Source organism: Odontesthes bonariensis, chromosome 24 (assembly GCF_027942865.1).
Source record: "Odontesthes bonariensis isolate fOdoBon6 chromosome 24, fOdoBon6.hap1, whole genome shotgun sequence".
NCBI classification, from domain to species: Eukaryota; Metazoa; Chordata; class Actinopteri; order Atheriniformes; family Atherinopsidae; genus Odontesthes; species Odontesthes bonariensis.
Genome location: NC_134529.1, coordinates 12207272 through 12677017, shown reverse-complemented (window position 1 = coordinate 12677017; position 469746 = coordinate 12207272). Strand labels below are relative to the sequence as shown.

General features: G+C 40.9%; 23 protein-coding genes across 39 annotated transcripts; 11 read left to right on the top strand and 12 right to left on the bottom strand.

Moving 5' to 3' along the window:
* Positions 1-1351: 1351 nt before the first annotated feature.
* zbtb2b (zinc finger and BTB domain containing 2b) lies at positions 1352-9363 on the bottom strand. The gene is made up of 3 exons (XM_075459268.1): positions 9037-9363; positions 4750-4930; positions 1352-4472 (listed from the first exon to the last, which is right to left on the bottom strand). The coding sequence occupies exons 2-3, from the start codon at positions 4920-4922 to the stop codon at positions 3062-3064; spliced, it is 1584 nt and encodes a 527-aa protein (XP_075315383.1). The 5' UTR covers positions 4923-4930; positions 9037-9363; the 3' UTR covers positions 1352-3061.
* A 4707-nt stretch (positions 9364-14070) lies between these two features.
* dcph1 (damage control phosphatase 1) lies at positions 14071-19156 on the top strand. Its single transcript, XM_075459441.1, has 5 exons — positions 14071-14322; positions 14678-14783; positions 14886-15127; positions 16310-16475; positions 17505-19156. Exons 1-5 carry the CDS (start codon positions 14261-14263, stop codon positions 18282-18284), a joined length of 1356 nt encoding a protein of 451 aa, XP_075315556.1. The 5' UTR covers positions 14071-14260; the 3' UTR covers positions 18285-19156.
* Positions 19157-20617: 1461 nt separating this feature from the next.
* esr1 (estrogen receptor 1) lies at positions 20618-31055 on the top strand. 3 transcript variants are annotated; one of them, XM_075459623.1, is made up of 10 exons: positions 20618-20667; positions 21377-21802; positions 22696-22904; positions 23674-23790; positions 24165-24346; positions 24522-24675; positions 26069-26207; positions 28310-28443; positions 29126-29309; positions 29562-31055. In XM_075459623.1, exons 1-10 carry the CDS (start codon positions 20657-20659, stop codon positions 29809-29811), a joined length of 1806 nt encoding a protein of 601 aa, XP_075315738.1. In that variant the 5' UTR covers positions 20618-20656; the 3' UTR covers positions 29812-31055. The 3 variants fall into 3 exon arrangements, with proteins under 3 accessions (XP_075315738.1, XP_075315737.1, XP_075315736.1); XM_075459622.1 differs by having other exon boundaries at positions 22693-22904; XM_075459621.1 differs by lacking the exon at positions 20618-20667 and having other exon boundaries at positions 21141-21802; positions 22693-22904.
* A 930-nt stretch (positions 31056-31985) lies between these two features.
* syne1a (spectrin repeat containing, nuclear envelope 1a) lies at positions 31986-145637 on the bottom strand. 2 transcript variants are annotated; one of them, XM_075459619.1, is made up of 148 exons: positions 145086-145637; positions 143317-143378; positions 138713-138808; positions 137962-138045; positions 135874-135894; positions 135586-135678; positions 134176-134357; positions 133882-134078; positions 133155-133267; positions 132633-132671; positions 131354-131461; positions 130887-131024; positions 130022-130186; positions 129719-129831; positions 129402-129570; positions 129070-129166; positions 127092-127297; positions 126461-126625; positions 126201-126353; positions 125687-125830; positions 125374-125550; positions 124164-124322; positions 123763-123927; positions 123406-123540; positions 122964-123125; positions 122640-122848; positions 122445-122553; positions 122204-122368; positions 121946-122113; positions 121574-121738; positions 121154-121294; positions 120850-121010; positions 120338-120494; positions 119568-119795; positions 119384-119482; positions 119025-119212; positions 117822-117945; positions 117542-117708; positions 116514-116667; positions 115721-116376; positions 115060-115239; positions 114803-114956; positions 114068-114226; positions 113305-113487; positions 113107-113208; positions 112683-112886; positions 111102-111309; positions 110347-110459; positions 109750-109955; positions 109490-109651; positions 109126-109405; positions 108769-108941; positions 107691-108000; positions 107442-107606; positions 104522-104881; positions 103022-103158; positions 97915-98092; positions 95527-95709; positions 94718-94861; positions 93306-93461; positions 92237-92401; positions 91625-91797; positions 91322-91475; positions 90871-91014; positions 90393-90557; positions 89980-90297; positions 88758-88913; positions 87039-87209; positions 83988-84314; positions 83414-83566; positions 83090-83257; positions 82549-82725; positions 81318-81464; positions 80902-81027; positions 80594-80770; positions 80188-80453; positions 79918-80074; positions 79427-79825; positions 77664-79265; positions 76787-77124; positions 76523-76667; positions 76119-76337; positions 73893-74179; positions 73406-73571; positions 73111-73266; positions 72834-72986; positions 72114-72296; positions 71855-71992; positions 71389-71574; positions 70715-70837; positions 70384-70566; positions 69124-69267; positions 66651-66881; positions 64276-64416; positions 62996-63109; positions 62526-62687; positions 61877-62071; positions 61620-61793; positions 59736-59927; positions 58870-59001; positions 58595-58695; positions 58174-58324; positions 57888-58016; positions 57606-57776; positions 57179-57394; positions 56947-57048; positions 56728-56847; positions 56443-56643; positions 56172-56345; positions 55924-56055; positions 55607-55803; positions 55361-55493; positions 55048-55230; positions 54740-54889; positions 54477-54653; positions 54213-54368; positions 53972-54127; positions 53717-53887; positions 53483-53616; positions 53166-53370; positions 51653-51835; positions 51385-51531; positions 51083-51237; positions 50494-50641; positions 50317-50411; positions 49974-50214; positions 49607-49801; positions 48342-48467; positions 46993-47148; positions 46024-46182; positions 45720-45886; positions 42648-42810; positions 41816-42003; positions 41454-41604; positions 40773-40955; positions 40457-40594; positions 40074-40265; positions 39617-39935; positions 39232-39300; positions 38731-38855; positions 38294-38420; positions 37976-38187; positions 37353-37559; positions 36794-36922; positions 36081-36329; positions 35904-35993; positions 35212-35270; positions 31986-33495 (listed from the first exon to the last, which is right to left on the bottom strand). In XM_075459619.1, the coding sequence occupies exons 1-148, from the start codon at positions 145228-145230 to the stop codon at positions 33228-33230; spliced, it is 26643 nt and encodes an 8880-aa protein (XP_075315734.1). In that variant the 5' UTR covers positions 145231-145637; the 3' UTR covers positions 31986-33227. The 2 variants fall into 2 exon arrangements, with proteins under 2 accessions (XP_075315734.1, XP_075315735.1); XM_075459620.1 differs by lacking the exon at positions 132633-132671.
* Positions 145638-162598: 16961 nt separating this feature from the next.
* On the top strand, positions 162599-165622 carry myct1a (myc target 1a). Its single transcript, XM_075458878.1, has 2 exons — positions 162599-162924; positions 165052-165622. Exons 1-2 carry the CDS (start codon positions 162870-162872, stop codon positions 165597-165599), a joined length of 603 nt encoding a protein of 200 aa, XP_075314993.1. The 5' UTR covers positions 162599-162869; the 3' UTR covers positions 165600-165622.
* Positions 165623-167622: 2000 nt separating this feature from the next.
* Positions 167623-175774, top strand: serac1 (serine active site containing 1). The gene is made up of 17 exons (XM_075459493.1): positions 167623-167707; positions 168273-168377; positions 169436-169472; positions 169594-169736; positions 170206-170295; positions 170925-171056; positions 171136-171257; positions 171374-171502; positions 171647-171760; positions 172121-172283; positions 172579-172729; positions 172837-172978; positions 173195-173295; positions 174172-174269; positions 174433-174615; positions 174699-174842; positions 174938-175774. The coding sequence occupies exons 2-17, from the start codon at positions 168284-168286 to the stop codon at positions 175072-175074; spliced, it is 1980 nt and encodes a 659-aa protein (XP_075315608.1). The 5' UTR covers positions 167623-167707; positions 168273-168283; the 3' UTR covers positions 175075-175774.
* A 351-nt stretch (positions 175775-176125) lies between these two features.
* On the top strand, positions 176126-177088 carry gtf2h5 (general transcription factor IIH, polypeptide 5). Its single transcript, XM_075458599.1, has 3 exons — positions 176126-176254; positions 176543-176634; positions 176779-177088. Exons 2-3 carry the CDS (start codon positions 176600-176602, stop codon positions 176957-176959), a joined length of 216 nt encoding a protein of 71 aa, XP_075314714.1. The 5' UTR covers positions 176126-176254; positions 176543-176599; the 3' UTR covers positions 176960-177088.
* Positions 177089-177777: 689 nt separating this feature from the next.
* On the top strand, positions 177778-179479 carry dynlt1b (dynein light chain Tctex-type 1b). 2 transcript variants are annotated; one of them, XM_075458597.1, is made up of 5 exons: positions 177925-178012; positions 178179-178220; positions 178500-178623; positions 178713-178790; positions 178986-179479. In XM_075458597.1, the coding sequence occupies exons 1-5, from the start codon at positions 177986-177988 to the stop codon at positions 179054-179056; spliced, it is 342 nt and encodes a 113-aa protein (XP_075314712.1). In that variant the 5' UTR covers positions 177925-177985; the 3' UTR covers positions 179057-179479. The 2 variants fall into 2 exon arrangements, with proteins under 2 accessions (XP_075314713.1, XP_075314712.1); XM_075458598.1 differs by lacking the exon at positions 178986-179479 and having other exon boundaries at positions 177778-178012; positions 178733-178788.
* On the bottom strand, positions 179179-189392 carry tmem181 (transmembrane protein 181). Of its 2 annotated transcripts, none has more exons than XM_075458595.1 (17): positions 189062-189392; positions 184943-185046; positions 184325-184392; positions 183427-183517; positions 183216-183334; positions 182886-183002; positions 182694-182774; positions 182503-182602; positions 181904-182034; positions 181729-181820; positions 181589-181646; positions 181370-181472; positions 181228-181279; positions 181055-181137; positions 180845-180934; positions 180684-180750; positions 179179-180571 (listed from the first exon to the last, which is right to left on the bottom strand). In XM_075458595.1, the coding sequence occupies exons 1-17, from the start codon at positions 189193-189195 to the stop codon at positions 180487-180489; spliced, it is 1575 nt and encodes a 524-aa protein (XP_075314710.1). In that variant the 5' UTR covers positions 189196-189392; the 3' UTR covers positions 179179-180486. The 2 variants fall into 2 exon arrangements, with proteins under 2 accessions (XP_075314710.1, XP_075314711.1); XM_075458596.1 differs by lacking the exon at positions 189062-189392 and adding an exon at positions 185267-185471.
* A 703-nt stretch (positions 189393-190095) lies between these two features.
* On the bottom strand, positions 190096-221583 carry tulp4a (TUB like protein 4a). 7 transcript variants are annotated; one of them, XM_075459658.1, is made up of 15 exons: positions 221398-221568; positions 219941-220206; positions 219217-219501; positions 206419-206547; positions 204523-204684; positions 203475-203655; positions 200852-200959; positions 200514-200680; positions 199748-199972; positions 199287-199521; positions 198266-198410; positions 196882-197053; positions 196521-196614; positions 192946-196409; positions 190096-192821 (listed from the first exon to the last, which is right to left on the bottom strand). In XM_075459658.1, the coding sequence occupies exons 3-15, from the start codon at positions 219466-219468 to the stop codon at positions 192705-192707; spliced, it is 5451 nt and encodes a 1816-aa protein (XP_075315773.1). In that variant the 5' UTR covers positions 219469-219501; positions 219941-220206; positions 221398-221568; the 3' UTR covers positions 190096-192704. The 7 variants fall into 7 exon arrangements, with proteins under 7 accessions (XP_075315773.1, XP_075315768.1, XP_075315774.1 ...); XM_075459653.1 differs by having other exon boundaries at positions 219217-220206; positions 221516-221583; XM_075459659.1 differs by having other exon boundaries at positions 196882-197026; positions 219217-220206.
* Positions 221584-222714: 1131 nt separating this feature from the next.
* On the top strand, positions 222715-225381 carry mrps10 (mitochondrial ribosomal protein S10). Its single transcript, XM_075459660.1, has 7 exons — positions 222715-222806; positions 222991-223043; positions 223607-223676; positions 223859-223998; positions 224416-224524; positions 224637-224726; positions 225124-225381. Exons 1-7 carry the CDS (start codon positions 222735-222737, stop codon positions 225202-225204), a joined length of 615 nt encoding a protein of 204 aa, XP_075315775.1. The 5' UTR covers positions 222715-222734; the 3' UTR covers positions 225205-225381.
* A 1085-nt stretch (positions 225382-226466) lies between these two features.
* On the bottom strand, positions 226467-233963 carry LOC142375572 (uncharacterized). The gene is made up of 6 exons (XM_075459661.1): positions 233815-233963; positions 231767-231855; positions 230497-230625; positions 230071-230220; positions 229618-229722; positions 226467-229135 (listed from the first exon to the last, which is right to left on the bottom strand). Exons 2-6 carry the CDS (start codon positions 231853-231855, stop codon positions 229045-229047), a joined length of 564 nt encoding a protein of 187 aa, XP_075315776.1. The 5' UTR covers positions 233815-233963; the 3' UTR covers positions 226467-229044.
* A 631-nt stretch (positions 233964-234594) lies between these two features.
* msgn1 (mesogenin 1) lies at positions 234595-236279 on the bottom strand. Its single transcript, XM_075459339.1, has one exon. It carries the CDS (start codon positions 235264-235266, stop codon positions 234835-234837), a length of 432 nt encoding a protein of 143 aa, XP_075315454.1. The 5' UTR covers positions 235267-236279; the 3' UTR covers positions 234595-234834.
* A 101-nt stretch (positions 236280-236380) lies between these two features.
* Positions 236381-245037, bottom strand: gen1 (GEN1 Holliday junction 5' flap endonuclease). Its single transcript, XM_075459122.1, has 13 exons — positions 244877-245037; positions 244578-244776; positions 244312-244488; positions 243526-243636; positions 243361-243434; positions 243168-243253; positions 242902-243052; positions 242172-242208; positions 241998-242078; positions 241780-241910; positions 241604-241665; positions 239530-239679; positions 236381-238065 (listed from the first exon to the last, which is right to left on the bottom strand). The coding sequence occupies exons 1-13, from the start codon at positions 245035-245037 to the stop codon at positions 236726-236728; spliced, it is 2760 nt and encodes a 919-aa protein (XP_075315237.1). The 3' UTR covers positions 236381-236725.
* Positions 245038-245452: 415 nt separating this feature from the next.
* Positions 245453-250384, top strand: ppil6 (peptidylprolyl isomerase (cyclophilin)-like 6). The gene is made up of 8 exons (XM_075459091.1): positions 245453-245565; positions 245636-245731; positions 247006-247194; positions 248528-248590; positions 248726-248855; positions 249795-249854; positions 249959-250094; positions 250210-250384. The coding sequence occupies exons 1-8, from the start codon at positions 245488-245490 to the stop codon at positions 250319-250321; spliced, it is 864 nt and encodes a 287-aa protein (XP_075315206.1). The 5' UTR covers positions 245453-245487; the 3' UTR covers positions 250322-250384.
* Positions 250385-251429: 1045 nt separating this feature from the next.
* On the top strand, positions 251430-263809 carry cd164 (CD164 molecule, sialomucin). 2 transcript variants are annotated; one of them, XM_075459547.1, is made up of 6 exons: positions 251431-251683; positions 252316-252399; positions 257839-257904; positions 258244-258360; positions 259898-259978; positions 260059-263809. In XM_075459547.1, exons 1-6 carry the CDS (start codon positions 251614-251616, stop codon positions 260223-260225), a joined length of 585 nt encoding a protein of 194 aa, XP_075315662.1. In that variant the 5' UTR covers positions 251431-251613; the 3' UTR covers positions 260226-263809. The 2 variants fall into 2 exon arrangements, with proteins under 2 accessions (XP_075315663.1, XP_075315662.1); XM_075459548.1 differs by lacking the exon at positions 258244-258360 and having other exon boundaries at positions 251430-251683.
* Positions 263810-266319: 2510 nt separating this feature from the next.
* On the bottom strand, positions 266320-271087 carry cep57l1 (centrosomal protein 57, like 1). Its single transcript, XM_075459546.1, has 11 exons — positions 270928-271087; positions 269928-270093; positions 269650-269829; positions 269423-269544; positions 269079-269192; positions 268919-268996; positions 268134-268223; positions 267980-268024; positions 267632-267888; positions 267399-267543; positions 266320-266888 (listed from the first exon to the last, which is right to left on the bottom strand). The coding sequence occupies exons 1-11, from the start codon at positions 270946-270948 to the stop codon at positions 266682-266684; spliced, it is 1425 nt and encodes a 474-aa protein (XP_075315661.1). The 5' UTR covers positions 270949-271087; the 3' UTR covers positions 266320-266681.
* Positions 271088-272416: 1329 nt separating this feature from the next.
* sesn1 (sestrin 1) lies at positions 272417-328910 on the top strand. Of its 2 annotated transcripts, XM_075459555.1 has the most exons (10): positions 272417-272490; positions 273413-273732; positions 325893-325958; positions 326043-326243; positions 326336-326518; positions 326753-326989; positions 327094-327348; positions 327436-327626; positions 327741-327885; positions 328012-328910. In XM_075459555.1, exons 2-10 carry the CDS (start codon positions 273454-273456, stop codon positions 328096-328098), a joined length of 1644 nt encoding a protein of 547 aa, XP_075315670.1. In that variant the 5' UTR covers positions 272417-272490; positions 273413-273453; the 3' UTR covers positions 328099-328910. The 2 variants fall into 2 exon arrangements, with proteins under 2 accessions (XP_075315670.1, XP_075315671.1); XM_075459556.1 differs by lacking the exons at positions 272417-272490; positions 273413-273732 and adding an exon at positions 324816-325094.
* A 2038-nt stretch (positions 328911-330948) lies between these two features.
* On the bottom strand, positions 330949-347675 carry armc2 (armadillo repeat containing 2). Of its 3 annotated transcripts, none has more exons than XM_075459551.1 (18): positions 347520-347675; positions 346311-346534; positions 346144-346216; positions 345656-345827; positions 344952-345069; positions 342426-342493; positions 341617-341724; positions 340466-340650; positions 340214-340316; positions 339851-340065; positions 339071-339216; positions 336925-337024; positions 335579-335879; positions 334111-334233; positions 333903-334016; positions 333036-333168; positions 332126-332280; positions 330949-331973 (listed from the first exon to the last, which is right to left on the bottom strand). In XM_075459551.1, the coding sequence occupies exons 2-18, from the start codon at positions 346526-346528 to the stop codon at positions 331840-331842; spliced, it is 2466 nt and encodes an 821-aa protein (XP_075315666.1). In that variant the 5' UTR covers positions 346529-346534; positions 347520-347675; the 3' UTR covers positions 330949-331839. The 3 variants fall into 3 exon arrangements, with proteins under 3 accessions (XP_075315666.1, XP_075315667.1, XP_075315669.1); XM_075459552.1 differs by having other exon boundaries at positions 345662-345827; XM_075459554.1 differs by lacking the exons at positions 330949-331973; positions 332126-332280 and adding an exon at positions 332297-332650.
* A 23532-nt stretch (positions 347676-371207) lies between these two features.
* Positions 371208-414210, bottom strand: foxo3b (forkhead box O3b). 2 transcript variants are annotated; one of them, XM_075459202.1, is made up of 4 exons: positions 413917-414210; positions 412851-413447; positions 375373-376840; positions 371208-374340 (listed from the first exon to the last, which is right to left on the bottom strand). In XM_075459202.1, the coding sequence occupies exons 2-3, from the start codon at positions 413406-413408 to the stop codon at positions 375392-375394; spliced, it is 2007 nt and encodes a 668-aa protein (XP_075315317.1). In that variant the 5' UTR covers positions 413409-413447; positions 413917-414210; the 3' UTR covers positions 371208-374340; positions 375373-375391. The 2 variants fall into 2 exon arrangements, with proteins under 2 accessions (XP_075315317.1, XP_075315316.1); XM_075459201.1 differs by having other exon boundaries at positions 412851-413573; positions 413917-414209.
* Positions 414211-417277: 3067 nt separating this feature from the next.
* On the bottom strand, positions 417278-446085 carry afg1lb (AFG1 like ATPase b). The gene is made up of 13 exons (XM_075459802.1): positions 445962-446085; positions 445457-445740; positions 441666-441735; positions 441373-441474; positions 440989-441116; positions 435936-436035; positions 432886-432944; positions 423977-424059; positions 423226-423296; positions 421303-421403; positions 419853-419993; positions 418371-418478; positions 417278-418090 (listed from the first exon to the last, which is right to left on the bottom strand). The coding sequence occupies exons 1-13, from the start codon at positions 446083-446085 to the stop codon at positions 417944-417946; spliced, it is 1518 nt and encodes a 505-aa protein (XP_075315917.1). The 3' UTR covers positions 417278-417943.
* Positions 446086-446876: 791 nt separating this feature from the next.
* Positions 446877-460652, top strand: snx3 (sorting nexin 3). Its single transcript, XM_075458938.1, has 4 exons — positions 446877-447083; positions 456305-456400; positions 456721-456845; positions 459845-460652. The coding sequence occupies exons 1-4, from the start codon at positions 446922-446924 to the stop codon at positions 459948-459950; spliced, it is 489 nt and encodes a 162-aa protein (XP_075315053.1). The 5' UTR covers positions 446877-446921; the 3' UTR covers positions 459951-460652.
* nr2e1 (nuclear receptor subfamily 2, group E, member 1) lies at positions 459716-468590 on the bottom strand. The gene is made up of 9 exons (XM_075458937.1): positions 467883-468590; positions 465219-465364; positions 464481-464568; positions 463844-464079; positions 463215-463361; positions 462970-463066; positions 462716-462865; positions 462476-462581; positions 459716-462281 (listed from the first exon to the last, which is right to left on the bottom strand). The coding sequence occupies exons 1-9, from the start codon at positions 467938-467940 to the stop codon at positions 462119-462121; spliced, it is 1191 nt and encodes a 396-aa protein (XP_075315052.1). The 5' UTR covers positions 467941-468590; the 3' UTR covers positions 459716-462118.
* Between the last annotated feature and the right edge of the window lie 1156 nt (positions 468591-469746).

Here is a 469746-nt window from a genome sequence, read left to right as displayed (position 1 = left end):
TTTTTTTTTACTACATTTGTGTTCTAAGTTGTTTAAGTAGCTTAGAGATAACGAAGAAGAGCTGCTCCTGTTGCATTAGCGGTAAGGACAAGACAAAAATCCATCTCTGATTTTCTTTTTAAAAACATGTTTTTATTCTTTCTTTATTGCCAAAAAATGTTTATACAGAAAAAAAATAATAATACCCACATTCCTGAGAACACAGATCAGTCACAGTAGATGTCAGATGGGCACTGGGAAAGAAAAAAGGGGAAGATTGTGTACTCACAAGTTTCAAATGCTGGGAGTACTAACAATATTTTTAATAGCCAACAGTGGACAGAGATGTCAAAGTTCTCATCTTCCTGAGATTCTCGGCTGTTCAGCCGTTAAGTTACAAGATGAGCGTGAAGAAAAATTTCAGCTTGATCTGAGGAAGAATTTTCGTAAACGTGGGCATATTTCTATGAATCGTCTTAGCCATGAGAAATGAGGGACGAGACTGTCTGAGAGAAGCATAAACTGCTCACCGTCAAACACAGTGGCATATATTTATAGGGGTCTTACTGTTAGAGTGACACAAAATATATGTACAGCACAGTGGTTCGTATAACTGATGACTAATGTTGCCAGTGTTCAAAATTGACACCGTTTCGCTTCTTCTAGGCTGAGCTGAGAACACAGAGCAACAGCTCCATCTAGCCACAAACTGGGCTAACTGCGTCAAAACAGAAACTTCTGTCAAATAGGACTTAAAGGGAAAGAAAATCAAGATTAAACCAATGTCAGCCCAAAGATTTCCAATTTTATGCAGTCAAAATGTAGAAAGAAAATAAAAAATGAATACGCGTATAAAAATACACGCGTGATGGACCTTTTTAAAAAAAATTATTTTCAGTTTTCATGAGGGAAGGTCAATAAAGCTAAAAAAAACCTGCCTAAAACCAACATCTAAAAATGCATATTAATGAGATTTTAGTTTACAGCTGCGTTATGCTACAAATTATATTTGTTCCCAACATGACCGCAACAATTTCGGAGTCAATGAGCAGATAAAATAAAAAGTTTCCTCATAGAGAGGAGCAAGAACAATATGCTTTAGTTTGAATAACTTTATCACACTTTAGTTTTTGTTTTTTAGGGGAAAAAAAAGGGGCAATTTTCTAACTATTAAAAACTTGAGGGAACATGTTTTCTTTCCTAAAGATTTACAGCGGCCACCCTGCAGTTATTATTTCACCTCAAGATTAAAAATGGAATAAAGGAAGGAATAAAACAGCAACACAGATGCTCACCGGTATTTTCTTTTTAACCTTTCAAATGACACCACCGCAGCTACTGTTCCAGCAAGACAAAACATGTGAGAGGTAAACACTTTCCGAGCTTCACATTTATTTGACAGGTATGTAAAGATGTCTCACGAGTTCCAGTCATCAGTAGTACATACAGCAGAAAGTGTTCCGTTATCTAAAAATAATGATATCAGGTAAAACGTACAGCACCTTTTACATCCCTATAAAACATTGTCATTTTTGTTATTATTGCCAACGCTTGGTGTGGCACACTGTCAGACTGCCACAGTGTTCATCTATAAATGGCAACTGCTGCATTCGCTATCTATTCATTCTGGTATGGGCACAGCCAACTAACATGTACTTTAATGTACTAAAGATCCTTAAAATACAAGTAAAGTTTCCCTTTGCACAAAATGAATATGAAGGCTGGGAGTCAGCACAAATTTGGCAAGGAAAAGAGACTTAAAACTACCACCAGTCTTATTCACCTTAGCTTTTGACTTGGTTCAATTCAAGATATGTCCATCATTCCCATCCCTAAAACGTTTATTTATTTGCCAGACCAAATTAATGCCTTTTTTGAAAGCTATCCAGCCTCTAATATACTTACATCTTTGAAATATAACATCTTCTTTATTAATATAGCGCTGTGTATAAAATTAGAAAAGCATGTCAAACAAACTTTAAGGGATTTTAGGAGTAACTTTAAGCAGATTCTAAAAAAAAGAAGAAAAAAAAGAAAAGAAAGAAAAAGACATGATGTACAATCTTCTACAGGACAGCCTCTCATTGAGGTTTGTGTGTCTGAATGGAACATGTGGCTTCTTATAAGTAATCAAAGAATTATATATATAATACATAACATGCACAACAAGCAACAATGAGGAAAACAAAGAAGAATCAAAGTGGCGCAGCTGTAGAAAATGCTCACTTTTGTTCCTTGTGACCAACTCCTTGTGGCCAAAAAACTCGCCATGTGGTGTAACTGTGCTGTAATATAGCGTGACAGGAAGGAGACCGGAACCATGATCACACTCCACAAAACACAGATTAAAACAACTACACGGCTACTGAGAAAGATGCAGTTAATGGTCATTACATTACACGTCAGGGTATTTATTCTGCTGAGCCAAAACCACAACCATGAGACTAATGGAAGACAAATGTACTTTGATGCATACTGAGAATCAACTCAAATAGTAGTTCGTCTCTGGTCTGTGTGCATTTATTAGCTGCTAATCTATTTCTATACCTGATCTGGAGAATCAGCCTCTCATTTATGCCCATGTTGAAACAACTGTACAGTGCAGCTCCTGGGGAATTGAGAGGTGTTTGCAACACTTTTGCCTCCACAGATCTCACACAGCCAACTCATCTCACAACACGCCGTCTCCTCCGGAACCGTCTCAGCTTCCTCTTCCTTTTATACTAAAAACTGCACACAGTTGCACCACAATCTTCAGAGTCTGATACAGCCTAATATGTCAGAGTAGAATACCAATGTTCATAAACATTAAAATGATGACTTTGACATTATTATTCAATGTATAACCTTCAGTCAAACATCTATGCAATTTGTTTTTCTTATGAATGTAAAGAGAGGCCTATAGGCTTTTAAACTACCACTCCCAGGGTTAAAATATTCAAAACACCTATCATAAAATAGAATTTCAGTGGGCTGAGCAGACCTAACAAGCATACCCTGACTAGTTTCATCTTTAGCTTAACTAATGACCATAATTTAGATAGAAACATGTGTTAAAAGGGAAGAAAACACACTTTTGGCACTATTCTACAAGGATCTCCTCAGTCTTTATTGGTTCTAGTGGGGTGCCAGAGTTGGACAAATCAGAGCCTTCATCTTTGGAAATTTCTTCACGCTGGAGCAGCATGCCTGCACCTGTGTTTCCTTGCAGCCCCACCAGTCCCCCTTGGGAGAAGCACAGGTGTTTGATCACCTCACTGGGGCTGGAGAAGGTGGTCGCACAAATGTTACACTTGTAAGGCTTTGAGGAGCCCAAGAACATCGACTCCATCTGGTTGCTGTCGTCTCCCGCAGCGCACAGCTCCATGCTCTGTCGGTCCACCATGGTGTAAGAGTCGGACCCCTGGTTCAGGCACACGTGGCGAGCGGCCTGGTTGGCACGACAAAAGCTCTTTCCACAAGCGCTGCATTTGAAGGGCTTCCCCGTGTGGATGTACATGTGTTCACGCCAGTGGCTCTTCTGGATGAATTTGCGCCCGCAGGTGGAGCACTCGTACTTCCGCCGCTTCACCTCCCGGTCCAGGTCGGCATTCTCGAGGTTGTCGATGTCTGCAATATCCGACGGTGGTGGCGTGTCTGCCTGAGAATTTAACCCTCCCACCCCCCAGGTGGATGTAGACACTTCTGCTTGGGGAGAGTCCGAATTGGTAGCTGAAACAGGAGTTTGCTCGCTGTCACTGATGATCTCTACAGCTGTAGCTGGAGCCGAGGCACTTGACCCAACCTTGTTTCCCTTAACAATCCCCTCAACCAACATGCTGAGTTCTCCAATCACAACCGGCGAGAGTGCCTTGCTGGGCTCAGTCGCCGGCTGTTGAAAAGCCTGATTGTGCTGCAGGAGATGCTCTCTCAGCAGACTTCTCTGGGTGAATCTGCTCCTGCAAAGATGACAGGAGTAATGCTTCCTAAAAGAGGAATTTCTCTTCATTATGCTGGGCTTCACATGGAGAATGGCACTGGCTGAGGAGCCATCTGCGCTGAACAAGTCCATTCCCCCCTCCTCCACTGAAGGTTTAGTGCCACTTGTAGAGGCCTCCTCGTCGGCAGCTGAGGGTGTTTGCTTGGGCGGTAAGGAATTTGCAAATGAAGTTGCAGCTGGCGTGGACGGGAATTTTCCCTCAGAGCCGACCTGGTCCGTGTCAAAGGGTGAGGAGAGCTGTCGTCGGGCGGGGGCTCTAGCTGACAGCGCCACCTGTTGGTCAGAGATCTGGATGCCATAGAGGGATGTGGAGAGATTGATGCTCTGCTCGGGGTGGGAATACACTGACTGGCTGGCTTCCTGCAAGAGTGGATAAGCATGCAGGAATCTAACCCCCTGCTCCAGTCGGGCAGGGTCAATCAGCTGGGGTGCAAGCTTGCCTGTGTACATCAGGTTGAGGAGGTAGCTGAAGATGTCTGGCTGTATATCAGCAGCCTTCAGACGCACACAGTCACTGAAACATATAACAGTTAATTAGTGGAAAACAATGAGGATTTGATCATTTCACGTTACATTGTTTTAGCAGAAAAAAAGTGCATCAGGTTAAACACTGGTTTGAACATCCCTCAGGGACAGATCCTGCCATAACACACAATTAGGGCAGGATGGATATAATGCTTGTTCTTAATTAGGTTAGTCGGTGAGGCAGTTCTTTGATGCAATCAACTGTAAGTGGTTAACTTAATACTTGGCCTGAGTGTGATACTACAATTAAAATGTCCCCTCTGTACCTGTCCTGATGAATGAAGAGCATTCTGAAGTAGTTTGAGAAGGCAGCGAGGACAGCTTTGTGGGCTTTGAAGAAGACATCTCCTATAGCCACGGTGCAGTCGCACAGGAAACCAAACTCCCTCTGAGCGTTAAGCTGTTGCAGCAGGATAAGACCATGGTTGGCCAACTCCATTCTTCAACCTGCACAAAGATGCACAAACACACACACACAAGCAGCAATGAGTTTCCTGTGTGGAAGCAGACAAGAGTTTATTGTAACCACAAAGAGTCAGGCTGCCGGTGATGATCTAACGACCTTGCAAAGGCTAACTTAACCCAACAGTAAAAAATCCCTTTGAGACACCACAGACTATTTGTCAACCACTAATGACAGAGAAATGAAAGCCGATTAATGGTCTGACTGGTTCATTGTGAATTTATATCTCTTTCAGCACATCACACACGGATATTGAACAGCAATTGTTTTTAAGTAAACCTTACATTGCAAATTATTTAAAATAAAATACAACAAAAGCGATACAGCTGCCTTAACAGCCTTTGAAACCATCTCTATACTAAAAGAGTCCCCTTTTAACCTCCACTAACAGTATATGACACTGTTAGTGAGATGGATAGGACTATAAAACCAGGATCTTAGAGAAGTTATTCCACTCAACCCAACTGAGAAACCTTTAAAAATGGATAAAAATGAAAAAGATCATATCAGTTGTTTTAAATATCATGCATATCATATCTTGTGAAGAAAAAAAAAAAAAAACTTTTGAGGTAAACACCGCATCCATGAAGTGGCTCTGATGAAGCACAAGTCTTACAAAGCCAATCTCAAGAGACATTTCAGGGCTGTGCACATTCTGCTGACCAATGAGATAAGATTTGTTGACCCTAAAGGTCACTGGGGAGCTCAGAGGGCTTCAAGCCATCACATGATCAGGGTTATGGGTGTAGACACACATTCCGAAGCAGAGCTCGGTCTACCCCCTTCAAGTGAAGTATGAAAACAGCCTAGGGGAAGGGTGACTCCTTTCTCAAACACTTTCTCTGCACAACGCAGGCAAAGAAATGTCTGGAGACGGACAATAACAGATACGGACACTGAAAAAATCCTCCACGCAACTATTTCATCAGCAGTTGGAGCGCAAAGGTGCTGGAACAGTCGTGCAGGAACTTTCTGGGTATCCGAAACAGCAGCAGACACATAAGACTAATAATGCTATCATCACACAGAGTCAATGCATACTCAGATGCCTTTCAATGAAGTATGCCAAGCTAATACAAATACATTCTTACACAGGAGTTCTGCAAACTTCATCAAGCTTAAATTGTTGAGTTTTTGTTGTACCCGTTTAGAAAGATGCACAGCACATTCAACTACTTGGTCATTTCTGAAGCTTTGTTTTATGATTTAAACACGTATTTCTAATATTTAATCCATCTCATTCATATCTGTGAGCACAGAGACTAAATGAGAGCTGAAACATTTAAGGAAATGATCAGTAAGAAGTTTCACCTGAGGTCAATCAGCCTATATTGATAGTAAATATTTGCTAAACTCTGCTAAACTGGGTTTGGACTCCAGGTGGGACCAAATAAGCTACTGAAGCAGATTAGAAATGTGTCATCCTTGTTCCGCTGTCATTTTAATTCGACTTCTTTCTGAAATTCCATAGAAACAACTAAATAAGATGGTGCATTATAATGACACTTTAATCAACGAGGACAGCCTAAATATTAGAAATATCTCTCAATACATCCTACTTTTGACAGAACTTCTTGATACATGTTGAAAAAAAAGAACATAATAGCTTCATTGTTTTATTGTTAATCAGGATGGTGGGTCTAATAAACTAGCCTCTGTACACCTGCAGTGTGTTGCTTTATTTTAGTGTTGCAGTTCCTCCTGCAGCATGTCAATACGGCGAGCAATTATTATATGGTTTCATAAAATGTTGCCCTGAACCGTTTGCTGGGTTCCATATTCTTTGTCATAACTTTTCCCGTCAACAAAGGAACAACAAGCTGTTTAGATTTTGTTTTGATGCACTGCTATTTATCTTCATCATTTAATTTGTTTTCATAGGTGGCCCTGAGATGCTCAACATAATATTCTACAAAACACAACTGGGCTTAGCATAATTGCATAAAAGCAATTGTCTGAGATAACTGTCATCACTGTTGGGTGAAACGGACACAAACGTCTTATTACCACTGTGTTTTCAACTATTCTGTATATAGTCTTGGCAAAAAGAAAGGACATGCCATTTCAATTCAACCGTTTTACATATCAGGACATGTGGAAAATCATCTGGTCCTCACCACGTATGAAAACATTGCGTGACATATTATACCGTCATCATTATTTGCTTAAAAAAAAAAACTAAGCAAAATGCAGAAGCGGCACATGGAAAACTTTAGTAAACCCTCTCTGCCTCCACTGGAACTAAGAGGGTGAGAAGCAGCAGGTGCTGCTAATCAACTGATCATCAGCAGGTGTGAGCACCTCTATAAAAGCAGGCATTTTGTCAGTTTGCTGGTCTGGAGCATTCAAGTGTGGGTTAACACAAAACTCTGGAGGCAAGACATCAAGCATAATATTGGCAAATAAAGCGTTGCTGCCCAACTACTTGGGAAGGGTTATAAGGTTATTTCTCAAACAATTTGGAGTCCATCATTCTACAGTGAGGAAGATTACTCATAAGTGGAAAACATGCAGGACAGCTGACAATCTTCTGAGGACAGGAGGTCCCTGCAAGTTCATCCCAAGGTCAGAGAATCTACAAAAAAAAAAAAAAAAAACTCAAGAGCTAGCCTACATCTCAGACTCTATAGGCCCAAGTTAAAATGTTAAATATAGTTGGCCAAATTAGAAAAAGACTGAACATGCTTTGCATCATTCTTCTTGCCTATATTTTGCCTTCCAATTTTGATTTAGTTAATACATGCAAATACAGGCGGCGGTAATATCAACATAAAAGCAGTTGCTATTGCAAAGCTGGTCTCCACCATCTCTGACCAGTCAAATTTGTTTTGTACCTGCTTTTCCCAGGCTAGTGTTATTAGAGACTAACAGTTTCCTGTTGTCAAGTAGTACACATCTGAACGAGCAGCTGTGGATAACGTACAGACTGGATTCTGAAAACATTATCTGGAGTTCAGATGTGAAAACAACTAAAGAAAAAGTTGTTTAAAAAAAAAAAAACACAATTAACAAAATGATTCAAAGAACACGTCAACACTTCAGAAAACACAACAAAACCGTAATCATGACTTAAAGTGTTTTCTGAAATGTTACATTTTCTGTTTTATGAACCCCTGCTGTGTTTTGCACCTTAGATCCACCAGTTTCTCGACCATTAAAATTAACCAAATTTAGAAAATATTCACTCAATTTTGTTGTTTTTTTTCGTCTGACTGTATCAGCAGTAATACTCATCTTTTAGTATTCCCTTTGGACATTGAGACACAGTACGGAGCCCAGCAAGTGCCACCAGGAAAAAACCAAAACATGGCAAAAACCAAGAGCACAGTTTAATATAATCCATGCGCACGGATTAAATTAAACTCTGCGTGTTTTCCAATCCCCTCATTCTCCTGATGGCATTTGCTGGGCTCCGTATGATAGTGCCAAGCTTGTGCTTGGTCCCAACCCTTTAAGTCCTTGTCTTCCACATTTTCCCCCCCATAAAGTATTGAACAATCCGTGGTCGTCCACATCAAGCAAGGCCACTTATTCACCTCAATCAGCCAACTTGAAATCACAAGATATAAATTTGCCACAATCTCGCGTAGTACTAACTTGTTTGCAACAATATAGCACCGCCCCTGCTGTGATGTAGACACGTGGAACGGTCGCTTCCGTAGTGAGAATTTGTTACTCTGAAATTACAGCGTCAAACTGCCCATGAGGAAAGTAAACATGCCGCGGGAACAAAATGCACCAATATCAGCTTGGGTAGAGAAGAAAACAACGGCTAAAGCTCGTCAAAGGTCCAAGAGGGAGCTCGCACAGAAACGAGCGCGCATGGACTGACTCCTGCCCTTGCCTCGGGTGTCTCTCGGTTACTAGCGCGAGAAAACGGACATGCATGCAAGCACGAGGAATCGCGCGCTACACGTACACACACATAGAGGGAAAGACAGCAAGAGACGCAAGGGGGATGGGGTTGGTCACGAATGCGTTTCTTTTAACTTCCCCGTGGCAATTATAGTTAACTGAAGCACACAGAGCGGCACAATAACGTAACAATACTAGCAAACGAATGGGTGAGTATGTAGCTGAACAGTCGTACCTGGACTCCGCTGAAATTACTGGAGTTTGCCGTGTCGCCGTTGTTTGTTTGTTACCGGAGACTCGCCCGTCCTCTCTGCGCTCGCAGTAGCTTCAACTGTGTTCCTTGTAAACGCAGTATTCGTTGGCGGCGGAGAGGGTCGTCCGTCGGTGTTTTCCGGTTAGGGGTTTTACGTTACAATCACATGACTGTGGGTAAAAGCCAGCCAAAAAGCAGCCGTTGTAAAAAATCCGTTGAGGAAGGGGCGGTTGAGTTAACGTTAATTTCCCGCACTGAGTAACCGCCGTGAGATCAAGCCCTGCGAGCCAGTTTTATATGACAGCCGGCAGTCTTAACACAACAGCCACACTTTCTCACCGTATGGCGGTTAATCATTGTGCCGCCGCCGTTAACGACACGTAAACATAAAACACGAGCGTAGGCTCTCACTTACTCAAATACCAACGTTTTTCTCCATTCAGTCTGAAGAAAATAATCAGCTGCGCTAACATTTCACACGTTTTTGGGGATTTTTTTTTTTAGCTTTTCTTTTTTTGTTAGTTTGTTTTGCCAACCAACATCATAATAGCTTTAACAAGACGAGGAACCCATAATAATAATCAGTAAAGTACATGTAAATGATCAGTACAATATTACTTTTCCACTTAACACACAGTAGAATTCAAAGTATTTGGTTGTTTTATTTATTACGATATTTATTAGATATTAATCTAAACTTCACGTGTGACCAAAACTTTAAATTGTTTTAGTATTTGCAAATTTGTGAAACAGGGTTGTTGAGAGACCACATTTTTTCTGATAGTCTCCATGCTACTGCTTTGTTTAGTAGCATTGTCTACAATTATTTGATTCCCTAATCAACCAGAATCCTAAAACTTCATAGTGCTACCTGTGAATACTACAGCACAACCTAAAGTTCAGCGTAAAATTTTAATTGAGCTGATGTTCCCAATATTTTAAGAAATCTTTGATTCATCCAGGTCTTAATATAGGTCACTACTACACGAAATAAACCGCTTATTCAAGTTTAAAGAACCAAGATAGTGACGTGAAGATGCTCTATTAAAAAGTATTATTAATGATACGATGAAAAAGTGTATGTAAATTAAAGTATTTACAGGAAAAAAATAATTCCTGTGAGAATGTACAAGTACTGGCTTTGTTCCTCTGATTGATATTGATATTATTTTTACAGCACTCTTCTTAACAATGTTACAAAGTGCTTCACAAGAAAAGATCGGTTGAAATAGATTAGTTGATGTTAACAAGAACACAGTGATAAAAGAACGTGTGGTGAATATATCCGATATTACCAGAGGCTTTCTCAAAGAGAAAACATTTAAGAGGGGGAGGCAGCTACAGGCCTGTGCCTGACCTCAGTGGACAGATAGTTCCACAAGATGGGGGCTCGAATGGAGGAGCCCTGATGGCTGTTTGACACAAACTGGGATCTCTGAAAACTTAACAGGATCTGTGGATCTCAGTGGTTGGAGGGAATATACCAGGTCGATAAGTCTGAACTGTATTTGGGAGGAAGAATTTGTAGTTTTTGTAGATGGGCAGAAAATATGATATGACATCATAGATTAGTAACATTTAAGCATAGTGTAAGCGAGATGTTGCTTACATGGTTGCTGGGTGAGGAGCTAGTTTGAGCTTTTATATACAGTTTTATATAAACTGTTTTCACATTATAAACTTTTCCTCTAATCCAATTTTTCTATCACTCTGGTTTGGTGAGATGGATTGAATAATTTGAACATTTATGGTGATGGGTCAATGTGAGAAGTTACGAGGGAAATATAATTTGGCTTCTTATTTAAACATGACTACACCAGGCTCTTTACATTTATTGCTTTTATTATTAATCGTGCAACATTTTCATATAGTAACTTAAGCTGTGACAAAAATACAAAAATCGGAAGAATAGTCTCACAAAATCGAAATAAAAGCATCTCAAAACTGCACTTAAATACAGGACGTGTAATCTGACTTTAACTCCGCACCGCTGATGTAAAACGTCCGCTAATTCGGGAGGGCCTAAACATTTTTTGGTTGTTATAAAACTGTTGCAGATTTCCTCACAACTCTGAGCTGTATGACACGAGTCATGCAGTCAAACATATTCATATTCGGCTCAATGCCTCAATGTAAATACAAGATTTTTACATATTAATACCACGTTAACTGCTTTTTTTTATCCTGAACAGTTTGCTGTCTTCAATGTATGGAGTTTCACTAATTTCCGTGCACTTATATGATGGCATATAATGGCAGAGAGCTCGCTAAGCTCATTCCATTCACTGTACAAGAAAGTATTATATCTGTTACGATAGTACACAAATTTACTGGGTCAGACCTGGTGCCTGTGTTCCCTCTTAACCAAATAATGTAACTCTTGCTTTAAGGGATTATGTTCATAAAAATGAGCTACTTTCAGTGTTTATTTTGCTATAAGAAATGTCAATTCAAATGCCATTCAGCCTCTGGCCAAAAGAAACATCACTGAAACTCCTTTCTTTAATGTGTGCGCAATGCAGGATTCACATTTTCCAAATCAGACTGGTGTGAGTTGCCAGTTGGAACTTTACTGGTTTCCTAACCAGTTGTGGTATCATCAGTCATGCCTGAAGGTACGCATCTCATACTCATGTTTCAAGGAACCTTCCACTTTGAGCATAATTTGAAAACTACACAACTAGTAGCGTCAGACTCTGAACATACACCATGCTGCACAGTGAGGCTGCCTATCAGAAACTCTAAATTCACAAACTGGTAGATGAGAAACATTGTAACAGCAAGAAGGTTCAGTGGATGTGAGGAGTTTCAAGTCGAATTTAAGCTAAGCCACTTATCCGGGGGCGCAGGAAGTGTAGGAGGACTTTTTCACAATTGTATAGAAGTCGTGTCAATATTTAGTCATCAGATGTTGTCGTCTGTGAGTTGGTGGATGTTGTTCCAGTGTAAACAGCCATTTTTTCCCCCCCGAGACGTATCATTACAGAATTGCATTATAGCCCCAGAACATGGAGTCATCAGGAGGACCAGACCAAGCAAGTTGGAGAGCTTTAAAAATGCTTGCATTGGAGGAGCAGGTTGGGTGGAGTGTTTTTGAGATGGCAGATACAGGAGGGGACAAAAAAAAAATGGACATCTGTGAAGCACGGCCTTGGGACCTTTTAAAGTCTTAGCCTTGACAACAAATAACAAACTGATGTAATCTTGTCTGCACCTTAATGAAACTCATCAGCTAATAAAGTGTGGGTTTGTGGCGCTGCACAATGTTTTACAAACTGAATGAGGCCACTGGTGGAGCAAATGACAGCAGAACAAAAGCATGTTTACTTTGCTGAAAAGCCCACACCAGGGGTTTATTGAATGAAGCAGATAAACTGTTATCACTGGCTCACTGTTACTGTTTTGTCATGAAGATCAATACATTGTAATCAGTGGTTTTAAAGGCGCTACCATGAAGACAAATGCTGTGCTCATGCATACCTCTACTCACAGCCCTCTAAAGCAGTCTTAACCTCCTCAATTTTCTTTCTCACAGAACAACTTTCTCAAAAGAGACGTAGACTGGACTTACACATGACCAACGCTGAAACTGATCTCCAATAAAGTGATTTGCTTTGCAATAATGCATTCGCACCAACTACACAGTCTGGAGGAAGTAGCTTTTAATATACCGAAACTTTTGCGCCAGTGCACAATTTCAAGCTACTTTACAAACAACATAATCAGTCGCTGTGGTGTGTGTGTGTGTGTGTGTGTGTGTGTGTGTGTGTGTGTGTGTGTGTGTGTGTGTGTGTGTGTGTGTTTAGCTGGAAACACCCGTTTAAACAGGCCCTTTAACGTGCACTGCTGCCCTCCCCCTCGTCCTTGGCCTGTTTTGAAACCGGAGTGGTGAGTCACTCCTCTCTCGGTTTAGAAAAACAGATCCGGCCAGGCTGGGGCCCGGTGGGGGGATGGGAGGCCGGCGGTGGATGAACACCGGAGGTGGACGCAGCTGGACTCCCACTTTCAGGGACCCCACATCCTGACAACGGCCCGGCGTGTTCCCATGGTGACCACGGGTGATCTGAGGGAGGGGAAAACAGCGCCTGAGTGAATTGATATGTGCATCTTTCCAGCCGAGGAAACGTGGCTGTAGCCAATCTGTTGGGCATTTTCTTCAAACTGAAAGGCAACCCAGTCACGTTTCCAACCCCCAAACTGACCATCCGTGACATAACCCCATGTTAATTTTCTTCTTGCTTTTGATTTTCTCCTGGATCGGACCTAAATGTAGAATTGTAGGCTATAAAAAGAGAAATATAGATATTTTAGTTGATTTAGGCTAACGCTTAGGCCCGTATAGTCAGGTTATGAGTCAGGGCAACAAATGGAACAGTGAACGATATTTGGGCAGCTATAGCTCTGCCTCTTTACAAAAAACACACATCTAATTATGCTATTTACGTCAAGAATAACGTATTACTTTACATTACGGTCATTTTAACTCGGTTAACAAATTACATTGCCATACTTTCCGCATGTCATTCCCATTTATTAGGGTATTAATATTTAAATAGGGTCTTTGACAGGAACTCGCTGGAGAATTCTTTTCATTTCCCTAAACCGTAGCCTACTCAGCCCCCGCCCCGTTTCCCGCCAAAAAGCCTCAGGGGTTCGAATTCTGTCTTTCCCTAATAGGGCGAATCAATATCTCCATGACAACTGTTGCCCCGGACAACCAGGGATGCTTGGGGTGCTGCAACAACTAAATGGCATGCGCAATGCGGCAACACGCACGACTAAGACAAGACCCAGAAGTAGAAGAACGGTGAGGTTAAAGCATTCAACAATTTTAAAGAAAATAAGAAGGGCACAACACAGAGTATTAATGCAATCACACCCTCGACGTCTACGGACACCCTGATAACTTGCCCACAATGCAGTTTGCATTTGAGCCGTTAGATGGTGGTATTGTATCCTTGTGTATATATAAAAAAAAAAAAAAAAAAAAAAAAAAAAAAAAAAAAAAAATCAGGAACCAGGAAATAAGTATTACAATTGTGAAATATTTCCACCAGAAATAGAGGACGCAATTGAGGTAGCCCGACAGAAACGTCCACAGATTAAAAACAAAGCGCCCAAGCTTCAAATAGACCTACGAACTTTGTTCCTGTCCGGGTGATTCTTATTAATAAAGTTTGAATTTGAACCGTCTCTCACTGTTACAATGATGGCGGCGGATCTAACTGCCCACGGAGTTCCTCCTTCACTGTCTGCTAGAGTCACAGGGTATGTTGACAACAGATTTAACCACATTGTCACAGTGTTTGATAATGTGAAAAACTACAAGGCAGCACTATAACGACTATATAATACCACCAGTACCGTGTTCAGTGGCGTTAGCTCATTGCTAACGTTCATTCTTTGAAGTTAGCAACGACTCTGTACACGTGCACTAGTATGCTAATTATTTGGTTAAACTTACACAAATATATGAAGACGCCTTTATGCTAGCAAGTGCACGGGTTGCCGCCGAAATATGCTGTACGAGAGGGGTGGCCTTCCTTGCTGCTGTTTAGCTTGCACTCAGTGCATACACCCACTGCAGTGCCAGTGTATTTTAATGACTATCTTTTCTCTGTAGGTCATTTGCCTATTTGACAATAAGAGACAGATTGCCGACCATTCTGACGAAAGTTATAGACACAATACACCGCACCAAAAACAAATTTTTTGAAGAATATGGAGAGGTAAGCACTGTTGCTCATCAGCTGTATTTATGTGGTGTGTACATCCAAAATTGCAGGACTTGAAGTAGTTTTTGAATATGTGTTCTTTTTCATTTTAAACAGGAGGGGATCCAGGCAGAGAAGCAAACAATATCTCTGCTGTCCAAGATGAGGAATGAGCTACAAACTGATAAACCAGTCTTGGAACTGACAGACGGTCTTCAAGATGTAGAGTCCTGGAACCAGTACCTGCAGAGACAACAGAGACTGCAAGGAGACCAGGAGTCTGTCAGCTGGTTCAAGTCTCCATGGCTTTATGTAGAGTGCTACATGTACCGCAGGATACAAGAGGCCCTCTGGCTCAAGTGAGAAGCATTGCCTTCATACCTGTGGACTATTGCTGCTGAAAAACATTACAATATTTAATACATGCAAATAAAAAAAATGCTTTGGTAAATTTTAGAACATAAGTGAATACGTTCTAATGCAGGGCAGTATCTTTTACGTCTTGCATGATCAAAATTGTAACCCTATTTCTAAGTTGCTAGATTTCCTCTCATATATGTTGAAAATGCAAGTCCTAAACACACACACACTTGAATTTTTATGTTTATGCAGACGTTTAAGCAGACGCCTTTATCCAAAGCGACTTACAAATGAGTAGTGCTTGTAGTCACTGGCACTTGAGAAAGAAAACTTGCTAACATTAAAATAGTTGATGGTGAACTAAAGTTCAGAGACAGTTGCAGCAGTAATTGGGTGCTGTAGAACAAACTAAGCTATACAGCAGAGTTACAGCTGTGCCCTTCCCAAAAAAAGAAGATGCTACAGACCGTGTTCAATTTGCACAGTCTAACTCTGAAAATCAGATAAGTGCTTGACATGTGTTACATGGAGAAGTCATAGCTTCTTTGCTCTTCAGTATTAAGATAAATTTGATGGTTCCGATGTAGTCGAGTGACGGGTTGGGTGAGGATGCTGAAAATCCCCGATCTTCAGCAGAGCTGTTAATGTCTGGCACATTTCGTGGGAACCTGGGTAATACAGGCAGTGCAAATGAGTAGTTGCAACCTTCAAATACAACAAGGCTATGATAATTCAGCTGTGTATTAGTTCAAAAGGAGTTGGAAGAATGAGATTTATTGGTGGCTCCATGACTGCCCATGGTTGCACTAAAACACCAGCAACAAGATAACTCCCAAGCGTCATGCTTAGCAAATGGCAATATTCCAGTTAGAACAAGATCCACACTGTCAAAATCACAATTTTTAATAAAGAAAAAAGTGCAAATAGGACCTGACCCAAACAGACCCATGTATAATAGTTTGGTTTTTAATGTTACATAAGAGCAATATCTTACTGTTCACCTCAGAAGTAATGTGATTACTGTTCAGTCAAACATTCCTTTCATAGATTATTTAACATTAAGTGATACTGCTCTGTGGTGTACTCGGTTACTTTGTATGCTGCATATTGTCCAGCTTTAGGAGAAGAAAATACAGGATTAGTTTGTTTACACTCGTAAGTTATTTCTCCTTTTATTTCAGTCCTCCCATCAGTGACTTTGATGTCTTTAATGAGGGAAAGACTCAGAGCTTTTTTGAGTCGCAGCAGGCTGTGATGACCTTATGCACTTATTTGGAGGACATCCATAAGAACATGGAGAAGTTTTCCAAAAATCAGCTGTTTGAGCAGTTCAACAAACTATTGCAGGTCAGTGTCTTTGTATACTAATTGTATACTATAATTGTATACTGATGTGGCCAAAAAAAAAAATACATTGTTTTTTTATGGCAATACACTTTATGCATCTGTCTGTACCTTAGTATTGATAATGTTATTATAGAACACTAAAGGCCCATTTATGCCCTACGGAACCGGACGAAATTCGTCTGTCCGGTCCATACGTTGCTCCCGGAGCTTCTGTTTATGCCTCCGTCCGTATTGCGCACGTCCGTAAGAAATCCTCTAGAGGGCGGTATATATTGAGTCATTGTCGGCCGCGGGTTTGAGAAACATGGCGTCAATTGAGGAAGTTGCAGTCATACAAATGTATATACCCCCTGACCATCTCACAAATCCTCTCCTCCATTACCTGGCATTTTTAAATCTTAAAATTTTTTAATCTCCTACTCTTCGTTCTTCTTCTTCCTCCATAACTTCCGGAGCCAACACGCTCCTGACTCTCTACTGCCCCCACGAATTCCTCTGGTATTGCTCCGTTTCGCCCGGAGCTCACCGGATTGCTAAGCTCTTGACCTACGGACAAACTGACGGATGAAACGACCCCCGGAACCGGGTGAAAGCGTCCGTTTCTGTATTTACCGTAGGGCATAAATGGGCCTTTAGTTTTCACATTTTGCCCAGTGTTGGTTAACATCTGCTTGCTTCTCTAATAGTGTTTGTGCTTCTAAATACTATATTTACACACAGGCTACTGTCAGACTGTAGATATAAATTGAAATGTCAGACATTCATCTCGTTCTATTCTTCTAATTAATCTTATTAATTCATCTAATAATGAATTAAAATGTTGAGATATCGCCTTGCCCTAGTACTTATTTATTTGTTTGAACACAATGAAACTTTTTAGTCTGCTTGGGGCTTCATTATGTTGTCAGATAATTTGAATAATTTAAAGTAACCTTTAATTTTCTATGAATATTTTTTAAACAAACCAAAAAATGAATTTGCTTTTACAAAATTAAAAGTATTTGCATTTTACTTTGTGACTCTTTCTAGGTTTCTCTCTGGGGGAACAAGTGTGATCTCTCCATTTCTGCTGGCCAAGACAACTTCCAGAAGACCAGTCCAATAGATTCCCTCAACAGTCTACAATCTTTCATCTTAGTAGATGACTCCGACAGGGTATGGTCAACTCTTAATTCTTCTCAGAGGCTGGGAGAATTAGGAAAAAACGCTGCAGACAGAGTGGACATTGTGCTAGATAATGCAGGCTTTGAGTTAGTCACCGACTTGATGTTAGCAGATTTCCTGGTTTCCGCTGGCCTTGCACGGGAGATTCATTTTCACGGCAAATCCCTCCCGTGGTTTGTCTCCGACGTCACAGCTAATGACTTTCAGTGGACCATCCGGCAGACCATGGCGGCCAATCACAAGTGGATGTCCAAGATTGGCTACCAGTGGCAGAACTATCTGAAAGAGGGTGTGTGGTTCTACCATGACCATCTTTTCTGGACACAGCCTCATGAGTTCTGTGACATGGCGGCTGATGCTCCTGACCTGTATGCAACCCTGCAGAAGGCAGACCTGGTGCTGTTTAAAGGGGATCTCAACTACAGGAAGCTGACAGGGGACAGGGACTGGGATCACACAGTGGCTTTCAGTTCTGCACTACGAGGTTTTGGGCCTGCACCACTGTGCAGCCTGAGGACTCTGAAAGCCAACGTTCAGGTCGGTCTGCAGCCGGGCCAAGGGGAGAAACTCACCTCCCAAGACCCAGCCTGGATGACCAGCGGCAAGTACGCTGTCATTCAGTTCCACAACCCAAAGTCAGAATAGTAAGGCTGACCTCAGGGGATCACTGGAGAGATGTGGATTTATAAGAACATTGCAGTGAGAAGTACCAGAATTAGGTGTTACCCTTAAGCCATAAGAAAATTAGGTTGTTAAATGATGTCTTTATTTTTCATCTTCCAGAAGCACTTCATCAAGTATGATAAAGAAAAGCACAGTATCAGTAATAATTTTCAGATTCCATGTATACCATCTTCAGTTGAAAATGTTAACACCTTTAGATTTAGAAACGTTTCAGCAAGGTTCAACCTCTGTAATTGTTCAATTTCTGTAAACTCATCCTCAGAACATACATATCATATTTAGCTTCTTTTGCACGTAATTTAGGTGATGTAAACCCTACATTTTGTCATGATGTTTACAGCTTAAAGTATATGTGGATAACAAGGACTGAGCTAAAGTTAAGAACCGGGCTTTGTATATCTTCACCCTACACTTGAGCATGTGGTTGAGCAGAATTATGATATCTGAGAGATTATTTCTGTTCATTTATCTCAAAGCTGTTGTACTTTTGCACTCAGTGTCATTGATATGTATGCATCAAAATAAGCGAACCACCTCTGAAATGCAACTAAACCAGATCATAGCATAGTGTTTAGACTATTTCCTCAGTTAAATAGATGGTAAATTGTTATCGGTGCTGTGTAACAATAACACTCACAACGTGTGCTTGTTTTGCTTAAGATGGTAAATCAGACTTCTCTGTCTTCATGGCTAAAGGTGGATGTCTTTGTACACGTTATACCATCCACATATGCATGGTCACTCAGAACACCAGAGGTGATGTTAAATGGGTGTTGTTGGAGGAAACTGTTATTTTTATTAATTGTTTTAATTTAATAAATCACTGCAATGAATGGCACTTCCCCTCACTGTCATACTTAACAGGAAAGATGGATGGAAGCTGTGGATAATAATGATTTTAATCAGTTTGATTGTTTTTGTTTTTACATTTTCATTTGGCATTTGAATCCACACAGTCGATTAGTCTAATTGGTTAAGAGCAGCGACCCAATTTGAATGAATTTATATATTATGTAGCCACACTTGATTAGCCACTTCATCTAAAACTGTAAAAAGATTAATCTATTTAAACTAAAAACAAACAAAAAAAATCATTGGACAGCTGAACTGTTCGCAAAAGGTATGACATCCTGTCTTTATTTTCCACCAGCTGTTTTTGCCTGTTGACCTTTTCTTTGCTCGGGTCAGGCTGGACTTCAGAAAGAGTCAACAAAACAGCTGGAAATGCTGCAACATGTGCATTACAATTCTGGAGGAGCTGGGAAAAATGAACAGCATAATTGAGGCTGCTGTCATGCTTTGTGAATGTGGTCTGTCGTGAAAATTAGGTCAATTATCGCAAGAAACATCCCATCTTGAGCCATTTAGGTGATTTACTGTAGCAGTTTCATTTCTCACCCTTCATTTTGCCGTTTCCTAATGTTACTGCGGCTTCATTTTTATTTCAGGGGAAATGCAAAAAGATATATATCATCAGGGCTACTTGTTTTCCACTTGACCTGACATGTCCTGATAATAGGGCTGTTTACTCAAGAAAGATTTTGCACAGAGATGAAAGCTCTGTTGTAAATGTTACATTTTACCCTCTGTGGTGGCCGTTGGTTGTTTCATCTGATCGTGTTTGTCTTAATGAATTTTGCTCATATACGCAAAGTGTATGAATTCATCATTTCATCATTTTAACTCATCCAGAATTTTGTACAAACAAAATTTCCAGTTGGATTTCACAGCTGCTGTTCATCTCTTAAAAACAGTTCACTAGTATCATTAAAGGTATCTCTGCTCACTAGTGCTTTTTTTTTTTTTTCTCAAAAAGCCTTGACGCCTGGTACCCAAACATCCAAGGACGAAAAGGGTCCCTGACGATCACAAACCTAGAACTTGTGTATTGTAAACACAAAAAAACTGATTCCCTCAAACCTGTATTTGCTTTAAAACAGTCACTCTTTGCTTTTACCGTGGTGGTATGTCCTCTTCTTAGGTGCAACCAGAAAGTTGTTCTTTTTAATGTTCACAAAAAGAGAATTTAGTTTGTACAGCATCAGAAATTGTAGAAATAACAATCGGTTCCCTTATTTAGGATTGATTGTGAAATTGCTGGCTGTCAGAATGAGATTTGACCTCCTGCTTTGTTTGCTGTGTTATGGTGACCTGGCACTTAAACACACCGTGATTATTGATTTGGCTGCATCTTTAATTTGTTTATCCTTTTTTGAACCTTTCCACTGTTCCAATTGAGTTCAATGAGCCCAGCCATACGCCTGTGAGGCAAGCAGAGAGGAAGAGAGAGGAATTAGACGGTCTGTGTTGCGCAGCAGATATGAGGATGATTCATGTGTAAGAGGTAAGTAGTGTTTCAATGTGGATTTTGATTTGTTTAGAATCTTTGTATACTTCTATCACCTTTTACTCTGTGATTTGATTGACTGCTGACTCTCAGGTGTATTCAATAATTTGTCTGCAAATGAACTGACCACGCATCTTAGTCGCAGTGTGCTCGGTATCGCTTAAATGAAGGATCTATGATCAGAGAGTCGCACTGTTAGTGTGCCGCGCCTTCAATCTGGGATCCAGCTGCAACCAATAAATGCTCCTTATTTTTTTTGTAAGACAAAGGTGAAGTGGGAATAGCTGTGTGGGGGAGAAGAGACAGGAAAGTTGTTTGGGAATCACTATTTCTGTCACTCCTTATTTTCCTCTCTCCCACAAGCTTTCCCTCACTCCCACACTTCAGAAAAGATGTATTATAGGAAAAGAGGGAACTACTATACTGAGGAAAAAAAAAAACCCAAAGGGATGTTGGGAGTAGTCTTTTTAGATGTATTTTTTGTATTTTTGGAGCCTGCTGACCAGAAGCTCAAGGCAGACAGGGCAAGGGGACTCAGTGGTCCCTCCAAGTTGTCTGACAGGCATCGTTGGGAAGACGAACCCAGAGAGAGAAAGAACGAGTAACTAGAGAGGCAGAGCACCACTCCACTCCTCCTCCCAGCAAATGGGAGAGCACGTCTAAATCATGTTGCTTATCACTGCTGTTGTGCTGTGATGTTGCTCAGGCAGTGCCCGGCGCAGAGCAGGCAGCCGTTCGGACCAGTACTTAGACCCAGGATTAGCCCAGCCTCCTCAGAGCTGGAGACCCTCTCCCCGCCACGTCTCTTGCCCTCGCCCCGTGCCCCCCTCAGTGAAATGTACCCTGAAGAGAGCCGGGGGTCTGGAGGGGTTGCAGCTGTGGACTTCCTGGAAGGGACGTACGACTATGCCGCCCCCACCCCTGCCCCGACTCCTCTTTACAGCCACTCCACCGCTGGCTACTACTCTGCTCCTCTGGACGCCCATGGACCACCCTCTGATGGCAGTCTCCAGTCTCTAGGCAGCGGGCCGACCAGTCCTCTCGTGTTTGTGCCCTCCAGCCCGAGACTCAGTCCATTTATGCATGCACCCAGTCATCACTATCTGGAAACCACCTCAACACCCGTCTACAGGTAAGCGAATGCACTTAATTCATGAATGAGTCGCCAAATTGGAGAAATGAAAAAAGGCTGTCCATCTTATCCCCCACTATTTTATTTAGAAGCAAATTTTATGGTACTTTTATTTGATGACAGTAGTTCATTCAGTGCTTGAGTCTGATTGTTTGATCCGTTGTTTGTGCAGAAGTATGTTCATAGTGGAACTGAAGAAAATAGTGTAATCGCAACTGTAAAGTTTGTTTAATCAGTTCAGCCCCTTGAGCTGATGCTGTCATATTTTAAGTGTACATTCCATGAAGAAGTTAGAGAAGTTGAGATAATTTGTTTTTAATTAAGAGTCCAGTGGAGTGGCAGTGGTGCGAAACCCTGCTGCATAACTAGATTTAATATTTGTGAATTATGGCAATGGCATTTCAGTTGAGTCCTCAAAATGCCATTATAAACAAAACATAGTTATATAATCACATAGCTTTTCAATCTCAAGCTTTGCACAAAACGTTACCATTATCTCTATATAACGGATCAAGCTTTGTCCTGGTTTCTAATTCCAGAGATTAAGGACTTTGTCAAGGGCCTTGAAAGAGGAACAATACGTAAGAACAACAGAAGTACACATAGAGATTGTTTTCTGACTCAGGTGGAAAACAGGAGTCTGCTCTTGCAGTCAGCCATAGTCACATTAAAGCCAAGATGTTATGGTTTGATTTGATCTTTAATTGACAAACTGGGATTTAAAACTTTCAAACATGAGAAAAGTTTATTTATTTATTTTTTAAATCAAAATTATCCAGACATTTTTTTTTAATGGTGTTATGCTAATTAAATACGATTGTTTCAGTATTTTGTAAGCATCACAATTTATTAGAAAACAAAATGATCAAATTAAAATTTACGGCCTATAGCAGATCCAGCCATCAGCCAGCCACGAGAGAGGACCCGTGTGGCACCCGTGACGACACCTGCAGTGTGGGGGAGATGGGAGTTGGAGCCGGGGAGTTTGAGGTGGCCAAAGACACACGTTTCTGTGCCGTGTGCAGTGACTATGCCTCTGGGTATCACTATGGGGTGTGGTCCTGTGAGGGCTGCAAGGCCTTCTTCAAGAGGAGCATCCAAGGTAGGAGGGCAATTTGTTCAGAAACTGTCCACCTTAAATAATGTTTATGTGTCATGGAAAATAATCGCTTGAAAGAGCACAGTACAGCTTGATGTTTAACTTCGTAAATAGTCTTGTCATGAAGACCGACAAAGTGCTCTGTGCTTCACAAAAGTGCTTTTTTGCTGTCAGCCAGAGACATTTAATGCAGTGTGATCAGACACGTGGTAATCTGAAGAACATCCCTAAAAGAGAGGATGAAAAAATGAGGATGTGAATTACTGTATCACTGGTTTAGTGGACTCACTATACAGAAGCAAATCACCCGTAACCTCGAGAAAATAAACCGTCAAACTGGAGTTAGATCACTGTCACTTCACAGATAAAGGAGAGAATGCATGTCGGAAATTGGGACATTTGAAATAAAGCGAGCACGTTTCATTAGTTTACATTAGATCTGATTTCACTCTGTTATTTACACTTAGAAGCCATAAACAGCATTTTTCCAGTCTCAAAGGGTTTAATTGGTCTGACTGAATAGGAAAGCTTCATCTGTTTGGTGGCTTGCTCATGATTTGATGATCTGGCATATTGATGCAAATTCTTACAAGCAAGAACTGCTCATAAAGAAACCAATAGTCTCCATGGCAATGACAAAGTTAAGATGCCATGTTTTAATGTTCTCCATCTCATTGGGGAATGGGGAATAGAGTGTTCCTGGCTACTAAATAAAATCTGTACTGAACATTGGACTTGAAGGCTGAAAGTAATAGATTTTCTTCCATTCCAGGTCACAATGACTATATGTGCCCAGCGACCAATCAGTGTACTATTGACAGGAATCGGAGGAAGAGCTGCCAGGCTTGTCGTCTTAGGAAATGTTACGAAGTTGGTATGATGAAAGGAGGTGAGCAGAAACCCCAAAAGAAAAGGGTTTTTTCTTTTTATATCCCGATATCACTAACAAAAAAATGTCATTGATTAATCCTGGTTTGTAGCAGAGAGCATTGGCACAAATGTGAAAGTGCTGGTGGATGCAGATAAGCTTGAACTTTACCATGACCTTGAGGAGATTTCCTCTCAAACAGCGCAACCACTGATTATAGCACACCCACATTTTTGTTTTCATACCTCTTCAATCACTTACTCATTCATATTATCTTCACATTAGATTTTGTGGTAAGAACAGGATATGAAGTCTGAGGATTCACGTGCATTACTGTGTGCATGTCTTTTGTGTATCTGCATCTTACGTGGTATTAAGCCTGCTGTTTCCTCAAGGTGTGCGCAAGGACCGTGGTCGTGTTTTGCGGCGTGACAAGCGACGGACCGGTATCAGTGTCCGAGACAAAGTTTCGAAAGGTCTGGAACACAAACCAGCATCCCATCATGATGGGAGGAAACACAGCGGCCCTGTTGGAGGAGGAGGAAGATCTTCAGCAACCAGCATGCCTCCTGAACAGGTGCTGATATGTGTGGAGAAGTATCTTTTTTGTGGTCTCGTAAAATCTAGCCTTCTTGGTCTTACAGGTCAAATGTATATCTTTTTTTACAATCTGGCCACTTGGTGTAGACACTTTAATCTGATGTACACCTGGTTACATGGTCCACCTTTGCTTATATCCTCTGTGTCTCCAGGTTCTTCTCCTGCTCCAGGGTGCTGAGCCCCCAATTCTTTGCTCCAGACAGCAGCTGAGCCGACCCTACACCGAGGTCACCATGATGACCCTGCTCACCAGCATGGCTGACAAGGAGCTGGTCCACATGATCGCTTGGGCCAAGAAGCTTCCAGGTCTGAGTACAGACAGCGCCACAGCAGAGGAGACACAAGAATACCTGTTCATAATTCTTTTTGTCAGCAGAAAACGCCACATATTCCTGCAATGTGCTCAGCCATTTTTCGATGCATTCTTTAAATACTTGAGTGAAATTGATTAAGTTATCAATAGGACTTGTTTGCAACCATCTCTTTTCATAAGAGCGATAGCTGACATTTTGCAAACTACTGTATACCTATAGGCTGATGATAGACTGAAAAATCAGTAATAATTTATTACCCTCTACTTGGCCTGTACTGTGTTTTGGAACAACATTTTGGAGAATTTCTGAGGGTTATAGACCATCAACATCAAACATGTTCTGTTTGTAATGTGGTAAGAAATGATTACTCTACTGAAATACAACTTCTATCGTTTTATAAATTAAACTAGGAATTCCTTCCACACTATAATCTTAAATGTATCTTAACAAATTAGTTGTAAAATAGCAAATATTCTACACTTATAGCACCTTAGAGCTTCCACTTAGGGTTGAACATGTTGCCTAAGGAGACATTTCTCACAGTTCAGAAATGTGATTAGATCTTGAAGTCGGGGAGATGTCTATATGCAAAGGTGATAATATAACTTAATTATTAATAGCTGTAGTTAAGTGAAAGTCAATAGGTAGCTTTACAAATTTTTGGCATCAAGCTCAAGTCTGTAGCTTTAGATTTAAGTAAATAAATATTTGCACAGCAGATCTGCAAATGTATATCTGGTCTAATGTAGGAGACATTTTAAAAACATAGAACCAGTGTCTCTTAAACATTCATGCACATGTACAGATGCTTGTGGCTTCCTGATGACTTGTTAGGCAAGATCAAGGAGTTGGAAGACCTTTAGAGTAAAAGCACCGATGGGCCTTAGTGCAAATGCAGAGCCATTAAGGTGATGGTGATTACGGTCATCACCTTTGAGAGGATTGTTTGGTCAATCTGTTGGCACCCCATTGAGCTTAGATGCAGTTTAAGGTGTGCCACCCTGAAACAAACAGACACACACATACATCTGACAGGGAGATTAAATCCTTATTTCGAGGCATTACAACCTTGTGCGTCACTAAAAGCCCAGATACACAGTTTTAATTGCAAGAGGTCTCAAACAGGGTACAGAGGGGGACAATAGGAGCGAATTGGCTGTAATTACATATGAACTGAGACAGCTGAGAGACAGCGATAAGGCTTCTTATGACAGCTGAGAGTTTGAAATTGCATGCGGCTATCCCTTGCCAAAAAACAAGAGCAGGCATGATTTTTTTATGTTTAATGGGGTGAAGGTGGGCAGAAGATGTTGTGGGCACATTCTGCCTTACAAAAATGGCCCATAGTGTGCATTAAAGTGTGTGTGTGTGTGTTTTTTCTTCAGGTTTTCTGCAGCTGTCCCTACATGATCAGGTTCTGCTGCTGGAGAGCTCATGGCTGGAGGTGCTGATGATCGGGCTTATCTGGAGGTCCATCCACTGCCCTGGCAAGCTCATCTTTGCACAGGACCTCATACTGGACAGGTAGAGAGGAATCTTGCCCGACTTCTACATTGACAAACACATTTGTACACTTTTTTTTCTTCTTTCATAACTCTTTGTCCCACATTTCTCTTCCCTCTCTTATTTCAGACAGATCTTAAGAGTGATACATCAGCATTGTAGATTTTTCATTTCACACCTTGCCAGCCATTGTGCCATCCCAACACATCTGTCACAGAGTGAAAGACTAATTACATGTTCCCCATGGAGAGGAGAGCAGCCTCTCTCCACCTTGAAAAATACTCCCTTATCATTGCAGTGCCGAGCTGGAAACGGAACAGAGATTTAATCAAAGCCTCAATGCAAAGAATGATGGAAAATGAAGAACAGTAGATAGGAGGGAAGGGGGAAAAAGTGAACAGCAGAGATGGGGACTCGAGACTTGACATCAGACTTGCCCTGAAAAGACTTGAGACTTGACTTGAATTCGAGGTTTGGGACTCGTAAACAATCTTCATTTCGTAAAATTATTGTTTCTGATCTTTATTTCATTAATTGCGATGTATGACGAGGCTGATGGCAGACCGAGCGCAACATAGCCTGACGCATACGTGCAGACACTGATATCAAAACTACTCTAACTGTGGCAACATCAAGCTCATCTGGAACTGTGCCATATGTTGTCACATTTAGTTATAAAGCGTTCATGCAGACAGCGAACAAGCGAACGGCCACTTACAAAGTGTGTGGTATCAGGATAAATGATGCCGGCTCAACTACGTCCAACTTCATCAGGCACCTGAAAACACACAAGGATAGGTCAGTCTCTTTGAAATGTGAAAGAGAAACTTGGCGCGTATCGACAGGTACCGCGAGCAAACTAATCAAAGTAAACAGTGTTGTAAACTATATGCAGATTATAGCTTCATTGTTCACTACACAGCGTTGCTGATTTATCTGCAGCAGCCTGTGAAATTTGGGGAGGACTTTGGTTAAGTAGCCTCGGTTAACAGCTACCAAATTAATTGCTAAGCCATACGTGGATGTAGTTTAAAGTTAATCTAATTGCTGTTTTAAAATAGCCTACTTTTACAATTTAAGGGAATTTTTAATAAAATTCCAAGTTGACACTGTCAAAAAACCTGAAAAATGCACTGAAATTGCGCTGAAAAATGTTATGCATGAGAAGTTCAGGCTACACAGCCAGTTATTAATTTGTCTGTTAATGTATCCTGTGGTGCAGAGCAAGCACACATATTTCTTACTTCAGACAAGCTTTCATGGCGCTTCTTCACACTGGATTGAAATAGCCCTCTTAAGTGACCATGCTCTGATCAATCTTGATCCTGCAGTGTATAATGATATTACATATATTGATAATACAGCACATGCTTTCAGCCCATAGCATACAGCAATGCAGTCTTATCTAGACCAAATGGCATGTGTCTAATGATAGAATGTTCATTTCAGTCATTTGAGACTTGAGACTTGACTTGGACTTGGAAAAAAATGACTTGTGAACATGACTGATGAACAGAGCTGCCCATAAAATAGAGATGCAGGGAGACATGGCTGTTTTTCTGCTTTGTAGGCACAGGTTGTTCACTCCTTTCCCCCGTGTTCAGAATAAACAGGCTGGTTAAACCACACCATCTATCTCAGAGAGATGGAGAGAGAAGAGGAGACAGTGAGAGGATCGAGGGAGACATGCAGACAGACGGAGCTTTTACACTGATGGTCCCATCTGATTCAAAAGTGTATTACAGGGTATTACCTCTAAAAACCTGGCCCCTGAATGAGTGTCCTCACCAATTGCTCATGATGACTAAAATGCTGTGGGTCAGGGTTGACACATTCCCTTGCCTCTGTGCTGTCCAAGTTTATTTTGCACTGCAACCACTGGATATTATCCATCTTTCCCTCTTTTCAACTGTACTGACAAAAGGAGCATTGCAGTGATTTAGACCATTAGTTGTTTATCTAGCCACTGCAGTTATTTTCACGGCTGCAGATGAAGTCAGATTCCTCTTCTTCTGATGGTACACCGCAGACCAAAACACATGCCTGTGTTTTACTGTTTTTCTGCTTTCTCGATTATAACCTTGATTTGTGTTTTATAATTTATCTTACGTTCTGCTTTCCAGGAATGAAGGAGACTGTGTTGAGGGCATGACTGAGATCTTTGACATGCTGCTGGCCACTGCTTCCCGCTTCCGCATGCTCAAACTCAAACCTGAGGAATTTGTCTGCCTTAAAGCTATCATCTTGCTCAACTCTGGTAAGGGGACCTATTTAAAGACAATGCGTCATTTTGTCTGTCTGCGTTTACAGTTGTAATCACCTTTGGTTTGCTCTTAGCAAACTGAGAACGGTGCCAACATGCGTCAGGCACATTTTGCCAATAAGCGAAATGCTCCAATGTTTGACAGTTTCATTTGCATGCACGCTATGTCACAGGTTTCCATCTCTGTTCTCAGGAGTAAATATTGAGCAGTTACAGACTACACCCACAGAAGTGTAGCTTTGAGTGCTGCAGGCACATTAGGCGAACAGAGTGTTCTGGAAAGGCCTGTAGCGTCAATAAGCCCAATAACCGTTCCTATGACAACATGAGACAGCACACAGGGCTGTGTTTGTCCTGGAGATTGAGATATTCTATATCCAGCCGACTGAAATACCTGTGGGATGACACAAGGTGCTCAGCTGTGAGAGTAGGATGAACTTTCGATTTCAGTTTTAATTACAGTACAGTATCATAAATGACTGCTTTCATTAGCATGCATGAGTCAACTCTATGACTCTCTAGTATTTTGTTTTGACAGCAATCCGTAGCAAAGTTGAGTGAGTTTTATCATTGCAGCTCATGAAATTTGGCACAAGCATGTTTGTATCAGTTATATCACTCATTTTGTCTGAGAAAGGGGGCAATATGCAATAAACTAATGTGTTTGATTTGTCAGGTGCCTTTTCTTTCTGCACCGGCACAATGGAGCCCCTTCACGACAGCGTGGCAGTTCAGAACATGCTGGACACCATCACCGACGCACTCATACATCATATCAGCCAATCAGGATACTCTGCTCAGCAGCAGGCGAGACGGCAGGCCCAGCTGCTCCTACTGCTTTCCCACATCAGGCACATGAGGTAAAAAGCAAATTAGAAAAAGGCCCAAAATAGTCATTGGAGAATCTCATGAAGTGTTTTAAAACAGAAATGCTTCCAAAAGTTTAGGTTTCAGTTTAGAGCTGTACTTTATTTTAGGTTTTTAGTGTCATCAGTAAGGCGCACACTTTGCCCCTTCTCTGATATCAAAGAAAAGCTGTCTGAGGTTTCAACTCATTGTTTGACTAAAGTAACTTTAAATGCTCAACTCCTTCTTGTTTGCACCTCCTGCAGCAACAAAGGCATGGAGCACCTCTACAGCATGAAGTGCAAGAACAAAGTGCCACTGTATGACCTGCTGCTGGAGATGCTGGATGCTCACCGCCTCCACCGCCCAGTCAAAGAAGGTCAGTCCTTATCCCAAGCTGACATAGGCCCACCCTCCACCAGCAGCAGCTTTGGAGGCGGCCCCAGCAGAGCCCCCTCAGCGCCTAGTGTCCTGCAGTACGGGGGGTCCCGTTCTGACTGCAAACACCCACTATGAGATGGAGCACAAGCAACACCTGAAGGTCAAAGGTCATATTTGTGCTTGATGGATGCAGTTTGGCAGTGGAAGATGAAGGTTTTCTTTGAATTCATATCATTGGATAATTATTTATAAATTAGATAAAAATGATTTTATAGCTAATCGGGAGAAGCCCCTCCTCTGAACTGCGCTGGCTCAGAACAATCTGAGTTTCAGTGTGGTTCATCTTATTTGCTGCCTTTCATTATATCTATGTTTCTGAGTTAATCTTTTACAGCCTTTCAGTAGTGCTTTTTATTTTCCAAACAGCAGGTGTTGGGTCACATTTTGGTACCCTGTTTAGCTACAGCGATTTGAAATGATGAGCAGCTAATTTTACTGTGTATTCATCTTGACCAAAGTGCACTTCCTCTTGGATTGAAGGGGCAAATGGGGCATTATTTTCACTTTAGCATACAAGGGATGATAAAACACTAAGTAACTGTTAAAAACTAAACATCAGGTATTGTGTACAGTATACACACACAGAATGTTAAATCCTGTCTGAGAAAAATCTATTACATTTTTAAATTAAGATCTGATACATTTTGGATAGCTACCAATGGCAAGATCAATCTGAGAGCACAGATTACAAGATAAAAGGAAGCCAACCTCAACTGCTGGGCAATTTTATGTAATACACAGCCGTCTCTGCACAGGTTTGATCCCAGTACTTTTTGTCAAGCATTAAATATGTGTATTTGTGAGCACGTTTCCATGCATGTATGTTTTCAGTGTCGAGACTGCAAGAGCACGGATTTTTGTCTTGATGCTGCTGTTCAAATTTTAGCCACATCAAAGCCACAACCTACTACTGTTCATTCACTAATTCAGTGACTGCATGTTGACTTTGGCTGCTTTGACTCATCCATAAGTCCAAATATCACAGCTCACGTGTGATTGTTTTTCTTTTTGAACTGACTCAACGAAAGGAAGAAGATCTGATAAGTATCAGTGTGACTGCATAGTTCATTAAGTCTTCTGGTTCCAAACTGAAACCCAAATTACAGTAAAACAAAGTAAAAATCCTTAAACTCTTAGGGCAGTGAAGCAAAATTCTTTCATTTCAAATTTACGTTAGTCATACTGATACAGTCATACCAGGATGCATTTTCCCAAAGATAGACATTGATTATGACTTACTTTCCATCTAATCACTCAGTCAAATCTTGTTGAAATGTTTCTGGAATTTGGGTGAATTAAAAGGAGATTCTGATTTTTGACTCTTTCTTATGAATTTTATTTTCCATTTTACTGGGTATTTGAGTGTAAAATATGATGGCACAAAAATAAATTGAAATGTTCTGGGGCAGTGAAAAAAATGGTCCACTAAATGAATGTAAAATAATGTCTGTGTTGAAAGTGATGAGACTAAACCCGCGTGGTGGATATGAGACACCATGCCGGTTCATTTCTTCAGGGAGACTGTGGAGCAACAGCAGCTGCCAACCTTAGTAGCTGGATGTTCAGCTCAGACTTGGAGCCAATCCCCCAGGCTCCTCCATTTAGCTTCCTTTTTTATTTGTCCATAAAGCAGATGTAGGAAGAACTTAGTCTTTTCACATTGCGCTTCTTTTTTTGCAGTCATACCCTGTATGACAATCAGAACTGGGAGGCTAGGATGAGACATCGTTTAGCATCTTTTGCCAGATTAATGGATTGTTATTCAGTTGTGAATGATTTCCCTGTAACTTGGCTTTATTTGAAGCATTTACAAAAACAAAATGCCTAGCTTATACCTCCTCTTTCAGTCATGAATTTAATTTGACATGGGAGAGAAAAAACACATTTTATCAATCAAAACGGGACATTTAACCAAGCTGACAGCTGAGCGTCCAAAATATTTTCCCTGCATGTTAACAAATTCAAAGTTTGACATAAATAAATTCCAAGAAACTTAAATGTAAGTTGTCATGATAAAGGCAATATTAAAAAAAAAGGATCAATTTAAAGTTTGGGTTGACAAATCAAGATTGGAGCCATGCAAAGATGTTTCAGCCACTTCAGCCAAGATAAGTGTAAATTCAACCAAACCACACATGATTGTCATTTGTTTACTGTGCATATAAATAAAAGCTTAAGTTGGGAAAATCTTGTTCATCACTGGTTTCCTTCTGAGTTTAAATGAAAAATAAAGCCCCCAAAAAATGTACTCAAGTAAATACTTCATGTTTTATTATTAGCAAAGAGAGTAATCTTCATGAATTAGCAAACTGTACATACATAAATAACCATTTTCATATTCATTTTTTTACAGATTCGGTTTTAACAATGCCGTGATTCTGATCTCCCATCAGCGCAGAATAATTATCGCAGTTATTACAAAGCACACTATCTCTTCTCACAACCGCCTTCTAAAACACTACCAGTGATTGTTTGGCTTTCTTCAAAGCAGGGGATTTTCAAGTGCATGCTCGAAAATGAAGACTAAAAAAACAACTGCTTGTATTCAAAGGCATTTCAAACAATAATATACAAAGCAGTTCATTCTTTTCAATCAAGAGAGCACTTTTTTTATATATATATATATATAGTTTCCCCCAGTTAATTAAATACTGAAATTGAAAACAGGAACACAAGCACTGGCTTTTAGGGAGAGAAGTCTGCCGTCTTGGCTGGAGGGCTTCAGTGCAGTACTTTCGACAGTACTTGGCATTTAGTTTTTAGCTTTAACAACATGTGAAAACTTCATTTCAGGCAGGATCTTTTTAAAAAAAAAAAAAAAGAAACAAACAAAAGAAAAAAAACTAAGCTACACGTCATTCTTCTAAAGGTTTTCTGTGCTGTTTCAGTCATTTTGTCTGAGCAGATCTTCAAATGTGTCATTTTGGAATGAAACTCTTCACACCTAAGACTGTGAATGATTGCTACTCAAACTGCAAGCCTACTCTACTATTTACAGGTACAATGTCCCACACTCAAGGTGGTGATTTAGCTTCATCAGTGCTAACAAGCTGTTAGCTGATTGAACACTAAATAAAATAGTAGCAGCACCGGATATCATGGACAAAAAGCACAGCTGACTTTGGCTCCCAACATACAGTATATAAATAGTGTTTTGTTTTTCAATGATCTCACAGGTTTCCTCAGAAACCTTAAAAATAATATACACATTTAAGTTAAAACAACAAATATTTGGACTGAGGAGAAGGGGTCTCCAGATGAAGGTCCATCTATTCTGGAAAGTCTTTAAAGGGTTGAGGTGATTTCAGAAGAGTGGGTGTGCAATGCGAGTGCGAGAAGTCTTCAAATCACTTCAGAATTACTTCATAATGCACGTGACCCCTCCACCAGGGGAAGAATTTGTTGCTTTAGGGCACAGGGTGAAGAGGAAACATTCACAGGAGTCAGTGGTGTCCTTGGCAAAGCAGTAGGTAAGAAGAATCTGCTGCTCCTCATATGGGCGGAGGCCCATTGGTGTAGCGCAGCATTGGATGGAAGGAGCGGGCAAAATTGTTGGCGTGGTGGCAGCTGTAGTCCTCCTCTGTCATGGGCACAAGGCAGGCCAGTCCGATGAGGAGCAGCAGGAACAACTGGACGGGGAGCGCGGCCCTAAAGACCCGAAGCAGGAAGGACTGATCCTTTGAGGAGGAGGGGGAGACGCCGTCCGGAAGGTCAGAACGGGAGGAAACGCATCCAGCGGCGCCTGGTGATCTGCTCCGGCTGCAGGAAGACGGGCAACAGTGAAACACAGAAGAGAGCAGTACTGAGTTTACAAGTATTTGCAAAACACTAATGTACTGTAAAACAACTACAGAACATGTAGTTTTTTTTTTTAATGGAAACTGAGGATTTTAAATGTCATATAAGGGGGTAAAAAATGCTCCAAACCTTATGGGCTTAAAGAGAGTGATCAATGATGGTCTTATTAGTACCTGGAACATGATTTCTGACAATGTATTACCATATTTTGTATGCTGACTAAGCATCTTAGTCGCTAGAGGGGAAATGATTGATCAACTGAATCAAATGACAGGAACTTGTCAACCTTCCTTATAATCTTCTGTCTGCCCAGCATTCTTGGTCGTATGATGATTCGTTGCATTTCTTCACATTGGGATTTTACAAAATTGTGAAAAATTGGTTTAATGTTCGCAAATACTGTTTTACCCATGTTTGGGAAACGAGAGAATATTAAACATGAAGGAAAGCAAAAAATATGAGAACTGAGCAAATAGACCAAAATCCAGCAAGGAGAAAAAAAAAAAAAAAAAAAATCAAAGGAGTCACACAGATGCACAAACCGACCTGAGAACACACAACCACAGATATCTGAACACAAGCATTTGTAGATAGTGGGCTGTGACTGTCAGGGGGGAGAGGGGGGGACAATTTGGCTTTAGAGCTGACTATGTGAGAGCTCAATGCCAGATTTCCACAGTTGGAGCCAAGTTTCAAGGGGAGGAACGTTATGTTCTTACTGCGACTCATCCTCACTGAGGCTGAAGGAGGGTCAAATATGCTCACATCCCTTTATCTATTCGCTATGCAGTCAGTCTCCTTTAGCCTTCGACCTTCGTACTACACTGCAGCTGTGAGGAGGCCTGTGCACATCATGTTTAAAGGCCAAACATCACCTCCTGATTTGCTTGATTCAGTAGCCTGCTACTATACATTATTACCATATATATAAAATGCTGCCAGGGAGAGACAAAGACTTTTCTTCTACAACACTCACTCAAGACTAGTTTAGGCTGAATCATCATCAGGTCTGTGTGTTGATGAAAGTTACACAAATGTTGAGTTAGAAACGATATGAGAGTCAGGTAGGTGGGTTAAAAGGTCTGGAGAGGAAACAGAAGAGAGAGTGGGAGTTAACGTAGCAGGAAACCCGGCAGGAGTTACAGCGCCATATCCTGCTGTAAAACTATGAGGAGAATGAAACAGGAAGGAAACGTGAGAAGAAAAAAAAAACAAACAAAGCTAAAGTCTTAGGAGCTGAGGATGTTCATTCAGGCTGAGTCAGTGCCATCGAGTGGGGGAAGAGGGTACTACAAAGTCACTCAAAAAGGAGAAGCAAAAAGTATGACAGCAATATTTTATGATGCCATTCAAAAAGCAGCACGGTAAAGAGAGGCAGTGAAATAAAACATTTAAAGGAGAAAGGGAGCAGCCTGATGTAGGCGATTCCCTGCTCATTTAAGAGCTGACAACAAAATCTCTAGAATAAGGGAGGATCATGGAACACTGGGTTAAAGCCTTGAGTGATTCAATGGAAGAAGCTATGAATCAAACTTATCCAAATTTTCAATAGTAAATACAGCACAGATTATTGTGTTTAGCTGATTTGACAATTAATAAATGAAATCAAATTTCTAGGAAGGTAGGGCTTTTGGTTCCATCATCGTCCCGTGTTTCTAGAGTCCAGGAGAGAGGTACCTGTGGCGCGGGCTGCTTTCAGGGTGTCCTGGATGGGCCTGACTACTTTTGCCTCGGGGCTGTACCGCATAATGAGCAGGGAGGGGTAAAAGAAAGAAAAGAATGTTTCAGTCCAGGGCAAATAAAGGCAAAGCCTCAGATGAGAGAAAATCAAATAACAACATAAATAGAGCCATAACATTGCTAGAGAAAGAATCATCAGTAACAGAAGAGCAGCAACATAATCTGTGACGGTGATTGACTTTCTAAACCAAGAAATCTGGCTTCTCAAAGACTAAATCCTAAAAAAATTTAGCCAAAATAAAATCATGAAATTCAACATTTAACTGTTATCACAATGAAAACATAGAAAACAGTTTATTTTCATGCATCTTTTCCAAAAGTGAATTAAGTTTTACATCAAAACGAAAAGCCAGGTTTTCTTGTCATTCTTGGCAGATCAACATGATGTGGGGCAGCAAAAACATCTCGTAAAAAAAGAGGATGAGAGGGATTAACTACTTTATATTTCATGTACATGTTAGCAGAGCATTTGCAAAGGGGTAAAACATTGCTACTGTCAAAAAAAAAGGGGTAGGAATATCTATGAAATGTCTATTTTGGGAAAAGAATGGAGCATGTGGTAATTAGGAAGGTGTTATTTGAGCACAAGGCTACCGCCCCCTACTGGACATTATGAGGAATAACATTACCAAACGTTTGCGACTTTGGACGGTCACTTCTGACCCAGAAGCAGAGGATCCGCGGATTTCTGATTTGCTCATTGGTACAGGTAAACAATCCTGAAAACAAACAACAACAGATTCTTTAATAATTAGATGAAAAGAAAACTAATAAGGTGACACATCCTGCAGTGAGTATCATCTGACCTTGAAGTCCATGGCCTCCAGTCCCTCCAGATCTGAAGTGACCTCCCTCTGAAGCAGTCTCAACCTGTTCCAGATCACATGAACCTTCTCCTGGGCCTCCAGACAGTCGCTGCCCTGAGGTTGGATCTTCTCCGAGGTCTGTGACTGCAGCGGCAGAGTCTGAGATTTAGTGTTGACCAGCAGCTGAGTCGAAAGCTCCTGAAGAGACGACACTTTCTGCTGCGAGTCCACCAGCTCACGCTTGATTTGCTGCAGGACGGTAAAGGAGTCATTAATGACTGTGTACGTTCTGATATATGAAGATCTATCGTCATTTTTCACAAGGTCTTACGGTTGATATTCTAGGTATTTGTGATGCGTTATCAGACATTTTCAATCTTTTGTCATCCTGTGTTTGCTTTGGGCCTGATCTCTGCATCAAGTAAAATGAGTTATAATTTGATTTTCGGTGAAGAGGTCCTGAAACTTGTGTAGTACATCCAGAACTCTCCAACAAACTGACTATATTCTGCTTTATCCAGAGAAAAATATATTTCTCTCTGTTATGTGTATTTTTTGTACTTTTTGGTGAATAGTGCAAATAATATTACCCTTCAGGGCCTGGAACCCAATTAGTGAGATACTGAGTGTGAAATAACACTGATTGATATAAGACTACAACATAACAGCAGTGATGAAAGACTGGCGCACCCACATATTTTAAAGAGACATACCGTAAGTGTTTTGTGATGAGCTCGTAATGTTTCACGGTCAGCCTTTCGGGGTATGGGCACCACTTCATTCCTCCTGCGGTCGATGTTCTCCAGCCACAGCAGCAGACCGTGGCTCATCTCATGAAACTCCTGAGGTTAAAGAAGAAAACTTAGGAGTTGCATTTCATCAGGCAAGATTTAGTTGGTCTATTTTTCCAATTCTAACAGGCCAAATTTACACTTGATCATACAAATGCATTCATGGAAGAAGGAAAAAGGTGGTTGTCCTTTTTTGTAGTTAGATGTACAAACTTTTGCCACAAATGGGTGAAAATGTGAGAACGGAGAGATAAATCATGGAAAGCTTTTATACACTGAGACACAGCATGTGTTTTATTTTTAATATGGAACCTTTTTAATTTACTTTGTTCAGCATGTCCTGGAAAAATTGCATTTACGTCGTGATAAAGACGCACTCTGTAACCTTATTATGCAAATGTTGCAGCTTGAAATTAGAAACTAAGAAGAAAATCATGCTCATTATGCTGCAGCCTTCTTAAGCCTTCTATGATTTTAGTACCTGGCACTGCATCAGTGCTCTCTGCAGCTCCTCTCTCCAGTCCTCCAGCGAGGCACCGAGCCGATCCCAGCGCAAATTAATCTCTTTCAGCTGGTCTCGCAACTCCCACGCCTCCTCAGAGTCAGGCTCTGACTGTAGGAAGTCTGCACTGCTCAGGTTGATGGACAGAATCTCGGACTTGTGAGTATCCATCCCCCTCTGCAGCTCCTGAAGGGAAGAGACATTCAATTGATTGTGATGAGATGTATGCATGCATGACAAAAGATTATTTATAGTAGTGCTCAGCCACGACCCAGTCCAGACTTTATGGTGTAACTAGATAACAGAAGCTGAAAGTAGACGAGATGAGAACAGGCAGAATCCTGCTGGGGTGGCTGGGACACAGAACCAAAACCTAAAGTGTAAATCTGATGTTTGCAGAGATTAATTGATTAATTGGAGTTGAAGATTTCCTCCCACAGGCAGAGATGAAAGCCATTGCGAACCTTAAATTACATTTTAGCAGAAACACTTCTCTTTGAAATAGTTATCTTTTATGGTTACTAGAGTTATTCTAAAATAACTCTACATCCAAATTTGACAGCTGTAATGCAGGGACTGCACCAGATATACACAACACCAACCTTGAGCTTCTTGATTCTCTGCTGGATGGTGTGTATGTCAGTGCTGAGATCGAGCCCTCGCAGCTGGCTGAGTTCAGCCTCTGACTGATCCAACCAGGTCCTCGTGGTTCGCAGATCTGAGATCAGCTGCTGCCACTGCTGCAGATTCTGTTTGTGTCTGTGTTTCTCGCTAAGAGACTGAGCTTGGATCAGCTCCCAGCGCTTGATCACACCTAGAAAAAAAAGGATTAATGTTTCTAGCAGCGAACAGTGAAATGTACAATGCGTGTGTGTGTGTGTGTGTGTGTGTGTGTGTGTGTGTGTGTGTGTGTCACTAACCAGCGCTCTGTGTGTCTGTGCTGGTAGGGTTTTTGAGTCCTGGCATCTCATCTTCCTCCTCAGTCAACTCTTCCTCTGCTCTCTTCACAGCATCTATACTGCCGCGACACTCTCCCATCAGACGCATCTGTGAGGATCATACGGATTTCATGTGTTCATAACCGTTTTTAGATATATATATTTTTTTTTAAGTAAAAAAAGATTTTTTTCTCCAGATAAATATAGCAGCTATAATATAAAATTCAAAAACTGTGACAATTCCTACGCCAAAATATTTACTGTGTGAACTAACTCAACAAGCAATCATAGATACATTTTGAACAGATTAAACTCCTGTCTGACAATTTTATATCATGGGGATTTATTATGCACGATGCACCAATCACATGAGATATGATTTAAGATAGTAGATGCTGATATGGACGAGGAAGACTCACGTAGCCCATGTATGTGGAGTCTATGTCGGGGCTGACGGTGGCCTCTCTCTGCTGGAGGTGGTAGCGTCCTGCATCCAGAGCCTGGTCCAGCTGTCTCAGACTGGCCTCCAGCTGGCCTGGCTCACCTGAACAGAAACCACAAGCAGTTTTATGGAATTGCAGGGTTAAAGTTCTCAGTGAAGGAGTTTTAGCATGCTGTTGATGAAATATTATACTGAAGTGGCATGCATTAGTATGACATGCATTGTAATGACGAGTCATCACAGACAGGAAGACTGAAATCAGAGTTTTAGGCTGACGTTATTATGAATGATGTAAATAGTAAGTAAAGCAAAAAAATATTAAATGATGCAATGACTGAAAGCAGCACTTTGTGATGGTGTTTCATGCAGCTATAAAGAGATTTTTCAGCTTGAATAATGCCTCCAAGTAAAAATCTATTTTCAAAAAAGCAGGATTTAGTTGGAGTTGCATGCTCCCTGAAATCATGCTGTTTCATACCAGAGGATGTTTTCAATGTGTTCTCAGTCAGTTTTATATAGGCCTCTGGGCTCTCTGGGATAACTACATCTGGGAAAAGAGACACAACATACACTACTTACGCATGACTGAATGCATTATATCTGACAATCTGTTGTGAGCTGAATGTCTACTTCAGATCTATTATTCTGTCCGCTCTGTCCTGAATATAGTTTGTTTTGTGTACTAGAAAGTAAATTATTTCAAAGGAGGGTTTTAAAGTCTCCACAGAAATGAGCACCAAATCACATGATCCTATCAAGGTGTTTGGGAATTATTTACTCTTGAAATAACAATTAAATCCACAAGAAATTAGAAAATGAATAAGTAAATCATCCACTGTTCACACAGTGAAAGTTGGACCAACCTGACAGCACTGTGGCAGCTGTCCTCAGATACTCATCCTCCTCCACTTGCCCTCTGCTCCTCTCCCCACTGCCTCTTCCTCCAGGACTCTCCAGGCCTCTACTCAGGTCATAGTCATGGTCCCACTCTAAGGGGATCGAGTCCACGCTGGCTGGGGTGTCTCTGCCTGAACGGTCGGCCCGGATGAGGGCGGTCGGGCCCGAGGCAGTTCGGCTAGATGTCCGTGGTGCAGAGGAGTCGCCCCACTGCAGCTCGGAGAGATCTCCACCTTCTTCCATGTCTAGCTCTCTGTCTGAACCGTCAAGCTCATCGTCCACCAGCTGGGAGAGGGATGGAGAAGAAGTTAACAGAAAAGCAGAAAGGAAGGAAAAAAGGTGTAGCACACCTTGACATTTCCAGTGGATGAATATTCTTGTTATTATTAGAAATTCATCTGGACTGTGTGTATCTTCACTCACAGGCAGTCGTGTGAGCTTCTTGAAATATCTGTCCACTCGTCCAAACACCTCCTGACAGTATCTCTGCAGCTCTTCAAGCTCCTCCTCGATCACAGCAGCGTCCAGAGGTTCGCTTTTCTCAATCAGAGCTTCGCCCTGCCTGAACACCAGCTCAATCTTTGCGGTGTTCAGATAGATCTCCTGCTGGAACGCCTGCATTTAACACATATCAATCCGTTTATATGTATTTTCATTTTTCCCTAAAGACTATGGAATTATGTAGCCAATTAAGTAACATCAGAGTCCCATCACAGTTAAGTCAGCTCAATTTTCAATTTTAAGTGGTGCAATGAAGAAAAAACAGAAAACAAATTCAAATATATAAACATGATATCTTTTCTTACCCGGAGCTGTTTAATTTTGGCCTGTACATCACACTCAGAGAAGTGCTCTATGTTGGTTAACTGGAGATCCATCTCAGTGAGCCAGACCAGGATGCTGTCTCGTGCCGTCTCAAATTCCTCCCTCTGGCTAATGAAGTGCTGTGTAAAGAGGTACAGACAAACAACTCCGCTTTGTTCATTTCCTTCATATTTTTAAAAATAAGTAGCTTATTCTTAATAAAAAGTAATAAGCTGATACATAAAATAAAAACATCCTCAACTGAAAACTAATCTCAAAACCTCAGAATCATTAAGACAGCAGCTTCGTCTATGCTACCTTGAGTCTGCGCAGGATTGCAGCCACCCTCTTCTGCAGGTTATCCCACCGCCTATTCCCATCATGCACCATCTCTCTGAGACGACAGGAAGCGTCTGTGCGGTTCTCCCGGGCCAGACGACGGTACTGCTTGTTGATGAGCTCCAGCTGGGTCAGGCATTCCTGCACCTGACGCTGGAAGGCCTGTGACAAAACGCACGCATTCACACATTACGGCTCTTGATAGAGCATATATCAACATTTTGCCTCTGTCTTTTCATATACACTCACAAAGAGGTCATTTTACAAAACAAAGACTTAATCAGACTATGAAGTCAGGAGCAAAATGAATACATTTTGATTTATCCTGTTCAGATAAGCATTAACAGTCATTTAACATTTAACTTGAATTCATTTTCTAGCCAGGCAAAGCAAAGCAGATGGCCATAGCCTAGGCCAGATATTTAGTTAGCAAGAATGTGCACGTGCACAGTGATGGACTGCAGCAGCTGAGCAGACCAGTGCAAACAAGTTTCAGCGACACGACCCTCCCCCCTTTCTGTTTCCACTGTGCTGCAGTAACTGTCTTTCTAGAGTTGTCTTTATTTTCTTTAAGTTTTTGCACAACTATTCAGCTATGTAAATGTGCAAAGTCACTGTAAATGTAGCCGTCTTTGACACCTCAGTGTCAAAAGGACACACCTCAAACTTCTTGAGCTCCTCTTTAGCAACGGTATAAAGAACTCCAGAGGAGTTGGGTAGAGCTGCCGTTTTTTCTGAGGCCTTCAGCCAGTCCTCAAACCTGGAGTAATCATCCAGAAACTTCTGCCACAACCTCCATGTCTCCTCAATCCTGCTCAGAAACAAAGTAATAAAAAAATGAGGGAAGCACACACTGGTTTCTAAAAGATAAGTTTAAGATGTGCACACATAATTATGTTAGTGGTACCAATCACAGTAACAACAGCATGCTTCGAAAGCTAATCAAATACATTTTTGAAAACTGTCTTGAGGACTGGATGTTGCCACCAGTTTGCTGTAATGTGAATTTAGGAGATACTGACTTGAGCCTCCTCTCCATGGACATGGCACAGATGTTTCTCCAGCGTCTGTCCAGCCCTCTGGTGGCCTGCTGGATTGAGTCGCACTCGGTCTCTGTCGAGCAGGCATCGCAGTCGTGCAGTAGGACTTCACACAAGTTCAACACTGAAGCCACACCTGTGCTGTGTTTTTCTATGTCCCGCTGCAGCTCCTGCAAAACATGCAGAGCGACGACTTATATTTTTGCAGCACTTGAAAGTTGTGTTAAGCAGCATTTTGCATTTCTCAGCCTGGTTCCGCACGATGCTCTTTACGTTTAATGACAGAAAACAAGCTCTTTTTATGCCATAAATTCATCCAAAACAAATGTCCCTTAAGAGTGTACACCCCGCTGAACTACAGTAAACCCTCGTGTAAGATAACGCTGCAGCTCCAGAGATGAAGGAGGTCAGTGAGGTCTCAGAGTGGAGCCCGGATTTAGAGCAGCATCTTGGCAGCAGGACATCTACTGACACCTACTATGAGCTGACTTTAAACAAACAGCCAGAGATGAGTACATGAGTCATGCTTTGATTTCCTCATGTGTTTCAGTGTCCCTCATTTTCCACACTGTTGTTTGAGTCATGTGGTCCATAACTTGGCAGAAAAATACATACAACACGAAAATGCACATCGGTTTGTGTTTGTGAAAATGCACACAGTATGTGTGCAAGAAAGGAGACGGATATTACCACATACTTCTGCAAAACCTTTAACTGTTTAACACTTCTTTAACAGAGAATGGAATAGGGTTTAATGACATCGTTAATATATTTCGCTTGTGTAGCCCAGGACAGTGCGTGTGCGGTTCCCTGCCTGCTGTTGGTTGAGTTTCCTCTGAATCTCCTGGTCGTCACAGGTGTCGTAGACGATGGGCCTGGAGAGCTCGGTCTCGATGTGAGAGAGCCACGAACGCAGGCCGCTCATGTTTTTGTCTAACTGCTGCACCGCCACCAGGGTCTCCCGCAACTTCTTCACCCTGGTGCAGGAACAAAGTCAGAGAGAAAGGTGGTGTCAACACACGGGACAACTACAGCATAAACAGTAAGTAAGAGAAATATGTCAAGAGACAGTAAATAGGTTTGCTCTGTTAGAAAACACTCAACTTACAAATGAAGTCAAACTGATGTATACTTTAGCTGATGTTAGTGTTATAAGGCATGACAATTTGATAAAATGCATAAAAATGTTTAAACATTTTCATAGAATTTACTTTTCATTTAATCAACCAATAATAATATTCACTATAGAAGCTGCATAATGTAAGGAAAGAATACAGAAAACAACACTTCAGTGTAGGAGCCTCACACAAAGCCATATTTAAGTCAATTTATACTATTAACATGGAACAAAACAGAATAAATATAATCTACAAGAAGAAAAGTAAGGTGAGTATGAGAAGTTGGGTTTCACATTTGAGCTAATGTTTTTGTTGGAAGTGATGAGACCTCATTTTGGATCTCTAAGTGCCACTTATTTTCAAACAATGGCAACATGAAAACTATGTTAGCCAACCACAAAGTTTTACAACAGTTTGTTCACTCTGCAACACCGTGTTTCACCCTGCAAAGCAAAGTAACTTTCATCGTCTTACGAAGAAGATTTTGTAAGAATTAATACTGCAGGACTTCATCTTTGCAAAAAAGAAACTGAAGCTCATAATCTTCTGAGTACGGGTACATTTGGGAAGTCTTTTAGGTGTTTCATAAGACTGACTGTGCTGTTTCAAGGAAGATGTGCTCTGTTGTTTTGTGCATTTCATTCTGCATCGTGTCTCAAAATTCTTGAACCCACTGTGAAATCTCACAGTGCAACACACAGCATGATACAGCAGCTTGATTACAGTACAGGGAAATATGCACACGCAACCACTGTGAGCACCAAAGGGAAAATGATCCAAATCAGAAAACATTTGCTTTAACCTGCTGTAACAGCTGCACAGCTCCACCAGACCCAGTCAGATATAATGAGAGTCAAATAGTGATGTTTTTCTCACGCTAACAACAGCACTCCTGCATTTGTTGTAGTTGTCTTGCACTCTCAGCAGTGTGATGGAAATATAAACAGGTTAAAATGCCATATCAGCTCTCATCGTGAGGCTAACATGACAACCGCTCAAACACAAACTGTTTGTGGGGCAGGAAAAGACTTAAAACAACTTAAAATTCTGTAGTCCACAACATAATGAATTGGAATGAGAAAAAGTAGCATTGCCTGAGCAAAGTTTAAGTGTCTAATTAGATTTTTTGAAATACAGTAGATTGTTACATTAGACACCATCTTAAACAGGTTCAGCATAACTTCAGAAAATCATCCTGCCTGTTGACATCGCAGTCGCATTCCGGCAGATCATCCTCACTCGGACATCCTGCCATATTATCCTTCCCTAAATCCCAAACCATGGGGGTGTGCGGAATTCCCAAAGACGACGTTAACGTCAGGAAGCGTTATTGTGTCGATCCCAACACTCCTCTCTTTCCTGTGTGAGCTCCACATGGGACTCTTCCTAAACTCTGCCTACACAGAGAGGGAGGGGCAGCAGGTCGTGCTGGGGTGGCACAACTGTGACTTATCAACTGTTGCTCGCCAAGGTTAAAAAAGAGAACCCTAACAGGCCTGTGTGTCTGCGTGTGTTTGTGTGTGTGTGTGCGTGAGTGCCTCAGAGTGACAAGTGCGCCTGTTTCTAAAAAAAGACTTACAGTCAGAGGCATGTGCTGAAGAGCTGGACCATGTCGGAATATCAGACATTGAATGCACACAGAGGGAGTGTGAACCTAAGCAAATGCTGCATGCTCCATGCATGTTCGTGCATTTTAATGGACACTGCACAACAAGTTGTAAAGTTTCCCGATAAAAAATGTTTGCAGAAGGACATTTGTATCCACAGTTAAAAGTGACAAATTCCAGAGAAAAATGGAAACAAAACTTGAAATCATGAGGTGTTCCTCTCACTCGACAAAAGCAGCAAACCAAGTCTCCTTGTTGTGTTTTTAGTAAAGGGAGGATATAAAATACAAGGAGAGTGCAGCTGCTTGTATGAGGTCAGAAACAGTCCTGCCCTCCTTTCCTCCTCCAGTAAAGTCCCAGAGGGCAACAGCCGGAAGATAGCCGAGGAGGGCAGCTGGGATAGTTGGAGGCAAAGTTTAGGTCAGGTCGATTCACAGCAAAGAAAGTTTAGTTCATCTTTTCCACACTATCCATATAAAAAGCATTATAAATACAATGAATTTTACAAACATTAGGGCATTTTGGAGGAAATCAGTCCGTATACAACAGACTCCAACTCTAGTGGATAAAAGCATCCAAAGTGCTAAAAATTCACAAAGGAAGAAGGTCAAAGGCCAAAAGAAACGTGATCTGTCTCCACTTGGTGTGCAGCTCTCAGGAAATGCCTCAGCAACATTTTGGGAAAATGTATTCCCCTTAGGTCAATATATGCCACCACCGTCCTGCCTTATAGGGCTGATCATTTGTGGGATGTATAAGCTCATGCGGACACACAGAGCTAAGTATGCAGCTTTTGGTCTAAATTGTCAGCAATTAAGTCATCACAGTTTTCCTACTGACCATATGCTGACTTTTCCAAAACAGCCCAACGCCACACTCTCAATAGTTGTTGTAATTTTTTCTTTAAACACGTTATAGTTTTATATTCTTCCAACTGATAATAACCCCAATCTGTGGTATTCACAACTATTCTTTCATCAGTCTGAACTCTTTCAACCATCCCTTTGAGACAGCTTAGAACACATTCGCTGATCAATGTTCTGGTTTGGCATCCTCTAGGTTGCCAGCTTGCTCCATCCATTTTCAGAGAAACGGCACAAACTCTGCTCTCACGCAACACTCTCTTCTCTTTACGCAATCCAAAGAGTCTTTCACACCCACCTGGCTGCAATGAGGTCCAGCAGGTGTTGCCAGCGCTCGCTGACTTTGTTGAGTTTGTGCTGGATCTCGGCCGCCTTGCTGTCTTGGCTGGCCCTGGCCAGGCGCTCGCCCATCACCTGCAGCTGCTGCTTGTTCACCTGAGCTACACTGATCTCCTCTTGGTAGTCCTGGAGGATAAACACAGAGCAGGTTAATGCAGGGAGGTGTCTGTGTGATGCACAGCGTATTACATCTTTGACATTTGAATATGCTTTGACGGCATATTTCAGATGCATTTCTGTAAAGACTGGGTCGATGAAATTACCTTGCGTAGCTTTTCAATCATCTCCTCAATACTGATGTCCCCATTCTGAGAGACTTTGCTCTCCATCTGTGTGAGCCACTCGCATAGTTCCTTGTTCTTCTCATTGAAAACAGCCCACTCATTCAACTTCTCGCTAACCTGCTGCCTTCGCAGGGAAAGCTGAGGGGACAAAAGGAAAGACAGGGATTTATGCCCATTCTTTGACAGAAGACAAGGGAAAAAGAGAAGGATGATAAGGAGAATATGAAAAGAAAGTGGGAGCAATGCATCAAAGAATGATAAAAGAATACAACTGACTGAGATGGCACAGTCTATGCTAAAATCAGGTCAGGCAAAAACAAGCAAACAAAAAAAAAACTCCCTCGGGTTACAACCACAATACACCAATGCTTTGATAATTCTTCTATGCTCTAACAATCTTAACCAAACACCTCATCCCTGTGACACAAAGCTCACAATATCACTACTGGTGCTGTGACGCCTGCTGTGTTCACCCTGAAGATGGAAAGTTAGCACAGCCGAACTCTCACTCTATCAAATGCGCAACAGCTGTCTGCATTTTCTATCTCCAGAAATGTCCAGTTCTATATAAGATATATTTATATAATATGTGTTATATATAAAGTAAAGGAAGAAAAGCCTGGACTGCCAACGTGGTGTTGGATGCACTTCAGGAGGAGTCTTCTGTGGCAGAGAATGACTACCTTTGGTTTCGATTTTGTAATCTTGCAGACAAGATATGTGCAGAAAAACTAATTTGAAACACTGAGGGGATAGTAAAAATGATAAATTCAGAAATTATTGAACTTATTTTTGTCCCTTGTGGTTGCCTATCCTAAATTGAACATGCAAAAGGGAGGCGACTGAGAAGACAAAATCATAAAACAATCTAAAATAATTTAAAAAGAAAACTTTTGAGTTATTACAGGAGAAAGGATAATGAAAGGCACGAGTGTTGTGTGTATCTACCTGGTGGCTAATCTCCTCCCACTGGCGCTGTAACAGCTGGAGTCGCTCCTGTAGGACTGTGATGTCATCTGTACTGACCACACCCTCCAAGGAATCCCTCAGCAGGAGCAAGGGAGTGAAGTCATCAGTCCAGCCTTCCACACTGCTCTCCAACTCCTGCATCCATAGCAAGAAGTGATGTAGAAAAACAGACAAGCAACATACTACCTTGACTGTAGAGACAGAAACTAGCCTGTCAGGAGGGATTCATTCCCTCATAACCACCAGCCACAGTCAGAGAGAACAGGATTCCCACAGAGCAACCAAGCTCAGCTGCAGCTGCTTCACAACATGAAATGGTGACAAAAAGCAAAGTGACAAACTGACAAATGTTACAGCACCGCAGGTTGCAAAAAGTCAGATTTCTGCTCTGTGCGAGAATTAGATGTTGGTTTTCTGAAACGGCACAAAAATCACCAAAAACCCCCGAAAACTCAGTCTATGAAGAAAAAAACATTAAAAAATCCCTCTCCATTCAAGGGTAAATGCAGAATGAGGCAAAAGAGGCATCTAACCTTGCATCTACTCTTCGCTCGTCACTGTGACGACTCCGCTGTGGTGTAATCATTTGTGGACCCAAAGAGTGTCTCCATTACGCAACGCGCACACGAAAGGAAACACACAGACGCCTGCACACATGAATACACCCCCTCGCCAAACAGGGATGCTCGCTCTCTTTCTCATGCGCACGCAATCTCTCTTTCACCCTCCCCACCCCCTCTCTCTTCAGCTGATGTTATGTGCAGCTACACACGGTCATCTTCCTTCCCCTCCCCCTTCCCCTCCCCAAGGAGGACGTGCCATGCATGTAACATGACTGCATCATATAGTGTCCAATGGTTAACAAGAGCTCAAAGAGAAAATAATGTTCATTTTTGCACAAACATTTGATGATTTCTTAATGTGCAAATAAAGAAACTGCCTCTTTACTTAGACAATTTGAGAACACATCATATGTAGATCAAATTCTACCAAGCATCATCTGAAAATAGACAACATAAATGCTACATCCCTTAAGGAAAATGGAACTGGTCAAAATGCTCGATGAGGTCACACAACCGCAAACAGATGGTTAAATTGTCCTTTATTTTGGCTACAGCTGCTGATCTGTCTGTTTATCTGTTTGCCCCCATGGAGAGATTAAAGAGGCAATAAGAGGACAAGTCTTAGTCTTTGGGTGTGTGTTTTTCTGTGTGAATGTGAACGAGAGAAGTAGAGAGGCAGATAAAGGGGGAGGATGCAAAACAAAAAAGCACTTGCACAGAAAAAATTTTGAATTTGTATGTGTGTATTTGTTATATTCTGCTCACCTTGCATCTGATTTGCTCTGAGTGTAGCTCTTCGTGATGATCTGGCAGCGGCACAGACAGCTTTCTCTTAAAGGCCCTCAGCTTCTCTAGTGACATATCTATGCCCTTCTCGCATCTCTCCCAGTTCTACACAAACACACACCGTGAAAATTAGAGCAGAAAACACACACACAGACCATCTCATGCACGGAGGACTTGCTATAAATAATTTCTGCTGCTTTAGAGGCGGCATCAGCAGAGTACACGGTCATAAACGGACACACCTACACACAGAAACAAAAATCGACTCAAGGCTGAGGTCACATCACTTATAGGAAACCACAGTGAGAGCGAGTGACACAGTACAAATCCAGCAACCGAAAGAGAGAATTAGGGGAGGTCAATCAGAAAAGAAAGAGGTTCTGCTCCAAGTGGAATGGATTACAGCTATGTTTAGTGTCCAGTTCAGGAAAAAAACATGGTCATATTTGGTAAGAAGTGCAGCAGAGTAGCATACCTGAAGCGAGAGTCATAGGAAAGGAATAACAAAAGCAGGACAGCTGCAACAGCTGTTTATGTGCAAGCCAAAGAGAAACAATAGCAATTGAGACCGAAGAAGAAAGAAATTATTATGAAGTCCTAAAGACCGTCTTTTTAACTGCGTCATTCAATGATGCACTATTGTATCTTGCTAGGTTAAAATCATCACAGCCGACTGCAGTGTGTGATGTTTGTGTGTTTATCTGAACGTGTGTCCTTGGCTGGCATCTTGTTAGCTATGGGCATTTGTGTGTGTGTAGAGACGTTTTGCTGTTTTAACAAAGGCAGAGCAGTGCACCATCCCTTTACTTCACCTCCTTTCAGGACTTTGGGTGCAGTGTTGCATAATTCATGCCATAACCTGGCTTTACTGTCCTACTTATACGACCAGGTAGGCGCGTTAAAAGCTCAGATGGGTAAATGCCCTTCAGCACCCCTCATAGCACCTCCACACTGCGGCATGTTGGATAAACAACGAGCCTGCAACATCGGAGCACAGGCAAAGCTTTCTAAACCTTAAACAGGACGTCCAGTAGTGCAGCTCTATTTGGTAGGAATCTTTCAGCTTAAAAAAAAACTCCCACTGTGAAGTAAAGAATAAATGAAATTGAGATAAAATACCTTAGCATAAGACAACGAGTTAGAATAATAAGAGTAAAATAAAAAAAGGCATTGCAGAATGTAAAAGAAAGCATATCAAGACTATACAGAATGAGGCTATATTGTTATTCTGTCTGAAATCTGACCTTGAGCAAACCGTGCAGCTCCCTCCTCTGCTGGTCCAAGCGGTGGTGGGCGTGCCTCCACCTGTCCTGAATCTCCATGAGCTCCGTCTGCAGCGTGGACTCAGCCCTGGCATCAGCTGACAGCAGCAGGCTCCTGCCGGCCTCCACGGTGAGGATGTAGACTCCTTGTTGCCTTTGAAGCACTCGCTCCCTCAGCTGGAGGAGCAAAGACACAGACAGAGGGCAGAGCGGGTACAGGTTTACTATGGGATTCTAGGGTTGGACACAGAAGGGTTTTTTAGATTTAAAGAAATGTGTGAGTGTTAGTGATTATACCCACGCACAACCAAATCAACTATAGCAAATCTGGTATTTTGCTGAAGCTTACCTGTATCTGACCTAACAGATTTCTGGCCTGCTGCAGTGCCACTGGATCTCCTGGCTGATGTAAATCTGGATCACGGGTCACTTCTTGTAGCCACCGTCGCAGCTTCTCTGCCATCTCCTGATAGTTCTGCCACTGGCGGACCAGACTATCAATGATGCCTCTCCGCTGCTGAGCCCGTCTCACCACACATTGCCACTGATTGCTCAGTAAGGCCAGATTCACGCTGAAGTCATCACTGTTCCTGCGATGAGAGTCAGAATAGGATGTTAGCAGCTCACAAATGGACGCATAGGTAAAATAAATGTATAAAGCAGAATATGTATAAGTTTTTTGAGGAGTTAACCTGTCATCCACTTGTCCCTGGTCCAACAAACGATGCCCATCGCTGATGATGGAATAAAGAATCTGCTGCCTGCTGAACATCTCCGCCTGGAACAGCTGCAAGTGCACATGTATGAATTAAAAACTACACTTAATCAAGACAAAAAAATTATGCATGGACACACAGTGACTCTCTGACCTCATGGTCTCTCTGTTGCTCCAGCAGACTCTGGTTGTTGCCTGAGATCTCAGCACCCAACTTCTGTTCAGTCTGAGACAGGAAATCCATCCAGGACTCACATTTCTGGAGGAAACTCTGCTGCTGGAGCAACACTGACTGCAGTTTACTGGAGACAGACAGAGACAACATTAGAATCATTCTCATCTGCAAGAAAACAAGAGTGTCCTGACAACCTCATTCCAACTTTAGCAATACATTAAACATTTAGCAGAAGCCATTATTCTGCTAATATTGACATTCTTTAAGATTTTTTCTTAATCACAATCTAAGTTACTATCACACGGTCAAACAAAATATGCCTAATTGTTATATCGTGATCAAAAAACTGAGTTTAAACTCCATAATTCAAAAGGTCTCAAGGTTGTTTAGACATAGCTTAAACATTTTTATCAAACTGACAATGCAGGTTTGGTGTATCAAGAAGAAAAAAAGAATTTGTGCAAATAAGTGGTTTCCAACATCTGTTTTTGTAGGTGTTGGACTGTAGTGCATGATGTTGCAGCTTGCAGTGCTACTACAAACAGGTGCAATGGTAGGTTTCCTTTACCTGAATCTCTCAGTGAGGTGAGCAGTGTGAGATGCCCAGGCTCTGTTGAGATTTTGGAGTCGTTTAACATCCCTGTCACTGACCGGTAGCCGGTACACCAACTCATTAACACGTTCCAGGTCTGGAGATAGACTGCTCAGCTTCAGCAGGTGAACCTGGAAAAAGATTATTTAATATTTTCAGGGGGGCATTCGAAGGAACAAACTTGAAATCGAATAATTTAATTATTTTGCACAGACACATAAAAGATCCAGCTGTTCAAACAGAGAATAGAATAACAGCTGGGAGAGCAGTATTTGTACCTTGAGTTTTTCCATACGTGACTGCACCACAGTTAGCTCTGGTGAACTGACTGGGTCAGCCTCCTTCAGCGCCTCCTCAGCCTCCTCAGCCTTACAGATCAGTGTGTCCAGCTGCTCTCTGAATCCCTCACAGGCCTGAGATCCAGACTACAAACAGACAAACAGAGTGAAAAGAAAGGGGATGGATTATATACTCATCTTTTCTTATAAATTGGGGTACATTTAAATTTAAACTATATATACACAGCAACAATCCCAGCTGTCCTACCTGCAGTAATTCTTGCTGCCTGTGAAGGGCGTGCTTGAGTGTTGCTAGGCGATGAGTGAGTGACAGGTGGTCAAACTGGAGCGATGCGGAGGAGGAGGCGTCAACTTGGTTCCTCAGCTGTTCCCCTAATGCGTGCAGCTGTTGGAGGGACTCCTGCACCGAGTCTTGGTCACTGAGGCATTCCTGAAGTGATATCAAAGAGGAAAACATCACTGGGTGTGTGCAGACTCTGCAGGCATGTAAACTACAATCTAACCCTGTGGGATTACATGTGGAATCCTGCAGCGCTCCATTTGAGGTCCTCTTTGAAGACAGTTTTTTTCCCAGTGACATCTGCACTAACTGCTCTATTTAGCTGACTAAATTCATATTTTTTTCTTTTTATCTGACAAGGACCTGGAAACAGTTATCCGTGCATTTATTTCCTATCATTTGGACTATTGTAACTCACTGTATGTTTGTTCTTTGTTTTTGAACCACTCTTTCCACTTACAGGTCTTTATTGCATTTGTTTCTTTCACTCACTCAATCTTGCCCCGGTATTGGTCATTTTCACATCAGATTTAAAGACTCATCTTTTTCCTCCTGCTTTTAGTTTTGTCTGATGCATCACTTTTGTCAAGTTGATGCTTTTTTTTTTACTTAGCAGACTGCTTTTATATGTTAATGAATTAGTGGAAGCTTTTATTTGATCTATATTTCTATCATCAGATGTTGTCTTTTAAACTTGTTTTACTTGTATTTTATTGATTGATTTGATTGTTTTTGTTTTTTACTCTATAATGTCATAAAATAAGAGTTTTGAGGATAAAAAAGAGAAGCTTTCTGACATTCAAGTTAATGTTAAAGATGCATTTGACCTTTATCCAGTAAGTTTTGAGGAGTTCCATTTGTTAAAGGGTGGTACAGTTTTCCAAAACCCAAAGATTTTATAGTCCACAAGGAGGTAATGAAATGATCTACTCTGTGAGTTTTGGTCAGCAAAGAGGACAGTGTTAAACAGGCCATGCAACAAGCACTGAATTTTTAGCCACTTTGTCTGGCAACAGTTTGCATCAGTGATCCCCAGTCAAAACTAACAGTCTGCTTACAGTATTAATACCATGTGTCTCTTGACATTATCATCCGACGCACCCAGCGTGACACCGGGGACCCCTGTAGTGTAAATCAGGGGCCTGTCGTTCCTTTTGCAGTATCCTTCTAAAAAGGCTTTTGTAAGATTGCGCTGTGAGTTTACATTCAACTGCACAAAAGGACAGGGAGCAATTTGGTATTCAGTAGCAGGGGCAGAGGCTTTGTGAACCCTTGCAGCGAGCTGACAAGCAGTTTAGGACCTTTTTCTTTGGAGAGGAAACAATCTCCAGGGAAGCCAGAGAAAATGTAGATGCAGTAACAATCCAACACCAGTCTTGATCTTTAGAAGAATACGACTGGGAAAAATGTTTAAAGCTTTTATAACGTTCACACGATCAGATGCAGCACAGCTGTGCTTCATGGTCTGATCTCTACTCACACTGCAGTCGTGTATCCAGCCGATACTCTCCTCCTCTGTGATTTCCCTGTCAGTGGCTCTTCTCAGTAGGCGATCAGCACGCTCTTCCTGCTTCTGAACTTCAGCAACACACTGGCTGTACAGTGATCTGTAGCGCTGCCACCGTGCCAACAAGGCCTTACTGCTCCTGAGCTGCTCTGAGATCTGCTCGAGTAGATGATTCCACCTTAAGAAGAGAATGAGGAGGTGGTTATTGAGATCAGTTGAGTAGACGGTTTACACTAAAGGTTAAAATAGCCCTTTACTGTAACTCAGAGACAGGTTTTTGTTGTTGTTACCTGATGTTGACGTCCCGGAGTGCTCTGTTGAGTGTCTCAGCCACAGAGGGGTGACACTCAGTCAACAGCTGGTGAGTTACAGAGCCAAACTTTCTCAGACTGCTTTCCTGTTTATCCATCTCCTCTTGTAGGCTCTGTGTGACACAGACACACACACAATAAAAAAAAAAAAAGAAAAATTCAGGGATGTGCCACTTTTCCAGAGCTAAGCAGTTTCCTTTCTGCACTCCTCACCTCCAGACTCTCCACCTGCTGCTGCACGGCCTCTAAAGACCCATTAAGCAGGTGTAGCCTGGACACAGAATACCTCCCCTCCATCAGGTAACCATTAATCTCCTCCGAAGCTCGCCGGTACAACGTCCACTGCTCCAGCATCGACCGCAGGCTGACCTTCATCTGACTTATCTGACAGGAAAGATGGGTAAAATATGTGTGCGTGGGAAAATACAGAAAAAACAAAACTTTATATAAGAGACAAAAGAAGCTCACCATGTGGTCCAAATGAGCCCAGGACTGGTTCAGCCCTTTGAGGGTCTCCTTCACTGCAGAGCATGTTGCGCCTTTCTTATCCCGGATGAGAGCATTTCCTCTTTCCTCTGCCTTCTCTAGATCCTTCTCTTTTTCCTTCACTAATTCTTCCAACTCCTGTAGAAACAACACACTTTAGTTTAGGAAACTGTTTTTAAAAGAAAAAACTGTTGGGGTATGAATGAGTATGCGGTGCACCAACCTGGCAATCTTTTAGTGCATTCTGCACCGATGCTACGTCCTCTATCCTGTGTCTCTTCTTCAGTTTCTCTTCCTGCAGTGTGAGCCAGGTTTTCAGTGCCTGGACTCCATTTTCATGCTCTAACCAACCTTCTACATGTCCTTCCAAAAGCTGAATCTGAAATACAAAAAAAACTAAACATTTCAGAACAATTTCACAAGCCAGAAATGGCTTAAAGAGGATAGAACAGAGTAAGCCTTAACCACGATTTAAACATCAGTGTACCTTTTCTGTAATGAGCCCCTGCAATATCTGCCATCTTCTGTTCATAGCACCCAACTTCTCTGCAAAGTCTGTTTTGTCACTGCGCTTTCCCTCCACATCCTGACTGCTGATCTGCAGCACAGACTGGTTCACAAAGTCCACAGTCAACTGCTTACAGGTCAGATCTATCCGGAAACCCTGTGACATGAAGATAAGGCACCATGAGAGTGGGATGTTGCTGCCAGAATCAATAAAAACAGGGGTGACACAAAGTGTTTTTGTACCTTATACTTCTGCAAGAAGTTCTGGACCACCTCTGAGCCCACAGCTCCCATGATCTTGTTCTGATCTTCCTCGATGATGTTCTCCATGAGAGAGATCCAGCTCATCAGCTCTGTGATGGCATGCCGTGATGCCAGCTTCTCCATTTGCAACTGAGGAACAAGAGAAGGAGGGTTACAACAGTACAGCATAATTAACCATACAATGGTGATGAAAGTGCCACTGGATATAAAAAATCATGACAAAAATAAACATCTTTGTTTATTTTTTAAATCTGCTCTCTAAAGTGTAACAGCTGCTGTTCTCAGACCTGGTGCAGCTTCTCTTGCACGACAGGGATACGAGTCAGCAGCTCAGCCCACTGAGTGTCAATTTGGCCCAGCGCTGTCCTCAGGCCAGCTGTGTCCACTCTTTTCAAGCGCAGAAGTTGGTTGCCTGTGCTCAGCACAGATGAACGCAAAGACGACTTAGCATCCACTTCTTTTGAAAAGTCCTACAAAAAAGAGAAACACCGAAGATGGATTTCAACCAAATTCATTACTCATCTGAAAAATAGGACAGAGATACTTATAAGTATATCGTTTATTTTTGGTTTTGTAGATTTTGGCGATAACCTAACTGACCAGGAAGGCGTAGAGGTGGTCTCTGACTGTCTCCAGCTCCTGAGGTACTGTCACTGACTGGGTTGTCCAGAACTCCAGTCTGTCCAGAGCCGACTGCAACCAGTGGCTCAACTCTGCTGACTCACTCTGGTACCTTTGATTTATAAATACACAGGACAAAAGTAATGAAAGATTTAGAGGATTATTTTTAATCTGATAAGCCTTTATATGGAACAAAAACGGATCAAAGCAGTCACAGAACCAGACCTGCTCCAGTGTTTGAGCGTTGAGTCAAGACGGTGCAGCTCCTTGTTGACTTTAGTGGTGGAGGACAGCCAGTGTTCTCCCAGCTGTGTCAGCTGGTTCTCCAAGTCGGAGCAACTTACAGACAGAAGAAGCTTCTTGCCCTCTTCCAGAACCTGGTAGAGTTGTGGCTGATGCTCTGTCAGACTCGCCTTCAGACGCTACAGGAAGGAGGTCAGGTTAATAATTGGTTAATGAACAATTAAATTCCTTCTTTACTTCCAGGGTAGATAAACATGGCATTTTGATACCGCATGAATGCAGTTATTCGTGTCTCTTACCTGGTAAAGACTGATCCTTTCAATAAGTCTCTCCTCTGTCTCCTCAACCAGACCGACAGTGGGGATGCTGCACTCCACAGCCTCTAGCTGTCTACAAAGAGCCTGATAGTCTTCCACAAGCCTGCTCCATGACTGAAATATAGAAAAAAAGGATAGTCTCTTATCTAACTTCCTTTTTTATTATATACCAGGCTCATCTATTTACTTTAAAACAAATCTGACTGAAATTGCTCTGCTACTTTGTTTACCTCCAGAATGTCCTCCAGCTCCACTCCCCTCCTGTGGGCCTGTTTGAGCACATTGTGGGCTAAAGCCATGGTTTCCTCCAGCGCTTGGCTTTCCCTCTGTGCCACCAGACCAGACACTTTACTGTAAAATGTCTGAGTGAGGATCATATGACATTCCAGGCCTTGGAAAAACTCCTGTATTTAAGAAGAACATACTATTAAGATCTGTTGGCAACAAAAACAAGATCAAAACCACATTACATTGGTTCAAAAACATACTCCCACTCCTTACTTTGTGTTTGTCCAGTAACATCTGCACCTCTATGACAGAAGCCACTGTCATCTTTTGGTCAGCCGCCATCTTGTCCTGAGCAGTGTCCACTAGGTCACTGAGGTCACGAAGTGCAGCTTCATACTGAGCCTTCAGAGACAAGCCGTGGTTCAGGCTACTCCGCCGGGAGCCCACCATGAGAGCCAGCTCCTCATATGCATCCTGAAAAGACCCAGCAATATATGAAACAATGTTGTGCAATGTTGTGGTCTTTAGAAATACAAAAGAAGAGAAAATAGAGATTACTTGTAGTTTGAGCAGGTCCTGGTTGGAGGTTTGGTCTGACTGTATTCCCTCTGTTTTGCTCCGCAGTTCAGTTACTCTCTGCTCAAACTCTCTCAGGCTATCCTCCACCTCAGATAATGTCTACAAAAGGACAAAATAAATTCAGTGAAAAGCTCTTTGTAGAAGCCTTTGTAACTGTATTTTTTATTCTTGTGTATCTGCAGCTGGTTAGAAACATACTTCCAACTGTTTGGAAGCAGGTCTTTCTGCCATTCCCGCCATCTTCCCCAGCAACTGATGTTTACTTTCACTCAGGGCTGTGAACAGCATCCTCAGTTCATTCTGGTAAAGATAACACACAATTTTAAGTATAAAATAAACAATTCAGGTAGCCCCGTTTTTAAGAATATTAACTCAATTTTAAGCTTAGTCGAAATTCAATTTTGTGGTGTAAAAGTTTTAGTTTTCAGACCTGGAAAGTTAAGTGTCCCTGCAGCCTGTCCCTCATGCTGTCGCACTGTTGTTCTAGAGCAGAGTCCAGCAGCCCCATCCTCTCCTGCAGGCCCTCAAGAGCATCCTCCATCAGGGTTTGTTCCTCTCCTCCACAGAGCCGGCCAGCTCCTCCTCCCAGCAGCTCTTTGCTCTGGTTCACCTCACTGTTCATCTCTTTCAGCTGTTTATAAAGACCCTGCATGGAGTACTAAAAGTCAGCCAACTCTGTGCAGTAGAGTGTCCACTTATGTTACCTTTTTGTGCCCACACCCTCCTCTGTTACCAGTTGATTTTATTCATTTTGGCAAAATGCCGGGAAACCACACAGTATTAACTTAATGCTGTGACTTATATATCAGAGAGTTAACTATCAGCAAAGTTGAACAAAACGGATTGTTTCCTTCTACCTCTAGATTTGTGAGTTGAGTTTCAGTGTCTTCAGATAGCAGCACAGGACCAGAGAGGAGGTGATTCTCAGCAGCATCTAACCAGGAGGAAGCTGCTGATACTGCAGTGTACAGGTCCTGCTGGACTGTCTCTGCAAAAGACGCTGCCAGCTTGCCGTCGCTACCCGCCGTCTGTGGGAAGGACAAAAGAATATTTGGTCACTGCACTGAAAGCTTTCAGTATGAAAGCATAAAATTCATGTAACGGGATGAATAAATACAGATTGAAATGGAATAATTTACTTCTTCATTGATTCTTTTCAGGGTCTGGCTGCAGGCCTCAAACAATGCTCTGGGTGAGCGAGAGCCCTGGTTGGTCACCTCACCCCTAAACACAACACTGGGACTGGACAGACGGGAGCGGTGGAGGACCTGCGCATAAACATATGAGAGTCAGACCGGCAGCAAACGCACACAAGCCCTGAATAATGCAAGTCATACTTATCACAAAGGATTACTCAAAAAGTTCTCACTTTCTGAAACATATTCAGCACCGAAAATAAAAATCCACAGTGTCAGGCATGCATACCGGGCTGAGCTGGTCTTGTTCCAGAGAGGTGAGAGAAAGCTGCAGCTTGGTGTTCTGATCTTTATTTAAGTTTTCCCACCTCTGTCTCAACTGATCCTGAGGAGACACGGTCTCAGACTCCAGCAACACTCCACCAGGGATGGACACCTCACTGTGGGAGGGAGAGGAGGTGTTTTCATTTACCAGTATCTCTTCCCTGCAACATTTATGCAATGCAAATACTGTGGTGTGGTCAAAATCCAGCAAATATTTAAGATTTCCATTTTCCAGAACATATTATTTTTCCTAAAATTGTTTATAGTCATTATCTGGTTTGAAATAGCCAGATTTGCAATATCAACCATATTCTTATCAAGAAAGGATAATATATAAAGCTAATATTAAGTGGTGAAACATTAGGTGACAATAAAATCCAAAGTACCTGTCCCCATTAGGTGAGTTGTGTTGACTGAATAACTCTTCCCCGACATTAGCTACAGACTGGAGCAGCTTCCTCTGCGTGGCCACTTGCTCTTGCAGCTCCTAGAAAATATAATGCTGTCATCAGATTTATTCATATAGGGACTTACATTCAGTTTTCAATGGATTTATTTAAAGACCGATATTAGTTTTATTTAGTTAATTAATAGCGCTCAAGGTTTTAAAAAGCAAAGGGGCTTTTTTAAGATATATTAAACAAGTTGAAATTAGTCTCACCCTCTGTTGAATCAGGTTGTTGTGTTGCTGCTGTGTGCGTGTTGAACGGGCTTGAGACAGCCAATCCTGGACATTAGGACTCTGGGACAGCGTCGAGTCTAGATCACTGTCGTCCTGCTCCTGCAACGAGCCCTGGAAGAAAGACAGATCTCGGGGTAACGCTTAACATAGAGGCAGCATTTTTCAGCAGTTACTGCTGTCATTTTTACTGCCAGGAGGAGTTCTACTGCCAAAGTTAAGTAAATGTTTTGGTAAGGAATAGTAAAGTGGTAATGCATGAATTTTTTGTGTAATTCCTAAAAGATAACTATTGATATTTGCAGTAAAGTAGAAATTACTATCAGCACTGAGAAACAATGAGGGAATGACAATGTTGCTTTCTCATTCGTTAGGGAGAGATTGACTGAGGAATGTCATAAGTAAGCAAAAGGACGTTTTCAGGAAGGAGAGCAGCTCAGGTCATGTGGGTGCCTTTTTACATACATTTCAATGAAGAGGTTTTAGAGAAAATCTATTTTTCCCCAGGCATAAAGCACAAAACAAAAAGGTAATGTTGTGTCATCAGAAATACACCTGATGGACTGCATTTAGTGTTTGCATGTGATGAGTTAGCAGCCTTTTGTTTGGCATCTGTGGCCCACTGTGAGACACAGGCTGTTGTTGTTCCATAGTCTAAAACAGTGGACTTTTATGAAAGGGCATGAATGTCCTTTAGTACTTTTTGCACAATACCACCATTGATGCTGTAACCCAGTTCAGCGTAAGACAGCAAAGCACAAGAATAGGCATGCAGAAGCAGGGAGAAGGAAACATGGAGCAGAATGTAGATGATGTGGAAATAAAACACACTTGAATACTGATCTCACCTGTATGTCGACCTGCTTGTCCTGCAGCATCTGCTGCAGCTCCATCAGGCTGTCTTTGAGGGAGCGCAGTTTGAAGGAGAGCTGCTCCGCCTCTTCCTTGGTTTCAGCGCGGCCCTCTAATAGCAAACTCTCACTGTGGACGGATAGCTCTGACAGGTACGACACCTTCTGCTCGATCTCAAACAGCATGTTCTGAAATCAGAAGAGTTACACTGGCTGAAATGTCTACTGGAAACCGCGATTATACTCATTTTCCCAGGCTTAATTGGCTTCCTTCAATATCCTACTTCACCTCTTGGAACAGGCAAATGTAAAAGAGAGCAATAAGAAAACTAAGGTTCTTTTCCCTTTTTACTTCCTCATCGGTCGATCACTCTGGCACACCTAATGATGTTTTAATTCAAATTTCAAAACATTTCACTTTTGCTTTTGGAGAAGGAAGAAAAATCTCTGGCAGGTTTTTGGTTTGTTTCGACTAAAACAAGTGCATCATAGGTGAAAACTGTTATTGTATAATAAAACGTGCGCCGATAAATTCAGATTAATGAAAGTATTTCATTAAGCACTGACCAATAACATGCTATGCTTCAGTGGTTTTCAAGCTGCTTACAGTGTAGTGATTTTCTTGTCGTGTTTAAGTATTTCAGTGAAAAGACTGGTTCATGTTGGACTGATAATTCTATTCCAATGCAAATAGCCTCTAAAATAAATCTTTTCTAAAATTAAAATCACACCAAATTAGAAGTCATATCCTATAACATCTAGTATCTTGCCTTTGTAGTTGATGTACACCAAATCTACTAATCCACGCTTTCAAAAGGTTTTACCCTAAAAGCCGGACTTTTGGACCTGAGCACCAAAGGAGGCTATGTGAGCTATAATCAGCTTACTGTCTCCCAGCTGCTACAAACACACTTCAAAGTGTTGATTTCCTTTTTACAAAACTAACTTTATAGCTGCGGAGGAATAAATTATGAGGGAAAGATCAATGCTTTTTCTTTGTTACCATTTATTTCATCACCCTAATCTCATTTATCCTAAATGCAGAGCATGTGCAACACTAATATTTATGATTTCTATTCTGACAAGAAAAGAAAAGCAGGGAGAAAGAGGCGATGATCACAGAACATTTAATCAACACCCACACAGATGATTCCCCAAGAGGCACAGCACTGTATAGTGTCTGCTTATGATATATAACGTGATAATAAGATGTATGGGTAGTACTAGGCCCAAATATTTCAAGAGAGAAACTTCTCTATTTAGTCTCTTTCCTTTTTTGCTAAATAGTTGATTTGTAAAACTGGAATATTAATTTCTACATAACGGACCAGAATGAAGTCTATTTAAGGACACAGTTAAAGCCAAGATGCTGTCACCATGGAAACATGGATGAGCACTGGTACAGTGCTTAGGCTTACAGAGGAAGGACAAGATACAGAGTCAGAGCTTAAAAAAACTACTAAAGTAACTTCTTCTCGGTTTTGAAACTCTCACACACATAAAGTTTTGCAAATTTCCTTTGCAGTTTATGTGCAGCAGTAACATAATACCAAGAGAATGAATCTGAGTGCTATTTCTGGAACAGTAATGCAGCCAGATACTCACGTCAGTCTTTCATAGTTCCCTCTTAACAAAATAGAAGCAAACAGACCTTGATACAATGCCTGAGATATGAAAGGAATTCAAATTCAAGTTTTCTTTGACTGTTTCGGTTTGGGAAAATGTGAAAAATATTTTAAAAGCCATCGTCGAGAGCTCCAAATGTAAACCATCTGGCTTGGGACAGTTTGTCGCTGATAAACCAAGTTAAAAAACTTTCATGTAGTCTAACTTCCTAACTCTAGTCTAAGTCTTTGATGAGAGCAGGAATGTGAATCTGACCTGACAGTCAATGAGCTGCTCCTCCATGTCCATGTCTTCATTTTGGGGCTGAAGGGCAGAGCTGAGGGTGGCACGAGTACTGAGCAGCCAGTGGTCGAGCTCCTCTGCCTCACTGTGGTAACGCTGCAGCGCCTGTTCCTGTCGCTGCTCCTCTAGCTGTTCGCTTAGTTTCTCCTATAGTGATCAGTAACACAAACATGTTAGATTTCCAGATATTACAGATTAAAACAACAAGTAGGATTTCTTCTTGTGTTTACCTCCAGCAGTTGCCGTTTCCCAGAAGCCTTCATGCGAATGGTGGCCATTCTTTCTGCCAGTACGGTGAGAGTGGACTGGAGGGCCAGTTGGTCACCGGCCTCCCCCTCACTGTCACTGTCTGCCAGCTCCTCAGAGAAACACGTGTGGAGCTCAGCAATTTCATCCTGCAGCATCAGGATTTCATCCATGAGCGCCTACACGGACAGTGATGAGAAATACGTGAAAGTTGGAAAAAAAAAGAGCTGACAGGAATTAAGAATTACTAAAGGAGAAGAAGATGATGAGACAACAAGGAAAGACCATTCGTCCAAACTGCCTGATAGTGGTGTTACAAAAATGAGTTGTGTCGGTCTTAGCTGTGACGTTGGCATAGCAACGGAGATATGTGCTGAGCAGTCCATTTCACAGCCTAGTGCAATATCAACCCCCTCAATCATTCTCTGTCTTCACACAGACATTTTTTTTTGTTTTGCTTACCATCTTTGTATCCTCACAAAAGCTGTCTCCAGTCTGACACATTTCTGTATAATATCGCTAGTTTAACAATTGTTACCTGCCCTGCATTCTGCTTCTCTATCATTTTAACTCTTTAACACAACACAACTTTCCAAATATCTCCAAACCTCAAGCCCCCCCTGCCCTCCTAACCTGGTGGGCAGCCATCTGGCTCTCGGGGGTCTTGTTGGGCTCCAGGCTCTCATTGAGCGCCCCCTCAATGGACTCCATCTTGGTGGAAATGGACTGGAGGGACTCCTGATAATGCTGCTGCCGCTCCAGAGCCTCATACAGGCTCTTCTGCTTCTCACTGATCTGTGGCAGGAGAGAAAGGAAAGCAAAATTGAGCTGTCAGATGGTATTCATCTTATGATTCGTGGCAGAGGTGTTCTGTGATACTGTTTGGTTTGCATTAGGCATTGATTCAAAGGTAAGTCCTAATTTGGTACAAATGTAGCCTTCTTTAAGACAGGCTCTCAACGGTCATACCAAACCCAAAACTTTTACCTTCATTAAACTGTGACTTGCATTCAACACAGAAAGTCCTGGTTGTGGCATGTGGAGACACAGCATTAATTTGTAATGGTTTTTTTTTAGCTTGTGGAGCTCATGAACAGACGTACCACATTCTTTAGTGTCTCCCAAGATCTCTGCAGGTCATCCAAGTTAGCAGCACTGGTTTCCATCGACGGGTCGTACAGTTCCTGGAGGGGTGCTCTGCTTAGTGCACCTCGACCCTGTTTCACAATGAAGCAGTGAGTGTGGCTGAGTGTCAGATCACTAGGCAATACACGCTTGAAACAGTGTTCTGATGATCAAAATGTGTTCTAGTTCTGATATGTCCTTATATCCCCAAACATGCTATAAACAGTGGATTTAAACTGCCACATTTGGGGCAAATATGACATACACAAAGCGCTCAACACACGTGCATTGATTTAAAAGACAAAAAACAAACTTGTCAACAGTTAATCTATTTTCAATCTCAGATTAAAACTTTACAAAACTATACAACTCCCTGGGACATTAAAGTGAAAATAGAGCTGAAGTCATGTCTCAAATTAATGGCGAATCATGTTATACAACATGACTTTCCACCAACTATACTCTCCTTCTGTCACATTCCTGGATATCAGCTGACTTATTTTTGACTTAAAGGGTTTTCACTTGACTCTTCAGAAAACAGCAGTACAGACAAAGTGACGACAAAGTGCTGCTGTCTCACTGCTCCAACATTCTGTCACAGCTTATACAAAAACTACTTTTTCTTATCTTAGCAGTGATAACGGCAATTCACTTTCTCATTCTGCGAAAACCCAAGTGGCAAACAACATTGCAAGTAAATATGCAACATAATGCTGATAATCAGGGAAAGCAGGGACGGCGACGCAAATCTCCAACTATCTGAAACACACATGCTGCTGACAATGGAAGTCAGTGTGTACAGATTGTGGAGAGTATGGGAAGGGATGGGGTGCAGAAAAAACATGTCCACTTTAAGAAGTAGGTCTATCTTGAAAATAGAATAGGACAGAATCATCAAACGCAAGCTAATTGTCTAAATATTTTTCAGTCACTGGACCTTAATTCATAACAAATACAGCAGTAATAGTTGCTTCAATGTCATTGGGTTTGCATGAGCAAACAGTGAAATAATCTCATCCCAGAGGCCAGAGGCCATTTCCAGTAATTTCAAACACTAGATACGGATGACTAATTACTTAATTTATGACTTGTTAAAATGGACATTTTTATTTTACTTTAAAGCTTAAAGTGGTAGTTTCTAATGATGATGATTCTAATGATTTAGAAAATTTAGGTTTGAGGTGTCAGATCTCAAATAGACGATGGTGATCATGGAACCTGGGCAGGCTGGAGATTACTGGGGTGGGATTTGCAGTACCTGGTTAAGAGGAGTGTCAGCATTAGCCCCTGGAGAGGGGGAGCGGCAGGCAGGGGGAGAGGAAACCTCACTGTTGGTGCCCTCCTCCCCTGACTCCTCTGTCACAGGGGAGAGGAGTGTGTGGCAGCGGCCGGCTGTCATCTGATCACAGATACGCACCGCAAACCAAACCAAAACACATCAAAGAAGCAGGCGGGATGATAAAAGGGAGGAGGACCAAACAGAAAACAGCCAGATCAAAAGGAGTGAGGGGAGGAAGAAGAGAGGGCATAAAAATTAATGGAGGAAAGCAAGTTAGGTAGTTTGCAAAGAGCACACACACGTTCCTGATAAATTAGGTAGTGAGTAATCAAATTTCACACAGGCAAGACTGATTAGGTGATATTACTGGTATTGATAGCAAACACTGGATCACTTTGTTATAGCACAGCATTAGAGAGACAGAGGTCAGGGTAACATTGCTCTGTGGCTGGACACTAGACTCCACTGAAAATGACTGGATACATTGGGGTAAAGGAATGACCCTTACCCGGAAGCTGACAATGACACATGGAGTAAGTACACAGTGAATGTTCACAGCACAAACTTGCATACTGTAGAGTTATAGTTTCAGAATCACAGTCACCTGATTTTCATAACAGTTTCTCAAGTTCTTTGTATGTGGAACCCACAAAACCACTTCCAAACTGGTGTAGAAGTGCAATTAAGAAAGTCAAAGTCATACTTATGAAGTTATCTCATTAAAATCCCCAGGAGTATCAAAAACCAAATCATACCAAGAATAGCTGACGCATGGCTTAGCTAAAACAGAGCGGGACTGCAGCAGCTGTCCTAGAAGTAGGACAGTTGTCAGTGTCTGCGTGCTTCAGCAGAGAGGCAGAGCTGAAATGTGAGCCAAGCTCTGCTGGGCCGCTTTTTGGCAGATAATGCAGAACTTGGCCCACTGACTCAGGACCTTGTTAGATTTGAAGGATTTTTCCCGGGTTTTATGATGCAATGCAATGCAACAGAGAGCAGGAGCACATAAGAAACTCAATGGTTTTATACAGATAAATTCACTGAAACGGAACATTGTAGTAACAGATGCAAAGTATCCAACAGCAAGAACTACAGCAGTACACACAAACCTATCATGCTCTTCTTACACACAAACACATAGATGCATAATGCAGTCATATCCTGTTTCCTGGGCAGAAGAGACGAAACACACCACTGCAACGTCTGTGCAGTGTGGCTGAGCCAAGAAGGACAGAAATCTGATTCAGAAACAGAGCCTCAGACGAGATGGCAGAAACGGAAGAAATGTGGTTACTTCTATGCAAATACATTAAAAAAATGAAAGATCATGCTCAGGATGACATGGCACAAGCAAGCTTACAGATTCAAGCTAATGTGATGCAAAGAGAAGTGGCTAAGCAAGGTATCAGTGATGTGAGTGGAGACTGCCAAAATAGCAACACTTGAGGTGAAGAGATAATGAGGAGAAAATATGCTCTGGACTTTCTATGCAATGCAAACATTTAAGAAAAAGGAGAAACAGAAGGTATAATACTAAGAGAGGAAAGACGTATTCTGAACCCTTTCAGTACTGTGTAAGAGTTTAAGGTTCCTAAATTGTTTAGAAAAGAAAATAAACTACTTTATTCCTCCCCCCCGTGAGGGAAATTCAAAAGATTTTAGATTTGAATTTTAGCTTCATATCCATCAGAAAGAACTATCAAAAAGGAACCTGAGTCGTCCCAAGTTTGTTTTATAACAGGACAAGAACCTCAAACATACAGCCAGACTCATGAAGAACCATGTTCATTGACAAGAAAATAAGGAGTTTTGCAACAGATGGTATAGCCCCCACAGAGCCCTGATCTCAACATGATCAGTTAGTCTGGGATTACCTGAACAGACAGAAGCAATAGAGAAATCCTACATCCACAGATGAGTTGTAGAATACTAATTTTGAACAAACGACCTGTCGAGTGCCTTCAAAAACTGTCTGCAAGTTGCTGTTTTAAAGGTAAGCAAGTTGCACCAACTACTGATTTTATTTAGAAGCTTTGTTGAAAACATCCTCACTTTACTTTTACAGCTTTTTGCATAGTATAGTATAGAGGCAAGTGGGCACCAAAACCACTAAAACCAAAATATAAGGTTTAACATATTTTAAACTGTAATCATAGCTATCACTATCATATGTCCCTTAATTAAGTATAACTTAAGGCTAATTAATGATGTTGCCTTGAAATGAACTGTATGAACACTTTGGAGACATCAGAAACACACACACAAGCACACACACACACTTACAGGCACAGCCATACATTTAGCTTGTATGTCACTATGTGATTGTGTATATCCAATAGAAAGTCTTTCCCACTCACCATAACGACAGAGGGGTGTGCTGGAAGCTGCTTGTTCGTAGCTGAGGTGCTGTGTGCCATAGCACTGGGCAGCTCCTCATCACTCAGTTCATCCATGCCATCTGAAAGGCCCTCCACTTCGCTGACCGTCAGCAGCATGGTGGCATGTTTGGCTTTCACTGTTAGCATCTTACACTTGGAGTGGAGCGAGGCGATCTGCTCCTGGTAGCCACGGATCTTCTGGGCCAGCTCCTGTCAAAACATCCCCCCAAAGAAAAAACACCACCACCCCCGGGATCAGGAGAGTGTGGCTCAGTCAACAGCAGATGATCAATAGTTCCTGGTTAAATAGGATCCTGAGAGAAAGGGGGCGGCTGAGCTGGTTCAGCGTTGGATGTGGTGCCGGTGTGAGGAGGGTAAGTGGAGCAGACGCATTCTCTTCTCACCCCAGTCTCCCTCTTTTAGCTACACAGTGTGTAAGTGTAGAAAGAGAATAGCACTGCCTCACTGTCTCTTTTTCCCTCTCTGTATCTTTCCTCTGTATCTCTGAGCCAATCGCAGCAACTCAGAGGCGGGTGACTCAGATCAGTGGTGAGGCTAACAGACAGGATGTTTGGTTGAGGCAGAGAACCTCACAGAAATACTTCAAAATCCCTCAGACACTCCCTCTCGTACACATAGACAAATGGCAGGGGAAAAACAGGAAGTGACCTCACGCCTGTTCCCCCACCCCCTTTCTCGGCCTGCCGCTTCCCGTCTCCATCAACCCTCGGTGTAGATTCCTATTAACAAAAGAGAGCTGAAGGAAGAGGGGGAGTGCTCGGAAGGGAGAATGACAGAGCTGGTGTCAAATTACAGCCAGCAGGCCGAATCCAGCTCCTCCTTCTCCACTTCTCCTCCTCCTTCCTCTACGCCTTCTGTCCCGCAGATGGTCAATGCACTGATAATCAGGTCATGTGACTAAAACGGCCAGTGGGGTTGCAGCTATATACTTAGATTAGAGATCAAACTCAGACATAATCATGGGGTCATGCAAAGCTGCAGCAACAGAGTGCAGAGACAAGAAAAAATCTGAAGACAGCTGAATTCACATGTTCCCTGTCGAGCATCGGCAGTAGATAAACATCTTTCAGAGCCGTGCAGGGCAAAATATAGAGGATTGAAAATGTGCTGCCTATATGGAGATTTGATCCATTTCTCTGCAGGACTCTGCTCCCCCCCCCCCCCCCTCTCTTTCTAAATCTTTCTCTCTGCATGAGAGATCAAACACACTTACTCAGCAAAGTAAAACTGCACCAGAAAGCACAATGCTTACATATCGCAGGTGAAAACTGTGCCATCTACCCAGGCAGGATGTAGTCGCATGCGGCATCAGATAAAGAAGGAATGCGCAAAAGTTAAACACAATACTCTCCCTTATCTGCTGTAAGCTTCAACTGCTCTGAAAATAAAATGTTTAATTAATGTTTTATGAAGCCTTAATGAGAAAGTCTACATCAAACAATGACAGCCATAATGATACCTTCAGATACTATAATTACAGAATGAGTCAGGTCTAACTACATTAAGTAGTACGTTTCCTTTTGCCTCAACTTCTCTTTTTTGCAAAGCACAGGAAACCTGAGTTCTCGGTTTCTTGATCTCGATACTTTAATGTTCAAAAATTCATTAGAAAAGATGTTTGAGGCATCAGTGAAGTCATTTTCATAAATGGCAAACATTTTGAGGTTTTATGAAAGAATAAAGTAGAAATTCTAGTAGCTGGTCAAGAAAATCACTGTCAAACAATCACTCTCTATGGTGTTAAACTTTATGTACATTCAGAAGCACTCAACTTTGAACTCCCTACACACTTCTGAGAACTATGAAATTAATTTAGACAATTCATAATATCCAATGAAAATGGACAGTTTAACTTCTGCCTCATCACAACTGTAAATTAGAGAATAAAAACAGCATCATAATACAGAGAGCATACCATGAATACTGATGTTATTGAACCCGTCATAGAAATTCTCAACTTCAGATCAACCAAATATGATGCAGCCAAAATCCATCCATCCATTTTCTATACCAGCTATACCATCCAATTCAGGGTCACTGGTAGCTGGAGCCTATCCAAGCTGCCAATGGGCAAAAGGCAGAGTAATACCCAGGACCGCCATCCCATCACAGCAAATTTGATGCAGCCAAAATGAAGCACAAAAAAATGTACTGCATCGTTTTGAGTTATAGTAGTACTAACTACATGCAAAATCCCTAGAAACCTTAGAAAATTGGCAAAAGTTGGTTGTGAGGGTTCATTCTTGTTTTGTTTTTTTAGAACAGTGACAATCAGACCGAGCTCAGGGCTTCCAGTGTGGAAGAGATTAGTATTTACTATTAGAAAGCAATATTTTGTGCACAATGCTGGTTTTCAGATGTTTATACTTTCATGTTGACATTCTCGTATAAAGAAAAGACAAAATGTAAGAAAGCGTGTGTCCTCTCATACCTCGTGGTGGTGTATCTGAGCCTGAAGTTCCTGTATCTTGTTGGTGGAGACGGGCCGGTCCTGGATGATACGATGAGCATCTTCTATTAATCTCTGGAGGTTTTTCACTTCCAGTTCATACTGCTCATACTGCACCACAGCCTCCTGTAAAAAAAAACAAAAAACACATAACATCTTGGGCAAAAATGGAGAAACTATCATGTGTGAGCTAGTTGATCTTTGAGGCCTGCCTATAAACACACCATATGGATGTCAAAGGTCAGTAACACCTACAGATGTCACTGAGTGTATTCACATGCCAATTTGTGTCTGCCAATAATCAATAGAGAATTTTAAAAAAACTGTTAAGATTTCTTTCATAATAGATTTAAATTTCTCTTTTGGAGCAACTTCCAATGGAAAAAGGCATTGGGTGCAATGTGGATTCAGTGTCTTCCCCAATTATATCCTGAGATCTAAACCGGGAAGGTTGAAGATTGAACCAACATAAAACACTACTGATTGGAGAAGAACCGATCTACCTCCTTAGCTACAGCCGCAGTTACAGACACGTCTGCTCTGTGCTTACATTGGCACAGTGAGGTATGTTAAACACAAAATTCCTCTGCTCGTTGTGGCCTTCCTTGGTCTTTGTTGGATAAATTCCTATGACAAGATCATGAATATTGTTGTTGGATAGTAATGAATGTGCAGTCCATCTCAAATACGACCTTGAGCGAGAACAATGTGAGCACATAGCAGATTTATTGTTTCAGCTCTTGTTAGATAGAATGTGTTTTGTTTGAATGGCTAAGATTCTCGAGACGACTGCAATCCACATTGTGTCTGAAAGTGCCTCATCCTTTGAATTGTCACTACAAATAACTTGACAACAAAACCAGCCCAGAACCAAAGGCCAGGGAAAAAATACCACTCTGATGGGGGCTAAAAGAAAACACAAACATTCCTGAGAGGGCTTGTGGAGACACTACAGAGCAGAACTCAGAGCACCCACTTCAACAAATGATAGAGGAAAACTATATAACTGCTGCTTAGAAGTAATTATTAAACATTTATTTGAAAAAAAAACTCACAATTAAGAGAAAAAGAGAAACAAAAATATTGTAAGACAGAAAATGTGACATCTTTTGGAAAATATTCTCAACACACTTTAAATGTATTATAATACATTACTTTCTCTGTTTCTTTTATTTATATGAACTGTAACTTTATATCTGCCAGAAAATTAACAGCAATAATAATATGAGAACTGCAATCTACCTGCAGGATGTTGCACTGCTGTATGGTGGTATGCTGCAGCTGGCTGGCCTCTTGCTGCAGAGACTGAGCTGTGCGGCAGATAGGAAGACTAGCCACTACCTCCTCTGGTAGCCTGAGGGCGCTCTGACATTGTTGTACTGCAGCCACCTGCCGTTTAAAACCCTCCATTTCTACCAGCAGACGCTTGAGGAGGAGGAAAGATGGGATATTAGAGAGTAAGACAGCTGCACATGTAGTGATACAGTTTGTCAACAACATACTGTAACTGTATGCACATGTTATGCGTATGTACAGTATTTCTCTAAGAATCGGTATTAAGCGCTGTGTTTACCTGTCTCTGTGTGAGTTGCTCCCTGAGGCTGAGCTTGTTGAGTTCAGGGGAAGCAAGTGTGACCTGGATCTGATCTACAGCAGCATGGAGGCTCTTTACCTCTGCCTCAAGACGTAACATGTCCTACAGAGAGACAAGAGAGACACCAAGGAAAATGGTGTTTTCCTCTCAGTTTGTGTTATGAACATAAAGCTGTGTATCTCTTTATAAATAGCACCTTTGTAAATTCTACTTAACTAAAATTAAATTTGTGGGAAGAACGCAAAATTTGAAGTCACAGCAAATTCTATAGTCTAGAAAAGTATTAAAACTCACATGAGTAAATATAAATAGATTTCCAATGCACTCTTTTAAACAACAATCAGCAACAGACTGTCATTTGGGTATCACTTGTATATGAATCAGATTAGTTTGACAGATTGCTGCTGCACAAGCTTCAACTGTGTATTGCTTTCTGTTGGTGTAGTACATATTGAATGGCCAAAAGGGGGCACTGTTGATTTGTAGATCTGGGACTTTACTCTGAAAGGATGTGCACCTCCTGTTCAGTGCCAAAATATTTGGATTTATGAAGTGGAGCAATCCACATATTTTGGGACATGTTAACAACAATGAAGATTTTTTGATGACAGTATACAAAAAATTTTGAGTGTCTGACTAGAAATATTACTCACCTTAGCTGCATCCTGAAGACTCTGGAAGCGAGTCTTGGCAGACTGCTGTAGCTCCTCTGTTCGTCTGCTGAGGTGTTTCACCTGCTGGCTCCATCCTTCTGTCTGCAACACATCCGCCAGTTGCCCCTCCCGCTCCCCAATGGCCTCCAAGTCACCATGGAGACCTCTGCACTCCCGCAGCAATGCCTGTCACCATAAAATCATGAATTACGAGTCAAAGAGAGGAGCATTTTCTGTTGGGCAATTATACAAATTAAAGTCAGCCAACATAGTTCACAGTTAGACATTCCAGTGGAAATCAAACAAGTGTGTGAATCTAATTAGCTGCAAATTTTCAGGGTATCTTCAGAGTTAATAGGCGTATGTGGAAAAGAGTAGCATTTACTTTCTGTAAATGTAGTGTGAAGATTATAAATGCAGCTCTAAGACATCCTTAAAGCTTTTAATACTGCTCATTCAGACTCACCTGGTGTGCTCGAATTTGCTCCTGCAGCTGGGATGCAGAGCTCCAGATGATATGACCAGCGATCAGAGTCTCAGCCTTTTCTATCCAGCCCAAAATAAACGCCTTCATGCTTTGATATTCCTCTACTTGTCTTTCTGCCTGCTCACAGGTTAAAAAAAGACCAAATTAAACTGAATAATGTTCATTCTTAAGCAGAACTATTTCTTAGAAGTCACAAATCAAAACATAAAACATCAAGATGTATATAAATACTACACACCTTTTTTAGTCTGTTGATTCTGTCCTGAGTCTGCTGTGCGGTGTGGCGCTGCACTTCCATTAGTTTAGCCACAGCATCACCCAGCTGTTTACACAGCAGTGGATTTTGCTCTCCAAACTCCTGCACAGCTGCTACTAGCTCCTCCAGGGAGCAACCACAAGCTTCACATTCTTCACAAAGAGCCTTGAACCAAAAACAGAGAGGAAAAGAAAACTTCAAACAGATAGAACAAAAGCAGGAACATGGAAATCTGTTAACTCACAATTAAAAATCAGGACATACCCTTACAGTAGTCACAGCCATTAATTCAAACTGCCTCGTACAGTATATATACCACATTGCAAAGATGACAAGCTGCGGTTTAATTAGAGGTTACAAGTCACCCTATTTCAGGGCTGGTGATTAATTGGTAGATTAGATGTTTGGAATGTCTGGCAAATACTAAACTACTCCTTTAACTGTACTGAAACTCCAGACCTTTGGGTCTAAAGATGGACAGCAGAATGTGAAAAGTAAAATCTTGGGCAGACATAAACAGGAGGCAAGGGGCTCAAACCCCCGTCTGGAGTACTCTTTTCGAAAGTGGGTCACTGCTGAGGGCAGAATTCAGTTCATGCCATTCCAACTAACACCCTCATTAACCTCAACACCTGCAAAATGAAAAGCCAATTTAACAGGGGTTAATTGTTGGCTAATTAGTCAATCTGTCTGTTTGATTACTTTGGTCTCTTCTTTGGCCTCCTGCAGGTCCACACCCTTTTCTTCCAATTTTACAGCCATGGTCTTCAGCTTGGCCTCGATGTCTTGAAGTCTGGAACCGAAGTCCTCTTTCACATCTCTGGTCTGCTGCACTTCCCTTTCCCTTGCCTGCACCTAAAGCAAATGGCACACGTTCACGCTGTTAATCAAATCATTAACATTGCAGTTGGTAGTCTGAGATGTAACCATTTTACTGAAATAGCACAAACCTTTTAATTAAGCTAAATAAAGAGGTTACCTGATCTTCAGCAGAGCCCAAAGCCAGAGCCACCTCAGCTAGCTGCATGCTGAGCTCAGAGGGCAGACCAGCTTGAAGATCCTGATACTTGGACTGCTGTAGCTCCGTCATGCGCTCCACACTCTGCCGTCTGCTGATGACCTCACCGTGGGCAGTCTGCAATACAAACAAGATCACATGCAGGACAGAAAATCGCTTTTGGTCTTCTCTATCATATTGACAATAAGTCAGAGATCCGTGCTGAAAAGATCATTTGTCCTTCTGTATCTGGTGTGACCCTAAAAGGTGACCCTACCTCTAGCTCTTGCAGCAGTGTATCCAGGTCTGCAGTGGGACTCAACAATAAGCCACGAGTGTCTTGGATCCAGCCTTTGACCAAGCCCAGCTCCTTCTCAACCTCCTCTCTTTCCCTCAGCTCCTGATGTACCTGAGCTCTGCTGGTCCGCATCTGCATCAACAGGCTAAACAGCAGGAAAACAGAATTTGTGTTACAGGTAAAGCACAAAAAAGCACCTGTTTCACCCTCAAAATCCTTTTTGATGATTAAAATGCACATCAATTTTGAGTTTAGACTGAAAGCTTTTAACATGGAGTTGTCTCGCTAAGAGCTTCCCCCTTTCAGTTCCTTCTATCGGAGTAAAACAACTTAAAAATCACCCACAACAACAGGAGCATCAAGGCAAATTATTCACCTGTGATTCAGCTGTTACAGACTATCAATAAACATTTTCACTTTATTCAAAGTCATGTTTTATTTAAAGTTACAGCTTCAATCCACTCACCTGTCATATTGCTCCTGCATGCTTCTGATCTCCTGCAGGCATGGTGTCTCCTCGTGTCCATTCTCTGTCTTTTTCTCCATCACCTCCTCCCTCTCATCCTTTCCTCTGAGACTGCGAGTTTGCTGCCCCAGCAGAGCCAGTATGGACTGCTCCCTCTCTACCTCCTGGCTGAAGGAGTCGTGGTACTCCAGGAGGCTCTGGAGTGCCGCCCTGGTGGCTGCTTTCTCAACTGTGCTGTCTGGGACACGACTTTGGAGGTCTTTGGACACAGAGCGCACCTTCTCCATCTAAAGGCCAAAAATTTCAGTACAGTGATTGAGTTGATGCAGCACAATTGTGGTTAATAGTTGACTTATATTCAGGCAGAAAGTTAATGTCTACTTCTGTGGGCTTGTGCACACATACTGACTAAAATGTTCAGTTACACACTAGCACTGTGTGTTCATTTCAAGACTTGTATTTAATTTTGGGCTTTCAAGTGGAAAATTGGACACAGAGCAAATGGCTTCTTCAGTGGTTGCATATTATTATCTAATTAGGCTAATTACCTTTCAAAATTCTGACTCCAGTTTTTTTCACAGTGTTTGTGACAGCTTAAGAAAAAACAGAATCCAGAGCACAGAGGATGACGTCATGTCCAGTTAAACAAAGGAGCTACAGAAAACAGGGGACAGCAGCAAAGTGCCACATATGAGGAAGTGAAAGTTCCCACAGTCTGACTTCATTTCCCTTTTAGAAACAGTGCTTTGTGGGTATTCCTGGGAGCTAACAGGCTCCAAGCACAAATTAGGTCAAAAGGCGGGAAAAGGCTTCATGACTCAGAGATTTGGCAGCAGGACACAACTGGCCTGAAGCCTGGAGTTACATCATAGCACACCAACTGGTGTTTCAGATGCTGCTGTCGTACTCGGTTGTAATTGTCCTGATTACATACTCTTTTATTAGTAAATGTGAAATCTAAACCTCAGCTGAAATGTCCACTCCAAAATGTAATGGTACTAGTGCAGGGCATGTTCAGCACGTTGTTATTGGAAATGAATCAAATGCACAGTTTTGATACAGTTTGAGCAGGATTAAATGGGGTGTTTATGAGGAGGGAAACACCTAACCAGTGAGGTCACAGACCACATGTAAAGTACAGAAAGTGGAATAGGAGCTTTTCCCTTAGCAGAAAGCAATTTTCTGGGAAACCGTACACAGTAAAAAACTAATCATTAATGATGAAAACCAGATTTAAAATGGGTGTAAACAATGTAGTCTGACTGAAATTATGCAAACTAGACTCAAATGGGCCCAAGCGCGCCACACATGCTCCCTCTCTTTGCATCTTTTTGTAAAAAAAAGTGTGTATTACTGGAGCCAAATTCTTAATGATACTCATCTCATTGAAATATTGTCCATTATTTTCATCATAAGGCTAAATGTGCAAGAAACTGTGAACTGACACAGTAACTCTATATGTAACCTTGTTGTAAATGTAAATGTAAATGTATTTAATTTATACAGCCCTTTACAAACAATTGTAACGATGTACCAAAGTGCTTTACAGCAGGTAATAAATAAAGAGAAGAATAAGAAAAAACAAATAAAAACAATAAAAGAACAGTGAAAGCAATAAAATACAACAAAATCACATAAGATAAAATAAGATAAAAGTGTCATCATACTACTGGGTATTAAAAGCAATGCTAAAGTAGTAGGTTTTTAGCCTAGATTTGAAGAGGCCCAAGTGTTTTGTAGATGTCGATTGTCCTGAGTAACAATGGCTCTCATTCTGAAAAGAGTTTTCTTTCTTGAACTTTCCAAATGTGCTGTTTAGTTTAATAGATAGTGTTACTGTTTGCATTTTAATTGATTGACATTCCTTCCATGTTTTTGCATTGGCTAAAGTAAATAATGTTGAATAACTTATAGACTCATGTAAATAAACTCTGTTTTCATTATCAACCTGACTGACTTTTGGTTTCTCTAACACCCTTGATAAGAAAGCCAAGCTAACAGTGAAAGAAGACACAATCACAGAGGTCTCTTCAGCAGATTCAAACTATGTAAACACACAATTTTGGCACTGCATCTCCCTTGAAAAAAAAAAAAAAATTAAACAAATGGTTCTTCAAATGGTGAAAAACAAAGAACACACACACAAACATACAAAGATGCAGCAGCTCGGAGCCGAAATGAACCATGGGACACCTTTTGTTCTTAAAAAAAAGACACAGTTCTTACCTTCTCAGTGAAGTTCCTCCACTCCCTCGCAGTGTCCTCCAGTGCCCTCTCCTGGGCTCGGGATACGCCGCGGAACCTGTTCCACCGTTGCCACAGCGACGACACGGCATGACTGGTGACAGCTTTGCCTGATTCAGAGATGATTCCCTCCAACTCTGTTATATTCTCTTTCAAAGCATTCAGAGGCAGCTCCAGCATGTCAATGAGGGCCACCAGAGACTGCAGCCAAAGATAACAACAAATACACTCATGCACTTTAAAAAAAAACAAAAAACACATTGTCCTGAAACATTTACACCACAGGAAGCTAAAACTTCCCTATAAAAGGTTCATGGGTTACATGATTTCTAGAAATATCTGATGAGGCTTCTCAACCAAATCTTCAACAACATACAATGGCGCACCTTGTGTCTTTGACACTTGTCCTCAGCTTCGTGGATACTGATGGCTTTAGCTGTGGTAAACATGGCCATCTTGCTCTCTGAGTCATTCATCTGTTCAATCAGTGTCTCTTTCTCGTGTTGGAAGGAGCTCCACAGAGTGCCACACCTGAGAAAAACATATATTACAAACCAAGGCTAAGTGACATGTTATTAGGAAACAGTAAACATTACAGTAAATGCATATGACCTGTACATGTTCACAAGCAGGAGTTATGCAGCACACACCTCTGCAGCACTTCTCTGTAAGCTTCCACTTGCTGTTTGACCTCTGTCCTCCTCAGCTGCATTGCCTGAACTTTTTCTCGGAGCCCACTCATCACTCCTGCCTCCACAAAATCCGTCAACAGAGGATCCAAAGTCATCAGCTCCTCTACACCAGCTGCAAAGTTTTTCTCCTGGCCTGAAGTTTCTTCCAGGTCTCGCAAACAGTCTGTGTGGTTGTCAAGCTCCACCCCCGAGGTGGCCCCGTGGAGCAAAGCAGCAGCAGAATCCAGCCATTTCAGCATGGACTGCAGAGATAAGTGGTACCTCTGGACCAGGGAAAGAGCTTGATCCACAGCCAGCTAGAATATGCAAAAGGTGGTTAAATTAACTTTGCATTTCCTCTTTGTACTGTAATACCTTCTAACCAAAAACATTTTAAATGGTTTACAGGCTTTTACAGTCATTTTGTCCAAAGATAAAGATTTTCCACCGTGGAGAATGCTGTAAAAGCTGTTTCAATGTTTTGTCTGTAAAACTCTGCAATGTCAGTATAACTTTTATTTTTGCGGTATTCAAATACTCTAAATCTCCACAAAAAGTATAAATCAGTGACAACTAACTTATCAAACCTTACTTAACTTGAATTTCTTTGCATCTCTTTAGATGGATTTTGAATGTTTTAGCTTCACAAAAGCCTATAAATATTAATAGCACGAGGGAACAGGAAATGGAAAATAATATTTAATAGGTCTGAATCATGAATGATGGATCAGCCTTCTGATTAGTTGAGGGTTGGAGCTTAATTCAGGTGGTGACTTCCACTGAAATTACTGCAGCTGTACAATACTATCAGGAAGTAGCTTGTGAAAAGAGAGAAAAAAAACAGAAATACACATACCTGTTTTGTACTAATTTCTTGCTGAACTTCAGCTCCCAGCTTTGATATTTCTTGTAGTTTTTCCTCTAAGTGTACAGGAACACCTTCTTTGCAATGTTCATACTTTTGCTTTGCTCTGATACTCATCACATCAGCCAATTTCATTTTACTTTTCACTTCCTCCTCCATAATTTTGATTTTCCGCATTTCTTCATGTATCCTCTCAGGTTTCACCTCTGAAAAGGTTAAAGGCTCCTTCAATTTGTCCTTAATGTTCTTCAACCAGTGCAACATTCTCTCCGTCTCTCTTGTAAAATCTTCATTCTTTGTAACTGCTGTTTCACTTTCTTCGACAAAGGATTTAATGTCACTCTGTAGAGACTGCAGTGACTGAAGCTGCCGTGTAGTTTCCTGAAAGGCAGCGGCATCAAACTGTAGATTAAGGTTTTTAGTCTGCTGATTGCATTCTTCAACCTGAGAGATCGCTCCATCCAGACTTTCCAGCATCACATACAGACTTGTGATTTTATCTAAAGTACTCACTTCTGTCTGGTCTAGTCTGAGCAGCTCATCCTTTACAGACTTCAACTCTGAGTCTAATACAGACAACACCCTGTTATGTTCAACTAGCACTTTCAGGCAGCTGTTTAGGTGTTTAATCCTCTGATTATTTCTTCTCTTCAGAATGTTGTGGAGACTGACGAGCTCCTGTGTCTCTTCAGATCTGTATTGCTGACCCCTGCTGAGAAACCCCTCACTTTTGCCATGAAGTTCTTTAACAGCAGGGCTGATATGGATTAAACTTTCATCAATACTTCTGCATTCATTTATTAAACTGACAACTTCCTCCTCTCTTATACTGATAGTCTGCTTCTCCAGATTGTCAAATTGCTCCTTAAGCTCCTCCAGTGCATTACGAGTGATATCAAAGAAAGTGCTAAACTCTTTTCTCTCCAAGATTATCTGTTGGGCTCTGTCTTTTTTTTCTTTGGCTAGAGCTAGGATGGTATTGTACTGCTGAGGCAGGGCATTGAGGCGCTCGTCTAGGTAGCAGTGGTCAATCTCATTCAGAGTAGGAAGGATCTCTTGGCCTATTCTTTGGACAATAAGAAGGAGGTTCTCATATTCTGATGCTTGTTCTAAGACACTTTGGAAGTTTGACAGGTGTGTTTGCAAATCTGAACTCTCATCAACGTCACTGAAATCGATTTCAGGGAATGTTATGGCATCCGCTCGTCTCAACCAGTGGCAAGTCTTGTCCAGGTCGACCTGGAAGTATTTCCTAGAGGTCAATGCTTTCTCTAAGCCTGCGAGACGCTGGGTGGTCCTCTGAAGGGCAGTCTCAAAGGCCGTCTGTAGCTCCTCGAGTCTCGCCAGCGTTTCGGCTCTCTCTTTCTCTGAGGCATCTCTCTCCAGTTCTCGCCCTTGTACCCATAGTGAAGCCAGTTCCCTCTGGTAAGCTCGTAGGCTGCTCTGGACACCGCGACATGCAGTAACCTGTTTGGCCAGATCCTCCGGAAGGAGTGCTATGTGGTCATCTATCAAAGCCTTCCTCTCCTGCTGCTGCACCCAAGACAAAGCTCTCCCCAGGCCTTGTAGGAACTGTGTCCGCTCTGTGAAGGCCTTCAGAGGAAGAATTAAACATCATAAATTATATGTAAAAGGACATAGGCCACAGAAGTTTTATCAGTTTACCAATGTGGAGTTTTCGTCAGGGAAAGTTAAATCCTTTTGGGAACAATTAAAATTTTACTTGCATCCAATTTAAAATTCCAGCTGTTTACCTTACTGAGGTACTTCCTCCTTTGAGCAACCCGAGCCCCGAGAGCCTCCACTTCCATCTGGGCTTGTTCGACAAGCTCCTGCAAGCATCTTTTCTCACTCAGACCCAGCCTGGAGGCCACAGCCTGAGCTTCACTAACTGCCTGACCAAGCAGCTGTTGACGGGCCTCCAGTTCCACACATACGGTCAGGTGGTCGAACAGGAAACTTTGGGCCAGATCAGGGGGTGGGCTCGTTTTAAGTGCAGAGGTGAACGCAGGCCGCTGTTCCTCCACCCACTCTCTGGCATCTCTCAGCTGCGTCTCAACCCTGGCAAGATCCTCTAGTGTCTGAGCAGAGTCCTGAATCTTTTGCAGAATGAGGGATTCCAGTTGGGCCCAGCGCTGCTCCAAGTGACCCACCTGGAGAAATACAAAATAGTGCTGCTACTGAAACAAATACTTCTCACTGAGTGTCTTCGCTGCATTTCAAGCATAAACTATGCTTTCCACACCTGTTGTTTGACCAGCTCCTTGTCTAGCAGGCTAAGTCGAGGCAGGATAGCTTGTCTCTGGTCCCTGAGGTCTTCTAGAGTTTCCTTCTGCTCTTCCAGATCACTGGCAAGCTTCCTCAGAGCCTCTAAATGCTCACTTGTACTCTCTGTGTCGGCTCTATGTACACACATGCATGGTATAGGGAAAGTCAAGTCTTTAAAGTGACATACTTGAATTTTTTTTTACGATACTGTAAGCTAAATAAAAACTAAAACATTAAAGCTATATACCTGGCGAGGTAATCCCATTCCCTGGATACTTGGTGGAAGAGTTCCTCCACAGCGACTACACTCTCTTGGTATTCTCCACTTCGTTGCATGTCCTCTCCTCGTTGAGCTTCCAGCTCTTCAGCCCGCTGGCCCAGGTCCATCCAGTCTCTTTTCAGACTTTTTATCTCATCCAGGGCAGGAGAGACCTGTCCATCCGTCAACCTGCTGATAGCTTCAGCCAAACGACTTGCCTCAGATTGTCTCTCTCTAATCTGCTGGAGGAATTCCTGCAGGAAAGATAACAGACCATCAAGCACGAGTCTAAAACTTTGACTAGACAATGTCAACTGGAATCTTTTTATTTTCTATTCATAGTGATCGGGTTAGGGTTGTAGAGCGAATGTTAATAAAAGGAATTCATTGAGACCTGTGCCTTGTCCAGCTGGTTCTGTGCAATTTTGGGCTCCAGCTCTGCGGGTCTCCTGATCAGGTTCTGAAGCTGCTGTTCTGTCTCTCTAAGCTGAGTCTCCAAATCTGCCTTCTGCTCCTCAATGTCCCTCCAGCTGTCAACTACCTCTTCACAAAGAAACATGCGCTCCTCAATCTAGACACACAAATACAAAGAAGTCAATTCATGGCAAGCCATTTGGAAACTCCATGCCCTCAGTTTTCAACTACAAGAACAACCAGAGCAAAAATAAACACTGAAATCCTCTGTCTGTTATTTGAACTTACCCGCAGTTTGACCTGCTGGATGGCTCCTGCAGTCTCCCTGACCCTCGGCTCTGACAGGTCACACGCTGAACAGACAAGCTGGAGGTATGTGCTGGCCTGTTCCTGGAGAGCTCGCTCCTGTTTCACCTGTTGGTTCATGTTTATCTTATCACTTTTATTCATGTCATTGGCAATCTCTCTGACGTGACAGTCTGACAAAACTGCTTGCTATCAACCCTCATTTTGGCTGACATCCCAAAAAACATACAGTCAGACAGACTGAAATTGCAAAGTTGATATATTCAGAGATGAGTTCCTAATTTCGGCAGCAATGGTGTTTAGAAAAATATAGGAAGACATCTTATCAAATATGATGAACACGAAGACCTTGGAAAATACTAAACTTTCTGCTAAGAAGCAGGAAAGAGATGACTGACCTGCAGTAGAGCCTCCTCGAGGCTGATGGAAGGATGCGTTTGAGGCTCTGGTTCTTCTGAAACAGAATTCAGCCAGGTCTGGCACTGCTGCAGCGTGTCCTGCAGACTCACATGTCTCTGTAACTCATGGTCAAGACTCTGATAAACCTGGAAGTATAAAAATATTTTATATCAGGTTTCATGAGATTTTAAAAGAAAAGATTGTTTTCAGCCAAAAATAAGTAGAATACACGCTCACGGAAAAACGCAATAGGTAGAAATAACAATAAATGATAATGATGATAGAGGGCATAATGCTGAAATGCATAGCTTTGGAGCTGGCGAAGCAAGGCCAAACACCAAGACACATTAAATGACAACCACCCCCCAAAAATGCAGCGTTGTATTTAACAGGTGTTGATTGTGGAGGCGTCCATGCCCTCCAGGGGAGAGCGAAACAGCAAGGTCTGATTGACAGTGTTAATTTGAGAGTCTGAAAGGCTGGAGTAAGGGGGGACAAGTGTTGGCAAAGTGCCCAGTGTATTTGGCAAAACCTAGAAGGCTGGCATGGTGGCAAGTGGCAGGCAGGATATTAGAGCTGTGTTGCGCTGGGACACAGTTGGCAGCCACTGTAACACTGGAGGTGCAGCAGAGAAGCCAGCAGTGTAGTGGTAAAAAGTGGCTGGATCACACAATGCCAGATTGGATGTGCGCATGGTGGTGGAGGTGGTATCTTGGGATGTGAGTTATGATGATAGAGTAGAGGCTGCCAAAATGACAGAGTGAGGCTGGATTATGGGACTAGCCAGATCTACTGAATGGTGGCGTGTGATCATTTTTGGCTCAGGCATGAAAAAGTGGGGTTGACAGGGGATATGCAGAGATTAATATGGGGAGATTGAGTTAGTGATGTTGGTTTATGAAGTTTGTCTGAGTGCGGCTGCTCTTGAGCCTCACTTTGGCAGACTTAATTGGTTGCTCCCTCTGCAGCTGCACCGAAAGGCTGTTTTAAGAGATGGGTTTAAGTGTCAGAATGGCTCAGGATTAAGTGGATATTGTGGTGTTGGAATATTATCATCCCTGTGGCTGGGCATGCATGTGTGCATACAGTGCAGCAGTGCATTTTATATGTGTAGAAACCATTTGATCACATTAGTCGCAGAATGTAAGTCTTTCTCAGATTTCCACAGCTCCCTCCTTCTTCCTTCCTCAGAGTTCTCTCCCTGCATCTCCCTATTGTCTTCTCACTCACCCTCTGCGCTGTGCTACAGATGGCAGAGTAGCTGTCTCTGGTGCCTTGCTGGTGAGACTGGACCTGCTGTCTCAGCCTGCTCTGGACACGGTCATTGCAGCCCTGTACCAGGTGGTCTCCTCGCTCTTTCAGGGCTGCCAAGCGATCCTCAAAGCCCGCAATTTCCTCCATGATGGCCTGCAGAGGGGAAAGTAACCAAGTAGGATATATTAGGGAGAAACTCCAGTTGAGCGGTAACACATTATGAATCTGGCCATTGGTCAGTTACGTGGTACATCAGAGCAGACTGACAAGATACATCAAAAACTTGTGAAATATGGATGGGCCTGATAGACTTAGATAGACTTGAAAGAGGAAAATAAGAGAAAAGCAGAATAGCAGTGCTACAGAAACAACCAAATTAACTATCAGAAAACACACAGCTCAACAAACAACATGTTGTTGAATATTTTGAATTGAAGAGAGCAGAAGAAGAGGAAAACTGTTTCTAATTAGGGATCATTACTCAAGCTGCATCATATGACTTAATGTGACTGGCCACCTTGTGCCTGGCCAGCTGTTGAGTTGCTGCCTCCAGGCTCCCGCTCACGCTTGGATCCGGAGTAACCATCCTGCTGGACATCTGCAGCAGCCAGCGCTCCACTTCCTGGAGTTCGTTGTGGTAAGTTTCCTGTTCCTTCACTTGACCTTCCAGATTCTCAACGTGAGCCTGGACAGCACAGACCAAACAAAACTGATCATGAACAATCAACAGACCAATACTGTCAGAAAGCCTTTGGACTATGATTATTCTAAAGACACTCCTGCACTGAAACAGCATTCCGTTTTCCTCTCCACACATCATGACTACTGAGATGGTTCTCACCATTGCAGTATTACAGAGTCCAGTGTAGTCCTTTTGCAGCCTGTGCATTTTGTCTCTGATGGAGGGGTAGTGGATAGAAGCCAGCAGAGTGTCTCCCTTTTCCATCACAGACCTGATGGATCCGTCATGGGACTGAACCATCTGCAGAAGAGCCTGGGGACACAGATAGACAGATTTCTTTAGTACCATCCATAGCAAATGTGAGTAAATTATCTGTAGTTAGACATTTAGGATGTTTAGCAAATAGGCCCTGCAACAATGCTAACGATTTTCGACAACACCTATCAATATAAAAATCAATGGTGTACTCTGGAAATGGTCAGTAGTTATTTTTAGTATATTCAGCTTTAGAGCTAATGGGGTAAGGCATGCAAGGTCACTCAGTTGGCCTATTAAGATGATAATATTCAGTAGCCTCATTCAATCAATCAATCAAACTTTATTAATCCCGCAAGGGGAAATTCTTTCAAGCATGAAAACCTCTCAACCTCTCGCTGCCCCTTTCATCCACAAAAGTGCACAATTACTGACAATGGAATTCATACAGTGCTCTAAATCCATTTAATTCCTGTACCTTATACTTAGCCAGCTGCGCTCTGCGTTGGTACAGCTCAGCCTTGGGCTCCACTGGAGTGCTGAGCAAAGCCCTGGTCTCGCCAAGCCATTGAGCTTGGGCCTTGTACCGGTCCTGGAACTCCTTAGCAAGCAGTATGGCACGCTCCAGGAAGCTGCGTTCTTGCCTAAGTCCCCCTGCAAGCTCCTCCAGCTGGGCCAGACGTGCCTCCACCTCTCCTCCTAAACTTTCAGCAGCAGCTTCATTCAAGAAGCCTGCTGCCTGCTCTGCACGCTCCCTCAGGGATTTTAGGAAACTGTGACCGTGCTGGAGCTCAGACTGCAGAGACTGAGGGAAAGAGAGAGCAGTAATACAATTCAGCATGGCTGCTGCTACCACATAATCCCCACTACTTTACATTAAAGAACCTTCAATCAGAGCACATCACACTGCTGTGTTGTAGAGAGAAGAACCATAACACACATCCTCTTGGTTGAAGGGACATTTCTACAGTAGTTTCAATGACCTCGAGGTTAACATCACACTCAGTAACATTGATTTCTTTGTCCTTCACCTCCAGTGCTGCTACAGTCACCAAGACCAGACAAGCAGTGCTTTTGAAAAGCTTTGAACTCCTCAGGTAGGCTGACACCTGCACGGTGAAATGTGGAGAAGATTGGGAGGTCATGGCGAGGAAAAACCACAGTGAGTAATATGAAAGGAGGACCCAATTATAAAGACCCTTAACAGGCAACAGTAGCTGCAGGGGTTTCCAGGGAAACCAAAACACACCACACACACATATTCTGACCTCCACTCGATGGGATGCCATCTAGCTTTCATCATCAGCCTATTATTGCTTTAGCAGGGAGACTAACCTCACACTCCAACAAGCCCAGATCTCCAGCCACCACTCTGGGTAATATAACAAGACCTGTGTGTGTCTGCACACGTCCATGTGTCCTGCTTAACGTGAAGCTCCAGGCTTGTTCATCATCTCCAGTGTTCTTGCCTTGTGACTTTAACGAGCAACACATAGCATATCTAAACTGGATACACTTCTGTATTTAAGGAAATCTGCAATTTTCAGAAAAACATTTCTTTCCATATTACTAATTATCTCCACTTTATGTAAACAATTACCTTATCTCACACCTCTTATTGAGTTTCCTTAATAATGGTCCAACTCATTTTGTAGATGGTGAATTGAGCTTGAAAAATATGTTGAAATTGGTCCACTGTGGGCAACAGAACTCTCATCTGAATAATTTTAATTGACATAAAAAAACTAATATAATTTCATTCCTGAACCAATTTTTCAAGCAAGGATAAAATGATGAATCAGTGCATTTAGCTTATATATTATGGCTGATAGTCTCTTAAGATATTACACATGGCAGTATATTGAACATAATATACGAGCTACTAAGCACGGTGTGCCCACGATGTTTCAACAGTCTAGTACCCCCAATTATCCATGTCAAGTTCCTTGTGCGCTTGCTGTAAATGATGAGCACTAGGGGTTCGGATTTTTACTCTGCATGAGTTCCTAGACTCCTTAATCAACTGTAATATATCTACTGTGGCTCTGACAACCATGTTAATCATTACCTACTAACAGAGAAACGACATGAAGACAGTTAACCTGTAAACAATTTATTAGTGTCCTTCTGACTTCTGGCAAGAGGTTTGCTGTAGTTCAGAGACACATATTATTTTGTAATTTGCATAGTTGGATATGTTGTTAACATGATGAGGAGCTGAATGTCCAATTCATTACATGACAGTGGCATATAATACCAACAGCAGGAGCATATATTTATAGTCAATAGGAAATCGAAAAATTTACCTAATTTTGTAGACAAACCACTTTGCACTAAAATAGACTTTTATAAAATGAGAAAGAAAATTTAAAACATGGAGAGCCGAGACGAGGGACATTAATAATGGTAAGTAAATCATTTTGCCTTTTGCATTAGGTTTATTTATTTATTTATTTTTTTTTCTTCAGACCCACTTCTGCTGTATGACTCACACTTTTACAGTATCAAATAAAGTCTAAAACCAACTAACTACCCTTAACACAGCTATTGACTACCACTCTGTGTGTCAATGCATAATGGTTGGAGCCCGTGAACAGCCCAGCCTCTCTCACAACAGGAGATGAGTAAGTGATGGAGCACTCTTGTGTGCTATCTTCGGTTTTGGAAGGACACGTGTGGTGGCAGCATCTCTTTCGTCCCTACACGGAGACAGAGCATCGACCCCAGACACAGATTACAGCAAAGACCACACCAGACGATGTATTGTAAACATCTTTGTGTGTCTGTGGGTGTGTGAGTGTTTCATATGATGGGTGTGAGGAAGACAAAGAGAGCTAAGATACAGTGACACACTAAGAACCTGAAGTGGAAAGAATGTGTGAAATTACAGAGGATTCACAGATTCAGGAGTTTTCTGCAGCTTGTTAGTTGATACTTAGGGGGGGGGGGGGGGGGGGGGTTGTGTTATGAAACAAGTGTTAAAGGAAACAAAACTATGCGTGTGCATGTGTGTGATGTGAGGCGGTAAGGGCACTCCATCAATTATAGTGTTAGGCCAGCAGGCTCCTGACAACAATGCTTCTTCATCCTCTTTCACACAGTAGGAGGTCTCTCCCTGATATCACACTCCTGCTAAAGCTGCACTAGCTTTGTCTTCATAAAGAGCAAATCGATACACAAACTCATCCAGTCCTCTACTCGCTCGATATGAACTACGCCAAGCAAACAATAGCGGGGATTTTCTTTATTACAGTGTGTCTGTGTTTGAGCAAAGACAAACTGTTAGAATCAAGCCACTGCAGTGGTTTTCTTTAAGTTGGGAGTGCTTTTTTAATTATGTGCTTATTCTTTTTTAAAGGGGGCCAAACATATTGTCACTGCCGAAGAAATCTGTATGATACTAGGATGAATCATGTCTGCGCTGATTTACTGCTACCTGTTCAGTAAGGAGCATCAAATGCAGCACAGTACCTTACAACCAAATATTTTACCACCCAACCCAAACAAATTTAGGCTAATAGATCAATACCTCTAGTTTCTTCAACTTCCTCTCCATGGCAACGCGGTCCAGAGGTTCAGAACGGTCAGTTAATGTTGTGAAGCTTTTCTGAGTCGAACTGAGCCACTCCGTGAATGATACACAAAGGTTTTCTGTCTCTTCAATGCTCCTCAGCTCCTCCTGTAGCTGCTTGATTGTGTCCTGAAAATACATTGGATTCACGTTTAGAGGAAAAGTTTCACGAAATTCAATATCAGTAATATCACAAATCTTATTTTGAACACAGCGGCAGTGTCGGTCCATTGTATTCAGGTTTGAGTTATTGGTAAGAGTCTTTAAAGTTTGACTGTGTTTGGTCAGGGGAAAATTCAGGAAACATGGGGTGTATTTTTCTCTTTCAAGGTGTGCCATAGAAGTCTAACATTGGCCACCGAGGGCCAAAAGTTCTTTGATCAGCCCTCAAAACAGAAAATATCAGCTTCCCCCCTACTCTTTCATCTGCTCAATGTCAATATCTTCACTACAGAGTGGCATGGGCTTTTTATATTTTTGATGCATTATCCACTTGACTCAGATTTTGAGTCGATAACGCCACAAGGATGGAGAAAGGCTTCGTACATGTTTGACATATAATTCACTCAACTTGCAAATCCTGTGGTGAGAAGCACCAATTAACTGATAGCGCTGAGTGCACACCTTTCCTGACAAGACAGAGGTAACAGCTTCCCACCTCAAGCCCATGTGGCCCCCACTTCCTCCAATATAATTACAGGGATCCACAGTGTGAGGGGGATGCTACATGTCTGACTTTAAGTATATGCAAGCTAAGTCAAATTAAGCAGAGGAGGATGGGCGTGGGTAGCACAGAAAATAAAAGTGGAGGAGTAAAGGCAGGCAAAGAAGTGCATGCTCACTCAGACGTGTTCCTCAAGGTGGGAAAGAAAGGGAAAAAAAAAATCAATGTAGTGCAGGAAAATCCTTTTCACTCCTGTTGCCCAGTGAGATTGCGGTGTGTAGCGTTTAATTACAGCTTTAGCCCCTGACCAGGAGAGCCGCATTGATTTTCCTTTAGCCCCCCCCCAGAGGAGCAGACAAATAGAGAGGCTGGATGTAAGTATACAGAGCAAAACAACCTTGGCTCACAGAAGTAACTCCCAAAGTTAGGTGTCACAGAAACTGAAGTCCAAACTAAAGCAGATGTCAAGACAGCATAACAACATGGGTCTGCAGGCCAACTGTGGGAATAGACTCTATTGACAATTCTTGCAAATTCACATTTTCTGTTTATCATTCAAACAGTAGCATAAAAGGTGTTTCAACCTATGCCCAGCTGATAAACATCATTATGTGAATTTTTGTCTAAGATATAATGACAAGTAAGTCTTTGGTTTTTTCTTTGGTGTCCAAACCACCAGAGACAGATACTGCCAAAAGGTTAACTGAAACAAGTCAAGGAATACATTCTGGATAACAGGAAATCAATTTGGTATGCAGAATTAATACAGTTGTATTCACATGTAAAAGCTGACAATATAGGCAGGAGTATGGAGGCCTGCAGGAGAATGCAGTGAAGTGACTAAAAAAATGTGATGATGATATGTACTTAGAAGCTGGCAAACAACTGAAAAGGAAATGGGACACAACAGTAAAGCTTGATTTAATACTAATGGGGAAACAATGCTTACATGTAATCACAATCAAAAAACTCTGTTTTAAACAAGGGAGATTCTGAGTTATACATGAATTAACCTGTATATTGAGCTGCAGTGAATGATAGCGGGCAGTCAGCTGGGTGGCAGTAACACTGACACGACTACTGATGTAGGTTTCCTCCAGAACCTGCTGGGCCAACGATGAGAGTCCATCGACTTCTCCCTGTCGAGCGAGCACTGCATCAAGGTCCCCCTGAGTTGAACATATAAATTGAGCATACTTTGTTTAAATGCTGTTAAAATGATCTAGGGGAAACATGGGAGGAAAAGCAACTCGCAATAACAGAGGGTTTGTATGAATGAGTGTGCTTGTGTGTGTGTCCCGCTCAATGTAAGGAAGGAAAACACTGAGACTCTCTGGCATCCTGACACTGGCAGGAAGCATCCTCCAAAGGGAGGAGGACAAGCAGGGAATACTGCTGTTGTACTTGGAATGTAAATAAGTGACGTGTTATATTTCAAACTGACAGATGCTTCATTGCTTTCACTCTGCCAGGCAAAATATTTGGCATGTATATTCTAGTGGATGCATTGTGAGTGAGTAAATTGTGAGTTGTGTTGGTGTGACGGACAGACAAAGAGTAAATATGAATCAAAATTGCACAGGAATTTTTGACAGGATTAATTTAAAGCAACCAAAATGTATCTAGATGTCAGATGGGGTTTAGTTTCTTGCTACTTGTGGCCAGAAATGAATACCGAGAACAAGCGAGCTGCTTGATATTCCTATTTCTCCTTACAGAAATGCCCTATACATAAACAGTTAGTGTTGTACTATCGGAGGTTATCACTGATTGTAATCATGTATTATTACATGCATTTATTGGTAAAATAAAATTATTAACTGCAGATAAATGACCAGGATACGCATCTTTTGAGGAGTAAAGAAACATAGAATATCTTTGTAATATTTTGCTAACAAGGGATAACAAAGGTCCATCAACATGCTTAAGTTCTCTAATTTAACCAAGTAATCTTAGCTTTTTCGAATTCAATGCTTAATATGTATCTAATTAGTTTAATTCCCAGTAAAACGGCAGCATGAGAACATAGTTTGGTGTTTACTGAACTAATTCTTGGCTGGGAAGTCTCTACTGGTTGCTTAGAAACAGATTCTTGCCAATTAGTGGAGGCAGCAAACGAGCTTATTTCTCAAACAAACTATTGCCCTAATAATGAGAGTGTTGTTGTCCTCTTAGGTTTGCAGTATTGATAATTGAAATACTATAAGCAGATATAGTGTACATCATTTTGCTGACCTGGATTTTCTTTAGCTGAGTCTGCTTGGTGCCTCTGTTTGACCGCCGATTACTTCTGATGTTAGCAACCTTCTCCATGTCCTCCAACCACTGAGCCAGGCTCAGGAACCTGTGACCCATCTGCCTCAGCCGGGTCAGAGTGGAGCGCAGCTGAGCCTGAGTCTCCTCCAGACGGCTCTGGTGGGCTGCCCACTCTCGTTGAGCTGTGTCCAAGGCTCGATCCTCAATCTGAGGTATACCCCAAGGGATTACCCTTTCTCTGCTGGTCAGAACTGAAGCGAGCAATGACTGACCATCTGAGCAGTGTTCCTTCAGGCGCTATGAAGGAAAAGGGGAAACAAATGACTTTGCCATTTTGTATAGAACTGCACAGTCTTGACAACACTGCAAAGCAAACACCACAGTATAACTACCTGTAGCTGCTGCAGTGTTTTCTCAAGTGTATCCACGTTTCCCTCTGGATGAGACAACAATGCCAGAGAGGCCTGTTCCTGCTCCAGCCAGTCTTCAAACACATGTAACCCCCTCTGATACTCCTGATGGACCAACACCAGCTCCTTTGCCTTACTAACTGCATTCTGCAAAATGAGAGATTGGAAACATTGTTGAAAGAAAGGATTGCACTGATTCAGTGTTACAGGGCCATTCGGGCCATTTGAATACTGTAAAAGTGTTGAGGTATTTAGAAAAGCATGATGAATGGAAACGTTATATATGAACTTTGAAGCTACAAAACAGAAGTTTCTAAAATAGAGTTCCCCTTCACAAGTACTTATGTGGGATTATAATTGAGATTGTTGATAAAACATGAAGTATGCAAAACTCTCAAAACAATCACTTATTGAAATGCCTGCAGAGGACGAAATGAAACCGTGTGTTGTTGGAGGGTACCTTTGCTTTTTCTTTGAGGGTGTTATATCTACACTGCAGCTGCTGCACCTCCTGCTGGGTTGTGTAGTGTTCAGCCATGTTGGAACCTTTTGTGGCAATGGTCTCCAGAGGGCTGCTGTGACTTAATACTTCCTCATAGAGAAGCTGAAATGAAGCACACACATTCATCACTGCAGTTCATTCAAATTATTGGGAAGACCAGTGGTATAGATGAATCTAAGAAGATGAGAGTGAGCAAATCTGTCTCTTAAAAAAGTGATATCTAATTTTCCGAGAAAATAAAAAACAGGAAAAAGATGACAGCTGATCTGCAACTTGTAGCTAACAGGCTTTATAATTACAGCTGTGCTTTAGGGGGTGATTTTGAGGGTTACATCTCAAAGCAGAAAATAAGTTTAACAAAATCTACTCTGTTTTTTTAGGGCACATAATTATCTATGACATGTCATACCTTCGTCTTCCCCAGGTTAGCAGTCTTGTCTCTCATCTCAGAGTACTGTCTGTCTGAGCAGCTAAGTGCCTCATCAACACGGTCCATCCACTGTACAAACTGCCCCACGTCCTCCTGATAGCTGGTCCACTGCGACAGAGCACCTTCTAACTGACTGTAGTCGAAACAGAGGGAAAAAACAAGTGTGTGCAATAACACACAAGGATTTTAATGTCACTTAAACCTTGCAACCAATTGAACTTGAGACAAATACATTAGACAGTTTCCAAGTCCATTAATCAAAGATCTTCTGATCCTGATCACCTTTTACACTGGATTGAGGCAGAGAGCAATGAATCCCATGAGTCCTTGAGGTCTTGAATCTGTTTGCGGATCACTGGGACCCCCTCAGCCGAGGTATTCCTTTGAACTGCCTCTCCCCGCGTCAGCAGCATTTTTAGCTGGATCTCCCTCTCCTGACGGGCAGCCAACAAGGCCTACAGGCAGGAGTGAACAAGCAGACATAAAACAAATATATAAGGTGTAGAACAAATATCTATAACTAAAATTTTACACCACTAAGTCTTTGCAACATGTGCACATGACTATCTAAAAAGTATACCAACATTGTTGCTAGGATACGATTTGGTGTAAAGTGCAGAAAAAAAGTGCCGGAAGTGTTACACAAATGATCCATCATTGCAAGACTAATTGTTGTATTGAGCTATAATACCAAGAACGCTGAGAGCAATTTACTTTTTCAATATTTAATGAGGACTAAGACTTGAGTAAGGATCCAAAACCTGAAACTAATTTCACCAAATCACAAAAAAATAAAACAACCAATTGAGAGACATTAATTGGCAACCATTCAGAAAATCTCTAAAAATTGTGCTGCCCTGTAAGTGATCCCACACCCATCTAGTTCTTTCTTACTTCCAGCTGTAACATGCGGTCCTCCAACACGCCCTTGTCTGTGGTGGTGGAGGTGCAGGTGTTAATAACCCTCTGTGCCTCACACACCCAGTCTTGAAGCTCTTTAAGTCCTTGAGAGAATAGTCGGTGTTCCCCGACAATACGCTCAATCCTTGAGGCTTTGTCCTGTAGAAATGAGGGGGCAGCTATGTAAACACACTTTCACAGTCTTTTACTGGTTCTATGCGAACTGAGAATTTTAAACATCTCTGCACGACAACTGTGTCTTCATATTGTTTAGTTTGAAATGAGCCTTGTTTTCCCTCACAAATGTCTCCAGAGACTCTCACACCACCACATTACAGCACAAGTACATGTTTGCAGTCTTCAATCGTACATCTTGAACATCTAAGCAACTGTGGAGTGAAGAAAGTAAAAGCTGTAATGACTTGTGGCAGTTTTAAATGATTGAATTCCTGTTTCCATGTCTGGCAGGGAAGAAGACCTAAAAATAGCACTCTGGTACAAGCAGCAAAGTAAATAAAGCCCATTCATCATTGCTGGGATACCTTCATTGTCCTCAGGTAAGAGAACAGTGCTTTGCGGTGAGTGAAATGTTTTGCTCTACGATACATCAAATTAATCATAAGTGTGACCGATCTAATGAGAGCTTCATAAAAGGTCAGCTTCAAAAGCACTGACACATTTCAGCTTTGGCATTTTAGAAGTGCTTTTGTGGATGAAGGAAAGCTACACAGCGTTGCCCTTTTTATGTTGATGAGTCTGCAACCACAAGGACCTTTTGAAGATGAGATAGGTTGCTGTGTTCTGGTAAATTACTCTGGACACCAAGACGTACTTTGGGGCAATAATTTTACCAGTGGAGAGCTGATTAGCACAACTGTTGGAAGAGGTAATAGTCTATGATCACACAGAACAACAGAGAACAACAGGGAACACCGTGGCTGACAGGCATTTTATACCAGAAGTACATGTATCAAGCAAAGCATGCTGCAGCATTTCTGTGACAGAAGCACGCATTCAGTTAGGGGACAGGTGGCCACAGGGTTACTGGTGCGAGCTGTGTTACCTTGGTTAGGTTGCTGAGGGCGAGGAACTGTGCAGACAGCTGAGATACTCTGTGGACGAAGCCCTTCCCAGCTGCTTGTCCCTCCCAGAGACGATGAGCTCTTTCCCTCAGCCTGCCCAGCTCTACTTCCCGAATGGTCATCTCCTCCAGTACACACTGGACCAGTACAAAGGAGGAGGAGGAGGAGGGGGAAAAATAGAGACGGAGCAATGTAGTGTTTGAAAGTGACAGATTGTAAAGGATAATTGTGTGCAAGCACCGTTAAAAAGGGAAAATGAAATGACAAAGAAATAAAAAATGGAGTTTTTCATGAGACAGGAGGCATGAAAGGCACATAGGAAGGATGCAGGGTTGAGTTAACATGTCACGAGTAGGAACACGGAGGAATGAGAGCACATCACACATACATGGATAAAAACAGGGGAACAGAACATCATAATACAAGCATCAGCAGTATTTCTCTTGATGTTCAGTTTGGAATAGAAATGCTGTTATTCAGTTGGACACCACAGAGCAGAGCAGGGAACCCATCGAAGGCTGCAAAGGTGGGGGTATAGACATGACAGGGTAAAGAGGGTTTTGCCAACACAGGTTTAAACACTATAGCCTGCATGTATTGTATTGTACTTCAGGTGCTGGAGGGGGTAGAAATGTAATTACCTGCAGGGCCAGACAAAAGACAATGATAGGAAGTGCTACAGCAGCGACAGAATAAACACAAAAACATCTACAATGATAAAGGCAAAGCTTTAAGATGGGCTTGATATATTTTTTTCCTCTGCTGTCAGTTTTATCTTTCTAACGCTTCGTGCTTCTCTTCCTTTCTTGTGTCTGCCAGACATGGCAGAAGCTGTTATCGCATCCAGAAAAAAAGGCCTTTTAGCCACGCAGTGCTTCAGCTGTGACAGAAGCAGAATTAATTAGATTTCTGGACTTCTCCTCTGACTATTGTGTCAAGATGCGGCTCCATTTTGATCCAGTGGTGCTCAACAAATGTAATTAGGTCTCTCTCTTTTCCCCAGTGAATTGAAATTGTACTTTAGGGATCCGTATCTGATGGAGAGGCAACTATTAACTATCCTACTTAATATTCAATTTACAATCCAATGACAAGGTTTACTTAAGTGAAAGGAGGAAATGAGAGAACATCAGCATTAGCAGCTGAGAAGAGAAATTTAAAAGGCTCTCTTTTGGTCATGTAATGCAATTTCACAGCAAACAGATCTTACAGTCAGAATTAAAAAGCCTTGATGTTATGCACAAGGATTAGCTGTGGGAGTGGCCATGAAACAATGTAAGAACTAACAGATGGACCCATGAATAATCACAATAATTATACAAAAAATGTAATTTTGAGAAAACTCTGACATCCACATAAAGCAGAATCATGATGCTGTTGGGCACCAAAATACCTGTAATTTACTGAGCTCCTGTTTCTTGGCTGGAAGGTCATGTAGACGAGCGCTGCTCTCCTGAACTCTGACCTCTGTGCTGTTGAGCCAGTCCTGCAGAGGCTCAGCACTGGCCTCAAACTCTGTCATCTGGGACTGCAGATTCTGTTAATGTAACGCAGCAGATGAGTTTACATAAACAACCAGATTAACAGTCCACTCAGAATTCAAATGCCACATGTAAATACTTCAATTAGATCAGACTGATCTGATCTGACTCTATTGTGGAGCCCTATTTTTGACAGGGCTCCATTTTTGACCAGGGAAATTCAGAGAGGATAACTCTCTCGGCTTGCTGAAAGATCTACTTTCATGTTGTTGTTTACAGACAGCACGAGAAGAAGGCCTACAAGCTGTTGAGTTATGAATAAAGTTGGGAAAACAACATTTTTCTTTGTTATCTAACAAATTGTCATCTAAAACCTTTTTCTTTTTATACTTTCCACAAATTAGCAGGCAGGCCCTTTTTTTTTTTTTTTTTACATATCGTAAGGGTTTCAATCTCATTAAATGCTTTGTAGCATGTAAACACAATTTATTGGATCTCCTCATTTTGTGTCCACAATTCAATTTAATCACATTAAATAAATATTTGTCACAGTAAATATAGCTTTTAGAGTAAATGAAAAAAATCCGACATCTGGTTAGTAAATATACATAGACCTACTTTATACGAGCTGCATTGATTCACATATCAAAACCACACAGTTAACTTCAATTTGAGCACATGTTTTTCTGACCACAGAAAACAGCAACCAAGCAAAACCAACCTTGAGTGCATCTTCTCTCATTTGCAGGTTATTCATCAGGCTCTTCCAGTCCTCTCTGGCATTTACCACCTTGGCCTTGATTCCTTCCACTCTGTCTTTGGACACGACAGCCATCAGCAGCTCCCCACTGGCTCCTACTGTACTAAGCCTGGCCTGGCCATTCTCCCTGTCACTCAAAAACTCCTGAGGGGATACACAGACAAAGACAAAGGAGCTGTGACTATTTAATAAACGCACACAAAGGGAAGAGGGCGTGAAAGTTAAAGAAAAGAAAAATGGCCTGAATGAAAAACCAAGACCTTTGGTGCCCCATAATCTGACTTTGCACAGTGATAAGCATTGATTACATTAGACAAAGTCGTTCCTAATTCTATATGCATATAAGCAGGATGATGTGCCTCACACACAGTTGCTATCACAGATAAGGCGAGTCAGTGAACCTGAAATGTGTTGGTTTCTATGTAGCTACTCCTTACCCACCCACTGAGAATGTACACACATACAAAGACACAAAACGCATACACAGCCTACACACACACACCCTCCCTGGGAGCGGAGCTGATGACAGTAACGCAGCAGGGACCGCTTCACCATCTGTGCAGTCAGCACATCACTACATCTTCAGCCTCCTCACACACAAGCACAGAAAGTCTGAATCTTTCTCTCAGTCTCTCTTTATCTCTCTGTCTCTTAATTTTCTCTGTCTGCTCTACGTTCATTCACTGTTTCTTCTTCACACTTAGTAACATTCTCCTCCCACCAGTGTAACTGCATAACACCAATTAAGCATGGCACAATGGACGCCCTCACCCCTCCCACGCTGGCCCTCCTGGAGGCCAGTCATGTGGAAACATTGTTCCACATTCCTCACCAAGTCAATATTAAATAAAACATGATTGCCTCCGTATTGCTCTGTCCTCTATGTACATGAAAAAAATCCCTTTCATCCTTCAAGGATACTCTAAAATCTTCAGAAGTACACACAAAAATCTCCACAGCACTCAATTAAAAATCTCGTTGGAAGAAAATTATCCAGAAAAAAATCCCCATCACATTATTCTATTGACAGCCTGAAATGAATTTTTCTTGTGACCACGTGACTGCTGACTCAATAAAACATCACATATGCAACCTTTTCTGAATGATTATCTTAAAGTACTAGGAGTAAAATCAAGTTGTTACGTTCTTAGAACAAGAGCTAGGCTGTAATAGCACCACAGCTCCTTGATGGCAGTATGGTGGGTGGTGGTGGTGGTGGTGGTGGTGGTGGATGTGCTCATGTGTCTGCAGGGTAATTAACTGTCTAGTGCAGGGATGTGGGCATGTCTACCTTCACAGACAAGCACCTGACTCTTAGACAGGACCCTGGTGGGCTCTAAAGAGGCTGCCAGACCTGCCAAAATCTCACAGGAAGACACACAGACTTCTCTTTCAGGAGATATTTTGAAGAGAACCACAGAGAAACCCCACTGTGGAGCTTTCTCGTATCCCATTTCCACCTCATCCAGCCTATTGCACGCCCCCCCCACTCCAACAAGCCCAAGAGAGGACACTCAAGAGTGGGCATGTTTAGTCATCCTTCAGCAATCTCCCATTGAAAATTGATTGATTATACAACTAATACAAAATTTCACTTCTCTTTGTAGTAGCACTCTTTGCTTAGTATGCCAGCTTCATGCAATGAAAGCAAAATCAAGCCCTGGTTTCCAATTAGTGGCGGTGGATTCAAAGTGTACTCTTGTGAGGATTTTGAGTCTCTCAAGGACCAAACAAAATTACTTGAAGCTTGTTGAATCAATACCCACAAAGGCAGGGAAATTATATTAACTCCACTATTAACAGATACTATCTAAAACAATTACTGCAGCAGGGGAGCTGTGTAAGGACAAATAGAAACAAGGCAACATGGCCATATTCAGTAATTAGCTACAAGAGTATGAAACACAATCATTAACCCACAACCATTCTGCTAGCATAAAAAAGTTATCAAAAAATGTTATTTCTCAAAAAGCTCGATTATTACATTCAAATGAACAACTTTTCATGTTCTACTGCCTTCTGTCCCAGCAGAATATGAACAAAATATGATTTAATCAGTGTTTATTGCTTTTCCGTGTCTGGTGTGTAAAGGGAAAACTCCTCTGTTGCACAGGATATGCTGCTTTTTATAATTTTAGCAGCAAAAAATATTAATCCAAACCAAGTAGGAGCAATAACAGCAAAATAATAAGTGATATATATTCATGAGCAGACCAGAAACACCAATGAAAAGACTGCATCTGATCATACTTACATATCACCGCATTTCTTAAAGCATTATAAGATTTTCCCTGATGTCTCCTTTAAAACAAACAAAAAAAAAAGAGTTTAAAAAGAGATGTCTCTTACTTGGATTCTCTGCAAAGCGGTGGAGGCCTCTGAGACAGTCTGTGGCACATCAAAGCACTTGGCGGTACTGATTTTGGCATTGACCAGCCACTGTTGGAAGTCTCTCAGAGCCGCACGGAACCTCTGCTCCAATAGGCGCTCCTTATTTTGACACTCCCTGGATGCACGAAGACTAAGACTGTGGGTAAGGAAAAATTAAACGAGCTTTAACATGCTGTTCCTGGGCTGCAATCTCCGAAACGAAGACACGAAGGAGCAAAAACACAAAAGAAGCAACAACCAGAAGAAGTGTTTGCTGTTAAATTCACAACAAAGAAGACATACTCAGATAATTCAAACTGTTCTCATATTAGGGAGGAAAAGAAGCCTTTCAGTGGTCAGGCATGAGAAATGTGCAGGTGGAGAAATGGCAAAGTGGGTGAAGTGGAAGGAATAAGTGCTGGGGCAAGGAGGGAGAGTGGGGGATGGTGTTAAGGGGCAGTGTGTGGGAGGGGGATTGAGGGGCAACATATGATTGGGGAAAGAGTTCACGGGGGTGACATGATGGAGAGAACGAGGCATGACAGCTTGCATCTATAGAAAAAGTGTGAGATTGAGGATATAACACTGAGGGGTAAGAAAAATAAAGAGACACAACATTTTTTGTGTGTTTTGTGTCATGTGATGTGATTCTAGTCTATTGTCAGTGAATGGACTCGAGAAACAATACAGAGAAAAGAAAAGCAACAATATTGATAACACTACGTATTACAGCAATAATAAAGGCATTGACTAAATAAAGTTTAGTTTCAACTTGTTGAATGAAACAGATATCAAATGTCCCTCTTTAACAGACGGTTATGATTTTTGGCATGAACCATGAAGAATACTGCCGTAAATCCCATTTGAAAGGGTAATTATTAAGATATATTCTCGCTTTCCCATTATTTCTATTTAATCTTAAGGGTTAAAATGTTATCCAATTCATATAAACTTAAAAGCTTTTGGATTTAATCAATCCCAGGCGATAAATATTTGGAAGAGAGGGCGGGTGTGGCCTAAAGCAATAAAGACCATATTGTTACTGTAAAGCTTTATTATCTCCTAATGGGCCAGACAAGACATCTAACTGAGATTTAAGTACAATCCAGATTTCTCCACTTGGCAGAGCAAAGGTGCCCCTCACTTTTAGGGATCTTAAGGAATAGTGCACATCACGCAGTCCAAATAGCCCCAAACATGCCCTAAATGAAAAGGGGCACTTAGACTTACATTAGACTGTTGTTCAGAATTGTAATATATGTCTTTCAGACAGGTGCAACACCTTTTGAGATGTGACCACGAGTCAATCAAATGTTACAAATAGTTAAAGGGATCACCAAAAGTGCAAGGAGACAAAAAAAAGGCATATATAACTTTGAAAGATGCTACCAAGAACCCATTATACTCCAGTGTCACGATATTTCACAAGGGTCTCAAAGTTGATAATAACAATCCAGCGTCCTTCATTTCAATCCATTTGAGGAATTCAGGCTCCTTTTAAACATGAGCTTTATAATGGGGGATGAAAAGATACTAAAGCATTTGGAAAGCTTTGTTTGCTGCTTCAGTCAAGATTTATCAGGACAGATTCATAAAAGTCATGAAAGTGACAGACTCAGTGGATGAAAGAAACATGCCCATGGCTGTTTTTAAAGAGAAGCATGTTTATATTGCTTAGCCAGTATTTTTTAAGACAGTATGCTTGTAATTGCATTTATGTGTTACTTAGTTGTTACATTTACTCTAAAGAACAAGAAATAATAAACTGGAAAAATATGTTACCAAGTAATTGTATGTACATATAGTTCCAGAGAAAGAAAAAGCTCTTAAGGTTTGATTAAAATGAAAGTGTATTTGTTCAATTATATTATGAATTCTTGTGAATAAGTAGTATTCTTATATTCTACAACTCAAATATGATTAATGCCAGGGAAGTAGTTCACAATTATCAAGGCAAATAAACATTTGATCAGTTGTGAATTTGGAACTCATGTCTTCATTAAATCGGTGAGAAATATACAAAACAAATGGAACTTCTTGCATAGGTTATTACTCTCGACTGGAAATAACCTTTACACACTGTAGTGGACAGTTGGTAGAGGTTACAGGAGGTTGTAAAAAAAAAAAACTGAGAAGGATGCCAGCAGTGAAACAAGGTACACAGCTGCTAAAGCAGGCATTACTGTCAAAAGGCAGGCATGAAGAAAACAACAAGGCAAACGCACACCCCCCCTCCTGCGTAAGAATCCACAAACACAAACTGAAATGGACACATATGCATGCATACAAACAGCCTTGAGTTTTAACGGTGTGATGAAGCGAATACGGTGGGGATGACATGGGTTTAGAAGAAGAAGCACTTTTTTCTGCTGTGACAGACAAAATCTGGCATGTGCTATGAAAGGAGGGGGAGTTACTCCTTTCCCTACTCTGTCTCCTCTCCTTGGTCTTCCTTTTTCTCTCTGTTCACTCTTCTTGCTGCAGCCCTTAATGCAGGACAGGTGCAAAGAGTGCACAGGCCAAATCTATGACAGACTGAAAAGCTAAGTGAAGAGGAAAAGGTGCTGCTTTTGCCAAGCAGCAGCCAAAGCCAGCTAAGTGCCAAAGCATTTCCAACACGTTGACCTAACCCAGGTTTTTTCCAAAACTACGATAGTCCCAGAGCAGCACAGTAAATGCAACATCAATGTATGTTTTTTTTGTATGCTCTGTTGTTCTTTTGACAAGGCAGACGGTAAGAGCTTAGTAACTCGCCTAAAACAAGCATTTTTTTCTGGTGAAAAATTAACCTAAAAGTTACAGACAGTTCTGCATAAAAATAAACCACAGAAGGACAAAGACACAGTGAACAAGCAGAGGTGAGGGAAGGTGGTTAAATGTCGCTTAGCAACTAGTGGCTCTGCTGCTCTCCTTCACCTTTCACCTTCATCTGGCTGATACACATGTCACACCTATTTCATATGGCCACATGCACCTGCACACTCCTCTACTGCAGACGAGCTTGTAAATGTGGGCACTAACATGTGGTATGTGTTTGGGGAAATTCTTACTATCTGCCGTTTTTCCTCCAGTGTGTTGTGTCTTTATTTGTATTTAATTGAGATTTTTTACTTTTTTCTGTGAAAACACTGATTTCTATGCTGGTTTGGATGCTGTGCTGCTGGAATGATTTCAGCAGGTATTTCAGGCACTTATTAACATCTTTTATGACTCATATCGATTCCTGCGGTAAAGTTGTTTAAATCTGATAGCAGCCCACGTAATGAGTGGAATAAGACCCCAAATCCAGTTGGAAATGACAGATCACACATGAAGGGCAGGAACAAAACAGAGAGCAAGAAGGAGGAAGAGTAAACCATACCTTCTTTTGATCATCATGGGAAATGTAAGGTTACTGACACTTAAAAGTGGACACGTTGGAGCACTGACGAGGACACATCAGCAATATCGGAATGCAAAATTGAGCGATTCACTGAGACATGGCCACATGATCCTCCTTCAGACTTCAACACGCCACTATGCAGCTTTCAGACAGACTGCAGTCAGAGCAGGAAGGTAAAGAAGGAGGGACTGTAGAGCTGAATAATGGCTTCCTCCATTCCACTACCTCCTACAGTACTTCCTTGACTTCCAGTACAACTCAGACTCTTATCATCTCCAGAAGCACTCACATGTTGTTGGGTGCATCAGTGCTGAGTACACGGCACTGGTTGACCATTTTGTGGCATGCGTGAACAATAATATAATCTTAAAAATGAACAAAGCAAAAGAGATTATTGTGGATTTTAAGAGGACCGGGTATAAGCCAAACACTGTCTCAATCCTGGGGGAACAGGTGGAGGTCGTAGATGACTACAGGTACCTGGGTGTTCAACTGGACAACAGGCTAGACTTGAAATGCAACACTGAGGCAGTCTACAAGAAGGGACAGAGCAAACTGTACTTGTAGAGGAAGCTTAGGTCCTCAAATTTTTGTAGCAAGATGTTTCATATTAGTTAAATCCGTGGTGGAGAGTGCAATCTGCTTTGTAGCCATCTGTTGGGGGCAGCAGCATCAGAACCAGTGAATCAAAGAAACTGAACTAACTGATGAATTTCTGCCAGCAGCAATAACCATACACAATGACAGATTATGATGATTAATGGGAAAAAAAAAATACTGCAACATCTTATTTTCCCTTTGTGAGGAATAAAGTATGTTTTCATGGCATTTTTCAAATGCGGCTTGTGTTTCTAACAAGTAGTGCAATCCCTCTCAGTTTCCTCTCAGAGTTCAGGCTTGCCAATGCTGGGTGAGACGCTTTCAGCTTAGCTGTTGCTTCACTACATATACAACACCCCTGTACATTCATGGTGATCTATAGAGATTCCTACTACATCTCTTTTTCTGCTACACTTCCAACTTTCTAACAGATTGTCAACTAACTTCATTTAAATTAATTTCAATGATTTATTAATTTTGCCCAAGAATCTGAACTGCAACAGTATAATTTCCCTGCAGGGTATAATACCGTATCGTTTAAATTAAAACATACACATCCCCTTTAGAGGGAATATCAACACTAACAAGTATGCCTGAAAGCTTTACCACATTTTTTTTTTAATGTTGGCTTCCTTGTTAAGTAGTTTGGCTACATTGCAGAAAACTGTCCTTGGCATCACCTCACAGAGTTTAGAGTTTAAAACACATTAAAGACAATCAGCAGAAAAAAGCATTAACAATATGATTAAAAAAGCAGAGACACAACTAAAAAGAACAGTGAAATGAGTAAAATCATAAGGAGGTATTGCATTAAGTATTCAAATCACATTTACTTGTTCATAGCATGATGCATCTTAAAGTGTGGATGAAAATAACGAGTAGTCTGAATTATCAATTTGGAAAACATAAACAAGAAGAATGGTAATGTTAATATAATAATATCATCAAAACATAATGAAATGACTACATTGCAAGTCCATAAACAGGAATACTGCATTAACTACATCATACTTCAGCTCCAACTAATACATTTGATTATAATTTCTCAAATGTGAGTATTTCTCCACCACTAACTGCTCACTGCATCAGAAAGATTCCTCTCACCTGTTGTGCTGTTTTATAAGCGTAGTGACCCGGTCTGATTGTGAGCCAAGGTCTCTGGAGTATCGCACCAGGTCATTCAGTTGGCTTTTCAACTTCTCTGCCATCGGCTCAGCGCTCTGCAAGCCCTCCAGAATATCCTAAACAAGACAAAACACACAGCAGCTGGCTCAGTGGGAGCTTGTGTGTCAAGAAGAGACAAACACCCAACGGATCTGCATGACACTCTTCAATCAGCGCATTCTTTTTCACATCCCAGCTCAGTCATTTATCACTCTGCTCACATTCACACTAACACACACACGCTGTAACACATACTCACAGTGCTGCCTGTTCAATAGAATTTCTGTTCTTCGCAGAGTGTGGCAGGAAGGAGCTGTGGATAACGTTCTCCCGCTCTCCTCAGCGTGCCTCACATTCTACACTCACACAGTCATGAAATCTTCTCCCATGAAATATGAACAAGCTCTGACTCTCACTCATGTTCTCCCCATCTGACGTACAGCGATTAAACAACCCCTCCCTCCCTTTCGCTTTGGACTCGTTGCTCTCTTCTCTTTTTCTCTCTCCTCTTGTGCTTCTACTACTTTCTCTCCCCTCCTCTCTCCCTCCTCCCACTCCTTCCACTTATTCCCACTCACACATTTTTTTCTCCCTCTCCTCCTCTCATGCTCTCTCCCGGTGGAATTCAGCTGTCAGCCCTCACAGATGCAGAATTGGTTCAAATACACGCAAACAAGCGCGCAACGAAAACACGGCCGGACACAGGAAACAGGCTGGAGGAGAGGGAGGAGCGGAGGGGAGGAGTTCTCCTCTGTTCTTTGACAGCCCCAAATTGAGGAAAACCGGAGAAAGGCATGGCCAAAAAAGCCTGGGGAGCAGTGTGAGGTTGAACAGGCTGGCGTGGCCTTGACAATAAAGAGAAACCGTCACTCTGTAAACATCCTGAGGAGGTTTGAGGCAGAGCAGTAGGGAAGGTAAGAAGCAAGAACATCAAGACATAACCCCAGCAGCCAAGAAAGACAAATCAGTACAGTTCATTTCAACCAAGTTGGAGAACAGTTTGAAGAAAAACAAAAGAAAAAATAAGGGGATGCTTGGAGGGGAGAGATAGTGGGAAATAATGTCTGTTAAAAACAAAAGGAGGAGGGTAGAGGGGCCGGCAGGGGAAGACAAAATAAGCAGGAAACTGATGGGATTGTAGCTGTCATTCGTCATTCCTGTAAAGCCGATTTACAAACTAATCTGTTTTTCGGATTTACTAATAGAATGGATAATTACTGACAAGACAGAGTGGCTGAATGCAGAGGATGTCTGCACACTGTGTGTCTATGTGTGTTTATGTGGGTACTTTCCATTAAACAGTGCTAATCACTTTCTCTGATAGTACAGCCTGGCACACAGTGAGTTTTTATAATTCATTCTTTTCTTAATAAACTATTGTGAGAAGATGAACAATGAATCATTAATGTTGCCATTATGTGTGTTTCAATCTCACTCTACCTTAGCCAGCTGCCATCCCTCCACTGCCTCCTCGCCGTTACTGCGTCCTTCTGCTTTAATCAGCTCCTGACTCCACCCTCTAAGACGTCCATCAAACTGTTTTAGCTCGTCCTCCAGGCGGGCAGTCAGACGGCTGTATTCCTCCTCTGAAGCTGCAGCAGCGGCAAGGGCCCCCTCCAGGCCATCCCGGGCCCTCAGGGCGGCCCCCTCCCACTGCTCCAGAGCATGTAACAGTGCCCCCAGCTGTCGATCCATGGCCTCACAGCCGCCTGCCGCCGTGTGCTCCGCTGTAGTCGCTGCGCTGCGACGAACCCAGCTGAGGCGATCTCTGCCCTCCAGGAGTCGACACTCTACACGCTCCTGGCAAAACAGAGAAGGTAGATAGGACACAAAGTTGCTACGGAAACTGTGGCTAAGGTAACTATAATAGCTAGATGTGCAGCCTATTCTATTTAAAGCTGCTTATGCAGGGCTTATATCCAGCGTTTTCAGCTCCATCACTTATCTTTACACTGATTCTTTGATTCCCTCTGTGCACCATTAGTAAGATACTGATGTCATGTACCTTCTTTTGTCATTTCAGTTTCTCTCCATCCCCCTATACCTCTATTCCTCGTTCTTTATGGGAAGGCAGCACTTAGTAGGCAGATTATGTGAACAGCAAACACTTGAGTATGATGAGATACCAAAAGACAGAAAAAGAGAATCTAAAAAGAGCATCTGACCATTTCACTGTGTGTGAGTAGTGGTTATGAACATTAACCTTGTAAAAACAAGAAATTATAACCTCTACTGAAATGTTTCACACCATAGCTCTGCGAACACACATTTATATCCGGATAATTAGGGCCCATGTGTACAATTTAAATGCAAATTAATTTGTTCTCACATATTTTCTCACTGCTGTAATTGCAGAATTATTGAACAGGGAAAAGAAAAATCATTGCTCTATTTTTTCATACAAGACAATAATCCATTCTATTGGCTTTAAATTATATCAGGAGAGATTGAGATATTTGGCATTGATATGGGAAACAAGCTGAGAACCAATTCCAATTCCCTACATGATTTACTTTCCTTCATAGTGAGAATCCATTTAGATTAGGTGGGTTCAGTTATCTTCACAAAAGATAACAAGTGTAACACCTCCAGACTGGTTGCAGATCCCAAGAAACAACATACACTCAAAGCATAAGATGCATAAGCAAGGTTAACCTAAGTGTTAATGTGTACAGTGCAGCATCATTACAGTACTATGTAATTATCATTCTGATGTACTTTAATGTATGTTTACAGGTAATACTACAGTATTTCAATAGGCATATTACAAAGGTCTGCCTCTGAACATTGTCATGATAATTATCACTGCAAACTACAACAAAATGGAAACCAAACAAATAAGAATGAATATTGAATTAACTAAACATTTCAGCTTTTATGGCCCATAAAGTGTTCTTTACAATACAATAAAAACCAAGCAAACTCCATCTGCTGATAAGCATTATATGAATGATGTAAAGCTCCAGAAAAGCTGTTACTTGGTGAACTGATGTCCCTGGTAGTTTGTTATATTGAAACATCTGAGAAGTCCTCTGTCAAAACCATTTGGAGAAAGGACCACATTTTCAGAAAAAACACTTTGCATAAAGGTGATGGGCGAAGCATGTGTCTCTCATGATCATGAATTACATTAAACCACTTAGGTCAAACAAGTGTTCCGAGTGGACGCTGATTGGTCCAAACCTGTGGGATTTGGCCACAAAAGGATCATTTAGAGCTTCCAGTGCCAAGATGAATTCTTCTGATTATTATCTTGTGAATTTTGTGAGAATCAAGCCACCTCATGAATTCAATTATTAAGACCAAAACTTTTCTAAAATATGACATATTTATTTTTTAGTACATTAAGCACATTGCTTTGTTGGAATGTCACTGACATTGTATAAAACACACCTTTGTACGCTACCCTTCAATAGCCCTGTCACCTGCCGGAAAACCTATTTTTCCTCTGATGTTAGTCAATTTGTTCTTGGCAAAAAGCAAGGTAAAGAAAGTAGGGATTTCTCAATCTCAACTATGGCACTGTGGTCCAAACCAAGACATTTTTTTGTTTGATCTGTTTCAGGGTCACTTGGCACACCTTAACTATCTCTGTTGTTTTATTATGTCGCCATTGTTCTATGTAATTAACACATGTCTAATTAGCACATTAATAATTGCATTATTGAAGCACCCTCCCAACATGCCATTGATAATATACATGAGTATTTTCTTTGCATGAACAAAACAGTTGCAACTCATGAATATAATTCAATCAGTGGGTAAAAGAGGGATAATGTGAGACAGACAAAGTAGGACGTTTCAGGGAAACAGGTAATGTAATTCAAATATGCTGCGTTCACTGTCATCATGGCACAAAATGCTGCCTTTAGATTAATCATGGAACTATTTTGATATATAAATTTATCCGTTTTAGATTTCCTAGCTTAAATTTATTAATGTTACACTCTGGGTAATAAAGGATGATATAGAAAAAAACAACAACATTTGTTTACAAGGTTTTGGTATTATTATTGTTCAGTTTGAAAACATGTTAGAATATATGCTGCACTTGTTAAGAGATGACCTTTGAGATGCTTTCATTTATATGAAACTTTACGTAGTTATTTTAATCATAAAATGTTTCAATAACTTTATGTACAGTACTTATGGTAGTACCACTGTGCACTGTTGAAAAATGCAGGTATTAGATTGACACTCGGTACCGACAGATACTCAAACTTAAATTACTTGGATTGGTGTCAAGGACAAAAAATCTTGATTGGGACAGCCATAATAATAATTAATTTTAATTAAAAAAAAAATAGTAAAATATATATTATACCATTTTTGAAGTCATCTATTTGATACTCTTCCTTACCCGCACGTCTGACAGTTTCTTTTTGATGGAGGTAGAGTCTCCCGATGTATCAGACCAATGCTGTAGCTCCTCTCCTGCAGTCATCAGCCAATCAGTGAGCTCCCGAACAGACTCCAGGTAGTCCTGGTGCTCCAACACCACTGCCTGTGCCAGACGTACTCTCTCCTACAAAATTATTGTAAATCATTATAGTAACCTTCTGAAAGAGGTTAAAGGTCTTTTTTAGAGAGACAGTAACAATATCTTTACCTCCACCAAAGCTGTGAGGTCATCGAAATGCACTTGTAGCTGAGTGCGTGCACCATGGTTGAAGCTCGCATCACCGGTCTTCTTGAACAGTTCTCTGGCTTTCTCTTCAAGGCTGGAAAGTGCCATCTGGTGGTCCTCCAGGTCAGCCAGCAGGGCTCTAAGTCTTTCGAGCTGGGAGGCCTTCTCTCTGGGTCCTGGCTGCGGTGTAAGAGGAGCACATACCTCCCGTTTGACAGTCTCCATCCAACCTTGAAGCTGTGTAGCCGTCTCAAGGTATCCTCCCCACTGAGAGACAGTCCACTCTAATCGACTGCAGAGATCACACAGTTTTAATAATAGAAATGTTTGAAAAGTATCCAACGTGAGTGAAATAGAAATTATCAGTAATACGAGCCAAGTGTCTTTATCCCCTTTTATCAGGAGGTTCAAACACACAGACACTGATACACTCCCACAATTTTCCTTGCCATCTGTCAGCTCTGCATGCTCAAATAACGCCAATATCCACACACTAACGCGCACCTCTTCTTCACCTGCTACCCCTCGCCTCCTGTTATTGCTTTCCCCTTAAAACACAAACACACCCCATGTGTGACCCACTGTTTGCCATCCACCATTTAGTCCCTAATGAGATCAATTTTCTTTTTATAGGAGGGACCATAAATGCTCAATTAGACACACACACAAGCCAGTGCATGTGAATGCTGACATGCTCACACACATGCAGCAGAGGGCAAACAAAGATGCATCAATCAGATTTAGAAAATTTGACAAATACTTCTCATTATGAATTCAACTTAATGGTAATTAATAGTACTGACACATAATCTATCATGATGAAAATAATATGTTCCCTGGCGGGAGAATTTTTGGCACACGGACAAATGGGCTCTAAAATCTCCTCAGGCAAACGTTTTTAATGGATCACGAAAAAAGCAAAAAATGGCTGAAACTCATTTCTGTACAGTTACAGCACATTGCAGGATAATAAAAGGTAGGCTTTTCTTTTTTTTAAATGAGGTTATTTACTGTGCTAACCAGTAAGTCTAAATATATGGGGATAATACCATCCAAGTACCTGTGGCAGCTCATGGCAGTGACAAGTAGCGTGGCCCATGCATCCTCCACTTCCTGTAGCTGAGAGCGGACCACTTCCTGTCCAGCAGCTCCATAGCTGCGCAGGGCCAGCTCACCCTTACCCATTGCCATATTCAGCTTGACCTCCCCTTCTCCCTTCAAAAGCAGGATGTCCTGCGCAAACAGAGCAGAGTCTGGCCTTAGAAAAGAGTTTAGGATGAAGAAGTTTCCAAAGCAAACAGCTCCCTCTTGTGTTCATGGGAACCACCACACATTGTAACAGCAGGGGATCCTTGCTTAATTTTTTTAAATCAAATATGATTTTAAGTGGAAATGTTTGAGCCGTCTCCCGCCTCACCTGCACAGTCTCCAGCCTCTGCTCTAACTGCTCTTTGGTCCCCATCGTGCTATCTACTGTACCCAGTCGCTCTTGGATCTCCTCCAGCCAAGCCCAAACTCCCTGGAGGGTTTCTCCAAAAGCCTGACTCTCCTGGCAGCCTCGCAGTCTCTCCCTGGCTGCCTTAAGTAGGGCCTGATACTCCATCTGGAGTTGGCCTGTCACTCTGACCTCTCCTCCCGACCCCCGGCCGCATTCAGACAGAGTCTGGGCCTCTTGACAGAGACGCTCAATAGACTCCCTGAAAAAAGAAAACAATATTATGTTGCTCTGCTGATTTTACAACACATACAACATATGGCCAAAGGCTCCCACGGATACAGACCTTCTTGCTATCAGATCCTTATTGAGGTTTTCCATTCTCTCCAGCTCTTCTGTGGTGTCTGGGGGTTCTTGCTGGCTATCGGCCCCGAGAGAAAGCTCACTTTTGAGTCTGAGATCCATCTGCCTCAGCCAGTCTCTTATACCCTCGACACAGTCATCAAAACTAGAATATAAGAGGAATCGAAAGGAAATTTGACAAGAAGCATATTTCTCTATAAGTGAAATTCATAAATGTAAGACATTACAAGAGTAATGACTTACTTTTTTAGGAGGTTAATACTCTCTTGCAAGCCCTGTTGGCTCTGAGAGCAGCTGTCCAGGTAGTTTTTCCACTCTCTCTGACAGGAGGAGAGATTCTCTTGGACCTGTGCTGCTCCAGCTTTGCTCAGGTGGAGCTGGAGCCTCTCAGCCTCCTTGAAAACCTGAGAGAGACGCTTTTCACCCTCTGATGTCTGCTCAACTGACACCTGAGGAGTACAAAAGAAGCATGTTGCAAATTAGAACTGACAAGTCATTGTTAAACCAAAGAAACAAAGAGCCACAGCCCTCAGGGGTGAGATAATATTGCACATAGGTAATGCATACTCTACTTTAAATTTTGATTGAGAAATACTGACAATTGAAAATTATGTGAAATGTAAGAAACTCGCTTTTAAATATTTAAATCTTTAACATGATAAAATTACCTTATGACTTTACAAATAAATTCAGCACTAAATTTTGGTTTAACTAAGTTAGCTTGCATGCAGGTGTTATGTGTGACGACTGAAGAGAGCTTTTGGTTTACTGCATTGCCACAACATTGCAATGCCACACAATATGAGAAATACAGCATTAAAGTAGGACATATAACAGTACCTTAAGTCTTTGCAACTTGGCTCCAACGACGATAACATCTCCTGATTGGTTAAAACAGTCTTTCAGCTCCAACTTTAGATCTGCAAGCCAGGACTTGAAGCCTTGGACAAGCTCTGCTTTGAGGGACAGAGAGAACAGAAAAGCTAAAAGCAAAAGAATTACCACGTAATAAGCTGAAGGATAACCAACTTGAGACCAATAATCAAAGCTACGATTCAAAAGTGAAAGAACCAGAAGTAGAAGAGCGAGTAGAGGTTATGTGTTGAGGCAGATGGGAAGTGTGGGCGTGTCCTCGCTATCCAGTGCTAGGTTGCCCTGGCAACAAGCCCAAAATGAGTCCCTCGAGAGCAGATGTGACGAGAGCAACATTACTCTCCGAGGCACAGGTGTGTGTTGAAGCAATGAGAGTGCATCAGTGTACCTGATAGTGTGTGTCGATGCAGTGTGGGTTTTAGTGGGCGGATTGAATGTGCTCCGGGGAAAAACGGAAGATAATCAACAGCAAATCTGTTGCACTGCTAACATGAATGGATAACACTGATTTGTGATTGTATACTGTTTGACTGGATAATTATGAGATTTTAAGCACTGTTAGGAGGCTAATTTCTTATCAACGGAGAATAAGTAATAATGTGAATTAAGTCTTTGATAAATCACTCAGTGTTGATAATAAAGAAATTGGTTTAAAAAGCATCTGATGAAGACCATCAAAATGAATCCCAATCTCAACAAAACCAAATCATTATGTATCTTACCGTTGAAGTGTAGCAATAGTCCATCCTGCAGGTTGCCCCTGGTCTTTGCGCAGCGTTGGGCAACAGTCTCTGTTCGCTTGGCGATGGAGGTGAGATCAGAGGAGAGGCGTGACAACTCCTGAGAGGGATGCGATCTGCAAAGGGACGTCAGGGTATCTCTAGCCAAGTCCATGTCTGCCCTCTGTTGCTGCACAACACTCTGCAGGTCCTTAAATGAAAAACAGTGAAATATAAGAGCACATACTTTAGTATGTTTACATTTATGGCTACGGCAAGGTGGAACAACACTGATGTATTTTCCTTACAAAGAGCCAGATTTTCTTTTAATCTTTTAATATGGTCTTGAGCAATAGTTCCCAAGACATTCTGACGGTCTGCTCGTGTCGCTCATTTACACTCCAGTCCTTGTATCTCACAATTCTCATAGAAATTGTTTTTTGTTTGTTAAGGCACTAAACACTAAAACATAAATCATTCAAGCATAAAAAGGTGCCTTAGTCAATGGATGAACCAGTGCTGTGTCCACACATAACAGAGAACTCAGCAAAGAGACAGTTGTATCTTGATAAATTGTATCTTTAGCTTTGTTACAAGCAGCCTGTCAAAAAGCTATTTTCCAATATTTGGCATATCTCGGCTTGGTGTGCAGTATGCCCTTAAAAGTAAGAACTGACAGGCCTAAAAAAGTATCCACAGCAGAGGAATAGTATCTGAAAGAGATGTTGTTATGAAATAGAACAAAAATGCAGCAAAATGCTAACAGGGCACGAGAGATGAATATAGCTCCTCAGTTATTCCACCTATTGTTCACTGACGCCTTATCAAAAATGGTCTCCATGGAAGGTTGGCTGTCAAGAAGCCATTCTTAAGGAAGGGAAACAGGGAGAAAAGCTGAGGTATGCCAAATGACACAAGAACTGGACTGAAAATCAGTGGCAACAGGTCTTATAGAGGGATGAATCCTCCCCAGAGCCCGAACCTCAACATTATTGAAGCAGTGTGGGATCATCTTGACAGGGAACAGAACAAAAGGTACCCAGCATCCAAAGAAGAGCTTTGAAATATCCTTCAAGAAGCCTGGAGAACTATTCCTGACTACTTAAAGAAATGACAAGAAAGCTGTTCTAAGAAGATTTGGTCCGTGTTGAAGAATTAAGCTGATCATAACAAATATTGATTTTCAAACTCATTAGTATTGCACAAGTTCTTAATTTTACTTAAAACACTGCAGCCATTTCCCATTTTTGTTACAATATATAAAGAAATGAGGGATGGCTTAAGACTGTTGCGCGGCATTACATATTTGTATTTTATTTAGTGTATCTCTCTGTTCTGAAACACGAGTCTCTTCTTGCTCAGCCGTTGATGATTTGTTGTGGTGTGTAACATCTGTCCACATATGGAGGGTCAAGAATGAGGACAGAAGATGAGATGCGTGATATTAACTTTTTTTCAGGAGAAAAGATGAAAAATGAAAGGAAAAGCAAGCAACATTTTTCTAAAGGTACCTTTTAAGGTTTGTATAGAAATTTAAATTTAGTTTGTTCTTGTGCCACTAACTAAAGGAAATGATACTCATACCTTAACTGTACAAATGTCTTCAAGGGGAGTTGCTTCGGTGAGGTCTGATAAGGAACCCTCAACAGTCTCCAGCCGCTCTGTCATCTGGGACATGAGGTCGTCAAGTCGCTGCTTCTGGAAGTTGAAGTAGGTCAGAGTGTGTTTGACCTGATTGTACACTTCCTGTGCATGGAACATTTTCTTCCTCAGATCGGACTCCAGAACCTGGTTGAGAAAAATCAGTTGGCACCATTTATAACCAAAGGCAGATTGTTAGATTGCTAAAAGCTACAAAAGTAGTCAGTGAGCTTGAGCCCATCTTTATATCTTGGAAGTTTGTTATGCATTGCCTGAGAAGCACCTGATAAAGCTGCATACTGCTGGAAGTATGTGTAGTGAACCCTAAATTCGTCAATCCTTTATTTCCATTCCCCATCATATTCACCTGCATTTGAATCGGCGTTTCCTGCAGTTTGGCTCGCTCCTTCAGTTCTGCTACTCTGTCCTGCAGGACATCCAGCATCTGCTCTCTCTTTTCGACCTCAGCCTGTAGATCAAAGTACAGTTAAATCACTTCAACCTCACTGAGCATTACACCACCATCACCATTCACACACATCTAGACCACCCAGACTGCTCTGACCTGAAAGGTGGCAAGATGGGCCTCTGCCGGCTCCTTGTCGCAAAGACTGGCGACAGTATCGGTGAGATCACAGATAGAGGTTGCTGTCCATTGGTTGATGTTCTGCTCCATGGCCTTGAGGTCATCCCAAAGCGCGACACAGTATCCAAGTCTCTCTGTGTTTGTTTGTATTTTCTCTGAGACCTGAAAAAACACAGAACAGCAGTCTATCTGAGGACAGAACAGAATATATCTCAATCAACAAGAGAGGAGGAGTCCGTCTCCTTTGTGTTTGGTCGTCTCTCGCTTTAACAAGAGATGGTATGCTTTACTGGGAGGTGGAGGCAAATCGAGGCATAATTAGTTTGACAGATGTGGGAGTGAGAAATGAGGGAGACACAGAAAGGCAGATAACATGTCTAGACATGTTTGTTTTTCTGTCTCATTTGTGACAGCTGAGCAGCCAACTAGATTCTAAAAGATGTGAAATTTATTTTAAAAAACAGCTGAGATATAAACACCATTAAAAAGAGCGATGGAACACCTGTATGGCCGAGTTTGACTGTGGACATCAGGGATTTGTTTTTACAGCAAACAACCCAACAGATTTCTTCCGAATTTTGATAGTGATTATTATATTTCAGATCCAAACCTAACAGTTTCTGGGAAAGTGTCAAATGATGGATATTTGTTTTTAATTCTTACATTCTGACATTTTCTTTATCACAACACATTTTACTGAAGCAGGTGCATGACATAGCGTGTGGTATGAAGCACCACTTACCACCAGCCACTGGTCTCTGAGTGTCTCCATGTCTTTTTGGATGCAACAAATATCAGCGTTAGGAACCTTTTCCAGTTCTCTCTGCAGGTCCTCCACTGTGCAGATGAGTTGGTCCATCTCCTCCCGTTTTTCTCTAAGCTCAGCTTGGATGGTCTCATGCTACAGTGAGACAGAACAGAGCAGAGAGAATGACCACAGGCCACCACTAGAGGGGGAGATAAAACACAACCTAGAAGACTGAGAGACACTGGATTCACTGACTAATATACAGTATAAGAAAAATACTGCACATTACAGACAGTCACCACCCAGAAATTTGTGTATTTCTCTGATGGATCAACAACATTCTGCCTCTCGTGTCAGCAAAGTTGAAAGCTTTTTCTTAGTTCATAAAAAGATTAAGTTTCTGATATCCACATTTTTCACAGGAGAGCAACAAATCAAAGTTGAAACTTGAAGGTTTTGGTGAAGTTATAACACAAGTTACATGTAGTAATAGGAGAAATGTTGACTTGTCATAGCAGGAAAATCTGAGGTAATGATGGCTCAGTCCATCTGTGCCAACATGCACCAGACACTAGGATCCTGAAGCTACTTCACCTAAACAGACTAAAAGGGTTAGTTTTAATGGACATACTGTCCTGTGTGTCAGGAATTTTAAAGATCAACAATGTTATCTATAAGGAGGATTCAACATTGATGAAAACCTTCATATAAAAACAAAAATGTACTAACTCTTGTGAAAGTAATTTTAGCCTCCTGAGCGTTATGGTTATGGTCCGGCAGATTGTGAGCAACAGCTTGAGCATTCTCCAAAACAGTGGCGAGGATTGACTTCAGGTGGAGGAACAAGCGAAGAAGATCTACCACAACTCCACTCTGTTCCTGACTACAAGTGAAGAGAGAGGTCAAAGTTATTACTTTTTAAGTGGCAGTGAATCTGGGATCACTAAAATAAGAGAGAGGTAAATATCATCATCGCAATGCCTTACCTATGGGTTATCAGTATCTTCACATTTTCCCAGGCTGTCTTAACAAATGTGACCTCCCTGAGAGCTTCTCCTGCCAGCTCACTGTCTCTCTGGGACAGCTGGTTTCCCTTCTCTTCCAACCATCGCTGGGAGTGCTGCAGGGACTGGAGCTCATCCTCCAGCTGGACAAAGAAACGCAGCCTGGGAGAAAAAGATCCAGAAGAAAACAATAGGGATTATTAGCCTAATTCCAGCATTATATATCTCATTCTAAAGGAGATAAAAACCTGAATGGACTTGTCCATCTGGAATTTGGCTTCAATAATGTACAGTTTGTTCTTAAGGAGTTTGGCATGCAGCAGATCTCTGAATCGGAAGCTCACATGATGCGTTTGAGAATAGAAATGATTTGACAAAAAATCTCAAAGATTCATATAGAGAAACTGAACAACAACTGCACAAAAACAATCTTAATAATTTCAAATCAATTCAGTGATTTTAATAGAAATGAGAAACATGCTGCACTGCTTCCACTTTTCCAGTGGAATTGTTATTAAGTGGATCACATAAAATCTTAAAAGCGAATGTGTGAGGCTATATATGCGACTGACTCTTTGATGTTCTCCTCCATTCTCGTCATAATTTTATATCAACTATGATGTCTTCCTTTGAATGTGGATACCTGTTTTGAAAGGCCTGTACAGAGCATTCCCGGGCCCCCTCGTGCCTTGCATCATCCTCCAGTTTCTTCAAATTCTTCATCACCTCCTCTTTTCTCTCCCTGAAAGAACACCACAAGGCCCCTAAAGCATCTGCTTCACTTTGTCTCCATCCAACACCCCTCTGTACCTCCTCCAGAGCCATTGTGAGGGCCACTGCTTGTCCTCTACAAGATGTTCTTCCCTGAGGATGGCTGACGTCTTTAGAGCCCCTCCACTCTGCTCCACAAAGATGCAGGTGTGCCTTGCTTAGCTGTCCATCGAAACCAACTGCCTCAGCCTCAAGCCGGGCCACATCTTTAGCCACTTCCACTATTCCACGATGCAGTTCTTCAACTTTGGAGTGGTCCCAGCTCCCCCTGCCCTCCACTGCTTCACGAAGGCGCCGCACAGCTTCAGCTGCAGTCTTATGCTTCTCAAGGAAAGTTTTCAACTCAGTCAAACACTCTTTACGAACATACAGGAGACGCTGTGATTCACTGAGGGGTTGTAGGCAGTCCTCCCTCCAGCCCTGGAGCTGCTGTTGAGCCTCAGAAGTGGAACAGTGAAGCAGCACAGACTCCCTTTGATGGAGAGCCTCTCTCAGAGATTCATTTTCCTGTAGTTGTGCCTCATGCTCCTGCAGCAAGATTGTCCAATTAGACACATTTATACCATCTCCAACAATAATCTGTATAAATTCTCTTACTACAACTGCTCTAATAAAAATAGCCCATAAAGGACATCATTGTTGAAAACAAATTAATGATTTCTCACCTTTAGCTGAGTGATTGAAGCCTCAAGATCCAAAATATCAACATAAGAAGAGCTTCTCAAGCCAGACAGGAAGTTTTCACTCCTTTGTGTCACAGTCAGTAGAGTCTGATCAAACTGCTCCAACTGCTCCAAGTGTAACTCCAGCAGCTTACACCTAATAAGGGGACCGAAGACAGTTTGAATTATGAATGTGAAAGTGATTAGAAGGGATGCATAAAATATATGGGCAGCTATTCAGTTACTTGACAGCAATAGGCTCATCGACATCATGGGATAAGATCAATCAATGGCAGCAGTGACCAATATTTATCTGGTGCATCCCGGCTGTGTTGCATTGACAAGATTTAATGACATTTAACGCACAAAGCCCCCCCCCCAAAAAAAACAATGTTAGGCCATGTAAGCACTGAAAAGACGTTCAGCTGGCAGTGATTCAAAAGGCAAAAAGGTCCATTGAAACAGTCCTTTTTGAACAGAAAAGATCGTTTTATGTGAAAAGCTACACATTTTTTGTACATATTTCAATGATTCATTTGTGCTAATTCAAAGACGAATAGCTAAAATACTTTAAAATATTAATTTATTTTTTCATTTTAAATATATATATATATATGTATGTTTCTTGAATGACAAAAATTAATTACAAAAACAGTTTGTAATGGCTATCAAGAAAAAGTATGCCATTTTGCCCAGAGTTCAACAATCTGTGCATCCCTAGTGATTAACCCTTTATGTGTTAAGAATAATAACAATCACCGTTTTTTTTTTTTTTATAGGGTATACTTTCTTTAAGCATTACACACCTAAACAGAGTGGTAGAGGTCGTTTAGGCTTTCACAACTTTCAATAACATACAGTATTTACACTGAAAAATGTCCTCTAACACACAGTAGAGCAGAACATATAAATAAAACATAGAATGAGTAAAAACTGTGCTTTCCTTGTATTATTAACCAAATACAACCAGAAGGATTCAAGATATTGAACGCTGAGACAATCTGAATTACAATTAACAAACAAAAAAATACCTATGTGATATGCTGGTTTTCACAGAAATGCATCGTTCCTGAAGTTGAGTGAGATCATCACTGAGCTCTTTGATATAAGCCTCAGGGGCTGTGGGGTGCAGACAAAGCCTGAGATTCACAAGACCCTGGAGGAGAGCCTCGTAGGATGGAGTCTCTCCCTGCATTTCCTGGAAAGGCAAATGAAAATATGGAAACTATTCAACCCCAAGCTGGATCACATAAGGCAGCTAAACTTGTTTATATTTGTGGAAATATAGAAGGAATATTAAAATGATATTACCTGCACATTGTGTAGTTTATTCCTAAGTTTTACTTTATCCGCAGAGAGCAGTTCAGTGTCTGGGCAGCACACAGATTCACACCTCACCAGCCAACTTTTCAAGGAGAAATTCTCCTTCTCATATCTGTTGATACAAACGTCGGGTCCAATGAAATAAAATAAAATGTAAGCTGCACCATTGTTGATTGATGGATACCAGTAACAGCCTTTGTAGCACACACACACACCCACACGCACAATAACATGCACAGTGATACTGTCTGTGTTATTTTTTTTTCAATCTGACCACGGCTCAGTATCAGTTACAGGGTCATGATGGGACAACCATATCTCACCAGAGCACCCAGTGCTAAAAGTAATCCCCCATATATATGTCTGCAGGGGAGAGGATGAGGTTGACAACAGGGAAACGCACAGCCACGCATACACAAACAGGCAAGCATGAACTCAGCTGAAGTGTAGCAGCAAAAACCAAATTCATTTCAACTAAGATCCAGAAATAGGTGCACCAAAGAGTTAGCACATTGAAAAGCTACCACGTGGCATCATTATTTTCTCATCACAAATAGAAACAATCCCTCTGGTGAAAGTCTATTGTCTGACAAACAAAGTGTGAAGAAAAGCATGTAATTAGAATAGAAATGCAATGGCAGACAGGGAGACAGACAGGTTGAGTCATAGACAAGGTCTTGCTCCTCTACATCTCACTAAGATGAGAGATTGACTCAGAGAATAAAAGAGGAAATTGGCATGGAGATGAGGATTCAGCAGAGAGTGCGCATGCAGGAATAAAGCAGAGGAAATGGCAATATTTATCCACTCAGAATAAGCTGTGTGTGTGAGCAGCGACCAAAGCTGACAATGAAACACTCAGAAAATGAAGGACCACAGTATTGTAAATGAAATACTGAAAATCTACTTGTTAAAAAGGTTTGTTTTGAATTTCCAAATCAAATTTTTTTATATTTCCTGTGTTTGTGAAATATAATAACCACTTGAAATATTCAAACACTGCTTTTCAGGTGTTGAGGGACACGTGCGCAATTACTCTGGATAAAAGGCAATCATGATAACTAAACAGAGATTCTCTTACAGTACAAGAGTAAACAATGGATGATGACTCATGCCTATTAACTTTAAGTAAATGGTCCAATTTCCTAGTGAAATGCGCCCAAAAAAAGCATGTTTAACTATTAATTGCACCTTTGCCACAAAGCTAGAACGCTCTCTAATGTCGACTGCTTTTCGGCAGCCTTTGCCATTAACTGCCTCTGTTGCTTCTGGAGGTCATCCACCTCCTCTTCCAGCTGGCTGCCCTCTCCAAGCCTCTTCATGGCCGAACACAGAGCCATCAGTCTGGGCTTGAGCTGCTCAACATCCTGGCAGACCTCCTGGAGTAAATCGAAATATACTTTCATTCATTCTTTGCACAAAAGCTACCAAGTTAACCCTTGAGCATACAAAATGATGAGATTAATGCATGACTGCTAATAATATAATAAAACAACCATACACCATACTGCTTTATCATGAAGGCTATAGATGTGTTTTTACGATCTTACCATGTGGTCCTGGAGGATTTTGTAGGTCTCTGATGACGATGTACAGTATGTGACTGGACAGTCCAGTTTTTCTTTGAGCTCACTCACTGTTTTCTTGACCTGACAAAGACAAAGCTGTCAGTACATATTACAGCTCCAGAATGACATTTATAAATGTCTTATAATGGTATGTGATGCTGTGAACCTGTTTAAGGTTATCATTGCATCTCTGTCGGTAGGAGGCACTCTGGTTGAGCTGAATGCCAAGCTGCTCTATTCTCCCCTTTAGTTCATCATGGCATCGCCTCGTATGAATAAGTTGAGCCCGGATATGTCCGACCTCTCCAGGGGTCACAAACCTGGCCAATTCCTCGCAGTCAGCCTCCATGTGGGTTAGAGCAATCTTTTTCTCAACTAAACCTTCACCTATCATCTAAAGAGGCAACAGCAGAGGGAGGATTATAAGAAAACATGTACAGAAATGTAACAGTACAGAATTAGATAAGGATAAAAAAAACTAACCAAAGTGATATTTCTTAAGACATGTGCTCAATCTATCAAACGGCAGCATGAGGATTTCTAGGAAATCCTACTATTTTGATTTTTTTCCTTTTTAAGACTGTAATGGGTTTTTCAGGGCTGAGGTCTGACAAGGAAAGATTATGTTCCATCAAATACACTAAGATCAATTTATTTAGTATTTATTTGCTGTTGCTGCAGTGCTTACCCAATGTCCCCAATAGTTGGATCAAAATTGAATTCAAATTAATCTGAAACTTAAATATTTTCAGGCTATTAAAATTGGTTTACTTGGAGCTGTTGATGAAAATGTGTGGAGGATGCATGTTGATTTGACGTTTTAAGAGGATTATTAAGGGAGATATGACAAACCACTCCAATGCAAAGCATTCATAGAGTAGTAAATTGCCGCACTCACATCAACAAGACACAGAATGAAATACAGAAAATGCATACCTCCACAGTGCTGATGTGTTTGTCTAAAGGATCTGAAGATGAGGTGGAGCTGACAGCCTCCAGCTCCTTCTCTTTCTCATTGATCCACAGAGACAAGGCCTCTGATTCACTGCTGAGACGCTCCCATTGTGCACACATCCTCTCCAGCTGTGCAGCACTGGAAGGCACAAAATTCAGCAAGAGCTCGAGGTCATAATATAAGAATGTAAGAACAAATACACACTGGTTCCTGAGTGCAAACAGCGGGTCAAAGGCTAGACAGACACAAAAAATACTGACAAAAAATGATTTACTTACTCTAATTATACAGACTCACGACTGTACTAACACTTCCACTTAAAACAATAATTCATGGGACTTTTACTGGCCTAACTGTTAATGCATTACTCACTTTCTTACATGTACCGGTCTCTATCCCCACATTTTCTGTCGATTTGCACTGACATTATCGACAGAAAAGGAAACCCAAACACGCACAAGGTTCATGACAGAGGCAGAGGCGCAGGACATACTTCTCTTTGAGGTGTTTTGGAAGCTGTGCAACTGCTTCTCTGGTGGACTGAGCCTGCTGTAGAAGAAGACCCTGATTCTTTGGGCCGAGCTGAATATCTGCTGACCTCTCTAACAGGAGATCTGCTCGAATGGAATACTCCTCAAACTCTGCAAAAAGCTCCTGTAGACAAAAGTAAAAAAAATAATTTATTAAATTATCATACAACTTTGTACAAAAATGTTTGGACATGTATGGATAGGAGTAGTATGAGCACCCACTGTATATATACAGTACATATATGCACACATTCCCCTTATACACACCTTGTTATGCTCCAATTCACTTCTCATGCTGTCCAAGTTGTTGAAAATAAGCTCTTTCTGCAGTTCAGTGTTCGCATTGCTGATAAACCTCCAAATGATTTCTCTTTCTGTCTCAAAGTTTTGCCAAGAGCTCAGAGTTTCCTTGAGGTGATGCATAAGTAAAATAAAAATGTTAGTTATAAAAAATATTCTGGATTAATACAGGTGCAAGCTCACAATGAGGTTTGTCTAAGAAGAAAACAAAAACCTAAATCTGAAGTTTGCTGCTTGCAAACTCCGAGAAATGTACATGAAAAAATATTTTGATAGGAGTGAGAAAAAAATCCCAAAACAGTACACGAACAAACTCATTTAATCATGGCTGGAGTGTGTGAATGAATAATGACAGACTGACATTAGTTAGACCGAAGTGCTGTCTACCTGCAGGTTGTGCTCTTTTGCCCCCGATTTGCAGTCAACTTCACTAAAAGCTCCTTCCAGCTCACGCAGAGGCTGACTGAGCACCTCACCGGTCTGCAGCTGGCGGCAGTGGGACACCAAAAGCTCTGCCTCTCTTCTGTTAGCATGCAGCCGTTTTAGGTGTTGCTATGACAAACAAACAAGAAAACATGTCCCACAACCCATTTGGAACACATTTTGAGCTGTGTTTTCTTTGCGCAAATCCACCATAAAGTAAATACTACATTAATCAGATTTTCCTGAAACACTTCAATATGAAATACCTCATAAGATTAAACTGTAAGACATCTGATAGAAACGGAACTGTTAAATGTGCCTCTGTACTACACACACCTGCTGAATAAGGTAAAGTTGTTTGGCCTCCTCCAGGCCCTCGGCATTCAGAATCCTGCTGGTCTGCTCCTCGGCCTCTTTTCGGGCCCTCACAACCTCCTCCAGAGCACCATGTACTTCATCCCTCAGCTCCTCATACTGGAACATCTCAGTACCTTCTTCGCCCAGCTGTGGAGGTGAAGAAAAGGGATCAGACTATCTTGAAAAAATTTCCCTGTGAAAAATAAACTGTTTAACACTTGGGACATCTTGGAATACCTGACAGAGTGAAGATAAGACTGCCCGCAGGTCAGTTGAAAGTTTGGCCAAGGCTGTTCTCTGTCTTTGGACTTCCAGTTCCGAGCTAACTTCAGATAGCTGAGCAAGGCGGCTTTTTAGCCACACTAGGCTCTCTTCTCTGGTCTCTGCTGCTTGCTGGAGTGCCTGGAATTTATGTATTAATGGCATTAAATCATGACTTAACGTCTGTGCCTGCACAAGCAAATATTCACTCTCGTACCTGAACAGCAGCATCAACCTGCTCCTGATGACAGGCATTCATTGCCGTCTCTCTCAAAAGCCTCACATGCCTTCTCTGAGATGAAAGCCAATCAGACAGCTCGCAGAACCTTGAAAACAGAAAAATGTGTTTTAATCTAATGCCATCTGATGTTCTGTATGTAATTCAACAATCTCTTTCTCCAATCATCAATACCTCTCGTTCCATTCCTTCCATTTATCAGGGTGCTGCTCCAGTTTGAGGTAGGTGCTCTTTATTTGCTCCTTAACCTCTTCTGCAGCCCTTCTGGTAGAGTCAAGCATCCGATAAGCTGGGTCGTTGTCAGGCAACTTATGACACAGATCCTCAATGTTTCTAATCCTCTTCTCACAAGAAGTCAGAGGTTTGCGTTCCTTGAAGAAAGTCTGAAAACATAAAAATGAAAATTTAATCTTAAAAAGTAGGAAACGTTGAAATATTAAGTGATTTTGTCTTTGTCTCAGTGTGACTTTATTCTGTCCTACTAAATCCGAGGCTCACTCTGTGCTCTTTGATCACCCGCTCACTGGTGCAGGTGCCCGACAGGGCTTGCATTTCTCTGTCCAGCTCCATTCTGCAGTCTTGCAGGACTGTAGCCACTCGATTCTTCTCCACTTCCACCTTCAAGCGAAGCAGATGAGATGGGACCTCACCCTGGAGATCCTGAAAAAGACAGAACGGAGAACATACAGAGCTTAAGACGCACTGTAGTTTCAGTTATGTATCATATCTGTCAAAAACAAAAAGGGTGAAACAGTGAAAGTAACCATGGGGATGGTTTCATTTTATGTCATACAGGACGGGTACATTTTAATTGCAAACAGACAAGAGGGAACTCTATCAAAGTGAAAGGTCTTCCTAGTTAAGTTAATATATTATTGGCATTGCGCCTCCAGAGGTATACGGTAATTAGTGAAAGTGTTTAAGCATGGTGAATCCTGACCTTCCAGTGTTTGTGCAGCCTACGAACGGTTTCTTGGAGCCCCTGTTGCTCCTCTTGAGGTAGGATGTCAGTCAGCTCATCACACGCTTTCAAGAACACACTCAGCACCCGCTGGTCCAGTTGGCCAAAAAAGTCCTACGTCACAAAGAGACAAAACAAAAGTCAGGGAGGCAATTCAACACAGACTAGACAAAAAAGATACAAGGTTTAAGCTGAGCAGAAAAAAAAAAAAATGTTGACAATGTGCCTCCCTCAACTACAACACACACCGAGGTTAAAAGAGTTGTTTCAGCAGATCAGCTGTAGCCTACATGTGCTTGTGTTATTTTTAGCAGAGGGATACAGATGTGATCTCACAGTGTGTTTTTTAAGTAACTCCTCGGCGTCTCCAGTCTCTCTCAAACAGCCCTGAGCTTTCTTCAGCACTTTCTCCAGCTCATGCCTTGATTCCTCAAACCTTCTCCTCAGGCAGTTGTTGGCCTCTTCCTGTCTCCTCCGCTCCCCAACCTCCTTCAGCAAAGCCTGCAAGGATGAATGGTAGATAGCAGTAATCATAATTGATCTCTTGAGTAATACAGCTTAATTACATTATTTGTTTTACATCATGCAAATGAATTATGAGAGATGTAGGTCCAATCAGCACAGATTCCTCCGGGGTGTTTTCATATTCATTTTCTTTTTTAAATCTTCACTTTATTATCAATATTTCAGTATTATGGGCATTGTGGCTGTTCCGGTGTATGTGTGGTCATCCTCACCTGTGCTGAGCCTTGTATTTCTGCAACTCTCTTTTGCAGCAAGGACAGGTCGAAGTTTCGGAGCACCTTACTATTGCTGAGCGCCCTCTGCACGGTGTGATGGTTCCTCTCAATCACTGACAGACATCGCTTACAACTTTGCTGCTGATTTAACAAATCCTGAGACAATTGGCGAAACAATGGCAGTATAAATATGTTAAGAGCGCTGATATGAAACCCAGCTGATTCAACATATCATTAACCAACAAACATTGCAAAAAAATGCAAGTTTAAAAGCCTGACTGCCTTTTTTACTAATTTGAAGGATCAGTGTGACTTCGAAATGCAGAGTTACTGTAGCGGTTCAGTAGGAATGGTGCTACATGACAGTTGTATTTGGTGGAGAGGCGAATAAGACGACCTGTGGAATTTCTTGTTTAAAGCATAATTTTCAAATCCTGGTTCTCTGAACCCAGTCCCTTGCATGTGCAAAATGTTACCCTTTATCATTACTATTGTCATTATCGGGCCTCTGTAGAGCTTGATCTTTGAATCAACTGTGTTGGAGCAGGAATCGCAACTGAAGACTGCAGGGCAGGTGGTCCTAAGGCAAAAGTTATCTAAGGTAACGCAAGCAAATTTATTCTCATTTTCACTTGATTTTACATCAGTGAAAACAAAGTTTGCTTTTGCAAAAATCCCATTTTTTGTCGAAACATCACCCTCAATTGATACTTTGATACGATGAACCAATACTGAAGATTGACGAAGACCAATTTGTGAAGATGACAAGAACAAATGTCTAACTGGAAAGACAATGAGATTTGTAAACAGAAATCTTTATGATCAGAGGCCATAATCATCAAAAAAATGTATAGAATGGACCAGTTGATATGAACTCAGCTCATGACCAGTTTACAAATGTAGCATGACATCATACTTTATTTCCCTTCCCTGTCATGCTCTGCACATGTACCTGGTCCAGTGGTGTGAAAATTCAAACAACCAATTTTAGTCCAAGTTGCATGGGTGATAAGACAAACTATAAACATATCCCTTGTTATTCATCTAAATAAATAAAACACCAATTTGGTAGTAAAATCAGAGATCAGAGATTTTCAGCACACTGTAAATGGAAAATTACTTTAAAACAGACAATAAACCTAAACATAGGACCCTTATAACTAAAATAACCATTTACTGCACATTCAATTAATTTATTATGTCTAACCTGCCACTTGTGTTTTTGCTGGGCCGATGCCTTTGAGCCTGGATCCCTTGCAGCAGAGGTGATACGATTTGCCCGCTCCAGAGCTTGGTAAAAAGTACTGATGTGTTTCTCCATCTCCTCCAACAGTGGCAGAAGGACGTGACACTCCCTCACAAGGGACGGACACCGCTCTCTAACCTGCAGACAAGTAAAATTAATGACAAAGTTGTGTGATTAAAATGTACAATACATTAAAAAACGTCATCAAAGAGAAGCTTGATGACTTCATATAGATATACAAGTGTCCTCCTTATTTGACCTTTATGAATCCTACCTTGCTCAGCTGACTTTTTGTAGTTGCCATTGTTGCCACGACCCTGGTAGCCTCATCCTGTGGTGCATCCTTAGCAAGGAGCTGAGCACTGCGGGCAGCCAACTTGTATTGTGTCTCCATGGCAACAACCTTTTGCTTAATATTCTGAGATGAGACAAGCAGGTAAAGGGTCATTTTAGACCATATCAATTACTTTCACGGTCTAAATGGTCAGAAAACTGTGATCTAATCAGTGCTTTAATGTGCAGCTTGTGATTCACCATCTGCTGGACAGATCTGAAACATGTGATCAGGGTTGATGTTGTGTTAAGAATCTAACCTTTCTTAGAACTGTCTGGGTTTACACAATCTAAACAAATTGGGCAGTAATGCAGATGTTGCGATGCTGCAAACATACAACACAGTTTTAAATCAATCAACCAAATTCCCTGCAAATAAAGTGGGTTGTACCAGAAACGTTGTGCTAATCTGACCTTTAGATATGACAGACAATGTGGCAAACTGATAAACTCACCTCCACATCTTGCAGGAAGGCTCTAACACTGAGAAAAGACGCTTGAACAGGAGCATTTAGTTTAGCTTCTGCTGAGTCCAGCAGCTCTTTCAGGGTCCACACAGCCTTCAGATGATCTTTTCTCCACTTTTCCACCTCATCTGAATGAGCATACTGTAGCAAAGAAAAAAAAATATCAAAAACAAAACAAACATAGATCCATCTAAAACCATTTGACATCACACTGTTTTTTGTGTGGCACATTATTTTGCTATTTTTACTTGTTTGACTTTGAGGAAGAGGTCTCTCCATCGTCCATTCAAAAGAAGAAGCTGCTGCTTAAGATCAAGTGAAACGGTCTCATCGCATGTTTCAATAAGAAAATTCCCTGCATCATTCATGGCTGCATGCTGATCCATCCAGTGGCTGAGATTCCTGAAAAACTCCTGGAGGAGAGAGACAGACTCATTGAAGAAAAAAAAACCACAAGGGCACAAAGAGTTTAAGAGAAACAAAGAAGTGACTGTCAAAGAAAGAACTGAAGAAAGCTAATCAAGAAAGAAACAAAGAAAAGGATTCAAAGAAAGAAAAAAAGGAAGGACAATAAAAAAACTGGGGTAATTAGCTGTCTAATCCTTGGTGGGGATGTGAATCCGTGGTAACCATGGCGATGTAACAACAGGAACATCCTCAGTGGCATGTTGTAAGACAAAGAGATCGTATGATCCTTGAGAGGAGACTACTAATAAGATTCCACTTGAAAGTCAAGCGCTTGTAAGAAAGCTGACGTAAATTTGATTGCCTCTGCTGTACTCTGAGGCAATTCTGAGTCAATTAAATGTACGAGTCGACTCCTAATGCCTGTAAAGTAAAAGGTTGGGTTTCCTGGTATAGTAAGAGTAAGAGTCGTACCCGTTTGGTGTTCTCTGGCCGACTCAGAGCTTCCTCTGCATCCTCCAGCCAGGCCTGTAAGGAGGCCACGGTGGAGGTGTACCTCTCCCAGTTGGACAGCACCTCCTCGAGCATGCTCCTCACGCTGCGTACCTCCATGGACAGACTCCTCCACTGAGTTACCACTTCCCGCATGAACCTGCGTACTCCCATCTCTCCCTCATCCACTGCAATAAATAGACTCAATAAATTTCAACACAGTGGCAGCTTCAATAACCACAGTCCCTGTTGGGATCACTATGAACTTTACTAATATTGTTGCAAATATTATGAGCCATAATTCAATGTTGTACCCAGGAGTAAATATAAGTTTCCCCCATTGGGGATAAATAAAGTATTTTTCTATTCTATTCTATTCTATTCTATTCTATTCTATTCTATGAGTGCATCGATCTTCAATATGAGCAATTTTTCTCATGCGCTTGTAAACTTGATCTGGATTTCCTCTGCCGTTAAAGTAAAATTATGTGAATAATGGCACAATCTGTGAAAAAGGTTGCCATTTTTAGGCTTCAGTCTTACTTAGGATTTAGCTTGTAGTGGCGAACTGTTGTTTTTCAGCCTGATTGATGACGTGGGCTCAAATCAACATGCATTAAATTTAGAAAATGTTTTAGCTGCCTCTTGAGGCTGCTGTTTGACAATGATTACATAGGCTTGCTTTGAGGTTTTAATAACAGATGGCACATTTTCACTGAAACACTAGATAAGGAGGACATTGAGGCTGATGGAGCTACATGTCTCTGTAGACAAATCTCTGACCCCAAAAACTCACTACAGGGATATGCATCATCTAGCTTGTATGCTGCATTGCTTTGGTTCACTCTCTTCAGTCTCATACGTATAACAGTAGTACAAACTACTTCCAGCTAAAGTGAAGCTGTGAAATGAATAAATACAATTAACCAGTGGAAAATAGTTATTGATCACATATCAGAATAACATATCAAGTCCTCCTTTCCTCCTGCCCTTGCTCAGTTTGTTGACGTATTAAAACATCAGCATAATTCCTCATCCAGCCAATCAGAGGCCACAGATCTAACTCGCACCAGCAGGGTTCTGTGGTGCATTTCATTTGTGGGGTCGACCAATCAAACCTGAGACGTCCTGATTTCTCGCCTCACTTTCCTGCTCTGCATACCCTAAAGCGTCACAACCCCAAAACCTAATGAAACCAACGAGCTGTGCCCAGAGATCTACAGAAGTGGAGCAGACCTTAACCGGCAAATGGGGTCGTATTCCCCACTGAGAGCTGGGAGTGGAGGAACCTCATTTAGCTGTAGCCTGCAGACTCTCCTGCTAAAGGAAATTGTGAGAGCAGTCTGGGGCTCACTAAGCTGCTCAGAGAGTATGCCTCACTGGTTACTGAGTTGTTGAAAAGGGAACATAAAATTAGCAATAATGTGCACATGTTTTAGTTTAGTGTTAAAGTAAAGAGATTTGGGGGGGTGAAAACTAATGGAACAACATACATTTACCATTAGGCAACATAATGTTATATATTCATCAGATATATCTTTGTTTCTATAATATCTTTGACTGATTTGACTCATCTGAGCATTATACCTCGTCAGTGAGCAGTACAGTTTTACGGTTTTTCAACAGTACAACATAATTCATGAGGTTTTGCCATCAAAATGATAAAAGCCACTGATTTGTCAATTACTAATGTACTTGAATGCTGCTTAGAGAACATTAGTCTCCAGGTTTTAGATCTATATCTATATCTATCTATATATAAACAGGTTTTTTTGATGATTTTCCAAACAATCTACAACATCAGGACACAGTACAGTTCAAATATGATGTATAATTCTATGATTTTGAGCAGAGAATCCCACGCCGAAACACAAATATAAAAAATTTGAAGAGTTTTACCAATGTGAGAACGTTAATCCGTACATTTAAAAAATCTTGAATTTATGTTTTAACTTCTCACCTGAGCTGTCAGCACTGACATAGGCCTCTGCAGCCTGTTTCAGGGACTGGAACAATGCCTCGTAATTTTCAAAGAAACGTTGCTTCTCCACAAATGACTGATGAAAACAGAGTCCAAAAAGAAAGGGCATCACGGTTTGAATTGACAACAGTGATCATCAGTTCATTATGAGCACAAAGCAATGAAACTTGTCACAGTAACAGGCACAAGGTTTATTGAAATATCCGAAAAATCCCACATTAGCTTAAGAGTTTTCCATATATACTTGCAAAAGAACCCAAAAGGTTCTTCTATTCTAGCACCTCACAAAGCAAATAAAACAAAGCCCTTACAATGTAGTTGTGGAGCATCAGTTCCACAGATTCCCGCTGGCCATATTTGACGATCCAGGATTTCAGCTTGGACTCAGCGAGTGTGAGGAAAGCTTGCATGTGGTGTTTGTTCTCCAAAAATTCCATTCTAGCCAGATGGATGCTAGAGGATGTAGAAACAAAGTTCATCCTAAAAAAAAACACAAAGTTCATACAGAACTTGATACCAACAGCTTGACTCATACTGCAAAACAGAATGTGAAAGCATGCCAAGTTAGGAGATATGATCATTTTGATGCCAGCAAATCTTTCTAGTGTAGCATGTCTTCTGGACTCACCGCTCAGCCATGTCTTGAAGCTGGTCTGGGGGAACCAGGACTCCATCAACACTTCTGTCTTTATGGATTCTCTGAAAGACTTGCTGGTGTCTCTCCAGGCTCTTCAACACATCCTGCTCGATGTGCAGCAAATGAACACAGAAAAAGAAACACAAAGACAAACAAAGGAAAAAAATAACTATAGATATTCTAACAATAAAAAACACAATTTCAAGAATTAGCTTAGCATTTTGCTATGAGTTAGGGGTTCTGTGGCTCCTTCACTGCTATTTTCTTACAGTAAGTGACCCGCTCCATCCTCACCTTGTGCTGCTCCAGGGCTCTGTGCACAGTGTTAGCCGTGATATCATGTGCCTGCTGGACGATAATCTCTTGTCGCAGGGCTCCTTCTGCCTCATGAAGCCATGCCCCAACCGTATCCAGAGGAGCGGGCAGTGACCTGTCCAGATGGAGATGCCAGTCCAGGAGCTGAGATGCAGACAACAGTTACGATGTTAAAGAAAAGTCTTGGATAAAAACAATTCATGGATATGCTTTCTGTTAATTCATTCAAGGTGAGGACAGTATAAAGGCTGTTCTTTCTTTGTGATTTTGGTTTTAAAAAAAACATCATGTTTAATGTGTCAGTCTAATGTGTTTTTAGTGTACTATTTTATATTGTTTTGCTGATTTTATGTTGTTTTTGTCTTTGAATATTTAGAAAAGCGCTTTTTAAATGATTGTTATTATTATCAATATGTTTAATTGGCTATTTTTGCTTTATCAATGTGTTAGCCCAATAAAGCTGAAATAAAATAAAATAATCTAAAATAAATTAATAATTCTTTTGTACAAAGTACGAGATGACTCGTCCATTTCTGTGATATCATTAATATTTTTCTGTATTTAAAAAGGGAAAGTAAATTCTGTAAAATGAGAGACAAAAACTCTCATTTAGTGGCTGATAAAAAACAAGCAAAGAAAAAAACAAATTTGGTGAATTTGGCGCATCATGCTCCATCAGTCAAAATATCTTTGAGAACTTTCACCTCCAAGAATAACTACATAAAGTCTTTATTTCTACAATTATTTTGCCCAAATAATGAGATAAAGCCATAATGTACTTATTTCTTTAGTAATGACTGTATGTTTGTTTGGCAAAGGTATTTGGGGTTCCTGTTCCTCTCACCCTGTTAGAGACCCTTTCCCAGGCCTGTTTGGCCAGAGCCTGATCCACAGTCAGCATCCCGTCACGCTGCGTAGACTGCAAAGCTCCCTCCACCTGCTTCCGCTTCATCTCCAGCTGAACATGCAGACTCTTGAACAACTGAAAAGTAAAAATAAGCAGATGACACCGTCTTCCCACAGGCATTTTGTCAGACCCTTGTATAATCTAGAGTCCAACTGCCTCTAAATACTGCCTCTCTCCATCTTCAGATTCTCATACCCATGTAAAGAAAATGAGAATACCCCACATGCGGCTGGATGTATCCCGAGGCTTGGAGCAATAAGCCAAACTTAAAGTATGACGGCTGCTGCTTGATCCCTACTGTGTAATGCCACTGATTAAGCTAATAATAGGAGCGTCTGTGCCTAGTGTGCCCAGTTTAAACTGCACACACACACACCCAGGCTATCTCCCACATACACACTAACCTGGTACTGTTGAGCAAGATTGCCCTCAGTCTCCTGTGCCTGTACTGCGTCTGTCTCCAGCTGGTCGAGCCACATTTTGAGCTCCCTCAGGCTCTTTCGCTGCTCCCTCTAGGAGGCCGGGGTGGTTGAGGGGTGGAAGGGTGAATGACGGACATGAATGTTGGGATATAAAGAGAAAAGAGGAAGAAAAGTGAAATAAAATGAGGATCACATGCATGAATTGAGAAATCAACAAAAGGATGAAAGAAATAAACAGGTAAAAAAAAAAAGGAGGGGTAGAGAATGTACAGTTAAAACGTGCATATTTCTAATCCTCTGTGTCTGACAACACATCAAATATCCACAGCTGCCAAAAACACTCAGCTTAAACAGGGTACTTTGTCTAAGACCCCCTAGTATTTCATTGGATTTTAAGTAACCATGACGATAATATTATGCTGCTCAAAAGCTTGTGTGATATACTATTCCGTTTAGGAGCTGTTCAGTCTCGGTCTATTCAGTGTTACCACTTCACATTTACTCTAATAAAAAGCCCAAATTTCATTCTTTATGACAGCTTAAATCATTACGCCATTAAAATAAAGTTAATTCTATCTGTCATATTTTACTTCTAAAATTCTCTGCAAATGTTTTCATAACCCGTGCTTCCGTTGCTGTTCCATTCATTTAAAATAAGCCCTCTTATTGCTTTCATGTTAAAGCATAATAGCTAATGACCTTGGGGACCAACATTAGCTTGTGAGCAAGAGCTGTCAACAGAGAACAAAACCACTCTGAGACAAAGCAACTACAAAAAGCCAAGTCAGTCCCATCACAGCTCGAAACACTGCTAACCTTAAAAACAGGCATCCTCTATTCACAAGCCTTCCATCAAATACGTGCATCAATGCAAACTGCTGATGCCAGAGGCTTTCATTGTCATGCTAATGGACCAGCAGCTACAGCGAAAGGTGGCAGCGTTCATAAATGGCAATATCACATCCTATTATACAGGACTTCCTCTTGTTATCACGGCTCAGACACCCTCGGGCAGTAATGTCACATCAGGTTAGCCAATATTAGCAAGCATGATCTATTTTGACATGAAAAATCATGTTTAATCTTATCCTTGATGTACAGTAGGCATTTATAGTATAAAAGATTGATACATGGCCCATAAAACTAAACTTTATTCAGAAAATGTGCAATTTAAGTGTATGTGCATGTCTGACAATTGCATTGAGCTGCAGAGTATTAAAAACCTACACCCAGGGGATTTAAATCACTCTACACAACCTACCTCCAACATTTCCTCTATATCACGAGGAGCAAGATCATGCTGTAGGACAGAGGCCAGCATAACAACCACAGGAAAGCAGTCACCACACAGAAACACCACAGAAAAAGACAAGGAGAGAACAGAAAGACATAATACAGACAACACAATGACAGACCTGAGTGAAATCACAATGGTTTTAGCCTTCGTTAACATGTGTATAGCTGTCACTTACTGCATTAGAGTTTTAGGTAAGGTATAATTTGAGAAACTGTAAGAAATTTAAGAAACTTGTACTGTATTGAACCTCATACTTTACCAGTTCAAAACCAGTATCAAACAATATTTGGCAACTGTTATCACTTCAGTTTAACTCTGACTGTGATAAACATGTGGTCTATAGTGTAAAAAAAAAATCACAGCTTAAGTTTGATGCACTAATGTAGACATTTTAAGAGAAAGACAAAATGTTTACAATACAGAAAAAGAGAAGACAATGGCAGAAATAGACACATCCAGACTGAAACAAATTTGACAGCTGGTTACCTCTTCTTCTGGCTGTCCCTCTGAGTCACTCTGCTTTCTGTCAGGAAGATGTTTCAAGAACTGGGCAACATACGTCATGACAGATTTTTCATCTGGCTTGTCTACATCGACATCTGGGAAGGATTTAGATTAATATAATTAAAAATAATATAAAGCTAAGGTTGACTATAATTTTCAACAGCTTTTCCCAAAGAGAAAAATGTCAGGCACTAATATGAAAAGGTTTGACTGAAACAGGAAAATGGCATCTCATAAAAAAGAAATCCTTTGCATTTCAGATCAATGTCCAAGTTTTGTTATGAAGGTTCTGTCATGCTGGATCTCACGCCCTAATGGACCTTAATTATACTGATGTCAAGCTTGATTTGTCAGAGATCACTCTGAAGGGCAGGCGTGAAGGAGCACAGATGGTGTTTGGCAGTGACACTGAGGTACACATCTGATGCTGAGACAGCTCCACTGCTCTATTTTTGTTTTTTGAGACTGTGTTCTACTGATTCAAGGCAAGTTAATTCACGTTATTTGAGTGAGCCCCATTAAAGCCACACTATTAAAGATAATACAACAGGATAAACTGCAGACTAGAAGAACAGCAGACGTAAATAATTATAAAGGTCATTTGATCACATGACATTGTCGGTATGTGGATGGCTGTTACTTGAAACAAAGAACTGTTCAGTTTACAATAATAAAGTCTCAAAGAAAAGTAATAGGAAATGCCATTTACCTTCTGGCTCAAGAAGCTGTGGAATGCCTAACTCAGTCTCAGCCAATGAGAAGGCTTCTTGCAGATTTTCGCGATTGGGCCTCCTCCATACCCGCTCCATGTCAACTAGATTAGGCCGGAGGGCATTGATAACTGCAAAGAATGCTAAACCTGTGCGCCAGCTGGGCCCAAAGTCCTTTACCTCAAGCCCTAGACATCTGGAATAGGCAGAAGGTCATAAGATCAGCGGACAGCCACTGTATTCAACTGATTTGTTTTTCAGAGACATTTTGTTCATTTTGTATGGCTTCATACTTGGTGGCTGTCTGCTGAACCCATCGCAGTAATGCTTTTCTGGCTCCACCCTGCAGGGATTGCAGGGGTTTCCTTTTGACAGGTGGGCTGGTGGTGTCAGTGCTGCTGGTGGAGCTGTCCAGTGAGGAGGTGCTGCTGGACAAGGCATGGAGTGCTAGTAGGCTACTAGTTAGCTCTTCAATCTATTGGGAACAAAAGACCAGGAAGTGTCAGGCATAAGCACAGCTGTTCGTCATATTCTGAGCTCTTTGCACTGGCTTCCTGTCCAGCAAAGAATTGGTTTTAAAATACTACTGTTCACGTAAAGTTTTGCTATCTGTCCCCACAGCAAGGACTAATCAAGGGAAAGCTGTTTTAGTTTTCATGAACCTTTTACTATTTTTATGTGGAATAAACTGCTAAAGAACTACAGATCTGCTGAAACGCTTGAGTCTTTTAAAACACATCTTATTTCTCATTGTACTGTTCTTGTTTTTATCTTGTCCTATTTAATTTGATTTTTTTTATATTATGCCCGTTATCTTCTACTTCTTTTTTTTTTTTTTTTTTTTTTTTTTTTTTTAAATCACACGCTTTACCTGCGTTATATTTTCATACCTGCTTTGATTTGTTTTAGTTTTTGTTTCCTATTCATATGGCAACCTAATGTAAAGACGTCCCTCAAGGACAACTGACTACATTTGATTTTGGTTCTGTGAACATGCAGTTAATTACTCATAAATATTACTCTCTGCTTCAACTGATTATAGAGTTGCATTTGCTTTGAAAAAAGAGATAAAGGCTTATTTTATTAATTTTTTAGCAATTTCATGTTATGATCTGAGTATGTGCATAAATCAGAGCAACAACGGCAAAATGTTTGACGAGACTACAGCCCATGCCTGCCTATCAGTTATGGAGGGTTAATAATCATGCAAACATAGTCTACAGCAAACTGGGTCTGCTCACAACTCAAAAAATTCATAAATAAAATCCATCAATATGTTAGGAGGTGAATAAACATATTTTCCAGTATTGTGCATTTCCTTTACCTAATATGCTCATGTTTGCTGGAGTTGGAGGCATTTACTCATGCTGATGTTGCTAAGAGACTGTACTGTTGTGATTAAATTCTTGTTGATCTGTGCATGTCGGAAATGCCTGAGGTAGCCACTGCTCGTTTTCAGTGTGAATGCCTCGACAGATTGATTTTTCCATTTTAAACATCTCTTTAGTTCAGACTGCTTAGCTTTCTCCTTGCTTTCAAGCCTGCTCTCCTAATAAGAACCCTGCCGGCTGTGTAATATCTGCCATGTTAGTTGTCAAATTGAAGTTTTTGATGTGCGCTATTACTGATGTTCTCAATATGGATTTTAGTAAGTAAGCAACTTAATTCTCCTCATTTTATGCCAATACTTTTTATGTCATCACCTGGAAATAGAGGATGATGGTCCACACCAGCCCAAGTACGATTGATGGCCGCCCATCCACAATATCTGTGGAGTTGATGTTCACTAACTTGATCTGTGACAAAACACAACATTAAGAATTGTGTTATTATACATTGTAGATTGTCATCTCTTCCATATGGATTGAGTAAACACTAATCCCCTTAATCTGGTAAATAAGAGTCATACTCCACATATGTTTTCAAAAAATGAACAATATGACCTATCCATGTCCTGATCAAACCAGCGCAGAAATGTTATGAATACTGACCGGAGATCCTCTGTAGGCAGACTGTGGGCAGATAAAAAAAGAAGAAGAATGAGAGTATAAACTGGGGAGGAGGAAGGGAGGGAGGCGAAGAGCATTTGGAAGTACTCTAGATACTTTGATTGAAAGCAAACGCCTCATTGACTGTGAGATGACAGATACAGCAGCATCACTGAGGTGAGATAACATGAGTGGTTGGCTGAGAGGAGATCTATCACCACCACACAGGCAACAGGGATTATATCCAGCAGAGATGGATGGAAAGAAAGGCGGTGGGAAGAGAGAAGTAGGCGAAAAGAGGGGGAGACAGAGGGCTGTTAGTTGCGATATGATGAAGTATTCAATATTATCAAACAGTAGGGTCATATTACTGAGATGCTGCAGCACAACAGGTCATCATATGGTGATAATAGTCACTTGATATAGGTGAACAAGCACAGAAGATGAGATTGAGGGCAGGAGAGGGCAGTGTGAGAAAGCAAGGGATGGTGGCTGATAAAAATATTAGCAATACATGGTTTCATATTAGATAACACCGCAGGTTATACTGACAAATCAAACCAGCAGTGTGTGGTTGGAATGGTAAATGGAAATGTTTTGTGACCACTCACACACAAACACACCAGAAAAAAAGAAGTCAGCCATGTGTTCTGAGCCAACAATGTGTTTAGATAAAAAGTAGACTGAAAAGTATGTTTTAACCCCTAAACAACCACTCACAATTTTACTTAACAATCACTTAAAACATGTTTAAATAGTGTTTAACACAAGTATTTGCCTCTACAGAAAACAGAAGTGAAAGGAAGTTACTCTCAAGGCTTTAACATTTCAATCTATTTCAACATTGGCTAATTTGATCCAGAAGGAGGCATTGCATTTCCTTGGTTTTCACTCACCGAATGCTTGAGCAAATGAGCGTTAAGAGATTCAACAAATTTGGCTAACATTCACTTGCCCTTGCTTTTAAAAATGTGAGTGTTTGTTGCACTCTTTTATAACACTGTCATGCGAATACCTTTGGGATTTGGGCCATCAGACAGATAAATGTATCTGAAAACATCACCTTCAGCTCTGGGAAACTATGATGGAAATGTTGCTATCATTTTACAGCCTTGAGAGAAAAATAAACAGATCAAATGGTGGTGAAAGTTAATATAAGTTGCATATATATATATATATATATATATATATATATATATATATATATATATATATATATAGATTGAAGGGCTAAAACAGGTTCCAAATAAGACTTTTGGTATATATCATTAAGTCAAGGTACATTCATATTCTATGATACAAAGAGTGAAGCATGTTTTGGGCAAAAATGTAATCACAGTGTGCTTAAATCAGATTTACTCACAGAGCATATTTATTTTTAATTTTCAGCCCACACATAGACATATACAGCAGTGCCCAGAGTGACATCTCATCTTCAGACAGCAGATTACTGCCAAAGGATTTAAAGCTTTAACCATGTCACACTTTAGGAAGACAAATCAATGTCCCTGCAGACGCCATCTCATACTTATGGCTTTATTTGTGTATATTCAAGGCCGAGCCATGCAAAGCTTTGAGTACGAATTACTAATCTCATGGAGGGGCTGGTTGTTGCATTTAAATGATTACATCCAAAACCAGATTGAATGTTTCTTCATGTAATTCTAATTATGAAGCTTGGTAAAGGAACCATAAACCACAAAGTCTTTTCTAAGCAAGGTTAAAGAAAACAAATAGGAGAAAGAAAATGGGAATAAAGTGAAAGGGCTAAGTACAATGGATCATTTAAAGATACAGATTCAGTCCAATAATTGCAATTTGAAAGAATTTTCCTTCACTTGCAGTCAAGCAAAAATAAAATAAATAAACAAACTTTTTAACAAAATCTCAGCATAGATACAAAGGAGAAGGCACTGGTTTGAGGATAGATGAAGAATGGGCAAAGAAGAAGACACAGAGGCGAGGAAGAGGGAGAAACAGGTCACTGAAGGTCAGTATTCAATATTTGTGCCCAAGAGGCACCAGCTGAGCAGGATGAGCACCAGATAGAAGATAAAAAATACAAATAAAAAGAAAATGCTGAACTTTTACCTTTCTACCCTCAAGGAACTTGAGGGCTGTACCAATGTTGGCGACCCAGTGGATCCTCTTTAGCTTCTTTCCCTGCTCACATGGCTGGAAGGAAAAGGGAGAACAATGGATACAGAAAGACAGACAAAGAAAAGTGTGAGAGACATTTAACAAAACAAGGGAATTTAGATATGATTGGGTAGGTATAGCATATGTATTGAAATATAACACACAAGCATACATAGAGTTCTAACAAAAACAAAATGCTGATGAGGCATAAAATATAAATTCTAAAAAAACATGTGAAAGACACTGGGGTCCAATCAGAGCTTTGTTTGACTATAAACCGTGAGATCAATAGGACACACACCGCTAAGACCTTAGGCAATATTGGCCAAGTAAAATCCTCAAGATGTGTGTCTTTGTCTGTTATGTGTGTGAACTCTGATCTGTCCTTGTTAATCAGGGCTTTCCTCCTCAACTCAAACATCCAAATACAATCTGATCAATAAGCCTATCCATGTTAACTGTGGCTCATTTCACATTCACTGCAGCAAGTCTGCAGGTCTTCTGAGGGTTACAGCTGCTGTGTAAAAGAAAAAAAAAGGCATAAAAAAAATGGCTGAATTTCTCAGTTATCTGACCAGTCTGAGTTAGCTATGGCATCTTGTGGTGTGATTGTGAAAAAATGTAATCCAGTAAGCTCGAAGGATATGAAGTGTTTGAAGTCTGTGGCCAAGTCACATGCTGCTGAAACGACCATGAGGCTCACCAGTTTTTGTCCTGACAACACTTCCAGCAGGGCCAGCAGCCTCACACCATCCTTGATGTCCTCAAACAGGTCTGTCACTTCCAGAGGCGGGACATGCTATTAAGCAAATAAATGCAGCGATTTCCAAATAATATGTTAAAAAGAATGGAAATTATGACTTGAAGCAAATATTCAAAAATATTTAAAAACTTTTGACACCACAGCTTCCTGGAGCAGTTTTTCTTTTAATAAAAGTGTGAAAGTGGCATAAACAAGTTATGTTTGCATGAGTTACATAAATCTACTGTTTGCATAAATATTTCAGGACGAAACAAAGCCTTCACAGTTTCCCAGGAATGTAAAGACCAGGGATTTCAGTCTTAATAGCTTTTGCGATGTACAGGAAACTATGAGGTGAGAAGTGTGTTTTTTCTGCACATTATCCCACTCTTAGAGGCACGGTGCCAACATAAACCAGAGTACAATACACATATTACACCGTAAGACATTAATTTAAACTTGTGAAACACGGATAAAGGAAATCCTCATAAAAATGTACTTGGAGCCCAGACAGAGTATAGCAGTGCCATGCATTACTGACAGCTGGATTCACCCATAAGCAAAGGCTCAGCAGACTCTGAACAGGGGTCCTTAAATCCTAAAATATGCTGATGATATCAAACTGTATCCTTCCCACTTGCTTCCTCCCTGACCCGACACAGACTTCCAGACTTGAGGAAATCCACATATCTCTGTTCCTCGCCAACGCCACATCAAGGATTTCTCTTAAAGCACAGTCACATGCTGGGGCTGAAGAGAGGTTTAAAGGGGGGGAAGCATTCAGACGAGTGAACCATTCACAGGGAGATTAGCAGCAAAGTGAGTGAGAGAAGAGAGGGGAGGCATGAGTGGTGTGCATGAGTGTGTCTGTTTTCATGTGGAACAGCAGAATGTGTGTGGTGCGCAACAACAAAAAAAAAAAAATCATTCAACCCCAAACATGGTGAATTTTGAGAGGGGTTTAATTGAGAAGAAAAACTGGCAGCGAGACATATTTTAGAAGACAGAGGAGAGGGGACACCAACCTCACGTCTTTCAAAAATTAATTAGAAAATACAGAAGCTCTTTGCACTAATTCCTCTTCTAATGTCATTTCATGGCTTTGAATGAGAGAATATTCAGACAGCACTCTTCTCCATATCATAACATGAAAGAAAAGGCTCTTACAAAGGCCTCACTCAAAGGGATAAATTACACCAAGAGCTAATTGGAGTTAAATTCACCTATTTGTTCATCGTAATCCCAAAGCTAATGAGGAAATTTCAGACTAATTACAAAATAAGAAAGTAAAATTCATTTCTTCTGCTCAGCAACACGCGCTAAAAAAAAAATTCAAGAACTTAATGAGCTAATTACATCTGAGTGTCTGGGTCATAATTGATTGTGAGCAGAGGAGTTTCAGGATGAACGTCTGTCTGTGCTCTCATGTTATTCCCCTGATACATTTGACTCTGTGGATTCCATGAGATCAACAGCATGAAAGACACAGAGAGGGGCAGAAACAAAAAGAAGACTGAAGGGTTTAATATGAAAGGCATTACATCAAGTCTGAAAGACTGAGATGCCCACTGTCAAAATCTTTTGACACTCAAATTACTCCAAAAGACCACTGTTTGCACGTAAACGTGAAACTTTTAAAGTATAAGTTAGTCTTACGTATAGTTATATGCAAACTGATATCAAAGAGCTGTTGACTGACCAACCAAGAGAGAAATTGGGAAGGCTTTGTTATTGATTGTGCCTCCAAGATATTGATGGGAAGAGGAAAAGAAAGTGGCGATGAGCATTGCTGGCTGTTTGAAATTGAAAATAATCATGAAAAGCGTTCTGGCAGCTTAGTTGGTTGAGGCAGATGCAAAAAGAAAAAGAGTACAGAAAAAAAAAAGAGCGGGCAGGGGGAGCAGAGAAGTAAACACGCCTGGGAGCTTCACTTACTGCGGCTGTAATCTCTAAGAACACTTGGTTCACTGATTACGCCGCTAAAGCGGTTTTCCTGGAAGATGCCTGAGCGACTATGAAACCTCTGTCGTTCACACTGGCCATTCCATAATTAAGCTTTAACCTTCTCAGAAAGGATTTGTCAAATGGAAACTTGGGGTCCGTTCACTGAACCCCCGCTCCCTCCTTCTTGTCACTCCACTGCCGACTTGTGCAACTTGAAAGCCTGATACACTTGAAAAGTGAAAATATGTCTTTCTTGGCAACACAGTGATGCAAGCAAAGCTGTAACAGAAGTCACTTGTGTGCCCTTCACAACAAGAGCTTCGATCTGAAGGAAATACACAACCTGCAAAACACATATTCCTGCAGCTCTCTTACAGTTTATATCTTTGCAGACTTAATCTGGCGAACTGCTCCAAGTAATGACACCCATTAATCTTCTGTATAAATTACCAGCTCCAATACATCCCCTCTTATAGAAAATCTTTGTCGGAGCTCATAAGACTTCTTTTGTTATACCTGTGGAGTGAAAAAGTAAGGGGGAGGGGAGAGATAGTGAGAGGAAGCCCTCACGCTATGTCTCAACTCACCTAACGATTAATCACACACCTTTAGGCGCTGAATTAAAGACCTGTGATAACTGGAGTGGCCTAATCATCTGCATTGCCAGGAGCAAGAGCTATCCCTCTGAGAGCAAAGCTAAACCAACTGTTAAAGCTTTTTCTGTCTTCCATCTCTTTATGCCCGTGTCTCTGCTGTCCGCTGAAACTCTACACCTTAATTGTAACCTTTACATGTGATAGTAAGCCCATAAAATGGCCTCTACATGTTGGAGGAATGCACTTCCCTATTCTTTGCACCAGCTCTATAAGTAAGTGACTCCTACCCCCTTTTCATCACAAAGCTCTCTGCACATTTACCAAGCCACCATGACTACGGAGATGTTTTTTGAAGACTAATAAAGGCCAATCAGTGTCACTATGGCAACATCAGGCATCAGGTGAAAGGGTAAGCTGTTTCACGATGGGCAAGGAGGGCCGTAACTATATAATTTGATCAACTAAGAAGGGAAAAAAGCATGAAAACCAAATGTGGTTTTCTTAAAAGCATGACTATTAGCTGAATTTCCAAATTACAGCCAATTAAAGCAGTATTTAAATGAAATTCAAAAGAGCTTTATTACACTTATTTTAGTTTTTACAGCATGAATTAAGCTATGGTTTCAGGAATTTTGGTGAACCAGACACTGTGTGATAGCACTTCAGGTCACATTAAAAAGAACATATCTTGGGGAACAGTTGATTTCTCACTGAAAGTTAAATGAGAAGATGCCACTCAGACACCTGTACCTTAAATTCTAAGTTTCAACCAGCAGTCTGTTGACTTGTCTTTCTATGAATCTCAAAACAGGGGTGTAATACGACCTACCATTACCTCTAAAGCTCTTTCTTATTTTTTAATTAACATTTTCTATCTCATCACACTGTTATCACCATATGAAAAATGGTTCCTTTTGATGAGGCCAAGCAGGCTGTTTCTAGTGTATTCCAGCCTTTATGTTAAGCTTAGCTGTTGGATCTATATATTAACAAAGCCCACATGAGAGTGACAATCTAACTCTTGGAAAGACAACAACATAGAATTTTTGGGAATCCTCAACATCATTTCTCCATCACCCAAACCTCATGTTCAATGACCATTAAATACTAAAAAGACCCACAACTTGCTTTACAAGATTGAGTTAATAAATAAACTATGTGCCTATATTAAATGTTATTAAAAATCCTAGCCATTTCAATATTTGGCTGTGTCTAATTTTCTGCTAGCACAGTCCTGAAACCTGATATTCAATATTACGCCATGGTTTATCCCCTTCAGAGTGCTTTTCAAATGAATTTTCTGCTCCACGTCACCGCAGTTCGAGGCTTCCACAGCTGTCGTGATCGAATAGGAAGCCTTGAAAGGAGCGTCACTGATTGAAATAACATTTAATTGTGTTGCACAGTGCCATATTTGCCTTGTCCACCCACTGCAGACACAGCATTTAAGCTGTAATGAGAGAAAGTGAGAAGCATGATATGATAATTACGGGCAAATGAACACCACCTCAGAATGCAGCTGCATGAAAAGTGGGATTATTTAGCCTAAGTTCGATTATTGTCAAAGCACCTTGGGGAGACAAATGAAGGGCAGGCTTTAACTAAAAGCTCTTATTTTGAACCATTATAATTGGCCTGTATCGAGATAGAGAGGTCACTTAGATATAAATCACTGATTGTAGCTGGCAGGAAAAAAAAAAAAAGTGCTGTAATTTGAAAATGATAATTAGACAGTAAATGTTTTCCACTAGCTGTATGAGACTGGAAGAATAACAAAGGCATGTAAGTAAGAATGATTGTGTGTGTGTGGTCTTATCTGAAAAAGTCAGTCATATGACCAGCTTAATACAGTGTGTTTTGGATATGGAGTAAATGTCGCAGCACACAGAAATGATAGAGTAAAGTGAAGTCATTCAGAACGCAAAAGTGGTGAAGTTTTATGTCCACAAACACCAGCACCAGTGTTTGTGTAAATAGACAGCACAATGCTGGCAGTAGCAATGAGAATCAACCAGACTCTCTTACCTTTGCCAAGTGGGAATTGATCCATTTTGTGAATGTCCTTTTCTGCACTGCCTCCTGCTCATCTGTAAATCAGAGCCCAGAGCATCACTATTAGTCACATGTGATGATAAACAAATCAGGGATTAAAAAGCAATCTTCTCATTGTTTATCTTTGTGAGAGTTGATTGGGTTTGCAGGGCAGGATTGTGACTCCAATGATCTTCTAATATATGAACACAGTCACTCCAAAATCTTACCTTAAACTAATGAACAAAGCGACAGCATTTGACATTTACTGATGGCATTTTCACAAGCTGAACTCTTCTTGGAGTGGACAGAAATTTCTGCTCACAAAATTGTCCTTCAAGTGATGGAAGGGCAGCACATGAAGCCAGGCCTACTCCAAAATTACAGATTTTCCCATACATAAGGTCATTTGTGGCAGCTACAGCGATAAAGGCCATTTAGCAAAAGCTCAATCAATAGCATAGATGTCCATTGACGATGTCCCTTAAAAAGCCACTTAACTCAAATGAGGATGAGACAATACATCAAACATGCCTCTAACATGTGTATAAACAAGCTTGTATACATTATACTGTATGTACACTTTCAAATCATCTGATGATGTGGATTGCCTGGCACTATGTTTTTCCTGTCCCATCTGCACCATAGAGCAATATCCTTGAGATAAGCATGTTATCTGTAAGAGAGGACGACTGACAGGTAGTGCTTTCCTCCGTAATGAAATATGCTGACGGATTGATTATACTCAAGTTGGTTAGTGTGTCACTGGGTACAATGGGCAGATGCAAACAGGAGGGGGAGTGTGTGTTGGAGGGAGGGAGATTTTAGGGGGGGTGCTGCCTTTCATACATAATGCAGATACATTCACACATAGTCATACGTGCCACTGAGCATGCCTATGTTCTATGAATTCATCTTTTGATTGGGTTCAGGAGTAATCAAATATTGATGGGCGGAAATATTGGATGAGAATGGGAAAGATTTAGCCCAGGCATCCTTGAGCAGGAACATGTGTGGCAGAAAACATGTCTGCATGTGCCAGCCTCTCAGTCTCAGGGACGAGGTGACTTTGAACTCTGCGCACACACAATCCTACGTACTGTAAGCACACACATACACTCAAATTCTCTCAATATCACAAAGAGAAACGGCGGACTGCAGTAGCCAAGCATTTCCGCACTTCTTTACGATCATTCTCACCCACCTCCCACTTTGGCCCCCCACAGTGAGGATGACCTTTATGAAATATCATCAAAATCTACTTTGTCATCTCAAAAGCTGTGCCTGCCATCCGTTTTAACTGTGGCAGGACTATCTATCAGATAAACAAGCAGGCAGACAGAATGCTGAATGTGTGATATCTAAATGAAGATGAGCAGAGAGGTAGAAACCTACGGGATCAAACAGAGAGAAAAGAAATCAAACATTTTGACTGCTGTGAAACTTGTCTGCAGGGTTTACTTCTTTTACTCAAATCACAGCAACCTCAACACTCATCGGCAGAAACATACACTCTGCCAAGGTGGAAACGCCCCCTTCAAACATCTGCCCATTTCATTTAACAAACACACAGCCTGCTAAAAAAAAATATACCCTGTAGGGAATTACACTGCAAAATGCACACACTCCTGCATTACATCCAGTCTCAGGCACATACCGATTCCACACCGCAATCCCTCACTAGGTCACACACTCTATCACACATGCAGAACACACACATTGTAACATGTCTTCTTTTTCCTCAGACTCTCTGCCCCACTTACCTCGGAGGTAGTGGTAGAACCCTGCCACCAGGTTGAGGGACATGTTTCTTTTCGGAGAGGCATCACCACCTACTCGTTGTGCCATCTTGTACCCCAGACTATACCTCGATTTCTGCCTGTTTTCATGAGGACGTTGAGAGGACATCCACGATAGAGGCTACACTTGCCCTTGCTCCTGCCCTTGCTGTCCTTTCCCCTTTTTTTTTTTTCAAAATTTTGGGGAGGTGTCTTTAAAGATATCCCTGGAGCACTGCACCTCCTGAGATGACAGTAGTGGAACTGTTGCTCTGAGGTAAAGCGGAGAAGAAGGAATCACACTGCCGGTCCGCCTCTCGCCTTTGAGCGCGTCATGCTGTCCTCTCTGCTGTCCCGCAGTAACGGGCTGCAGACTCAGTCAGACTCAGTCAGACTCAGTGTTTTTCCTGCCTGTTAAGCAGCTTGGGAGTGTGATGCGAGAGCACGCGTGATACAGCGAGTGTTGTGTGTATGTGAGTGTGTGAGCGCGAGTACTGCGCAGTGCCGGCTTGCCTCAGCATCAATCTCTCTTGCGTAGTCCCTCTCTCTGTTTCCCTCCCCTTTGCTCACATGCACTCTCTACCTTGGTCCTCAATTTTTCACTGTAGACTGCAGAAACAATCCACTTCCCTCCACTGGCCAGCCAATCAGAGGGTGTGGGAATGAGTGATGTCACAGCAGCCCGGTCCTGATGCAGAGTGGGAGGACTGAGTGGTTGTGGGTGGGATAAGGGGGACTGTTTAGCAGGTTGGAAGGGGGAGCTCCACTCTGACGGTGCCACACACAAACACACACTCTCTCCCAGAGCAATGCTGCAACAGACGTGCAGGAATTCCCTGTGTGCTGTTGGCACTCTTAATACCCGTTCTCTCTCATCCACACAGATATCATGCAGTGCTCAGCTTTCTACTTTAAGGAGCCAGCGGGGGAGCAGACTATCACTGACTGTTGTCCTGTCTGATCTGTGACTGTACTCCAATCAAAAAGGATCTGCTTTCATGTGAGTCTCAGTCACAAACAGTACATCTGTCTAGTTGTTGTCTCTGATGGAGGGGAGGACTGAATAGAACAAAATACAGTAAAGGAGAAAACAATATCTGAGGTAAGCTTTGGATATCAAACAGCATAATGTGAACAGTATGTGCAAAATTACCAGAGTTTTAAGCATCTGTGACAGAATACAGCATAGTCCAGAGGAAAGAAAATACGTTAACTGCATTTTAAGGTATGACACTTCAGGCAGAAATTTTGTAATTTCAATATTTTTGAGCCGTTTAGCTTTCACAAGATTTTTTCTTTGCGCCCGGTAGAGAGAAGATACATGATATACTTCTGTTTTTGTTTTATTACACTTTGTCTATCAAATATTTCTGCAAATGGGAACAAAATTAATCAGATGATATATAAGTTACTGTCGTGTGTGGAGAATGTAGGACACGGATGCAGATATTTCCCCCCCAAAAAACCCAACAACTTGATTTATTCCAAAGGATCCAACAAAAGGAACAATAAGCAACGACGCACAAATCCGCTTCGTTAAAGAATCTAAGCGATTTTTGAACGGGCAAAAGCCAACAAAAGGCGCGGCTGAGCCAGAATACAAAAAAAAATTAAAAATTAAAACTATGAAGAAACTTGAATAAAACAAAACTTGACTATGAAAAACAAAAGGACAAACCTGATTTGGCCAAAACTTGACATGCCATGAATAACTGTGACAAAGAAGCATGACTGACGGTGAGGATCTGGCACTGATGCATGGGAAACCTGGAAATTAAATACTGAAGGGGTTGATTGGTGATGGAGTGAAGCTGAGGGGAGAAAAACAGGTGACGTGAATGAAGCTGATGGCAGGGCAAGAGAAACTAATGAAAACATGGCAAAAACTAAATACTAAACAGGAACTTGAAACTTAACAAAACTAAGACATGACAGAAACGTAAAACATGACCAGAACTTTAAAACATGACAATTTACATATTCAAATTTACATTTCAGAAAACTTTCTAAATAAAAAAAAAAAAACTGCAATCAACTGGTAAAGTTTTATAGTAAATCCTAAAAATGTAACATTTACCAAATATATTTTTTTCAGTCGGCACTCACACATGTCAAATCCTCCAGTTTTCTATTTTCTGAAGGTATCATTCATAGACTTTAAGAATAGAGAGCATTTTTTTCAGGGGTCATATTGACTTAGTACAGTAAACAAACGGCCACACATATGATAACTGAACTGAAACATGGGCACAGGATGCTAACTGCCTCTGTTGTGCAGTCTTTTAAAATTCAGCATCAGAGAAAGATTAGCTTGTTGTCTTAAGCGTGTATTAAAGGATGTAACTAACTCTTCTTGACAGTTTGTGGTTGTCTGGTTTGAAAAAATATTCTCTATGGAAATTACGTTGAAAGACAATTTCTTGGTGGAAAAGAAAAATCTCCTGATGTTGTACTCCCTTGACAAAGTTATAGTATGTTGACATATCAAACACTGTCTTCGAACCAACCCTTGAGAAAAAAATATTCAGAAGCCCAGTCTATGTTAACAATGTGACAAATTGAGCCATCATTTTCAAACATTCAGCTTCAGTCACAACCGTTGACTTTAATAATTTGTTTCTGGAAGAGAGAACTTTTAGTCCAGTCAAATGTACCCTTTCCCGGAATCAGGTAAATTACAGCATTTTTACTCAAGTCAAGATTCATTTACCAAAAGCTGTGTTTTTACATTCATTTTGGAAAGGTTTTTGTGGTTTTCGTTTGAGCTATTTTGCCCATTTGTGCTATAGAACCCAAAAACATAGGAAAGGGTTTTTATGGAGTAACTTTCTAATTTACTGAATGATAAAAAGAGAAAACTGAAAAACTGCTTTCACCTAATGTTCAGATTTCTGCCACTTTCCCTTCATACTGAAGCATCCTTTGTTACCAAATAATACTGGAAATGTATCCTCCTTGCCTCATTATGTTATAATGCAATGTTTAGTGAGCATGTAGAGTCTCACAGCTGCATTAAAAGTACAGCAGAAAACAGTCTGCAGTACATTGAACCCTTGTCCTTTTCACTGCTAATTTGTATCAACATTTCTATCTGATCTTTGCCTTTCTTATTTGAACTGTTTTTTTTTCTTTCTATTTGTTCTTTATTACCTTTGACAAATCAACACACATTTACACACACAAACATGCAGGCAATGTGAGCTCTGGAAATATTGAAAACACAGGGCTCCTCTTTGAAACCATATTCAGAGACTTTCCCGGGAAGCAATATCCATGCTGAAGAGCAGGGTTGGTCTTATATTAGCCTTAAAAATGAAAGGACCATTCATCATTTGTGTGATTTCTTTCCCCCCTTTTGTTCTTTGGTTTCTCCCCATAAGGGATTTTAATTATGAAAGTCATCAATAACCAATGGCAGCTGTCATCCGCTATCTATCTGCTGATAATCACACCGCTGACAGTCCTCTCTCTAACAGCCCTGAAACTGGCCTTCACAATGCAATCACGAGCTTATTCCACAGAAACGTCTTTGAAACGAGTCTGTTTTACATTTTTGTACAACGTGCATACAGTGTATGTGCTGGAAGGTGTGTGTAAGTGTGTACATTTGATAGATAAACAGAGAGCTCCGAGAAATATTTATGCGGCTCTGTTTTCGTTTTGACATTAACATTGCTTTTTCTTTTCTACTTTAACTGATCATTTCATCATTTTATGTCAGCGGAAAGCAGTATCCATAAGGGGGGGGTTTCACTTTACTAAAACTCTTGGTCAAAACCACTATTGCAAGAAAATCCTTGGCCAAGATTGTACACGAACCAGACAAAAATCTATTGTTTTTTTACATACTGCTGTTTGTGCAGAACTGGTCTGCCCACACATTATCAATGATGTAAATAATAAACCAGGCTATATTGACTGATGCACACTTTGCTTCTATTAATTCCAGTGTCTCTGGCAAGTTAAAGGTGTCTGAACAACGAATAAATTATTGCTGAGGAGCTAGACTTGAATTAGGAAGCCTGAGAGAACTATCCGAGGTGCTGAACCTGTCAATAAGAAACCTTTTAGTGTGACATTTAAATACTGTTATTCTATAAGTGGCCAGCAGAAAACAGATATCAGCTACAACCATGCTGGCAGTCTAAATACTGTTAAGGAACATCATTCTGATTTGTTTCTTTTCTTTTCGAGAGCCCTTTCATTTATTTGCCATACAGCAACAAAGTGAGGAAACTGAACTTCTCTGGTGACTTAAACGGTTTTGAAAAACAACCCCAGGATAAAGTCAAAGCAAGATAGTGAGGAGTCATGGGACTTATTAGGATTCACCATGGGAGTCAAGGGAAACAGGGGCAAGCAGGTGCTTACAGACACACAAGTACAAACTAACTCATAGAGTAGAATTAACTGAATGGAGTCAGACTCATTTTCACGTCTACTGTATGTGCAAGAATAAACCAACAGGCTCCTTTAGGCAGCAGATCTCAGGAGTGTTCATGTTTTTCCAGGAGAAAAAAAAGAGGGGGATTGAGGGTTAAAACAGACTGAACCTCAGCTGTTTTGGATCTCTAGTGGAGCCCCTGGCAGCCCTACAAAACACCAGATCTCTCACTGAGGTTGTGGAGGTTGGATGTGGGTCAGCACCCAGCGCACACACAGGTATGTCTGTGGGGTGTGATGCTTCCTGAGGAGACGGGGAACAGTGTCTTTTCAACCATTAAAGGGAAAACAAACAGCCTCCTGGAGGGTGGAATATCTCTGCTTCTGCTCATATTGTAATATATTCACCCTAAGGATGTTTGGGTTTGCTCTCTGAGCAACCAAGACTTCTTATTTAGCCCTGAGAGAAGTGTATAGAGACACAACGCCACCTAGTGGTTAGGCAAAGTGTAAAGTTCTCACCAAGTGTGGTTTGAGGAAGCAAAATGCTTCAGACAAAAGATGAGGCAAGAAAAGAATGGAGAGGACAGGAAAAATGAAAAAGCCAAGCACCAGCTCAGCTTTTAAGCTGCAGTCTCTCATATCTGAACTCTATTAATGTATCAACAACTCCACAACACACCATGATTATGGTCAGTCAGATGTGAAAAGGCATCAACACACTTACAGTACAAGGTCACACCCCCTACTGTCAAGTATTGATTAAAACATTAATTCAACAACATCATCTTAATATTATTTATGTTGTTTGACATTTAGATTTAAAGAACAGTAACATGGTCAAATGAAATGCTCAAAGAGGAGTAACAGAAGAAGGTTTGGTGGATGCTGCTGTACAGATGGCTTTTTGCAGTAATGCATTTTCATCCGCAGAACATTATTAATGGAACACCCTGTTACAGCTATCATGCACTAAATGGAGAGCTTTAATGTGTGCTACAGAGGCATCCTGTCATCACTCCATATTCACACACATATAACTGATTTCTCAAGTACTCATTCAGCCCATACAAACGCACACTCAAGCATGTATTTGCAACCCACCACAGTGACACACAAAGGAATTTTACAGGTTATGGAGGCTTATCAGCCCTTTTTCTCCCTCAATACTTTATTTATCCGCTTCCTTTCACCCCAACAATCCCTAATTTAAAGAAAAAAAGAAAAACCGTCTCCACACTTCCACTGGAGTACTTTAGCCCCAGCTCTCAACAGCACCCATCAGGATCCCACTCAACCCTCACATGTCCATTCACCCTCTCCATTCGCCATCCTACTTCATTTGCAACACATTTTTTACCAGTCCCAACATAAGTGCTGAGACGGAAGTCCAAATGTCATCCCATTAGCATACCTAATTGCATTTCAGTAATAATGACACCACATTAAAGAGAGTAAGAAGGGGGGAACAAGTCAAAGTGATTATCAAAACAACCCCTTTCCCTTTTCAAGCACCATCACTCCCTTTTCAGTACCAGATGTGCAGAGAAGGCACTTTGTCATTGACAAAAATGTCCAAATATCACAGTGCTCATTAAAGTCAGGCCACTGATACAGTAATTTTCAGCAACACCTGCAGTACTGACATACATTGAAACTCATGCACACACAAAAAGCTGTGAAGTACATGACCATACAAATGAACGTATGTGGAAGTGAAGGCATTTGCAATGAAAACTGACATTTTGAGCAACAGCTTTTATAAAACATGAAACAAAATTAAATCTGTCATATTGTAAAATTTGGGAAAAACAACAGTAATTTCAGCTGTTAATTTGATTGACTTCTGTCAGACAAGCTGCATTAAATCTGATATAACCTGTGAAAAGTCAGTGTTACATGTGAGCTAGAAGCTTCTTTCTTCTTTAACAAAAGAAGCTGGAGGAAACACAATTTAAACACCAGACTGAACATGCACCTAATACAAAGCATCTACTCCAATGGATATGCCAGGGGTCATATTAAAACACCATGCAGAAGTACTAAGAGCATTAGAAAGACTCTATTTGGCTTTGAAAAATATATTCAGCTTGATTCAGTTTCTCTGCAGCTCTCCATGGATGAGTGTGTGTGTGTGATGCCTGAGTGTTTGTGTGCCTGTGACATGCTTTATGTGTGTGGGAGGCAAGGAGTGGGTCAGACAGTCTAAGCTCTTTATCCAGGTTCAGCGGCCCACCACACATTACATGGACGAGTAAAGTGAAAGGACTGGCGTCAGCACACTACATGAATCACAGTGGCCAGGGCAGTAATTTCAGTCATAAGTCTCGTCCTTGCTGTAAAATAAAAATACTGCCTGTAACAGAGCCAGAATAATCTTCAAAATCCTGTTTCACACAACCACTCGAGTGCATTTATGCTTATCCAGCTGGGCCCATTTTCTGTCTAATCAAAAGTGAACCTGAACCAATTCTTTTGGCGACAGCAGATGTCTTTTCTTTTGCTAAAACCACCTGTCATGTTCAAAATGCCATCCTCTAAAGGCATTATCAATTTCCTTCACTATTTTTCTCACTCACACACACACACACACACACAAAAAAAAAAAAAAAAATTTGGCAAGTTTGATATGTCAGGTGGAAGGTTGTGTTCATGTCTGGAGGCTGAGAAAGAACGAGGACACATGTCAGCCTGCAACACAAGAGGAAATAACATGTCGTAGATACAGTACTTTCATTGCTTTGTTGTTTTCATTGAAAGTAAATGAAAAGTGATGGTGGACATCATCCCTCCAGGAATGTAGTAATTGAATACAAGAAAAAACAGTGACATAACCTCAGTAAACAGCTGATTTTGCATAAATGTGTACAAGACAAGTTGGCTTTCATAAGTAGGACAATTAAATGATTGATAAAAGTTACAAACCAGCTTTGCTTTTCATTGAATGGCAGTTTTATTTTCTATATTTTCTATTTTCTTATCTTTGACACAAAGTGTTAAAAAAACACATGAAAGATTTTAATGAGGTGCTAAGCACTGGGAAATAAACAAAAAACTGAAGACCGGTGTTCCACAACGACCCTGGGGATGGCCTGAGGTTTCAAACGCTGATTAAATAAAGTGGAATACATATGTAGCTGGAGGAGTTCCATCTTCCTTTCTTTAGTTTTTACTACGATTTTTTGACAATAAGTACTGGTGTGATGAACCCAGAACATAAAATGCTTCAATCTGATAAACATTAAAAACTTGGAATTATTTCCTTCACTGTTAAAGCTGAAATAATTCTGTATGGTCAGTTAACCTTCCTGAGGTCATGGCTTCAGTGACCTGCTAATTTACTGCCAGAAGCAAAATTTCCCACCACCCAATCACATTGTGACAGGTGAAAAACAGGGACAGAGGTGTCTGTGGGTGAAAGATAAGAGCATGTAAAGTATTACAGACAGAAGCTAGATGTACTTGGGGTCAAAAGCACAGGTGTCAGGATTTTATCTGCATGGACATTGTTTGGTGCGTCAATCAAAGCTCCGATGCCCCAATGTGACAGACAGCATCAGAGGTGTCTTAGAAAAGCTAAAGATTTGATAACATAGTGCAAAGATTAGAACCATATCTGCTCCAAATGCTCCACAATGAATGCAACACTGGCTCAATTTTATATTATATTACTGTTTTCACTTATTTCATTACATCTTTAGACAGTTATTAAATACCACTCAAGCTGCATAACATTTTAGGCTTTATCTTCACGATGTTAAACTAAATAATTCAAGATCCATATTGGCAGCAATGCTGTAGTTCTATTTAGAGAGAAAAAAGAAAAGAAAATGATACGCCTAGATTATTTACCCATACACTCTGACCTTTGTGAAGGTGTGACATTTCAGAAAGGGAATGGGGTAAATGACCATTGTGTTACCCTCCATATTGTATGGGTGGGACCTCCAGTGACCCACTGTTGTGATACGTCACTCAAACCTTAACTGACTGTCAGGTTAAAGGAGATTATAATCTGATCTGCAACAGAAGCTGTTGAGTGACATGCACAGTCTGAACACAAACACACTCTATTGCACACACACACACACACACACACACACGCACACACACACACACACACACACACACACATATTTATCAAACACAATCTACAGACACAGAAGCAGAGTCTGGACCAGACATGGCCAATAAACCCACAGGGTAAAAAAAAATGCTGTGCTGACTGTCATGCGACTGCAGCCATGGCAACAAGTCACAAACACAATCTGGAAAGACACGAAGAAGAAGCACCAGAATAAATAACAAATCTTGCTGTACTGCTGTTGCACCACTGCTTCAGTTCTGGTCTGATGACCCTAAAGACATGCTCTGGATCTGTTTAACCACTCAGCTAAACTGCCGACTCCCAGTGGTGAGACGGGGGCGGGGGGGATGCAGAGCAGCTATTTTTAACGCACAGCGGTTGTTTTTGGCGTCTGTGTGTAATTCTTGGTGCATGTGCATGTGTGAAGCCAAGGTATCCAGAGCCGTACACGATGAATGGTGGTGTCACAACTAAACAGGAGGCTGGTGTGGCTCAAGGTGACCGTCTGCTTGGGTCTTCCTTGGCTGCGGCCGAATCATATTGTCGCCCCTGGCAACAGGATGTCACCCTGGCCTTGTGCCAACCTGAGGATCTGTGCCAGACCCACAAGCAATCAAGAGCTTAAAAACTAGTGTGTGAGATCTTTCTCCTGCTTGTTCAGTCTCATTTTTACACTCTTCCTGTTGTCTCCCTCATTCCATTCATTTAATCCATCCAGTATTCTCAGTATGGGACTTAAGTTCTTAAGGTGAGCTGACCTTTGTCACTTCTACCCTCAAATCTTTCTTCCTGCTCCGAATCCTCCTTTACCAAAATCATATTGGCAACATCCTTACAAGAATGGATCACACTTTGCACAACACAACCACATAAAGCCTGAACTTAATGAAAAACTCAATATGTGGCTATATGCTTCTGTTTTATCCAAATATAAGCAAATATGCAATTCAGGATTACATACAGCCTATACAGGGAAAACTCAAGCAGGTGTTCTGAACTCAAACTGTTTTAGCAAACTTGTCCGCTTGATAGGCTAGCAGACGGTAAAACCCAGAGGCCTAGTCAGGAATGAACGCCTCCGCCGCCCACAATAGAGAAAACATGTGAGAAAGAGAAACAGGAAAAACAGCGCATCGCTTTTCTCATTAATGAGAGACAACAAACAGGCAAATTCCACAGCATATGGAGCAGTTCGGGCTGGGAGGTGTTCAAAGAAGCCTTGCCGTTCTCCGCCATATGGTGTCACTAATTGTGGTTCTTTCACAGCGACAGAGAGGTGCACCCAAAGAGATGGTTGAAGGGAGAGAAACACAGCGCCCAAAACTGGGGCAAAACTTGTAATTGTTTTGATGCTGCACAAACTGGTTATGAACAACTTCCATATTAAGCCTCAGTGTCATGATATCTGGTGGTGATTTGTGGAATGTGGCTACTTTGAGAGGATTATATTCTCTTAAAATATGTTAATCAAATCAGGCTCGAATTACCTATATCAATTCAACTCTCAGGTGATAAGAAATTAGATTACTGCCAAGTTTTTGGCAAAAATATATAAACATCAATACAAACAATTCATCTCATTGATTACATCAAGCCTATGAAATTAAAGGAAAGCAAGCCTAAAAAAAAGGCTTTGGGAACAGATTTCTAACAATATAACACCAGACAGACAAAGAACACACGCATATGTTCACCTTTTTAAGGCACAGACTAATGAAAACATCAGCCTTTGATTCCTACAAAACATCTTGATGATATTATCACAGGTTCAACTCTCATATCCCAAGAGATGGACAGAAACCAGAACACATCAAATAAAACATAACATCAAATTATATTCCACCCATCCCCCTACAAACAAGCTAATGTGATTATGTGCTAAAAGGGGATGGTAGATAGTACAAAGAGTTGTATGTGAAAACAGAAAAAAATAAAAATAATAATAATAACTATGTAAATCCATTCAAACAACAGGCAGCAAATCAGACAAGCAGTATATCTCTATTCAGGGCTATATTCAATTTTAAAACCATTTCAAACTGTTTACGTGTGTTTGTGGAAAACGACAATTTGGCTATGATAAAGCAGCATTGTTCTCACAAACCCTCACAAAATGCCACATGATATTAAGAATAAAGTAACAGTTAAAGGCAACTGGTATAAGGACTGTTTGTTAAAATGTGATAAACGTTAGACCAACTGGTGTTGATATATTGCCATTTACAAGCATCCAGTCAGACAAAAACTGGAACAAGTAATAATGACATCATGTCATTCACTTTCTAACATTATTACATCAAGCCCTTGTATATAGTGTAAACCATGATGGAAACATATTCCCTACAGATATACTTTATCAGCTTGTCAAAATATCTAGAAACATAAGATACTTGAGATTAAACACTGAGCAACTTCTGAAAACAGTTGTATCTCTAATTTATGAATATTTGTAAAGTAAATTTGACAGAATCAAACATCAACCAACGGTATTGTGTTAATGATCTATTTCTCATTGGACATGTAGGTGCATCAATCTGCCTTTGTACTGAAGAGACGGCGTAAAAGGAGGCTTCTAAAATTAGATCAATCAGTGCACAATTGTGATTCAGAGTGTGCATCCACACCTGCACACAGTGATGCAGAAGAACCACGTGGCTACTGATGCTGCTTTTACAGAAACTGCCACCTCGGAAGCCACACAGGGAGCAGCCATATTGGATCTCAGCTCTAGTGTCATCTGACTTTCCTGATACTTTGCGAGCGTCATCAATCTGATCCTGTCAGTAGGGGATATGTGATCTTTAAACAAATAGATTAACTGTTTTACAATGGAGGTTACTGATAAGTTATAATGTAAAAAAACATAACATATACATAATTCAGCTGAATAAAAAGTCTAAAAAATTGCTGATGTCTACTGAAAATACAAATGAAAGAAAGGTCTTTTCTTTTTAAAAAAATCAAGAACTACTGATTTTACTATACTTCACATCATAGCAAGTGTATAGTCGGCTCCAGATTCAGCTGTTCACTGTAAGACAAAGTCCTGCTGCTACTGCAGAGTTAAGTAAGACGAATAGACTTCATCCTGTCAGCTTCTCTGGGGATTATCTGTTCTATTGTCTGCTTCCCTCTCTATCTACATACAGAAACATTATATAAACTCACATATGAACACCCAGACCCATGCGTGCACAAGCAAATAGATACATGTAGCAAGCACGTGCACTCATAAACAGTAAATACCCACAGGAGCAAGCCAATGTCAAAGTCCTATTTAATCTAGTTGTTTTTATGCCACAAAAAATAACAAATATGGCATACTGCACGCAAGGACTAACAGCTGCATGCATCTGCACTGCAATTCTCAATAGCAAACTAAAAGCAACTGAATGTTTTATATAATATAACTTGTCATATGGTAAGAAATCCTCCGCACTTGCATATTGCAGCCTGTGACATATCCCATCTAGTATTATCCCTCCCCCACCAAACATTTTTTATGAACTTGAATTCCAACACAACACAGAGAGGACATTCATTGCCATGAGCAACAAGGATGAGACTGTGAAACTCATTCTCTCCAGTATTTGCTGAATCAAGCTCTAGGTCACCTCTAAAAACGCTGCAAACCAAGTCAGAGCAGTGTGAGTAAGCATTTTACACCTACCTTGCAGTCTCTGCATCACACTGGTAATGTCTCGAGCAGAGTGTCTGTAGTGCCTGGGTGATGCCATGCCGCTGTCCTGAGGTCACCAAAGTCACGTCCCAGCTTCTGTGCGTCACCCTTGCAGCACTCTCGTGCTCTGACCAGGCATCATATTACGTTGCAGTAGTACAGTATTTTAATAACGACTGCAGGATATCAGAGCTGAACCATGTCCATGTGACTATGTCTCTTTTCAAGTCATCCCTGTTACAGTAGCAGTCTGCAATCCTCACACTCAGCAAAGCTCCTCCCCTGATAATGATGATGTAAGTGCATACTGTATGTGTATGCATGTGTGTCTATGAACATCTTAGAACCCCCCCTCCCTTGAGTTTGTTACTTCTGCAGACAGGCTCAATTCATATTCTGCAGGCACTGCCACCTGCTGTCCAACCAAAAGGATTGCTGTTCATATCTAGGGATCTTATCATGCCTGATGGTTCTACTGAAACATGTGTCAGTTTGAGAGCGTGCAAGAAATAGATGTGGGAACAACACATAATAGAATTAGCATCATGATACATGTGAGGGCAACATACCATTTCTCACTTGAGCCTTTTTAAAAAGCAGGTAAACTACTTTGCAGACTAAAATGATTGTGATTTTTCAGTGATTTTGGCCAATACAAATCAAGATGGAATGGCATTTTAACTGGAAATGAGAAAAACAAGGAATCATCTGATGATCGGGTGACACTTTCTATGACTAACTTATCAGGTATTTGTTATGTTTTTTTAGCCAACTAAACAATCTGAAGTATTATATCTACCTTAGATAAGATTTATTTGCTATAATGGTCAAAGCCAAACTTGCGTACTCACCACAAAGTGCCTGGAAGACTTGCAAAAATCTCATCAGGACCTGACTTATTGAATTTATTTCATAAATCAGGTGTGAATCAACCTGAAATATTACAACATAGATAATATTAACATGGATGATTACAAAGAACAACAGGTAAATGAATGACAAGTAAACTGATTCAACATGGAAGCACTGCACAGCTGAATGAAAATAACAAACATAGTGAAGGGAACATGGACTAAGTAGGGCCTAAAGTTTCAGCAATGTTTAAAGTTTTCAAACAATATGAGTAGAATAACTCTGCCAAAAATAAGTCCTGCAAGAAATTAAGATTAATCATGTGTACAGGTAACTGTAGATTGGAGGATGTAAATATATGTACACACACAGATGTATAAACCCTCCTCTTTTTGTAAATTGCCGTGTGCTTTGAATGATACTTCCTTTTCCATCATGCTCTACAAACAGTATTGCTGTATTTGAACAAAAATAAGTATTTGTAAGTAAAATGTGTTATTAGAACAAAAATAACAATGTGTCAATAACTCTATTTGTATTCGAATCCAAAACATATCTTTTGGTGTAGCCCTATAGGTAGCTTCATAATTTATTGCCTATTGAGCAGCTCCATGAATTATCTCATGACATCACCACAACAGTCTGCTCTTATACTGCTCAGGTTAAAGGGGGATTGGTGCATCTCACAAATCAAATCCTGTACAGAGTATTTTCCCACAAAGCAAATTGCTCCTCATAAAAAGGAAAACATAAAAGCAACTCATGTAGCTGTAATAATAATAATAATAATAATAATAATAATTAGTCAAAACACATCTCTGCCAATAAGCAGATCTAAAAAACAGCAACCAAAATGTCCTGCTCCACAACAGATCAATGCCACTCTTTGAAATGCGGGAGGGAGGTGTGATGAACCACTAGGCTTTGAGCACTTATTGCGATGTGTAATCCCATTAGACAAGACCTTTCATCATCATCTCCAGAGACTTCTTATGAAAGCTGAAAGAGCAGCAGTGCATTGGCCCACAACGTCATTCAATAAAAAGAGAGACAGAGGAGTGCGTATGAAAAACGCAAAAACTAATAATTGATCATTGACTGCAGATTCCTCAGTTTGGGCAAAATGACAGGCAGCAGGTGATGAGGTGGATTTTAAGGATGGGAATCTGTAGGAAGACAGGACGGCCCTCTGCAGTGTATTTGTTTCCCCATTTAGCAAATGTCCACATCATCCAGAGAGCTTTTTGAAGTTCTGTTGTGCTCCTTTTTCAGTGAATAATTATCATATTAACTATGGGAAAAACACGCTAAAATGGTGTCAAGTTAGGGATAAAGATGGAGATATTAGACATTGTGAAACATGAAAATCTCTTATTTTCTCTCACTGTGTTTTTGAGGAAAAGGAAACCATCAAATAAAGTCAATACTCTGACCATAAACATGAGAAAAGCATTCATGTGAAATGGACTGTTCGACTGCAATAACCACCACAAAGGCAGGGAAAGATTATTTAAATTTGGTACTTTCACCACAATTCAGCATTAACTGTATGAACACATCTTCCTCCTAAGCATGAGAATCTGCTGCTTCAATTACCACTGCACTGAAGAGTCGAGGACTGGCTGAGTCCTCTGCAGCAGGAGCTGACTGCTGATTCCTACATTTTTACGCAGCTTGGCTTGAGGTGACCTCCACCGTTCAGAGTCCTCCAGGACCAAACAGATTCAGCACAACAGTGAGTGGACAACGCTGCAGCAGACGTGAGCAGAGAGCAGGGAAAAGGCTCACGGGTCAATAAGAAATCTTCCAGTAGTTGCAAAGACCTTCCCATTTAAGATACGCTTTCTTATCTAATCATTGCACAGGCAGAGAGCTGGGACCGAGACTGCCAGTGTAATAATCTTTTTCATGCAGAGTCAGCACTTTTCTAAAATCTCATTAGAAAGTTTGGTGGCAACCTGCATGTTAAATTCAGCATAGTAGCAAAGAGAGGTAAACTCTCTGTCAGAATAAGCTATTTAATCTAATGATAAACGTGATTTTTACTTATGTGGGGGGAACTTGGTATACTGCTGTTTGTAGCCTGATATTTTTGAAGGTTATAGGACATAGAAAAGATGTGGATTTGACTCGGAACCCCTCACTTTCTTATTTGACGTGCATCAGTGGTTCCCAGCCTTTGCACTGAATTATATTTTATTCAGTAGCCTGCAGTCCGTTGTTGGTCTCACTGTAGAGTGTGATTGCATCCACTGGGCATCCCATTTTAATCAAAAACACATCAGTCAGCTGTTTGCACAGTTGCTCTTCTTTTATTTTTCCATCAGTTACCTAAAATGCACAAGTATTCATCCATACAACAACCTCTGGCCAAATCCAAAATTCCTCCCCAGGCACTATCACCCCATTTTGCCCCTTTTTTGGGGGAGTCAAGGAGAAGTAACCACTTAAACATACACCAAACACCCAAGGTGAAAGGCTCGATGACCACTGCTCTTCAGCTTCAATAGAAAAGAGGCATCTAATCCCTGTAATACAGACAACGTAGGGCCAAGTCGCAGAAAATGGACTGGGCTGCTGTGTATAACAGTAGTGTTTGATGCACTTGATCTTCACACAGACATTTGCTAATCCAGTAGATGTGTTGTGATTATTTTTATTTTTTTGGTTATGTGCAAATGTAATCAGAAGCACATCGTGTCCTGTGACCTTTGGTGAATCTCTTAAGAGGGGGTCACTCACTTAAGCTGACCATTCCTCGTTAAGCTACGCAGTGTATGTGATATCAAAACTGTGGGATGACTTTTGGATGCTATAATAATTATGTGTTGCCCAGCAGTCATACTGTATCACATATTATCAAGAACAGTTCGAAAGGTCGATTTTAGATGGTACCTCCTATTTTTACATCATCACATGAAAGGTCGAGATTTAAAGTGATCCTAGAGTATTACTCCACCTACTGCTCACAGAGGGAATAGAAGAAACACTTCCACTCCCTGATGGCATTTTATTCTTAATAGCACAATCGTTCTACATTAAAATAGCAATGAACTGAGAGGTTGAATTTATACAAAACTAGTATTGTAAAGAACAACTTCTTTCTTTCTTTCAACAGTAATAAATCATATTTACTTCTTTATCATATATAAACATTATTGTCCATCCTGAGTGTCATGTTGATATAAGTTCCTGTTACAAAAACTGGAACAATCTTGAGTCATTGAATCTACTTTGCACTTTGCTGCTTTGCATGACTTTAAATACACAATAATACAGTGACTCCTTCATCACTTCCTAGATCCAGTAAATACTAATTTCAAATTATAGAGGACTGAACTACGTATTTTGCCTTCCCAACACTCATTGCCCAATTCTACCTTGAGAAAGACATGGACTTTAGCTGTCCCCTCCACCTATGGTATGAACAGAACAATAGCCTCCAATAAAAGAACACAATGGCCATGCATACCATTTCACATAACGTTATGGGTGCCTCCTGGTTATTTCGGACAGGTTTTACAGCAGAGCCAACAATCAAAGGAAGTTCAGCTTTGGTCCGGCTATTCTCTCTCTCATTGTTGGTACAGAGGGTGATATTTGTCAGCTTCACAGTATAAAACACTCAGCAATGTTCCTTTTTTTTCCGGATTAATCAGTTGACTTAATTGATGTTGAAACTGAAGTTAAGATAAAAAATTGACTGGGAATTGGTATCAAAAGATGATGGCACCAATGGGCTGTTCAGCATTAGAATGATGTGAGCAGGATGACTTCATCCCTGTGTCTGACTGGATTGATGACCTTGCAGATTTGGCCTAAATTGGATTAAAACTGATTGTGGGATCACGAATGAATGAGCTTAATCAATCTCAATTTGTCAAGGCTTAAAAAAAAAAAAAAAAGAAAAGACTCTCAGTGTAAAAACGTCTGTGGATTTTATTTCTTATCAAACTACAATGTTTTTTTTGGAGCGCTCAAGAGCAGACATCACATCCAGGAAGCACTGACCTGGCATGCACTGTGGAAAGACTGAGCTTACGCACAAAAATGCTGGATTTCAGGCAGATATCCACACACTCATGGGCTGCTCAGAGTAGTCTTTCTGCATCACTACAACTGAGTATTAAAGGACTCACAAAGTTTCCACCATCAATTCCAGCTGTGGATTTCCCTTCACCACTCAATGCAGGCCAAGAACTGTCACGGCTCCAGCGGTGTCTGTGGCGTAAGGTAAAAATGTGAGACGCAATTGAAATATTTAACATTTCAGACAGGAAGTAAGATATGAAAAAGTGTAAACGAGTTTCCTGTGGTGAGCGCAGGAGGACGGACACTTACGCTGCTGTTGTAGTAACATTCTTACATTAATCAACCTGAAGGAAATGATGGGAGAGGAAACGATTACAGAAACACCCTGGCTCTCCACCTCCAGGATCTCTGTCCTGGATAGATAAGCCACTCCTGTTGCTAATTTCAAGCAGAAAAGCAGGAAATGTGACAGTGTAGTTTTCCGCTTCCATAAACAAGATGACTGCCAGAGTTTGCTGCCAGTACTGTGTGCCTCTGGGCTAAGTTTCCCTCCGAGAGCGTCGGACATACTGACAGAGAAAGTGAGCAGAGGAGCAGAGAGAAAGTTAAGGAACAGGAAAGAGACAAAGCAGAAAGACAGGAAAACCCATCAGAAGAAAGGAAAGACAGGCAAGACCTGACAGAGGAGAGGACCGTAAAAGACAGACTGAACGGAGTATCAGTCTCTCTTTTTGTCATGGCTGAGAACAACACAAATATCTTTTTGGGCATGCTCCGGTCCTTCGATGCTGGTGAGTTTTTACAAACTTTCCTTCTGCTGATCTTTTTAAGGTGGTCACTCTGATGGGTGCTGTTGTTCTTTCAGGAATTTCAAGCAATTACTAATTAATTTTAGAAGCAATTACTTCTAAAATGGATACAATATGTGTGCCCAGTTCCTTGTAAACCGTAATTAATGGAACAACTTTGAATATTCAAAGAACCCTTTTTTTTCTCCAAATAAGTATACACTTTAACCTCACAAGCGACTGGCATGTTTTCTTAGCGTTTTTTTCCCCTCATATTTCCCAAATGTCATTTCCAGATGATGTTTGGTATCTGCTTTTTCCCTTTCCCAAAATTAGAGGAAAGATCTGGTGTAGAAATTTGAGCAACGCAGTCTTTGTTAACACTTAATGGCATTAAAGGAAACTAGTTTGTTTTCCCTGGAATACGTCCAACAAGATTTATCTTATCTGCTGCATTCTCTGTCTTCTTTCAAGCTTGCTTGTGTTGGAATTGTTGCTTTGAATCACAAAATGACTGAGCAAGAAGTCGCAGCCTTTGTTTGTAGTGTCCAGATTTGCTCTGGTAAACATGAAATAGTAAAGTTTAATTATTTTGTCACGGGGCATCTGCTGGCATCCTCCATTTGTTACAAGCAGATTTTTTCATACCTCGGGAAGGCAAATGCATTTGGATTTATTACAACCCCAATGACAGAAAAGTTGGGACTTTGTGTTAAATGCAAATAAAAATTTTAACGATTTGCAAATGTCATGACCTGATATTTTAATCACCAAAGAGCACAGAAAACATTTCAAATGTTGAAAGTTAACATAAGTTAAAGGAGATATTTTACCATTTCATGAAAAATATTAGCTCATCTTGACTTTGATGGCAGCAACATGCCTGAAACATTGACAGGTCTACGTTTATCACCGCACAGCATCCGCTCTTCTTTTAGCTAAAGTCTGTAACTGAGGAAACCAGTTGCTGGACTCTTTGGCAGAGTAATGTTGCCCCATTCTTGTTTGAGACAGGATTCTGGCTGTTCCAAAATCCTGGATCATCTTTGTCATATTGTGCATTTCATGATGATGCCAAATGTTTTCAGGCAGAACAGTCCAGCACTTCGACTCTTGTACTATCAAGTGTTGCTAAAATATTCAAAGCCTTCCCTGAGAAAGACCATGTCTGGGTGGGAGCATATATAAAACCTGTATAGATCTTTAGGCTCTTTCAGTGCCTTTCCAGATGTGCAAGTTGCCAGTTCCATAGGCAGCCCCATACCATCAAAGATGCAGACTTTTGAACTGACAGCTGATAACAATGGGTGGTTCCTCCTCTCTTTAGTTCAGAGGATGTGGCACCCATGACTTCCAAAAAAAAAAAAAAAAAAAAAACTTCAAATGTTAATTCATCTGACCACAAAACAGTTTTCCACTTTGCCTCGGCACATTTGAAATGAGCTTTGGCTCAGAGAAGAGATGGCTGCATTTCTGGACCATATTCTCATACAGCTTCTTCTTTGCATGATAAAGCTTTATTCTGGCTTTGTGGAGGCCACGGTGAACTGAGGTCACATACAATGATTTCTGGTAGTGTTCCTGAGCCCATGCAGTGATTTCCATGACAGAGTCATGTTGGTTTTTAATGTAGTGCTGCCTGAGGACCACGGAGATCCAATACTGACCTTCAGCTGTGTCCCATGTGCAAAGAGATGTCTCCAGATTCTCTAAATCTTTTGACATCATGTACTGTAGATGCTGTATAATTCAAAGTATTCACAACTGTAAGTTGAGGAACATTATTCTGAAACTGCTCCACAGTTTATAGACACAGTTTTTTGCAGATGGCTTAACCTCTACCCATCTTCCCTTCTAAGAGACTTTGCCATTCTAAGGTGTTGTTTTTATATCAAATGATGTGACTGAACTGTTGCCATTTAACCCGATTAAATGCATCCTGTTCCTCCAGCTGTTTCTTTTTAGCACCACTTCCTTTTTCTAGAGCTGTTGCCTACAACAGATTCAAAATGAGAGTAAATAGGGCATCTGAAAGAGGTGAAAAGCAACTTAAATAAAAATAAAAAGCACATGGTGAATGTTTGTGATGTATTGGCCATAACATTTTTTATAATTCTGCTCTCTTCTCAGTCCCTCTGATTATAGCTTTCTGTGTGTCCATGGCTGTGGGTCTGCTCTTGGGTGCCCTGGTTTACGTGATCCTTACGTGGATGTCCCGACGCAAAGCAGGCTCTGCCATTATCACCCGTCGCCCACATCGCCACTCGCACACGTCCTCCCGCAACCGCCCAGGCTTCAACCGCAACAGCAGCTACGATCGTCGGAGCAACAACAGTTTAATAAGTGCTGCTTTCAGCTTTCACCGCCAAACTTCCTCCCAGGATCAGCTAGACCCACTGGGACACAAATCCAGCTTCAGGGCCTCCACCTTCCACCCTCTCATCCAATGCAGCCAGATTGCAAGGGAGGCAGAGGAGGGAAGTCAGACCACGCTGCCTCGTACACCAACTCTGACCATGTCATCTGGATCAGCTCATACTACGGCCCAGCCAGGCGCCACCCCAACAAGACCTGACTCATTTTGGGGGAACAACGGTTTGAGGGGTTTTAATGCTACGCAAACCCCACCTCCGGCTTATGAGAGCGTAATTAGAGCTTATCAAGAAACATGCACCTGAGGAGAGTGAGAACACCGAAATGAAAGAACTAATTAAATGGATTTCAAGAGGATCCTGAGTCTATTCCATATGACTTATATGACCAGACAAACTGTCAAGTTTAAATACCCTGACCAACACAATAACTCTCAGAATTAACATAACTTTGTATCTAATTAAGTCAATCCAAGAGCTTTTTTGCCTTTTAATAATCAATACTGCATTTCTTTTCACACACAAGTGAAATTGGCTGGTTTCTATAACTAGAATTGAAATGAAGAGTTTGCATTGTTTGTTCATGTTGATTGACTATCGCATATGGTTACACAGGATTTTTTTCTTTTTCTTCAAAGTTCAGATGTAGCCCAAATTCACAAATGCTGTTGGCTGAGCATTTATAATGGAAGGACAGATGTATGCTTTGTCTGTACGAGTCATATAATAACTAAGCAAAAACAAAAGAAAATGACTTAAAATAAAAAAGAGAAGCGTATGTTAACCTGTAGTTTAAGAATCTATGCAAAACAACGTTGAAGACCGGGTTAAATTGACCTAATGTTTTTATTTGTTTGTTTTTGTTGCCTCATATGTTTTTACAGCGTTTCATTGAGTGGATGTGTTTGCATGAACAGTATGCATGAACGTGAAAGGAGAAGATGCTGAAAGTGGGCATTAGATGAAAGACGTTTTTGTATATTATGTACGTTTTGAATGTAATTTACAAAACTCTTGTTCCTCTTAATTTAATGTAATAAAAGCACAAATCAAAAGTTTTCCATGCAGAGTTTGTGGTCTGTAACAATAGGACGCAAGTTTTGAACAGTGGTGCATGCTGTATTTTACTGTTGTAGCTACTGGACGTGAAGCGTCATAACATATAGTTTAATATGCAGGAATACCAGCCGTTATGACATAATCAACAGGAGATGGAAGAACAAAGATTTCATATAAATCTGTTCTTGGATTTTCTCTAACCTGCAATTGTTTGTGAGAATTTACATAATCTGAATATTCACGGTAATGAAACTACATGATGTGTTTTTTTTTAAACTGAATGAAAAACTCCAGTGACAGCTGTAATGTTACCCCAACTACAAGCTGCTTTTTGTAAGACATCAGAGACCAAAAAGTTTGAAGATATCTTGTTTAATCTAACATATTAAATGTGTGTAATATTTTCCACTGTGTAAATTTATTTTCTTAAAAGTAACTAGAAATAAAAGATGTTGAATAAAAGTGGTTAAATTGGAAGTTTGCTACAAGGAGTGGAGGAATAAAGCCGCATAATCTGGAAATACTCAAATAAAGTACAAGAAACTTAGAATGTTTTACCTTCACCTTGCTCAGGTTGTTGTATTCAGTGACCTTCCACCATGTCTGGCGACCTGTCCAGGGTGTATCCTGCCTCTTGCCCTGTGGTAAGACCTACATATCAGTACAGGATATCAACAAAATTAGAAGACAATTTAAACAATAATGCACCTGAACACAAATGTGACTCAAATAAATAGAAATATAAGGTTTTTCAAGTTTAATTTCTGTTGTCTCTGTTTCTCAAATGTTGATTGTGCTTAAAGATTGTCGTGATGAGGCACACCATTTTTTGAGATTTGGTGCATTGGTGGACGCATTGCCTTTTAAAATGCATAGTCAGAGTGCAATTTATTCCATCACAACTAAAGCACCACAGGTAAAAACACATTTAACATTTGATTTTGAATACATTTACATAACTGTCCAATCTATCTGAACATATTGCAGATATGTTATCATTCTCTCCACCCACTTTGAGGTAAAATTAATATTTTATGTCGATGTCGGAACAATCAGCAATAAAGTTTGGGAAATATGTCTATCAAATGAAGTATTCCTTTGCTGTAAAGCACAAAAACGAATAGTACGTGTTTCTGGTATTCAGTGATACTAATAAAAAAATAAAAATCGCAAACATTTTCAATACTTTCCTGATCAAGTTGGGCTCCAGTTTGAGCTAATCCAGATGACATAATCATGAGTTCCGCTCGATGACGTCTTATTTGTGAGACAAGTTTGCGTTGTGTTTATGAACACCGGCTGCAACCGTGGAGGACATTTTTTTTAGGTTTTAACTCTCTCGATCGATCAATAAGGTAATTTCACTGTTCTGTAAGCAAGATGTACCTACAACTTTTCCACAAATTAAATCCTGTCAGTCGGGTATCTTACAGTTAGTACGAGCTGTAAGAGTGAAACGTTAGCCAAAAGCTAACTGAATATCAAGCGAATTTGAGCTAAAGGTTAATTAATTTTCAACTGTTGTTATGGTTACATGGACGTTTCTGTTAACATTCACAATGTAACAGTAACATAATAATGTTTGTTTGCTAAATATAGTGTGAATAATGTGGGTTGGGGCAGTCATGCTAGCCCTTTTACGTGCAGAGGGAATTGCTAAGTTGGCTAACGTTGGCTTGTGAAAGTTCATGCTTTAAATTTATCATAAAACTACGGTATTAATGGTCAAATCGGTGAAATGTTGGTGTTGTGCCATGTTTGTTCGTCAGAGATTTGTGGCTAAAATGACCAAACCAAATGTCATTATATGGTCAATGTAATTACTTCAGTTTCGCTTGAATAAAATTGTCATGTCTGTCTCTGGGTTTAGATGGGTCTAATTTGTGAACTGCTTTCTCTTTGGTGGTCTGCTTCATTTAGAGAGGTGGAGGATGTCTGTGGCTGCTCTTCGTTTGATCCGCTGTCGGAGACTGAGCACAGCTGGGCCGCCTGGTGTTAACAAAGTGCTTCATTGGAAAGATTTAAGTAGGTTAAAATACATAATTGGCTTACCTGTGCACCCTTTATTGACAGCAATCTTGTAATTACAGCACGGTTAGGCTACTTAAAGAGAAATGGGATGCTGCGTAAAATGTAAATTAAAAACAGAAGGCAAATTATTCTAAACCTTAACTTAATTGAAGATGGTACAAAGATGGCAAATATTGAAACTGAGAATCGTTTATAATAATACTTGTATGCTGATTTGATGCTAGCCTTTGGAAACTGAGAAGACCAATTGGTGTAGTTTTGAAAGTGAAATGTTTCCCATTCTTTCTGGATACTGGATGGCAGGTATTGTCATTCTGAAATAAGAAAAGCCTTCCCTGAAAAAGATGGCAGCAGATGTTGATTCAAAACCTGTTTATATTATCTGCATCAATGCTGCCTTTATGGATGTGCAAATTACTCATGCCATCATGGATCCTGGCTCCCCATCTGAGCAGGATGGCCCCTCGCTTCTTTGGCCCGGGGTACACTGCGTCTATGATTTGGGAAATCAAATTAAATTGTTTGATTTTCAATTATTTACCTTTACCTTTCCTTTACTATTGACTCAGTCCTGCTTAAATAAGCTGACATGATATATGTTATTCCTTTGCATGGTATACTTTAAACTTGCATTTGTAGATTAAGCATTAAACTGTATTCTGTGAAAACAGTTATCTGAAGTATTCCTGTGTCCCCACAGAGATTTCTACAATAGAATCATATCTGTTTGGCAGACTTAAAATCACAACCATTCGACCGTCTTATTTTCTGACCTTGTTCCTTTCATACAGATTTGTTTCGGTTTATCTGAATCTTTTAAAGATATCATGTACTGTAAATAAGCAAATCTTTAGGAGAGTGGTGAACGCTATCTGTGACTCTTTTTATACCAATTATGTTGTTGACCTGTTATTAATAGACTTAATTAGTTGTGAGAGAAAGTTTATTGCATTCTGAGATGCACTGTTTATAAATTAAAATAATTCTTACGTGTTTGTGAGAATACCTTCAAACTATCCTCTAATTCTGATTCCCTTTTTGATTAAATTTAGGGAAAGTTGCTAAAGTAACTGGTGCAGTTGTCTTTGGGTAAGTTGCAGTAATACCTTTCAGATTTTTACCTTTGAGTCCTCGCTGACCAAAGAGTCTCTGCAGTTTGTGTGAAACAAATGATCTCTGTGCCACAGCCTGTCCGTTATCCTCTCTGCAGGAGCTGTGTTTTTATCACTTATGAAGTGGTGGCCTTGGATAAGGCCGTGACCATTGACACTAGTGCAATCCTACAGGAGAAATATAAGTCTTACATCTATCTGAGAGCCACTCCTTCTGCTGAAAAGGAGAACTTAACTGCAGGTAAATGTCTTTGCAATATCATAGCGAATGTTAAATTTCAAACCTTAAATGAATACGACCATTCTGGGGTATTGATTCCTTTAGTTCAGATGTATTGTTGTTGTGTGTTGTCCTACCTTCCAGACAAGTTGGATGACATATGCCGAATAAGCTGGGTGGCCTTATTTATTTCTTATGTGAACACAAAGTCGTACTTAGTTTATCATCTCCAGCTGGCCAGTGACATCTGTTACTATGTCATCCCGTCTTTCCTTCCTTCTCTCTTCTATTTTTCCTGCGTGAGTCTGTGGGTCGCTCTGTTTTGTGATCTCACTTCCATGAAGCAAGGTTAACGCAGTTAAAGGAAACGGTCACTGCCAGCTTTTCCTAAAATACCCACCTGCAGCCATCACTAATTTCTGTTTGGACTGTCACTCCAGTTTTTAGAAGTTGATGGATGGTTGTTGTTTCCACTCTGCATCTCCTCCAGGGCTCACACATAAAGCAAGGAAAGAACTTCATAAAGCAGCAAGGCGGTTTCTGGAAGCGTCCTCTAGACTTTTACTGCAATCACTAGATGGTAAGAAACAAAGTCTTGCCTTTATACAGAGTCCACTTCTCAAAATCTTGCAGATAGAGCGCAGTGTGACCCTGTAGTACATCCTATAAAATGTCTTAAATTACTATGGTGATATTTGATATTATTGGCAATATGAGCATAAAGATGGATTCCCAGAGAACTCCAGTGTAAGTGGTGTGTGTACATGGAGACCGAAGGAAACACCTGCTTTGACCCTGCACATCCTGTTTTTGAAGCTCACATAGTTTGTTCATTGACGTGTTTAATGTGCAGTTAACTGTAACGTACATTTCTTCGATTGTATTATCACATATTAACCACTTGTTTTAATGTAATTCCACATATTTTTTAGCATTACAGACATGTGTAGCAATTCCAGTAAAAAAAATAACTTTTGATTTTACAAACTGATAGCTGCCAAGTTGATGACAGAGAGTTTGCCGCCACAAGGTTTGTACTGTAACTCCGTAGCTGTCGTAATAATCAAAGGCAGTACTGTAGATACTGGTAGTTAGTTACTAGTAATAGTCTGAAAGCAGTTTAATGTTGAACATGGGGTATTAGTGGCAAATCTCTCTACTATGTTGTGTAAATTTGAAGTTGTTTATTCTGAAAGTTGTGTGTCTTAGAGCACTTCAGCCATGTGGATGCAGACCCACACGAAGTTGCATTATGGGTTTTGCTGAAGAGGACACAGTCAGCCAATCAAGCCATCAGACTGCAGGCTACCCAGGAGCTTGCAGACAATCACCACTGGCATGGTAAAAACTTGTCTATCAATTTAAGTTGCTCTGCATGAGTTGAAATGGTATTAAATCACACCTGTTGTGAATCCCGCAGACTACCAGTACCAGACAGCAGCACAGGTTATAGACCAGCGGACAGCAGTGGGCCTGGCCCGGACTCCCCAGGCGGACCTGCGATTCTTCCGACACCCACCTGCGCTGCCTAACTTGGAAGATGTATGTTCTTCTATGAAACAGTCTACACTTTAGGACATCCGCTAGTTGCATCTTAGCCTCAGCTGTACCTCGCACAGATTTAAGAGCGTAATTCAAAGGTGCGCACGTGTTCTCAGGGAACGTCAGCAGAAGATGGACTGAGGCAGCTTCTGGCATCTCTGCCTCAGTCTGAGGTGGATAAATGTGTTCGGTACTTCACCTCACTGGCACTCAGAGAGAGCATGCAGTCCATGGCAGCACAAAGGGTAACTTTAACAGATGTATTCAAACATATGCGCATAACCAAAGTCTTTAGGATGGTTACTGCCTAAAACAGAGCAATTTGTATGGTACTCCTAAAAAGTAAGAAAATGAAAATCTTGTCACTAACATGTAACATGCGCTTACAGGGTGGTCTGTGGTGTTTTGGTGGCAATGGGCTGCCTTATGCCCAAAGTCTCACTTCTGTTCCTTCGGAGAAGGTGGAGTCCTTCTGCCTGCAGGCGTTGGTACAGCACTCGAAGGTAATGGTTGCCATTATACATTTAAACATAATTTGATTAGGAGAAATTGCTAAATTTCCTTTTTTTAAATTGGATTATTATAATTGTAGTAATGTTGTCAGCGGGACAATTTGTCCCTCAGGCTCAAGCGTTTGTAAATGATTTTGGTAAAAAGCTTATTTAAAAAAAAAAAAAGAAGCATGTTTGTTTTAGTTAACTTTGTTTTAGCATTGTCCTACTACACATGCAACTATTTCTGTTTTTTACCCCATTATATCATCAGTTGATGTGGTGAGCAGCTATTTTAATGTGTTGGAAAACCTCAGAATGAGGTAAATAATTTGCTGCAATTCACTGAAAGCAGTCTTGTCTGGTATGCAGGTACAGAGCCACTGTAACTACATAGTTGCAAATGGGGGTCTGCAACTCCTTCAGAGAGTTTATCACCTCCGAAGAGACTCCCTAAAGATTCAGACAAACATAATTCGTATTATAGGAAACCTGGCCCTAAACGAAGGTGTCCACCAGGCCATATTCCAGTCTGGTAAGTCCATAATTTGAGTTTAAAGCAGGCCGTTCTTTTTGTGTACTCTCAAAAAACAACTATCTCTATTATATTTTATGCCTATTTCATATACAGATGACAAGATGACCATTACAAAGGTGTTTTTTTCCCCACCCAGACTCCCTTTACAGGAGTTCCTACTTTGTGGTCTATTTGCATTTTTTGTTTTTGATCATTTCTTCCTCACATGTATGAACTGAAAAGGGATCAACACATTATAATGGGTCCACACATTTTTTTTTCCCTTTCTTCCTGACACATATAACACATTTAGGCTGGCTGTCTGTCCTGGCAGAGATGATGCAGTCACCTCATGTCATACAGGCATCTCATGCAGCTCGCGCTCTCGCCAATCTGGACAGAGAGGCCGTGAAAGAGAAATACCAAGATGGCGTTTATATCCTCCATCCACAAACACGTGACAAGTAGGAAAACAATTTTTTGTTTCATAATTTTTTATAATGCATTGATTTATTTTATTTTATTTTGCATGCAACCCAACAGTCATCTTTCACAATGTGCTCACTTGCAGCCAACCAATCAAAGCAGATGTGCTGTTCATCCATGGGATTCTAGGGGCAGCTTTCAAGACATGGAGGCAGAAAGACCTCAGTACATTAGAGGAAGAGAGGGAAGCTGAAAGCAGAGATGATTATACAGAGTGCTGGCCAAAGGTGACAAATGCTCCCAATTCCTCAAAAAGCTGCAGAGCATAATATATCACCATTAGGAGTTTGTCAGTGTTTTCCACACACAAGGAAATGGAATCTTTTGTGGACTAGTCTGTCTGGGTATCTGGTTTTAATGGGTGTAATGTGAGGTCTCCAATACATTTAAACTCATCATGGGCAAAACAAAACCCTCTCTAACTTTTATTTGTTTATTGACAGTCGTGGTTGGCAGCTGACTGTCCAAATTTGAGAGTACTGTCAGTGGAGTATGACAGTCATCTTAGCGACTGGATGGCCAAATGTCCTGCTGAGAATCAAAGGTGAAAAAAAAAAAAGTTTGTTTCCTCATATGTCCACTAGTGATTCAGTATATAAATATTGTAATATTGCAAAATGATGTTTTATCTATTTATTGAGAAATCATAATGCAAAAATCTCAGTATTAAACACAATGTACCTGAGAACCTGACTATCTAAAGCTAATTAAAGCTGCAGTCTGCAACTCTTTTTCAAGCATAATGCCTGGAACTGTCCGGGGATTCTGAAAGTAGTACATTAAATACCCCAATACAAAAAAAAAAAGAGTTCTCTAGGTCTCCTATATGTCCCGCTAGGTCCCTCCAAAGCCAGCAGGTTTGTTTACAAAATTGCAGACCGGACCGGTAAAAGGTAACCAATCAGGTTTACGAGCTGGGCTCTGCTGCCTGTCAATCACCGATTGTGCACGCGCGATACAAGGTAGGCTCGTCCCCACGCTTATTTATCTGGACTATTGAACTTCATTACGGGCTAGTCTACTTACTGTGTCTTCCATGATCGCAAATGACAGGTGAGTTGATGAATGAGGAGTCGTGTAGGCGCATCTGGCGTGCACGTCTACGTGCACGAGTTCTCATGTGTTTTGAAGGGGTGGGACAGGAAGTTGAATAACTTTTTATTTTTCGGTTAAAAAATAAGCATTTCTTGCATTTTGCGACTACGGAGGTCACCGTTTTCAACTTCAAGCGTTCTGATAGATCATGTAAACTCTTAAAATGCCAAAAAGTAGGACTTTACGTATGACAACAACAAATCTTGCAGACTGCAGCTTTAAGCTACCACTTCCAGTAAAATGAATTATATTAAGATCCCATGTGTTTTTGAGCTCATTCTGAACAATTCCATCAGACCAAACAAGGGATTATTTGTGTCCTCAGGAAGTCTTTGGCCTACAGAAGTCAAGAGCTGCTAAAGAAGTTAAAGCTGGCTGGTGTTGGAGAACGGCCTGTGGTCTGGGTAGCCCACAGTATGGGAGGTATTCAGAATGTCCTTCCACAAACATATCAGAGTTTACAGAAATCCCTTAAATCCAACTGGAAAAACCATTTTCTTTATCATATTTCACACTTGCACCGACACGTGACTGCATTTGTCTGATATTAAACCTGCTTTCCTCTTGTTTTTGGTTCCTATGCCAGGATTGCTTGTGAAGAAAATGCTGCAGGATGCATCTGAGGACCCGGATATGCAGGAGTTGTTAAAGAACACTAAAGGCATCATGTTTTACAGTGTTCCTCATTGCGGCACCTTCATGGCAGAGTATTCAGTCAACGCCAGATATCTCCTCTTTCCCTCTATAGAAGTCAAAGAACTCTGTAAAGGTGAGTGTATATGATGGGATCGCAGGTCAAACATTGTTGTAGAAGTTGCTTAATATCAACTATGAGCCTATCTGTGTTTAAAGACTCACCAGCTTTACACAACCTGAATGAGAGCTTCCTGAACATTGCCAAAGAAAATGAATTCAAGGTGCTGAGCTTTGCAGAGACACTGCCTACAAACATTGGTCCAATGATTAAGATACTTGTGGTGCCGACGCAGTCAGCAGGTATGTAGCACAAGTGTACATGGGAAATAAGACAACAACTGATATTTAACCATGTCATGTAATGTGGTTCCTTTACCTCTCTGGTTTGATTTCAGACATCGGCATCGGGGAGCTCATTGAGGTGGACGTCGATCACCTCAGCATATGCAAGCCAGAGAAGAAGGATTCGTTTCTGTACAAACGCAGCCTCCAGTTCATCCAAGAAGCACTGCAGAGCTACTTAAGCAAATGACTGAAATATTTGAGCACAAAAACGTTGATGCAACCTAGCGTATACTTGAACTATGGGACAGCCCAGCACCACCAAACCCAAAAGGACACATTACCTCCACTCCTCCTTATTGCACATTAACACAAAGAACCTCTAATGTGAGTGATCATAATATAATTAGACAAATTAGATTTATTTGACACATTGATAGATATGAGAAGATAGCTGTAATAAAGAATCCTCTGAGATTGATTTTCCTCACTTTAAAGTCAGATTATTTTTTCTGACTATTTGGATTTTTACAAGATTTAATTACAGTGTTTATGAATAAGCTCAGAGGAGAATATGTTCTACATTTTATCTTGTACTTGCAAGCCTATCATAGAACCCACTTCGCTTATTTTATACATTTACTAAGAGACGCACTGAAATTTCATTTCTAATAAGACTCCTCAGTAGTTAGGAATACATTTTGTTTTAAAAGGTATTTTTGTATTTATGAATTTTACTCCAATAACTGTATGACAGTTATATTTTGTGCCAAAATTAATTTCTTCCTAAGCCTTCCATGACTTGGGCCTGAATTAATATATTGGTTCAGCTAACGGTAAATATTTTTTAATGGGACTAATCAAGCAATTTAATTTTATCATTGTAATCTGTTTACAAGCCCTACTGCCACTATCCTGATTGCTGGCAATAAATCCGATACATGTGTGAAGTTGGAGAGTTTATTTGACTTTTCTGATCACTGCTCATCTGATTCCTCAGTATAATGTACAATGTGTTGTACTGCAGCTTTAAAGTATGGGTTGTTAGTCCCGTCAGTGTGTCTAAACTGAAAAATTAACATAATTTAAAACGCAACACAGCGTGTGTATACATATAAATTAATGAGTTTGCTCCATTTAATCGACGTGCAGCATGAACCTGTTTTTTTTTTTAATAATAATTTAAATAAGAGGTATAAAATACTAGCGTAGCAAAACGGCATAGAGGCTAAAACGATTAATATGCTGGAATAACCTCTGGTGTTTTTAATGCGGCGTGAGCATTTTCCGGATTCCAGAAGATTGTCCCTTGTCGCTCACGGTACATTACTCCACAACGCAATAGTTGTTAGCATCGAAAATAGCTTCCACAGCCGGGTCGACAAAAGAAGTGTCCTGATTTACGTGTTCATTTAAAGGTAGTCAAGTGTGTAAGTATCTATCAGTGGCTTGTACTGTTCAACATTAGAAAAAGGTATTTAGCAGAATATGTCACGAGATAGCTCACGAGCTACTGTTAGCATTAAAAGGCTAAACAGGGTTCAATTTGAGTCAGTCGGGAGCTTAAACGTTTACGGGCCATATATATTACAAATTTGCTCATGGAGAATGTGATTTAAAGGGCAGGAAACGCCGCTCCCTTTGTTCGCTTTGCTTTAAGTTTAGTTAATTACATGTACAGTCCCTGCTGAAGTCAGACATACCGCTTTTACCAACAGGAGGCTTTTGTTTGTGCTGCAGGGTTTGACTCAACTGAAGAACAACAACCTGCCAACATGGTCAATGTGCACAAAGGTGTTCTTGTCGAATGGTAAGGGCATCTGCAAAAAAAACAACAATCAACTTCTTTAGTGCAAAACTGAAAAGCACTGAAGCCATCTATTGCTTTATTGTTTTACTCAAAATGTGTTCTTATTTCTCTCTCCTCCTCTCCCATCTCTGCTCTGTGGACCAGTGATCCTGCCATGAAACAGTTCCTCCTCTATCTGGATGAAAAAATGGCTTTGGGAAAGAAGTTCATCCTCAAGGACCTTGATGACACACATGTTTTCATCTTGGCAGAGGTGGTTCAAACCCTGCAGGAGAGGGTGGGAGAGTTAATGGACCAGAATTCATTTCCCATCACGCAGAAATAGCCCTCAACTTCTTCTAAGTTTGCCCCCCTTGGACTATGGACTGATTGTCATCCTTGTGTGTTCTTTCTGTAGAATGAAACAGAGCAGTAGCTCATCCTTTGTTACGTTATAATAAAAGAAAAAAAATGACTTGGAATATGTATTAATTTGAGCAGGATTAAACTTCTCTGATCAAAATTCATAAAGTTCCGACAACCCATATTTATATCAGAGTGAATTCAATGATACTTTGAGAATCCCAGAAAAGGAACATTTAAGTGTCTCTAAAGAATTAATAAGAGTCAGCTTTAAAGAAAATTAGTGTGATATTTGTTATCAAGTGTAAACCAAGAGAATCTGAATTAACAGAAACAACACAAAGGAATGTGAAGAACAATTACACCCTCTGCCAAAACTATAAAATAAGATTTATTGCTTAGACTCAGTTGTATGGAGCCAATACATAACATCTCTTATCAAATAGACTGTGGTCTGTGTGTCGCCCTTGTGAGTGACACGCAAATGCCTTGAAGGAGTTTCCCTGCAAATGTTGCCTAAGAAGTCACTAATATCAAAATGGTATTTTCTAAACGTCTCCCTCTAGTGTAAAATCCGGAAACTGCACTCAAACTGACACAGATGAAGTTTGCTTTGTACTCAGTGCCTCAGTATAAGCAACTCAGAGCCTGTTAGAATCAAAAGAAATGTAATAATCAATAGAAAACCACTTCTGGGTAGTTAAGTACAATTAAACATTCGCTCAATGGACATCTTCAGTGCGTCAAACCGACGAAGTGGTGCAGTTTCAACGGCTGGCAATATGGTTTTCAAAATGAAAGTTTGTTGCTGCAAAATTAACGTTATTATCGGGTAGGTTTAGGATAGGTTCAACGACTTATTTCAAGATAAGTATTCAAGAATGTTTTTCTTCTTTTTCTTTTTCTTTTACTTTCTAACCGAAGAACAAATAAGATGTCCACTTTATTTTGAAGAACACCTACAGGAAGTAGTATTTGGTGGCGCTGATTCACTTCGGGGATAAGAGCCATGGACGATTACCAGGCAGAGGAAGAGGTGGGTTCTGTTTGAGTAAAACTGAATTAACACGTACACACAATTCTGTGTTTGAAGATTAGGTTAATTTTAGTTTTCTGAGGCTATAAACACCATCGTGTCTGTCTGTTGATCAGCTGTGTAGTCTGGCTAGCTTAAACTGCGCTGTTTGTCTTCCTCCTAACAGACAACGTTCATTGTGGATGAAGTGAGCAAAATCATAAAAGAGGTGAGCAAAACATCCACACCGTTATTGGCTATTATGTCACTCACAATGTCAGGGTTTTAACAGCTCCTTTGTACCGACAGCTGCAAAATTTATGTTGAGCTTCTCGTGGTTGCTAAGGATACTAGGGCGGTTGCTAGGCACCGTTTCTTGCTGTGCCGTTGCAAATGATCGTCTGACATTTTCATTTTTAAAAAAAATGTATTTATCAATTTTTGCTCAATTTAATAGTCAATACAAGGCTGTTAACGGTGCTTGCACTAACTGAATGTATCTGTGTAGTCCGTGGAAACAACCATAGGAGGAAATGCCTACCAGCACAGCAGAGTGAACCAGTGGACCACCGGTGTGGTGGAGCAGTGCCTCAGTCAACTCAGCAAGCTTGGAAAGCCTTTCAAGTACATCGGTATGTGGACTGCCGCCTCTGAAGCAACACTTTCCGGCTTCATGTATTCTTGAATGGATGTTCACAGCCAATTTTTGTGTTTCTGCTAGTAACCTGCATCATCATGCAGAAAAATGGAGCTGGGCTGCAAACAGCCAGCACGTGCTTCTGGGACAACACTACTGATGGTAACAAAAAAAAAAAAAAAAAAAAATCCTGTTTTAATTTCTACAAGTGTTGAGAATAGTTGGTTTTAGTGTGTGATTGACTAGTGCCAGTCTCATGAATAACTATTCATACTTTTTAAGAGACCGATAGTATTACCAATGACCGTAAATCTGTGCGTGCAAGTGTTACTATGACATGCATATTTCCTCCAACAGGAAGCTGTGCAGTGAGATGGGAGAACAAATCTATGTACTGCATCGTCAATATTTTTGGTCTGGCCATCTGAACCTACATACAGCACCTCAGTCTGTAGGATTCTCCTCCTTTCTAACACGTTATATGTAAACATTCAGCAATATTTTTGATAAAACTTCTTTTTATGTACAGAGCGACTGATAATAACATTACTGTGCTGCAACTACTTTGCTTTATTTACAACATCACATGACACTGCTACAGACACAGCCTTTAACTAACGAAGCAATGGATATTACAAACACTTTTAGCATTTCAAAACAGCCTCATTTAACCACCAACATAAGGTACATTCAGACTGGCTGAATCAAACATTTATATATATATATATATATATATATATTTACAAAACTGAGATCAGAGCCCATTTACACACACAAAAAAAAGAAGAAGAAAAAAGTGTAAAGACAAGGCACCTTTCTTGATTAAAATGCATGTTTTTTGACAACAGAAATATATTTGTTTTGGCTGTTTTTGTCCATAAGCTCCAGTTTCATAAAACAAAACAGGGCAGCAAGTAGAACATTGGCAATGTAAGCAAAGTTGGGAAGAAACGGATCACTTAAAATGGGTTTAACAAAGGCAAAATGGATTTTGCCAATGGTGTAAGTACTGCACATGCAAGAATACGAAATGTTTACCATGACACGTCAGTAGTCCGTTAACACTAAGCTGTGAGGAAGTTCAACTCATCAAAAATCCATCCATCAACATCATCCGACAATACAGTATTAAATCATTTTTTTGGCAAAATAAATACAATTCTTGAAAAGTGCAATTATAACAGCTGCTTTCATGGAAAAAAAAACACAGTAAGAGTAGTGGTACCCAGTGTAGTTAAGGCTTTCCTCTGTATTTTTAAACATGCCTGAGGAGTTAATCTGCAGATTCCCTGTTGATGAACTGTGTTGGTACTACTAGCGAGCTGAATTGTGGTCACTGTTAAGTGTTCACCTGTAGCTTGCTGAAGCATTTGTTTCTCCCATTCATTACTGTAATGTTACTGAGCTGTACCCTTCAGTGGTTACGGATTCTCATAGAGCAGAAAGGAATGATATACAAAGCATTAAGCCTGTAGAGACAACAGTGGTTTAACAAAAAGCATTCAAATAACAAAGATTCCACAAAAAAAAAAAAGAAAAACCATCTCATATTAGCACTTTTCCCTCATGATTTTTAATTACCAGGTTGTGAAGAAGTGCTGATTATGAGGAGAAAACTGTTTATTGGTAAAAACTGTATTGTTTTATGTTTCTGCTGCCTTTGTGTGAGCGGCTACCTCACCTTTCAAAAGTACAGTACATTCAGTCGAGATGTAATTCAGTTTTTCTTTAAAAATATTTATGTACATTTACAGTATATAATTTCATGTTACCTGTGCCGATTCATCTTATATGCATATCCACAGGATAACGTGTTGTAATTAAGAGACAGAAGAGGAGTGATATGCCCCCAGACACATCAGTCACTGTCACTCTCATCCTGGTATTTGGCGGTTGCTTTGATGGCACGTCCATTTTGTAAAGGCATGTCTTCATAGTCACTCCTGTACAAACACACAAACTCATAAGGGGAGTCTACATATGTTCAAAATTTACAATATCTGCAGAACGCCAAAGGAACCAAGTTTCAGTAAAGAAAGTAAATAAAACATTTACCCGTAAATGACTTCGTCATCTGAATCATTCAGCATGGAGAAAGCTGGATTATCCTTCAGTTGGGAGTCTAGAAAGTTGTATTGATGCATTAATAGAATTTCATCTGCAGCCAAGAAGTGCTCCTATGTATATAACCATGAAATGAGGGATGTAATACCTACCATAAAGGGCATTTTTGGAGGGAGAATACACAAATGCTAATGTGTACAAGTAAAAGTTAAGCAGGCCATAGAAGGATAGAAATTCAGCTGGTATGTCTGGAATCAAGGAGGAATCTCTCACTTCAGGATGGATAAACTATACTGTGATGCAATTTATGTATTTTTAAAAGGTGAAATTGTGGCCAAGATAAAATACTGCTCAAAGGATATAGTTTTGATAATGAGTCGACAATTCAGCCACGAAATTGTCCTGAAGAGCCTTGGCACCGAACCTCAGGTAGAGAATGACCATGCTGAAGGAGATACAGAGTGAAAAGAACAACAGATTCAAATCAAAAACCCTAATACAAGAAGAAAAATAGTTTGCCTTTACTCTAACTCACCTTATAACAAGCACCACAAACGTCAGCGCTGTCAAAAACTTAAGACGGAGATCTAATGATCAAAGAGAAACGGCTCATTAATGTCACCGTGGTGAAAGCTGAAGTCGAGTTAAATACAGAGAGGTGAGGCTGGCCGTGATACCTGAGTAAGGCATGTTCTTGAGTTCTGAACAAGCTCTGACGATCAGGAATATCAAGTAGAGGATGTAGAGGGAAACAACGATCAGGAAGAAGACTTTCATACCCTGAAGAAACAGAACAGGAACTTTAGCAAGCTGTGTTATCCAAACTCTGCCTAACATGGCTAAAATTGATTTAAATAATAAAGAAAAAATGACAAAGGTTGAAAGGTAACTGTTACCTGGAAGTTTACAATATCCACTTTGTATAGATAGGTCGGGTCCCTGAGTTCATTAACCCTGAAAATGAAGACAAGCAGAGTGTATTTTCAGTGCTGTTCAGAGTCACGGTTTGAATCTTTCTGGTTGGAGGTTGACTTACGTTTGCCATATGCCGAGTGTAACAGCTGAGAGCCACAGGAGACCTACAATGATCAGCTTAGGCAGGTAGAACGTGAGGAATTTTCTCTCGCCCTGTAGAAGAAAACACAAGAGGGTTAAGATTTCTAACACGCTCAAAATGAAGGAATCCGTGAACGTGCGGCGCTGTCACACACCTGAACCCTGATGCCGTGGTAGACACAGAGCCAGAAGAGCAGGAGAGCACACAGGAAGAGAGCCTGAAAGAAAGCATCCAGGGTCCCCGGGAACCAGCTGTTCACCAGGAACGCCAGTGGGAAGAATGGATCTAAAAAAACAAACAAGATTAACAAAAAAAAAATGTAGGGTTTGAGCAGAAAGAATACAGCTAAACTTATCTGAAACATGCTAATTTGTTGTCAGACATATTCGTGCGTTATTACTGACACAGTGACATTGATAATAGGACAGTCGTTTTCCTTCCTGACTTTAACGGCAGCAGCTGTGTTGCCTTTAGCCTGCATGATATCTCAATATCTTTAAATTCCTCACATTTGTTTTGTATCACAGGGAGTGAATGTACTCATAGGCTGGTCCAGAAAACATAGGTTGGGTTTACAGAGTTAGAGAATAGAGTATAACTATACTGTCCCCACGGTGCGATTTGCTCTGCAGACAGCAGAAACCTATTTGAATTTAGCAATGTACAAATCTTATAAGTTAGGCTGGTGCAAAGAGCTCCACATGAAAACATTTAGATATAAAATGTGCCTTTGAACAGGAAAGAGAAGCGTACCATTGTAGAGCAGCAGCAAAGGGAGCAGAATAGACATCCACTTCTGCTCTATGCCCCAGTCCCTCATGGAGAATTTCCTCAGTGAATGAGCAAACATACACTGGAACATAAAGAGAAAAGTGTCATCCTAAAGTCAAGACGGTCAAGGTGTGCAGAAATCTGCTGTGATATTTAAAGCCTTAAAGTCTTACCGTCACCATAAAGGTCAGCACCACAAAGACGAACCGGAACCATATTTCCACTTGTGAGAAGGTGGGATTGTATGTTTTCCACTGAAAAAAAAAGAAAAGCAAAGGAAAATTAGTAAAGAGGTCACAAGTGACCTGGGATCACTGATTATAATCAGAAACCTTGAATACAGCAACAAGTGTTGTTTTACTCACCACAAACTTAACCTTGATTTCATATGTGATATTTTCAAGCCCCTTGAAGCTGACGGCAACCTGGTACTGAGTGTAGTTCAGGTAGCCCAGATGCAGCACGATGATCTCATCACATTTCTGTACGGTGAAAAAAAAACCTGCATCACTGTGGTGAACGTTAACAATCTGTCTCCAACTAACACAGCGATCAAATTCAATCCCACACTCAACTTTGAACAGCAGCCTCGTCTTTTATCTTTAAATAAAATCTCGTCAACACACACCATTTTCTGCTCCCTGACGAGCTCACCACGAGAAAAAAATAGGGCCAAGATGTTGACAGATACTCACAGCCCCACAGTGCAGTGTCCGTGACTTCTGGCGCATGGTGTTGATGTGCATCACGCTGGCGTCCTGCATCACTCCCTTAAGCTCAACGTTGATCTCAAAGGGCTGCTGGAAGTCTCCCACTGACACAGAGAGCAGTAATCATTATTAAGTACGATGAGGAACGCCTTCGACATTCAACTGTCATGTCAAACGGCCCATTCTGTGGTCTTACTGTTGCTGTTTTCGGCCTGCATCACACAGGTGAGCCACAGCTGCTGGTTGTAGGTGGTGAGAGGAGGAGAATTTAGACTGAAGGGCCCTGTCTGAAAACATACCATCAATGACACAATTAGATCAATTATTATCAATGCAAATCACTAAAAACACAGCAGAGGACAGTCCTGATTGTTTTGTTGATTAATATCAGTTCTTTTTGGCACTTTACGCTCATTCTTTGAAGCTTAAATTCAGTTTTTTTTTTAGCTTTTTATTTCACTTGCTTTAGTTGTTGTGTTTGTGCCTAATTTAATATCAGGGTGAGGAACAGTTGAAAAATGGGCTTTTGGATAGGATCAGCACATTCGCAGCTAATGCTTAATGTGCACTGTCTCCAAAAACATTAAACACAACAAAAACCAGAATGCAGCTGACTGTGCAAAAATTAAAACTCTAGTCACTTTAAAGTCTGTGCAAGATAGAATCACAATGTAATATAATCTAAAGGAAGTTAACACTGAATGCCTAATGTACACAGGTATAATAGATATCTATGTTTACATCAAATTGCTTGTTTGACAAGAACAACCTCACTGCACGTTCGCATTGATTGGATAAGTAAGTGTATAAAACTGTGGAGGAATTAAACATCATTCCTCCACGAAATCTTCCTTCATTTGCCATTTCACAAACAAGAAACAAGAGCCTTGTCAGCAAATGCCTCTGACAGTGTGAGTGACAGACTGGATCCTCCTCATTCAGGATCCAAGATAATAAATATCCAAAGATGATAAAGGTTTTATTATGCTCCTTTATATTACACAGCAGGCATACATAAACATGCGTCTCCATTACTCAAATGTCACGCGGCCAAAAAATTGCAATGTGCACCCTCTTGTTTAGAAAGATCTTACCTTTACTGAGAAATTTTTTGCAACTAATTGATCTCCATTGCGCTCCTGCTCTGCAATAATCCTTGGACCTACAAGAATAAACAGGTACGTAAAGAGATCAGTGATCTCTTTCGGTTTCGTGCTCCACAAAACTGTCCGCACGCTACGTAACCTCACATTGAAAAATAAATACAACTCCCTTGTGTAACTCAACAAATATCACTGATTCAATGGAGCCATTGATACTGCTCTTCTGTTTGATGTTAGCTGCATTCTCAAATCGAGTTAATTAAAAAGCACCCCTCTAACGAACTGAATCTCAAAGTTGACTCAGCTTTTGGTGCTGAAAATGTGAGGTGTAGAGGAATTAAAGCAGATTTGGTACATTTCCAAGCAGGAAAATAATTGCTCCAACCTCTAAACACAGGCTGTGTTCAACATTTTTCTGTAACATATGTAAACATGAGATGAAACATGTTGCACGTGTTCTAGTAAACAGTATTTTACAGCGTGTTTCATTATAGATATATTTCAGTGGTGCTTTAAAACAGCTGAGACTCACTGGAACATCCACAAAAAAAAGTAAAAGTACTTCTGAGCATATATCAGTTTTGGATCGTGCTGCAGTAATGCTCATACCTGCAATCCCAATGAAGACTGTGAGGCCAAAGCAGATCAGGAACACCACAAAGACCAGGACAAAATGCCTTTTAGACAAGGTGTAGAGCCGCATGGGAGCCAGTCTGTCAAGAGGAGGTCATTAGGGCCACCACATACACAAATATACAAGAAAACAGAAGTGTTTTTAAGTTTAATGCAGTGTGGTTCAAGACGGATATGTCAACACTGCTAGCCTCCATGCTACTGATAGAACTGCACAGAGATTTTAATCACTTGTCTTCGCAAACAATAAGCTTCGGATACACTCGTCGAGAGCAACCACTGGGCAAATATTACACTTACAGCTCCATTTCTTTCGGTTCGAGGTCTTTTTGGCAAGAAAAAGCGTTAAAATTTCCCCATGAATCCACATCCGCGTATCAACATCAGCCTGCGACAACCGGAGTGCAACGTCTTCTAATGGGAGGAGCTTGGATCACGTGACGCAGCATTGGAGCGGAAGGGGAACATAAAACGGAGTAGGGGGATCCATCCTTCTTTTGTTTACCTTCCTTCCTTCCTTGCTCTGTTAATTTCATCTTTCCAGCGTCAAATACAGAGCACCTTATTTTTGTACAAAAGGCTAATTTCTTTAATTTAAGGCTCAGGCATATTTTATTTCGCCAAAGGTCTTACTGTTTAAAGTCCTGCAGGTAACGGCCAGAGTGGTGTAAACCTAACCCTAACCCTTTTTATAAAGCTTTGGTAACGGCCAGAGCTATTGAGAATGAGGAGTTGTCGTCATAGTACAGAGCCCCGCCCCTATCCGCCATGTTGGCAGAATGCTAGCGAGAAAACGCCATTCTCTCCGTTCGTTTACATTGTACGCGTGTGTTTTTAAATCAGTAAGTTTAAACAGTGCGGAATTGCAAGAACATGCCTGGAAATCACTGCTGTGTGAAGAACTGTTCCAGTACCTCACATAATACGTTTGGGAAACATAGGAACAACGAAATACATTTCTTTTCGGTTTCCTAAATGGATGCAGCATCAGGGAGAGCAGGCGTCTGACCTGACGAGGAGACACCGGATTGCCTGGCTGGCTGGACCTTGCTTTCTATTGCACCCCTCCGTCGATGAGAGTGTGTTCTCTACATTTTCACTCGGGTACGTTATCTAAAAATATCTTTATGTTGTTGTCTCTTTAAGCTACGAAGTTACCTTATGTTGTTGCAAACCCTGAAGTGCACCTGACGTTGCTGCCTAGCTAACTAGCGAACTGTTGCCTCTTCGAAAATGCTCAATTTGCAAACTGTTGCCTCTTCGAAAATTAATGTTAACTACCCCCTAATGTGGCTAATGTGTTAATGTGTACCCCTTCAGCCCTTTTGTCATACCATGAGCAGCGTTACCCTCTCAGTCTGTATCTTTATTTTGCATGTGTTCTGTGATGGGTTTGCCATTGATTGCATAGGTTTTTTTTCATAAACTATTTATTCTGTTGTAGGTAAGCCATCATATGAGATGTTGGAGAACCACGCTGACTGGACAAATTCAGCTTTTTACATTCAACTGTACCTGTGCACATGCTGCTCAAATGTGAGGGTGAAAACCTAATGCCTTTAGATAAGATTGTCACTGTTTGCTGTGCCTTAACGAACATGTGCAAAAGTGTTGTTTGAGTTCATTCCTCATTCATTACCTTTTAATTTGTTTGAAATAAATGCTTGAAACAACTTGATATGGCTTAACAATGTTTATTAACAGAACAGGAAAAAAGAATAAGGGCGCAAGGTGCAGAATGCAATATACCTCTAGGAAAAGTTAACAGTGCAAAAGAACATGTGTGCATTCAGAATAAAAAGTATAAGAATTTCCAGCATGTAAACATTGACAACAAGCAATAATAAAATAATACTGTTACTAGTGCAAAAGAACAAAGAAACACTATTCAGCACAAGAAGAGCAAAACCATGGCGTGTCAGCGGAGGGTCTGTCCACAAGCCCCACACAACTGAAGTGATACCACTGGACTGGTAAGTGGAGGCTCACAGAGTCTCCGTGAATGCAGGACCTGTAAAATAAATAAAGTTAAATAAACTAAACAGTAAAAAGCATTTATTTCAAGTTACAGTCTACACTTTAGACACATTGATAATGGCTTAAATCTAACCAGGAATGTATGCCTTGCAATCACACATAAGTACCCTAGCCAACCCAGAACTGGTTTGTTCACTTTGCAGCCCCCAACACCCAACACAATAACCTGCTACAGTATGTGTCGTTGGGCTAAAATCAAATGACAACTAAATACCTAAACATAAGCTTTAGCATACATCAAAACATTGGAAACGTTTGTGTACATTGAACATCTCGTTAATCTAGTGTTTACAAAACAAGTCGCAGTTAATTACGTTGTCATTTTGGTCAAGAAGTGTCTCAATGCAATGTAATTACAACACACTAAAATGCATGACAAGAACCTTACCTTTGCCAGTACAACGCTGTTATCATCACCAGAGCCACCTGGAGGCTTGTAGATGGCCAAGTCCTGCACCCAGCCACAGCAGAAAGTCTCGTACGATTCCAAAGATTTGTGACTTTTAAACTCCTGCACAGTGTAGTAACTTACACCAAAGACAAGATAATTGACTATGTCCATATATGTGCACGGAGGTAACTGGTCCAGGTCTCTGTGCCATTCTGCTGCAGGGAGCTCGTAAGGATCAATATTTTGGATGCTGGACAGTTTCTCCAAATACCGCTGCTTTGCGCTTGTAATAAGCTTGTCCCTGTAAGGTCCCTTTTCTTTCGCCTTAACTCTCTGCATTGCTTTGCTTTCTTTCTTTCTTTTGTATTCGTCTCTGCCCTGCCGAAATGACAAATGCGGGAAGATATCCGTTAAGTTAATGGCGTTGCCCCTGGCAACCAATAGATTCTTCTGCCAACATGGCCGACCGGAGTCACGTGACTCCTCTTTCTCTCTCAGTTTTTAAGTTTAATGCAGAGTGGTTCAAGACGGATATGTCAACACTGCTAGCCTCCACGCTACTGATAGAACTGCACAGAGATTTTAATCACTTGTCTTCGCAAACAATAAGCTTCGGATACACTCGTCGAGAGCAACCGCTGGGCAAATCTTACACTTACAGCTCCATTTCTTTCGGTTCGAGGTCTTTTTGGCAAGAAAAAGCGTTAAAATTTCCCCATGAATCCACATCCGCGTATCAACATCAGCCTGCGACAACCGGAGTGCAACGTCTTCTAATGGGAGGAGCTTGAATCACGTGACGCAGCATTGGAGCGTAAGGGGAACATAAAACGGAGTAGGGGGATCCATCCTTCTTTTGTTTACCTTCCTTCCTTCCTTGCTCTGTTAATTTCATCTTTCCAGCGTCAAATACAGCGCACCTTATTTTTGTACAAAAGGCTAATTTCTTTAATTTAAGGCTCAGGCATATTTTATTTCGCCGAAGGTCTTACTGTTTAAAGTCCTGCAGGTAACGGCCAGAGTGGTGTAAACCTAACCCTAACCCTTTTTATAAAGCTTTGGTAACGGCCAGAGCTATAGAATAATACTGTATAATAATGTATTGCTCTGGTAACGGCTACCGCAGGGCTGAACGTCACCTGTAAGTGAAGTTTCGCGCATGCGCAGCAGTGCGACTTCAAATGTCACCGACTTTTGATTTCAAAGCGTTATTATTATTTTTTATATATAATTTAAATAAAATAAATAAAGGGAAGTGGAAGAAGAAAAAAAGACATCCAAACAGTAATTGTGGATTTTAACAGTTGTTGGAAAATAATAATACATTAAGCAAGCCACACTTGTTGCCTTTAATAGTCATAGGCCTTGGTCACGATTACATTTTGGGCTTATTTTAAAAACTAATAACATGTTTATAAAAGTGGGCTTGAAACTAGAAAGTTGATATCATCAACGATATCATCTGTTGTGATCAAAATTACAAATCAATAAAAGACACTGCAAGCGATCTGTGGGCATCTTTGTTTGTCTTCTGATGATAAAACAACAGGCCCATAATATTAGACATCTGCTCTGTCTTAACACGCGACGTCCATTTAAAAACCCATAATCGTGAACATTATGCCCATCGGAGAGCGGATTCATCTTGATCAGATACAGTCACGTACCTATAAAAACGATCATCCCGGTAAGGTGTCAGATCCTCCTTTAGCTCGTTGTAGGCCTCCTGTATTTTTCTACAGAAATATTTCAGCTCACTGTACAGAGGGTTTTCCAAACCGGACGAGTAGTCGGTATCCATGATCACACACAGCCGTTTGACGACCAAAAATGGCGAAGAGGAAACAATCCGCGGCCGTCAGTGAGGAGCACAGAGACCTGTCTGTATTGTTACTGCGTTAAATTAAAAGTGCAGTCGAAGCTGTTTCGTTTGTGTCGGTTCATGGGATGAGGAGGAAAAAAAAAAAAAAAGCTGTTAAAAACGAAATGAGGCAGACACAGACAGCCAACACACGCGAGTGGGGTCACGTGATCAGGCTTCAGTACCACGGACAGAGGCAGACTGTACTGTGATTACTGATGCTCCAAATACAGGCTCTTATTTGGGTTTTTGGCATAATAAACTTCCAAGAGACTAGTGGGATGAATGGGATATTTATGAATCAAATCAAATAAATATATTACATGTCAAATTATTAGATACATCATAAAATACAGGATCTCACAAGGTGAAATTGGTGAAATTGTTTTTGTAAAGACAAATTTGAGCTATGGTATGTCGAAAACAGTTAGAAACTAGAGGCCTTTCTCAAAATTGTACGACCTTCAAAATTTAAATGAAAGTTTCTCACCATTTTGAGATTGCAAGTCATGAATAATTTAATAAATAACACACACATACATATATATGTATGTATGTATTATATTTGTACTGATCTAAACATAAGCCGACTTAGTCTGAACTGCTCCATCTCTAATTAAAACCATACTCCTGGACATACAGTATTTAAGAGGCAAGACACAGTTTTCTTCCGAAACAATGACGTTTTTTATTCAAAAGTTGCGTGACGTATACAGTTATAAAATAATTTACATGGCATGCCTTACTATCCATCCACTACAAACGTTCAGTCACCAAATCAGACTCAGATTTTTTCAAGTGTTTTTATCATTTAAGTCTACATCTACAAATACAAAGCACTTTCTTTTTTTTTTTTTTTCCTTTTTTTTTCTAAAGAAAAGCCAAATCCTACAATATCTACAACAGGTCATCATCAGTTTAAAGTGAATCCTTAACCAAGTCCGTATAGGCAATGCTGAAACTGAACTCGGTGGTTTACACTAGTGAACTCGTGTGAACAATGTGTGTTAATGTGTAGAAACCATAACCGCACACGTCTGAAGATAACAGATTTAACACTGATGGGATTGGTAGACTGCACAGCTGAATACAGACACACCTTGACTTGACACTTACACTCTACGTAACTAGTCTACCAACTACATTAAACTGGGCACTTGCTCATTCACGTCGTTTTCCATCCAATGCAAACTTCACATTACGATGAACACCTGCCTGTTCCCATTCCCCCGACCCAAACCCCACATTCCCCACCTTACAACTTGGGCTACACTTGATACAAACTTATCAACACAAAGAAATGTTCAGAAAAACTCCACAATATACAGTATGTATAGATATTTTTATCTCCTTTAGGAAATAATCTCATAAATAAAATGCGCAGACCAGCATCTGAGATACAGAATCAAGGTATCAAAATGCGGTCAAAAGCAAAAAAAAAAAAAAAAAAAAAAAAGAAGAAAAAGGATTTTTCTTCCCCCTACAAAATATTGCACAACCAACACAAAAAGTTTTTTTTTTTTTTTTTTTTTCCTTTTCCTTTGACATGCTCATGTTCTGTTCAGTTCTTATGGAAGTACCCCCCCCGATCCTTACAGCCCACCACCCACACACATGCATCATGTTGGGCAATGGAAAGATAATTAAAGTAATAATCTCATCGATTCAAAAACCAAAACAGAGTTGCTCCACAGGGATACCTGTCTTTATAATGAAGTTACATCTCCTTCTAGGCTTGTTTGTTAATTTCTTAAATCTAGAGAATGCATATTTTGGCACAAATGTTTTTTTTTTTTTTTAAGCCTACATATTACTGCTTGCTGCTTCAATTTTGGCTGACACGAACAAACACTGCAAAAAATATTTGCAATGTGCCAACTAATTTACTACTACCTGCATTCCTCGCTAGGTACCCCAAGTTTAAATAGCTTCACTGTCTAAAACGAAAAAGAAACAAACAAATAAACCAGCCTTTCAGATTTCAAGTCAGCTTACTAAGTGGACAGATTTCAAAAGCTTCATTCTTCATTGGAGACTTAAAAGATTGAGTGACAATGATCTCAGCTCAACTGTTACTTAGTGGATGTTGCTGTTGACCTTAACAGGGTGACAGCTTCACTCCACACCTGAAATAAAACACATTGGAGACTCAAGTCACCCAAGTCTCTTTACAACATTTACATATGGTTGATTTATTTACACAACTTCTGAGAAGAGTATGAAATGGCATAGGTGAAATATGCAAAAATATTTCCTGTACCATGCTTACATGTTTAGTGTGGTCTTAAAGAGAAGGGACAGTCTCCCAACTACATACTCACTTCACAGAAGTGACAGCAGGTGACAAAACACTTCATGCCAGTGGTTAAGTTGTTCACACTAGGCGACGTCTTTGGCGCCGTTGTCACCATATGTAGATAATTAACTAAGCATAGGATATGTCAGCCAAAGCTATTCTGTAAACCACTCCCACCTGAATTCTCCAAGTACGCAGCAATATTCTAATTCAGTCTCTCAAATAAAGCAGGTAAGAAAACTGTAATGACAGGGTATGAAGACAGAACATCACGAACAACAATAATGTTCAAATTTATATTTGAATAATAAACAACATGTACACATAAATTAATCCATGTCGCAGAGTAACATTTCCTCTTCCTTCAAACTCGGATGTGGTAAAGACTGCATTTCTCCTCAGCTACATTTCCTCCTTTACCTTTTGTAAATTTTAAACAGTGGCACACATTTCACAAAAGTGAAAAGTCTTTAACTCTTTGTAGTGCTCCTACATGATGCATATATCTAAGCCTCAATTCCAGCCAAGAAAGTCTGAGATTATTCCAAAAGTAAAAGGAAGAGAGCAAAAACAATAAGACCCCCTCCCCCTAACCTCCACCATTTAATAAAATCCTAAAAGCAAAAGCAGTACAATAAAGTGGTAACTGTTTCACTAAAGGTTTGTACAGCAATGGATTTCAGTGCCCAGTAGTACCTGTGCGCTCTTGGAAAAGTAACTTTGACCTCTAGAGTGTGGTTTTCAAGTATTACCGCTGCTTCTTTTGAAACTGCACCTAAACAATCCCTCTCTCTGTAAACCAACTGGTTACCATGTCTATAAGCTTCTTCTACCTAAAGCAGCATTATTTGCATGATGATTACCCAAGCTCAGCTCTTTGGCCCTTCGTGCTGTGCAGGGTGCCACTGACTGCCAAACGAAGCAGATCTGTCAGCATTCTTACAAATACGGTCAATGCTTATTGCACCATATCTAGTGGCAGCATTGTGTAGTGCAGTGTGATTGTATTTCTCTCTATGGCCAGGACTGATTTTAGTCTTTTCTCCAAAATCCACTCCAAGAGTTTATTAATCTCAATTGAAACTGCTGTGCCCCTTTGGCAGATTGCATCGAAATCCCAGATATAACTCAGGGTAAATAGGGAAAAAACATCTCATTTGAGGCGTTGAGTGACGTTGGCCAAAGCCACCGCAAATGCCTGTACAGCAGAGAAGGGATACTGGAAGTCTAGGATGTAGGCATTGCCATCGATCCTGCCAAACTGCATCACCTATGAAGAACAAGAAGATACAGTCAATACCAACACAACTCATCCCAAATCTATTATCCTCCATTATCCTAATACTTGTGAAGATAATTTTGGTCTGAAGTGACTGGACCTAAAGCCGTCTCACCTGCCTGCCCTCCAGTTCTATTTGAAAGTTCTTGGCTGACTCCTGTGTGACGCGCCCACCAAAGTCCAGCTGGTAAACCTGTGTAGCTTCGTTCCAGAGTGGCTGCTTGTTGGCCATAACATAGACAAACCCCTGGCTGCCCAGTCCTCTGTCCTCCTTCTCATTGGCTTTTCGACACTTGATCTCATCCAGCTCACTGGCAGCCCTTAGGTTCCTCTTACTCTTCCAGCCCTTCTTACCACTCTGGCACTGATTGAGCAGCTCATCACCACTGATAAAAAGCTCTGGCTCACTTTCTGAACTATCTTGGAACTCACTGTTGGCAGTGCCTTTACTCAGCTTTTTTGCCTTCAACTGCTGCTCCTTCTGTCCCTTCAGTTTCTTCTTGTCCCTTCCTCCAAGCCGTGGACTGGAGATGAGCGAGTTGAAATCTCCCAGAGCTCTGCCCTCCTTTTTTGATTTACTCCCTTCAGCCACCTGTGACACGTTACCCTCTTCAGCCCGACCATCCATCCGCTTGCGGTTCTTCTTGCTCAGCTTCTCTGACCGCTGTGGCACAGGGCTCTCAGTCAATGAGAGCACCTCCTGAAAACTTTCCCCAGCCTCTGCCATGGGCTCTTGTAATGCCCCATGGCTCTGCAGTTCTGCTGGTGGCGGTGGAGGGGGTGGTGGAGGAGGCGGTGGCGAGAGAACATTTTTGTCTACTGCCATGTGGGAGGCTTTGGGTGGTAGTGGCACCGCAGGACTGGGCATAGGCGGGCAAGAATTATATGTTCCCCATGGTGTGTGAAGGGCAATCGGAGGAATGGGAAGCCCGGCACAAGCGCTTCCACCTGGATACATGGGTGGGAGAGGACAGCAGGCTATGTTAGCTAGGTTTGCAGGATAACCTGGAGGTAAAACAAGAGTCGCATCCTGCTGTGAGAAAGGGACAAGTGCCACCACTTCCTTTGGGGAGTTGCAGGGGCGTGGTGACCCAGGGATGGGTTGGAGCTGGGCTCCATTATAGGCAGTAGCAGGGGGATACTGGAGAGAGATTTGGTAGCCTGTAGCTGCTGCAGCAGCTTGGAATGATGCAGCACTGGGGCTGGTGGGGGACTTTGGAGAAAGGACAAAAGGCAGCCTGGTTACATCCAAGTGCTGAGCTGGGCTAAGAACAAGAGGCGGTGGTTTGTGTGGACCAGGAGGACCAGAGGAATTCAAAGACGCTGTCCTTTCCTGAGGAACCCACACCTCCTCTGTGGCAGCTGGATCCCACTGATAGGGGGGAGGGCGTTTGACAACAAGGCCTGGTGCATCATTTCCCCCCAGTGCCAGATGCCTCAGTGACTGGTTCATTGCTTCATCCTCTGTAAATGCTGAATTAACATAATCAGCCCTGTCCCTGATGCTTCCCCCTCCTGTTGTACTCACAGATCCTTCAAGTGAACTCATCAGACTATAAGATGACTGGGAGGCTAGGGGAGTTAAGCTGTTGGAGTGAACGATTACTGTACTGTGTGGGGCTCCATTCCCAGGAGGGAAATCCTGTCTGATAATAGTTCCTCCTGCTATTCCATTAGCACTCCCTGGGGCAGTGCCTCCAACACTGGATCCACTGCTACACTGACTGCAGGTGTATAAGGCTGTTGGCACCCTCTGCTGGAATGAGGCTGCTAGTGCACTATTTTTAGCCTTAGGAGGAAGTGGTCTCGGTGGTTCCAGCATCTGAGAAACTTTGATTGCCGCCTCTCGGCTGTTCCTCCTGAGGGTTGCGTGGATCAGACTGCTGTCGAGCCTCTGACTAGGGTTCCTCCCAGAAGCACTGTTCTGATTGGCTGAGTCTGGGTATGGAGGTGGGTCTCCACTGGGTATGGAATAGCGAGGTGCAGTGAGTCTGTTGAGAGTAGCTGAGGTGTAGGGCAGCTGAATTTTCTTGTCAGCTGAGGAGGAGGATGAAGAGGAGGTGACCCTGAGAGTGGCAGAGCTGCCAGGTCCCTGGAGTGTGTAGACATTCTGATTGCAGACAAGGCGTGTTCGAGGACGACATACTTCTTCCACATTCCCACTGCTGTCAAAGGTTGTTATCCTCTCATAGCCCAGTGGGGTGGGGTACTGCGCTTGCGGCTGACCTGAAGGATAAAGCTGAAACTCTCCCTTTTTCAGACAAAGGTCACCAGGGGGAGGAGTTCCACTTGTGCCTCCTCCTGTTCCAGATGAGGAGCTGGAAGCTGCAGTGGAGGCTGATGCTGAGGCAGCAGCAGCTGCTGCAGCAGCCACAGCAGCAGCCACAGTCCCCGGATAAGGAGGCGGGGGGTTCATCTTGCTGAGCTCAAGAGGAGCACTGAATACAACTGTATCACCATCAGCCAGCTGTGGAGTTGACCGAGTGGTTTTGATCTTCAGTAAGTGCTCATGTTCGCCCCCAGCTGCTCTGTCAACTACTAAATCAGCAGGTGGATGAGGAATTTGGATCTGCAGCGCCCCCGGTGGCAGCTGGTGCAGAGATGCACCTGAAGGCTGGCCTGACGACAGAGAGGAAACTGGGATTTGAATTTGAAGCTGTTGCTGAAGCTGATGGTGGTGCTGCTGTTGCTGCAGCTGCTGCTGAGACTGCAGCTGATGGTGTATTTGTTGTTGCTGCAGCTGCTGCTGAATCTGTTGGTGCTGTTGATGTAGTTGTTGCATCTGTATGTGCTGCTGGAGGTGCTGCTGATGCTGCTGCTGTATGTGTTGGAGCTGCTGCTGAATGTGCTGCTGCTGTTGTAAGTGTTGGTGCTGGAGCATCTGCTGCTGCTGCTGGAGTTGCTGCTGCTGCTGAAGCTGTTGTTGATGGTGCTGAATTTGTTGGTGGTGTTGTAGAAGCTGTTGCTGTTGTTGTTGTTGTTGTTGTTGTTGTTGTTGCTGCTGCTGCTGCTGCTGCTGCTGCTGCTGCTGCTGCTGCTGCTGCTGCTGCTGCTGCTGCTGCTGCTGCTGTTGACTTGACTGTTGTTGCTGTTGTTGTGATGGATGATGAGATGAAGGATGTCCAACAATGAGACGACCTACTTCCAGTCCCCCAAAAATGACCTGCCCGGGACTGGAGTACCTGGTGGGTACTGTGTACTGGGCTGTCAAGATGGCATCCTGGTTTTGGTCTGACCCACTGCCAGCTGCTCCAGCAGGGGTTGCTGTGGGATTGCTCAGGACATCCAGCTGAACATTCTGGTTGGCTAAGAGTGACTGGACCAGACCAATGCTTTGAGCTGGGGACATGGCCTGAGCAGGACTATGGATGGGGGCAATAGGGATGTTTACAGTGCAGGGGGGATTGTCATCAGCACCACCAGCAGGGCCTGTGACGGGAAGATCATCTTCATCCTCACTGAAAACATTGGGGCTGAAGACAGGCAGGTTGATGTAGTCCATAGAGATCTTGCGGACCTCTGGCAGGTAGATGGTCATCTGTCTGGGCTGAAGATGTAGGAGGCTCGTCTTATAGATAACTAAAGGGGTAAGAGAAATAGTTAAATAAAATTAAAGTAAAGAAAGAAAGAAACATACTGGTAATGGATGGTAAAATACAAGCTACAGCAGATTTGTTGTTGACTGGCTACCTGCACCAAGATTGGTTGGCAAGAACGCTGCCAGCCCCACGATCTTGAACTTTGTTCCCCAAATATTGGATGTGACTTGAGCGAGGTAATTTTGCTGCAAGACACGAACAAAGAATGCTGTTAATGACAGTGTAGAAAGAAGGTACTGCGGCCTGTCCCAGCTGCTACTGGGTGAGAAGCAGTGTACACCCCAGACAGGTTCCACAGAGACAAACTATACATCTCCTGCCGGGATTCGAACCAGGAACCCTCTTGATGTAAGGTGGCTGTGCTAACCGCCACACCACCGTGCTGATCTGAAGGATTGACAATCAATGCCATCTATTGGCTTCTCAACCACAACAAATAATTTCCCATTTACCTGATTGATGTCATCCAGTTGAAATTCTCTCCGTGACAGACTGGGTGACCCAATTGAGGGTTTCCGTATGGGCAACCGTGGTGACCTAGAGATCTCTTGTGTAGCACGGGACAGTTTGGGGGATTTTCTGTGGTCAATATTAATCCTGTTGGTAAAGGGACAAACTAAGTCTCTACAGAAAAGGTAGCAAATAAAAAAAGAAGGTTTAGGCATGCAGTGAAACAAACAAAAAAAACAAACAAACAAAAAAAATATATAATAATACACTTTATTTTAAAATGTATCCAAAGGTTTATCAACATGAAACTTGAGTTTGATAACTGGAAAATCAGTGCTCGGATACAGGAAAAAGTTCTAAAAATGTAGAAATGTCATTATACTTAAAAGATTTTTGACATTATGATCGGATTCAGCAGTCAACACCATGGTTGAGTGTTCCCACCTTGGACCAACAGCCAACAAATAAAAGTCTTATAATCCCAATTCAACACACAAACCTAATGAACCAGTCCCATCAACTTTTAGCAATCTAACTTGTCAGATCTTTCTAACCTCATTAACATTTAGCAACATATTATCAGCTTTATGGTGAATAATCAAGTCAAATGCATTTTTGGAGTGTGCCCCAACGGAAAATTCAAGGTTTAAATATTTTGCTTTTTTTGTTCAAATTAGAACACATCTAGTGACTTGGCTCATAACTATTATCTCACAATCTGAATCCATTTATATGAGCTAAAAGCTATAATTTTGCACAATTATTAGAATAGCTTCCATTCACCTGTACAAAAGCAACTGAATGAAACTAAGAGTTGCACAGAGTGCAACACAGACCATCCGATTTGAACACAGCTCGTGTTACTAGAGTAAACAACAATCTGATGCAGTGACACAGGGGCAAACTCCGCAACATAGCACTCACTGAAATCAATGAGAAATGTTTGAGGTAGAGGTTGCTTTACAAGGTAAAAGGAGAGCCCACTAGCTTGGAGGCGATTGTTTAGATGTGCAGACAGTTGTATAAAATGAAGCTAGACTGTTAACCATAATCATGTTCCTCACTGCTCGTCTACAGAAACTTCTAAAAATGATCTGAATGAACTAATAGCAGGTGCTTTTTAAAAAGTCTGCAACATGTAAATGTTTCTTTATTGAAATGACAGGATTGTGCTGCATGCTAAGAGTCCCTTGACTATTATAAAATTGTGTGGAAACTTAGCTTTTCACATGGATCACTGCAGGGAATGAGTTAAAGATCAAGTGTAAAAAAAAAAAAATATATATATATATATATATATATATATATATATATATATATATATATATATCAAAGAATTTGTTAGACACAGCGTAATGCCAACAGGTTCGATGACTAGTTGGTTACCTGGGCAGTTTGGGAGATTTGCTTCCTCTTGATATCTTTGGGGATTTCTTGCCGACCCAATCATCACTCAGCTCGATGTCACTGGAGTCTGAGCAATTGCAGCTGTCAATCATTGCTGATATCAGGCTGTTGCCGTATATCTCATCTGAGGAGACAAAATATCAGGATGCCATTTGGAAAGAATTAAGCAAGATCTGAGTAAATTAGATTTTCTCAAGATAAACTTTATATAATTCAACAAATACAAAAGTTTATTTGTTCTCTAATTTACAGCTGAGCAGCCAACATTCGTGCCTCTTACAATCATTGCTTAAAAATGCTCTTTGTCTTGTCCTTTCACCGTGACAGAATCAGGGATGAAAGATGAGTACACAAATATGAGCTGATTCATGAAATAGAAGTCTTTTTTGTTGTAGTTACACTGTAACATTCAAGGATATTTTAAAAACCTGGAGACGGTTTTCTCCAAGTTCTCATGATTTCACAAAAACAAGATGGTGCCACAGGAATGTTCCAACATTTAAAAAGAAAAACATTAAACTCATTTGGTCAAAACGATTGTTTCAGAGGGGATATTTCCTCTTTTCTTTTGTCGTAAACCACGGCTGCTCCACTTTTGGTCAAGATCATTTATTTGATGCATATTAAAGTGTAAAGAGGCTAGAACTATTTCATGGCTGACTTCATTTATCACTGTGTGGGGAGGAAGAGGGTTGATTTATGAGGAGACCTCGGGGCAATCAGAGCTCCCATTAAGCAGCTTTTAATTAACATGGACCCAGTCTGCCTTCTGTGACTAAAACATTCTCACTCTCTTCGAGCCGAGGTAAGAAATTCTGGAAAACTACTGGAGGATGTCAGAAATGTGTCGAGGAGGAATTCATTTAACCTTTCTGTTTGAATTTTAAGTAACAGATAAAAAAAGTCAAAATAAACAAGATAAAATCAGATCAGACAAAAAAAAAAGACCTAAGATTTCATGCTTTCTTTAGTTACTCATATGAAATAAACTCAGTCCCACCTGTTTTCCCATCTGTCTTGGGGTCCATGATGACAAACTCGGGGCGCAGTTTGCTTATTCGTCGGCCCTTCAGGATCGGCACCAGACCGCCTAAGTACTCCAGATACAGAGTATAGCACGGCCCTCCCACCTCAGGGTTATCCTCCGTACGCTTCATGGTGCAGTGCAGACGTTCGTTCCCAGCTGTCGGGTAGCTCACAAAATCACGCATGTTGTTGGGATCTGGGATGGGGGGCTGGAAATATCAAGACGTAGAGGAGTTTAATACCTTTTCATATCAATTCAACAACCATTAACTTGACTATGTTTCCTATCTATTTTGATTACCTATACTTAAAGTACACTTAGATCAAAATGAGCTCATTTGTAAAAGTGTATCATCTGAGAAAGTCATTGTTACTCATGTGGAAGCTTGTCCAAATTATTTGTATGCTTTTAAAGGATCCGAATCCTTTAGTTACCTTGATGGTAGGGACAAAAGCAGCTGTGACGTAAGAACAGAGACGGGAAGGCATGGTGAGCTTGGCAACATCTTTTTCTTCCTTTACTGCTGTGGCGATGCCCTGCTGGCAGAGAAGCTGCAGCGTTGTGACGCGGTGCTCTACGCGCACAACGTAGAGAGCCGGGCCCGATGCCAAGAACAGACGAGAGTCCCGGTGACCCCAGCAGAGCGTAGTGATGGGACGCTGCAGCGTGAAGGGAAAGATATGTTTGAGTGTGCACCATATCCTTATGTAAGGTTAATGTCAGCCATCAAAGAGCAACGGACGTTCAAGTTTCTGACTTTTATGGCTGTGGTAAAAAATGTTTAACATCTTTGATGAAGCATAGCTTCATAGCTTAAATAAAAGTCATGCAGTCAGTATTTGAATCTTTCAAATATTGACTGCATGAAGTTTCACATTGTTGAATATAAGAAAGAGCCAACAGAAAGACTGAAATGTGACTCACTTGCCCAAAATGGCATGGTTTACAATCCTGCAGGTTTAAATTAAACTTCAATGTCCTTACAGAAGAGTCAGCAAAGTTATGTTTCAAATGTGTCACTCAGTTACTTTACTCAGAGCCTAATTTATATGGCATTAAAATAATCACAGAACATAAAAATGAAACTATCCCCTAACTATTCAGCAGGGGAAATAAAGTCAACTGCAAGTTTAAGGGTATTTCTGACTCGTAACGTGACAATAACTGAGTAATTCCCCTGTTGCAGCTGCAGTTCATCACCTGTGCAGGTGTGTCTAGTGTGTAGATGTGCTCTCCCCGAACATTGTAGAACTTGACAATGGCATTTCTGGTGGGGGGAGGACAGGGGTTGTCAGGGGAGAGCATTGATCTCTCCATTCCTGCTACTGCCAGGAGATCCCCCTGAGAGCACCACTGGACCACAACATCTACAGCAAACAGGAGAAACGTTACTCGTCGTTTAACCAATAAGCAGAAATTACAACAATTAATTGTAATTACTGGAGACGTCATTTGTAAAGTGGTATAAACAAACGAAAAGGGGAAGCAATCTGACAAAAAATTGGAGAATTAATGTGATTAATAAGACTCCCACACACCTTTCAAACCAGTGCGGATGAGTGTGGGTGAAAGGTCATCATAATTGTTCATCAGGCTGATGTCTCCAGAGGTGAAGCTGACTGTCAGCAGTGGTTTTTGGGTGTGCACTAAGAAGGAAAAAACATAACAAACATCTCAGACAAGAACTGTGGCAGCTACACACTGAATCAGCTGTGAACATTAGAACCTCTGAACAGACCATAGACGTATAGAACAAACAGACATGGCCATGATAACATCATTCGCTATTTTGTGGACTATTGCTAAGTGTTTAAATGAAATACACTTTTGGACTCGATAACACGGAATAATTATTCTAAATAAAAGTTAGGTCAGGTCTTAATGTGTTAAGGTTGACCAAGAAGACTGTTCAAGCAAAGGTGAGAAAAAAAAACTGGACAAATATATCACATACTCTGTATTAAGAGTTCAAATATTCTGCAATTACAAGCAAATAACATACCTAAAGTTTTTCAGAATTATAGTGACACTGAACAGGAACGTAATACGATTTTTTGTTCACTATTCTATACTATAAATAATAAAGACACATTGAAATGAAGAACCATGCATTTGCCCTTTAAATATCCTTTAGTCTTTTCTAACACTTATTCATGTTGTTATTAGGATCATTGCAGGACTGAGACATCCACCTCCTCCTTTGACTTTCAACCCAATAAAACCTACAACACCCCCACAGCAAGCAGTTTAAATTGTTTTTACATGAAATCAGATATATTGAGCTGTTGTAAAGGCAGCGTGTTGTCCTGTGTGGTGCAGAGATAATGGTCCACCATCATAAATCATGAATACGACATCTGGCAGCCAGAGGAAGAGGTGGCACAGTGTCTCAGTCAGGTTGTCAACTTGAAAGATAATTGCTATCGGGGTTAATCAATTCCTATTGAATGGTTTCATTAGTGTGTTGGAACATAATCAGTGGTTCAGCAAAGGCAAGCACTTTTCAGTTTTACCACTTGGCCTGTAGAGAAGGGAGAAGGGAGAAGGGAGGGGGGTGATAGCATAGCAAGAGGAGGACAGTCACTAACAAATACAGCTTTAGTAACCGTGAGGAATTAAGCTGAAGACAAAAAGGTGGAGAAAACAGGTACCATGCGTTTGTCTCCAGCAGGTTAGACTACTGTAACGGCCTGCTCACTGGGCTCTCTAAACGGGCTGTAAGACAGCTGCAGTACATGAACAGGAAATACGACCATATTAGTCCAGTGCTCAGGTCTCTGCACTGGCTTCCTGTCGCTCAGAGAATAGACTTTAAAACAGCTCTGCTTGTGCACAAGTCTCTTCATGGTCTAGCACAAAAGTACATCTCTGACATGTTAGAGCCATATGAACCGACTCGGGCTCTGAGAACCTCAGGGAGGGGTCTCCTGCTGGTGCCCAGAGTCAGGACTAAACAAGGTGAGGCTGCGTTTCAGTTTTATGCTCCTAAAATCTGGAACAGTCTTCCAGAAGATGTGAGACAGGCCTCAACTCTGACAATGTTTAAATCCAGGCTGAAAACGGTTCTATTTAGCTGTGCATATGACAACTGAAAATATCTTATCTGTGCTTTTCGCTTTTAATCTAATTAACGATTAGTTTTATGTTTTAATGATTTTATTTGCCTTCTTGTGATTTTATGTAGCTGTAAAGCACTGTGAACTGCCTTGTGCAAGAATTGTGCTCTACAAATAAACTTGCCGTGCCAAGAAAAAATAGCTTCTCATCATTTAGCAATCAGCAATATGAAATATCTATCTCCTATTTTGGTCTGAAGTGGAAAGTAGATGATCAGTCACCTTTTCACTCTTGAGGCATCATTAAATGGCACACATGACTAAATCTGCCTGTGAGATCAGCACCACAGATGATGTCTCTCCAACTATAAGCTTGCACAAAACCTTTTGCAATAACACCCAATTGTATACTCCTGAAGACTAACATCTATAAAAAAAAAAAAAGCAACTCAGCTTTGATCAACCCAACTCCATTTCAACTGCAGGAACCTGGGGCTAAACAGAGTTAAGCAGGGAAAAATGTAACCCCAAAAAAAATCATCATTTACGTTGGGGTTTGCAGGATTGCCGGTTTCTGATCGACCAAGTCTTCCCAGTGTTTCATTTCTACCTTCCTTTCTCAACCACCTCAGGTTTAATATCCTTTTTTTTCCCTATTTTAACCGTGTGAATAGTGGACAGCATTAGTAAACACAACATTCAAACTCAGCCATTCATGTCTGCTACAATCGAGCAAGCTTCAGAATGCATGAGATGAATGAGAATTATGCAACATGACCAGATTTATCAGAGCTGAAGCGGACTTCCAGGTTAACTGTGTTTGAAAGCAGCTCTAATCAGTTACGCACTGCTGTGTCCGGCAACAAGCGACACACTGACAGCTGACTTAATTTGCCTAACCTACACTGTTCCATACACCCCAATGAAAATGCAAAAAACGAAGGCTAAAATATTTTTTAGCTCTTTGAAAAAGGCCCCGGGTTGTTTAAGCACTGGGTTCTGTTGGTCTAAATAAATGTTGAGAAACTTAAGGTTGAAACTGAGGGGTTTCAAAATGTTTACAGTTCAGAGTTTTCTGTTCAAATCAAACCCTAAGAAGTTATACCTTGTGGTGGGGTGTAATCGTCAGAGTCGGTGTCGCTCTCACTGCTGTCCTCCACCAGGAAGCTGGGGTAATTCCAGGACATACTGACAATACCATCCGACTCATGCAGCAGGATGTGGGCCAGCATGCGCCCGTGGCAGTCCATCACTATGACCTGTCCATCTGCAGTACCAAACAAAACCTGCAGAAGAAACAGTGCAGGGTTACTCGGAAGCATGGAGAAGATTTAAAAAGAAAATTAAGCTCACTGATTGAAAAAGAAAAAATGATGCCTTCAAAATTATAGAATAGGATGACAGAAAGCAAATAAAAAGTCGATATATGCATAACACAAATAAAAAGTGGAAAATATGCAAATGGCTTGAAGGCAATAAACAAGGACAGCTAAGAACAGTTAACACGAGCTGACAATTTGACAGCATGAAAGCAAAAACACTGCCTAACAAAACCACAACAGATTCAAAACAGTGCTTGCTGTCACTTAATAAATAAATCATTTTTCAGAGCCTGACTCTGCCATCTGAATGCCAGGAGTACATACTCAAGTGGGCAGATGACAACCTAAAATTTCAACACGTATTTGCATTGAGAGGACGGCATACTGCCAGGGGGAACTCATATATACTTCAAATTACAGTGTGTTCAACAGAATCGGATGATACTTGTGGTGGCCCGATGGGAGCCAACCGCTGTCTAATCGACTATATTTACGTTACATATGATCAGACAGGTAACAGTCCTCATTTCTCCTCTCTCACACTTCCATGCAGCCTTTAGTCCTCACAACCACTGACTGAACAGACTGCAGTCCAGGTGCAACATCTTCTCGGTCAAATTATTTCACCCTATATTTGGAACAAGTTCTGATCATTGTTGTTGCTCTAACAAAATCACCATTCAAGTTAACTTAACTTAACTCGATTACTCTCCATGTATGTATACCGGTAAAAGGTATAGGGTTCAATTTAATAGTCAATCGACCTGTAGCCTGCTCAAGTATCATTTATGTAAGGGGAACATGAAATCTGTAGGATTTGTATGTTGTTACCTGCTGGTCATCAGGGGTCCAGATACCACAGGTAATCTGGCTTTCCAGGTTAATCTCAGAGGACCAGTGTCTCTGCCCACTGACCGAGCCCACCAGGACAAAGCCATCACGATATGAGATAAGAGCTTGGGTGCCATCGTGTGACCACGTGAAGTCACTCACCTAGAAGAGTCAACAAATATCATAAAAGAATCAAACATCAGTCAGGCTGTTGGCTTTACTATCTACAGAAAATACACACCTTGAATGTTACAAAGTACACCAGGAGTGCCTCATGTTCATTTTACTGTCAAAATGTTTTTTGTTTTTAATTGGGAGGCTTTTCCTTTTTTCCTTTACATGTTTGGTAAAAAAAAATAAGATTTCGGTTGGTGTTTTTTGATTTTCACATTTGGAATAGACCTGAAACTATAATAGCCATTTTTTTACAATATTGTCTTCCGTTGGGAAATTATATCAAACAATACAATTCTTCTCTTTACACCTCTATTAAAGAAAAAAGGAGCTGTTTTTTAATCTAATTCCAACATGGGCAATCAGCTGTTCTGTTGTAAATATAACAGAGTATGTTAAAATAAGACATGGCCTCCGGTAGACTGTTAACGACTGTTGGCTCGGGCCATATAAAAGCAAAACTCTTGTCTAAACTGTCATCTAGAAGCTAAATTGATCACAAACGATAAGATGCGGTCAGGATGTGTCAGACTCAGACCAGCAGATGACAGCAACTGATCAAAGAGGCTTTCCTGTCGCCCATTTCTGCTCAGCAAATATCTAATCAGCATGTCATGCGGCATCATTATCACATTATAATCAAGGACATACGTTTGCAAATGAAAACTGTCTAAATATTTGTTGTCAGTGTTGCTTGTTCTGGTCAGTGTTGTGCGTGAACGAGTTCAAAAGAACGCGGTCATTGAACACGCTCATTTTTTCGTGAACGTTGAACTGAACGCAACACATTTTTTAATAAAGAACTTGAATGTGAATTAGTTCACATTATGTGTCATGAACGGCAGACATCTCTGTAAATGAACGTTGGAATTTGTTTTCCATTGAAAACTGAGTGACATCTGTTTTCTCTTTTGAAACGCAACGAGAGAAGTTCCTCCCTCCTGTATTCTCGCTGGTGCCGCTTAAATCATGTGCGCAATGCATTGCGGGCAACGTAGTGTCCGGCTGAATAACATACTGGCTTCCGCACGACTTTGCCCGTGATGAATTGCAGCAGAGCGGGGCAGTATCGCAGGCATAACAACGCCGCGTAGCAGGCAACGACGAGAGCGCGGAGGGCTGGAGGAGCGAGCGAGCGAGCGAGAGAGAGCGCGTTGCAATTAAAAAAAAAAAGGCTAGTGGAAGTGATGGCACGGAGACAGACACCGATTCTCCTTATGAACATTTAAAACAATTTTACACTCTTGCAAACCAAGACCCCGACGGCATTTCATATTATATATTCTTTTTTTAAATTAAATGCAGGTAGATTTCATTGCACTAAGTATAGAACTGGTCTACCTTGCCTGTACTGCTGCAAGTTTCATCACCTGTTAAGAAACCCACAATTGCAGTGTCATGAGCAAATGTCTACAATGAACAGTTTCAAAGAACGTGTAGTGATTTCTAGCTTGTAGTGTGAAAAAAAGTATTTATTTGAATATCTCACGAAAAAAGTAAAATGAACTGAACTTTGAACTAGTTCAGAATTAAAATTGTGAACTTTGAACGTGAACTGTTCACTTTGAGCATGTATGAACTGAACTTGAACTAGTTCAGAAAAGCTGTGAACTGGCACAACACTGGTTCTGGTTTCATTAAGGTTCCATATTGCACTTCTATGGGTTTGTACATCTATCTAAAAATCCCTGATACACTTCTTGTTGGCTTGGTGTCTCTTACCTGAGCTCCACGGTCATTGACCAGCTCCACAGACCAGCGTCCCTCATACTGAATCCAAACAAAAATCCCTCCATCCGTGTCACAAGTTGCCAGTTTCTGGAAGGGCTCATTCCACCGTACCAATACCACCTTTGAGAAAAAGATCAAAAAAGAAAAAGGGGACAAAACATTTAGACACACTTTGAATTGCCAATGCTATGTGTCCTTTGGACAAGACTGTCAAGACTTTATTGTGTGGCAATCAATGTAGTCAGCTTTTCACCATCTTCCAACATATAATGTAACTTCATTAAAAGCAGAACAACCTTGATGAAGACACTAAGTTCATACATTTCCATGAGCTAAATTTAGCATCATGTTAGATGGAAATAAAATAAAGTGGGTTAACCTCATTTTGAAAAGTCACAAAGAAGCTGCTAATATCCTACATATAACAGACCCTGATATTCAGTTATACTGTCACCCAACCACGACATCACTGACTGTCCTGCTGGTTTCTAACTTACCTCTGTAAAAAAAAAAAATGATGACAGATAGCTTGCACTGTGCTAGTTTCAATGCCATTCAGGACACCATTTTCTACTGCTGTCCCATAGAAAGCATTTAATCTCTTTAAATATAAAATTTGGAATAGAAGGGAAATCTTAGCTGAAACAGAGTAGCAATGAGAGATGCAAAGTCAAGAGAAAGAGAGGACAGAAGTGATGCACTGAGTGCACTGAGGCATAAACATCCTTTCAGAAAGTATTTTTGGTTCAAAGCACTGCTTTGAACCAAAAAGGTGTGTAGCCTGAACCGGGAGGGACTTGTGGGCTTACTGGTTTCTGTATTTACAGAGAGGGACCGTCACTGGCCTCAGATGCAAGCTGCAGAAGAGGAAGGCATTAAACTGCCAGAGAACAGAACAGATCAAACTGTTATAATGTGTCATAATCTTACTGGCACTTATTCCCATCTCCATCCACTGCCCTTTCTCTCTGTCTGTCTCCGTCTGGGTTTGTGTAGCGTGACTCACCTATTCCCAGAGGAATAATCCTAAGAAGAGAGCAGCTCTGCTCTCGCTGAGTGAAGCACGTGGGCTTTACACGCTCAAAGTCACAACACAGGACAGGGTTTTAGTGTGGCTTAAGCTCTCTGAGTGCAACTCCAATAGATCAGTCACTTACGGTAGGATGATCCAAGCAGTCTCTTAAAAAAAAAAAAAAAAAAAACCCACCATTTTCACCATTTGAGCAAAGCACTCACAATCTATCCATAAAACAGATGCCACTAAGACACAGGCTAAATGTCAATAACAGCTCTATATTCCTCTTGGTAGTTACATAGACCCAAACTAATCAATATTATAGTTTGAAGCATCTTCTAAAAAACTATGTAGGTGTAAATGGAGTGTAAAGTAGCATCCATGCCTCTCCTGATCCTGCTATAAACCATTCTGAGAGCCAGATTCACTCAGTCTTCAGTCTCACTCCTACAATATGTAAATGTTACCTTTTTTCTGGGGAAAAAATAACACTCAACTCAATTTTTGTCATTTCACTTGTAAAGTAAAACATAATGTAGTTAGTTATATAACGAATATAGACATGGAAGTACAGACGCTAAGCTTGACTTTATGGCCAGTCACATTTAAAATTGGAGGATGGGTTTAGGAGCTATGACTCTTTCATATACAAAACCCTCCTTCGCAAAAGGATTAGCCTAAAAGTAGTTGAGGAACCCACCTAAAATTCTAACACAAAACCTATCCATCAGATCAAACATCAGCAAGATGCTAAGATTTAGCCAAACTAAGCAAGGTTAAACAAGGGAGATGACCCAAAACATACAAACTTTTGAAGGATCTGGACTTTATATCAGATGGAATTTATTCAAATCCCAAACAAGCAACAGCTAAACATGTACAAAAAGGCATGAATAGCATTACAACAGAGGAAGTTTATTCTTCAGTGGTATCCATGGGCTCAGACTTCGAGTCGTGAATATCAATAAAGTTATTCTCAACAAAGTATGAAACAGTTTATTCCAGGGTTCATACACTTTTTCCCATGACTTTTCCAAAACCTTTGGAGATATATATATATATATATATATATATATATATATATATTTACGTATACTATAGGCTATGCTTTACTATAGGCTATATGCTGGCGTTATACTATGTTAAACTACATTAATTATATTCACTTTTTTATTTATATTATTCACTTGCCTGGTGTAGGCCTTGAGTCAGAGATGAAAATGAATATATTATAATATATTTGCCTATAGGAAATTAGGTCGTGAAATCATCATGAAGACAAATTTGTATTTATATCAACATACATATATTGTGGAGATAGATATAAACAGGGTTCATACAGGGTTTGTACATGAAATCTGCTATATAAATAAATTTGATTTGATACACTATTTCATCGGGTTTTTTCTCCATGACGTACTTCGTTTGGTTTGAGACTTCTGAAAGTAAAATGCTCTTCACATGAGGGGCGATCCCAAATGTACACACACACGCACACTTCCTCTCTCCACAGCTGAATCTCCTAGCAATCTCGCTGTCGGGGAACATAGCGGCGAACAGCTTGCTTGTGTCTTCTGACGATTTGTAAGAATAGTGTGAGTTCATTACTTTTAATGCCCATAAAATTTCGGCCTTCAGGACTTCGTTTTTTGACTCGTAGATCGTCTTTTGCTATATTGAAGAACCCGCGGCACTGCTGGATGGCGGCTTGTCTGTTGCCTGTGTTCTCACGAAAGCCATTATTGCTAGGCTGCTAGTAGTAGCTGAGGCGATAGCATTGTGTTTCTTACCACTCAGGTGGCTAACAAGGGCCGCTTCGCCCATATTTGAAACATCGAACGTTTTGTGACACAACTTGCATCGGGCACAAGTTTGGTCGTCGTCCCTGGCAAGCCATTGCCGGTAACTTTCTTTTGACAGCCACAGATTATTAAAGCTACACTTCCCCGGCATACTGTAACATCGCCCAGCATCACGCTAGACTGCGCTAGAAAACATTTCCACCCAAGACAAGTCGTGACAATTTGCATTTTATTACGGCACATCAATGTTATTAAGATAATCGATGAAACACTAGATATATTCCATGACTTTTCCAAAACTTCAACAAAATATTTTTTTCCATAACTTTTCCAGGGCCTGGAAATTTATTTTTAAAATTTCAAAACTTTTCCAGGTTTTTCATGACCGTACGAACCCTGTTATTCATTATTTTGTTGTGTTGTTGTGTTATACTGTTGTGCACTTCTACCAATACTCATTAAGTGCCTGTAAACAGTGAAAATAAGCAATGTGTTAATTTCCAAAGATTTATGACACAACTACATCTTAGCTGGAAAGACACGGTGAAGAGGGTGATGCAAACCATCTTAGTGCACTTCGGTGTCATACTGAATTGACCATTTTCATGGACCATTAAAAGCAGCCTGCCATCCGTCAGTCTGACACAGCAATCACTCATGAAACGAGGCTCACAGGGTGCAAAGCTAACAGGCTTCTGCGACAGTGTTGTCAAAGATAAAACCACTGCATGCATAAGGAACACAAATCTGTGTGGATTTTCCAGATGGTATTATATCACATAAAGCAATTCTAACTACTGGGTGTTTTGAGGTTTTATATTAAGTATGAGCTCCAGTTCTAATGGGTGAATATCATTCATACCCATTTACTAACCTAACAAAGAAGTGTCACGAGACAATCAGAGAATGAATTAGCATAAGGTTTACACATGCTGTGTATCACGTGTATGCACACTTAACTGCAGCCTCGTAGAGGGGAGAATAAACTGTTTGTCTGTAAATTTAGCTCAGTGTGGAGATTAGTGTGAGCTTGTGAAGTATCCTGCACGGGGGAAAGATGAGCACCTCGCTGTGACACTGTGTTCAGGGAGATCAGACGTCACATGGAGACAGACAGGATAAGAAGGAGAAGCCACAGGACAACAAGGAGCCACATGGATCACAGAAAGGACCACATGCAGTTAATCTGACACAAGGCAATCAAAGGCGTTCTATTCACTCTTATGTGTAATGTCAAAGAGACAGTGATCATTGTTCAGATGCTAAAAGAAGCTTGGTGTAACACATTAAGCAGCAAAATTCCATCGGGACCAACACATATTAAAAGAAGAAGAAACCACAAGTTTCTGAATTCTTAAACGCTGAAAAAGCTGAAAGCGTTGCCAGCTCCTCCTTGGTAAGCTGCTGCGCTCACTGCTGTAGTTATTCCAGCCCTGGCCTTTTGCTGGGAAGTGTCTATACAGATGCAATCATCGCATGGGCATCATGAATCACGTCAGCAGAGCAGACATGTGCGAGCCTTCACAACAAATCGTCATGTACGTGTTAATCTACAGAGAGCCTCGTGCACACCCTTTGATGATAGCATTTACATCACACACACCTCACTAGCATCTCATGCACACAACGTAACACACCAGTAACAGAGCAGCAGCCACCCTGCAGCTCCATCTGTATCTATTCTACACTGACGTTAACTCGCAATATCGAGCAGTAGGTCATCTGCCTTTAGGAAGTGCTTAGAGACGATCACAATCAATGTAGCTGCAGTTATAAAAAGCAGAAAATAGAAATGTTGCTTTCCACAAACATGAGTAATTAGACTGTGTGTAGACAGTTGAAATGATTAAAACAGGAGTGTATCTGTTCCATCACAGAATAAAATAACAAACGTTACAGTAGTAATGCTGTTACAGAGAGTCGACACAGGTGCTTCAGCTGTGCTTGTTCTTGTGTACTGGGTTCTGTGTGGTTACAGATGGTCCACCAAAGCTGCTGCTCTGCAATTGTGCTGCTTCTGTTCTGACTAATACATACACCATTTTAGGGACTGGAAGCTGAGCTGACCCTAACACCTTAACCTCGAAGACCAAATCAAATCACGGCGCAGCTTTGGGTTGCACTGCAGTCAGCAGAACTGAAAGGACACTTCGATCCACAAGTCAAAGACAACGTTTGTCTGTGGCACAGTTTCGATGTGTCTTTGCTATGAAGACAAAATGTTAACCTCTACCAAAGAAAAGAGCTACCAAGACTTCACTTCAACAGCACCAATCTCGCTTACAGCATGATAATGACAGGAACAGATAAAAAGTAATAGAACTATCTTTTCAAAATGTTGATCACACAGCTACAGCAGCAGTCCTGGGATCTACTGACAAATTAATTACCATCAAAGAAAAAGTCAAGGCTACACAGTGAACATACTGCAATACTGAATACAGAGCAAGCAAATGAGAAAATGATTCTCCCATTTCCTTCCACAACCACACTGCCTCCTCTGATCTGTATCTGACAAGATATTAAATCAGACACAGAGCTCTATTAAAGAAAAACGCTGCGCTGTGCTGATACAAAAGCAACCAAGACCAAATGAGCGAAGCAGGTCGGGAATGATTTGCAATGTGACAGAGAGGCAATGGGACTGGACCTGCAGGGGGGGTGCCTTCTGAGATGTTTATGAGTCGATCTAGTATGTTATAAAACCCTAATCAATCGTAAAACGTGCTGCTGAATTGTAATGTGTAGTTGTTTCAACAGTTATATGGTAATAATCAGTGTGATAATGGAGCACTGAATTTAATATATACGTATATAGTTTAATAAGGATGTTACTGAGAGTGTGGGTGACAGGGTTTTAGATCATATTTAGTGTCTAAAATGTTTCCAAAATAATACACAATATGCAGATAATCTCATTTCTAGGAGCACTTTAAGGAGGCACATTACAGCCCTTGGAAAATGACTGTGCGTGACCCTCGGGCGGCAGCTTCTCAGACCAAAACAAACTAAATCAAAACTGAAAACAAAAAGCCCATCTGTAGGTCCAAGGCCATGTTTTGCAAAATATTGATGCAGAATGTGTGTGCAGCCAGTTCAACGCTGCTACATAGACGGGAGAAATTTGGATTAACACACACAAAGAGAAAATGTGAGGCTGTCAACACTGGGATTTTTTTTTAATAATTTTTTATTTGTACAGCAAGAAGTAGTTGTTTGCTGCTGATATAACCTTCAAAGTGTATGTGGTCCAACAATGTTAAGGTTTGATTTCTCTGGCTTTATCTGATGTCCCTGCTCACTGATAACATGCTGTACATGTTCAGAGACTTAAGCTTCCTTCAGACACGCACTGCTTTCCATCAATCTCATGACAACAACAAATGTTGATGTCGGGACAAGCACCATCACAGCTCTTTATAAACCTGCCTGTTCATTATGCAAAAACATGTACAAAAAATAAAGATGCTTTCTGATCTCATCCACCACAAATATGTTTTTGGTGATATGCTACATTATTGTGCAATAAGGACTTATCTCACATATCTCAGATTTCCTGTTTAGTTTCACAAGAATTGCAGAAATCCCACGCTCACGGTCCTGTCCCTCACTGTCATTTGTCTGAATGACACCATGACAGAGTCACTGCCAACTCAGAAACACTACCCTGGCATTTTATTTTGTGCCCCGCATATTTGGAAATTTGTCATTTGGTTCAGACTTTCAGGAAAACGTTTATCATCCAGCCTTTTCTCATCATCTCCACCTAGCTTCATCTTCAGATGATGCTGCGTTCGCTGACTCTTGGAAGTGGGAAGTTGCTCTTGCGTTTTGATCTGCGGTTGATATCAAATCTCATCATTAGCCATTTCATTTCATCTGTGAAAAATTGGCCATATAAGCCACGGTTCTTAGTTGCTAAAAACTTTAAAAAATTTCTCAGAGGAATGCAGCGACAGTGATGTCCAGAATTTATGGAGCTGATATGTCACGGATAAATTACAGCGCAAGTTCTCAAAGGTGTTATTAACCAGCCGGCGGCCATTACATTGCAAAGTTTATTTTCAAACAATAGGCCAGTTCAATAGATGATTTGCCTCAAGACAAAGAAATTGTAAATATTTGAGTATAAAGTCAAGTATTTTTCCCTTCTATCAGTTTGTCTTGTGGTCTGAGCTCTCTTTACTGTATACTTCCTGATGGGGTAATAATGTGGTCCAAGGGTGACTGTGTACTACAGATCTCAAAAGATCCTGAGGAAGAGAAGGGGCAGAGGAAAATTGAGCAGGTCACTCCACGCTCCAAAAAGATCAGCTTAAATAGAGGCGGAAATCAATGAAAGGAAATGGAACCGTGTCTGTTATTTCAACCGAAGTATGACACAGACACTTATTAAAGAAGGTAGAAAATTGTGTCACTTGTGTCACAAAAAAAAAAGGCATAATTCATCTCCTTTAATATCAAAGTGACCAATGTCGGAATGACTGAATGTCGTCATTTCAACAGACTAATGAAGTAATTAATGTTATGTATGTCATGTCTGAAAACAGCTTTTGTGAAGAGCGACAATTATAAAGAACTAGGACACTGAGGGGGAAAACATCATGAACAAACTGTTGGCCATAGTCATGTTTTCCATAATATGTTTGATGACTGCTTTATTCTTTAATAAAGCAGTCAAAGGAATGGATAAAGGAGAATTAAATCAGGAAGATTTGCCAGATTCTGTTAAACACTTTTTGTCACAAATACTTCGTCCCGAACAACTGAATCGTGACAGATTAGATAAAGTAACATCATTTTTGTCTCCTCCCATTCTCAGAGCTGTTAGTTCTGTAGGACAAAGAGAAGATCTTTTATCCTGCAAATACCATATCTCTAAAACAAGATGAACCCAAGTGTTCAGATGTGTCGTCTGATCCCTGACAACGACAACAACAACAACAAAAAACAAAACAAACCCCGCCATGTTCAGGGCACACTGTCCCTCCTGCAAATAAGTACACCCAGGACCTGAGGTAGCAGCTGAGCCCAAGTATTATGCAACATGTCGTCTCCGAGGATGGATTACCACAGGAAAGCCATTTCCACTGAGCACATTTGGTGCAACCGTTCTAATGCAATTAAGGGGCCGTATACTATTCAAACCTAAGCAGGGTGTCCCGTGTCTGTGATCAGGACGGGAGTAAGCAGAACACATCATTCAGTAATGAGACAGGCAGAAGAAGGGTAGTGACCATCGCAGGGAAGGAGATCAAGAAAGACGGTGGATGAGGATGGAAAGCTGTGATGCGCAGCAAATAACCGATTAGACAAATAAACAAGACCAGGAAACACAGCCAATGATCCAGATAGAAGTGTATAAAAAAACAAGGTAACAGGGGAAAACAGTTCCACTTGTTGGGTGCATGGCGAGAAGAATAATTCTTCATTCCACTTGTCTTGCGGTCCTTGTGGTCTCCATTAACAGTTCACAGATGAATAGACTGAAGCACACCACAAAAGTGCTTAAGATCCTGTCAATTTAAGAGAGTTGAGCAGGGCCCAGACCATTGTTGATTCATGCACAGGGATCCGGATTTATCTATGAGGCTTAACCAAGACATAACTTTTAGCACATGAAAAGATCACACAGCTTGAGTGAAACATGAGGCTGAAAGAGAAACATTGGGTTTTGTTCATTTAAGAGAGGGATTCATTCTCACTGGCCTATCTGCCAATCTGCAGAATTAGTACGTTTTCAACTTTAACATTTTGATAAGACAATCAGTTCAGACAAAACTTCCTGTTTGGATCACTATGCAGTCCACAGAAGCCAAAGATGTTAAACATAAACTATAGCCTAAATGGTAAATATGAGCTAGTGCCCTGGTGTAACCCGTCTCTGCTGGATTAGGGCCTTAGATACTTGTCCCTTTTTGTTGGAGAGAAAAGCCTCGATTTGGCCTCGAGGGAAACTAGCAAGTGGGACTTCTCCCTTTGGGAGAGAATCAACCCCAAAGTCTCTTGTGGATGGTAGGGAGGAGTGCACATGTTTTTGTTTTTATCTACAATGCCTGCTAAACTGTTTTATTAGTAGTTTGGATATACCACAAGGAAAAAAAGGAGATGGAACCAGGATCCACGATTTGAATCACAACTCTGGAGATTTGGTTGAACTTGTGAACACATGTTTAGTCATTCATATGGTTGCCTGGATACCTGTCATCTCTGCTCATAAATTCCCTGTTTTTGAGATTTGACTATGAAACTTATCTTTAGAAAAGGAGCAGAGTGTAATCAAGTTTAGTTTACAAGTGCAATCTTGGCCTCCGGCACAACATGACGATCAGCATTAAGTTTCACATTGATGTAATCAGTTACGTCATATATTATAAATTCTGCACAGCCATTGTTTTACAGCAGTGAACTTTTGTGCCCCTAAAAGGCACAATTTCACTCACTCTTCAATTCAGCTTAATTTCACTTCAGCCAAGACGATATATAAACAAAGCTTTTGGCCAGTAAGATCCATCAAAAAGAAGTCATAACCAGGTTTCAGTCAGTGAACCTGCAGAGGGATCATTAACAGCACTGCCATCTTCTTTACCCAAGAATTCCCTGAATTATTTATAGTGATAGTCTATTGGTAAGAGAGACAGGAGAGACTGATTTTACACAAAACAGCTCAAAACTAAAACATGTGCAACGATTTAAACTCACAAAGCATATACGTAGTTTCATTTCATCAATAAATGTCACCCGAGGAAACTTTATGTATAGGGAATCCCAACCATTCGCCCTGAGCCAACAAGAACGTATGATATTACAATAAAACATATCTCACAGCCTGCAGATGACAAGATACTGGCAGACAATTCGCCCAAAACTTCACTGACATTCACTGTCAAGCCTGTCTTAGAAGTTCATTTCACATAGAGTGACTCCTTGTGACTGGCTGCCTGCTTTGTTCAGCATCTGGACACACTGTTATAGAAAAGAAGCTCCAGACTGTCAAAAAAAAGTGTTGATCTATTCTGACGCATGTCCCACTTGGATTGTTTTGCAGTGCGGTAATATAATAAGATGTAAAACATAGTGCTTTCATCTATTTTCTGTTTCAATTCAGTGTGGTGCAACTGACATGCCTGCTCGTGTTTAGCAGCTATGATTAAATAACTATATAAAAATAGAATTGGGGCACTGGGGCCAAATTCTCAGTTTCTACATTTTTTTTCTTGTTCGTCTTCTTGATATATTTTTGGACCTCTCACTCTGCAACTTCTGCCTACGAGTGTAAAGGTATGTGGACATAAAAGTTTGCCGATGGCAACTGTTTTCATCACAGGACATACCTCAGATTACTCTTATACTGAGCCGAATTGTTTGCAGTATTAAATCCATAATAACAGCAGTGTGTTGTTTTAACAGTCTAATTTCAGTCTGATCATTTCTGCTGAGGAAACTTCGGTCATGTGAGTAAAAAGCACTGTGCTCAGTTGGCCACTGTGAAAAGGGGGTAATGGGGGACAGAATAAAAAGATGATGCCAACTTATAATATCCACCTTGCTCCTTCTGATGCTGCCGCCGCCTTGTTATTACCGTATCTCTTATGTCTCTCCCTCTACATCTCTCATTCCGGCTATAAAGAAGGTAGATAGGGGGGAAAAGTTTGTGTGAAAAGTGTGTTTAAAGACCTACCAAAATAAAAACCTTCTCATTATCCGAATAAGGTCAGGAGAGACAGCAGAATGGGCACCAAAGCAACACGACAGCTGAGCTTCACCACAACATCAGATGCTTTGGTGGATGTGTTTACTCCCACTAGCCTGCACTGCCAACCACTGTGTCATGAGTAAAATTATTTGTAATTTTTAACACCTACTGCTGGCAGTATCATATACTAAAAGATCATGGGAGTCTTTATCGGTCTGCCTCGTTCTTGACAAATGTCTGACAGCTTAAGAGCTGGCTTCTACTTTACTACATGGCACTAAGTGGTCCACATCTAAAGGACACTTTCATTCAGAAGCACACTTACACTAACATCGCAGGTCTATACATCAACAGGAATAACAGGCAGACTTGAGGTTTCTGGCAAAAGAATGGGTTCCTATTTAATTTCTGTGGGCTCACTCCTATCGAGGCTTAAGCTAAACTGCGTGAATGGACACAGACAACGACGAGTGTTCAGTGATAACGCTGACGCCCAAAAGGACAGGACTGTCAGGGAAGGGGGCGACATTTTACGCTGAGTGAGCACACAGATCTGCCACAACTTCACAGAATCCATTAAGCGGAGTGATTTCTACAGCTGTCAGAAACCCCAAATTATGCACAGGGTGGACAAGGGATGGATTTCACATTTCCCAAAGCATTTATTTATCGCTCTGTATCAAATGAAGCATGAAAGTAGAGAGGACATTTATTACTCTCATTACTGGTGCTGGGATGAGAGCAGGAGGAGAAATGTGCATTTTTGTCCAAGCGGTTTCTGAATTTGATATCAGAACCATCTTGATAGGAGCAAAAGAAAACATATTAATCTGAGATTATGGGTGCAACTCAAAAGAAATGGATCAAACTCTACCAAGAATAATATGACCTCAGTGAAAATCTATTGCAATCAAAGCTCCCCTCCTCCAAAACACCATCCTTCATTCATTGTTCAACAATTATGAGCACAGGGATGACAAAGGCAGCACAGCAGAAAATATGTAGTGACTAAAGCTTTGTGCACTGGTTGAGAAAGACATACAATATCATCTCTTGATAAAATTAAAAAAAAAAAAAGATGTGAGCTGTTAAGTTATCTTTGCATTATTGAAGATATTTACATCAGCCTAAAGTAAAGGATAAAACCACATTCAGCATGAAACAAGAAAACTGAGGGTAAATGGCGCTCGTGTGGATTTAACCTTCTTCACAATACACTAGAATAACAAAAGCAAAATTTCAACACTACTGAATCTGTACTTGGCCCATGTTGGCAGAGTTAAATGACATTTCTGCTGCGCTTCAGTCACTCCGTGTAGGGATTCATCCACTCTCCCCTCAGCTGCCTTGTGGAGTGCTGACACAGCACCCTGCTCCATCTGACCAACAAGCTACACAGACCAAAAGAGAAAACGCAACCTGTGTGCAGTCCCATTTGTGCCAGCCCCGTTGTATCCTGACAGCAACATTCAGTTCTCCCACACAGCAGATATGGGACTAAGAGTTAGTTATCTGATTTTTATGATTAAACTCGACGGCATCAGTGCACTTGTGGTGAGAAACCTTGGAGGGGTTTAACCACAGTGAGAGATAAGAGCAATGCTGGAGAATAGAGCACTGCAATGTTTTGACTAGGAGCAGCGGGGGGATCTGATGCAAGAGTGTCAAAACGTGTCAAAATGAGCCACTGACGATATATAAGACTCGCCTCCAACCACAAACAAAACATTTATGAACTCCTGTTCTGGTTACATAAGATCAACTGCTGTGGAGGAAATGGCCAGTGGAGTACGTTTTGTCTGCAAACACCTTCTTTTAATGCGGTTAAGCAGAGAAACTGGTGTGCGGCTTTATGGTATGAGGATGATTTGACTGGGAGCCTAAATAAAGAGCAATAAAGTAACTCATTGAAATAAGATTTAAATTGAACCATTTGGTGTTAAAGAAATAAAAGAAACGTAAACTCAAACAGAAGTGAGAACAGACTTAATTACAGCTCAGTAACGATGAGCGCAATAAAATAAACAAGTCTGCCTTGAACACGTTTTGCTTTTAAGATCATTTTAAGCAAAAATCCCTTCATTAAACGCTTTCAAGCGCTTCGCTGGAAAGAACAAAGACCGACTGGTGACGTTGTCCTTTGTTAGGATGTTACATAGTCATCGCTATGCAGGATATGATGCAAAGAAGTTACATTTTTCAACTGTTCTTTTTAACATAAATAATTTAAAAAAAAATTCTCAAACTGACTTTTCCAATCAAACCAAACAGCTTACCTCACTGTTGTGTCCTCTGAGATTGAAGTTTACTCTCTGCAGGGTGGGCCGGTCCCGTCTGCAATGGCTGGACGTGAACGTGACCCCGACCACTCCTCGACCGTTCCCGGTAGCGAGCCAGCCCTCCTCATAGTAGCGCTTTCTGCACACCGGTTTCTCCTTCTCACTTTTGGGTACCCTGCCCTTCCAGGACAGGCACAGGATGTTGGAGTCGCTACAGAGCACCGGGCCATGCTCCACGGCGGCAAACATCCCTGCAGCTTTCTACACCACCTGAATAAAAATCTATCCAGAGGGAGGTTCTTTGTGGGCGTTTACGTGCTGTTATGAATGCCTCTCCTCTGCCGAGGCGAATGACACAGTGTCGGATGTGAGACAGTGACAACGGTGCATAGTACTTATGCTTTTGCTTGGCTATCAGGGTGACCTGCAACACTGATTAAAGTTGATCAATGGAGACTTCTTCAAAAACACAAAGGATGTTACAAAACTGTGGACTTTAGCATTGCTGGATTAACGATGTCATGTAGCCGAATGGGCTGCAAAAACAAAAGGCACTCAAGTCATTGTGATGTGTTTGATCAGTGAGCTGCCTTGTGGGTGCAGTTTCAATCACAAGGCAACAAATGAAAGCGCTGTGAAAAAGATATCTAGAAATCCACCATGACAAATGCAAGACTCATGTCAGCGGTGGAGCAAAACAAACATCCACAGAGAGGTTTACCTCATAAACTCAAAAACAGGCAACGCACGCCTTCCACCAAACACGTCCCAGTGCTTCCAGTTAATGCGAGTAACGTTTTACTCCAATCAGTGTCTCATTTCTGTGCTGCTTGTCCTCCGCATTTGTTCCGGTTGTGTGCGTGAGAGGAGGAGCAGGGACTCCTCTCCATCAGCTGTCAGCCCGCAGGAGATCCACTTCTCCCGGTAACGTCATCACCTCAGCCAGTCTGCCTCTTCAAGCAGCCTTGGGGATTCCAAAGAGGGCTGCTGGGTGAAATACACAAAGAAAGTGTCATTGTCATGCAAAAAACATCGCAATCAGACACACAAACATGCATCAAGGCTCATACAAAGGATTCAAAATGAACATTTATAAAGCGGTCAAGAGGATGGTATAACGGAGAGGAAGCGCTAAAAGCACTCACCTGCCGCCCACAGTCCTTAATTTAAATATTAATGCACTAGCCTAAAATAGTTCCCCACTTATGTTACTCTCGAACAAATGAGTTAGTTCGAGGACTATACTTCTCAGCGGAAGAATATTTAGTAGTCCATTTCAGAAATATCGTATATAATTTCAGTTAGCGTTTTATTCGGATTTAATCCTGCAACATCTGAGAATCCTGAAGCCAGACTTTGACATGAATAAAAGAAAACAAACGATATATAAAACAAAGAAAGCAAGAGGCGAAACAAATTGGATACCCAACCACATCCAATAAGACATAAAGACAAGACAGAGGGGATTAACGGGCAATGTTACAGACAGAAAAATACACCCAATGAACAACTGCTGTTATCGGATGTGTTCGAGTCATCTTTTTACTACAAATAAATAAACAGCAACAACAACAAAAGTCATTATCCAAACCAACCCCCAAAAAGACTAAATCACACACAAGTTACGGTTGTAAAATCAATCCATTAAGCGCCGTGCTACAAAAGAAACACTCTTAAAATATGCCACTTTCTTGTGTAACGTTACCGTAACAAAAGACACAGGAATAATGACATGTATGACAACTTATTAAATATCGCTGAGGCTAGTGAGATGATGCCAATACATACATCTCCATAAAATACCTGCTAGCCACGGCTAGCTAAAATGTGGATGCTGGATCCAGACAGTGGGCTGTTGGCTCCAAAGACCAAAACATCTCAACCGCGGGATTAATTTTTCCGGTCTAAATCTATCTGCTTTGTTTTGCAACACTAATCTAACCTAGACGTCCGAGAGTATAATAGCTAACGTTAAATATGTACGTTGTGTCACAAAGAAACCCCCCAAAAACAGACAAACAGTAATAGCAGACTGGCTAACCGACCAGCTAGCAGAGCAGAACCTGAGGCACCATCAGCGGAGACTGGCTCTGTCCATCCGCCGCTGGCAACCGTCGCTAACACGGCTATGGCTAGCGCATTAGCCGCGGGATTGTTCCAGTGTTTATTGTAAATCACCTTGTAGCTACTCAAAATGATCGTGCGTCGGCGGCGTACTGCACAAAGCGTCAAAGAATAATACCAGCCCTGTCGTCAAGAAAGCCGAAGAAACTGCAGCGACCAGTGAAGGGCTAACCTCGGCTCAGTGTGTGCTGCTGCCGCTTCCTCTGCCTGCAGCCTGTGCTACTGTACACTGGCAGGGCCCGACAGCTGTGTCACGTGACAGGCACGTGACCCAGACCGATTGAATTATTCACACCAACAACTGTCCAACTTTGATCCTTCACGCGTGAAGACAAATACAAGGTCTTTATTGTCAGACGAGACTCACCTCGTTTGTTGCCACTGATATACTGATAAAATCTGGAAAGGCACGCGGAGGTTGCCTGATTTGAAAGCTGGGGTCAGGCAGTGATGAATAAAACTGTCTCAATTAAAAAAACGTGACAACACATCACTGTAGAAATAATTGATTCAAGTACATAGACTTAAAACACTGAACATTCTTATTACTTTTATTGGATTATTACTTATAGTGTAGATCAGATAAATTACTTTGAGGTAATCTGTCATCTGTTTTGAAATAGTGTGTATTGCTTTATGGAGTTTCCTTATATTTTGCCAATCCCAAAATGCACGACTGTGGTTCCCTATTCGGCAACCACATTTCCTTCAACACTGATGATCGCCATCATAATTGTGTGCTTTTTTTTTATAAGAGAGGAGATGAGGTTTAAGAAAATATACCAACATATTTCTGACCTAATTCTTTCTATGCATGGAATTTTGTGCATTTCCACTGAGATTCACAAATATCTTGCCTTTCATCGTCAGCAATAAACAAGTTTCCTCTCATCTCACCTGTTGTTTATACATTTTGTTGAGTGAACTGAGAATAGTGTGACAGTACCTCATTAGTCATAGATTTATAAGGTTTTATAAATGACTGGACAAAGTCTTTGTCAGTCTCCCTGGTGTTTCTCTTTTGTTATGGTTGTTAAGCCTTTTTAGTTGGAAAAATGAATGAAGTATCTCTTCCTTTTCATTTTAAAAATGGTTGTTTTAGAGTTTGGAAACTACCATCATGCTTTTTTTATGATATAAATTTGTGTTACTTTGAAACTCTCGTTGGATTAAAATGTTTGATTTATAATTATTTTTATGGAAAGTTTCAAGTGAAAATTAGACATTAATTACTGGTAGTTATTTAACCTAAATTCAACCTGTATATGGAAAAGCTTAGTGATGAAAAATGTCTAACAGCATATCTGAAAAGTATGATACTTGTAGTTTACCCTCCAGCACACGCGAGGCAGTAGAGAGCAGATATCACCTTTGGATTACCTCTCAAAAACATGGCTGCACCCTTGGCCGTCAGGCGAGAATTATTCACTCTGGCAAGGATACTGAGGGGTGTTTCACAACAGGTAAACTATTTTATACATTTCTTATTTGGGGCAACATGTTCGGGCAATACATTCAAACGATTAACGCAACTGATCAGGAAATAATAGATATTTGGTCGCTCGTGCTAATCTGCAGTAGCACAGTGGGTAACATTAAAATTCTTCGACAAATATTTGATGAATCGATGTTGTTTTTTTTTCGCAGGGACCAAGAGGTTTGACTACCTGCTCAAGCTATAGAAAATGTAGTATAACCAGGTAAGTAACAGCTTTTCTGGTTAACTTGTTTTAAGTGGAACCACAGTGAATACCAATATTAATCACTCTGAGATCATTTCACACTGCGAGACAGCTCCCATCAGTGCAGTTGATCTGATTTACAGTTTAATTAACTTAAAACTTATTGTACTTATTATGTTATATTATATTTCCCCCCGGATTAAGTCTTAGGTTAAAAGTAAAGAAAATGAAGGGGGTATTATAATTGTGGTAATGGTTGTAAAACTTCCAGGTTAATTATGCTAAAATAGTACATATGGAACATGTAGAGTTTATACTGTGACACAGAATCATCAATCACCATCAACCAAGGTAAATACTTCAGTTAAATCTGAACCCTGAAAATTTATTGTGATGATGTTTTTTTCTTGTTTTTCTTCCTTATTTGTATTTATTTTAGTAAACATTTTTAGGATTTCCAGAAAGGCAGGGGCGTGTGCTTTGTTTAGTCAGTGTATGGGAATATAATGAGCGAAGATAACATAATCCAAAACAGTTATCGGAGCATTTTTATTACAGCTGCAATGCCACAATGTGTGCAGGTTTCACGTCCCACTGACACCCAGCGCTTCCTTCCACACCGCAGCACGGTTGTCATCAACAGCTTCAACTGTAAGTGTTCAGTAGTGTTGGAGTGATCAGGGATGTAAATGCTTTAAATGACTGTATTCTGGGCCGGTTTACATTTTCCTTGCTCTTAGGTACTCGCATAATTTCAATCAGAGCGCCAATATGTATAATTTGTTGTGGTTTAAAGTCTCTTAATATGGATATGTATTGTGTTTTCCACCCAGATCACGGTCACAGAAGAGCCGGACGTGCTCTACCAGAAGGTGGTGATTTTGGTCAAAGGTCATGACAAAGCTGTGTTGGACAGCTATGAGTTCTTTGCCAGCCTGGCGGCAAAAGAGCTGGGCCTAAATCTCAGCAAAGTGTGAGTTTTAGCAGCAACAATTTATTTATATTTTAAACTAATGCAGAGGTTTTAAAGTGTGAGGCAAGCCTCGACCGGGGCGCTTCGGTTTCGGGTCTCAGTGAATGAAGCTGAGAGAATGTTTATCACAAGGATATCTAAAATAAATACTTTTGATTATCTTAAATACATCAGATACGTTAGTCCTGAAGGTATTTGACTGTTTTTCCTTCAATTTGCTCCCTTGCTAAGTGTGTATGGGATCAAACAACATAATGATCTTATATGCATACAGGAAATGAGCAAAACTCTTTGGAAAAGGTGGAGTGAGTGTCATTATCCGAGGGGGAAATTACGTTCTCAGACTTTGAAAACCCCTGGAGATACAGCACATTGTTCATAATGTCAAATTTTAATTATCTGTTTCTTCTGCCACAGTTTTGAATCACCCAGGGACATAGAGAGGTTCACACTCCTGAAGTCAGTACACATCTTCAAAAAACACAGGGTCCAGTATGAGATGAGAACACATTACCGGCAGATTGAGGTGGGGCGCTTGAATTGTTACAAAGAATTTTTTAAATGATTGCAACAAAAGCAAAAGTTTGCAGTATTTAATATTCAGGGTAGTTTAATAAAGTCTCTTTTTGTTTTTGTAGCTGTCGCATATCACAGGCTGCACAGCACAGATGTACCTTGAATACATCCAGAGGAACCTCCCCGAGGGTGTAGCCATGGAGGTGACAAAGGTATAATGCAGCATTAGCAGCATCGCTATCCCCAGTCTCACTCTGCACAAGTAAACTGCTTCCTTGTGGCCTAGTTGTACATGAATGGATCAAATTGCTCCCTTTCTCAGACTTACCGACCTCGCATGTTCCCTCCCGACCATTCAGCTTCACAGATGCTGCCCTAACTGTTCCCAGATCGCAGTTTGTGAAAAAGGGAGATTGGCCTTTTCCATTAGAGACCATCCTACTGAACTCTTTACCTCCTTAAAAGTTTTCTCTCTGAGAAAGCTTTTGCCAAAGTCTGATATGCATTACACATTAACTTATCCCTTCCTGAAAAGAAAAAATGCATAATTGTTCAGAAAAGTGTTAAATCCAAATACTTTATTATTCTGCTTGTTCTGTTCATTGTCAGACTTCCATGGAGAAGGTTCCAGATCACATCCTGGAACCGATGTGGAAGGAGCAACCCGCTGACGAAAAGCCCAGCCAGTAAACACAGCCGTTACTTAATGGGTTCATATCGAGTGTAAGAAAATGTCTGACTTATAAGCGTTCAACAGTAACCTCAGTTGTATAAAGCCGAGAACAGATCCCCTTCAGCTTCAAGCCTTGCATTCATTGTGTGGAAATTAATGTGTTTATAAGTAAAGAAATTCTGCATTTAGTAAAAGTTGTTGCTGTTTGTGCTCCTTTTAAAAAAAAAAAAAAATGTTATTATAATGTGAAAACAGTGTTTAACTTGCTGCAGTCACTGCTTGATTATTTGTGGGTTTGCATTAATGGTGAAGGACACAAAACCAACACACACAGCATTTACTTTGTGCATTTATTAAATCATATTTCTACAAACATACAAAACATAAAATTGCAAATAATTTCTAGGTGGGAGTGAAAGCAGCACAGCGTGCACAACAGCATAATTAAGTGCCCGAATCAGATACTTGGGTCCATCGCTACATTTACAGACATGAACTTTGTTGTTCTCATCTCTTCGTTTGTTAAACTGAGCTGATATCCAGGGATTAAAAAAAGAGTCAGCAAAGCAGGGCCCTGGATGGCAGAGCAGGTTCAATATATCCACAGTTTCTTTAGGTGATCTGATTCAACAATGCAGATCTCACTAAGTGGTACTACAAAGCGAAGAGCATTATTTTTACATTCTCAATGAGAAGTGATAGGTTGGAAGGTGGTACCTTTACTTGTGTTGATCTCTTTTCTCGAAACCAGAGTTTCCAAAGCAAGTCACCGTGGTGATGGACCCCGGTAAGAAATGAGCCAGCTCGGCGATACTGAAAAATCTAGAACTGGGAAGCCACCAATCCTGTTTCGTACAGGAGTTTTAGCAAATAGTGGCTCAACATTTCCAAAACAAAAATCCCCATGATTAAATTTTTGAGCTTTTGCATAGATTCTCTGCTTATGCACAATTCTCAAACTCGCATAATACTCAATTGACTGATATTTCATGAAAATTTCAAAAAGATGTACATAAATCTCATAAATAGAGCTTATTCCTGTGGTACATGCTTACAAAAGTATACCTTAATAATTAGAGTCACACCCACTCAAGTTTTTTTTATGAAGCCTGTCTTAATATGAGATTCATCTGTGATCATTGGTAAATCTATTCTAAACTGCTAATCTAAATTACTTCAGAGTCAACCCTTCAACAAAGTGCAGCTGTCAGTAGTTACTCAACTCGCATCAGCTCATCCTGACACCATTTGTTGTAATTGTAACTTTGCAAATTAGTGACAATATTGTCAAACAAAGTGGTGAACAAAACTGTGTGGTCTCCTTTTGTCTAAATTCTTGTTTGAGTTTGTGAAATTCCTTTTTGAATTCTGGCCCTGAAGTACTGTGTGCACAATTAAAAATTAAAAGAGAATCAGTGAGCTTCAGCCATCTTTTTCCCTACCAGTGAAAGTGAGCCACTGACCCAGCATGCACTACACCGGGTCCTGCAAAATGAAGCAGCTTCACTGGGAATCAAAATTATTTCATTAAAAATCATTTCGAGAGCACAAGCTGACATTTTCAAGCTGGTAACAGACCCGCCTTTTCCTGGCACACTCCTTGGAATTTGTACACAAGGGACCAAATGTTCAAGACTTTAGAGCACAGATGTACACCATTTACCCAGAATTGCTCTGTTTCGCCGGTTCTGGTTTAACTGCCGTGATTCCACCTGGCCTGAAAGAGAAAATCTCCTGGTTTCAGAGAGGGAATAAGACACAAGAGGAGGCTCACCTTTTTAAGCCAAGCGCTGAACCTCAGGCGTCACGTCGATGGAGATGGAGGAGGAGGGGGGACATGTGAGAGAGGGCCTGGGTTCCTGGAACCAGGGAGGTTAACTGTACTGTGTGCCCCCCTTCAGGAGACAACAACAGTCAGTCTGTTATGAACAACCAAAGGTGGAAAAAAGAAGGGGCTGCAGAGAGAGTGGTGAGTCATCGATCACATTTTTGGTCTGCAGCTTCTGTGTGGTTCAGAGAATAAAAGGCCAAATCCTCGTATTTGTACTAGCAGTGCATACAAAATTCGCTGTATGTAATCAATGTCTTTGCCCCATATGATTTCTTTTGTTGTATTAAAGCAGGGTTTGTTTTCCTAAGTTAAGACATAATGGAAACAGCTGCAGACATTAACAAAGACTGAAACATTTTAGGAGCTAAATCTAAGCGTTTTAATTTTGACCTCAAAAGGTCCTGCAACTACATGACTGGAAACAAATCATTGAGATTAAAAGATGCACAGAAGCAGAGAAATAAAAATACAAAACAAGAAATACATGAAGGAAACATTTAAATCTATAGTAGATCTTCTGAACACCCTGGACCAATTTGAAGCCACAGTTTAGTTTTTATATCTTATTAGAAGAGCTATAAGATAGGACAGTCCTTGGTCATATCAGAGTGCATATCCTTTGCAGATGATGTCCTCCTTTTAGACATGCTACCACTGATGTTTTAACTATAACATGACGCTCAGTCACGAGTGTTGAAATGCCTTGCAAGTGGAGTGGCTCTGAGTCCTCCAGCTGAATTTACAGTTCTTAGAAAACACATCTCATGCCCATTTATTTTTGAAATCCTTCCTCTGATCTGCCATAAATCTCAGCCCTCAGCAACCGGATTGAGTGTGATGAACATGAGTATAATGCTCCTTAAGGTTCTTGGACCTTTGGACAGCAAAAGCAAGTCTACAGAGGAATTTCTTGCATTGAAATTTACTTTTAATGCATTTTATTTTTCAGGTGTTATAAATATATTGTAAATTGTAATGACAACTCTCAGACTTGATAAAAAAAAAAAGAAAAGAAGAAGGAGTTTATTTTTAATTTTATTCTTTTTTTCCACGACTATCTCATGTGTTGCTGGTTCTCAAAACACATTCACAATAGTCACAAAAGTTGTGTTACTTACAGTGCATAAAGAAGTAACACTTCAAAAGAACTAAACACAGAAAAGACCAATTTCTTCTACTTAACTGAGGCAAATAGACATTAACTTATATTAATAAAAAAAAAAGGCTACTATATTTATACATATATATAATATATATATATAGTATTTCAGTATACTATTCATTTATAAAGCCTTTTTGTCATTACACAGTAGATTGCTGGAGACACACATGAATGTTCCAAACAACAATAACCATAACTTAATATTAGCTGCACATTTAAGATGAAATATAAAGTTGAATATTGATGAATACTTTACAGGTTCAATATTGTCTCATCACTTGAAAATTGTGCAAGTGTTAAACAATATTTGCTGCACTAGTTGGTGACAAAACACAAGTATCTCCATGTGACAAAAGGAAAAGTTCGGGAGTTCCAAGGTTCATTTGACTAATTTACAGTGATGCTCGAGAGCTGTTGTGCACTCTTTTTTTTCCCCCACTTTCAAATATACAGTGTCACCCATTTTTTCTTTTATATTCATAAATAATCAAAACTTATTAAGGCTAACAGGGTGACTAACAAGAATCACACAACATCTTTTTAAACTTTAACATGAATTTTCTTCCTTTAGAGAACAGCGAGTTCAACTTTATTTTAGCAGTTTTTTCTCTTAACAACTTCAAACAGTATTTATGGTTAACAGACTCATTTCACCTGCCTTCAGCTGTAATTAATAGTTTCCACATTATGCCACTGACAGCAGACAATACCAATAACATTTGGCCACAGAGCATTTTATAGATACTCAATATACTCAGGGACTTTATATAAACACAAACTTCAGGGGTGTTTCATTCACCGCACCACTTTTAGGCAACTTCTACATTAACAGGTGCTCGTTTATAGTTTTTAGGGCAGGCTGTGTTAAAAGCGTCGGCCACCAGGGGGGCCTGGCCACCTCTGGCCTCTGCTAGGTGGGGGGTGAGGCGGAGGAGAGACCGGTCCATTGTGGTAACTGTGTAAAAGGATAAAATCACACATTGGATTCTTGGCTTTGGCCAATAGGGGGCACACTCTGATAAGAGCAGCCATCTCTGAACTACTGGACTGGGAGTGTAGGATCCCCGCTCATCAACTGTACCTCAGAGATCCAAACAAAAAGCGTCTGGCTTCAAGAAGTTTAGCATTGAGTATATTTCTATTTACGAACTGACTTAACTGAAAAAATGTTGTATTGGTTCAGACTATTAAGATGTGATGCTGTGCCATATAAGTGATTTAACCCGTCTGAAATAACTGTGGCTATTCAAGAGCAAGTATATAAATTGAGCTATAATGAGGCTTAAGAGAAAGGGACGGACAGGATCGTGCATATCGACCACAGCCCTGAGAGATTTTATACAGATTTGATTGAACAAGCTCAAGAGTGTGCAAGCAAAGAGTAGAGATGTAAGCTGAAGAGCTGAGGTGTGATATTAATACCAAAACCAGTCTTACCCTCTTGGTCCACGGGGGTGGAAGTGGCGTGGTGGTCCGGCAGGTGGCATGCCACGGCCTCTGAAGCCAGGATGACCCGGTGGAGAGGGTGGAGGGGGTCCATGCCTATAAACAGGGACAAGCGAAACAGTCAAACTTTACATAATATTTTATTAAGAAAAATTTCAAATTTAACTAAAAACATTTTGCTAGTGATCTCTTGTGGATGCAGCACTGAGATAATTTGTGAAAAGTGATAACAGAATGACAACATCTCTATATCCATCTAGGCTTTACTAAAAAAAAAAAATAAACAGATAGAAATGTTGAGTTCGACTGCCTCAATGGGTACAGAAAAGTTCAAGGAAAACAGTGACTTTTAACTTCAAAGTCATCCTAAACAATATCAGACTAATCTTCTGTCAGAGCCATCTATCTGCTGCCTGGGTTTTTGTTTGTGTGTGAGGAGAATACCTGGGCATGGGTGGAAAGGGGCCTCTGAGGTGCATGGGAGGAAGAGGAGGAGGAAAGGGAGGAGGAGGAGGGGGAGGGCCCATGCCCATTGGTCCACCCCTAACTCGATGGCCTCTAAGGTCTGGGTAAGGTCGCATCCTCCCCATTCCTCTGCAAGCGAAAGGGATCAAGTGAAATGTATCAAAACTCATATTTACTGTATAAGAATTAAGCATCTTAATGTCATACTAATACTATAAACCTAAAAGCTAGTCGTTTAATTGGGGACACAACTTGTACCAAACAGACCAACCACTGAATTAAAGATACAGTATCCGTCAAATGTTTGGACACATCTACAGATTTAATACTAATGACCTGGTGTCTCCGAACTCAAACTGCAACTCAAACACACTGAGCAGTCTTCAACTATCTCTAAGACAGTACCTCATGGGCCCGAGTCCATTCATAGCACCATCCTTCCCTCGACCTCTCCCACGTCCAGGTGGGCCAAAGCCTTTCATCATGCCTCGACCCATACGGCCCCCTCGACCACGGCCTTTGAATCCACGACCCCTGTAGAAATAAGATAAGAGAAACACGAGACCAAGTATATATCGTTTCTCCTTCACATTTAACTTCAACACTCAGCAACTACCACCGCCACAAATCTATAAAAGTCATGACAAAATCAAAGGCCAGTCCCTTGTTTTTCTTAACTTTTTGGCAGGATCTAAAATAATGTTGAATAACCAGTCAAAAAAAAAAACAGTCTCGACTACCAACTGCTCTCTGGCTTTATAAGGCTGAACAGTAAAATGTCAAACAGGATATTTGTGTTTTCTAATCCGACATCATTATAAGTATGGTTACAGCTCAACTTAGCCTATTGTGTATTCAGCTGTATTATCATACTATTACACTGTGCTGATTTAAGGAAAAGATGGAACTTTGAAATGTACAAAATGCCTCGGCCCATTTGAATCTACCTGAGTGCGAACACACAGGGGTAAAACAAAGCAACAACCTCATTGTCTGAGAGTGTAGGTGCGGTTTGGAGAAGCTCTATTTTTGTCAGAATAATTCGTTTATGTGCATCTTAAAGTCCGTTTTGGGTTGGACTAACAATTAGTTTTTTCTAGTGACATGTCAAACCTGGAGTATGTTAAACATGCAACCAGAAGCCTACATATAGCTTTTATCAAATGCTAAAGTACGACATATATGAACATGGGTCAATGGGTTAGAGCAACAACTAGCCCACTGATTGTTTAGCAGATGTACAGAAATTAAGTCTCTTGTAACCTCTCAGTCTCTGACCGAATGCTGGTAATGATAGCAATAAAAGATACAATAAACTCTTTTACATGAATATTTAGGCCGTCGAGCAGTGGTAAAGTTGTGCCAGGAGTAGTTTGAGCCCTGATTTAGTTCATTTGCTTATTCTCAATTCTCACTTAAGAATAAGCAAATGTACTCTCTATACAGATATATGTGTAATTATTTTGGGAAAAAAGTATGGCATGACAATATTTCCTTAAAAAACAGACTGAGAATGACTTATGAGTGCACTGTAGAGAACATTGTTAAGTCCCATCTTACTTAAATAAGATAAACTAAAACAATAAGAAAAATCACCTACAAAAGTACAGTTAGGGTACCTTCACACTGACTGACAGAAACACAGCATAAGGCTCTAAAAGACAGAAAGACGAACCTGGAATTCATTTCAGCGGCAGGTCTCTCGTATTCATTCTTGGGAGTTTTTGAGGTCTCAGTGACCCTCTCCTCTCTGTCTCCATCCATCTGAAATTATTCAGATCAACAGTCATAAAATCGGGCTTCATGATGGAGATCAATCAAACAGCAAGTCCACAGTAACATGCTTGAGTTTCTTAGACACAAAAAAGGTTAAGGAAAGAAATCAAGTTGAGGAGGAGACTAAAGGGTAAGAGTAAAATAAAGAATATGGCGAGGAGGACAGTTGCCCATTTGGGTTTTTATATTTAAATCTCATTTAATTATTTTTCTAAAGGTCATTCGTATTTTGTATCATGAGTTGATGTGAATCTTATATATGCTGATTGTTGAATTGTGATTTAATCATAGGTTGTATCTTATTTACATCAAAAGATTTCACTGGTTAAAAGAAGCAAATAAACAAATCAACGATGCTGATTGAAGGAAAATCTACGTTCAAGCATATTTCGTGCTTTAATGTGTAAAATGTGTTTTTTTTTTAAGCTCTGTAGAGAAAAAGTAAATTCATGCAGAAATGAATCCCTGACCTCCCTGCAGCTATCAGGCAATCAAGCATGATGATCTTCATGAGTGGACCGGGTGACCTGTGACCTCCACTTTACGCTGATGTTGCATCATCTTCAGAAACAGCCAGTTGTGTTGTTCACAACTTCATTGGTTTCAAGACTCATCTTAACCTTTAAGAAATGTTTTATACTACTTTACGGATTTCACGTGCAATACCTCAAATACAATTTTTGTTCAAAGACATGCAACAATCGCACAGGTTTCCTTAAACAACTCCATTTCTTAATCAACGGATTAAAAGTTTCAGTTGTGTGCATCGACATCACGACAAAACAATTTGTCAAGATACCCTACGGCGGGTCTTGGTAAATTAAAACCTTAGCATGGCATTAGCTGCAATGTTCAGATGGGTGTGTGCATGCACACACAGTCAAAGCTTATAGTAGGAACATTATCAGAATACAGAGAGAAAGACACTATGTTTTGGGACACTGGGGAACTATGTGTAAAGGGAGGGAGGGAGTTAAGTATGAAATTGACAAAGTTTTGAGAATTTTTTAAGCCACTTTCTAAGCTTGCTGTCAAGGAGCAGCTACCCCAGGGGAGCACATTCTTGGTTAAAAGGGGCCACACACAGACCAGTTCCTGTGTGTAGAAGAGCAATCAAACAGTACATTTATTGAGTGAAATTTATTTCACTTCATGTCACTGTCCATGTTGGAGGTTGAAATTTGTGATGTGACATTGTACTGCCCCATACACAGAAATGTGTCTCGTTTTATTTAGACCCCATCTGTATCAATGAGGGATGATTCAAACTCCTTTACAAAGTAAAATCTATTTAAATCATTATTTTTGATCAACTCAGCAGAGTCCTAACTACATCTAATGCTTAATTACAATCCCCTTTTACAGACTGATAACGTTGCTAATCGGTGACTTTGATGAGTGCACTGCCTAATGCACACGGCAACAAACCTGAGCATTAAAAACACTGACTGTGTCGTGGAGGACACATACATACTGTACATTTTAACAAAGATATCTACTTCGAGTAAAACGATCCAGCAGAGCCACAGGCACGCCGCGCGTCATGGAAACATTTTTATCCTGGTCCTTGGAGACAGTTGACGCTTGTGTGAGCTCCTAAATGTTAATCTGAGAGCAACACAGGCATGACAATTCACACCTCTAATAATGCAACATAATATTATTCAACAAGTAGCAGCACAGGCTGAGCTCAGCATGTTAATGTAACGTGCAAACACTCAGAGGGACGCCGTCTAATTCCAGGGGTATTGAGCAGCCCTGGCATAATTGCATTATATCGTGTACAAAGCAGCTGACTCGGCATTATCCAAACCAAAAATTAAATTAAAACAGCCAACAACAACAAGACAGTAGTTATGATAAACGTTAATCAGGCACGAAAGGGGCGTTCCTGTGCGGTTTAATGCCTTGGGTGCTCCGGTGAGAAGAAAAGCAGGAATAACTTACTTCCGTTGTTGGTGCCGGCGAGGTAGATTTTAAAAAGTGACAGTTAAAAATAAAAATACAGCAAAAAAAAATTAAAAATACAAAATTCCCTGCAGCTTTTAAGGTTTCTAAGCAATTTGAAATGGCGTCGGGTTTACCAGGCTGGGATTTATTTTGTGAGCCAGACGTTGGGTTACAACCACGCCCATCAAGATAAATTCTAGTTTCTGATTGGCTGCTCGTTGCTTCGCTCATTCCAGAGCACTCCGGCTCATTCAGCATGAGCAGAGTGGTGTAAAAAGTATTGCTCTCTTGTATTACTCTATAGCTCTGAGCATGAGCGCAGCATTCTCCTTTTCTGATTGGAGGAATTAGCTGACGTACTACCAATTAGCTTCATCTCTGAAAACGATTAGTTCATTATCTGCGCCTCAAGTTCAACACATCAAATAAGTTTATGGAAAATGTTAAGAACTCACTTGTAGAAAACACGGAGAGACACCATTAATACAAAAGATTTCTTTAATAGCATTTAAAATAGGTCCTATAACCTCATATGCAACAAAGAAAAAGGTCTTTCACACAAAAAATATTGAATATCTTTCAGAACAATAAACGTAAAACTACATGTAGCAACGGATTCTAAAGTCTTAAAATCTAAAGTAAACAAGGAACAACTGTGGGATTCAAAACGATTTCAATAAGTCTACAATTTATCTTAATTACATTAACACAAACAGAAAAAAACTAAAAAGATGTATTGGTAAAGCTGTATTTCATACATATTCATATACCAACGATAAACTCTGTCTAACAACAATTTCACAATACCAAAATAGGCAGCCTCATATACAAATACTTGCCATTTACGCTCACAATATTTACACCACGACAGACAAAAAACAAAGGGAAAAACTACAAAATTAAGACAACATTTCCGTTATTATAAGTAACATCTCATTGACTTCAGAAAATGTCCAGGTAGTCTGTAGTCCAGGTGAGAGTTAATCTTGTGCGTAAAAGCTATCCACGCTGCGTCCTTTACGCACGTCTCAGAATGTCCGAAAGCTTGTTGATGTATTCAATTGTGTATTTGAGCGTCTGAATCTTGGTCAGGGGTTGGCCTCTCTTGCTGTAGTCCGGCGGGAGGTAGTCACGGAGCTGATGCAGAGCTTCTGCAAGACTCCTCATCCGCATCTTCTCCCTCTCGCTGGCCTTCATGCGCCTTTTAGTGGACATCTTTGACTTGCTGTGCCTTTGCGCTCCCCGCGCCTCTTTACGCCCCATGAGGCCAAAAGAGAAACCCTTGATTTCCTGATGCTCGTTGGGGTAACACATTTCCGGCGAGGAGCACATGGAATCCATCGCAGACTCCGGTGAGGTGGACTGAAGTGGCTCTTGATTTTCTCCAGAGGTGTCCTCAAGGCACTTCCATTCAGAAAGGATTTTAGCTGTAACGTCATCCAGATCCATGTTCGAAATCCAGACGATTGTGTAGCGAGGATGACATCCAGGGTGAATGACAGGAGGATTGTGTGAAAGTAATGTAGCCAAACCGTATTTATATAGATGCAGATCTCCGGAGGTTTATTGGTTCACAGCTCAGGCGAAAAAAGTTCAAAGACCACCGAAAGTGCCAAAATGCGACCTTCCCGAAGGCGGTACTTCGTTATCACCTTTGTGTGAATAAGGCTAAATAGGCGGATAATGTGATAGAAAGACAAATAATTAGATTCCCTTTGTGGGAAATTACTCTTTAAAGTCTGTACGACAACAATTGTCAGTTTGATGTGATCTGTCTAATAAAGGACACGGTTTCACCTGAGATGTTCACGCCACGCTGGTAAGTCAGGTCTGCGTGTGTCTTCAGAATGGAGGTCAAACGGAGACCATGAACCACAATCATTTTGTGAGTCATAGAAAAACAGTTTATCAAAGAAGTTAGGTCAGAATCAGAGGAGCCAGCGCCCACTGTGCCCCTGTACTGTAACCAGGAATCCCAATTTCATTTAGATATTGAAAAATAACACTAACACTAGAATAATACTAGCTCTCACCAGAATTGTTTCAAGGGTAGAAACGTACACACTTTGCAAGACAAACTATACTTGAAAAGAAGCTACATTATCCTGCTAAGTATGTTAGCTCTTATGCCAAAAAAAAGAAGATTAAAGAGCCAGTGCTCGGAGACTGAGTTGTTATTTGGACAGAGGATGCAGCTGTCACCAGAGCTTCTGCCAGACCTTTCATGTCTGAAAAGGTGCGAGGCCTAACTCATGATCAATGGGAACCAGCACTGCTGGGTTGTAAAACCAAAGGCTCAGCATCCCCTGTCTCTTAAGCTCTGTGCAGCTTGCCAGTGAGCAGTGGGAAAAAAACAAGCACATGTGGAGCTATTAATGGGTGTTAAATGCTTAAAACTGTGCTAATCCACATCTCCAAACTCAAGGAGGAGAAGGAAACAAAAACAAATGCTTGAGTGACCTTTAGCTCATGGACCAATATGCATCTGTTAGGAGCTTTCAAAACACATCTGAAACTCAAAATTAATTAAAATTATTAATTTAAAACTTAACGCTTCCTGATCAAGTTGCTCTTCTATAGTCAGCAAATAGTTCCATTTATGATCACTACAGCTAATGACAGGATATATACCAGATTACTTTTTCTTGAGTTCGTCATTGTCTTCTAAAGCCTTACCTGAAGACATTTTGTCTCGTCAAGAATCCATTAACCGCAGATATCAACCCATCATGACTTTAAGTTTGAAAAGAGGTTGGAACCATCAAAAGGTTAAAATGGCCTAAATACTTCCTGGACTTTTTATTAACAAACTGGATGTGTCACTCAGTGGGCATTTCCAATGTCTCGAAGGAACTTTTGCATTTAAGAAAAGGAGGGATTACGTGTTCTTATCTTTTATCCTTGCAGCTTACTTCAGAAACTTCAGTCTCAGTCTCTCTGCCAGTGGCAGTGGACTATCACTGCAAATTACTGAGTCGTCACTATCCACCACAGTGACAGGTGACTCTGGGGTCCGAGGAAACACACCGTCGTCCACTTCAACTGTCTGAACATCCTGGCATTTGTTTTCAGTGGATACAGGTGAGGTGTTTCTGACCACTTCCGTGTGACTTTTAGATGTCGGTGCGTTGATCCGAAGCTTGTGAACAGTTTGTGCATTTGGTCCAGTTGTTTTTGGGACAGAATTCGGTTTCAAAGGAAAGTCTGAAATGAAGCTTCTCCTGATCTTGTGTATGCGTTTTGTTTTGGTCTGCCTTTGAGGTCCAGAGTGTTGGTTTTCTGCATCACTGCCCTCACTAGATGAACACACACTCATGCACACACTCTTCTTAGTGGTCTGTGGCACACTCTTGTCCTTTTTGTCCGTTTGACCTGGGTCAGAGTGGCACCTCTGAGTTGGAGCAGACGACGAAGACAGAGCTGTTCTGACAAATTTATATTTTTGAGGAGGCTTTTTGCAGACATTAGATTTCTCCTTCAGCCTACTTTGAGCTCGTAATGCTGGAATATGCTGCTCGTTCGAACTCAGAGTTTCTGTTTCAAACTGGCTTTTATCTGAGAGTGGTTCCTTTTTGTTACAAGCAGATTCTTTACCTGACACAGTACTGACTTTACTTGGCATTTGTCCATTGATTTTCCCCTGTGAATTGATTTCAGGAGAGGCTAACTCATATCTCAGATGCTGTGAGACCTCATCATTGTGTTTGTCCATCTGATGCGTAGCTTTGGCTGTATTCCTCATGAGCACTCTGTCCCGTACAGGACACTCTGTGTAACAGAGCTTTGGAGCAGATCTGGAATCTGCCTGTTTGACAGAACTCGAGGATTGTCGGTCCGTGTTTCCACCTGGTGCTTCATTACTCACTGTGCTCTTCTTTTGCTCAGGCTCTTTGGTGCGGTGTACTTGTGAAGCAGGGGAGGATGTGAAGGACAAAGCCTCCCAGTCAATATCACTCAGATGTAAAGCCTCAATAACAGCGGAAACAGAAGGTGAAGCAACAGACTTTGGCGGAGGACTACTTGGACTGCTGTGGTCTTCTTTTTCATTCAGCGGCTGCTTATGGTTCATCGCAGTGTCCAAAGTCAGCACTTCTGTTTTATCCGTCTTTGAGATGTTAGCGAGCAGAGGTTGTGGTTGAGTAGTATCATTCACTGAAGAAGAACTCTGAAGAGTCATTTGGGCGAGGAGATCGGAAACAGCATCAGAGACATCAGACGGCTTTTCCTTTTTACTCTTTGGTTTCTTTTCTGTAAAGAAAAAGAGACAAAGTGTCACAGGATCCTTGAATATATCTTAATGATCCCACACTTACTCTTAATGCATTCACTTCGGTATCTCTTAACTTTGTAGCGTTTTCAGTCTCAGTAAGTAGATTTACGTGACACTTAAAAAACAACTTATTGTGTAACTTGACCAAACCGGACTGTTGGAATGCAAAATTGTATCAAATCAATTCTCCCACAATCAGACAAACACAACCAGATAATGCAGTTGGGATTGAATCACTCCTGCATGTATATGCTCACCGTGTACTTAAATGAGCCTTGGCGCTGTGTACATGTTTCAAAGTTGCACTATTTTGCAACTTAAGTGTATATTATTACAGCTGAATTCCCAATAAAAGCTGCTGGCATTATTTTTCTGATTTTTGGGCTAAACACAATAGAAATTGTGATTAAAAATCTGCCCATTAAAACTATGTATCAATTCACGGGTGTTCAAAACATGTCCAAACTGACGCTCTGCTGTGATAAATCCTGATTTTATAACTGCAGCGTCATCTGTCTACATCTTCATGAGTCAATGAGTCAATTCGTCTCCCGGGCGTGAGTGCTGGGACAAGGACGGTGGTCAGATTAAATGGTTCAGTGGAACTATAGCTCGACTCAACTGTGCATGTAACCGTTAATGAGTCCCAAAAAAAATAAGGAAAACTGTGTTCTTGAAAAATATGAACAACATACAGGGATTTTGAGATCCCTGAAAAAACGTGTTTTTAAATGAGATTTAAAATCAGCCCGTGAAGGAGCCTGCCTAGCATACAGTGGCAAATTGTTATCGTTCGTTGAAACATACATGCTTACTTTGAATTCGATGCTGGAAACACATCTCATAAAGGTTGCCGCTGCCCTATTTCAGGGTAGGACTTGCATATTCTAGCAAGACAATTCCAAACAACATTCTGCACATATTGCAGCATTTTCATAAAAAAAACGTGCAAATTTCTCATTTTCAACATCTGCTGTGCTGCACTATTTTTTTTTTTTAAAAAATGTAGGGTTTGACAGGATGTGGAAACCATTGTCTTCTGTCTTCAGTTCCATTTTTACAACGTGCCAACTTTTTCAGAAATGGGGTCCTACGCACGAGGAAGTACTAATAACGAACGAGGGCAAAGTGACAGCGACGCCTGCAAGAGAGACACCTCTCAGCTGCATTAAAGCCTTTAGTGTGAACTAGTTCAGCCAAACCCTGCGTTTTCAGGTGTCAGAGCTGCTGTAATAGACAGCCTTGAAAAACAAGTAAAACTTTCAGTTGGCTTTGATCAGGACTGTCAGTTCCGTGTGGGAAGTCATAATTGGCAACTTGGTGGGCGAGATTTTGTGGAAAACGTGCCCACATTCACTGTTAAATATGGTTCATTTTACAAATATCTTTACAGGCAAATATTGTATCGTACTTAGAGTGAATGACATTTATTAAATACTTACTTTTGGCCTTGTTCTCTTCAGCCAGAGCTTTGCTTCTCATGTAGGCCTCTACCATCTCGGGGAAGGCTACTCGAAAAAGAGACTCTTCCTCCACCGTCCTCACTTCATGTTGGTCCTCTGCAACTCGATCCTCAGGAAACACATAATGTTCTGCGGAGAAAAAGGTCAGAATCAGATCCAGCTCCGTCTTGAATGACTCTCTCGTTTAAGTCAGGAAAAATGAAGAAGGTTCGCTCCTATCAGCTTTACGTTGGAGCAGCAAATATTGTAACAGTGAACTTTACACATAATCAGAGCCCTGAAAAAAAGAGGTGTCCATCAAAATTCAAACCAGCAAACACACATATTACATTTATTGAAATGTTAAATAAGGACGATAACAAACGCAATAAAACACTAAAAAAATAGGTGATAAAGGCATGTTTACCATTATGTTACATCACCCTTCTTTCTAATCACATTGTCAAGTTGTTTGTGAACTCAGGAGACAATTGTTGCAGTTTTGTAAGCTGTGTTTATTGTTGCTGAATACCAGATTTCAGCTGCTCAACTGTCTGTGGTTGTGGTCATCTGATTCTCCTTCTCACAATGCTCCACACATTCCCAAGAGATGACAGATGCGGACTGCAGACGGGCCAGTCCAACACGGACACACACACACACACACACTCTGTGTCTAAGAAGCCCAGCTGATGTAACTTGTGCAGAATGAGCTCTGGCTTTGTCCTGCTGAAATAACCACGGACCTCCCGGGGAAAAGACGTCACCTTGATGTTAGCATATGCCTCCAAAAGCTCTAATGTACACCTCTGCATCAGTGATATCTTCACACACATATGCAATTCGGCCATGTAATGAACACTGATACATCCCCATAACAAACACTGGATTTTGCACCTTTGTCAAACAACAGCCTGGAAGGTCTCTCCCATCCTTGGCCTGTACAACCAGATGTCAGTTTACTCCTAAAAGCAGGTGAAATGTGGACTCAACTGACCACAGAACACGTGTCCACCGTCTTTCTGTCCATCTCAGTTGAGCTCATGTTCAGAGAACTGCATTGTCTCTGCACAGAGTTGATACATGGCCTCCTCCTTATGTAATAGTTTCCGGGTTACAGTTCTGGATGCAGTGTTGAGTGAAAATCTTTCACGGTAGCCCTGAGCCTCTGTGGCTGTAATGATCACAGAGGAATGATGGTTTCTCAGTCAGTGCTGGCTGAGAACTCAAGGGGTCTTGCAGATTCAGCAGTTGTTTCCAGCCTTGGGCTTTTATCCACTGAGATTTCATCAGACTCGTTATTTTTCAATTTTGCATAGAAAACTATATTCTTTAACTGATCCTTGATTATCTCATGAGAGTTTGACACAAAGTGGTGAGCCACGACCCATCGTTGCTTGGAAACCCGAAGGCTTTGGTGGATACTTCTATTGAATCCAGTCCTGACACCCTCACCTGTCAGCAATTAATCTGAATATCTGTGTAATCTTCCAGAACGGTGATACTTTTACACCCGAGAGACTACTTTTGAGTGCGTTGCTGGCATCAGATTCTAGATTTGTTTATATTTTCTAAAAACAAGGAAAGTTGTCAGAAAAAACCCTGACAATAATTGCCTTTGTATCTACAAAATAAAGGTTCAGTGTCGAATGTTCAAATGTCGTTGCATTTTAGAAAATGTATCAACTTTTCTGGAACGGTGTATATTACATAAGGAGCCTCAATCTGGGTGGGTGAGTTGATTGAGACTTTCTCAGGCCGGCCATGTCAGACGGGCTTGTTAGTGAGGTGGAGCTTGATATGACAAATTTCCCAGCTCAGAGAGGAAGCCAGTTTAGCACCTAGTGGCTGTTGTGACTGATCTGTCACCTCTGAATCTCACCTCACAGCCAGTCACTAACAGACAACACGGTGGCGAACACCCAGCACCCCAGCTGCCAGTTTGCTTAGTTAGTCATGTCAGTCAACACATGAATACTTAACCCCCCTGATTTAATAATGAAAGACTAAGAGAACGATATAACCGATATAGCAGAGCTTCAGTAATCAAATAGGTGTGAAGATTTTAACTGACCTGGTGTGCTCCAGATGACTTCGAAGCAAGCAACGGCATTCCTCACCCTTGGTTTCAGTATTCTTTTGAGGGAGAAGTAAAGTGTCATCTGTAATGTATGAGCTGTAAACAGCTCTACATCATCATCATAGTAATGCTTTCTCTTACTTATTTCTATTTGAAAACTCTAGACATACCGAATGGGTTTGATTTGGGGGAGCACGTCTCTTCCATATTTTCTGTTCATCAGTTCAGTGTAGGTCATCAAGACTAAAACCTTCTCGCTGGTGTAGTGCTGCGGCCACTCCATCTTGTCAGAGGCAAATTTCTATAGAAAAATAAAGAATATTCAGATGCGGCTCACTAAACAGATGTCCGCCATTTTAACTGAACAAACGATCTATAAATAGAATACCTGCATCGACAGTATGTTTGGTTGCCTCCTCTTAAAATGTGACACAGGTTTGTCCTTTGAAATCAGAAACTCTTGAATGATCTGCAACAAGAAGTTTAAGTGTTAAAGATGACTGATAAATGAGGTATGTAAGAAAATGTTTTTTTCAAAAATTGCTGATGAATATATCTGTACCTCTGTAAAAGGGAACTGGTGACTTGCCAGTATTTTCCTGAAAGAGAAATAAAACGTTATAAATTCTAATGAACTAAATTTCATTCATTCATAGAAAATGTCTCTAATGGGGTTCTTGAGCCACAGTTGGTATCTTGAATTGTTTTAGGTTTACTAAAACTTTAAAAAACAGGAAAAAAAAAATCATATTTGAAAAGCTGGCACTGTTTAGACTATTTAAAATGATGCTGCAGTTATATCATCTTAAAAGGTCTCTCGAACAACTTCGTGAACCCTTCATTGTTTATAAAGAGTTCCCAATTTTTTGTGTTCAAAGAGAAAATAATTGATTTGTTATTTGTCTTAATGTAAACAAATGAAAATAATAATCCAGCAACAACTACTATGATGCAAATTATCCTTCTGGTTTCATAGATTCCCAGGACAAAATGAACAGCTGGCGACTCTTAGAAGTAAACATAGTCATGAAAGTGTGAAATTCAGCTTTGAGGACTGAACTTAAAAGCCATTAATGAAAAAAATAACCACTTGTTTATTTTTCAGAAAAAGTGGAAGGGTTAGATGAACTGGAGTAGAACAACTCCATATTTCACTTGCTCAAAAAACCCAGAATGAGACTCGACGGACTTACTTACGACTACGCAACTGTTTTATAATTGCTAGTACCTCTCATGTCATTTCACTTCTGCTTTTAAATGTCTTTTATATGATGATTCAGAGTCACGCATACCTCCTGATGTTTGCCTCTAGAGACTTGGCCTGGCGGGTCTGCTCGTAGCGGTGCCACTCACATGGACACTGATAATCAAAGTCCTGAGGTTGACAGAATCGTCGGCTGTCGCAGAGCACACAGCCGCCACGCTCGTGTGCCTTGGCTGAGCCTGAAAGCCAGAGGAGTCAGTGAGGAGTCTCGCATTCTGAAATCTCTCACATATGTGTATATTTTAACATGAGAGATTAAATGGCTTTCACGGTTGAAAGCAGGGCGTCACTCACCAGGATGTCGACATATGTTGCAGTGAGGAACCTTCTTTACGACTACATCAGACATATCCGTATTCTCCTCCTTCCACTGGATTAACCTTTAGCAATCAGAGAAAGTTTTCACAAGCTCATACACAGCCATGAATACTGTCTCCATAGAGGGAGGAAAAAATCATGCAGAGTGCATAGAAGATGTATTTTCTACCTCTGTAAAAGCGATTGTCCTTTCAGTGTCTGTATAAACCTCAGGGCCTGCTCTCTGCCAACACCTGGTATACCCTTAGAGAAGCATGACAATGTACAATCAACATAAGTCATTCAGGTGAATGATTAGAGGTGACAAATTTTCAGGTTAATGTGTCCCCTCTACCTTAGGAATATAATCACAGCCAAGAAGAATTGCTAAACCAACAAGATTTTCCCTGGAGAGACGTAACTCTGTTTGTACTCGAGAGGTCTGGTAACAGTCCACCTGGGGGTCCTGGATAACAAAAAGAAAAATAAGGAAAAGTTGTACACATAAGGATCATCAATAGTAAAAGTATTTTAAAGATTACATCAGTCATGTCTGATGATACAATATTCTGCTCTGAACAAATTGTGGCTGGTTTAATTTATAAAAAAAGAAAGACAAAAGTTGAACTACCCAGTTCAAAATTCTTAAACATCATATCTGCCTAAATTCAGATTTGAGGTGCACTGGGGGAAAACTTCAGCAGCAGAAGCTGATAATATTCTGGTAGGGTCAAGCTCCAAATATCCAAATTAATCAATAATAGACTGAACATGTTTTCATATGAAGGGGACTTGAGGTGTGATGTAAAACTATATACGTACCCTTAGTGCCTAATCATGTAGGAGCTTAAGGGACAAGTACAGTATCAGTACTAGTATTTACTTCTCAAAGCAGAGCGGGACATGTTTAAACTAAAAACTTATTTAACAATATTTAACATAACAACAGATGTGTGTGTAACTGAATCTACGACCTCAAACAGGATCAACTAGCACAGGTAATACACATCAGTACATAACCCAGCTACAAAAATACTAAATCCTAAAATCTTGAATGAACAGTGAAGTGCAGACTGTTTGTGCAGTTAGTTGAGTCCATTTTTTTCCATTAAGTTCTCTCCTGATTTTTAATTAAACATACTTTGCTGTTCATATTGAAGTTCCTGTACACGGTCCTGGCCCCATACAGGAAAGCATCTCCATCGTTGGTGATGCAGCCATCCACCAGGCTCTGTGAGTCCAGGTAAGCACACATGGCCTCAGCTTCTCCAGCAGCTGTCACCCAAGGCACACCGAGATAGTCCAACATCTCTGCACACTACAGAGACAAGGTGAAGAGGGTGATGGGATAACATATCATGAATCATGACAGCCTGTGATCTGAGGGAGACAGAAAGAACAACCAACCTCTCTGAGTACTGCATTAAAACGCCCTCTGCTGGTGACTGTGGCAGACTTGGGGGCGGAAGCCTTTTTGAATCCTCCGTATCTTATCGCTGCCCTTTTGCGCATAGTTTCTGATTTAAGTTTGGGAGCTTCTCCTTCCATGACAAAGACGAGCTTTACCCCCATCAGTGTGAGGGACGACAGCCGGAAAAATAAATTCCTGGACACAAAAGGGCATTGCATTGGTTTGAAATTTCTAGCTTAACTGAAGCTAACAGTACGATGAATATATGTAGGAACATTTAGGCAACAAGCTTTACCTCAAATGGGGCTTAGCAACTCTCCCCATCATTGCCTGAACATGCTGAGCCTCGCACACCCATAAACTCAGGTCAACTGCCAGCGTCTTTCCGCTCAAACTGTACAGCGGGACGGACTCACGAACCGGCTCAATGATTGACCACAAATCGTGAACACCCATTTTTCATTACAGCTCAATGAGATCGAGTTAATTTTATACTGTTAAAAATTATATAAAAAACAAAAACGCTGAACAACACAACACAGGACGACGAGTCGAGGTTTTCAAACGCTGGCGCCGTTAGGCTGCATTCCAATTCGCTCAATATCTCCATACTACGCTATCTTGCTTCTATGTTGTTTGAATCTATATTAAAAAGTAGGAGTTTTTTTTAGCGTTGAATTAAAAATCTATAATAGTTTATAAGCTTTTTGTCTAGAAAATTTAGTACTTGACTCGTTACTTAATGTAATTATACAAACAAGGTTGCAAGTGAGTGACAATACTCACAAAGTCGGTCGAAGCCCGATGTAGTCACTAAAGCGTCATATTAAGGCGCCTTCAAATCCGTGTTGCTATGGAAACGAAGCTTTTGTTTGTTAATTTGTTATTAATGAATTCTCTTTAGCCATGGGCTCAAAAATACTCATAGAAATTGTCGGCTTAATTAAAGACTCCAATTTCCACGTTGCCAAGAGTATTGCCGAGGTAATGCATCATCTTTCACGTGATTGAATTGCTTTCAGCGAGACGTTAACAACACTATCTGTCATTTCAGGGACTAAAACAAAAGTTCCCCGATGATTTTCTGGATCCAAAAATTCAGCCACTTCTTGAGTTTGACTGGCACACGTATCTGTGCAACAAGAAAAGGGTAAGTCATCTTATTCAGCTGATTATTCAAAAGAGCCTGAAGCATAGTGTTTTAAGGCTCCTCACCATCAGCGATAGAAGAGGTTTTCAGACATTTTACATAAGTAAATAGGTAAAACCAGCAAAAACCTCCTGTTAAAAGTATAGAATGATAATGAAACAATGAGAGCAAGACACTCGTGTGTGTGTGTGTGTGTGTGTGTGTGTGTGTGTGTGTGTGTGTGTGTGTGTGTGTGTGTGTGTGTGTGTGGAGTCTCCCATTTTCCATAATTTCATGAATGTTTTGTGTCTCACATTACTCATATTTTCATGGTCTTTATTTATTTTTGGTCATTTTGTTTAAATTCTTTTCATTTTACAGTTCTTCGTTGCCATTTAGTGTCTCTTTTGTGTACACGTGAGACATTTTGCATCTCATCGTGGTAATTATCCACCTCTTTAAACACTTTTTTTGTCTGCTTGTCTCTTTATTTTTACATTTCTGGCTGGCTGGCTTGTGCCATATATTGGTTGTCTCTTTGTTTGCACTTTAAGTCCGTTCTCTGCTCTGTCCATGAGTAAGATCATCCTTTCTAAAAGTGATCCCGAAGGTCCTTCACTCCCACGCAGTTTTTTGCAGTTATGTTACTGCTGTGGCTTGCTAGAGAGTCTGCTCAGGCTGAGGCTTATCACAGCTATAATGGGAAATAGATGGTGTCTCCATTCCCTGGATATCAGTTAAAAAATATTAATGTTGAGTATCTTATCAGGTAAAATATGTGTGCACTATGGATGTGCTCTGGTGGTGTAGAATTTGAAGCTGCACAATATGCTTAAAGCAGTCAGTTATAGTTAATAGCCCATGTGAAAGTTGTACAATTACTGTGTTACAATGTTATTATTGAACTATTGAGTAATTAAACCAGATGGGCTACTGCATAAACAGCTGTTATAGGATGGAACAGTTGAATTTGAATAATCTGTGAGATACATATTACTAAATTTGTTTGAATAATCTCAATATCCAAAGTAACTACAAACATGATAGCTCAAACCTAGTGGAATAATCTGTGCAGTAATTTCTCTGAAATATACACTGATCCAGATCAGTTACATCATCTGATGAGAGACACTAATGCTGTTATAAATAATCAGGGTGACTGTGAACTGCAGCACATTGTTGAGAGTTGTGATGCTCTGCGCCTACGCAGCAAAAATACTGCTGTAGTTTAACGCTACAGTTATTCTGAAATGCTGAATCACAACGCAGCCATTGTTCCTAACTTGTGATTCAAGGAGCTGCGTGGCGAAGTGTGGCAGTATTCCAAGAGCCTGATGTGCTTTCTGAACGGCCTTCTCCTCGGTGATGGAAAGGATCTTGCCAGCTGGGCCAAGACTGAGTGGAATCTCGCTTTCACTCGGCCGCAGGATTTCTACAAGGCTATCACTGAGGACTACTACACCCAACACCTCCAGAAAACTAGGGCAAGTCAACACAAAAGTGGCATAAATAATAAAGATAAGTGAAAATTAATAATGTGGAAGGTCAATTCCCCTCCTGCAATGTGTTTCAGGAAGCTCAAAGAAGTATGTATGGTTACTCTAAAGGATTCAGTTATGCCTCAATTAGTTTCTGTTTACCATGCAACTTTATAACTTTTTGCGACCCCTGTATATTATGTACATCGTGCTCAGTCATGCAAATTAACTCACTTTGTCTTATTAGGACATTTAAGTTATTGAAAAAACCAATAATAAAAAGAAAACTAAACAGTGAAATAGCATAAACACACAAAATCTACCCCCCACACATATTATAGGCACCCTTGAGTAAAATTTGGTCGCTGAATCTTTGGTAAAAACAGCCTCTAATTATTTCTTATATTTTTCTTCAGCTCATCTTCTGGCAGCGATAAAAACATCCCATCTTTTTACTTTTCAGTCATCAGTTTGAAGATTTTTCTGTCAATGAAGTGTTCTTTACTTTATTGACTTAATTTCATCCCCTTTAAGCAAAATCTTGCTCTGTTTTCCTAAAAAGCTTCCATCTGGTTTCAAGTACTCATAAGGAAATTATCCTCAAAAGACTGGATTATTAATGAAAAAGCTACATAAAATATAATAATAATAATAATAATAAAAAGAAAAGCTGAATAGCTATTTACTAATCTTGCCTTTTCATGTCTATCAAGAGCTCTTTTGTGAACTTGCGAGGTGTTTTTTTCCACTTGTACTGGATTTCTTCTCGGCTTCATATCCTGAAAGCATCTTAACAGTTTTATGATCTTGAAGCATAATGATAATGTTACAAACTGTCCACACCAGGATTTTGAAGACCTCAGGCAATCATCTTGTAATCTTTGTAGTCATTCTATTCCTTTGAGAAAGAAACTTCCGGTGCACTTAGGTTACTCTCTTGACTTATAACATTGCCCTTTTTATGCAGTAAAACTATCATTCGTTTAGTTCATTCTGGTCTTGCGAGCAATAAAAAAAATCAGCACACTTACTGATCACACTTACTTGTCTTGAATTGCCTAAAGAATTAGGTTACCCTGCAACCTTGAATGGGATACATGTTTTTAGAATATTCGTGTTTTACAAAATTGGTCATGTGCATTGATTTCAAAAGCTTTCTCTAAATTCTGTGGGCCCACTTACAGCTCAAGGGTTAGAGTTAATATGCCTAAGATTGTATGAGAAGCTTTGCAAACCTCCAGGCTCTTCAGCCTGAATCTCACTCTGTAGAAATTGATTGTCAGTTAATTTTTTTCCCGCTCTTAAGAAGTAAACACGTGCCTCTGTTCTTTCATTATAGCATCAGTTTGTCTTCATGGAAATTGAGATAGCAGGCGAAGCAGTCGGGAGGTTAATGTTCGAGGTGAGAGCACCAGCATCTAGATTTGTGTATTTTTGCTTGTCTTTACCATCTTTTTGTTCAAATTGCAGAGATAAGAAAAAAGACAATCGGCACAGAAAATCATGTGACCAGAGCACATTGTCTCCCTCTTCTCAGCTGTTCTCAGATCTGTGTCCAAAGACATCGAAAAACTTTGAGGCTCTGTGTACAGGAGAGCACCTCCCGCTGTGCTACAAGGGCTCGCTGTTTCATCGAATTGTGCCCAATGGCTGGGTGCAAGGTGGAGGTACAAGAGCCAACAACGCCACCACATAGTTTTTAAGCGCTTCATAAAAATGGGTTAATGTACAAGAAGAATGCATCATCTGACATTCTGCTTTAGTGTACAGTAGATGCAGGGTGTCTGATGATCTTTAATTTAGTTATCTCTACATGTGAGTGTTGTGCTTCTTTCTGGTCTGTGGATGATTATGGCGGTGTTATTTATCCCCAATGTCTGTGCTGAATTTGGAGAGGAAGAAAGCATTTAAGTGTGCTTCTCCCTCTGCGTGGAATAAATTGCAAAATCACCTGAATCTCAAGGATCTCATTTTAAACACATGAGAAGAATAAATATCAGGTTGTATATGCTGTTATTGACCATTCTGCCCTCATTTAGCCTTTGATGACTGTGGAGAATACATTTCCTGAAGTGTTAGTGTCTTAAGCTTTTTCTTTTGTTGCTTATGATGTTTTACTGTTTCCTATTGATGACGTCTACATGCATATATCAGTGTATGCACATTGTTGTGTTTATTGCTACTGACCTAAGCTGCTGCCTATCTTAGCCAGGACACTCATGGAGAAGAGATTTGAAATCTTTATTCCTTGGTTAACAAAAAGTTTGAATAAAACAAATGGGAGCCGGTTCAAGTCAAAGACACGGCTCATACATCAGTGTTATTCATGTGGACGTGATTATGATGAATATAAGGATCTAATGCCTTTTGTTTAAAGGCAGCATTACAGATGAGTTATTTCAACCCACGGCTGTTCTATTGAACCCAAATTACAGACGCTCTCCTCTAAATGCGTGGCTCTCACAGCCATACTACTCATTATTTTTCACAGAGAACATAGACAATATATCATGACACTGAAGTATTAAAAATACTATGAAATCTGTCAGATGTATTGTCACCGATCTTATCTCATGGTACTGTAATTTCACCTCTGAATATTGTAGATATTTCTACAGGAAGTAAAGGTAATGGTGGCGAGTCAATCTATGGAGCAACTTTTGAAGGTACTGTGAAAAACAGTAAAACAATGATAAGATTTGGGGCAAGGATGTATTAGTGGATTTACTCTCTCTTCATTAATCTGAACATGTAACTGTCCCCTTTTCAGATGAAAGCTTCGCCGTTTCTCACTCTAAGCGGGGCATTTTAGGAATGGCCAATAAGGGTCCCCACAGCAACGGATCCCAGTTCTACATCACCTTGCAGCCGACACCCTGGATGGACAGGACATATGTTGCATTTGGGTTGGCATCACAGACTGGGATTGAAATACACCAACATCATTTCCAAACTGTTTAATAACTTGACTCTGATTCAAACTTTTGATTGTTGTCTTTTTTTCATTTCTCATCATTTTAGTCAGGTGGTTGAGGGTGTCGACGTACTGAGGAAATTAGAAGAAGCTCCAACCTGCAACGAGAGACCCAAGTATGAATGTAAAGTGACGGCTTGTGGAGCGTTTAAACTGTAGATCCAAAGTATTTATCACTGCCTTTTTAGTGTTTTTGATGCAGAAATTAAACCCAAATAAACACATGTGTCGGTTCTTTAACATAGGTATACCCACCTTTGTTTTCTTTTTGCCAAACTGTCATATTTATTGGGAAATAGCCTTTGATCACAGTAAGTTGAGCATGACTCAGACTGGCAACAATAGGATCTTATCAGTAATCACTGATTACATTCTTTATTGGGATTTACATGTTTTGTTTGAAACACACACTTACACTAATGTAAGAAGGAACTCGATGGTAAGATCAGTCTTTAACTGATGTTATGGTTTTCTGGAAAGCTCATGCTCACCACGTGTCACGTCGACAAAGAATATTTCAAAACAGAGAAGCTGAGAACCTTCCCTAAACAAAAAGTGTACCATATTCAGTCTGAGTGACACTCAGGGTTGGGAATAAGTACTACAGTAATCAGGATTTTCGTTACCAGATTACCACCTGCCCTCGTTTTGCTGTCATGTTTTTTCTATGAAACATCTGAACAATCCTAAAAGCCGAATACCTTGTTGTATGTCAAAGATGGCGATTTTAAGTGAGTGTGTGTCACAAGAGCAAACACCTCCCAGTGGCTTCTGATTGGAAACGACAAAAGCAAATACTGTGAAATACACAAAGTGAAGACACCCTTTGTGTGCTTGTTTGCTTGATATGTGCTTTGTTTGATTTGAGTCACTGTAAATGATTCAACGCAATCATCCAACAGCTATCATGTCTGCCATATAATTTCTTTTCAGTAACTGAGTAAATCTCAAGACAATCGATTTTTAATAGTGAACTACTAATTATTTACTTTGTTACGACAGATATGAATCTGAGCACTAGGGGGCGCTTGGTGGTTCAAATTTGCCTTGAATGCGAGTTTTCTTTTACAGTTCAAACAGTCTTTTGGGTCACAACACAAGTGCACTTTTACCAGGTTTTCACTCTTTTTTTTCCTCATTTCCTACTCTTAACCCCACATCAGAGGTGACAGCTCGCCTTTGGTTCCTGACAGCGCTGAGAAGCCCCTCTGTTTCCTGCCTCTGACGTGTTTACTGCTCACGTACACTTGATTTTTGTCACCCCTCCCATAAGAAACGCCACATGACCTGTCAAGTAGGAAGTGTCGAGCTAGCGGGCAACAGCAGCAGCCACCAGAAACGCACGACGAGGAAAGAGGAGCATAATATCTGAAGACTCTCTCTCTCGACTTCTCCCTCCGCAGACTCGTTTCACTCGTTGAAACAGGCTGAGCTGTCAGTCGGCCGCAGTCATGTACCTGAAGGTGGTCTTTTTCGCGGTGTCTCTGGCGCTGATTGGCGCGGCAACCGCAACAGACTCAGGTAAGTTTTGAGACCTCTCACCGCACGGCTAGCGGCTAATTGCAGCCAGGGTCCCCCGGTAAACAGACTTTATCCGCCTGTGTGGCCCTGTTTCTGCTCCTTACGGCGCCCATTAGATGCCTCGCTTTTTTAGTTTGACAGTGTCACGTCAATTTTTCTGTCCTACCAGGGAATATTTGCTCCTTTTTTTTGACAACTTCTGAGCTTTATTGCCACACTGGCCAGAGGGACTCGAGCTGCCAGCTAACGCTTTAGCCTGCTAGCAAGCAGTGACCTGAAATAACATTTATGTTATGTGACGTTGCCTGCAATGTTGGTGCAATAATGTGAATTAAGAGAGGACACAGGGGGGATTGTGAGAGCAGAAGCAGAACAGTTGTAACCCAAATTGATCAGGTATGAGGGACCAGATCAGCTTATTATGTAACAGTCTTCCATTGCATAAATCATGCCCCAAACAATCATTTATTTGGCTGCTGTGCTCAGCTTTATGTTTGTGCTAACAGATTGAACACCATTATTTCAAGGTAGAGCATCTAAATCAACATTTGTGTGGCTACAGTCTCTTCCTGTGACATGTTGTAAGTCCCTTTATGGACAAATTACCATAACTAAATCTTGATTTGTTCCAGATGGATGTTCCCTTCTGACATCATGTGAGGCATGTGAAGCCAATAGTGACTGTCGGTATGTTAATTGCACAGGATCCCCTAAACGTGAGTATCTCCTAAATGTGTGTCGAATTGTATACACAGAGAGAGAGACACAGATTGGTCTCTGTTTCCTTTGTGGAGGCAGCTATGCTTATTTGATTCCAAGGATTGCAGGGAGGGTTATCACCACTTTTCTAAAGCTAAAACAGTGCTGTCATCTCATGGCAACACTGGCCAGCTCTGTGGATCTGAATAAGCATGCTTTGTAGTAAATTGTAAATTCAAGCTAAGTGTGGAGTACATTCTGCTGTCGATTGTACCTCTGATCACAATTGACTTCAATTAGCAGAATTTTTAAGCGTTTCCATTTAACTGTCTACATTTAGCTGTTTCCACTCTAATTTGCAGTGTTTTGGCCCCTCATTTTTGCTATTCTTTAAAGGCATCCACACTATTCTTTAAAGGCTTCCACAGATCAATCTCAATGCACTTATCTTCTAATAATTGACACACTGATGTAAGTGAGCCCTGATTGGAATTAACATCATGTGTTGAGTCTCTTAAGCATCGCTGTGCCTTTACACCAAATGGAAAAGGAAGAGCCCAGTTAGTTTGAGGTGACTTGTAAGATTTGAAGCATAAGGGTGGCAGTCAAGGGTGCTAATACCAGTAATGATAAACTAACAGTGGCATAAAATTAACAGAAAAAGTCAGTTAAGTTATTATCTCACTCACACATGACACTAAAAGTTCACAATCGAGGATTACTGGGGCAGGATGTGTCTCTCTTTCTGACTGTAGCATTGGGGTATTTTTATTATTTATATTGTAGATTAGATGCCCTACACCTCAGAATTGCTTCACTATAATTTCATTATGTTAATGCAAATACCCGTCAAACCACAAGTGTTGTGAATATAAAAAAAAAACCTGACTTCTGCAGCACAGAGGAGGATTTACGAAATGGGCTGCAGTTTTTATTTTTTAAACCCTAATTTGGAAGTCTGCTGGTTGTGGTTTTAAGAAACTGCCTCAACAAAACTAAATGACTCCACCAACGGCTCTCTGTTCACTGCATCCCCACCAGGACGGTTTAGTGGGTTTTTGTTTCATTTTTCAAGTTTTAGGTGTCAATAGAGGTGTTACTTGTTTCCTCTTACCGTTAGGATTGCAGGTTTATCAAACCAGTGGACTCATAAATAGCACTGTATGGTTTCCAATTTGCTTGTTTGTTTGCTTGAAACTGCTGTTTGGTAGTCAGGGAGAAAGAGCTTCATTGAACAAGAGTTCAGTATGTATGGCCTGGCGTATGACAAGCCACTTGTGATTGTAAATAAGACAAACAGGAGAGGAAGGAAGGGGATGTGGGGCAGGAAGGCTGTGAAGGAAGGAAAGGATAACTGCATAAGTGACAAGAGAGAGTGTGCCAGTGGGATAACGTATTCGCTTAACGATGGTTGTTCTTTTGATTTATGCCTTGGCCTCGGTTCAAGACAAAGCGTGCACTGGGATTCAGAACTGAATATCATTTCACTTGAGGCTCAAATAACAGAGGCTATTGACGCTCCAGTAATTTTTAACTGTGTCACGGGTGGAGCCAGAAAAACCAAAGTGAACCAATTTCCCGTAACAGTTAAAATTAGTCCGACAGGCGCAGGTGTTTTAACCGTCATGGGAACAGACCTGTTTGACAACTTCAATAAGAGGCTTTGAGTCTCTCAAGGAGAGACTGTATTGAAATCTAGTGATCCGACACCCTCCTCCTCCTGATTCAGCTAAGAATGTTAAATGGCCCTAAGATGATACATGACTTGATGATTTATTGAGTGGTTGAGCAGGACAGGCAAGACTCTTGTTGTGTGCCTCTTCAGAACCGTGCAAGACAAGATGGCTTCAGTGTTTTTCTGGAGGGAGAAGCCTGTACTGGTTTATAGTTGCGTTTCATGCGCAGGATGGAAAAAAAAAAAAAGCTCACCACCCACAGACGTGAAAATCCTAAATCAATATATGTCCTTTTTAGTTAAGTTTAATCTATACAGCCTGATTTCATCAACAAAAGCTTGAAGCAGCAACTGTCCCCCCTCATTTAAATAAGACAAGTCCTCTTGATGGGAAAACGTGTACTTTGACTCCTTAAGCACTCTTTACACACCAGAATAAACAACATACACACATGCCTACTCACCATTAAACTGAAGAATAGTGACTGTCCACCACATGATCTCCAGAGAGCTAAAACTTTCACAAGCTCAGGAATTAATTACCTTATTTTAAATGAACTGAACAGAAACCGGAAAGGTCAGCTCTGACCATTGAGATGGCTTCTCTTAAGCACAGCATAACAACATGCTGCGGTAGTCAGTGAACGCCTACCACATTGTAATCACCAGATTTATCTTTGGTCTAAGGATTTTCTGTAACCAAGCACTTAGTGTCGGGAGCACATTTCCCTGCAGCCCGGTGTTTGAAAGCTCAAAAACTTTACACGTGTACACAAAAGTCCTGCAGCGCATTTAAATGTAGACTGCGGTAAGACGGAGCTTGTTGAGTGCTCCTAAACTCAGAGGCTGTTTTCTGTGGTTAGCATGAGGGCCCATGAGGCTGTGCAGCATGTTGGTTGTACTGCATGGTGATAATATTGTCACCATCTTGGCAAACGGTGAGAGCGAGTCCTACCTTTCGCAGCTGCCCGTCAGATAACATTTCTCTGACCAAGTCAAGGGAGAGGAGGGGGGTTCTTCCACAGCTCCGCTTAACATGCATACATTACAGTGTGATATAGAGAAGCCTAAATGGTAGCATTACATTAATGTAAATCCTAGTTTGAAAGGCAGTGGGTCCTGCAGTTTTTTAAGGGTTTCACACTGATATTTTTGCTTTATAAGAGGCATGTTGTTTCTTGTGCAGGTTATTTTCCAGGTAATTTGTAACACTGCTGTAAAATCATGTAATGTCACACAGTAAGGAGTCAAAAACTGGCAAAACGATTAATTAAAAACAAAGAGCAGCTGCACCGGAAGACGGAAACCGAGGTTGCAAATCTGCTGTGTGACAGCAGTAGATGTTCATCTGAAAAACTACCAAATGCCTCAAATAACTGGACCAACGGCAGAGTGACACAGACTCAGCTGAACCTTTGCATCGTGAGCTGCACAAACGAATAATTTTTGCAGAGCAGCTGTTTGGTCTTTACTTGGATTCAAGGCCAGTGCACATAGATGAATAATCTGATACAAGGACCACAAAGCACGGCACTGGGAGCTGTGGAAAATGTAACGCAATCTAGTGAGTCATTTTTGACCTTATTTGGAGACAGCCAGAAGATGCTTTAACAATTGCTGCTGACTTGCTTTGTGTAAAAAGTTGCTGTATTTGTAATTTATGGGAACCCATCTGGTGGGAGTCACTCGGCTCGATCGGCCTGGATTATCATACAAGAAGCTACAACGGTGTCAGCCGGCGGGCATTTTACAGCGCGGGGCATACCACAGAGAACTCTCTCTTTACGAGGTTCTGTATTCAGGATGATAATGCCTCCATATGTTCATATAAATAAACTCAAGTGCGGTTTTTACACAAAGAAGAGGTTAAAGGGCTGTAATGGACTTCCCTGTGACCAGACTTAACTGTTATTGTGGCTTTATGGGAAATGACTTCTTCCTTTTCTGCATTACTTGGGGTCAAGTTTTAAGAGCCCTTAGAGCCGTAATACAGTAATCCACAGAAGACTGAGGCAAGTAAAGGAAAAGTGGATGCATGCCATATATATATATATATATATAAATATATTTAGCTGTCACTCAGCTCTGTTAAATTGTGGAAAACAATGTGATGTTTTTGTCCATTTGACTTGTTTTCACACAGGAAAATGAAACCATGATCATTACCTCAAATAAACGACTTAATCGTTAATTATGACGGGCCTTTTACTGTGTTCTCATAACGGTCTGATTGTTCAAAGCATTGTTTTGCTGATGATTTATAATGGAATACATTTTCTGCGGTATAATTAACAGGGTTACAGGGTTTCAAATCTTTGAATGATTCTTGTTTATAACATGTCTGAAAGTAGTATGAATTAAATTATCACAGCATTTGAAAAGGGCTCATTATGTTTTTAATCTAACCACAACAACTCAAGATATATTCAGTGTGTTGTGTAGGCTGCGGCCAAATACTGAGAAGCGGTAACTTTCTATATTTTAGCCAAAAACAACCTATGATTTGACCAGATTACACTGGAAAACTGTTTAGATTCGATCAAAAATGGTATATTTGAGTCATTTCCTGCATAGCATCTGGACAATATAAGATTTCTGATATGATAGGCGGGCCAAGGTTTTTCATAGAATGGCAGACACAGTTATGCTTGAACAACAGCAGTTAATCGACATGGCGTAACGACTGGCTGTGAGAAGAATGTGAAGTCACAAGATGGTGACTGTCACAATGGCGACTGTCACAATGGCTCATTTACTTTATCACTGTGACACAGACCAAGGAACAGATGCTAATCAATGGAATTTCTCCTTGCTCCACTTGATCATGTCTGTAAATCAGTAAAACTTTGCAACTGACTTTGTGGGGTCTCTCTAGGCTTAAGTGTTTGGGACAGGCGAGACCTGATGGCGGGGCAAAGTTCCCTCCTCTCACGGTTAATGAGTAATCAGATTATACAGGAAGATATAATACACCTGGATGATTGAACTGTGACTCCAACCTACTGAATACATAAAATCAAATAGAAATGCTCCCAGCCTTAAAAGTGTGCCAGAATCTACATTTTATGCCACTTTACACTCTCGGTCTTTCATATTACAGAAGGAAATAATCAGGTTTTTTTTTATTTTTTATTTGACAGCCATAGTTAGAGTTTTGACTTAACATACAAAAGGAATGATCAGTTTATGAAGTATAACACATTGTCAAGAAGTTAAAAGGAGCTCAGTCAACTATTACAGGAAATGCTTCTCACTAATTTGTACATTATTTATATTATCATGTAATGTAATTTATAGTAAAGTGTTTCTGACAGGGGCAGTTGCACAACACTGAACTAATGGAAAGAGTTTGTATTCCTGCTTGTACCTTGATGACAGATCCTAATACTTTGCTCCACAGCTGGAAGGAGTATTCAGTACTGTATTCTGACTCCTTTAGCTCCTTTAGGAGGGGGGGTAGCAGACTCTGTGGTAGCAACCGTTCTGAGCTTCATATGGAGAGAATGAGGAAGGCGAGCTGATCCACAGCTAATCGCATTGCTCAGAATGTGGTGCTCTATGGAAATGTGAAATTTGAACAAATCATCATGACTCAGTGTTTTGGACCGTTATTACTAATATATTTTTCTTTTTTTGGGGGGGCACACTCACTTTGCTGTTGCTGATTATTTGGCTTATTCTTGGGGCCACCATTGGCGACCATGAAATCTCCTTTGCTTGAACACTTTTTCATGTAAAGCTTAATTGGACGTTTAATGCTTTATACTTGTGTCTCTTTCAGCATTTGAGTGTCGCAACATGACTCTTGTTGGAGACAACGACACCTGCAGCAACGCTAGCTGTGCTGGTAAGTTTTCCTGCGTTGCAGGTTTAAATACGTGAGCAGAGTTTAACATTTTACATTTGCATGTTCTTTTGGACCCAGAGAGAATCAGCATAAATGGCTTTTTCTTATTAAGTATTGAGAGCTTTCATTCTCTGCAGATTCTGTTTGGGTCCAGCTATTCTCTTTCTAAGATGTCAGTCTGAGCAATTTTGTCTAATCTGTCTGCTTTATACATGTCCAAAAAAGGCAGGGTTTAGAGCATTAGAGAAATGATCTATGTTGTATTGGCCATAATCTTGTTTGGGTGGTTTGTCTTGCTTTCCTTTGTACATCCTGTCTTGGTGTTGGTTTCCTGTCCAGCTTTTGAAGCGTCAACAATCCAGAGTGCAAATACCACTGCTTCTGCAACTACTCCCCCTCCCACTACAACCCCCCATACCCCTGTTGTCACGACCACCTCTAACAGCAGTACCACAGGTAACCTTTCCTGAAAAATCCTCATCTGTTGCCTGCTGTATGTAGCCTGTGTGGTCTGGTTTGATGTGGGTGTGTTAATAGTGAAATATCTCAGTTACAGTACGTTAGAGTTTGTAAAATAATCTAAATCAACGCTCTGTATGTCTCAGTTGTTGTCATTGAGTGTATGAGATTTAATTAAAAAAGTTCAGTGACTCTCCCTTCTTGAAAAAAGTCCCATTTAGGAGCGATGCATCTCTGTTAGCGTTTCGGACCTGCTTAAAATACCTTTCGAAAGTCCTCTTCTGATCACTTTTAATACTCGCTGTCTCAAATGAGCGACTCTTCCTTTTTAACGTCACAGAGGAGAAGTTGCAGCAAAACTAATCTGATGTGTAGGGTGATCAATGATGGTGCCAAAACCACCTATTAGTGGGTTAGAGTTGGCATGATGGCACATTCAACTGTCGAGTTGTTTGTTCCAAACAATCTCTCTCAGAAGCCTGGTAAGACCTTCAGTGCAGACAGTTCAGTTGATTGAATGAAACAAGTCAGCTGTGCTGTCGCAAGGTTGGAACAAAAACCTGCCCCCACACGGTCCTTTCATGGACCAGTTTGACACCCCTGCTCCGGATGTTAAAGTAGGTGCACAGCGAGACCTCAAGCTCTCACGGTTGTGCTCCAACCCAAAGCGCCTCCGTTGGTCCTTGAGGTTCGCTGATGACGACTGTTTGATGTCTGAGTTGTGGCCGTAGACGCATCTCTTGCCAACAGTTTCAGGTCAGTGATGACGTCGTAAATGCACACTTGTAAGTGGTCAGAACAGGACTTCAAGGAGGGTCCCAAGCATGGCGGGAGCCTGGGGAACGGACAGCAGCTTAAACTTAAATCTGGCTCAATTTTTGCTTTTTCTAGGTAGCATTGGAACTTTTTAATGAGATCAAATATTTAGAGGAGCGTCTGCTGTAAGCAGCAGAATCAAACTTTGCTGCACAGGTGCACAATTGGTCTTTAGATACACAAGGAAGTCACAGGAAATGTGAGACCCACAAGACGTGGGGTGTGAACTGTTTGAATTCTCTCTGATCAGCCTCACTGTTGAGTGTTGATTCTCTTCACATGTTTTAGAGCTGTAGAAAGCCACTCCAGCATTTATGGTCACCGCTGCTTTATATCGAAACTTTAGATCTGGTGAAACATGGGGGTGACCTTATTTATTGTGAATGGTGAGAAGTAGCAGCCACATTGAACGATTGAACAAGCTGGGTATGAGTCATAAGCTGAACACCCTCAGCGACGTGTCCCGCTGTATTTCTGCTAGTGGAGGAAGCTACCTTCTTCTTCAGAGGTATGAAATCGGATGTCAGTCAGTTGTTGGCTGATCTATCTTGGTTGTACTATAAAGGAGACACAAGTTTCTGTTACTTTGTAGTTACTCATCAGTAAAACGGTGTCAAATCAGTTACTTTTGTCTTGATGAGAAGATGTTGTCAAAGCAGCTGGGATACGTAACCTTTGTATAGGCTGATGGTTGGGATTTTTACTGTGACTTCTGCAGGCAACACAACAGTTGTTACCACAGTCACACCGACTTCTAGTGCCAACATATCCACGTCTGCAGCTACATCCCCTACTTCAGGTGAGTTTGACAGTCTAATAAAGGGTTTTTAATTCTGTCCTGTAATGTATATGAGATAAGTAACCGTTCTCCTCTCTTAGCTGGAACCAGCACGGCCGGCCCCACGCCATCCCCCTCTGAGAAGACCTCCACGTTTGATGCAGCAAGCTTCATCGGTGGAATAGTGCTGGTCCTGGGCCTGCAGGCGGTGATCTTCTTCCTCTACAAATTCTGCAAGTCCAAGGACCGTAATTATCATACCCTTTGAAGTGGCTGCACTGTAGGATCCACATCATTCAACTAATCTCCACCACATTGACCCTTCCAGAGAAAACTCCCCACTCAGCACGCACTCATCGGATGGACTTGAACAGTGTTTCCAAGCATTTTTCTTTTTTTTGGTAGTATATTTATATTTTTGTTGTTCATGCGACTTGTTTTTATCTCCCATTGAAGTGCGTATGAAAGCAGACGTGCATGCCTGTATGCATAAATTATTCCATTTAACGGATCTAAACTGACAGGCATTGAGGTCTTGAGCCGATGGATTACATCACCTGGTAGCTACCCCCACCTCCATCATGTTAGTAATTCTGCAAAGAGCATTTTCCAGCATAATGAGTGGGCTCGTGTTATTTACAGCCCCTCTTCTCATTCCTTCGTCAATTAAAATGCACCACATGGGAGTTGAAGAATTAGTCATGTATATAGAGAAGCTTTCCTGTTGATGCTTGGATTCATACAACTGCAAAGTGGTAGATTTGCATCAGATTTTTTTTCTGGTTCCCCCCCTTTTTTCGGAAACGCTGTTTGAGTTCACAGCTATTCTTAAATGTGACGACTGATGATTCAAAGTTGCTTTTAGTCTGTTAAATTGTAGGTTTCCTCTCCTCCGCGCAGCTGTTTCATGTTTGTGTTCTTTGATGATGTAAAAGAGGCAGGGTTACTTACTCGGGAATAAAAGCAGCATCCATCATCTGATGTCAGGCAGAAAAGACAAAGCCCTTTTTGATGAGCGTCTCCCTTTGGCGCTGAGGAGTGCTGTGTTGTGTTTTTTTTTTTGTTTTTTTTTTCTGCTGATCAATTCTCCCAGGAAATCTTTCACCAAATACAAAATGTTAAAAATGTCAAAAACCAGCTGCCAGTAGAGCAGCTCAACGCAATAAGTTGTGTATCGAGTTCATTTCAGAACCACAAATCTTCTGGCTGTTACTTCCGATCATCAAATCTTTCCCACTCGGGTTGCTAATGTGGAGCTGGTCCTTCAGTTCTTCAGTTGTTTAACGGGGGTCAAAGTGAGTGAATGTAGAGTTTTTCAGAAAATATGAGTGATTTGTTTGTTTGTGTGGAATAGAGATTGAGGTTGTTAAAGAAAGGCCTGCACCTATCTTGATGTGGACAGTGAAGTGCCTTTAATGTCCAGTGCGAGTTAAAGCGAGTAATGGAAGATGACCAGTGCTCCCTTCCTGATTTTGGCCCAGAGTGTTGTCGTTAGTTTTTGGTAAGAAAGGAAATGTATCGCAGTGCTGATAGCACGAGCTGCTGTATCCCAGCTAGACTGAAGAGCCTTTTATTGTTGAAGAATACAGTAGATGGTTATAACTCGAGGGCCTTGATCAGTCTGAAGGTACAACAGGTGACTATGTTCAGTGCGAGAAATCTTAAGTTATCCCACTGGTGACTGTGGAGTAAATCATTTAAACGTACTCTTGATTTATGTGACATCAAATACCACCCCTGAATCTCTTGCCACCTCACGGTTTATGTTTAAGCCCTGAGCTGCAAAGCGTGTTGAATTGAACATGAACGGTGGGGCTGGCAGGAAATTTGTTGTTAAAGGTGCAATAAACCCGAGAGTGCACCTTTTTTTTTTTTTTTGTTTAAAGGAACAGTAAAAAAAACGCTGGGCTGAGTATTAAAGAGTGCATTACAGTAAAAAGAAAAAAAACATTTGACCTTTTGAGTGTTGGTTTTGTCAAACAAGCATTTGCACCTCTGATTTCTGGCTTTCTGGCAGCGTAAATATTCGAGTAAAGCGCAGAAATGCAACAACAAGGGGGCTGTGCTGCAGCTCCTGTTCAGTCTAATAATTAATTAGCTAGCTGCTAACTGTACTTCCCTCCTGTACATAGCCATGCCCTGTTTTTGTTCATCTTCCAGATTTCCTCTGAAGGAAAGGCAAAATGAAGAAGTGTTAATCAGAACATTTTTCTTTGTAGTGGCTTGACTGTCGGGCAGGTTTTATTCAAATGTCTTTTTCCTCCATTAGTGCATGCCTAATGCTTGGAGTTGTGGTTTATTTTTATTTTCTTTTTTTTTTTAAATGTTCTTCTCATTGCATATGCTCGTAGGAATCTAGACACATTTAAAAACCACTTGACTATTTGTGATTAGCCCATATGCTAGTTAAAAGAATGCCTTCAAATGGTGTGCATTAAGCCAAAGTCCTACGTTTTGGCATGGAAATTGAGCATTGCACTGATGAGCTTTGTTTTGTAACTTTGCCTTTGTAAATGTTTTTCATGGTTCTGCCAAAAAAAAGAGAAAAATAAAAATCAGATGCTTGTACAAATACTTAAATATTAAGATAACGACTGCGTGACCACAAACGTTATGAGATCCACGAATGCAAATGGTTTGTTTTTGCTTGTATAACTTGAGGTTGCATGTTTTCTGCTGCTCACCATTTACACGCCTTTTAACCTACAGTCACCTGGTGGCATTAGGTTTCAGCCCAAAGACCCAAGTGGGGCAGGTAGGCTAGAGTTTGGCCTAAGCTGCACCCGTCTGCTCACTCTCTGCATGCGGAGACCCTTCACCCGAATTAAGAGAAATATTCCGAATGTTATTCACAGCTGGTGAGTGGGCTGCTGTATGTCTGTTGAGTGCTCTCTGTTTTCAACATTGAAGCTGCATTCCTCAAGAACACGGCATCACATGTAGACATAGTGGTGTCATAACACCGTTGGTATCCATGGATACCTGATGTCCATTGTGTTGAATCACTGCAGCTTCTACAAATTGCCCAGTCTGTGCACCTCCTAAGGAAAAGTGCCTTATTCAGTTTCTATCCATTTTCAGTTGTGTTGTAGAATGATGCGCCACACATGCTAAATATTAACGAGACTCAGCACTTTCAGGCCCATGTGAAGTGGTTCTCTGTGTCGTTTTCAGCTTAAATGTATGTTTTCGTCACTCTCGGCCTTAACTTCTTGATCAAACCCACAAACCATTTGCAAGTGACAAGCTGTACGGGCAACGACGAGGCTAATTTTGTTTCACAGCTCTCATCAGCGTTTGGTGCATTAGGACCAAAGGGCGCTTGAATAATGAATATCAGATGAATGAAAAGAGGTTTCAGCTCGATGAAGCCTGGTTGTAGCCCGGACATCTTTTCACCGGCTCTCTGTAATAAAAACTCGATGGTAAAGTTGTAACCACAGACTTCTCTATTGCCACACTGCCCCCACTTGAACTTCACTTTGGTTGTAATTTGCAACTGCTGCATTTGATGACTTCTTTTCTGTCTTGGATTTTTTTTAAATTTACTTGGTCGTTGAGGGCTCGCCTATCAGTTTTCAGCCTTGCAGTGTTCAATTCAAAGAGTGATGAGTTATTTTTCTTCCTCTGCCTTGTGGCTTTATTGTTAAGTGCACACACTGTAATTTTCTCTCACCCTACGTACACAGAGCCATATGTAGACACGTGACAGTGCCACAATGCCTCCTGAAATGTTTTATCTCTTCTACTACTTTTTCCGTTTTTTTTTTTTTGCCTTTCAAGCCTTGTTTTCTGGTGTTGCCTTTAAATTCACAATGTTAAGCCAATAAAGTTTGAATATTGTTCAACAAATCACCGTATTTACCTTTGATTTGGCAGCACCTTCGACTTCCTTGGAGCTCGAAATTTACATGAGTCGTGCGAGGGGGGGGGGCTCTGTCGCCATGGTTACAGCAGCCCTGACAACAAAAGGTGGCCTATCCAGTTCTGGTTAGTCTTTATCGCTCCTGTAACTAACACTCCTGTTGAAGAGGAAGTGAACAGTAAAGTGGTGCAATCAAACCACATTTCTGTTTATTTGAACATTATGCAGCGTATTCTGCATGGAGGCAAATTCAATACTTTGAGCTGAATCATGTTGTCATTTCTCAGCGTGCTGAGTGTCCACTGAGGAAAAATACAACTTTTCTAACAGATACATATGCGCATGCATGGTTTTCTTACATTGCATATTTGGGCTCCACACTTCTGGCCTCTTCTGTTTTCTGGTGTGGTATTTTGACCAATCACATGCTCCCAATATTAATCTGATGGGTTAGTAAAAACAACAGGGCTCAGAAGACAAGATTACGTCATATATACACCTATCTGTATAATAGTTTTTCTTTTTAAAACATTGCAGACTTCTTGAGAAATCTTTTTTTTTTATTAATCAATTATGCATTTTGAACAAATCACAACCCCAAAAAGAAATCATTGCTTTACCTGTTATATACTGGATGTAAAACACAAAATAACATCCCATTTATGCCAGTTCACATAGAAAATGTCCTACAGTCTATTTATCTGGGCGCGACTCTTGAAATCTATTGAAGTTATACAAAGTTTATTAACTCGGGGACTAAAGTCACCGTATGTACCGTTGACGGTGCCACTCTTTTGTCTGCAATTGTTTTTGAAAAGTTAGAGTCCAGAGAGTTTATTGCAGCCACAACCATAGAGACCCCTCTTCTTTTCAAAATAACCCGTTTGTCTCTTAACAAGACTTCTGAGGCGAGTTTCTGCTTATGTAGCAAAAACCGATCGCTCCAAAGGAAATGCTGGTGAGGTTGTGTGTCCAAACTGAAGAATCTCTGTCCGGTTGACCGCATTCTTGAATGAGGTGTGTGTTGCATACGATGTTTATTTGTGCAGGGCCGGCTGTTTTTCTTCCTGTGACCAAATGTCCCCAGCTGGCAAAGTTTACCAGAATCAAAGATGGTTTCAGGAATCAACCTTTCCAGTTAGTCTCTGTGTCCTTTAAAAACTATCTGCATCCCAGTCTTTATTTGTTTTGCTTTTAAAGCTGACGAAGCTTGTGCTGCTCGATTTAAAACCCTCTCTTATGCGTCTCTCACGTGGATGAGAAAAGTCTTATTTGTCTGTTGACCTTTTGCTGACTGGCAAACCAGTGCTGACACACTGGGGTCGCCACATATTAATTTGTCTGATCTAAACACCTCAGAGACGAGCATATCTACATTTTTTGGAAGAAAACAGACTATTTGCTGCTGGCAAAAAAATCTTTTCACACACCCACAGCAGAACGCCTGACACAAACCCTGAACACACCACTGCCATTCAGACAAAAAGAGGGGTGTGCAGTCACAAGGTATCAAAGTTGCAGGGTCAGGAGAGTGCACATGCAGCACCAGAGATGTTGCATATGAGGGCAAGGGGCGATCTCGAGTTGCCTTAGCTAACCTGATTGCTGTGTCGAGTCATGCTGTGTAATCTAATATGAGAGCACAGAGCAACAATGCATTAGGTTTAGTCTCTCTTGCAAACGACAGCTCAGTCCATTTAACCGAGCAGTGAACTCAGGATCATGCCAAGAATACCAGGACCAACGAATGTTAGCTATACAATTATCTGAATGCAGAAACCAGCAATAACAGTCATCTGTTGTCTTCTTGCCTCCGTATCCAAAAAGCTTAGATGGGAAATTGAGGGGGAATCATGGAATGTCTTCACTTAAGTGTTTATGAGAGACGCATGCAGAGTTGTTTACTTGGTTATTTGTGCTTAGAGTAACTGCCTGAAATAAGGGTGAAGAAAAAAAAAAGGTGACCCTTGTGATACAGTGAAAATGTCAACTGAGCCCTGATGACCAGGGGAAGTAATGTTAGTCTTAGCTATTGAAACCGGAGTGAATCAAACAAACGGAGCAAATACAGGTGTAAGGTATGTAAAGAATGTGTCCTGTCCCCTGACCAGCTGGGAATTACGATCGCTAACAGCTTTCATAGTTTAATTTAAGAGTAAAGTACTGTTTTGGTCGCACCGGGAAAAAAACACAAACATTTCCTCCTAAAAGCAGAGCTAAAAACCCACAGTCATTTGACCTATGACCACATTTACTCAGCTGTCCTGCCAGCTGCCAGATCAACGTTTAGAGTATTTGATACTTTTGCACTGAAGACTGAAGCTGGACTGAAAGACTCATCTTATTAATTTCTATTTAAAATGTTACGCAGCAAAATGACTTGTCAAAAGTAGAAACCTTCAGATCTGTACTGCCATCTAGTGGCGGTTGTTGATACTCCAAAAATGACGACAAAATAAATAAAAACCTGTGTGCATGTGAAGTATAGACAAAAATAAACGCACTATATGTAAAGAGAACAGAAGGAGCTTTATTTAAAAAAAAAAAATCATTAAAATGTCATTTAATCCAGCTTTATTTCAGACGAGGTATACTTTGAATGGCATCATTTAAATAATTTAAAGTCAAGGTTCATCAATTGTAACAGCTGAGGGACCCTCATGGGTTCAGCCACTCCTCTTAACGAGTTTCATAACAAGTGAAAAAACACTTAATTCCATCTTTGATTTATTATTAAATCTTACCCGCAGGCTGTTTAAAGACAGAGGAAAACAGGCTGCAGGAAGTCAGAGGGGGGGTCTCAAACTTTATTCAGCTGTGGTATCAAAAATAGCACAAAGTTCTCAGAGAGAGAGAGAGTCATGTTTCCCAGGACAAGTCATCTTGTTTGAGGCTTTTTCTGAACTTCTGGGTTTCTCTGAGGAGCTGCAGGTTGCTTTGAGTCGTCATACCTTTCTTTGCTTTCTGTTTGGCTTTAATCGGGGAAGGAACCGGTGGCTTGATCCCACTCGGCCTACTGGCTGCGTGCTCCTCCTCATGTGACTGGCTCTGAGTCAGTCTATGGACCTGCGGAGGCGCAGAAGACAGAAAACATCACCTACCAACAGACACTAGGTTTCTGTTTTGAGTAAGCTTTTCCATATACAACAATTACCTGGTGATAAATTCATAGAATTAGATCTAATCCTAAAAACTCCTCTTTGATTCTCGAGGGGAAGTTCACATTTTGGCTCATGTGAAGATTTTTTAGGAAGGTAGTCTCACCAGGTAGCGTCCCGAAAATGTTACGGCTGCAGTGCATGTGTGAAAACTGATTTAATCCCCCTGCAATTGGATCGAGACTGACCTAAACTATCTGAGAAGCCACAAATACTGCACATAGGTAAACACTTTCATATCCGAACTTAGGTGAGCTTGGAGAACAAACGCATTATGCTCTGCGATGAAGCTCAAACTTCCAAAGGAAATAAAACTTTTAACAGCATATTTTTGATGTATCAAATATCTGTTGGCATACAGCTTGTTTACAGTCCCTTTCATTTTGTTTCATTATTATAAGAATGATCTTTCACATACCGTCTGCTGGTGCTTGCGGAGCTTAGAGATCTGGGCTGACTTCTCCTCCATCCTGGTGACCAGCCTCTCCAGGTCACCCTGCAGGTCCTCCCTGTGCTCCCGATGTTGGGTTGCATCTATCCGACGCTCCAGCTCCTGATGCTCGCTGATAAAAACATTGATGAACATTTTTTTTTAAAAAGGTCTATAAAAAAAACAAAACCAAAAACAACTATAAAACAAGGGACACTCACAAGCTCATCTGTCCGAGTTCATCCTGGAGAGCCAGAAGCAGGTCGGACAGCGAACTCAGTGACTGATCCTCAGGTGGGCTGTCAGGCTTCTGGGAAGCAGTGATAGATGTAGAAAAGTCCCTCTGAAGGCTTTTTCTGGCTCCACATCCAGACCTGTGCAGGGCGCTCACTTGTTCACACAGCTTGGGCTGATGGTGCTTCATCATGTGAAGGATGCTTTGTACATTGGCATGAACTGAATGGCTTGGACTTGTTGACTACGACAGGTAAAAAAAAAAGAAAAAGGTATCAGAACAAGAAAGTATTTCATCGTACGTGGTTTCTAAAGTTCGTACAGAGGTGACTTACTGTTCCCGCAACAAAGGGCATCTTCTCGCTCTTTTTGGAGGTTTTCTGAGGCAAAACAAATCTCAGATGAATCAGAACCGGTGTTTTCCTCATTAACTAAACACCAGCAGTTTATTAGTTTTAAAAGTGAAAAAAAAAAAAAAAAAAAAAGTACCCTGGTTGTCTTTTTTGTTTTCTTCTTTGGCTTCATTTCTTCCGTAGTTGGCACAGATAAACGTAGGTTGACGTCTAACTCCCTCTGCAGCTGTGGACATGGAAATATCAGTGTGGTTAAATTCACAGAGAAATATAATCATTTGCAGCCAGGGACTTGTGTTGCACATCATGCCCATGCTGAAAACTTTGGCATAGGGTGCCAAATATCTGCATTTCCTTGAAAGACCACTCGAGGCCGACTCTAAAAGTGAGTAAATCCTCATTAAGCCCCATGCTAAAAATCCCCATCTCGCAGCTAAAAGAAAATACCTTTACAACCGAGGTGTCTTTAGCTAATCTTTACATAACTCCTTCGGACTGTATCGTTGCTTAATATCAAGCCTTATTACAGATAGGCTCACAGTGAGTGGCATGTGAGTGCAGCGGTCAATACCCTATAAATGTGGATACTGCTCCTGAGTCCTCAGTCAGATCCATTGATTGCAAATCACTTTTGCCCCTAAAACCTAAGACGGTGATAGTTAAATGACAAACTCAAGGTTTCAAAACAGCATTGACGTCATGGTGGCTACATCCATTATCTATAATCAGCATAACCCTTTTCTCAACCCGCACTTCTTGTCTGCTTCTTTCATTAACTATTCGATAAGAGGGGAGAAATGCCCATATATAGATGTGTGTGTGTGTGTGTGTATGTATGTATGTATAAAAACTAATTTACACATAGGCAGTTAATCCTTAACTATGATCCAAAATATCTATCGAAGACTGAAATTGACCGACCTCATCTGCCTTCTCCTGCACTAGTTTCCGTTCATGCTCTTCTTTCAGCAGCCTCTGCTCCAGGATGGCAAGTTTCATCTGAAAGGCGCCAACACACACTGAAGTGGTGAACTTACAACTTAGCTTGTGGTGATTAGTAACTCAGACCAGCCCGTGTTACCTCTGCTAGAGTTTGGGTTTTACTCAATTTGAGACACTCGGATTCAAGTTTCTCCAGCTTCTCCTGCTGAGTTTTGCTGTTTGAGCTGCCTGTTTGCTGGCTTTGCAGTGAAGCCTAGAGAAGAGCAAAAAGGAGAGATTAGCTCTTCGTTTAGTGACATGCATTTGTTTTCAATTACAGTCCAGACACGCCAGAGATAAACAGAAACCAAACCACATGAGTGCAAAGAAACAGAAATCCCCTTGTATGTGAAAGCTATATTACAGAACCTGGATAAGATCAGGCTCACAGTTGGGATTTTATTTTAACGAGAACCCTTAAGAACCCCAACTGTACCCTTTTACCTGATTTTCCATCAGAGTATTCCTCTCCTTCTTGGCATTTTCAACCATTTTCCTCATGTAGTCTAGCTGCTTCTCAAGAACCGTACAGCGAGCCTCTGCAGACTGAAGCTTCAAGTCAAGCTCTGTCATAAGCACAACAAACTATCAAAACATACAGAAGATAAGTTGCATTTTCATAACAATACTCTCAAAGTGCAGTGTCGTCTCTTCCCACACTCATAATTTACCTCTCCTGACAGAGCTATCTGAATCAGGCAGCTTGGCTGCCGTTTGACTATGTGAGGCTGTGACCTGCTGATGCTTTTGAGAATCATGCGAAAACTGGTGATAGCTCTTCTCCGCTTGCTTCCTCTCCAGCTCCAGCCGCCTGATTTTCTCTTGGAGGGTCTTTAGTGCATCAACAACAGCTGGGGGAAGGTTACAGAAAAACTGAGTAGAATGTGGCTCAACAACAACAAACAAAAAAGAGATATAAAACTATGTGAAAGACAGAGCCGTGCCCCACCTGTACTATCAATATTGCGTGTAGTCTGAGACAGACGGCTGGCAGTCTGCTCCATGCTGACAGAGGAATGAGCAGGAAGCGTCGGCTGTCTTGACACCGACACTATCCTGTCTGGAGGCTGGTAGTAGCTCCCGATGTAGCTATTTTTGGAGGGCGAGTCTAAAAGCTACAGATGACAAGACAGATGACAGATGACAAGAAGATGTTACATTAGCAACTGTGAGATGGCTGCAACCAATCAGTACTTTATCTATCAATAAAGAGCGTAGTCCATAAATTAAATACTAATTAAAAAAAAGTTAATTCAGCTCGAGATGAAGTCTGTGACATTTCAATGTGTATTCACTGTTTATATTAATGTTGTTTTCTGAAATGTTGCAATATTTCATGTTCATGCTTTTTCAAAAGTAGTTTTCAGGTTGTTGTTTTTTTTTCTCTCTTCGAGATGTTTTAGTTAAATGACGTATTTTAAATTAGCTCTTTTATTGTGCAATGTGAAATGTCATGCTTTCCTTGTTTTATTAAATGATCTATCAAAAGTTGTGTTTTGTTTATTGCAACTGTATTTTCTGTTTTACTGTTGTGTTTGGCCACTATATACGAACACAGAAATACAGATAATGCGGACGTATAAAACCGAATCAAGAAAAACCGTTTCTCTTGGGGAAGAAGACAGTAAACTGAGTTAAACAACTGGACAATCGCCAGCTTCCCAATGCACTTTTTATTTTTTGCAGTCAGGCAACAGTTGGTTAACAACAAGCCCATCCGTGTTTTTTCTTCTTCTACTTGTTCAAACTGCAAATAACAATTAAAAAAAACAATTGTATGATAAAGCTGTTAAAATCTTCCTTTCCAATCAGTATCGCGTAGGTAACTGAGATTAAAAAAAAAGAAAAATCTTCACAAAACATTGCTAACGGCAACTTGTTGGACGTGAACAATGCTAAGCTAACAGGCTAGCCACATCCGAAGCAAACGGTCAATTAACCGATGTTACCTGCTCGCGGTGTGTCTCCATTCTGAGATATAAATGCCTCTAAACTACACATAAGTTTATTTTTATCACTCCCGGATGTTACAGCTGAGCTGAAAATAACTCTCCGTCGGTCGTTGACTGACAGTTGTTTATCACCATTTGTCAAGTCCGGACCTTTTTAAATTTCCCTCCGTTTTGCGCCCTCTTCACTGTGGTTCCGCCTGAGCACGGCTCCCCTATCCAGACTCACCAGTTTAGTTCAAGACATGTAACAACATCTACACATGTTTTGTAACTCTCACACAATATAAAGTTTAATATGATGTTTATAAGGCGAAAAAAAATTTAAACAAATAAAATGAGAAAGCATATCTCGTTCTTTTTCTATCTACCTCCCTTTGAAAACAGAAAAAAAGGCCTACAGTTACATTGGAGGAAACCTTTCAGCAAGATAAAATCCAATTGTATGCATATCTTAAATGAACAATAATAATATTAAATGTTGAACTGTACCTAAAACACAGTTACACGTTGACGAGTTGGCTGCTTCTCATTATGATGTTGACAACAGCAATTTCTCTCATATGTGTGATAATTAAGCACTACTTATTATAAATCATGCATCATGACAATCTAAAAGCTGTTCTCACACAATGCATTAAAAAAACTTTTACACAAGCCTAAAACAAATGTAACATATTATATTAAACAAATGTCGGTTTGTCACACCGATGTAACATATTCTCCTTCAGACAAAAAAAAATTGATCGGCTCCAAAATATTACAGAAATGACTTCAGTCCTCAGTGATATGTCTGGCCTTGATTTAGGAGAGCACTTCCTTGAAGATTGTAAGTGTTTATTCTAGGAAGATAATCACATGGCACAATGGGAAATTAAATTACATATATTTTGTGTGGAGATCTGCACAGTTCACTGAAAATACACGTTTGCTGCTAATTTTGTAATCACTTTAATCACTTCAGTATGCTTTTATCTGTGCAGCAAAAAAGCTGAATATCTTCTTGTACACCTGCTATTTTTTTTTGCACACACATTTCTAACACACCAAAGTCACATTTAGACTACTGTATTCACAATAAGTCTGTATTTAGATCAGTACATTGGGCTGTACCAGTGTACAGGTAGGCAGGTAAGTACAAGTGAGGCAGAAAATAAAACAAACTCAATGGAAATGTACAACATTTTCACCTTTCTGTCTCCTCTGCTGTTTTTCTCCCTGACTGTATCTGATAAACAAGAGAAAGGGGGGTTGCGTCTACTTGCGAAATGTATCATGGGGGATGTAGTTGAGAACGGCTACAGTTCAAAACAAACAAGGAGAGAGGACAATACAACTCCCATCAACCCTTCCCCCAGCTTTCCACCAACCAATCATTTACCAGAATCTGAATGTAGCCGCCCTAGAATTCCCTAAAACGGTTTCCATTGGTCAAGATGCTCTGCCAATCAAATGTTTACCCTCGAATCGTTGCCTCCCATCCTTTCTACCCTGGGAGTAAGTGGTCAGTGCTGAGACGCGGTGTCCCGTTGCAGAAGACTTGCACCAAATAATGTGGATAAAGTGAGTATTTCAGAATGGCATTATTTTCTATATGGCTCATAGTGAAAGGTTTGTGCATGGAAATATTGTTTTCACCCAAGTTCTCGTGTACTTCACCGGTGTCTTTGTTTAACGGTCAGCTTGAAAGCATTGACAAGAAAGGCAGAGACAGGCGGGCAGGTTGAATGGACTTCACTGACAGGTTGTATTTAAACACGAACTGTCGAGTTAATATTTAAAAAACGATGTCATGAACCATGAGCAAACGTTTTGGTTTTTTCTTTAACAAAACAGTCTGTACTTATTTAAATGTAAGATCGGACAGATTGTCCACATTGTGTTTTTTTTTTTCTTGAAAATTGGCAAAAGAAAAAATATCTCAAAAGTGTAATCGGTATGTACTAATGGTAACACCTTTTCACCAGTATATGGAATGAAATCCATAATAATGTTCCTGACATTTAGGGTATAAAGTCAGAGGCTTCATGTTGCATTTTTCAGGCACATGTAAGTTTTTTTGTAGAAACGTTTCTACAGAAAGAGTGTCAGGAAAAGGCTCTTTAGTATGATGCAATATGTCTTCTGATGATATATTTATGATATGTGCTTTACTTTTAGATGTAATTGTAATGAATTTCATATGTAAATCACATTATGCAAAATGCTTATATTGACAGAGGATTTGTAGGTAAACTCTTTTGCACAGATCTGGACATTTTACAGTGACAAATGCAAAGTAATTGTCTCTGCATTACAGCACATTTTGAGTATTTTTCTCCTGTAATCTTGTGTGTCTGTTTAAGCCAATACTGGGTAATTGAGGCAATCAATTTACAAGTATCTGACAGTAGTGTTAATGCACATACCCAACTGCCCCCTCTTAAGCATAGTTTAAAGAAATATCCGACAGTGTGTATTTGTCTCATGTGCTTTTTGGCTGTAGCCTGTTGTAAGACAGCTCGAGCATTAGACCTACGTACTAAGATGGAGGTGCAAAACCAGGAGCCTCTGGGGAGATGGGACGGACTGGGCAGCCGGGATGCCAGCTCCAGAGCTGAAGCAATGGAAAACATCTGCCAGGAGGTCATGAGGAAAGTGGAGGCCATTGGACCAATAACATCTTTGGCCCCCTCGCCTCCAGCCTCCGGAAGCCCTACCGAAAGTGACTTGAACGACACCTTGGCTCACCTTCTCATGCTTTCCAGACGGTGTCCTTTCGTCGATATCAGAGAGCGATGCATCCAGCTTCTGCACGACATACAGGTAGGAGATTCATGTGGGACTCTGGGGACTTTTTATTTGTCTCCTGTGTTTGTTGTATTTTTCTGCTGCCATCTGCCATCCTCCTCTCTTCACCTCTTCATAAACATGGCAAATATTGCGGTTTAGTCAAACGCTCACTATGACTAACAAACGTTTTGCCAAATGGATTACAGTCAATGACATAATGAAACACCTCAAACTCATTAACTTTGAAACGCATCCTCTGCTAGTTATACTCTAGGGTCTAAGACGGATACATTTCGACGTCATCAAAAATACTTGATGGATACTTTAATCTTTGTCAAAGAAAACAGTGCTTGAGAGACTGCAAATAGTTGTCATTTATTCTATATTAATCTAAACTCGACAGCGACTTTAGGTGATAATTAGGTGTTGTTGAATAGCTGATGGTCTAAATGTTGAACTGTTACTGATATTCATGTAAGATAACCTTAAATCTCTTGGATCACGCTAACTAAAAGCAGTATTCTGTAGTTTAATGGTCTGGGTTCTTATATCAAAACGTCCTCACAGTCTCCATGAACACGAATGCAAAAAGTGTACACAAATAAAGTTTCATCATTCGTTTTGCAAGATATGTGTGCAAAATATGCTGCTGGTAATAACAGCCAGATCAGTTTGAGGTGTCCGTGCCGTATATGCATGTAACACTGATTAAAGTACAGTAATTGAGTGTTTTTTGTTTCTCTGGTTCGTTGCTTTAACATACATTTAACATACTTATACATACTTATTTAACATACAATAAAAAAAGTCGTGTTCTTGCTGAAGCCTACAGAGCAAACCCTGCCAATGAAAATCACTGACCGGTACATGTGGAGGTATTCTGCGAGAGTCATATTTACTGAAAATACCAGTGCCCTTCACCGTCAACATCATAACAATATGCTGCTTAAGATGTCTGTCTTTTTTTCTTACTCAAGTTTTTACAATCAGCACAGTCTGACATTTTGTTTTGTGTTGCTGATTTTCCACGTAGCCTTATCTTGTCTGATGAATTCTTGCAAGATCCAACTCTTGAGAGAATCCATCTCGCCCGTCTCCCAGCTACACGTTTGTGGCCAAAACACAAAAGTTTGGACCATCGGTGTCCTTTATTGGCAGTTACTGGTGGGTTTTTATGGTGAGATGGCAGTCAACAGTGGCAGCTCCTTTTCATTAGCTCTCTCTGATCACTGATCTGATTGGTTGAAATCTGCTTTTGACAGAAAGAGATGGATGCTTCATTCGGTCACCTGCGAAGCAATTTCTGAAAGTGGCTGACTCTTTTCAGAGAGTGACTCCACACCAACACAAAGAGCGGCACGCCAAATAGGCAGAGTTTGCACTCCATTTAAACGGATGACCATTCGTATTCAGTGGCGCAAACGACGTATACACCCACATCTATCATATGGTTGGTGTTAACAATAAGGTAGTGTTAAATGGATGAATAGTTATTGATTCCACTGTTTCATTCCAGGCTGTACAGTCATTCTGTTTTTCATTGCGGCATAGCATTTATCTTTGGAAATTAAATCAAATCAAATCAAATCAAATTTATTTGTATAGCACATTTCATGTACAAACAGTTCAAAGTGCTTTACATAAAATAAAAGCATTGCAGCAGGGAGTGCAAGAAGCATTAAAAATACATAAAAGAATATAAAGAGAAACAAGTAAAATCATTTAAATTTATTTAAAATTAGGCAACAGTCTAGATAAGTTAAAAGATATTTCATGCATAGACACATGAGAAAAGAAATGTTTTTAACCTGGATTTAAAAATGTCTACATTTGGTGAAAGTTTAATCTCCAGTGGCAGTTTGTTCCACTTATTTGCAGCATAACAGCTAAATGCTGCTTCTCCATGTTTAGTTTGAAATTAAGGACACAATAAAACTTGAAAGTCATGACAGATCTTGGTTGTTTTAAAGTGACGCCTCCTTGAGCCGGCAAACATTTTTCCCATCGTTTCAGAGATGAGCTCCCATGTTGCTGCTCATCTGTCCCTTCTGCTCAGATCGTGAGCCTGTGCAAGGACAAGGAGCAGACCCAATTACAGAGGACTTCCCAGTTGGTTCTATGTTGCAAACCATTTGGTACATCAGGTTAAGTGTAACTGACTACAGGTCAGTTATTAATGTATGGAGAGGGATTAGATTACAGGAATGTCCCTAGGCAGAACAGCGATGGCTGTTTCAACCACTGCTGTCATTAATATTACGCTTATGTTTCAACTGAATTCTGTGTTGGCACTTCCAGTGTGCTTTACACCTTTTGACATTATCGACGGCTGTCAAGCGGGTGTACTTTTGGCAGTAATTTTGCATTGTGACTGTTTGCTAAAATTTTAATATGAACACATTTGATGAACTAAATAGAGGATTTCTCGTGGTTTTAACGTGGTGTTGGCTGCGGCCTGTTTCTCTTCACAAGTCCTCTAATAACAAAAACTAAGCCAAGCGACTTTTGATGGCCCATTTTGTTGTTTTTCTGAGGAAATAGACTGGCAGAGTTCCTGTTTGTGCGGAACTGTTTTTGGAAGACTGAGGAGGAAGGGCAGAGAGAGATGAGAGAGGGAGAAAGCTGCTTTGAGTATTTAGCAGTGCGACACAGTACACACCGTCTGGTATTTCTGAATTATGCTAAGCTGCATTTGCACAGGGCTTGCCAAAGGCTGCATTTATGAGCCCAGTGTGGCAGCTCATGTTGTTCTGCTCTCATTCTTGAAGACCCCCCCCACCCCCTGACCAACACACACAAACGCCTTTCTCACACTGACAGGGATGGGAGGGGATAAAGAGAGGGGGGTGGGGGCTCCAGCTCAGACAGACCTCTAATTCTGGTAGATCCACTATTAAAGACAAAATCTTTGAAAGCACAGACAGTCTTTTCCTCATGTCCTCTAGAAGAGGAACGCCTCCTGCTAGGTGAGAATAATGTACCTAAATTCCATCTTAGCTTACAAAACGTGGGCGCTGTGAAAACAAAGCGTTGGAGTAATTTTCTGCTAGTTTTTGCTCCTCTGTGCAAATCCTTTTTGAGCTTTTTAGAAACTATAAAAGAAAGGAAATGTACTTTAAAAAAAAAAAAAAATTTAATGGGTGCAGCATGAAAAAGATCCAATTTTAGGCACTATTGTAGATGATTAAACATAAAAAGAGTAATGATGGTGCATTCTTCTTGCTTATGGTTAGGATTGAACATTAAGTTACAAGTGAAGTTATTGTTATCAGCCTTTTGAAGTTTTTAAGGCTCACCAATTAACATGTTTGTAAAATCCCATTTTAAGCTTGGGTTCATATTAGTATTACTTTTAGTATTACTTTGTTTGGCTGCAGTTTTTTTTTTTTTTTTTTTTTTTTAGCATTGTTATTTTTCACATTTCAGTTTTACATTAGATTTTATTTTCCTTCACAATTTTCTTTAAGCAGAACCAGACCAGCCTGTATGTGACCATACAGATATAAAGCTACGTGCCTCACGTGTACTTTTTTTCCCCCAATCTGAGTTGTTTATCATCCATCTCCCCGTGCACATAGAGAAACAACTGTCACAGTGGGAAGGATTTGGAGAGTTGAGAGCTTGAAATGCTCTAATATTGCTGAGTCGCAGGGGTCAGGGGTAACGGGGTCACAAGCAAAAATAGGGTTCTGTGTGCTCGGGGAGGGGTCAGGTTCCCATAAACCGTCCTTGTGTGTGATGGTTTGCTGGGGTGAACAAGGGTCAAAATCGCTTATCCATGCAATCTGATGAGTATGGTGAGCAGAAGCAGATGCTGTCGGAGCTCCCAGTCTTATTGATCTGATGCTGGTGAAAGCACAGATGGGCACAAATTAATATACTAAATATAAACACACAAGTGCGCATACTTATGAATCAAGAGAAACAGCAGTGTTAGACTCTATAAAAGTAGTGAGCAGGCTGCATTAGGCGACTCTCCGGTCCCCTTGTGACCTCAGTCTTGAGAAGCTGGACAGAGTCAGAGAGGTTTTATTCTTAAATTTTTTTGTTATGTAATCACACTATTGTATTAGCCCTTGAGCCCTTAAAAGTAAGAGCTACTCTCAATAGATGAACCTGTTCTTGCTATGCATGCCCTTCCACGTCGGTGGCCTGCAGTAATGGAATGTCAAGACTGTACATTAAATACCAAACAGACTTAGTGTCTCTTTTCATTTGATTCAGTCATTAAAATCAACTGGTAATGCAGGCCATTCATTCTCATATTTTACTTCCAGTTCCTTTAGAAAGTAGTGTAATCAAATTAATTGTAAGATTAAAGAATCAATTAATTGCCAAATGCGCTGCCATACTTTTCAATCGAAGCATAAGTAAGTGTCTCTTAAATACATAAAAGGCTGTTTAAAGAGCCCTTGAAAGAAAAATGTCAGTGCTGCACATGGTTAAACGGTAAATAAGCAGAATAGGTAGTCAGTGACATGGTTAATAAGTTGAGTGGCCAAAAGGGTGGTCTCAAAAAGTGATTTAACACCACAGAAACACTGTCACAAAAGGTATCCCTTCTTTTTTTTGTGTGTCTGCAGGACCCTAAAAATGATCAAACTTTGTACAGTTTTGATTTGTAGGGACTTTTTTTTTTTTTTTTTAGCCCCTCCATTAGTGCAGGTGCTCTCACAGCTGGAGAGGAGCCATCTGCGACGTAACTGTACACACGTTAGGATGGCAAAAGTGCACGTTGGGTGGCCAAACAAATAAAAGCAGCGCCAGCAATCGCCCTAACATTGTTAAAACTTTGGCCTTTTAATGAATAGCTCTTACAAGTTGCCATAAAATGATATAAAACCGGGGGAAATGGACTGACAGTGAAGTTGTTGTTGTGTTGGAGGAAATCCACATGATTTTATTTCTTTCAGCCAGGGTTTTATAAGAAACAAACGCCGTCAGTTTGTTGGATAGGATACCATCAGAAACACAAGGCGAGGGTAAGATAGATGTGAGGATAATTTCATATTCACAGATGTATGTAAATGAAATGAGGCAAAGGTGTAGTTACTTTTAAAATGGAATGGGAGAAAGATATTATCAGACATGGATACTATATTTTCCAATTAAGTTGCATTAATAACACATTTAGGCTAAATTTCTACCAACCGTAAGCTTTCCAACTGAAAATAGATTATAGAGAGAGTTACACTTTAAAAAATAGATTTAGCAAATATGGAATTTTGTTGGTAGGTCTGCTGTCTGTTGATGAGGGCCAAGGCAGTGGCTGTTTGACGCCTTTGCTGCTCCTCATTTTTACACGTACTTATTTAGCTAATTATGGACATTAAGAATGACTAAGCAGCCCCAGTAATAAACACTTACGTGTGATTGATAAGTGAGATGGCTTCTTCGTTCTGGCCTCCTCCCAAAATAACCCAGGACACACGTGAGGCTCCAGGCCCTTAGAGATGACATCATACATTGATGATTGGACTGATTTATTTATGGAAGGTCCATAACGAAACATTTCCCATAGATGATTTAAAATGCATGCCCTCCGTTTGAACTTGAGTGTCAAGACTGAAATATGCATGATTAAGCACATGTAATGGTCATGTAGGGCTGGTACCTACCGAACAGCGTCCCAGAGGCTTTAAGGTTAGTTTTTCTTGGCAGATTATGTCTTGACTTAGTACTTTGAAACTACATTGTGTTATTTTTTTCAGTGACTGTGGAGCAGGTGTGTTTTGAAGTCCTTCTCTGTATAACTTTGTATCAGTGGTGGCATGCTTTTGATGAGGCTGCAAAAACAAATCTGACTTGACAGCGTTTACAGACAGGAGTTTGAACAGATACAATATGGCTTTTCTGAGAAAGCAGGGTCAGAGTCCAGTGTGGCATTTGTTCAGGGAGTCATTTAAATTCTTGCTCACTGTCACTGTGACAGAAAATTCTGGTCATTTTTATCTGCCTTTGTGCATGAATGAATGTATATTATGTACCTTTCATTGTCTTTGTTAATGTGCCATATGTGTATCTTTGTGAGTGTTGATGCCTCCATAGGTCTTGAAGCCAACAATGAAGCAAACCCTGGGCTCTGAGTTGAAGAACCCCGAAATGGGAAACTTTATGTGTATTCGGAAGTTGGGGAAGTTTGGATTTTTGTTTAGCTGTACTTTGACCAGAGCAAATTTGAATCAAACAAGCCAGGCATCGTTTATCTATGAACCTAAGAAAGGGCATCCGAACCTAATCCAGTAATGATGATTTTGGTTATAACAAATGTGAAATGTGAAAATGTGTCCAGGCTGCAATTCAAGACGGCGGTTTTACATTTAAAAAGTGTCTGTAGTGCCGCGCAGTTGTTGCAACAACAGGCAGCAACACAACTACTTTGTTTGATCATTTGCATTGTCTCAGCAAAGCTCTGCATTATGAGAGCAAAGCCAGATCTGCACGCCTTCTAAAACCAGACAACTATAAGTTCAGACACATGAAGAAAAAGAACTTTGTCTTTTCGTTACTTTAGAATGAGACTTTTTAGAGCTGCAGGTGATGGTAAAGTCTGCGTTTCACACCTATTAACGTAACTTCGGGCAAAGTGGGGTTAAATGTGTTGCCAAAGGACACTTAAACACGTAGAGACACAGTGGATCAATCCACTGACCATCTTTGTTGGAAGACAACTCCTCTACATGCTAAGCCATAGCAGGCCTATCGACGATGATGATTCAGGTCACCCTCCTCTCAGAAGCCTAGAACAGGCAATCACTTACTTTAGTTTCTACAGTTTCTTAAATGTCCACTTAAGTCTTGGCTCCAAAAGTGAGTAAATCCCCACAGTTTAAACACGTGTACAGCTGGTTACAGTTCCCCCTGTACAGTTCATGATGACTTTAAACAGTCAATTTTCATATAACTAACCAGTTTAAATTGTATTAAAACTTGAAAAGTTCTGCTTTGAGGGAAAGTTGTTTATATCACAACTCAAAAGTTCCCAAACCAAATCATGATGCAAATGGGGGCTATTTGCATATTTTATCAACAGTCTTTGCATACCCAGTGGACCTTTTTAAATAACTTAATCCTCTCCATCCAAAACCATTTCAGAAGAGAAGCCACAGTTTAGCGTTTGGTGTGCTGAAACCAGCCTTATAGCATTAAAGTTGGTTAAATAGATTGCGCTCGAGTCGTCAATAAAACATATTTGTCAGCTTTTAGAAAAAATACGTTTTCATCTTTTTTTCATGTCATCATATATATATTTCAGAAAATAAATATTGCAGTGCAGTAAATACCCTGTTATATTGTCCACAGTTGTCCACAGATAATATTACTGTAAGCTGAGGATGAAGTCCCATGTCACAGCTGTCTTGTTAAAGATATCCCGTTGTTGATAAACCTATCTTAGTCTGGTGTTTCTAAAGACTTAAACTTCTGCATATTACTGCATCCAATATATACTTTGTTGTCAGCCACGTGTGAATGAGGTTATAAAAGTTGAGCAGAACACAGTTGCCATTGCATCTGACTCAGATTTTAAGATTTTAAGCTCTTTTTGGAATCGGAGGGTCAGAGTTTCCTTCATTTTAGGGTTAAAAAACCCCCCTCAATTTTCACTAAACTCACTTTTTGGAATACACACTGGTCTTAACTGGACTTTCTCTGCTTAAAGGTGAGGCAGCAAGTAAAAACGGAGCCTTGTAGTCTGAACAGATCTGCTGGATTATGGGCGATCTCTGCCTGTATCAGGTCAGACAAATTGTATGGGGAGGGGGGAGAAATCGGAAAAGCAGCAGCAGTGACCTTTGGCACAGTAACTGTATGGTGAAATGCTTCATGGACGTGGAGGATGTGATAGATGAATAAAGCTGTGGATTTACAGCTGCTTGCCAGCTGGGCAGAGTGGTGGGACAGAGTGGTGGGACAGAGTGGTGGGACAGAGTGGTGGGACAGAGTGGTGGGACAGAGCGGTGGGACTGCTGTCCATGTACTGTCTGTGGCATGTTTAGTCCAGATGATGCTTCATCGTGGCTACTCGTGGCTTTTCTACATTTCCTCTCATAATTGGAACGTTCTAGCATTGTGTCGCCTGAAGGCCTTGCAACTTTTATTTTTGATATTTTTGATGCTTTTCCAAGTTGTGCTGCAAAATATGCTACCGTTACCTTTTGGCTACCTAGATAGATGGGCTCTTTGTGTCATATATGTGATTTCCTCAATTTGTCTGCTTATCTTTTTGCCATTTCTCATTTCACCGTCTGCCCACAGCCATCATGTTTTTGCCACGTTCCCTTTGATACACTACCTTCTCCCTGCCCTTTCACTCCTTCTCCCCCTCAGTTCCTGAATAGCATGGCCAGAAATAATCGCAGACAAGCCAGCACCCCCACCCCCGAATAATGGTGCCAACCAACACACCCCATCATTGCACCTCATACCACTGGTATCATGACGACTGCTTATGCTTATGTTGTTAAAATTCATACCCTACACCAGTTGATCCCCTCCTCTTTGACATTATAATACATGTTTACATGTTTTAGTGCAATGCTCGATAAAGTGACTGATAATACTGACAGACAACAAAGAAAATGGCTTCTTTTTGTTTTTCTGAAACATTTTGTAGATCTACTGTTGGTACTAAAATAAATGTAGTATCTTTTTTTTTTTTAATGATTTATTCAGGCTTATAACAGGATTGACAGTGACCTAGTTGTACATTTCCACATGTCCCCTCCTCTCATGTCTTGAGTGTGCAGCTGGCTACATGGCATTGGCTGGAAGGTGGGGCTCTATGTTGTGGGATCAAAGTGGAAGCTTGAGTGTTTTGAATGCTTCCCTAACAAGTGAGAGCTGACTTTCAAATATCCTGGCAGGACAGAAATTTAGTGGAACATCAAGACTGGTTCATTTTAATGATCCATCTGAAATTATTAGTGATGGTGCTTTTGACAAAAAAGGGAAGGGGTGAAAACAAAGGAGGAGGTGGAACAAACTATGTGTTTCTCTGTATTTAGTTTGCAACTTCCAGTGGAAAACTACTAGCAGCCCATAAGTACAAAGAGCTTTCCTCTTTAGTGCCTGAGCCTAGCTTAAAACCATAATATTTTCTGACACACTATAGAACCAGACTTTAATGTATGTGTATATGGTTTTTATGACCCCAACTAAGACTGATGCTCATTCTGGCCTGGAGTCGTTCCTTGTCTGATTCGACATAACAGTAAAAGACTCACCCACACTTCTCAAGACTGTGGAGGGGGAAGGTGGGAGAGGGGGTGGTGAGAAAAGCAAGGTGGTGAAAAACACAACTGTAACAAGACATGAGACACTATAAACGCAAAATAATCAAGAGCCAGCAGCACAGTTGGTGAAATTAGCATGAGTATGAAATAAGCATACCCGTGTTCTTCTGCTCTGCATTCGTGTTTCAGCCTCAGGCAGAGCAGAATTTTCCATGTTGCTTCTATCAGGAGAACATTGAGATTGGGCAATCATCACATGGGTGGTGTTCAATATACATGCCTCTCTCATTGCCAAGATGTATTTTTGGAACTTGCTCGTGGAATTGAAGTGAAAATATTCTTCAGCTTTCTTTTCCCAGCACATCTCTTTTCTTTGGTTTAATGTTGCCTGTTCATTTTAAACAACTTGTTTGCAACAACTTCATCCTGGGTATGAAAGAAAGGACTCACAATTGTTCAGCAGTTCAACAGCACTTACCCTAAATGGTTTAATCTGCAGGTATAGCTTGTCGAGTTTTCAGCTCTGCAGACCGCCTTTGAGCAGCTGACATTACGGCTGTGTTTAGACTGCAGATGTACCAGATTTGTTTCTCAAATCAGTCAGAAAAAATGGCTGCCTCAATGTTAAGTTTCTTTTTAAAACTGAATGCTCAACAGTCATGGTGTCCATTAAGCTGAAGAAACAGGAACTGAACAGGTGCTAAGTGTAGTTTGTTTACCGACTTGTTAGATCAATATTGGCAAAAGAAAGCGTTAAGCCACTTATTACAGCATATTCCTTACTTTTGTTTTTTTCCTTTAATATCTATGGGAGGATTGGAGATTGGGCTGCACGGTGGTGTGGTGGTTAGCACCGTCGCCTCACAGCCTCACCCGTGTATGCATGGGTTCTCTCTGGGTACTCTGGCTTCCTCCCACTGTCCAAAAACATGCATGTTAGTTTAATTGGTGTCTCTAAAATTATCCTTAGGAGTGAGTGTGAGCGTGTGTGTGGTTGTCTGTCTCTGTGTGTCCCAGTGATGGACTGGCGGCCTGTCCAGGGTGTACCCTGCCTCTCGCCTGATGACCACTGGGATAGGCTCCAGCACCCATGCGACCCGACCGACGGATTCAGCGGGTATAGAAAATGGATGGATGGATGGATGGATTGGATATTCATTTATATTTAGATGAACCACTTAATTTGGGCTGATTTAATTTCTTAAGTGCCTTATTATTATTTTTACTATTCTACAAATAAAGAGAGAATCCTATTCAACTGGTAATCCGATGTAGCTACCGAGTAGTAATGGTGCGTCAAATTAAAAAAATGCAGATAAATGATAACCTGAATTCCATTTAGGAGCTTGATTTTCATAGTGCATAATTATGAATGGAAAAGAGTCATCAATTCAGTTTTTATTTATGCCAAGCAAGTTGAAAGGTCTGTTGTGAAAAGGCACAAAATTCAACTGGATAATTACTGCTGTGGGGAGACAATTCAGTAATCTGGGCTTGAACTTCTCCTGCTGCCTCTCAGTCGGTCTGTACGCAGCTGTTTGTCAGTGTTTGGAAATGCAAAAAAGTCCAGCACTACCCACGTCTTTTAAACCCATATTTAAACAACTAATGCATCTCAGCGATTCCCATGGCTCTACTTTGCTCTTCTTTTGAAGTGAGACTACTTTCCATGAGTTAGTCATGTCCATTAAGTACAACAAATGTGCTTAGTTGCTACATTTTATTCTGTAGACAAACGTGCACACATGGCCTGTAATAAAATGATATGCCCAACAGAGTTTGCTGCATGTGCCCCTACTTGCCTTATACACTCAGCTGCGGGTTCCTGACACTTCCATCTATGAAGTGGAGAGCCATCTATTCAGGATAAATTTGATGGGGTTCATCATGAATTATAAGGGTTATTGCCTAGTGAGTGCAGCATGTAAAATAAATAAATAAATCATTTATAACCCTTTAGTCTTAACCCTTTTATGTTTTAATGCTCAACCTTTTACTCAATGAAACAAAATTGGCCTTTGAGTGGTTTCATCATGCATCCGAGTAAAACATGTGCAGTTCACCTATTCAGTCACATGGGGGTGCTAGTTACCAGTTGGTTGCATGCTTTTTAGGTCTCAAGTTGCTTAATAGGAATTTTCCATGTGCTGCTGGGCTGAATGCATGCAATGCTGCGCATGGTTTTAGTTTTTTCCTTTTGCCCTGGTCACTGGGCGTCCATCCAGCTTATGTGTGTGTAACTTTTCCTGTGTGTTTGTATGTGTACTGGACTGTCTGTCTTTGAATGTGAGTCAGTGTGTGTGTGTGTGTGTGTGTGTGTGTGTGTGTGTGTGCGCATGTGTGTGTTTGTGTGTATGTGTTTTTACACATGTTGAGAGATTTATAGCAGTGAGCATTCAGGATTTAAAGGCATCTGCGGATCAGGTCGCAAAGCATGAATAGCCCAGTGGCTGTGGTCCAGGCCTCAGTCTGAGGTAGCCCCTATTAGGATACAAACCACACGGGCTCAACACCAGCTTAACCAGCTGAAATGCACAAACAAAATATTAAGGCTCCAGCTTAAAACGGGAGAATTGTGTAAGCACTAAAATGGAGCACTGTAGGTGAAGCCTCTTAATTAATTTTGATCATGCGTTAGGAAAATTTGTTCTAGAAGAGGGGGAAAAAAACTGATCATAAGGAAATTCAGCATCCATTGTTGTGACAATTAAAGACATTAACCAAGAGAACACGTTTGGTTGTTTTGTAGCTTCTGAAAGGTGAAGAATAGTGTTTTGTTTTTTTATGATCACTGGACACAATTAGATGATGTCACCTTGAGCTGTGAAAATTTCGAAAACAGAATATCTCACCAGAAGTCGAAACAACATGGGCTTTAAGGTTTTTAGACTCTGGGCTGACATATTCAGTGAACGCCTGAAGAAATTGGGCAAAATGTAAAAATACAGGACTCCTTTTCTTCCAGTATTGCTTAAGGCTCCTCTGCGACCTCAAAGCCTCCTACCTCAATGCAACACACTTGCAAACACACAAAGTGCTCACGAGGGCTTGTTCTCTTGCATGCGCATCATCCAATCTTGCAAAAACCTCACACTTGGAGACATGAACTTAGCTGCGTCAGCACCTGATGGGTCATTTCCCACTGCAGTCATTGTGTGGTGCTGCTCACCAATGATGTCGCTTCAAGCTTTACACAGAGCCGTGTCGGCTTAAAATTGGCTGTGATGTTGTTTTAACATGTGTGGTATTGTTTCAGGCCCAGTGTGTCGGTGGAGGGTATTGTGCTCTCTTCTCGGGGGTTTTGTCCCAGCCTGATGTATGCTTGCTTGTTTATGTTACAGGCCACTTTGTCAGGACGGTGACAGTTCCACCACTACGGGACCACCACATTCCCACAGTCATTCACCTCTGACCTCAGCTCTTTTGCTCTAAAGTTTGAGCGTACGTGGTAGAGGAGCAGACTCGGAGTTTGTGTCTACATGTGTGATTGACGGGCAGTGTTTGTAGTAGCTGCTTGAGTGGGTTTGCTTCGCAGTGTTTACTTGGTGTAGGAAAACACACTCCCTCACATTGACCAGGGTTTCTGGCCTGAATGTAGACATGCACATTCATGTTGGAGGTTATTTGGTGTCATGTCAAACACGCGCCCACAATAACACACACTACTTGTGGAGTGTAGTGCAATTGGAAAGTGACGACCCTCACAAATCGGCACGGAAGGACGTTCTGTAATCGTGATGCAACTTTAAGGGGGCATGTGACAGAGGAAATGTGATTTCTAAGCTGACATTTTAAACTGGCCTCTCCTCAGTCAGTGACCTACGTATGTTATTATTTTATTCATTTCAGTCTAATGAACATAAAACCATTATAATGTTTTTGATTGGTTTTCCTAAATTTGAGGGTGACAAGACTATGACATTTTCTGTAGTAGCACAGTTTCACCTCCAGGATTATTTGTGCAGTTTGTGTCACGCTAACCTTATCGGTATTTACGGCTTTAAGCCACCGTCAGCTGACTTGAAGCCTCTAATTTCGTGAGTGTAATGGTATCCTGTGCTTGAATACATGTGATATTGATCCACACAGGCCACCCACACGCTTTGTGGATGCAGCTTAATTGTTAAACTGAAATCTACTGAGAGCAGAGCAGACATGTACCCCCAGACCTCTTACAAAATAGCTGATTATTATACATTTTGATACATATGTGTTTAGAAAACTTATTCCAATGTTTGCATGTTGGCTAAATGCTTCATTGAATCCATTTGTTGTGCATGTTCAGTTGTTAAATATTGTGCTGTCAACAGAAAAATTACTTTCCAAATCCGACAAAATTGTTCTGATCGCCAGAACGAGATGTCATCTTAACCTTTAACGGTGAGGTATGCACAGCTACTTTAGCTGCCTCGTGATATACCAACCAAGTCCAGCATGATTTATATTTCAGCACAGTTAGATGAATGGTGGATGTATCAATGAGAAATGAATATGGGATCACAAGAAGGTGATGCAATAATTCAAGACATCAAACAATATCAGAAATCTTCAAGCTTCCTCCATTTGGTTCCTGAATGCTGCGCACGTGTTGACACTTTTGGTCCCATTTAAAATCCTCTGGGCTGTGCTGGATGAATTTTCTTTTTGGTTTGCTGTCATCACAAATGAGCAGTGTAGTATAAAATAATCATACAACTTTTTTCAGACCTCTCAAATATTATTAAACCGACTAGATTATGGTGTTTTCGTCATTGAAAGTAAGTAAAACAGCATGATTCAGGCTTGGACTCCTCTCATTTTGATTTGCAGTATCGTCAGTTGAGGCAGCTCTTTATATTTCTCCAACTCCAACATGATCTGTACGGTTTATTATTCATTTATCGATGTTGGTGTCCTTTTTGTTTACACAAATAACCCTACTTTTGAAATCATCGTGTGAGGCTCGGATGTTGTTGTCCCTGCTCACAGTTTAATTGGGGTGCACTGATTTTGAATCGCAAACAAACACACAAACATCTGGTGTGTGGTTCAAATCAGCCCCTTCCTCCCAGTTAGAGCCCAGAATTTTCGGTGGCACAGTGTAATCAGTAGTTTGAGCTGCTATAAAGCAGAGACGGCCAGAACTGCGCGTGAAAGTGAAGGATGACTTGTTAACATTATCTAAAAATACAGCAGTGTGTTGAAAATGATAACCTGTAATGGCAGTGAAGACGGCCTGTTTTTCACTCTCTATATCTGTTTGTCACACTTATCTATATCTTCCTGTCTGTGGGTCTGTCCATCTGTGGTGACACTTGAAGGTGCGTGTGTGTGAATGTGCCACAGGTGCAGTTTATCCTTGCAAGTTGTTTTGGTCATTTCAGATGTTCGTTTCTTGACTAAAAGAAGATTCACGTGTGAAAGAGGAAATAGTCATGTTCCCTTTTTTTTGTGTGTGTGTTCATCTTTTTTTTTTTTTATGTTCATGGCTGAATAAAGAACGGAAACTTCAGCTCACAGGTTCAGAGCAAACAGTCCCTCCAAATGCTGACACACTCGCACTGTGTGTCCTAACACCTTTATTGGAAGAGATATAGTTACATCATGTGTCATCCCTCATGCCACCTAGGTTTATTAGGCCCCCAGTTGCAACCAGCCACCCAGCATGACACACCGACTCATGCAAGCACACACCGTCAGCCTGTGCACTCCTGGAATGCTTTGATAACACATTACCAAACAACTCCACTCTTTTATAACACCCTCTGATAGTGTCTGAAAGTTTTTTTTTTCTCATACTTTGCTGGGCTGCATTGTAGGAAAGTGTCGGATAATATTCTAGAAGCTAGTCATTGAACACACTACATCAAAGATGACTCAAGTGTTTCCTTTTTTGCATAAAAATTGCACTTTCCATTGCACTAATCCATTATTCCAGATGCTGAAAAGGATATAACAAACTCTCTTGGTACTGTGTGGATGACACATAGTTTCTACCAGATGATCCAAGATAAGAAAAGAGAAGTTTAAGTAAGTGGTGCGAAGAAGCTGGTTTCAAAAGACTTTTCACAGTTTTTAAGAGATGCCTCAAGGTAGTTTATCTCTTTGCTGATGAATCAGGCTCATTGTTCTCTGGTTGGCTGGACTTGTCTTACAGGTTTTGAATCAGATGTGGATGCTGTCTAGGAAGCTCTCACACGCCAACTGAAAATGTGAATCCTGATTTAACCAAAGTTTAATCTAATAACTGTTCAGTGTGAAATTCAGGACTTCAAATATAATTCAGTTCTTTGTTCAGCGTGCAGACTCACAAGTGATATTGCCCATCCATTTCTTCTTTCTTCTTCTTTATCCTATATGCATGGTCACAGCCCCCCCCCCCCCCCCCCCCCCCCATGTAACTTATTTTTGTAGATAAAGGAGCAGTGCAGAGGATTTAGAGACATCTCGTAGGAAATTTGCAGATTTCAACTGGCAGAATACTCCCCCAGTCTCACCCTCACCATCATCAGTGGCCATTAGAAAATGAATGAAACCCAAAAGTCCTAAGAGTCCTAGAGTGCCTTCTATGTTATTGGGTTTGTACACTTTAGGCTTCAGTTGTGACATCACTCATTTAAGGAAACACAAACACAGTGATTATTACATTTATTAGTCATACGATTATTTATTTATCATTTTTACTTTACTAGATTATTTCATATCATACTTTGTAATGTTAGAGCCGATGGGTGAATTATCCAGCAAAACTTGAAACCCTTAAGCGGAATTATTCCAATTAAGATCAAATTTAGATGTCTCAGGTCAACAACAGGGAAATGACCACAATGCGCTTTTCTGTGGTTTAACCTTAAACTTATTAACTTTCTGTGGAACGATGGAAGTATTCTGAAGATGAGTAAATGTATACATTTACTCATCTATAGATGGTATAGAAAATGACATTTTCTAGTGTGCATAACATTCAACAAAGCATGAATTGGATCATTTCAGTCATTTATCAGCTGACAGCCGGCTGCACTCACTTTAGAGACTGCAGTTAAGTCTCTTGTAGGTGATAAAATTATCTCCATATTTTCTCTTAACCATATTTGGAGCATTCCCACAATTGCACCACCCAGGGGGGCCACATATTGTCCCCCATATCTATTCGATACTCTTTGTTCTTAGAACCATCAATCAAACTTGTTCCCTTCTTTGAATTATTCCAGATATTGGCTGCTGTCTTATTGATTATTATAAACTGAGTCATCACTGTGCGGATGACGCATACTTTCTACCAAATGAACCAAGATAAGGAGGGAGAAGTTTTAGTAACTGGCATGTAGTAGATGGTTTCAAATGTGTTTTCACGAACTGTGAACGCTCAATGAAGCAATTTTGATGTTATCATGAAGAGTTTAATGAAAGCGCAGCACAGTGGCAGGCAGTGTTGTAGACGTCTGAATACAGGCATCCAACTGGAGAGATAAAAATCAGATTTTCAGTGAACAGAAGTACGAGAATAGCATAGAACAGGCTTGGCGAAACTCACAGAACACAAGTGTCTATGCGATAGGGGGATCGATGATGAGAGACAAAAACAACTTCTCCATCTGGCTCCTCTGTAGTCTTTTGCTGGCAGGTTGCCACACCTTGTCTGTTCCTCTGTAGGTTTATAGGCATCTAGTCATATTGCAGTAAACACTCTGAGGCCCTCATGAAGGTGGCCATGTAAAGTTTGGCAACTCACACAAAACCGAGTTAGTCACTCTGCTTGTTTTTTTCCCCCCTCCTTCTATTTACTGGTGGTTATACTATCTTGATAAATCTCTTATAAATACCCCCAAATAACATCAGCTTTTTTAAACATGAATCTTAATTTTAGAAAAGAAGAGAACTAGTTAATAACTGCCGCGAGAACAGATCGGCTCATGCGGTTCTTCCACATATACACAAGCTTATTTGTGTAGAGCTCCCCTCGGGATATCAATCAGCAACAGTTTGATTGGCCTGTTTAAAGGGAGTGTTAGTGGCAGACCCACTTCTCGTCACTTGACGTCAGAGAAGAAGGAGGGGAAGGAAGGAAATCTATAAGGACCATTTGTTGTGAATTTTACGCTGCACAGAGCACAATGTGTTTTGAGGAGAAAAAGCAACCAACTGATATTCAGTAACTTATGCAGCAGTTTCATGGTGCTGGTGTCCAGCCAGTAGATGAGGAATCTGTTCACATTTTAGAAAATCCATTTTTACCTTCATTTATATGTATTTAGATTAAATGTTGTGGTTTATCCAAACTAAACTTAAGAAATATTTGGATTAAGCCGAGTAAGCACTTAAATTGGTGTAAAGACGCCCACTTTTCCCTCATTCTTTCCATATCAGTAAGTGCACTAAAGTAATCAAATATGTCAACACAGAAACAATGTTCCCCTCTCAGTGTCCGTATTGCCCATCTGTCGTTTTCTTTGTCAGTTCTATGGGTTCACTTATCTTCATCTGCATGCTCTACTTTTCTAGTGTTGCCTTGCAGCAATGTCCACGCTGCTCTGTTTTTGTTTACGCCTTATATACTGTGTACATAACTCAATAGATACTAAGCCAATTGCTGTCTGTTTGTCAGGTGCTGTGTCACATGCTTCTGCCGTCTACTATGATACCAACGACTGGTTTCAACCAATGTATGGATTTGTTTTAAGGGACACTGTTTGGTTGTTTATTTGAAGAGTCTGTTGAATAGCTGCTCATCTATGTGTAGAGGAGCAATTGTCAGATGATTTGAACAATAGTTAAACTGTTGGTAAATCTACTTGATTTTTCTATTGACACAAATATTGAAGGTTTTTGACTATTTTGGGGGTTTCGGAGTGTTGATCATAGAACAGATCGACGAGGTTTCCTTTGGCACAGGATGAATTGCATTTGTCTTTTCTTCAATATTTATTGAACAATGATAACTTAAACTGTAAAACTGATCAGTTTTGGGCTTTTTAAAGTGATGTGCCATGGAAATTCTGTGCAGATGAGGCTGTTTTTTGTATATCAACATCTTATCTATATGAAAGTGTTTAAGCAGGGACATTTTTATATATCAGATCTACAACGACACATGCGATTACTTATTTTATTGGTGAGCCGTCTTTACCTACTTTGACACAAACAAATCTTGATCATTAGTTACCAATGTAGAGCACGCAGACAAAAAGCAGTTTATTGCCAATTTGATATTTAGCTGATTTTTATTATGTCTCAGATATCAATATTGGCTAATGTGTCAGAAATCCAGTTTCAGCTGAGCTTTAGTGAATTGTCTAAGTAAAAGGAGTCTGCAGAAGACATAGCATAACTTGTTTTTCCTCGCTCCTTCCCTTCCCTCTTATAGCCACATTTATGCAACAAAGCTGCATTGCACAATGCAGATTCCACAGTTGTTTGTACTCGATAAGCTTTAATCAATGCATTAATCGGCTATCCAAAAGAGTCATTGCTGCAACCCAAAGAGCTGAAAACTACTTTGTAAAATGAAAGTCAAATTATTATTGTTATAATTTTTTAGACTTATTCGCAGTCTCTCTGTTTTTCTTGCATGAATATAGGTCAGCAGAACTCGGTTATACGTAATGTTCGCGAAGGAGCAGAAACGATCAGATGTTGTTTAACTAAGGAATCTCTGTGAAATATCACGCGTGTCTGTCCTTTTCTGAGTGCAAGTGTGTGAAGGCGTCCATACGAACGCGCTGTCATCACTCCCTCGTCTCACAAGCCTTCCACCCAGATTCATGCAAAAAAAGAAGATAATGGAGCGCTCATGCCAGGTCATAAATCTCACAAGTGAGATTTAGCTGAAAACAATATTTTTCGTTCAGCACATGCACTTTTTCCATCACCTGCCAACCACAGAAGGTATGAGCGGTCACATCCCTCTTGAGGAAGGCTGTGTTATCGTCTTTTGAGCCGTTACAGGTTTCAAAAACACTCTGAGTCGTTCGTTGTGCAATACAGCCTCGTTGCATAAAGTTGGCTCCTTGAGGGAGAAAGAGTGAGGGAAAACAAGCCATAAATGTTCCCTGTGACGATACTTTCTGTGCAAAGTCGGTCATGCAATGTTTTTGGTCTCTTGTGCTGTTTGAAATTGGTAGGACTGTGCAGAGTTGAAAACTGTAAATGTTTAAATGCCAAATGTTTTGGCACCTCTGATCAAAACTTTTCATCCTGTAGAATTTAAAGATGAACCATTCTCTTTAACATAGACCAAGATAAGTACATTAGTGATATTATTTTTAGGAACTTGAGCATTTTTTTTGGGGGGGTGGGGGGGTAGAACAATAGCCTGTTCACCATTAGGCCAGAGGCAAATTTCAAAGCCTTTAGAATAATAAAAGCCAGCAGCCAAGTGTTTACAGAGGGCGGTTTCTTCATTATATAATGTTAGATGGTCGTTAACTGGAATGGTGGCGGTCAAGCTGAGGTCTGGATAACTGAGAAACTGTTTTGAAGATTTGCTAGAAAGGCAAACTATTGCATACAGCTATAGCTTGTTTTGAACTTCCATTTTGTGCTGATGTTGATGTGGGAAGTGCAGACTTATCTCTTGTTTCTATCTGTTGTTGGCTTGTTAGACAAGTGTCCCTTGCACTGAGCAGACAGCCTAGCCCCTATGGGTGCTGCTCCACACCCTCCGGACCAGATGTAACCAGTAACTGAGTTGTATGTTTCACTGACTGATGTTTATGTGCAAGAAACAAAGCATGACCTGTATGTGTAGGTGGGAAGGAGAGAAATAGTTTGAGATGAGTGAATGCTGTAGATGCAAAAACAGAAAAGTGTGTGTGTGCATGCACAGCGCTCTCATGCGCAGGCATACATGAATTTGAGATCAGCCCCCACCTAATTGTGGGGAAGCACTCGGGGCCTATTAAAGCCTGACCTGACCTCCTCTTTATTCCCTCCAACCATCATTCTGAAGACTCGCAGAAAACACAGAGAGCAGGAAAACAACAACTGCCGTTAACAGAAGGGGAGACGGCTGCTCCGACGGGCTTCTCTGATTCGCCCATATGCACTGCCTGAGAGGGCTGCTATTGGCTGAGAGGAGACACACCTCTAGAATCTGTTTATGTGCAGCCAGAAAGCAAAGGGTGGGTAGATGGAGGAAGGGGATATTAGGGTGGGGGTGTGATTGCGAAGGGTTTGGCAAGGGGGATAGAGTTTTTGCAGGAACAGAAGGGAAGAGATTTAGGAGGGGGAGCATTTACATGTACACCCTGGAACAACATCCCTTGGAGCTCGTTCAAAAACTTCTAGGAAACAAGAATGTTTGTTTGCTTTTTTTGTGTGTGTGTGTGTGTGTGTGTGTGTGTGTGTGTGTGTGTGTTTGTGGCTTGTGCTGGGCTCCCTTAAAATCACAACCAGACTAACCTAATTTAGTCACACCATTTATGAGCTTCCCAGAAAGTTGACCAACTACTTGAAAACCCTCTTGGTCTAAATTGAAAACGACATCTTTATCTTGCAATCACATCAACATGTAACTGCTTTCAGACCTGCCCTCGCTTGCAGCGAAGACATTGGTTTGCCATCAGCAACAGCTGAAACAACATGTTTTTCATATTTGACTCGTCATTTGTCAGATGTGACAAAGCACAAGTGTACAGCTAGCAGTCTTTGAAGTTTAAGCAACACGGCCTGTTTAAGGAGGGCTGTTTTCGCACTTGCACAGAATGAAAGAGAAGCTTTCAGTCTGTCTCAAAAGCAAGCCGCAGAGATATACTTCATGACATAGAAAGGCTCACATGTACTCAGAGAATTCAACAAGGTTTAATGACCGCTCTTCACAAGAGGGCAACTAAAACCTTTTTGTATTTTAGAGACTCTACTTGTGTTTCTCCTGTATCAACCATCTGATAGGGAAACTAAAGGATCAGAAACTGAAATTCAACTTAAAAGAAAAAAGGACTGTCCTTATAAAGTGGGTTTGGTGCGTGTGCAGGGTGTTTATAAGCAGGGTCAAGGCCAGGGATCTATGCTAGTTATGAAAGCTGAGAGCAGTGAAATGTCATCCACTCCTTGTTTACCACCTCTCCGTGTCCGTGTTTATGATGAGGAGTGTCTGGATTTGCTCTGAGGCATTAATCACTTCTGGGCCAGCTTGCTAAAAAGACCATAGGATTACTAAATGCGTGGGTTACTTGCGTGCATATATTCTCCTGAGCGTCATGTGACAAAAACACATCCAGAAACTAGTAGATAAAATGTATGTCACCAGACCTCCCTGCTGCCCCACTGCACCCCTCCCCTAGCGTCACTTTTGTTTGTCCTCACTCTTCAGCCCGGTGATTTTCTATCATATGTTTTCTTTTCTATGCTCTGTGTCTTCTACTTAGTAAATGTCAAAGATCAACAGAACTTGTGACTCTACAAAACAGTGTTTCTTTATGGTTGGCTTTTGAAGCAAAATTATGTCTCAATTGTTAGCAGTAGCTTCCAGTACCATAGATGTGTGTTTAATCCATTCCTTTCTGTATCTGGTACAACTTATTAGGCAGTAAATTGGTAATCTAATCAAAACGGATGCCTCGTTTCCAACTTTAATTAAACCTTTCATTCAGATATGTGAGATGCATTATTTTCCTTAAGTTTTATATCAGTCATATCAATGTTATTTTGTTTCACAAATGACTAAAATGGGGAAACGGGTGATATAATTTGTGTGGGGGTGTGTAGGTATCTTTCACCTAACTGTCAACCCTCTAACCCCCCCTCTGCAAGAGACTGCTGAAGGCTGTTTTTGCTGAGAGTTGCATGTTGAGACATGTTGTGACAAGTTATTGTATAGCTCCTTCTGTCTCTTTTTGCCTTCTGTGACACATTCTCCTGACAACAAATTTGGTTTACGCAAATAATTAAAGGCATTCCTGGATATATTTTCTATGGGAAAGATTGGTCACTTCTATAAAACCATTTCTAAAGGCAAATGCATATCCATATATATAAAGCATTTAATTAACATATACAGCTTTCTGTAAATTAGAGTTACACATTAATTGAGTTTTGTATCACTTGTATTAACTGGTGAACCATTCGGAACATTGAATATCAGCAGAGGCAAGTTTAAATGACAGACATTATATTTGTGCGATTGTGCCTGCCCATGTTTGAGGAGATTTGTGTATACTGTGTGAGGCCTGTGGTCTGTGTGGTGTGCATTGGCTGAAGCCTACAGTTCTCACTGGTTCAAACTGGCTTATCTGCCATTGTGGTTGTGGCCATGTCACACAAAAGTCACCTGTAATAACAGGGAGAGTTTGCTGTGCATAAAAGATGTCATGAAGTGGAGTGTTTGGTCAGATGAACTAGTTTGGTGCCAAAGTCACCAGACAGAATACAGAGCCAGGACCAATTGTTTTACAGCCACACTGATGAATATAACAGTATGAAAATTAGGAGGAAGACAGGTGCTGAAAAGGTCGCGAGGGAAAGTTTGTCTTTCACAGGAAGTGAGGCTCACAGTGTGATACCCCACACAGGAAGTAGAAGGAGTGGGTAAGAGGTCGTCTGAGCCCGCAGGGGAAGTTTCTCCTAGGTTTCAAGAGCTGTGTGTGTGTGTGTGTGTGTGTGTGTGTGTGTGCGACATTTACTTTACGTATCAGGCATTTAGCTCAATGCCTGAATATGTTTGCCAGGTATTAGCTTGTTTAAAGCTTCCAAATGTTGTATCATGAAACACCAGTTGTACATGTCAGAGTCCGTTTATCTGTCACAGGGAGTACCGCACAGCTGTGACAACAGTTGTTTTATGTCTAGTTGGAGCAGTGATGCAGTATTCCAGTTTCTTCTTCTGGGTGGTTTGGCTTGTGTTTGGAGAAAATAACAAGTTTTATTGATCTGTAACAAACTGTTATGTTTGGAAGCAGCATCTAAAGCCTGTATAAAAGGTGGATATAGCTACAAAGGCTCTATGTACTACACGTGAGCTTCAGTTTTACCTTTTAATAAACTTGTACAGACATTTTCTTCAGGGCAGAAATGATACTTTTCTTCCCATGTTAACAGCAACAGAAGCTGAATAAGCTGTTTTAAAACTTTAGTCTGAAGTGTCTTATAGTGCAGTGCCACCGACGGTTGCTGTTTCCAAACCTCTGTCATTAATTCAGTATTGAGTCTTTCATCAAGTTCACTTATCAGTATGTTGGTGATGAAAATGATCTAAAATTTAAGTAGACAGTGTTAAACTTCAAAAACACAGGTGTGTCTGGGAGTCAGTGGGAGTGATTGGCAAGCTGGGGCAAAAAGACGACAGGTTGATTCACTGGCAAACTCCAGCTGCATTCACCTTGTTTTGATTCATACATGCTTTTTTTCCCTTAATTTTAGATTTCGAGTGTGCTATTAATTTTCTACACTTTTCTATTTGTCAACTAGCATCCTTCTGGTCACTTCTATTGCTCCAAAACAAGATGGTGACAGTAAAAATACCAAAGCCAAGCCACTGGACTATGTCATGGTGTCTTTTTGACAAAGTTGAAAAAATTAAGAACAAGAAATCTTAAGTTCTTTCAAACCCAATCCGTCCCCTTTCTTAAACAGCCCACTTTGATTAATTAGTTCGATGCAGATATGTTAGTTCCGTTTCTCACATCAGTCTCATGCTCTCACTGTATTACTTTCACTCTCTTTCATCTTTACTTAATCTTTTTCACACCCACCTCTTCCTTTCCCCTGCAGATATTCTCTTTTTCTCACCCTCGCGGACACACTTTCAGAGCCACAATCTCTCTGACTGTGACTAAGGTCAGCTTGTTATTGTATGCAGCTGGTTGGAGGGCTTTCCTGTCCAAACAGGCCAAACGCTGAGATGGCAGAGCTGTGAGGGACAGGGAGAGAGAATAGGCCGAGTGGGGTGACCACCGGCTAATCCCCGGGTCGGGCACGGAGGGGGGCGGAGCAGGAAACACGGGGCATGGGAGATGAACAAGGACCAACAAGTTCTTCTTCTCTCATCCCGCATGGCTTTTTTTAAGGCTCTATGTACTACACGTGAGCTTCAGTTTACCTTTTAATAAACTTGTACAGACATTGTCTTCAGGCCAGAAATGATACTTTTCTTCCCATGTTAACAGCAACAGAAGCTGAAGAGCAGGTTTACGGTGACTGCAGATTTAATTGAAGAGAATGGTAATCATGCATTGTGAATATAATCTTTCATAAGATGATTACAAAATCCCACTGAGCTGAGGCTTGACATGCCAAATTAAACAAAGCAATCTGCGCAGATGCCAAAACTTTCAGTCATGCCCCAGGTATCATTAGAAGATAATTAGTGCTGGTGCTCTCTGGTGTTTCACTGTCAAAACAAGCAGGAGTAAGAATGAACATTTTGGGTTTTTAATTTGGAGGTTCTGTCATAACTTTAACTTGGAAGACCTCAACTTAGGCCGTCATTTTTCACCATCTATCATAAATAGGTCATTAATGACACATTAGTTGTAGCTTAGCCCTTTAAATGCAAGCTTTGAGACATTTCATGAGGATGAAATAACTTGAATGACAGCTGGGATAGAGCTATAAGGACAGGAGTGAGAGGAGTACTGTGGTACTGTAGGATGTGGTATTTTCACCAAAGCATGCAACAGAAGTTTCATTGTGATGTCAGACAGCGTATGAAAAAATGCATATTATGTTTCCCCGAGTAGTGCACGTACTGTCCCTGCTCGCGTTATACAACACGCTCCAGAAAAAAAAAATGGATTAATAAGTTACAGAAAATGGATTGAATGGAATGGGTGAAGTATTACAGTGTAGTTGGATTATTAGCGCTATTTTCCAGTCCCAGTATGTGCCTGCCAAAACTTTCAGACACAGAAGGTCTGTTGAAAACCCAAATACTACCTTGGTCTTGCACGAACGGATTTCTACAGACATCATAAGCTGTTTCCAGGGTAACTGACCCAAAATGTAACCTGCTGAGGGTCATGTGACCCTCTCCCCACCTCAGCCCCTCAGTGTTATGTAATCCGGGAGCGCGAATGACTGCTGCATGGGGTTCATTTCAATACTCCACACCCTTGTGTGATATTCGGCGCTGGCGTTGACTGATACAGCCTCCAGTTTTTGCTTCCTTAAGACACGCACACATATTTAGGGCAAGAAGAAACTGCAGAGTACAGAGGAGCATCTCAAGTCATGAAAACAGTCTGGAGAAAGGAAAGGGAAGGGCCAGAAACAAAGATGGTAATGAAGCCACCCAGCTGAAGTGTTGAAGACTGGACCTTGCGTGTTGTCTTTTTTTCTTTTCTTTTTTATAGTTTATCAAGGCCTGCAGTCTTAGGAAGAGAGGAGGGAGAGTGGAAGAGTGAGGGGAAAGATGAATCGGGAGATGAGTAAGGTGACCTAAAGGAGAGTTGGAGGATAGAGAAAAACAAACTGACATTTTAAGATGCTGAATAGACAATAAAACGACAGAAAGGCAGGATAGAGTAGGAGTGGTTGTTTTGGCAGATCGCCTGTGCAGCTGCTTTAGACAAGGCCCCTGAATGGCAAAGATCAGGAAAATATTAGCCACACTGATACAGCTCACTTTCCCTCTCATACACATTAGTTTTAGAGACCTTCAGTTTTTGGCAGCAGAGGTCTGTTTTTTTTTGTTTTTCTGTGACACCAAAGTGGTTTTTGAATTCTGATTTAAATCAATATCAGACAATGAGGAACTGTTAAAGTGGTGATCCAATTAATCAGTGGAGAGTTAATGAGTGAACAGGTCTGATATGAGTGAAATCTTTTTTTGATACAAATGTTCCCTTTGTGCAAAAGTCTTGATAGTGCTGAAATGACTTTGGAGCCTCCTAGGGTCTGTCTTTAGACAGGTTAGGGTTTTCAGATGCTGTTTGATCATTAAAAAATGCTTTAAACACACCACCGCACTCAGACCAACACTGCTGTTTGTGGGATTCACTTCAAATGCCTTTAGGTATCATCTTTAAAATACACAAATACACTTAATCAGGGAAAAATCAAACTTGCCTACTGTTGAGTTTTCATTACCATCTTTTTTTTCTTCTTTTTTTTTCTCACACTTGAAAAGCTGTTAGGCGGACCTTGTTTTGAGATTGCTAGTTCACCGAGAACAGTAATATGGTTTTATAGCCACACTGTAAAAACTCTTGAAAGACCAAGAACATATTTGCCAAAGTTATTATAATAGACTTTAATTTATGGACGACTGAAACCAGTCCAAAACTAATACCAATTAAATTAAATTCTGTTTTATTTATGCAGTGCCAAATCACAATGTCCCTACAAAGTGATTGCGACAGCTTGTGACGGTATACTCGTTCTTTTAGTTGTTGACTGACAGATTTTAGGTCATTCTGACTTCATGGTAACCATGGGATTTAAAAAAAAAAAACATCGTAAAATGGCAATAACTTGCGTGAATAAATGAGTTTATGAGAACAAACAGGAACATGCAGAGAAATATGGAGAAATAAATTCAGGGATAAAAATATTATATAATCAGATGAAGATTATCAGTAAATAAATGAATAAATCAGTTGATAAAATTGAAAATTAAGTGACAAAGTAAATTAATGTTGTTATTACCACGAAATTAAATACTGTATGTGTGGAGATTATAGCAGAAATATACATTTATGATGAATTTGATATAATTTCATATTAATTTTATAAATATTGCACTTTCAATCCTCCACAGTACTTTCACATTTGAAATAATATGAAAATTAGGGACTGCTTAAAAAACTAAAAAGCCTGTAGTTTAGTTTAGTTTTTTCCAACTACAGCGCTGAAGTTTTAGAACTATTGCATAATTTCACGTGTCCATAATCTTTCACATTTGAACTATCAGATTGACAGACTCCTCTAGCTTTGCTCAGAAACTCCTGAGCCTTTGACAGGATGGTGTAAAACAATCACAGAATTAGTGAGCCACAGGTTTAGATTTTTGTTGGTGTCATGAAACTAGTGGATTATTCTCGGTGGCAGTTAGGCCTCTCTCTTGAACATATTTACATACAATTCGCGAACACTGTCCAGGTCCTGTCCTGAGTGGACACATTTTTTTTTTTTTTTTTTTTTTACCCCTTTAGTCAGAGTACAGCAAAGGAATATTGCATGCAGCCATTGTGAAATGTCTGTTAGCGTGCCTGTGAGAAACAGTACCCCCCCCTCTTAGACCCCAGGCAACTGCTGCTTATTTAACTCTGTGTGCTTGTGTTCTCTGTCAACATGTATTGTATGCCTGCAGGCCATTGTTGCAAATCTCTATGTAGCCGTTTGTCTACCTTTTTAAAAAAAAAACAAAAAAAACTCACAAAGTTCTGTTAAACCAGATGTCAATCTACAGCAAGCATATACAGAAAATTTGTAATACATGTTTTTATTTACCAATAGCACATATTTATCTTTTACTGTTTGTCCCCATCCAAATGTTGACAGTCGCCTGGTGAATCCCATTGTTATTATAAGTCATCTTGACTACATATAACCTGTTGTTGTTGTCAATCAACAGTGGAGACTATTATGTATGATGGATGATCGTAGTTTTCATAAAGAAATTGCAGACTTGTGTAACAGAAGACATAATCTATCATTGAATCTTTTTACTTCAGCAGTTTATCTTGTTTTTTCAATTTCCTTTTGGCACATTTTTTTTCTGCTGAATGCAGACAGGAAAGCAGTAAGAATGATTTTCTCTAAATGTTAGCATTTACCTGACAGTGTTTTTTTTTAGTCTCATCATGACATTCTCTGACAGAGGGACCGTCAAAAAGTTATTGGTTCCCTTTCTGCTTTAAAGAGCTCAAAGTTTTTACTCCTGAAAACTTCAATTAGATTCTGGCTACACGATCTGTTACACAAATCTATGCTGAAATACTGTGAATACTATGAATCTTTCTGAAATTATGTTATTTAAAGTAATACTATGTAACATTTCTACCTTAAAATAACAGCTTGAAAAAAATTGTGCGGCTAGAATGAGTTTTAATATTACGATTGGCCTGTCTCCTATGCCCAGTGGTGGAGGAAGTACTGAAGTGTAGTACTTAAGTAAAAGTATAAATACCCAGCAAAATATATACTTAAGTAGAAGTACTGCATCAAAAATCCTACTTAAGTAAAAGTCATAAGTACTGACTTTTAAATTTACTTCAAGTATTAAAAGTAAAAGTACTCGCGCTATTGGTTGTCTTTCAATGTCTAGGCCATTTTGATGAAGAATGCAGGTATAGCTACTGGTAATACTTAAGCCTCTACAGAAGCCACTGTTAGTAAAAACTATAAGCAACATTGAAGCTGACAGAGCCACCTGATTGGTTTAAACATATTTTTGTGTAGGCAACGTTATGGCGAAACTGCATTTATAAAATGTAACGAGTAACAACACATATTGTAGAAATGTAGTGGAGTAGAAAGTATAGATAATAGCTGCAAAATGTAATGGAGTAAAAGTCGAAAGTATGCATTATTATTTTTACTTAAGTAAAGTACAAATACGGAAAAATTTACTTAAGTACAGTAACAAAGTAAAAATACTCCTTTACATTCCACCACTGCCTATGCCCTTCGGGGGTCTGAGTTGGAAAAACTGCGCTATGTAACTTTGCTGGACCGGCCTGGTAGCGGCCCGGGAGCTGAGCGGAAGTACTTCGACTTGCTTTCTGGCACACCTACCGCAAAAACAAATGGACCCCTCTCACGCTCCCAGGTACATTTTGATTACTCTTACCTTCTCGGTCGACATAGCTTGCACCTTCTGACTCCTCGCCGGTTCGTCAACAAACGTGAAAGCGAAAGGGTGTTGTATTTACGACAGTGTAACCGTACATTACCTCCAAGCCTATAGGGGGAGCTCCATAGTGGGCTTTTTGAGAAGTTACATTGTATCGCTTTAAAGTCGATTCAACTCATTGACTCATTGTGAAAGTCAGTAAAACATAAATGAATGAATGTTCTGTCACATCAAAGAAAAATGTTTTTACCTCCAAGCCAAACGCGAATGATTAAAACTGTCATCAAGTAAATAAGATTTTTCAGTCAGTCATTTTTCAATTCCAGTACATGCACGTACATGCACATAGAGTCTGTAACAACTGGAATCAGTGATGCTTAACTTGACCCTTTGCTCCACTGAGCAAAAAACTTAATTCTCTAAGCGGAGTGATGCTGAAGTCGGCTTCCGAGTTGGTGTGCTGCCAGATGTTGCGGTGGTGCTGCATTCCAGCTTCGCTCTTCACAAAATATAAGAGTTCTAGTAGACTGTTCAAGTTCTGTGAATTTGGCATCCTTGAAGCGCTTTTTAGTAGGCCAGTTTATAGTATTGCATTATTAGGGATGGGGTCGGCTTTGCTGGCCTTATAATTAATTAATTGATTCGCACCCAGTCATGTAATTGTGATTTTCAGACCTTCCCTAAAAACCCTGAGCAGAAAATTAATTAAGAACTCCATAACAGCCAAACTCCACAGTTCAGTAAAACACAGTGCTCGGCTTTTTTAATGTTTTAAGCAACGATCGTCTAACAGGTATCACTTGTTTCCATGCAAATGTCTGAGGTTACTTTTCTCCGACTTTTATTAAAAGCAAACATACATTTCTGATGTATCTGTGCGAAAAAAAATAACTCCACTTTCTCCTCCTCTGCTTGGTTAAAGTCTCTCTTATTTGTCCCTCAGTGGTTACCATAGATACCCTTATTTTGAGAATTTGCTTAGACTGATTTTACCCAGCTTATTTTTATAAAAAAAATTTTATAGACGTGCAAATGAAAATTATTCATTTTAAGGCTCATGAAGGACCGTTCACTCATGTGTGGCCTTTTACTGAAGAGCCTCTTAGATTTATGTTCTGGTTAGTGTTCAAGTTCATAGGCAATGGAGGTGTGTGTGTGTGTGTGCGTGTGTGCGTGTGTGCGTGTGTGTGTGTGTGTGTGTGTGTGTGTGTGCGTGTGTGTGTGTGTGTGTGTGTGTGTGCGTGTGTGTCCCTCTTTCCTGGCTGCTTCCTGTTCAGATCGAGGGGCGTGCTCCACTTCCTTCCTGTACTGCCACAATCTCAGTCAGGCTTCCTAAACGTCTTCCAGTTTCATTAAATATACTGTGTGTGCCTGTACTGTATGTGTGTGTGCTGCCGTGTGTCTCTGCATGCATGTCAGCTGGAAACGTGCACGTATGCAGGTGCTGAGAGCGCACATGGGAAACGGGACATGGGTCTCCTCTGCTGTGTTTTGAAGTGATATACGCTTTGTGCGCACAAGCCTGTAATGCACCCCTGAGGTCAGAAACAGATAAGAGAGGACATGCAGTGAGTTTCTCACACGGTGATGTCAGTGCTGGTGAAAAAACTGTCACAAACCAGCATGTCTATGACCACTATTTTTGATTATTTTTTTTTATTTTTTTTCTTTTGGGTCCTCTGGCCTTCCACCTCTCTTATCAGGCCAACCTTAACAGACTTTGTCCTGCGTCACTGATACCTGCACAGGTCACCACTGCTGGTTCAGACTCCCAACAACACAAAAGGCAGACAAAAAAAACAAAGTCTTGGCTTTTGTTTTGGTGCTTCGTACTTCTCTATCGTTGATAAAATGTCAATTTTCTTGCAACACAGAGGAATGTCTCTGCTTCCTGTCTTGGTGCTGTTGTTTTGACCCTCATTAACCTTATTATTGGTTACTTGTTTTGTTCCTTGTTAGTTGTAATCTGGATAATTGGGGAATGCCTCTTATCCACAGGATTTGTTGAAGACTTAAGCATCAAAGTTGAAAAAAATTCCTTTTATCATTATATTGTAAATGGATCATATTGACTCCCTTGTTCTTAGTTTTTTTTATGCACTCCTCATAAAGCAGCAAGAGTGAAGTAACATTATGATGCACTGTATATAGCCATGTGAAAAAGGAAGTACAACCTCTTTCAGTGCTTATGTTTTGTGTATCAAGACCTAATAAAAAAAATCAATAATCTGGTCATTACAAGATGATAAAATATCTTAAATATAATTTCAGATGTACAACATGAGACGTATTGTACCGTCTCATTACTTAAATACCGAAAACAAAGCCAAGATCAAGATGCACTGTGATAAACTTAAGGACCCAGTATGATTCAACAGCGTGTAGAGCCACCTTCAGCAACAATAAGTCAAAGCTATCAGTTTCTCTGTGACATTATCAGCCTCTCACATCGTTGTGGAGCAATTTTGACCCACTCTTTTTTATGGGATTAATTAAGGTCAATGAGGTTTGCTGAATTAGTTTATGCATAGTCCTCTTAAGGTTGAAGTATGGACTTAACTGGACCATTGCAACACCGGTGCTCGAGATAGTTGATTGTTGCGTGATCTAATTTATAGATAGATGGCCTCACGTTCGACTCTACAATACTGTGGTATGACTTGTGTCTTTTATCTGTGATGAACTCCACTGCTGTCTCCAGTTAAATTTGACTTTCAATCAATCAGCATTCCTCCTACACATATCTTCATGGGCTTGGCTTGTTAGAGCGCTGAACCCATGCAGGTCACAGTAGCCTCCACTTTAATCTATCACTCCGCCTGGGCTGAGAGCTCTGCAGTGGATACCAACATGTGACCATGACTCCGGCTTAACACTCGTCCTGCAGTTGCCAACATCAGAGTGATTGTAGCCATCAGTAATGAAGCTCTTATTTATGGTTAATGCTAAGAGTTAAGCGTAGTATATTGATGGAAAAGGTCAGGATCACATTTTTAAAGCTCTGGTCAGTGTCTCTCTGGCAGGGATGAGGTCATGGGACTGTTTCCATATGTTTAAGTAGCGTTCATAGAAACCAAAGGGGACTCTGAGCGGAGAACCTGTCCACTATCTGACTTTAGAGTATTGGTCCTGGCCTCTTGTGAGTCACTTTGGGAAATATTCACTTTAACACACATGCCAGTGTATGACACATTCAATCACATGGAGATAACCACTAAATTTAGGCCACCAGTGATGTCCTACATCCCAGAGCTGACCAACACGCAGCTGTACTTACATTATTTGCCTGAAGGAGGCTAAACAAAACAAGAATTCAGGAGCATTTCTAAATTCAGATGCTATGAAAGTTCCCAGTAGATAAAAACAGAAATCCAATTATTACTCCATAAGGGGTAAAAAAAAAAAAACCTCTCCTACTCTTTATAGAAAGTATTTTCAGACGTTTCTCAAGACACCCTCACCCTGTTATCACACTTGAGAAGTGCCAGTTGCATCAACACTCCTAATCAAACACCTCATTCACACCTCACAATCCAAACTATGTCCCTAAATATCTCACTCGCTGGCTGCTTCTTTCATTTTCCTTTCAACAAAACAACTTATACAATCCCAGTTCACAGCAAACATTCTCCTACACAGCCACAAAAGGCTCAACTATCCCCCAAAGAAAGGCCTCTGTCTAGCTTTAAAGAGAAAACACTCTTCAGAGAGAAAAGCACTTTTCAAGAAGTCAGTGTTTTTCATTGTTAACAGAAAACGGCATGGAAAACTTATTTTCCTCCTCCTTCCATTGTTTCAGCTGCAGGAATGTCAGCGTGGGGAGATGCTTGGATCTAACGGGAGAATGTTTGTAGCTTGGATGATTTCGTACAGAAAAGTTGCAAGGATTTCTGTCTCAAACCACAGATATGATAAAGAGAAGCGGTGCAAATGGACCAAAAACTGGGAGAGCTGAGGCCTTATTCAGAATAAGAGGAGTCACTGTTTTGGAAGTGCTTCCTCCACAAAGTCTGGGGACTTGAGGACCTTTTTAAAACTGGGTTGTCTTATTTGCACGGGGCTGCAGAGCATTATGGAGGGGGCCTGTTTTCTGTATGCAGTCTTCATATTCGTGTTGTTTCTCTGCAGGCAGGCTTTCAGTATGTGGAACAGCTATAGAGGGCCTTGACTCTGTTTTTTCTTTTTTTTTGGCAGAACTCCTGAATTTGCTGGGGTTTGAGTCGTTGCATCTGTTGCTTTGAGGGGGCCTGCCATTTATCAAGCTGAAGCTCAGTCTGCTGGGAGCCCAAAGGGAAAGAAATATGGCTTGCTATATACTGCAGGTTTACCACTATTCCCCCTCCCTACTTGTTTCCTCTGTTTTACCCCCAGTCCTCTGTTACATCCCTCCCTTAATCTGAAGACATGTTGCTCAGAGATGTGTTTGTGTGCAGGGAAATAACGAGGATCGGCTATGTTCAGGGCTCCTGTGAGGAGGGAAAATTAGAAAGACAGAACATGACCTGCAGTATTTTCTGCAGCTCCCTCCAGTCTCATAGCAAAAACGTGTTGAAAAAAAAAAAAACACAATCAACTTTTATGATAGCACTTGGCACCTGAAGTTGTTTTTCTGAGCTCTGCTTACATAATTGAGCACTGAAAAACAGACAGACCCCTGGCTTTTCAGGAGTCAACCAGCTTGTCTTCGAAAGAATGTGTTTTGAACAGAAAACTTCAAAGTTTTCAAAGACTTCAACATCTTCAAAGACTTTAACATCCCTTATACATCCTGAAGCAATATAGAAATAGTTGTGTTACTTGTTTCTATGCACATTAGAAGACTAACAGATCCTCAGAAGCCCACTTTCCCAACTTGTAATGTCAAATTACATGGCCAGCAGGGACATTACGCTTTTCTGCAAAACAATTTGATTAGGTTTGATGAAGTCTTTTTTTTTTTTTTTATAGTTCTTGTTTCACTTCATTCTTTACTTTGAGTTACAAGTTTGGCTCACAGTGATGAGTGAAATGTTTTCTAGATGGTATCTTTTATCACAGCATTGATGTATGTACAGTATTGAGTCACTAAAGCAGTCACCCTCAACGACTGTGTCAGTTTTAACAATAAATCAGGGATTGTGTAATTACCTTCGACCTTGTGGCTAAGTTTGTCCAATTTTCCATCCTTTTTATGCAGTATAAATCATTCACATTTACATTTCATGGTATGTTGAACCATGTCAGCACCGGTCGTCAGACATGTATTATTTAACTTTTGCCTCGCATGGGCGGTTTGCACTGTGTTCAATCAGCGGGCTTACATGTACAGTTGAGTTGAGCCACGGTTACAGCTCGATGGTGCTATTTAATTGGACCGCTGTTGTTGCCCCAGTATGCATGCATGGGAGCACGTGGTCCAATGCTGCAACACTAGAGACTGTGTGTACAAACAGTCAAGAAATTCTGCCACTTCTAACTTTCTCAGTGGGAGATCATGGTGCATGAAAGTATAGCAGACACTGTCTATAAATTACTTTTACGGGGATTTTTTATTTTTTTTTTGTTGTGGTAAGAAACTCAGGGTTTTTCGTAGAGCAGAGCGACAGTGAGTTATAGTTCTAATGGCTATAACTGAAAATCAGCCCGTCAGAAAAACATGTGAATGAGAGCAGCTTTTTTGAGAATTTGTCTGCAATAAAAATACGGTTTAACTTTACTTTTTTTCACAAAAAGACAGAACTTTGGTGCATGTACCGAGTGCCAAGGCCCACTTGAGTCTAGTTGTCGGTACGCATGCAGAGTAATTCGATCCCCAACCATATTTTCCGGGTGTGTTAGAGAAGTTTCTGGGTTTGAGAAGCTTGATTTGGTACAATTTCAGTCGCACTAACATGTTTATATGTATTTTAAAAGTCTGGTTTTGGTTGGACATGTACCGATGTAATTACATCTTTAATGTTAAAATGGGGTTCTGGTTTCTGTGAGTTAATCTTTACACCTTCTCCTTTTCCTCATTTTAAGCTACTTTATCGTGTGCTTACAACTCATGTAGAAGTCCAGGATTCTCTGAATACCTCTCATTCGGTCTACTTCAAACTTGGCCGGTGTCACGCCCAGAGACTCTCATTTTTGGTTTTCATATTTAGGTTATGTTTGTTTTCAGTCCAGGTTTAGTTTTTTGTCATGCTTTAGTTTCCCTTCACTCTGTTCATTAGTTCACTCACGTCACCTGTTTATTCCCCTCCAGCTGCACCTTGTCCCAATCACGTTCACTCCCTATATATGTTCTCAGTCCTTTTTGTTCGGTGTGAGATTCTACCATTTCCCATGTTTCTTACCCCACATTACCTGACCTTCCTGGCTTGTTTCCTTGTTCCATGTTCCATGTTCTGCGTTCCCTTCGTCAAAGTTAAGTATTTATTTATCCCTTGCCATGTCAAGTCTTTTTGTTTGTTCTTCATAGTTTTGATTTTTTGAATCCGGCCCAGCCGCGCCTTTTGTTTATTACTTTGTGTTTTTGTGAAATAAATCACTGTTTTCCTTTTAAGTCCGCATCCGTGTCCTCCCTAAAAACACATACCCCTGACAGCCGGTGTGTTGCTGGTGGCCCAAGAACAAAGTTTGAAGTTTCTTTAGAAGTTATCATGTTTTGGCTTTAATACTCTTGTTTTCACAACTATCATTTACTGAGTCGGATTTGTTATCTGACCTCCATCTCAAGTAAATGCCCAACCTGTAGCAAATGCTAGACTGAATTGCACCTCCATTCATAAGCTCTGTGTACGACATGTTTCCTGACAGTTTTGTTAAAACAAGCAACTGATATGTGGCATGTTTTTCAAGTTTGCTCCAACTGCCTTGGTTAGCATTACCTTCACGCTTTTTTTGTTTATAACAGACATGCACATGCTGCTCAGCTATCCAACCTCTTTTCAATAATTGGTACTGCGTGTGTGTGTGTGTGTGTGTGTGTGTTACACTTTCACAACAGCTAATTGCCTGCATGTGGAGGCAAAAAATTGTAGCTGCATAAAATAACCTGGGCTATACTTTCCCCCGAACTGACACTTTACTTTGATAGAAACGCAGGCCATAGCCAAGGTATGGATGAGTTGAGTCACACAGCTCTCCTCAGGCATGCTTTCAATTCTGCTTTGACCACATTCCTAACTGTCCTATTGACTAAAACAACAATCTGTCAAGACTGGCTCAAGGCAATGTTGAAAGGACACAGTGATACAAATTAAAACGGGCAGAGAGGATCCGTTGGCTGCTGGACGATGAATAGCAGTGGTGAAAGGGTTGTATTGATTGAAGGAACAGAAGAAAAGCAGCATCACTGATTTTAACAGTCTGTTGTGTCTAAATATCTAAGCCATGCATGGACACTAAGTGACATGCAAAAGGTCAGAATTTATTTAGTTCTAAACCGTTAAGTGTGTAAAAGATTAACTTAAAAGTAAAACATTGTTATCAAGCCTTTAAGTAAGATAAGTGTCTTCTATTGTGCAATGTTGGAGTGGGAAAAGGAAGAATATAGACGCCAAAGTTTTCCCTCAGACCTTGATTACCTTGTTAGAAATGTCTGTCGTCCATGTTCGCCTTTTACAACCAAAACTATTCCGGTTCCGGTTCTGAGCCAGTTCCTAATCTCAGTACAGGCCTTTGTGTTTCCATACCATAGGATTCGGCTCCTGGACAGAGGAAACGGTTCCAGACCAGGTACAACTCTTCGTTGGTCTGCAATGTAGAAATAACCTCTTATATCAAGGACTAGGGATGGAATTATGGTGACATGCAAGACCAACTACTACGCTGTTGAGAGAGCTAGGACAGCATCTATCCTAGTTTCATTCAAACCAGAAGAAATGAAAATGGAGCTTGGGACTGGATATGAATGAAAGTAGCAAAGTAGCAGTGCAAGCCCATAAGGTCGTTTAAGGAAAGTTTTGTGAATGCTGCGATATGCTCTGCACAGGACACTCACATTTATGTATGTCTATCTCTGTTTTGGACCAGCGTTGCAAAAGTCAATCAGGAAGACGGGCTGCTATTTTGTGACAACATTTATTATTACTGACATGATGTTAAAACACTGAGCAGCAGGAAGAATGATACACAGAGGAGACCGTCTGCTTCTACTGGGATTTTAGACAGTTGATCATAAGAAACGGGAAGGAGGTGCTGACAATAGAGGGTACTGAAACTTTGGCTTTTTCCTTTGTTATAATAAGCAAAGTAAATTAAAAAAGCAGCCATACTTTGAACATTAAAAATGTGTCTTCTTGATCTTTATTCTCTTTCACTCGCTGATAGAAATAGAAATTTTGATACTTTTCCTTTTTGCTGTATCATTTTCTGTCGAGCTCCTTCTGTTTGACTGACGCTTCGCTCTTTCTCTCGCATACATCAGCTATGATGTAACTCTCCTAAAAAAAAAAAACTTGTTTACTTGATGGCGGCTCACTCTGCTGAGCGCACAGAGGCTCCATTCATTCAAAGTTGTTTTCTCTACTGTACATCTACCACCACAAGAGCACCGATTGCTCACGTCTGTCCTATGTCTTCCATCCTGCTGCGACTAATAAGTTCTTTATTTATGCTGCATGACTGGTGTTGTGGGTTAAGCCACTCCAAAACATGCCTCCTGACACGCTACAGAAGATAGAGGACGGAGAAAATGCTGGGCTGAAGGGTTTTTTTGTTGTTTTTTTTGTTCTCTGTTACCATTGGCTGAGATGAACAAAGATCAGAAACAGTTTTTACAGAGAGGCTCTACCTCCTCTCGCCCTATCTTCTGTGCACACACATGCACACGCATACCTTTGCATATGTATGCCAACGCATGCTCTCCAATCAAAACTTTCAAGCTGAGGAGCTGATCAACAGGATACGAAACCTTCCCCTCTGATTTTTTTTTTTCCTTTCTTCTCTATCTCAGAACTGACCTTTCCCCTATTTTGCTCTTCTGCACTTAAGATCAGCCTCTGCCTCCTCCATAAGGGCCTCTGTTGTGTATGACGTTTACTAGAGTTAGCTTGTTTGTCATATTCATTAAAAAAAAACACAACTGAAATCTATACTCTTTCTTGTATTAGCAGTGCGTTTTCCTCGGTACATCTGGATCTGATAAGCTGTCTGTTTTGGTGATGCAACTCCGACTTGCAGACAATCAATGTCCAGCTCATTTGCTTTATGCGTTATGGCTGAGTCATTCCCATGTACTGTGAAAGGTGTTCGCTCAGTGACCACTCGGCTGAGCCTCACCCCTCCCTTTCCTTCTGATTGGTGTTAGTGGAAGGGAAGACGACCATCTGCTGCCCCAGTTGCCCAGTGACTGGACAACAGCCTTCCCTTATGGCACAGTTCCACTGTCCATTGTCTGCTTGAGACTCTCTGTGTGTGTGTGTGTGTGTGTGTGTGTTGAAGTTTGGCTTCATCTGTCTCTGTGTGTGCACTCAGTTGCCTCTGCACAGTTGATGTGTTTTTGCGTGCATGTGTGCTTGTGTGTCCTCTTCAAGGAGAGCCAAGTATTGTGTGAAGCTTTCCTGTGGGAGTCCCGTAGAGAACGCACCCTCACCCAGCAGGACATCTCTATGTGCAATGTGAGCTGACTCTGCCTTACTGGCGGGTTAGTGAAGGGTCACATTTTTAAGCTGCAGCCCAAACTTTTGCTCTGCTGCATAAAGAGAATAGATTTCCTCTCGAGACATTTGGCCACAATCACACACACACAAAGCTGGAATCCTGGACTTATTTCAAAGGTAAATGTTCAACTCTAAATATGAAGCTACAGTGCTGTAGGCCCACTGTTTCACCACTGGAAATTGGTTTTACATTTTTGAGTATATACCCTTTAAACAAACACCCATCCATCCATTTTGTATCCTCCTTGTTTTCTGTTCAAGGTCCCAGGTGGGCTGAAGCCTGTTCCTGGACTGGTCACAGGTCACAAATACATTGATTAAACAAACCAGGTGCAGATATTACAGAGCATCGCAAATGCTAGTGGAAACATTTAGTTTTTACTTTCAAACAGAACCGTGAGGTCTTTCCCCCATGCTTCCAGTCTTTATGCCAAGTTATGTCTTTTTCTCTCACGGAGACTGGAGTCCTGAAATGTTTAGGAAGTGTTCTGCAGTGGTGGCAAGTGAGAATTCAGCATTCTGAACAGTGGATGTGCAGATATGTCGATATGCCGATATACAGCTCCTTGACTACAGCTAGCCCATCTCCAATAAGATAATATCAACTGATGGCAGTCACAGATATTTATTTTGTGTGTCCTGGTTGTGTTATATTGACTTTGCCCTCAAAACCGATAAGATTTATTGACATTTAATTTTGTTGGTCTGGTGACCTCTATGTTACTTTCCACCTGCTCCTCGTTATTGTGAATATGTTCAGATATATGTTGTGTTCATTTTAACATAAAAACAGTAATCAAGGAGCCTATTCTGCCATTCTCCGTGTTGTAAAAAACAAACCCAGCAATTTCCACAGTGCAATTTCTGCATTGTGTATTCCCTCCAGGGCGCTTTAGAAAGATGGTCCCCCCCTCATGTTTCTAGCTGTGAGAATGCCTCTCCAGCAGAAAGTCTCCCACTGTAAAATGCTTGTGTGAACAGCAACTGTGAAAAAATGACAGACAACTGTTCACTTTCATTGTGCGAAAATGGCTTTAAACATCCCTGAGCAGAGTTTACTGGTGTTTGTAGCCAACTCTCAGAAAGTAAACAAATGATAAAAGAACATTTCTGTAATTCAACTGAATCTGAGCGAGTTTGATGTCTTAAGTTCAGTCTGGACAATGGAGTTTAGTTTGCTGATACAATGGGAACGAAAGGTCCACTTTGAATACCTAACAGGCTGGCAAAGTGGGTGTCGGAACTCAAAAGATGATCTTTGTGGTGATCGTATGTTGCCTTGGATGATTTTAACGTGCATTAGACCAAAGTTATATAAAGGCAGAGCCATATACAAACAAAATCCAGAAATACCAGCCCCCTCTTTGGGCTCTGATTTAAGATGGAGTGAGACAAAGTGGAACACTTTCCTGTGATCTAATAAACATTTGTATTTTATTTATTTTTTATACTTACTATTACACAGTTCATAAACTAGTATCCGTGTTGCTATTGGAGTGTGTTAGAGTGCATGGCATGGCTTTTGGCATGAAAACAAATATTAACCATAATATCAGATCACTTGCCTTCGTAGTTAAAAACACGTTGCTTGACAATACTGTATGGTGAAATAAAAAGACCTGAGAATTGCACCGCATGTGTTATTCGCAGTATGATAAAACTCTCCGCAGGACATGTTTTGTTTATGTATTTGTGTAAACTGTAAACAACCTTTGCCTTTTCTGGCTTATCTTAAATATCAGCCTTTTCAACACTGGGCGATAAAAGTGCCAGTATTGTAGTGATTGTTCTTTTTTGTTTTTAGCTGCAGGCCGTGATTGATTTCATTTCAGGTTTTTTTTTAGTTGAGAACTGAGAAAGTAGATGAGACTTCCTCCATTTCAGCCATGCTGATATAGTAGAGCATCTGGGGTCTCAGCAGGACGTGGACAAAGAGACAGACGGCGGTGCCCCAGGTGAGTGCACCAAGCGGTGACGGGGTGTGAACTCACTATTGGTGTTTTTGTTATACCACTCAAAAACAATATTGAAAGATCTGCGGTGGTTACCCACACACATTGTTCCTGGCAAGAGCGAGATACTGTTTTTTAATATATATATTTTTTTTATGTGATAATGAAACCCAGTCTGGTTTGGTAGAAAAAAAATAAACCCTCTCAGCAACCTTCTTCATCTTAGTCACCTCAGAAAAGGAGCACTGCTTTTTTTTCTTTCTTTCTTTATTTTGTCTCAGCATTGAAAATTGAAACTAAGAGTCAGTTTCAACTTTTCAGATCACACTTTTCTGTCAGGCTGTATTTAATTAACGCTGCAATGTTTTTCTCACCCTCCACTTCCAGTTTTTGCCTCGTCTCGTCTTTCCTCTCCTTGCTGTTAGACAAACTGTGCCTCTTTTCTACACACATATATGTGAAGGGAGCTCAGTTATTCATTTCCCCTCCACCCAGTCCAGTCAGTTACCTGCCTGCACTTCCACCGCTTGCCTCGGCAGGGCAACGGGGCCAAATCTGAGAGCCGTGCCCACGACACTGAACTCTTCCTCCCAGACGTTTGCTTTGGAAAACAAGCCGACAGCAATGTTTTATTTTCTTCTCTCTGTTCAGCTAAAAGGATCCTGAGAGCACATCCAGCTACAGTTGAGACTGTCAGTGGGGCTTAAAGCTCCGACCACATTCCAGACATTCATTTGTCACTGATAAATTCACAAGGAGTGACACTAAATGCCTGCGTCGTTTTGAAATGTTGTTTTTCTCCACTCATACATTTTTATTACCTTTTAACTCTGAGCTTTGCTTCAATTGCATAATGTCAAGCAGTAGGCTGAGCAGAAAAACAAGACGTAAGAGCAGAGGTTCACAAACACTTAGAGATTTGGAGATTGGGGCTGAGCCATGCTGCTCTGGTTTTTGCGCGTGTGTGTAGGTGTTTGTGTGGGAAACCTGATAAAAATCTGATTTGGCAGAGCCATTATCCCTTTTAGACTTCAACACTAGGACTACACTGCACTGTGGCCACCACTAATCCCATAATGGGCTGACTCGGCACTGGGGCTGCACAAATACTGCTCCCCTTGGTGAAAACTATGACAGTGGGTTTGTTTCTATTAATGCCCATCCGTGTATGTGCTCTGCAGCACAGTGGGTGCATTAGTTGTGTGCTTTTTGTGTGCGCCTCCTCAGGTGAGTGGGCAAAAATAGGTAATCTAGTGTACAGAGTCATCGATTTTTCCCACTGCAAAGGAAGTGGCTGGTTATTGATTTTTCAGGGACAATGATGTCACTCCAGACGGTGCGTGGTGTTTACTTATCCATGATAAGGTACGAGGTGCTTTCTCTCAGCCCACTGGTCAAATAATCCGCTCCCTCCGTCCCCCTGTCCTCCCTCCTCCCACTCTTTCCACCTCCTTTTCTTGTATTGTGAATGCCCTCTTTAACCCCAACATCCATCTTGTGACATAATCACAAATGAGGGCAGCGACTTATAAAAGTTATACATTAAACTGCAGTGGTAAGATAATAGAATATCAAAAACTCATTTGCTATTGGGCATGAATATTTTATTTTAGAGATGTGTTTATTTGATCAAAACGTACAGAAGTCTCACGAGACAACCATTTTCCTTCTGTTCGTATTTAAAAAGACTTTTATCACAACACTTGTGATTCTACTCGAGACTTCTCGTGATGTCCTTTTTTATCCTCATTTCAAATTATCTGGTGATATTGACTCAGTCCAGCCACAGCGTCGGTTTGACCAAGTGGGTAAGCCATGCACTGTTGCTGCTTATCATCTCTCTTTGTCATTAATTTGATCAATTGTGACACCAGTGGGAGCAGTGCTAGACCTCCTGCTGGTGGTTGCTACTTATTTGAGGTTATATAAGACCATTTATTTCCCATTTAGGTTATTCGTGCACTTGTTGGCAACACTAACACTAAATAGTGAAAAAGCATTCTTACAAATTTTTTTTGTTTTTTCATCACCTCATTAATACGCTCACTGTATGCGACACAGGACGAAAGCAACATTGTCTCTTAATCATGTCTCACACAAAACTTAGTGAGATATTTGATACAAGTGCAGGTCCACTTGGGGGAATGACATGAAAGATTTTCATCCGTTGGTTTGTTCTTTTCTCAGTCCCAGAGGCCTGTGACTGATTAACCACAGAGCAAATATGTCCAACACTACCTGTGGCATGGGAGGACCACACACACACGCACACAATGCAAGCACACTTATATTGGGGTTATGAGGTCCATAGAGAGTTTGTAAACGTCAAGAAACCAGCCCACTCACAAACCTTACAAATTAGCCCATCACATTTTAGGGGATGGTTAAAAAAGAAATAACTCAGAAGCACAGATATCGACTACATACATTTTTTGTTTTTTATCTCTTGCCCTGCAGCTTTTTGTCTAGATCCTGCAAACACATCAAACAACCACTAAGGACACAAAGATTATCTTTGAATACGGCCAATAAAATGGCTTAAAAAAGTCTTTGCAGGTGACAAAAGCTGCCATGTTCAGCTTAATTTACAGATGTGTGCTTGCTGCATTTTTTCTTTAAGGCAGTTAAATGACTGTTACTACATAGTTTGTCCTTAATCTATTGTAAGACTCATTAGTGATTCTTCGTGAACCTGTAAAGACGTATATCAGTCCACTAGATAATGTGCATCTGTAAGCATTTCCCACATTTTTCTGTTGTTGTTTTAGACGGTTAAAAACTCGTCATCTCCTGTCATGTGTTAGTGATTTCATGTTTGAGGAACTCACTGGGTGTAGTTTCAAAGTAACAACTTGCATGTGCTGTGAGTTTGTGTATGTTGAACCCGTTGCTCTCGTGTTTGTGTTCATATCAAATCTGCTGGCTCCGCTGTGTATATTTCCTGCTGCAGCACTGTTTAAACCTAAACTTGTGGCGCAAGAAAGTCGGGCATCTGTGAGGAACAAAGGTGAACCGCCTGTGATTATCAGTCATAATTCAGCAGCCATAACTTGTGTGATAGGCCTCCTGTATTCAACATCTTCCCACATGCATGGAGCTCTACTTAAAGTTCTTGAAAGACGGTACAACAATGGTTGTCGATACTGTCTTTATTTACTAGCTTGTACTGAATAAAAAAACACATTAATGTGTAAAGAATGAATTATACTTTGTTTATCAGCTTAAATGGAGCATTTAAAACAACTGTGTAGAAAAACCAATAAAAAATAAGCCCATTCATGCTAACTTTACATTGCATTGCATCTATGCTCCATGTGGAAAAAGGTCCTAGTTGCACGGTTTATTGAGGTCACTCTTTATGCTTTTTATGGGATTTTTATGCTCCTGCAATCACAGCCAAACATGCTAACAAGATTTTGTTGCAGTTTTCCTCCTTAAAGCACCACAACTCATGTTTCCTTCTGCATCCTTTCAACATTCCAGTTTACTGTCTCCACTCTAAAGATTCTTTACTCCTTTACATGGATGGTCTGCTGATGCAAGATGTTGATTATGTAGCAATCAAGCAAATGTGTAATATTTGAAAGAAATGACAAAAAAAATGCTTATAAAAATGGTTTGTTGTGTCTTTAATCGTTGACAAGATAAATGTGCCAAACGGAAAGAAAAAATATCGACAATCATTTGCCGGTTAGTGAACAGTCGAGAATGAGCAAGGTCAAAGACTTCATTTATCCATTTAATACTGCCTGGTTTTTGGCATCCTAACAACCCATTTGTGTTCATATCAACCATATGATCGAGGTGAGTGTCCGCGCGCCGGCTGATAAGCTCTTTAAATGGTGTGCACACTCCACCTACTCTTTGACCTGCTTGTTGCGCCAGCGTGTAACCGGGGCAGAGCCAGTAACTAAGGTGGGTGTGGCTTAGCGAATAGGTCAGTTATAATTTGATACGCAAAATTCACCTCTTACTTTTCGTTAAAGCTACAATAAGAGCCGAATTTCAGCTTTGGCATATTAACCCAATTTTAACCAATTTCAATCGAAGTGGAAATTTTCATCAGATACCGTTTAATGGTTATGGGAATTTGACAACCAAAGCATCAAACCATAAGAGATTAGTGCTGTTTTGCATCGGTGACGATGAGTGAAGGGGACAGAGGCCTAGATGAGTTTCCACCTCAATGAGCTGACATTTCATAAATGATGAAACATTAATGGGCCAGTCGCTGTGCACTCAAACGAGGTTCTGCCAGCCATTTTGTTCTGCAGTTCAGTACCAGGGCTCATTACTTATGAATTAAGTAATATGACACGGCCAAGCTTGGTTCAAGAGCAACAATAAGGCCATATCATTTCCTCGACTCTTAAAGTACAGCAGTATCACGTCACCTCCTCAACTTTGCGATCTAAACACATCCAGAGGAAGGCTGCAGATTTGGAGGACAGATAGAGGAAAGCAGAAGTGAAACCAGCACCGGCAACTAGCATAAGTACAGATTAATGCAAAGGGAAATAGTTTCTAACCGTTGTTGTAGCTACTGCGGTGGGTTAAATTAGTCTTATCAATTTCTGGTGTGCTGTTGTACCAGTCATCCTGTAAAATAAAAGAGGGCATTGACTTACTTTCTATTGTTTTTCAGTGGCTCAACAGGCGTTTAGCCTATATTTAGCTTCTTGTTGTCTGCTGTCAGCTTCTCCTGTGAACATGTTGTTTCTTGGTATTTTTGGCATAGACTCCTCACCTCTGTTTTCTCACAGAAACAGGTGAAGGGTCTTTTGTGTGGTTTACAGTGTCTATTAAGAATTATAGGGTGACGACCAAACAAGCTTTTGGCTGCATTCCCAGTGAGATGAGTCATTTTTTGCTCAGTCAGCTGAGGGAGAAAAAAAACCAGCTGCGCTTGCAAGGAAGCTTGAAACGGCGTTAGACCACAGGGGATGTGTTTTCTTTGTTTGTTTTTTTTGTTTTGTTTGTTTGTATGGGGAGGTTTGTTAAGCATCTTAATGCCACTATAAGGTCAGCTTTGTTAGTTCCGTTTTTTTTCTGGATAACATGACCAGTTGAGATAAGCTTGCAGATTTTACAGCTCAAGTTTTCAGCATGTGAGAATGTCTCAGACTGTGAGTAGTTAAAGTAGAGCCGTGTTTGTTATTACAGATATAGAAAGGACACTGAATTTTGGAGTAAAGAGTTTAGGCAAAGCAAAAGGAAGAGATTTATTATTGATTAGTGTTGGCTGTGTCATATCAGGCTAAAGATAGCAGGGAAGGGATTGGTGTTTTCTGTTTTTCTACGGGATCTTTTCTCCCTGAGCTTGTTGTATTGTGACAGCTGCCCTCTCCATGTTAGAATTACATCCCCAGGAACTCACTCTTCCACACGTGCATACAAAGGGTGCAGGCCAACGCCTTTCCCCCTGTATTGTCAACTAGGGTACTTATAGATCATTATGGATGTAAGCAGATGCATGTCTCTGCCTGGCAGTGTAAACTCATAAAAGCGAGGTCATCTTTTACCCTAGATACCTCTTCCTCCTTGATCCAATTGCAAGTTTCCTTTTATTTTCAATGTTCTCCATTGCTTCCCTGCAGTTCCTCTGCTTTTCATGGAATCCAGGGAAAGCTTCCTCCCAGTGCTGGTGTGCGCAGGACCCGCTGATCTGGAGGCACGCCTGTCCTCTCAGGAAAGACGGCGCTTGGCGATCCCACTCTACTCTGATATCCTGCCAGAATACACATGGATCAGAGAATAGGAGAAGAAAAGAAAAGAAGCAGAAAAGGGAACAAGAGACGTTCAAAGAGGGCCAAAAGTCGACTTTAATTCCCACACAGATCCAACTTTGACAATTTACATGAGGTGAAAATGATGGCTGCATTACACCAATCCACTCTTAGGCCTTTTATCAACAGGTTTTAGCAACTTAGCACCAGACCTGCATCCTTTTTGTTGCTGTGCAAGTCTGCAGGTTACAGCCTGCAGGGTAGGTAAGGGTTAACCTTCTTCTCTGCTCTGCTAAATGCTCAGTGAGTTGAACAGGCTGAAACCTAGAGCTGTGTTTGAAGAGAGGCATTAGGGATATCCTCTTAGTCTTCAGTTTTTACTCTTTCGCTATGTACAAGTTCAAAACTCTGTAAGAGCTCTGACTTTTTTCACAGCATTCAGAGTAGTCTGTTTACATGGAAAAAGTTCTCTGGTTGTTTTTCACAGTCGCTGTTTTGAGCCTCCGAGCTAATTTGAAACATGTGGTTTGGTGTTTGCTGTGAAGTTGGAGAACATTTGTTTTGCCTCTTTTTGTCAGCGAAACTCAAACAGACATATTACGACGTCGCAAAGACACAAGCAAACTGAACAACAGTCTATGAAGCAGCACATTAGGTTGCTCGGTGAACTTCATACCTCGGCACAACTTTTTTTTTTCTCTGTTTCTTTTTCCTTTTTTTTTTTTGTAAGAGAAACAAGAGAAGCAGACGGACTGAGCGGACAAGATTGGTTCCTGAAACTGTTGTTCTACCCTGCGATTGGTGGAAGCCTGTTGCTAGGCTTATGTCAGTGTTTGAGTGTTTTCTGCTTCCTCTCCTCTGTGCAGTGATAGGTCGGGTTTGAACTGGTCTGGTGGACTTCTGCCACTTGTTGAACATCCCCACAGTTTCTGCGGGTTCTCTTGCGTCTAACTGTATGAGAAAACACAGCAGCCGCAGTGCTGAGACACATATGTGCAGAGTTTATGCCTGGCAAGACTCTCTCTGCTTTTTTTTTTAATCTCATTAACTTTTATCATGCGCTTTATTGGTTGAAGGCTGTTTTTAATTATTTTGTGCACTCATAAAGGAAAAGCATCTGCTAGCATGAGCAATTGAGATAGTGGATAAAGTCATAATTTAAAACTTGTCAAAATTGAGTCTCTTAGATCTTGTTGAAACTCTTTTTGCTTTAATACAAAGTGTTTCACATTTAGTTATCAGTTTTATAACACTATTCTACACTCATAAAATTTCAATCTCCATTGCCGCGGTATGTTCTGAAGAAATGAAATTGTTTCACTGACTGATCATTATAGTTATCAGGGTTTCACTTTCCCCGTGGTCTTTTAAGTACGAAAACACTCCCGCTGTGTGTCTGACTGTAAAGTAGTGTCTGTTTTTCACCTTTGAGTGCAAAGATGGAGGATTTAAAGTGTGCAAGATGGATTCCCTTAAGAACAAGATTTCAGTAATGGAACTTGTCCAAAAAAGCTCTAAATGTACTTGTTTCCGCTTCATTGGTTGGTTTCGCAGTGTGATTTTTCTTCTTACAAGGATTATGTAAAGTCACTTTGAAGGTTTACGTCTTTTGTCTGACTTATGATGGGAACTAAATAGTTTCCTCTTCTGCGTGTGATGTTTGTAACGCATGCCAAAGCTACATACACATATACCTTAATTTCCCTTTGCGAAGAAAAAGGCATTTTTCTATTCACTATATATCTATCTATTTACATTTGGGTAGATTGTGGTATTAAATACTTTTTAGACTAAATTGGCCTCCATTTTATTTGATAAAAGTATATTTTTGGTTATACTTTGAATGTACACTCTTGAATTTCTCACTTGAATCACAAGAGGTCGATTCAAGAGGGCAACCTCAAACAAACAGCTTGTCACCATGATCATGATATGAAGAAACATTGTTAATTGTTGATATTGTTAATCTGAATAATTTTCCTGCCTTTTACAGTTCATACGAGTATTTAATGCTGTTGAAACTTGTTTCAAACATTGTTCAGGCCCTCTGGCTCCACCAGATGAGTATCTGAAACAAATCTGAGATGATTCCTGTTGTTTCCAGGAATCTTCCCATTCATTGTAACTAATCTTTTCAGTGTTGTCCTGACTCCAATCAGAATGCCCATCCCATACACTTAAGATTAAGATCAGATTTATTGGTCATGCATACATGCATACACACAAAATTTGTCCTCTGCTTTTCACCCATCCAGGTCGGCACCTGTTGACACACACATGCACAGGGTCACACACTCATAGAGACAGATGTCATACACTGGAGCGGTGGGCAGCCATTCTCAGCGCCCGGGGAGCATGGGGGTACGGTGCCTTGCTCAAGGGCAACTCGGCTGTGTCGAGGTCGAACCTCCAACTTTCCAGTTATTGGACGACCCACTCTAACCACTGAGCCACGGCCGCCCGCCCCCACGCACACTTATATACACGGGCCACATCTTCTCAACCCCGACGGCTGAAACGTATCTGCAAACATTCGTTTAACACTGTCCTGACTGACTTTGCAGCAATTAGACCTCAAAGAGCAACGTATCCTATTCAAACCCACTGTAGGTGACTTCAAACATATGACAGAGACTCCTAAACGATGTGAGTCTTCAGACTCCCCTGAGACACCTGCAATGTGGTTTGTATTTGTCACACTGTGTTCTCTAGCGGCTTCAAAGGATACACAAGAATACGCAGGTTGTTACACCAGACAGGAATTACTTATCGAGATCTAGAGTGAACAATTTGTTCGAGTTTTCTATAATTTTGTCAACATACAAGAATTATGTGCTGACAACGCACTGGGCTCAAGATGCATGGTCTGGAGCTGGATGTTGAGATGTACAAAAGCAACTTAAAGGACATTTACTGGTGTTTCCTTGAGATTTCCGAGTGTCATTAGTGTTTTGATTGCTATACACAGTATCTAAGATTATTTTGCATGTATGTCCTATTTACAATCGTTGGTTTGTTTAATTTGGCCCGAGATACCAAATACATGACATTTGACATGACATGCAACCATTCTATCATTGAGGAAGATTTAGATTATTCACCAAATTACTGAGATACACGAACACCCCCGATGTGCATACAGTGAAGTCTGCAGCCTACTCAGTAGGGCTCTGACAATAGTGTTTGGCTCTGTCTGCAAGGCCGGACCCCCGAGCCTAAGCGCTTTTATGTGAAAAGGTTTGGTGTGTCGTCAGCCCTAACGCTGACCAGCCTCTTCTGCAGCTTTGCTCCCGTCAGATCTGGGAGTGCTGACTCCAGCCCTGGGAACGTGTTTACCACTGGCGTGCACCCCAGCCTGTGGCATCAGGAGAGGACCTGGCGGGGGGGTAGTTCGACGGACACAATGAACCTGCTGAATATGGTGCTATCCTGTTATCGTTGCTGGGGACCAGCAGGTGGTTGACAAACTGGCTGGGCAGGCTCACAGTGGCAGACTTGCCTTTTTCTTGGCTTCCGCTTTAGGTCATCATTTTCCTCCAAATTTAACTCCTTTGTCCTGTTTTTGTCCTTCCAAAGTTGTGCCGCTAGAGTTTTATCGGAGTGAAGATTAAGTGAGGCAAGGGGAGCATTTCACCAAAATTCACGAGTCTTTCTCAAACAATCAAAATAGTTTTGCAGTTCCCTCCCAATGAAGTGAGTCTTCTTAAAATCTCAGAGCTGGATTTTCTTCACTGGTTTGCTTTGAAAACATATTTTCACATATCTCACAAACATGACTCACACGTTTGTCTGTGCACACAGTTGCCAGTACGTGGATGCTTTTGTAATGTGGTTCCTGGCATTGCAGAGGAAACAACACTTGACTTGCATGTGCTGCTTATGAGGAAAAAGTAGCTCATGGTTTACAGAGAATTGCAAAGACAGGTGTGTTGTCTCTGCTGCAGAGGAGAAAATCTGGATGAAATTAGGTGTTTTATTGTAATGCAACATAGAGTTTGCAGTAAACTGCTGTTTTCAAAAGATATCATCAGATATAGTTCTGAGCAATTATTGACTTTGTAACCACTGCGGTGTGATAAACTGGTTAAACGCTGTTCCGCTGAACGTGTTATTGTCAGGCTGGGATAAACAAAGCCATAAGAGCTGCCTTTTCTTATCTCTGCTTCCTCCTGGCTTTTAAAGCACTCCTTCGGCGTGGGCTGATTGGTGGAGAAATGGCATTATCTGTGGTCTGATAGGCTGCGGTAGCAAACCACCAACTGAAGGGCTGTTGTTGCAGCAGGTCCTGCAGCTCCCCGTCTCGCTGTGCTGATGCTGATCTTTGCTCAGTGGACCTCTACCTCTTTCTGCTGCTCACCAAAGAGAGCTTGGGGCTCAGCTTACCCCCCACCTCCTCCTCCAGTTCAGCAATAAGCCAATAGGGCTATTTGCTCCTGCTTGTTGTTTTTCATGCACATTGCACAGATAAACACGACGATAACGCAAATATTTTCTGCAAGCTGCAATTGCCAGCATTTCACAAAACTATTTTAAGAAGTGCAGTCACATTTTGTTTTGATGCACCTATTGATTTGAGAGATTAGGGTGCAAAATCAATCAGCTTGGAACGATTGCGGGCTCCAGTTAGCATACAGAGCGCAACGCACAACAGTATATTCAATCATGATCAATGGCAGCAGGGAACAAAAGAGGAGAGAAGTGATGTTGTTTTCTTAAAGGGGGATCGCTCCCCCTGCTCACGTTTAGGACCCCCCCTTTTTCTTCACGCTTTGCCCCGCCCCGTCCTCTTCCCAACGCCGCCATTGGTTGTCAGGATTCTGTTTTCGCTCCGCGATTGGCTTCCGGGCGCGCCACTCACTCGAGCCTCGACTTATTTACCGAATGTATGAGCCGCAGAGGACGGTATTCTGCTGAGAGGCTGCAACAGCTGACAACTGAGCACTCTGCCCAGTGCCTCCAGGAACAAAGAGAGGAGGAAAGAGCCATTCAAATTTCAATTTTTAAGTTTTCAACCCCCTACAATAAGCAGGGTGCAGCAAGGACAAGAGATGAGGCACGCAGTCACACCGGCAGAAAACGTGGAGAATAATTCTAACGCAGTGACAGATTTGCTAAAGATATGCACCCACTGTGAACGGCTAAGCAAAAAGGTAAGATCAGGAAAAAAAAATGCAAATAACACAGCGGACAAACGCAGTGCAGTTAATAATGCTTCAGTCTTATGTGTGGGTTAAAACCAGTGTCACGTTGTTGTTTTAAGTGCTTTAAATTGAGATGTGTCCCATTCAACAAACGAGCTGCAGTGCAGTCCATTGTCAAGGCTTGTTTACGCGTTTGGAGAGTTAGTTGGTGGTCATCGGGCTCGAAATCTAAAGGGTTTGTGAATGTGTGTGTTGAGATCAGCTGTAAAACGGATGAAGCCTTGAAAATGATGTTTAAACCCGATGTCACTCTTAATAATGTACATTTCTCGGACTTTGATTCATCTGCTTGAGCTGCCTCATTGTGCGCTGCGGGACGGTGTCCGCGGGACGGTGTCCGCGGGACATGTCTCGACTAGCAGCGGAAAGTTACCGGACAGCATAGAGACAATATAAAGGTTTCTGCTGGGTTTTAATTTTGCATGAAGGGAAAAAAAATGTCACCTGCGTGTTGGGAGATGTCATTAATTCTGACTAGTTTGAATTGGATTTAATTTGATTTTCACAAGTGTTGCAAGTTACTTCTACACCGACAAAAACATAAAAACCTTTATTGAATTTGTAATATTCTTAGTTAGGGGTTTCAAATAAGTAAAGCCTCCCTGATTTGTTCACAGTGGTTCAGCAGACGTAGACAACTTGGAGACTAATAAAAGAAAGGAGAAGTGGTGTTCAAAGCTGTGACATTTAAAACATTAGACTTTTTTTTTAATTTTTTTCCCCTTTTTCTTCTATTTTGTCTTGCAGGACTTGGGAGTAAGGATCCCAAGACCTCTTGGTAACGGACCAAGCAGATTTATCCCCGAAAAAGAGGTATGAGACGGCCTTTAATCTCCTCTATAAGCTCTGTCGCACAGAAGAAGCATCCAATTGATTGATATTCCTTTTTAAAATCAGATTCTTCAAGTCAGTAAAGTGGACACCAGGACGCAGTCGATATTTGAGGATGCATTTGCAGCCCTCAGTCGACTCGACAACATTTCCCTCGTGATGGGCTTCCACCCACAGTACCTGGAGAGCTTTCTCCGGACGCAGCACTACCTGTTGCAGATGGATGGACCCCTGTCCTTGCAATACAGACACTATATTGGCATCATGGTACGAACATACCCAGCCTCTGAATTCCCAGATAAACTTTTTTTTTTATGTCAGGTGCTTGAATATCTGGTGTTTTTCACCTCATCCGGCAGGCTGCGGCGAGACATCAGTGCTCCTACTTGGTCAACCTACACGTGAATGACTTCCTCCAGGTGGGGGGAGACTCTAAGTGGTTGAACGGTCTGGACGAAGCCCCACAGAAGCTGCAGCAGCTCGGGGAGCTCAACAAAATCCTGGCCCACCGTCCTTGGCTTCTCACCAAGGAACACATCGAGGTGAGTGGATGTTGGCGTGCAAAGTCTGCAGCAGGCGGAGGTCATGGGCGGAGTGCAGCTGCAGCTGTGTGACTTGGACAGATTTTGGGTCCTTTAAATAGGGACTGAAGCTGGAAAACTGAGACTCAAACTAGGATTTGAAATATCAAAACTTAACTTTTTCTAATTGATCATGTCGTCATCATTTGGATCCGGGTAACATCGCTCACAGTTTGTCCTTTGTTCTCTTTTCAGCAACTTCTGAAGGCGGAGGCGCACAGCTGGTCCCTGGCGGAGCTGATCCACGCTGTCGTCCTGCTCACACACTACCACTCCCTCGCCTCCTTCACCTTCGGCTGCGGCATCACACCTGAGATCCACTGCGATGGCGGACACACGTTCAGACCCCCCTCTCTTAGCCAGTACTGTGTGTGCGACATTGCCAATGGCAACGGTCACGCTTATCTCCATGACGATTTGCTTGGCAACCAGGTGAGCGGTCACAAAAGTTCCCCATTTAAACGCTTGGATCTGTGCCTCTTGCAGGACTTTATATCTCATCTTTTGGTGGGTTTTTTCTTCTGTTCGCTCCGTAGGAAATGTGCGGTGAGGTTGAGGTGCTGATGGAGAGGATGAAGCAGCTGCAGGAGTGCCGCGATGACGAGGAGGCCAGTCAGGAGGAGATGGCAACTCGCTTTGAGAGGGAGAAGACTGAGAGCATGCTGGTGGTCACAGCTGAGGATGAGGAGTGCGTCCCCTCCAGGGACATCTCCCGCCACTTTGAGGACCCCAGCTATGGTTACAAGGACTTCTCCAGGAGGGGGGAGCATGTGCCCACGTTGAGAGTGCAGGTAGATAGCAGATGCAGTCTGCCGTGCTGAGTTAGACGGATGCTCTAAAGGACTGGTACTGAGTTGTTATGTTTTTGCGATCTGTAGGACTACAGCTGGGAGGACCACGGCTTCTCTCTGGTCAACAGACTGTATCCTGATGTCGGCCAGATGCTGGACGAGAAGTTTCAGATGGCCTACAATCTGACATACAACACCATGGCAACGCATAAAGATGTGGACACCAGTATGCTGCGCAGGGCCATCTGGAACTACATCCACTGCATGTTTGGCATCAGGTCAGTCACTGGATATGATGTGATGTAACCTTTAATTCTGTAATGCATGCCGTTCTGCTCAGTCAGCTCTGTCACTCTGATCCTTGTTCCTGACACTTTCTCTGTGTTCCTCAGGTATGATGACTATGATTATGGGGAGATAAACCAGCTTCTAGACCGTAGCTTTAAGATCTATATTAAGACCATGGTGTGCAGCCCTGAGAAGACCACCAAACGAATGTATGAGAGTTTCTGGAGGCAGTTTCAGCACTCCGAGAAGGTGAGGTTCACGCCTGAATTTCCTGTTTAGAGCTCTTAGTTGCAGCTGCTTCTGCTTACTTGAGTGTCTGATATGTTTTAATAACTTTTTTTTTTTTTTTTTTTTTCTTTCACCTGTCTCCTGCAGGTCCATGTTAATCTGCTTCTTATGGAAGCACGAATGCAAGCAGAACTGTTATACGCTCTGAGAGCGATCACCCGCTACATGACATGAAGTGCTTTTGCCGTTTTTATTGTTGTTCCTTTACTGTCATTGTTGTTGCTCATTATGGGACACTTTAAAGAAAAAAATCAATTTGGGGGGTGGGGATTCACCAAAAATATGGAAAAGAGTCCTTGGTTGTGACAATGGTCTTTGTTTGGATACGAGAAGAGGATCAGAACAAATGGAAGGCGGAGAGGAAAGAAAAAAAAAAAAAGTTTCTTTTTGGAGGAAAGTCGTCTCGATCTACAAGAGGAAACACGCACATTTAGACGTGTTGCCTGTAGTGCCAAAACTGACCAAGGGAGGGCATCCTGGAGCAAACTCCTGCCCTGCTGAGGGGTTTGTGCCGTACCAGATCATCAACACCGGAGACATCCAGGACTACATTTCAGTATTCCAGCATGCAATACATCGGTTGCCAAGCTCACCTGTCTCCTGATGGAGTTAGAACCGAGAGAAAACCCCCAAAGCGAAAGCTGTGCAGCCAGAAACAGTCTGCACTTTGATTCTGTTTTCACTGTTATCTCTGTTTAGGTTCTTTAATATCTTTTCATTTAATTTTGTATCACGTAAAGTGGATGTTGTCGATGTGATAACTGGAGATGGATGCATTAACTATAGGCAGTGTTTTTTTTTACGAGTGCCTGAACTATCCAGCACAGTGTGCATACGTGCTGATGCTGCTGCTCCCATGTTGTATTTTCGCGGGATCATATTGATCCCCAATCATCCCCCACCCAATTCCCCCAATCCCTTTACTTAAGCCCCTGTCCATTAGAAATCCACTGCATTACCCCCCCCCCCCCCCCCCCCCCACACACACACACACACACACACACACACACACACACCTTCCTGTCTCCTACTCGCATCCCAATTCTCAAATGTCAAAGTAAGCTAATCCGAGGAGTGTGAAAACCAGAGAGATGTGGAAAAAAAACTCAAAACACTGTCTGAGCCCTTTTTTGAGTTTGATTGTACGTGTGTAAAAGAGTTATGTGTTCGTGATGACTGAGGCGTGAGTGATTTTGTGCATTTCATAGAAATGGTGGAGATTGGGAAAAAGAAAAAAAAATTCATTTTGGAATTTCTTGTCAAAAAAAAAAAAAAAAGCGAGGCACTTTGAGGGAAAGCCTTCATGCTTCTGCTGTAGCTCTGTTATTGTGAGATAGCTGTTTGTCTCTTGTTGATAATGTCTTTTATTTTTCTGGCAATGGGAGGGGGGGGCGGAGAGAAAAAAAAAGCTAATCAAAAAGAAAGTTAGAAACCAGGTTTTCCAGGAGGGATTTGCTTCCGGTTGCCCTAACCACACCGTATCTGTCTTCCGCTTATCCCAGCTGCCTGGTCGCCCTAACACTTTCAGAGCTTTGGATTGTGAATTTTACCAGTAAATGAATACCTCTTCTGTTTTTCTTTATAAAACATATAAGAAGTGCTCTTTGGTGAGCAGAGACTCTTTTTCTGGGCTCCCGTGTTCCCACTGCTTGGAGACCCGACGGGCCCTCACAGGGCCGCCTCTGCGGTCGATAGTTTTCGAGCGCATTAAGGTTGTAGCTGTGCTTATTTTCCTGCTGGGGAAGTCTAACCAGTGCATAAGCAGCTTTTTTTTTTATCATTATTTTGAGCAGAAGTGTGAAACCTCTGCTGTTTTGTTTTTTTGTTTACTAAAATTAGTAAAGTACTGCATTCTTCTGGGGGTGGACTGAGAGAATCAGACAGATGAATGAGTGATACCCAGATAACGAGGGGGAGGAGGAAGGGTTCGTCGATAAAGGAATGGTACATTTGGAAGTGGTTTGAGAGGACGTGGAGGTTGTTTTTTCAAATTCCTGACTGATGTCAGTTACTGACACTTTTTATATGAAAATATCTGAAAAAGTTAAAAAGAAAAAAATAATAAACTATAATATTCAATTGTTGTGTATCATTTGTAGTTTTTCCTAAATGATTCAATTCTATTGCTTCATCAAAGAGATTGTATTAGATGTGGAGAGACCAACACAATTCAGGAATCAAGCAGTCAAAGCACAATCGGTGTCACAGTCACCTCAATTTCACTGCTCAGTTACCACAAGAAAAGTAAAATTTAACAACCCATTGGTAAGCATATCTGAGCATTGTTATGCAAAAGGAGACTCATGGAACAACATGAAGATTACTCTGTAAAACCTTTGGTCCAAAGTACTCCGCTCTAAATAAAACAGGTGACTTTGTTAACAGTAAGCTGAGCTCAGGGGAATGGTTCAGTTTATCAGTAGAGTTCAGGGACTTTCATGTGAATTTATTTTGCTTTATGTGCTTCAGAACTGTATGACTCAGTGACAACCAGTCAACAGTTCCTCATCTTGTGGTGCGGTCGAGGTCAAAGTCTCTTTGCTCCTGACCATCATTTTAACATCCCAGCTGATGCTGGAAGCTGGTCTGAATTTCAGGGTGTTTTCCATGGAGGCCACAGAAGTCTTGTCTGTTTGTCAGTACACGATCACCAGCGGGAGCTTGTCGTTATCCCTGCTGACCAAACCCTCCTCGCATTTCACTGGCGGTCCCACACAATGTATAGCATAAGAGAGTTTTGTTTTGTCAAGCAGCATCGATATCAGCCAGCCAAATGTCTTTCATATCAGCCTGAGAGATTTAACGTAGAGAGCAATGTTTGTTATCGGCTGTGGCTAATAAGTTGTTGAGGGGTTTTTGAAACATTTGCTTGTCCTGTGGTTGTTACAGGTCACAACTGTGTGAAACTGTTTTTTTTTTTTTTTCAATGTTAAGTGCCGTTTCTGATTTGTTTCAATGTAATAACGACGTGATTTTGAAATGCTGTACTTTGGCTACTTGGTGTAACTTGTAAGCACTGCCGGGCCCCATATCTGTGTAATAATAAAGGCTTTGGGAAGCAAAAAAAAAAACATTTTTATGCTTTGTGTTCAGCTATATTATACACAAGCTCACATTTCACACAGTGTACAGACAATAAAAGATTTCCGTATGAGGTAATTTCCAGGTCAGACATTCAAGACCACATTATAACCAAAGTATCTTTATAACACCGTGTACTTTCATCAAAGTTCAGTAGTTCAAAAGTGCAAAGAGGTTTATTAAAATTGACAGGAAATCCAGGTAAAGTGCACAAAAAGCTTCAAAATAAAAAAAAAACGAACAAAGATTTGAAAACACGATGATTACGTCAAGAAGTGAAATAAAAATGTTTCAACAGATGTTACATTGACCAGATTTAAAAATCTGGCTATTTTTACATCACACATTTTTATCTAAATTTTAACATTTCATACAGATCCATTCTCTCTCTCTCTCTCTTTTTTTTTTAATTCTGCATAATTAAAAGTAATAACTGAAGCTTGAACCTGAAACATTTAGTTTATGATGTGTTTCATTTTCACTAACTGCAGGCTTTAAACTGGCAGTAAAATGTTTGTAACTTCATCCCCTGTGAAAAACAGCAGCTGCAGTCAGCTTTAGACTGAACTGTAGTCATACGGTGGTAAAATAATGACTGGAGCATACTGAGCATACTTGGAGGATTATACTGCGAGAGCAAAATTCTGATAAATTTCCATGTCTCATTGTCTATTTGAACTCAAATTCCCCTCTTTCTTTCTCCGTGAAAATAAAGCAGAAAACTCTCACAGCTACCTTTAGAAAAAAGCCACACGAGGTGAGAATTTGATAAATTCGGTGTACGTTTAAGGCAGAATTACACAAAACAACACAAGACTCTGAACTGTGAGTGGGTCAGGCTGTCGGGTCTGGAGACTGGAGTGCCCTTTTCAGCTTCTGAGCAACAGGTAGGAACTCTAACTCCCAGCATTCCCAGTTGAAGTCCCTCCCGTCTTCATTTCCTATCCACTTAAGAGCCTCCTCTTCATCTAAGGAATTGCATAAAAAGCGTTGGCAGAACAGGAATGTTGCTCATAAGAGTGGGATTATGTGTTGTCCCTTACCACTGAGGGTTGATAATGGGAGTCAGTCCTAGTGTGTATCTCTCCCTTGTTATGTAAGGATTGATAACGATACAAACCTAAGTATGTAGTGAGGATCTTCAGCAGTGTTTCTTGTTGCTGTGTGTCCAACAGCTTCTCCGAGACGCCACCAGTCAGGTTCCACAAGGCCTGACAGGCCTGGCCTGCCAGCTGCCAGTCACCTGCTCCGAAGTCTCTCAGACAGTCCACCAGCCTGGTCAAACACACACACAGAAACACACACAGAAACACACACACATCATGTGACTTGAAGAAGGGGGATTCACATGACTGTTGGGTTAGTGAACATTAGCTCCACTTCACTGGACCTTCATCTGGAAGAGGACACCGGGCGTGTGAAGCCTGCAGAGAAAGTGAATGTTCTGACAGTGCTCAGAAGTGACGAGACTGAACTGAGGACAGCAGAGGATTATACATATTTTGTTCAAGCTCAAACACAAATAACACTTGTGAACAAATTATATCCGGTCTGAGAAAATCAGCTGCATCTTGTTTGTGCCGAGGGAGCTGTTTGCCAGAATGAAGTCCAGATTCACTACAAACTCTTGCACAGAAGATGTTATCTGCCAAAAAATGGTTGAACATTTTTAGTGTTACATGAAAATATTAATATCCCTCTAATGTCTTTTTGTTTTGAGTGACATATTTCACAGGAAGCAGCTACTCTGACTCTGCTTGTTTTGCCATTAAGCAACATTTTATACTTTTATCAATTACTGCTTAATTGCTCAAAAGTCTCACCAACTGGCACAAGTTTCATAATACAGGACTCGTGGCAATATGAGAAAGTGTCAGCAATTTGCTGTCAGTTATGAGCACAAATACAGCTGTAATTGAGATGCGCATTTTAAATCGTCATCATATTTTGAGGCTTCTTTCTCATATGCACGACCCACTGCACTCTGGAGGAAACACAAACTCACAATCTCCAAATGTATTAGTCCTTACTTGGCAAAAGCCCCCTCTAGTGCCAGACAGACCCTGTTGGGAGGGTCCAGAGCCAGGTTGGTCAGGACACCGCAGGCTGAAAAACACATCTCGGCGCTCTTTGAGTCAAGCAGCGTCACCACAAACTGGTGCACTGAGGAGTAAGAAGAGAAGGCAGGATGAAGATAAGAGAGCGGCAATCATCAGAGTCAGCAGGCATGTTTATACGGTGAGGAGCTGGCCTTGCAGATAAGTCCAGCCTCAACATGACACAGAAGTAGACAGAAATGTGTAGTGTGTTGGGTGTCGGTGTCTAAGTACTCCTTTTCTCTAAGGACGTACACTTGAATGATATGATTTACTGTACAAGTGGAGTTTCATGCATTTAGTCTTTAACAGATGGTAAATTGACTCTAATACTGCAATGGGAGAAAAACTGAAATATGAACTAGATGTGATCATTTTCAAGTACTTCAAACCCTTAATTTAACTGAAATGCAAAGACAAAATGTCAAAATTGAAAACTTAAAGGTTGTGTAATACTATTATTATTATTATTATTTTGTTTTGGAAATCATGGATGCTCCTCGGAGCTGAAGAGGAAAAGGGACCAATCATGATGGTATGTGGTGCATTAGTGCAAATGTAATGGTTGAACTGTGCATCTCTGAAGGCATCTTTATCAGAGAAGGTCTTGCTTATTCAGGCAATGCCAAACCACACTTTGGTGGACTTTACAGTATCATGACACTGTGGTTAAAAAGTCCAGATGTTTAACTGCTTCCTGTAGCTTTTGTTCAATTTTTGGTGTTATATTTATGATTTGAATAATGCAACTGCGTTCTGCCTTTATTTAAACTCATTTAGTTTTTTGTGTCATCCATATACCTTTGTTTTGCATGATGAAGTCTCTCACATCCTTGTACTGTGACAAGTTTCCATAGACACGAGTGGCCTCTAGCATGGCGTCCATACTGGAGCTAAGCACCAACTTCAACATCACTGTAGTACAAAACAAGAGGAAGAAAAAGTTAACGAAAAGATAGACAAAACAAAAGTCTTTTTTTAATTTTTACATTTCTCTAATTTCTCTTACACTTTGCAATGGGGAGCTGATTGTGTCTGATCTCTGAGTTTTCCTCCTGGTAGAATGACAGATTGTTGATGGTGGCAGCCACATTCACCAACAGCTCCTCGCTCTCCTGCACACATCGCACTTCTGTGCCACCCACACATCACAAAAAGAAACACACCGATAATGATGAAGAAAGCATCATAAGTATCATATTGACTTGTTTTGTGTAGAATACAGGGATCATTCACCAGCCCAGTCAACAGGGACACACCTTAAAAGCTGGAAATGCTACTTCTCTCCATTCATGTATGTGAGAGGACCCTCACACGACTAATCTCAACAGAATGCAAAGTATCTCTTCAGCTTTTTATTGGTTTGTTAACAACTGCAACATGGATAATGTAAAGTGGGTGGCACCCACGCAAAGATAAAGCAAGTCATTTCAATAATCCAAATATCATAACACATGCAAAAATAACGTGAACGTTGCCCCGCCGAGTGACATTATGAGAAATGCAGCTGTCGTCTGTGGTTAATTTTGGTCTGATACAGTTGCTTTGAAAATAAAAAGGTCAAAGTGACCCAGCCTAACCAGCCGTGACACTGTGAGCAGCTTGGAAATCAGGTCTGTTCCTGATATAGCAGCAGATACCGTGTGCTTGGTTGTAAATCACAGACATTGCGGTCGTGCTGTCAACCGGCGCCTGTGTCACTCAGAATTTTTGCTTCTGGTTCTGACTGTAAATGTTGTTTGTTGATACACCATCAATCAGTCGAGCTTGCTCTTTCATCCTTCACTCAAGTTTTGTTTTCAGTCACTGGTGGTCACACCAGCTCTATGTTCAGTCATTAATTAACTTTCTATCTTCAGCTCCATAATGTGCTTCTCGTGTTACTTATTTCTTAATGTTTTTTTTTTTTTTTTTTTTTTTTTCACTAGTTTACCTCTGTTTTGTTTATACCTCCCCCCAACTGCCATGAAGTGAAGTGTAGGAGGCAGGCAGCAGAGATGAGTTTCACACCCACCTACGTATCAGTTCAACCTGTCCTGAAACCATCTAACCACATGGCAGAATTTCACAGACGCAAACCAAGTCGGCTGTGAGATGTGACAGAACATCCTGCTCGTGCAGCGAAGCGCTGTGATCTGCCAGACTTAGAAAAACAGGTAAACCAAAGCAGGCTGTGCTGTGTATCAAACAGAAAACACTGAGAGGAGAGCAAGCAATGAGCGCAGAAATGAGGAGTGTGTTTTCGACCAAAGTCATGTTTTGTTCCAAGCACAAGGGAAGTGGTTGGGTGCCTTGCATATAGTTATAATGCACTAAACAGCTATTTATAAACTCTTTCGAAATCCAGACTTTCATTGCTTCCTTTGTTTGCCACAGACACAAAACGGATGAAAACAACAAAAAGAGAAAAGGACTAAATGTGACAACTATAAGTGTGCCCGGTTAAAGAAAACAATTCCCTCTTTCTTTCTGCTCACCCAGTGTCTCCATCAGAAGCTGAATGCAGGCTGAGTTTGTTGCAAGTGATAAACCGACAGCCGGGTGGATGCACATGTTCGCCAGCACCCTGACCAGCTTCACCAGCACATCGTCGGTCTCCCGCACATTGACGAGAGAATCGGCACCTTTCTGTAAGGGTGACATGTCTTTCCTCAGGTAGCTGCTGTAAACCTGGAGGAGTGTGCCCATGCAAATGTCGCACTGAAAGAGCTGCTGCCGAGGCTCGTCGCTTTTGGCTGTGAGGTTTCCGAGGGTGAAGAGAAGACGCACGACGAGATCCTGCAGAGGAGCAGTGGAGATTAGTCATTGATGGCCTTTTATATGTAATCACATTTATCCGTTTCTGCATTACAGAAAAGGCCAGGCGGTGTTAAGCAAAGTTACTTTATAAGAACAATACAATGTACGAGTGTATTTTTCTCTTAAAGAAGTTCAAAAAACAAGATTTCTTTGTACTACCTTTTGGACGTAAGTATATGTCCTTAATATAGGCTATATTTTAGGATGCATCATGCAACTAATAACTCATGTCGAAGCAGAAGATGTTACATTACAAAGGAAAACCTTCAGCTCTGGGGTCTGGAACCATTCAAAATTTGGCTTTTGTGATTAAGGCAACAAGTTTCTTGTGATAGGCTTACAGTTTTAACTTTGCTTTGCAGAAAACTATCCTGAATATGAGTGGGTGATTGTTTCTAGTTAAACTGTAGTCAACAGAAGTGCCTTTGACATCGTGAAAGATTGAAAAATCAACACCCACTTCACCTGCAGCACGGAGCATGTTCTGTCAAGTAGCACGACAGTGTACACCCAACATCTTTAATGAGTTAGTACACGCATCCCAGCTAAAAAATAATCAATCCATTCATTTGAACAGAACTCGCACAATAGGTTAGTGAAACCCCCACTTGTGTCATAAAAATGCAGTGAGACGGCGACACTGTTGTGAGAACAAGGCGGTCTGTCCAAGGGCGAGAAGGTCTTTTTATGTCCTGCCATCCCGTGTGTGTTTGCTTCATGTAAGATTAAGGACACATGCCAGTCGAGTTTAATAATCACCGCCCACTTCTTCTCCTCTCATCTAGCTTTCCTCCCTTTCACCTCTATATCACCTTTATTCATGGATCTACTCTTGGTTGTATTCTCCTCCCTCTTTACCCTCCCCCCTATTCTTTGGCTTTTTCCACTCCACCTGAGATGATTAATTGTCAAAGCAGACATAGCAGAGCTGAACACTACATACTCTGGAAGTCGGCAGACTCTCCTCTTAAATACATAAAGCATCAAGCACACACAAAAAGACGTAGGAGGGTGGTGGACTCACCTGTTTTTGGTGATGTGTGTTTAGCAGTTCTAAAAATAGCGGGTAGCAATCGGGGGTCTGAGCCAAAGCGAGACGACACTCAGAGTAAGAGGAGAGTTTACTGAAAGAGAGGAATGAATATCACTGCTATGATGAGTAATTATGTCTTGTGTTAAACAGCTAATGGAAAAACAGTATATCATGTTTTCATCATCTAGGGCAAAAATATTATCAGCATCGCTTAAACCTCGTAAATTTGCTTCTTTTGACCACTGCAATACCTAAACAGACGGGACACTGTGTAAAATGGAAACAAAAACAGAATACAACGACTTGCAAGTCAAACCAGTATTTCATCACAATAGAAAATAAAAAAAATACATCAAGGGCGGGCAGTGATACATTTTTACCAATTTCATGAAAAATATGAGCTCATCTTGAATTTGATGGCAGCAGCGCATCTAAAAAAAGGTGTAACTCGAGCACCAGAAGGCTGGAAGAGCAAGTGGTACCAAAACGCAACAGTTGGAACAAGTCAGTGACATGATTGGGTATAAAAAGAGCACCTGAGAAAGGCCCTCCCAGATAAAGAGGTTCAGCAATCTGTCTACAGATTATGGGGCAATTTCAGAAATTTGAAGACTTGTAATATCCCATCATCTACACATAGAGAATCTGGAGACGTCTCTAATGGCTGGAAATCAGTGTTGAACGCCTGTGATCTCGAAGCTCTCGGGTGGCACTGCATTAAAATCACGAAAATAATTGCCTCCGCTCAGGAACAATTTAAAAAAAAAATCATCATTTGTGATCACTGTTCACAGTGTCATCCACAAATGCAGGTTAAAGCTCTACCATACAAAGAAGAAGCCAAATGAGAATATGATCCAGAAACGCTGCCGCCCTGTCTGGACCAAAGCTCATTTAAAAAATGAACTAAGGCAAAGTGGAAAACTGTTCTGTGCTTCGCTGAATCACAATTATAAATTCTGGATCCCATGACAAGAGAGGAGAGGGTCTATCCGGCTTGTTATCAGCGCTCAGTTCAAATAATCTCTGATGATATGGGGGTGCAACAGTTCCTACAGCACCAGCAACGTTTTTAGAGGATCATGCTCCCATGCAGACAGTTGTTTTAGGGAAGGCCTTGCATATTTTAGCAGGACAACACTAAACCACATACTGCATCTACTACAACAGCATGGCTTCACAGTTGAAGAGTCCATGTGCTGGACTGGCCTACCTGCAGTTCCCATCTTTCACCACTTGAAAACATTTGGTACATCACGAAAAGCAAAATACCGCAAAGAAGATCCAGCTGGAGCAGAGAGCAGCTGGAAAGCTGTATCAGACAAGAATGGAACAACATTGTTCTCCCAAAGGTCACACAACTGGTCTCCTTAGTTCCCAGGCATTTACAGACTGTTGTTAAAAGAAGAGGAGATGCTACACAGCAGTAAGCATGGACCCGTCCAAACTTTTTTGAGACAAATTGCTGCCGTCAAAATCAAGATGAGCATTTTTTTTCAATTAGTCAAATGTCTCGCCTTCAACATTTGACACATTTTCTGTTTCTATTGTGAATAAAATGTTGGTTTATGAGGTTTGCAAATGATTGCGTTCTGCTTTTATTTACATTTTACACAGTGTCCCAGCCTATGTGGAATTGGGTTTTCATTTTGCATTAAATGGCTAAATATCTCATAAGGTATACTGATGACGAGCTTCTACCAGAGAGCGGAGAAAGATTGATTCTCATAATTTGTATAAAGAGCAGTGGATACTGACTACATGTTAAACCGACGTTGCTTTCGAAAGGAAGTAAGTTGGCAGTATTTCATCTAAACAAGCTATTAAAGTACCAGTGATGTGTAAGCCACAGTTTTATCCAGAGAGATAAGTATTTTGTAAACTGTCAGTATTATACTTTTAAAGCACCTTACACCCTGTAAAGAGCAGCGTGTATTATGTGATTTTTTTTTTTTAACTCTATGTCTTTTGTAAGTATGACCTTTACAGAGCTTTACACCAAAAATATATCCTGTATCATGCACCAGGCCCCAGGAAGAAAGGGTCCTATTTGATTTGAATTATAACACACACCAGAAATGAGTAGCTGTATCACATGGAATTCATGCAATATTCATCCAAAATGAATGTGTGATACCTGTAAATTCTAGAAATGTTAGTGCAGATGTCCTGGTCTCCACAGTGACGACGCAACACCTGGCAAAGTGCTGGCAGTACAGAGAAAGAAACAAAGAGCGGACGGGAATCAGGATGATCTGCGAGGTTCCTCAGGGTGGCCGTAAGCTGCAGAGATTTGAGAGAGAAAAGAGGAGAGGAAGAGGGCACATTTGTGTTAGTAAGGAGAATAGCAGTGTTGTGTTCTGGCTTGCACAGAATGTTGTTCATATATTTGTTAAGCCTGGCTGCCAGCCTGCACAGGATGCTATACAGAGGAGCTATGGGAAACTGTTCAGCACTGAAATAAATCATTCTATCACAAGACGGAAGCTGTAATTTCCAACACATGGCAGCACTGAAAGCTCTGGAAAGTCATGGTGTGCTTATTTTCCTCCACTAACGGGATAATGAGTTGTGTTAGATATCAAATGAAGCACTGGTTCAAGATGTTTGTTTGGGCCACCTTATGCAGTCTGCAGGAATCATTTTCAGCTGAGTGAAGCATCGTGCGTATCGGACTGAATTGGCCTGAATTGGCCTGGCCAGCACAGAACATTATGCTCATGAAGCAGCAGTAAACCTGACATAAAAAAAACATTTCTGCTTAATAGTTGGAAAATCTGCATCAGCCAAAAAATACATCAAAAGTTCATCTCACATTTGTTTCCTCTTTATTGACATGGCTTTCACTTGCCAAAATAATAATGTAGCTTTAAATCCATAATGGTTGTAACTCGGGAACGCTAAATCTCTGACAAACCTGTACAAGGATGTGCCCCGCTATAGTAAAGATGGCGTCTTCTGCTATACAGAGCTTCTGAATGAGTTTCTGAGTCACACCAATACAATTCTTATCCAACAAGAGCCTGAGGATTGTCGTGTTTCCGGAGATAAATTTCAGAGTACCGACGCAGTACAGCAGAGCTTCTCCTGATGTGCTCAAATCCTCATTGTTCAGCACGCCAAGCAATGAGTCTAGACAAAAAGAAAAAAAGCCATCCATTGTTACCATCCATATGGTTCTCAAAATAGAATCAAAATAGAATCAAACAGATCAAACGAAGCCACATGCAACAACATTTAAGAGCACAATGTAACAACAAAAAAAGAGTTTCCTTCTGACCAATCACAGAGTTGTTCTTAAAGAGGATGTCGTTGCTTTCACTGCGGCTGATCTGGAAGATGAGCTTACAGATGTTGAGCAAATTGTTTCCACTGACACACAGCTGGAATGAAAAAACAAAAAACAAAAAAACTTCTCACTACTTTTACAACGTGCAGTTGCCTGGATGCTCTATGATAGACACTTGTGGCAGAGAGGCAGGCACACACTCACACCCACACAGAGACACCTGCAAACTCACAGATGACTCACAGCGAGGCAGAGCTTGGCGATGTGCACGTTGAGCTGGGCAGAGTTGAGGTCGATGAGGCGGAACAGTGTTCGCAGTATCCCCGACCTTTTCTTACACCGTCGACCGAGCATGTTTGTATCTGCCAAGGTGGCGTGGAGACGGTCACACAAATCACACAGATGGTCCAGCGAAACCTCGGAGCTGCCTGGCAGCGCAGGCGCGCACACAAATTACAAAAACACAATCGCATCGAGTTCAGAGAAACGTGACGAAAACTCACAGAAAAAGCATACATCCCAAAACAATAAAAGTCATTTGTGTGTGTTGGCAAGTGTATCCATATAAATACAGATGAGTTTTATGGGCGTCATGGAGTGCGTGTGTAAAATGCAAAAGCTCTTTTGTATGTTTAGGAACACGAGGTTCAGTAGAGGTCAGCAGAAAATTAGAAGCGTTCCCTTTCCTCCTCTAAGAAGCAGATTTAGGTTTCAGTGGTCAAATGCAGAAGAACAAAACAGCAACAGGGAGCTGACGAAGAGGAAGAGAAAAGGTGGAGTCTTTCCCTTGTTTTTGAGGGAAGATAAACGTTTTCCCCGTATAAATAACTGGGTCTGGCCATTTCTAAGAAAGGTTGAACACAGTCTCACACTTTATGCTTCACTGCAATTTCTCTTCAAATCTCAAAGGTGTTTTATGCATGAGTCAGAAGGCCCTTAGTACAATGAATATTTAATATTTATCTTTCATATGAAATTTCCATTAAATTTGTAGAGTGTTAAAATATTTAAACCCACAGATTTCATTTCATGGCTGTCAGACAGCAGTTTCAGGCTAAGACAATCCTGTACAGATGCCAAACATAACACTATTTTATTTGTCTTTCTTCAGTGGGTGAAATGACAAAGCTTTTTCATTTGGTGAGACTCAGTGCATGACTATATACCAATGCTGAGAAATCAGTTACTCAGCTTGCTAGTTGAAAATGAAACGTTATAAGGAAACGTAGGTAGGAGGCACTGACAAGAGAAGCTTAACTCTTGAAAAAAGACCAGAATCACCTCAGGAAAATGTAATATTGTAATAAAAGGAATGAGTTTCATCAAGGCTGCTGTATGTCATGTGTTTTTGGATTTTGTTTTCGGGGTTTTCTTTTTGAAATCCCACTCAGTACCTGCAGCCACACTCTCCAGCTCATGAAGACAAGGAGCAATCACATTATTCCACACCAATGACTCTGCGTCCTCCTCTGTGCGTCTGGCATCGTCTTCGTACCCCAGCTCTGAAATGTCCAGAGAGAACTGCAGTTAGCCAATTACCTCCTGCAAACACAGAGGTAACAAGCATAGTTCACAAGTTCACTTTCTTAAAATAAAACAGCAGGAAGTTTGATGCCTCAGCAAAAGGTCACAGCTACACTTCCTCTGATTTCTTTCTGTGCTGATGTGATGCAGTCTGTATGTGGGCATGTGCAGTGCAAGCACGTGTTGCATGTGTGTTTGTGCACGCAAATGTCTGCAATTTCACATACACCATGCACCTTTTTTTCTGAATATTTGCATAACCCCTTGCTTGGTGTGATGCAGGAAACTGTGGTTGCACAAACCAACAGCTCTCTCAGCTATTGGCTGCCTGGCTGTCATGGTGGATATTGGGCCCTTAGCAACAACACCCCAATCAAAGTTTGACACTCAGCAAGGTCTGCTCAGTTACAGAGCAAGAGGTGTGTCTACGTTTCTGGTGAAACAACATTTCTGGCCTCCAGACTTCACACTGTGGTATTATATTTAGGCATGCTTGGATATTTTAGAAAATGGCTTCCATTCCAAGTAAAACCACTGAATACACAAGTAGCATGTTATATCAGGCAAAGCTGTATCCACATTTCTTCTTCTTTATGCCGTGCAGAATGTGCCATTTATTATATAGCTATAATATGCATAGCTTTGTAAAAAAATATACATTTGGTACATCTTGACAAACCTGTTCTTCGTTCTGCTCTACAGTCTGCGGGTCTGACTCCTGAGTCAACACCAGGCTGCACTATTCTACTGTTGAGACAAAGAACCACAAAATCACATAGAGCCGCATTACATCAAATTTCATAACCAGTGTCTTGTGTAGATCGATTTCATTTACTTTAAGAGTTCTGTCTCGGTCGGACTTTAAAACAACACTCAAAGAGTTCAACTGAACAATGGAAACAGTATTTTAAAGAGCCAAAGTGCCAAACAACACAAGAAAAGTCACTGACTGTTGCTGTCAAAAAGCCTGCAGGTGTACTTTCGGCTGCCACTAGGTGTCCCTGTTGCAGCAAACGTTAAGATTGTGAGCAGGTGCTCTTATCTCTGTTTTGTATGTGCATGTGTGCGCATTTGCACGGATGTAGATACATGCAAGTGTTTGTCTGCCAGTTGTGCGTGACTGCCTTTATCTATTTAGATGTGTGACTGGACAGTTGTGTGTGCCGTTGTGCAGCGCAAACTGCAATCTCCAACAGACAGGAACTAAGATCTCAGCTTTAACCAGACTGTGGGTAGTCTGGTTAAAGCTGTTCATGCTTTGTCACTGTGAGCTGTATCCACAGTCTTACCGCCTCTGCGCAATAACGGTAAATAGCTCCCAAAAACACAGCCAAGTGTCATGATATGCTGTGTGTTGTGGCTCGCTCTCTGCATGTCATTGTTGCACCTTGCTTTTACGACCTTGCTAGGAAGGAAAAAAAACAAAACGCTCTGAAACTCCAGTAAATTCTGTGAAATATGACGGGTGGAGCGTGGACTAAATAAATACAACATGACCAGACTCGATAATAATCATCAATAAATAAAGATAATCATGTTCTGACTTCTAATCATCTGTTTATGTTAACAGGATGGAAGACAAAGCAACATTACTATTTACATTGATCACGTTTTTTTGGCTTGATGACACTAACATCAATATATAGCATGTGCACTTTACTAAAGAGCACACTTCCATTTGCAGTTTTTAGTAACTGGTAAAGGCTGGCATATGGGACATATAAGGAGAGGAGTGCTGGCTGAGGCATGCTGCGGTGAATGTCAAGGGGCTTTGGCTTTGTATGATAGGATTAAGAGCCTGATAATAAGGCTTCTTTGTGTGATTCTGCATTCTCTGAGACATGACCTCATCTCTGTCTTATGCCTGGCCAGTGCAGTGCAGTCACAATACATGTTGCTGCCAGCCTTGCCCAGATGGGCACCCAAATCTAATAGAGAGCCATTTGGAGCTATAGAGTTCAGGCCTATTGGAGAAAAAGAACCGAGTGCATTTGTAATCTCCCCTATCTTTATATCTCATCCAACCCATCATATCAATCTGTCATGCTGTTTCCATTTCCACTTGCAGTTAGGGTGCCTCTGACTCAGATTTTCTCTCTGTTTGTCCCTTCAATTATGTAGTTCATTGCAACACTGAATGACAGTGCTTCAAAGACCATGAATCCAAAAGTCCTTAAACACGTTCTATGTGCTCATAAAGAGAGCCCACTCTAATCACTTGGGACCTGTCTTTGTCGGCAACAAGTTACACAAGCATTGCGTGTTAAGTTAGCTTGTGAGGGAGGTAGTTGTGCTGCGGGCAATGGCCCAGATTTCCTGTAAAAGTGTTTTATGTCTCCCCCACCCCCAATCAACAGCTCCAGCTGACCCACCCAATCGATAGGCAGATGGATTGTAAGGACAGCCCCCCAAACATCATGCCCAGAGTTATGCCCCTTGTGCTGACACACAGCTGATGAGGTCGGCAGAAAAAAGCAGAGCTTTTAGCCTGTCAGAGCTGTGAAAGTGTAAAAGCTGACACATGATAGAAATGAGAGATAGAGAAGGTGTTTTATTGGGAATGATGGTTGCCAAGAAACTGGATTTAACAGTGACATAGATATAGTGTACAGTAAACACATCTTGTATACAAGGGTTTACAACGAAAGTGAGTATTTAAAGTTGAAGAATTTTGTTCCATCTATTAGTTATCAACTTTATTAAGGTCATTGTTTCTAAAAAATGATGGATGTTTTGGCTATGGGGCAGTGAGCAAATTGCTGCTTAAAAAGATTAGAAAAATGTTCATGAGAAGTATATTGATAATTAGAGGCACAACCCTTTTTGACCACACGTTAGAACCTTAGAAAAATTCATTTGTAAGAAGTTAGTTAAATAAGAAACATCATCATTTACAAATACTACAGTTGTAAGCAGCTTTACCAACTATATTTTTCCTGTCAAGTAATCTAACTGGATCCCTAAACGACTTCGGGAGCACAGTTAATTCTTACATGCTGGGAAAATGCTGTGGATGGAAAAGGGTTTAATAAGAGGCAAAAAGAAGAGACAGCTCCATCTAGTAACGGCTGCCTCTGAAACCCTGTGTGCCAGTAAATCTTAAATTCATTGTGCTGCTGTCATTATGGTCAAAAAGAGGGAGTAGAAGAGGGTGAAAGGACGGACGGCAGAGGACATATCGTGCAAGGCAAACAGAAGGCGTTACCTTTCACTTGCTGTTCTGCGTGGGCCAGCTTTGAGAGGACCACCGTGAACTGCGATGTGGTCTGTGCTGGAAAGACGTTTAGCTGACAGCTGCTTTTGTCCTGGATTTCGCTTATTCACTAAACACATTGAAAAGATGAAGTAAGAAGTAATTTATAGTTGCTGCTGAGCGCTGCAGCAATCTTGCTTCTTAAAAGCTAAAAGCTGCTTAAAATACAAGTGTCAGTTCATACACATTCACATTTTGCACTTATTTTACATTTATAAAAGTATAGGACTCAGACAGTCTCTGTTATCTGTTCTATTGCCCTAAATAACAAAGTAGTTTTGCAGGTAAAGGTGTAAAAAAAATGTAATTTTCCACCCAGAACAGTGGCAGTAAATTATATTTTTTACCCTGCAAAACCACAGAGAATGTAAATCGGTTGAAATGTTAACATATATCAACAGCTTCATTCATTTCTATTCTGGAGGACTGCTTTGACACTAGTAACACAGATATAAAACTAAATAAATGGGACATTGTTTTTTAAAATTAATTTAGTGCCTATTAAGCAAGCGCCAAGTGTAATCAATTCTGTTATCTTGACTGTAAGCATGACATGGATGGTTATCTAATAACTGTATGAAACATTTTTGTAAAATCTCATTTTCATTTGCTTCTAGCATCTCTTCTTAGTTATTCTTCTTAGTTATATTTTTTACCCTTACTAACTGTGGATGCTTCTGAAGGCAGTAACGTGGTGAGAGATTGGGCCTTGAGCAGGCGTGCCCGGGCCCCTGACAGTCCCCTCTTCGCCTCCAGTGGGTCAGTTGGGGGTTTGGGAAAGGCCTTGAATGGATTATCAGCATCACGGGGAACTGGAAACTTTGGTTTCTGGAACAGAATAATCATTCCACTGACTTATGATGGTGTGAGTAATTAAAAAAGAAGGATGGGATCCCCAATGACAACACTAATGGTCAGAGAAACTCCCTTGTTTTGCCTCCTATCTCTGAAATGCCATTTATTCACATCCTCTTAGTTCCAGTTGTACAGCCCCATAATCGATTTATAGATCAATAATGGGAGTGTTCAGTTTACATGGTGATACTTTGAATATTAGATGTGTATATACAGTGCATGAATTAAATGCAAATAGCCTTTCCCTGGGAAACTTCTACACACACCAGAAAACCTATTATCAACATACATGATCCAGAGGAGAGAGGCGAGTTCCTGAGCCTGGCCTGGAGTCGGAAGCATCAAAATTTTGAGCGTGAAGACTGCAAAGTTTGAAAAAACAACTCCATATAAAATCCTATAAAACTATATACAGTATACACATACAGTACTTTAAAGGGGAATTTTGCGACTTACCTAAATGTGGATGGGGGTCTTCCGTCATGATCTGCTCGAACAGAGTTCCTCCCAAAAAGTTGTCTGCATCCATCTCTTGGAGTAAATGGTCTCAGAGTGGACTGAACTCGCAGGGACTGCCTGGCTTCACTGACTATCTCTGCACATGTTTTCCTTAAACTGTTCCGCCGGGGGATGAAAGGGCTGCAAATCTCATGTTTCGTCTCCATAGAGGTCATTCAGGCCTGAGTGACATTTGTTTACAAATTCAGTGGTTCAGTGTCTTTATTAAACTGCACAAATAACAGGGTGCATCCGTGATGGCGGCAATTCTGTGTTCAGTCTAAGTTAATTCCTAACCTAAGCACTGCCTTACTGATTACTGCAGCAGAATGGCCCCTGACATATTAGAAGATTGGATTTAGAAGTACAGATATTGTTATAAATTAATCAGCCTGATATTTGATTTAAAAAAAATTGATAATATTCAGTTTACAAAACATCCAAACATAATCAATACCTGCAAGACGACCTAAATATTTTTTTTAAAGTCTGATCAATCTGATCAGATACTTAAAATGATATAAAACGGAGAAAAACAGAAACTATTCACATTTAAAAACAAAAACATCATAAATGCAGCTTACTCTGACTACTTTTAACAATGATCAGCTCCATCTATCAAATGCATCAGACTTGACTATATCCATTGCAAAAGAAACATTTAGCTTGAAAGATAACTGCTAAATAGAGATGTGAGGTGAATGAAAAAAAGAAAACTCTGTGCCCTGCTCATTTTAAGCAGAAGTAAGCTACTTTAAAACGCCTCTAATCTAAATCAGCGATTTGCAAGAAGAACATTTAACTTGGGCCTTTATTGCGATTAAATTTCGCGTTCAAATACAAATGAAAATGTTTATATTTGCTTTTGCATGGCCAACAATGAAACATAAGTAAAGGAGAATGCGCAGTCCCAGTGCGCGTTCACGCTCAGTCTCCATGGTGATAAAATGTCGCTTTACTAACCTTAACAACAAACCCAAGAAAACAACCAACATATCATTCAAAACGGAAAGCTTGACTTCATTCGCCAAGTTCTGTTTGTATGAGGTGCACCAAACTTTTACTTCACCAAACGTGCAGGGAAAAAAACGTGAAACGTTTGAAGAGACTGGTGCTGAAATGAAAAGCCTATCCTTTGGTTAAACTCTGGGAGGCTGGATCACTCACCATTAACGCTCCTCGCGGGTTAAAAGTCGTGACAGCTATAGCTCCAGATTTTAAAGTGGACTTCCTCAGCCAAAACCGGGAGATCAAGACAGCTTAAAACTGCTGTAAACGGAAAAGTTTTCGAGCACACTGCAACCTACCCCGAATATGTCATGTGCACGAGCTTCAGAGGGTCCCCCTCAGTCGCGCGACAAGATGACGCGGGGTCAACGGTTGTGAAGAAAACTGCAAAATCAGCTTCATGCGGTTAATTGTGAGTACTGTGAAAGAAAGATAGTGTGTGGCATGAAAAGCAAGGGAAATATATTAATTTGGGAAACTCTACTTGACTTCAATTGGTTAAATGTAAGCCTTTGTGCCTTTGTGGTCCGAAGAACACGTAAAGTACTGTCCAAAATTATAGGCCACTGATGTAAAGACTGATACATCATGCAAGATTTTGGACATATAAGTTAATATATATGAAAATATCATATATTGATAATAATAATAGTGATACTGTAACCAAACAATGCACATCTAATTATAAGGTCAGACGATATGTGCATAGCAAAGGTAGAAAGGGTAAAATAGGTCATTATGACTCAGCTAGATTAAAACATCGAATATTTCCTAAGACATTCATAAAGAAAGCCTTAAAAGTAGCTAAAGACCCCTTTTGCTTTAACTCATTGGGACAAAGTTCCCTAATTTGGAGGCTTTATAACAGAAGCCAAACCCCTGTTTATCACAGACTGTGACAAGGTCTTCATATGCAGATTTCAGTGGTTGGAGGGGCACACACCAGGTCAATAAGTCTGAGATGTATTTAGCGGAAAGGCCATTTAAGACATAAAAGGTGAGCAGTGAGATTTAAAAATCAATAGAAAATATGACAGGAGGCCAGCAAAAAAAAGCGAAGCACATATGTGGTCATGTGTAGTTTATTCATGGCTCTGTGATAATGTCCAGTAATGAGTGTAGAGGCCGGCCAGCCTGATAGCAGAGGATCCCATTTATTATAGCCTGCCTGTCCTAATAGACTATAAATTACACCAGGGGTTAAAAGAAATATCAGCAGAAAAAATAAGAACAAGTAAGCAGTACCCAGCCACTCACACTGAGAAACACACTATACAACAGATGCCCGTAAACCATACTTGGCCGCTATATAATTTTTCTTAATGACAAGAATCCTTCTTTAACAGCATGCAAATGTGTGTTACTGCACAGAGATTTTGAAAGTAGCTGACAAGTTAAACTCTCACAACTTAAAGAAAGTATAATGAAGCATCCTTACATAGTTTAAAGCAGATACAGTAAGTGTTGTAAACTGCAGCTGCTCGATAACAATCAGCAAAAACATATTAAGATTTAGGAATAATAGTTCATTGATAAATTATAGTTCAGTTGCATCTTGAAACCTAGTATGTGACTTTTACGTTGCACTCTTTCAAGATAATTCCCACTTTGGAGCACAGAGCTAAAAGTCCCTAGAAACTCTTCGGTCAGTTTAGTTCTGTTGTTATCATGGGTGGACTCGTTGGGACGAGCTGTGGTCCGTTTTCAGCTTTTGCCTCACATGTTAAAGACACGCAGATCAATCACTATAATCCTGCAAGCCAGATATCTTGCTCTTTCGACATACTGCTCAAAAACTTCAAACAATAAGCAAAAATAAAAGCAGGGAGTTTTGAAACATGCATAATTTCAATTTTATTGATTTTTACACAATTATTTCTTCCTACACAACTTTTCTCAAAACAAAAAACACATCTCTGTCTCTTTCACTGTAGAATTTCTTGTTACCACCCCGTCGTGCAGATTTGTCCGCCATTTTGTAGATACACAAACTGTGACGTTTCAGAAAGGATTTGACCCAAAATGGCAGCAGACTTACACCGTTATCGTCAGCGAGAGTTTCACTCTGCAGATGTGGTCCACTGCAAGTTGGTCTTGGATGCAACATCCCTGCCTCGTGTGCCTAGTTAAAGGCAAAATATTGGCTTTGATTCTAGATATACAGGAGAATAACTTCCAGCTTCTGCTTCCAGTGTCCGTTTGATTTAACCCAGTCATCTCCACTCTCTTCAAGTTTAATTCACAGCAATTCAAGCCTCAGCGCAGAGAGGATGCAGGATTTTATCAATATTCATCGATAAAATCAGAGTTCAGGAAGAGTACGAAATGCCGAAGTTCTTTTAGTCAAGTCACGCTTCGCTCTGGGTCTCTTTAACCCGTCTGGATGGGCTGACCACTTTAAACACCAATCAGGTCTGCCTGGATTTTCACATTTATCCACTCGTAAACCTTTCCCCCGCTGGCTTTTATTTTTTTACACTCTGAAATATACATCTGAACAATCTTGTGAGTCTCTGGTTGGATTTAAATAGCCTTACATGCTTCAGTCTCTTGGATACAGTGAGCCTGATTGGACGGGAGTGCACGCTGGTCATGCCCAATCACAGGGCATCACCATGGAGCTTACCAGCCAATGGGAGGAGGAAGATAGTCTCTGTGATTTCATTGTCACTAAGGGAGGGGGAACATACTGCCAGGACAGTTGGCACTAACATGCGAAGCAGTGGACTCTATTATAGTAAGACTATACCTGTGGAGCCAGTTCAAGAGTGTTGCCGAGGAGAGAAAGGCAAACAGGAGGTCCAAAGATGAAGCTCCTCTCAGCAGGAGCTACGCAGTCCCACGCAAACGAGCTCATAGTACACCTACGTCACTGATATTGGTGCTGTTCACGTCACAGGAATGAATGAGTTGATCTGTGAGAGTCATCGTCCTGGTTGAAGGTGGTGTGTCTCCTTGGCAACCAGCTCCTTCTCTGGCCAGAAGCTTAGACAGAGAAAAAGCACTTAACTCTTAGGACAGGGGCGCCTTCACTCTCCACAGATTTCCATTCAAGTCTGGTTAGACTCAGGAGCGGTATCTCTTTTTCAATCTATCTGTTCTTTTACCTTCATTTTGGTCATCTAAACCAAGAATACTGTTTTCATTCACAGTATTCCGTCTTCCTGCAGCTTTAGTGGCTTTGTACATTGCACCTTACTACACATATTATCTGTATCATTATCAAATAAACATTCTGACCCTTGAATTTTTGTACATATCTTATTGCTTACTGGACCCACCATTGCTGCATTGTTGTGGCAATTAGTGTGCAAACTACACACTCACACACACGCACACTAATTTAGTTCAGATATTGAGTATGAGACTAACATTACACACGCTCCCTTTAAAGTTTCCAGTGTTTGTTTTATTATCATCATTATTATTATTAGATAAAACTAGCCTCACTGGCTGCACGGTGGTGTGATGGTTAGCACTGTCGCCTCACTGCAAGAGGAAACCCAGCTGGGGCCTTTCTGTGAGGAGTTTGCATGTGCTCCCTTTGTATGTGTGAGTTCTCTCTGGATACTCCGGCTTCCTCCCACCCTCCAAAACATGCATGTTAAGTGGTGACTCTAAAATGACCTAAGGAGTGAGTGTGAGTGTGAGTGTGAGTGTGCATTGTTGTTCGTCTCTATGTGGCCCTGTGATGGACTGGAGACCTGTCCAGGATGTACCCTGCCTCTCGCCTAAAGACAGCTGGGATAAGCTCCGCCCTTACAATACTGGATAAGCTCCAGTATACCAGTATAATGCCAGGTGCTAGAAAAGGCAGACAGTGACATCTCCACTTCCAAAAGACGAATTTCAAAAGCCTCTGAAATATCAGAAAAACTCGCTCTAACTCTCATCATGTGTATCGTGAAGCTGGTTCCTTCCTTCATCAGTAACAAAATTAATGTCTTCCAAGGACAATTTTTATCTTAGTTTTTTAGAATATAATGGGATTCTACAAAATACCAGTTGAGTGTGTCCTATTTATACTATAAATCAACACTATGCTGTAAAACTAAAATGGAAAGGACAGCAGTTAGTGTGTCTCATAAGTAGTATGCAGTAGGCAGTTTTGACTATGGTCTATGTAGATAACGTCATCCCTTTTCAAATATTGGGTGAATAACATTATCAGCAAAGTGCTTCTAGAGTGAGAATTTAATTTTCATGCTGTTTTTTTCTTCATTCTAGATGTACTTTGTAAAGCACTTTGAATTCTCTTATGTACAAAATGTGCAACATAAATGCTATGTCTTGCTTTAGGTTATTATACTATTATACTATACAATTGATGTTAACCATTGTGCCATGGTTCTATGATACATGCTGACAGTGGAAAAAATATCACTTGACTTCTAGGTCAACTCTAGAAAAACATTATCTCTCACTTCACCTGTGGTTGTCGTCTTTATCTGCAACTTTTTGCTGACTGTTACACGAGATTTTTTCCCTATTCGGTTAGCTCAAGCCCTGTGAAAATAGCACTAAGTTTTTGTCTGTGCATCAAATTCCTCTGAAAGCAGATCGTAGGCTGAATTGATGCTAGTGCACGTCTATCTCTGTAAATTCATGCGGTTCACATTTGTGATATGTTACATGTAAAAGGTAGTTCTGACCCCGTGTTAATTACATGCTAATGCTCCCAGTTCTGCTTATCAGGTGGCTAACTTGTGTCTGACTAATGTGTGCACCAACTTCCAACTGATTTATTATCACCGCTCTGGTTTCTTGTAATGTTTTAGTCAGCTTTTCCTGACGTTGCGTAAGTAACTGCCAGAGTGAAGTTTTTATGAGCCAGCAGGTTGTTGTTAGACCATGACAGAAATTAGCAGCGAGTTGTTCTTTCTTTTTGTCTTTAGTCAGCAACTTGTTTGGTGCTGACAGATCCGGTGTGTGTGCTCTGTCACAAAAAAAAAAATCATATTTCTAACTTTGTTTTGCAGTATCGCCTGCATAAGATTACAGATTCAGCTTTTTGTAGAAAATCTGCAATGAAATAGGTTGTTCAAAGAAAAACTTTCTCATACAACTAGATAGTGTAGTGGTAAGATTGCTGCCTTGAAGGCAAGACCCCCTTATACTACCTGCCTACCTGGGATACGAGTGTAAGTCACTTTGGATAAAAGCATCTGCAAAATGCATAAACATAACAAACTACTTTTTTCACTTGACCAGCGCTCTGTATCAGTTTTGTTCAGGCATAGAAGACCAAATAAAGCATGGAATTGCTTAAACTTGCAAAGCAAATGCATAATTTCCTTGGCAGCAGCAGTTTTAAGAAAGATGTCAGGCAGTTCATATTTGTGTCATGAGGTTGAGGTGTCTTTCCACACCCAGAAGCAGAAGTGGGCAGAGAGCCAGACACTAAACAGACATTCAAATAAAGCAGACATGCTGGGCAGACAGTCGCCAGCTTATCACTCATCTCTCTGACACACATACAGTATATACTTGTGTTACACATAGATACGGGCAAGAAGGAATAGTTGACATTTTGGAGAACACAGTTATTCATTTTCTTTTAAAGAGTTAGTAGAGTTGATGTATGTCACTGTTAAGTATAAGGACTCAGCTACCAGGCAGCGTGTGTTGCTCTGTCTCGAGTGTTGTGGGACATCATGTCACTGTCATAAAGACAAAGCTTGTCACACTGGAGAGGCTTTTTATATACTATGATACTGATGTGATGACCAAACACTCTTACAAAATAAAAAGAAAGCATAAAATGTTCTACTTTATCTCTAATACGGTTTGATTTTTTTTATTTACATTTTTGATGGATTTGTAAATGTAAATGTCTGGAGTATACTAGCATGTTGCACTTAGTTAATAGGGTGGGTTATGCTACACTTCTCAAATATTGAAGAATTCATAAATTAAAAAAAAAATAATGAAAATGAATGAAACTGAGTAGTGTTGGTGTGTTATACAAATATCTTAAATCTAAAATTACAAATATAGACAACTAATAACCAAATATCCCCACAGTTCTGCCTCTCTGTACATTTGAATTGCCTGCTGAGCACTTCCTGGAACTATCTGAAGGCACACAGATCACGTGATGATCTAACAGTTTCCACCTCCATTGGAATTACTCTCAGTATGCCTCCGGAGCTCTTGTATTTATCTAGTTGTTGGTGCGGGATGTGGGACCGTAAAGGAAAATGATGTGGTCCTGGGCTAGAAAACCAAAGTTATGAATGGCAGTATCTCATCTACCGGGTACTGTAATGTACTTTAAAATGTACAGTACAGCACTTTAAAATGAGTCAGAACTTTCGATGTTCACAAACATCTCATATGTTGATTAAACAAGGGTTTAGTTCCCGAAGTTCAGTTCAGATTAAGTCAGTCTGCTTATATTGCATTTCATTATTATGCTGAACCAAGCTGCCAGAATTGAACATGCTAATTCAACTGAAAAGGGTTGAATTAACTTGTTAGGACTTTAATGTTCTTCAAGTCCTAACAAGAAACTTAATAAGTACATTTCCCAAAATGTTGAATGATTTCCTTAAGATACACATTAAAACATTTGAATCCATTGTTTTCTGCTTTAAAGAGAATTCTTTTGTCAGATTCATGTAGTGAGGAACTGGATTGTGTTCCTCTCAGATTACCATCACCCTGATGAAACCCAATGAGGCATAACCATCTCATTTTGTATTCTAATCTAAATGCAGGCATCTCAGCCCTTGCTTAAAAGCACTCGCATCTGTTTCTGTGAGGAGATATGTGGGTGTTAGTCCTGGCATGCTCGTATGGCTCATCGTGTTCCTCCCCTGCATCGGTCCTCGCAGCACTTTTCACCAAGGCCATCTGAACATAAACATTCACAAACACACATTCACTGACTCACTCTTAACACTCCTCCTTTTTTCATTATTTATCTCTCCCGGTTATAATTATGTTTGAAAAAGGGAGAAGAAAGATTTGCTTTAAAAAGTGAGCATCAAGGACTGTGTTTGGCATTCACACAAAAGGCTTTTCAAGGACACACAGGGGCTGGTGAAGGCCCCTGGCGCCCACTTCGGTCTTTAAGAGATTCTGTCCTTTTTCAGGCTTTGCAGTGTTTGCACCTTTGTGGTGCGTCCCATTGGGTTTGTATTACAATGCCCACCTTCTCTATTACTTACATTTTTTGTGCTAATTCAAGTTGCAAAACCAATGGTCCCATCTTGCTCTTTTATGCGTTAGGAAAAAATAAGATAGGCAGGGGAAATTGTGTGTTCCACTGGTGAATCAATAAGTGCCCCAAAAATATTTGCGTTTGAGTACTTTAAACTGAAATAGACTCTGAGGGTGCTTTAAATCTTTTTCTTAAAAATAACGAGTCTTCTGTTTGAGGTTCAAGGGACTGTGGAGCTTCTATAACACCTCAGAAATAAGTCACACTCGGTGAAGTTTTTAGAATTACAAACATAAATCCAATACTATGACATGTTTTAGGTGTCATCAGAAAACAATGTTTAACACAGGCGGTAAAATAGAATTAAATTGAATGGATTTCACTATGTAGCTGTGAATAATGTTGAAACCACTTGCACTGCCCTCCTACACAATAAACAAGTTTAATTGTTTATGTGGGACTTATAATGATTGGTTCTTGCAGACCAAGCAGCAAAATGAGCTTAAACTAACCCGACTCATAGTTGTTGAATAGCCCACAAATCACATATTTGTTCATCCACAATCTATATAATATATCAAAAATATGTACATATATAATTTCATATTTGGTGGAATAACATTTGTTGGCTGCTTTGTTACCTTGTATAATGTATTCAACCATTTATGGAAGTGGGAAGGGTAACATTTATATTTATATTGCACTTTTTAACAACGAAGAATTCATATTTCAATGAAACTCAGGTTCATTGTTCTGATTGTGCTGTGTCGGTAGACTGAGAAAAAGAAGGACGTTAAGTTAGTTAAATTCCCTCCTCTCAACAGTGTGCTGGTGGCCTTCAAAAACTAATTCCATAATCTATTAAATATTAGTCCATAATATGAGTTATGCTTGGCATAACTGGCTATACTTAAATGCCAAGGAGTTCAAGGGAGAGATGGGCAAGCCATTTGTGGAAGGGGAGGTTCATTCACCACTGAAATGAGGACATTGTGCTGTATATTGATTAACATCTGTTCATTTGCTGTCAGTTGTTGCTTCTTCCGCTGATAGCTTTGCTGTTCATAAGCTGTTAATAAGTTTAAATTCATTGCATTTAGGCAATTAGCTAATGGGACAAACAAATCCTATTTTAATATATAAAGTATGAAAACGTTTATTAAATTGTATGCTATCCAACTTTAACGCACTTCACAATATGTTTTCGTGTTAAGTAAAACAATAAAACATTACAAATGCACCAAATTTGTGATTTTGTGCTTGGACCCGAGAAGAAGAGACAATTTTTAGCTATTGTCACAGTAAATGTGAGCTATGGATGCTGACAAAGCTTGAGAGCTAACACAACCATTATATGGTGGCTTAGTAATTTCCATCTCATTCAAAAAACGATTACTTGTTTCTCCAATAATCAAAATGGTGGCAGCTAAATATAGACCTTTACTGTGAATGTGTGGCCTTACTGCTGGAATGGTGTTCAAAAATATCGGGCCTATATAGGTACATCAGTGCCTTCAGGGCAAAAAGTGGGGCAAATGCCAAATATAGAATAGTCCTTCGAAGTATGTTGGTTTATGCTTGCAGGAGTGTTTAACATTGTCTGTTTGCTTACCAGATGGCAAAACATCCACTTTTTTACTGCCTCTGCACTCACAGATTCGCACAGAAAGGCTGAGCCAAGCGGATCCCAAAACAGGAAGAAAATATAGGAAACAGTTGCTCATATATTCCCATCTAAACCACATGTTGACCCAAAACTATATTTTCTAAACCTAAAGAAAACATCAAGTAAACACTGTCAACAAGTTTTAAAATAGCATGAAAGGGAAACTGAACACACATGCACCAGTATGACCTGTTATATGTATTCCATTTTATTGTGCAGGGCATTTTATAAGGCTCTTTAGAAACCTTCACTGTATTAACATACACTCTGAATGAGTAAGATCCTCTCATCCTGATGTCAACCCCCCCTCCTCCTGAGCTTTTGTTCCATACTTCATCAGTGATCTGGTAGTGAATGGCAACATCATACCGTGCTTTCGAACCACAGAAACCTTTTCATCGTTCTAACTGTTCATTGTTATAAGTTCATAAAGGGTATGTTGGAGCTCCTAGGCTCTGTGACTGTCAGAGAGCACTTAAAGCTGTTTGGTCTGAATGTGCCTATTGCTGGTTTTCTTCTAGCATTGCAATAACACATGCTTTCTCCCCATCTTTGCAATGTGTTCTCTCTCCTTCCCTTGAATAATAGCGTTCAAGTTTTACCGTGTCTGTACTTGTGCACACATGTGCACACATCAAACATTTCATCAGTTAACAGCATGTAAGGACATCTTGATGAAAGCTCAGCTGCATTCATCTTGAAAATAAAAGACTCTCTCATGCACATGCACAACAAGGCATGGAGGTAGTGCTCAGCATTACTTGCAGCTCACATATTTTGCTCTAATTCAAACGTGGGCCTGAAAGTCAAATTAAAAGCCACAAGATTTACAGTGTCAGGTTTAACACACGCACATGCCAAGACAAACATAAACACCCAGATGTACATGACAAGGCCTGCGAACAAACTCATAAACACATATGTAACACAGAGAAAGAGGCCTTTAAGAGGAGAGCAGAGAAATTATTATTGTCATACAAGCATAAACACACGCTCTCAAAAGTACATGTACATGCACGAGACATAAGATGAATGTTAAAAGATATGCGAGATTCAAATGATTATTTTGAGGATCAGATTTCAATGTATTTTCCTCTTTTGTCCACATGGCAAGACTGATGAGAACCAGGCTGGTGATTGGTTTTAGTGGGTGTCCAAAGTTGCTTTAGATTTCTATTATTGTCAGATTTCTCAAGGAATGTGCCATGTAAGGTTTGTGTCACATTTGGATGAGTACTTTTACCTCTATATAATCACCTTCTCTTAAATGAAAAAAAGACTAAGGAGGTGATTGTGGAATCTATAGCCGCATTCGCACTGTAGGAACCTTTGGCAGTTCCTATAACCTTTTAATCCACGGGGCCGTTTTCTCCCGCATTCGCACATACAGGAACTCGGGACCATCGCCCTCAGTTCCTATAACCATTTTAGCTCCTTCTCCGAGGCTGGGTCTTTTCTGGGTTCTATAGGAACACATCTGACGGAGGTGTTTGGTGGTCGGTAGCTACGCCCCATGTCATGCTGTCACGGCTGAAATGTTTCCTCATTCGACACAGACACAACCTGCGCGTGTTTAAAGTTTAAAATGTTTAAGTTAAACTTACACGTCGTCTCCTTTGTCTGCGGCACTCTGCTCTCCTTCCTTCATGAAATGAAAAAGTATGGCCTGCACTCCATCCTTCGTCTCCTGACTCTCTCTGTGAGCTCTTCCAGCCTCGATTATAGACGCCCGATGTGATCGTCCATGATTAATATCACCATCATGCAGACCATGAACACGGTGGCCTCCCCGCTCTCCATATTAGCTTCTTTGTGGTGTTTTTTTCTTCTCTCCTTACCTTTCGCGGGTTTTGTTTTGTTGTTGAGTGTGGCGCTAAAGTAACTCGTCACTGTCGCAGACGGCTGCGCCGCATCAGTCTCTATCAGGTCCCGACTCATGTGCGAATGCAGACTGAAACAGTTCCACTGGGGAAGGACAGTTATCAGAACGAAATTCGGAGGACCGTTCTTAGAACTACTCCGTCCGAATGCGGCTTAGGTGCCCAAAAAAAAAGATAAACACAATTTTTATCCTGGGAGAAGAGGTGGTGGAGGACTACAGATACCTCGGTGAACACTTGGACAACAGACTGAGCTGTCTACAATAAGGAACAGAGGTAGGCTCTGCATGTTGAGTGAAGGTGAGGTCCTTCAATGTTTGCAGCAAGATGTCCAGTCTGCTTTGCAGATATCTGTTAAGGCAGCAGCATAAGCGCCAATGACTCAAAGAAACCCAACAAGCTGATAAAGAAGGTTGGCTCTGTGCTGGGAAGTGCTCTGGAGCCTCTGAAACTGATTATCTAAAGAGGAATGCTGAAAAAGATGTGCAACATAACAGACATTGAACATGAACAACATTAGCGAGTAGAACCAAGGACATTACAGGAGGTCATTCTTGGCACTAGCAATATTTCTAGGAAGTTAATTTTATTATTAATATTATTTTTGCAATGACTATGACAAAGGAACCAAAACAGATTTTTTATGTTAAAAAAAGATTTACCATTTGGCCACTAATAAAGCATTATTCATTTAATTTCACTTAACAGCACTGCTTTACACATGGAGAACACGGGATGAACAGAGGTCGGGAGGGAAACATGGAGAAAGGGAGTAATCAGGCTCTGAATATGCTTTCCCTGGTGGTTTTACTAGTGAGCGCTAGCCATAATTCCCTCCAACACACAAGTACAAATGAATGCATTTAAACACGCCTGTGCACTTACACACAAAGCTATACTTCTGTCTCTCTCTTTGTGTGTGTCCTACCCTCCATTTACGCCAGCACAGCAAAGATATATGGATATGTGAAACAGAGTGACCTTGGCATTCTGGAAATGTGTAAAGAATGGGGGTGGGTGAGGGTCCACATTGACTGCACCAATATACTCTCATATTAATCATTGTCCTGGCAAAGCACTACATCAGTTCTCAAAATAAATGTACAATAGCAATCTCACTGTGGGATAAATTTCCCCAGGTTTCTTTAAAAATGTACAATATTCTTAAATTTTTATTTAATTTAAAGGAGCAGTGGGTACGATTTTGTGTCTCGATCCACAAGGACATGTTGTCCTCATTCTAAGGGATAGATAGAGAATTAGCCTTATTTTACCACACAATGTTACATTTAAAAAGCATAGTTGTCAATCTTATATTTCCTATCTGTATGTATTTTAAATGTCTAACATCCTGAATACAGAATGTGATATTTATCCTTTATTATTAACCCAATTTCCAATACATTCAGTTTTATTAAACATACCTAACTGTATTTTTTTTAAAATCCTTGTTTGTATGAATTGCCAGTTTTAACTGTATAAATGCTCTATATTGTTGGAGACAAAGACCCATAAAATATAGCGCACACAACATACTTAAAGGGCAAGATTCCTTATATTTGGGCTACTCACTGATCTTTAATGCCTGGCCCTATTGTCATATTTTAATGTATTAAAAACTAATATTCAGAGCTAAATTGGGACACTTGAACCTTGAATGAGACAGAAGCAGAATATTTCATGATAAGGGTGACAATTTATGAAAAGTGAAATGATCTAAAACCAGCTGACACACCATCCCCACTTGCCAGTGCAATAGTTCTCTTTCTAGAAAGTTTTATAGGTGGCAGATGTAGGACCCAAATGTAGGACACAGAGCGAAATTCCCCCAAAATTTCTCATGAAGGACTCAAAAACACCACAAAAGAATCCCAAACTACCAAGCTAACAAGAATATTCCAGGACAGACAAAGAAGGAAGAAACCAGGAACATGTAAAAATCAAACATAACAAAGGAACAAAATGGCTGGAAAGCTTGTCACAGAGTTACAAATAGGACCTGGTAATAAGCATAAAAACTTAGTACATATATATACATATATTTATATATACAGATGGAGTGATGACTAACTGAAAACAGGTGAGGGGGAAATCTGTGATAAAGACACAGGTGTAGAGCAAGACAAACGCAGGAAAAGTTCACTGATTAGTGCAAGGACAAAAGCCACTTCAAAACAGGAAGGATGTGTAGAACTGAGAAGTTGAGATTAATAGAGTATTTCAAAACAAAACAGAAAAACACAGGCATCCCAGCCCTTTGCCATTCCCACCTCAGCATATAGGGATATTTTGTGAGAAACTCAGGGTTATGACTGTATTCAACCTTGACTAAATGTGACCAAACAATGGATGAGAATGAAAGTAAAGTAAAATAAACAAACAATGGTTTCACACAGGACATTCAAAATAATGTTAACACTGTTTCCAAGTTGAAATTAAGAGAAAAGTCAATGTTCAGACATTGGGATTGAACTCAAACATCTTGGAGGAAGCAACAAACATGAGGAATAAGCAAAACCTCTTTATTAACGTATTACAAGATGGTGGCACTTCATTTGTTGAAATTACATTTTGGCGCTATGGAGGCATGCCATTGGAAAGTCAGAAGCTTTGTAATAGTGGACATAAAGTTCCACACACGTTTGATGATATATAAAAACAATGAAAGTATTAGGGAGGTCGAGAATGGTGGCAAAGCAGCAAAAGTAATTTTAACCACGAAATCACAGTTCACGTCCTGAGTGGAAACATTGTTCCATTTCCCAATTCACTGGTGTTTCTTTCTTTTCACGCTGTGAACAAACACAAAGGTGTGACAGACATGCGTGACTTCTTAGTCCTGTTTATTTAGTGAAGGGCAAGGGGAAAGGGGTACAGACCCCGCATGCAATTCTAACACATTCCTTGCCTCTACCAGGTAATACGGTGTTAACAAATTCCACTTTTTCATGACATCTTTCCACCACTCCCTTCAGCCTCCAAATGCGAGCATGTTGGCTTGTCAACTCACTCATGCAGGATGAGACCATGCTTGTGCATGTTACCAGAGACTTCGGTGGGAATAAGCGAGTCTGTATGTATCTGTGTTTTCAAAATAATGTAAGATGATATTTTATCTCGGTGAACAGTTTGGACACACTAACCTGAATGTTTTGGACCCCTAAATATTTGCCCAACTATAGATTTTTCCCTACTGCAGTTTTTTCAAATGTCTCAACTTCGTGAACACCGAATGATCAGGATGATTTCGATTTTCACCTTATCAACGCGGTCGTGCCTGATGTATGAGGGAGATCGTCATGGAGGAAACCAGTTCTGGTGGTAAAACAGTGGTTTGGGGTTTTGTGACACTGTATATAACTGAAGCAGATAGGTTTGCTTTCACACTGCACCTGATAAAAAATCCCAAACTCAATTATGTGACACACCTATGTTACCTACGCCACTTTAAGCTCGTCATCGATTGGTGTACAGACTCGCATGTGTTTGTGTCTTGTGCTGGCAGGCGGCCTTTCACTGTCTCAAGAATGGAGACACACAAGAGAGCAAGATTATTTTTGTTGCCACTGAGTGATATACAACTTGATGCGCAGTTTGAATTGACCTATTGCTTGCCAAGTACAGGACCTTAGAAACATAATTTCAGGGGGGGACCACTAACATGAGTGGGGATGTCCTAACGAAGACAAAGTAAACTGGGCTTTCCTTTCCTTTAATAATATTGTGGCTCATTTTTCTTGGTTTCTTTTCTTCAGTTCAGGATAACAGAGGTGGATGATGCAAGACATGTTACCACATGTGACACTTCTCTCCCAGTGTCCTCATCCTCTGATGCTTCAGTCCAGTGTTTCATAAAGTGACTTTTCACAAGGAGTCATTCATTTCACTATAAAACAGCATGGTAGAGCACAATATATTATATTGCTACCTATGCCCATCCTTCTGTGCATATAATGCAGTCACATGCAGCCACATGCTAGAGCAGGAGGTAATACTCTCAATCCAGAGGGATGTGGGGGATGGGAACATGATCGGGGTTAGTGGGTTTACACAGCAACAGAGTTGAGCACAAGCCAAGCATGATGACCCCTCGCTTTGGGAAATAAAACAGATCAAGTATGTGTGTGTGTGTGTGTGTGTGTGTGTGTTTGTGCATGAGCATGATGAAGGTATGATCTCTATAAAGTGTCTGCTGGCCTGATATAAAGGGGTAGATGTGGGCAGCTTTTTTGATTCTTCCAGCTCATCTCCCTCTCTGCATCCAGCCCAGCATCTCCCTCTTACTCCCTCTGTGTGGGGCTGTTTTTGAAGAAAAGTGGGGTTGACAGTAGAAACCAGGAGAAGAGAATATACTGAAATGATACAGTATAACAAAGTAAAAAAAGGACAAAAAGGAAGGCAGAAAGAGCAGAAGTTGAGGAAATTACTGTAAGCAAAAATATTTGAACATTTTATTGTGTATTATGCTCACTTTCATTTTGCATTTGTTGTTTCCCACAAATGAACTAGCAGATACAATCAAATGAAATTGGTGGTTTATTATATAAAACTCAGATTACGTCACTTATTCAAACCTGTCATATGTCCAGAACAAATCAATGTAACGAATGAAAAGCATCAATCAGCACAGTAATTTCCCGTCTTCTAACAGTCCTCTGCTGCACTGCTGGTGTGTGAGGTTATCCAGTTCTATCCCATCAGTGACTGAGATGGGCAGAACAAAATCATTTGGAAACCACAGAGATGTTTCAGTCAGGCAGATAACAAGAAAGAGACGGAACATCCATCCATCACCCTTTAGTTTTAAATCGTTTAGCTCCTCTTTGAAATATCTCAAGTTTCAGGTGATGATTTAATTCGCACCTCTTTTCTCATTGACCTAAAAACATATCCGTGGAGTCAAACTGTCTAAAAGACTCATGCTCTCCAACAGCTCAAGATGGCATCCTGTGAAGTATCATTCATGCAATTGGAAGATGGGAAATAGGACTCATGAGCGTTTCCACATCAGAGAACATATAATTCTCAATTCTTTCTTTTAAGAAGTCACTAAGTCTGCTTTAGAGGGAGACACTGTGTGGATGTATGGAGCAGCTAAGCGCTGCGATTTTAATCATGGACCTTTGTGTGTCGTGAGCTTAAGACCAGCAGACGTGCCGTCAATAACACAACCGTTGTTTGTCCTCAAGTGCATTTGTCTCTTCCTGGTTCATTTTTATGCAGTTAAATTACTAGGTTAAGTTTGTAAAACTATCATGGTTAGGTCCAAAATACAGCAATACGACTCTCACCCTCATGAACATCATTTTCCTGGTTATCTTGGCTCCAAGTTAAGCACAGTATATTAGTATGAAATGTTGTCACATTCTGGTTATCTTCAGAAAATTAATTGCTTGGTTAGGATCATAGGTCCAAAGTACTACTACTAAAGAATAATGGTTAGTGCTGAAAAAACATTGTTTTGACAATGCCATCCTCACCATCATGAACACCATTATTATCCTTCACATGCAGTTTTCTCACAGCTAAAAGAGGTCTCATATTCCTTGAGTCTATTTAATGGACGTATCTTCCCGCATGAACAAACGCCACACGGCCACGCTCTGTGGAGGAGGAGGGCAGTATTCAGAGTTCCGTATTTGTTCTGTTCTGATTACAGTATGCAGTTTTCTCCCAGAATTAATTTCTTTCTGAAACATTATACAGTAAAGCATCTTTTTAACAACTCAAACCTTTTAAGTGAATTTAATTACTTTGACATCGTACATGTACGGAACCATGCTTGAAAAAATAGTTTGATGTTATTTTCTTGAGAGCACAAGTCAATGAACTTAATCAGCAGATCACGAAGCCCAATTTGTTGTTATTACGGGTCATCTCATCATCTCAAGATAACAGAAATTATTTTGTTGTTGTAATAGATACATTTATGTCATCATCTTGAGACAGCAAGGCGTTTTCTCCATGAGATAACAGGTTTATATGTTTTGTTAGTTCAGCCCAGTAAAGTTTGGATTGCCTCAATGGCTGCTGCTGGCTGAAGCATAGCAGAGTTGGTTAAACTTTCATGTATGTCCGCGCACACCACTGTCAAAAGTAGACATTTACTAAACTTATTGTAACAAACAGACTCATACATGAATTGACTGAAGTTGATATGTTGTTATAGATCCTCCCCAACTGTCATGACAGAGGTAATGACAATGAGTGTGGGTGTTAATGAGGGAACCACTTCATCATGAGCTCATTTAATAACCTTGATCTCAAGAAACCAAAGGTAATTTTCTCAAGACAACAGACAATATGTTTTGCTCTTCTGAAAACAAAAATAAAAAAATATATTTATATGTAGGAATTAGTTAATTGCTTACTGTTCATCATGACGTGCTGAACTGTTTCTAACTGTCACAGCACTGCTTTCATAATAAATGACTACCTTTGTTTAATTGTTTGCTATTTAAATGAAGCAACAGAATAAAGTCTGATTATTTTGTCTCAAGATAAACAGCTATAAAAAAACTCCAACTACCAGCAGTGCAGTTGGAGCCATTCCTGAGGCGACAGCCAGTGGAGTAGCAACAGACATTGCCTTTCTGCTAGCTCCTGCCACTTTCTTTACAGACATAAAGGGCACTTGAACCAAATATAAATGATGGTTCGGGCTTAAACACAAAATTAATGTCACATTAAAACATGTAATTTTCGACACTTTGACTTGAGAATACTTGTGCATGGGACTGCTCCAGGTTGTATACTGTCAAAATGTTAATATAGGTTATCAAACCAGCTTGAACAAACGTCTTATTGGTATCAGTTTATTTAAAAGGGTTAGGGTTAGGGTGACAGTCGTTCTTACTTTGTTACTTGCACCTGCATCTCGCAGTCTTCATCTATAGTATCTCAGGATGCGAGGATAGTTCAGCAGGGCAACATATATTCTGACCAGAGTAGAAACACAAGCCAGAAATTCTTAATCTAACTCAAGTACAAGTCTATGCAAAAGAAGATTAAGGCCCAAGAGCAGATACATCACATTGTAAAAGAGCAACCAAAGAAAACAAAAGAAAAGGAGAACCTGGACCTGGTTTGGACTATTAGGACAGAAACAAACAATAGTCCAAAGTCTCCTTAAATCACCAATACAGATGTCAGACTCAGAAATCAATGAAAATGAAAGAAAGGAGGGGAATACACCACAGACCATGGTGCCCTTGAAGAAGTCTTTTATCTCGAACTGTATTTTGTTCATTCGTGTAACTGAAGGGTTGTGATATTGGGCAAACATAGGAGATAAGGCTTAGCTGTGCCTTCATTCTACTGCATATATTTGCCCACAGCACTTCTACTGCAGTGGATGTTATCATATCAGAATATGGCATTTTCAACACCCTGCCACCTTTTATTTTCCTCCCCGCTAACCTAAACAGTTCTTATCACTTCCTCTCATATCTCTATTTCTGTCATTTCATTACACCTCACCTCTGCTTGTTACTTTTCACATCCTCTCATGTTTGTACTTGTGATGTGCCCACATGGATGCACATAGTGTGCATCTCAGTGGAAAAGAAGGAGAAGGACTTGATAGGATTGTGATTAATTGTATAAATTCATTTCTTAGATCAGCATCTGTCACACCATGATAATGATGAGGATTGAGGATTTTTTTTTTGTCTGCTGGTATATGTTCTTTGTGTGTGTCTCTGAATCTGTAATTACAAAAGGGCTATGCAGTGTGAAGAGATCTGTCTTCTCACCACAGGCTGTAAGTCTGAGCTATAATCTGCCTTGATGACAATGCTCAACAGCTCTGTGCCCGTGTGCCATTACAGAGATGACATCATTCCTCTGCAGCACTTAGCGCGCACATGCACACTCTCTCACGTGCAAACTCACACGCGCGAACACACACACACGAACACAAAGAAGTATCGTTTACGACTGCTCAGTTCTCAGGTCTCGCCCCCTGTCGTGGATCCATAGTTGTGTGGCCAGCAGCAATTAGCATGTGTGTTTGTGCGTGTTTGTACAGTACAGCAGTTCAGATTAAGACTGGGAGAAGACCCACCACATCCATCAGTGCGGCATTGTCCGTTTTGGGGGATGAGAAGCCCTCTAATGACCACATCTCAAAATATCCATCAGATCTCCATCTTGTTTACACTTGGAACCCCCACACCACATGATGACTCACTCCTCATTAGCCAGTCAGTGTGTGTGCGTGGATGGCGTCATGTTTTTCCACTTGTGAGCTGGATAGATAGATAGATAGATAGATAGATAGATAGATAGATAGATAGATAGATAGATAGATAGATAGATAGATAGATAGATAGATAGATAGATAGATAGATAGATAGATAGCAGTCATAAAGGGTGTGAAGGGCACCTGGCATGTGTGTATTTGGCTTGTTTTATGTTCCTGTCAGGCCCAACCCTCTGCCAACCTGTCATTATGAATAATAGCACTGGAAGCCAAAAGCTGCTGTTGCTCCATGGCCTTCAGTCTGGCCAGGCAGTGTTTTTAAATATTTTGCTTGTTAAACATGCTAAGTTATTGATGCATAGGCCTTCTCATGGTTCAAACATAGTTTGTTGGGTATGCAGTCTGACCACGTCAAATGGCAAAGGTGGTATCATAATTGTCGCTGATAAACTGGGATCAGAGTCACAGAGTTCAGTCACAAGTCGTGAGGTTTAAGAGATGTGGTGCTGCTTGATAGAGATGTTTTTTATTTTATATTTCTTGAGATTATTTTTTTATCACATTATTTTTTGCTGTGGTGTGTTGTCTGTCTGTTCATCATGAACTGAGAGATGCAATATTTCTAGATCACTATGGACATCTCTAGAACTGTAATTACAAAATCAATTTCCAATAAATTTGGGGAAGTTTTCTGAAATGAAAAATTAAACAAAAAACTTTTTGTGGCTTTGTGGTTTCTGGTTTTGTTAGACTCAGTGTTACTCGTATTCATTTATTTTTTTTCTTAAATCTTGTGTTTTGTGTTTTGTTGGGATCGGTCTTCTGGTTTTAGTTTACTGATTACACTCAACTTCTCTTCAAGTATAAATGCTGCCCAGTTTTCTTTGTTCTTCACCAGATCATCATCTTACTGCCCTGCTCCTTCATTCTTCGTGGTTTTTCTTTGATTGTTGGCAAGGAGTTCGCTGTGTCATAGTTTCGAAAGCATGACTTTATCATTCCAATCGCTCAGCTGACTCATCCCAGCTGGTGTACCTTGGTTTCTTTTTTTGTCAGGCGATAACAGATCTTATTGTCTGGCGGCTGTCATAATGGATGAAACTATGACTCATAGTCAAAGACTAACAACAGTGTTATATAATAAAAAACCTGGTGCAAAAGATTCAGCATTTTGTAAGCACAATTCCAGACCTCTGAATGATTGGCGGTACCTGACCATTGCAAAAGGCCCGATTGTCCCCACATCTCAGAGAAAGAAAATATTGCGTAAAATAACATAAAATCACTCATAAAAGACTAAAAATTCCATTTGTCTGATCTAAGTAACAAGACAGAGTTTAGTCGAGTCTTTATGACTTTCACAAGGCTCATGAGGTGTTTAACACAAACACGCTATGGCATGTACACCGAGGTCTGACTCATTATTAAACATGCTGTATATCATGAATAACAAATAAACACAAAGCAACACGTGTGAGTGGCACATGAATCACATGGCACCCCAAGGAAGGCAACAAGCTACTCCCACTGAGGTAGAGTGACGCTGACTGTAATTTAACCACTCTTTTTTTCAAAAGCACCACCTGTGTGTCAAACACCATCATAATCTACATATATATAATCTACAGCAAACATGAAAACACTTGGGACTTGATGGGTACAGTACGTACAGCTCATTGACATTTTGTGGATTTCCCAGTCACGTATTCTAGTAAAGGATCACTGAGTGCCGATTTGTGGTGGTGTGCAGTATGCAGTGAGTGCAAAGGTAACTGCTTCCTGAATTAAAACAAAGATGACATTTACAAATAATGAACCTACTGACAGGGAGCAAGTCAGTGGCAAATAAATACCATGACAATGTGGGCGGAGGTGAAGATGGTGAGCAAACAAAGAGACAGTCATTCAGTTATGACATGACATGCAACCAGCCTGGGTGACAACAAGCAAAGCCAAACAACAGATCACACAGATATTTTGTTGCATTTAAAATGTACCAGAGGTAACCGTTTTACTTAATGTCTACTGAAGGTCCCATTTAATATAGTGTCAATTAAGAAATAGGAATAAGTTACAGTGGAAGGATAATTATGATCCTTAAATTTGGATGAGCTGTTGTTGCCCTGCAATAAACAAAAACAAAAACAAAACAAAAAAACAGGAGATGAGTGTGTGAGGGTTTTCTGGCATTTAGCAACTCCCTGACCTCGTATAGACTGACTGGTGTGACAGAGAGCATGTCTGTCAGATGACCAGCTGACTGGAAGCTGCTATTGAAACGTGGCTTTGGTATTGGAAGTTGCGGGGTGCTTGATTCCTCAGTCGTGCAGCTTTTTGGCAGTTTGCAGTCAACACCGAGCTGGGCAGTTGCTATATATAAGAGCACAAGCTTTTGTTTTTTTTCTTCTCAGTTGTTTTATCCTTTATGAAATGTCTCATCTTCCTAAAAGAGTGATTGAAGATCAGGGCAAACTGACAAGACTTTCTGTTTGTTTGAGTGCCCTTTTCTTTTCTTTTTCTTACAAAGGAAACGAGCACGTTTGGTAGACCTAAAGTACCTGAATCATGTCCTGGGTTTTGTGACAAAAACAGTATGGTTGTGAATACTGTTCACTCAGCTACTGTGAATTTACAGGATCAATGAGATTCAGAAATTCTACTTGGAGGTGGGAGAACCTTACAAAAGGACACCATTTAGTCCTTTATGTAAAAGGTATATAATGTCTTTTAAGAGAAAAATAAGATGGGCATCCGGTCATCAACCTCATCTCAAACATTCAAACATGGTGATGGAAGCATCGTTCTGTAGGAATTCTTTTCTGTAAACAGGAATTGGGAGAATTGTCAGGATAGAGGAGAAATGCACAAAAATATAATTCTTTCCGAAGTTTTATGTCTTCATAAGACAGAAAATTATAGCCTGTCACAAGGAAAGCAAAGCAGAAGAGTAGGGCATCTCTGGAAAGACTGGAAATGAAAATGGCTGTGCGCTGGCACTAAATATCAAACCTGACTGTTTCAGCTAAGAAGAACAGGAAACACCTCTGGAAGACAGGTGTGCAGAGCTTGCAGACTTCCTAAAAAAATTTGAGGAAAAAAAAATAGCAAAAGAATCTGAAACATTTGCAAAAGGATCACAGATATTACATTTATGAATGTGAGTAAAGGCAAAGCCTTTAAATAAAGTAAGACAGAGTTTTTTATGAAATTAAAGTGATGATCTTAGCAAGGCTGATGCTCTGGAAATAGTTGGCTTATGAGCCCAAGCTGCCAGTTATATTCTCTCAGTGAAGCTTAATGATGGCAAGACTGACTTGTTATGCTACCTGTGTTAGCAGACTTGCTCTGCTGTTGCAGTGCTAATCTTTGGGTGGTGCAAGAACTTCATTATCTTAAATATCTCCCTAGATAACATGGCAATGTTCAGGGAAGCTTATATTTGAACCATTCTCTTGCATAGGCAGAGTGCTTGATTATGCTTATATAACTTATAAAGAAAAACAACAAAGAAAACAACCTAAAACCTTAATTTGTGTCAGTTGTAGTGTCCATAACAGATTAGACGCAGGGAAACTCTTCCATTTTCTAGTTTTGTTCTTCAAAGTTCACATTTCTTTTCAGTTCTGTTTCTGTAACCGTGTGCAGGTACTCAGAGTTTTAGTATAAGCCATGAAAGCCTCTCAAAGAGTAAATTTAACTGTAGGACATCAGCTCCCTTCTGAGGCTGTAAAAATCTCCAGTTAAATTTCCAGTGTAACCTTAAAGACTAAGTTGCATCACAACAACTAGAAAATGACAAGCTATATACTGAAATCCCACCACAGTGATGCATTTTTGCTATTCAAGCACGGCTGTGATCAATGATGCAATGAATGGCAGCGATCAGATGTTTGTTGGTGATGCTGTGTTGACATTGCAAACACAAAAATGTGCTGTACTGATGATGGACTTGCTAGATAATTAAACATTTTATGCTTTTGGTGAGGTGGTAATAATCTCACTTAAAATGTGAATGTAGAATTACATTTTTTTTAAAAAGATGAAGTTAGAAATGAGCACTAAGTGACACCCAAGCTGTGCACCTGCAGTTGCTTCATACTTCATAACAAAGAACAATAGGACACAGCATGTCTTCCCTAACATAATGCTATTTGGAATTTTGGATCTCTTAACGATATCTACTTTTTTCTCCTTTGGGGTTCATCATTTATTGTAACTCCTTCAATTAAAGACAAGCCAAAGCTCTTATTACATAGTGAGATCAATATATTTCCCTTCAGAAGATAAACATTATAAATGTTGCATTTTGAAGATTCCTCAAAGATGTTTCTGAGCAACCTCTTGCCTCTATGCTTACCAGTGAATCTGCAGGGATCCGTTTCTGACTTGACCTCCAATAGTGGGAAAATGTGGCTTATTGACCTTTCCGAGTGTAAGCAAGAAGGGGGGATCAGACTGTCAGTGTGATCTGTGTTAAAATCTGGTGTGGAGGCCCCCCTCCTTGGCTTTACAGTATGTTTCGCAATAAACCAGGAAAAGCACCCAGCCCAGTGTCAGGTATCAGGGGGTCGCCGCACGTCTGCTCTCATTTAAAACAGTTTCATACAAAACAAACATTGTGCAAGAGGACTTCCAGGAACTTGAGGAGAACATAATGTTGTTTTGCTGTTTGGATCCCCCCCCCCTCCATTCTGACTCAATAAAAAGATTTATGTTATGCAGGGAGTTTGAGGTGAAACTCGTTCATGCAGAAGTACTTCAATACAGACGCACGCTTGTGAATAAACAGAACATGTAAGGCATACCAGTACTACAACATTCTCCTCACTAGGCTGAACATTTCTGTCATGGCAATATATATTCATCCCACAACACAAGAGAAAAGCGTTTAGTTCTACTACTTCACAAAAGGAAATTAGAACAAAGACAGAAGTTTGAAGCCTCACCAAGCTTTATTTACATGCGCACCATTTCTTATACAAACTAGATTACAATTCAAAATGGAATACACAGGAAAAATACCCACTAACATTGAGTTGAGAAGAAGCAAGATTAATAAAGGGCAAAGTTCAGACGGGGTGTATGGAGAAGAGCTGGCCTGGGTTTCTTAACAAGTGAGGTTTTTAAAAAAAGAAGGAAACGTCCAAGAGGTCATTAAGGTATCTAGTGGTATGTCTATGTTTTTTTTTTCTCTTCTCTTAGCTTTAAACCAGCACGTGATGTACTGAGTGTGTGTGTCAGGTGTAAGAGGAGATCAGCTGTGCTTGAACGAAGCAGTAGCATCGAGTGGTTGTGTGGAAGGCGAGCTCCACTGTGACTTAGTGTAAACTATCTGCCAAAATAGCTGAAACACTTTTCACCGAGTGAACAAAATGTCAGGAAAAGACTCTCTCTGATTGAGACGAGCGGTTTGTCAGGGATCAGTAACCAATCTTTAAACAGAGAGGATAAAAGTGTTCCCATAATTCACCTTGTCAGTTGTCTTCACAAAGGATAACTAAAGTAGAACTAAAGCAAAGTTCAGTAAGATCAGTGTGGATGAATTCAAATGTTTAGCAGGTAGGTGATGGCTCGGGAATCTCCCTGTCAAAATAAATGACAGATAGTGTTCTGGAAATTTTAGATGCAGTGAGGTGTTGGACATTCCAGCTTCTTGTCAGATGACACCAACACCGGGACATGCACATCAAACACCCGCTAAGAAGGCTTCTCGTGTGTCTGTATCTATGTACACACACTCATAATAATAAACCCATTAAAATAGGAGGATGGTGCAAAAGCTCCTATGTAAGCCCTGATTCTGAAAAAAGGAACAGAGAGTGTGTTTGAGTAATAAAAACACAGGGTCCCACTTTGTATTACAATTTTTGTCAAGGGACGGAACTACTGGAAGGGTTGAGGCGGGCACGAGCTCATGCACTAAACCTCGGACAGCACAGTAGCTCATTCTTGCCAACCATGCAAACCCACTCCTCTGCCTTGGCCTCAAAATGATATACGCAAATCTGTACACTATTATACACAGCAGGGAATACACTTCATTTCACTACCCCAAGCAGGCAAGGGGTACCAGGGTGTCCAGATGCTACAACAATGGTGCTTGTCACCATTTTCAAAATCGCTGGTAACAGTGTACCCTCCTACCCGGCGTGTAACGTTGTTCAATATTTCTTCAACTTCAGAGGTATCACAAAATCCAAGGGTCAAGTACTACATGAGTATATAAGGACATACAGCGAGTGTATATGCATTTTCACACAATTCATAATGCATAAATACATACATGCATACAGTCGGCTGTGCTGTATGCACCGCAAGGGATTACACATCCTTGTGAGAATAAATCAACTGAAATGAACTTGGTATATAAACACATACACACATTAATATACAAGTCGGGAGATACAGGAAGTAACCTGCAGGAGCACCAGGCGTGTCCATGAAGGGATGTGTGTGTGTGTATGTGTGTTTGTGTGTGTGCGTGCGTGTCACGAGTCCAACAAGAAGAGAAAAAGCTATGACAGCAAAACCATAAAAAACAGACATGCGTGAAGCAAGAATCCTGACGTTTATCTTCCTTCTTCCTCTTCATCTCTACGGCCAAAACTTCACAGGTTACAAGTTCACAAGCACAAAGTATTAGATTTTATTATCAAGAAATGTTATATGTAATACCATCTGAATGCGACTTGATGTTTATTTTTTATTTTTTTTCAAAATCCCCCCTGAGTGATTCTGTATATGCATAACAAGCCCCACAAGCTCATGACAAGAAGAGCCAAACACAGATCCCTGCGATTGTATTTTTCTATCTGTGTGTATTATGTGTGTGCATGAGTGATTTGGCTGCCAGCATATCCTACTGTTTGTTTCAAGTAATTTGGCAATATACAGAAATAGCTTATTGTTTTACTCAAGAAACAAATGGCTTCAAGAGGAATGAGCCTAAAACCCTGCTCCCCTGCCGTCTTCAACCACGCCGTGCTACATGTGGCGGCAGCTCTGCGCTTCTGCAGGTCGTAGGTAAAAACAGAACAAACTAAATGCACGGCTCGCTCTCAGAACAGGACTCAACACTGTTTATATAGCACCTGTAGTGGTGTGGAAATGTTCACAACCCTAGGACACAGGTATTAATTTTGGCTACATCATATGCTGTGATAAACGACCTCAACAGAACTCACCAGAAGCTACAAAAGATCTTTTCCCCTCCTTCTTTTTGTACACTTTGATGTACTAAAGGAAAAGTCATATGATGCATTATTCAGCTAATTATAATATAACTCTCAGTATGGTGCAGTTAATTCAAATTCAAGCAATGTAGAATAACAAAACAGTAAGCGCATGGCATTAAATTGAGGAATTTAACTACTAAAGTTTCTGTGGTTTTGCAAAGTGTCAGTTTGTATGTGTGTAAGAACTGTTTGTGTGGCCACTCAGTGAGTAAGCCCTCCATATCTATGTCTTCATTTCATCAATAAACCAATTGTTATTGTACAGACATGTATGATCCAGAAACGATTATGATCAAACTGAAAATCCGAAAAACAAACACTGAACATTTAAAGTCACAAAGAACAAAGGGATTTTTTTTTTCCAACGTAGTAACATATCCCAGGAAACCACAGGATCAGATTTACACATCACTTCTTGATTTGTCTCTTTTCTTTTGCCTTCAGCGGGAACAACTGCACCACACTCTTCTTTCAGCTTTGCTTGATATTTAGTCCTTGAATTCCACCTGAAACCCCTTCTGATAAGCAGTGCCTCTTTGATATCGATAGACTGGGTGTCAAATGAAAATTGCATAATTCTAAGATTTGAGTGAGTTTGTTGTGATTGTTTGACATAGCTATTGTTGCTTCACAGGAGGCTTTGAGGGCTGATGTGCAGCATCTCTAGAGTCTGTTGGATCGTTTATGTTTCACCAGTGTGATAGTGAAGGTAAAGCTTGCAAGAGGAAGTCTTCTGTAAACACGGGGTTTGTATTTTACATTGTGCTGATGGCAGGTTTGGCAAAAAGGATGTTGTGTGTCTGATCTTCTCTTGCACCACACAGGTGAGACCTGGGGAGACAAAGAATATGTTTCAGTGTTCATGCTGTGCTTGAAAAATAAATCTTGCAGTGTGTTGGTCAAAAGTCAAATGTTTGGACGAGTGATCCACAATGCCACCAAATGTTATCAATCAACATGAACAATGACCTTCTGTTAAGTGCTGGAAATTTGCAGTTGCAAGCTAATGAGTTTAAAACTACAAAATTCTACTGATACTTAAGCATGTGCACCACAAATAGTGTTGGACTCTGTAGTCTTAGTTTGTTAGCATTGCAATCCATTTATTTAGATATTTTTCAAATATGCTGCTGAAAATCACAGTGGCATGCATCTAACATAAAGGTTATGTCAATGGGCATTTGTAGCTCAGCTAGTGAGATGGAAGAGTGAACAACCTTTGCAACATTGAATCTTTTTTTCCCTTTGTGAGTAAAAAAGGATGAGAACGGCATCACAATGAAATTCTGATTGTGCCTGGATAACAATAGGTGTCTGTCAGCTTCTAAGAGCTCTACTTCAAACTTGAAGATTCACCTGCTAGCTAAGCAAAGCTCCAAAGCACTCGTGGTGAGGCCCATTGCGGAGGAGAGGCAACAGACTTTTAATTAAAAAAGCAGTTTTATAAACATTGTAAACACAGTGTTGTTTACCAGTTCTATGCATTTTAGGACAGTAGCGCTCATCACACAGTCTGTTCAAGTTAGTCATGGCACTGCTCATACCAACGGAGTCGTTGTCACTCAGCTAATTCTGTGACATGTATTTTATGTCTCGTAAAAACAACACAGATACACCTCCACAGGCATTGAAATAATCTTGATGTTTCCCTTTATTGATAAGGTGATTTGTAGTTACATCATTTCAAGTGCTACTCTGAGATGTTTAAATATTTACCATGTGGGCAAAAAGAAAAGTGCACCACTGTAAGAACTGTGAGAGAAATTGTTGGTCAGGTCATTCCTAATACAAACATCTAAATACGCCAACGTTTTCTCAAATTCCTCCTGCTTTATTCCCATTCAAACAAACACACACACACACCTGCTCTGCTCCTCCCCTCTCAGCCAGGTACCCAGCTCTGAGAGGTCTGCTTGGTGCTTGTGAAGTTGCCGACTCCATTCATGTTGGCCAAGGAGTCAAAGTTAAAATCCAGACCATCTGCATCCATCAGCTCATTCCTGATGATGGAGTCCATGTCACACTCCAGGCTGCCATTGAACATGTCCAGGTCCAGATCTGTGGGGAAGCGATCCTGACACACCCCTCCACTGCTGCTAACGGTGCCATTCAGGAAGATCGAGGTGTCGATCTGCATGGAAGAAGACCCGTTTCCTCCTAATGGCGAGAGCAGGAGCTGCTGTTTGGCATTAGCCAGAGTGTTAGCCTCATTGACAAGGTTCAGGCCTCCATTTAAAGACTTCAGGGAGCTCTGATTATGGTTGTTACTTTGCAGCATCTCCCTTTGGTTGCCCTGAAGTCCCCCTGTTGTCCCAAAGGTCATTACTGGATCATTACGAAGCATCAGACCACGGCGGGAATTTTGGGAGATGACGGCAGCTGCGCTGGCCTGTGACATCAGTGGGTCAGACTGAGTCATCATGACATCACTGTGGTTGTGACTGTCAGAGTTGAGCAGGTCTTGTAGTGTTTGGCTGCCGAAGCGGGACATGCTGATGCTAGAGAAGGAAGTTTGCTTGTTCTCCTGGATGGTCTGCATTGGGGACGGACGCAGAGAGGAGCCCGCTGTGTGGGGACCGAAGATGGAGTTACTGTAGCCATTACTTCCACCGTTAGAGGAAGAGTTGGAGGATGGAGAGGAAGTAGAGGAAGGTGATCCTATGCCGTTGGGTTTGGACCCAAAACTGAACCCTGAGGAACCATTTTGTGGCGTCTGGCTGGGGGTGGTTGGTACCAGCTTGATGTTATCCAGCAAATCATCCATCATGTCATCTGTGATTCCATCGTTCAGGTTCATTGTGCCCGCCAGATCTGCTAGGCGGGGTAGCTCAGTGGGTGCAGCTTTCCCATTGGTCGTGGTAATCCCAGGAGACAGTGCTCTGCCAGGACTGGAGTAGAGCATGGGTGAGAGAGGAGGCTCGTCGTCAGGCACCTCATCGAGCTCAGGGTTGGCCAAAATGGGTGAGAGACGTCCACTAAGCGTGCTAGCGTTGGAGTTGGTACGTGATCGGAAGTCTGTCCAGGCGTCCAGATCCTCGCTACTGCGAGATGTTGGGCTTCCAGGCCACTTAGAGAGACCTGAAGGACTGTCTCCACCACCCTCACCAGCTGCAGCTGCTGCGGCCTGCAGTGCTGCCTTCTTCTTGGCGGCGCGGCCACGAGCAGATTTGGTGTACTTGTTGCTGTTGTCCATTGAGACTGCCCGGCGCCGTGGAGCCTTGCCACCCTTTCCTCCCTCCGGGTTGATCATCCACCAGGAGCTCTTTCCTGTTCCCTCATTTTGGACACGGATGAAACGACTGTGGAGGGAAAGATTGTGCCGGATGGAGTTCTGTAACACAAAACAGAGAAAGAAAATTCATTGAGCGATGTCGGAAAAATCCTTTTGAAACAATTACTTGACCTATGAATATCGTCAGTATTGATTTGTTCTATTCGGTCTTCGCTTTTTCCAATACAATATTCAATGAATATCCTCGTTAAATCTAACAATACAAATCAAAGAACCATCACTGTCTTTGTAGCAATGCAAACATTTGTTTTCTGTGACTATAAGGAAAGCAAAAAAAACTATTGTTTCGGTTGCTCATCCATAAAATATAGACAGGCTCGCATAATGTGGAGCAGCACTTAGTGCTGATGTCTGAATTGTCCCCGCTGTAGCTTTTGTGTTGTGGGTGTAAAAAAGAGAAACAGCGATCTATCATCAAGCATCTCTTTGATTATGAATGGCACGCACAAAGAGCCTCTGTGTTTCGGATCGTGTATGTTTGTGTGCAAATCTTGGCTGGTTTGTATTGATCAACTCTAAGCTGATTTCTTGTGAGAGCCCAAAGGGTTCATTGTGGAGAAATTGGTGCGCATGACAGCCCCTGGTAATGATCAAGAGTTTTATTCATAACGCACAGATGTATGCATACATTAAAGGCTCAAACTGTAACATAACAACCCTGTTGAATCACTTGTTGTCCTACTGCTGACATTCTTCACACAAATAGTTATGAGATGGATATTTACTCATACTTATATTCAGAGTGGCTATAACCAAATTAGGTGGATTTTTCACACATATTCATAGTCCCCAGAAGTAAAAAAAAAAACTTTCTGACATCCATGATGTTTTCCCTGTTATGCTATCATGAGAAAACAACTTTAGTTGTAATAACTGTGATGATTGTTGTCTGTTTCAGCATGCTAACAGTTCAGCTGCATAGGTCCTGTTCACACCTGGCCTTTATGTGCATCTTGGGTAGTTTGATCACAAGTAGACAACATTTGGAATAGGTGTGAAAGCACCTGAGATGCACTGAGAAGGCGCTCAAATCAGTTTGGGGTTAGGGCTGCACGTGGCTTCATCTCTTAAGCAGTTTGAACATGAATGTGTCCTGTGACACAATGAAGGACCACTTACTCAACTATCATACCTTCAAGTGGTGAAAAAAACAACAATGGTTGTGTGCTTTACAGGGTTAGGTGCCTGTGGCTATTAGCTTTGCTTAAGGCCCTCGGCCAATTTTGTGTACTGCCAATTGTACAATATTAAACATTAACAAAACCTATTTACATTAGTACTTTCAAGAAATAACGACAGCAGGTAAAACAAATGATATAAACTCTGGTTAAGCGGTTCATAAAGACTCGAAATTCCAGATTCACTTGATCAGTCAAATTCACTCTTGTACAGTACACGTCCATCTGGACAGCCACCCCCCCACACACACATGCACACAAACACACTTGCAGCCATCTGGTTGCTTGAGAGGACACCATTTTATGGTTTTTATACGATAGCATAATGATGACACACAAATGTTAAGACAATGTGATCATCCAGGCACATTCTCAAATTTCATTTCACAGCCAAAGGACATAGATGATTCAACATTAATCTATGTGTATATATGCTTTCTTACCAGCCTCCAGAATTGATTATATTTTTGTCTTTTTACTTTGTTTCCTCCTCTTGTGCCCCACAATCTACTGAAGGCCTTGTTGAATTCATTATTTTGCCTCCGTGTCCTTTTCTTTCCATAACCCTCCCTCTTCCGCACTTTCTGTTGTTTCACAAACACATAGCTCTTATGGGCCCTGAGGGACTCTGGGGCTATGCTATATCCTCCCATATAAACAACCCAACCGCCATCCACAACATGCGAGCATTTTTTCCTCCTCGTTTCCCCTCCTATGTATATTTTTACTCCCTAAGACAGAACAGATTTCTGGGTTCAAACCAGCAAGGACCAACATTTTTGAGTTTTTGTGGGAATTGCAATATTGTTTTCCATGAAGCAGTCCCGTCATTTCTGGGCAACAGTTTACAGACGATTGGGTCTGGACTGTTATTCTGGTCAGAGGCAGTTCAATCAGAGAGCAGGGAGAGCGGGCTTAAGTTACATTTCTGAATGCTGCTCTGGCAGAGGAGTTTGAGCTCTGGGGCCAAACTGAACCCATGACCCTTTGTGAGTTACTGTGTATACTATGTTACTGTAGTTGTGTTGATTGTTTTCTAATTGTAATCCAAAAGTGGTTTCTGCAGGACCTTTTTGAGACCACTGTTGTGCATTAGCAAATCCATAAAGTGGAGCATCATGAATGGTGTGTGTGTGTGTGTGTGTGTGTGTGTGTGTGTGTGTGTGTGTGAATATGTGCGGGTGTGTATTCTGTGCAATGAGGTAAGATGAGAAGAAATACCAGGGAGACCAGTGTTTATCCTCTGCCAGTATCTCTTGAGGCATTACGTAATACTGTTTTATTACCAAAGTTTTTAAAAACACACACACACACACATTGACACATGCACTCACATGCTAAATGTTTCCACCTGACCGGAAGATGTAAATAATGGCAGAAGATAAACTTTGTTAGGGGGGGGGAAAAACCTTATGGAGGGATGAATGAGAAGAGAATGAATGGAATGTGAGTTTCTTTCTCCCATTGATGTAAAGTCTCACCTGCCAGCATCTGACAGTTCATCAGTCCTCAGAGCCTCGCTTTCTCCTACATCTCCTTATTCCTGCACTCCCACTCTCTCTACCTCCTCTAACATAGCCGCTTGTTTAAAACTTGTTTTCAGTGCCACCAGTCGTGCTTCAAAAGGTCAAGGGAGCTAGGTCATAACTGTGTGTGATGGAGCAGCAGTGAAAGGAAACAGGACATCTGCACCCAAAGGATGGACAGTGATAGAGAGAAAAGAAAATTTAGTGCAAAGAGACGGTGAGAGTGAGTGATGGCGAGAAAAAGGGTGAGAAAATGATGATTGCAAGATGAAAGGAAAAAGAAACATGTGCTATATATCTCTAATATGTGTGATGGACAGTATATATCACCAGTAGTAGCACATCCTCCCACAGACTCTACCTCTCAAACCTTGTATGAGCCCTGCCATTCTGGAGAAATTAAAGATTTAAACTATTTTTTTTTAAAGTTTTGAGCACAACAAAAAAAACTCCATTAAACTTAAATGCATTGAGCTGAACCACCACTTGTGATTCAGTATATGTTTTATCATTCTAGTGGACTGACCTTAAACTATTCAGATATTTTCTTTGCTATACATCTCTTGCAGACACTCAGTCGCTATTGCAGACCACAGCATCTCATTGCCACAGTTCTTACTGTATTTAATGACACAGCCCGGCATATTATTGAACTTTCCATGAGCTCCGCAGAGTCCTGGTAAATAAATAAGAACCGACTCTATTCATTCAGAGTGTAAGATACAATGCAGAGTCAATTCTATCCTTTGTGAAAGCTAAATCCCAAGTTTTGTATCTTAGTTTTAAAACTCATCTCCTTCCCAACATCTGGATCTTTTCCTCATAATTGACATAGACTTAACAGATGGGATAAATACTGCAGTGCAGCTTTTTCTCGGAATACCTTTTGCTCACAATTTACTATTGCTGACTTACTTCAAGATGTGGCTCTCTCAGGCAATTCTTCACATCTGACTAGAAAAATGCAACTACTTGATATTCTGTAATTCACTGAATGCATGTGCTGCATGGGATGTTGTGTGTAAATGCCACATCACGGTGTGAATGGGATACTGTATTGCTTACTACTGTAGCTCCTCTAGGGTATTCCCAAAGCCCATTAATAAAAACAGCACACTGAGACAGCAGCTCTGATTCATAGCTCCTACAATGCAGCCATAACAGCTAAATAACACACACACACACACACACACACACACACACACACACACACACACAAATGGAGTTTGAACCAAAAACCTTCCAAAGAGAAATGACAGGTTTGAGATATTCCTCAATGTATTTGTCTGCTTCAGTCTCATTTTCCTATGTTCTTCCTATGTTTTTCTTTTCACATGAGCATAACACTCTGGGACATGCAGCTACACAAATGGTCTTATGAGCTTTCTATGAATTTAACATTCAACAAATGTACATTAATAGAAAATTAACATCACTCCACTGTCTCTCTAATAAACATGATCCAGCAGAAGTTTAACTTAACTATACATAAAGACTGTAAACGGGGGAAATGGTTGCTCAGCAACCGAGATGTGACAAGAATCTTGATTAAGAGAAGGACTATAACATGTTAATAACTGAGGTTTACAGGGGTGGGCATATTCCATTATCCACATCTATCCTTTTCCACCAACATGGAAAAATGCCACCCTGGTTCTTACACCCGGTTCTTAAACAACTTTGACCATTTCCACTAAAAATAAAAATGTTTGGAACAACAGTGAGCATTTAACATCCTACAGATATGAGAGGATGTACAAAGGTCTCCACCCTATTTTCAGTAGTTCTGCTCAAAACTGAAGGAAACACAGCCTGGTTTGCTGCATATCATAAAGGTTATGAGTGTTGAGAACAGAATAGGTTCATGCACCTACCTCTAATCTAGTATTTAGTCCAATAAGTAACCCCTAACTATAACAAAACCCAGTGTATTATTATTAGAAATATTGTTCCTTAGATAACTACAAGGAGTTGCCTTTAAAATCTTCATAGTGCTCCCTCCATGTTAAGATATCCAATTCTAAGTTTTGGCGTATTTTGCCAACATTGGTGAATTTCTACACAACCCTTTGGTTTGAATTCTATTACGGCTTAAAGTTATGAGCCTGAAAGCCGATCTATTTAATAAAAAAATAAATAAAAAAAACATGGCAAAAGCTGAACAACAGACATGTAGCTGCGAGACAGTAGACCCAAAAAAAAAAGTCCCAAAAGCAACGGGTTGACAACACGGTGGATGAAATAGACAAAACATCGGGTGGCATCAATGATATCAGTTATGAAATACTTATCCAAAATGCAAAAAAGGGGTTGAACTGTTGCTCCAAGCAGTGTTTTTAACCGAGAGTGCCTGATTTCGCAAAGCATAGACCGCTGCATATAAAAATAAACTATTCTTATATTACAGGTATCTATCGCTTGTAGTTACTGACCATTAAGCATCAACAATATCAATTTCTCAAATGTTTTCTGAAAAAAAAAAAAAAAAGAGCCTCAATTGAGTTAATTTAGCCCATCGTTCTAACCTAAAGAAACTTTACAGACTCTGGTTTTACCTTCTGTTTCTGTGCCATTGTGAGACTTTTTATTAAGATACTGACACAATCTGCTCATTTTTCATTGTTTCAAAGGTGTGTTTTATTCAGTGATGATTACAGTGTGCATTATATATTACTAAATACCATTTACCATACTTCACTTCTCATTTCACTCCTGGTGAAGGTAATACAAATTTAGTCATCCATTATATACTTTAAGAGCTGACCACAAGGTAAAAATAGGCTCACCAATATATTTTTTCCCATTTAATATTTTCCACTATTTGCACTGTGCTCATGTCAAATCTGTCAAAGTGAATCTAACCAGTCTTTGTGCAGACTGCACCACTGACTGGATGTCAAACAAAGTGCTCTTTCTGTTAATGTGACTTGATGGATATACAGTAAAGCTCACCTTTGCAGGTGTAGAAAATGCACACTCAGCTGTCACCTGTTCATGAGACCGGTAATCCAGCTTCACTGGTGTTACACTTTTGAAGCCAGCTCACTCAAAGTCGCCTGACAAAGCTGAACTTGCTTCGTGAGACAGGCCTGTGTGCGTGTGTGCGCACCAGCTGCAGGCTGGAACACAGAGGCCTTTTTGTCCGTCAGCAACATGTGGGAACAATTAATCACTGTCAGCAACCACGCAAGGAATCTCTTTCCCTCCTTTTTCTCAGTCCTCTGATTTCTGAGGGTGTGCAGGTGAAGCCATATATCTACATTTATTTAAATCTGTAGGTAGAAGATGCTTGCATGTTTAAATGTTCAACTAACCATTTTAAAGAGATTGAAGGGACTCTCGGGGAAAAAGGTTGGAGCAAAGCTTATGTTGTAAATGCATATAAATGAAAAAAAAAAGTAATTTAAAAAGAATTTCATAGGCAGAATTCACTGATTGGTCCAGATGATTCTGAAAGTGCCCCCTAATTGGTTGTAGCTGTCCCAGCTCCAGCAACAGTGATTGGTGAATGGAAGTGGGTTTATGTAGCCAGGCAGTACAGAAAAGGGTGGGTCTACATGCTGTTGCAAGTGTATTTCATCACCCAACAACAGCACATATCTGAACTCAAATATAAGAACTGGGTCAGTTTCACTTTGCCATGTTCCTGTACTCTGTGTACCCAAGAGGAACACACATCCCTTGACGGTCACTGCAACAGTATGGGGGTAGGGGTGAGATGACACAGGTATATATCCATTTGTATTGGAGGAAAGAGCTGTGTCAAAGGGTCAAAGTGTTATGGAGCCAGAGACAGTGATGAGTCAAAGGTCAAAGTGTTTCGAGCTCGCAGCTCCAGCTTCATACAATTTAACCCCACCCCTTTAACTCTCCTTCCACGGCTGTGATTGGTCACAATCTGTCACCTGAGTCCCTCTGCTCTGTTATACTTAACCACCTACCAGCACCGTGTATGTACCTCTGTGTGTGATTCTTGGCCAAACAACACCTTTTCAGCCATTTAATAAACCAGAACTAATACGAGTTGAATGTCAACAGTGACTGCTGCCGGGTCAGTCCAATGAGTAAGATGATGAGGGTCGTCAGGAAGATGAGGGAGTTACAAATGATTGTGATTAAAAATAATTCTGCCCTGGGGTATTACTGGTTAGGAGAAGGCAAAGAGGACCAGCTGTATGCAAACTCTCACAGAAAGAGTTTTCACAGATTAACCTCAGATGAATGACTTTAAGGCAGTGGCAAAGAAGTTAAGTTTTATTGTATATGTCAACTCGTGTTATCACAATTTATACGATTATACACAATTATAATGCTGCTTTAATAACTTTGCATTATCCATCCATCCATATCCTATCCAAAAGAGCCTAAACCTTCTATGAAAAAATGACGAATTTGGCAAGTATTGATTGACTTAGAAAAATCATGCATGACCTGAGATAAAAAATGTGAAGTTTACCTGGTAAAAGCCTACATTTGTAAAAACAGACTTATGAAGCACATCTATTTATTTGTGGTACTTTTTTTTTTTTTTGGGTAAAGTTATAGTCAGTCAAATATTTATTGAGTTTATTATTTTCTCCTAAACTGTCCTCATGATATTTAATGGTGCATGATGTACTATGTCTTTAAAAAGAATGAAGATGGTCTTTTAAAAGTCAAGTTAGGGAAACTTCATTGTGTCAAAATCACACAGTTACACAGTTACACTGATGTCACAAAGAGCATTAAAAGCATAGCCAGGTGGTGCTAATTAGTACACTTTTCTGCAGATTTTGCTGCTGGAGAACCAAAATTGCTGCTCACTTTGAAGGCAGGCAGCCATTGTGAGTTCATAGTCATGAGGAAGACAATCAAATGTGCAAAAATCATTGGAGAGGAATGGCCAGACTTTGGGAAAAGAGGAAAGTTTGTGTGGCAGATGCCCGTCTTCTCAGCATATATGGAACATGATCTCAAAGATTATGAGTTATCATAACAAGTATAACTGCATGTTGTCTGCAGATGTCCATGCATGCGTCTGCATATGAGCATAATTCTGGCCTTAGGCAGAGGTGTAGACGGCATGCAGGTCTTTGACACGTATAAGGCGGTTTATAAATAAACTGCCTGGCTGGTCTGTGCTAACACTGCTGAGAGGATGGTTATTTATACTGTGACCCTACACAAACACACATACTGACAGAAAGCCACGCAAACACACACTTGGTCCAGGTTCCAGCTGCCCCGAGCTCTGGACTGCAGACAGAACATTCCATTCTCTTCAATCATATGCGCGTTTCCCGGCCAGCGGCTGGGTGTCTCTCCCAGCTTGTGTGTGTGTGTTTAGGTCGTGTTTATGTGCGTGAGCTGAATGGGGATCTGGATCTTGCCAGAGGCACTCCTGTTACACCTTCTCCTGCTTATATTTCTGTTATTAAATCTTTGTAAGTATATTTAGCCGTCCAAGGGACCACAAACACGCTCAGGCACACGCTTGAGAGAAATGGATTTTCATTTTTCAGTCCGAAATACCCTGACTGACATGCACTGTCAAATCCAACAGTGAACAGCAACATCGAGTTCCTCTCAGAATTGAACTGCAGCTCAAGAGAGGAGACACAAACATGCTCACACACTGCTTTCCAAGAGTTCTGGCCGTGTTAAATCACGACAAAGCCTCCTCTTGTCATCGCAGAGGCCGTACTACTGCTTTTCCATCTGTCTTCCTTGCCTTCTCTTCTCTCTGTCTGTGCCTGCATCTAATGTGTACCCTGTTGTGTAAGTCCACATGTTCAAAGAACTCCTTGTACGCTCCTAAATTTCCTCCAATCGGTTGACCTGAGGTGGGGGAGTTGGCTCACCCATCCCACTTCCAACAGCCAATCAGTGCAGGTCAATGCAAAGGCATGTTAGTCATGTTACCCTCGTGAAGCTTCACTGGGTCACTGTGCTTTCATCAACACGAGACTGCTCAAATAACGGCCCATGGAGCACGTGGCCCACAGTCAGCAAAGGTAGCTGGAAGTGTTTGTGTTTTTTTAGACAGATAAGTCACTGAGCTGAATCTTGTTGTTGCCAGTTGTTGTGAGTGAGCTTGCCTCACAGTAAAACGTGTTGAGAGTGTGCAGGGCACACATGTAACATTTGTGTTTGTGTTACATAACATTGCATTTCTGAGACATGTTTTATTGCCATCAGTTCCTTCAGAACTATGTTCAACTCTGACATTATGTCTCATTATCAACAAGTCTTCTGCAACAGGTGGCTTTGTACGTTAGTGCCCCCAGGAGTCAGCACAAGGCCAACTTTTTATTTTTTTCAAGAGATTATGCAAGCAGTGATTCCCATCCTGTTTGCCTTGTGACATTAAAATGAAGAAAAGCCTTCCTTTTTCACGTGTTAAGACTTTGGTGAGACTTGTGAGAAGTTGAGCAGAGGTTCACATTAATAGATTGAATGGAATATCTCTTTTTTAGATAAAAAACACTGAAAAAAGCCCTTTGGCTCACTGTTCCTAAATATTTCTCATGGTTTGAGAACAACAGTCCTGAGTGAAAACATTACTTTTCATAGCCTCTTCTACTTTTGATGAACGGAATAAGATCTTTCTATATCTCTAATAATAATTTAATTAGCAAAATTAATTCTCATTGATCTGCTTAGCATAAATGGTTGTAGCAAGTCAAAATTCAACCAAGTTCTAAGTGACAAGGAAACTATGCACACAAGCAGAGTGGTGTTAAGGGAGGCAGTAAACCTCAGTCAACCCCTCACCTATGCACCACACATAAAAACAGCATGTCCTCTCCTCCTCCACCATTCCTATCACTGTCCCTCCACTTCTCTTTCCCCTGACCTGACCCTCCCTTCTTCTCCTGGTTTCCTTCCACTGTTAAAAAAAAATCCACTCTTAATAAATGCTCTCTGAGGATTTTCCAACTTTTTTTTTTTTTTTTTTTTTTAAATCAATAGAGCTGTGAAGGACTCCTTTTTATTGGCATTCTTAGTGTCCCTGCCTTGAAAAGCATCGGTGAGTAATTTATTTCCGTACTGATAAGGGATTAAATACTCCCACAAAACCTTTCACGAATGTCACTTTTAAGATAACAGCATATTTTTGAGGAGCAGCACTCACAGTATCCATGAGCCTCAGTGGCTCATTATGGAAAATGCCAGGTTTGGTAAGTCGAGAATAAAACACCAAACAGTTACGGAAGATAAGAATGAGCTAACAGCGTTTTTCCATTACAAAGTGCGGTGCAGTACAGTATGGTCAGACTCGGCATTATAAACAGTGTCTCCTCTCTGTGGGCAGGATTAGCTGTTTATCATCACTGCGTGTGTGAAGGTGCAGTGACACACAAGATACACAACTTAGCTGTGTGTGTGTGTGTGTGTGTGTTTATTACTTTACACTGAATAAGCAGAGGCTTCTATCCAAAGCAACTTACAAGTGATGAGTATAGTCATGCATGATGATGCACATGAGGATGAGTTCTGTACACACACACACGAGATATCTGGGACATTTATGTTGTAAACTTTCTGCCGGACTGAATCTGAATCACTGACCACATCTCTGACATATTCAGACATGAAAATTTATCAGTTGTTTATCAGGTACTCTGACGGCTGGAAAATCAATCAGCTACTAAGAGCTTTGGTTTAAGAATGGAAACATCACTTTCCCACAAATCCAACTAGCACGGATACATCGTGAGCCATTGTTTCTAGTAATTTTGAGTTTCTTTGTAGCAATTTTGAATCTCTTAAATTTTATCTAACTATTATGAATCATTTGATCATCTTTGTGGTCGAATGTAATTGTTTTGATTATCATATCTTCACGGTTGTTTTTAGGCATTTTGAGCACTTCTAATACATCTTGTGGGACTCTTCAGCCTAATGCTGCTAAAAACAGATCCAGTACAAACCATATGCGCACGCAGCAGATCACACACCACTGATTTTATTTTAAACTAAAGTTGCTGTAGTCTTTTCCTCCAAATTAGCAAAACAAAATGACTCCTGAAACTACTTCAATTCTGAACTTTCAAATCTTTTGATTTGAAACAAAGACTATAAGTGCCTGTATTGAGTATTTCTTAATCTCTTTGTGGTTGTTTGTAAAGGCTTTTAGTCTCTTTGTGGTTGTTTGCAATTGTTTTGAGTGTCTTTGTAATTGCTTTGCATATATTTGTGGTAGCTCGTTGCTTTGAGTCATCAACTCTTTGTGATCTTTGACCAACTAACATGAAATATGAAAATTCACCAGGAGTCCCTGTAGGTACAATACAATAAACAATCCATGCTGATCAGTCTGTTACACTGATCAGCAACAGTCTTGAAAAATGGACAAAAAAAAGGGGCAACAGTATGGTGGAGAGTGCCAGAACTATAAATATAACTTTTAAACATATTTCCATTCAATTCAACCTTGCTCATATTGCATCAAATCCCAATATAAGTCATCTCAAGGTACCTAACATAAGATATTTGCTGATTTTCTGTGAGCAATATCTGAGGGTTGAGATGTAAATGTCAGACTCATTACCCAAATATATTCATTGTCACCAGCAACATTCCCATACTGATGATTATTCTGAATTATTCTGCCCTCCCTGTCTCCATCCATCCTGCCACTCCTCAGCGCTGCTTGTAAGGTACAGAGATGTAATTAATCATGTGGACATCCTGCTAGTTTTAGCACTAAGGGTTCCTTATTTTCCTCCGTCTCCCTAAATTTTTCCGACATACTCAAACTCACATAATTTGAAGTGTAACAGTAGAGTCATTTTGTGGCGAGCCTCTCTTCTCTTTGTTCCTTTGACTCTTTATACCTCACAATACTTTTTGAATCACGACACAAGTGTTTTCCTTCTATGTGTGTGTACATGTGTGCTCAAGCGCCGGGATGTACGATAATCGCCCCAAGCAGACCTGCCCACTAGTCTCTCTCTATTTTTAGCTGTCAGATGATGAAATGGTTCAAGTTCTTAAAAAGGGCAGTCTGCGGGCCACCACAGCATCACCACAAAGCCTGGGGAGAGGATTTGTAAGTCCAGCAGCCAGACTTGACGAAGCATTCTCTGTGGTTCTAAGTTTTCATGAACTTATGATGACAGTAGTAAAGAATTCAGAAATACAGAATATGACATGAAACAAAGTGATTTAGATACAAGTGAAAGATTTTACAATGCCATTTGAGGAAAGGAAACACTCCTTTTACTGCATATGCCAATATTTTGCCACCAAGTCAAGAGAGAGAAAATGTGGGCAAAACCCTATTTATTATAGTTCAGGCCTGTGAAAGCGAGCTGCAAAATACAGTAACTCCTTTTTGTCTATACATCATTTGAGCTTTATTTTGCATTTTATATTTTAGTATTTTGTATGCATTGCAACATTCTAATTTCCCTTTTGGATTAACAAAGAATTTTACAATTATTTCAATTTCATCTACTACAGCAGCTGCTTATTAGTGGCTTATTCATAGTATTCAGGCTGCACAATAAAACGTTTTTATCATTACAACAATATAGTGACAAGATTAGCCATTACCATTAACTATTTTTTTTTGCCACAGAAGAATTTACCCACCCATGTGCCAGTTTATCTGAATGTGCAGTACTTAGAGTTGATTAAGCTTGAAAGCTTTGAAAACCTAAATACACAAAGATTACCAATTCTTCTTAAGTGTGTATACAGCTTTTAACTCTTCTGCAAGTCAGTTTCTCCCTCTGGCTGAAAAAGTCACTTTTGTCTTCGCAGGGATGTTTCTGTTGTCAGTGTGCTTGTGTGTGTGCTGGCACGTGTGTGTGTGTGTATTCTTGTTAGGCTCAGTTGCTCCGTAGCTTAAGGACACAGTGTCCTGGAACTTGGGTTGATAAACCCCAGCAGGGATGTCCTGTGCTGTCCTAAAGCAAAGAGTGCATGTCCTGCACTCTTCTGTAATGAACTGTGTGTTTGTGAGCGTGCGCTCACTGAGTGGAGATAAATACTTTTTTTTTCTTTTCCTTGTTTTGTTTTTTTGGATCAAAATATCTGGTGATAGATTCCCCTGCAGCTTGTTGTTTTTAGAAAAGTCCCTGCTCCTCCTTTCTTTCTGAGCGTGCGCATGTCTGACACTGAGATGTACCTTGTCTTTGATCCAGTGTTTCCACAACACACTCTGCTTAATACCTCAGGGCTATATCGCAGTCATGCCCAAGAGACTTAGTTTGGTTAGTTTTCAATCTGTTGATGTTTGCAGTTTAATGCACTCTAAAACCTTCGATTCACTCTGCTGAAGGTGAGCTGTGATCTCATGGAGACAGATTATGGCGATAATGGCATTACACATAAACATATTGTCCAACTAAACGGTAGGCCACAAATCCAGTTTGAGCTCAATCGCTTGGGACTGGCGACATGCTGTTTCTTCTTTGCATGTGTTGTGTGGAGTTTTGGAGCAGTAAAGGGAGTTTACATCTGGTGTACATTAATGTTGGGGCCCCACTGGTATTCATGGGACTCTTCACCCTAATGGTGCTAAAAACAGATACAGTACAAACCATATGCGCACGCAGCAGATCACACACCACTGATTTTATTTTAAACTAAAGTTGCTGTAGTCTTTTCCCCAAATTAGCAAAACAAAATGACTCCTGAAAATACTTCAATTCTGATAAATAAAAATATTGTGCTAGCCTTTGAAATATGCGGCAAACTCAGATGTGTTTCTTTTTTAAGATTTTTACCAGCCTATAGGTTTAGTTTTTTGCTAGCGAGGCTACGTCCAAATGAATTCATTCAGTTCCAAAATCAAACTGATTGGCATCACGATGAGCACAGATTTAGAAACAATTTCCATCCATAGTAACAAATCTGAAAACACATCTCATAACTAGAAACCGAGAACACGTAGGTTTGAGATAACAGGATATGGAAAGTTGGTTGCTTAGTTGTAAAAAAAGAAAAAAAAAATTCACAGTGGAGGAACGGCTTTAGTGAAAAGTAAGAGCAGAGATTTCTTTGCCAAAACTAATGACAAGGTGGAACCCAAAGTAACACATGATTATAAGGTGGTTATGACGGGAGAAATCATATATTGGGAAAGCAAATAAAGCAACATACAGGAAGCATTATCCTGCCTGAGGACGCCATTTCAATGGGAAAAAATATCCTAAAACAAAGAATTTAAAAAAAAAAAATTACAAAAAGGTGTGCAGACCTGTGTTTCTATTTGTTCTTGGCTTGATTCTTATAAAAATTGAGGGTTCTCTGTCACCGTTGTCATTTCTTCTCTTTCAAACTAACACACGATGTTCTTACACAAAATCAGTTTATAAAAAGTTCTAATTTCTACAGTCCTAAATGTCAGGGTAGTTTGCATGCGGTGTAAACACAGTGAAAGTTATGTTTTAATATAAATTAGATGGTGTAAATGTACAATGATGACGGCCCTGGCTCAGTGGTTAGAGTCGGTCGTCCAATAACCAGAAGGTGCCAACCTGGATGGGTTAAAAGCGGAGGACAAATTTCATGTGTCTGCATGACCAATAAATATTAATCTTAATCTTACAAAGGAACTCAAACTGGGCTTTTTTTACAGTCTGGTTTGCTGGACCATATCTATTCAACACCTCTGCACTAGAAAGTGTCTCTGTTTGGCTGTTTGTGTGTTTGTCTGTGTCTACTTGTGTTTGTCTGTGTCTGATGTCGGCACTTCTAGGCCTGTCAGCTCTCTTCCTCCTATACACCAGCTGAGTGGCTGGAGAACGGGAAGGAGACGGTGGTGAAGGTCTTTGACACACATATGCTTGCAGTGTGTCTTTTGTCTCGAGTGTGTATGTCATGTGTATCTTAGCGCAAGGGGAGATCCTAACCTTTGCAAAGCAAACACCCAGTGACACACACAAACTGCACAAATGCACACATGAGTTTTCACCCAGCAACAGTGAGTTTCAACCTCAGGTCCTCCAAGCTCAGGCCCCCCGAGAAGTCACATGACTTCCCGTTTCAAGACAAAGGGAAGGACAGCAGCAGCTTGCTTGAACTCTCTGCTCCTCTTCTCTAATCTTGGCCTGGATGCGACTATTTCTGCAAATGCAGGTTTCAGGTGTTCCTGAATGTAAATATTTGATAGAATAAAGTAAAAGTCAAAACTCGGACTCATTCTAAACAGTCCCACTTCACACTCATGTAAACACTCCCCCTCTTAGAGCTCCCCTTTCTCTCCTCTATTGCATCACTTCCTGTAAAACCAAAGTCAAAGGATCCTCTGAAATCCTGCTTTCTGAAGCAAAGCTATTGTTCTCTGACCCAATGACCCACTTTGCTGGTCTGTTTAAGTGCATGTGATGGTGTGTCCGATACAATTATGCCTGATTACATGTGCATCAAAGCAGAGGAGCTTGTGTGTGCGTGCGTGTGTGTGTGTGTGTGTGTGTATGAGCAAACGTGAGCACCAAATTTACACAGGTCTATTTATGTGAGTGAAGCATGCTTCTGTTAAGCTTATTAATCACTGCCAAAGGAGATGATGTCAAACTCCACACTGCTGTGTCAGCTCAAATCTGCATGTCCTCCTCACTGGTGTAAACTCTATGTCTCTGTTCATATTTGTAATTATTATAATTTCACACCCAATTTCACTTTCCATTTTCCAGTGTAATTTATTGTTATCTCTCTGAAAGTTGGATTAGCAGGATTTTCATTTAGATTTGACACTTTTTACACCAAAAACTCAAAAGAAAAACCTTCAGAGCATCAAATCAAGAATCAGCTGGAATTGGTTGAAACTAACTCCCTGATTTGATCCGTGCATGTGGCTGTTTGAAACGGGACGTGAACACTAAACAAAGACTTTGAACGACGGCCAAAAAAGAGTGCAAAGACCAGCACACAACAGACTCTTCTGTGATGATTTTCTTCTCTACTTTCACTATTACATCTTCATTATTACAGAATGGGGAGGTTTGTTTTCCATTCTTTATGCGGCAGTTTCAAAGAATTCTTTGATGAAAAACAAACAAAAATCTTTTGCACGACTTTTGCCCTGTTTTTGTTTCGCCTTACCTGTGGTCACATTTAAAACCACTTTTTATGTGCAAGAGTTAATCAACACTTTGCCATTTATCTTGATTAAAAAGTAGCCACACAACAGAAAGTGACAGGAAGTCTGGGGGAAGAGAGGGGGCATGCTGATAAGCTTATGAGCCAGACTGGAGTGAATTCCCTTTAATCTATCATTCGCCCACTCCTCAGCTTTTCTTCCACCTCACAGAATGCACAGCCAATTAAATTGCTACCACTTGTGAGCTGAGCTGTTTCTTTAATGAAATAAGCAATGATGCAGATTAAATGCAGTATTTATCTTCATATTCTTGTGGGTATAATTATTCCTTCAACAGCTGGCTAAATCCAAATACCACACACCTCCTTTCTGTCCTCCCTGCTTGAAGTGAGCTTCATTGTCTTGGTGACTCTAGTGGAATTTCATTAGTAGAGTCCAAGCATACTGTATGCATATTGCTCAATTATCACTTTTAATTTTAAACGCAGGGTATGACATGACCTTAAAAATTCCCTTTCCTCTGGGGGGGGGGGGGGGTGTTATATGGGGGTACATCTATAGGCACCTGTGCCCCAGTTTACCCCAAGCAAAGAGGGTTCAACGGGGTCATAAGAGGCCCTTTATCCCTCTCTTTGTCCTGGCTCTTTCATGTGCTCACAGCTTAACACTCTGCTTCATACATGACAATACGCACACAAACACACTAAGTACTGCTCACAGGTCAGAATGGCGTTTCTTTACATCCGCTGGCATGTTGAACACATGCATGACGATACACAAAGGCAAGTGAACAGTTTTGCCTCCACACCACACCACGTCACCTCACCCTGCCTCCTATCGAGCATGTTACCCCACGCAGCACTTTGTATTTATATTACCCATCTATTAATAGACCAGCGGCAACTGTGGTGCTACCACCTCGGTCTTTTGTGAGCATGTACGCTTTTATCTTTGCATATGTGCAGCCACCATGGGTAGAATTTGCAGTTTTCTCACAGTTGCTGAAGCAGGTGATCCTCTCATGTAAGCTCCTAATGGCAGTGCCGTCATTTATCAGATAGTGACTCTGATAAGTCAGTGCACTTCCCAGGATGTCAACAGAGAAAAAAAAAAAAAAAGAAACAAAGTAAGCCTAAGTTCATACCTGTTTAAATCTTTCAGACCGTTTACAGACTATACTGGGGGATATCCAAGAAGAACAGAAGGAGATGGGAGGGATAGATGAGAAGAGCAGTGTAGCTGTGGCTTGATCTCTTTAATCTACTGTACTGGTGCATGAATGAGTCTCTATCATTTGGTTTAAACCCTCCTCCCATTCCTCATTTTTTCCTTTCTTATTTGCCTGTCCTCTTCTTTACAGTTCGTCTTTTGTGACTATTTTCCCTCCTATTTTGCCCCTTCTTTTCTCCCCGATGCTCAGTCATTGCCAATTTCTGTATTTTTCTGTCATCTCCCACTCCTTTCATTCCCTCTCTGAAAGGTCTTTTCTAAGTCAACTCTTCACACAAAAGCTGTATGGTGGCACTAGCTGGCTGCAGGCCAGAACTCTACTCTCTGGCCCTTTCCCCCTGTCTGCATTGGTGAGCAGCAATCACTCAATCTGCCCCTCCTTCCTCCCAACTCTTCTCCTTCCATCTCTCTTTTTGTTTTTCCTCCTACACTTTCTTTTCTCAGAGGACACAGAGTGGGTAGAAAGTGCTCAAATGTTCACTTTCACACACATGTACACACTGTGAGGTGACTGTGGAGCTTTAGGGCTGAGTGCTCCTGAAAAGGGGTGTGTCTGATAATCCTTAGGAGCTTGTGTGCGAAGGCCTTGTAAACGAGAGAGGGGAAAAAAGTAGAGAAAAAAGGAAGAGTGAGGAAAAAAGAGAAAGAAAGCGTTGACAGGCTTTTGAGATGACTGGGCCTCTTTCTGAAAAGCTCAACATCACAGCTTCCACACGCTAATAAAAATTAAAAATAAAAAACTAAAAAAAAAAACGTGTTCACACAATACACTGATCTCTGTGTGAATTTTTTAGGGAAGGATCTTCTGAAAAACTGAACAACAAGTGCACATAGCTTCAGACGGCAAGTCTTAAAGGACCCAATATGTAGGAAAAAGGTGGAAGTCAGTGGACATGAATAGATATATAATAGAATCACAGAAGCAACAGGTAACTGACTGGCTGTGTAAAATGGAATTGGTTTCAGATGTCCCACAGATAACGTCAGAGCGAAATCCAAGCTGTAACTTTTAGCCCCCTTAACTTAAATGCTGACCTCGCCCCAGGCCCATATATGGTGTAGCACATGCAGTCAGCAGCCACCAGCCTCAAACTGACAGAAATAAGCAGAAAAAGGGAAGTATTTGTGTTGCAGTCGCTGGTCGAGCTGTTGCTTGCTTGCTTGCTTGGTCACAAGATCAAGGTTGGAAAAAAACTTGATCTGGCAATTTCGTCATTGCTTTATCTTAGCTTATGAAATAAAAAATAAAAAAAACAATAGTCATCTGTGGGTTGTATTATGTGTGTATTGCTGTGTGATAAAAAATTCATGTGATGTGTACATCTTTAAGTTTCAAAGTGTGACCACACTCTATTGACCGTTTTCTTGCTCAGACATTATTGGATACGGGTGTGAGTCATACTTCACAGCAGGCCACATTGAAGAGACTTTACACCTTCTGTACAAGACATGTCAACTATTCGCTGTCAATAACAGTGTTGGGATATCACAGTTTCTCAACATATTTGATTGCTCTCACGATACAAAGTATAGCACAGGTTTCGGCAGTCCACGATCCGTTCCTGCCACTGTTCCAGAATAAGCTGAGTTTCACATTTCTAACCAGAAATCGCAGGGCCCAATACACACCAATGTTAGTGATGGTGTTACAAAAATGTGCTTTCTGGGGTTAATGAAAAAATATTAAACCACAAGTTGTCATTATCACAAAATTTTCTCCTGTTTCCAGTCTTCCTGCTAAGATAAATTAAGACAGGCTAAGCTACGTTAAAGTAAACTAAGCTAAGCAGTGGACTGAGTGGACTAACTCTAGGGTATCGATCTAATCTAGCTTTTCATAATGAAATAATTATATGTATTTTTGGAATGTTTTTGAGCAATGGCACATGGCAAAAACATGAGTTTTTTCAGAAAAGCTCCTCATATGGTAATTAAGATGGGAATATGCTTTTGTTAAACGTCATAACATTACTGAACCAACCTGTATGCAACGACTTGATGTCACTAAAGTCACTGCATTATTAGACTCCCAGTAAGCAGATCTACTACATCTGCAAGTGTCTGTATATGCATATGCAGATTTAGTTGTTTTCAGTCTATTTTCCCAGAGTGCCCTGGAGTAGAAAGCCTGTCTGGTGTGCTACTGTGCTCAAAGTGGGTCAGCAGCTGGATGAGTAAGAGGGTAAAGTCAGGCTAAAGTCACCCATTCAGTGTGTGTGTGTCTGTGCTCGTGTGCGTATGGGTGGGTGGGGAAGAATTGCCTACATCCACCATAACAAGTTCAAAGCCAGGGCAGGGTGAGAAGAAGACAGCGACAACAAAATGAGATTTAAAAAAGGAAATACGAGGAAACCAGACAGGCAGGAATGTGCTTGGCCTCCTGTGGGTAGGGCTGTGTTTAATATGCAATGGGCTGTACTGTACTATACGGTGGGTTTCTAATAAAAGAAAAGGCAGGGTGCAAAAGGGTGAGATGTGTGGATAGATAGAGACAGACAGACATGGTGAGGGTGGGCTGCAGAGAACACAGACTGCTGCGAGGCACTTTTAATGTGAAGTATGCAGACAGACACGGGTGCAGAGGGAGTAGTAAAGTAAAGTGTACAAGACTTTATTTTGTCTGCTTTTCACAGTCTGCTTGTCTGGGTTAGTCGACTATGGGCAACGCCTAGGGAGTACCACTTACGGTGGGTGCTCGAGTGTGTCAGTTTTTGTGTGTCTGTGGGAGCACTTAGGGGTAGAGTAAACACTGTGGAAGAATTTGGGTTAGCATGAATTATTCACTGGTGTAGCCGAGTACCGACGCATTGGGCTGGCTTCTCCTTGGGCGGTGCACTCACTTTAAAAGCTCAAACAGGACACGTGAGGCTGCTGTGGCAGGCCTGCCTTGCATATGAATAGGTCTGCTGTCCACAGTCACAACCTGACAGATTAGATAACTGGACAATCTTCTACATATTGCTTTGTGGTCACCAGGATCAGCAAGAAATATTTTTGAGCACCTTAACGCATGAGGAGCATGAAATAGTAGAACATCATTTCAGTGTTACTGTCTGCTTTCATCGGTTGTATTTATGATACTCATCCTGTCCCTTTCCTCCAGCTCTTCCATTATCTAAACGGAGAGAAAATAAACACAATGTGCTGTTATATTCGCCAGGAGGTTTCTGTTTGGATAGCATGTGTGTGTGTAAGTGTTTGTGTTTGACTAACACACTACACTATTGCAGCGCTGAGTGCAACAGGGCACCCCAATGTTAAATCATCCCCTTCCCCCACCTCCTTTGCCCTCTTCCTTTTCCTTTTCTTCGCTTCTTCAACTTCCCCTCCTCTTTTAACCTCCCTGCCTCATTCCTCCTCTTCCGAGTCTGGGTTTGAAATTTGGAACGTGGCCAATTAACACAACAGCCGGTTTACCAACCCAAGGTGGTGGAGGAGGGGAACCGAGCGGGAGAGACAGCTCACATCACTACACACTGACCTACATACACTTCCACTCAGCTGATTGAATCCTACGTTGAGGCCTGCGGCCAATCACGAGTGGGGGTGGAGTGCCAGCCAGCCAATGGCATCGACCGCTCTTCGCCGAGCGCTTGCACTGTCTCCATACAGTTTTCACTGATCATACAGTGACAGAGAGAATGAGTGAGACAGAGACAGAAAGGCTGAGCGAGACAGATGAGAGACTAAAGATGAGCAAAAGATAGAGACGGAAGGGGAAAGAACGATGCTGAGAGAAATATTAGACAGCCAACCAGCGTCTACGACGGGCAAAAATATGCGATTCTTCTCTCCTTGTTCGCTATCAGCCTCAGTGTCTTGTGCTGCTACAACTGCAGACAGATGAGGGCTAATACTAGCTAAAGCTACAGAGTGGATTAAAGTCCCATATTTGTCCTTGCTACTTTCCCAGACCAAAACCTCAGGCTACGCTTTTCTGAGCCCGAAGCTCTAAAACTTGCCTCCTAAAGTATCAAAAGTGACAGAATTGACTGCTGCACTTTTCCAAAGATTTCATGACTCAATTTTTTGGGTGACTTCATTTCTCCTACTTGAACCAGATATCATGACTCCTTGAACTGTATAAAAGTCAACCAGTCCACGTAATTACATTTCAAAGAATTTAGGGTGTGTGGGTTTGATGCAACACTCAAGAAACCACCTGCCCTGTCCATTTTTAGCAGTTACCCACTTCATGATTACATTATCAGCTAAACTTCATAATCCCACGATAATGAATAAAGCTGTATTAGATCTGGCAGCTAAGCTGTTACTCTCCTAAATGTAAGGAGAAAATAGCACATACTGTATGCGGATGCTTTGTTAAAAAAAAAAATGAATAAAACTGTACAAGATTCACTGTAGACAGCTGTGACTGACAACAGAAACATTGAGCTCATCTAATTGCACCCTGAAGATAGAGATACAGGGATAACTACACTCAACATGCGCTTACACACACACACATACACACACACACACACACACACACAGACCTTTGAATGCACATTGCCACCGCAGAGAGGATGAGGGCATCCCTGGCAGCAAACAAAATGGAAAGTTCAACCTGCAGCCAACTATCACCAGGCTCTAAAAGAAAAGCTTACGCAGGCATTTATGCTATATTTACATGATACACACAGTAGATAATGCTTTCTGTTCCGTTCTGTGGCATTGTTTTGCTGTGGTGACAGGAATAGAAGGAAGGAAGGAAGAAGAATGCCACAAGCAAGACAGTAAGAAAGCTCAGGAAAGCAAACTGAAGGAAAAAAAGGGGGCAGCAGGGAGGCGCAGAGACGCACCGTGAGGCACACTAACCCATATTTAAAGAGATGGAGGCTTACACAGTCCTACAACTAAGCAAACACATTGGAAATGCATTATGAACCTCCCTCCTTTTCACTGGACAGCTGAGCCTATCATGGGTGACCGGACTTCATGAATAATGCACACTTTGACTCAAGTGGTCATGTGAAAATGGATTCCTGACCAATATTGACTTGTATACTTGGAGAAAAAAAAAATCAGTACTAAACCTGCTAAACTCTCTCTGGAGTGAGGGGATCTGGTATAATTATACTGTCCTGTGAAAGTGAGAGGGATGGAGGGCTGCTGAGACCCTAGCAACATTACAGAGTGCTCCCATGGGGAGAAAAGGGTCTGCCACATATTGGTATTATTTCTAGGACAGTATTACGCATTCTGCTCTTATAAGGAACTGGCAGAGCAAGTTAGTTTTTTAAAATTTTTTATTTAAATTTCCATTTTTGTCAGGTTTACATTTCCTCAGCCGTCCAGTTTTTGATACACATTTGTTTATAAAGATTATCCAACTGTCCAGTATGTTTGCTGGTAGTATTGATGAATCACATTTTAAAGTTGAAAGCACGAAAGGTTGAATAAGTTGGCTGAAATGCAATGTTGAAACCACTGGCTTTTGTATGACAGCGATTTACCTAATTTAAATGTACCTGTATCAAAATATTGGCCTGTACTTGGAACAGGAAGTCCTGGACCTTGGTTATTCAGATATCTGCTGACAATACTGCATAACCTGAAACACTAGCAAATACTACCATCAATTAACCAAATAGCTTGCTGGATTGCAGATCAGTCACTGTGTAGTCCTTTAAAACTATAAAGCAATGGTTAAAATATTTAAATAGGAGAGTAATTTGTTCTCCTAAAGCTTGTTCCTTGACCATGAAGACTAAAAAAAATATATCCACTGTAACAAAACCAGGATACAAAAATGATCCTCCCAAAACAGAGGATTGGCTGGAGTGTTTTTAGTGTGCATGTCTTACAAAGATAGATACAGTCTAACAGGGTGGGTCTGCACAATCTGTCTTACTCGCTTGACTCCAGCCAGATCACGAGTTCCAGCACTGTACGTACCCATCCCCCAAAAGAATGAAAGAACAAGAGAAGAGGGATGAAGGAGGAGAAAAGCAGAAGACGAGGGGCCCACTTTTTTCTCCTCAAGTCTTGCTCTCTTTTGCTTTACTCGTCATGGTGACCTGAAGGCTTCCTACAGAAAGGAAAAGTGTGTGTGCGTGAAAAGTGAGGATCTCTCTGGGGGAAAATGTACAACAGCTGAGGCCAGGGCTTTCCTCTGCATTGCCCCAGTCCCCTCTACGTACAGTACTATGCACTCACATGGCTACATATTCACAATGAGCACAAAGCCCTCACTATACAAGGGCTCCTACACATCCAGATGCCTGTAGCAGAACATGGAAATACGAAATGTGCACTGGTGAATGTCTCCCTGACAGGTAGCTGCCTACAGTGTGTTTCACTATGCGTGTATGTATATAATAAATGTGTAGTATTGCGTACTTGTTTCCTTCCAAGTGTGCATTTTTCACTCTACCCTTGCCAAGAAACCATTTTGAGACCCTCTAGGTCTTGAGGTCAGTGTCTCGGGGTATCAGTTACTCCCAGCATCAAGGGAATATGTGACTGATCGGCAAATGGCTTGCTGGTAGGGATGAAGGCCAGGAACAGAGGGAAGATCAACAAGCAGAGTGGAATCACAGATGCATGAACCCACAATTCGAACAATCCCACCTCCACACAGGGTGAAGTTTAGGTAAGGCTGAGTAAATGTGTGTGTAAAACAGAGAGGAAGACTCTGTGTTTGGGTAGAACGGTGCCCAGTGTGCCGTGGGGCTTTGGGGCGATTTCATGCCCCCATAAGCAATAAAACACACACACCCAGACATACACAAACACGCACTGCTGGGTATTCTTGCCGTCCAGTTACCCGAATCAGATTGAAAAACAGCATGGCACGTGGTGAGAGATGGATAGGGAGAACAGAACAAAGGTATGCACACGGAGAAATCTGCAATAACATGAACATGTGCTCTCACATTTCACGAATCATCCCCCTTTCAATGTGACTGACTAAAGAAAACACACCCAGCTGTCCAGGGCTTGCCTGTGAAGTCTTCAGGAATCGTTTCTTAGAAAGCAGTTAACACCCGTTTAACCCTTACACAGAAAAAATATCCCCAAGTTCTATTACTACTATGTGCACAGTTAGCTTGTGCGGTTATAAAATTAGATTGTAGAACACACATCTAGAAACAAATGGTCACTGGAGTAAATTGTGAAGTTCACTTTATTACATGCCTTTATTTCAAGGGGTAAATATAGTTCAAACACGAACGTGGGCAACAGATGTGGATATGGTTATGTTTTATGCAACATTTGCTGTCTGCATATGTGCAAAAGTCTGTGCATGTGCAACCTATGAGATCATAAATTTTCAACAAATGGACCCTCGCAGATTCTTAAGGCGATACAGATGCAGAAAGAACAGGGAGTACTTTACATTATCTCATTAACAGAGGTTCACGACCCAAACTGCGCTCTCACAGAAGTCAAGGACAAAAATCTTGGCAAAGCTCAGCTATATTTCCATGGTAACATTAGTCTCATATCCCCAGTGTACCATCTATGCCTTAGAGCTCTGCATCAAATGCAACACGCTTGTGTTAAATTTTAGCAGGGCAAAATATGTAAGAGAAAGTGGAAGACATCCAGTCCAACAATCTCAGCAGCTGCACAAAGTCAAACTAAGGCTGCAAGTCTATGGGAAAGAGGTCCCACAAAAAACATTCCCTCCAGGTTAATGGGCCATCAGTTAAATTCTGATCTTTCCCCTTTGTCAGCTTAAGGTAGATATGTCCCAGCCCACAACTGCATTTGATTTCACTGACTCCACAGATTTAACTTTTAAGGGTGAGGTCAAGCTTTAAAAGAGCTGAATACACTTGCAAGATTCAGCCCTTCAACCTTGAACCATTCCGTTTCAACAAACTTGTCCAAAACTGATTTGGCTTGAAGCCAAGTCAGTTTGTGCTCTGTCAGCATGTCAGTGCATGCTTATTAGTTTGCCCCATATCTTTGCGGCTGTCTTGTGCAGGCATATCTGCTGTCTCTTATCAATCCCCTGCCTCCCTCACTCTCCCTTAAAAAACACAGGTGTACAAACACAAAGGTTTACCTAGGCCCCATAAATGATAACAGATAAGACAAGAGAAGGGAAGAAAAGAAAAGTAAAGCCAGTGACCTCCTAATGTAGCTGGCTTCTCATCTTAGAACATAACAAAAAAAAATAAAAAATAGGCCAAGGGACAGAAACTGATGCATAATAATTTATTGTCAAATCCTCTCATATGTTTATATCGGTGACAGAAACCAAATCATCTAAAAAAGTAACTTTTTGTATCTGGTATCAAATGCACTCAGAAGATCGCCGGCTGGGATACTGATGCGTTCTTAAATTAGTGGTATTTGTGCTTTTGACTTAAGCTTAGAGGGCTCTCATTTTGCATTTGGGTTGAATCTGGAATGTGGCCACACAAGTGCTGTAGTGTTTCTTTGCAACTAAATTCATGACATTATCCCAAGATGAATAGTTAGTGACACTATTTCTCTACTAAGATGCCATTGAACCATAGCTGAGGAGGGGGATACAAAGAAATCATGTAATTACCCCATTAAAACTTGATAAACCACATGCACATTTGAGACTCATTCCACCACCAGCCCACGTAATCTCTGAGTGTGCACTTGTTAGCTTGTTGAGAAGGCACATGATCGTGAATGCTGCCTGAGCAACTCCAAGGAAACGTTGAGATTATACCCATTTGACTTTTCTAGAAAGATAAAACGGCTATGTTTAACTGGTGGCTGGAGTAAAAAAATACAGCTGAAACTGAAGTTAATACACTTCATCCTGAGGCGAAGGTGAAACAGTGTATTCATTTTTTACAGCAAATTGCCCAACAGTGGTTGATATGTTTTAGTCAAAGCCAAGAATGTCAGTGAGAGAAATTACCAGTAATAGAAAAACCCATGTGATAAGGACATCACTGCATTGAAAATTTAAATGTCCATCACACAAAAACTTTATCAATATATCCATTAAATTCTGAAATATTGGGCAAAAAACAAGGACAAGCGAAGGAAAAATGTATGGCATGGCTAAACCAATCACCATTTTTAACTTGTACTGCCCCAAAGCAGATGGACTCCAGCTTTTATAGAGTGACTTGAAAAAGAAAGTCTAATTGAAATTCTATCCCTTGCGTGTTTCTCTTTACCCTCGGAGTCGGCCTCTCATGCGACCAGGCAAGGAACAAAACAAACAAAAAAAAAAACACCCAGACATTTGATGCTTGTTAAAAACATAAATTACACAAGACAAACAAAAGAAACTTTTCTTTTTGCCGTTCGTGTAAAATGTTTAAGCAGGTTCAGATGGCAATCATCACATGAACACACAAACTCTTTGATATAACTTCAGCTGCTGCCATCAGCCTCGTCTTTCTGTTTCAGCGGCTAACTCTGGCTAAACAATGGTTTGCCTTCATCCCACAGTAACTCGCCTCCACACTCATACACAAACAAAAACCTCCACAATCAGGGGCCAAAGCAGTGACTTCATGAAGAGTGGGATTTATACTATGAGGCTGATATGAGGATGATCCTGAGGCCAACGGGACCCTGAACTGAACTGCAAGCTTCTTGCCTCCGAGAGGGCCATACAAAGCTAACACACACACACACACACACACGCACACATGCACTTGTGCAGAGATTAATAGCTGTAGGAACATTATGGGAACTATTATCAGATGGCCAGAAAGAGCAAAAACAGAATTCTCTAATTTTAATGAGGCATGGAGGACATGGAACATTGGAGCCCAGCATGGGCATAGCAACACATCTCAGGCTGTGTAAATTCATACCAGAAACTGGCTGCTATGCATATGGGACTCTGACCTATAGGATAACATAGAGACAAGAGAATCCTGTATGTCCACACAGAACAGGTGGTTAACGGGGTGGCTTTTTGATGGCACTCTCAGTCTTTGCCCATAAAATCTGGGAGTGTCGTTTCAGCGCTTGGAAAGCTTCCACACGAAACTCCAGGCCGACAGAGCATCTAAATCTAAACTCTGACACGTCAACTCTTAGTCCCTTTGGACTCGTTTTCTTAATATATTAATGTGCAGATAGTAGCCTTATTATATTTATATTAGATAAGTTATCCTATCACGTCCTTCATAGATGACACATAATTGTAAGAAATAATGCAAAAAAATCTGTACGTCATACTTTTCCATCAATAGGTGACCTTTTTCATGCCTGCCCTCACATTCTGGTAAGATGCCAAAGTGTTTTCTCAACTTATTACACAGCTGTTGCTTTTTGCAAACAACAAGCCACCTGAAAGCTAAAAACTATGACCTGTGTGGCTCTGCTTTCTGCTAAAAAGACACATTAAAGTCTTCGAACAGGGATTTGATTGTCAAAATTGATATAGTTTGCAGCGTGTTCCCTAATCAGTTTACTGGCCTTAAACTGGAAAGTACCCAAACTATTTCTTTGTGTTGTTATGAAAATAACTGTAACTATAAAACAAATCTATCAGTGGTACAGAAACTTTCCCATTATTCCACACCACGCTGGGAGCTAATCAGAATCATTTAGGAGAAGACTCTAATACTGTGACTCACACATCTGTGAACATATGACACATGTTTGTACACACACACAAATACACACACAGGTGGGTTGGCTCAATTTAGCTGTGACTATGGCTTCCAAAACGCTTTATCTAACATAATCCAGGTTTAATCTGTTGTCATCAATCTGGACTAACCCTGACTGAGAAGGAGGTGCATGAGTGGATCGAGAGGCAAGAGGTGAGCTGGGGGAGGGCGAATAGTACAGGGAAAGTAGATAATCTCAGTTGTAAAAATGAGTGAGGGCATCACCAAAAAAGTTTGTGGGTGAGATTTTTCTCTTTCATGTCAGCAGCACATCACTTTCACTGCCATCTCTCTCTTCTTCTTCTATTTTACTCCTCTGACACAGAAAGCTTTAATTGTAGTCTGTTAAATGTTAATCAGGGACAGCAGCTCAGTCCGTTCTTTGCAGACTCAGTGATGCCAGATAGGTGAAGTGGTGTAATTGAAAGAGACAGGCTCAGAAGAAAACAAATTAAAGTTTAAAATCTAAGAGTCACATTGCTGAGTGGAATTCAGAGATGATAAGTTCAAACAAGCCACAGGCAGGAGACTGCTGACAGGGTAGGGGCGACTGTGCTCAGCTCTACCTGCTCCTCAGCCACCCAAAATACAATAATGTGACCTCCTGCCTTGAAAAATATATGAACAAATCCCCACATTGAATAAATACAGCTAGGCAACGGTATGCTGACGTGTGTAACGGTGAAAGGAGTCGATTACAGAGGTGGAGGCAGAGAGGCAAGGGGCCCACTTCAGCAATGTGGTTATCAGGGAAACTGAGAAGTAAGGCCAGAATGGGAGCTATGTGCAGACTTACTGCGCACGTGTGTGTGTGTGTGTGTGTGTGTGAATATACAAAGTCAGATGGGTTCACTGGGTCACTCCTTTATCAGCTGACCAAAACAAGTCCCCCTAACTTGGTTGTCAAGCAATCAGTTGCTATGGAGACAAATAGGTTAAAAACACCCCGCCCCGCCCTGCTGACACAAGTACGTATGCACATGTATGAACACGGCCACATAGCTATAGCGTTTGTTGGATGACAGTTACATCGATAGTCTGCTTTCTAGACTCTTCTTTGCTGCCCAGTGAGACTTCCTGCGCTCCGCTGCCCATTTCCTGTTTGACAGAAACATTCCCTTGGCTGTATTCAAGTCCTTTGCCTCGTTTTCTGTATAAATAAAACAAAACAAAAAATCTGGATAGCACAGCGAGAAGGAAGCAATCGTGTGTTACTTGAAGAAGTATATTTTGGGAAATCATGAGGTCACTTTCTCATCTGTACTTACAACTATGTAGCTTGAACCAGCTGCCGTAGTTTATTTAAACTAAAACTGGACCAAAGGGAAGATGTGTAATTGCAGGTTTCCAAGACGTTTTATTTATTTTCACAGAGCTGGACAGATAGTATGTGTCAGTGCAACGTGTCCAGAGCGAGATTCTCCTGTCAAACCTGTGTTGCTGTTCTTTTTAATTTATTGACTTTGCTTGAAAAAAACCCTGATCTTTGTTTAACCCTTCTCTAGGAAGGTCAAAGGTTGGGGTCAACTCCAGAGCAAGCCTGACGCAGAGAAGAATGCAATGACATGCTTTCAAGGAAACAAGACGTCTAATCTTTGTCTCTAACCACCAGCCAAACCATTGCTCTGCTATAAGCAGTTGAATGTTGTGTTTTTGTGCTGCAGGTTAAATGTGCTTCTTCTTCATCTTTTTTTGATGTTCTTCTTTGGCCTATTTTTTCCATTGGCCAGCTCTTGCAACTACAGCCATGCGCTTCCCTTCAGTTATCTGACTGGAACAGCAGTTTCATGCACCAGCGCTAAGAGCCGATCAGTGTAATCTTATGTTGCAAAAAATGCTGAGTAAATATCTTGTAGTGTGAGGTTGCTTTGATAGCAACATCAGACATGCTGGTGATCCAACAGGCTCTGGAAAGACGCTGAAACATGATCATCGCTCCAACTCTTTTTTTTATTTTTTATTCTAAAGGAATGAGCAACTTAATTACATCGATGATTTGTCAACAAGCAAGCTGTGGAAAATGACCGCATCAGTACTGACAATTGTGCTTACCACTGCTGATAAAATAAATATAAATTTGTTCTTTCTGCAGGAGTGCACAATTGAACTGAAGCCCATCTTGAACATGAATTATATGTATTCAAAATAAGTAGGACAAAGTAATAACAGATTCTTGTCATTCTAATGGCTCTACTGCCTACACATTTACAGTGGTGCTTGAAAGTTTTATAGCCTTTAAGAATTGTCTACATCTCATCACAAATCTCCTAAAGTAAGTTACAAAGATAGATAAAAATGACCTGATTGAACAAATTAGATATATTTTAATGGGTAATTTAATTATTGAGGAATTATCCAATATAGAATATCTGTGAGTACCAAAAGTATTTCAACATTTTGCTTACAGAGTGACCACAAAACATTTCTAGTGACTGTTAATTAGCCCCATTGATCAGTTTGTAGGAGTTTCAGCCCATTTTACATGCACAGAACTTGAGTCAACTCTGGGATGTTGGCGTGTTTCCTGACATGAGCTCCTCACTTCAACTCTGTCTGCAACATTTCTTTTTGAAATGAGGTGCAGGACTTTGACTTGGTCATTGCACAACAGTAACTTTAACATGAACTCTCTTCTTTAACTATTCTGTGATGAAAACATGTGTGCTTTGGATCATTTTCTGGATTTAGCTCATGAACAGCTTTCTGGGTAATGAAAAAAAAAAAAAGGCCGCACACTTGTAAAAATATTCATTAAATTACTACCTCAGTAATATTTTGACTATGATCCTCACTGTAATGTCGTAATTTCATAAATATTCCTGGGAACTTACATTTAAGTTTGCAGACTTTAGGTATTCTCATGACTTGAGCAAGTTTTTGTCTAACACCTGGAGTTGTTATTATGAGTGTGAATGTGCTTCTTGCATTATATTCTGATATCTTTTGCAGCACTGCCATCTGTAAGATTGTTGTTAAGTGTTCTCCTGATGGTGAAACACAACCTGGACACCTCTGTGACCTGTGTATGAACATAGGATAAGGGTTTGAAAGATCCATGGTCATGAAGAAAATGGGGTGCGCACTCACACCTGACTTTAATTCAACCTTCAAATCAAATGTTGGAGAGGTTCACAAACCTTTGCCACTCAGACATATAACACTGGATTGTTTTTGTTAACAAGAAACAACTGTAAGATTATAAATATCTCATTGTTTCTCTCACTTGATTCAATGTGTTCAGTTGAACTATTTCCAGGATTTATGTAAAAATCAGATAATATTTTAGGATAATGTCTATCCACTGGCCTTAGTTAATTTAAATCCTCTTGAAAAACTGAAGCGCGAAAATGACATGTTCTGGGTTTGTGGCCCTGACCATATCTGGCAGAGCTATATTTTTCTAAACTTTGCTATAAGATTTACACTTACTGCATTTGAGGAAAAGAATTCAATCTAAACCTAGCCCCAATCTTTGGTGTTGATATTGAAGGTGTTAGAGAGGACTAGGCATGTGTAGGCAGCTGGTTTCTGTTTTGCTGTATTCATGTATCTATTTAACAATCAGAGGACCACACCAAACACACAAAGCAAATCCTGTCTATCTACCTCTGACTGTTGTGATTATGTAGAGCCATTCTGAGCTTTGAAAAATATATGGATTGCTGGAATTTTTGCAAACCACTAAACACAGCTGGGCCACTCTGGGATTTTATGACTATTCATGTCTTTTACAACATCTCGAGAGCTTCACGACCTAAAAAAAAAAGAAGATACATACAGTAGTGTTACCATCATGTCCACGAAAAAGACAAAAAGGAGTTGAAGGACACTCCCTACTTGTCTTACTTCTTAATGAGAAGAGAAGTCCAAGATTTATCTCCATTCATTAGAGCCCTACATCAGATTTGTGATGTGAGCACAGAACTGTGCTCCAGAGCAGCACAGTCGAGCTACAGGGGAATGGCCTGTTTGCCCACAACAGTGTTTTACATCCAGACAAATGAGGGAGCTGGCAGGAAAATAATGAGGGATGGCGTGAGAGAGCGAGAGAAGAGAGACTCAGAAACAGTGAAAGAGGGTTAGCCTTTGGCCAAGAACAGGCTCTTAAAAATTAATACAGTGATCTGAATTCATCCCAAGAGTGCTGAATAATTGAGAGGTGTCTTTGAGGAGAACAAATCATGCAGAGATGGCATGGGTGGCAAGGAAGCTAAAAAATCATGGGAAAAATTTATTTTTTTCCGTGCTTGTCCGACTTTGACAGCCATTTTGTGCTGAGAAGCAGCTGTGCACAAAACACACAGAGGATACCTCAAAATTAGCTTTTTTCTACACACCTGTCCACGTACATCGGTGTATGCTGGTTCAGCGCTTCTTTGTTCCAATTCATGGAAATTGTGCTTCTCAGTGCAAAGATGGAAAATACTGTGGCTAACTTTGCATCACAGTTTGGGAAAGCACCTTCACTTTTAAAGCATCACGCCATCTACACCTAATCAGATCTAAACGTGCATTAAAAGACCATCTCTTTAATTTAGCTGACGGCAAACAGCGGCTTCCTTACATATCAGTAACATTAGTTGTAGTCATGTATTTGGCGCCTAATAGCAGCGAGCGTTTTCAGAACTTTTTGTCTTAAAAAATATGCTTGCTGCAGTTGAAAATTACAACAACAGTGAGAGTGAGCCAAAACATTAAGGCCTGGACAGCTGAGCAACGAGAGGAAATGATAAAATTCTTTCAAGAAAAGTGAAGCTATGGACTCATGAATAAATTTCTGCCAAGGTTTAATTCACAAGTGAGCCCTTACAAATAGTTGTCAGACTGCCATCAATCGTAGATGCTGTAAGAAAATGGTGCAGTTTTGAGACTTTGAGCCATGACCTCAACTCCAGCCATTAGCCAACACCTTCCTAATGACCAATCATCACCACAAAGCTAGGTCCCCAAAGTTCATTTGGAGTATTTCCAGTTGTTATGGCAACATATTCATGAAGCAACATATTCAGCAATCACACGAGAGTCATCATGTTCAGGTGGGGGTTCAGATGTAAAACCTCCACCCCCCCCTAGCCTTACACAGCACTGAAACTCTTCCACTGGGAATCGCAGCCAATTGTAATACACTAATTTGGAGCGAAGCTTGTTATAATTTATTCCCTCTGCCCCCCCGACCCTCCTCCATTCTCCTCCCTTTTACCGTCTTCCTGCAGACCCCCAACCCCTTCCACTCTAGATTTTATTGCCTTTTTGGTTGAGTTCCTCCAGCTTGGCACTGTTCCAGATGCATCTGAGAGGATTTCTGATCACATTTAGCACACACACCTGCAGGCTCACACAGACCTCCGCCCCCTGTTTCCCCCTGCTAATCTTTTTTGGTATTTTCTGCAGTACTATAGGAATTTCTTTACGAGTCAGTCATCTCATGTAGATCTTTGCAAGTGCTTAAATTTATATTTCAGACAGTACGAGCCATGTCTTGCAGTATGTTTTATACAGACACCTTAATCAAAATAAAACTTGAGCCATTCGGCATACGTTTCTATTAATTTTTGTAAATCTCTTTCTTTTTTTAACCTGCTCTGATAAGAACAGTAAACAATTTCTGTACAACAATCAGCATGTGTTGAAGAGTAAGTGAGTTGTTTGCATCGGTGCACTTTTGACATTAATAGTTTTTCAACGGATAAACCTGTTCTTTTGTTTTTTGGTGGAATGAGAAATAACCTGAGAGGTTAAACCTCCTCTGGGTGTGGTTCATTATCGAATGTTAACATGAAGCATTTGCAAACGGAAATAAAATACCCAAGGACTTTGACACTCGTGAACACTTTGTACCAAAAGACCTCGTGTTGACTTTGATTACTACTTGTTGTAGCCTGAGGGATCTTAAAGATTTATGTAATCTAATAGAGTAATTTCTAACGAGTAAAACTAATTTCAGACCCCTGCTGAGACTCAATCATGAACCCTGGTGATAAGACTGAACATGACCAGACAAATGCAATATAAAGAGTGCGTCTGAGCACGTCTGTGTGGAAATGAACTGACTCTGTGGCGGGTTTGAAAACACATGTGCTTAACTGCATGTACCACGTATGTTATGTGCAGCCACAGAAATCTCTTCACCTTAAATGAGAATGTGACATAACTAGGTCTTGGACTGTGAAAGGCAGCTACTGGGAGCCTGTTACAACAGGATTAGGTAACACTAGAGCACAAAGATCACTGCATTCAGTAAGACTTGAACACACACGGATGTATATTCCCGCCAGTGCACTTGCACACAAATACAGACAGGTGCACCTAATCTTTCGTTTATGCAGACAGTCAGTCTTATGTATGTGGCCCCATCCCCCGGCAAGCTGCAGGCTCAGAGCCAGACCTGCCCTTCCAGGACAGAACTGATCAATCACCTGAGCTGTCAAGTTCTTAACTTTTTAACTGATTCTGATTTGATTCTGTACATGACGACAACTTTTATTTCCGAATGTCGATTACTGTGTTGTAGGGCAAGCAGACATTCTGTACAAGAACAATGGCAAAATAAAAATGTCAAAATTTTGCAATATTCAATAAAACAGACATATCTAGTTATCTATGAATTAAATAATGGCCCTGTGTAAAAAGGCAGACACATAACAGAGTTATATACCATGAAAGGCTTATGTACAGTACACTGTGTTCCTCATTGTGTAAGAACAAGTTAGTGACCAAACAGTGTGTTTCTATTTTAGGCATATCCAATTGCCTCTCTTGGTTAAAGACAATCTAAGGTGATAAAAGTGTTATCGCTGGCTGTCTTAACCTACTTCCTCCAGGGATGATGGTTTACTGACAAAGATATGAAGTTGAATGACGTAGTTGGGAACCTGCTAGAGAAACCCAGGGGATTACCAGGATTTGTTTAGTAAATCTCTTCAACAAAGGTGCCCTGGCTGTAGGTGTTCAAGCTCAGCTCCGTGTAGAGGCGAAACTTTAGAGTCTTCCCGAGCGAAATGGAGCGCAGAGGAGGCTCGGAAATAGTCCACATACAGAGGCAGCCCTCTGAAATCCTGGCACCGCAATCTATCTTTGGTTTCATGAGATTTTTACTAAGACCTTACTGCAGCTTGTGGTATTTTGAGGCTTGAATGCTGAGGAGCCTGGAGCTTGTAGATGGATCAACCTGAAGAATCTGGATTTAAAACTCAAACACAACTCTGTGTTAGAAAGAGTCTGTCCTGAAAGGAGTGTCTGAAAAGAGGACACAGGCTGTTAGGCCCAGCTAAGATTTACAGACCGACCGTGTGTAACACTATACCACTGACAGCCTGGCCCTCATACCCAAAATTCCTGGAGTAACAAGCCTGCATGGTGACGCTGAACCTGGCCTTGACTTGGAGAGGCTAGACACACAACCTTCTTTGCTCTTCACTGAAGCATATTGCATAACAAAACCTGAGAACCCCCAACAAAATATGTTTCTATATCCCATGGGGACCAGACTCTCAGCTTCTGATGTCTGTTGAATGACTGCACTCTGACCTTTTGTGCCTTTTTTTTTTGACAGATCCCAGATGTAATTTGGATGACCAAATCAACTGTTTGTTTTTTTAAAGTTTCTACCACCAGCTCACCTGAACCAAGGGCCACCCAGTTGTTATGTAATTCCCTGATGGCAGGATCAGTAACCTTGGCACTTGCCTACCTGACCTAAGAGACTGACAGCTCCCCGCCATGGTTTACATAACAAATGGGAAATAGGCCAAAGCCTTTGTCCTTTCATTTGTATGATGGGCATTTAGCTTATAAAGCATGAAGTGACAGACCTGTAATGTCATTACAATCTCACAATCACATAAAGACAAAAAAGACTGCACTGAACCACCCTGATGTTTCATAATAAAGAGTTACACATAAAGCAAAGGTCTTTTCGGAGTTCACGTGTTTCCACACAGCAATAATGCCCATTTGTTTTGTTTACATTCAGCTCCTTGGCCCATTAATAGATTAGCTTCTGTTTAGTAGCTGTCTTATGTAACTGTATCATTCTATGAGCGTCTTAAATGGGATTGCATCACTCAAAATAGGCCAGTGTGTTTCCAGACAAACCGGTTTGTTTGCCCCAGTTCTAAGCCCCAGAGCAAGATCATGCACAAGAAACATCTAAACAAAATTTTCCAGACCGTAAGATAACCTAATTTCAAAGTTTAAAGATAAAAAATGATAAGTGGTCATCAAACCTCATGACACCTGGATGTACTTTTTTCGATTTTTTTTCTCAGATTTCTGACAGCTCTGTGATTTCCATTACTGTGATAATGAGGTAATAATGAGTGCCAGACTGTCCAAATAAGGCTTGTAAAAACTCAACAGAGCTGGCATAATTGTGTGCGTGTGACTGTCTCTCTCTCTCTCTCTCTCTCTCTGTGTGTTTGTCAGTGGGTTTACAAGCCACATGCTTTTTGTTTTTGTTTTGATGGAGGAAGGAGGGGGCTGGGTGGGTGCTGGAACGACTCTTACCTTCCACCCCGCAGAGCTGTTGCTGTCACCTTTGTCTTTGAAGTAGGGGATGGATCTCACCATCCAGTCATAAATCTGGGACAGTGTCAGTCTCTTGTCTGGTGAGCTCTCAATGGCTTTGGTTATCAGGTCGGCATAGGAGAGATTCCCCCAGGCGTTGCGGCGAGATGATGCTTTCCTCGGTGTCTGTGCAGCACCCAAGCTGCTGGGAGTCAGGGCGCCGGAGGCGGCCGCCGGGGAGTGCGTGGAGAGCGGGGAGCCTCCGCTCTCTTGGCCGGGCGAGGGGAGCGCTCCATCGGCCACGGGGCTGTTGCTGCTCTGGTCCTCCGCGGCTAAGCCAGCGCCATTGACACTGATAGCCGTCGGGGTGGCATTGTCCTCTTCGTCATCCTCTTCTTCGGGTATGATATCCGTGTCGTTGCTCTCCGGTTTCACTGCGCTCGACTCTGGTCGTGGCAGCGGCCAGGTGCAAGATCTGGGCCGCTTTTGGGGCTCAAAGTCCGGGTCGATGACCACGTCCAAGTCCGGGAGTGCGTCGGGGAGCGGAGCCTCGGCCATTATGTCCAGCTCCAGACACAATCTCGTCCCTGCTGACTGCTGATAAAGTTATAAGACAACAAATGAAGAGCTGTCAAAGTCGCGTCCCATGAATGCGCGCTCCCGTCCTTTGTTGCTATTTAACACCAGTCCCAACAGGGCCAAAAGCAACGGAGTTATTGACGCCTGTTGAAATATAAAGCAGGGATAAACAAACCCAGAACAATTGGTTAGAGTCAAATTGAAAACTACGGATGCTATAAAACACACAAAACAGCAACTGAGTGTGTAGCTTTAACGCAGGACATTGAAGCGTAACTGAAAATGGTTAAATAAAGTCATATCCTCTATCAGGTTTACTCAGATCAGAGTGAAACACTTCTTGCTCTTTAAGTGGAGCTCTACACAAAATCCCGTCCTGGTGCAGGGATCTGAATCCACCTACTGTCGATCAGTGGCTGAGGGGAAAGTGCAAACATATCTCATTTCTCTGGGAAATAAATCCCCCTGAACACTATAAATGAATTACCTTGAACTGCCAGGCTCTTGCACTCCGTGGTAGCACAGAAAAATAACAGAAGAGACTAGATCCCGGATTGTCCACAGCCACGTCCAGATGCCATCTTGACTCTCTTCTCTTTCACTCCTCTGGTGCGCTCCGCGATAAAGAAACAGATAAGATGTGTGCAGGGGCAAGTCGGTGTCGATGTGGAATAAGGCTGCCACCTCACTCTAGGTTACTACTGTATCTCGATTTGCTCTCCACACACTCATGCACTCACACTCGTATACACGCACACGCGCACGCACGCACGCACTCTTTAGGCACGCACACAGGCGCACACACACTCAGGCAAGTCGATCAAGGACCTGCCCCCTGAATCCTGCGCATGGGATCGCCTTTTAAAGAGACACTGCAGCTCTGCGCGCAAGTGGAGGTTGCTGGGACACGTCCTGACATGTCGATGATGTGCACGGATATAAACGGACGTAAAGCCAGGAGAAAAAGTGAATAAGTTAAGAGGAGAGTTCATTTTAGAGAGAAGTTTGCTCCTGTGGTGAAACTGAGCTGGTCAGAGGAATTCTTAATTGCGTCTGTGCAATTATTTCTGTGCTGGTTTATCCTTTAGTGAATCAGTTGAAGACACTCACTTTGATGTTGCAAACATGGATTGTTTTGGTTTATAGTTTGTTAACCAGGTGGGTCCAAAACCTGCTTCATCGGACATTATTGAGTTGCTCATTTGGTCTGTTCAAAATGCAAAAATATTCAGTTTGCCTTGATAGAGAGACAAACGAAATTGCTCCAATTTACATTGGATCTAAAATCACATACATGACTGCTCAGCTGTCAAAATGTGGATTGACTGGTAACTGACGAATATAAAGGAGCGCTTTATGGACGTTTTAGGTTTAGAGGAAACGCTGCTCTCATAAATATCCATGGCTATCATCCCTTATTTAACATAAATAACGTGTTCTACCATGTCTCTTTGGAGATTTGCTTAAGGGCACTCCTGACTTGGTTAAAATAGACTGCAATCATTCTATAGGCTAATAAAATTCTATACGATTATTTATTTTTCATCACTCTACACAGTTTATAATAATTTTTCACCAAGCTAGACAGGATAGATATTTAGTGCTTTTTGAGTGTGCAACACTCAGAAATATTATGTGTCCAAACTGTCGATTGTCCCTTTAATAAACAGCCACGTTGTCAATCATGCCTGTCACGGCACCTAGACCACGCCTCCTTCTGAGGTCCAAAATGACGTCACCTCGATTATTGGCCAGAGATAAGGGGGTGAAATCGTAGGTGGTTAAGTGATGCTCTGGACCTCTCTCCTCCTCTTCCTTCTGCCTCCTTTGCACCTTGACTGAATCTGAACAGCCGCGTCCATCTCTTCTTTGTTTCTTCGAGGGCTGTCTGCTGTGCGTGATGCGCGTGCTCGCCATTCCTGTGCAGGAATGCGCGGTCATGGCTCGTTATAGCAAAATACCAATTCAATTTTCTACAGCATGGATTTGTACCGTTCCTTTTCTTTTCGTTTGACACAGTAAAATCTTGTAACATTTAGTTGGTTGAATTTGCTTCCACTGCAGTTCATTCATAGTGAAATCATAGCTGCAAATACTAACTGCCATTCTTGTGCCCGTGCATTTCTTTTCTTGATCAGATCATCAACATATTCACAATTAGCATGATGCACACTATTGTTTGTCTGTGCTCACTGACACGCATTCAGCCAGACAGACTGGTCCAGCTCACACACTCTTTTACAGCAGCAGGCTGGAATCTTTACTGTACAGGATTATGGGAGATATTCGCCCTACACATACACATATTGTGTGATGGCTTTTGTTCCCTGAACATCAAAGAGAATACCTGATGCAGCAGTTTGACTCCTGCAGAGTTAACCGCTCTCTGGATGTACGGCAGGAGGTGATGGTGTCTGTGTGCAGAAAACCTTCATGCACAAAGACCAGCTGTGTCAGACTCAGATGAAGGTTTTCCCATTTTCATGTTACTTTACATGACTTGAGTAAATTCTTTTCTTTCAACTTTTCCCTGAACGTACCGCTCAGACATCTTGTGTAAAATTGACTTGATCCAATACTGCAATTTGATAGCTTTTTCCATCTTGGGACAGATATGAATCTGTTCGTTCAACACAATACACCTTATCATGAGGTGTGCCATGTCACATGGCACGAGACAACTGGCAGATGTCTTTCTTGGTATCTCTGATTCAGGATCAAGATAAGCTGCATGCCCCTCTTCTGATCCATGACAGTGACACAGAAAGGACACAATATTCCACACAACTCAGCAAAAACACACAAAGCAATATCTCTTTTTCTTCTTTACAGATGATGCATTCTTCTGGGTTAAGCCTCTAAGTAAGGAGGCTATCCTCACAAAAAATCTGTCTGAACCGCTGTATCAAGACAACAGCTGACATCTACAGAGTTCCTACTTCAAGTGATAACACAGAGGGTGAGGCATCTCTTTTTCCACCTATGTCAGCATGTGCTATGAAATCTGTGGTCCAGAAAGGACAGAGACAATGACCACTCCTCTAAGGCAGGGTGAATCATCCAGTTAAGATGATCACAGAGCGTGGCAGCCATCTGTGGTTGTGTCTGATGTTTCCCCCCTAAATGGCATAATGCTCTGATTGGATTAAGGGGCCTCGGCATACTACCCGATTGATTTTTCTTTAATTGAAAGTTATGATGTGGGCAGACTTTGAGCCTCAAGCACCATTAAATGATACATGTCATGTGCACACACCCACACACCTGCAGTTTCCCTTGAATCTAAATGAGATAATACACTTACTCTGGCATGTTTGTTCTTGCTCCCTGACACTGGCTTGTTGGCCTCTTGATACAAACACAAGTCTTATATAATGCTCTTGGTTTGGACACTAGTTGTTATCAAAGCGGGCTGGTCCAGGCTTGAGTGCTGCACTAGGATGACCTCATCCTTAGATGGACAACAAAAGACCTTGACATATTGGTTGATCTATGCTGCCGCCTACAGGCTAATAAGGGACCTGCAAATCCCCACTGTATATTAATAGTGACAAAAACACAGACAAAGAGGAGAAGTTATTGATTATCCATTAACTTATTAATCCTTTAATGCTGAGGTTATTTAGGAAGACAAGGCATCTGTTGATAAGAACAAATTTAAGAAACAATTATTAAAAACGTTCCGCTACAGAAATCAATTTACCTTTAGAAATTTTTAAGATAAAATATTGCATGGCTCTAATTCAATGGAGCTTTTTGATGTTGCATGTAATACATTAAAAACTGCTTTTTGTCTAGCAAAATAAACCTAATATAAATGTAATGATACATGATGATGTATGAATGATACATTTATTCCATGTGCAAATAAACGGTTAAAACAAAAATGCCAAAAAAGAAGAGATTATTACAAAAAAAAGTGAACATCAAGCATGTTAAAATATTTTGTCACTCAATCATCAATCAGATACATGGATTAATATCATGCAAAACATTTAATCTATACCAGATTCCACACAGTCAACTCACAGCGGCAAAGAGACTGAGATTGGTCATAAAAACAGAATCATCTCGAAAATATTTGATCCTTTTCACTTTCAAACACTAGAGGGCACTAACCATCTGCAGTGAAAGACACTTCGTCCCACTCCTCTGTCTGAAGTGAGCACCTGTTTGCCTTACAGTTCACACACACACACACACACACACACACACACACACTGGAGAGCTGTTTTTAAAATCAGATTTACAGTCCACAAGCGTGGAAAGAGTGCACCTTACAGAAAATAACAAAGAAAGGGAAATTAAATGGTGCAACAACAGACGAGGAGAAGCCAATGCCAGAGTTTTGCTTTGTTGTAATGTACTGCACATTTTCTAAGGGTAAAAAGTACTGTTTGCTCTGAATTTTTTTTACTTTGGTTGCGCAAAATAAAGTGATAACTTTTCTCTCATGGAGTGAGGTTAGATGCTGTCTGGAGGTAGACAATTGTAGAGGCAGTCGGTAACAGGAGTTAGGTGCTCATGTGTCTCCTTCCGGAACTGCGATCTCCGTCCATCCAGTACGACTCAGTTTGCATCTCTCTTAGTCTAGAGATGGTCCTCTGAAAGGCAAAGATCTCCTCCTCGGCCGTGAACAGAGTGAGCCGGTCTGCTGCCTCCTGAAAAGAAGAGAACACTGGAGTTAGCAACTCATACACTCGAGCTAAATGTGAGGACAGGTTAGAGCTTCAGGCTCATATTCAGCAGCATAAATCTCTAACTGTGAGTGTGCACATGGTAATCCTAAAAAAAAGGATGTCATGGCTCTCAGCAAAGCTTTCCAGCAAACAAATATTAAAAAGTAGCAACAGATCTGGCTTTTAAAAGAGACACAGACCCACTCATTCTGCTATGAGCGGCTATCACAAAGCATGGTGAATAAAAGCGGTGAGATCTTACCCCGCCGAGGCCCAGGTCATCCAGCAGCTGTCGATCTCTCTCGTCCTCTCCTCCGGTGTGGACAAACAGTCGGTCTAAAGGAGCAGCCGCCAGCAGCACCACCCTCACCTTGAATGAGGAAACAGGAATGATAAGAGTGTATTTTATTGAGCTTACTTTCTGTCATTAATGATCGTCTGTTTCCTGCGATTAATATCAAATGAGAGCATATAAACACAAATCTATTGCTGGTCTAAAACTGATGTTTTATCACATCCCTGTGCTGAATGATGAAAGTTTATCTTCCTTTTTTTAAATTTTTTTTTTAGCTTTTATATATTCCCTCTTCATCGAAATGAAGAGCTGCTTTATTTACTGTTTCTTTTTTTCACAGGTAACCCCACCAACAGCCACATCTGTCATAAAGTGCTAACATATCAGATTAAAACAAACATGAAACTCCTGAAGAAAGGAAGAGGTGTTGTATCATCCCTGCACAGCGTAGCAGAGGTTCATGTGGCCACTTAAGGTGTGCAAAACCCCCTTAGCAGCAGCCCAGTAGAAAAGACCATGATGCATCTCTGACAAATCTCTTTGTAGGGAAATCCAGCTGCTGATTGCAGGAGGCTGGAGGTGGAAGGTGGACATGTCAAGTGGCAGGTTTCAACATCAAGGGATTGTTAGTGTAATGTGGATGAGAGCCCTGCTTGGCAAATAAGAAGCTTCACATTTATGTCCAAGTAGAAAAGAGAGGAATACGCTGGTTGTGGGGGATGTTATAAAGACAGAGCAGGAGAGATACAACGCAGTGTTGCAGGGCTCCTAAGGAAGCTGTCAAGACTCACATCTTGCCTCTGAAGGCACGATCCGAGACCTCACTGACCCAAATCTGCAGGGAAGGTGAAAACAACTATCCCACAGCTGACAACCTCCTCATACAGTTAATCCAAGGTGGAAAACACCAGAGACTCCAGGCAAAGGAGATAAACACGTGGCTTCGCTTCCCCTCAGAGATCACCAGCCAATACCAAACACCCGTACAGCTCTGCCAAGATCAGTCAACTTTTGATCCCTTTAGAGTGCAAGCTGTTCTCTAACAAAGGATAAGTACATTTTAAGAGCTGTACAGAATCAGACTGGACCTCCATCATCTAGGGCAACATGTAATTATTTTCTTTGTCCTGGGTTTGATTATACCTAGAAGTAAAAAAAAAAAAACGGCTCTGTTTTGTTGCAACATGTCAATGTCCTTAAAGGAAAGGTTTTATGAGTTTAGTGAAGAAGAATTTCAATCACCTCAACATCATTGTGGGAATGATTGATGGGTGAAAAAAAAATCTGGTGCAAAGGCTCCAAAATGATGTAGAAATTGGAATAATGTTTCAACACATTTTATGGATGTAATTACAAAGTAATGCAAATAGTTGTAATAAAAGAGAGACAACATATTAGAGATAAAGAAGTAATGAGTCATATGATACATATTTTTTTCCAGTTGGATACCTTGTTGTCATAGAAGTTATCTATGAGGGTAGTGAAGCGTCTGGCCTGGTCCTTCAGAGTCAGTGTCAGCATGGGAACATGGCGGATGAATACTGTATCGAAGAGCCGAGCCATTTCCAGGTAGTCACTGGCACCAAGAGGCTGAAGGGCAAGTGAGCAGGTTACATACAGACACAGAGTTAAACTGAGCCTCTGCATCAACAGAACTTTACAGAGCACACAGATTCAGTGGTACACGAGTCCACTCGAGTCCTCACTAAGACCAAAAAAGTGGACCACATCAGTCCAGCTCTGAGGTCTTTACACTGGCTGCTCCATCAGAGGATAGACTTTAAAGTTCTGATGCTGGTCTATAAAGCTCTGAATTGTCTAGGACCAAAATACATCAGTGACCTCCTGACCCAGTATGAACCTTCAGGACCCCTCAGGTCATCTGGATCCGGCATTTGAATAAAGCTCCAAATCTGAAGCTTGAGTTTCAAAACTTATTCACATTTTAACTACTGATTTTATCTATTGTTCTTATTTCTTTCTTTTTTGTCTAAAATTTAAATCGTGCTTTTTATTTCTACTGTTTTAATGTCTCTGTAAAGCACTTTGAATCACCTTGTTGTTGAATTGTGCTGTACAAATGAACTTGCCTTGCCTTGCCTTACACGTGTACAGCTTCTTCATAAATACAAACAGACACGGGCAAAGCAAACTGCACAATGCATACTTGGACTGAAAAAATTAAAAAAAAAAAAAAAAGATTTTACAACAAGAGCACCTTGTGCAAGAGACTCTTGTGGATGTAATGTCCTTGAGCCATTCAGTTTGATTGCTCTTAAAATTAATGAGAACATGAGAATATGTCAGAAGACGCTCAGATGCCTTTTAAAACTCACCACCGTTCATCAGGGTCGAGACTTCACACACACACAGAGAACATTGCAGCACCAAATAGTTTTATGTGAGGGACAGCAGGCTCAGCTAATCATGAAATAGTCAAAAAGATTTGTGTTTTGACATTGAGCAGAAAATAGGACCAAGATGGAGGGCGAAGGCTGGGACAATTGCAGCACAGAGGAGGAAAGAAACAGGCACAGAAGTAATGACACAAGAGAATTGCTTTAAGTACGAGCAGTTTTCATTAGTTGTGGGTGGATGTGAGCGTTATGTGAGTACACAGTATGCACCAGTCAAAAAGAGCACAGGAGAACATGCTCCGTTGGCCAAAGGTCGTTTCCAGTATTATATCACGCGCTGTACAATTACATTTTCCAAAAAAAGCTCAACTTTGTGGGTTTTTTGTCTGTAAAAACTGTACTTTGGTGTAGGAACTCTAAGTTCTACATATCTAAATAGAATAAAAAAATAATTGCAACAGTGTTTCACCTCTAAATGCAGTACATGCCAACAATGATCCAGCTTCATATGTGTAATAGAAAATGAGACGAACAACACTCACTCTGCTACACAGCTCATCAAAGGTACAGTCAGCGATGGAGCCACAGGTCTTCTCAAGAGTCACATCTCTGCCCAGCACGGTGAGCACCTGAGGACCTGTAACTGATGAAAACACACACAAACAGCATACATTTTTTTTGTAGCACTACAAAAGCTGGTGATTACATTGAAGCAAATCTATTCTAAGGAGGGCAGCAGAAAAGAAGAAACAGGAATAGTTGATGAAATAGTAACGATAGTTGACCGTTTAGAGACTCTAGTGTCTACAATTTACATTTTTGAGTGAATGATGCTTTTAAAGATGAACATAAGGAGTTATATAAGGAGGTATTAATATAAGTTTGCAAAAAACTACAAGATAGCCTTATAACTTCATCGAGAGTGAAATAACAGAATCCCGAAACTGAGTCTAAAACCTAAATTTTCCACAAAGATGTTTGCTTTTTACCTGTAATACTAAATAAAGTCACCCACACATAACAAAGCCAAACACATTTTAGTTTTCTTCTCTGTGGAATTAGGATCCCATGCAAAATAAATGAGGTGTTTTATATTCCCCTTTAAGAACTGTTTCAAGGGTACTTTCAGAATAACAATGTATTGACTGTGACTGCCTGCGAAGTTTAACTCTGATATATACCCAACTCCTCAGAGCCATACAGCTCCATTGTTGCCCCAGAACTATCAAAACCACTTCAGAGAGCCACGTCGCTCTGCTGGGTCACACAGGCTTTCCTCGCATTGAATGCAATCATTGAAAAACGTATGCTTATTTTGCATTGGATGGCAGAGGCAGGTTTTGAAAAAAGTTGGGGCAGGGGCAAGTTTACCACTGTGCCGCAGGAACTCCTAACAAAACAGTTGGGGAGCTAAGGAGAGTGGCTGCCGTAGTTGCAAAAGTGAAATGTTTTTGTCATTCTTGTTTGAAAATAAGCTTCAGATACTCAATATTTCGGGGCCTCCATCACACATTCAGCAGGTGGAAGGTCTGGGCTGCGACCTTATAGTGCGCTGCAAAGTTGTTCATCATAAAATAACATTCAATAAAAGTAGACTCAATCCACTCGTCCTGAGCATGCTGGAGGCAGCAGACATTAGTGGGGAGGAAGAACTCCCTATGAACAGGAGGAGACCTCCACAAAAAATACCACAACAGTAGGTTATCATTGCTGATGTCTTTTCTCCTTGGCATTGAGTTAACACACACTTGAATGCCCCAGAATAACAAATTTGGTTTTAGACAGGGACTCACACTTACTGATCAGTTAATCAAGTGTATTTGATTAGCAGCATCTGGCTATTACCAACTGTACGGGTTTAGTTGAATCTCTTTATTTATATTTTTTACACGCTGGTTTAATTCTTATCAAACAAATAATGATTATGGGTAATATGTGGAGTATTATTTCATAACATAATTCATGGGACCTGGTGAAGGACCGGATGATTTTTTTAAATATGTCCTGATAGATAAAACCTTGGAACTAAAAAGAGGGAAAATCCTTTTTCTGCTGTTGGAGTGCTCCTGGCTCAAGATGATTCTGTGGTTTTCGGCCATGTCCCGTGTGCAGAGATTTCACCACAATTTCTTTTAATGATGCAATGCGCCGCAAATGATGAAATCTTAAACTCTTACTTGGAGACACTTAATTCCTCAATGTTTGACTGTTAATCCACACAGTGATAAACCCCTCTCCACCTCTGCTGCACAAACAGCCTCAAACAGCGTTAAAGGTTTCTCGAGGTTTATGACAAAGTTACCAGAGTTTTTAACATGTTTAAAGCAGTGAGAAAATAGCAGCTTGCCTGTTTAAAAAAAAAAAGCATACTGAAAATGTCATTAATTGCATAGAAAATAAATAACAGCTGGGTCTATAGTATGTTTAATTACAATGTCCTCTTATGGAGTTTGAGTCTTCCTTACCGCTCTTTTGTCTCAATGTGAGCTCCTCAAACAGTGCGTCCAAGAAGGCTTCTGCACCAGGCTCCCCTGTGCTGCACAACACACACACACGCACGAAACACAGAGGAAATAATAGGATGTGAAATTAATAATGCTGAAGTGGCCGCATCAAACGGTGGCAGCAAGCAGAGCATGGGTGCGGGGTACTTAGCTTTTCACTCCATCAGCAAAAAAACAGGATGTCAGGCTGTAAACACATGCATTAGCTCGTGAATGCACGTCAAAATGAGACTGTGAAGGGTGTGCGTTTGTGTCCGTTTGCACGCTTGTGTTTCAACTCCAGGTAAAAGGGTGTGATGTGCTCTATTTACATACAGTGAAAGGAAGAAAGCTCTTGTTTGGCCGTGTGTGCTTGCGCTCCATCAGCGTATATGTAATGAGGAAAACAGCAAACTAGCTTTTAAAGCTCTGCCATTTTCTCATGTTCCATTGATTCCTCTTTTATTCTTTTCATGGCTCAAGGTAATGCAGGTCTTTATAAATCTCCCTGCCTGTTTCTGCCCATTTATACATCTGTTTGCCTTCTCTTTCTGTGCTTTAAAAAAAAATGAAAAAAAAAATATAAATAAATAAATAAAAAAAAATCACCAACATTTCCTGAGTGTGAATTCTTGTGTGCGGGTTAATGTCGACACCTCTGAGCTGAGCTGGACTGTAATCAATGATATAGCGTGTGTGTGTGTGTGTGTGTGTGTGTGTGTGTGTGTCTTACATGTAGTAGAGTTTTCCTGCTTTAGGCTTGTCCAGCCCCCTATAATCAATCCCAGAGTCCAGGCATATGGTGTGGCAGTATTCCTGAGCACACAAACACAAAACGACGCTAACATTTTCAGTCTAAAGAGCAAACTGTAAAATTATGTCTGTGTTTAAGAGCAGGGATTGATTTCTAAATTTGATATTTTGATGCAGTTTATAATAATAACACTGAAAATATGAAGTTAATTCACATTAAGAACAAAAAGGAACAACAGTGGATGACATTTGATTGCATTTTTGGATGGGTTGTTGTGTTTTTTGTGTATTTCCTAAGATGCTGTGGTCTGTTGCTTTCTTTTGTTTTTGTAACGTGTTTCTTGAGATGTTTTACACATTATATTGCGTTTTTAGTTTTTAAGTTTGTTTGTGATTTTGGTTTAGCTCTATAGAGTTTTTGGTTTTGTTGTGTTTTGGTCAACATTTTCATGTGTTTGCACATCAGGGCCAACAGAATTCTTCCAACACATCTGATTATTTGTAAAGCTTTTTTTTTCCCTTTCATATCTTTTGCTTGAATAAATTGAACAAAAAAAATTAACCATGCAATACAGTCTCTCTGTGGCACTTAGTCCTAAATCTGTCTCATCTGAGTACATAAATCTTAAAAACAGCACATAAATTAACAATACTCTAAAATTTTTATAATGAATAGTTTCCTAAATGAGTATTTACAACCTGATCTCATGATAGAAGGTATAATAGCTGGTACGCAGCTTAAAATGTTGCAGTCTCACTGAAAAAACGCACAAAAACTGTACCATCACTAGATTTTCCACTCCCATTTCTCTTTGTCTACTGAGAGACTTGCTGCTTGATGTCCACATAAACACACCGATGGGTTTGTTGCTTATAAGGATGAAGAGGGGTGGAGGATGACCACAAGATCGAGCCTCATCTGACACATCGCTTTTCTTTTCTAGTTTTTAGAGTTAGGGCTAGAAGTTTAAAACACAAGGTGAGGGGTTGGGAATTATACATGGTTACATGTTTTAACATTAATGAACACTTCTCAGCACAAAAGCAACATATAGGTTGGCATCTAATGTTTTTCCACTCAGGATTCTGACACCCCTACTCTCATCATCTATGGGATTTGTACTATTTCTTATTCAGTTTTGGTGTTTATGTGGTTTTGATTCCCATGTTTTCAGTGTAAAGCTTTGTTTAGGTTGTCTCTGGTTTTCTGTTTCATTTGCTCTTGTTTAAAATCTTCAGATTTTTTCCTCGCTTCTTTCTGTTGGTCTTTCTTTGTGCTCTCCCTACACACCTGACCCTAGTTTCTCATCACCACACCAGTCTTTGTTTGTTAGTTCTCTCTCAGTGCAAATACTCCAGGCTTCCTTTGTTCTGTGCCAGGGTCTCATCATCGTTCTTATGCCAAAGTTTGATCTAATTTTCAGATTCAAGGCCACTTTTTTGTTTTTAATAAAAGTTATTCCATTACTTGTCTGTGTTCCGTCTGTGAGCCTTCTTCTGGCTCCTAACCTCCACTGCTCCACACAACTGCTAGACACCTACATTTTAGACATGTGGACAAATCTACCAATTGCACGTTTTCTTATGAGACTGAGCTGCCGTTTGTCACATACAGTTCCAACTGCAGCTTTGATGTGTTCTCCTGTTTGTGTAAGAATCTACAGAGCCCTCAGATTGTTTCTGGACAATTGAAGTCTGTGGTTTGAAGGAATAATAATAGCAACGATCACTTTATGGTTTTAATAAATCAAGATAAAACTGTAGCAAGGCCCATCATTTAATCCGATTCAGTATTTAAAAACTTAGCATATAGTTTAAAAAAAATCATGACTATGTAACATACCAGTGCAGAAAATAAGTTTGCTGTCAGGTTGGGTGTTTAGATTACAGTTGCATGAAAACCTTTGTAAGCTTTTATGTTGTTATTGGGAATTAAGATGTTGTCTTTCTGCATGATAAACTGATGCCATGTCTTGCTGCTGTACAGCCAACTTTAGAAAACATTTTGATTCTCTGCAGGTCTCCTGCATATGTGTAATGTGAAAAGTGAGAGCTCTGTGCCACATCCCTCTCACTATAAATAATTAAATGGGCAAAGAACAAATCCTGCATGAACAGATAAAGTGACGGGGCAACACAGAGGGCAGCATGCACCTTGGCATCCTCTGACAGCTCAAAGATTTTGTGTCACCTCTTCATGGTTTATTGAGTTGAACTATTATTCTGCAGACATTCAAATGCGTTTCCACTGGGGTGAACCCGTGATGCAGGGTTCAAACTTTTCCAGATAGAGTAAAACGTCAACAGGATTCATGTCAGGGAGTGCAGCACAAACTATAATCATCATCTCCACTATTCTATCAAAGAAAAGAGAGGAATTGCATATCATTCCATGCAAGCCATCAGCGGCTGACTGAGTATTCAACGACAGCTCCATTAAATTATGAAATCAGTGAATTTCTGCCACTGGCCTCCTTAAGCTGCAGGATAATTAGTAATCATCACAAAGCAAGGGGACGGAAATACTCTATTCTTCTCTGCTGTCAACTTTTTATCTCCGTGTCCGCTCACACAAACGGGGTTCTCACTCTGAGCCAATTGGCTGAATCAGGCTTAATAACAACCTGACAAACTCGCCCTCCCCCACGGACAAAAGGGAGGTGTCATTTCATCAACCTTCTGTGACCCCACCAACCGGTAAATAGTCCCTCCGAAAAGAAAAAAAAAAAGAAGAAAAAAAAAACTTGTCACTATTGCCGCCACATCATTAGAATCTCAGTTTGTCTTTTCTCCTGCCATCTTCTCCCCCCTCCCTTTGTGAACAGTGTCTACCTACAGTAAAGACGGCTGACGGAGGTACAAATAAGCGAGGGGAAAGAAGGAGGAATGGAAACACAATCAGAGATGATGATTCCATTGGTTATTTATAATCAGATGAGGCTGAGGCCTTGCGGGTCATTACTTGATTATTCATCTTGAGGGGATTGTCAAGTTCTCACTCCTTCAAGATTTCCTCCGCCTACACATTGTGGTCTTTCACCCCACCGTCCCCACCCCCGTTCATCATGCTCCTCTCAGATTCCAATTCTAGTCAGTCTACTTTGCAACTTTCAGACTCATCTTGAACTGTCCTTTTTCATTTGATCTGTAAATTCTGCTGTACAGCAGCAAAACATTGACCAGATACTCCTTTCTGATAGGCAGTGTGCAGTATTCAAACTGTTCGGCAATGAACTGATCAGCTGATTGATAATGAGAATAATCAATCAATGGCAGCATTTTGCGCTCTAGGAAATTGCACAATCCTTTTGTGTATTTATTGTGAAGGCCAATCAATTGTGTTTCAGAAGATTTGTTGCCTTTTCTATGTTATTTTTCAAGCTCAAATGCTTTGTGAGTCAACAAAAGTAAGCCGTTTGAAAAGGTCAGCATAGGCGCTTTGGAAAAATGTAATTTAAAAATAATAAGCTGACAAAACTGACAATTAAATCCTTTTTTAGTGAAGCAGACTGGTAGAAAAGCAACATGGCAGCAGCGAGACTACACCACCACCACCACCACCTACAACACAGACACAAGCGAGACATGACAGACATGAGAATCTGAGCCTCTTTAGAATAAAGTCATCCGAACACATGTAGCTCCAATCACGTCATTGTCCGAGCTGTCTGCTGCTCTCTCTGGACAGCCGTTTAGCATAAAAACAGAGTGGCTTTTTTTCTCCTTCTCCTGCCTCTGCTCCCCTCTGTGCCCGCTCCCTCTGCGACATATCTCTCTCTATCTTTTGGTCCTCAAAAAGTTGCTTTTGAGTTTTTCAAAGAGTGCGATGCCATTGAGCTGCAACAAAAGCCAAGGATGGCTGACTATTGGGCCCTGATGAGGTCCACTCCCTCATTACTCGGCAGCAGAAAACATTTGATGCTTTTTTTTGTTTGGCCTGGAGAATTGACCAGGCCTCAAAGAAATGCAGGGTGGGAAGGCTGAAAAAGAGACGAAAGGGGGGAGAGTGAGGGTGAACGGGGGAAGAGGGGAAAAGGTTGTCGTTCATTCAGCCATGTGTGTCTTACAGCCTTGTGTGGAGGGACAGAAGAAAAGTGGGAGGGGGCAGGGATAGAGGGGTCGAGAGAGAGACGGGGCAGAAAAGAGGGAAAGCTTAAAACACTGCCTTTATGCTGGCAAGTTCTGGACGACTCTTCTGACATCAAAGTGTTTTCACTTACTGGGGAGCTGCTGTGTGTGTGTGTGTGTGTATGTGTGTGTGTGAGAGAGAGTAAGTGAGTGAGTGAGTGAGTGAGTGAGTGAGTGAGCTGGGGGTGTAACTGGTGATTTTATTCATTCATCGGCAGTCTCAGGGGGGTACGTGACAATGTGAACACCCTAATTACACCTAATGATCTATTCCCTTAAAGTGTGACAGCCTTGGGCCAGCGATGGATTGTTCGGCGGGGTCGTTCTCACAACCTCCCCCTGCCTCGGCTGCTCCTCTTGGGGAAACATCCTGCGAGTTGCAGGCCTCACCTTTTGTGGTCCAGGACCCCACTGGACCCCCCACCTTCGACTCTTCTTGAGTTTAGTTGGGCCAAAACCGAAGCAAACTGAAACTCGGGGTAGGCTGTGGTTCCTGCACCTGGCCAACAGAGGCTCTGCATGTTGGTAGCAACAAACGAGGACATTAGAAATGGGCTCCGTGTTTTGAGCGCATGGTGAGTGCTAAAAGGGTTAAAGTCTACGATGGAGCAGGTTTGAGAATTCTGTCTTTATCTAATGAATTACAAGGATCATTGTGTATAAAATCCACCAACGGGACCCTTGAGACAGCACTGCAGTGCTACTGTCCAAGGATACGGACCTGCAGCACTGATTTATAGGTTGTACTAATTCTTTACACATCGTTATTACAGATTTTGTCAAGCTGCAAGTTTCCATACAGGTGTAAATATGATCAATACCCCTCAAAAAGTGAGAAATCTCAACTTAGATCATCTCTCCTCAACGCTGTACTGTCAGTTTCTCTTTTACCTTCTTATTTCCAAGAATTCACACAAAACATATTTGACTTGTTATAGTAATTTGATGATTTTGTTTGTATAAGACCTGAACTAAAATATGTCAAATTTCTTTTCAGATTTTTGTTTCAGACAGCTACGTTATATGTCTTGCTTTACTCATCTTGATGTTTTGTTCTGTAGTACTTTGAATCTCCCAAAATCAAACTTTTGTGACATGACATCAGCAGTGAGTCCCATGTTCATTTCCAAGCTGGCCCTTTACTACACGTTTTCTCTGTGATTATTCAAAAAAGGCAAAAATGACACAAAAGTAACACTAAAGCAAGGACCCAAATCTGTTTGATGCCATTAAGCTGTATTTGGTAAAAAAAAAACTGAATACAGACAAACTTTTCTGAACACCTCAGACTCTGACTGAAGATGATTAGGGTTCAAAGGAAAAAACTTTCGAAAGGAAAATGATTAAACTGAATGTTCAATTCATAGATGCAACACTTTGCCCAACAGCCTCCTTCAGAGTGGCATGCTTACATTTATGAAATGTACCCTACAGTTAATTCTTTACTAACTTGTCTGCTCATGATTAAATGTGTTAACAACAACCACCCAATTAGGATTTCAGTCATAAAAAAAAGTCACCTTCTTGACATCAACAAAAACTTAGAATTTAAAAATTTCACGAGTGAAATGGACTCTTCTATGGGCTATAGAAGATCCCTTCTTTTGGCTGGGGAATGTAAATCTACTGCTTGTAAAAAAACAAACAAAAAACTGTTCAGTTCAAGATGCACAGAGACCTAAATGAGGGTGGTGAAAGTGGAGTCTTCAAACAACAAAAAAAAAAACCTTTGGTGCTCAAGCAAAATTCAGTGATTAAATATTGTGGAGAAATAATGAAATGGCAACATATAAGATCAGAGTGGGCATGTTTGATCATATGCATCTGACCTGTGGACAGACTGATAGTAAAGCATCAGTTAGGCAAATCAACCAAGGTACCTGGATCAATGAAAAACTAAGTACAAACTGGAACCCAGATTCATTCCTCATGAGTTCAAAGGAAGAAAATTGATTTGTGGTTTATTAATCGTTCAGGTTTCAAAAGAGAAACATGTTGATATGAAAGCGGTGAGCTTTGCACTTAAGGCACACAGGTAGCTGTGCTGCTCTGCCATTCAATGTTCTGGAAGACAATGGCTCTCATCAAATATCAAAAACCTTTTGATTTGAGCTTTTCTGCTCTTCACAGACAGCCTTTCTCACCAAGGTCATCACTGAAGGACCACATCTCTCATTCTTCAATACGCTATTCTCTAGCATTATGTTGTTTCAAATGAACATTTTTTTTCCTCTCATCACCAACTGCACAGCACATTGCAACTATTAACAATGACACAAAAAAGAGAAGGATCAAAAGAAGGGGTTAAAAAGAGCAGGAATCCAAAGATACTCCAAGTTGCCTCAGGGTTGTTGTCATGTTTTTTCTCCCCTCTGGAGCTTTTTGCGCAACTGCAAGCGAACAAGAGGAGGGAAAATAAAGTCACTATTCTGCTACCAAAATACAGAGACCTGACCTTGTGTGGGTAAAGCCAGTGAGCAGAAGAGGATGGTGATGGAATAAAGAGCGGGGACAGAAGGGTGGAGAGATGGGCAATGAAAAGTGGAGTGGAGAGGGAGGACAGCTCATGAGAGCGAAAGAGTGTCTTAGTTAAAATCAGGCAGGCAGTTTCTATTGAAAAAAAAAAGCCCCAAAAACCCTGTATTTTACAAGACTCTGAGCTTTGCCATGGCTACAAAGAAAAATAAGCCTTAACAACTGAATATATTCACTGATAATATCTACAGAGAGGCAAAAAAAAAAAAAGAAAAAAAGAAAAGAAAAGGACAAAAAACTAAAAGGTGACGAACAGCTCAGGGCTGTTAGAATCGACTAAGGTTTATGCTTTCTGTGTTTGGCTATGGAATCCACTTAAATCGTTCTTGATCTAATGATTTTCTCATCTTAAAGATTAGGAAACTGGATGTTTGTGGAGGGAGGGGCATTGCAGAAAAAGGGGTCCCAACTAATCAGAAGTCAACAGTTAAATAAAGACATCAACTCAGGCGGACGGAGGTGGTGGATTAACCTTTACCACTGCAGCTCAGGTGATAAGGAGGGGAGGTCAGAGGCTATTTTATACGTGTTGACACCCTCATTCTCTCCTGCAGTCGCTATAGAAACACACTCTGGCACGCACATGCAAGAACGACCTGCATCCAAGACTGCTGCACCCTGCAAGCCTTAATTCAATCTATTAAGGGTCAGCTAGCTAGAAATGTCACCTCGCTAAAGCACGCTTTAACTCTGCAGAGCAGGCTGCCATAGAGAACACTGTGCACCCCCAATAAAAACCCCCGACTCTGAAAACCAGATGGCTTCACAAAGGCGAACATGGTACCCTGAAAGAAAGGAGGTAGTACGGGGCAGAGAAGGACAACAGGCATTCAGGACCTTGATGAGGGTGGATTAGAGAGGGCAAGGGTGCTGATGGGGTGGTGGGTGGGGAGCAGGGTAACTCCAAGACTTCCACAAGTGTAGAGACTTTGCATTCATTGAAATTTTAGTTCTACTCATTTTGAGGTTCATGTTGTCACAAGTTAGATAAAAATTGTGCAAAATATACTGTTTTATATCTCAGAGTTCTGAGAGTTCATCTCAATCGAACCATTAAAGGCAACAATTATTACAAAAAAAAATAATGGCCAATCAATATTGTTTTATCAAATGCCAACAGGGGGCGACTCCTGTAAAACAGAAGTTAAAGAAACTACCCCTCACTTAATCTGTGACTTCAATAAACTTTCACGCAGCCAGTTATTGGTCTCTATCGCTATCATCTCTATCGTTTGAATAATTTTTCCTACAGCCTGGTTTTCCTTTAGTAAATAATGGTCCTGATGCAAAACAAATGCTGAAAGTTAGTTACCTAATGAGCCTGCATGATTTGAGCAGTTCTCACGGAGATCCACAACTTGCTTCTAATGTGTGGTTTCAAAGGAGCAGAAAAGCAGTCCACAATCAAATGGTTGAAAGATCAGTGGCTAAATGTATGATCTTTATAGAGACTTTTGTTAAAACATGATACTGAATAGAAGAGGGCATTATGAGTGAACCCTATGTTTCAAAAAACAGTTTCCATCTGTTGATGCTCCCACTTTCACCAATTCAAGCTTCTGCAGAGTGAAAAAAAAACAACAGAAAACGGAAAAAAAAAAAATCAGTTCTGAAGTCATGGTTTAAGTAACCGCAGTAGTGCCTTTACAATCTTTAACTAAATACCAATAAAAGGTGCAAGAATGCTTCCCTCCTCTGTTGCAAAATGCACGACAACAAATTATTATGCAATTATTTATGATCATGATCACTCCAAACACATCAACGATCATCTGAGATGCAGGCAGGATAATGGTGCTACCTGCTTAAATTGCAAAGCAGATTTTTTGCTAGAAATGGCTAACCGCCGCATTGCTCCTCTGCTTTCCTCTCCTCCTCCTCCTCTGCTCACCCTCTCCTCACCCTCTACTTTTGAAATGCAAGCAGCCTGAGTCAGTCACTCAGCTCGTCCACCCATCTCCCATTCACATTACCTGTACTCAGTCTCGCTCTCCCCATCTCTCACCACCTTTCAATGTGCCCTGGTATGATCAAAGACAGCTTTGTGACACTTTGCGAGGCATCCGGAAAGCAGAAAACATCAAACCACTAAAGAGCAACTTGCAAAAGAACATACACAGAGGGACAGAGGCGCACACACACAAATGTGTGTAGGTGTGTGTGTGTGTCTAATAAATTAAATGAATAAATTAACAAGACAAGAGAGAGGGATGACTTTGTCTCTACCTTCAGCACGTCGATGAAAGGTAGGAAGGTGTCCCTCTGAAGTCCATTTTTGTACAGATCTGAAAGAGGAAGGGAGGGCCTGTATTAGAGCTGCTGTTTAGCCTCCTAATAATGTCATTCCCCCGCCACAGATTGGCAGATAAAGTGGCTATTGATGAACTGAAGGATGGGTGGGGAGGCACGACAAAAGGACTGGGAACCAGGGGAGAAAAATGGATTTCTGCACCGGCAGCGGCAGCAACATAAAATTCATTACATTCCCAAACAATAGTGGTGAGAGAAAGGACTGTCGCCTTTTCAGCGCGGACAATGTCCACAGCGGCTCGCTGAATAGAGGTTTCAATTAGCTCGGCTGGAACAAATTACATCTGAAGTAGCATCCCTGATAGACAGATAAAACAGATAGGGATTCACACACAAACAGGGACAAAGACACACACAGACGCGCACACAGTGAGGTTTAACGAATGCAAACAAATGTTGATGTCTAGGCTTCAGCTGAGGATCTACAAACAAATAAACCTCACTTTATAACTCCTCTACTGTAATGAAGTCTGCTGTGAATGAGAAATGGCTTTTGTTAAGATTCAAGGGAATAGAAATCAATATTTTAAGATAATTTTACTTGCTTCATTGCCAGGAGAGTTATTCAAATATGAATTCCGCTGTATCGATAAATTTGACATTATAATTTGTAAGTTGGCGAGCTTTAAAGATGCCTTTCCCAAAATATCAAACTATTCAAGGTAAAGACAACGTGTATCCTTTGGAAAGTAAACGGATTCCAGGATTTATTATTCACTTTACTTCCCCTCTTATCATCCTAAAGAGACACAAATGATGAAACTGTCCATGAAAATTGCTCGCTCACATGATAAAATCAACTGCATGTTATCAACTACGAGTGTAGTGTTCCACTGCTGGTCTTTTATCCCCATGACCCTCCACAATCACAATAAACTCCATCAGAAAAAGAAAAAAAAATATCTCTAAATTTCCCCTTCAGACACATCCAGGCCTTTTTGATACCTGCATCTCCACATCAATAAAGATGGAAAATGTATGTCTTTCATATCCAGTGGTCTCTTATGGTTTTTAGTGTTCCATTAACCTTGTCATTAATACCAAGTAGGCTCTCTATCAAGTTTGCCTGGTTTGGTGCTTTGTTCTTAATAGCTCGTAAATATCAGAGACGCACGTCTTTGTCTATGAGAGCCATCTTGCTGCCATCCACTTCACTTAAGGCTTTGAGACATCAACATCTTCCCGAGAAAGAGAGGCGTCAGTAAGCACATCATGCATTCATCTCCACCTTGATCACCAACTTGCTAATTCTTTCTCCATCCTGGCTCTCCTGGCAGCAAATGCAACATCAAAGCCTGTTAAAAGACTGCAAAGCTGAGAGGTGAATCAACTGTTCCCCTTTTACTCCTGTGGTTAATTGTTGTTAAAAGGGACCACTTGGTGTGGTCTTGTAACCATCAATTTATTCTGCTGAAATATACTCACAAGTGAGAAGCAAAAGTTCTGGATATGTCCTTTTTTTGTTGGACTTGGTAATTTCTTATCACGTTTCAGTACTTTTCAGTGAACCTTTAGGGTTAAAGCAGTGTCTGACATTATTTCACTGTAAGCTTTTTGTACTCCAAATGCTTCTTAGCAGCTTTTTGTGCCCTCGATTGCGGAGATTAGAGGTAAAAACTGACAGATAGCAGCCTCTCATTTTGAAGATGCAGCCTCAGTGAGGTGCAGATCACTGTGAGCTTTGGTTCACTAACATCAGAATGAGTCCTAACATAGCATTTTCATACCAAAACAGCCACAAATGAACTCCGATTGACATGTCTTGTGATATACTGACTCAAGTGGTAGAAAAAAACCCCCAAAAAAACACAAAAGTGAAGCAAAGTGTACGATTTTGATTAATTAGTTGAACAGTCAGTCGTCTTAAGGACCACATTTTTCTCTCATTGCACCGATTAAAAAGATCATCACTTTGGATTAGAAAATCTGGATGGTGGATATGAGGAAATGAAGATACTGTATAAACTCTTATAAGTAAAGACGTGTGGCAAATTAAAGATAAAGCCTGAGAAACGCAATGCTTCCACACAGGTGCACTGCATGGCACTACTCGGCAGCGGCATCCTGTGTGACATGTATAAAAACGCTCCTGATTTTTGTATCAAGATGGTGAAAGGAAAAATGGGTTTCATACTTGTGGGCACAGATTTCTGTAACATCTAGACGTGTCCATGTACATTAACGCTCATTCTAACAACATACTCTTAATGCCCAACCCTAACCATCTGCAGGTGAGAGCACAGTGGCAGAGAACGGGAACGTGAGCATGAGGGAAGTAGAAAACAGCAAGGACTGTTGAAAATTGAATCAGGCCTATATTAAATCTATGGGAACATGGGTAGAGGTGCACACATTCCATTAGGAATAGGGTCACTGAAAATCAGTAAAATTGTACTTAGTGATCACCTTCCATGATGACAAAGCCCTCCTTCACAGGGCAGAACAAGCACCGAATAGGTTGAATAGTTGGAGAATACTATGGATAACAATCCACTTGAATATCTATGTGCGATTTTTGACTGGTGTGTTAGACAACACCATCATCAGAACAGCAAATAAGAGATATCAGAGATATAAGAAAGGTGTCCTATGGTGTCAAGAGGCAACCAATCAATACTATTTCGTCAATTTATTCACGTTAGATTGCATATTTCACACGAGTGACTGGGTTATCAACTAAGAGAATTTCTTTCCTACATAAGGATGATGAGGATGGCAGTTTGAAGCCATCGAATGCATTTGAAAAGCTGCAGTAAAACAAGCTGCATTCATTGTGTTTTTAGATGGCATAAGTATAAGTTCCATTTAAAGCATTGAGTATTTTTTTGTTGCAACCATTTATTTAAGTGTTTTCTTTCAATTTTTATTGAGTTGACATTCTAACTAATAATAACAACATATAGAGTAAGTGACAATTAACACCTAAACGCGCATAAAAAAGTACAATGTATGAGTGCTGGTCCTACCGTCAGGGGGTCTGTTGGAGGTGACCACCACCGCCACTCCGGCTTTGAACATTGTCTCAAACAGCTGCTTCAGGATCATGGCATCAGCTAAGTCGGTCACCTGATTGAACAGAATCAGAAAGGAGGAGAACCCTGTTCAAGCACTGCGTAATCTACCTTTTGTTGCCACGTGTGTATTTTTTTGTCTGAGGTCAAATCAAGCCATCAACACTCCATGTTGATTGGTGTCATTCAGTCCTTTTTGTCCGGTCATTGCCATTCACACTCGCATGCATCCACACACACACACGAAACACCCAAACCACTTGAACTGACTGCAAACGGTCACGAAGCAGCTTTCTGCTAAGGACAAGTAGCTGAGACAAGGCAGGAGATCTGCACCGATCAACTGAGCCGATTTGAGAATGGGTGCGAGCACGATTACAAGGAGAAGAAAAGAAAAATGAAAACAGAGCAATGCCAGTCAGTGCTGGGGTCATCAGAGCAGACAAAGCTTCTATCAAAGAAGGCCTTATAAAAGGCAAATAAAACTGTGCATGCATGCGTTGTCTGAACTACACACAAGGCCATACAAAGTTACAATACATAAATCCAATTCAACTGCCTCCTGCCTTTTTCATCTACATCATTTCCATGAGTCCACAATGAACAAAGGTCAATGAAAACACTGACGCAAGGACGTTTATGAGTCGCTGGCTGTTAAATGAAGAGCTCTGACCTTTCTATTAGTAATCCAGTGCTCTCACTTTTGTTCTTATTCTCTCATCTCTCCCTCTTCTACCCATGTTGTTCTTTTGAACATCCATAAAAGGGAGAAATCATGTTACCCTGCGATGAACAGTAGTCAAAGCGGCATGTATTAAGCACACCCGATCAAGCATGATGACTGACTGATGAGAGTTGGGAATTAAAGAAAATAATAAATTCAGCAATTATGGTCCAGTCTTGCACTAGTTGTCATTCTTACTGAATAAAATAAGACATTCTGTAATAAACAATTACTTAGAATTAAACTCAGGAAATAAATGTTGGTGTAATTGTAATATCCCAGCAAAACTGCTACTGATTTAAAATGTTCAACATACTAAATAAAATGACCCAAATGCAGATACAGAATTGTACCAATTAAGTTGTGTAATGCTTACACACTGCACATTTGACAACTACTGAAGTTAACGAGCCACAGGTCAGTCACACAGATACAACTAAAAAGTCAGACTCTTTAGTGGAAATCAATGCACCTGTTCAGGAACACCTTCAAAAGCTATCGATAGTGAACACAGTCTATCTCAGCAGAGTCAAAGAAATGAAACAAAACCATAAAAACAACCTCTCTCATGCAAATCAAAAAAAAAATTTAAATACAAAATCCAGAGACTGCACCACCTTCTCTGGGCCTGTGTTAATTTAGAATGGACTTAGGTTAAGCTCTTTTTGAAAATCACGATTTCCAAATATCTATGGTCACAAAAGGCTTTTTCAGGAGGTCAGGGGAGTGGGTTCAAACAGCTATGTAAGGTCGACTTGTGAGCCAGACAGATAATGCTGGCCCATTACAATTGATGTTTGAATTATTCATTTCTGTTGCTACTGTGGGTCGAGGAGTCTGCAACAGAGCGCGCTCACTTTAGTTCACCGTTTGACTTTTGACTTGTTTAAACTGAATTAAAACTCACAGGCACAATAGACATGTACTTAAACTGAGGAAAATCAAATTTGTTGAGTGGCGACATAAAATGTTTTTAGGATAACTCATAAAAAGGTTAACATAAACTGAAAGTATATCTTGCAAAGAAAATGAATACAAAAAAAACCTAAATTCCTCCTTATTAATGCCACCTTGAAAGACGGATCGTTTATCTACCTTCCAAAGGATGAAAGAAGCCATGAACCACTGTCCCCCTCTTGATTAAGACCAAATTTAATGGGAAATTCACTCAAGGGCAAAACACAAGCAAAATGTTTTGGTGTAAAATACGAGGACCACAACGAAGAAATCATAGCGTCGGTACTCTAAACGACATATAGTTAACTATCATAACTACTAATAAAGGCTGTCTACACAACAGATTTAAAGAACAAACTCCTCCAAGGATTCCAAAATAAAATCCTTCATTTTAACCTCAATAGTCCAAAAATCCATATCTAAGGATCTGCAAAGGTTTGTTGAAATGTTGTTCCATGTTAGAGGAAAATTAATTTTCTTACTCAAGGTGTGACCTTTGCTTTCACTTCATCTTTGTCAACACAGAAGGGCTGTATGACACGTCTAGCTACAAAAAGTACACTGTGGATGACCACATCACGTTGCTATGCGTTGACTCCTGAGAAAGAAGCTTTAGAGGTTATCTGCCTAAGATGTTTAAGCCACATCCTGGTCTGCTGCATGAGCAAGCAGGTGTGCGCTACACCGCCCTCTCCTCTTATTCCCTCTTACCTACTTTTCTGTATCTAACAGGCACTTCTCATGGCCATACCCACAGCATATGCCTCCTTTCATACTCTGGAGAGTCTTCTGCTTTTGCATATTAGCCCCACTGCCCTTGCCAAAACTTGATTAACATTTGTGTTAAAGCCTTGATTTCGCTGAGAAGAGGTGGCTAAGGGCATCAAATTAGAGTGTGTGTGCACGCGCGCGAGTAATTTAGTGTGTGTGCGTGCGTAATGAGAATCAACAGAAAGCCAAGGCTCTGCATCTCTCTGAAGGGGCCCCACGTTTCCTGCGACCACAGGATTTTATTTTCATTTCAAAAGAATCATTTAAAAATGACCTTTTATACAGCATGGATTTGTTTATTCATGTGCCCTCAACATGGGCATAGTATGAGGGGCAATATTGATTGCTGGCTGAGCAGGGGGAGAGGGAAAGAGAATGGGTACCCACAGAATGAGAAAGGTGGAGGGACTGATGTAGTACTTGTGGAGCACAAAAATAATGGTGCAATCTCTGTCAGCCGTTGCCGATATTTAAATGAGCATCCAATTACTCGAGCGTCTGTCAGTTTATAGCGAGGCACACGGGTGCCAAATTAAACCTCTTTTGATGTTACACCTCTTTATGTACACAACCTATGAGTAATTTACCAGAAGCTGCACAGTGACTGAGGCCCTGAGACAATGATGCTCAAGCGTTTTCTTCTCACTCTTCTTCCTCCCTTCTCACTCTTCCCCATCTTTCCATCTCGGACCTCTCAATGGCGAGTATTCATTAGGGGAACCGAGTAGGGGTCGTAAAAGGAAGGAGGGGGGCTACAAATTACTGATAATGGCACGGTGCTAATGAAGAGAATGGAGAAATGTCATTAGCATTTAAGAGGATAAGATCCATCTGACCCGCTGCCGCCAGTCGCTTTCTAGCTCCACTCACTTAAGGAAGCAGAAGAGTGCGACTGATACCCAGAGCCTCATTTGCATGGCTGAGTGGAAGAGGATGCTGATTGGTATAGACCCCCCCCACCCACCCCCTACCCACCCACCCCAACTCTCCCAACCTCGCAACCTCTTGTTTATGCATCACAAACAACGCGCACATGTCTACTTGTTTCCCCTCCATTCACCGGTAGCAACAGTCGACAAGCGAAAACAGCGAAGCTGGCGACAGCGAACAAAACAAATCAATGAGAATGCACAAACAGCGCCGCAGTTTAAAATGTGAAAGACGGGCAGATGAAAGGAGCGGCTCTTGATCCTCGCAGATGCATAGAGTTATTATAGAGAGCTCCTGCACCTTCTGTGACCTTTGACCTACTGGCATTAACTGTAATGATATCAGTGAGAGGAGCAACATTGTGCTGCTAACAGATGTGCTTGGATGGCTAATGAAAAACACAGAAACACATGTCTTTCTATACAGCAGTGAATGACTAACCACCTTACAGAGAATGGTGAGAGCTTCAGTGGAAGCTCTCTCCTCTGACACCAAAGGCTAGAATAATGAGAATTTCTGCATCACAAATGACTGACGATGCTCTTCAGTGCTGTAAATCTAGTGGGGAAAAGAAATAGTAGATGACTTGGTTGTAACGTTTTACAACAGTGCAAAAAAAAAATAGCAAAAAGAGCAGGCAGCGGATTCAGTTTCAAGATACTGACAGTGAAAATGTTATATCATAACACATGTAAGATGACACAAAGTAGTAGTTTTTACCACACGTGAACAAGGAAGAATGGTTCACTGATACAACTGCTATGTTTAAAAGGAGCCACTAGGTGTCCCCAGTTCTGCTTTTTTTTTTGGTCAAGCTCACAAACACACAGTTGTTCATAGAGGAAGGATACTGACAGAGGTTAAGCATTCACAGCATCGCAATCGCACTTAACTCTGAACTAAAGATACACAGATTACAATTTAGCATTGTCTCCCTATTCCTGCTCTAGTAAGAAAGAGGGGTAACCTATCCAAAAATGTAAAACAATCACAATTTTTAATATTCGTAGATTTTAAAACCTCTGATCTATGAGTTATACTAAAGTGTCATTTGCTGTGGATTTATACTCTTACTGGCTTCATGTTGGATTGAAATATCAATCATATCTGCAGCTAAGTTGCCATTTAACCTCAATACTTCACATGCCAGCTGCTGCACCTCAATAAAGAGGGGGGAGGATGGGCAGCATGTGATGGGCACCACCTTCTCAAACCATGGGACTGTTGAAAATATTAAATCTGATAATGTGTTTTACCTGGGACATTATTGAAATCAACTATATCAACCTTTATTCTGTTATTTCTTTCCCCATTTACAAACTTCTTTAAACTTGAAATACCTTACAAAACACGTACATAACATAGACATTATTCCCCAAATTATCTGTTGATATAAGAACTTAGTGTATATGCATGTTATCACTCTAAACTAATATATCTATTTCTTAATAATACTATATGTAAATATGAGCATGGCAGTATATTCACTTATATTACATCTATAAATATAGTCTTGTATTATTACTGTCTATTTTGCTACTTTAAACTGATTTCTAAGCAGGCTTTAAGAACAAATACACACACACGCACGCACACAGAAACAGTGTTCGCAAAGTACTTGCTCACCTGAAACTCATCAAAACACAAGAGGCAGGTCTCACTGCTGATCTCCATGGCAACCGGTGATATAGGGTCATAGGTGAACATTTTCCCTAGCCTTCGTTTTGGCAAGCTTTGTTTCCTCCGATGGATCCCTTGAAGGAGCGCACAAATGTCAGGCACATCTTAAAGCACACCTGCATCGGCAACCCAAACCCACTGACGATACTGAATAAAGCAGTAATTTCACCTGTATGCATAATGGTAGACAATTAGCATGGGAAACAGAGGGATAAATATAGGATTGCCAGAGCATAAGGAGTCAAAAAAAAAAAAAAAAAAAAGACAGAAAAATTCCACAAAGTCATGCAAGCCAGTCTTTGTGGTGTGGTGTAGGAGGACACGGCTTACTTTTGTGAATGTCCAACATGAAGCCATTGAAGTGGACCCTCTTTTTACGGCTGTTTTCCACATGGGAATAAAACAGATCCATGAGCATGGTCTTCCCTGTGCCTGAAAAGTGGCAAATATTAGAAAACTTGTCCTAAAAAGAATAGAATAGAAAAATACTTTATTCATCCCCCAATGGGGGAAATTCAAAAAGCAAAATAAGAAGACGTCTTTTAGAAATTTACATTTATAGAAAAGGCCGTAGAGATATTACTGTCTACAAAATTAAATATCTGTTCCAGAAGCAATCTTACCAACATCTCCATATATGTAGAAGCCTTTGGGTGGGGGTGGTGGTGGTGGTGGTGGTGGGATGGGTTCCTCCTTTGGGATCAAAAAGTTAGATATTAGGTGTACCTCACAGCTCTGCGTGATCAAAAACAAACATACACCACAATTAACCACAAATCTAAATGAGTTCCTAATCAAATGCACAAAACTCTATTGTCTGATGCCTACAGAAACTTCTTTATATTCATTACAGCATATGACTGAATCATAATTTTATAAACCAAATATGCTAAGGCATTAAGCCACCACTACAGTGTGAGGTTTCATGTTCTCCAGACAAGCCCACTGCAGGGGAGGAAGACAAAGGGGATCTAATCAACAAGACAAGCCAGGGTTCCCACGAAAGAAAAGCATCATCAGAGGAACAATGGGGGGATTTGTCAGACAAAACGGAGAGGACTGGATGAGGCTCCATACGAGATGGAGTGGACTTGTCTGTGCAGCCTGTTTAGCGCTGCTAATTGTGATACGGTACTGTTGCATTGAGGTGCTGCTGGAAGTCATTGTGCTGCCTGCCTCCTATTATCAAAAGGTCCTTGCTTAAAAAAAAAAATCTTCTGTGTGACCAAGCTGAGAATACAGAGTAAAGCCAAATATCACTAAAGAGGACCTGAGCCATGTAAATGCATGTGTCATCAGTTTGAACACGATGATAATTTGAAGCGTATTTACCTACAGATGGCTAAATTATGGATTTTTTAAAGCAGGGTTTTTTTTCAGAGCATTGTGGTAGAGGATTCTCCATCTCTGTGACCGGGCAGCACCAAATAGCTTTAGAATTGAATCACTCACTAAACAGAAGGGATATGTCCTCTTAATATTTAATTTAGTAACCATTTCATGAGAATGGTACTCAGGCTCCACATGCACTTGGTCTCCCCAGCACAAGGAGCACTTGACTCTGATAAAAATTGAAAATGGCATATTGAAAACTAAATTAAAAAACAAGAACTTCTTACCCTTACCCATCCCCATCCCTGCTCTTCCCCTCCTCCTCCCCCTGTTCTCCCCCCTCTACCACTCCACTGCCTGTCCTGAGCTGAAAGCGGAGTGCTGGAAGAGCAACAAGCCTTTCCTGTCTGCCCTGGCATAACAGCGTGTGACTTCTTCCTGACTTCCCAAGCTGCCCTCTGGCATGGTGGGGTAATTGTCAGTGGTGGCTGGTCATTTTACCACGGCAGAGTGGAGAAGGACAAGGCTGTCCCTCAGCTACTTTGTCTAGCTGAGCTCTGTGGCCCTGTCTGCCCTCCTGGTGGAGGATACAGGCACATGAGTGGAAAGTTCACATGCAGGACATTGTCCCTATTGGCTTTTAAATGACTTGAGAATAAAATGCTTTTGAACACGTTTATCCGGGGCCAAATAATGTCATATCTAATACTAGCATGATTGATGAGGTAATTGTGGGTGTCTAAGTTAGCTCTGACCAAAACAACTGTCCTGCTGGAGGCCTACTGAGCACAGGAGGACTCTGATGCAGGTCTGACTTGAAGAGGGTGGCTCTCACTGAACAATAGCCCATTGTCAGCCAACCATCCGCAAAACCACGCCACATTGGGTCAATATTAAGTCAAGTGTACTCTCCTCACAGACTTGATCAGTTAGTGAGGACAATGGCGGCACTTTCACAGGGAGAACAGACACCAAAATGACAGTGGTATGACCTGATTTAAACTAGAATAATTGCGTAAGTACTCCAGTCAGTGTGTATGTGTGTGTGTGTGAGAGATACAGCAAGAAATAAGGTGCAAAAGGAGAGGGGTGAGTGTTGTGGTCTGTGGTGATGTTGATAGCCTAACACCAAAGCATTTGTCAGAGTCCCAAATCAAAAGCAAAAAGGACAAGAATGGCCCAAACAAAAGGGATCCCCTCATTACTGCATGGGGACGGTGAGAGAGCGAGAGGGGTGCCGGGACGGGCCCAGCGGGAGGTCTGCCCTGCTGCCTTCCAAAATCTCTGCCTAACCCTGTGTGTCTGTGCCAGCCAACCAAGAAAAAAAAAAACCTCCCACCACCGAATATGAGACAGTCATCTCCCCTGACCTAAAAACAACAACAGCCCCGTGCATTATGCTGCTCCATAACTTACATGCACAATACACTTCCCAGACCCCCTACCCTCCCTTTGACCTGAGCCCCATGGCCACCATCACTGATGCAACTGGAGTACAGTACAGTTGTCTCCGCAGAGTCCCCACACGTGTTAGATGTCAGTGGGACTTTATACCACAAGAGAGTCCAGATGCCACACTTCAAAATCCTCTCAAAAAATCCACACAGCTTTTAAAACTGTCAACATCCACTAAATGCTAAAATTAAATTTTACCTGAGTGACTGAATTCTCAGAAATGCATACAAGAAAGAAAAACAAGTATAACTGTATAGCATGGCACCAGTCTAACCATCAAAAACGGTTCTGTTCACCTATTCACTCTGTATTGATCCATTGATTGACTTTACCCATTTTATCTGTGAGGTTAACATGGAGGCTGGAGCCTATCGTCAGACAACCACGCACACTCACACCTATGACCACTTTGAAATCACCGGCTGACCATCCTTGCATATCTAAACTGTGAGGGTAGACAGGAGCACCTGGAGGAGACACACACAAGGAAGAGCTTGTAAAAAAGAAGCAGCTTCACACTGAGAACCCTCTTGTTGTAAGGCCACAGTGCTAACCTCTGTGCTGCCCCCTACACGCCAAACAGTGTGTACTATGTGGGGAAAATGAAAAGAGTGAAGGTGTTACAGTCTTAACATTTGTCTTGTGTATTAAGGCTCCATATCACACTGTTGTCACAAGTGGAATGAAATAACTCTGCTGACACACAAAGTGCTCAAAAGCTGCTAAACTTCACCCATAGGCCTCTGCTTTCAAAACAGCTACTGAGCATGAATGCCAGTCCATCTCCACAACAGCACGGAGAGACTCCCTCCACTGCTTATGAAGACATAGTAAAACTCTCAGGAGCAAAAGCGGACACCGTGTTTTGAGTGTTCGATCAAACAGGTGATATCGATTTTAACCAGAAAGAAAAGCCCATATTCTTTCTCTTGCAGGACCCATTAATGATCAGTGAAAGGGACGTGGGTTTATGTTTCAACTACGTAGTCACAGGTACAAACGTGTCCTACTCAGGTCGCAGCTGGAGTTTTAAATCTTTCTGTGCATGGCTCATTCTGCTGCTCACAGAATGATAATATTAATAATAACACTTCATTTGAAAATGCCTTTTAAGATACTCAAGGACACCGAACTATATAATCACAGAATGCACTGAATACGGTCTAAATCAAAGCAAAACATCATGTAATCGGTTACTTCAAAGTTCATACGGGCTGGGTCTTCTGTAAAAGCTCGGTCAGATGTGATTCGGTTTCTTGGACAGAAAATCTATTATTAATTCAAATTCAATTCAAATTCAAAAATACTTTATTTATCCCAGAGGGAAATTAAATGTTGATGTAGCTCAATTAAATCAAGGAGTTATTATAGATGCTGATGGCTGTGGGCAGGAAAGATTTCCTGTAGCGCTCCGTTTTGCATCCAAACTGAAGAAGCCTTTGACTGAAGAGACTCTAAGGAGTGATGTAAATCAAGAGGATTAGCACAATTCAACCACGAGGATTGAATTTTATAGGTACAGTAGAATTTAATTAATCAGTGTGAGTGTATGTAAGGAATAACATGAATCATGGAACCAGCTTTTTGCCAGGAATGAAATTGTGCCACTATATAACAACAGATTTACCTTTTCAGCTGTTGTAATGCCGGACTTCTTGTTGCTGCTGGCATCGTTTGACTTTTTTGTTGGTGGGTTCAGATAGATGCTGTTACTGTAGGTCTTGAGGGTGTGCTGCAGCGTAGCCAGCTGCTGGATAACATGTCTCTGTTGGACATCCGGTCTCAGGGAGCCGCGCTGAACCTGGCGATCAAAGTGACCTACGGCGTCACCGGAACCATAAACATCAGCTGCTGCCGAGTCAGAGGAGCGGCACGATGCAGAAGAACTGAGCGTCCTGCAGCTACTGTAACCTTCAAAACACAGCAGTGTCAGTCAACACACTATGCTATCCTGTTACTGTCAGATGTGGCGTGAACACAGCCTGGAACACCAAAAGAAAACGAAAGTACGCACCGATAAGGCGTGTAACAAGCAGTTACCAAACACGCATTACCCAAGAAAGGTTGCAGACGAATCTGAAAGAATGGATGCATAGCACTGATCTACTTTTTTTTGGCGGTGGGACACCTACCTTTCGCAGCACAACTGCTTGACAGAAGGCAGGTTTTCCTCACACATGGCGCAGAGCCTTGCTGAAATTTCAGCAAAAAATTCAGAGAGCATCTGGCAGCCGGACAGAGCGCGTAGGTCGCCATGATGATTCAAAACGCTGAAACTTTATTCACACGTGCAAAATACAGCAGCGTCTCACCAACACGCGGGGGCTGTCCCCGATGTTGAAACGTTCATGTATAACACACCATGGCGCTGCTTGTACTAAGTCTTTTGTTGGTCATACCAGCAGAATAAAATTGTTAAATGTTGTACAGCGTTGAGCTACCCTGTTAGATGTCACGTTGACGCGCCATTCCATTCTTTTTTAAATTTTTTTGATTCATGAAATGTAATACCTGATGTGATTTCATGATAACAATGCAACATCCCGATTGCAGAATTGATAGAAACGAGAATTTCTCTCAAAAGGCAATTGTTTCAAACTTCGGAATGTGATTGATCCAGATTATGGAAATAAAATCAATATGTCTATGTCAATTGCCTAATACATAGGCAATGTGCCCAACGTGCCCAACGTGCCCGCTGGCGAGTTGTAAACAAACGGAGCAGCAGCTGGCTGAACCCCGTCAGCTGAACCTCAGCTGATCGGAAGTGCATTTAGATTACCCCTCAAGCCAGCGACAGTGAGAAACAGAGCAATATCGGAAGTTAAGTTTTATACCTTCAGAATAAAAGTTTCCATTAGAAACTTTACATCTAACAAGGTCAATTTTACGCGAAAATGCAAAAACGGGAATTCTAATATAATTAAATACAGATCACATCACTTAAATAAATGATCTGCTCCATAAAAGCTTGTATGACAAGGAAGCAAACGCTTCACAATCATTTTATTATTAAAGGTACCAGCGGAAAACGCGTATTCATATTCAAGCTAACTTGACACTATCCCTAGCTGCTAGAAGGACAGGGAGAAATGGCTGATGCCATAGCTGATACGAGAAGGCTCTTCTCTAAGCCTCAAAACTTAAATGACGCGTATGGACCCCCAAGTAACTTTCTAGAGATTGATGTGAGCAACCCTGAGACCATCGGGGTTGGCAGAGGCAGATATACCACGTATGAAGTCAGACTGAAGGTGAGCCTGCAGTAACAAGTGCTAATGACGTTAGCTTGTAGCTAGCTACCTGAGATGGCTAACTTACCTTTTCCTGGAAAAAGAAAGTTATAACTTCTTGACATCGGAATTGTAACTGACAGTAAGACGCGTTTAAGATGACAGCATAGATAATCATTTGTGTGAACCACTAAACAGTGTGAGGGCTTCCTGCAAAACAAATTAACGAACGCTCGTTAGCAACGTCTGTGTGGCTAATTGTGGCTGGTTACCAGACATCACACTAACTAGTTGATATTAGCTTCTGGTGTTAGCGGACATGGGTTTCTTTTTTTTAATCATCGTAAGATACTAATTCATTTCTCATCGAAAGCTATTGCCAATAATAACAACAGACAGTAACGTTTGCGTTAACGGTGGCAAGCCTGTTGCTGTAGACCTGTGTGGGAAGAGAATCGGTTTGCATTTGCTTTTCCGGTGGCGTAAAGGTGCAGCTGCACCGCACAGTCACAAAACAAACATGTCAACAAACATGCTGGAGCTACATCACACCTGTCTGTGCACAATAAACGACCATTGATTAATATCTTGTGAAAAGTTGACGTTTTCCTGAGCAGAGCTCCAGCCACACCCGGTTGTCTGACTGCAAAGTTGAGATAAGTGCATTAGTCAGGCTAAATGACCAACCTGCCGTAACCGTTGGCTTTTATGACCAAAAGTTTAACTGTCTCCTATAACCGATTCAGTATACTACTGTGCTGAGAAGTCTTGACTAATTAAGAAATATTTTTATTGCATCTAAAGTGATGACCAGAGTCGTGTACTTTCAACATAAACCCAAAAGTTAGTTGTTAATTACAGCAGCAAACTTAAATGTTGGTGGTTGCAAAGGTGATACTTGTTAAATGGCTTTTGTTTAAGAACTTTGGCCAAATTGATTATATTGTTTTAGTTGCTTCTTGTTACGTTTTTGCTGTGGGAGAATGCCTTCTTTTGGCATATGTCCAGATAAAGAAGGTAAGAAAAGTGTCTCTTTTGGATAAGAATGCCTTTCAGTGACAGAAATGTAACATTGTTTTCTTTCTGAAACCAGAACATTCTCCAGAGTTATTGGACAGAGTAAAGCTTTTTTTCTTTTTCTTAACCAGCAGTGAAAATGCCGTCGTCATCAAAACGCTTGATGTCAAACATCAGCATGTAGAGGACCTGTCATCCCAGTTAACTGAGATTTCTTAATGAACAAATGAAAATTTCTTAATGAAAGTTTTACAACTTTTTGTATTCCTCTCTGAGTATACAGTGATCTGTCACCGATTACATTTCCAAAGTAATTCCCTGCTTCAGAGCTGGGCTGAAACGGAGCATGATTTACCGAGTCAGCTTCTCTGAAGTGTAGACAGGATGTAGCATGCTGCCTGAACCCCTTCCTCCACAGGACGCGTTTCCTTCCTCCAATCCAACTCCATTGAGTCACTTGCAAATACATTTCTGTGGTCCAGTTGCAACATAACTGGTGGGAGGTACACTCAAAAATTTAACACATTTCCAAACATCTCCATAAGCATTAAGTAATTCCTGTCGTTTCCACTGAATACATATGGGCTGGTTCAAGATAGTCTTCATCGTAACAAAATTGAACATTGTCGTGTGAGAAAGTATTTTGTTTGTGTTGCTTATGTCAGTCTTGTTGATTGAATAAAATCTGGTGGAACTGAAACAACAAGGCTAATTGAGTAAACTATAAACATATACTGGTTTATTCACCGGTGTAGAATTAGTTCAGCCCACAGTTAAAATGAGACCCAGCCTTTGCAAATAAATTCCATCAACTTCAATAGATGATGTGGACCCAACCCAAGCGAACGAATTTGATACAGCAGAATGGCTTAATGCTAAAAGAAAGCCATGTAATTGTTTTCTTTTTCTTTTTTTTTTTTAGGTTTAGGTTGTTATTATAAGTGCTTGATTTACTTACAACCAATAAGAATTCATTTCTGAACAAGCAGTAACTTGATTAATAAGAAATACTAAATTATTCAAAAGATAAAGTGCCCTGAGATTCTTCCAGATCTTTTGACCTCTGATCATTTTTGGAAACATTTCATGTCAAGTGTAGTTATAAAGTCAATAATGGGGCCTTGTTTGAAGGCCCTTACACACCAAGCCGATAATCTGCCGTTGGGTACATCACTGCTGGAGCTTGTCAATGCTTTTCCAGTTAATTCAGCACGTTGAATCAGTGTTGCTGTTCAGCACAACAGGAAAATCCATGATTTTACCCAGTTAGTGCGGTTTCTCCTTATTTTTTTTCTATTTTCATTTTCTTTATCTCTGTCTCTTTCTGTCTTCTTCTACAACCAGAAGGCCAGGCATTATCAGGGCCACCTCTGGGACAAACTCCTATGACTAGCAAACAACAATACTGTTACAATAAGCCAACAATGCTTTGTTTAAGTTTATTTTACCCGTGTGGTCTTCTTGATACGTACTCTTGTGCAGATGTAGATGATGCGTCCCAGTTGACAGTTGGACGTGGTCTTTGCGGTGTGTTTCGTCGCCGCTGGCACAGTTTTATATGTAAGGTTTTTAAAATTAGTTTTATTGCAGTTCAGTGGCAACCCAGCAAACTTCCTGTATCGATCTAGATTATGTGATCTGGTTTTAAGCTCCAAAGGAAGCAACACTGGGGAATCATCATTCTTCTTCATCGGCTGTTCCTAATGTCAACAATGAATTGTCCATGTTAATTAGCCATTGTGTAAGTGCTCTATATCGGTATGATCAAACAGAAAAAAAAGCTTTTGTTTAATGTGTAGGTGCAACGTGAAAGATAATTAGGTTGAGTTCAGAATAAAGACAAGCTGCTCGCCCTTTTTAAACAGTTTTCCGTGTTTTTGAAGGACATTTCTTTAATCATATCTGTCACTACACACAGCCTTCTATTTAATGTAACCATTCCAGAAATATTGTATGTACTGATCGTCTAAAACTGTCAGGCAGTCACCAGGCTCATCTGATTGCCCTGTCTTTTATTTCTAGATTTTTGTTCAAGCTGACTGACACCCCTGTAGTTAGTGGCCTGGAGTATTTCAATTGCTTACCAGCCCTCCGGTATTTTATAGTTTCCCATTTCCTTAAAGAAGGAGTTGAAGGAATAGAAGCCGTCTCCAGGCATTAGCGTTGAATATATGGCTACTGTACTTGATTAGCGTGTAATAATTAGCATATGCGTGTAATCAGCATTATTGTGCACCTCATAGCCCTGTGTGACCCTGCTTTGCATAAGACCACAGAAGAAGCGGCGCATCCCTCACTTCTCAATAAACGTGGTGTCAACTTAGCTTTGCTTCTCTCCTTCGCCTTTCTTTAGCTCTCTTTGGACGCATTTTACTCCATCTCCAGCATTTTAAGAGTGTTCGCCACAATGTCTAGGCCTGGAATGCACAGTGTTCGCTTGGTTCTTTATTTTTTTTTTTTGCTTTTTTTTTTTGTCTTTTCCCATTTCCTTATGATTTTTCAGACTAGCTTAATTTCATCCTCTCGTTATTCTATACAGTTTGTCCTAATAACCTTTTGTCCTGTTCTCACTGCTGTCCTGCTATCCACCCTGAAATCGAGAGAGCCCTTGTGGCCGCACTGAGAGAGTCTGCTTAATCCCCTCATTGAGAAAGGAGAAGAATGAAACGGGCGGGCAGGGGGGGTTGGAGCATTTACCCTCCCTATCCTCACCCTCTACCCCCACCCATGGGAGGGCAGAAAGCCACCCCTTCACCAGCCTTCATCTCATCGCCCACTTATCCCATTTCACTCCCAGCTGTGTGCAGTCAGTTGCCTCGTTCATGCGTACTGTTGTCAGTGTGATAACTATATAGGCTGAATTGATTTAGTATACGGTAAACATCTAAACAGTAGATTATTCTTACTGTTGAATTGGAAAGTTTTCTCTGAACCTGGTCAAAGACATTTCACCGCATTGTTTAGGCTTATAACCAATTGATGTTAGCGGTGAAACGTTTTTTTTTTCGTATAATCATGTGATTGATTCAAATCAGACGGCTTATATCTGATTTTGCTTGAGCAGACTGGTCATGTCTGAGGTCACATTGAAACCAGGAATTTCTGACCTCGTCCGCATCCTTTCTTTTTAAGTGTATTTTTTAAATGGCTTATCGACCGCAGGGAACTGATTTATTTTTTTTTTTTTCAGGATCAAGTCACACTTTTAATGTTCCTAATAGATATAGTTTTCAGAATCCTGCCATGCAGCATAAATGTTGTTTTTTTGTTGTTGCTGGTTTGGAGGACCCCCTCAAGCAGCATAGTGTATTTGTTTGGACCCTCAGCAAACAGGGGATTGGAGCTGGGATGTGGGTGTGTGAGGGGGAGGAAGGCGTGATGGGTATTATCAAAATTTCTTGTTTTTAGTTGGTTCCCATCTCATCCAGAGAGCACATTCAGGGGAGCGAACTTTGGGATCTCACTTTGTTTATGGATAGGAGTACATAAAAGGGCTCTTATAGCTCTGTCTCTCACTCAGTCTTCTACCCCTCCTCTTTACTTCTCCCATAGCTTCTCCCTCTCTCTTTCTTTCTCTTTTCCATTTGGGCGCTGGGGTGGGGGCCTTTGGTCATTAATAAAATGGGGAGAGACGGGGAGTGTGTGTGGAGGGGGGTTGGAGTGGGGGGCTTGTCAGGCACAGTCAAGTGTAATCCAAAGTCTACAGCATCCTCTTCGACAACTATTTTAATGGAAATGGGGAACATATTGTATCAAGGCTACCATATCCTACTTGAAATGACAGTATCAAAAGTGGGAGTTGATACTATGGCAACAAAGCAGCTTTTTGCCAGCTAGGCGAGTCGGAGAGAGGGTAGGCTGTCAGGCCACAGGGGCCGGCAAGCGAGGGAACGAGAGAGTGAGTACATGGAGAGACGGGAGCGAAAGACCCACAGCCCCAATGCTTTTGTTCCTGGCCTTTTTTTTTTTTTTTTTTTTTCCCATTTTGGAATATGATGCAATGAGATGGTATTATGTTGCTATTTTTTAATGCTATTATTCTTAAAGGGGAATATATGGGAGGGGTAAGAAGGGGGCATGGGGGAGGTTCAGGATGCGCACTCTCAAACTTGACTTAATCCATCCTGCTAAAAGCTAATGCATGGAGGCCTTGAACTGTTCTCTCGGGAGATGAGTGATCTCCATCCCCTCGCTCCCTCTTTCTGTGTCTCGCTGTTTTTAAGGGTTCTGCCTCTTTTCAACCCATTTTCAATGAGCCAAAGGTATTGTGTCCCACACATTATGAATAACATACTCTTCCTATGGAGCGGAGATTGCACCCTCTACACCCATAATTGAAAGTGAAGCTAGGAGATCTACTTTTACGGTGATACATTTAGCTTTATGCTCATCTTTTAGAACACTTTTCTATTACAACTTTGCTTTTAGTGTGACCGTTAATATATCATGTGCGTTCTTTGCTGCCTTACTGTCATACGCTGTTGCATTATTTTAACTTTATTTGCTCTCATCCTCCTCTGTTTATTTCATCCCATAGAAGGTGAGATGAGCAAAGTGTGCTCTTTTACACAATTAATGAAATGCTAAGACCGGACTTGATGTGGGCCGGTCCTGTGTTCTAATCACTGCAGGGGTCAGTAAGTTGAGACACCCGCACCCTCACCTCTAACCAGCCGTGAAGAGAACAGAGGCCGAGGAAACCTGATCTTTGACTCGTAGCACTCTCACGCACCGCCTTTTTCTATGTATTTGCGTGAGTGAGATCTCTCATTTTTCAGGTTTGTCGTTTTCGTTCCTCCCCTTGTCCTGCAGGGCCAATCTCTTAATCACAGGGCTAAAGAGGGTGAGAGCATTGAAAGGCCAGGTGACTTTCTTAATTTACACTCTCACTGCAAGCTTCATTGTCTTGAGATGAGTGGTCTCGGTGTGACTGTGTGTGTACAAAACGGCTTGGGTGATTTGAACTATTATGTTTACATTGTCAACTATGTGACGGTCAAATCTTGTAATTAACACCTGCGAATGCATACTTCATGTACGCCAGTGTGTGTTCGCGCATGGTCAAGTGTTTTGTGTGCACATGATGGGATTAGAGTCACGGCGGTGGCAGATTACCTGTAACTGTGATCTGTTGTGGAGGGGATTAACTTTGTGGCGCTCCTTGCTGTGAGGTAACATGACGCAGCAGGGACAGACTACGGTGAGAGGAGAGTGGAGTTAATGCTAGAGCACTGAGGCGATAAAGCTAAGATAATCCACTTCTCCTGTGACCTGAGAAAGAGGAGGAGTGAGGGGCTCATGGATGGCTTCACCTGGAGAGAACTTGAAGTAAGCGGAAAGGTTTTCAGGCTTGTAGAGTCTCATAAAAACTCTGTGGGAAAGAGGGAGTGGCAGAACCTTTACTTACCATGATGGATTACTCCTTTTGATGTGACTGACACCTTAACCTGGTTATTTCAGTGGCTTTAATGTTTATTCCCATCACTGTGACATTATTTTGATAGTATTGGACACGACAGATGACCTTTTGCACGTGTAGACCATATGCGATTGGAGAATTACAAATATTCGGTTCATTGCTCTCTGTGCCTTAACTCCTTAAATGTTGAATAAAAATAGAGAAGCTCTGTTCAGCAATTAATGGACAGTCTTGCTTGAATCTGGCCATCTTGCATTTCACCATCTGCATGTTCCACATCTGGCCATAAGGGACAGTCCAGTCTCTATGCAGAGGAGGAATTTGAAATGGCGTTTGTCTTTTCGTTGCTTCTGGAACGGTTGTGGCCAACTAGTGCAAACACTGATCTGTAACATGATATGTGTTTCAGATCATCTTTGGGGTCTCTAATCTTGACCCCAAAAAGAAGGACAGTCCTGACGACAGGTTAACGGGGGAAAGAAAAAACAATCTCTTTTTTTCCCGTGAGTTGTTGCTGTCAGTTTCAGAGCCTCAACGTGAGATGAGTTGTGTGTTTCTATAAAGAAAAAAGGGAGCTTTGCCCATTTTGGTTGCTGCGATTGCAGCATCCTCAGTGAGAATAAGTGTTTAGACCAGGGTGTTGTGTTCCCACTCATGCGGAGCTGGATCTGATTAAAACCCACATCTACTGCAGAGTCATTTGAGGTGGGACTGAATGCCAATTGAATGGTTTCACACTGTACGCAAAAGCTAAATGTTAGCCGGTGTTAGTGGGTTTTCTGACCGGTGTAAAAAGGGTTTAAGACTCAAAAATAAGAAGGTCAGTTTGCTGTTGATTTAAAAACAAAATAAAGAAGCCAGAGCATTCCACTTTATTTGTCAATGTGGTGCTTCTAATGAGGTTTAGATGTGCTGAATTTTTCATTTATTGATATTTCATCACTGGCAGAAGCAGCAACATGAAGGCAGAGGTGCACAGGGATGTATCAATCAACATTTCATCAGGCATGACTGTAATGATCCCAAGCTTATGGTTAAAACAATCACAGACTATCAAAACTATTTAGGAAAAAAATATTATTTAAGATACAAGACAGTAGAATTAAACCTTCAGTCCAAACAATCCTTCACTTACAGTATTCTGTAGTAGTTTGGGGTGAACATTGAAAATAAATATTTCTGCATCAACATTATTAAATATAACATAAACACATTATTGTATTTGAACATACATCCCCTTATTGTTGCTAGACTTTTTTCTGTTTACTGCCAACTTTGGGTGAAATCCATAATTATAAAAAGACTGAAGAGAGGACAGGGCAAAGGAGGAGGAAGAAAAAGGCCTCTGTTTTCCTCAATGGAGCATGATAAGAGGCGTTTCAAGGGCAGGAAATCTGACTTATTTTGCAGATCAAGGGAAATAAAGCGGCAGAAGACTGAAAAAGAAGAGGCCATGAGAGCAAAAAGACCACTCCTGCTCTGCCTCCTCCTCAATTAGCCCTGCACAGAGTAGATGAAGCTCCCAACCTCTCCAGTTTTCTTGTTCTTCCTTTATGACCACATATAACCCCCCATTCCTCTTTTGTTCGGCCATTTACTCAGCCTTCTAGTTAACTCTCCGGCTCTCCCACAGCACACAGTCACAGTCGCCTGCCCATCGATCTGTCCGCTGCTCGCGCTGTATTCATGCTGCACCTACTTGCTCAATTGCTCTGCTTTTGTGATTCCTTCTTTCCTGAATTCTGACCTTCTGTGAATGTGGCTTGCCCTTGAAATGCTCATTCACTCCCTCTTTGCGTGCACATTGTCACGGGATGGCCATGTACTGTCAGGACCGCTGAAGAGGTTTGGCATTGTGCCGTAATGTGCCGTCTGCTTCAGTGTTCCTGTCAATGTGGAAACATGTCCCCCTTTTAATGTGAAATTCACTCTCAAGTGCTTGTCAACAGCAACTTCGAATTATGCACACGTGCACATTGACGTACGTGAACACAAAAAATGGCAAATTCTTACTGAGATAGACCTTGGGGAGCAAAACGCAAGTGAAATTTTTGTTTATTTATTTATTTGACCTGGAGGTCTGTTTGATTGCTCTGTTCAGCTTGGTTCAGTTTAAAGTAGTCTTTTTCATTTTTTTTTTCCTCCTCATTTTTCCCTTTTGAGTGAAGTCAGAGCAGATAACCCAAGCCTCCACCCATACCATCATTTTCTACCATTTCCCCATTAGGTTAAGCCTCCAGATTGGTTTGTAGTTGCTGAAGTTGAATTGAGGGACACTTTTTCAGTTGAATAGTGAGTTTAGATAGTTTTTACTGCATCTAACCTAAGACAATGTCATATAGCTCAAGGGTGAAACTAACCCCATAGCTGGAGGTATTAATCACAGTTCCCATAGCACAAGGTATTTGGTGTAAACTAAATTAACAATATCTTGGTTTTCCAACATGTTAAATGCAAGAAACAATCAATCTTTAAGCATCTTAAGCAAAAGCATCCATTATGACTTCATTTCTCAAGAAAGAGGTTCAGTTACATTTTTCACTACGAAGCTAACACTATAAACATACTGTTAGAGCTTAAGCTGATAAGCTCGATTCATCCGAAAGGTGTTAAAGAGAAAATGGCCAGATTCATAATAAGTGATTTTTTTATTTTTTTTATTTTATTTTAAAAAGTCCTTTATTGAGAGGAAAAAGATTATCATTCCATGTGAACAACGGCAGCTAGAATAGTTCAAGTTCTTTGTAAACCAAAGAAATTCTTGTGAGTGGCACCTGTAACCGTTTTGTTGCCTGCGTGTCCTCAGACCAACCTGCCCATCTTCAAGCTGAAGGAGTCTTCTGTACGGAGGCGGTACAGCGACTTTGAGTGGCTCAGAGCGGAACTGGAGAGAGAAAGCAAGGTGAGCCATTGAGGTGACCTCAACTCCAAGGCTGCTGAATATAGCTTATCAAATCAGCGCATATTGTCGACCACATGTGTATTGTTTTGGAAGTAGAAAGTAAGGTGTTGGAGGAGCCTGTTTGGACCTCCTGTGCATTGCTGGAAAAGACTTCAGCAGTTTTTGCCTCGGATGTTACACACAAAAATGCTCTGACAGTATCCAGTTGCAGTGTTTTTCACTTTGTTGATAACAGGCACTGAAACCGCTTTAATAAATGATTTGTGCTTTTGTAACTGGTGCTTGTTTGCTTCTTTTCTGTGGTGCTCTGTGTTTCGAAGGTGGTCGTACCGCCTCTCCCAGGAAAAGCTCTTTTCCGTCAGCTTCCGTTTAGAGGGGACGATGGCATTTTTGATGACTCCTTCATCGAGGAGCGGAGGCAGGGTCTGGAGCACTTTCTCAACAAGTAAGCCTGTCCACATCTCTGCGGTCTTTATCCGTTCTTCCTTTACTTTGCCACGAGGTTAAAGCGATTTTCTCTTTTCAAGTTCTTCTTTGCAGCTGCAGTGGATTGCCTGAGCAAGGTGTTATTTTAACTTTCAGGAACAATGAAACACTTAGTGCAATAAGGTGCATTCAACTTTTTCACTTCTCTTCGTATTGTTAACAAACTGAACCCTCAGACACAGGCAGGTCTTTTTCTAACTATCCTCCTTAATTCTGTTTTATAATTACCTTGCAAAGAAAAAGAATAACCAAAGGGGACTCAAGTGCGCACCCCCACACCATAATTTTTTCCCACATTTGTTTTGTTGTTGATGTGTAATTTATGTTAATTGCAGCTCAAATTACAGCGCGTGGTTGCCTGGGATGGTGTGTGCACCTCTGCTTATTTTTGATCCAGCTTGTCCTCATTTTCAGCTGCCGAACAATAAAAGTTACAGTGTGATTGTAATCATTTGCTTTGATTGCAGACTTTGCCATTATCTTTGTTTCATGTGCAAATGCATCAATGTTTCCCATTCGAATATTAAGTGTGTAAAGACGGTTAAGAAAATTCAAATCCATAAATATCCTGGTGGTTTTTTTTCTCCAAAGAAGATGAGAATGAGCTGGTAATTAAGAGCCCCCCCACCTTTCTTTTGCTTTCTGTGAATGAATCACTGTTGTTGATCATATTATTGTTCAGACTTAATACTGCCCAATGTAGCTGGCGGCATTGTTCAGTCTGTGATTGAGAGCATTGTGAAGAGGAATTCTTTTTTTAATGCTAAACACGAAACGAGAGGAAGGAGAAGAGAGAATGATCAGATTTTGATTATGATGGTCAAATATAACTCGTGCTTCAGGTAGAAGAGAAGGGCTCTAATGCATTGTTCGAAAAACAAGGAGGGCCTTGAGATTTTAACTTGCTTCCGCTGTGTCTGTCCTCCGTGCCAACGTTTCCAAACCCATTAAAAGCCGGATTTGTTCGGGGGCAACCTTGATTTTTGCAGTGATTTCACTGCTATTTGACCTGGAAATCATTCCCCCTGTTGCTTGGTTTGTCTTGAAATATTTCCTATCAGAGGTTCAGAGGCACACAGGTTTACAATGTTATCATGTCAATCTGTTCTGAGTAATCCAATGTTCAAAAAATTAGAAGTTTTAGGGTCTCAGGTGCGCTGGCTCATTCTTGTTAAGCCTGTGCGTCATCTGAAGGGACATGATGGAAAACCTTGTGTCAGGGTGGCTTCAGCAGAGGAAAACACCGTCCCAACACAGTATTTTCCACAAGAAACGATAACGTACCTAACAACATGGGAGTTATCGTGGTTAACGTCACAAAATGTTTGATGATTATTAATTATATGCATAAAGTTGCAATCAATAGTTTGAGTTTGAGATCACAGCTGATTTTAGATTATTCTTATTTGGGCATTGGGCTCTCATTTTGAATTTGGGTAAAAACCAGAATGTGCAAATATGATATCAGCTGATGATCTGTTTAAATGCAGTAAGTTAAACAAAAAAAAAAGCCACGAGGTAACCAGCTGTTACATCTTTTTGTAAGCTTATGGTTGTCAGTGACTGAACTGTTAATAATTAATGTGTAAGATTTACTTAGTGCTTTCTAGATGTGTGATAGATAATTAGATAACTTCTGAGAATTTTTTGTTTATCTCTTATAGAATCATACACAAATGTAAATGTGACGTGGACTTAACTGAAAAACTTTAATATAACTATTGAGCAGTCAACTTAAGTTTAATCTCTAATCACGTGCCTGTAGCTTTCCAAACGGGAAACAGTTGGTTCCATTAAACTGTAGAAGAAGAAGAAGGGTGTTTATAATACAGGTGAAGGGAAATAATCCTGATGGTTTGGCCAGATGATAACATCACCTCAAATGTGACAGGCCTACTTGTAAAGAGGATTATATCGAGGAGAGTTCAATTCAAGTGACTCCCGGCAAGATATAAAGATGCTGAAGAAAAAACTACATAACTTGATTGCAAACTGATTACAGTTTTTGGAGTGATAATTGAACTCAGTGGATTTGGGAGCCTTGAAGTTTTGTGGTTAAGATGTACTGTGTAAACTTTAGCATCTCAGAATAAAGCATTGTCCCCTATCTGTACGACATACTGACTCTAAGCTGGTTTTAAATTTGTAATGTCTTCACAGTTGAACATAGACTAATTAACTGCTTTTTTTGTTTCTTTTTACTGTATAAGACATTATATCTATGTCAGAATTTTTTATTACCTAAAAATCGTCAGCGGCTCCTGACATCTAGTATCTGCGAGATCTAGCCTGGATCCTCCCAGTTTATTTCCAACATCATTAAAGTAAGACCAACAAACGTAGACCTACAACTAATCAGAGCAGCACAACGTGTGCATTTCCTGTGACTGGGAGGAGACCTGATGAAATTTACTGCAGCAAATGCAGGGTCATAGGTCGCAGGCCGCCCCGGCTGGGCTTTAACTTTCCAGTTCACGGTTGTTTTGTTTGCTCATTTATTCGTGTACTTAAGGTTACCGTTGATCGACATCTTCCAAAGATGCTTTTGTCTTCTTGCAAAATGCTTTTCACAGAAAAAAAAAATGGTTGAATGAATGATAATTGTTGATGGTGGGAAAATGTCAACACTTCGTTGGAACAAAAATTTGACAGTGTGTCGTTGGTTTGAAACAGTCGACAAGCTGAGTGAAAATGGAGCCGAGGAGGAGCTCAACATTCAACCTTTAACACAGTTTGTTATTTTGTGTTGCTCGCTCTCTCCAGATTTCAGATGATGCGCTCACAGAGATGACATGAAACTTCCAACATGAACTGTCGCAGTGTTGAATAGTTTTTATTCATGCTTAATAATTCACAGATTTCTTCCTTTTTCTACATCTGTGGCGTCTTTGCGTTTCAGAGGTGTGTCACCAGTTGTCATCAGATGTCAGAACTGCCCCTTGCTCTTGTGTGTTTCAGAGTGGCCGGTCACCCTCTAGCTCAGAACGAGCGCTGCCTGCACATGTTTCTACAGGATGAGTCTGTGGACAAGAGCTACACCCCATCCAAAATCAGACAAGCCTGAAAAGAAAAGATGGCTCAGCTTGGCTTGGGCCGTGCTCAGTCCTGCTTGGCCCGACAGCCCAAAGGTCTCGTCACTGCTCCAGGTTTCTCTCAAACAATAAACATTTCAGTGACAATTTCTCCCTCTTCATGCCCCCTAAAGTACTATCCGTCATCAGCGCTTTTAGTTGAATTAGTTACCCTGATCAATGTTTGTTTTCACCTTCTTGTTAAAGTCAAGAATGTTCTTCACAACTGTGGTTGAAAGTAATTCATCATTAATTCTCTTTATGTCTGGAAATGCCACTGACATGATGATATTATGTATTTATCCTTTAGCTACATCTTGAATATATTCATTTATACATTAACATTGAATGATCGTTCCATGTATGCAAAGCTCTCGTAATGACCCACGGTGTTTCCCATCCAGCACTGGCATGTTGCGCACTATGACTTGCAACTAAACGCACACAGACACACATTTGATAGGCCTCGACTTTCAAACCACACTCAGCTGTTGTCTTAAAAAGGAAGCACGTGTGTGTGTTTGTGTGTGTAGCTCAACCAGCACCTGCCCAATTATCACAATATTTTCTATAGCAAGCAATTTACACAGAGGGAACTGCAGTATTTCTACTGGCTATATGCATTTTGAGATTTGTATACTGCTGTGCCATTTTTGTTTATTTTGAAGATTTTCCAATAAAACAGGTGAAATGTCTCCACGCATAAGTACATTTGTTGATTTGGAGTTCTCCCCTTGTCTTGCAAAACCACAATGGATGGTCAGTGATGCACTGCATGCTGCCACAACCAGTAAAGCTTAATTTATCATTACATTTATTATTCAATAAATACAGTCAGAGAGTTTGTGAATCAGCCCTGAGAGTTTTTATGTATTTTTTTTTTTAAATATATATACAGCTTCTGTAATAAGGATTCAAAAGACATGCTAAAATGACGCAGAACTGACGTGTGACCTGCTATTGATGAACGTGTATTACCTGATGATTATCACATGCCACCAATTGCATCAAAAGGCTGATTTAGATCTTACACAACCGCATGTAGTTTGATAAGAGTTCATATTTCCTATTTTAATATAGAAATAAGAAATGCTTTTGCAATTAGCATGTTGTTGCTTTTATTATAAAGTATTATCAGGAAATATTTTGAGACTGTCCTTTACAATGATAGAAATGTGATGTGAGAGGAGCAACACCACTATTTATTGTTGTGATTTGTAATATGTACAAAGCTGCTGCTACACTGTGTGTCCACGTGATGTGAAACCAGCTGAATTCAGATTCTTTTATTCTCCTGGTTACAACTCTAAATAGTTATAACTCCAAATATTTACAACAGAATAAAAACATCACAGGCCACAAACACATTTACAAGTGCCGAATATTATTTTATCCAGTGTTAGTGTCTAACTTCACAAAGTCGACCTACACGTTTGTAATGCCGCGCCTTAAACGGGACACACCAACACAAACAGGACATTATAGCCACTGATACAAACACCATCCCCGGATGAATGCAGTTTTTTGTTTTGTTTTGTTGTTTTTTTTAGTCAGGAAGGCAATGCAACATGTCCTTTAAAGAGTCTTCTTTTTTCTTTTCTTCGCAAAGCCTCATAGAGCTGGCCCTGTGACCTCATCGTTGCACCGTGCGTTTGGTTTCAGCACTGGATCGAGGAACAGCGACTCACACGCCCCCACTGGGGGCATGCGTCATCCATTTGGTTTCCTCCACTGGGATTGAACACAGCAATTAAAGACTGAATTGGTCGTCAAGCTCATTGGTCTCACGGACACTCGAAAAACATCGTAACATACAACGTCTCAGTGTCAAAGGGACTTGGCAGGTGTCTTAAGGCGAGATTTAAACACTGCAAAAGCCGCAGTTTTTATCGTATACGTGCAGTCTATAATGCAAGGTACGTGCTACTCCTTAACTAGCGCAACTGTTAACAGGCTAACTGGTGATCCGACTGTGATGCAGTCTGTTTCAATGGAGCCTAGGCCTAAATAGGCTTTACTAAGACAGCCTTAGAGATTGTGTGCTCAGCAAAAAAAAAGTCAGCCCACGAATGCACCTGCTGTGGTGTGATATTCTGTCCACTGCCGGGTAGATCTGTCGGCCCGAGTCCTTTCCACGCGCGCGTGGGCAGTTTGAGAGAATTCATATATCGCTGGACTTGTACATGTCGGAGAGAAGCCTGGTGATGGGCACGTTGCCGATGGTCTTTTTGAAGAACACCTCCTCTATGGTGGACGGGCTGACGGAGCGTAGAGCCGGAAGAAGCAGCAACAGTTTACCAAAACGACAGGGCTGAGTTGGGTACCTGAAACACAGAATCCGGGTCAAAAAACAGCGTCTTTCTCTGGTTCTGCTGTCTGAATTACAGCATACTTGTCACAAATACCTGCTACTTAAATACTATGTTCAGTTTTTGCACTTAGACCTATAGTTGACAAGTGCTTAAATTACGCGTAATCAGGACTATATTAGATCAGGTAAGATCGGTTTCCCTCTTACCTGGTGTGTATGTAACTGTTGAGAGTGAGCTGTGCTTCATCTTGAAGTGCAGCGATTGCACTGGCGTTGCGGAAACTTCTTAATTCCGTGCTGCCTTGCGTGGGGACTGTAAAGTAGGGGGCAGAATTGTAATAAAATCCAGATGTGTGCAAAAGAGCAACTTCAATTTGCTCAAGCGCACTGGGGGATCCCCACCGACAGGTTTTAATGACAATGTGTGTGACACTCGCACGCACTCACCTGCTTTGAATGTCACGATACACTTCAAACAGGCGAACTCTGTTGCGTCAAGGCGCATCTGTCTGAATCTGGTGACCACCTCTTGAAGTGCCTGAATCTCAGACATGATCTTGTTCATCCGCTGAGACTCCGTGTTTTCAGTGTTCATTCCTTTTGATGAACATGGAGAAAATGCCCCTTTAACACTGCATCATCACACTGACTGGTTTACATCTGCAGTTCCTTGCCTGTCCTTTGTAGGCCTACATACATACCAGAGACAGCAAGAAGAGTTGTAGAGTCCACAGGAATGGCCCACTGCGCGATGCCCAGAACAAACAATTCCCTCCAAGCGTCCTCCAAAAGAATCAGCTGCAGACAGGTCAACTACTAATTAGTCTTTGAAATTACAGCTACAGACCTAAGATATGTCAAAACCAGTAACAATTTCTGACTTATCACTCATGTTATTAAAATGGCCTTGGGTAACATTTGGAGCTCATGTTTAAAATTAGACTACCTGATCCGATAAGGGGAGGGTGGAGAAGGCAGGCACGCTTTTGGCCCACTTGATGCTCATGAACAGGAGGCGCGCCGCTGACTCGCACACAGATTCCGTCGCCACCTCGTACAGGTACATGGGAGTGCCACTGACCTCATGGGGATACTGCAGGGTGTGAGAAATGAGCAAAGATCACCATCGACTACAGAGTACAACAACCGGGCGTCAGTTGATGTTTTAATGAATGCAGCTCAGAGATTAGGGAACAGCAAAAGGTCAAATTCCAAGCCCCAGCACCTGATTTGATAATCATTAGTGTTTCTTGTGGTGGATTTACTGTGAAAAATCTAATTGGCGGATCTGTGGCTCTTACAGCATGCTAAATCTGGACAAGAATTTCAACTTCTAACCCTTGTGGAAAAAATTTAATCCTATGATAACATTTAGGAATGGAATAATACAAATATCATAAAGTAACCTATATCTCTGATATTTCTAAAGTAACACAAAGTCCATTAAACGGACAGTAAAGCGATTCATGTTCAGTATAAGTTATCCTCTACATTGTCTCATTTCTATTTAATTGCCAGTGTAAGACCGTTACACGCAGGGAATAATACCTCAAAATGAATCTAAAAATCTCCTACCTTAGGGGTGGGCTGTGCTAGACCCACTATGGCCTGTCTTTCTGGTGTGGTTGCCACTGAGCTCATCTCCAGGTTGTGAGGCTCCAGTTGCGTGACCGTGGTGAAGAAGGGAGGCCCGGGCAGTGAGGATCCCGGGAAATGGGTCGATGATCCGTTCACCTCTTTATGGCCCCGGAAATAAAGGGCGACCTGTTTGCGGATGGTGGATGTCCGAGGCCCTCTTTCGTGCTGAACGGCTGTGAAGCGGGACAACAGGCACCCAGAGTGAAGGAATGATCTCCGCAGGACTGAATGGGTTTTATTTATCTCATCTGCATTTTTTTTCCCTAAAGTGACAGCAATGTTGAGTTATTTAACTATGGCCTAACCGTTTCGAAAGTTAAGAAGTGCAAATTCTCTGCATGGAAGAAATAAATAATTGGCTGTAATTAGCCTCTATCTGCACTCCAGCAGAGTACACATAATATCCCCTTTAAAACAAGAAAAAAGAAAAGAAAAAAAAGGTAATTATCAACTTCTTTGAAGCCTTGATTAACAGCCTTAACAAACTTTTCTATCCGTGTTGCCCACCTTAAATCAAACTGCCACAGCATGGCTTTACTATAGAAAAAGTGATAATTCAATTAAGCCCATTTACCGTCTTTATTCATGTTCACTTCCAGACACTTTTTCAAACGACACGCTCGGCACTGGTTCCTGTGAGTTTTGTCAACGGGACAACCACCCTGCACAGAGAGAAAGAGAGAAAGAGGTTACAGCTTCGACTTAAAGTCGAGAGAAAGCCTCTCGCTATTATCCTCCCGGGAGGCCAATCTCCAGGTAAAGGATCGTGCTATTATCTTGTAGTTATGGGCCTGCTCCCCTGCCGCTCCAGCGCGGCCTCATCCCGCAGGATAAGTACTCGATCCCGCCCTCTGCCGCCTAAATCCTCGTCTTCGAGTCATCACATTAGATTGGATTACACCTGATGTATTACAGCAGCGCAGTGTTTAGCCCAGCATTTAATAGTCCAGGCATGGCATAATTAGGCTCATCAAGGAAGACGGAGGAGAAGAGAAAGGCAGAAAGAAATCGTGCGTAAAATGTACATTCCGTGCGTAAAGCTGGATGCAAACCAGCAATTTGTTGGACGCAGATGACAAATGCAGCCCCGTTCTCTTTCATTGTTCGGTGAATATTAGAAATGACAAGATGCCGTGACTATTAACCAGTTTTCCAGTTTTTGGCTGCTTATTTATTCTCGCTTGGATGTCTATGAAAACAGTTCAGCTTAAAGCAGACTGCACGTGTAATTTGCCGCAGCCAGCTCAGGACCGTGTGTGAAGCAGTATTAATTCAATTCAGGACTTATTTAAGATAATAAGGGGGGTCTTACCTGTGAGCCAGATTTACAGACGTAGGTCCGGTTTCTGCGGATGCTCCTCTTGAAGAATCCCGAGCAGCCGTCACAGGCGTAAACACCGTAATGTTTCCCTGAACTGCGGTCACCGCACACTTTACATGGAATGTCCAGAATCCGACCTGGAAGAGGCCCAGATGTCAATTAAACAATATGCTCACTGAAATCGTATGTTCGTCTGATGATAAAGTAAGAGTATATGAAGGACGAGGACAATTTGCTCGAGCAGGTTCCAAAATTGATACAAATTTGGTCAAGTTCTGCAGTTCGTTAAAGTGAGTTTCACATCTGTTTCAAATCAACTGATAGGGCTGCTGGAGATATGCAGGAAATCAAAATATAAACTCGTTTCAGACACACTGGTGCAGTCGGACAAATTGACCGACAAAATGACTTATTTTCTGTCCGGCAACCATGCACATGCGCGCGAGCACTCACGCACGCACACACACACACACACACTGGACAACGCCCCTCACCTCATCCGACCATGACCATGGGAATTCACTGCGCACATTTCAAGAATAAAGTCCGGTGGGAAGCGTCATATCTGAGCTCTCTAAGACAATGGCCTGGGGGCGCACAATGGAGACATTAGGGGAAAGTGTTAACTTAATGATTTTCCCTCATTGAAGCTCGTCTGACTGCCTGGATCTCGACAAGCTGCCAACTCCACTTCATAATGGGACTCGACAGCTGCTTTATCCCACAGGTCTATAGGCCCCAGGATTAGGGAGTGACACTGCACCATGAGAATAATGCGCACCAACTCGTTTCACCAACTCAAATGAAGTGTATGTAAATCGACCCCGGTGTAGATGGAGAAAAAAGTGATTTTTTTTTTGTGAAGATTTTGTATTCAAATCTCTTAGAAAGAACTATATTTGTATGCATATGAGGGAGTCCTTTTTCATTCTGGAGGGAAAAGCCGTCTATGTAATTACACTGACGTTTTGCCACCTGCTCATTGATTCACCAGTGACCCGTCAAAAAGGGTAGCATGGGAATAACTACTCAGCAGCAAAAACAATGACTTCAGGGGAGAGTTATAGGACTTCAATTGGCTGCTTATTCAGAATCAGAAGGCCGGGTGGGATATTTAAATGTAGGCCACTGCCATGCACATGAATATGATCAATTCTAACGTGGTATTTATAAACGCAGAAAGTTGATTCCTATAAGCGGGAGTTTCCAGTTTTATCATCACGGGAATATTTTGTACACAAAGTGCAGATGGGGGAGCCTTTTGACGGTTTACGTTTGAAAATGTAAAAATCTTGGTCTTACTAGTTGGAGACTTTCAAAAGAATGAGCAAGTGATGTTGATTTAAAACACAACTTGAAGATTAGTGGATTTTTTTCAATATTAAAAGCTCACAACAAATACAGAAATAGCGGGATGCTGATAGTTAGTTAAATAAAATGACGCACAATTTTGTTGTGAAAGGGGGAACTGTATTTAGCTTCCCGCTGTGGGGGTCCAGTGCGTCTCCATTGTGTGCAGTAATTGCTTGAAAATATATGGCATATTCTATTAACGTAATCACCATCACGGCGAAAACCTGCGAAAAGAACTGTACGTGAAGTTTCGCTGAGAAGGGAAATATTTCGGCCGAACATTCAGGAGGCCACTCTGTAACACAAACGACAACAATGTTGCAGCGTGAGCTGTTGCTGTTTTTTCTTTCTTCATTCAAAATATATTTTGAAAAAAAAAAAAGAAATCAAAGATACGGGTTATCTGAGAATAATGACGAATAGAAGCAACAGTTTGGCAGGATTAATTTGGATGCTGTAAAAGAAACACACGGGCGGAAGTAGCATTGCTTAAAATGTCGTCTTTTAAGACAGAAAAGCTTCTTTAGTCTTTTATTAAGCTCAAAATGTTGCTTGTTTTCAGATCAATATGATGGGTATAGGAGTGATGAGTCCAAATTAAAAAAAAAGTCATTATAAAGTGATGGAAAGCCACACGTAGGCCTACTAAGAAAATCTCTATTTACATACATTTCATTTAATTGAAATCCTCGAGGCATTTTAAAGTTAATTAAGTTACAGATTCTTACACTGGCCAAGAAATTCACAATTTCATGAGCATAATTTTAAGTAATAAAGGGAAATATTCACCCCCAAAAAGGGTGATTCACAGCGATGAATCTTTTACTCAGTTTAAATACAAATGATCAACAACGAAGTTATTTCAGTTTGTCACTCTGCTACAGTCGTTGCTACAAATTAAATTACAGGCAACAAGTGGCATCAAGTGGGAGGCAAGTGGAGCTCTTGAAGAGGTATATTTGGAACACGGTTGCGGCTTTTAATTTTCTTCAGCGTGGTCTCTATTTCTGAAAATAAACGCGACAGGTTTTACTAATTATATTTCCCAAGAAATATCTTTGCTGTCCGGTGGTTTCTTTTTCGGTCGAGTTTACGCGTTTCAGCTACTTCCCTGAATCAGTGCTCCATTTTTTTTTTTTTTTTTTTATATAATCAAGGAGAATAAGCTGACTTCATTATTGCACCGAGGCGCAGAAGCTTCATGCTAAATACTAGTTTTACAGACAACTCCAGGTCAGAGAATGGCCTGATGTAGACCACTTGTTCTCCTGAAGCGTTAGAGAAGAGACAAGCGAAACTTACTTGATTTGACATTCAGAATATCCAGACAGCCACTTGTTGAGCCGGTGGGTTTGCTCATTATGGATCGTCGATCTTTTTGGTAATCAGAATGAAAAATCTCCCTCTTTCCCTTCTTCTTGGTGACAGAAACAATAAAAAGCTTTCTCGGACTCTTCACCGGCAGCGATGAGATATCAAAGTCCCGTTCCCAACTTGAGGGAGAGTTAACCTCCGATCGGCAGCCTCGAATTGAAAGTCGTGGTCAGACGCAGAGTCGGCACTCTTCGTCTCCGCCACGCAAGGTCCAGTGAACCGGAGTGAAGCCCAGGATTGTAACCGGTTAACAGGGACAGCAGCCCTCCAGCAGCTCGGGGCGCAACAGCCGGTTCATAAAGTTGGAGGTGTGCGAGGGGAAAAAAGTCCGCTCCCTGAAGAGCATCCAACGGTGCCAGAGCCAGCTGGGGGAAAGAAAAAGTGACAATTTGGATACTGCGACAGGTGAAAACGCGTTAAAAACCGGGAGGCGGTGTGACTTTGTGCTGCGAGTTCCCCTGAATAAGCCTTGGAAATATTTATGAGAAGTGTCAGGGGGAGGCTGGAGGGTGGAGATCTCCACTTCCTTCATCCACTTGGCTTTCTACTCCAAACTCCAGCCTGACGTCACTGGCGTGTGAGGGAGTGTGTGTGCTTGAAAGTGTGTGTGTGTGCAAGTGATGCGAAGTGCCTTGCTTAGAGTTCCAGAGCCACCACAAGAAAGGAGGGAAAAAAAGCTACATAAATAAATAAATAAATAAATAAAAACACGTGTTGCATGAGTTTTCCCCCCCCCCGTCTTTTTTAAGATTTGCTTTAGCTTTGCAGTTATTCGTGCTCCCTTTGAATTTCAGCGTGATCGTCAGAAGAACAGATAGAAGGACTAAAAGCAAGCCCGCGCTAAGCATTATAAAACAAATCTCTTAAAACTGCGCGGTGACAGTTTGGAGCTGAATTCAAGAAGCTGCATCCGATTATGTGCGCTCCTGTCTGGGATGCTGCGGAGATGCTGAGCACTCACAAAACATTTAGCAGCGCATGGAGGGTTTGCCGGGCTCAGACCTTAAACAGTGACGAGCTCCTCACTTCCTGCACGAGCACAAAAACGCATGTTTCTGGTTGAACACGCCGTCCTTAAGATTCAAGGAGAAGTGCTTGAGGCTCACAGACTGAGAACAACTGTCAAACAGATGCAGCTGGATTATTTGCGATCACTAACATTGGGTTGAATATTCGCTCAGTTCCTGCTCACTGAAAAAGCCCGAAAATGCTTCCGAGGCGAATTTGACGAAATATCAACAATGCTGCGTTACCTATGTGTCTCAGGAGTGCTGCATGGTTTGTTTCACGTGTTGCCTACATTGTCTTTTCTTGCTCACGGCTCGTTTTAAAAGCATTTAGAGCTTCAGTGCCCACACCGTTATCAACCTGTTGCAGATGCAGAAGTAGGCTCTTTTTTTCTGTCTTGTTTAACGGCAGACATTCAAAGGATTTACCTGACTGATTCGTGTTGTTAATCTACGTCCTCTGAGAAAAAAAAAGAAAGAAAAAGTAAATCTATGACAGAAAAAGGCTAAATTTAGTTGATTAAAACCATTTAAAACATTCGAGAGGTTACAAAGAGAAACGTTTTCTTATATGAACATTCTCACTCACCGATAATTTTACATTTATAGCTTAAAAACAATGCGTATTAGATCAATTAAAAAAATATCAAATGTATGCATCAATTAACACCCCTTATATTGCAGCTTCACATGTGTTTACTTTATTTATTTGACATATTCTCAATTAACCACCGCCTTTTGCATTACCCGAAACACCCCATATTCTGAATATTTAGATTTGAGTC

Coding starts and splice junctions, on each gene's coding strand:
- myct1a (XM_075458878.1), top strand. CDS start 162,870: ATGGCTGAGAACAACACAAATATCTTTTTGGGCATGCTCCGGTCCTTC. Junction 162,925..165,051: donor GCTCCGGTCCTTCGATGCTG/GTGAGTTTTTAC, acceptor CTCTCTTCTCAG/TCCCTCTGATTATAGCTTTC.
- dynlt1b (XM_075458597.1), top strand. CDS start 177,986: ATGGACGATTACCAGGCAGAGGAAGAG. Junction 178,221..178,499: donor TGAGCAAAATCATAAAAGAG/GTGAGCAAAACA, acceptor GTATCTGTGTAG/TCCGTGGAAACAACCATAGG. Junction 178,624..178,712: donor AAAGCCTTTCAAGTACATCG/GTATGTGGACTG, acceptor TGTTTCTGCTAG/TAACCTGCATCATCATGCAG.
- nr2e1 (XM_075458937.1), bottom strand. CDS start 467,940: ATGAGCAAACCCACCGGCTCAACAAGTGGCTGTCTGGATATTCTGAAT. Junction 463,067..463,214: donor CCCTCCCCTTATCGGATCAG/GTAGTCTAATTT, acceptor ACCTGTCTGCAG/CTGATTCTTTTGGAGGACGC. Junction 462,866..462,969: donor AACTCTTCTTGCTGTCTCTG/GTATGTATGTAG, acceptor GTTCATCAAAAG/GAATGAACACTGAAAACACG.
- gen1 (XM_075459122.1), bottom strand. CDS start 245,037: ATGGGTGTTCACGATTTGTGGTCAATCATTGAGCCGGTTCGTGAGTCC. Junction 244,489..244,577: donor TTAATGCAGTACTCAGAGAG/GTTGGTTGTTCT, acceptor TTGTCTCTGTAG/TGTGCAGAGATGTTGGACTA. Junction 242,079..242,171: donor ACCAGTTCCCTTTTACAGAG/GTACAGATATAT, acceptor TTCTTGTTGCAG/ATCATTCAAGAGTTTCTGAT.
- gtf2h5 (XM_075458599.1), top strand. CDS start 176,600: ATGGTCAATGTGCACAAAGGTGTTCTTGTCGAATG. Junction 176,635..176,778: donor AAAGGTGTTCTTGTCGAATG/GTAAGGGCATCT, acceptor TCTGTGGACCAG/TGATCCTGCCATGAAACAGT.
- syne1a (XM_075459619.1), bottom strand. CDS start 145,230: ATGTCCTCTCAACGTCCTCATGAAAACAGGCAGAAATCGAGGTATAGT. Junction 80,454..80,593: donor ACCAGCTGGACAAGGCACAG/GTCTCAATGAAT, acceptor TCTTTCCTGCAG/GAATTCCTCCAGCAGATTAG. Junction 69,268..70,383: donor AGCAGTGCAACATCCTGCAG/GTAGATTGCAGT, acceptor TTTTTTTTACAG/GAGGCTGTGGTGCAGTATGA.
- sesn1 (XM_075459555.1), top strand. CDS start 273,454: ATGGAGGTGCAAAACCAGGAGCCTCTGGGGAGATGGGACGGACTGGGC. Junction 325,959..326,042: donor GATTTATCCCCGAAAAAGAG/GTATGAGACGGC, acceptor TTTTAAAATCAG/ATTCTTCAAGTCAGTAAAGT. Junction 326,519..326,752: donor TCACCAAGGAACACATCGAG/GTGAGTGGATGT, acceptor TTCTCTTTTCAG/CAACTTCTGAAGGCGGAGGC.
- dcph1 (XM_075459441.1), top strand. CDS start 14,261: ATGATGGCGGCGGATCTAACTGCCCACGGAGTTCCTCCTTCACTGTCT. Junction 14,323..14,677: donor CTGTCTGCTAGAGTCACAGG/GTATGTTGACAA, acceptor TTTTCTCTGTAG/GTCATTTGCCTATTTGACAA. Junction 16,476..17,504: donor AGTTCAACAAACTATTGCAG/GTCAGTGTCTTT, acceptor GACTCTTTCTAG/GTTTCTCTCTGGGGGAACAA.
- tmem181 (XM_075458595.1), bottom strand. CDS start 189,195: ATGGATACCGACTACTCGTCCGGTTTGGAAAACCCTCTGTACAGTGAG. Junction 181,138..181,227: donor TTTGTGGTGCTTGTTATAAG/GTGAGTTAGAGT, acceptor TATCTCCTTCAG/CATGGTCATTCTCTACCTGA. Junction 180,572..180,683: donor GATGACGAAGTCATTTACGG/GTAAATGTTTTA, acceptor GTGTTTGTACAG/GAGTGACTATGAAGACATGC.
- mrps10 (XM_075459660.1), top strand. CDS start 222,735: ATGGCTGCACCCTTGGCCGTCAGGCGAGAATTATTCACTCTGGCAAGG. Junction 223,677..223,858: donor TGTCATCAACAGCTTCAACT/GTAAGTGTTCAG, acceptor TTTTCCACCCAG/ATCACGGTCACAGAAGAGCC. Junction 223,999..224,415: donor GGCCTAAATCTCAGCAAAGT/GTGAGTTTTAGC, acceptor CTTCTGCCACAG/TTTTGAATCACCCAGGGACA.
- cd164 (XM_075459547.1), top strand. CDS start 251,614: ATGTACCTGAAGGTGGTCTTTTTCGCGGTGTCTCTGGCGCTGATTGGC. Junction 251,684..252,315: donor GGCAACCGCAACAGACTCAG/GTAAGTTTTGAG, acceptor GATTTGTTCCAG/ATGGATGTTCCCTTCTGACA. Junction 257,905..258,243: donor CAGCAACGCTAGCTGTGCTG/GTAAGTTTTCCT, acceptor TTTCCTGTCCAG/CTTTTGAAGCGTCAACAATC.
- tulp4a (XM_075459653.1), bottom strand. CDS start 219,468: ATGTTTGCCGCCGTGGAGCATGGCCCGGTGCTCTGTAGCGACTCCAAC. Junction 200,960..203,474: donor CGATTACACCCCACCACAAG/GTATAACTTCTT, acceptor TTTCCTTCTTAG/TGCACACCCAAAAACCACTG. Junction 196,410..196,520: donor GCCAACCAATCTTGGTGCAG/GTAGCCAGTCAA, acceptor TTACCCCTTTAG/TTATCTATAAGACGAGCCTC.
- serac1 (XM_075459493.1), top strand. CDS start 168,284: ATGTCTGTGGCTGCTCTTCGTTTGATCCGCTGTCGGAGACTGAGCACA. Junction 174,616..174,698: donor AGTCAAAGAACTCTGTAAAG/GTGAGTGTATAT, acceptor CTGTGTTTAAAG/ACTCACCAGCTTTACACAAC. Junction 174,843..174,937: donor GGTGCCGACGCAGTCAGCAG/GTATGTAGCACA, acceptor GTTTGATTTCAG/ACATCGGCATCGGGGAGCTC.
- esr1 (XM_075459622.1), top strand. Junction 24,676..26,068: donor TTGGGCCAAGAAGCTTCCAG/GTCTGAGTACAG, acceptor TTTTTTCTTCAG/GTTTTCTGCAGCTGTCCCTA. Junction 28,444..29,125: donor TATCATCTTGCTCAACTCTG/GTAAGGGGACCT, acceptor TTGATTTGTCAG/GTGCCTTTTCTTTCTGCACC.
- afg1lb (XM_075459802.1), bottom strand. CDS start 446,085: ATGGCGACCTACGCGCTCTGTCCGGCTGCCAGATGCTCTCTGAATTTT. Junction 441,117..441,372: donor CATGTTGGACATTCACAAAA/GTAAGCCGTGTC, acceptor CGCTCCTTCAAG/GGATCCATCGGAGGAAACAA. Junction 424,060..432,885: donor CTTTCATCGACGTGCTGAAG/GTAGAGACAAAG, acceptor TTGTGTGCTCAG/GAATACTGCCACACCATATG.
- foxo3b (XM_075459202.1), bottom strand. CDS start 413,408: ATGGCCGAGGCTCCGCTCCCCGACGCACTCCCGGACTTGGACGTGGTC. Junction 376,841..412,850: donor ACAGCTCTGCGGGGTGGAAG/GTAAGAGTCGTT, acceptor TTTGTGTTACAG/AACTCCATCCGGCACAATCT.
- armc2 (XM_075459551.1), bottom strand. CDS start 346,528: ATGACCTCTATGGAGACGAAACATGAGATTTGCAGCCCTTTCATCCCC. Junction 339,217..339,850: donor CGGGGCACATCCTTGTACAG/GTTTGTCAGAGA, acceptor AAATCTCTGCAG/CTTACGGCCACCCTGAGGAA. Junction 335,880..336,924: donor ACACACATCACCAAAAACAG/GTGAGTCCACCA, acceptor GCTCCTCTGCAG/GATCTCGTCGTGCGTCTTCT.
- zbtb2b (XM_075459268.1), bottom strand. CDS start 4,922: ATGGAGTTGGCCAACCATGGTCTTATCCTGCTGCAACAGCTTAACGCT. Junction 4,473..4,749: donor CTCTTCATTCATCAGGACAG/GTACAGAGGGGA, acceptor TATATGTTTCAG/TGACTGTGTGCGTCTGAAGG.
- LOC142375572 (XM_075459661.1), bottom strand. CDS start 231,855: ATGGATGGAGACAGAGAGGAGAGGGTCACTGAGACCTCAAAAACTCCC. Junction 230,626..231,766: donor GCCGCTGAAATGAATTCCAG/GTTCGTCTTTCT, acceptor TTATTTCTACAG/GGGTCGTGGATTCAAAGGCC. Junction 230,221..230,496: donor AATGGACTCGGGCCCATGAG/GTACTGTCTTAG, acceptor TTTCGCTTGCAG/AGGAATGGGGAGGATGCGAC.
- msgn1 (XM_075459339.1), bottom strand. CDS start 235,266: ATGGATCTGGATGACGTTACAGCTAAAATCCTTTCTGAATGGAAGTGC.
- cep57l1 (XM_075459546.1), bottom strand. CDS start 270,948: ATGGAGACACACCGCGAGCAG. Junction 268,224..268,918: donor TGCAGGAGAAGGCAGATGAG/GTCGGTCAATTT, acceptor CCATGTCCACAG/CTGCAGAGGGAGTTAGACGT. Junction 266,889..267,398: donor TCCGCAAGCACCAGCAGACG/GTATGTGAAAGA, acceptor GCGCCTCCGCAG/GTCCATAGACTGACTCAGAG.
- ppil6 (XM_075459091.1), top strand. CDS start 245,488: ATGGGCTCAAAAATACTCATAGAAATTGTCGGCTTAATTAAAGACTCC. Junction 245,566..245,635: donor TTGCCAAGAGTATTGCCGAG/GTAATGCATCAT, acceptor CTGTCATTTCAG/GGACTAAAACAAAAGTTCCC. Junction 250,095..250,209: donor AGGACATATGTTGCATTTGG/GTTGGCATCACA, acceptor TCATCATTTTAG/TCAGGTGGTTGAGGGTGTCG.
- snx3 (XM_075458938.1), top strand. CDS start 446,922: ATGGCTGATGCCATAGCTGATACGAGAAGGCTCTTCTCTAAGCCTCAA. Junction 456,401..456,720: donor AACTGGAGAGAGAAAGCAAG/GTGAGCCATTGA, acceptor TGTGTTTCGAAG/GTGGTCGTACCGCCTCTCCC. Junction 456,846..459,844: donor CTGGAGCACTTTCTCAACAA/GTAAGCCTGTCC, acceptor TGTGTGTTTCAG/AGTGGCCGGTCACCCTCTAG.